We start from the raw sequence: 576716 nt of genomic DNA on the forward strand, positions 1-576716 counted from the left end.
AAAGTCTACACTCATCTCTAGACATCTACGAATCAGATGACGTAAAAAGTTCAAGATCATTACGACGCTTAAGAGTTCCTAATATGGAATTACAATGTCGTAGCCGATTGATCAATTTCACCCCGCTGATCAATTTGACCCCGGTTTACGGTAACAAAAAATAATTCCTTCAGTGACTAAGAACGACGAACATCGTTTTTCAAATACATCGAAGTAAGAAAATGGACTCCGAAGAACTTTCACAAAGCAAACGAAAGTCAACACTCAGAAATCAATCATCGAAGATAAATACCAAATGGTGTATACTATTTCCATTTAAATATACACACTACAGTCATTGCACAATTATGGGTCACTCTGTCATAATTATTAGTCAGTTCACCATGTTACTCAAATAGAGTTGACTCATAATTGTGGGTGACCCATGATGGTGCTACATGTTTTTTTTGACAGATCTTGCAGAATTACACGTTGACGGAAAGCGCCCGTACCGATTCATTTGGCTGCGGGGCACCAAGGAAACCTAAAACGCCAACGTTTCCTGAAACATCCCGATCGAGCGCTTCAGTGTGGGTTAAATCCTTCTGTGCATTCCGTAGCAATCGTTCCGTAGTTTGGAAGTTCCAGGATTATCCGAAATTCTAGCCATGACAAACGGCATGTTCGAGGTCAACATACCCTCTATGAACGACCACAAATTGTTGCTCTTGGGAGCTTCCGCCTTGCGAAACAAAATTGTCAACAAATTACGAGAGCGGATAATTTGCTATAAGTTGGACGCAGTTACGTGAACACAGTCTTTTAGGGACCACAGCGCAATTCGCAGAAGACGAAAAAAATCAAAGTTTATGTAGATACTAGGTTGGATTGAAGTAAATGAGTTTCATACTGCGGATATGTTGGCTGAAGAAACGAAAACAAAAGTACCGTAATCTGGGGGGTAGTTGATCAGCGGGGTGAAGTTGATCATATTGGGATCCATATCCTTCAACCGCTGAGGACGCCACAATTCTGTATCAATGGAAGAACTTTTGATGTAAATCGGTTGTGTGAATATATTTGAAGAATTTTTGAAGGTTTTTATGGCAATTGTGACAGATTTTACATAAAAATATCGACTTTTTTGGATGTGTATTGAAACTCGGTGAAAATACTGCCTTTCAAAAAATCGCCTCCCAGCAACGCATTGTTTATCAGATGACTCACTAAACACTTTTATTTATGCATGGTAGGCTTATTGAACATAGCTTTCAGTTAAAATCGATGTTAACATATAAGTTTTATTTGAAAAAAGCATATTTTTGTGAAAGGAAGACGATTTCTTACTGCATACCTTTAGGCGTTTAATGCGGGTCATTCCGTAACTTACTAAACTTTATTTTATTTTTAACATACAAATTACACCACTTGTAAGAATTTTAAAAACTTATTCAGATTCAGCATCATCAAATTTAGTTTGTTCGATAATTTTCCATTCTTAGAATATTATGTCATTGGTTGGTCAACTTCACCCCGGATTGAAAGTTTTCAAATTAGGCCATTTAAGTATTTTTTATAAAATTTAGTAATTTCTTGTAAGAATTTCGTTTACGGAACTTGAAACAGGTCCACTCAGTACATGTTTTAAAAGTATTTGTTTGGAGTCATGTGCATTGCACTTGATTTTATTCAACAGAATAGAGCAAAAGTGATCAACTTCCCCCCAGATTACGGTATGGAGAAGTTTGGTCAGAATGTTGATAACGCGTTGATCAGTCTAGCCGCCCTATTTACCAGTCAATGGGGAATGTGGTATGTACCGTAAATGGGCGTTATTTTGAGCTTTAAAACTCTTCAATATAAATCTGAAACATGTCAGTTTTTTACAGTCGAAAAAAATACTTTTTGTGGTCTCTGTTTAAACATCTAAAGAGTTGACGGTAACAATTTCATTGGGACAGCAAATGAGTTGCGATGACTAATCAGCAGCAAGGAACATCAAACCTTCTATCCAGCAATGCCTAGAGAACGGCTCTTCTACTCAAGCATCCCATTTTGGTGGGCTGTGGTGAGCAGCGGTTTTTTTCGAGTTCTAGGACCAAATATTCTTTACTACGACGAAATATTCTTTACTACGACTCCAGAGCGAATTTGAAGTGCTGCTCACTCCTAGACACATTCTTGCGTGATCCTAAATGAAAGCGGTACCTGCCTTCGGCTATTCAGCAATCCCATTCAACGGGCAGCAGGTGCATAAGCTATTTCAGCACTTACAGCTCCCTTGGGAGAAGGCACGTTTTTGAGTGTAGTGGATTTCAAAAGGATCCTTCGACTGAAAAGCACCACGAACAACTTACTCACGTTTTCAAACGCAGTAATCTCAAAGATTCGTAGATCAATTGTAGAAAAAATAACAAATCAAAGCGAATTGTTTTGGTACATGCGCTCTATAAAAAGTTACAGCATGTTGAACTTTTTTGTGGGAGAAAAACATTTTGGCCACCCCCTGTACCATCAAAAGAAACTGTAGATATAATTTACTCATATCTTTGATTCAAATCCTTTTCCTTAAACATGTCCCAAAAAATCACAGCTGCTGAATGTAAACACCGCTGGAGCAACATCAGGGACCAGTACAGGAAGTCGCTTAAGAAAGAAGTAACCAAGAGCGGTCAAGCTCGGCCTTTTAAAATTTATTATAAAGAGCAGTTAAATTTCCTACAACCGACGTTTGAAGAACGAGACACTTTGAGTAATCTTGACAAGTCACAACAACAGTCAGACTTGGTACAAAATGATGATCATTTTGAAGACGATGAAGATAGCGAAGGTCGATCAGGGGAAATGCAGTCAGAGTCACATTCGACACAACCGCATCGTACGTCCAGCTCAGCGGTGCAGCCACGTGCTCCAAAACCTAAAATTTCATCATACGATCGGAAGAAACACAACAAAGAAAAATTAGTTTCTGCGTCAGCTAAGCTGATGGAACTTCTGGTTTACAAGAAGAGCACGAACACAGAATTGCATCCTGTGGACACCTTTCTAGAGGGAATAGCGCCTGTGCTGAAATCCTTAGACCCATAAAGGCTGCACAAGGTGAGAGCAGAAATATTCAGCACGGTGCAAAAGTACGAGTTGGAGATGCTTCTGAGTAACGACAATGAAGGGTCCTCTTCAGAATTGTCAACACCACTGGAAGAATTACAGGAGTCATCATACAACGAACCGTCTTACAACGGTATGTTTGAGCGGTACGATCGATCTTCTTCTCCAGTCACAGCCGCAGCCACACCGACACCTGGACCATTTTCTCAGCCCAACGCAGCCATCGAGTCAACTTCTTCGCACGCCGATGCACCAATTCGTCGTACATGCAAAACATAAAGCGAACCACAATGATCACAGCACAGCCGAATTTTTATTTGGAGTCAACACCTTCCACAAGCAAGGGATTCAGAGTGATCTAGAAGCCTCGAAAAGTAATCGACTTCGGTACCGACAACCCCCTTCAACAAACGCAACAATTTATCCAAAAGTTCATCCCAAAGTAATTATTTCTGTTCATAAACCACGTAGACCAAAATTTGGCCATCTCAGACCCCCCCTCCCCCCTCGTATACTTTTGTCCTTACAAAAAATTTGAAATTTGTATGAAGCGTAGACTTTGGTCAGAACCCCCCCAAAAGTCTACGTGGTTTATGAACGGCCCCTTAAGAAGAAACATCCACACGAATTGAACTGTAATAAAATGAAAACTTCATAAATGCCTCCATTTTAAAGGTGTTTCGTGTTTTTCCTAGGTAGGGTCTGGGACCATTTGGACAGGGGTCTATTTTGGGCATTTGCTTCTATAACTCAGTCCATTTCAAACCAATTGACTTGGATTTTTGTACATGGGTATATTAAATATGAAAATTTATTACGAAATGTTTCACCTTGCAAATAATGTAAAATACTGCAACAAATCACAGGTGTTTCGGATCTCAATTAGGCACAAAAGCATTGTTTTGATTTTGGATTTATTATTCGCATCTTGCCCATTCATACAGTTCAACGCACAAACGTACTGTTTGATGTGAAGATTTGTGTTTGAGTTTTTGATTTTCCGTTCAAAGATAAATGTATTCGTTAAAGAGTAGTAGCAGCAATTGAAAAATGACAGTTATAACATCGACTTCAAAAAGACGGAACCCATCCGTCCTGGGACGGATGGGCTTTGCACAGTGAGAAAAATGGAAATTTACAGTAAACGGTAACCTTGATGACATCAGTAGCTTAGTTTTTGTTTTAATCTTAATCTAGAGTTGTTTTGCATTTTGGCAGTAAATCTTTAGGAGCATGCAAATCATCGAAACAGCTTAGCCAAAGCTTCGAAATTAACCTAAAATCTGCGACAACGTTTGCCTGCCAATCAGTTTAACACATTAAACGATCCTAATGGGACTGGTAACACTTACAAATGGTAACCTTCAACGTAAATTCGGTTTTGGTTGCAAGTAGAAAAATAAACATCTCTCCTCCGGGCCTTCGCCGGAAGACCGCGTAGGAAAACAAAACTAAATTTTGACCCTGTACTTTCCTTTTTTGTGTTAATAGTAGAGTAGTTGTGGTAGTAGTAGTAGTTTTTTCAGATCCGTTTTTCTTTAGCATGAGAAGTTTTTAGTTTAAAGTTTAACTTTACGGTTACTCCTGGACTCGTTGCGCACTCCTCCAGTAGGTAATATTTACAGAGCTGAAAGATAGAAATTACGAGCAAAGCGGTTTGCCTGTCTGGCAGCTTGGGAGAAGAAAGTTTCTCATTCCCGTGGAACAATAAATTTGAAGTGAAGCAAACGCAGAAAAAAAGCGAGTCGAAGTTGGTAACTATGACCGAAAAGTAGCAACAGTGAGTGGCTTAGGACTAGGTTTCTACCTTGCTTCTTCCTGACGAAGCTGTGCTGGAAAATTGCAATCGTGTGATGTAGTTAATGGTGAGAATGAGTTTCACGTGGGTGATTTTAATTTGTGGCTGGAAAGTTTTTCACTTCGGCTCAAGGTAGGTATCACACAGCATAGCATAGCGCACGGCAAGAGTAGCGGAGAAAAAGTAACAGAAGTGACGAAAGCGGGTTCAAAGAGATTTCACGGGTGCAGTAAGCTTTCCGGTTTTTAACTTTAGCAAAACTGAAACTCCTAGTCGAATTATTCCATCTAACAATAGCGCTACCGCTTCGTTCACTTTTTTCCGGTTGTTTTTTTTTGTTTGGTTTATAAAAATTTTACGTGTAACAAAAATATATTCATATAAATCTGTGCTGTGTTGTAACTTTCGCTTGTTCACTTCTAGCTATTCTGAGTACATACTAATTGTTGTTGTTCTGTTTGCTATTCGATTCCGCTTGGCTCAACTACTTCTATCGATCATAAACTAGCAGCAACGTGTTTTTCCATGTCCTAGACTAGTTAATCTTACATTTATAACAATTATTGTTAAATTGTTTACAACGTTATTTATCCCGATGATAAAGATTTACAGTGTTGAGAGAGATTAATCATAACAATGCACGTTGGGAATAAGAAATTGTTAATTTGATTGATTTTTCGAAATGATAAATTCATTAGGGATTTGCGGCAAACGTGCAATGAAGCGCCAACAAGAATGCCTCCATGGTCTCTCTCTCTCTTCTTGGCGTAACGTCCTCACTGGGACAAAGCCTGCTTCTCAGCTTAGTGTTCTATGAGCACTTCCACAGTTATTAACTGAGAGCTTCCTCTGCCAATGACCATTTTGCATGTGTATATCGTGTGGCAGGCACGAAGATACTCTATGCCCAAGGAAGTCAAGGAAATTTCCTTTACGAAAAGATCCTGGACCGACCGGGAATCGAACCCGTCACCCTCAGCATGGTCATGCTGAATACCCGTGCGTTTACCGCCTCGGCTATATGGGCTGCCTCCATGGTCGAAGAATGAAAAATTGAGAAGCGAAAAAACGCAAAAGCCGAGATAGGAGCGAATACATAAAGAGCCAAAGTCGTACCCCATCAGCGCCATGGACATAGCCAGAGGAGGGCAGGGGGGGGGGGGTCGTGCTCCCCCCCTGGCAACCAGATTTTTTCCTACAGAAATTCTTCCAGGAATTTGTTAAGAAAGCTTTCCTAAGGAATTCCTCATGAGTCTGCTGTTAGGATTCAGGAACTCCTGTAGGGATTTGTTTAGAAACTGCAACAGGGATTCCTTAAGGAGTTCCTCCGCAAACTCTTCATAGAATTCCTTCAAGATTTCGCTAAGGATTCCATCTGCATTTTTTCAGGAATTATTCATGGGATTTCTCCAGGAATTTCTCACGGGATTCTTTCACGAATTTGTTCAGGGATTCCCAAGAATTATTCCTCTGGGAATTGCAGCAGGGATTCCCCTAAAAATTCATCCAGGAATTCCTTCAGAAATGCCTCCAGAGATTCCTCCAGGAATTCTTCTAGATATTTCTCCAGGAGTATTTCTAGAGACTCCTTCGTTAATCCATACAGGCATTCCTCCAAGAATTTCAACAGCGCTTAACTCGGGAATTGCTTCTGTGATTCTTTCTGGAACAACTTATTTCAAAAATTCTTCCAAAGATTCTCCCAGGAACTGTTCTAAAGATTTCTTAAGGAATTTCTCCTTGTATTCTTTAAGGATTTCCTCTCGGAATTAATTCTGTACTTCCTCCAGGAACTGGTTAGTGATTGCCTTACTAATTCCTCTTGAAATTGATTCCAGGGCTCCTTCTGGAGTTTCTTCAGGAACTCTTCTAAGGTTTGCTCCGAAATTTCTACAAAACCTCCATCTACGGTTTCTTCAGGAATTATCCCTGGTATCCTTTTAAGAATTCCTTAAGAAATTTATCCACGATTTTTTTTCAGAAATTCCTCTGGGAATACCTGCAGGGATTTCTTTAAAAATTCTTCCAGGAATTCATCTAGAGATTCCTCCAGAAATTCCACCAGAAATTCCTCTAGAGACTTCTCCAGGAGTTCCTCTGGAGATTCCTTCAAGAATTCCTACACTTGTTCCTTTATATAGGATATCCTCCAAAAATCCCTTCAAGAATTCCTACAAGTTTTTTCAGAGATTTCTCCAAGAAATCCTCCAAGGTGTCCTCAATGCATTCCTTCATGAATTCCTCCAGAGATTCCTCCAGAAATTGCTTCCGGAATTGATCCTAGAATTCCACCTGGAATTCCTACAGATATTTATACAGGAACTCTTGAATGGATTTTCAAGGGTTTTTTTTCCAGAGACTTGTACAATAATTCCTCTAAAGATTTCTCCAGGAATTACTTCAGAGAAGCATACAAAATTCCACCGGGAATTCTCCTGGGCATTCTTCCGAGAAATTTTCCAGACATTCTTCCAAGGATTCCTCCTTGGATTCTTGTAGACATTTCTCTAGGATTTTTTCAGCGATTCCTCCAGGAATTGATTCAGGGACTCCTGAGATTGCTTCAGGAATTCTTTTTGGGATTCCTCCAGAAATCCATGCACGCATTCCTCCAGGAATTAATCAAGGAATTCCCTCATAAATTATGTCAGCAGTTCATCCAGGAATTTCACCAGTAAATCCTTCAAGGATTCCTTCAGAAATTCTTCCAGGATTTTCTCTAGGAATACCTTTTGGATTTTTTCCAGGAATTATCCAAGAATTATTCCAGATCTTCCTCCAGGAATTGCTGCAAGCATTCCTCCAGTAATTCCGCTAAGAAATCCTCCAGGATCTTCTTTAGGGATTTTTCGAGGGATTTCTCCACGAATTTCTCCAATGATTCCTTCAGAAATTCCTTCGAGGGTTTCCTCCAGAAATTTCTCTAGGAATTCTTCCAGGAATTCCTCAGGGGATTTTTTCAGAAATTTCTCCCAAGGGTTCTCTTATTCAGTAATAATTGTTGTAGGAATTCCTTCAAGGATTCCTGCAGCAATTCCCAAAAGAAAACCTCCGGGAATTCCTCCAAGATTTCATTAAGGAATTTCTCCAGAAAATTCTCGAGGAATTACCCCAAGAATTTCTTCAGGATTTCCTGCAGGAAATTCTCTAGGAATTTATGTATAAATTGCTCCTGGACATCTTTCAGAAATTATATCAGTAATTCCTTCAGGAATTTCTCCAGGAAATCCTCTAGGGATTTCTTCAGAGATTCTTCTAGGAAATTCTCCAAAAATATTTTTCAGGGATTCCTCCAGCCAGCGCTATCCGGTTTACAAGAAGCAAGTGAAATACTCATAGAGATAAGACAATAGAGCGTGGGCGGACTCCCGACGTAGGCGAGAAAGACGGCGACATTCGTTTTCTCTATATACCTCACGTCACCTGCTATGCGCATAAACTGACACATCTGGAGGTGCGTGAACCTATTCGGCTTAACCGATGAAGCGCTAGTCAGGAAAATCCCGGGAGTTCATCCTACCACCGGGTATACATAAGGCCTTTAACTATGACAACTGGAAACACTTTTTGTATTAAACATTTTTTTTGTATTATCGACAGTGCTGTTTTTTTTAGAGTTTTTTTTAGGTACTCGTTGGTGATTACTAATACCAGCACATTTTATCATCTGCGATACACAGAAAAAAATATTCATGTAAAATTCAGCGAGAAATCATGCACATAAAGGGAATGCTAGAGTTAGTGCACATTTACACGAGATATCATGTAAAATTACGTTACAATCGTGTAAATTTCCGCTAATAGTCACGTAACTGGTTGGAGTTCATGATGGTTTACGCGATGGTTGGCGGAAATTTACACGATGGTAACGCTTCCAGCACAAAAAAAAATCAGCAAAATAAATTGCTGAATTTCAGCAAATTTTTTTCTGAATTTCAGCAATTTTTTTGCTGAATTTCAGCACAACGTTGCTGATCAACTGTCAAAATTGCTGGATGGTTCAGCAAGTTGAGAAATAATTGCTGATATTCAGTAAATAGGCAATGCTGAATGAAATCAGCACAAAAAAATCAGCAAAGTTTGCTGAATACCAGTAAAAAAAATTGCAGTCAATGGTGCGGTGTGGCCAGAAGCTATTATTATAAATTTCTATTGGATTAATACTTGTTTACATATATTTTGCGCAATATTCAGAACATTTGCCAGACATTTTTTATGAAGTGCTTCCTTTTTATTAATATCTCCCTTAGAAGTAAATTTTATTGGTGATTTAATTAATGAATTCAACTAGTATTACTCTATTTGTATCTTCATAAAATAAGTTTCTGTAGAAAGTAATCCATGAAATTCTCAAGAAGTATCTGAAAATTTTCTTTCAATTCTCTCGAACGATCTTTTGGTGTTTGCTACAGTATTGCAGGATTTCTACCATAACGTTGGTTATAAATTGTTTTAAAAGATTCGCCAAGAATGCTCCTTTTTAGGAATTGTTTCACGGATCAGGAAAACCTATTGTCCGTGCAGTTGAATCCCGGAATTTTCAACTAGCGAAGTTGGATTTTTCTCCAAATCCGTGCGTCGGACCTAACTTCGGAAGTGTTGCGCTGTATAGCGGACCAGGTTTACTATACAGCGCACCGCTTCCGAAGTTAGGTCCGACGCATGGATTTGAAGAAAAATCCAACTTCGCTAGTCGGAAACTCAGATTTTCAACTAAATTGAGAATATTCTCGTAAAATAGCAGGCACACTGATTGATAAGCATTCAAAGATCTATCGATTCAAAACTTTTTATTCCAAGTTGTCATCTAAAGTCAGAGATTAATAATAGTTAAAAAATAATTTATCGTTAGAAATGCTCTTCATCTGGAGTGCAACAAAAAACTAACTTTTAATGAGCTTCAGTCATCAAAACCATATGTTTTTGTACTGGCGACCTTGGCGCGGATTTTGCGGTTTCCAAATCGGCACTTTTGTAACAGCCCTGCAGCAGGAACAGCTGTGAAACTGCAGAGCTTTGACTTCAGTGGCACATCTGCAAAGGAACCGCAGTCATCATCGTCAAAACAAAACGTCATAAAACGGTACATGCTTGAAGAAAAGGTAGTGAAAGCGGAAAATGACCAACATTTGCTAAATATCGGATTCATAGACATTCATTGGTCATTAACGGTGCAATTATTGAAAAGGTAACAGAGTACGAGTATTTAGGTGTATGCATTGACGATAGGCTCAGCTGGGATAAGCATATACAAAAAGTTATCGCCAAATGTGCATCGCTTTGCGGAATACTACCGAAGCTCTCCAAATATGTTCCAGTACATGTTCTATTGAAGATCTACCTTTCGTTCATCCATAGCCGCTACCAGTATGGTATTTCCGGCTGGGGCACTGGTAACAAGGTACACCCAATGCAAATTCAACAAAACCGCTGTATTAAAGCTAGCTTTAGCTTACCGTACACACTCAGATTTGATTACCGAACTCGGTAAATTTTTACTGGGTTTTTGAACAGCAGAGAAAACTCAGTTATTTTTGGTAATACCGAAAACTCAGTAGAGTAAAAAATCCATCATCTGTCAAATCATATACTGAATAAGTCGGTAATTATTGGCGCCAAAATCAATGCTGTCTTTTTCGGTACTTTTTTGTGTACTTCAGGTTACTGAGTATTTCAACTCTTTGGTGCAGGCAGAAATCTCAGTTTTCTGTTAATTTATTGCTTATTGATGTAAAGCTTGAATTCACATTTTCATGCTAAATTGTGGTTCAGACTCTTAGCATTCGCTGAAAAAATAAGCATTCATTCCCACCGCTTCTGTTCCAAAGTTAATCGCACTTTGGCCAGCTATTCACACATAAGAACCCAATCGAGACTGCGCCTCCCGGGAAAAGCACTTGATAATTTGCAATGAACTAGTGTGCCTGTTTGAGAAAATTTAACCTGATCGTCGTAATCAATACAATTGGGTTTTTAAATTAAGAAAAATGTATTAATTTTTTGATTTTATACGAAAGAGCACCTTTTTCTGAGCCGCTATGATTTTTTTCAGATTTTTAAAACATCACTTTGGTACCTAAAATGAATTTCAAAGAGATTTTCCAAAACCACCTTTTGACAGCTGGGCAACTGTTTGACAGCTCTGCCCAGTACAAAATGCGACGAGGGGTGATTCGACAAATCGCTCCCATACAAACTTCAAACTGTTTTTTAAATAGGTTCCCGAGCACCAAAATTTATGGAAATTTGGATTTCGGCTCAGTTTGGCATGGAGATTCAGAATATGGGATTATCTCAACATCGCTAAAGAAGCCAATTGCAAGGTTCCTCGCTAGTTTTTTTTTTATGATTTCTGATTTTATTGAATATTGAATTTCATTAAATATGATCACAAACTTGAATGAGTTTGTGGTACGATGTCCTACCAAACCCAAACACAACCTACATATTGAGGACGCGGAAACCTTGCAATCCGTACATTAGCGGTTACAGCTTCGTTTAGCAATAGCACTAATTCATTGCTTATTTTCGTTTAATTGCTTACCAGCTGGCCAAGGCGTAGAATTCGGGATAAAATAATCACTCAAGAATCTATAAACTGCTAATTCGTTGGAGTCGTCGATCGCCGATGGCAAACATCCCAGACCATTATTGTTTCCGTTTGACGTCTACTTTCGATTCCTCGAATGTTTACAATTATTTTTACCGAATGTTCAGTAAAAATATATTGTTTGCTGATATTTCGGTACTAGTTTTTACTGACTTTTTATTTTCACTGAGCTGATTCGGCGAGGCACCATTTTTACAATGTGTTCAGTAAAAATAACTACTGAATTTCAGTAAAAAGCCATCACAACAACCGATCGTCAGTATTTCTCAATGCAGACTGCTGAAATCTCAGTATTTAAGGTTGTTTGCGGTGTAACATCCGTAAAATAAATTACCGAACAGTGAAATAGAAATTGAGTGTGTACCTATTTCCTACACTTGATTTGTACGAACTGCCTCAACACAAAATACCTCCAATATTAGGCCTTCACATGCTTCAAGTTGGTATTTCCATGTATAAAATCATCAATGAGCTGAATGTTCATCACAATTGGTCATTTGGAAATGCTCTTCACCCACATCGTACCAGGTACCGTCAGTGGGGGTGTCATTGGGCCAAAACTGCATAGTCCATCCCTTTGTATATCGTTACAACAATAGTTTAGCTCTAAATCAATGTTGAATTCGGCAGACACGTTCATTTATATATTGTTTAGGATTGTTTAAAGTATAAATGCTTCAACTTTAATTTTGACAATAATATAGAGTAATTAAAATTGGCCCAATTTCACCCCTTCGAGGGGGTGACATTGGGCCAAACACTAAAATTCAATCCAAATAGTTCAATGTGAAAAAATATCGCTTGCAAATCAAAACTAGTGAATATATAGCTGCTTGCGCACAACCTATCAGTGCCTAGTCACTTTAAAATAACATCACAGACGAACAAACGTGAAAGTTTGACCACATTCATTGTAAACGATCGTTGATCAATTACAATACATGCGCTATCCCCTGGATATAACTCCAACTAGCATTCTCAAAAGACAAAAGAAATATTTCCTCATCATCTACCTATAAACTGATATGCGTGCATTTTTAATTTAGCATGAATCTTACATTTATTTCTAAAACAAACGCCGTTTTATGCATAAAATAATGTGAATACTCGCAGTTGTTTTAATTCACATTTGTAGGGTTCTCGTACTGACTGCATTGCTTTCATATGGCCCAAAGTCACCCCCAAAATGAGTTATTTGCCCTACAGCTCGAATTAATAAGTTTTTCATGCAAAATAGCATACAAAACCAAGAAAACTTATATTACTTCTCAAAACAACTACTAAATATATCTAGAGAACAGCAGTTTATTACATGTCCGATATTCAGCTGTTTTCTACTAGGCATTTTAAAACAACGATTTTGTACAGTACGCTTAACCATGGAAAATGGAAAATTAACAAAATGTGGCATTTTTCTGCAGCGGATGATCAACGCAAGTTATATTTACCATATGGTATCAGCTTTTTGATAATCACTTTAATAAATGTTAGTATTTTGAGCGAAACATCTTTCTTGATTTTTGGCCCAAAGTTACCCCCCAGGCCCAATGTCACCCCGACTGGCGGTACGCTCATCACCTTCGACGAGAACAGTTCAGAACGGAGATAGGACGGCGTAGATTCTCGAACATAGGGCCAGTTATATACAACAAAATTCCTGATAACATCAAAGCTGCTCCAACGTTATTTATATTTAAACGCAAATTAAGGCCGCACGGGACGACGTGTAATTTTTCCTATCTTCCTTCTCTTTTTTTTTTAACAATTTGCCTCACGATTTTGAAGATGCAAATATCAATTACTGACGTAGCTGAAACTTTAGTCGATTGTGCAAATGAACGATCAAATTTCTGGCCAATAATATGAAGAAGAAGATGAGATTTGCATCTTACTAACAACATAGCAATGGCGGAAGATTCAACCAGCAATTCATTCTGAATAACCCTAGAAATATGTTAGTGAACTAGATAGAATTGTCTTAAAATTAATTCAAATGCTCGAAGATAGATATTGAACAAACCTTTAAAAGAACATTAGTTCAGTAGGAGAAGTTCAAACCATGGTATTTTCCGTTATAAATAAATGAAATGAAATGAAAAAGATTCTGGAATAAAAACTCCTCTCCTTTCGTAACAGTTGTAAACTGTATTACGTAAGTCTTTTTTTTAAATGCGAGAGCGTTCTCCACTAAAATACCTGAGTGGGGATAACTCTCCTGCGTCGACCATGGACTAATTTGAAGTAGGAACGATATTGCAAGGCAACGCTTTGATCTGTGTTTGGAAATCTTGTTTGAGAAAGTGCACCTGCCGCTGCCAGGATATGTAGCGGATAAAGCAAATGTGTAATTTTCACATATCATTGCTTTTCAGTCGTTCAAGGAATTGTCGTTAGCCTATTAAAGAAGTAGGTACTCACTTGGCCAAATTTTAGTAGGCAGCTATTGCAATAACTGGAATAATGGTTTTGTCAATCTCCTGACAATAAATAATGAAAAAGATTTTGATTCTTTCGCATGAGAAACGCGACCGTTAAACACGGTTTTTTGTGTTAATATGAATGCCTTTCGGAGAACCTATTAAGGAGAAAGGCCTTGTTGCACAGCTGTTAGTTTACGATGCTGTTGTGAGAGCGGAAGGTGTCAAACAATACGCATGGTTGATACCTTGAGTTCAAAGAGACGTATGTGCGTATTTCGGAGTTGAACCTGTGAATAAAAATCCTCTTTTTGTCATGCCGCGAAACGCCGGGCTCCACTCCGACAGCAATAAATGCGAGTTTGCTCCCCTCACGGCAACTATGAGGGGAAAGACGCAGTGATCGTGACTTCGGTTGGGAGTGTCCGACCAATGTAGACCCGCGGCCAGATCATCCTGATCTTGCACTTATTGTGAATCGAGGACGTGACCGAACTCAGCTACCGCTGGAAATTCTGCTTGTAACCTACAGAAGCCTTTGTTGATTCCGGTAGCATCGACACCAGAGCAACTTACGATGCCACCCCAAAGTTCTTCTGTGCCTCGTGAAGTTGGACTGCCTCAACAACCTGAACATCAAGCAAGTTTCCATTCGTCAGTTCGTAGCTCAGGTTTGTCTTCACCAGTGTCGTCATCCAGGTCGTCATACGAAGCATCCCCAGATTTTGCTTCAGCCAACAGTGGACCTGCAACTCTCACACAGGTACTGTCACGCCGTTCTTCAAGAACCCGAAGGCCACGGCGTTGGTTCGACCCGTACCGCCTGTATTGAAGGAGGGGGATGTTGGAGTACAATGGAATATTCGGAGTGCTTCTACCATGCATCCCGCTAAGCTCGAGTTGGCAGCGTGAGCTACCACAGTATGATGCCGTCGTTCTTGTATGTGCTTTCCATTCATGGTTGTCTCTTGATGTATTGTTTTCTGGTTGATAGTGAGTTAAATAAAAATGTCGTTTTTAGAATGTTTTTTATTGTTATTAATTTGTTAAAATATCCGCGACTAATCATTGTGGTTTCGCGCCAAGTATTCGCGTTCGCGAGATCGACCACCTTGGGCCCGAAAACATAAAATTATCGACGTAAATATATATTTTTGGAGCGGTAATGCTGCAGCAAGGACCACGGCAGAACTTGGAACCTAACAAACAGACGCGGAAAAGAACCAACTAAAAGAAGCGGTGTGCGAAGAATTGGAACTGCTGTACCACAAAGAAACAGACGTAACACATAGAACAAATTTCATAAAAAAAACATCGTCACGAAACGGTATCGCCCAATGCTGAACGTACTGTGTTTGGCCGGGACACCACTAAGTGGCGGTAGTGGGTAAACGTCAAATAGAAGCAAAAACGATGTCAGCGCTGCGATCGGTCAATTTACCAATGAATATTTGAATCAACCGTTAAAAAGGTGATCGATGGGATGCGGTAAGAGTGTGACGTCTCACACTTCTCTGTGGCTGTACCATTCCCAAGAAACACGAACGATCTGAAGCACTGAGCATTCCACAACGGTTTGGTGCCGCGAGCCAAAATATGCAGTGATAAGGACGTGAGGCTCTTGACCATGGATACCATATAAACAGATTTATCTGTATTACACAGATTTTTTATAGCTTCCACACAGATTTCGTTTAAAATGAAATACAGATTTGTGTGCTAGAGGGGCAATTTTACTCTTGTATGGGACACAGATTTTTCTCCCAAATTTTGTAAGGGATACAGATTTTTCAATAAATCATCTGGCATCCCTGCTTTTGATGGATGGACGTAAGGTGATCGAAAGGTGGAAACAGCACTTCGATGAGCACCTGAATGTATGCTCCAAACAAATTTTCACATTTGTGCATGACATGAGCAAAAGTCTAAGGTACACCGGGGAAAGTTGGCACAGGTGAGGCAAGATGAAACAAGATTTCAATATAATTTGAAAATTTATCCTTCACCAGTTTGTATGAATCAAAAACTTTATGTTATGACATTCAAACTGCTAATCATTATTAGATAACATCATGTTAACCCGCTGTTTCATCTTACCCCAACCGTTTCAACTTGTTCCGGTGTACCTTATTTGAGAAAGGGAGAGGGGTCTAAGGTGAACAAAATTTGGTCTCCGTGGTTTATGAAAGGTCCTTTAATAAACTATGAGTAATCCTTTTTTATGATTGAATATTCCTACTCAACATATTAATGATTAATCTTTACAACACTGTCTTTCTTCAGCAAAAATAATTGGCAGCCTTTCCTCCTCGCATAGGTTTGAACTTGTTTCTCTAGTATTTTATCTACGGTAAACCCTTCGTGATCGATGCGCGAATCTTCGATACAAAAGTTAACCGATAAATCTATCTGAAATCTTTTCTTGCTTCTACGGTTTTTTTTTTCTTTCTCGCACCCTTTGTCTGTAAGCTTCCGCTCATAATTTATTGCACGTTTCGGATTCACTTCTTCTTGTGCCGCCGACGTGAACCGGTTCCAAAGGAATCCACTGCCGCCATTTGGCCACACTCACAATGTACTCTAGTATTAGTATCCTATATAGGTAACGATCGTGTGACGTTTCGAGAAAGCACCTTCAATCATATCAAAAGTGGCCGTCGTCGGATGGAGGCCGCATCCCGCCTAGGTCAGATCGGACCGTTTCCAGAGGAGCAACGACGGCGAGGAAATCATCCTCCGACACGCTACCGCAGCACCACTAGACGTACTTGCCCAGGTCCTCGTGGAAGTCGTGCAGGTAGGCAATTAGCTGCGGGAACGAGGGACGCTGCTTGTAGTCCTGCAACCAACAGCATGACATCACGGTGTAGCTGTGAGGATGAAAGGAGAGAGAGAGAAAACAATATGGGACATGAGAAAATGGGGAGGAAAAGCGGTATTAGCTTACATATTCCACGGTTTTTCGCATTGTGTTTTCCTCCAGTGCTTGGGTTGGCGAATTGATTAGGGTTACCATAAATACTCTTATCATATGTTCAAACTAGGGAAGCTTATTCTGTTTTCGGCAGCTTTGTTTTTTTTTTCATCAAGGGGTGTTGACTAAAACCTGTCAAACTCACACTTGGCCTCAACACTTTCCTCATGATAAAGAAAAAATCTACCGAGAATGCCGAAAGTCGACCTATATCAATTGAATTTTATTGGTAGTGTTTGTGTATTTGTCCAAAAGGTATTTTTTTTCATATTGGCCGAAAATAAATATAACATTTCAACAATACATACAGCTAGGAAGTGTAGAATTAGCTTTAGCTAAAATACGCGTTAAGGACAAGCTATTTGGAGTACATAGCTCAAGATTTCTAGAGCACCGTTTTTTTTGAACCGTTGAATGGATTTGGATTAAAATGCATCACGCTGTTGACAACCACTGAACAATTAGCGTGATGCATTTTCATCCAAATCCGTTCAACGGTTCTAAAAAACGGTGCTCTAGAAATCTTGAGCTATGTACTCCAAATACCTTGTCCTTAATAAAAACAAAAAAAGCTTCCCTAGGAGTACGAAAACTATCAATATATGTTTACAAATTTGGCAAATACGGTAACCCTAACGTGGATAGGTTATTTACTGTTGCAACACGACCGAGCAGGGAAGTAAAAGTGTGAGAAGAACTTTTTTCTGGGTTTATGACACTCGTGTCGGGTGAGATTACCCTGGCCGGAAGGTGTTATCGGACTAAGAGGATTTGGCGCTGGAATGAGTTTATTGTGATCGGAGCGGGGTTTCATGCATGCTGCTTACCCTTTGTTCCTACATATTGGGAAAGGAGCTTTGTGGTGGCTTGGACGGACTGAACCAATGAAAATATGTAAGCACTAATTACATCGATGAATAAATTCATTTCGAATCAGTCGGTTTGTTAGATCATAACGATTTACTTAGATTGATTTAGTTAGGACGAGATTAGCAGACTAATTGATTATTGAAGATTCCTTTCCTAAATAAACTTAATTAAACTCAGGCATGTGTCCAACACAATCAAGCAAATTCCGACATAAAAAGCTTATTGAATTACTTAAGCATGTCACAACACCTCCCTCAGTACGAGAACTAATTACACAAAACCGATTTGTTTCTTGTTGTGCTGTGATTGTAAAGAGTTTAACCATGCCTAGTCTGGGTAGTGGCTACGGCTCGGATAGCTCGGATTAATCTTCAACATAAAAGAACAGCAATGATATATCTTTGCAGACTGCGACCCTTGTTCGCCGTAAAAATCAGACATTTTGGTGCCGAGTTGCACTTCCTAGCAATTTAGCCCTCTACTCCGCACCTTCCGCAGAGTTTGCTCCTGTCGGGTCTTTTACACACCCACGTTTTATGTCATTGTTCAAAGCACGCCACTGGCGGCTCGTAGATGCTGAGCGGACTCACTGACCAGCCTACCATGATCTTGCCGACTGCAGTCGCCTTGTTCACCTCTCCTAAGGGAAGTTTGATCGTGGCGATCTGCGTGCCTGCCGGGCCCTTGGTGCATCTATGTACCTCGCACTGCTGTTTAAATGCGGCTGCAAGCTCTTCTGAGTCGGTGATCTCGTCCAAGTTTGTACACTGGAGAGTTGCCTCCGCCGTTAGGGCTCTTACCTGCATTTTCTAATACCTTTTGAGCTAGTGCCTTATATGAGGTGCCTTTCTCCTTCTTCAGCACTAGCGTCATCTCCCCAGTCCTGGTGCGGCGGATGCTGTTTACATCCGCGCCCAGTGGTGAGAGACGACTCGCATGGCCCTCAGCACCTCTATGGGCCAAAAATCAAAATTACGCGAAAAAAGTCCTTTTTTTTCTAAGATCGATCATTGCGCATATATTTATGATTATTTGGGGTATGTTTCATTGTGTACCAGCTGATTTTGTCCATTTTTAAAAAGATTGTACCGTATTTTGTATGAAGAAATTTCTTATAAGCGAAAATGCTAGATTTTAACTTATATCAAGAAAAATGTGATTTGTGGTGACAAATGTCCCCAGCAAATGTAACGCATACATTTCCTCAAAGCATACATAGTATACTTTGCATATTTGATGTAATAAGTGCGTTGTTCAAAAAGTTGGAGTGTTCGACCGTATTCGGCTTTCAACCGGTCTAGGATGCTAGATTAGACTCTTATTTGTCGAATGCTACCGAACTTTTTTGCGGGAGTTTGCGGGAAACCAAAATAGTGGGATTTTAGAGCATGCGCTAATTTTACCATGCTTTTTTTCCACAGTTCTTCAATAATCTACCACTCTTGCCATTACGACACATTTTCTTTATATCTTGCGAAACAATACCCGGGTAGACAAGAATATCTAAATCATCTCTCAAATCGAACACTTTTTGCTGTCATAGCTCGATGTGATTTTGATGAGTTATTCAACAACCTAATGAATATCGCACGAATAGCTCAAAGTGATATGATATCAGTTTTTGTTCTTGTCGAAATAGCTGAAAATTTCTACATAAGAAGAAGTTCAGCTCTTCTGAAGGAAATGGAACACATACACCCATAGAGATGGCTTAATGTTAGTGAAATGCCATGAGCCCCTTTCTGAGCTGTGGAAACGAAGAACCGCATGCTCTTATTCCCTTGTTATTTACAACAGCGAGCCACATTTGAGTGGTAAGCATCGCCGCCTGTGAATCACAAGGTCTTAGGTTCGATGCTGGATGCTGACATTTTTTTATTTTTTTTTTCTAGAAAAAAGTGACAAATCTTGTCTGCTATTGTTTTGATCTTGTAATATCTTAACGAGCTATTATTGAGTAGTTCACCATGTACCTAAGATTTTGCTATTATTTCTGTTCTTTTACCTCTCATATCAATCAAACCAATATCAGTTTTTGCGCTTCAGTAATTCAATCAATTATAACTGAATATGCTATTCATCAGATTTTTCCACTTACTCGGGTATAGGGGGGGTGCGGGTAAGACGGACATGTTTAGGAAACACTCTATTTTGACAGTGTAAGCAATGCGATAATTAAAATTTTATCTCCATACCATATACTTCAACTAAGGTACTTTACAGTCTGCAAGCCGATAAAGCAATAAAAATTTTTCCATGACTTTTGAGATAATTAAAAAGTGATCTCCAAATGTATGTTTTTCAACAGTGTGGGTAAGACGGGCCGGTAGGGTGGGTAAGATGGACACGTTTGGAAATTTAGCTAATACGCCTCTAATTGTGTTAAATGATGTTTGTGGCCGTTTGTATTCGGTAGATCAATCATAGTAGAATCTAAATTTGGCCTTAAATCTCTTAGCGAAACGTGTTTTTGCAAATTAAAATCTATTTTGTAAATTGGAAACCTCCATAGACTGATAAACGCCTAACAGTATGCAATGCTGTGGTAATTTTACAAAGTTCAAACTGTTCCAACAACAAAAATTCTAATATAATAAATTTTTGAACAAAAAATCAATATTAAATGCTTTATACGGCTTCCACAATCATTTGTGTACTCCATAGATTTCAATTTGTGAACAATGTGTGGGTTTTAATGTGTTTCTCATGGCACTATCGAAGTAACCCCAACACTGTCCGTCTTACCCACCCTCAAGGTGGACCGTCTTACCCCCACACAACGCAAAATATTCCATGAAATTTACCTGAATTTCGTTGTGTATAGGACGGAACAGTTTAAAACTACTGGGAAACTCAAAATAAAATGCAAAAACTTAGCAAGTTAATGTTAAAAAGCTTATTTATTGCCGCCTCAAAATAAGATCCCAGCACAAAAGCGTGTAGCCTGGTAAATGATTGATTTTTTTTGCACTTTTGACATATGTATTCTCTTATGGAGTGGTTCAATAATCATCAACTGATAAGAAGATAGAGTTAATCGTAAAAGAAAATCAAATTTCCGCTCTTAAGTGACATAACTAGTCAGTGGCCCGTCTTACCCACCCGGTCCGTCTTACCCCCACCCCCCCTACATAGCAACAAACAACTATTGTTCTGGATGGTTTTGTTTCATATATGACTGTGATTGTAGGCTTTCAAAGCAATACCACACAGTTCGCATTGTATAACCGAGCGTATAACGTCGTTCTGTGTTAATTAGTTTTAAAATTGTTGCAATGGTGTCGATCCCTAAAGCGCACCTGATAGATGTTTTTGTGAAGCATCAAACTAATCCTGTTGATGCTTGTTTTGCTAAGATTGAGGCATCGATAGGGAGTACTACGCCAATCGGAAAGGTGCAGGTGAAAAAAAACAGTTGAATAATTTGCGCGCAAAATTCAAAGTTAAATATAATAAGTGCCACAGGAACCTGGTTTGATTCAAGCAGTCTAATCCGAATTGGTTAAGTGGGAGTTTAAAAATAGATGAAGCGTGGATCTATAAGGACCCTCAATTGTCAACATCTCAATTTCAATCGATGGGTAGGCCAAGAAAAAGTTTAAATAATTGGTGCACAGAAAGGCTGCGAAAAATTGCTAGATCAGAAGCAGCCAATAAACAGAACTGTGAAATTGTTTTGCTTGAATCCGTTAAAAATGCAGCTAGGAATAACGGCAACGTGAGTTTATACAGACTAGTGAAAAAAATTATTGAGAACATTGTTGAAGTAGACCAGCTATTAGCTTGCCTTGAAAGGAAACCGATAAATCCGTTGACTGTTAGTGAAGCGTTAGCGATTTTGTTGGAACTGTCAATGTCTAAGGAGGATCAGAGTGGAGGCTAAGAACAGAAATGCTGATATGTTTCCGGCACCAGCGTACAACCATGTGAGGGAGGCCAAACACTTGTACAGGCCGGATAATTCGGATGTTTTTATCACAAGTAGTAAAGCCTACACTACTGTTAAAGCTCTTGATCAGCAAACAATATCGCGTATCGTTTCGTTGGTAGAACCACCTCAAGAATTGGGTTCTTTAGGGGTATTCAGATTATTTCATAATCAGATTGTCCGTCCAAAAAATAGTTGAAATCCAAAATTTCATAATGTTTGGTGTCCGGGAACTTATTTTAAAATGCATTTTAAGTTTGTATGGGATGGATTAGGATTTTTTTTTGTTCGAGGCGAACTGTCACTTTATCAAATGAACTGTCATTAAATCCACAAAAATTAAATTTGTTTTGTTTATTTAACCATCAAAACAAAGGCACTGGATCGCAATAAAATCACGTTATACTCAGAAAAATTAGCTTTTTCGATAAGGATATAGAAAGTAGCAAGATTGTATTCACTAACCAACCCAATTGGCTACAGGTCAAACTACATACTTCGACGACAATTATTTTTTCATGGGGAATGGATGGAACAACAGGACAGGCAAGATACAATCAAGGTGACGCAGGTGGCGAATTAATTGATGATCATTCTTTGTTCACGGTTACTTGACTCCATTACAATTAAAAACAACTAACGGGGTTATTTTGTGGAAGACTAATGCTCCGCAGTCAATTAAATCCGTTCGACCATTGATGATTGAGTTTGAAAAGGAAAGTAAAGACTACACAGCAAAAAAAAAATCTTGTGATATCACATAATTTTTGCTGCACATCAGTAGCGTCGTAAAAGTGATGTACCAATTACATGCTTTCCACGCAGCAAATTAGCTGCCGCAGGCTGAAACTGGGTCTAGAACCGAAGCGAATAGATGAATCATATATAAGTAAAATATTGGCGTGGATTCGTACACGGATCCGTTGATTGTGAGACACATCCCTTACCTCTCGGCTATTTCACCGAGTTAGAGGATAGATGATAAATATGATACTGCTTCTAGGTTTCTATTGGAATGGGTTTGTTGACACTTTCCGGTGCCAACTAGGGTGTACATGGTGAGAGTGATAATTGTTGGAAAACGATGCAACAGAGTGAAATTACGTTCAAAATTGGATACGTCGCCAGAAATTTACGCGGCTGGATTTTACAAAATTATTTGCTGTGTATGTACTAAATGTACACAGACATTTTAAAGACCAAATTGATTGCTTGGAACCATTACTGATTCAAAATGATACGTTCAAGTTTTCAATTGATTGCAAATTCTGCGAAATTATGATAGATGGGAAAATTTTGAACATGCTAACAGATAATTTATTTTTTACACATATTTAAAATAATTCATTATTCGCTTTCAACTATTTGATATATTAAAAAAAAAGACGCGGACACCGTCTTCAGCCAGAGGCTGTACAGACTGAATGAAACTAAACACTAGACAAGGGACTCACGGAGCATGCACCAGTGGATACGGAGAAGAAACTATTCTCACGAAAAGTTTCATCGCCCGGAGCGGGAATCGAACCCTCACCCCATAGCATGGTGCGATTAGAAGCTTGGTGACCCTAACCGCACGGCTACGAGGCTCCACAAGGTACAAAGTCTTAACAGTCCTGTTCAATTTGTCACAGCACTCCGAAGCAGTTTAATGTTTCAAACAAAAACAGCCTCCAAGCCAATCAATCTTCTTTTATCTACGGATGTCAACCGCTACACGCAACCATTAATATTTTCAACTGTTTACTTCGTATTGCATACAAAAAAATGTTAAAAGATGGCAGGCAAAAACAGTTGAGCATAAGGCAAAGGTAAAACGAAGAAAGAAGGAAGTTCAAGATCTAAAGAATTCAAGATTTGCGTAGTTCAAAATTTTCGAAGCATTGGCGCAAATATTAGGCATAGATGAGAACCTAGTAAGACATCTAACTGCTATTCTGATTATTATTAACAGCAAAGATCAAATTGATGTTGATAAATTTGATAAATTTTGTGACGAGACCTATAAATTGAACATAAAGCGTTATGATTGGTACCCTATGTCAGCAACTTTACATAAAATTTTAGTGCATTCTTCGTCAATTATGACAACATTACCATTAGCTGTTGGTTTTATGAGCGAGCAAGGGGCAGAAGTGCTTAACAAATACTATAGGAACGATCGACAGAACCATGGAAGAAAATGCTCAAGAACGGCCAATATGGAAGATGTTTTTTATAGAGCAATGGATTCTTCTGATTCATTGATCAATGAAAAAAGACAAAGACCACCTCACGAGATTTAAAAGAAACTTTGAATGAGTTAGGGTTTTGTTTTTTTTCTGTTGGCAGTGAAATAACTGTTTCGGATGTAGATCTAGGAGAGTATGGTATTATGTTGGAACAGTATAGTGAGTTAACTGATAGTTTTGATAGTGAATCCGATCTAGAAGATGTGGATCATCTTTTAAAATAAGTAAATTGATTAAGAATATTCGTTTGTATTGTTTCCATATTATCAGCTTTTTCAGTTTATTTACAAGTGATAATTGATAAATGTATCAAGTTTTCTTTAAATTAAACATAATAAATTATTAAGTGAGATATGCAGAGAGGCGGACACAAATATTTTTGTAGACACATTATAATAACCATTTTTTGCATTATTTTTATTATCCCCCAGGAATTTCCATACTTGTCTAAATCACTCAAAACACAGTTTATGCAGACATGTTTGAAGTTTTATAACTTTCAAGCTGCTACATGCTTATTATGGGTGCGTTTAGAGTTTTGTAGCGAAATTTTGATTTCTGGCCCATAGTGCGGCGTGCGTGTCTGCCTCGGTTTTGAAGATCAGCGCGTCGCGTCGTGGAATTCATTTGTCTCACTACTTTCTTCTTTCCAACCGTAAACCATGGGTTCTCCTTCCCTTGGTCCGGTTGTCCACCTTTCCTCTTAGGGTTGGCCTCTTGGGGCTTGGTTTCCCTGCCCCTTGCACGTTTCGCAACCGGCTTACTCGCGCTGGCTGTCCCTTGTTTTTCTTTTTGGCTTTTCGCCCGCCTTTGCCGAATGCTTCTACTTGAACCGTGTCTCTTCGGCAGGTTTCGGCCATGCAGCTCGAGCCGTAGGGCGGTTTGGCCTCTTCGCTATGGCTGCGGTGAGCTGCATGGTTTCGTTGCCAGCAAAGAGGAAGCTCCGTTTAGGTGGGACGCTTCTCCTTGCTCGCATCAACTGCACTCTGCTCTTCAACCATACACCTTCTTTGCCAGAGCTAGCGATTGGCGAAGCTTTTCTGATCCCAATAGTATTTTTTTTCCGAACTGAGCAATGACAGAATAGTTAATAAATTCGACTATTTTGGATTGGCTTTCTCAGTCACTAAGTCAAGACAAGTATTTTATACTGTTCCGACGTTTCGGCCTTTTGGTTGTGGCCTTCTTCAGGGATTGCTAAAAGCATATATTAACATATAACATAGAACATAGAACATAAAACATTGAATTTGGACTCACTGTCATGAATAATTTCTCCTGATTTGCCCATGGGAGGAGAGATTGAGTTTTCATGCCTGCCTGAAGTGTTTGGATGGTATTATTTTACAATATTGGTAGTATTTTCTGACTTACTGTTCGCTAGTTTAACAATTTGAGATTTTTTCTTTTAGCTACACAATCACTCAACACTGCAATGACCGTTTCAAAATGGATGTAACATCATCAAGGGGTGTTGGCCATCATCGAAATTTGTGGGTCACAATCGACATCGTGAGGCAACTGATCGTGATGTATCGTAGGCGATAAGTTGGATGGGTGTGTATTTATCGTTGGTTGATTTCTGGTATGTATTAGATTTTTTGATGGTATGAAACAGTCCCGCAGACCTTGTACCTTGTACCTTGGTGGTTGACAGTGTTGGTGTTGTGGGCTATATGGCACATTTCCAGTAGTTAAAGTGCAGATACTCTATTGGCTTTATCGAGAATTTTAGGTTGTGTTAGGTTAAACGTATGATTTTCATCAATGATGTGTTTCATCAGGGCAGTTTTTGCTATTAGATTGGTCAGATCTTCTACTATGTTTGTGTTGTTGTTGTTGTTTTGGATTAGTTTTGTGTATTCGTTGATGTTGTTTCTGTGACCACTAATACGTGTTTTTAAATTATTTCTCGTCATACCAATGTATGTTTTTTGGCAGTTTGTACAAGATAAACTGTAAATAACATTACATTGGTCGAGAGCATCAATTGGATCCTTGACCGGTCTTAGTATGTTTTTGGTGGTTTTTAGGGTTTTGTACGATATTTTAATTTGCGGAAAGTCGATTTTGAGGATGTTTGCTATCGGTGGACTTAGGAGTGGGATGTACGGGATGCATCTGTATTGGAGACGTCGTTCTATGGGCTGGATGTTGTGGTCGGTCGATTGGGTCCTGTAGAGCTGATGATGTGTTGCTGGTGTTGTGGTTTCTGTAGATTGTATCGTTGCTGGTGTTTGGTGGGTGGTAATTTCGGCTGATCTGGTTGATTTATTTGCTGGAGTGTTGGAGTTGGATTGGACGGTAATTGTCTTGGTTGGATTCTGGATTGCTTGATTCGGTTCGTGAGGCTGTTTATCAGAGATGATGGGTAGTTGTTCTGTCGGAGATTTTGGTAGATTATGCTGGATTGTTGTTGGCCTGTATCGTCGGGGGTGAGTGTAAGGACTCGTTTGATGAAATTAGCAGCAACGTTGATCTTCATACTGGTTGATAGTTTAGTAATCTACCGGAGGAGATGGGCTTCGAGTACCATTTGGTTGATAGGGTTTGATCGTCGTGGCGTATGACTTGCGTGTCCAAGAGGGGCAATTTGTCATTGTCTTCTTTTTCGACCGTGAACTGTATGTGCTGGTTGTAGTCGTTGAAAACTTCTAGGGTACCGTGATTTCGGGTGAAATTGATCACTTTTCACAGTTTTTTTAGTCTAATTTTTGAATAGTTATCGAAACGGTCAAACTCAATGCAATAAAACAAGTACGACCATGGTTCTCATCAATCAACGAGATTGAAACTTTTACTCCAAATCATTTTATTGTAATAAATATCATTTCAAATAAAAAATCAATAATTTTGCTTTCGGGGTGAAATTGATCAGTGAATGAAATGCCTTTGTAAGTGATAAAAATACATTTTCCAACTGAATTAACCACCATAGAATGCGAAAAGCTACGCAAAATTTTTACAAGTTTTCAAAATTATTAATTATTTAAGTTCAAAGTTTAATAAATCTAAAGAAAACGCCTGAAAGTATGCAATTTTCATACTTAATAAGTGATTACATCCGAAAAAGTGCAATTTTATGCAGAAATTTGAATATTTATAGAATTTTTGATGACGAAATCGTGTTTAGCGAATACTTGGTAGCTAAAAACATCTATTCGATTATTCACTACATGTGCGATACAGTCACGGCAACAAAAGCTTGATAGTATCTTTGAAGTTAGCCTAACCCGTAATTTTGGAAAATATTGAATTTAATACAGAAATATGTGCCTAATTGGCCGTAAAACATGTGAACCCATCATTCAATAACCCTTGAGCCAGATGATGACCATTTTCCACAAATTGCTTTAAGCTTTAAGCGTTATTTTTAACAAATAAAAATAGTCCTCTGGTCGATCAATTTTACCCCACTGATCAATTTCACCCGAAATCACGGTATGTTGAATTAGATGAAGGGGCAGTGCCAGGATAAGATCATCCACGTATTTTGTGAGAACTGGAATGGGGAATTTCAGTCTCTTTGTGACAGTCCTCAAGAGAGTTTCCATAACCAAATCAGCCAAGATTGGCGAGAGAGGACTGCCCATAGCTGTTCCAAACGTCTGTTGGTAGTACTTGTCCCGGAATCGAAAGTAGCTGCTGTCTATGCAAAACACGACTATTTCGAGGAACAGATCCAGGTTGATGTTGGTGGCCCTTCCAATTTCTTCCCAGTTCATGATGATGCCATGAACTACGAGATCCATGGGTACTAGAGTGGGTCAACGTTGTATGGAGAAACTTTAAATTTGACCGCCTCAAGCCGGAACAAAGCTTTCTTGACTCCTTTTTGCGTCCAAAACAACTGTGCAGAATTTGGGAGCGATTGGTTGCGTCCCCGTATTCCGCATTGTGATTGAAATTTGTATGGAAGTTAGTATGGGAAAACGTACTTTTTTGCATTTTACTCATAAGTTGAATTCTTTTGTCTAATACCGTTTAACTAATGACGTTAAAGTATAGCCTAGGATATACCGAAAAACTTTGCCGAAGACCGCAAAGTGATTCGACGCTTGTGAAAAAAGTTATTCGCTTGGTAACTTAGGCCAAAAACTGAGATTTTATTATTGATGTTATTCCTTTACATGTTAAATGATAAGCACCACCAGGCAATCTGTGCGTTATAACTTTTTTCACAAGTGTCGGATCACTTTGCGGTCTTCGGCAAAGTTTTTCGGCATATCCTAGGCTATGCTTCAACGTCATTAGTTATATAGTTTTAGACGAAAAATTTCAATTTATGAGAAAAATGCAAAAAAGCACGTTTTCCCATACTAAATTCCATACAAACTTCAACCGCAAAGCGGAATACGGAGACGCAACCAATCTCTCCCAAATTCTGCACAGTTGTTTTGGACGCTAAAAGGAATCGAAAAAGCATTGTTCCAAAAAATCGACTTTGTTGACCCAGTCTAATGGGTACGTTCGTAAACAACGATATTATATCGAAGGATACGCGAACATTGCCGGGTGGGAGTATGACGGTTGTTATGTAGTTGACGAAAGCGAAGCTGTCGGTGATGTTGTATTCATTGTTGAAGCCGGATGATAAAATCGAAGCAACGAATTTGGAAAGATCGTATGTCGGTGCACTGAAGTTGGGAACAACTGGGCGTAGCGGAATCCCCTCTTTGTGTGCTTTAGGTTGGCCGTATATGCGGGGACAGGTGGCTGTTGAGCTTTTAAGACGGTTTGCCATCGTGTGATCGATGAGATCTAGGTCTTTCCACCGTTTTACGATAGCGTTGTTTTTTCTGTGAATTGACTGTGTCGGGTCTCTGGTTAGCACTTTGTAGGTGGAGTCATTGAGTAGAAGGGTCATTTTTTGGTCGTACTCCTCCATGTACATGACCATCATTCGTTTTCCTTTGTCGGAGTCGATGACTACAATATCTGTGTGTTGTTCCCAAAACTTCTTCGTGGATTTCTCGGCGATTCTGCAAAACCTGGCCACCGGTGTTTCGAACTGCTTGGAACGCACTCTAGATATGTGGTTTTGGATGGCAGTTGTTGGCATGTTTAGGATGGACTCGGCGTCGGTGATGAGATGGAAGAGGTTTCTTAGGGTACAAATGTCAACTGGCATAGCAAACTTGGGTCCTAGGCTTAATAAGGTTTCGGTCTCTGGAGGTAACTGCACGTGTGTTGTATTGAGTATTGATTTCGTGTTGAGAGTTGGAGTGGGATCCCATTGCCCCAGCTGTGCGTGCGATAAGCTGTTTGAGTTTCAAATCCGTTTTGCGTTTGTTTTGCCGGATGATGCCTTCTGAATAGGGTGTTAATCTACGACACCGAAGTAGGCGAGAAGAGCTACAACATAACCGCGGGGATACCTCAGGGGTCCATCCTGGGCCCGGTACTATGGAACGCGGCGTACGATGGCGTATTGAGCCTCAAACTTCCACCGGCCGTAAAGCTGATGGTCGGCTTATCCGATGATATTACCCTAGTGGTATACGGCGAGTTGATAGAGGAAGTGGAACTGACAGTAACGCACGCAATTGGCATAGTGGAGGGCTGGATGAGGTCGAGACATTTGGCACTCGCGCACCACAAAACGGAGATGGTGGTGATAAACAACCGCAAGTCTGAACAACAGGCAGTGGTTATAACAGGTGGATGTACGATCAACTCTAAGCACTCACTGAAGCAATTGGGGGTCATGATCGGCGTATCGACGAAATTCAGAACCACGTGGAATTTCTCGTGGCCTGCAAAAAAACAAGCATGGCGATAGTGGCATTGTCAAAGATAATGTCAAATAGCTCGGCAATAGTCTCGACTAAGCATAAGCTGCTCGCGACATGGAAGTCCCTCATAACCCTTTCGTGACAAACCAGCACAATTGTGCTGTTGAGCGATAGCAGTTCTGCGTATTTTTTTTTCATCTGTTTAGACTTTGTTTTATATTATGTAAACCACCAGGGTGCCAGGCCGCCATTTTTAACCCTCGAGCGATCGCGCTGTTGTATTTCGTACAACACGTTGAAAAAATCTCGCTTTTTGTACTCAGCATTAGCGTGGTGCTGACGCAGGTAGTCAACCGCGCGAGTTACGGAAGGTTAAGAATCCAACATCAGTATGTAAACATTTGTGTATCCACAATGGATTCCATTGTGGATATACGATAGATGTTGGCTCCTGTCAGATGCATTAGATGGGATTAGGGTTGCCACATACGTGATGTAAACTGTTTCAATAATTTAGCAATTAGTTATACTTGTATTTGTGCAAACAAACTTTTGTTTAAGTAGCCTCTGAAATTCACCACAACAAGTTAAACAAAAAGTGGACAAAACCCGTAAAACATGAAAAAATTTAATCTGTCACATATTTTTAATTTCCATTTCATCTAGGTAGTCAAAGCTGAAAATCGAAAGACAAAAAAAAAGGAAAAATAATTGTTTTTTTTGTTGAGCAATCTAGGAGTTCTGGAGAGCCAAAGTAGAGCCATTTGTATGTAGAGTTCACTTTTTTGCGCTCCACCCCGAAAGGGATAAAATATTAAGCTGAGGAGCAGATTTTGTCCTAGTTGAAACGTATGCCAAGAGGAAAAGGAAGAAGTTGTGGAGCGCAATTATGGACCAACTGAGCAATTAGACGAGCAAGGCTATAAATGTAATATCCAATTTCAACAACATTTTCATGTAGAAAAGTTTTAAAATTGATTGCAATTAAAGTTGTTCCAAATATTAGACGATTGGCTATCATAAAGCACGAACGAAAAAGCAAGCAAACAATCACAATTATTTTGAAACAAGCTTAACGAATTCTAAAAAGTTTCTTCCAATCACATTCATTGCTCCTTGAAAAAGTAAAAAAGCCATGGCAGCTTTAATCAACGCAAATGGAATCATAACTTTATTTCCCATCGTAAAAAACTTCCAGCGCCATGCACAAACCAGAGCGCAATAAGTACCTACCTACAGCACACAGCTTGGCAATCGACTTCAAAGCGAAGGTTAAAAGCCCCGGCAATAATGTCAAAACAGGAAGAGCAACCGAACAATAATAAAAAGTTCCTACACCAAGAGTGTGAGTACCTACAGAGAGGACGAAAAAAAGGCAAAAATCATTGTTCTCCTTAGTGCCATAACTTCGCGTCGCGCGGTAATTTGCTACCACGGTTTCACGTCCTGGCTACCATATTGTCGTGTTCCTCGATTCCTGTTGGCAGAGGCATCAGCAGTGTACAACACTTCCATCATCGGAAACCGCATTTCTCCAGAGCCTCGTTTTGGCCACTCGGATTGCCCTCTCCAGTTTCAATGTTTTGCTGATTATAATAAGAGCAAAAGCGAGAACAACCAAAACAAAACAAAAAGGAATGGCACAAACAGTAGCACCGAAAATGTTTTCGGTGAATAAATAAAAAAAATATAAAATATGCCTTTCTAAACAGCACAGTGGTAGAGTTATCTTAAAATGGTGGTCAAACACCGAGCTAAATAAACTTTGAAAGATTTGGCTATATTATGAAGTATTTCTAACTTTATTACAATCCGCTAAGTTTAAGAGGCTTTTCAAATAATCTTAATGACACTTGTAATTTTGTCTATATCAAGGAGAAAATAATTACTCATTTTATTATGAAATTCAAAGGCTTCAAAAAAACAAGGGTACGAACATGTCGGAACTGGGTCTCGATTCCAGGTTTTCGCTGTAAAGCGTTTAACAGCAGCGCCGTAATTTCGCCAATTTTACCACCTTCGAATGCCACTGTACCTTACCAGCACACGAGACACATCAGTTTAAAATTTCGTTTTAGGTTCAAGTACCGTGATTTCGGGTGAAATTGATCAGTGGGGTGAAATTGATCGACGAGAGGGCAATTTTTATTTGTCAAAAATAAATCTTTGAACTTAAAACAATTTGTAGAAAATGACCATCATCTGGCTCAAGGGTTATTGAATGATGAGTTTACATGTTTTACAGCTAATTAGTCACATGTTTTTGTATTAAATTAAATATTTTCCGAAACTGCCTGTTTGGCGAATTTCAAAGACACTTTCAAACTTTTGTTACTGTAGCTGTATCGCACATGGAATAAATATTCGAATGAATGTTTATAGCTGACACGTGTTCGCTTAGCCCGATTTCGTCATCAAAAGTTCTATAAATATTCATATTTATGCATAAAATTGTACTTTTTCTAAAGTAATGACTTGTTTAGTATGAAAATTGCATACTTTTAGGCGTTTTCTTTAGATTTATTAAACTTAAAATTTAAATAATTAGAAGTTTACTAAATTTGTGTAAATTTTACAAAGCTTTTCACATTCTGGGGTGGTTAATTCAGATAGAAAATTTATTTTCAGCACTTACAAAGACATTTCACTGACTGATCAATTTCACCCCGAAACTAAAATTTCTGATTTTTTATTTTAAATGATATGTATTGCAATAAAATGATTTGCAGTAAAATTTCCAACCTCGTTGACTGATGAAACCCGAGGAGCTACTTGTTTTAAAGCATTGAATTAGACCATATCGATAACTATTCAAAAATTAGAAGCCATAAACTGTGAAAAGTGATCAATTTCACCCGAAATCACGGTAAATGGTAAATTGAGCTCTTCACTTCTCGGCTTCACAGTTCACGGCCGGGAGTGAATTGCACCCGTGCATTTCCCCTTTTTTGCTGCCGCTTTTCTTCGAGGTGGGGTGCGCAATTTGGTCCTTTGATTCTGTACCTACTGCTTTATTGCACTCATTTCCATATTGTCGCGTGGTTGCTTTTTTGTGCCCTGCCACCGACCGAACTCGTCTTCCGTTCCGTAGAGTAGGTAATGGTTATACGTTTGTATGGGTACCTAAATGAATATGGGCACGGTGCTGATCAGTGGGAAGATGCAATTTGGGAAGGGTCGGAAGAAGAAGTGGGTAAATGACAGACAAAAGAGTGAGAGTTAAAAAAGCGATGCATAATTTCCGCCATTTTTGAAGGGCGCCAGAGCATTCAGGGCAGATAATGGTCGTGGATAGTAAAATAAAAGTTTGGAATAAAGGGGCGCAGTACAGTAGAGTCTATTACAAAACGAATTCTTATTAAACGAACCTCTATTAAGCGTACTTCTTCTAGACAGGAAGAGCATGAGACTAAGAGCCCTTGGGCTTTCAGATATTTGGAGGTATGTCCAATTATCTCGTATGTGCTAAGAGAGAGCGCAATACTTCCTTCAGCGAAGTTCTAGTGCTCGAAAAGAACCACATATGTAGTGAACTGTTAGCCTAGTGGTTACACGCTAAAAAATCCGTTCCAATATACGTGAACAAAATGTCACGGAAGGTGGAACCGTACACTTGCTCGAATTCGTGATTTTGTTCATGTAAATGTGGTAGATTGTTCCCGCTGTCATAAGTGTTATCACAAATCCAAGAACACAATTCACGTGTATTATATTTCGCTGTCCATTTCGTAACGCCTTCAAGTAATGGGAACGAAAATCACGATATCAAAATCTCGCACAACCATATACGCGATTTCGTTCTAGACATCGAGAACACAAGTCATGCGCGCTGTCAAAACATTCGGTGCGCAACGGAGTTAAAAAAAAAAGCAAAATCGGTTCGTTCTATAGTGCTGAGAAGTAAGTGATCTAAATTAAGTATTTTAGCTTGCAATTATTTTTTTTTTTTTTAATTTTGTAATTTATTTATTTAGAAAACGGCAGCCTGTTAGTTATTACAACTTTTGCTCAGGTCAAGGAAAGTAGTTATTAAGTAGTTTTTGTTTCTAAAACCTAAAAAATACTGGAGATGTGCAAAAAAGTGTCTGTTGGTACATTCGCTGGATTTGCTGCTGTTTAATTGGGATGGAATTATCGGTGCTCTACCCCATGATAGAACAGGATAAAACCACAGTGGAAATCAATAAAAATGGTAATGTATTCTTGGAAATAACTTGCAGTTACAAAATTTGACATCAATCCATTCATTTATGGAGTTAAAACTTCCCAAATGTCACAAAACTGAAGTTTGTGAACTAAATTCCTCAGACCTCGACGAAAATAGCCTTCAACAACTTAAAGTATGGTGTAAAAAATTGAAAAAAAAAGAGTGCCTCTTCAATGGAAGCAGACCATGAAGTGTGTTCTAGTTGACGTGATTCAAATCACAATAACCACAACACAATCAACAACAAAGTTTTTATTGCCGTGAACGACGTTCCTGTTTGCAGGAACTGTTGGAACAAAAATCACATTTTTGTGATTTTGTTCCCGTTTATGTTCCTGTTTAGGCAGGCGTTACGAATCAACTGCGGAACATTATTCCCAATAGTTCCTGGTTCCGTGATTTTTATTCACGGTGTATATTCGTAAAGCAAAAATCAGCTAGTTCCAGAACTCGTGACTGAATGTTGACGATTTCTGGAACGGTTTTATTAGCGTGTAAGGCTATGAATCGCCAATCCGGAGATGGAAGGTTCGATTCCTGTTCTGGTCGGTAAAATTTTCTCGACTCCCTGGGCATAGTGTATCATTGCGTTTTGGCTGTTATGCTGGATAATATCGGCGAGCACTCATCGAAGTGGAGTGCACTCCTGGTGCACATGATGTGCGCCAGACTGGATGCAGCCACCCTACGAAATTGGAAAACGCATCATGGCTACCCAATTTGAACCGAAAAAGCCCAAGTTTACCGTGAGCAAACCTCCGTCCCAAGTCCTAGTCGGTGTCCATTGTTCTCCGAAGAGTGCACTCAGCCTTCAAATATCAGAAATTCATCAAAATGAAAATTCCTGAGCGACACGAGGAGGTGAAACGGTTTGCACATGGTTCGAGCTTGTACGGCTGGCATGTGTCGACACTATCAGAAGAAGCAACATTCGCTGCTCCATTCCGGAGGCTTCAATAGTGGAAGGTCTGCTGCATCAACGCCGCAGAATGTTTCCTCCGGCCCACAATTTCAGAATCGATTACAGGTGACAAACACACAGCAAACACATCCACAAGCCCAGAACCAATCAACACAAACTCAGGCAGCTGGTCCAAGTACTAGCTCGTTCCCCATTGCAAACACAAGTTCGCTTTCGCAAATACCGCCACTACCCACCACAGATCCCTCACTTCCAAGCAATTCTCTACCCGCCACTATACAAACTTCTACACGCCAAGTCTTGCTATTGACAGCGCTCGTTCGTGTGTCGGACAGATACGGAAATACGCAGTTAGCCAGAGTCCTTCTAGATTCTTGTTCGGAATACTGGTTTGTCACCACGAATCTTTCACAAAAGTTGATACTGACTGAAACGTCCATCAGGTAGCTACGAAGAAGGTCGAGGCGGCGATAGCTCCACGGTCTTCCCGCATGTCCTCGTATTTCGCAAAAATCCAAACTCACCTCAGAGTTGCCAATCAATCCGGTCAATGTTCAGGAAAGACGCTGCAAAGTACCGTGTTCGGATGGGTTGTCTCAGGGCGCGTTCCTGGAATTGTCGTCGATGTTTCTACAACAATCACTCACACCTGTTCCACCCTCGAGCTGCGAGAGCTCATGGCGAAGTTTTGGGAACTGGAATCCTCCAACAGTTTTACCACGCTGTCGGTTGAAGAAGCTTTTTGTGAAGACATATATGAGAAAACGACTGTACGAGACAGTGAAGGAGGATTCATCGTCACTCTTCCCAAGAAGAAGCACGTAATCAACCAAGTGGGAGACTCCAGGACCACCGCGCTGAAAAGGCTTCACGTATCACCCACGAATAGCATCACCACTCAATCGCTTGCGATGCGAAAGTGGACGAATGAGTAATTTCCAAGTGTTGCTTCCCACCGTTCGCCGGAGTTTACTGTCGTCGCTGACAAGCAAACACACAAACTAGAGCGACAACCGTTCGCTGCTGACTGTCTTCGAATGTAGAAGAAGATGAAAAATGGAAATCAGGAACCCTGGGCCAAGGTACTGGAAGACGATCAGCCACTTTAACGGATTTTGTGGAGGGGTCTGCCAGATCAGCCTGTCAGGACTTACGAATTGACCACAGTCACCTACGGAACCTAATCAGCGCCCTATCTGGAAACCAAATGTCTCTAAGGGCTGGGCGCTGAAGGATAGACTTCCCACCAGGTAGCTAAAAAGGTAGTCCGTAAGGATTTCTATGAGAACGATTTGTTAACCGACACAAATAGTTTAAAAGAAAGCAAAACACTCACATCGGAGCTGATTTCTCTGACGAACTCAGCAGGCTTCAACCTGCGCAAGTGGAGCACGAACAGCATCAAACTGCTGTCGACGAATCCTTCGGAGCTGCGAGAGGAACGTACTACCCTAGAACTCGATTCGTCCACTTCCGTTGCCGAAACGCTTGGACTCATTTGGGATCCTGCAAGGGACAGTTTCAAGTTCGCCGTTCCACGCTGAAGCGCTGAACCATGTATCACTAACGCTTAAAGCGTGTCGTTCTCTCCGATGCTGCTCGCGTCTTCACCCCTCTCGTACTCATTGGTCCGGTCACAGTCCAAGTCAAAAATTTCTCTGGAAGATCTGGAAAGAGAAGTCAGATTGGGACGATCCTTTGCCAGATTCTTGTCGAGCCTTTTGGAACGAGTTTCGTTGGAACGCCAGTGCGCTGGAATCTCTCTCTGTTCCTAGGTGCATTGGCTTTAGTAGAAAGTTAGCATCCGTAGAGCTACACGGATTCTGCGACGCATCAGAGGCAGCATATGGTGCTTGTCTGTACTTGCGGTGTGAAACCACTGACGGATCGGTCACCGTTCGACTTATTACCTCGAAATGCTTAACACCATTGGAAGACCTCTCTCGCAAGAAGAAAAAGCAGTCAATCCCGTGGCTGGAACTAACATCAGCCTTACTGCTCAATCACATCTATGAAAGGTTCTGCGCCAGTGTTCAGTTTTCAGCCAAAGCTTACTTCTGGGCAGATTCTATGACAGTTGAGTGCTAGTTATGATCTCTCTTCCCGTTGACAAATCTTAGTTGCCAACCGGGTTTCGAAAATCCAGCATAGCACCAAGTCTGGTATATGGAATCATGTCGCCGGCGCCGAAAACCCGGCGGACATAGTGTCCCGAGGAATGACACCTGCCCAGCTAGCGTATCAAACTCTGTGGTTTGAAGGCCCCTTATGGCTGCGCCAAGATCAGTCTACTTGGCCAAAGTCAGCTACTGTTCTTTCTGAGCTGGACAATGCTCTCTTGGAGGAAAGGCCCTCAATATCAGTCTTCGTTCAAAGCAAACCGCCCAATCCCATATTTTCGCTACGATCGTCATTTCCGGCGCTCGTTCGAGTTGTTGCCTGGATCCACAGGCGCCAACTTGGGGGGGGGGGGGGGGGGGGGGTGCAAGCATGGCTTTGCCCCACCCCCCCCCCCCAATATTTGACGATTTTTCGAATGTGCATTGGGAGCTAGCGCCGACACATGACGTGACGGACTTTTCAATATTTGTTAGATAAATACACAAAAACCAGAGCAGAATTTTATACATCCTTTAGCATTAATTATTATGATAAAATGGAACGTCTTGACAATTGAGTTTGTTATCATTTAGGTTGAACTAAGAGCTAACATAATAAAAACGATAAGTCAAATTTACTTCTCGAATATCAACATGATAGGAAGCTGAGTTATCATTAAGACTAATTGTGTTATACCATATTTTGTTCAACATTACATTTCGTCATCAACATCCAAGAAGACAGCTGATTAATTACAGGTATACCAACGTGACTTAGTGAGAAGGAGAGTGATTGAAGACTACGTTTTCGTACTGCAATCGCATTGACGGTGGAAACGGAATCTATTTTTTTGATCATCAAACTCTCAGTTTCGAAAAAGCTTTGGAATCTGCTTTGGAAGCCGATAACATGTTTTGTTATCATTTAGTATCATCAACTGAAAAATATGATAACAAAAATAACAAAATGATAACACTAATTACGATGTTATGTTTAACGCGGAAGTCACTGGAAGTCCTAGTTCCGACACCAATTCAGTGCTAAGTTCACAATACAAGGCGATTAAGTAGTGTTTCCTGTTTTAATGTGGGTATAAAGAGAACAAAGTCTCCAAGGATCTCCAGTTAGCCTAGTGGTTAAGGCTGTGGATCGCCAATCCGGAGACGGCGGGTTCGGTTGGGGAAATTTTCTCGACTCCCTGGGCATAGTGCATCATTGTACTTGCCTCACAATATACAAATTCATGCAATGACAGGCAAAGAAAAGCCCTTCAATTGATAGCTGTGGAAGTTAACGCTAAGTTGAAGCGAGGCAGGCCAAGTCCCAGTGGGAACGTGGAGCGACAAAGAAAAAGAAGAAGAAGAATAAGAAGGGAACATAATAAGTTGACACAAAATAATACAAATGTTGACTTTGTGGATAGATAGATGATTATTTTGATAAAAATAATTCTGGATGAACTGTTATTACCCGTTGAAATTTGTATTAGTATATATCCACAATCAATGTGACAAAACATTTTCACGCTAACATACATGTCCAATCAGCCGAGTAGTTTAACAGCGGCTCTCCGTTCTAAAAATATGCGATCAAATGGAGCAAAATACGTTTATGGACTGAAATGGCTCATAAAGTTTACAAAGCATAAATTTTCAAGCGTTCGCTAGGAATCTCCAATCGTCGGGCACAAATACTCCAAGAAGAATTCCATTTCCTAAAAAAATAAAATAAGAAGCACCAATGAAGATAACTACGGCAGCAGAAAAAGCGTAGAATGCTGTCAACACAGAAGACACCAAAAAATTCTGTCCAGCTCCACCCATTAGCGAACTGACTTTCCAACAGTTAACGGATCCTTATGCCGCCCTCTTCGACCAGTCACAGTAGTAATATGCTGGGATGTACTGTGAGTACAGTCAAGCTCATCAGCTTCAAGTATCTCGTTCTCACAGTACCCACCACTCGTTGTTTATGGGTTTTATGCAAAACGATGCGCCGAGCCCATTTGCCTCCCAGTAGGTAGGATGTTAACTTGCCGCGCGTGGTGGTGGTGCTATCAAGTGCCTAGAGTTGTGATCCCTTGGTGGGGATTGGAAACACCGAAGACCGCCGGGTAATGAATGTATAAACAGAAACATATTTTGTGCTTCTTGTGCCACCAGCTAGATGCTACCACCACGCGAAGCTTAATGTTGGCTGGAGATGGCGACACTCATTTCCATGGGTAATTGCTGGAAACGGGCAGATAACCGGGGAGAATTTCGCCGACGACAAATGAGCCGTACGCGGAAGAATGCGCCGCCGTTTCGGGGAAGGTTTCATTAAAGTTTTTACTGTGGGATTCGTATGCAAAGCAATGCAAAATAACGGATGCTTTTGGTTTTTGATACAGGCTTTGTGAATGTAAAATTTTGACTTTTCAAATAAACAAAAAAGTTTCGTTAAATTCTGTTGTGTTGCAGTATATAAATGAGATTGTAGAATGCATTTCATCAATCTTTCTCTTCATCCTGGCTTTTTGTCCCACTAGAAGAAACACAGTTCTGAGGTCATAGTTTCCTGATAGTTTGCGCAATGGAAAGAAACTTGAAATTACCCGAGCTTTGAATTTCTCAGAGAGCCATAGTGAAGGGCGCATTTTGAAAAACTTAACTGATTTTGGGTTTCTCTTCAGGAATGAACTTCATACTATTCTAGAGGTTTTATAACTAATGATTTTAAATGCTTAGAGTACAGAGAACATACATCTAAGTCCAGTTCCAAAGCTGTGTAAGGAATTTAACGGTCATTTGAAATGGCAACACAAGAGAAATGGCAACATGCTGATGGCACTGCTATCGCAAAGCTTCCACGCTGCTGTCAGTGGTGAATATAATACTTATCTATATATGCATATCCATCACTGATTGTAGCAACTTGCTGCTTAGGTGACGCTAGTGTTATCAACGTTAAAAAAAAATCCTTACACGGTTTTCTAGAGAATTTTTGTTTAGCTTTGATGTCTGTTTTCTGTGCTCAGAGTCAACTTTCTGACATCAATAGCATAACATGTGAAAATGGCCTAAGTGCTTTTTGTAATCAAACATGTTTTGAACAATTTCGCTGAAAACATTTTTTCTAAGGAAATTTATACGAAAATTTCTTTTGCCATAAGTTTGCCAAATTTGACCATTTTCAATTGATTCGGAAATTCGTTTTATATTTATTCTGTAATTTCTTTGCAAATAATTTTGGAAATTCGTTTAGTTTGCGTTTGGAAATTTCTTTGACAATATATTTATAATCTATGTAACGGTTCATTTGGGAATCCCTTCGGCTTTTGTTTGAGAATGCCTTTGACAGCTGGTTTGAAAATTTCTCCAAAAGCCAAAGCTTGTTGTGCAGATGGTCAATACTTTCAGACCGGCTGACACTGACTCTCATTTTAGCTAGTGTTGTACTCTTTACAACAGCGTTCTGAAGGGTTAATGGACTTCTCAATTGGACCGGAAAAGCAACAACAACCACACATCAACATGTCTTGTAGATTATCCTACCAAGTATAGTGTAGAAAAGTGAAAACTCCACAAAAAAGTGTGAAAAGACCTGAACATTTCTTCGATAGTTCTCTTGAAGTTTTTCAGCAAATCCCTTGGGAATTTCTTTGGAAAATTTTGCCGCAATTTCTTCAAAATTCGTTCGGAAATTTATTTGAGATTCCTTTTGAAGTTCCTGGGCAAATTTCTTCAATAACTTTATTTATAAATACTCATAATATGAGCGACGTTTTGTAGTTTATCAGGTGTGCCAAAATCTAATCTAATCTAATCTAATCTCACACTTACGCAGCCATTACTTGAATGCATCCTGGAAAATGAAGACTTTTCAAGTCTATCATTTTTCTTGTCTGATGGCCAGGCCAACTGCGCAGCATGTACCGCAGAGAAGATTTCAAGGGATAGAAAGATTTCAACATAGTTGATATTTGAAAACATTCTACACCTTAAAATCGAGGGGAAAGATAGAAGCGTGGACCTCCCGTACCAAACGCTTCCAGATAACGATATAGATATTTAACCATTTTCGCATGTATTAATATGGTGATGTATACGGTGATTTGCTAAAAAATATTGATTAGTGCGCCAGGAATGGTGGTAAGATTCTTCACTGAAAAGAGAATAAAGGATTAAGTAATATATACTGAATAAGTGATACGCTCGTTACAGTTACTATTTTTTAAAACATAGTATTATTATGCAATAAAATTACCTGAATCCTCCTGAAACAAAACGGTTTATTAGCAGTTAAAAACAAAACATAAATTTAAACATAACCATTACAAAAATACATCAAATTTTAATCTGGTATGTTACCACTTTAGGCAAAAAATAGCAAGATTAAAATTTGATGCAATGTGGTAGATCTTACACCGTAACGCACCGTTCTAAGGTGATCTACCCACGTTACGGGAGATAGTTTATCAGGTGTGCCCAAAGGGAGCAATTTAGGTCCGCTATTGTTTGTACTTTATTTCAACGACGTGGCTGCGAGACCAGGTTTGAACTGCAAAATGATATATGCTGACGATCTTAAAATTTATTTGGTTACACGATCTGTAGAAGACTGCCACCGTCTACAAAGTTTGCTTGATCAGTTCGTACGGAATAAATTGATTATCAGCATTCCAAAGTGCTCCGTAAGTATTGGAAGTTACCGATCTTGAAGTAGCATTAGACTCGGAACTGACGTTTAAATCTTACCATGCTTCTGTAATCGCCAAGGCCAATCGAAAATTGGGATTCATCTCGAAAGTTTCTAGAGATTTCACTGATCCTTACTGTTGGAAGTCTTTATACTGCGCACTAGTTCATCCTATTCTAGAGGCTGCTGCAATTGTTTGGACGCCCAATGATGTTTCCTCGACAATGAGGATAGAAAGAATACAACGGAGGTTCATTCGTCTGGCCCTTCGCCATTTACCGCTAAATCCGCTGGCTACAGTGTACACCGCTATGTGGATAACTTGAACGGTAGTCGTGCTGCTTTCTCTTTCCCACCTTATTCAGAAAACAAATGTCCTCGACCGCGAAGCGTTCGCTAATGCCTGGACTGTTTATTTGACCAAGCTAAGGGATATGTACAAATATAAATTATCAGAGATAGATCGCATTTCCTTACAATCTATCTTATTTCATATATTTATGGACTTATCTTACAACATATGTACCGCTGCAAGGTATCCTAATATCGTAGCTGGCGTTTTCCAATTTTCCACCATTTATCACTTCTTTTAAATCCCTTAGAAGTCCTTCTCACGCTTTCCGTAATCCCTTAAAGGTATAAAAAATATACTTACAATTCATCCGGACAATTTACGGGCTGGGCTAACCGATAGCCATCCCTGAGGTAAGCGGCCAGTTCAAACGAATCCACCTCCTGTTGAATGCAGTGAAAAGAAAAAAAATAGGTAAGAAAAAGGAAAACCGTTAGTCCTTCGGGTGTTGGGCTGGAGGATGAAACAGGCAGACGGCGCGGAAAACAAACGGCAGCACCTCGTCCACCAAACCGCAGCAGGTGGCCGGCCAAGGCAAGTGAGAAAGTGAATAAATAAAATGAAAGTAACTAATGTGGGGAGCTAGCTTCGTTCGGACTCATCCACGGTATAATTTCATGGCCACGCCACTAACCGACCGGTGTGGACCACCCTCACACCGATAGAATTGCGCGCCGGAGCAACTGCTGCTGCGCTGCTTTGATCTTCTCCAGAATTCATTAAATCCACAAAAAGTAAGGGAGGCGGTATAAATGTGCCATCTGAATAAACATATCTGGATTTGCTATATGAATTTGATATATTTAAAAATAAAAACTATAAAAATAATTATTTCTACTTCATTATGTGTGTTTAGTTTTTTCAGATATGCTGTGATACTACTTAGGGCCTAAATCTTAGGCTGAAGCTACAGGGGATACTCAAAATAACTGAGACAGGTAAAATTTTCACCTTTCAAAAAATTTTCATCTCGCTGTAACTTTCCGAAAAGGGCATCAAATATTCTCAAATTTTTACTGTAAGCTCATTGTGTATCAGTGGTTCAAATTTGGAAAAGATCGGGCCATTCTACACGAAGTTATAAAGATTCTAGAAAAGGGTATAATCATTCGATAGCCAACTTTGAGCTGTTATATCTCCGGATTCAATGAACCGTATGCAATGAAATTTTGAACATCTATGACTAATATAATGAAGTTTGAAAAACAGTTGGCTTAATTTCAAATTATTAATAAGAAAAAAAGTTATGGCGATTTCATTTATTCCATGTTTTTTCAGTAAATTTATCTATTTTTCATATGCATCCCATTACTTTTTCAATTTAATGAAGGCTAGTTGGTTGCTTTTTTTTGAAACATAAACATATTTCATTCAATTAGAGGGAATTCAAATGAACTATAATTACTATCTCGAATTTTAAAACGATGATGAAGTTATATTAGAAAAATAATCTAATCGAAATATTTTTCTTTCGTGTGAAGAATTTTATGTTTAGTCAAATGTTTTAATAGCTCATTATATAAGTCATAAATGATCAAAATTTCATTACTTTCGGATCATTGAATCCGGAGATATAACAGCTCAAAATTAGCTATCGGATAAATATACCTTTTTCTAGAACCTTTATAACTTTGTGTAGAATGCCCCGATGAGCTTACAGTAAAAATTTGAGAATACTTGGTGCCCTTTTCGAAAAGTAACAGCGATTTGAACATTTTTTGAAAGTGTAAATTTTACCTGTCCCAGTTATTTTGAGTATCTCCTGTATAAAATTTGTTATAAAGCAATTTCACGGTAATGTGTTCGAAGCCTAAAAGGTATCCTTTTCTCAAAGGGATGTTTTACTATGCTCTCCCCCAATGTTATTCTGCCACAACTAAATTGCTGGAGTCCCCCAACCAGGATAAGTAAACGAGCGCGTGGAAAAAAGATTAAAGGGACTTGCCTCGGTTGGTAAGTTTAGGATGCTTGCAGCACGGAGTGAGAACCAATAAAGTAATTTAGTTTCAGGGATTGTGGGTGGAGAAGGCAAGCCCTTCCAAAAGTGTCTCTCATACTTTGTAGCCTTCGCGCCATGATGGTAGGCTACGGTCTACGTCGTCTTTTAATCGTGTGGTTTAGGTATTAAGTGTTGGTGGGATACACGTTACGTACGAGGAGGGAAACTCCATAAAATCTTATAGCTCACTGGTTTAGCAAAACGACTCGCTATCGCTATATGGTTTTGGGAAACTGTTAGAATGTATGTTTATTGCGAAAAATGGGGATTGCATAAATATGAAACAATAACACATGAACGCACTAACGACTAATCCAGTAAAAATACTGTCGAGGGGGTTTAGTGCTTTTTATGGATGACAAAATTTTATCAATGTGCTGATTGCAAATTAACGAAACAATATATGATTTCTAATTAACTGAACATACACACATATGCCTAAATGAAAAACAACATCGACGATCACCACTTCCACTGGGAACTCTAACCTCAACAGCTCGTCGTACATGACATACCATAACACCGGACCCAGTATGGAACCTTACGGAACTCCTGAGGTTATGTGAAAGCATTTTCAACCCATCTGTGTGTCGTAAACTGGTACTCGATTCTGGAGGTAACTTCCGAAAATCTTGTACTGGTACCCGGGGTGAAAAATTACGCGTGTTTGGGGATCGCTATCGGGTGGCATTGTTTGAAGAAAAAAGTGAAAAATGACGCGTGTTTGGGGCAGTTGCGATGGGGATCTCGGTCGTGTTGCATTGTTTGAAGGAAGAAGTGAAAAATGACGCGTGTTTGGAACAGTTGCGATAGGGTTCGCTATCGGGTGGCATTGTTCGAAGGAAAAAATGAAAAATGACACGTGTTTGGGGCAGTTGCGATCGGGATCTCGGTCGTGTTGCATTGTTTGAAGGAAAAAGTGAAAAATTACGCGTGTTTGGGGCAGTTGCGATGGGGATCGAGATCAGGTGGCATTGTTCGAAGGAAAAAGTGAAAAATGACGCGTATTTGGGGCAGTTGCGATGGGGAACTCGGTCGTGTTGCATTGTTCGAAGGAAAAAGTGAAAAATGACGCGTGTTAGAGGTAGTTGCAATGGGGATCGCGATTGGATGGCATTGTTCGAAGGAAAAAGTGAAAAATGACGCGTGTTTGGGGCAGTTGCGATGGGGATCTCTGTCGTGTTGCTTTGTTCGAAGGAAAAAGTGAAAAATGACGCGTGTTTGGGGCTGTTGCGATGGGAATCGCGATTGGGTGGTATTGTTTAAAGAAATAAAGTGAAAAAATGACGCGTGTTTGGGGCAGTTGTGATGGGGAACTAGCTCGTGTTGCAATGTTCGAAGGAAAAAGTGAAAAATAACGTGTGTTTGGGGTAGTTGCGATGGGGATTGCGATCGGGTGCCATTGTTCGAAGGAAGAAGTGAAAAATGACGCGTATTTCGAGCAGTTGCGATGGGGATCGCGATTGGGTGGCATTGTTTGAAGGAAAAAGTGAAAAATAACGCGTGTTTGGGGCAGTTGCGACGGGGATCTCGGTTGTGTTGCATTGTTCGAAGGAAAAAGTGAAAAATTACGCGTGTTTGAAGCAGTTGCGATGGAGTTCGCGATTGGGTGGCATTGTTCGAAGGAAAAAGTGAAAAATGACGCGTGTTTGGGGCAGTTACGATGGGGATCTTGTTCGTGTTGCATTGGCCAAAGGAAAAAGAGAAAAATAACGCAAATTTGGAGCAGTTGCGATGGGGATCGCGATCGGGTGGCATTGTTCGAAGGAAGAAGTGAAAAATGACGCGTATTTCGAGCAGTTGCGATGGGGATCGCGATTGGGTGGCATTGTTTGAAGGAAAAAGTGAAAAATAACGCGTGTTTGGGGCAGCTGCGATGGGGATCGCGATCGGGTGGCATTGTTTGGCGGAAAAATTAAAAAGTGACGGGTGTATGGGGCAGGTGCACATTGTCCTTCCTCGTTCTATGGTAGCAAACAGTATTGCAGCAAATTGAAGGAATCAAGGAGTGCGTGTTCCGATAACGTTGAAATGGGTGAGATCATTCCGAGTTTATTTTTTACATACTAGAAGAAGTAGGGGTAATTTCGCCAATGCGTTTTCATGAGGACTCCTGGAGTCTGTTATATCTGTAAATTATTCTTGTAGCTCTGGTGCAGGCCCAATATTGAAGCGATAAAAATGGCAGAAAAAGTGATTGCAGTTCACAACAATCATTGAGTAAATTTAAAATAATTGTCTTAATTACTTCTGGATCGTAGTGTGCTTTGCCAACGACAGGATGCAAATTTTTGCCTGTCGCGAATTTCCTCGTGGAGTTTTTATTTAATTTTACCGTGTTGGTCTTGACCAAAACCAAAAAGTGTTTTTTTTTCGGTGAAAGTGTCTACCGCCCGCTAGTCCGTGAACATTTGACGACGTCTCCTGAAGCCCATCGACCGCCGGACCGTGAGAAGCACCCCAGTGTCGGACGACACGCAGTGTCCTTATGGGCCGTTATTCTACCGAATCGCTACGGCCTGCCAGCCCCGCCACGCCTAGGCCTATTGCTGGCCATCTCACCAAACTCCTGGGTCTGTCTCGGCCGAAGACAGATCGTGCCCCATCCGGACCGCGGGGACGCTATTCCGCACGGAAACAAATCTGATCCTGTTTTTATGATTCACAAATCATAAAACATAAAGATTTGTCATTTTATGAAATCATGATCACGAATCATAATTTCATAATCTGAGCAACTAATATCACGAATCGTTGCAACCATATTTATGAGCTTGAACTCATGAAAATTATCAAGCGTTACGCGCACTCCGCACACCTGTTAAAACGTGGTAATTCAGTGTGTGGTATTGTTGGCGATTAGTAGAAAAAATGAAGAAAGCCATTATTTTAATTGAAATATAGTTTTAAATGCGATAATTATGTCACTTTTTTGTGTTATTAACGTTCTAGTGTGTTCTTCGTGAAACTCATAGAAACTAGTAAGTAAAATGTACCAAAAATGGTTTCTTACGTTGTTTTTATTACGTTTGTTTGTTCCAGTTCCGGCGCCGTCAAACGACACCAGCCCCATCCCGACTGCATAGTTTCGGCTGCATAAAAAACGACGCAGGCACCGTTCCGGCAGTGTCCGATTCTATTCCTGTACCGGCTGCGTTTAGCGACGCGTGAGTAAAAAAAAGCGTGTTGAAATTTCTTCCTAATGATTGAAAAAGATAATTTCTAAGTAACATCCGAATGCTCGCCATCATTCTCATTCCAGCTCAACCGGCTGCGGCTGTCATTCATCGCCTCGGATCCGTTCGATCCCGTTACGGCATCGTTCCTGTTCCGGTCAAATGACACCAGCACCATCCCCAACGCATCTGTCTGTGCTATTGAAAGTTCTTCATGGGTCATCATTAAATCGTCTCAGAAATGGCTGCAAATGTTTTTATTTAAATACACCAGACACATAAGCGATGCGCACCCGGAACCATGATTCGAAATCTCAATAACATGATTTAGCTTCATGGTCCTCAGATTCATAAGCGATGCGCACCCGAAACCATGATTCAAAATATCAAAAAATATGATTTACCTTTATGATTTTAGGAAAAAAGTAACGCATAGGTAGCGTTACAAGACAATGGATCATACTATCATGATTATAAATCATGGTGTATTTTTATAAAACGAAAATGTACTAGGCTTATGAAATCATGAGTCGTTTTTATGATTTTTGGGAGCAGAATTTTACCCGTGCGCCAAAGTGCCGGATGGACTCCGCACCATGATCGATTGGCCCCGGCCTGTAAAGAAGGTTTCCGCTTCATCGGCCGCTCTCCGGCCACCTTCATGGAACCTAAGGACGACCCTACTCGTGTCGGCTCGCTAGACAGTCTGGGACACAGTAGAACCGCATACCCCTGTGAATCCTTGACCATTACCTAACCAAAATCCCAACTTCTTTCTATTTACGAGGGCGTAGGTGAGTCGCTGGCCTCTCGTTAAATAGATATCGTCCCTTCCCTACTATCCCTTCCCATACTAACCACGAAGATTACGCAACAGGTAATTACGATAGGCAACATTGTTTTTCTTTTCGTTTCAGAGAGCGAGCAAAGGCGCTTAAGCCTAGGCTTGTTAGCCAGGACACATGGCCAGAACAAATGCCTGTGCCCCATCCCGGAATCAAAAAGGCCCACTGAGTGACAAAATCTTTTAGCTACGTCACTTCCAACGTCGGTGATATATAAAAACACTTACAGTCATACCAACACATCTACATGATCTACTCAAATACACTTACACAATCTGAATTTTGCCGCATCACTTGCTTATAGTGAATCCCCTATCAACCCATTCCAAATATCCAACTCCTTGACACCTATGGGGGCGCCGGTGAGTCGCTGGCCTTTCATAAAGTAGGTGTCATATCATCACATCCTTTCCTATCCTCGTAACGGAGAAGATGGGCATGGCCGGCAATGGAAGTTCTCATGTCTTTTTCACTTCAACCTCTGATTGGATAGCTGTTCCTTCCCAAATAGCATTCCATAAGCAATCGGAATAGGAGTATTAAAGTTTTAGCATGACAACGTTCAGTGTGCAATCTACGAATTACTCCGTTACCACGCAACGCAAGGCAACGCAACGCACGCAACGCAATAATTGTCTTAATTACTTCAACGGCTGTCGATCACAGGTAACACATGGGACTACTCTTAGTAAAATACATAATTCGAAAATAGCTATCTAAACTTGAAAGTTTATTCTTCGTATATTCTAAGTTCAATACTGTGGGAAACGCGCGACTATTTCCGGGAGTCAGTCGGTTTTCTCGGTAGGGAGATGGGGACGCGAATATTGAATGCGAAATCAGAAGCGAGGGATAACTTTCGTGGGAAAGTCGGTTTGCCCGGTTGTGTAAACGATCAATGCGGTGACGCGTTCAATATTGAACGATCGTTGACGTATGTGCATTACCCTTACTATCGCGGCCAAATAAATTATAATCGAGATGAAGACCGTGTCGTCTATTTTCATATAAATAGTGTATCATATCACCTACCAAAGGTGGCTCCAGGATCCACGCCTTATCCTACCCTAATAACAAATACTCCTTCCCGAGACAACTGTGGGGATGCTGTGGATTCCACAATTTCTAGTAACAACGGTTGTCGAACTAACATTCCTTCCCTTTCCCGATGACCGTAAGGACGTGGCAGGCGTCGTTATTGATTTTAAAATACTGAACTCTTGAATTGTGCCCACTGAGAGTGTGTAGCTAGTCCCAAGTACCATTAATTGGATCTCTGTGCTGTGCAACTTCGATTGTTCTGGTCAATCACGGAGTAGCAACTACGATGCGTACGATTATCTTTGCATTGCTTTGCTGTCCATGATGAGTACGAGAATGTTGATATGTGGCTCATGTTCCTTTCCCAGTCCGATTGGGGTCCATTGCCGTTGCCGTTAGCCAATATCCAAGTCTACGGGTCCGTTAGAGCATCTGCTCAGAAGAGAGTCGGGTGTCAGCCGCTCTTGGGGTGAAGAGTAACTGACGAACAATTGCAAGTGTCGGGACTGGGATCGAACCCATGACCATCCACTTATGAAGTAAATGTGTGACTACTACGCCAGGCTCCGACAACATGAATTGTTATCCAACGCGAGTTTCCTGGGATTTTGAATAGCTATTACTTATGCCTATTACTTTCCTCTGATCATCCGAAACAATATTGTTCTCTTTTGTGTATGTCGACTTGAATCAGTTCATCACTGTACACTTGGATGGATATGCATCTGTGAGCGCATTCCATATTATTTAAATATGCTCAATATAAAACTAAACAATGTTTTTTTTTTTGCTAGGTTTCTAGCTGCACTCTGAATAGAGTTGAAACCTCTACACTAGACCCGAAGACAGAAAAGAGTACGTAATCTTTCAGAAGCAGTTTGCCAGCCGTACGCGGAAAATGATATCCATTAAGACACTGTTGCAACTGACTCAGAAAGATACGGTAGAAGTTGGAAAGTTTTCAATTGGTCAGTCAGTCAGGATTTGCCTATGTAGTGTTATGGTAACACGGTTTGTGTTTGTCTACTTGTTTGATTTTGTGGTATGGTTAAATATGTTTTTCTCCTCGTTAAGTCAGTTGTCGTATGTTGTTTTTTTTTCATCGAATCAATCAAACCCTGTATGTTAAAATATAGTCGATCCTGTGTCAAATTGTTTTCTTGATTTCGCTAATCGTTTTCTACTTGTGTTCATCTCTTGTGTCCTTAAATTGTCATCGGTCCAAAATCCACAGAAACATGTAACTGAACTTCTGAACATCTAAGAGATAATAAAAAATACGCCAAGTTGGTCAGTTGATTGCAATAAAATTTTAAAATAATAAAGATTTCATGTCAACTTTCATCCCGCTACAAATACTGTTAAAAATATTCAAATTCGTTCAATTGTCCTATCGGTCCTACCTAGATGAACCGTGTCATTTTCTCAAGCGTAGCCTAGAAATGTCAACCTAGTCATACACAAGTAATGTTGTTCAGTTAGTATGAAGCAGTCAGTTTTTGTCCAAAATGTCACGTCGAACGCATTGACGTCAACAATGCGTTTAAGTGTTCGCACGTTAGCTTTGAATCTATCAGCACAATTAAGTGCTGCAAATCTCCTTCCCACTATTGATTCTTCGGTCGATTTTTATTGCTTTATTTAACCCTCTAATACCCAAATTTTTGATTTTGATCTAAATATCATTTTTCGTCATCTAAAATCGATTTAAACATGTTTTGGAAGAAGATTCTTTTTAATTCTCGATTTCGAGAATTTCAGTTTTTGATTTTTCTAATTTTTATTTTTGAACATCCCCACACTTTTATATTTTTCCTGGAAGCCAATTTGGGGAACGGATTTTTTGAGATAAAAACATTTTGAGATTTTATGATTATTGTTGAAATATTATTATTTTAATTTTTTTTCACAGAAAATTTTATTTTCCGTGTAACTTTAAGGAAAATAATTTTAGAGTGTATTCGATTCCCTTAAACTATTAAACAAGGATAGAATGATTTAGGAAAAAATAAAAATATGTTAATTGTAGCGATTCAATACAAAATAAACAATGACTTCTAAAAGGTGACTAAAACATCAATTTTTCAATGATTTTAAAAAAATGTAAATACGCTTGAAAATACACCAAAAACCATTTTGAGATATACAGAACAGTCCTAAATATCAGCCAAAAATATAAAATATTTGATTTTCCACGAAACAAAAATTACAAAAATGCTCAAACTATACCCCGTCTTAAGGCAGGATTGGGTATTAGAGGGTTAAAGAAAATATTTACAATTATTTTTATTGCTTTATTTAAAGAAAAAAAAAATCGAAAAAGCGACTATGACATTAATAAATTACTATGTAATAAAAATCAATCGAAAAACGTGGGAAATAGAGCCCAAACAACATTTTGAAGTCAGATGGCTGTAAAAGGTTCCAAAACCTGTCACAAATCCTATAATACTTTTATTAGGATTTGTAACGATCATCAAAACCTTCTCAAATCCAACCGACTTGGAACTATTGCTTGGGAATAGACTCTACTGAGCCCCGGCGGTTCCTCCTGTTTATCGAGCATGTCTGAAGCTTATGATCAGCCATACTCCATCTGCAGCAGCCGGTTCGTGATGAACCATTGGAGGCGCATTAAAGTGTTAAAAAGGTGATATGTTTCACTAAAGAACACTACATTATAATAATCAAAATGAAACTCCTTCACTTTAATACCGTCAACCCCTGCGAACTTGGCCAGGGAATATAAAACTAAACAATGTTTTCGTGTATTACCCCCAACATTGATAATTTCGTCACGTCAAGTGTCGGTCTAATTTCGCGAGTCACATTTCAATATTGATATATTTCCTTAAGTTTTGCATTTTCAAAATAATTCAAACGTGTCGCCATCTTCGGTGTTTTATTTCTGCATGTATTTTATTTATTAGTAAAAACCCGGATTGATCCACCTAGTGGTGATAGTGCCTTTCTCGTCGAATATGTACTCATGACGTTTCCGTTGACGTGAGCTGAAATGTTCCTGAATCATGAGAATACTTTACTTAGAATTTTATCAGAGCCATCATTGCATCATTGAATTGACTTAAAACTTATTGATGGCACATATTCCGACGTTATGTTCAACGTATAGGCAGAGCTGGAAAATATCAGACCTCTCAGTTGACAGCTTGACCTCCTTCACTATCACTGGAGGCCGATCAACATCAAGACGATACAACTTTTTCACAAACACAGATACCTTAACGATTTTCGACAAAGAATTTTCTACACACTTCTACACACGCTATATTTTATTATCATGCATGTAAAATTTGACAAAAACATGCAAGTAACTGATTTTTTTCAAACTGAATCCCAATCAACTTTCAACCACATTACAGTGCGTGAGGGAGCAACCAGTCGCACAAAAATTTTATGCAGTCATTTTAGACGCGAAAGAGAATTGAAAAAGTTTGTTCGGAGTTATTACGATTAAATTTTAATTTTCCCATACAACGTTGACCCATCCTTCTGCATTATTACATCTCAGGAATCTGAAATGGTGTGATTGGATGAGATCGTCTTAATTTTGTCAAGATATCTATCGCTTGCTTTAATTTTTCTCACTTTTGAATTCCGACGAAGCACCCAACGCTAGTTTTGGAATACTACCGGTAGTTTCTTATGTGGTCTGAGACTATTTTCTTGCTAACCGTTCATCAGGTTACCTAAGGAGCCGCGATTTGATGTGTCGCATGCATGTGTTTGGTTCACTTAAATATTTGGCGGTGGAGCGGGCCTGGTTTGATGGTTAGAACACAAGACTATCATGCCAAGGGCCTGGGATCGAATCCCACTCCCGACATATTCACAAAATGTAGGTTCTTCCTTCAGAAGGGAAGGGTCCCGAGATGAACTAGCTTCGAGTTAAAAATCTCGTTAATAAAGACAAAAAAATAATATTTGGTCTCTTCCGAAGGGAACCCGGAACCGATTCCGGAACACCACCGGTTGTCTCAAATATGGTCTAAAACTATTTTTTTACTAACCATTCATCAAGTCGCCTAAGGAGCCGCGATTTAAAGTGTCGCATGCATGGGTTCGGTTCACTTTTATATTTGGCCACATCTGGCGGGACATACAGAACCGATTCCTGAACACTACCGGTAGAATCTTAGGTTGTCTGAGACTATTTTCTTGCTTATCATTCATCAAGTTATTGAAAAAGCCGCGACTTGATGTGTCGCATGCCTGGGTTTGCTTCACTGTTATATTTGGCCACTTCCGGCGGGACCTCCGGAACCGGTTTTGGAACACCGGTAGTTTCTTATGTGATCTGAGACCATTTTCTTGCTAACCGTTCATCAGGTTATCGCAAAAGGCGCGATTTGACGTGTCGCTTGCATGGGTTTGATTCATTTTTATATTTGTCCACTTCCGGCGGGACGCCCGGAACCGGTTCAGGAACACTACCGGTTCAGATATGATCTGAGACTATTTTCATGTTAACCGTTCATCAGGTTATTGAAAAAGCTGCGATTTGATGAGTCGCATGTATGGGTTTGGTTCACTTTTATACTTGGCCACTTCTGGTGGGACCTTCGGAACCGGTTCCGGAACATAACCGGTTCAGATATGGTCTGAGACTATTTTCTTGCTTACCGTTCACCATATTATCGAAAATGCCGTGGTTTGATGTGTCGCATGCGTGGGTTTGTTGCATTTTCATATCTAGCCCCTTCCTGGGGTACCGATCCGGAACGCCTAAATGGCCATAATTCCGGAACGGCTGGACCGATCCGAACCATTTTCAATACCAAACAATGGGACCAGATTCCGCGTCGAATGAACCGTCGGTCATTAAAATCGGTTGAGATTTACTGCCGAAAAGTGACGTGAGTTCGTTTGTACACATACACACACACATACACACACACATACACACACACAGACATCACCTCAATTCGTCGAGCTGAGTTGATTGGTATATGTGACTCGAATCTCCGGGCCTCCTATCGAAAAGTCATTTTTGGAGTGAACATATAGCCTTTCCAGTACACTTAGTGTACGAGAAAGGCAAAAATGAAACAAGTGTTTCGATTTCGATTGAAAAGGGGGTTTTGACTCATCAAAGTGAATACAAAACCACTCCCCCTAATAAAAACTCCTTCCCGGTGAGACGATATCGGTCTCTGGTAGCAACGCAGGTCATACTTATATTCCTTCCCTTTCTCAATGATCATAATGAGGTTTCCGTGACGTGACTTAATAAATTCAGGGTGTCTACTACCTGAAAAAACCTGGAAAACCTGGAATCCCCAGGGAATTTTTTTGAACAGGGAAAACCCTGGAATACTCAGGGAATATCTTGAGTACTCAGAGAAAATTTAACCCGATAAAAAACATTGGGTCGTATGAATAAAAACCTGGTAGTAAAAATTTATATAGAAATTTCGCTATAAGGATTTTTTCCAGAAATTCTGTCAGCGCTTCTTTCTGAAACTTCTTTAGAAATAGCTCCTGGAATGTCTATCAGGATTTCTTATGAAATTCCTTCTGTATGTTTGACGCTATTTTTTCTTGGTATTCCTTTTTAATTTTTTTCCAGAAAGTTATACTTCCGGATTCCTTCCAGGATTCCTGAATTCCAACCGATTACTCCTGGAGTTTTTCACGGGGATACTATTTCTTCCCGGAGCTCCTCCAGTGTTTTGTTCAAAGAAATCTTCCAAGGATTTCTACCAAAATTTATCCCGAATAGTCTATAAGAATTTCTGTCGGGATAAATCGTAGAATTTCTTTCGGCATTCCTCATGGAAATTTTACACGATTCCTTCCGGTGTTCCTCTTGGGACTTCCCCAGAATGTCTTTCAGAGTTGCTAAAGGAGTTATTCCTGGGGTTTCACTAAAGTTCCTCCAAGGCAGGATTTCTGAAGAAGCTTTCACGAATTTACTGGAAGAGTTCCTCAAAAGATTTCTTTAATTTTTTTACTGTAATATCTTCAAACAATTGCTTTGGGCTTTCTTCAAGATATTTTTTTTTCTGGTCTTCTACAGGAATTTCTTAAAAGTTTTAGCGAGGTTTATTTTGAATTATTACCTTAAAGATACTGAGGATGTCGGGGCCCGTGGCGCAGTGGTCCACACGTTCGCTTCATAAGCGGATGGTCATGGGTTCGAACCCAGCCCCGACACTTGCAATTTTTCGTCAGTTGCTCTTCCCCCCGAGAGCAGCTGGCACCTGACCCTCTTCGGAGCATATAGCTCTAACGGACCCGGAATTTGGATATCGGCGAACTCATAATGGACCCCCAATCGGACTGGAAAAGGAACAGCAGCCACACATCATCATCATCGTGCTCATCATTCTACCGTGGACAGGGTAGAAGAATGAAAGGAAGCACAAAGACAAACCAGTTCAATACAGTAGAATAGAATAGAATACATTTAGGCGCTGTACAAAGTGGAAGTGCAGCGTCCAATTGGAATCGCTCACGTAGTACCCTAGTGGACAAAAGAGCTGTAAATTAGGTTAAGTGATTAAGAATAAAAAAAAAGATACTGAGGAGATACTGAGATTTCTCTCGAAGTATCTCCTGGAACTTCTTTCAGAAGATTCCTTCCGATGTTGTTCATGAGCTAGGGGCAGGACAGATCTAACGAAAGAAAATCTGTGCTAGAAATGTTATTCAGAATTGATGGAGTTACAATCGTAGCAACTCAATGATGCTGTTACCATGCATCGTTTACAGTAGCAACGTAGCAACTATTTATATCAGCTTAATAATGTAAAATTTGTTTAATAATGCTCATTCTCAATTGTTCTCTCAACCCGAGTAGAGGTCTTTTCTTCAAGCTAGATATATCAAACAAGAATTCCTCAGATTTTCTCTCATTTATACCAAAGTGTGATCTGGCATCAATGTTAAACTGCAAAGTGTAGCCTGTGCTGAATGAAAAATGCAGTTTTGGGGATGTCTTTCGACAAATTTCGTCGATCATTGATAAAAAGAGTACATAACTCAGAATTTCTCAGAGTTGCTCTTGTTTGCACAGTGTCTTGCCCCTAGGTCATGAGATGTCTCTCAGAGTTTTTTTTTTAATTTACCCTGGACTTTCTCCTAAGATTTTTTTTCCCGAGTGCTTTCTGGGATTTCCACAGGAATTGTTGCTGATATTTCTCATTGAATTCTTCTCTTGCATTCTTACAGAGCCGTAATTGAACCGGATTTCTTGCAGTGATCCACCTGAGATTTTTTACAGTTATTCTCTGCATTATTCCCAAAATTCTTCTCGGAATCTTTACCAGAAATTGTCCCAAGATGCTGGATACCCCTTTAAAGATTCCTCCCAACGTTATTGCAGGGATTCTCCTACGGGTTTTCCTCGGAATGTCTCCTGCGATAACTTACGAAATACCTTATAGGAAATTCTGGAGAAGTATTCGAGGGAATTCAAATAAAATTTTGCGAGAAACTCCGCAAAGTGTTATTGAAGAAATCTCGACAGGAACTTCAGGAAAAACCTGGGAAAAATGAGTCATCTCGAAAAAAGTTCTAGGTAATAGTAATCCCGAGAAGAAATATTAAGGACATCCAAGGAGGAATCCTGAAAACTTCATGGAATCCTGAAAGCAGCTACGGACGAAATTCCGCGAGGAAAACATGAGAAATATCGGAAAACTATCGGTAAAATCCCGACATAAACTATTGGATAGCTATCCCGGGAAACCACTAAAGAGACACGGACACTGGCTTCAGCCGGCGGCTGTACCGATTGAACGAAACTTAACACGGATAAAAAGCTATTCTCGCTCGGAGCGTGAATCGAATCCTCATCCATCCGGATTCTAACCGCATCACTACGAGGCTCAACCAATGAAATTCTTAAAGAAACTTTGAATAGTTTTTGATAGATCTTCAGGAGGAATCCAACGAGAATCTCTGGAAGTATATCGGAAAACCTTTGCAAGTAATATCGGGACGTACTCAAACAGATATCTCGTGAAAGAATCCTGCGGAAAGTCAGGAAGAAACTTTGGAAGAAATTCCAGGAATTACGCTCAGTAATCTTGAAAGAATTTTTGAAGAGCAGGGGAACTTACGTATTTTCGGCAGTTTTGTTCTCTTCGTCATGGGGGGTTTTTTGAAACCTGCTGTACTCAGAGTTGGCATCAAATCTTTTCCAACCAAGCTGAATATGATCAAGTTTCAGGCAATTTGACCGACATAAATCCCTCATGACGAAGGGAACAAACCTGCCGATGAGACCCTATGTCACCCTTTATAATTATTACAAAATTAGGGTTATGTTTAAATTATAAACTTTCAAAAGTTCATCTGGAAAAACCTGGAAAACTCAGGGAATTTTATTTTGAATTATGAGTAGACACCCTGAAGTTTAGAGTTCTCGACTCGAATGTGATACGCTATTCCTAAGATCCGTTTGTTGGTTCCTTGTGCAACTTCGAGTCAATCACGGAGTAGCAACTACGAATTACACAGTCATCTACGCTCATACTCATGCTAAGAAGGATCTAACTCAAATATGTGACATCTCTAATAATCCTCAACAAAATTAGATTCGGCAATTGCTACAGTATGTAATGTCCTTCTACAAGTGCATCATATAAATCATGAAATGAAACGGAACTGCAACCGGGAGCAGCTCACCAAAGGAATGGTGCCAACTTGTAATGAATTATATATGTTTTAACGAGCAGCAAATAAATGCCACTTCGAATCGGCCACACTACACACATGAGAACGTTGTCGACAAGGAAAATGCGAAGAGGAATCTACCACCGCCGCCAACCGGGGAATGGTTTATGAAGAAACGGCAAGCGAGAACGACAAAATTATTATTATGACCATAATATCCTGGCCTGGCGGGGAGGAGCCACCACGCTACGCACGATGGGGGAAACGGGATGCTGGCCGAGACATAAAGGCATGTGTCGTAAAAGTGCCGAGTTGAGCGGTGGTGGGAGCGAATTAATTAAATTAATTGATGCTTATTTATTATTAATTTATAATCGAACATAATGTGGTTATGAATGAGGTATAATGCGTTATAGAGTAAAGCAAAGGAAGTTGAAGTGCACTCATATTTTGTTATTTCTATACATATTGGAGAACCATAATGACCTAAATAGCTTTCAGGAGCCAATTGAATGGAAGTGGCGCCTTTAATGGAGTGGTAACATTTGTTTGGGCTGAGAGCCTAATTAATTGCTTTTAGCTTTGACTGCTACTTCGGGGTTCCTTGATGTAGGTAGACACGCCAGATAGTGTGCTATTGATTTCGTGTTGTCTGTCTGTTTGTAGAAGGAACTTGTTCGATTCGTGACGATTTGATTTCTTTCTTTTCGTGCACAAGGTTTGGTCGAGAAACTAATCAGTGAATGGGTTCTGTCCTTACACAATGATGTCTGCCTAATGGAGGGGAAGAATGAATGGCTTTACCATTCATCCATTCATGCACGATATTCTTATGAAACCTTTTCGATCACTGGAAGGTTTGTGCTTTGGAAATGGAAGCAGGTCAGCAATTGGGGAAAATCAGCACAAATTGGACAATTCACTTATAGCGATGTTTTGTGGTAACGACTAGAACAATGTTTTGCCATTCTAAATGTTAAAGATAGAGCCTGTTGAACTAGGGGTCGCAGTACCGACCACTTTTGGTGAGTACCTACATTTTACATGCGCCTAAATGGAGACATGCACGCATATGGCCTCCACTTTATCATCTTATGCAACATTTTATACGATTACTGGTTGTCTGGGAATCTTCGGATTGATAAACGTTAGGGCCATTTCCCTTCTACTAGAATGACCTTTCATCCCTCTCCGTTGGTCAAATAAAACACGTCAAAAAATCACCAATCGGAATCACATGAACTGGGGGCTATCCATTAATTACGTAATGGTTTTTGGGGGGGGGGGGCTTGAGAAATCTTACGCGTCATACAAAAATATTTGGGTTATTATACAAAAAAAATCTTACAAGGAGGGGAGGGGGTATGTGTCGAAAAATCGAGAAAATTGCCTTACGTGGAACGTGGACGAATACCAACAGCATAAGCACATACGCAGTTTCCCAAAACATGATCGACATTACCACTTTTACCACCTTTCCCGTCGTAAAACAACCTTCGGCTTCCGCAGCGTATATATGCCCCAAACCCCCTCCGCTCCCGGAAAACGACAACCCAGCTGACCATTATCTGTTAATGTAATCCTAGTGAAGGATTCGAGAGTGTGTCAAGCGTACCTGGAGCTTGTCTCATTGAGTGTCTCATTGAGACTCGCAATGCTAATGTGATGTGCACTAACATCGCGAGTCTCAAGCTCAAGGAATTTTCATGTGCTCACAGCCAATTGTTCTCAATCTCATATTGAGATTTGTGCGTACATATACTCTGATTTTGCACAAACAAATTATAATTTACTAGATATTTGTCAATTCCGGTTTTAAGATATATCATAAAATCTGACCAGAATAGAGGTGAATCAGCGTCTGGCTAAAAGCCTTTTTAATAAAGACAAAAAAATCTGACTATAAAATTCCTGATTGATAAAAAATATAGAAAGAATAAAAAATATATAAATTTGTATGACACTGTTTTTGCTTGACTGGAGCTATTGTTTAGCTTTTGCGCAGTTCTACAGATAGTATCTTGGTCAGCCTAAAATATAACAGGAACAAGCTTGCATGTCAGATAGATAGCTACTAGAATCAACGGATTCTAAAAACTGAAGAAATAGCAAGAAACCCTAAACTAACAAATATTATTCAAATCAAGTAAATCTATTTCAAATATTCAACGTTCATTAAGCCAATCATTGCTATAACCTGGATTTGCAGAAAGGTTGACAAAACGTTTGTTTGTCAAAGTACTTGGTTTTAAATGTTTTCGTTTATTTCCATTGTATATTTGCTATACTAATGACCGGATTTCAGCACTTCAGGGGTGATTTCCCAGTACCGAAAGTACCGGTAGCAAGACTCAGTCAGTACCGGTATTTCGGTACCAAAAATTGGTCGGTAATACCGGGATTTTCGGTACCGGTACTACCGGTACTACATCCCTATGTTGAACAATTTGCCATCGTCCGGTTCGGTTCGGGTTGGTTTTCTTCAAGCCTAAATTATACCCTCTCTCTCTCTCTTCTTGGCGTAACGTCCTCATTGGGACAAAGCCTGCTTCTCAGCTTAGTGTTCTATGAGCACTTCCACAGTTATTAACTGAAAGCTTCCTCTGCCATTGACCATTTTGCATGCGGAAATCGTGGTGGCAGGCACGAAGATACTCTATGCCCAAGGAAGTCAAGGAAATTTCCTTTACGAAAAGATCCTGGACCGACCGGGAATCGAACCCGTCACCCTCAGCATGGTCATGCTGAACACCCGTGCGTTTACCGTCTCGGCTATATGGGCCCTACATTTAATGAATAAGACAAGTAACATTACTAGCTGAATAAAAGTTTCTTAAGCAAAAGTTTGCTTAAGAGTGGTTTGTTCCACTCTTGTACATCAACAATTGTTGGGAATGCTCTACTTATTCTATTGCTAACGAATTAATAAGAAAGTGATACGAATTCAAGTGCCAATTCGTTCATATCAGCGTGTCGATTTCTTACCATGTAGGGGCATCTAGGGTAATATGCACTGTCGAGACAAAACGCACCCACTTCGTTTTTCAGGGATTACCGGTCCCTTGAGAATCATCGGAATATAGACCGAGACTTAGCTCGTTGCAAACCAGCGCAGGCTTCAAGGAAACATCGCACGAAGCTTACAAGGTACCCAAACCTGAGCGATGGCACGGAGAGAACCGCGCTCCAATATTTAGGCGCCCCAACCCGGGTGTTGAGGCCCATAGAAGTCCTCAGCAACAACTGCCTAATCAACGTCGCAGAAAATCAACATTCGCCATCCAGTGGATGTTTACACACTCTGCTGCACTGCCCATAACTGCATAATTGTATCATTTGCATTTTTTGCCAATACTGAGTTAATACCGGGGAACATCTCCCAATCATCAGTACTTTCATCCACCCAATTGAACATTATAAGTTTGTTCTGCAAAATGTGAAACAAATACCAAATCGTTTTGTCTTATTAGCTAAAATTAATTAATGTAACCGCATAACAGTCACACTGGAAATACACACTGGTGTCAAAGCCTAATATCAATCATATTTGGTTGATTATTTTTTTAACTATTCGTCCAGCATACAAGAAGAGCTGTAGATAATGCAAAAGGATGAATTTTAAATTATTGACAAATTTTTGAAATTTCGTATCGTCTCCATACTAGCGCATGTTGCAAACTTTAAACTTCATTTTCTCCAATGCCTACTTTTGTCAAATGTGACTGTTATGCAGTTATGAGCAGTGCAGGACCTGAAGATATTTGTATATGACATGGAACCCACGGTTCTGCATTACAGGAGATCCACCGAGTCAATACCAGCACAATGAAAAACACCCTGGGGAAGAAGTAGCAATGGTTGTCGAAAAGTAGGCCTAGCTTATACCATTCAGGCCGGATCACAACATCCGAGGCTATAGTGTCCCGGCCGTTAAGTTGCCTTTATTTTGCGAAATAACGTCCAAAAATTTGGATGATATCCTGTGCCTTCTTTGCTTGGATATTGTGGCGTATGTGCATGTTGGGACGTTATGCCACGGAAAAATGCGCCATAAAGTCCTGGGAAATGATGGCGTCGGACGTTATGATACTGCGCCATACCACTCAGTGGCCGAAGAGACTCCCGAGTTAGCCGTCAAAGAAGTAGATCTAGACACCTATTTACCCATAGCTGCTGTTCGTATTTCATGGCCTGTTGTCAGTATATATCTTCCGAACGGAAAGTTTCAAGAACTAGAAAACCGGCTAGACATGGCTTTGGACCAGATTCCAGAGCCGATCATCTTCCTTGGCGATGTCAATAGCCACCAACGTGCTTGAAGCAGCCGCAAAGGTCTAACGGTTTCGCTTTTCCGTGAAAAGAACAATAGATGTTTTACTCGGAATTACCGAAAGGCCATATGATGTAAAGCGCCTCAACTACCAGAAGAGTGCTTCACATCAGGTCGAAAAGGGTGCTGATGCACATACCAACTAACACCGTTAGGTAGTCTTCAGCAAAACTATAACCCAAGCAACACACTTGGGTATTAATTAGTTCCTGTAATTTGTATACAACTACTAGCTGTCCCGGCAAACTTTGTCTTGCCAAGTTGTGGTGGTTTGACAATTGTCAAGGTCTTGCAACATGGCACTCTAGATTGCTTTCATTTCGATCATGTTAATTTTCTTCCCCGGTCATAACAAATCAGTAATTTCTAAATTGGCTTCTTTAGCGGTGTTGAGATTATCTCATATTCTGAATCTACATGCCAAACTGAGCCGAAATCCAAATTTTCATGAATTTTGGAGCCCGGGAACCTATTTAAAAATCAATTTGAAGTTTGTATGGGAGCGATTTGTTGAATCACCCCTCGTCGCATTTTGTACTGGGCGGAGCTGTCAAGCAGTTGCCCAGCTGTCAAAAGGTGATTTCAAAAAATATCTTTGAAATTAATTTTAGGTATCACAATTAAGTTCTAAAAATCTGAAAAAAATCATAGTGGCTCAGAAAAATATGCTCTTTTGTATAAAAACGAAAAATCAATACATTTTTCAAAATTTTAAAACCCAATTATCTTATTTTTTCATTTCATTTTCGTAACTTTTTACATATAAACACAGCCACCATGAATACGAATCAAACCATGCAAGAGTCATCCCGATCGGTTCAGCCGATCTTGAGTTTTGTTGCCTCAAAGGGGCTCCAAACTCATTTTTATATATACCGTCGTTGGGGGTGAGAATGGGTCAAAAAAGGATACTCAAAGATTAATTGTTAAATAACAAATGCAATTGAAGTCGGAATAACTTTTTATTTGGTATGTATACTCTTCTATGTTGTAATGATAGTTTAGCAAAAAAGTATCACATTATGTAAATTACTTACTAAACTACAAATGATTGAAAATTGACCCAATCTCACCCCTTAGAGGGGGTGAGAATGGGTCAAAGTATTCGAAGTCGCCTATCTAAGAATATAAGTTAATATTATTGATCATATCTAGTAAATCTATTTAAAATACAATGTAACCATGACGAATAAAAACTTAGGTGATTTTAAAAGATGATAAATCTACCTAAAAGGGCTAATACAACCGAAAAAAATGTTGAAATTTGATAAAATAACGTTTGTATGTTGTATCACCATTTTTAGCCACCATAATCAACCTCCAAGAGAGGAGGGGGAGATTACAATGAGGGAGGGACGCATTGAAAGATGGATAGAAAAAAAAAACATGATATTTTTAGTATACTGCATAAGAAATGTTTAACCAAACCCTCCGTTAGAAACTCTTATATACATGATCATTGGCCTCTCAAGATAGAGGGTCGTTCAAATATTATGTTACACAACATTAGACCCTCTTTCACAATAACATTGAAACGAATATGCAGTACACTAAAGGCTAGATGATGATTAGAGGAGCTGTTCAAACACATGGGTGTATTTTTATAAATGATTTTAGGCACTAAACGTATGAACACACTCGCTTGACACTTCTTCGACATATTTTCGAAAAAAGCGTGTTTTTATGAAGATACGGTAAACATGGCACGACTTTAAAGTCAAATGGGGACTGGATAACAAGTTGAATTTTTAGTTAAGGTTATGTGCACTCGATAACTTGCTTGACCCAATCTCACCCCCATTCTTAATATTTAGACATAGGGTCGAAAATATTGAATTTTTAAATAAAAAGTGCATTCACAGCCCACTTTTTTCATTGCATCAACCAGGCAATACCTACAGCTAACTACTTATAAGAAAATTTACGGTTAGGTGTTTGTGTGGAACATTGCGAAGGAGAAATTTTTCCAGAGTGATTTACTAGTAGTTTCATCACATAACTTTAGCCACAAATTTAACAAAAAATGATTATTGCTAAACATCTTATTCTGCATCATGATGTTTAAAAACATCTCCTCTTTGAAATAATATAAAGTTTTCAATATAAATTAGCGATAGTTGATGAGTTATTTCAAATTTTATGTTTCTCCATTTTGACCCAATCTCACCCCCCAGACCCATTGTCAACCCCATCGACGGTATATAGACAGGCTGCAAAACGGTGAGTCGATAAGGAGAGCGTCCAATATAGCTCTGGTCCTCACAAGTTCCTACCTCATGCTTCCACGGGTCAAGCGATGACAAAGACCGCCAGCTAAGAGTTGTGTGCTTAGCTGGAAGTGCAGCCTGGGCACTGTTGTCCTTCTGACTCCAGCTAGATTGAGGAGGTACGATCCGAGCGTCTGTTCACCAAGGAGGTGCGGCTCAAACAGCGTCTGTTCTGGCATCCAGCGGCTGAGTAAGAAATGCTGCACCACGCCCAGCTAGATCCAAGGTGGTAGCCCCATCAGCGTGGTCGTCCCAGTGTTGGTTGGGACGTTAAACAGAACTGGCACGATGGCCCTCCGGCGAGACAGGAGTGTTGGCGTAGGCCCAATATGCCACCCGTAAAAATCCCCATTGCGAATAACATAGGAGAAAATACGACTCGATACAATCGGCAAAGACCCACGCGACGAAATAAGGACTACGATTGGAAACTTGGAACATGGAATTGCAAGTCACTAGGTTTCGCAGGATGTGACACGATAATCTACGACGAACTACATCCCCGCAACTTCGACATCGTGGCGTTGCAGGAACTTTGCTGGACTGGACAGAAAGTGTGGAAAAGCGGGCATCGAGCGTCTACCTTCTACCAAAGCTGTGGCACCACCAATGAACTGGGCACAGGATTTATAGTGTTGGGCAAGATGCGACAACGTGTGATCGGGTGGCAGCCGATCAACGCAAGGATGTGCATGTTGAGAGTTAAGGGCCGTTTCTTCAACTACAGCATCATCAACGTCCACTGCCCACACGAAGGGAGACCCGATGACGAGAAAGAAGCGTTCTACGCGCAGTTAGAGCAAACATACGATGGTTGCTCGCCGCGTGACGTGAAAATTGTTGTCGGAACATGAACGCGCAGGTAGGAAGGGAGGAAATGTACAGACCGGTAATCGGGCGAAACAGCCTGCACGCCGTATCGAATGATAACGGCCAGCGATGCGTAAACTTTGCAGCCTCCCGTGGTATGGTAGTCCGAAGCACCTTCTTCCCCCGTAAAGATATCCACAAAGCCACCTAGAGATCACCCGACCATCAAACAGAAAACCAAATCGACCACGTTCTTATCGACGGTAAATTCTTCTCAGATATAACCAACGTCCGCACATACCGCAGTGCGAATATAGATTCGGATCACTACTTAGTCGCTGTATGCATGCGCTCAAAACTTTTGACAGTTATCACCACGCGTCGAAGTCGAACGCCGCGGCTCAACATCGAGCAACTTCGTAACGTAGAAGTGGTTCAAGACTACGCGCAGCAGTTAGCAGTGGCCTTACCAACGGAAGAGCAGCTTGGCGCAGCTACACTTGAAGATGGCTGGAGGGACATCCGATCCGCCATAGGTAGTACCTACCTCGGCTACAGCACTAGACCTCGCGACTCCGAATCACAGAAACGACTGGTACGACGGCGAGTGTGATCAGTTGAAAAACGAGAAGAATGCAGCATGGGCGAGAATGCTGCAACACCGTACGAGAGCGAATGAGTCACGTTACAGACTGGCGCGGAACAGGTAGAACTCAGTCTTTCGGATGAAGAAGCTCCAGCAGGAAGAACGAGATCGTGAAGCGATGGAAGAGCTGTTCCGCACTAAGGACACACGAAAGCTCTACGAGAAGCTGAACCGCTCGCGCAGAGGCTTTGTGCCACAAGCCGACATGTGCCGAAGTAATCACGGGAATATTCTCACGAGCGAGCGTGAGGTGGTCGAGAGGTGGCGACAGCATTACGATGAGCACCTCAATGGCGACGTTGCAAGTAGAAGGTGGCGTGGTAACAGATCTAGGAGTATGTGCACAGGACGAAAGACTTCCGGCCCTGACCTTCAAGAGATTGAGGAGGAGGTTGGCCGGTTGAAAAACAACAAAGCCGCTGGAGCAGATCAACTACCAAGCGAGCTTCTAAAATACGGTGGAGAAGCACTGGTGAGAGCACTACACTGGGTCATTACCAAGATTTGGGAGGAGGGAGTTTTACCGGAGGAATGGATCGAAGGTATCGTGTGTCCCATCTACAAAAAGGGCGACAAATTGGATTGCGGGAACTACCGCGCGATCACACTACTGAGCGCTGCCTACAAAATACTCTCTCAAATTTTATGCCGCCGTCTATCACCGATTGCAAGAGAGTTCGTGGGGTAATATCAGGCTGGATTTATGGGTGAACGCGCTACAACGGACCAGATGTTCGCCATCCGCCAGGTGTTGCAGAAATGCCGCGAATACAACGTGCCCACACATCACTTGTTCATCGATTTCAAATCGGCGTATGATACAATCGATCAAGAACAGCTATGGCAGATTATGCACGAATACGGATTCCCGGATAAACTGATACGGTTGATCAAGGCGACGTTGGATCGAGTGATGTGCGTAGTTCGAGTATCAGGGACACTCTCGGATCCCTTTGAATCTCGCAGAGGGTTACGGCAAGGTGATGGTCTTACGTGCTTGCTGTTCAACATTGCTTTGGAGGGTGTAATAAGAAGAGCGGGGATAAACACGAGTGGGACGATTTTCACGAAGTCCGTTCAGCTGCTTGGTTTCGCCGATGATATTGATATTATTGCTCGTAAATTTGAGACGATGGCGGAAACGTACATCCGACTAAAGAGTGAAGCCAGGCGAATCGGATTAGTCATTAATGTGACGAAGACAAAGTACATGATGGCAAAGGGCTCCAGGGAGGAATCACCGCGCCCGCCACCCCGACTTGGTTCACTACTTGCCGATGTTCTAAATAAGTTCCAGGTGCAACATGATAATAACAATCAGAATCAATGTTTTGGTTGATTTGGTTTGTAAACGGTTGTAACTAAGACTCGATGAAACAATCAGATTATACTTCAGTTTCGCAAGTTTCGACTAATGATGACGTTTGTTTTCATTTTGCTAGTTGTTAAAAAAATGTTATACCTCAGTTTGGTATTAACAACAAGATTAACAGGATTACCAGGATTTCAATACGTTTTAATTTTGTTTGTTTCATGAAAACTCAGTTGCAACATGTTTGCAACTATGATCATTTTCATTTTAGTTGCAGGTGCTACTTGGGAAGTAGGAAAACCGCTATTATTGAGTTGCCTCTATAGCGTATCCATAAAGTGGTGACTCCCCCTTGGGGCACCTACAAACACTCAATTTCCTAAAGGCTGGAACACATAGGGTCCCTCGAGGTTTTCGTTTTTTGATCCGTTTTATCATCTGTTGTACTAAAATCAGTATTCAGCATGACAATGCTGAGAGTGACGGGTTCCAGGATCATTTCGTAAAGGAAATTTCCTTGACTTCCTTGGGCATAGAGTATCTTCGTGCCTGCTACACGATGTACACATGCAAAATGGTCATTGGCAGTACTGTCATGGTAAAATCAGAGCTGGTTACCAGGGCCCTAAATTTTCAATTTCAATTGAAATTTTCAGGCGAAGTTTGTAAACATTGTTTTCAATCGTCAATGGAAACAAGGCGCCGTCGTCGTCGCTCAGCCCGACTGTCATCGTCACCGATGAACCGACGCTGCTGCGTCGTCGCAGATGCCACTTTGTTTCGCACTCACAAGCTCACGCACGCTCGTTCGACATCGAATGAATTTCCCTGTTATAACTCAATTAATGAGTGTAACAGCCGTCAAATCTGTGTAATGTTGATGTATGCTATGCGTATTTTACTGAAATAGTTTATTACCCATAAACTATTTAAGCAAACATACATTTTAGACAATTAGAAAATTTCAATTGAATCCAAGTCGGTGTGAAAATGAGCCGTCACCCGTCGTTGCGTCGAAGAAAGTGACAAGAAGGGCGGATGAAGCGAAGCGCATGCATGTTGTTTTGAATGTTGCCGTCGTCGGCGTCCGTCCGGTGCTGATGGGCGCTCGCTTTCAGCGTCATGTTTTGGTTTCGACGATGTAGGCCCCTGCTGGTTACCCAAGGTTTCCAAATTTCAGCGCCCGCTATACTGGTACGCCCCCAAACCAGGAAAACCCTTCCATGTATTATTATTTCACGATTTGTTTCTGTAGTTATCGTGGAAGGGACTTTCTTTTTTGAATTCCTTACAACATGGTTTCCCAAACTGTGGGTCGCTAGAGACAGTCGGATATTTTTCTGTAACAGACAACAAATTAGAGAATTTCCACGGGGGGTCGCGAAAAGTACGTCTGCTGGTCAAAGGGGGTCGCGTACCTGAAAGTTTGGGAACCTATGCCTTACAAGGTTTTCATAAATATTTTGGAAAATTCTGCAGATTACCTGAAAAGACATAAATTCCTCTGGGTTTTTTTTTAGTATTTTTCAAAAAAAAATGTTTACAGAATGTTACGGAATGTTTACAGAAACAAGATTGCCGCAGGATTTCTGAGAATAATTTTTAACAAGAGTTCCTCTGAAGATTCCTCTAAGTATCCTGCATTTTGATCCTTGTCAATGAATTTCTTTATAAAAACTGCCTCCATACTGAGATTCCTTAAGGCAGGGGTTCTCAAACTTTTTCAGCCTACGACCCACTTTTTATTTTCAAAGAAGTTGGCGACCCACCAGGTTGTGCTAGGTCATAGGTTGTGATAAACTTACGTGACGTAGCCCTCAATCTTAAGAAATATTTTTTTTGTTTATTTATGATGCTCTTATAGTTTTTTTTTTGCCAAAGTCTAAGAAAGCTTGAGGTGCCCATGTTTGCAGCATCAGTTAACTCTTAGTCTTGAAAATTTGAGATAAGATTTCAAGTTTCTAATATATTCAACCAGTGTGGCTTTGAATTTATACTAGTAATTTTATGCTTCTGCAGCACTTTCAAATTATATCTCGGTTGAAAATGCTAAAGATATTCTCAGCGAGTGGGTGAACATCAAGCAGTTTTTTGAATTATAATACTGATGAATGGCCAGATGAGTCCTCTTGAAAGTTCTAATAATATCCTCCATACACACTTATTTTATTTCCGTTTTAATTGAAATCACTTTTCAGTTGTTCCATTTAAGTGCAAATGATCGACTTTCATCGGAATTTTACAGAAGTTTAACTTTACTGAAGTTCTAACACAAAATGCTTACGCAAGTAACAACTTGAGCATTTTTTTTTCAGAACACAAGTAAAATCTAAAATTTTTCCCGAGTCTTAACACAGAGAAACAGACGTAACACTCCGAACAAATTTCATTAAAAAACATCGTTACTAAAACGTAATCGCCCAATGCTAATCGTATTATACTTGGCTGGACCACCACTAGGTGGCGGTAGTGAGTAAACGTCAAACAGGAGCAAAAAACAATACCAACGCGAGTGGTTAATTGGCCAACTACTGAACATTTGAATCAACCATTAAATAGGTGTTCGATGGGAAGGGATCGGAGTGTGAAGTCTGTTTCTCTGTGCTTAAAACTTCCAATTGAAAACTCATAGTGTCGGAATCGATTCAAGAACAGTAGTTTCAATATATTCCACACAAGACTTATAATACAAAATTTTGAAAAGAATTAAGGAGAAACCGAAATTCTAGAAATAACTCTTCTAGAAATGGATTCTCCAAGGGAGTATTTGAAAATTAGAAAATGGCTAGCAATAACATTCGACATAGTTAGTAAAGACTACGCGACCCACCAAAAATCAGCCTTCGACCCACCAGTGGGTCGCGACCCATAGTTTGAGAAACGCTGTCTTATTTAGTTGAACTATTCGCTACCGACATTTCGCAGTTATCTAGGCCAGGGTTGACAATCGTCCTTCTCGTCATCACTGCGTGAAGATAACAATAAAACAATCTTCGTCCGAAAGAACAACGGTGACGATTAGCCTTTTCGTCGCCGACTGCGGGCGTCACGACGAAGCTCAATCTTAAATAGTCACCCACCAACTTTTCCGTCGTCCCCTTTGTTCCCTAAAAATGAGCGACGACGGGCCAAGCGAACGCCAACTGGGAATAGCTTTTATTGGCGTTTCGGCACTCACGATGATGTGAAACCTCACTAGCTCAGTTAGTAAGAGTGCTGGATTGGCAATCTAGAGGTTCGTTGTTTGATTCCAGGTGCAAATATTTTTTATTAAAATCTTTTTTTTTGTGTGTTGCTGGTTGCAACATTGACTCCGTCGGCTAGATGCACTTGGACGAAGAGCTAAACAAAGCGAATGAAGATTTTGTTTTCGTCACGACGCAAACCCTTCACGACGATTCGCTGGCTTGAATGAGTCATCCGATGCGGAACGAGCAACGATGACGATCTAGTTTTCGTTCTCGTCGTCGACTTTTTTGGTCGTACGGCGACGATTTTCAGCCCTGATCTAGGCTGATTAATACTCATGATCAACTTCTTACGGGCCCGAACAGTCTCAGAAATTTTAATTTAGGTCTTACGTTTGTGGTAAATCTTAGGCATGCATTCATTATTGAAACAACAAGACTTGATATTTTCTATTTTTTTATCATACAAAATTATGGTATATGCTAGGGTATATGCATATTCGGTTTTGATATTTTACCTATTATTTCTACCGTATGAAGGGCATGTCGAGGTATGATTGTATTTAGGATTGATACCTTGATATGCTTTTTTACTCTCCGAATTCGAACTCTTCAACTGTTTCGTTTTCTTCTCTAAACAAAATAATGCTGATTGAAACCCAAGCAGCACCTGTAACATCATCCAAAATGTGGTTTTCTATGCTTTGGTCTAAAAGAGTTGCAATAAAAGCGCACGCAACTTCCATCATGTCAGTTAAGTTGCATTTAAACTCCGAATATCGTTAAGTTGCAGTTTTGTTTCATAGGAATTACAAATAACATCGTATTTAACATCGATTTATGGAGGCGGAGCTTACATATTCCTCACATGTGGCAATACAGTCAGCTTGCATTAACTGTGCTATGTAACACACATGAAACATCTTACTCTGGATTGTTTGTTCAGATTAGGTTCCAAATGTGTTGCGGAAAACTTGCGCGTCTTTTCATTTTGACAGCTTTCTAACTTGTGGCAAAGACGGTACAATGAAGTAACGCGTAACTTCAGTAGCTTTTATGGTGCATTGAGCAGCAAATCTTTCACAAAGCTTCTGGTGTAGTATGTAAGGTGAGTGGTTAATACTCCTGGTTTCCATGGTTAGAGTCTGAATATATTTTTTTTTTTCATTTTTTATCATTCCCCCTAGCTCAAGTTGCATAACGATTTAAAATTTGCGCTTTTTGCGTTTCAAAGAAGAAGCAACTGTGTTCTGTTGTCCTTAATTTGAACAGTGAATAAATTGCACTGATGTTGCTGGTACTGGCTTTGAAACAAGTCGTGTTGCTTGGGAAACTTATCACCACAGACAAACAGACGTAATTTTCATCAAAACAGCTTGGCACATGTAGGGTATGTGTTCCATCAGTCATCTCACGCTCCCATATTCATCCTATTCGAAAACAAGCGATTACGGCACCGATTGATTCCGTTTTTTTTTTTCGTTTTCATGGATGCTCACTTCTAACAAAAAATACAAAAATAAGAAACAAAACACACAGCACCTCAATTCTTTGTTTTTCGTGAATGGGAAAATGGGAGCCACATGCTTAATAAGGGAACCAACACCCTATTTAAGGACAGACTTGTTAGAATCCCAAAATGGCCGCCACAATGGCCGACTTTGGCACCTACTCACGATTTCGAGGGCACAAATCTCTTCGTAAACAAAACCAGCGCACCTGATCTTCTTATTTCAAGCTTATTACAAGTGAGCAAGAAAAGAATAATAAAATGTATTGTTGTGTAAAGCTTTCTTCTTTAGATTTGTGCGTTTGAAGTTTTGATGCACTGTTGTAGCGGGATGTCAAGAAGTTTGTCCTTAAGGATTAATTTAAATTTCATACGATTTCCGTGAATATTCCACCAGAGATACTAGTGTTCGATCGCTTTGAGGTTGCTAGTGTGCACGTCGCTGAAAGATGCAAATGATAATTACAGACGATTTGTGTATGTAGTAGTTTGCATGTTAGTCAAACGTCAGATCACAATCCATCATGACCGACAGTGTCTCGCACGGTTCTAACAAAAGGTGGCAGTGTGTTCATGAAAAAGACATAGGGCAAAAGTTTATTAAAAATCCTCTAAGAGTTCGTCTGTTTGTCTGTGTTATCACACTTTACCCCAAGGTTTGCTTCAAAACATGTTGCAACATCTATTTATGTGTAATTTTCGCAAATTAATAAAATGCTTTTCCTCGACGAAGTCATGTTTATTAACAACCCATTTTACTAACAAAGACACGATTGCCATTTCCTGAATCTCAATCACTGAGCCCTTATTTCTCACCCTGGCTTACCTCAAATGGCATCGCCGCCAGTGTGGCCAGCTCCCACAGCAGCACCCCCAGGCTCCAGATGTCGCTCGAGGCGGTGTAGAACTTTTTCTCCAGCGTTTCCAGCGCCATCCACTTGATCGGGCGGTTCTCGTTGTCACCAAGGCAGTGGTAATCATTGGGGAACACATCACGCGACAGTGCGTTATCACAGACTCGTACATTTTGCTCCGAATCGAGCCTGGAATTGGGTGGAAGAAAAGAGAAAAAATAAAATGGAAAGTATGTATTTTGTGAGTCTGATGTCGCATAATTTGGCGATGGTGTGTCTGGTAGGATGAAGCTGGATGTTGGAAATTTGTAGGCAATGGCATAAACGAGAGAGATTTGTGTCTCTATTATACATATCACTTAGCTGCTGGGAGTGCGACGTTGGCAAGTACAAGAGCGATGTCGTCGGATGACATCGGTACTCTGCAAGACAAGACTTCGCTGCTGGCCCTGCTACGATACGTGATTTTGAAACCACACACCACACATACATCAGGACGGCAGAGATTTATGAATACATTATCTTGTGAGAACGTTTTGAAGGAAGAGTGAAATTCAATTTAGTTTTTTTTCCTTGAGCTTTTATTCCTTGAAGTTATTTTCAGCGTGCAAAACTTTTGTCTTGCATTGCATCCTCAGCAAAAGAGGAATATTCATTACCAAAGTGATTGTGATTTTTAATCGTTCCTACAATGTATTAAGGATAAAATTTCTAACCAGATTTATTTTTGAATTGATTAGGTTACACATGGCTACAATCTCGCCAAAATACAAATTCCAAGCACGACAGCAACAGCTTACCATGCATCACCACAGGATCAAGACATACGCTATCAATGTTGGGAATTTTTCACGTGGCAACGTCGATGATGTTGAAATCTTTTTTCTTGCGTGGGAGACAAAGGCCAATAGCAAAAGAACCGTTATGTCCAATACTTACACACAGTTTCTGGTAGCGATATCCTTGTGCAGGACTCCCAGCGAATGAAGATGCGAGATGCCGCGGGCCACTTGCAGGCCAAACTCCACCAGCTGTCGGGTGCCCAGCGACATGCCCGAGCTTTGCATGCCGATATCACGGCAGCTCTGAAGGTATCTGCAAAACACACGGATCGGAGAACCGACCCCAGCCCGGAAGAAAACAAGATATCGAGAATGTGAGAAGATTGCGTTATGTTGGCAGCAGCTACAATGGGAGAAAGGAAAAAGGTTCGATGGGGAAAATTTATGCAAATTTGTCGAATCACTTCTCCGTCGCTGCCGCAGAAATGTGTTTTTGTTCGAAAGGACGGGAAAAAGTTGTTTTGATAGCCGGTGAAACCATGGCTGCATTAAAAACGCTTGGGAAAAGTGAAACGCCATTGCCTGCAGAAAATTGGTCCATGTCAGCGGCAAACAATATGGAAGTTTTTTTGCTTCTTGTCCCGTGACTCGTTATTTATCTTCACTAGAGGAACTAATTCATCGTTGGACTTTTGATAGGGCTTTCATATTCTGAGTATAATGTCCAACTTTTCAGATTTTCGTAAAGCATTTAATGAGTTCTTCTTAAAATAGGCCGTTCCCAATTTCTGGAAAGACCTGTTGTAGAATTTGAATTATTTGCCTGTTGAAGTGTACCACCCTAATGTAGCAGGTACTAGATTAGTAAGATACAGTAACTATAACTGTTATCCTTTTCTATCATGTATGCATTTTTTATCTTCGTTCCGAACGATCACTTAGCCGACGAATGCAGGTATAAATTTGAATTGTATTCGGTAGATCATGAGTATCTGATCAACCCCCCTATAAACATAGTGTAATATCGAAGAGAGCAATAAATTTCGTTTCGTATTCTAATACCAATGCCGGACCAAACTTGTTCTTTTTCGTTACATAAAAAGAGGTCGTCCAAGCCGGATGGTTTGGTGTCGGTCGAAATGTTCAAGTTTTGTCGGTTCGCAGAAATGAGGTACATACAGAAATGGTGAAGTTCGCCATCATAGTGTGCGTGCCATTCGTAGAAACGTGTATCTAATTATACAAATGTTACAAACACAAATGTATGGTTTGTTTTGTCACTATTTGTGTTTACAGTTCAAAATTCCTTCAATCAGAAGCAAATTAGCTGAATCGTAGCAGTTTTTCGGAGTTTTAAAATGAAAATTGGTGTGAAAATTGAAAATGCCGCGGGTTGTAGTGAACTGTGTTTTTTTTTCGTCCACAGAAACGAAAAAACTGACGCATCAGCTTCCACACGTTCCCAAAGGAAGCATCGTGCGGAATGGGTAGCATTTTGCGGTATTATGCGAGATCCCGGAACATCACTGTTTGTTAGCTCTCAGCATTTCGCTCCGAATACGTTTATCACTAACGCAACAATAAAGAAGAGCATCATGAACGCTGGTCAGAATATCCTGGTTAAATACGGTAAGTTTGCATATTCCATTTTATTGCTTCATTATTAAAATTCCCATTTATGGCACAATTCCAAGCACAATTCGTATTCCCGAATTTGTGTGCCGGGGAGAACAGTTCGTGGTGTCAACGATATTGCAGGAAGGACCGACAGGAGATTGTCGCCGAATTTTTGAAAAGCTACGAATGCAGTGAAAAACCAGCTGGTGCTGAAGAAAACCATTCCATAGTTTGCGAGGCGTTGGTGTCATTGGAAGATGGATCATCGCACTTTGGATCAAACATGTATGTTCTTCAGACTCTAGTTTAATTTAAAAACACTTCACTAATACTTCACTTTTGCAAAAGAAAATAAAAAATGAATAACTCTTTTAAAGAAAAACTAGAAAGGACGAGCAAATTCCTTTTAATTCTACTACTGTGCTTATCTTCGGACAGATAGGCCTATTTCGTCTGTGACTTACAGACTTCTTCAGTGTCAAGTGCTCGACACTGAAGAAGTCTGTAAGTCACAGACGAAATAGGCCTATCTGTCCGAAGATAAGCACAGTAGTAGAATTAAAAGGAATTTGCTCGTCCTTTCTAGTTTTTCTTTAAAAGAGTTATTCATTTTTTATTTTCTTTTGCAAAAGTGAAGTATTAGTGAAGTGTTTTTAAATTAAACTAGAGTCTGAAGTAACAAGTTCTACTAAAAGCTCTAAAGTAATAGTAAAATGTATGTTCTGCTGGAAGCAATCGAGGTGGCAGAACCGATTCCCCTACCGCTGCCAAATCAGAATTCAGAGGTAGACATCGCAAGAGATTCAGGCTGTGAGGAGTTCAATGGTCATGATTGCCTCAATTCGACCAACTGAGAATTTAGAAAGTTCTAACGTCGTCCAACCAAAGTTGGATAAACTAAAGACGCAAGAGGCTATTATAAAGCAGCTCCGTTGTCAGGTATTACGATTCGCAATTCACACTGCGCATTATGGTGTCTCTCCGTCATGTAGGACATAGGGTCCATTTGGACAGGGGGACCTATTTTGGACACTTCACGTTATAATTAGGTCAATCTTATGACAATTACTTTTTTAAAACTTTACAATGCACAGTATCTAGTTATATAAAGCCTATGCACTTTAGAATCGGTACACTTTCAACCGGCTGTAGATCAAAAACGGTTTAACCTAGAAAAACATGTTGTAAGAAGCAAATGAAGCTTATTTATTGTATTTTGTGAGAAAAATATGAAAAATTCAGTTTTTATTTCTTCAAGATAAAAATTTGACCTGATTGTGAAATTCATGCCATTTTATTCTGCACAAACTAATGATCGTCAACATTTGCAAATTTCACATCTTACGGGCTGATATTTCCACAAGAAACAAAATTATATTCATCAAAGATATGCTTAAAACAAGTTACGACATTAAACTCTTGACAAATATGGTTCACCAGACCATAATAAACTTATAGCCTTATCGTCTATTCATGCTATATTCAAAACATAATTTTACTCAAAGTAATTTTTTATGAAAAAATATTTCCTGGGATCGCTTTTTGGATCTACAATTCCCCAATTCAAGTGGCCCAACTTAATTCATATCGAAACCTGGATTATTTTTTGAATTATTAGCAGTTTTCCCTCACACTAGTCGGAAATTAACAGTCATAAGGGGCAACTCTCGCTGAGACCGTCCCACTATTTACACCATGCCTTTAAAAATGTTTAAAGCAGTGATTTTCTGAAAGTCCTCCTCAAAAAAGTAATAAAAATGCATTTTGTTAATCAATTTGATGGACCCCCCGTTAGTTAGAGCCACAACCATTTTTGCGGACCCCTCGATTTTGATCAATAGTTGGCTCATTTATACCGTTATAACTCAAAAGTTTCTCCAAAAACCACCTAAGGCGCCATCCACAAATTACGTAACGCTCTAGGGGGAGGTGGGGGGGGGGGGGGGGTAGGGCCAAGCGTTACGGCTCATACAAAAATTTTAGAATTTTCATACAAAAAAGCGTTACGGAGGGGGAGGGGGGTCCAAAATTAACGATTTTAGCGTTACGTAATAAATGGATGCTGCCTAATAACAAAATGTTGTTGAAAAGAGGAAAGATAGAGCTACTAATTACAATTATAAAAGTTGGGTCGGCCATATTGATTTTGGCCGCCATCTTGAATTTTTATACCAAAACTGTTTTTTCACCATGTTGGCAACCACCGATTTTTCAAAATTTTTGCGTCAATCGAAAGCGGAGACATTTTTACACAACATATCAAAAATTTAGAGATGTATCTTTTTCCTATCAAAAGTTATCTGCACTTTTGTTAACCATGACAAGTTTTCTTCATACATTACCATGCGCACCGGCAACGACACCCAACAGCATCATAGGATACCCCTGCATGTATACACAACGGCACCTGCAGCCATATTGGAGGTTCGTTCCCGTTTTTAACTGTTTCTCAATGATGCGGACATTGCTTTTTTTTAACTCTTTTGGTGTTTTGAAAAGCTGAAACTTTCAACTTTTCATTAGTGGATTTAGATTTTAAATAAATGTTCGTAAACACTGTGAAATAACGCTGCATTTATGTAAACGTCCGGCATCTGGCCCAGTGAGCTAAAGTGTCATAATTTACAAAAGTGCAGATAACTTTTGATAGGAAAAATATACATCTCTAGATTTTTGATATGTTGTGTAGAAATGTCCCCGCTTTCGATTGACGCAAAAAATTTGAAAATCGGTGGTTGACTACATGGTGAAAAAACAGTTTTGGTATAAAAATCCAAGATGGCGGCCAAAATCAATATGGCCGACCCAACTTTTTATAACTGTAAATAGTAGCCCTATCTTTCCTCTTTTCAACAACATTTTGTTATTAGGTGGTTTTTGGAGAAGCTTTTGAGTTATAACGGTTTAAATGAGCCAACTATTGATCAAAATCGAGGGGTCCGCAAAAATGGTTGTGGCTCTAACTAACGGGGGGCAAGGATGGGAACACTCACTTGCAACGAGTTACACTCACTTGCTATTTTCTCAGCTCAGAAAAATGCAATAAAAAAAACTAGGTATGTATGGACGACTTTTGCCTTGTGGTTTTGTCTAAAACTTTGCCGAATATAGTAGGGGTCACACACGCATACCAAAGTCGTGAGGGAGCTACAAAGGCAACTCTCCACGAGGTGAATGTAAATTACACTCACCTCGTGGAAAGTCGCTTTCACAGCTCTGTCACGACTTTGGGATTCGTGTGCGACCTCTACTCTATTCAGCAAAGTTTTAGATAAAACCACAAGGCAAAAGCCGTCCATACATCATTTCTTGATTGCACGCATCTGAGCTGAGAAAATAGCAAGTGAGTGTAACTCTTTGCAAGTGAATGTTCCCATCCCTGACGGGGGGTCCATCAAATTGATTAACCAAATGCATTTTTCTTAGTTTTTTGGGGGGGGGGGGACTTTCAGAAAATCTCCACCTGAAACATTTTGGAAGACATGGTGTAAATAGTGGGACGGTCTCAGCGAGAGTTACCCGGCTAACTCCTTATAATAAGCGAAAAACAAGATAGTTTTCATGGATGAAACACTGAAAACCATATAGATTATGGAACTATAGATGTGATTCTATGATCACAAACAAAAAACTTCAGAGTAGATTCAGTTTAAAAAAACTCGTTAGACATTTCACGCCATCAAAACACATCCAATGAATTTCGTCAGCAATAAACCATACAGCTTTCGAGCCACGATTATTTATATTGTTCTGCATCAAATCAATGGTTTCTTGTTTACCAATACTTTTCGTATAATATTCTTCCCGAAAGCGTATTGGCCCAACCAAAGTTTATGCGAAAACAACTTTTTTGCCTTTAAATATCTATGCAAGCCTTTGATTTTCCATAAAACCCTTCAAAGGCTTACCATAGCTATATTGGATATTTTAAAACACTCATGGAATATTTTACCTCCCTTAGGGTCGATTTCTTCACCTCGGCTTAACCAGTAAGCCAGGCTTACCCATATAGTTAAACCTGGTTTAACGCTTAAGCCAGAATGAAGAAATTGGCCCTTAATCAACAATCATAATACCAACAACTATTCTACACCGTGTCCAATAAGTTCTCATACAAAATACAAATTTAGAAAATATCATTTTATTTCACATATGTGACTCATATTTTCAAAGTGAATACATGTATTGAAAGGCCACATAATACTGATTGAATAAAGCATACGGTTTAGAATAACTTTATTTTCTATTTGTTTTTATAAGCCTAGAAGTACACTTCCGTTTTCTGAAATCCGTTTTCGCCGGCACGCATGGAAAATGTTTGAAAAGTTTTTCATTCTACGGTAGCGAAATAGAGTCCATAAGGATAAATTTTGAGTTTGTGTCTGAAGTTATGTGCCAAATAGATATATTAAGGCTTAAACAATACAGTTTTAGTGATGATATGGTAAGAAACTTGCAAGTAAGCTCAACTTGAGCTAATTTTCATGAAGATAACCGTTGCATCAAAGATAAACATCATGAAACCTAAATTTTGGACAAAATTTACCACAATAGGAATACAAGTTTGTTTTAAAAGTGAGAATGATGTGAATCAACAAGATAAGATGCACGCATGCTTCTTTAACACAACAAATCTCATTAAAACAGGTAAATGGACGTTTTTGTTTAATTAACGTTTTATTTTGTACAAAATAAAACGGCTTCGTACTTTACCACTACAGGATCTCATTTTTTTCTCTTCTGGGCATAGTTGCTACAAGCAATGGGGAGGGCAGGAATCTATTTTGTTTCAACTCATAACCATTACTCGTTAAAATACGACGAAATACCAATAAAATGGCGTGCGTGCCGGCTGAAATGGACTTACGACACATAAGCGATTAGCAGAGAAGGATTAAGGACAGTTAGTTCCAAAACATCTGCTGTAATTGGTGTGTGTTAGTTGACCTTTCAATAAATAAATTTACTTTGAAAATCCTAATTACAGATGTGAAATGAATTGAATTTGATTTTGTATGAGAACTTATTGGACACGGTGTATACTGCGTAATTGGTGGGTTTGGTAATTATATATTCCTATACAAATCTTGAACCTGACAATGATTGGTTTTTACTCAATGTCTGCAGAAAAAAACTAGCACTATTTACGAATTCAGATCAATAGCATAGCGTAACAAAAATTAACTTTTGGTCTGTCTCAAGAGCAAAATTATATGTCTCTGACAGATTTTGGGCCGCTGAATTCGAATCCGGGCTCAGATTTGCTCCAACACGCCACAATTTTGAGCTATACCTCAATTTATAGGGCAAAATATGCGATTTTGGGCTTTTTTGACTGCAAGCCATTAAGCATGGAAATATTTTTTAAGCAATCAAAAGGTTAATTGGTCAATTAACATCTAAATTAACGACTCATGCAAAATATTTCGTTTTACCAAATAGAATTTGATAGTTTTAAGTGATTTATGTTAGGTACGATATTTCCCATACAAGTCACCCTCCAAAAGTAGCATGCAAGTTTTCATACTAATAATGCTTAAATCTATCTAATATGATTAGGTAAAACGAAATATTTTGCATGAGTCGTTAATTTAGATATTAATTGACCAATTAACCTTTTGATTGCTTAAAACATATATTTCCATGCCTAATGGCATGCAGTCAAAGATGGCCAAAATCGCATATTTTGCCCTATAAATTGAGGTATAGCTCAAAATTATGACGTGTTGGAGCAAATCTGAGCCCTGATTCGGATTCAGCGGCCCAAAATCCTTACATAAGTTTGCTTTTGAGACAAAAAAAATGTTACGCTGTGTAGTTCATCTAAAAATATAAAAACAGCAAATTTTATATTTTTCCTACAAACTACAATAGATAAGCTTCAATTGCTTCGAAAAACACTTTTTTCCAAGTGACACCGTTTTTGAGCGGCAGCCAGTTGAAAGTGTATTGATTCTGAAGTGCGCAGGCTTTACCAAAATTCCTATCTCGATTAATTTGAGCTAACTTTAGATTATGAGAGTTCCAAAAATATTGTGAAGAAATAAAGTATTCTAATAATTAAGGGTTTTATCATATTTTTTTTTCTAAAACCAAAAGAAATTTCTCTAAGAGCTCCACTTTATGTTATCATAGAATTTTATCAAATAACAAGCTTAATTCAATGGCTAAATTTTGTGATTTTTATTCATGGAATACAAAAAGAACATGACAAATGTTTCGATTATGCCAGAATCGGTTCCGGTAGGTGAAGAGAAGGTTTTTCTAGAATCATATGCTACTATAGATTGTAGTAGCTCAAAATGCACGAATTTACACTGGTTTAAAATTCAAACAAATGTCATGCTAAAAGTAAAAAAAAAACACAGTGATTTCTTTATGAAGGACCTCCTGGTATTTCTTCAGGAACTTCTGCAGAGATTCCTTCAATAATTTTCCAAGAGACATCTCCAGGAAATTTTCCTTCGTGAATTTCTCCATACTTCAGGATTCCTTCAGATTTTTTTTACAGAAACAGATATCCTCTAAAATCAGACATTTCTCCGGGAATTTCTCCTGGGATGTCTTTAGAGTTTCCTCCAGTAATTGTTCCAAAGTTTTTTTTAAGGAATCCCTACAAGGATTCTTAAAGAATTTCAGCAGCGATCCTTTTAGATATTTATTCAGAGATTTCTCTGTATATTCCTTTAAGCATTCCGCTAGAGATTGTGCCAATAAATCCATCTGCAATTATTATAAGTATTTCTGCTGGATTAATTCCAGGAATTTATTTAGAAAATTTTACCAGAGATTATTCAAAAACAATCCAGCAATTCCCTAAATATTTGATACAAAAATTCCTTTAAGAGCCCATCCAAGGATGCCTGGCTCTAGTGGGCATTCTTCAATATTTTCTGAGAGAAACTCCTGTGTTTCCCTCAGAAATTCTTCCTGGGAATCCTCCAGATATTTCTCCAAGGATTCCTCCATGAGTTCTTCCAGGGATTCCTCTGGGAATTCCTCAAAGAATTTTCCCAGAGACTAATCCTGGATTCCCTTGAAGGATTTCTCAACAAATTTCTCCAGGGATTCCTTCAGGGCTTCCTCTATGAATTCGTCCAGAAACTTCTCTAGTAATCCTTCCAGGAATTTTTCAAGGGGTATTTTCAGAAATTTCTCCAGGGATTTCCCCTAGGAATTCACCCAGGGATTCCACCAGGATTTTTTTTTTCCAAAAGTTCCTCCAGGCATTCAGGATTGCCTCTAGCGATTCCTACAGGAATAGCTAAAGGAATACCTCCGGGAATTATCCTCCAGGATTATTTGGCTCGAGGGGCGGATCACTGACGCATTTTCGATTCAGTCTTGTGCATTGACAAATGCATTTGAGTATTTATGGAGTATTAGGCAACGCATTTGTGCATTGCTGCATTAAGTAACGCATTGACGAATTTATGTGTGCATTGACACATTGCGAGACGCATTGATGCACTAAGTAACGCATTGTCGCTTCTTATTAACGTCAATTTTACATAACTCAATTTCACAGTGCAAATTTTCACACTTTTGGTTAATTTCATTTTTTTTTGTACTAGCGAATGACGTTTGTTGTTTGTTTACATCTGAATTGAGATTGAAAACAACATCACAGATTCATTCAATATGAGTGAAATTTATAGTCACCATACATATAAAAATAATTGAATATCTTATCAAGTGCAAATTTAAAAGTTCTCGCCAATATGTGTCTCGCATAGCAGTGCTAAGTAACGATTTTGCGATTTGCGAAGAGGAAATAGAAATTAGGACGAGGTTTTTGTCGCCTTCTAACCGGCAGTGGATGATTGGGAAATTGATCTGCCACGTAAACTCACATTCACCCGAGCATTCACCCCCTGATGGTATTTATGATTAATGTTGAAAGTATGTGTAGAGTATATGGAGTAGATGTACTAAATGAATAAAGAGAAATATAAAACAAATTGAAGTGCACAAATTTCATAATTACATAGCCACGAATACCGACCGAGCGACGAGATGACGAACTCCCTTCCTTTCGCTGTTAGAAAAGTAAACGATGTTGTTCGCGAATTGCATATCTTCCTAAATGTATCAAGAGCAGCAGACACCCGGCAGCTATATAAGGCGCGACCCATCGCGCAGCTCGATCATTCGTGATTGTGTAGCTGAAGGGTGAACATCCACTTAGCCATAGCTGACGAGTATACATCGGAAGAGTGAACCTCCTCCGTCGTGTGAAGGATACAGAGGCCGTTAGCAGAGCGGACAGCGGGCGTGCAACTTAGTTGTCGGTCAAGTAACTGGTACGGATAGCCCTCTTATTATATAAGTAGCGGGACGATGGAAAATCACGACAGTATGTAGTGTGTTAACAACAATTTGGACTTGGTTTTCAGAGTTATCTTCCGATTGCGACACTGAAGATGAGCTGGACAGCTATCTGCTCCATACTTCGCGTTCAGAACCTCACTCAGAGCATGACCACGAATGCCGCCTACCAACAACTTCGTCGCAGAAAAGCCTCGAGAAAAGTATTCCGTTAAATCGATCCCAGAAACGAAACTTTAAAATGACAACAGCAGCTGCTCAAGACCCAAAGCAACCGAAGATATCTGGGTTTTTTCTTCCACTATCGTCCCACTCCCACACACCCATCAAACTCAAGGCTGATACAAAGCACGATGTGAAATTCGAACCAGAATCAACAGCAGCTGCGTTTTCAGTCCCTCGTAGATCGGATGCTGAACATTCCGGATTCGTACGTGAACGCATCCTTACGTCTACTCCTGATTCCAGCTCGACTGCATTGCTTCCATCATCTGCTGGACCTTCCCGATTTGCAGACACTGGAAGTTCCGACGTTATTCCTAAAGCAAGTCCGAAGGATGCATCTGCACTCCTTAACATCCTTGAAAAAGTGCCACTATCAACAATGATGAAACAAATCATTAGAGAATCCGTCGCGAACAATTTCAAAAATGTTAACAAGGATCGTTCTGCCGCAAAAGGTGCACGCTACCTGGAGCAAACGAAAGACATTGGTTCATACTTGTATCTGCTAGGAGGATGGAAGGATTATGAAGAACTTGTTGTTAATTTGGGCTTGCTATCAGTATGCACAGTACAGCGCCATTTGCGGAAGTCGTGTGATAAGATCGTGGAAGGGAAGTTGCGAGTTAGCGAGCTAGTTAGATTCCTAGAGACGCATGGCTTGTCAAAAGTGCTATTTATATCAGAAGACGGCACAAAAATCACATCCCGAATTCGCTACGACATTGAAAGAGATCAAATTATCGGCCTATGTCCTGATTTTAACGAAAATGGAATGCCTTTAGTTGATTCGTTTTCTGCCACTTCACCTGATGCAATTCACCAATATCTGAAGAAATATCAAAAAAGTTCCATTGTATATGTTATACTGGTTACGCCGATCGCCCAGAAAACGCTTTCGTTTAATCTACTCTCGTTTGGAACAAATACCTAACAAATTCTCGATAGAGGAAGTGTTACTTCGTTGGGCTGTAATGGAGAGAGAAATGGAAAAGGCTGGACTGACTGTACTGGGATTCGGAGCAGATGGAGACACACGTTTAATTGGTAGCATGAAAATCCGCATGGGCCTACCTAGGTCCATTGATGATCGTCCTTGCGAAATTCCTGTACTTTGGAAGTCGTGGTATGCAGCACAAGGACGTACCACTGATATATTTATCCAGGACAGCACACATATAATTAATAAACTCAAGAATAGCTTATTGTCATCAACCAGGAGTCTACAGATCGGTGAGTGCGTTATGATAAGTAAAAGTACACTTTTATAAGATGTATTGTATCGTGAAAAAAAGTTACTGTAATCTCAACATTTCATCCAAACATTTGAACCCATTAAAATAATATTTTTTTTACCAGGTAAATACCCTGCATCTCGAGGTCATTTGATAACTGTAGCGAAGGAAGGCAAAGAGCATACCGGACTTTCAGAATCGGATTTGGATCAACATGACAAAATGTCCGTTAAAAGTTTCCACAAAATTATTGATCCTCGGCCCTCGGACCTCGGGTCATTGATAGATTGAGCAATCACCCTGGAACAAATGCGACGATTACTTTCATCACTATTATGAAGCTTGTATATGATTCATATGCGGACTCTACATTGTCGCCGTTGGATATAATCAATTCGTTTGCAAATGCACGATCTATGACAGGTGTACAAAACACTGTTATTAATTTCGATATGCTGGAGTACATGAATAAGGCAACACGATTCGAGTATTTGGATGAACTACGTAGCAAACTAGAAGGAAACATTTCCTTTTCGAGGGATGGTTACAAGCAGGTTGAATTCGTATCATTTGATTTTCCATCCGATAGTGCAATCCAAAATGCTGTTAATGATGGCAAAATCGAAGCACAAAAATTGCTCGAGAAAGTTGGACTAGATTACGAGGAAGAGGATTTTCATTGTGCTCTAAGCTCTGCAACAAAAAGCAGTATTCTTCCACTAACCGAAATCAATGTGGCTGAAAACGATGGTGAACTAGATCTGGAACTCGATGTAGAAGAATCCGGGGAGAAATCATTACGGCCCACAAATATCGACAACTCCGTAGAAGGCGCGGATATTATTTTCGAAGCTAGTGCTCTTTTGAGTACGCTGGGAGCAGATATCTGCAAGATTTCAAAATCAATTGGTAAGTGTTTGTACTATAGTTCTTAATAATAGTGTATCCGAGAGTGCGTCAAGAATTTGCTTTTACCTTCATTAAACTCGCGGACATTCAAGACTTCAAGACCATGTTGAATGCGAGGTTAAATGTGTCGGGTTGGGTTTCCGGTTGATCCAGGACCTTTTCATGATAAAAAAAACTTATGCCGTTTTTCTTTATTATCCAGTTCCAACCTGGGTTGGAACTGGATCAGATCACAGTTTCAACCCCAACCCGACTTCGGTTTCGCTTGTACTAAAGCTTGTTTGACGTTGTTTGTTTACACATTTTCCGCCAATCCAGTTCCAACCCAGGTTAAAAAAGAAAAACGGCATTAATTTGATTTCCTTGGGTATATAGTATGTATCACTGTACCTTGCTCTCAATCGAGCTCAGTCTAATAGACTCAAAGTTGGGCTTAAATTTTTCTCAACCAAGCTGAATTATACGAACAATTTGCAGGCAATTTGGCCGACAAAAGCCCCTCATGGGAGTCACCCTATTTGACTTTCAAAAAAACTTGCGGTGTTTTCGACAGTTTTATTTTTTTCTCTTCCTCATGTGGGGATTTTTCTCGGGATTTTTAGTCTAAATTTCCTGAAACTTGGGCCTTTAATTCAGTATAGTTGGTAAAGTTTTATAACCACTTTTAAGTTCAAACCCATGATGAAGAACACTCCCGAGAGTAAACTGAGTAAAATAATTAAAAATGTTGATATACTGAAGTTTTTTTGATAAAGTTATCAAAAATAATACCTATTTTAATAGCTCGATACGAGGCTCGATACCCAAATTATGATTACACTGTTTGATAGGTGCAAGGCAAGGTACAAGACTTATTTATATATTTTTTTTACATTTTTTAGGTGACGCTACGGAACAGAAGGTACCAAAAGGATTTTTCAAGATCGCCACATCTTCTGGCAAATAATGTTAGCACGCAAAGTGACAATTTTGTGGCTGCTGTCAAGTAACACTACAAGAATAAGCAACGACAGGTTACATAGATTCCGATCAACCGCACATGAGAAAAATTCAATTCTTCAAAAAGACAATAAGGTACAGGACAATCTATCTATCGGAGAATGGTTTATTTACATGGATGGAGATGCGAAAGTAGTTGCACAGGCGTTAGGCTTCATGTTTTTGCAAGGAAAATTGAAGCGCGATAAAGAGTGTACCTTGAAAACGGTACCCATTAAGCCGCCCCAAGGTTTAACAAATGCACGTGGAATAGGCGTGATTTGCAGCAAATTTTCCGTATCGACCAGTGGACGTTTGCATGTTGTATCAGATTTTTCTAAGATAGATATAAATCGTTATGTTACCCATTTAGAAAATCCTGCTCTGGGTGATTTTCGGTTAGCTTCAAACTGTAACGAGTATGTCACCAATTTATAATAAGAATGTCATCTGTGGCATGTGTATGACGGAAAAGGATTCAGTACAGCATTCAATAAAACGGTTTGGTTTGATTTTATTTTGATGTGGTTTAAATTTCTCTTACAAATAAGAAAATTGTTCATTTGTTTCGTTTGCAGTTCCACTTCTCATTCTCATACAGGGCGGTTTCGGATGAATTACGCTCCGGATCGAGCTCCGGATATTCCTCGATCAAATACTCCTCATGTAGTTCCTCATAATATGCGTTTCCATCATCCTGGATGTCGACAGATTCAATCGTAAGCTTGATGTCAGCTTCCGGTTCAGTCTCGGGTTCAGTCACATGATCATCTAGTCCAGGTTCAGTTTTGAAAAACGTGGGGATCGTCACATTTGGGCGGGATTTATTGTGATCCAAAATATGCTGTGTAAAATTGGAAACAATCCAATATCATGATTGATTTTTGTTCGTTCAGCTGCTCAAGGCAATAGGTCTTGAACAATACTGTGAATACCGGAACAATCCGTTCCCAGCCATCTTAGCAAACTGCAGTAGAATCACTTGGCATAATACGGAACCTCACGGTGATGGCGACTTGCTCCGCCAACAGTCCACTCGTTAATGAGGCAGCATCACACTGACGACGACCCCGTCATGGTGCTGGCTGTCACTGATGCTTGCTAGGGGAAATACACGCATGGGAAATGCTACTCAGCTTTGTTCATACCCCACAAATACCAGCATTCGACTGTCGCCCGACGGTGTCCTGCAATCGTGACATGCGTTTCAGATGGCATCTGAAGCTTTTTGCTTGAAATCCACCGCTGAATTTTAGATTCGATTGTTTTCGCATGAGCAGCAGCATTTGATCGTTCAATATCATCTCAAATTTTGGGCTGAGCGGACATATTTCCAGGCGAGTTTCCAGAGGCAGTTTGCATCAGGCTCAGTACCTGACCTCCATGTACATCTTGTCCTCGCTCTTGTCTGGACTCTCGTCGTGCGATGGCATCTGTGTGCTTGCGAAGAATCTGTAAATGATGGCACAAGCCAATTTCACGTTATGTACCTGTTGCGTTTATCGAGTTGGAAATCACTATCAATTCCCTCGGGTTTGGTAAAAGCATAAAATTGTATAATACTTACTTTATCGAAAACCTTCTGTTCAGGCGGCAACTTCTGAGCAATGCTTTTTAGAAGCTGGATGTGCCCCGGGACCAGCTGAAATGCCTCCGGGTTGCGCAAGTAAACTGTTTTCTCAATAAATTCCTCCGAGAACAATGCCGATATATTTTGCCGAGCAAACTTCTCCAACTCCATTCGCGTATCGTCCGAAACTGGGTCCAAAAAATGCTTCAAAGCCGTATATCTATCATAGTCAGCCGCTATGATCAATTTCTTCAAGTAGGGCGGAACGACTTCGGCAGAAAATTCTTCGACCGTCCTCCAGAAGCCTTCATTTTCAGGATCAATGTAATAGTCTTTCGATCGGTGTTTCGACATTTTTAGTCAATTAACAAACGAGGTGATCACTTTACAAAAACTTTTCGCCTTTTCTCACTCGAATGAGGTTTGAAATATGGGTCATTCCACGCCAAGTGATCGACCGCTTGCAATCGACCATCACGGATTTGAACCAAATTTGGCTGAAACATTTGTTTAGATGGAAAAAGAAAAAATCCAAATTTTGGTGCCGATCGGATCACCCCTCGGCCCGTGGCAGCACCCCTCGTTTTGGCCGATATGAAAATTATCCTCTCTTTCTTTTATTTTTATCATTGAAACGATTGCACCTACACATTTTCGACCTTCGGCTTTTTTAAAGGAAATCGTTCAGGGAATCTAGAAAAAATATCATTTTTTTTGGTACAGTGTTGCCAGATATCATATTTTTCAGTTTTAAAACTAAAAATCGATTTTTCTCAAAATACGTATATTTTAATTTTAAAAATTTTGATTCCATCGTGTTTATCAGACATTTTTCTATCGAAAAAGCTTAACTCCCCAAAGTAATTTGCGTCGTTCCTGAGATATAGCGTTTTTAAGAAAAAATATTCATTTTTTCCATATAAAGTATCATATAAAATCAGGTGCAGTTTATAAATTTCGTAAAAAAAACATTGTTCGATGCCATATAATCACGTTTTGTGCTGATTTGAACAATATCGAGTATAAAAAGGATTAAAAAAAATGTGACAGTGTTGCCAGTTTACCTTTTTATTATACCATGAAACCTAACCTTCAAGTGTTTGACAATGTACAGGTTATTCTGAAAATGCGGACCATGTGTGTTGCAAGATGTGTGAACAGGATAAAAACAATACACATCTTCTCTAACGACCCTGCTGTTGACCTTTTCTTCACAGACAAACAGACGTAACACCTAGAAAATTTTTCGCGAAAATCCATCGCCTAGTTCACACTAGGTGAAACGTCTAACGTTTAGAAAAATGATGTGCGCACCTCTGGTTGTGAAAGCTACAACTATAAAGGTTTAAAAAAATCGTTAAAACCGTGGTCGTTGGAATTTTTTCCAATGTTACGTCTGTTTGTCTGTGTTTTCTTGTTTATGGTCCTATATGACAAAATGACCCGATAATTGACAGTTATTGTTAGTTTGATAGTTAGTAATAAAAAAATTGGTTTATTGGAAACGATGAGGATAAATTGTTAAAATATAAAATGTATCTATTGTGAAATTCATTTCAATTGTCATTTTATTCATTTCAACGATGTTGTAGATGGAAGTGTTGCCACACATGTCATTTTTATTGTAAACATCTAATTTACACAAAAGCTTTCGTAAATAGATAACACCAAATAAAAACAAATGATTTCTGTTTTTATACATAACGAGCACATTTGGCAACACTGCATGAGTATGAGCATAGATGGCAACACAATTCATAATTGCTACTCCATGGTTAATCGCAGCGAACGATTGTCGCTTTAGTTTGTGTGTTTGCTTATCAGCGACGACAGCAGCCACTTCGATCACTCACCAGCATTCTTCACCATTCGCCATTCATTCATTCGCTTGCGATCAAAACTGCGACGAACGGCAACGAATATCCATGTCAAGCAACTTGCGCATGGCTTTCCACTGGTGATGGGGTTACGTGCTTGATCACGACAATCCGTTTGCTGCATCTTTCTCGATTCGATTCAGCAACAAGGAGTGAATATGAATGGAGTGAGGCGAATATACCGATCCTTAATATGATACTATACATTGTCGATCTGGAAGTCACCTATAATTGATCGAACAATCGATTTGATTTATCGGAATTGACATTCGCGTACAACCGATCTCTTTTCCATGCAAAAAGCCTAAGAAAAGTAGGCTCTAGGGAGCAAACGCCACTAATCCATTTCACTCAGAAATTTTTGTTCATTCTTCGCCACGAAGACCAAACAAAAACTCATACTATATGCAATCACATCAATAGACAACACAATACCCAACACTGTTCTTCACTTCTCTGCCTGAGACAATAAAAGACATGATCTATTATTCGGCAATTCAGTAAGAGTAAACGCAATACCCGCACCTATTGTTTGCGTTTCCGCTAAATACTAGCATACTAGGCAACACTGCCGTAAAAATCAATCAAAAGATATTTTTACAGGGATTTTTATAAGGAGTTGGACCTTCCAATATAAAATAAAAATACTGAAGTCTGAGCTACCAGTTGCGCGACGATGCGTAGTATCTAATATTATCTAATTCCAAAGGATATCATATTTTATATTTTATCATGTTCCATATTTTCAGGTTCAGCTTCTGGAATTAGCTGTGGGTCATTGAATGTAGTTATATCGAAATTACATTTTCAGCACTGTTGCTTATAAATACACTCATCAAATGTTTTCCTGAATATATTTTACGTCGATGTTGCCAAATGTACTAAACCTAAATAAAAAAATACTTTTGGCTTGTTAATTAGATTTCATACTAATGTTCTACTAAAATTAAGATTTCTACAATAAATATTACGTATTTGGCAGCACTTCTGTTCAGATAATGTTAAAATATATGAAATTTGTTTAGAATTGATGATCTCAACCTCAGATACATTTTTTAGTTCAACAGGTTATGCTAGTCCATTACGATAGACTCATAATTGATGAACTGGCAACACTGTAACATTTTTTTAATCCTTTTTATACTTGATATTTTTCAAATCAACACAAAACGTCTTTGTATGGCATCGAATAATTTTTTTTGCGAAATTTATAAACTGCACCTGATTTTATATGATACTTTATATGCAAAAAAAATAATATTTTTTCTTAAAAACGCTATATCTCAGGAACGACGCAAATTACTTTGGGGAGTTAAGCTTTTTCGATAGAAAAACGTCTGATAAACACGATGGAATCAAAATTTTTAAAATCAAAATATACGTATTTCGAGAAAAATCGATTTTTAGTTTTAAAATTGAAAAATATGATATCTGGCAACACTGTACCAAAAAAAAATATTTTTTCTGGATTCCCTGAACGATTTCCTTTAAAAAAGCCGAAGGTCGAAAATGTGTAGGTGCAATCGTTTCAATGATAAAAATAAAAGAAAGAGAGGATAATTTTCATATCGGCCAAAACGAGGGGTGCTGCCACGGGCCGAGGGGTGATCCGATCGGCACCAAAATTTGGATTTTTTCTTTTTCCATCTAAACAAATGTTTCAACCAAATTTGGTTCAAATCCGTGATGGTCGGTTGCAAGTTTTCACATTTTCTCGGTCACTTCATATGGAATGACCCATATGAAATATGGCGCCAAATCAAACTGAGCTTAACGCAACACGTCAAAAAACACAACAAAACACATGCACTGAAACAAAACACGCATTTTAAACGCATTGCAAAATTTTTCAGCGCATTTTGAATTTTTTCGCTTAAAATGCTTGAGTGCATTGATGCACTTTCGAGTATTTTTCAACGCATTGATGGTATTGACGCATTTTTTTGCGCATTGGATTAAGACGCGCATTTTTCAACGCATTGATGTATGTTCATGCATTTTTTGGCGCATTTTAATCAAAACGTATTTTGGATTCACTCATTTTTTGCAGTGATTCGCCCCTCGATTTGGCTATCCACTGCCGCCGTGTCTTCGAAGTCTGCAAGAATGAACATAGTGTATTCAGATAAGGAAAGGTGTGTTAGAGGCAGGGATGGGAACACTCACTTGCAAAGAGTTACATTCACTTGCAGTTTTCTCAGATAAGAAGCGAGAAATCAAGAAACGATGTATGGACGACTTTTGCCTTGTGGTTTTGCCTGAAACTTTGCCGAATGAAGTAAGGGTCGCAAACTGCACAATAAAAATTGTTCAAAAAAGTACATTCCTGTATGTCTGCAAGCTGAGTTGTTGTTGTATTGTAGTTTTATAGCGTTCATTCTTGCTTACAGATAGTTTCTGTAGTATGGAGAAAATTTTACCTATTATATTAATCATGAACAATAAACTCGCCCCATATCACCCTAAAATTGATGAAACTCATGTCAAAATAAATTTCACATGCCAAAAACATCACAACATCATAAATCAAGAAGCAAAACGTGTGAAAATTTGGCGAAATTTTGAAGTTTCAGAATTAATTGCCAAGTGGATCTTTTTTCTGTCATATCCAATTTTTAAGCAATTTCCCCAATCTCATCAGAAATCATTTGTATTCCTCAAAAACCAAATATTTTTCAACACAGATTACTAAAACAATGTAAAATGGATGTAATGCATTTATTGAAAAATATATTTCATCATTTTTGCATGTAGTTTTCACTAGAAACTGAAACCACTATATGGTGGATCTTTTTTGTACCGGTCACTGTAGGACCCCATTCTGCTCAATGCACTTTTTTTATCCTTCGCATCAAGGTTGTTAACCGATAAATTATCGACAGTTAAATAACTCAACGCAAACTCGATAACGATAAAGGTTGCTCGATAATCTCTCGATAACGATAACCAAACGATGAATCAACGCGAAGATCAACGTACCTTCGATAATTTTGCGATAAATCTAGTTACCCTAGTGACGGCATCAACAACGGTTCAGATCGCGAAGAAAATTTTCCGGAGACGTTATCGAGTCGATATATTCAACAGTTAACTGTATCGCCGATGACGAATCCGTCTGGAGACGTTATCGTTATCGACGATAAACGATAACATACGTTAACTTTATCGGCGATAACAATAATTTATCGATTAACAACCTTGCTTCGCATAACGGTGCAAGGATCTGAACGGCAAAACGTGAGAATGGCGACCCAATTGCATAGTCACACAGTGGCCGTAAATCTCCGGCGTCATTTCGGCGAATATCAAGAAACGGTATTATTGGCGGAAATTGTTGACACCACCAATGCGTGGTTCGATGTAATGAATTCATACAACTTGACTGTGTCGATTCCTTAAAAAAATCTATGGAGTGCATCTAGAATAGCAAAACAAAATCTTGTTCTCCATGGAAACGATGGTGAAGAAACTGCATGTTGTAAGTAAGCATTGCCTACCAGCAGCAGGGATTGGCGGCATGCACCGTGCGGTGCGAAAAAAGCGTGTGCTTCACACAATCGCAAGTGCTCGTCTCCCGTTTTGCCAAGAGACAAGAGACGTATGAGTGAGAGCTTTCGTAATTGTGCGAGAGACAATCGCAGCACTAGCTCTACGGCGCAGGGAGTAATGCACGGTGCTTGGGACTGCGCTTGTCTCCAAACAGAAAAAATCGATTAATAAATTAATTGAAGAGTTTGTGTTTTCGGCAAAGTTGTTAAGCTTGTCAAGGGTTGACAAGTGATGGGTCGTTTGACTCGAAATTTTTCCAATCGTGCGTAGTATCAAGCCAAGTGCCAAGCACGGAGACAAGCACCGAGAGTGTATACGACAGAGCGTGAGAGACAGGAGAGCTCCAGCGCGCGGCAAAGTAAGCGAGCAACACACAACCGATTGCGCGTACTCGTCTCCTTCTAGTTTGTTGTGCTGTCTCGTAGCAGAGTGTGCGGCACGCAAAGAGTTTTGAGTCGCACCCTATCCCTGACCAGCAGTACCAGGCTTAAAGGTAAGTTATCATATATCACGTTTGAGTTATTTAAGTTATCTGAGTTTTTTTTTTAATTTATATGTTTTTCTTCAGTTATTTCAAAAAGCGATCCTTGTCTCCATCATCTCTACCAGAAAGCTACTGAACGTCGTCACGTTATAATCTACAAAACTAATTAGGACTGCATCGAAAATGAATTTGCAATGATTCGGCTCAACGGAGGGATTGATCATCCTACTCCCCTGCAAGCTCTAGATAGACTTACGCTGATCTCCTTGGGGAAAGGGCTCTCTCATCAACTGAAGAAGAACCAGAATACGCTGCAAATACTAGAAGAAAAAATCATTTGGTAATGAAAGTTTTTGAAGAGCAAACCTGGTATCGGACAAAACCAAAGCTTCGGCCGGACAAAACCAAGTGGTCTGATGTTTTCCATGTTTGCCTTACTGCTTTAAATTGCTTCGTTACCACCTAATTCAGGCTGTTTCTGGACTATGCTATTGTTTGTTCAATACCAGCACTTGCCCCGTATAATTTTGTCTTCGTTCCCTGACCCTCATCCATGCACCCTCTATCGAAACTTTCAGATCGTCCAACATATGCAGTTTGTTCTAGCATAAATACTGTGCCAACTTTAAAACCGAAAAAGCCTTGTCGGAAACTCCCGCCAGAGAAGTTCAAGCCCGTTCTGTCGACAGGAAAGATATTTTGTTGCTGTTTTTTACTTCGAACGGGACAGGCACGACTTAAGCGTATTCCTTTCCAGGTCATCGTTGTATCGTTCCAGCCCCCCAGCCATGTTTGCCCATGATTGACGAATGGGAGTAAAAGCGCAGAAAAACCCGAGGTCGCAATAAATCTTCGATTCAAAAATCACGATATTTGCCAGAAGAAGTGATGGAGGAAAGAAAGTCAAGAAAGGAAAAAAGTATGCGCTCCGTGCGAGTCTTACAGTTTGAGGTTTCCTTTCGCTGCCAGTGGATAGGCAACTTTCGGTGGGCCCGAAAGCTCGGTGACAGCTGCCACCGGAAACAGTATGTTGGGATGGGACACCCCACACAGCGTTGATCCTTCCGACAGAAGATAGGCCACTTGACTGAGCGAGGCACCGTCTGCAAAAGAGGAGAGAAATGTAAATGGTACATGTAACGCCGATATTGGTTATTCCTCTTGGAGATCATTTACTAATGACATAGCCGCTCGTTTACTGCATTCTTTAAAGATTCATCGATTCCCTTGAATCATAAGGGAACCATTATATTTTTTTTTTCCAAGAATAAGTCAGCTAAACAACTGTTGAACACATGCCATCGGACAGCAGAAACTAGGGACCCGGAGAGGGTGGGTAGCAAATTGAGAAGATTAATGGTTAGTTACCTATTCGAACCGAATGCGGACATGGAAAGTGGATCACCACAATTGAATGCACCGCACAATAGCAAATAATTAAAACGGCAAGAGGCTTCGCAATCGAATAGAATTTGATTCTGCATTCGGTTGGACACAAAGAACAGGCGGAAAGGCCAATGGCACGCCAACAATCATCACAGACTTACCGACAACAGTTTTGATTAGGACGTCCCTCGTTTCGCCGAGAGGATGATGCAGGACACCGTAGAAGATCCGGCCGTAGGTGCCCTCCTGGGCCAACTGTTGGCAGATGATGGTGTCCGGCGAGACGGCAATTCGTCGGAGCTTATCTTTCGGATTGGAGCTATTGCTATGGATACTCCGGGCCGGAGTGGATAGGCTGTACACCTGCGGATGGGAAGCGAAGAAGAGAAATGCGATAGTGGAAGGGGATCTCAACAAAATGGGAAATCAGATAAGTGCATTTAATACGACCGAAGAGAAATTGCGGATTTTTCCCCTTCAATGCGTAAATACAGACGCTATTGTCGAAGAGGCTTGCATTGAGCGGATGAGAGTGAGTCATGTTAGGATTGTACTATTGAATGCAGCAATCGAGAGAAGGAGTGTAATCTATCAATTTGGGGTCTTGACGATTGGTTGGTTGCTATCGAGATAGGTAATTGTCTGGTGTAGGTATAACGTTTCTGGGAACCGATTAGATGCTATCATGTTTCGGTCAATGATTCATTGATTAGCAGGAGGATGAAGGTGTTAGTTTTGATTTGAGGTTATTGAATTGAGTTGATTTTTTTTTGTTGTTGAAGAAAACCAGTGCATGCATAATATGCATATATTGCATATATGCTTAATTTCGATCCTTATTATAGAGACCAAAACAGTTGTGTAAAATTTGGGTGCGCTTGGTTGCGTCTCGATATTCTGCATTGCGGCTGAAATTTGTAAGGAATTTGGTATGCAACTCGTTGCAGAACTCGATTTTTACAGCACTCGTCGTATTTATCGGCAAGCCTCGTTGGGTAAATGTACGACTCGTGCTAAAAATGCTCTCCAGGTATTCTTGGTATCGTCCGTATCTCTTGCGAACACTAGTTTGCAACCTTATTGGCCGGTATTCTCCCACCATCATTTCCTTCCAGCTTTTGCTACCTTCCGGTTCGCCGTAGATTGCAGCGAGCTCGTGATTGATCTTTCTCCGACACACCGTACTCCACACCGATGGTCCTAAGCACCCGACGCTCGATCACTCCAAGTGCTTGTATGTCTACCTCGAGCATACTTATTGTTAGTCCAGGTTTTGTGTCCGTAAAGAGCATTACCAGGGTCTTGTACATGGTGCATTTGGAGCCCATAGTAGGAATGTCTACAACTGATGATGCGCCAATCACAACCCTCCAGGCCCTATAAGCTAGAGGAACACGGCGGAACACGTTTTGTTCGTGTGCCCGCGTTTTCGCACAATGCGTGACCGCATGCTTGCCACATGCGGGGAGGACACAAACCCGGACAACTTGGTCCAGAGGATGTGTAGGGATGAGTTTGGCTGGAACGCCGTTTCAACGGCTATCATCCATATCGTCTGGGAGCTAAGGAGGAGATGACGCGTGGACTCGGATAGTGGCTAGTCCAGATGCAGTACAAGAGGTGGTCCAGGGGTTCGGAGTCGGCTTCGTAGGTCATACCGGTGCCCTGCGGTCGAGATCGACCCTTACAGCGATTAAGTGGCCGCGGAGAGGAAGTCCCGGTAGCGGTGCTGTCGTGGCGTCGGTCTGGAAAGGGGTCCCCGGCACCCCCCCACCTTCCTTTGGCAGAACTGCCCCACGCGCGCTGCCATTTAACCATAGAGACCATCCTGGCAGTTCCTGCGTATGCCTCATGTGTCGCGCTTTTCGATGCTCTCCATGTCCTCTCTAATAAGGACGCGATAGGAACTATACGCAGAGCGCGTCGTGTGATACGATACGGTACGCGCTCGCAACCCTCCAGCGCATCAACCTGTTAGTACGTTCCAGCTTGCCACGGTAGCTTTCGGTATTTAGAGTACTGCCCCACGCCGGGCCGCCATACCTTAATATGGACGTAGCGACACTAGCCAGAAGCTTACGCTTACTGGCGTACACCGTAGAACTATTGGACATCATCCGGGACAGTGCCGCAATAGCTGTGGAGGCTTTAACTCAACAACTCGTCGCACATGAGATTCCATAACATGGGACCCAGGATGGAACCTTGTGGGACTCCTGAGGTTATGTGAAAGCACTTTCGAACCACTTCTGTATCGTAAACTAGTACAGTCAGGTTTTTTTTCTTACGCGGGGGATACGTACTGCGTAAAAACTCAGTTCAAAATTTCAAAAACCGCGTAAATAAAGTCTCACCATTTCTCGACGAATCATGAAAAAATAAGACAATGAATTTTTTTGTTTGTATGGAGTTTTCACGTAAAAAAGGCCTTACTGTACTCGATTCTGGAAGAAACTTCCGCTGAACATCTCGGGAGCCTCTGCAATAGCTACTTTTAAGGCCAGATTCGGAACTTCGTCCGGACCTGGGGCCTTACCTACGCTAAAGGACTTTGCTATTCCCGCAAGTTCCACATCGGTGATCCACTTCTCATCGCCAGTCCCAGTCCCCGACTGTCCTACGAAAGGAGACTAAAGACTAGGGAAAAATCCCCTCGATGACCCTCTTAACATCTCTGTAGAAGCCATTCTCGTCTTGGTAGTCACGATCCTGTAGGCATCACCCCACGGGTTCGTATTGGCACTCTGACAGAGACCCTCAAAGCAGGCCTTTTTGCTTGCTCTTATCTCAGTCTTCAGCGCAGCTCTTGCATCGACGAACACCACCCGCCGTTCGTTTCGCTCTTCCTCTGATCATGCTCGTTGCATCCGCCGCCTAGCCCGTAGGCAGGCGCGGCGCAGGTCCGCAATCGCGTCGGTCCATAAGTAAGCCTGTGGCCTTCCATTTCTAGGGTGGACTCGCCTAGGCATGGTCGCATCGCACGCACACGAGAGTACCGCTACCAGCTCGTCGCCGTCTTAACAAAGTAAGTTTCACTCACGGCGGAGCGCCTCCCTAAATGTCTCTTCTTCGAAATATGATGTCTTCCACCTGCGAGGGGTAGCCGCCTCTTCCTCTACCCGCTGCCTGCTGTTGTAGTCAATACTGTAGCAAACCGCCAGGTGGTCGTTGTGAGAGTAGCTATCGTCTACTCTTCAGTTCGAACTACTTGTTGGGCCAGGACTACAAAAAGTAACGTCATCAATAATGGACTCCGCACTGTTTCGACTTAAGATACTCTTGGTACCGACATTAACCAAGTTGACATCTAATAAAGTAAGTGTCTCTAGTAATATCTGACACTGCTAGTTCGTGAAACGGCTTCCTTGTTGGGTTGGGTATCTAAGTCACTGCGACCAGTTGATAGATCTATTGTGACATGGCCCAGGCATTAAAGTCACCCGCTATTACCACCGACCTTCGCCCTGTTAGTCGGTACAATCGTCATGCGGTCCAGCATGTGCGTGACCTGCTTGATCGGCAACCCCGGGCTTATAGCAGCTACAGAAGAAAACGCCGTTTACTTTGGCGACCACGAAGCCCTCATAAGTAGTAGATTGCCATTTTTCTGAACCCATCCACGACCCAGTTGCCGTTGCCGGCGGGTAGTCGGTATGCGTGGTTCATGTTCAGCTGCGTTACCTGCACTTTGATTTGTTCTGTGCGACTTTCTTAAAGGCCGGGCACCTTGGACCACCCGTAGGATGCCTGTTTTCCCGGTCTTCCGCTCTACCTTACCCCAAGGGGGAGTCCTCCTCTTGGTTCACCCTACTCTGTGGCTGCTGAGGACCTACCAAAGGTACCCCTTGTTCCCATCCTTCCGAGACGGGCCAGCCTTTTCAGGCCCACCCTTCCCAGCTTTCCGGGAACCCTGGCTGGGGTATCAGGTATCAGAAGGCCGGCTCCAGAGGCACGTTATCCTCCATTTGGGACATTTGTGCCATCGCCAAAATAACAGCCTATTTCATCATCTACCTGAGGGAAAAGGAAGGAAAAAGGATTTGGATGGGGATAGGGACAGGTAGGGAAATAGGAAAAATACCCTGGAAGAGGGTACTAACGCACAAGCGTACCACAATGGGTTCAAACAGCGCCCTGAAAAGGGCACTGTAATAACGCATAAAGCGAAAGAGAGCCTATAGCTCCTTACCACAGCGGGTTAAGAACAACATAATATCCTGAAGATTCAGGTTTCTGAAGTTAATTTCACTTAATAAGTGTTTACCGAATACTCGGAAACGCAGTTGCGCGAAAACTGGACAGTTACATATCAAATGATACGAAGTTCCATAATCGGATTCACAGCTATCACAGGCAAATGAATCAGCTTGCTGAATATTCGCCATGTAAAAGCTGAGTCGGCAGTGGCCAGTCAATGCTTTGACCAGCATGCTGCAATTCTGCTTAGACAGATTAGTTAGATAGGGGAAATTACCTATTCTCGGCCGTTTTGTTCTCTTCGTCTTTGGGGGTTTTTTGAAACCTATTGAACTCAGAGTTGGTCTCAAATCCTTCCCAACTAAGCTGAATTATATGGCCAAGTTTCAGGCAATATGGCTGACAAAAACCCCCCATGACGAAGAGAACAAACCTGCCGATAATACCCATTGCCACCCTACTTCGCCACCCGTAGAGATGGCTCAGCACTATACAATTTGGTTTGACGACATGACTTCAAATTATTCCAATATTGTCTGTGTTGAGTGACAGCCCAGGTGTGAATCTGAAGCTTAATCCAACACTTCGATATCGTAATAGCTGGCTCAGGGCCAATGAAGTCATGTGATGCTCCAGAGTGAGCTAACTCATCAGCCAATTCATTTCCAGCGATGGAAGAATGACCACTGACCAGGTACCCATACAAGGTGCACAGCGTTTGCTGAATTCAGCTCCTCGATTTGAGTTCGACAAACGATAACTATCTTCGACCTGGAGTTGGCCGAAGCAAGTGCTTTAATAGCAGCCTGGCTATCTGAACAGAAGTATATTACTTTGCCCATTACGTGCTGCTGAAGTGCTGATTGCACTCCGCACATAAGAGCAAAGATTTCGGCCTGAAAAACGGTGCAGTGTCTACCAAGTGAGTAAGACTGATACAGCCTTAGCTCACGAGAATAAACACCAGCACCTGCTCGACCTTCGAGAAGAGAGCCATCAGTGTAACATACGATGCCGTCTGAAATACTTCTTTCCATATATCCAGATGTCCACTCTTCCCGGGAAGGGAATTTCGTGGAAAATGTGCTATACGGAAAATTACAAGCAATTGTAAGATCACTTGGAGCAAGAACAATTTTGTCCCAATTCACCAAAATTGTTAACCACCGCTCCAGACATCGCCATTAAGCACATCCTTTGAAGATGGCCTAATTTTGATTGGACCGTTCTCACTTCGCCCTTTTGCCACCACACAAGACATCCATAAGCCAATATTGGCCGAACCACAGTTGTGTAAATCCATTTGATATACTTGGGTTTTAGACCCCAAGTTGTACCAAAAGTACGCCGGCATTGCCCGAAGGCCATACAAGCTTTCTTGATTCTGAACTCAATGTGAGGTGTCCAGGAAAGCTTGGAATCAAGAATGACTCCAACGTACTTTACCTGTTCAGTCACATCGATTTCAGAATCAAAGAGACGCAAAGGTCGAACGCCATTATGGTTTCGCCTTTCCGTGAAAAGAACAATAGATGTTTTACTCGGATTAATCGAAAGGCCATATTGGCGACACCAACCCTCAACTACCTGAAGGGCGTTTTGCATCAGGTCGAATAGGGTGCTGATGCTCATACCAACTAACAATGTTAGGTAGTCGTCGGCAAAACCATAAGTAGGAAATCCGCTATTATTGAGTTGCCTCAATAGCGTATCTGCTACGAGATTCCACAAAAGCGGTGATAAGACTCCCCCTTGGGGGCATCCACAAACACTCAATTTCCTAATCCCTGTTAGACGCAATGTCGAGAAGAGATATCGGTTTTTGAGCATTTGGTGAATCCAATTGGAAATCATTGGAGATATACCATGACTCCGTGCGGCTTCCAATATGGCATCGAAAGGCACGTTGTCAAAGGCACCCTCGATATCTAAGAAAACACCCAAACAAGATTGCTTTTGAGCGAATGCTTTCTCGATATCGTAAACAACCTTGTGTAAAAGAGTCACAGTGGACTTACCAGATTGGTAGGCATGTTGGTTCACATGAAGAGGCACGTTGGCCAGATGAACATCACGGATGTGATGATCCACAATGCGTTCTAAGCATTTCAGAAGAAAAGAGGTCAAACTGATAGGTCTGAAACTCTTTGCTTCTTCATACGACGCACGACCCACTTTCGGAATAAACTTTACAGTAATATCCCTCCAGGATTTGGGAATTTACCCTGTAGCAAAACTGCAAACAAGTAGTTTTTTCAAAACATGTTTGAAATAATCAAATCCCTTCTGAAGCAAAATAGGATAAATCCCATCTGCCCCAGGAGATTTGAAAGGAGCAAAGCTTTTAAGAGCCCACTCAATCGATTCTATAGTTACAATACTCCGAGCCGAAGCTAAAGAATCATAACTACAAGAAAAGACATCAGGATCATCCGAAGATGTAATATCCACACATCCAGGGAAGTGTGTGCTGAATAAGCATTCCAGAACTTCCTCATCAGAGGAAGTCACATAGCCATTTGGCAAACGAAGTTCGTTCACCCGGAAATCCTTAGATTTCGCAAGGATTTTGTTTAACCGACTGACTTCACTCAAGCTGGAAACATTTGTACAAAGGTTTTTCCAGCCGGATCGTTCAGCAGACCGGAGAGCTTTCCTGTAGGCCTTGCGAGCCGACCTGAAAGCCTCCGAACCAGCCGAACGTCGTCTGTTCCAACTCTTTCTACATTGTTTCCTGAGTTTCGCCAGATCAGAGTTCCACCAAGGGGATCCTCTTGTGATCTTCACAGACCGTAGAGGGTATGCTTCTTCAAAAGCTTCCATGATGAAGGTCGTTGTAGTATCAACGGCATCATTTATATCACTTGGAGTGTCAATGGATGGTGAATATCCATGAAATTTGGCTGCAACCAAATCAGTATAAAGATCCCAGTTTGTTGACCGAGGATTCCTGAAACGCAATGTTTGCGAAGTAACATTTAAATGTTCAAAAAAGATATAGCGATGGTCAGATAAAGATTCTTCATCTGACACATGCCAATTGGTCAGCTCGTGACTAATTCTGCTAGAGCTAAGTGTTATATCTAACACTTCCTCTCTAGCAGATACCATGAAGGTTGGGCGGTTGCCTATGGTGAGCATTAGCATCACTGCCAACAATTAGTGGAAGGCCTTTTGAAGTGCAGTATGCGATGACTTGTTTGAAAGCATCCGTAGGGGATGGTTCATCATGCGGTAAATACACAGAACAATAGACGTATTTCCTGTTGAGGTTTCCAACAGATACATCAATTGTGATAGCACATACATCTCTGGTGGTTAGTTCAGAGATGAGTGTAGCAACTATTGCGTTGTTGACAAGCACACAGGCTCGAGGCATGACACGCGATCGCGTTTGCCATTTCATGTTTACTGAAAGTGGCAAACACCGGGTTCACAAGGTTTCCTAGATAGAAATTTCCCTTACGAAAGTAAGGTTCTTGTACCAAGGCCACTTGGGCTGTACCATTTTGCATAAGTCTGCAAAGATTGATTGTTGATGTTCTTTTGTGCTGAAGATTGATCTGAGCTATCTTAACCGTAGCCACTAACCAAACTAGGTAAGATTAAACTCTTCGCAACAACAGCACAACAAAGAACAGCAACAATAAAACCAAATCGGTATCGATTGGAAAACGCCAAAGGCGAGGATACACAGAATACACTGTGTAAATCGCATAATGCGAAACCATATAGGTGAACATTTAAACTAATTAACAACATCTTCATAATCCCGCCCTTATATAGCCTCAAGTGAGACTAAAGAAGGGCAGCTGATTGTCTCGGAGAAACACAAGGTCCACTGCACCATTGCTCCGGTTAGCGCAGTAAGGGCTACATACTGTGGAGGGCGCCCTGGTACTCCACAGGCTCCGTTAGCGGTTAGGTTTTTATTAGACCCCCCTAGCCATTCATTCCTAGGCACGGTAAGCATGAAGCCGCATCACACCATGAATTAGGGGTCGCCTGTTGGTGGATTCTTACCACCGGAACAGGCGGTCCGTAGTGTTATTCTTAGCCAATTGAGACAATCGCTACCGACACTACACAGCTATCTAGGCTGATCGACAAAAGAAGTTAATATTGATGATCAACTTCATACGGACTCGAACAGCCGTCCTCCTCTTGGTTCACCCTACTCTGTGGCTGCTGAGGACCTACCAAAGGTACCCCTTGTTCCCATCCTTCCGAGACGGGCCAGCCTTTTCAGGCCCACCCTTCCCAGCTTTCCGGGAACCCTGGCTGGGGGGGTCCGACTTACCGGAATTGCTGCCGCTCTTCGGGGCAAGTATACGCCTAGCCTTACGGGCACCGCCGGACAGCTCCTCGCCTGATGGCTGTCTGGCCCCCTTCTGCGAGAGCTTGTCACGAGTAGTCGCATCCGCTACACCTGTTGGACTATGTACCTGTGAAAGCGAAGGCCTCCGTCTGGGTAGACTTCGTATCCTTTTCCTGCTTCAGTCATTATCGCGAGAATCGCGTGTTCCTGCTTGGCAACGTCCATCGATATACGAAGTCGAAACAAGGTCGTGCTCAGGTCCTTGGTAATGTTCGAATTTGTGCACGCCAAGTCGATGATCTTGCCAAAATTCCTTAAATGGCCTGAAAAATACCCTTCAACAGACCTTGAAACGTTTCAGAAATACCTTGAAAGGCATTTGAATCCCCCAGAAACACTACTAAAACTCAGCCCAGTTTAACTTCCTGGTACCCCAAGACGCCTATAGGATTTACTCTGAAACGATTATAAAACAATCTTGCGTATAGTCAAGCACAGAGGCAAACACAGTTCCAAGTACAGGGGGAGAGAGTGCATAAGGCTGAGCGACAGAGACCTCCAACACACGGTAAAATAAGTGTGTAACACACAACCGATTGCACGGTCTCGCCTCTTTCGGGTTGGTTGTGCTGTCTCGTAGCAGCGTGTGCGGCGCGCAAAGAGCTTTGAGTCGCACCCTAACTCTGTTCTAAAGAATAAGTTCTTCCAGAAGCTCAACACGCCCCGCAACTGCTAAGTGCTATGAACCAAATTATGCAGGAATACTTTTTTTTTATATGAGGTAATCAAAAAGTAAAAGCAGCGCGAAACCTAAATGGTGCAGAACCGGAGTGTCACAGAAGTATTATGAATGCTGTGGAGGATCTTGAATATCCGAAAATTTTCTGGAAATCACTCAGATGCTTTCTGAAGCTCGTATGGACACTTAAGAAAAAATACTTCTGCATCGAGCGTGTAATAAAATCTTCTTCTAATCGCACTGTGATATTAACTAAAACTAAAAAAAAAGATTTTGGAGGCCTTGAAAAGTTCTGCGCTAGTTATATTTGAAAGTATACCCCCTAGTTTGATGTAATACATATACTGTAATACTAATCACTTTTCAGGTGGAATTATTCCCATTTCAACTAATGTGGCCTTGCTGAAATGAAGGTTATCAATGCAATTTTACCCAGTTATGCACCACCGGAATAGAGAGTGTTTTTAATTTCCTGAGTAAGCCTAGTAGTCTACGGGTTAATATTGCATTGGTTAGTTTAGTTAAATTTTTGTTAAGTTGTGTGCAGTCAACCTTTACATACGCATTTCAGGGAATCTATAAAAAATACGATATTAGCCCCTGTCCCATCACACATAACGCAAATGAAAACAAATTCCAGTCGAGTGAAACATCAAATCCACTTATCATTCCTCAACACTCTTCCATCACTGCTGTACCGAGGGAGATTTTTTTTACGGAAAATTCAAAGTTATTCCCAGAAACGATTGAATCCTGCTCAGGTTATTTGTCTAAATAAAGGAAAGTTCAAACAATGTGCCAAACCCTTTTCGCTTGCCACAAAAGAGGGGAAATAAATTGCGTTTAAACCCCCTATTTGTTCCGAATTGAGATTCGATCTCCGCCAGCCCAGCCAGCAGTCAGTCTTTTCTTACCCTCAAAGGAAATCAGCTCAGCAGTAGTAGTATAGTAGTCGATAAACACGAACAGGGGAAGAACATTTCGAATGTGGGTAACCACCACGTGCAGGGAAAGAAAGCTGTTTGATCTGCCTTCTGCACGCGCCAATCCGGGTTCTCCGGGCGAGAGTAAAACGATGACAACGATTTCCCTCCTTGACAGTCGACTGCTTTTCACTGAAACAATATCCATACCATCAGGTATCCTGCCGCCGGGGTGCTCTCGCCCCGACTGTTAGGGGAAGGGATGAACGTTTGATCCCAATACTAATAATGGGTTTGAATAACAAATATGAAGGCTACATTTTTTCAGACACTTTCGATTTCAGGATGCTTGCCACCCGCCGCTTCCCGAAGCAGTGATGGTATTCAATCCTGACAATTCTTTGGAGTGGAGCTGCTGGGGTTTTTTTTTTGTGACGAGCGATCAGCTACAGCAGCCTTGTGCCTCGCAAGAAATACCTAAATGCGCTCGAAAAGTACCACCCACTGTGCGGGGAGTACGGGAAGGCAATTTGAGACATTCCCTTATCATCAATTTTCTGAGGCAGTAGGGCTATCCACGGCTGGAGTCATATTTGCTGATGCAGTAATGGAGGTCGATGGATCAATATTTTGGTGGCGCCAGGCTGCTTGTAGTAATTTTGTTTTTGTTTGAGGTTTAGGTTAAAGAATGTGGTGGAGGATGGTGCAATCGCTACTCCAATGTTCCTTTGAACCGACGCTGTCAGAAAGTTCTCTCCACAATTAATAAAACCCCATCAAAATGCTTACAAGGGGCTGTTCATAAACCACGTAGGCCAAAATTAGGTAATCTCAGACCCCCTCCCCCTTCGTTGAATTTTGTCCATACAAAAAAATTTAAATTTGTTTGGAGCGTAGACTTTGGCCGGGCGACCGCGTGACAATAGTTCCGCTCCTTTGCACACCAGCTCTTATTATTGCTCCTTCCAGTCAGAGTTCAAGAGCGCCCTGCTTCATTCCGTCTAAGGTTACGAACGATAATGAAATATCATCCGCAACCCGTACACTTGATTATAATCAGTCCAGCGTCACACGAATCAATCTGATTAACTTCACCAGAAAACCATGTACGATCATAACCTGTCATAACTCGTTCCTCTCACTGAATCGTTCGCCACCTTGATATCAATAATCAGAAGATAAGTTTGCAAGATGTATATCTGAAATTTATCGAGAATCTGCCGCAGGGTGAACATCTGATCCGTCGTTAATCGACCCTCTCGAAAGCCCGCCTGATATTCGTCGACGAAGGACTCTTCAATCGAACTCAACCTGGTAGACAGAATTCCGGCCAAAATTGTGTACGCTGGATTGATAATTGTTTTGCCTCTGCAATTCACGCACTCTTGTCGATTCCCTTTCTTGTATAAACGGTAAATGAGAGCATCCAACCAACTAGCAGGCAGTTCTTTCTCTTTCCATATCTTCAATATAATATACGACGTAAGAGTTGATACAACTGCATACTACCGTGCTTAAGAAGATCGACCGGGAGTTCGTCCTTCCCAGCTGCCTTGTTGTTTTTAGCCCTCTAATGGCTGCTTGACCTTTTCTACCGTTGGAAGTTCATCTGTCCAACGTTGTCGATTTGAATTCTGTCTTGTGCCCTTGCATTCCCATCATTCAACAATTCATCAAAGTGCTGTCTCCACTTGGCAACCACCATTGTTTTGTATGTTAGCAATTTTACATCTCGGTCATTGCACATGATGGGAGAAGGCGCAATTTTTTCCGTTATTTCGTTCAACCTCCGCATATCATTCTGTTCCATACTCTCTTGCGCTTAAGCAATCACATTTTCCTCATCCTTCCTTTTTTTTTGCGGTAGATTTGCTCCCTGCTCTGCCGAGTCTCTGACACCAGCATCCGACTTCAGGTAGCATTCTTCTCGACCGTTTTGTGGTTATCCAACTCCAGTTTCCTGGACCTCGACCACTCCTCCACAACCATGATCGAGTGGGCAGTAGTCAACTCCGCTTTTTAATCGATTCACCGTTGACTTCCAGCGTAATGTCATCAGCGAAGCGGACGATCTCTACTCCCACCGGAAAATCTAGCCTTAACACCTCATCGTACATGACATTCCATACCAACGGATCCAGGAGGGACACTTGCGGGACTTCTGAGATTATGTGAATGCACTTTCGACCCACCTCCGTGTCGTAATCTAGTACTCGATTTTGGAAGTAACTTCCGAGAATCTTATAAGGTACCCGGGTATCCCTAGACGCAAGAGCGCATCGGCAAAAGCTGCCAAACTGGTGCTATTTAAGGGGCTCTTTACATGCAGAGTCACTACAGCACAGTAGCGAATCCCCTTGCTCTTACGCTGGAGCGCTATCTCGGCGGTTTTTGTATCCGACAGGATGGCGTCTACGGCCGACCTCTCCTTCCGGAAGCCGAACTGGTTACTCGAGAGACAATTTAGACCCTCAGGGTGCCTTAACATTCTCTTGAGGATGATCTTTTCGAGTATCTTCCCCGCCGTGTCGATCATGAGCATATTGCACTATTAGCCGACGAGTCCCTGGGTGGTTTCCCCGCCTTTGGGAATAAAACCAGGTTCTGCCGCTTCAAAACATCTGGGAAAACTCCCATGAATTTCTGCATAGCAGATCTGAACATCCCGGGAGCCTCTGCAATAACTTATTTTAAGGGCAGGTTCGGAACTCCGACCGGACCCGGGGCCTTACTTACGCTAGAGGATTTTGTTATCCCTGAAAGTTCCACATCGGTGACCCTCTCCTCATCGCCAGCCCCAGTCCCCGGCTGTCCTACGAAAGGAGGCCAGGCAGTCTTCCCACGAACTTAAACATGTTCAACTTCTGTACGTTTTCCCGTACTTGTGTTGAACATTAAACGCCAAACATCAGAGTACCCGTGTGGAGCTGTTCATAAACCACGTAGACCAAAATTTGGCCATCTCAGAACCAAAAATTTTGAAATTTGTATGGAGCGTAGACTTTGATCAGACAACACATATTTTTAATAATTTTTATTATCGAAAAATTTATGGCATACGAAAATGTAGAGAAAAAGATAACATTTAATGATTTCTACTTTTAAGAACTTATGAAAAAATTTTTGTACCTGCTGTAGCTCTTCTCGAAAAAACTTCCATTACTGCTGCTTGATTCACTTCTGTCGATATGATTAGCGCTACTTGCAATGTATTTCAGATTTCTTCGGTTGCACAGCTATTTATTATTCAAAATTTTGGAAAAAAAATTCGACCATAATTAGCAAACATAAACAAAACAACTTGCACCACAACAAAGTCACGCACAAAGTTTGAACTTCTAGCTTTGTGGCAAGTGTTGGAAGCTGTTGTTAACAAAACAAACAGCGTTGCCGAATCGACAATTGCAACTTCCGCTCACCTCCATCCATATAGAGGATTTCTACCCTCAGCAGCCAACATTGCTCTGGAAGGTGTAATGCGACGAGTATGGCTCAACAGCCCACGTTCTAATCGACGGTAACTACTTAGTCGCTGTATGCATGCGCTAAAAACTTTCGACAGTTATCACCACGCGCCGAAGTCGAACGCCGCGGCTCAACATCGAGCAGCTGCGTAACGTAGAAGTGTCTCAAGACTACGCGCAGCAGTTAGCAGTGGCCCTTCCAACGGAAGAGCAGCTTGGCGCAGCTACACTTGAAGATGGTTGGAGGGACATCCGATCTGCCATAGGTAGTGCCTCGGCTACAGCACTAGGCTTCGCGACTCCGAATCACAGAAACGACTGGTACGACGGCGAATGTGCACATTGGAAACAAATCTGATCCCGCTTTCATGATTCACAAATCATGAAACATGAAAGTCGGTCATTTTATGAATACATGATCACGAATCTTAATTGTAGGATCCGAGCAACTAATATTATGATTCAGTGCAACCATTTTCATGAGCTCGAAATCATGAAAATTATCAAGCGTTACGCGTACCTGTCAAAACGTGGTCATTCAGTGTGCGGCATCGTTTGTGAATGGTGGAAAAAATGTAAGAAGCCATTAATTTAATGGAAATATTGGTTTTAATTCAATAATTATGTATTTTTTGTGCTCTCTAGTGTATTGTTAGCAGAAGCCTTCTCCTAAAGAAACCGGTGAGTATAAAAAAAGTGCCAAAAATGTTCTTATTTCTAAATAACATCCGATTGCACGCCATCGTTCTCGTTCTAGTTAAAACGACTGCGGCTGTCATCCCTCGCCCCGGATCCGTCCAATTCCGGCTTCGTTCGTTTCTGTTCCAGTCCCGCCCCGAGTTATCGTTTCTGCAGCACCAAACGACGCAGGCACCGTCCGATTCCATTTCCGTGCCGGCCCGACTGCATCAATCCGTGCCGTGCCTCTTCATTGCTCGCCCCGTACCTGTTCGATCCCGTTCCGGCTCGGTCAAACGACGGAATATCACAAACTGGGTTTTTGTCACTTACACCCCTTTGTTTCTAACCCCCTCATTTATCTTAGTTTAACCCAGGTTTAGTTTTGTACTGCGTGGAAGTGGCAGTGTTTTTCTATTTTGAGAAAAATTAAATAAGGCAGAACAAATAAAAACAAACCTAAACCGCTACCATGATTTAGCTTCATGGTCCTTGAAATTTCACCAGAATAATAAGCGCTGCGCATCCGAAACCATGAGTCCAAATCCCGCTACCATGATTCACCTTCATGATCCTAGAAAAACAACCAGAATCATAAGCGATGCGCACCCGAAACCATGAGTCCAACTCTCAACATCATGATTTAGCTTCATGGTCCGAGAAATTCCACCAGAATCATAAGCGCTGCGCATCCGAAACCATGAGTCCAAATCCCGCTACCATGATTAATCTTCATAATTTTAGCAAAAAAGTAACGCATTGGTAGCGTTACGAGAGAATGGATCATACTATCATGATCATAAATCATGGTGTATTTTTATAAAACGAAAATGCACCAGGCTCATGAAATCATGAGTCGTTTTTATGATTTTTGGGAGCAGAATTTTACCCGTGTGAACAGATGAAAAACGAGAAGAATGCAGCAACACCGTACGAGAGCGAATGAGGCACGTGTCAGACAGGCGCAGAACAGACAGAACTCAGTCTTCCGGATGAAGAAGCGCCTGCAGGAAAAACGAGATCGCGAAGCGATGGAAGAGCTGTACTGCGACACACGAAAGTTCTACGAGAAGCTGAACCGCTCGCGCAGAGGCTTTGTGCCACAAGCCGACATGTGCCGAGATAATCACGGGAATATTCTCACGAGCGAGCGTGAGGTGGTCGAGAGGTGGCAGCAGCATTACGATGAGCACCTTAATGGCGACGTGGCAAGTACCGAAGGTGGCGTGGTAACAGATCTTGGAGTATGTGCACAGGACGAAAGACTTCCGGCCCCTGACCTCCAAGAGATTGAGGAAGAGGTTGGCCGGTTGAAAAACAACAAAGCCGCTGGAGCAGATCAACTAACAAGCGAGCTTCTAAAATACGGTGGAAAAGCACTGGTGAGAACACTACACTGGGTCATTGCCAAGATTTGGGAGGAGGAATACTGGAGGAATGGATGGATGGTATCGTGTGTCCCATCTACAAAAAGGGCGACAAGTTGGATTGCGGGAACTACCGCTCGATCACACTACTGAGCGCTGCCTACAAGATACTCTCTCAAATTTTATGCCGCCGTCTATCACCGATTGCAAGAGAGTTCGTGGGGCAATATCAGGCTGGATTCATGGGTGAACGCGCTACAACGGACCAGATTGACACCAACATTTCAAAAGGGCGTAACTGCTTTTGGAATCATCACCTTCTTTTAAAGCTGTGGATCATGTGTTATGATTTCCATGTTTTTCACAACAAGTACCAGATGGGAAAAACTCTCCTCTTTCCGACAACCACGATGGTTTGAGTGTAAGGGAGGCAGTACGACCTACAGCTTTGAAAGAAGGTATTGCTTCCAAATGCAGTTACGCCCTTTTGAAATGTTGGTGCCGAGATGTTCGCCATCCGCCAGGTGTTGCAGAAACGCCGCGAATACAACGTGCCCACACATCACTTGTTCATCGATTTCAAATCGGCATTTGATACAATCGATCGAGAACAGCTATGGCAGATTATGCACGAATACGGATTCCCGGATAAACTGATACGATTGATCAAAGCGACGATGGATCGAGAGATGTGCGTAGTTCGAGTATCAGGGACACTCTCGAGTCCCTTCGAATCTCGCAGAGGGTTACGGCAAGGTGATGGTCTTTCGTGTTTGCTGTTCAACATTGCTTTAGAGGGTGTAAGGAGAGCGGGGATAAACACGAGTGGAACGATTTTTACGCAGTCCGTTCAGCTGCTTGGTTTCGCTGATGATATTGATATTATTGCTCGTAAATTTGAGACGATGGCGGAAACGTACATCCGACTAAAGAGTGAAGCCAGGCGAATCGGATTAGTCTTCAATGTGTCTAAGACAAATTACATGATGGTAAAGGGTTGCAGGGAGGAATGACCACGCCTGCCACCTCGAATTTATATCGACGGTGATGAAATCGAGGCGGTTGAAGAATTCGTGTACTTGGGCTCACTGGTGACCGCCGAACGACACCAGCAGAGAAATTCAGAGGCGCATTGTGGCAGGAAATCGTGCTTACTTTGGACTCCGCAGAACTCTACGATCGAATAAAGTTCGCCGTAACACGAAGTTAACTATCTACAAAACGCTGATTAGACCGGTCGTCCTCTATGGGCACGAAACATGGACCCTACGTGTAGAGGACCAACGCGCCCTTGGAGTTTTCGAACGGAAGATGTTGCGTACCATCTACGGTGGAGTGCAGATGGAAGACGGGACGTGGAGAAGGCGATTGGACCACGAGCTGCATCAGCTGCTGAGAGAACCAACCATCGTCCATACCGCGAAAATCGGGAGGCTACGGTGGGCGAGTCACGTCATCAGGATGTCGGATAGCAACCCGACTAAAATGGTTCTCAAAAGTCATCTGACCGGTACAAGAAGACGTGGAGCGCAGCGAGCCATAGACCGAGTGGAATGGAGAAGGCTTTTATGTACAGCAGAGGCCACCCCGGCCTTAGCCTGATCGGTAAGGTAACTAGGGCTCAACAGCCGGGTACGATTTTTACGAAATCTGGTCAATTTATGTACTACTTTCAACATTCCTCATTGCATTGGTTATGGAAAATGAATAGTATGAAATGTATAATAGCTTTATTTTAAATTTGAACATAACCTATTCCAAATCTATGGGTAGCCGAAAAAATACCCTCTTTGTGTTTTTTCCTTCACGTTTTCCTACTCTATGCCCTGAGTTACTATACAGTCTATATTTACTATATTTTACTGAGTTGAAAAATCTTGTAAACTTTTGTAATAAGCACAATGCAAATAAAAAACAATCCTTTCGGTATTTGATAAATTAAGCAAAACACACAGAATTGAAGGATATGACTATTCAATTAAAATTTGTATGGTTTGAGCAAAATTTAATTTATAATATGCCCCACCACCCGCACTAGATTTTCTATTGTACAATAGCTAGAATTCAGACATTCATCAAACCAAACTCTCCTTCGAATTTATCTCGAGTTGGGTTGAGTCACAGCTTAAACCTTCCATAATTAATTTTCATCAACTTTTATATGGTGTCAGACACAATAGATTCTCTCGACATCCCACATACATGTGTCATTGTTTTCGGCCCCATCACTCACCTCGGCAAAGGATACAATATCACACCTAAACATAAAGAATTCCTTCCTAGCACGTATTATATATTGTTTGTCGTATCACCTCTCCGACAGCAACTCTATAAAATCCTTCGCCTTTCTCGGTGTACGGCCACAGAGAACAGACATCCAAGTCCAGTTCCGAAACTGTGTAAGGAATTTAACGGCCATTTGAAATCGGCAATACAAGTGGCAATCGGTTAATCTATCTATCTATATATATAAAAATGCAGTGGCATACGTGGGACCGCGCATAACTTGCGAACAGGTGGTCCGATTTGGGTCGTCTAAGTTTTGTTCTGTTAGTTTTCACCCAAGGAAGGTTTATGAGGCCTAAAACATGGGAAAATTGAGAGCTTTTGAAAATCGGGTTTTCATACATTTTGAACGGGGACTTGGGCGCTTGGCTAGGGACTTGAAACGTCAAAAAACGCAGTAGGCAAGACAAAGTTTGCCGGGTACAGCTAGTTTCCCATACAAATTTAATTCACCACTTGAAATGTTTCAATTCACCACTGACTGTGGCAATATGGTGTTTGGTGGCGTTAGTGCTGTCATCGTGTATTGGTTTGCAGCCTTACTCAAGTAAAGATTCAAATCCTTACACAACTTTCCGAATGAAATTTGTTCTAGCCTGGATGTCTGTTCTCTGTGGTACGGCAGACATCGCACCGCCATGGAAAATGGTGAAGACCTATGATGCGGAAGGAATAGGAGAAGGTTCGGAGGTAAAGTTACCGTCCCCGGTGGTCCTGTATCAAATTAAAGCCTTTTCATTCCTCGATGTCATTAACAGAGAACATTGAGAAAAGCGGCTTTCCCTTGGAGTGTTGCAGGATTCCAAGTTCCCCTTCCGTTTTTCCCTCGACAGAGTTTTATGCCACCTTTCAACGAGGAAAACATTCCACAGCTCACGGAACAAGGCGGCAGCACTCATTGGAAAAACTCAAACAGCAAGCACACTGTTGGTAGCTGTCGGTGGTGGAATGAATGGGCGAAAATGCAAAAGGTGAAAAACGAATCCCATCTGCTTAAGCGATGATGCTTTTGAGGATGCTGACTTGCAGTTGGTAGCAGCAGCAGCACCCAAAGCAGGTAATAACAAAGGCAGCGGAATGAAAATCCGAAACCGGGTTTTCCTGGTGCCTCCGAGAAATTTGCTTTCACTTCAACTCTCCGTCGGACGCATGCTAACAACATGCACAGCTACAAGTTTCGGGAAAACAAAAGGCCCAGGTGTCGGATTGGGTCGAGAATGCTGAGTTGGAATAGCAGCTAAGTTTTCCAGTTTAAGCAGTGGTGTAGGCAGGTATAGAATGACCGAATCGTAAGACTATTCAATCAGAAAGCTTGTTTTCTGAAGCGCATGAAAGCATGGATCGGAACAGTATGCGAAATTTTTGATCAGCACCACCCAGAGGGCTAATTGTCCCCCCTTCGTTTGCTACGCCACAGTAGTACCATTTCACCCAACCATCGTTAAGTGCGGAGTAAGCTGACGCCTGGCCTGGCGGGTTCGTGGTAAGAGGATAAATTTTTGTAAAGGTTAGCAGGGGTTGGGATGGTGGGCAGAGCTGGATTGTATTTCAAATTAAGTGCAAATGAAGCGCGTACCAACCCATTGTTGGTGTGAAAAGTGTAGCATTGCAATTTGGATTCCACCTGTGCCGAAAGTGGAGTGCGCTCGAATTCAGTGGTCCTTTTGCTGATAAGCGATGGTGAGCGAATAAATTTAAGAATTTTACGATTGGTCTGGGCACGGGGTTCAGGCAAATACCAATAAGCTTATAAATTTTTGTTGATAAACAAAGTATTATTTTATGTTTTCTTTTCAGAACATAACTTGCATAAACATTAGGTATTAACCATCCGTAACTCGCACGGTTGGCCACCGCCGTTAGCTCCACGCTAATGTTGAGTACTACGAGATTTTTTCAACGTGTTGCACAAAATACAACAGCGCGATCGCTCGAGGGTTAAATATTCACATACAGCTCAGCTGATATACGCGTGGGTATCCAGCAAACGTTGGCGTAGCTAATTTTTTTCTGGAGGGAACCCAGGGGGCGGGGCTGATTTGAGATGACTTTTAAGCGGCATGGGTGCACGATATGTGAATATAGAAATCGGAATTGCTGTTTTGAGGAATCAAAATTACTGTTTTAGATTTGTTTCTAGATTCGTAAACTATATGAGTGTATAACCAATTCCTCCAGGAATTTTTCCATAGCTTGTTGCAGTGATTCCATTATGAATTCCTCCATACTTTTCTTCGGGAATTTGTCCTGAGATATCTTCAGAAGTTCCTCCAGTCTATGCGCTGTTTTCGAGGTTTCCATCAGAGTTCCAAGACTTCCTCCAGGAACTGTTTAGAAATTCCCTTTGAAATTTCTCTTGGGATTGCTTCCGAAATTCCTCCTGGGGTTTCTTCAGAAACTCCTCCAGGAAATCCTTCAGGAACTGCTGCAGGGATTCCTCCAAGAATACCAAGATACCGTAATCCGGGGTATCATTGATCAGCGGGGTAACATTGATCGGCTTGACCCACCTCATGAAATGTTCAATCAAGCATTTTACATTGAACCAGTTTCTGCTATGGAATGGTATATCGTAATCTGCTATCATTTAGCTATTAAATGACATGCGATTTTTGAAAATTGAATTTCATAAACATTGAATTAAATCGATTTTTCCGTAACTGTGTTTCGTAACGCAATGAGATACATTGTCAAACATTCATGCTTGGCGTGAATGCTAGATACAATATGAGGTTCGAAATCACTGTATTACTTCAATATGATATCCTAGAGTTGGATTTAATAAACGAAACTTTTATGAAAATGCTATTTTTCTGTAAAATAAAAGATTTATTAAAAGTCGGCTATCAATTTTTTTTTTTTTTTATTTTTTTAGAGAGACTTTACTCGGCTATCAATTCCTTAAGCCATTGCAATGCATTGCCTACCTTTAGGCGTTATTCGTGGTTTAGAGGATTTTAATCCTTAAATAACTGAAAAAATACATAATTTGTAAGAATTTGGACAACATATTCGAGATCAGCGACCCCGAATTTAGTAAGTAAGGGTATTTTCAATACAAATGAACATTGATCACTGACATGATCAATGTTACCCCAAATCAACACAATCAAAAATTAGATTAAAAACCCCATTTAAACATGTTTTAAAGTTTTACAATACTTTTTCGAGTAGCGTAACACATACTCAGAGGGCCAGTACTTGTTTTAAAAATATAAAACATGTAACGTTTGCTTTAACAAGAGAATTATTTAAGAAAGATCGAAAATTCTGATCAATGTTACCCCGGATTACGGTACCTCTAACGTATTCTTTTCAGAATTTCCTCAGTACTTCCTCCTGGGATCGCTTCAGAAACTCCTCCTAGAATTCCTTCAGAAATTGAACCTTGGATTTCTTCAGGAATTCTTCCTGGGATTCCTCTAAAGTTTCCTCAAGGGATTCCCCCAGGAATTTCTTAAGGATACCTTTAGGAATTCCTACATGGATTCTTCTAAAATTCCTTCAGGGATTCGTCCGAGAATTCCTCTGGGAATTCATCTAGAGATTTCGCTAGGAATTCGTTTACAGATTCCTCTAGAAATTCCAAGAGTTTCCTCCAGCGATTCCTTCAGGAATTGTTTCAGAGATTGCTCTAGGGAAAGTACTCCAGTGGTTTTTCAAGGAAATTTTCCAAGAATTCCGTCAGGGACTTTTCTAGGGATTCTCCATGGAATTTATGCCGGAACTTCTCCAGGAATTCCTCTAGAGATTTCTCAAGGTATTTCTCTAGAGATTTCTCCAGGAATTCATATAGGCATGTCTTCAGGAATTTCTCCGGGGATTTCTTCAGAAATTCCTCTAGAGATTGTTCCTTCAGGCATTCCTACAGAAGTTTTTCGAGGAATTTATATAGGAATTCCTCCAGGGATTCCTCCAGGCATTTCTCCAGGATTTCATTCAGCGATTCCTCCAGGAATACCTTTGAGAATTCCACCAGGAATTTCTTCAGAAATTTCTCCGGAAGTTGCTCCAAAAATTCCTTCAGAATTTACTTACGGCAATTTCTCCAGTAAGTCCTCTAGGGATTCCTTCAGGAATTTCCTCAAGAATTTCTCCCGAAGCTTATCCATGAATTATTCCTCGAGTTCCTTCAGGAATTCCTGTACATATTAATTCCTCCCGAGAGTCCTGCGGGAATTAATCCAAGGATTTCTTCAGGAACCCTCCAGCTATTCCTTCAGAAATTTCCCCAGAAATTCCTTCGGAAATTCCTGCAGCAACAACACGTCTGGGAATTCCTCAAGGAATATCTACAGAGATTCTTCTTAGGATTCTGCCAGACATTCCTCCGATGATTTATCCAGAAATTCCTCCTGGAATTTCTCCAGAAATTCCTCTGGGAATTTCTTCAGAAATTTCTCCAGGGATTTCTCCCAGAATTCCTCTAGAAATTCCTCCAGGAATTCATTCAAGAATTCTTCCACGAAATTTCTCCAAGAGTTCCTTCTGAAATTCAGCCAGGAATTTGTCCGGAAGTTCCTCCAAGCATTCTTCCTGAGATTCCTGCAGAAATTGCTTCAGGGATTTCTGCAGGAATTCCTCCAGGATTTTTTCCAGAAATTTCTCTAATGATTTCTCCAGGAATTTCCCAAAAGGTTTCTTAGGAAATTCCTCTTGCTTCAGGATTTCTTCCAGAGTTTGCCACAGGAATTCTTCCTGGAATTTCTTCCGGGAATCCTCCTGGAATTTCTCCAGGCATTCTTCCAGGGTTTTCTTCAGGTATTCCTCCAGGGGTTCCTTCAGAGGTTTCTCTATGAATTCATCTAAGGATTGCTCCGGGAATTCTACCAGAGGTCCCTCCCAGAATTCCTCTAGATATTACTCCAGGAACGACGTTGATCTGCAGTAGCAGCAGACTTTTCTGTTGGCTCTTCTGCTACAGGTGCCTGTGCACATAAAGAAATTTCTAATTTTTCCACCTGCGGCCCTTCAGCAGCCGCACCTTCCTCTACCGCAGGCTGTAGTGTAAGTGGTTGAGGTTCCGCGATTTTTGGTTCCGGCCCGACGACTGCAGCCAGGAAAGCAGCTATCGCAACTGGCCGGTTAGACAGTGGTCCCTATCAATAGTAATAGAGCCGTACCGGAAGCGGGTTCTGCTTGATGTCCACGGCCGTGACCTCTGCCCCTGAAACACCCTCGTTCACCTGGCCCTCTACCACGAGGGTAATCCTGAAAGAATGAAATAGTTGATAGTTAATTGGTTCTAATTTAGTGGTCAATCAAGAGATAAATGTTTACTTACGTAGTGTAGTGATACGAATTGTAAGGGTACATTATGTAGGAAATGACCACAGAGACATGTGAAATGACCTTAACGGTAACCTTAAATTACTACAAAGTTATGCAAATTGGCAATGTCCAATTGTCGTGTGGCTCCAATCTGGATGCTTGCCGAGGGTGCCGTAGGACCACGCTACGGCTCTGCGAATGGGTCTTATCACAATAGACCAATAAACGATCGCAGTGGGTTTGTACCCCGACATAAGAACTCCTTCCACCCACGATTTGTACAAGTATTCATAGGATCATAGGTTCATAATACAGAGCCGTCGATGAAATGGTAAGCAATTCAGTATAAAAACGAATACGTCAGCTGCTGCAACAAGAATCAAAACAGCTTAATTAAAACGTAACACGTGCTGAATATTCGTATCCGCGATTAAGGAGTGTATCGGAAAGTAGTTGAAAATGTTCAGGATGCTCTATCTCGAAGCTGGGTTGGTCTTTTCATTTCGGTTCTTCTATGAAATCTTCACAATATAGTTAAGTCTAGAACAGTTTGAAAAAATTTGGAAAATGTTTAGTATTATTGAAAATATGGTTAAATGAATACACCTCACAAAATAAAAATCGGCACAAATAACAGTTATGTATACATAACATATCATTCAACTCCGACTTTCAAAATTCATATTTTCGATAGAAAAATCTCCTATACCTACAAAATGGTTCAATTCAAAAAACGTCTATTTTTTATCAAACTTTGCAGAACCTTAAATAATATCTTAAAAGGTAATAAAATTATATTTTTTGCTCTAACTTACTCGTCCATAAATTTAAAAAAAACATACCCTATTTAAAAAAATGCGAAATTTTCATTTCATCTATTTTTTTATTTGCGTAAGCATGATTTGGAGGAGCATAGAAAAAAGGGGTTCCTCAAAAATGGCCTTTTTTCATTTTTAAGAATTGCGCTTAAGGCGAAACTGGATCCATTTCCTCACTTTTTGGTTTTTGATTTTTTATAAAATAACGAAGCAATATTTTCAAAATCGGTTTTCGTGCACATGTAGAGTATGGATCAAGGTACACTAAAACCTCTTTTTATGCATGTTTTTTTTATGCACTTTCAATTTATGCACCTTTTTTTATGCCCTGCATAAAAAGAGGGAGAGCTACCCAGAACCAATATTGTGCATAAGAATATTTAATAATGCCAGGAACTATTGCAACGGCGACCGGGGGGTATTTACAGATGAGAGCAAAGGAAGGTTACAGGTTCGTTTTTGGGTGTGTCCGAAGGTCTCATGTGCGTTACATGGGCTCCGAGTGGGTCTTAAGGGGAAATCGAAGTCATTTCGGGAGTCTCAGAGCATTTTACGCTGGAGGCGTTTTTAGGGGTTTTGGTTTAGGAGGATTTTTTTTTAGACATTTCAAGATGTTCCAGATCATTTTTAGCGTGATTCAGAGGCGTTACGGAAGCGTTACGGAGGAGTTTTCGGGTTGTTCGGAGCCTCTCAGGTGCGTTACATGGGGTCCGAGGGGGTTTAAGGGGGATTTCGGAGGCATTTCAAAATGATTCAGAGCATTTTCGGCGTGATTCAGAGGCGTTACGGAAACGTTACGGAGGAGTTTTCGGGGTGTTCGGAACCTCTCAGGTGCGTTACATGGGGTCCGACAGGGTTTAAGGGGGATTTTAGAGGCATTTCAAGACGTTTCAGAGCATTTTCGGCGGGATGCAGAGGCGTTACTTATGCGTTACGGAGGAGTTTTCGGGGTATTCAGAGCTTCTCAAGAGCGTTACATGGGGTCCGAGGGGGTTTCAGGGGGATTTTGGAGGCATTTCAAAATGTTTCAGACCATTTTCGGCGTGATTTGGGGGCGTTACGGAAGCGTTACGGAGGAGTTTTCAGGGTGCTCGGAGCCTCTCAGGTGCGTTACATGGGGTCCGAGGGGGTTTAAGGGGAATTTCGGAGGCATTTCAAGACGTTTCAGAGCATTTTCGGCGGGATTCAGAGGCGTTACTTAAGCGTTACGAGGAGTTTTCGTGGGGTTCGGAGCCTCTCAGGTGCGTTACATGGGGTCCGAGGGGATTTAAAAGGGATTTTGGAGGCATTTCAAGACGTTTCAGGGCATTTTCGGGGGATTCCGAGGCGTTACGGTAGCGTAACGGAGAAGTTCTCTGGGGTTTCAAAGCCTCTCAGGTGCGTTACATGGGGTCGCCGGGGGGTTCAAGGGGGATTTTTGAGGCATTTCAGGAAGTTTCAGAGCAGACTCTGAAATACCTTAAATCGCCCCTCAAACCTCATGCACCCTTTAAAGTCTCCTGAGATCCCTTGAATTGCCCCTAAAGCCCCTTGGAACGCCCCTGAAACCCACTTAATACTATTGAAATACCCCAGAATTCTCCGTAATCCCATGAAAACACCTAAAAATCTTGACAGAACACCCTTGTAAGGCTCCTCAAACCCCCCGAAACAACCCCTTAAAACGCCCCTGAAGCCCCTTGGAACCCCCTTTTTGGGCTCTCTGGGAACATTCTGGAAACCCCCTTAGCCCCACCTCATCTGCCCAGGAGCAAGATCTGTTCTCGCAAGCTAGTTTTTCTAATTAAAGCCCAAGAGCGATTCCAAGCAACAGCATCAAAATTAAGGAAATTTTTAATTCATGATTTTCTATTGAACTGAAACTTTGCACAGTTTTTCAGTTCCATCTAAATCGCCATTTTCCGATATCAAATTATTATTTTGAATCACGACTAACTTTTCAAAAGGGTGTATGTGAAAATGGTTCAAAAATATTCAAAAATCTGCACAGCCAAAACGGTTCGTTCGATTGCTATGAATTTTTCAGCAAAGTTAGATAACTAAATGGTGATTCCTAAGAAAATATACACTGTGAAAAAACATCTTTTTGAACATTAAAAAATATCATTTTTGTCACAAAAACTCAAATATCTCAAAACCCTATCTTTTTACCAACGTAATTTATTTAGGGAAAACGGTTCATTGTATTAGCAATCTATTATAAAAATTTGGTGATGGTAAACTCATAAATAAAAAAGTTATAAGATTTCAAACATTTCACAATTTTCACATTTGGTAATTTTTTTTTCTGTGTAAATTATTTCGATCAGAAATCGCAGTTTGATGCTGATTTTATTGTTCAGCAAAGTTAGATAACTTAATGGTGATTCCTAAGAAAATATACACTGTGAAAAAAAAAACTTTTTTTAACATTAAAAAATATTATTTTTGTCACAAAAACTCAAATATCTCAAAACCCTATCTTTTTACCAACGTAATTTATTTAGGGAAAACGGTCCATTGTATTAGCAATCTACCATAAAAATTTGGTGATGATAAACTACTAAACAAAAAAGTTATAACATTTCAAACATTTCACAATTTTCACATTTAGTAATATTTTTTTAGTGTGGATTATTTCGGCCGGAAATCGCAGTTTGATGCTGATTTGTGAATGGCCTTACGTGAGTAAAACAAGCTGTTTTTATTATGTATTATGTATATTATATGTACAGTAATGTTTCGATTTTATCACGCCCTCCGCGCATTAGTCGTTTATTCATTAATTTGCTGTTACATTTGAGGACAAGTGTTTTCCCTCTTCTTCAAGATGAATGTTGAAAGTGTGTTTTGCAACGTTAAAATATTGAAATGGGTATAGATGTTGAAGTATATTTCAAAGCATTTTTGAAAAGGGGCGTGATTAAATTGTTTAAACAGATGTCCCTGATGGTACGGTGGCATGACTCTCTGCACTTAGCACTTCTGGCAATTTCTCAGTTGTTGTCGTTTTCGAACTTCCTGCGCCCTGCTTTACCGATGATATACAGATGGCTCGTTTGTCAAAGTCTAGACGGCAGGACGTTCAAATGCGTAAATTTGTATTCAATTTGGGCATAACCAGTCTCTTTCAGTTTGTCTATGGTGCTTTCGGTGAGATTTCGTAACTCTTTTGAACATTTTTTTTTCATCAAATGGTCTACAAGAGAGCGTTGAGTTGAAGACCTTTGAGAAAGCGACTGTTCATGTTGTACGTTAGATTATAGCATTAGCATTAGCATTAGCATTAAGCAAGTCGCACAAATTCGTAGGTGGTACAGTCCTGGACCGCTGTTATGAGGGTTGCCTCCTTCCCGTCCGTTACCAAAGCACAAAGATTTGGGACTAATCTCTGGCTCTTAGACAAGATTGACGCAATCCTCCAACGATCCAGTACTGTCCTGGCCACGTCCTTGCGACAGCTGAGGGATAGGGAAGGAAGATTAGTTGGACACCTAAGAAAGTACATAGAGACCTCTACATTCTTTCTGGCCTAGGCGTCACGGGAATTTGGGTGTGGAAGGGTACAGTTAAAAGGATACGTTTGGTAAACGTTCAGGTGCACAGCATATTTTTGCTTGTGTTGAAACAGCTGCCTGGTTCCTTTCCCATCTTGATCCTAGTTGGGGTGTTTGATTACAAATCTGAAATAGAAAATGGTATTAACTTCTCCCCTTAAAAATGATTAGTGATACGCTCGGAACAGTTATATAGCAGGGAAAAAGACGTGCCGATCTACTTACTCTCCATTGATTACTCTTTGACAGTTTATTCACATATTCGATAGGTGGTTAATTAGCAACTCGCAGTGCTCGCATCAGGAGCGAGAAGAAAAAAAAAACAATTTTTAAACAAAATCAAACGGATGTTCAGCATTAAGAAACAGCACATTAAGTTTTACCTCTATTACATATCCTAAATTAAACTAAATCCGCGAAAGAGAGAAAAAAAAAACAACGATTCAAATTGACACTTTTCTCCTCAACTACTTAAATTAACGGCTGTTGTTATAGTTACCGTTATACCAAAAAATCAGGCCGTAGGCTATGTCTGCATTCAAAAGAAATTACCACCGCTACTCACACATGTAAATGCAAGAATGTTACCATGCTAGAGTTGTAGTCATTCACTTCACCATGTACTCCCAAAGCGGCTCACCGAGCACGGACCCGTATAACGCATACAGTTCAGATACTAATCCTTTTCAATGAGGCGGAGGGAAGGCTGCGGAAACTGTAAGAACTGACTAAAATTGGAAAAGCCCTCTCTTTTTGATACGGAAGAACGCTAGAAAAACCGACCGAAAAACTGATTCCTCTCACAACCTACGCGATAAACCCGAACTTGGGCGCACCCACGTGCGGGTGCAAATCGAATACAACACCTCCGCAGCTAAACACCCCGCACAGGTTCTGGCGAAAATGCATTCACGAACCCCCTCTCATCCGGCACTACGATGTCAAAACATTTCCCCGAGGCGGCACGGATCAGACACCAGAGCTGCAAGTCACCAGTCCCCTCCCCCTCCCCAACCAACCAAATATACTACAACGAACTTGCTGGCGTCACCAAACGCGTCGCACGCAATCAGTGGCATAACAAAAGAGACCACCAGCAGCGCGCAACTCCGATCAGCGCCACCTTAACTAAGTGCGACTCAGATCTCCCACGTGAGATCTCAACTTTTCGCTCACACCCTCTCAAATCAGTTGAAAGTGTTCATCTCTGTTACGGCTCCTATTGCAATTTCAAAATAGGATATGGAAGAGGGACAGGGAAATAGGTTTCCTATCGGAACAGACTCACCGGATGCCTGAAAACTTTTGTTTTCCTCTTCAATGTGTTGATGCCTCGTTGCTGCTGCGAATTCCTTTTGCTCTTCTTTCTACAGAAATTCACAATAAACCCGTCGCACTTCTCGAAGCTGCCCCTTCTTCATTCACTGAAAAAATCACAAACTGTTTCACTTGCGCACCCTGGAAACCTGGGAACGAACAAACGTGGCCACAGCAAAATGTCCACTCCTTTGGTAACCAGTAAAATCTCGAAATTCACTATTTCTGGTCGATATTTCTTCACGCATTCATTACCACACAAAACCAATTTAAATTACGGCACTTCCAAACGAATATTTAGCCATTTTTTGTATGAAAACATTTAATTTATTTGAATTTAATCGCGTCGCACTTGAAATAAGCTGCCTCCGTACAGCACAACTGCAAGTTCCACCATAGTTAGTACACCCAGTATATTACACAAAAATCCGTTGGAAAAGAAAAATCAAACCCACAGACTTTAGCGGCCCGAGTCACTCGGCTCAACACCATCCGAAACTATTATTTTCATTCCCGTATCTGCAATCCGGGTGGCGTAGGGCCAGTCAGATCATCAATCGAATCGAGAAAATCCGAATACGAAAAAAAAGCTGCCAATAACAAAAACACTTCCACTCGCGGTCACTGCCTACTTCGATCCTCTCATGTTGTACGTTAGATTATAATAAACAAAATCACTTATAAGTTTTAACTGACTAGTTTGGTGTTGTTTGCTTGGCCGAAGAAAAAAATTACAATAAAGTTTTAAATATCCATAGCGGTAGTATTTTTTTTTGCTTTTGCGTGTGCATTGTCATGGTATGTATACAGACAAACAAACGTAACACTGACGAAATTTTCATTGACCACGCCTTTAACGATCATTATGAATCTTGGTCGTGGCTTTCATAACCAGAAGAGTGCCCATCGTTTTTCTTTGCGTTTGACGTTTTACACTAGCGCCTTCTGATGACGATATTGCACAACGCAGTGTTTCATGAAACATTTCCACCAGGTGGTGGTAGTGTGAACTGGGCGATGGATTTTCACGAAAATTGTTCTAGGCGTTTCGTCTGTTTGTCTGTGGTATGTACCTCTCATGTATTTGTTGTTGTTGAAGTTACTCGCATTCTTCCGATCATAAAGTCTGTTCTCTAAGAGGTAATTTTTTTTGCAGATCAACTAGACGTATACGCGTATATATAAAACTTTTATTATGCAGCTTTCGTCTTAAAAATAAGTTTAATTCCATTTTTCAACACTATCAAGGGATTTTTTCACCAGTCATGTACAATAAAAAGTATGACACTCTCAATATTTTTGATCACAACACTGGATCGCGTCTAAGTTTCAAATAAATACTATAGTAATTATGAATAATCAAACAAAAATATCATGAAAACAACTTGTTTAATTCAGGCGGTAGCCTTTACAATAAAATCAGCATCAAAATATAATTCTCGAAATAATTTACACAGAAAAAAAAATTTTTTTTTGTTACTAAATGTAAAAATTGTGAAATGTTTGAAATGTCATAACTTTTTTGTTTACCAGTTTACCATCACCAAAATTTTATGGTAGATAGCTGATTAAATGGACCATTTTCCCTAAAAAATTTACGTTGGTAAAAAGATAGGGTTTTGAGATATTTGAGTTTTTGTGACAAAGATCGTATTTTTTTAAAGTAAAAAATGAAATTTTTTACAGTGTATATTTTCTAAGGAATCATCATTTAGTTATCTAACTTTGCCGAAAAATTCATAACAATCGAACAATCCGTTTTTGCTGTACAGCTTTTAGAATATTTTTGAACTATTTTCGCATACACCCTTTTGAAAAGTTAGTCGTGAGTGAATATGAAGGTTTGATATCGAAAAATGGCGATTTAGATGAAATTGAAAAACTGTGCAAAGTTTCAGATATTTTTGAAATGGTCGCTCAGGATCGACTGACATGACTCCGTGGAATTCCTCCCAAACTTAATTTATGCATAAATTTCCCTCTTTTTATGCCTTTTTTAATTTAAGCACATTTTTAATTTCTGCAGTCCCAGCCATGTGCATAAAAAGAGGTTCCAGTGTATTAATTCCTCCCGAGAGTCCTGCGGGAATTAATCCAAGGATTTCTTCAGGAACGCTCCAGCTATTCCTTCAGAAATTTCCCCAGAAATTCCTTCGGAAATTCCTGCAGCAACAACACGTCTGGGAATTCCTCAAGGAATATCTACAGAGATTCTTCTTAGGATTCTGCCAGACATTCCTCCGATGATTTATCCAGAAATTCCTCCTGGAATTCCTCCAGAAATTCCTCTGGGAATTTCTTCAGAAATTTCTCCAGGGATTTCTCTCAGAATTCCTCTAGAAATTCCTCCAGGAATTCATTCAAGAATTCTTCCACGAAATTTCTCCAAGAGTTCCTTCTGAAATTCAGCCAGGAATTTGTCCGGAAGTTCCTCCAAGCATTCTTCCTGAGATTCCTGCAGAAATTGCTTCAGGGATTTCTGCAGGAATTCCTCCAGGATTTTTTCCAGAAATTTCTCTAATGATTTCTCCAGGAATTTCCCAAAAGGTTTCTTAGGAAATTCCTCTTGCTTCAGGATTTCTTCCAGAGTCTGCTACAGGAATTCTTCCTGGAATTTCTTCCGGGAATCCTCCTGGAATTTCTCCAGGCATTCTTCCAGGGTTTTCTTCAGGTATTCCTCCAGGGGTTCCTTCAGAGGTTTCTCTATGAATTCATCTAAGGATTGCTCCGGGAATTCTACCAGAGGTCCCTCCCAGAATTCCTCTAGATATTACACCAGGAACGACGTTGATATGCAGTAGCAGCAGACTTTTCTCTTGGCTCTCCTACTACAGGTGCCTGGGCACATAAAGCAATTTCTTATTTTTCCGCCTGCGGCCCTTCAGCAGCCGCACCTTCCTCTACCGCAGGCTGTAGTGTAAGTGGATGAGGTTCCGCGATTTTTGGTTCCGGCCCGACGACTGCAGCCAAGAAAGCAGCTATCGCAACTGGCCGGTTAGACAGTGGTCCCCATCAATAGTAATAAAGCCGTACCGGGAGCGGGATCTGCTTGATGTGTGCAAAATTTGGGCACGATCGGTTATGTCTACGTTTTGCGCATCGCGTTTGAAGTTGGTATGGGATTTTACATGGGAAACACACTTTTGGCAGCATCCATTTATTACGTAACGCTAAAATTGAGATTTTTTGACCCCCCTCCCCCCTCCGTAACGCTATTTTGTATGAAAATCATAAAATTTTTGTATGGGCCGTAACGCTCGGCCGTACTCCCCCCCTCCCCCTAGAGCGTTACGTAATTTGTGGACGGGGCCTTTTTGCATTTCCCTCATGACAAGCTCGAATTTTTCTAAAACTATGTAACCGATAAAGTGAAAACATAGCCTAGGGTGTTCTGGAAAACTTTGTCAAAGACCGCGAAGTGATCTGATGCTTATGAAAAAAGTTATAACGTTGGCATTGCTTGCCGAAACAGCATGATTTTGTTGCTATTGTTATTCCTTTACATGCTAAAACATAAACACATGCATGCGGTTCGTTGGTTATAACTTATTTTTAAAGCAGCGGATCGCTTTGCGGTCTTTAACAAAGTTTTTCAGAACATCATTTTACAGTATCGGTTAAATAGTTTCAGCCAACTTTTTCAACTTATGACAAAAATGCAAAAAAGTATGCTTTCCCATACAAAATCCCATACAAATTTCAATTGCAATGCGCAAAGTGTAGACGCAACCGATCGTGCACAAATTTTGCACAGATACTCAGAACCCGAAATGGAACCAAAAAAGCTGTGATCTGAGAAAACGGCTCCGATGACCCACGCTAGTATTCATAGGATTATAGGTCCATAATACAGAGCCGTCGATGAAATGGTAAGGGGCTGTCCATAAACCACGTGGTCATTTTTTTGAGACTTCTCAATCCCCCCCCCCCTCCCCGCGTGGTCATTAGTCCATACACATTTTTTTTTCTTCCATACAAAATGGTCATTGGCCAAACCCCCCCCCCCCCCCCCCCCCTGACCACGTGGTTTATGGACAGCCCCTAAGCAATTCAGCATAAAAACGAATACATACGTCAGCTGTTGCAACAAGAATCATAACAGCTTAATTAAAACGTAACACGTGCGGATTATTCGTATCCGCGATTAGCACACACTGCGTGTGGCGATATAAAACGCGTTTCTCAAAATGCCGTAGACTTATACCGTAAAACGGGGTAACTTCGATAATGCGGGTAACTGTGATAGTACCGTAGACATCGTGTATTGTATCTCATAACCATGATTCCTTTAATCAGTTAAGAAAAAAGAAACATGGATCGAAACTAATTATATGAAAGTCTATTTCACACTCTTAAAAATTAGGGATTTACACGTGACATAAACCATCAACGTACGTAAACATTTCACGACTGAATGGCAAATTAGACTCAGCTTTACATCCATCATGTGAGTTCGAGTTGGTTGCAAAAGATATCAACAAACCAATTTCACCAGGAACATAGGAACAGTTTCACATTTGTTATCAAACTCATAGCTCGGAGATCCCACTCCCGACATACTCACAAAATGTGGGTTCTTCTTTCGGAAGGGAAGTAAAGCGTGGGTCCCGAGATGAACTAGCCTAGGGTTAAAAATCTCGTTAATACAGACAAAAAAAAAAAAAAAAGCTCGGAGATATGGCAGAGAGGTAAAGTCCGTGCCTCTCAATCAGCGGGCCAGTGTTCTATTCAAGCTCAATTTTTACAATCATATCTTTTATCTGTCGATTGCTAGCTCGACTTTATTTGTGATAGAAAATGTAAATTTGTGTGAAACGAGCCGCTCCTTTTAGGTGCATCCAATTGAACTTGAATTTACATGATTTTTTTCTAAGAGTGTAGAGGTATTTTTATAAAAACCAAACTTTTATAAAACTATTTGGGCAAAAAAATGAAAATTATCACCTTCAAACAATCTGCACTACTTTTTGACTATTTTGACAATGAATGCTGATCCAGGTAACTGAGACCCCAATACGTGTTTAAAAAATATGAAACTAAGAAAAATATTGGGAACATTAAAAAAATCAACCAAAGTTACCGCGTTTTACGGTACCACAACTACCGTGATTACAGTCAGGTTTTTTTTTACGCGGGGGATACGTACCGCGTAAAAAAAAACTCAGTTCAAAATTAAAAAAACCGCGTAAAAAAAGTCTCACCATTTCTCGACGAATCATGCAAAAATAAGACGATGAAATTTTTTTTTGTATGGAGTTTTTTTTACGCGGCCGCGTAAATCAAAACCGCGTAAAAAAAGACCTGACTGTATACGCAAGACTCATCACCTGTTGGAGGTTACTATATAGAATACCAAAACAGTCATTGTTGCACGAAAGTAGATTTCATCAATTTACGGGTTTAAAACTTACACTTCAAGTTGCTTAAATGTAATATAATAAAGGGGCGATTTTTTTTACCCTGGCCTATGCAGCGTTAAACCAGGTTTAACTGTATGGGTAAGGCAGGCTTACCGGTTAAACCGAGGTGAAGAAATCGAGCATAAGATACTTTATAAGATAAAAAAAGGATGATGGTTGGTTTACTTTTTTTATGATTCTTAAAGAACACGTGAATTATTGTTGTCCTAAACCATAATTACTTAAAATTCGACAATGTTTGAATGAAATGGTATGTAGTTTCAAAATGTATCCATTAACTTTGAATAATAGATATATTGTGACACGTCGACCAACCTCACCAGAAATTACGGTTTATGAAGGCCTCGTTGGTAGTTGATATCGCATCTCAACTCAACATTCAACGTAGACATTGGGGGAGTGAGTTAAATCCGCGTATCACTATATTTACGATCTACTAGCTATCTACCCACCACCCGCGGCATTTACCCACCTGAGTTAGTTGCGACGAAGCGTAATAGGACACCCGGGATGGACAGACCGATTCCGGTTTGGCGTAAACGGACTCCGTGGTGGCCAGTCCGTTCTGTTGGCTGTGTGCGTGGTTCAACGGAAGCAGAGCCGTTGCGTACGGCGACGGGGACGGTGTACTGCGAAACCCTGCGAAATAAACACCCCACGGGGCGGGTAAACACAACATCAACAACAACATGAACACTGTGTGGTGGGGTAGGAACGAACAAAAAAAAATCAGGGAAACCCAATGATGAAAAACGATGATTATCCTCTCATGGTTATGATGGGGAAGAATCTCGGCACGACGACCCTAGAATGCATGGTGGATTGTGATATGGTGTTGGGTGTTCTACGGTGGCGTTGTTGTCGAGGTTGAGTGCGGATGCTTTACTGGTTGGTTGCCGTGGTAAAAGTTTGTCTGACATCCTACTGTTGTGAAGGGGAAATGTGTATGCATGAAGGGAGAACAATATTTTCACTCGGAACGGGTAGGTGTTCTACGTAGCTAGGTAATAACGGGCGATTTTGAGGCTAACCTGCGACGGCTTCCGCACCGTGTTTTACGTTTTACTCAATGGTGGAGGTCTTGGAATCCAGCCCGTGTTTATTATATTTCATGGGTGAGTAAATTTTGTCTACGTGCATGTTTTGCAAGCTGTCCATAGTCAGAATGAAAAATAGGGAGATGTTGAATCGGTCAGTATAACAAGTGAAGCTGATTTGTTATAGGGGAGCAAATTTTATCGAATCATCAAACTTTTTTGTTGATCATAAGGTCAATTATCGTGATTTTTGTGTTTGGGCCAGTCTAATGTAGGTGATAATTTTCTTAAGTAACATTCCATCTTAAGGCCTTTTCTTGTGTCATCACAAAATGGCTACTTCAGAATCATCATCCAAATTCAACTTTACACAGTATTGCACTAATACATTTACGTAAGGAAATCGACGCTTATCTTTTCTCTAAAATTCTCCACTTCACGCAAGATATTTTGTAAAGAAATATAGAACACACTATTCCAATTACAATTCTCTTTCGAACTATCTATACCACAAAGAAATATTTTCACTCAAACTTGAAAATTATTCAAATTTGTCTCAACCACATCAAGAGTTCGATGGCAATGTTTACCACTCACCACAGTACAACGACGACGGCAGCAGCGCTACGCGACGGTGCCGTCCGGCGCACAATCATCGATCATTGAACGTAGTGATGTCGATCTTGCGGGCCAATTCATCAATAAAATCAATCAAAATCATTAAAATGGTCAACTCAAATTTATCGATGATACGTCGTAAAATCTAAAACTATTCTTCGAATGATTATTCTTGTACTTTGAATCACATATGATAGTAATAAAAGCAAATAATTTTTATTTGTGAAATCTCCTCCGCACTGTCCGCCCACACTGCTGCTGCTTGCAAACATCAACAGCGGAAGAGCATACTAAGAGTATTCGATCATTTTTAACTTATTACACATAAAATTCGGTGTTTTTCGTAATATTGAGACATGTTTCATTGTTATTTAGCAAAACAGAGTAGTCTACTGCTTGAATTGCTTTTAAATGATTAATAATCTTGAAATGTTCACATTGGTGAAAGCGAGACAAAGAGATGCTATTTTTGTTTGTTTGTTTATAGAACAAATGTAAAAAGGCAACACCACTACTGTTGCGCTCGATGACTGTGAGAAATAAGAATCGAAAAAGAAGAGCTGAAATAGGAGTGATACAGGGAGTCGCCTTAAGATGTATAATGTCGTTACAGCCTGATCCGTATAGACCCAAGCCAACTGTAGACGAATGAAAGAGTGGTAGCTACTCAAAAATAAAATAAAATGAACTGCAAGATGACATTACGGCTTACTACGGATATTACTGGCTCCAATATTGAATGAACATGTTTTCTTCCACATGTATATATTTAAATTTGCTCTAATTTGGGCCTGGGTTCGATTTCTTCTCGGCCCAGGACTGAGCTTATTTAGGTTGCAATCAATAAATTGATGAAGTTATTCCTCTATGTAATGGTAAGCTTTTCGGTCAGGTGGATATTACCTACAGTTACTGTTAAGGTACCCCGGGGCAAGTGAGACCTACAGCTAGATTTTTTTTATTTTTTATTTTTAAGGCAAACTTTCTTCATGGAAAACATAGGTATCACACCAACGGATACTTTGAATTCAAAAATTGTTATTGTTCTCACAATAAAGAGAACATATATGTTACTGTTATTCATATGTAATTTTTAATTCATAAAGTGAGATTAACATACCCTACTACATTCGTCGTTTTAAAATAGAATAAAAAATAGAGTAAAACTTTTTCGGTTTCAGGATAATATTTGGAGTGCTTGCAAATTATTTTGAGCGAAAAAGCTGTATTTTATTTTCATTTATTACCTTTACGTAACTGCTCTCACTTGCCCTAGTGCATTTCAGCATCTGGAGCAAGTGAGACCTACGAGAGTAACAAACATAATGTCATAGTTTGATCTCGCTTTCTTTAGCCTAAACCGAAATTTACACAAAAGTGAAGTAAAAATCGGCGCCTTAAGTAATCAATCGTTGAATTATACTTAATTACTTCTATTCTGATGATGAAGCTATTGTTTAAAATGGTAAAGTCTTGGGTAGAACATGTTTTTTTCGAAGCCAATTATTTTTCATATTTTCGCCTAAGCAAATCCTATTATTTTTTCGTTTTTCGCTGCATAATGAGTTTTTCTGAGTGTTAAGGAACCGGCCATAAGGTATGAAAAAAAAAATGGAAAACTACGTATTCAAAGTTCACGATTTAAACATATTTATTTAATGAGCGTAAAATTATGTAAGGGTAAACACAACATCTAGAAATCTTGAAAAATCTTTTGGTGCGATTCATCAACTACGTAATATGAAAAGCAAATTGTAATTCTTTTGGCATTTAACTTTATGGCGCTTTTTGTATAAAAAATCAATTTGTTTTGTACGAGCTGCTAGAGTTAAATCATTTTTTTTCTCAGTGCTTCATCATTATATGGGTTACATAATTTATGTACGATACCACAAAACTCCTCCAACATAAATCGCTAAACATAGTTATTTGTATAAGATATTTATAATTTATGCTACCTTACAAATATGCAGCAACTTTAATAAGCCATTTGAATAAACATTCCGAATATGTCCCACTTGCCCCGTGATACGGAGTAAATGAAGATCTGCTCCACTTTGTATTATATGCATAATATACGGAAAGTAAAAAATTTGAAACAGTTTTAATGCCCATTAATAAGAAGAAATATACCAACAATGTCTTTTAGAACCATTGGAATTTTAAAATTAGTTATGTTTAGAATTGTTTGGCTTGACAAAACCAAACTATCATTTTTTAAGGTCCCACTTGCCCCGGGGTACCTTACAGTTAGTGTTGTTACAGTAGCGATTTTCAACTTAATCGCAAGGAAGGATTCTGATTGATAGGTTCCACTTTAGCACACTCCTTTTTCAGTCAAAATCGGATCCCTTGACGAAAAGGTCAAGAAATGATACCGTGATTTCGGATGAAATCGATCACTTTTCATAGTTTTTGCCTTCCAATTTTTTAATAGTTATCGATATGGTCAAACTCAATGCTTCAAAACAAGTAGGGGTATTAGGGGCATAATGGACACCCTAAGCAAATGAGTATGTTAGGCCTGTATAACAGACAAAAACTTAACATATTATCAGTTGGCTTACAACTTTAACTTGTTTCCTACGTATTTCAATCATTTACAGCTGGTAAAATGTCATTATTGTGAAGAAATAATGAATTGAAACCCGTAGGGGGATTAGGGGCATAATGGACACCCGGGGCGAAATGGACACCCCTGTTTTTGCCGAAACCGTTGATTTTTATGTAAAACTTTCAATGCGTAAGTGTAAAGGAACAAGTCATTGTTCTATTTTTCAAAAGTACCATTTATATTCATCCAAAATAACCAAAATATCATTGAAATTGAAGTATGTTTTTCATATGGTGGATTTCTTATAATTTCGAAGCAGCAGCAAATAAGGTATTACGAGTGATTGAGTGTGTCCACCATACAAACTAGTGAATTTTTAGCTTATCTACATGTATTCGCAGATTTAGCAATGGATGCAGTATTACATTTTTGATCAGAACTTACTCAAAATAGCAATTTCAATGTTGTAGTCTATTCGGGGCAAAATGAACACTGGCAATTATGAATGGATGTACGCGCATTGCATACTGTAAGGCGTTTTAGAGAGTTTGAAAAAAATCAATCCGATTGTTTTAGCCTAAAATTTATTTAATAACCTTTGAAGTTATGTAAACTCGTCTAAGATGGAGTATTATATCTGTGGTATTGATCTCCGTTGGCAAATTACTTAACTGGTCGATATTCTCAAAGATACAGCATAAAATATGCAGGGGTGTCCATTATGCCCCGATGGGTGTCCATATCGCCCCGTACCTTTCCTGCCAGCCCCAAAAAACACATGGTTTTCAATTCATTATTTCTTCACAATAATGACATTCTACCAGCTGTAAATGATTGAAATACGTAGGGAACAAGTTAAAGTTGTAAGCCAACTGATAATATGTTAAGTTTTTGTCGGTTATACAGGTCTAACATGCTCATATGCTTAGGGTGTCCATTATGCCCCTAATACCCCTATGTTTTTTGGGGCTGGCAGGAAAGGTACGGGGCGAAATGGACACCCATCGGGGCATAATGGACACCAATGCATATTTTATGCTGTATCTTTGAGAATATCGACCAGTTAAGTAATTTGCCTACGGAGATCAATACCACATATATAATACTCCAATTTAGACAAGTTTACATAATTTCAAAGTTAATTAAATAAATTTTAGGCTAAAATAATCAGATTGAATTTTTTCAAACTCTCTAAAACGCCTAACAGTATGCAATGCGCGTACATCCATTCAAAATTGCCAGTGTTCATTTCGCCCCGAATAGACTACATCATTAAAATTGCTATTTTCAGTGTGTTCTGATCAAAAATATAATACTTCATCCATTGCTAAATCTACGTATACAAGTAGATAAGCCAACAATACACTTGTTTGTATGGTGGACACACTCAAACACTCGTAATGCCATATTTGCTGCTGCTTCAAAATTATAAGAAATTCACCATATGAAGAACATGCTTCAATTTCAATGACATTTCGGTTATTTTGAAGGAATATAAATGGAACTTTTGAAAAATAGAACAATGACTTGTTCCTTTACACTTATGCATTGAAAGTTTTACATAAAAGTCAACGGTTTCGGCAAAAACAGGGGTGTCCATTTCGCCCCGGGTGTCCTTTATGCCCCTAATCCCCCTACGACCACGGGTTTCATCAGTCAACGAGGTTGAAGCTTTTACTGCAAATCATTTTATTGCAATAAATATCATTTAAAATAAAAAATCAGAAATTTTAGCTTCGGGGTCGTGTGAAGAATTAGCATTAAGTTGGTATCTATAAACATTAATTCGAATATTTATTCCATGTGCGATACAGCTACGATAACAAAAGTTTGAAAGTGTCTTTGAAAATCGCCAAACACACAGTTTCGGAAAATATTAAATTTAATACAGAAATATGTGACTAATTATCTGTTATTTAAAACCTTTATAATTAAAAAAAAATATCTGTAAAACATGTAAACTCATCATTCAATAACCCTTGAGCCAGATGATGGTCATTTTCTACAAATTGTTTTAAGTTCAAAGCTTTATTTGTGACAAATTAAAATTGCCCTCACGTCAAACAATTTCACCCAAAATCACGGTACCGATATTGACCATGCATCAGAACCTTAGTGCTTACTGCTTCCAATCAGTGAACAACGGAAAAAATAGATTAGGAATACTAATCCAGTTTTCCTTGTTTCAAGATCATTCTCGGCCACAAGCAAACCGAGACCTGTCATTTTAAAAGGTATGAAATGTAATAAGGACCACAATTTTTCCTTTAATTACTAAAATATGATGTTCCATAGTTGGAAGCAGTTAGGACTAGGGTTCATTTTGGTAGCTCTTCCGCCGCAACGCAACCCAAAAAGGAGATCTTCTCACGCTACGAGCTCCGTTAAAGATCGAGTATGTTTTTAACCCCTTAACAATTCATCCATCAGCACGGGTCGCCTGACACCTTGGATTGGGTTCACCTGTTTGGTGGACTTTTATCCTCGGAACAGGTGGTCCGTAGTGCTATTCTAAGCCGGTAGCTACACGGGACATGTTTCCTTTCTATCATCAGTTTTTGACGTTTCCCTGCCCTGGTTCATTTAACTATCAAATACTTTTCTTACTCTATACTAGAAGTAATGCTCGCAAGAATTCAGAGAAATTCATGAGGAAGGATCTAGTCATAGCAAAAATCCCAGAAGATATCTCGGGAGTAATATACTGAAAGGAATCACGAAATCATAAAAATCATAAATCATAAAAATCAATCATAAAAAATAAATTATAAAAAAAAAATCCAACAAGAATCCGTGCAAAGTTTCCAGAAAATATCAATGCAGAAATCGCAGCAAAAATACTGGAAAATGACCAGGGATCCTCGAAAGAATAATGTGCGCAATTTCTATAAAAAAAAATAAAAGAGGAATCCCATGAGAGGTTTCGTAACGAATCTCTGATAGAATCCCAGGAATCTTCCCTGAAGGAATCCCAAAACAAATCGCTGAAGGAATTCAAAAAAAAAAAACTTCGAGGAATCATTGAAATTATCCTGGGAGCCAGCAATGAAAAATTTCCGGGAGAAGTTCCTGAAGGAATACTGGAAGGAATCAACGACGGAATGCGTTCGGTAATCCCCAGAGAAATATATTCATCTCTGAACTCCTTCAGTATTCGGGAGAAATTCCTGAAGGAATTCCACGAGAATTCTCTAAAATAATATTAGGAAAATTCGCTGAGGGAATGCTGACAGAATCCTTTAAGGAATCTCAGGAAGAATTCCAGAATAAATCATGAGGAATCTCTGTAAAAATCCAGGATGATTCCTTGAATATATCGTGGAAGGGGTGAATAAAGGTATTCCTTTAGACCCGGAAAGAATTCCTTGAAAAATCGTGGAGAAATCCCGCGAGAAATGCCTGAAGGAAGTCTGGAAAAAATGGGGTCACCCCCATACTTTACGAACAGGAAAAATGACCGTAGTTTATAAATCACTCTTTTGATTAGTATGGTGTACTCATAAATAGTGGTCAAAATAAGGGTGTGTGATGAATATTTCCAGTATGAACCCTTAAATCCTGGAGAGAATTCCTGAAGGGAACCTAATAAAAAGAATCTTAAGAATAATCTTAAGCAGTCTAGGGAGGAATCAATGAAGGAGACCCGGGATGCTTTTTTTTGGAAAAATCTTTGGAGGAATATCGGGACGAATCAATAATGGACAACCGGGAAAAATCTTTCAAAATATTTCAGTAGCGATATCTTGAAGAATCTTTGAAGAAATCTCGGGAAATATTACAGAAAGAAACATTGAAAGATTTATGGAGGATTCCTTTGAGGAATTTTGGGTAGAAAGACAAAAGGAATTTCGGAAGAAATCTCTTGAAGAATCTTGTAAATCTCGGAAGAAATCCCTGAATCAAAACCGGAAGCAATCTCAAAAGGCATCCCGGGAGAAATTCCTGAAAGAATGACGGAAAAATCCCTGAATGGATCGTAGAGGATTCCTTGGAATAATTTTAGAAAGAATCCATTAAATAATCTTAGAAAAGTTCTGAGGAAGATCCCAGAAGGAATACAAAGAGAAATTTCCGAATGAAACCATAGTGGATAACGTGCCTCTGGAGCCGGCCTTCTGATAGTGGAATCTCTGAAAAAATCCGGGAGGAATCTCCGGGAAATATTGGGAGGAATTCCTGAATAAATCATGGAATAATCCAGGAAAGAATCTCGGGAAGAATCCCCGAAAAAAAAATCTGGTAAGGAATCCCTTAAAAATCCTAGACGAATACCCTTCACAGAAAAAAAATGTAATTTAAATTCAGCGAGAAATCAAGCACATTAAGGGAATGCTAGATTTAGTGCGTATTTACAAGAGATATAATGTAAAATTACATTACCATCGTGTAAATTTCCGCCAACCATCGCGTAAGCCATCATGGACTCCAACCGGTTACGCGACTATTGGCGGAAATTTACACCAACGTAACGTAATTTTACATGATATCTCATGTAGAGCTTGAAAATGGCTCTTCCAGTCTTGAAAAAATTCAAATGCAGCTATTTAAGCTTGTCCGACGTTTCGGTCTCATTTAGGACCTTCTTCAGGGACTCAATTATTGCCTGAAGAAGGCCCTAAATGAGACCGAAACGTCGGACAAGATTAAATAGCTGTATTTGAATTTTGTCAAGACTGGAAGAACCATTTTCAAGCTAAAATCTATCACAGTCGAATCCAAAAAGTATATCTGAAAGAATCTCGGGAGGAATCCCTCAAGGAATTTGAGAAGAAATCAATGGAGAAATCCCGAGAGGAATTCACCGAGAAGTTGGGAGAAATCTCTGAAAAAGTTCGAGAGAAATCCCCGCCGGCGGGAATCGTTGAAGAATATCAAAATCCATAAGAGAGACATAGGAAGAATCAAGCTAGTCGCTGCGCTGCGGAAAGATGACAGCTATCCATGGCTCCTGTTGGGATTACTAGATCAGCTGGAGCAGGACATTTTCCTGGTGAGATCTTACTGATTTGATCCCTTTGTTTAGCATTAAATTACGTGATTGATTGTAGTTCTCATTGACATTTGTGAGATGGGTCAATAATTAACGAACCCTGGCCATAATTTTTAGTTTCTTTTCAGAGTGCGAGTAAAGGCGCCTAAGCCTAGGCATTAGGGCCAGGACACGGACCAAATACCTGTGTTCCATCCCAGGACCAAGGGGAGACATTAACCTTCTTAGCATCGTCGCCCCCCACCGTTTTTTTGTTGTTTTAATTTAAGCTGAGTGGTTGGTACGAGATGTCCCCACTCAATAGCTTCTTTGTTGAATCAAAAACGCTGCACAGTAGGTCTAGCCGCTTTAATGCTTGTAATGTATTTATGATGTACTGCAATCATTTATAATGACAAGAAAAATGATAGAAGTTGTCGATTCCATCATTTTCCAGGATTCTTTCAATGCATGGCTGTGTATGTGTAGACTAGACTAGACTAGACTAGACAAGATAAGAAGTGCGAGACGGATCGCCAGAACATCGTCGTCAATGTCGGGCATGTCTAAATGGACTCGCGATCTCATGAGGGTGGGTTTCTGTTGGGCTATGGATGATTCAGGTGGTATTTGCACAGATTAGGGAATGTAGGTTCTGCGACGAGACCACGGAGCACGTGCTCTTTGGGTTACTCAAGCATACAAGTATCGAACAGACATATACATACATTAGACTTAGACGTTGAAGGTCTTTTAACGCATTTGATCTCTTTTAACGCAAGGTGCTGCGACCAATAATCGGCGATAAAGAAGAAAACAGTATCCCCGACTTTTGAAAAATTATATCAAGTGTACAAAGAAAGTATGTATTATCAAATTAATCAAACACTGCGGACCATATTGGGCTGGTCACGTCGCACAGATGCTGAGAGAACGACAAATGTAGATACAATTTACACCAACGTCTAGCTGGGCTGAAAGCGTTTGGCCTGAGTCCAGTGGAAAAGAAATCTTCATTCGGCGTAGATTAGACGGAGCGAACCATAGCCTATCAAGTATTCAAATAAATATATGGAAGTGAGTGAGAGGAAAAAATCGAGTTTTACCTAGACATGCAATGTTAAGCTTTTTGACTGAAAATTCTGACACATTCTACCGTGAAGTTACAACATTTTGACACCCCGATGGCTATCAAATGCACCTGGGGGGAAGCACATTGTGTATCTGGTATAAAAATGCCAAAAGCGAATCAATTTTATGCGAACTGTTACCGGAACATGGTGGGGAGCGCATCCGGAAGATCTTATCAGGCTGTACCAAACAACCATTCTGTCGGTTTTAGAATACGGTAGTTTTTGTTTTCAATCCGCGGCGAAAACACACTTGCTGAAGCTTTAACAGGTTCAGTATCGTTGCCTTAGGATCGCGTTAGGTTGCATGAACTCGACTCACACAATGAGTTTAGAAGTACTTGCTGGTGTACAGCCTCTGACAGACCGCTTTGCGGAGTTGTCGTTGCGGTTCCTCATCCGATGCGAGGTTGTGAATCCATTATTGGTCATAGGAAATTTCGAAAAGCTGCTCGAACAGAACCTTCAAACTCGTTTTATGAGTGTGCACTACTGGTACACTCATTGCACAATTATGGGTCACACACAATTATTAGTCACTTTCCACTTTAATAGATAAATACTAATTAATTGCAAGCTTTTGTTAGCCATTATCATTTTTCGTTGATGAGTTGATTTGTTTTGTGTCACTATACGTATCGCACACGGGCTTATACGTCAAAACTATATATTTTCAGTAATTTTTTGTTCGGCATAAAACCATCTGTCAAAGCAACGCTTCGATTGTGAACATCAGAAAGTGCGTGCGCTGCTTTCGTAAGCTCTGTAAAGGCGAGCTTTAGTGATTTTCAAGTGCGAAATGGTATCGTCACCAGAACAAAAGTATAATTTACGTTCTAAATGTAAAAATTCATGTGACTGCAGCTAATTAAAGCTTATTTCATGCAAAATTTAAATGACTCATTATTGTGACAAGGAACACCGAAAATCACACAATTATGGGTCACTTTTTGTGCAGCATAATATTGACAGTTCTGCGTACATGGGTATTGCATACTTTTAGGCGTTTATCAGTGGTTGTGTTGGAGATTCTGTCCCAATTTTGAAAAATTGATTCCAAATCATAAAAACACGCTTCGTTAAGAGGTTTGAGACCAGTTTTAGATTCTACTATAGTTGATCTATCTAGAATAAGTGACCATTCATTGAAAAAATAGACAAAACATTATTGTTCAGCCGATTCCTCTTGAGTGACCCATAATAGGCAACAAATTGACCCATAATTGTTACACAGCCAATTTTGACCCATTATTCAAACCCATTGTGGTTTTCATTATTCACCAATATTTCAGTAATTTTCACCGCCTAAAGTGAATTTTACAAGCAGATTTTTATATAAAACAATAAAAAGGAGTTTCAATGAAGAGAATATAAAATAAAAATAATGAAAGTGTTATTTTTGTATGAAAAACTATTCATATTATGAAATGATTGCTCCTTGAGTGACCCATAATTGTGCAATGAGTGTACATGACGCTGGAGGTAAGCCCATCTCTCCGGTTAACACCAATCGTGACAACTTCTCAGACTTCAACAGTTCCTCTGTGGATTTTTATCTGTCCATGAATGATGAGGTCCATGGAATACCAGAATCTTTTCGTTCCATGTGTATTCCGCAAATCTTTGCAAGTAGGTTCGGGCATATAGGGGGGGACAGACAGTTCTTCACAGATGGTTCAAAGACAAATGATTCGACTGGTTTTGGTGTCTACAACAATTTTCATAGCGCCGCCTTCATGCTTCAAAAGCCATGTTCAGTATCCGTTGCTGAGCTAGCGGCTATATACTACACCTTAGAGTACGTTAGCACCCTTCCACCTGAACACTACTTCATTTTTACCGACAGTGTAAGCTCTCTGGAGGCTGTTCGGTCAATGAAATTGATGAAGCACTCAGCATACTTCCTGAATGGAATACGCCAGGTCTTGAGTGCTTTGTCCAAACGCTCATACACCATCACCATAGCTGGGGTCCCGTCACATTGCTCGATTCCGGGCAATGAGAAAGCGGACTCACTGGCTAAGGTGCTAGCGAAGACGATATTTACGAGCGTCAAATCGCCTTCGTCGAATTTTTTGCATTGGCCCGTCAGAAGACCTTGATCAGCTGGCAACACAAATGGAGAGATGAAGAGATGGGTAGATGGTTGCACTCCATCATTCCTCAGGTGTCGATGAAGCCATGGTTCAAAGGGTTGTATTTAGGCCGCGATTTCATTCGTGTAATGTGTCGGCTAATGTCCAACCACTATTTGTTGAATGCACATACCTTCCGTATTGGGCTCTCAGAAAGCAATCTCTGTGTCTGTGGCGTGGCTTACCAGGATATCGAACATGTCGTGTGGAGATTAGTATGGGACAAACATCAAATTCTCGCTCCAGTCGACTTTTTTGATTCCTTTTAGGTCCTATATGATCTATACAAAATTTCAGCGCAATAGGTGAAACTATAATTCAGCGCAAGCGGTTCAAAGTTTGCATAGGATTTACTATGGGAAAAGTTACACTTTCAGATAAAAAATCCCAGAGGTCGCCCCTTGTCTCCTTAATTCAAATCGATCAAAGTTTCTTGTAGAAAAATCATTTATGAAACTTTCCTTCGAAGACCGCAAATCGATTGGAAGCTTTTGAAAAAAGTTATTAATTTATTACCGATTAGTAATCTAACGAACGGCTTTTTGTTTTGTTTTATTAGCAGCACTGTAGCTGCTGCCTTGGCTGCTGCTATTTCTGGGGGTGGTGATGCCTCCCGCCACCCCATGCAACAACGGCAGCAGCAGTGCTGCTGATAAAACAAAACAAAAAGCCATTCGTTCGATCACTAATCGGTAATAAGTCAATAACTTTTTCTACAAGCATCCAATCGTTTTGCGGTCATCGAAGGAAAGTTTCATAAATGATTTTTCTTCAAGAAACTATGATCGATTTGAATTAAGGAGACAAAGGATGACCTCTGGGATTTTTTGTTTGAAAGTGTAACTTTTCCCATAGTAAATCCTTTGCAAACTTTGAACCGCTTGCGCTAAATTATAGTTTCACCGATTGCGCTGAAATTTTGTACAGATCATATGGGACCTAAATGGCATCTAAAAAGTCGACTGGAGCGAGGATTTAATTTTTCCATACAAGCGTGTCCCATACTAGTGGAGATGCAACGAGTATCGTGAGGTCAGATCTGAGCTGCATGAAATTCTCCGGGTCCGAGGAAATCAACAGAAACCCGTTGGAGAAGTGTTGGCAGCAGGACTTGATTTGGTATACATGAACCTGATTTACCAGTTTTTGAAACGTGTTGATGTCAGAGTTTGATGTAGTACGTTCCTTGTTTTTGTTGTCCGCCTTTTGGCTTAGTTGTTCGCCCCTGACTGTCGTCACCCCCTTCCGTTTGTCCTCTTGTCGTTGTCAACCGATATAGTCCTTTCTTTTTGGTTCCGTTCAGATATTGACAATTTGTGTCATCAATGTTTTTTATTATAAGTTAGCAAATAATTTAGTTTTAAACCCATAAATCCCTCCTTCCCAATTTTATTGTTTTTCAATCCTTAACCTCGAAACAGCCGCGAGTACTTCGGCTTCCCAAACTAACATAGTATTAAGGCAGTAATAAATTGTAAAATGTAAAATCAATGTAAAACAAAATATTTCGGCTCAGTTATGCCCATGTGGCGCCCGAGCCTTCCAAATAAACGAATAAGTAAAAAAAAAAACCCGATGGCAAGATTTCCCACTACAACTCATAAATAAGATCGTTAACTCATTTTTTTCATACATATTCGGATTCTTTAACAAAAAAAAACCTTAAAAATAGGCTCCAACATGGCACAACTAATGAAGTCTTAAAATTCTTCAACTCACGAAGTGACAATATGCTACCCATTAGTAGTAGACTTTTAGTCAACCGCCTATCTTAGCTACTGAAGTAGGAATCCACACCTCCAACCCAGTACCGCAGCACAATCCAACCCATACATGTGGTTCGCGCCTACCGTTTCGTCCCTTATACTTACAGGATTTTTTCGACTCACTGATGGGGTATTTGTTGAGGCTGGCAATGGTGGCGTAGGAGCCACTGTTCGCACTAGGTGGCCGCCCCAGGGGATCCAGACGGATGAAAACATTCTGATGGCTGCCATAAGCAGCAGTGGTGAAGCTGGTGCTGTTCGTTTTCCAAAGCCGGCATGGTGAAGAAGTGAAATGTGGAGAACAAGAGAAGAAGATTATTTTAAAGTGTTAAATCTGTTGGGGCACACAGCTACATGCCACGGTCGACGTTGGAAGTGCTTGGGAATGGCTCGATTTAGAACTTTTCGGCCAATAGTGCCATATTGTGCATTACCCGAGCCCGAACTGGGAAACAACTTTCGACTGGGGATGGATTTGGGGATGGAAATGATTATCTGATAGTTGGAATGTTGTGTTAGATCTCCGACATTTCGTTTAACCCTGAAGCGCCGGAGAACCAAAGCGTATGCAAATATAATCTACAGCCATATGGTGAGCTTCATAGTGCCGCTGTGGCTGGAAATAGGAAAACTTGGTTGTTATGCAGCCTGGCGACATATGCTCAAACATGCTTATGATTTGAGGCAAATTTGGTCATGTGGCTTGGTAGGATAACCGAATGGGTGTTTTAGTTATAAGCAGTAGCTACTTTCACACAACTAATTGAAAATACAAGTCTTGTTTACGAGAGCTTTTAACAGCAAGGACCAAATCAATCTTCGCTCTGAATAATCGTGACCCACACGGATTACCGCCGTCCATCAATTACACCACGGACAATGAAGAAAATGGATTTGCTCCAAGTGCAAGCAACCGCAAAATCAAATCACACTTGTTTTCTATTTTTCATCCATCCATCCGTCAGACAATCACTTTCAATTGTTCGGTTTGGCATCCGTTCGAGCAAAGATAACAATCCCGACCGACATCGACCAAGCGGGACGACCTCGACATGGGGTGATAAATTGTTGCATCTTTTCCGAGTCTTCCCCGCCGCCAAACTCCTGTGTAAACATACGTAAGTATCAGACCTTACTGCTCTTACATCGCTTACCGTAAACCGGGGGTAATGTGGGCTTTTTTTTTCAAAGAACTGATGAGCGATAAAATATGGCTATTGCGTTTTTATTCTCTGTTTATTATTATTAGCTCTTTATTTTGGGGACAATCAGTCCGAGGCTGGTTCATCACCGTTTATTCTTTGTTTTGTCACGTCATTGGTGCTTTCGCTCAATGAAAACTTCGTTCCAGGGCGATGTTGAATAGCTGGCATAAGAGCCCATCACCTTGTCTTAGTCACCGACGAGATTCGTACGAACTAGACAGATCGCCCGAAACCCTAACGCAGTTTTTTACACCGCCAATCGTCGCTTTGCCGGGGCCCGTGGCGTAGTTGGTCACACGTTCGCTTCATATGCGGATGGTCATGGGTTTGATTCCCAGCCCCGGCACTTGCAATTTTTCGTCAGTTACTTTTCCCCCGAGAGCAACTGACACTGACCCTCTTCTGAGCCCCATGGCTCAAACGGACCCGGATACCTGGACATCGGCGAACTGCTACTCATAATGGACCCCCAATCGGACTGGAAAGGAACAACGGCCATCCATCATCATCCTTGTGCTCATCATTCTACGGTATAAAGTAGAAAAGTGAAAGCAGCAGAAAGGTAACCAGTTCGATAAAGTAGAATAGAATCTAGACGCTGTACAAAATGTAAGTGCAGCTGTCAATTGAAATTGCCCACGTAGTGCCCCAGTGGACAATAGAGCTGTAAATTAGGTTAAGTGATTAAGAATAAAAAAAATCGTCGCTTTGATCAGTCTAGCGGTTAGTCTAGTCTCGGAGCAGCCGTTCCCATTCAAGATTTTTTTATAGCAATGTGCTGTTGATAATGTCGTACGACTGTCAGTCTAGACAGCTTCTCGTTATCGTCCATGGTTTTCCACAGCTCTGTGCGGTCGTATGCCGCTTTGAAATCGATGGACAGGTGATACGTTGGGAACTGGTTTTCACGGGATTTCTGGAGGATTTGGCGTGCGGTGAAGATCTGGTTCGTGGTCAACCGACCGTCGATCAAGCCGGCTTGATAACTTCCCACGAACTCATTCGTTTAAGGTGACAGACGACGGAATATGATCAGGGATAGCACTTTGTAGGCAGCATTCAAAATGATGATCGCTCTAAAGTTATCACATTCCAAATGGTAGCCTTTTTTGTGGATGGGGCAGATTATCTCTTCATTCCACTTCTCCGGTAGCGTTTCGGTTTCTCAGATCTTGACTATCAGCCGTTGCAGACAGTTGGCCAACTTATCTGGGCTTATCTTGATGAGTTAAGCTGCGATACCATCCTTACCAGCTGCTTTGTTGGTTTTAACCTAGTGAATGGCATCCTTAACTGCTATATCACGGTGTCAAAATTTTGATTATTATCGAACTTTCATGTACCCTGGATTTTTCTTCATAGAATGTTAGAATTTCGGCTATAATGTATAAATTCAAAATTTGAAAATATTTTATCGGGGAAAATTTGAGTTAGCTGAGTTTTTGGCTATTTTTCATACTACAAATGAATAATTACTATTTTAGCCCAACAAACGTCCCATACAAAATGTATGGAAAAATTTTTGCCGGTGAAATATTTTCTAGTTTTCCTATTATGAATGTATAGCCCAAATACTAATAATTTTCGAAGAAAAAGCTGAGGTACATGAATGTTCGATAATAATCGAAATTTTGACACCGTGATATTAGTATAGTCGTTCCCTCCGTTGTCGTGGTCTCACGTGTCTTTCAGTTACTCGTCGAAGTGCTGCTTTCACTTTTCGATCACCTCACGTCCGTCCGTCAAGAGGCCTCCGTCCTTATCCCTGCATATTTCGGCTCGCGGCAGGAAGCCGTTGCGGTATGCGTTGGGCTTTTGGTAGAACTTTCGTGTTTCTTGGGAACGGCACAGGGTCCATGCACTCCGCTTCTCCCAGGCGGCGCCTTGTCCCCCGAATGCGGCGGGTTTGCTTCTTCCGTTTCTGTTTGTAATGTTCCACGTTCTGACGGGTTCCAGTAGAACAGACGTTCAGAAGTACAAAGCATCAGTACGTTTTGCCGTATCACCTGTTGACTGGCCCCTTCATTCGAACGTATCACGAGGATAACTTCTATGTCGTGCTATCCGGTTTGTTATTTGTTCTTCGCCGCCGATTCTTGTTGCTTGGCTCTCGCTCAGATGTACGAATGATAACGCGAGGATGTGTTCGTTGTTTTCTAGTAAAACCTAAAAAGGTTGTTCATTACATTTGCCTGCCGCTCCCTTTGAAGTATCCAGAGTCGATTACGTAGGGTCATTTGTTATCAGACATGGAGTTCGTGAGCCCGCACATGCTAAGACATTCATTGCGATTTTTGTATCCCGGGTGATCAAACTAATTCCCCTAGAGCATGTGTCACCTAGACTGCTGCCTTTATTGTCTGCCCTGCAAAGATTCGTAACCCGCAGAGGATTGGTCAGACAGTTGCACTCGGATAATGGTAGCAATTTTTTGAGGTGCCAGGACAGAGTTTTATGAACTTTCAGTCCTGTTTCAGAATCATGCTACGTTGAATATCGAAGCATTCTGTCAAACGAAAAAATAGCCAGGAGCTTTATTTCTCCGGAAGTACCTGAGTTTGGAGGCTTGTAGGGGAGCCTCCGTGAAGACTACCTAGCACCACTTCAAACGGATACTCAAAGAAGCTAAGTTGACGATGAAGAATTCTACACCGTCCTCACTCAAGTGGAAGCAATTCTCAATTCAAGTCCATTGTTTTCTCTTCCCGATGATCCCACTAAGGGCGAGGGAATAACTTCTGCTCATTTTTAGCATGATATCTCAGAGTGTGAATTCACATACGACTCGATGCAATCGGCAAAGACCCACGCGACGAAATAAGGACTACGATTGTAAACTTGGAACATGGAATTGCAAGTCACTAGGTTTCGCAGGATGTGACAGGATAATCTACGACGAACTACATCCCCGCAACTTCGACATCGTGGCGTTGCAGGAACTTTGTTGGACTGGACAGAAAGTGCGGAAAAGCGGGCATCGAGCGGCTACCTTCTACCAAAGCTGTGGCACCACCAATGAACTGGGAACAGGATTTATAGTGTTGGGCAAGGATCAACGTATCTAAATACCAAGGTAAGAGATTCCCGCAAATGTCAAAAATGAGACTCACCAACACATCTGCGTTAGTTATGGAAAGTTGGTGTTTTTACACTAAAATGTCATTATTTCAGCAAAGTTTGCGAAGTTCTACTAGTTTGGAAGCTTCTAAATGCTGTTAAACTATGTTTAGAACAAAAAAAAAATTTTGTCACCGATTTTCAAATGGTGATATTTCCTGTTTTATTGCATGGAGGTCACAATTAATCCAGTGAGATGCAATTAAATAATTGCTTCTAAAATGGGAGTGCTTAATTTCTTAAGAAAGTTTACTAAATAGTGATGTGCCCATACACATCAGCGCAAACTTCATAACTATTTTTTGCTTTTTTCCTTTTCTCACTAATCCGTAAATATTAGCGGGAATCTCTTACCTTGGTATTTAGATACTTTGGGCAAGGACAACGTGTGATCGGGTGGCAGCCGATCAACGCAAGGATGTGCATGTTGAGAGTTAAGGGCCGTTTCTTCAACTACAGCATCATTAACGTCCACTGCCCACACGAAGGGAGACCCGATGACGAGAAAGAAGCGTTCTACGCGCAGTTAGAGCAAACATACGATGGTTGCTCGCCGCGTGACGTGAAAATCGTTGTCGGCGACATGAACGCACAGGTAGGAAGGGAGGAAATGTACAGACCGGTAATCGGGCGAAGCAGCCTGCACGCCGTATCAAATGATAACGGCCAGCGATGCGTAAACTTTGCAGCCTCCCGTGGTATGGTAATCCGAAGCACCTTCTTCCCCCGCAAAGATATCCACAAAGCCACCTGGAGATCACCCGACCACCAAACAGAAAACCAAATCGACCACGTTCTGATCGACGATAAATTCTTCTCGGATATAACCAATGTCCGCACATACCGCAGTGCGAATATAGATTCGGATCACTACTTAGTAGCTGTATGCATGCGCTCAAAACTTTCGACAGTTATCACCACGCGTCGAAGTCCTACGCCGCGACTCAACATCGAGCACCTGCGTAACGTAGAAGTGGCCCAAGACTACGCGCAGCAGTTAGCAGTGGCCCTACCAACGGAAGAGCAGCTTGGCGCAGCTACACTTGAAGATGGCTGGAGGGACATCCGATCCGCCATAGGTAGTACCTTGGCTACAACACTAGGCTTCGCGACTCCGAATCACAGAAACGACTGGTACGACGGCGAATGTGAACAGTTGAAAAACGAGAAGAATGCAGCATGGGCGAGAATGCTGCAACACCGTACGAGAGCGAATGAGGCACGCTACAAACAGGCGCGGAACAGACAGAACTCAATCTTCCGGATGAAGAAGCGCCAGCAGGAAGAACGAGATCGCGAAGCGATGGAAGAGCTGTACCGCGCTAAGGACACACGTAAGTTCTACGAGAAGCTGAACCGCTCGCGCAGAGGCTGTGTGCCACAAGCCGACATGTGCCGAGATAATCCCGGGAATATTCTCACGAGTGAGCATGAGGTGGTCGAGAGGTGGCGGCAGCATTACGATGAGCACCTCAATGGCGACGTTGCAAGTACCGAAGGTGGCGTGGTAACAGATCTAGGAGTATGTGCACAGGACGAAAGACTTCCGGCCCCTGACCTTCAAGAGATTGAGGAGGAGGTTGGCCGGTTGAAAAACAACAAAGCCGCTGGAGCAGATCATCTGCCAAGCGAGCTTTCAAAATACGGTGGAGAAGCACTGGTGAGAGCACTACACTGGGTCATTACCAAGATTTGGGAGGAGGAAGTCTTACCGGAGGAATGGATGGAAGGTATCGTGTGTCCCATCTACAAAAAGGGCGACAAGTTGGATTGCGGGAACTACCGCGCGATCACACTACTGAGCGCTGCCTACAAGATACTCTCTCAAATTTTATGCCGCCGTCTATCACCGATTGCAAGAGAGTTCGTTGGGCAATATCAGGCTGGATTCATGGGTGAACGCGCTACAACGGACCAGTTGTTCGCCATCCGCCAGGTGTTGCAGAAATGCCGTGAATACAACGTGCCCACACATCACTTGTTCATCGATTTCAAATCGGCGTATGATACAATCGATCGAGAACAGCTATGGCAGATTATGCACGAATACGGATTCCCGGATAAACTGATACGATTGATCAAGCAACGATGGATCGAGTGATGTGCGTAGTTCGAGTATCAGGGACACTCTCGAGTCCCTTCGAATCTCGCAGAGGGTTACGCAAGGTGATGGTCTTTCGTGCTTGCTGTTCAACACTGCTTTAGAGGGTGTCATTAGGAGAGCGAGGATAAACACGAGTGGAACAATTTTCACGAAGTCCGTTCAGCTGCTTGGTACGCTGATGATATCGTTAATTTGAGACGATGGCGGAAACGTACATCCGACTTAAGAATGAAGCCAGGCGAATCGGATTAGTCATTAATGTGTCGAAGACAAAGTATATTATGGCAAAGGGCTCCAGGGAGGAATCACCGCGCCCGCCACCCCGAATTTATATCGACGGTGATGAAATCGAGGCGGTTGAAGAATTCGTGTACTTGGGCTCACTGGTGACCGCCGACAACGACACCAGCAGAGAAATTCAGAGGCGCATTGTGGCAGGAAATCGTTCTTACTTTGGACTCCGCAGAACTCTACGATCGAATAAAGTTCGCCGTAAGACGAAGTTAACCATCTACAAAATGCTGATTAGACCGGTCGTCCTCCATGGGCACGAAACATGGACCCTACGTGCAGAGGACCAACGCGCCCTTGGAGTTTTCGAACGGAAGGTGCAGATGGAAGACGGGACTTGGAGAAGGCGAATGAACCACGAGCTGCATCAGCTGCTGAGAGAACCAACCATCGTCCATACTGCAAAATCGGGAGGCTACGGTGGGTGGGTCACGTCATCAGGATGTCGGATAGCAACCCGACTAAAATGGTTCTCGAGAGTCATCCGACCGGTACAAGAAGACGTGGAGCGCAGCGAGCTAGATGGGTCGACCAAATGGAGGACGATCTGCGGACCCTACGCAGAGTGCGGAACTGGAGACAAACAGCCATGGACCGAGTGGAATGGAGGCGGCTACTATGTACAGCAGAGGCCACTCCGGTCGGTAAGGAAAGTAAGAATTCACATTTGGTTCTAATTAGTTCGATCATGTGACCCGAAGTGGATCAAATTGCTCCCGTTTGACGGTAGCAACTGCAGAGCCAGACCGTGTGCTGTGTTTGTGGGGAATAAAGTAAAAATGTTCCGGGGAATCATTACTCACTGTAGCGAGTCCTGGCGTATCTGCTTGCGGGCCCTCACGTACATCGCGCTGGCAATGAGCCCCACCACCAGCACCAAACCGAGGGCACAGGCCACGGCACCGAGCAGGGCAGGTCCCTGTGGGGGTGCGATTTCCGCTGCCGGGAGACGGTGTCGCGGTGGATAGATGCCTAAAATTAAAAGAAAGTACCAGCGTTATACAATGGTGATCATCGTCAACAAGAATAACAACAAGGGGAATTGAGGGCAAAATGAATGCAATGGATGATGTTATCTCGATAAAACATGAAATTAAATTTAAAACAGACTTAACGAATAAGCAGTTATACAAGTTTTAATTTCTGCTTTAACTAGTATGTATACAAGGAATCTCGTTTTGTTTTTTCTTCCTATACATCCAAATTGTTAGTCGCCCATTTATTTTGAATTCTATCCTTATTTTATATACTGCTTATCCTTATTATCCCCACGATCCTATTTATCAACTGAGCTGTGCAACCATTGGAGCGAAAGAAGAAAGTGAAAATTAATGTTCAATTAGGGCAAGCACGCCGGCGAGAGAGTCGAGCATGGTGCAGAGTTTTGTTACCACCACCATGCTTCTGTAAAGTTCAATTCGGCTGGGGAAACGACGCTGAAGGTTTCCGTTTCGGAGGTGGTAATTCAAATTTTTTGAAGAGCTCTGCTTCTTCTTTCTTTCTTTATGGCAACCGGACGTGGGTAGTAGGAGGAGGCACGATAAACCACACAAACGTAAATTAATAAAACAAGAAACTGAAGAAAGCACTCGGCAATCCATCAGCCAGGCGGTTGTCGGGGAATTTTTCCGCAAATTAAATAACGAGAAAAGTAACATTAACTGTTGTTCTTTGGGTTTAGGTTTGAGCGCAGCAATATTGTTTGCTATAGGATGATGGGTTTTGTCGCTTCTTCAAATATTTGCCTGGGTTTTATCAACTTTTTATGCAAAGAGAAGCTCAGTGAGAACATTTTTTTTTAATATTCAACAGTTGTTTTGGTATCTTAACGAAATAAGGACCAACTTGTAATTAAATAAGGATAATACCTCTTCAAAGTTTGACAAATTATAGTTGTGTAATGCGTATAATTCGTAATAGATTGCTGTAGAACAAACTCCAGTCAAAATCTTTGCTTAAACATATGACAATCACGCAATCCATTGCAAATTATCTAAAAGTTAACAAATCACGATTCGAAAGCTCATGTCCAAAGTTTTCAAAATCCAAAGTGCAACAATAAAATGACACCCAATTAAAATCATGATAAATGTTCAGCAGCAAATTGATATCATATTTTGATATAAGTTTATCATGATTAAATTTGATTTTAAATTTTGATTTAATTTTATAGCTTTTGGCAAGAAGGAGGCAATCAGACCAACGCTAGCAATGCTCAGCGACAACCCAGCTAACAAAGAAAAACGTTAAGCGATTCGCATCCAAGAACATGCCCAATCTACGTACTTTTCTTCAGCAAAACCGTTACTCCTGGAGATCAATACAGCAGGTGGATTCGTAAATCGTTCATGTTCTGATTGATGAGCGAATCTTTTCTGACATAACAGACTTCAGGTTTTATCGTGATTCTCTAACATCGATTGAAACCACTGCTTGGTGGTGGCCAAACTATGCCCAAAACTTTTCGTCATTTACATAAGCGCCAATTTAGGCCTAAACCGTACTTTACGTTAGCGAACTATTTTCCTAACTTGACGAATATGAAGATTAAAAACATACGGCACCGACAGCCGTTTCGACATGACCTCTAGCACAAATTTCTGCTGGAGCAAATCTACTGGAGCAAATCTGAGCCCGGATTCGGATTCAGCGGCCCAAAATTCTTCGGAGACACATAGGTTTGCTCTGGGGGTGGAAGCTCAGGTAAAATATTATCTCCTGGGCGCCCATTAAAAACACCACCCCCGGCGAAGACTGGCGCTCGAGCCTAGCTATTTAGCACTGTAGTTGGAGGAAATGCCAATGCAGAACCCGTAGATTCCGGGAAGGTAAGCCCAGCTCCCTGGGTTAGTGGGTTGGTGTCAGGCCCTGCGAGCCAGCCGTAAAAAAGACTAGCACCGGAAAATCAACAAGAGAAGAATGCGAACCGATACCAATGGCGACGACCACAGCGACGAAAAGGGACTTGCGATTGGAAGCTCGGTACGTGGAACTGCAGATCTCTCAACTTCATCGGGAGCACCCGCATACTCGCCGATATACTGAAGGACCGCGGGTTCGGAATCGTAGCGCTGCAGGAGGTGTGTTGGACAGGATCTATGGTGCGAACGTTTAGAGGTAATCATACCATCTACCAGAGTTGCGGCAACACACGTGAGCTGGGAACAGCTTTTATAGTGATGGGCGACATGCAGAGGCGCGTGATCGGTTGGTGGCCGATCGACGAAAGAATGTGCAGGTTGAGGATCAAGGGCCGATTCTTCAACATTAGCATAATAAACGTGCACAGCCCTCACTCCGGAAGCACTGATGATGACAAAGACGCATTTTACGCGCAGCTCGAACGCGAGTACGACCGCTGCCCAAACCACGACGTCAAGATCATCATAGGGGATCTAAACGCTCAGGTAGGCCAGGAGGAGGAATTCAGACCGACGATTGGAAAGTTCAGCGCCCACCAGCTGACGAACGAAAATGGCCTACGCCTCATCGATTTCGCCGCCTCCAAGAACATGGCCATTCGTAGCACCTTCTTCCAGCACAGCCTCCCGTATCGTTACACCTGGAGATCACCACAACAAACGGAATAGCAAATCGACCACGTTCTGATTGATGGACGGCACTTCTCCGACATTATCGACGTCAGGACCTATCGTGGCGCTAATATCGACTCCGATCACTACCTGGTGATGGTTAAACTGCGCCCAAAACTCTCCGTTATAAACAACGTACATTACCGGCGGCCGCCCCGGTACGATCTAGAGCGACTGAAGCAACCGGATGTCGCCACCGCATACGCGCAGAATCTCGAGGCAGCGTTGCCGGACGAGGGTGTGCTCGACGTGGCCCCTCTAGAGGACTGCTGGAGTACAGTGAAAGCAGCCATCAACAACGCAGCCGAGAGCACTATCGGGTACGTAGAACGGAGTCGACGAAACGATTGGTTCGACGAGGAGTGCAGAGCGGTTCTGGAGGAGAAGGATGCAGCGCGGGCGGTAATGCTGCAGCATGGAACCCGACAGAATGTGGAGCGATACAGACAGAAGCGAAAGCAGCAGACCCGTCTCTTCCAGGAGAAAAAGCGCCGCCTGGAAGAAGCGGAGTGCGAGGAAATGGAACTGCTGTGCCGTTCACAGGAAACACGCAAGTTCTACCAGAAGCTCAACGCATCCCGCAAAGGCTACGTGCCGCAAGCCGAAATATGCAGGGATAAGGAAGGGAGCCTCCTGACGGACAAACGTGAGGTAATCGAAAGGTGGAAGCAGCACTTCGACGAGCGGCGAAGAGAATGTAGGCACGGAGGACCAAGGCAGCGGAGGAAATGACTATGTTGGTGCAGCAGAGGACGGGAACGAACAAACTCCCACGCTGAGGGAAGTTAAGGATGCCATCCACCAGCTCAAAAACAACAAAGCGGCTGGTAAGGACGGTATCGCAGCAGAACTCATCAAGATGGGCCCGGAAAAGTTGGCCACCTGTCTGCACCAGTTAGTAGTCAAGATCTGGGAAACCGAACAGCTACCGGAGGAGTGGAAGGAAGGGATAATCTATCCCATCCACAAGAAAGGCGACAAGTTAATGTGTGAGAACTTTCGAGCGATCACCGTTTTGAATGCCGCCTACAAAGTGCTATCCCAGATCATCTTCCGTCGTCTTTCACCTAAAGTAAATGAGTTCGTGGGAAGTTACCAAGCCGGTTTCATCGACGGCCGGTCGACAACGGACCAGATCTTCACCGTACGGCAAATCCTCCAGAAATGCCGTGAATACCAGGTCCCAACGCATCACCTGTTCATCGACTTCAAAGCGGCATACGACAGTATCGACCGCACAGAGCTATGGAAAATTATGGACGAGAACAGCTTTCCCGGGAAGCTGACTAGACTGATAAGAGCAACGATGGACGGTGTGCAGAACAGCGTAAGGATTTCGGGTGAGCTATCCAGTTCATTTGAATCTCGACGGGGACTACGACAAGGTGATGGACTTTCCTGCCTACTATTCAACATCGCCCTGGAAGGTGTTATGCGACGAGCCGGGCTCAACAGCCGAGGTACGATCTTCACGAAATCCAGCCAATTTGTCTGTTTTGCGGATGACATGGATATTATAGCCAGAACATTTGGAACGGTGGCAGAACAGTACACCCGCCTGAAACGTGAAGCAGCAAAGGTCGGACTGGTGGTGAATGCGGCTAAGACAAAGTACATGCTGGTAGGTGGGACTGAGCGAGACAGGACAAGCCTTGGCAGCAATGTTACGATAGACGGGGATACTTTCGAGGTGGTAGAAGAATTCGTCTACCTCGGTTCCTTGCTAACGGCTGACAATAACGTGAGCCGTGAAATACGAAGGCGCATCATCAGTGGAAGTCGTGCCTACTATGGGCTCCAGAAGAAACTGCGGTCAAAAAAGATTCACCCCCGCACCAAATGTACCATGTACAAGACGTTAATAAGACCGGCGGTTCTCTACGGACACGAGACATGGACGATGCTCGAGGAGGACCTGCAAGCACTCGGAGTTTTCGAGCGACGGGTGCTAAGAACGATCTTCGGCGGTGTGCAGGAGAACGGTGTGTGGCGGAGAAGGATGAACCACGAGCTCGCTGCACTTTACGGCGAACACAGTATCCAGAAAGTGGCCAAAGCTGGAAGGATACGGTGGGCAGGGCATGTTGCAAGAATGCCGGACAACAACCCTGCAAAGTTGGTGTTTGCTAACCATCCGGTTGGTACAAGAAGGCGTGGAGCGCAGAGAGCACGATGGGCGGACCAGGTGGAGCGTGATCTGGCGAGTGTTGGGCGTGACCGAGGATGGAGAGCTGCAGCTGCAAATCGAGTATTATGGCGGCAAATTGTTGATTCAGTATTATCATGAATTTGATGTGAACTAAATAAATGAAAAAAAAAAAATGAATAGGTTTGCTCTTGAGACAGACCAATAGTTAATTTTTGTTTCGCTATGTAATAAGTCCTCAATACGACACGAACCTTCGGTCGGTTTCCCATCATTCTCCCTGACATAATTTTGCATTCACCTCACGAATTTAGAACAGATTCCTCGCTCGACCAATCGTGTACAATATTTAATGACACAGAAAGAAACGAAAAATTAAATTGCAATCTAATAATCGGCATGCGTTGATTGGGGTGAACAAAATAAGAAGAGAAAAAAGAATACTCCATTAACCTACCCCAATCAACTATAGTACGATACCCAGCAGGTACCTACAGTCGGCGAGCCGCATGACTAGATGAATACGGAATAGCAACGATCCAATCCTATCATCATCATCGTCACCCCCACCAACGCTGCTAGCGCTGCTGTTTTAGACTGTGGTGGGTGGAATCGTGAAATGTATAGCAATGTTGAAATCCTTTGGTGGTGCTAAACTTTGCGCACACATTATTGTGGAGTGAGGATTCCATCACCACAGAACCGCAACATCATTGGGGGGTTAAACGAGGGCAAATTCGTGAGGTAAATGTTGAAATTTGAAAACCACACAGCAGTGATTTGGTGTATTTTCCAACAAAAAGTTACTAAAATAGAATAGGGACTGGAACCTTCTGGACAGGAGCACCTATTTTGGAAACTTGCTGTCAATTTTGAACAGTTTGACTTGATTTTTGAGACACGATCAGATACGCACAGTTACTAGCCATGTTCAAAAATTCAAGTCAATCGGTTTGAAATTGACCGAGTTATAGCAGCAAATGCCCAAAATAAGCGCTCCTGCCCAAATTGTCCCAGACCCTATTCCTAGTTTATATGAAAATTCAAGCAAACCCTGAAATTCTTCTTCTTGGGTAACGTCCCAACTAGGTCCCAACTAACCCCGTGTCCTCGGGGGTTTTTTTTTTTTTTTTTCCTTCTAAACCATAGGGGGATAAATCTGCTCATCAGACACCCTAACAGGAAGGTTAGGGTAGTGTGGGGATGAGGCCGTCTTCTACAATGCCGGTAGAAGCCAGGACTACTCTCTCCTCGACCCACTAAAACACATTCCTATGGTCGCCAAACCCTACGTCTCTCCGGAACCACCAAGAAGGTATTGCTTCAGAGAGGGGCTAGTGCATATCGCACCCTCAAGGTTAGCTGCCGTAGCCTAGCAGCAACGAACATCGATGAATCGCACTGGAGAGTCCATCACGATAGCATGCTGGCGCTTAGCCAGTTTCCCGAGTGGTCCTCGCCACTCCCTTTGTCCACGGAAGGCGGGCAGGGTCAACCCCGCCCGCGCCCTACTGCTGAGCGGACATCAAGAACTGATGCCCACATGCAACCCGATCTGACCTGCTGAAGGCAAGGGTATCACTACCCTTCAGGCCTTATCAGCTGCATCCGTAGGTTGCAGACAGCAGGGTCTCACCTACCCCGACCCTTGCCGGGGACCCCTTTCCAACCGCGGGCTCAGATCCAACCCAGTAGACCGACGCCACGACAGCACCGCTACCGGGACTTCCTCTCCGCGGCCACTTAATCGCTGTAAGGGTCGATCTCGACCGCAGGGCACCGGTATGACCTACGAAGCCGACTTCGAACCCCTGGACCACCTCTTGTACTGCATCTGGACTAGCCATTCTCCGAGTCCACGCGCCACCTCCTTTGTAGCTCCCAGACGATATGGGTGATAGCCGTTGAAACGGCATTCCAGCTAATCTCATCCCTACACATTCTCTGGACCAAGTTGTCCGGAGTTGTGTCCTCCCCGCATGTGGCAAGCATGCGGTCACGCATTGTGCGAAAACGCGGGCACACGAACAAAACATGTTCCACCGTTTCCTCTAAACCATTGCACACTGGGCATTCGGGAGAATCCGCATGCCCGAAACGGTGTAGATACTGTCGGAAGCAACCATGACCTGTAAGGACCTGTGTCAGGTGGAATTAAACTTCCCCATGGCGCCTATTAATCCAACTATCTACCCTCGGTATCAACCTATGGGTCCACCTTCCTTTGGTGGAACTGTCTCACGCGCGCTGCCATTTGACCATAGAGGCCATCCTGACAGTCTTGCGTATGCCTCTTGTGCCGCGCATTTCGAAGCACTCCATATCCTCACTGATAAGAATGCTGATGGGCACCATACCAGTAATGACACAGAGAGCGTCGTGTGACACGGTACGGTACGCGCTTGCAACCCTCAGACACATAAGCCTGTAAGTACTTTCCAGCTTCCGTCGGTAGCATTCAGTACTTAGCGCGGTACCCCACGCCGGGCCGCCATACCTAAGTATGGACGTAGCAACACTAGCCAGAAGCTTGCGCTTACTGGCGTACACCGCTGAGCTATTGGACATCATCCGGGACAGTGCCGCAATAGCTGTGGAGGCTCTTTTACAGGCATAATCGACGTGGCTACCGAAGGTAAGCTTATCGTCGATCATCACGCCCAAGTGCTTGACAGAGCGCTTTGACAGGATAGTGCACTCTCCTACACTGATCTCCGTCTGCTGCGCCGACTGCATGTTGTTCACAACCGTCACCTCTGTCTTGTGGTGAGCCAGCTCCAGTTTTCTGGACCGCATCCACGCCTCCACAACCTTGATCGAGTGGTCGGTAGTCAACTTCACCTCCTCGATCGTTTCACCGTAGACTTCGAGCGTAATATCGTCGGCAAATCCGACAATCACCACTCCCACTGGGTACTCTAACCTCAACACCTCGTCGTACATGACATTCCATAACACCGGACCCAGGATGGAACCTTGCGGGACTCCTGAGGTTATGTGAAAGCACTTCCGACCCACCTCCGTGTCGTATACTAGTACGCGATTCTGGAAGTAGCTTCCGAGAATCTTGTACAAGTACTCCGGTATCCCCAGACGCAAGAGCGCATCAGCAATAGCAGCCCAACTGGCGCTATTAAATGCATTCCTTACATCCAGAGTCACTACCCCGCAAAAGCGAATTCCCCTCCTCTTAGGCTCGAGTGCTTTCTCGGCGGTTTTTGTAACCGACAAGATAGCGTCTACGGTGGACCTCCCCTTCCGGAAGCCGTACTGGTTGCTCGAGAGACCATTTACGCCCTCAGTGAACTTCAACATTCTATTGAGGATGATCTTTTCGAGCACCTTCCCCGCCGTGTCAATCAAGCATATTGGTCTATATGCCGACGGGTCTCCGGGTGGTTTCCCCGCCTTTGGCAATAGTACCAGGCTCTGCCTCTTCCAAGCTTCTGGGAAAACTCCCTCGTCCAGGCATTTCTGCATAGCAGACCTGAACATCTCGGGAGCTTCTGCAATAGCTACTTAAAGGCCAGGTTCGGAACTCCGTCCGGACCTGGGGCCTTACCTACGCTAAGGGACTTAGCTATCCCCGCAAGTTCCACATCGGTGACCCTTTCCTCATCGCCAGCCCCAGTCCCCGGCTGTCCTACGAAAGGAGGCCAAGGACTAGGATCATGACGCGGAAAAAGTCCTCCAATGATCCCCTCCAACATCTCTGGAGATTGCTCTGTAGGAGCCATCACACCTCTCGTCTTGGCCATAACGATCCTGTAGGCATCACCCCACGGGGTCGTATTGGCACTCTGACAGAGACCCTCAAAGCAGGCCTTCTTGCTTGCTCTTATCTCGGTCTTGAGCGCGGCTTTTGCAGCGGCGAACACCACCCGCCGTTCGTTTCGCTCTTCCTCTGATCGTGCTCGCTGCATCCGCCGCCTAGCCCGTAGACAGGCGCGGCGCAGGTCCGCAATCGCGTCGGTCCACCAGTAAGCCGGTGGCCTCCCATTTCTAGGGTGGACTCTCCTAGGCATGGTCGCATCACACGCACGTGAGAGCACCGCTACCAGCTCGTCGCCGTCTAAACCGAGTAAGTTTCGCTCACGGCGGAGCGCTTCCCTAAATACCTCTTCGTCGAAGTATGATGTCTTCCACCTACGAGGGCTTGGCCTTGGCCTAGCCGCCTCTTCTTCTATCCGCTGTCTGCTGTTGCTGTAGTCGATACTGTCCTCGGGGTCTAATTAGTAGTACTTGTACTAGAGTTGGAGTAGCTTTAGAACTATAATAGTTTCATTTGTATTGAATCGCAACAAATAACTTTTTTTTTTAATTTTTCCACAACCATTTCATCATAGTAAAGGAATTGAGTGAAGCTTAGTACACTCTTAAACTATGCTCCATGAAATTTCACGGGAAATATATATACCGTCGTTCGGGGTGACATTGGGCCTAGGGGGTAACATTGGTCCATCGATCCCACGGATTCAATATGACTCAGCGAATCCAACGACGAATGTAAACTATCTTAGAATTATGTATTCTATTAATCTAGCACACAATATGTATTCCTGTTGTATTCTAAACGTGCGGAATAGTGGCCCAATGTCACCCCAATTTGGCCCAATGACACCCCGCACGACGGTACACAGTGTATCAAACAATTGTCCGTACAGCAATTTTTTGGTCAAAATAATTTTTCATTCTAATGTTCATAACTTTTTTAAACGTCAACCAAAAACGCTGAAATTTTGACCAATCATAAATTATATATTAAAGTTCCATTGGTAAAATTTTGAGCAAGATCGAATAAGTTTTCTGTAAATTATAGAACTTTTAGTAAAACTTATAAGACTTTTGAACACATTTTTAAAACATTATATCTCAATATGTACTCGATGAAACTTTTTCATTATTTTGTGTTACAGCTTATACCTTAGGCTTTCATATGCAGCTTCGTTCGAGGTTTTATATTCACTATAAACAAATATGAAAAATCTGTATATGTTCAGAGTGTCATAAGGAAATGTATCATATTTTGATCAATAAAAGTGCCAAGTGTTTTCAATTTTTTTAAACTTTCTCAATGAAATATTTTCATACAGGACCTACTAAACTACATATGAAGAGTCCTATGCATTTTTCGTTCAGTTAATGCACTTTTATTGGTGGAAAACGTTTGGCAGAAAATATGTGCAAAATAAGGTAAATTTTTAAACATTGTCAACTACATCAGCACATTTTTCATATTTTTTGTAGTGAATACAAAACCTCAGACGAAGCTGCATATGAAAGGTTTGGGTACAAGATGTAACACAAAAAAAAATTAAAATGTTTTATCGAGTACATATTGAGATATAATGTTTTGAAAATGTGTTCAAAAATCTTTTACTTAAAGTTCTATAATTTTCAGAAAACTTTTTCGATCTCGCACAAAATGTTACCAGTGGAGCTTAACTACATGGTTTATGTTTGGTCAAAATTTCAGCGTTTTCGATTGACGTACAAAAAAGTTATGTACATTTGAATGGAAAATTATTTTGACCAAAAAGTAGCTGTACGGACAATTGTTTGATACACTGTATATGAAAAAAAAAATATAAATGAATAAATAAAACAAATATATTTTAACATTTATCATAAAATCTCAGAAAGTTTTCGTCTTAAAAAAGCGTTATCCCAAATAGATTTCCAGGAAAACAATAAAATTGTAGAGATCCATAAAATTAAAAATTAGGAAAATCGAAAAACCAAAATTCACCAAATCGCTTACTTAATTACAAACAATCATGTTCCAAAACATATAAAAATCGATTTTAGATGACGAATAATGATGTTTAGATCAAAGTCAAAATTTTGATGTTAGAGGGTTAAGTGATGCAATAACAAAACCAGAGGTGTAACATTTCGAAAATGTTTCGATTCAAATCATAGTCACGTAACCATATTCATCCAATGCTAAACGAACTTCGTTTGGCTAATCATCAACTAGGTGGCGGGGCGGTAGTGGGCAAACGTCAAACTCGTACAAAAACGATGCGAGCACCACGGATGGCCAGTTAGTTGGCCGACTATCAAATATTTGAATAATGTACACCGGGGCAAGTTGAAACGGGTGGGGCAAGATGAAACAGCGGGCTAACATGATGTTATCCAATGATGGTAAAGCTTGAATGCCAGAACACATAGTTTTTGATTCAAACAATCTTTTGGCGGAAGAAAAAATTTTCTAATTATATTGAAATCTATTTCAAAACTTCGCGTTTTATCTTGCCTTACCCGTTTCAACTTGCCCCGGTGTACCTTAGGCCGTTAAATCGATTTACGATGGAAATTATTGGAGTGTTACGTCTGTTTGCCTGTGACAAAACTATCAATAAGCAACAATTTGAAAATTAATTGATTATATCCACCTTGTTTTCAAAAGTTTTTCAACAGTACAACATATAGTTACCGGCCGAATGATCAGCAGTTCCAGTACCAAAAACTATTTTTTGTAATTACGTTGTGAAAAGTAGAACATTTCAGTTGGCTGAAGTATGCTGAAATGGCCTACTTTTCACTCCTAATGCAAGTGTGTCGAAAAGTACTACTTTTCGGCACTCTTAAGAGTGCTGAAAAGTAGCACTTTTCGGCACTTTTGCTCGTACGCACTTTTTACTTACCACCATGCCTTCCGTAGATTCAACCTCTGCCTCTACATCTACTGAGCAGCTCGAATCCGAATCAGGACAATTTTAATTCGGATTCGAACTGCAAATCAAGTGTAGAGGCAGCTGCTGAATCTGCTTTTGCTTTTGCCTGCACACAACTGTTTGACAACGGGAGCTCGATCATTGGTGACGCCTACTACACCAGAGCCTACCTGATCAAACAAAAAACTACGCGCGCACGTGGTTCCTACTGATAGGTACATGTTCGTGTAGCCAGAAAAGATAGCACTAAATTGGTCTTTTTCGTAATTACAAAAAACTTTGTATGCAACTCGTTGCAAAACTCGATTTTTTCAGCACTCGTCGTATTTATCCAACTCGGCAAGCCTCGTTGGATAAATGTACGACTCGTGCTGAAAAAATCATCATTTTGCAACTTGTTGCATAAATAACTATTATTAGTAAAACAAGAAAGAACTAGACAGTGCAGTGATTAGTCGACCCAATGGTTATTCGGCCTATTGACCTATTAGCCTAATAGCCATTCGACCAAATGAGCTTCAGCCGAATGGCCTGACACCAAAAACATATTAGGGTAGTTCGTCAACTGTTGATCAGATTGTATTGCAATTTTAGTTTTCTATTGCTTTTCCGTCGTACTCAAAAAAAAAAATACTGAATATCTTTATTCAGGCATTTAGTATCATTCCCTTTGAATTTTAAATCCCTTTAATTCCATTTTTCAAAAAATTATTTGATAGATTTACTCCGGTGGTTGAAATTCTAAATTAAGTGCTTCAAATTTGACAGATTTTATGCAAGTTTGGAAAAGGTTCTGGAGGATTTCCGGGAGTTTTGTTTTTTTTTTACAGGGAGCTTTCAAGTGAGTTCCAGGGAAGTTTTAGTGCATGGTTTCCTAATCTTTGTTTCGCGATCTCCCAACTGCTTGCGAGTGCCAAGGTTGGGAAGCGATGATTTAGTGGTTCTGCAATGAGTTTCTGTATGCCTTGGGTTTGGATTACAGTTTGGGAGTATTCTCCGGGGACTTCAACATGCTTTCATGAATACCTTAAGGTTGTTTTTCTCTTTTTATTCGTGAATTTGAGGTTAAGTTCTTTGCAATTTTTGAGAAGGTTTCAAGACATTTAACCCTTCTAAGATATTACGCAATGTGGAGCGGATCTGGTATGACGATGTGCCTGTCTGGGACAAATTGACCGTAACATCCTCTTAGAGTTAAATACGTTCAAAACATTTCAGGGGTTCCTGAGGCGGTTTAGGAGAATTCAATTGGACTTCAAGGCATTTCATATGGCTGCGGGGAGTTTTAGGGCAAGCTTTGGGGGATTTCAGGGGGTTTTAGGGATGTTTCAGGGGCATTACAAGACATTCTAGGGGGTTTCAATGTGTTTTAGGAATTTTCATAGGGTTTACATGTCTTCAAGGGTATTTCAAGGGGTTTCATAGTGGTTGGTACGACGGCAAATGTGAACAGTTGAAGAACGAGACCCAAGCAACACACTTGGACATTAATAAGTTCCTGTAATTTGTATGCAACTATATTGAAAGTTATGCCATTTGAATCGTCTTATTAACGACTAAATTGCAACCACAAAAGCGCAAGAGGGGGAGCCAATATAAAACATCCATTCGTGATATAAACGGTTTTAATACGCAATCGAATTATAACCAAGATGCAACTTATAGTCGACATAAAAAATGGTGACCGATTCGACAGCTAGTCAGCTAGTCACCACATTCGTCACTGCCAGTTATTATGCATCAACAGTTTCGTTCATGTGAATAACAAATTGTGTGCATAGATTTGAAAAGTCCCAAAAAAAATGACCACGTGGTTTATGGACAGCCCCTTATTGGCCTCAAGGACCCCCGTTGGATAGACGCATCCCTGTTTACTTACGACAACATCTGTGGGGGAGAGAGGAAAAACAACCTAATTTTGGGTAACTAATCAATTTGATATACTCATTTTAGGCTAAAATCGATCCAAAATAAGGTAGTTTGAATTTTCCGTGAAGGACATAAATAACCAAAAATAACCAAAAATACTTGAACGTGTACTTCCCATTTACGTCGAGAAGAGGCTGTCCATTTATTGCATACCGAAAGTTCCACGTTTTTTGTAAAAAAATGTAAACCCATTGTATTTTTTTTCTGTGGGAAACTCCTAATATTTTTATACGTTACGCTAGATTTCTCAGAACCCCATATATTCAAATCTTCCCAGTGGTAGGTACCAGTCGTTCAGTACTGCGAAAATGAGGCAGAATTTTTTTTATTGGGTTAATATTATACTTCCAATCAGATTTTTTTTTCTATTTTACCACTTTAATTTTATGAAATGTGGAATATATCTTTTTGTTTTATTTATTAATGACACTTTACACTAAAAAGTACATTCGTGTCAGCAAGGTTGCAACCATTCATTTGCAAAGATTTACATTCATTTGCTATTATCTCAGTTCAGAAGCATGCTATCGAAAAACAATGTATGGATGAATTTAACCTTGTAATTTTATCTGAAAGTTTGCCAAATCACATTGGGGTCGCAAACGTTTATCAAAGTCGTGAGCGGGCTGTGAAGGCAACTCTCCACGCGGTGAATGTAAATTACATTTACGCACGAGATTCACATCACTTGTCAAGCTTTCTACGGGATGGTTTGTTACAAGAAGGGCGCGTCAAATCCATTGCAACTGTTGGGATAGAAGAACCCATCTACAAGGATGTTATAGTACACGCTAAGAAATCCGTTCCGGAAATCGTCCACAATCAATCACGATTTCTGGAACAATCGGAATTTTTGTTTACGGATATACACCATGAATTAAGATCACAAGTTCCAGAACTCTGTTCCATAACATAGACGTAACGCCTGCTACTTCCCATAAATGTAGGAACTTAATTCACGGCAAGCGGAATTGTGTTCACGGGAACAGAAACTTAATTCACGGAACTAGAAACATAGTTCATGGTCTGTAATTATGTTCTACACGTAGGAATAAAAGTCACAGAAACGTGAAGTTGGATGTGGTATTCAGGCAGCTAGAAGTTTGTTCACGATTGCACTCTGACACTTATGGTTTTAATTATGAAAACCAGAAAATACGATTTTTCAGATGGCGAATTTCACTACACTCAATTTAATTCTGAACATGCTAAACTTACGTTTATCGTAGCCAACCCCATCCAGCAGCCTCCCGAAGAGGACTAAAATCAGCAATAATTCTCTCTTGACCGTGCGAAGTACGCCGGTTAGAACTTTGGAAGCACCAGCAAGTTATCTGCTCCCAACAATAAAATGTCATCACATATTTTCACTTCACTAGCATTCGGTGGCAAAGTATCACAAAAAACAGTTCAAAAATCAATCAAACCGTCAGACACCAGACAGAGATTCGCGGCACTTGTTTTGATATCGGCGAGTGCGTGCGTTACAAATAATGACAGCGCGCGTGAACGGTGTTCTCGTTATGGGAAATATAATCCCGATTCTGATTTTTAATCTTATTGATAACGTGATTTGAGGTCTCGTTTTTTTGGATGCGTTACTAAATGAACAAACGAAATGAGAAGGCGTGAACTGTGTTCTTGAGTTTGTGCTGTCTCCGTTCAAAAGCTGATTATTTGTATCGCGTTTGTGGGAACAAAATCACGATTATGATCTGACCCTCAGTTCCGCCATTCGTGATTTATTGTTCCGGAATATCGGAACGGACTTTTTTGCGTGTATCTTCTCACCTCACTTCGGCTGGCAATCCACTCCGCCGTACAGTTACAACTTCAATGATGCCCTGATGCTCCCTCCCGACCCCATATAGTCATATAGTTACATAGTTATATAGTTATACAGTTATAAAATCATATAGTTTTATAGTTATAGTCATATAGTTATATATTTTTATAGTAGTATAATTATGTAGTATAATTCAATATGATGAAATATAATGATGCAATGTTAAGCAAACAATAAATAATAATGAAATATAATGTATATAATGTATCATATGTATATGTATATGTATATAATGTATATAATGATGCACCCTCCCAACCCCATATAGTTATATATTCCATGTTTCAGTTCATTATAATTATGTATAATATTCTGATAAGATATGATCAATCAACTAAAATAAATGAAATAAAATGTAATGATGTAAAATGTAGCAAAATGAGATATGGTATCAATTTGTGGATAAATTGAATGAATATTATTCGCTGTCGAGTCCTTTCGTGATCTGGATGATAGGATGGAACATAATTATACAGTAATAATCGGTTAACGCGATAACTTATATATTATATTATTATATATTATGATCAACCCTCTAGTGATCTGTTGTATTTTGTACATCACCATGTGAACAAATCTCGCCTTTTGTTCTCAGCATTAGCGCGGTGCTGGCGGTGTTGACCAACCACTCGAATTACGGACGATAAATAATGTACTATAATGTATCGACGAACAATATGAGGCAGTAAAAGATAATTGTTTGAAAATAATGAATTTAGTTTTCTGGATTTCGCATACACTCATTGCACAATTATGGGTCACTCAAGGAACAATCATTTCATAATATGAATCGTTTTTCATACAAAAATAACACTTTCATTATTTTTATTTTATATTCTCTTCATTGAAACTCTTTTTTATTGTTTTATATAAAAATCTGCTTGTAAAATTCACTTAAGGCGGTGAAAATTACAGAAATGTTGGTGAATAATGAAAACCACAATTATGGGTCAAAATTGGCTGTGTAACAGTTATGGGTCAATTTGTTGCCTATTATGGGTCACTCAAGAGGAATCGGCTGAACAATAATGTTTTGTCTATTTTTTCAATGAATGGTCACTTATTCTAGATAGATCAACTATTGTAGAATTTAAAACTGGTCTCAAACCTCTTAACGAAGCGTGTTTTCACGATTTGGAATCAATTTTTCAAAATTGGGACAAAATCTCCAACACAACCACTGATAAACGCCTAAAAGTATGCAATACCCATGTCCGCAGAACTGTCAATATTATGCTGCACAAAAAGTGACCCATAATTGTGTGATTTTCGGTGTTCCTTGTCACAATAATGAGTCATTAAAATTTTGCCTGAAATAAGCTTTAATTAGCTGCAGTCACATGATTTTTTACATTTAGAACGTAAATTATACTTTTGTTCTGGTGACGATACCATTTCGCACTTGAAAATCACTAAAGCTCGCCTTTGCTGAGCTTACGAAATCAGCGCACGCACTTTCTGATGTTCACAATCGAAGCGTTACTTTGACAGATGGTTTTATGCCGAACAAAAAATTACTGAAAATATGTATGTTTCGACGTATAAGCCCGTGTGCGATACGTATAGCGACACAAAACAAATCAACTCATCAACGAAAAATGATAATGGCTGACAAAAGCTTGTAATTAATAAGTATATATCTATTAAAGTGGAAAGTGACTAATAATTGTGTGTGACCCATAATTGTGCAATGAGTGTACCACTGGATGAAGATCTAAAAGTGTGGCGGGCTTGTTAGTGATGCGCAACCTGCGAAATGGAGTGAATCTTACATAATGTGGTTCAACACGTCTGATATTAAAATCTGCAGCACTCGTTAAGCTTCTGCTGGATAATTTTTTAGAATTAGTAGCTCGTCCAATCCTTTACCACTGTTGGAGTTGAAAAATCCATCTACAAGGATGTTCTACAGTCTTCTCTGTTTACGCTGGCTGGAAACCTCTCTACCGTCCGGCTGTAACTTCACCTGATGTTCCATCCCAACCCCATATAGATATAATTATATAAATTATCATGATGAAATAGTTTTATATAAGTATAGTATATAATAACGATTTAAAATGTAATGACCTTTTTTATAGCGATAATAATTAAGGCATGCATTTGTAGATATTTGAGTATATTTTGTTGAAGTGTTTTTTATGACCTAGATTATGCGGAGAACGTCATTATAGTGTCAATGTGAATTTATCCTACTACTGAATGGAGGCCCAAAAGGGGATGTGGTGGAATCGTAAACACACACTTACGTTAAATAAGGAAACTCCGTTCAACATGATCCAACAATATGAATAATATAATTCACATCCCTTATAAAGCTTGCTACAGGATGATTTGTCTCGATGAGGGCGCAACCATTCCATTGCAACTGTTGGGATAGAAGGATCCGTCTACAATGATGTTATAGTATCTTTTCACCTCACTCCGGCACCCTCCCAATTCCATATATTATATACAACCAGTAGTATAGTGCGTTGTAATGAAATATCATATTTAAATATGGTCTAATCAATGTAGGAAATAAATGAATAATTAATTATAATGTAGTGTAATTTGGTGTAGTGATACAGGAAAATTTCCCATTTGAAGATAATGAGTAAATGAGTAATATCACTGATGAGCCGTTTTACGATCTAGATGATTGGATTATGGCAATGCAATTAGGAAACAAAATAATAATAATAAAATGAATTTCTTACCTTAGCTTTAACCGATTATTTTGTTTTCCGCTCCATATACTTTCTTACCATCCCCCCTGCGTTGAAAATGGATTTTACCCCTCTAGTAATTAAGATAAGCCCTTACTGAAACCACTATGTACTAAATTGATTCATTTTTTTTTTTAAATTTTCTTCAAACCCACCTCGTCAGAACCCACGCTCATTCACTGTCTCTTTCTTGATCCACCATTGAGTTCTCCAAATTTTATCTCACGAAACCTAATGCAAGCCTATCCGTATCCAGCTTTTTACACTACGATGAGGGGTGATTCATTTTTGACAGATGCTGCCGACAGCCCATACAGCATCAAAGCAGCCAAAAATTTCAGTTCAATGCTCTCAAGCTGTCAAAAATTTTCACCTTGAACTTTCGCAAAGCTGTTTATTTGAATATATTTAACATTAAATGGAATTATAAAATTATTTCTTTTTAGGCTGTGATCGTGTTCCATCTAGGTGTAACAAACAATCACGAGTGAACATTGAGCAACTGGTATAATGGTTGTAAATGTTTCAAAACATTTCCTTCATCAGTTCCGGAGCCGTTATGGATCAAGCTCGGTTCGGAGTTCATAATTTTCGGAGTTTCAACCCATAAAATCGATAGCAGTATGCAAGCCATCCACTTTACGGATTGATTTCAATATTCTTGATAAAATAGTGGTTATTCATTCCGATCTTAGTTGGATTTCTGTGGTAGTCCTTCATCAAGTGCTTCCTGATGGAAATTCTAAAAATGGTCACTAATTAGCTCCTCCCGTTGTACCCCAACTTCACATAAGGGCTCGTCCATAAACTTAATGAGCCGGCAGTGGTGGTTCTGACATAGGTTCTGGTTAAAGTTTTCTATTCATGCAAATTTCGGCAATATGATGGTATGGACAAACGTGTACAAAGGGAAAAGGGCCCCCGCCCCCAGTCAGAGATGACCAAAAATGACCTCTGTCTGAGATGGCACATTCGCCAGACCTTATTGACTAATGAAATTAAATTTATTGGCATATTTCCCAACTTTTGGAATAAAAGATTAAAATTGTCCTTAAGGGGTGCTATCATGGAACTCAATGACGAAAAGACTTGAACGGGGTTTTCACTGCGATAAGAGGTAGAATTGATCGGTTTTCAATATCAATCCCCAATGTCCCAAGATCCTCTGACATTACTGAACCGTTAGATTGAGTTATTTCCTTCCTGAAAAGAAAAAAAAATGCATTAAAGATTCCAAATACCTAACACTAAAACCGAAAAACTGTTGCATTTCTTACTACAATAACAACTGTTACAACGGTAACGTTGCTATGTGAAAACTTTTGACAATTCGAGAGCAGTGAACTGAAATTTTCAGCTACTGTGATGCTGCAAGGGCTGTCGGCAGCATCTGTCAAAAATGAATCACCCCTCATCGTAGCGTAAAAAGCTGGATACGTGAGAACAAAGATGTTTACAAAGTTCTTACAGATAGATTAACACGGGAAATCTGAACTACCACACAGTAATTTGGATTGGTCAATTCACCTGTATTCGTCAAAGGTCCCCTCTCTCCTCGCCTGTTTTTAATCACCTTTTCCCTCCTTTTCGCCAACCGACTACTTTCAAACTTCCGCTATAGAAACTCTTTACTACTTTCTCCGTTTTTCTCCCACTGGAATAATCACCTCACCGCCGAATGAACACCACCAGCTGCGAGGAATAAATGCACCATTTGACTTGACTCACTTGTTCTCTTTCATTCGTTTTCCCACCGTCACCACCACCAGTTTAGCCATTCGCATTCTTCTCTCCCATCCTATCGTACATCACTCATTCATATATGTCGTATCAGGGATAATGTCGATAAATTTATGAAGAAAAGGTTACATTTTATTTGTACATGATTTCGTTTTTTTTTTTGAAACGTTTTGGTTTTTTATAGTGCATTTTATATTTTTCATGATCAAAAAAAAACATTTTGCCGCACATTTTGGAACTTCTATCTCTCCTGTCAAAATTGTTCATTATGTTCTGAATAAGTTCCAGGTGCAACATGTTTATAACAATCAGAATCAATATTTTGGTTGATTTGGTTTGTAAACGGTTGTAAGTGAGATTCGTTGAAACAATCAGATTATACTTCAGTTACAAATTGGTTTCGCAAGTTTCGACTAATGATGACGTTTGTTTTCATTTTGCTAGTTGTTATAAAACTGTTACACCTCAGTTTGGCATCAACAACAGGATTTTAATAGGTTTTATTTTTGTTTGTTTCATGAAAACTCAGTTGCAACATGTTTGTAACGATGATCATTTCCATTTTAGTTGCAGGTGCTACTTGGGGAAGAATGCAGCATGGGCGAGAATGCTGCAACACCGTACGAGAGCGAATGAAGCACGTTACAAACAGGCGCGGAACAGGCAGAACTCAGTCTTCCGGATGAAGAAGCGCCAGCAGGAAGAACGAGATCGCGAAGCGATGGAAGAGCTGTACCGCGCTAAGGACACACGAAAGTTCTACGAGAAGCTGAATCGCTCGCGCAAAGGCTTTGTGCCACAAGCCGACATGTGCCGAGATAATCACGGGAATATTCTCACGAGCGAGCGTGATGTGGTCGAGAGGTGGTGGCAGCATTACGATGAGCACCTCAATGGCGACGTTGAAAGTTGCAACTTGCAAGTACCGAAAGTGGCGTGGTAACAGATCTTGGAGTATGTGCACAGGACGAAAGACTTCCGGCCCCTGACCTCCAAGAGATTGAGGAGGAGGTTGGCCGGTTGAAAAACAACAAAGCCGCTGGAGCAGATCAACTACCAAGCGAGCTTCTAAAATACGGTGGAGAAGCACTGGTGAGAGCACTACTCTGGGTCATTACCAAGATTTGGGAGGAGGAAGTATTACCGGAGGAATGGATGGAAGGTATCGTGTGTCCCATCTATAAAAAGGGCGACAAGTTGGATCGCGGGAACTACCGCGCGATCACACTACTGAGCGCTGCCTACAAGATAGGGTATCGCGCCACTTGGGTGGTGGCTTCTATATTCGTCTGTTTGCCACTATAACTCAGTCAATTTTGAACCAATTGACTTGAAATGTTGTACACGGGTAGATACTATACATATCTCACCGCATTCCAAAAATTGTGTCAATTGGTTCAAATTTGACTGAGTTATAGCGGAAAACAGACGAAAATAGAAGCCACCGCCCAAGTGGCGCGATTCCATACTCTCTCAAATTTTATGCCGCCTTCTATCACCGATTGCAAGAGAGTTCGTGGGGCAATATCAGGCTGGATTCATGGGTTAACGTGCTACAACGGACCAGATGTTCGCCATCCGCCAGGTGTTGCAGAAATGCCGCGAATACAACGTGCCCACACATCACTTGTTCATCGATTTAAAATCAGCGTATGATACAATCGATCGAGAACAGCTATGGCAGATTATGCACGAATACGGATTCCCGGATAAACTGATACGATTGATCAAGGCGACGATGGATCGAGTGATGTGCGTAGTTCGAGTATCAGGGACACTCTCGAGTCTCTTCGAATCTCGCAGAGGGTTACGCAAGGTGATGGTCTTTCGTGCTTGCTGTTCAACATTGCTTTAGAGGGTGTAATAAGGAGAGCGGGAATAAACACGAGTGGGACGATTTTCACGAAGTCCGTTTAGCTGCTTGGTTTCGCCGATAATATTGATATTATTGCTAGTAAATTTGAGACGATGGCGGAAACGTGAAGAGTGAAGCCAGACGAATCGGATTAGTCATTAATGTGTCAAAGACAAAGTACATGATGGCAAAGGGCTCCAGGGAGGAATCAGCGCGCCCGCCACCTCGAATTTATATCGACGGTGATAAAATCGAGGCGGTTGAAGAATTCGTGTACTTGGGCTCACTGGTAACCGCCGACAACGACACCAGCAGAGAAATTCAGAGGCGCATTGTGGCAGGAAATCGTCAGAACTCTACGATTGAATAAAGTTCGCCGTAACACGAAGTTAACTATCTACAAAACGCTGAGTAGACCGGTCGTCCTCTATGGGCACAAAACATGGACCCTACGTGCAGAGGACCAACGCGCCCTTGGAGTTTTCGGATGGAAGGTGTTGCGTACCATCTACGGTGGAGTGCAGATGGAAGACTGGACTTGGAGAAGGCGAATGTGCCACGAGCTGCATCAGCTGCTGAGAGAACCAACCATCGTCCACATCGCGAAAATCGGGAGGCTACGGTGGGCGGGTCACGTCATCAGGATTTTGGATAGCAACCCGACTACAATGGTTTTCGAGAGTCATCCGACCGGTACAAGAAGACGTGGAGCGCAGCGAGCTAGGTGGGTCGACCAAGTAGAGGACGATCTGCGGACCCGACGCAGAGTGCGGACGGCTACTATGCACAGCAGAGGCCACCGCGGCCTTAGCCTGATCGGTAAGATAAGTAAGATTTTTGGTCTAGAGGAGCTAATTTATTTTTGTATGAGATACAGATTTTTCACCCAAATTTTGTATGGGATATAAATTTTTGAAAAAAGTGATACAGATTTTTCAGAAAGTCATATGGCATCCCTGGTGACAGTGTGGTCCAAACAGGATCGTCCGGTACGTAATCCTGCTTACTGCCGCCGGAGAGATGCGTCAATCTTCTCCTGAATCTGGTTAAGAAGCACTTTGCAGGGGACTTTGAGAACGATACACTGCAGCATGATATCCCGCCAATTATTGCATACAATCAGGTCACTCTTTTTGGGCACCTTCGCTATGACGCCTTGCATCCAGTCGACCGGAAATGACGTAGTTTCCCATATGTTGTAAAATAATTGATGCAGTAGTTGTGCAGATACTACGGGGTCAGCTTTGAGCATCTCGGCTGATATGCGATCGACCCCTGGGGCCTGTTCGATTTCATGCTACGGATGGCTGTTTCAGGGGTCTCCAGTTAGCTTAGTGGGTAAGGCTATGGATCGCCAATCCGGAGACGGCGGGTTCAATTCCCGTTCCAGTCGATGAATTTTTTTCGACTCCCTGGGCATAGTGTATCATTGTACTTGCCTCACAATATGCAAATTCATGCAATGGCAGGCAAAGGAAGCCCTTCAATTAATAACTGTGGAAGTGCTTAAGGAACACTAAGTTGAAGTGAAGCAGGCCAAGTCCCAGTGGGGACGTATAGCCATAAAGAAGAAGAAGAATGGCTGTTTCTATCTCCTGCAATAATGGAGCTTCGGTGTTAAAACAGGTAATGCGACGAACCCTTGGCGGATGAGGTGTTGGTGGTGTGGCCGATAAAATTTCCAAAGTGCTCGAACCAGCGTTTCAGCTGGCCAGCCGGGTCGATCAATAGCTGGCCAGATGTGTCTTTCACGGGCATCCTAGCATTCATCTTAGTTCCACTAAGGCGACGTGAGACATCGTAGAGGAGACGAATGTTGCCGGTGTTTGCGGCATTCTCGCCTTCGTCGGCTAGGGAGTCCGTCAACGCTATTTTGTTCCACCTACATGAGTGCTACACTTCCATCTCGAGAGATTAATAACGCTTACGGTCTACGGCTTTGGCTCCTCGTGTTTTCGCTCGCTCTACCATGGCTTTGGCGTTCCTTCGCTCCTCAATCTCCAGGTATCATCTGTAATCTTCTGCTTTCTCCGTGCGTGGCTCAACCAAATTATTCTCGTCGGTGGCGATGAAGGCGTTCTTGATGGCTCTCCATTGATTTTACGCTTAAAGCTTTCGAAATACCCGCAACACACTTCTCCAGCTCCTCGATGAAGGATCTTTTCACCGCAGCGTTTTCCGGTCGGCGTATATTGAACGAGCGCCCGATTTCCTCCACCTGTCGATGGAACCTCCCAATGCGCAGCCGGATCTCGCCGATTATAGGAGATGGTAATCGGAACCAATGTCAGAGCTAAGTTTGTTCCGCACATCAAGAAGGCTCCATCTCCATTTCCGGCTGAAGCAGATGCGGTCGATTTGATTTTCCGTGACTCTATCACGGCAAACCCGTGTCACTTTGTGCACTGGTCGATGCGGAAAGAGCGACCTCCCAATCACCATGTCATTGTTGCCACAAAACTCTGCAAACAGCTCACCATTCTCGCTCATTTCTCCGAAACCATGGCGTCCCATGACGTGCTCATAGTCCGAGTTGTCGGAACCAACCTTCGCGTTGAAGTCGCCCATGACGATCTTGATCAAGGATGGAAGAAAATCACTTCTAACGAAAAATGATGCACCATACGAACAATCAAAGATAGCCGTTGCTCTTGGGGGCCGTCCATATACCACGTGGACAACTTGGAGGGGGGAGGGGGTTCGAGAAAAGTCCACGCTTGTCCACGGAGAGGGGGGTGGGGGTTAGGCAAAAGTCCACGTGGACAATCATGATTTAAAAATGAAACAATTATCATCAAGGAAACAAATCATGTAGTATAATTGATACAGTTCTTTTCTAGATTTTTTTGATTTCATTATCAAAGATTATTCTGAAATTTCGAAATTGAGCGTAGACCATAACAGCGCAGACAAACAGACGTCTCACTCTACCCACTTCCCATCGTTTCCCATTTTGACGGACTATTCAAATATTCTGTAGTTCGCAAATCTCTCGCTCATGGCGCTCGCATCGTTTTTGCGTCTGTTGGACGTTTGCTCACTACCGCCATCTACTCAGTGGGTTTGCAAAATATAGCGTAAATAGCATTGGGCAATTATACCTTTGTGACGAAGATTTCAATCGCACTTTGTTCCGAATACGTCTGTTTGTCTGTGATAACAGTGTTGTAGTATCTTTAAATATTCTGGTTCAATTTCTCTTTGAATTACTTGAAGTTTCACATCAATTTTCAAAACTATTTCGAAGTTTTAAAATATCTGTATAAATGTTCGAATTTTTCTAACTGCAAATTTACCTCAATGTTGTCTTTTAATTTGCTCAAACATGAAACATGTGTTTATAAAACATTGAAGACTTAATCCTTGCACTATAATACAATTTCTGAACTTCAAATTTTGTGTATGCAAAGAAAACCAAAAAATATTTCAGAAGTTTTTAGAATGCTCCACATTAACATCATCTCTACAAGAAGCTTAAATTGAAGAACGTTCAGAACAAAAAAAAAAACAATGTTGATAATTTGTATTGCAAAAGCTTTAGAATTAGTGTATTTATTGCATTATGAATTAAATTTACAAAATTGTTTCCAAAAAAAAATCCAATAAAAAAAACTTAAAAATTTTTTTTAAAAAATATTGGATTTTTTTTCTGAAGTCCACGTGGACAATTGGGGAGGGGGGTAGGGGTCAAAGCAAAGTCCACGCTTGTCCACGAGGAGGGGGGAGGGGGTCGAAAACCGCAATTTTTCTGTCCACGTGATATATGGACGGCCCCTTGCGGTAGCATGATGCGACACCCTCGCGCTGGCGCTGTGCTCGTATCACAGAGCAATCAAACATCTGATGCACGCTTAATCGCGGGATCTACCGTTATCGGTTCATGTTACAAGTCGCGATAAACTTTATTCATCACTATTATGGCTAGTTTTGCATTCCGAAACCAAAATTCATGATCTGGAATATTACATTCATATGCAGATCGTCAAGCTTCAGCAATAAGAAAGCATAAAAAGTGATCGAAAATCGACATTTATCATTTCGACTGCATGATAACGATCGCATCGCGGCCGCACATGCCGAGCGATTCATTAATTCGCGGAGCATGGTTATGAATGCTTGACGACAAAATTCTATCGTTGTTGCTATGATCGCGCGATGCCTCCCAACCGCGACACATTTGGGATCCTATCATGATCACTAGATTTCCATCCTTGATCTTGATATCACCTTTTGGAATGCTATCCACGACAGCATTCGGTTGACTGTAAACGTTCTCTTTGTCTTGCAATTCGGCAACATCGGTTGGCGCGTAACATTGGATCATGATAAATTTTCAAACCCGTGATCTGAATCTGGCTTCAATTATCCTCTCATTGATAGGTTACCATTCATGAGCGCAGCGTGGGCGTGACCACTGAGCAGGAAACCAATTCTACGGTGGCGGAGAACGTGTTCACCTCGTAGGCCAGAGTATAGCACCTATTCACCGTGGTCGGGCTGCCACCTTAGGTATAGCTTCCGGAAGTGGAGAATTTCATACTCAGGCGTTGGATGCCAGAACAAACACTGTTTGAGCTGCACCTCCTTGGTCAGACGCTCGGGTCGTACCTCCTCAATCTAGCTGAAGTCGAAAGGACAACAGAGCTCAGGCCGAACTACCAGCTAAGAACACAAGTCTTAGCTGGCGGTCGCTTGAACCGTGGAAGCATGAGGTAGGAACTTGTAAGGACCAGAGCTTTGTTGGACGCTCTCCTTATCGACTCACCGTTTTGTAGCCCTGTCACAAATAGGTGAAATATAATTACCGACATTTTATACGCTTAATTCAAATAAAGACATGAATTTATAAAAAAAAAACCTACACCACCTATGGTCTGTTCAGCACCACAAGGAAAAACCTAATTCACACGCAATGCTGATCTAATATTGATATTTTTGCGCTATGTGAATAAACGGTAAACGCCCCGGCTGATCCCAGAGCACGGTGGCCACACGGGGCCCGAACATAATAGAATAAAAAGCGGAATTCGAATAGAGAAAAGAGAGATGTACCAGAAAAATACGCATTTCAATTCCATTTCCATTTCAAACGATGACAAGCGAAAGTCTGCGGTGTTGGCTGCTATTCCACGGTGTGCACGGGGGGTTTTGAAGTGCGATAAGCTATCAGGAATGGAAATTGTATTTCAATGTGTGTTCGATTAGAGGTTTCTCTGATGGGGTTTCACGGGACTTCAACCCAATTAGAACATAACCTGCTCTCAGCCCTGATTGTGTTTGATATTTTCTAGTGATAGTTGAAGGCCTCTGATGTTTGTTAGAGTTCTACAACATTGGATTATTATTCGAATTCAAGCTTACCGCTAATGCCACTTTAGAGAATTGTACTCACTAACTCAGCAATGGAAATCCCCTCTATTTCAATAGGGTATTTTCCACCAAACGTAGCAGTGGGATGAGTAACGAAAGAACTGACAATGTGGCATTCCGCAAACTGATTCTGGTTCCGGAGCGTGTAGGAATACATTATTGATGAGCCGTTTAGAGCTTGAGAACAACCCTAACCGTGCCGCCAGAGAGCACCAGCTTGCCACGTCGAAAAGGAATAGGGATAATGAAGTGGAAAGTGCTAGGTTGAAAAACGGAAATCGTTGTGGGCGTGTGTGACATCTGTTGGCGGGAATATCGATCCGGACATCGGGTTATGCTATGTTTATTAGAGCTGAGAACCGTCCAAGATACAAATCTAGTTCAATTATATTGACGATTAAGTAAATTTTAATAATATATCTTCAAATTTGTGGCTGATTGACTGCAACATTGTTTTTTTCCTCTCATTTCTTAAAAAAAAAAACATATCTAACTTAATTCCCTGAACTAGTTTCACCGGTGCAGTCATCTACCCTCAGTGGAGTGTGAAAAGACCTCTAACGTCACCTCTTTCATCCAACCACCCGAATGACCTCCAGGAAAAGCGACAGCAATTTGCATTCATCGAAAGGGACATGCAGACCGACAACACTCTGTATCGACCCCCGATTGCTCCCAGGTGGAAAACCAGACCGATACGCCTGAAAACGTGCAGAAAAGAGCACTCACCTTTAATGCAAATTTTATTTCGTTTGATAATCAATTTGGTGTCGTTCTGCTTCGGTGGTCCCTCGACGTGTAGGTGGATCCCGACTGGCACCTCGGCCGTCACGTTGCCGTTGCACACCAAATGGATCTTGAACGTCTCGACCGACCTCGGGATGGCACCACTGCTGGGGATGTTCAGCTCCGGATGCTGCAGGGCCCCTTCGTTGTCGTCCAAGTGCACCGATATCGTGTAGGCCAACTGTAAAGGAACAGAAGAACAGCAAAAATCGCAACATGAAGTGATTGTGTGATTCCGGTCTTGTCTTAACAGTTCAAACTCTGCAAACAGTATTAATTGAACCCTCATCAGGACTATCAGTGTGTGTAGATAGAATCGTAAGAATGACATCGTTTCTATAGCTACCAAGTCGAGAGTTCTAATGGAAGCACTTTTCTCTCGAGAACAATTGAGTTTTCCTTCCGTTGATGGTAAAAATTAAAACGTCCAAACAAGATCAAACAACTTCATCGTCTGTTGTCCTGCTTAACGTAGTTTTCCCCATCAAATATGGAAATCGAAATAACATTGAAATCAAATTATTATCACAGCAAAGGGTATCTTGCACCCTTCCAATCCATCCAGCTTGTACCAAGATTTATCAAATCAAAGCACATACCCAGCACTCAACTCACCTTTTCTTCCTCCAAACAGAAAGGAATTTAAAATCTCTGCAAAATTAATTAACAACTTAACCCCCATCAGCACAAGCCAACAAGCAATCGGCACGGTCGGAATTCAAGTGGAAAACATTATCTCCCCATACCTACAGAGGTGTATCCTTGGGAATAGTTTACTCCTTCCATTTGGAAATCCGTTGACGACAGAAAGAGAGCCAGCGGAAACTATTAAAGCGAAGCAGCCTGTCGATTCATGTTTGCGGCTCGTTCCTTTTCCGACACGATTTAATTCAATTAGTGATGACTTTCTCCCCGGGGCCAATTTCCGAACCAGATAGCGGTCCTTCTAATGGGAAATGTATGGCTTGCGAAAGATGGCTTTAATGGGGCGTTCCAATATTCATGAGATTATGGAAAAAGGTTTACACGATTTGGAATTGGAGAGCGGTTCGTAACTTAAAAGATGAACCACCATCTTTCGGGAAAATGAGCAGAAATTGAAGCAGTTTTTTTTGAGTGGGGTTCAACTAGGGGAAATGACCTATTCTCGGCCGTTTTGTTCTCTTCGTCTAAGGGGTTTTTTGAAACCTATTGAACTCAGAATTGGTTTCAAATCCTTCCTAACTAAGTTGAATTATATAGCCAAGTTTCAGGCAATTTGGCTGACAAAAACCATCAATGACGAAGAGAACAAACCTGCCGATAATACCCGTTGTCACCCTATATTGGAATGATTTTCGGCATTTGCTGTCGGAAGACCAGCTAAAACGTTATTTTTTACTCTGATCCGAGTGATCCGACGTTTCGAGCCTTTACCTACCTTGATACCTTGTTGGCTACAAAGTAACTTTACTCCAGCGCCGAGCGTATAGTAGAGCACCATCTTCGTCGGTCTTGGGCGATGTTCCTCCAGTTTCCCCGAACGTGTAGACCTTCTTCAACCGCGTGCAGCCAGCGAGTTCGCGGCCGCCCACGAAGTCGCCTACCTCTACCGTATTCTCTGCTGAATATTGTTTTCGCTATTCTTTCTTCCGACATTCGCACTACGTGTTCAGCCCACTGAAGTCTGCCGTATTTTATACGTTTCACAATATTCTTTTTTTTTTGTGAATTTTAACTTAACGCTAATTCTTCACACCTTTCACAATATTCGCATCTTCGTAAACTAGGTACAACTCGTGATTTAGCGTCTGCGCCACACTCCATTTTCTTGCTTCCCACCGAGAATTGTCTGCACTTTGCGCTCAAAAACTCCAAAAGCTTTTCGGTTTACCTCCTTTAACGTCCACGCTTCGTGACCGTAGAGGGCAATCGAAAGAATCAGCGTCTTATACAGGGCGAATTTTAATTGCGTTTGCAAGTTACGGGACCTAAGCTGTCTACGCAATCCGTAAAAAAACCTATTCGCAGCTGCAATACGCCTTTTCAATTCACGGGAAACGTCATTGTCACATGTCACAAGTGTTCCAAGATAAACAAATTCTTCAACAACTTCAAACACATCCCCATCAATCACTATCTCTGCACTAACACCACTAGGCCTGCTTCTGTCTCTACCCGCTATCATGTACTTCATCTTGGTAGAGTTAATCGTTAAGCCTATCCTCGCTGTCTCTCTCTTCAGAGGAGCATAAGCTTCCTCCACTGTCCTACGATCGATGCCGATGAGATCAATATCGTCTCCAAAACCGAGGAGCATGTGCGACCGTGTGATGATAGAACCAATCCTCTGCACGCCTAACCTCCTAATCGCTCCTTCGAGTGCAATGTTGAACAATAAATTTGAAAGAACATTCCCCTGCTTCAATCCATCCAAGGTCACAAACGAGGTAGACACTTCGTCCACGATCCGAATACTTGATTTTGATCCATCCAGCGTTGCGCATATCAGCCTAATAAGTTTCGCCGGAAAACCATGTTCTGTCATTATCCGCCAAAGCTCATTTCTTTTCACTGAATCGTACGCTGCTTTGAAATCAATGAACAGATGGTGAGTCTGAAAGTTATATTCCCGAAATTTATCTAGGATCATCCGCAGGATAAACATTTGATCCGTCGTTGATTGGCCCTCACAAAAATCAGCCTGGTATTCGCCGACAAAGGACTCCACAAGAGGTCGCAGAATGTTGAACAGGACACGCGACAGTTTCTTATACGCCGAATTTAAAAGGGTAATCTGTACCTTTTTTTGTAGATTGGGCATATGAGGTCATCCAACCAGCTGGTGGGCAATTCTTCATCGTCCCAAATCTTTATAATAATCTGATGGATTGATTGATGTAGCTGCTCGCTTCCGTGCTTAAGAAGTTCGAGCGGGATCTCGTCCTTCCCAGCAGCCTTGCTGTTTTTCAGCTCCTTAAGGAGAAACTTCAAAGAATACCAATATGGCTGCCACAATGGCCGACTTGGACCCCTACTCACGTTTTCAAGAGCACAAATCTTAAAAAATCGTAAACAAATGCGCTCGATTTGGAAAAGCTGCCTCTTTTTGCAAGTGAGCAAAGCCAGGATAATCAAGTGCGGCTTGGTTCGATGCTTCGTTCGTCAGATTTGTGCCTCTAAAGTTTGTATGCAGAATTGCAATGGGATTTCTTGATGTTTCACCTTAAGGGCCATTTTAACCTCATCCTGTGTTGGTGGTTCCACTGCTTGACCGTCATCCATTATGTTAATCCTATTCCTGGGTGCTCCTTCGCTGCTACCATTCAATAAATCTTCGAAGTGCTCCTTCCACCTGGCTGCCACCATTGTTTTGTCTGTCAACAAATTTCCTTCCCGGCAGTGGTGGAAAGCATCATGCGCTTAACGTGATTTTTGGTTCGCATCGAACATAAACTACTCGTGCTCGCGAACCCAAAAAGCGAGAGCGGTTCACGGTTTGCCGAAGCGAAGAACCAACACAAAACAAATGTCAAAGGAACCGTATCGCAATTGGTTCGCCAGAAGGATCGCAATTCGATCACACTTGGTCCGTAGCCTTTCTTTGCCCCTTAAGATAATTGATTTAGTATTGTATGATTATACTGGACAACTACCATTCCAATGAATCAAATCAACGAAAAAGTTTACCAAAATTTGATTTCATTAGAGAAATATTTGCCGTGAATCACTGAAACACAAAAGCATCGCAATACAGAATGATGCGAACCTCTTGCTCGTGTTACTGACGGACGGACGTTCGCGAACCACAGCAGCACGAACAGTTCGCTCCGCAGTGGATAGCGATGCGAAGGCATTTTTTGTGTCTTCTGAACCGATTTTACTCACGGTTTTTCAGCACTGCTTCCCGGTCATTGCACATGGCGGGCACTGGCGTAGTCTTGTGCCGCGCGCCATTGACAGTTGCATCGCTCCTGTCCAACTTTTCTGCGCTTCAGCAATAACACTCTCTTCGTGTTGCCGTTTTTTCTGCGGTGGATTCGTTTCTCTTCTGCTCTTGCCTCCCTGCACCGCTCCCTGTTCTGCCGGGTACCGGCCACTAGCATTCGACTTCTGGCGGCATTCTTTTCGTTCGTCACTCGTTGGCAGTCCTCGTCAAACCAACCATTACGTTGGCGTCGCTGAGCAGTACCTATGACCTCTTGCGCTGTTGTTGGCACTGCTTCGTGGATAGCTTTCCATAAGCTGTTGACATCTCCAGATCCGTTGGTCTCTCCTATTCTCTCATCTAGCTTCTGATTGTACTGTGCAGCAACCCCTTCGGCTGACAAGCGCTGGATATTGAAACCAGACATGGGAAAATACCGGTGCAGTACCGGTGCGGTTCACTAAATCTCAACACGTGTTCTGAACTTTTGCACACCGTGTTTGGTTTCGGTATTGGTTGTGTATTTTTCGTACATCTGAACCTCAACCGCGTTTCGTTTACACAGCACACGGTTCAGTTTCGATTTTCGTAAACCGGTACACGAAAACCAAAACCAAACCGAGACTTCTGGTGCACCAATCACGGTTGTGTCGCGGTTGTGGTTTCGGGATCAAATTTTAGGATGTGCCAGGATCAGCCAGTGGTACCAAAATTATGCATATGTTATCTTAGTCTCCAACTGGAATCTGTACAAAGTTTTTTATATTTTTTTTAACCAATATGGCGGCTGGTATGGGGAAGTTGTCAAAAGCTCTAAAATGGTGATCTGAAAATCCAATATGGCGGACCAATTCAAGATGGCTGCTGTTTTAAGATGTTTTAACCTACAAAACCATGCAATATGGGTATTTTTGTTATGGGGAAGATGTCTGGAGCTCGAAAATGGTGATCTGAAAATCCAAGATGGCGGACCAAAATTCAAGATGACTGCTGTTTTAAGGGATTTTAACCCATAAAACCATGCAATATGGGTATTTTTGATATGGGGAAGATGTCTGGAGCTCGAAAATGGTGATCTGAAAATCCAAGATGGCGGACCAAAATTCAAGATGGCTGCTGTTTTAAGGGATTTTAACCTACAAAACCATGCAATATGGGTATTTTTGATATGGGGAATATGTCTGGAGCTCGAAAATGGTGATCTGAAAATCCAAGATGGCGGACCAAAATTCAAGATGGCTGCTGTTTTAAGGGATTTTAACCCGTAAAACCATGCAATATGGGTATTTTTGATATGGGGAAGATGTCTGGAGCTCGAAAATGGTGATCTGAAAATCCAAGATGGCGGACCAAAATTCAAGATGGCTGCTGTTTTAAGGGATTTTAACCTACAAAACCATGCAATATGGGTATTTTTCATATGGAGAAGATGTCTGGAGCTCGAAAATGGTGATCTGAAAATCCAAGATGGCGGACCAAAATTCAAGATGGCTGCTGTTTTAAGGGATTTTAACCCGTAAAACCATGCAATATGGGTATTTTTGATATGGGGAAGATGTCTGGAGCTCGAAAATGGTGATCTGAAAATCCAAGATGGCGGACCAAAATTCAAGATGGCTGCTGTTTTAAGGGATTTTAACCCGTAAAACCATGCAATATGGGTATTTTTGATATGGGGAAGATGTCTGGAGCTCGAAAATGGTGATCTGAAAATCCAAGATGGCGGACCAAAATTCAAGATGGCTGCTGTTTTAAGATGTTTTAACCTACAAAACCATGCAATATGGGTATTTTTGTTATAGGGAAGATGTCTGGAGCTCGAAAATGGTGATCTGAAAATCCAAGATGGCGGACCAAAATTCAAGATGGCTGCTGTTTTAAGGGATTTTAACCCGTAAAACCATGCAATATGGGTATTTTTGATATGGGGAAGATGTCTGGAGCTCGAAAATGGTGATCTGAAAATCCAAGATGGCGGACCAAAATTCAAGATGGCTGCTGTTTTAAGGGATTTTAACCCGTAAAACCATGCAATATGGGTATTTTTCATATGGAGAAGATGTCTGGAGCTCGAAAATGGTGATCTGAAAATCCAAGATGGCGGACAAAAATTCAAGATGGCTGCTGTTTTAAGGGATTTTAACCCGTAAAACCATGCAATATGGGTATTTTTGATATGGGGAAGATGTCTGGAGCTCGAAAATGGTGATCTGAAAATTCAAGATGGCGGACCAAAATTCAAGATGGCTGCTGTTTTAAGGGATTTTAACCCGTAAAACCATGCAATATGGGTATTTTTGATATGGGGAAGATGTCTGGAGCTCGAAAATGGTGATCTGAAAATCCAAGATGGCGGACCAAAATTCAAGATGGCTGCTGTTTTAAGGGATTTTAACCTACAAAACCATGTAATATGGGTATTTTTGATATGGGGAATATGTCTGGAGCTCGAAAATGGTGATCTGAAAATCCAAGATGGCGGACCAAAATTCAAGATGGCTGCTGTTTTAAGGGATTTTAACCTACAAAACCATGCAATATGGGTATTTTTGATATGGGGAAGATGTATGGAGCTCGAAAATGGTGATCTGAAAATCCAGGATGGCGGACCAAAATTCAAGATGTCTGCTGTTTTAAAGGATTTTAATCCGTAAAACCATGCAATATGGGTATTTTTGATATGAGGAAGATGTCTGGAGGTCGAACAAGGTGATTTGAAAATCCAAGATGGCGGACAAAAATTCAAGACGGCTGCTGTTTTAAGGGATTTTAACCTACAAAACCATGCAATGTGGGCATGCTGCCAGTCAGGGAAAAGTTTCCTGCAGAATTAGGTCTTGGCCATCTTTCCACTGGTGTGCGAGGTATCCACATGGATATTAAGAACAGGGTTGGTAACCATCTGTTTCGCCACTGACCAACGATGAAAAATTAAAAAAGTTCGTCAGCAAATAGAACTCCGTCACTTACACTTCATTACCGACCGACAAAGAAACTACGACGAGGATGAACCGAAAATAAAACAGGGAGCTATAGTTTTCGTCATTCTCTCTTGTCTCCTTTTGCAACGACGAAAACTGAACATGTTTTCGTCACATGGCTTCCAATTGCAGACGAAAGGCGAATCAGTCAAGCTTTTATTTACGATTTAGCCTCGGTCTTTCGGAGCTATTGAATTAGCTCTGATGGTATGCTTCTAGCGCTGTCAATCAGAAGGATTTTGGTTCGATTCCGAATGAAAGCGTGCATCATTTCTGCATTTTTTTCTGATCAGCCATTCCCGTGAGGCTGACTATTTGTTCGCCAGCCCTGTTCGGTGCAAGCCACACACCAAATGTTTTTTCGCTGAAATTCAGCAAAATTTTGCTGAATTTTGCCGACCTGAAACTTCAGCAATCCGTTCAGCAAAAAAAATTGCCGAAAATTTCAGCAAACAGAAATGTCATCGTGGATGACAGGTGTTTGCTGAAATTTTCGGCATTTTTCTGAGGATTGCTAGAAATTCAGCGATTTCGACCGGCGTGGGATTCAGCTGCACTTTGCTGATAGATTTCAGTAAATTGATTCAATATTAAAAAAAGCAAGCACAAATATCGAGTTTTATCCATTTGTTTTATTTATATAAATTTATATTAATTTCAAATATGATGAAGCAGCTTTACACGATGAAATTTTAGCACAAAAAAGGGCGTTACGATGCGTACGATGCAGCAACATTCTGTACTGGGAAACATTCTAATTTTGCACGGAGTAGATGTGCTACAACTGCGAAACGGATCTAATGGGAAGGCGCGCTGATATCCAATCATTCTTCTGAAAAGAACAGAATTAACAAATAAGATTTCTCAAGCACTGCGAATTTTTTGGTTCTATTACCTGATGAAAACAAATGTTCAATATTTGGTCTCACAACGGTTTGTATGACAAACTGTTTACTATGGAAAGGTTACCAATTATATGAATTATAAACAAATGAAACAATGATAATTATTGTCCCGTGCACTTTACACTTCACACTTTAAATTTTCACCAGATAATTCGACAAAAATGAAGCACTGAAGGCACTGAAAAGCAAGGCAATGGACCGAGTCAGACCAACTTTATTGATTTCATTTTGTTTTTTTTTTTTTGACAGTCGACACGACGGCGGATCAGTTTGCTGAATAATCAGCAAACCAGACGGATTAGCTGATTTTCAGTAAAAAAAATACAAGCTACTGAATTTTTCAGCATACTGTCCATTTGTTGATTACCTTCCAGCAAACCATTTTGCTGAAACTCTAAAACGATTTTTGGTGTGCACTCAACGAAAATGCCAATAAAGAGAAACGGCAAAACTTTTTCGTCGCGACCAGCAAATTGACTGACGGTGTTTGAAGAAAAAATATTCAAGAGCTGCTGACTCAGTGACGCAAACTTTTTATTGCCCGTTGTCGTCAGTGATTATTCTTCAACTCCGATGACTATTAACAACCCTGATTAAGAAGAATATCCCGCCGTCAATTGATATTCTCGGTTGGAAAGGAAATGTGTTCTACGATGGCCTTAGAGACACTTGTGTCTTATGCCACGTGCTAGGACATCGGAAAGATTCGTGTCCCCAGAAGAAATCGCGGAATGTAGAGGGCAAGAAAAAAGGAAACACACCTTCGTATGTTGGAACTGTGGCTGGTATCGAGATAGAACCGGTGGTGGAACAGGAATCGGTAGAAAGTTCTGGTGACGAAATCATAGAAGTTCTGGAGGAAAGTTTCAACCAACCGACGGAGGCGACTGGCTCGGGCCAGGCTCCCGCTGGCTGCGAACAAGTAGACCATACGGATAGGAACAAACAGCAAAAGGATAGGGTGCCGACACTGGAAGAAATGGGTCAAGCGATTCTGGAAGCTTTAGGAGGACTCCAGGCGAAGCAGCAACGAGCTGAATATGCGGCTTTTGGATCGGGCACGACAAATGTTTTATTAAAATTTTGTACTCTTTTTCCTAAACATATTTTGTTCAGACCTTCGGCTCTGTAGAGTTTTTAATAGTCAAAAAATACACAAATTGAAATAAAATTCAAGATGGCTGCTGTTTTATGGCATTTTAGCCAGTAAAACCATGCAATATAGGTCTTTAGCCATAGTAGCGCCTCCCGGTCACGGTATTTCTCAATCCGCAAACCACAACGCAAATTAGGATCGTCTTCAGGCTTTCAGATACGACGTTGTAATGTTCTAGGGCGCTTCCCAGCGACTGCAACTTCAATGCCAGAACAGCTCCCAGCTACGTTACTCAAAAGGCTACGTACAACCCAGCTGCTCTCGGATCACTCAAAGGCATTTCAACGCAACTAACGACGCCGTCTGGAATTACTGGCGACTATCTTGGTTGGATCTCCACTAGGATCTCCATCTAATAACCAGCTGCGAGGAGGAGCATCTCCGTTGCCCGGGGTCCCCGAAAACCGCCAGCCGACCGATACGACAACGTACGACGCCAAGTGGCACGTGTGTTTTCCCTAATCCTGACCACTTCCGCTTGCCCTTCCTGCTTCATACTGCACGCAAAAAAATCCGTTCCGATATACGTGCACTCCCAGTCACGGCAACGGGAACAAACGGGAACTATGCGTAGCAACCATAACAACAATAAAAAATGTACACCGTGAACTAGATGTCACGGTTTCTAGAACGCCCATATTGACAGCTGGAACTAGTTCCAGTTCACGGTGTGTATCTGCTTGTTCTCATATTTGCGTTTGTTTGTTCACGTTTATCAGAACGGTTTTCTGAGCGTGTGCTGTGCTTCATCGCACCACCCAAATTTCTTCTTCTTTTTTTCTGGTCAACTAGCGCCGTCCGGCGCCTGTTGTGTTTTACGTCGGCTGGATCTAGGAACTAAGCCTTAAATTTCGACGCCCAAGGAGACAGCCACCACACCTGGGACCCTACATATTGAACCCATCAACACATGGGCCAACGGCTTTACTTCCTATCCGAGGGAAGACGTGATCACGGATTTTATTTCTCAGAAAATCCCTTCGGGGTCGACAGGGATTGAACCGTGACCGACTGAGGTGATAGGCAACCACGCTTACCGCTACACCACTGACGCCGACCACCCACATTTCACACACCGTACTTTAATTTGTTATTATAACTTGAAAGTATCATCGACTCATGGAAATGAAACACACCCATAGCTACCTGCCGGGACCATCGAGTAAAGGAAATATCGTCTGTAGTACACGGGGCAAAAAAGTATGAAAAAATGAAGGGACTAAAGATTCCATCGGGTAATAGAAAATATCGACTCATGGAACATCGACTTAAGGAGGTTCGACTGTAAAACTCCATGAAACCGCCGCCATCTTGAATTTTTTGGCGGCAATCTTGGATTTTGGAGTGGTCATTTTTGGCCTCCTGACATCTTCCCCATACTAAAAATACCCATATTTCATGGTTTCAAAGACTAAAACTCCACGAAACCGCCGCCATCTTGGATTTTTGGCGGCCATCTTGGATTTTGGAGTGGTCATTTTTGGCCTCCTGACATCTTCCCCATACTAAAAATACCCATATTTCATGGTTTCAAAGACTAAAACTCCACGAAACCGCCGCCATCTTGAATTTATGGCGGCCATCTTGGATTTTGGAGTGGTCATTTTTGGCCTCCTGACATCTTCCCCATACTAAAAATACCCATATTTCATGGTTTCAAAGATTAAACCTCCACGAAACCGCCGCCATCTTAAATTTTTGGCCGCCATCTTGGATTTTAGAGTGGTCATTTTTGGCCTCCTGACATCTTCCCCATACTAAAAATACCCATATTTCATGGTTTCAAAGACTAAAGCTCCACGAAACCGCCGCCATCTTGAATTTTTGGCGGCCATCTTGGATTTTGGAGTGGTCATTTTTGGCCTCCTGACATCTTCCCCATACTAAAAATACCCATATTTCATGGTTTCAAAGACTAAAACTCCACGAAACCACCACCATATTGAATTTTTGGCCGCCATCTTGGATTTTGGAGTGGTCATTTTTGGCCTCCTGACATCTTCCCCATACTAAAAATACCCATATTTCATGGTTTCAAAGACTAAAGCTCCACGAAACCGCCGCCATCTTGAATTTTTGGCGGCCATCTTGGATTTTGGAGTGGTCATTTTTGGCCTCCTGACATCTTCCCCATACTAAAAATACCCATATTTCATGGTTTCAAAGACTAAAACTCCACGAAACCACCACCATATTGAATTTTTGGCCGCCATCTTGGATTTTGGAGTGGTCATTTTTGGCCTCCTGACATCTTCCTCATACTAAAAATACCCATATTTCATGGTTTCAAAGACTAAAGCTCCACGAAACCGCCGCCATCTTGAATTTTTGGCGGCCATCTTGGATTTTGGAGTGGTCATTTTTGGCCTCCTGACATCTTCCCCATACTAAAAATACCCATATTTCATGGTTTCAAAGACTAAAACTCCACGAAACCGCCGCCATCTTGAATTTATGGCGGCCATCTTGGATTTTGGAGTGGTCATTTTTGGCCTCCTGACATCTTCCCCATACTAAAAATACCCATATTTCATGGTTTCAAAGATTAAACCTCCACGAAACCGCCGCCATCTTAAATTTTTGGCCGCCATCTTGGATTTTAGAGTGGTCATTTTTGGCCTCCTGACATCTTCCCCATACTAAAAATATCAATATTTCATGGTTTCAAAGACTAAAACTCCACAAAACCGCCGTTATCTTGGATTTGCAATGGGCCTTTTTTGGCCTAGCGTCATCTTCCTTGCACCAAAAATTATCATTATGGCTTGTTTCGGCACCACTGCCGGACAATGTTTGACTAACTTATTTAACCAGGACATGTGTGCACAGAAATCTTGGTCCGGTTTCATAAATGTCAACCAAAACCGCGGTTAAGATTTAATAAACCAGAACCAAAACTCGTGCACACGGGTAAATGGTAAACCAAGCCGCGGTTGTGTTTTCGAAACCGATACTCGGTTTTGGTTTAGGTTTCATGCACCGTGTGCACGAAATCCAAACCTGTACCGGTGTTCATCGCTTATAAACACGTGTTCAGAATTGGTGTACCAAACCGTCACATTTGCGCACCGGTTCGGTTTTTTCCCCATGTCTGATTGAAACGCATCGTCCTGTTGTTTCTTGAACTCGTGACACTAGATAATCGCGCCCTAATTTTTGCGGCTACAAGATAATGATCCGAGTCAATGTTCGGGCCTCTGTAGAACCTCACATCTATGATGTCCGATAAATGTCGCCCGTCAACCAGCACGTGGTCTATCTGGGAGCAAGTGTCCCCGCTCGAGTGTCGCCAGGTTTGTTTTCGGATATTCTTAAGTGCGAAGTAGATACTGCTGATTGCCATCCCTCTAGCAGCAGCGAATGTTACAAGGCGCAGACCGTTATCGTTGGTAACAACGGGCCTTTATTGGTCCTTTTTCTGGGGTTCAACCTTGTTATCAACCGTTCCAGGAGATCCAGAAGATAAGCTGGCTTAAAAAGAATTCCTAGCAATGGATCCCATAGGTACCATTTGATTTATGCGTCTCATCAACCACAGTGGTGATGATAGGACAGAACGTGGAATTGACCTCATAGTGATCGGCAAGCAGATCAATCGATATTAAGTGGGAGCGGATAAACGTAAAAAATGTGTGTTGAGAACGAGCACCAAATTTCTTAACTACCTCCTGGTTTTTACACTGTTGTGGCAACGAACGAGTAGTTCGATGACTTGAAGAATAATTTGTACGGGATGCTCGATGAGACTTACAGAGAGTGTCCAAAACAAATGATCTATAGATAAGAGGATAGAAGAGACCAATATATCTGAAGATTACCTTTACCTTACCGGTCAGACTAAGGCCTGAGTGACCTCTGCTGTACACAGGAGTCGTCTCGATTCTGCTCGGTCCATGGCTGTTTGTCTCCATTTCCGCACTTTGCGAAGGGTCCGCAAATGGTCCTCCACTTGATCGACCCATCAAGCTCGCTGCGAACCACGTCTTCTTGTACCGATCGGATGACTCTCAAGAACCGTTTTAATCAGGTTGCTATCCGACATTCTGATGTCGTAACCCACCCACCATCTCTTCCACTCTGCCGTAGATGGTACGAAACACCTTCCGTTCGAAAACTCCAAGGCCACCAAGGGCGCGTTGGTCCTCTGCATGTAGAGTCCATGTTTCGTGCTCATAGAGGACTACCGGTCTAATCAGCCTATTGAAGATAGTTAACTTCGTATGACGGCGAACTTTGTTCGATCGTAGATTTCTGCAGAGTCCAAAGTAAGCTCGATTTGCGGCCACAAAGCGTCTCTGAATTTCTGCACTGTCGTTGTCCCCAAATACACGAATTCTTCAACCGCCTCGATTTCATCACCGCCGATAGGAATTAGGGGTGGCGGGTGCTGTGCTTCCTCCCTAGAGCTCTCCGCCATCATGTACTTTATCTTCGACACATTATAAATAATTATTGAGTAATCCGATTCGCCCGGCTTCATTCAATCAGCTGAACGGACTTCGTGGAACTCGTTCCACTCGTGATAAACCCGCTATCTTTATTACACCCTCAAAAGTTATGTTCAACAGCAAGTACGAAAGACCATCACCTTGTCGTAACCCTCTGCGAGATTCGAAGGGGCTCGAGAGTGTCCCCGATATTCGAACTACGCACATCACTCGATTCATCATCGCCTTGATCAATCGTATCAGCTTATCCGGGAATCCGTATTCGTGCATAATCTGCCATAGCTGATCTCAATCGATTGTATCATACGCCGATTTTAAATCGATGAACAAGTGATGTGTGGGCACGTTGTATTCGCGGCATTTCTGCAACACCTAGCTGAGGGCGAACATTTGGTCCGTTGTAACGCGTTCACCCATGAATCTAGCCTGATATTGCCCCACGAACTCTCTTGCAATCGGTGATAGACGGCGGCATAAAATTTGAGATAGTATCTTGTAGACAGTGCTGCTCAGTAGTGTGATCGCGCGATAGATCCCGCAATCCAAATCATTGTCCTTTTTGTAGATAGGACACACGATACCTTCCATCTATTCCTCCGGTAATACTTGCTCCTCCCAAATCTTGGTAATGACCCAGTGTAGTGATCTCACCAGTGCTTCTCCACCGTATTTTAGAAGCTCGCTTGGTAGTTGATCTGCTCCGGCAGCTTTGTTGTTTTTCAACCGGCTTCTTTTTTGGAGCGGACCTGGTGTGGTGGTTAGAACACAAGACTATCACGCCGAGGACCTGGGATCGAATCCCACTTCCGACATACTCACAAAATGTGGGTTCTTCCTTCGGAAGGGAAGTAAAGCGTGGGTCCCGAGATGAACTAGCCTAGGGTTAAAAATCTCGTTAATATAGACAAAAAAAAAACCGGCTTCTTCAAACTCTTGGAGGTTAGGAGCTGGAAATATTTTGTGCTGCGCACGTACTCCTAGAACTGTTACCACGCCACCTTCGGTGCTTGCAATGTCGCCATTGAGATGCTCATCGTAATGCAGCTGCCACCTCCCGACCACCTCACGCTCGCTCGTGAGAAGAGTCCCGTGATTGTCTCGGCACATGTCAGCTTGTGGCACAAAGCCTCTGCGCGGGCGGTTAAGCTTCTCGTAGAAGTCCTTAGCGCGGTACAGCTCTTCCATCGCTTCACGATCTCGTTCATCCTGCTGGTGCTTCTTCCTCCGGAACACTGAGTACTGCCTGTTCCGTGCCTGTCCATAAGATGCACGTTATTCGCCCTCGTACGGTGTTGCAACATTCTCGCCCATTCTGCATTCTTCTAGATTTTCAACTGTTCACATTCGCGTCGTACCAGTCGTTTCTGTGATTTGGAGTCGCGAAGCCAAGTGCTGCAGCCGAGGTACTACTTATGACGGATCGGATGTCCCTCCACCCATCTTCAAGTGTAGCTGCGCCAAGCTGCTCTTCCGTTGGTAGGGCCAGTGCTAGCTGCTGCACGTAGTCTTGAGCCACCTCTACGTTACCATGTGGAGGTTCAATGTTATGTGGAGATCTTTTCTGGAGTAGAAGAAAAACACTGCGCGGGCGGTAATACTGCAGCATGGAACCTGGTAGCAGGAGGAACTTTACCAAAAGAGCAGAAACAGCAGACCAGTCTCTTTCGGGAGTAATAAAAAACCGCGCCGCCTTGCAAATGTGCAGTACGCGAAAACGGGATTGTTATATTGTTCATAAGAAACACGGAAGTTCTACCAGGAACTATACACATCCCGTAACGGCTTTGGTAAGGATACCTTCGCAACCAAATTTACTAACCAAGTTGAGCCCGAAAAGTTTGGTTACATGTCTGCACCGGTTAATAGTCAGGATCTTAAAAGCCAAATAGCTACCAGAGGAAAGCAAGTGAGTGATAATTTGCTCCATTCACAATAAAGGTGACCATTTAGAATGTGCGAACTTTGAGCGATCGCCATTTTGAATGCCGCCTACTACTTAAGTGCTATTCCTGCTCAAAAACGTAGAGTTCGTGAGAAGTATTCATCGATTGTCGGTCGACGGAACTGACCTTCATTAGGTACACAGCTAATTCGCACAGAGCTCAAAATGGAAAATCATGGACGAAAACGGCTTTCCTGTGAAGCTGATCAGACTGATTAAAGCAGCGATAGACGATGTGCACACTTGCGTAAGGGTTTCTGGTGAGCTATCCAGTTCTTTCGGATCTCGACGAGGACTGAGACAATGTCCTGACCTGACACTGGCAGGTGTTGTACGATTATTAGTTCATGAAACTCGGTAAATTTGCACGCTTTGCGGACGATATGGACATTATCATCGGATCATTTGAAACGGTGACCCATGTTTGAGGAGGACCATCACTCTGAATTTAAGACCGATCTGTGTTAAGGACGATCTTCGGCGGTGTGTAAGAAAATGTGAAGAATAAACCTTTCACTATGCATTACGGCGAAGCCAGCATCCAGAAGAACACCGAAGCCGAAAGGATATGCTGAGTTGGGTATGTAGCGAGAATGCCAGCCACCAACCCTGTAAAGGGGCGGTTTGCTACTAATCCGTTTGGTACTAGAAGGCGTGGAGCGTAAGGAGTACCAGGGGCGGACCAGGTGGAGGCGGCGGACATTGGTTGTGACCGAGGATGGGGAGCGGCAGTCGCAAACGAAATATCATTGCGTACCATTATTGTTGATTATGTTAAACCATCCTACCTATTTATAAATTGAATAAGCCAAAATCATCTGCATACAAATCGTAAATGGTAGACATTAGATCGCCAAAGCCTTCACAAATTTTCTTGGTATCAATTCATTTTTTTTGCAGTACATAATTATTTGAAAAAAAAATTGGTTGCAAGCAGAAAACATAATGAGCTTAGAATTCAGTTTGTCTTAAATGGAATGTATGTCAAACCGGTTGATTCGTGGCAGGTTTGATAACTGCTCAAGAAACTAATCTGGCACATGCCGATCCGCATGAACAAATTTTCGGGCTCTCTGTGCTGCTGTGGTGTTTAATTTACTGAGCAAACATTTGTTTCAACAAGGCATTTTCTGTTCCGCTTGGCGGCCGACAGAATCCGCCGATGTGTGGTTTAAGCTATCAACACTGGCGCACTACGTCGGAAAAGCGCAGCGCTCCAGTAATGAAACTTTTGGTGGTTCCATGCTCTAGGTATATTGGCAATGGCAACAGCCGCAGCAGGTGGAAGGATGAAAATGAAACAATGCTAAATAAACATCCCGGCACAAATTTGACCTTTCCAGGGTGTGAGTATGCCAATAGTGTGGACCGAGCGGCACGTCGTCGTGTCATGCGTCGGTAGAGTCATAGCCTCACAGATATTCTAGGAATGTTTGCTGTGTGCGCTAGGTATGTCTGGATGGCCGGCCATCCGCCATTCAACCTTTGTCGTCGAGCTAGCAATGATAGGGGGATTAGGGGCATAATGGACACCCGGGGCGAAATGGACACCCCTGTTTTTGCTGAAACTGTTGACTTTTATGTAAAACTTTTAATGCATAAGTGTAAAGGAACAAGTCATGGTTCTATTTTTCAAAAGTACCATTTATGTTGCTCTAAAATAACCAAAATATCATTGAAATTGAAATATGTTTTTCATATGGTGAAATTGTTATAATTTCGAAGCAGCATCAAATAAGGTATTACGAGTGTTGGAGCGTGTCCACCATAAAAACAAGTGAATTGTTACCTTATCTACATGTATACGAAGATTTAGCAATGGGTGAAGTATTTTATTTTTGATCAGAATTTACCTAAAATATCAATTTTAATGTTGTAGTGGATTCGGGGCGAAATGAACACTGGTAATTACGAATGGATGTACGCGCATTGCATACTGTTAGGCGTTTTAGAGAGTTTAAAAAAAATCAATCAGATTATTTTAGCCTAAAGCTTATTTAATTAACTTTGATGTTATATAAACTCGTCTAAGATGGAGTATTATATCTGTGGTATCGATCTCCGTAGGCAAATTACTTAACTGGTCGATGTAACTAAAGAATTAGCATAAAATATGTAGGGGTGTCCATTATGCCCCGATGGGTGTCCATTTCGCCCCGTACCTTTCCTGGCAGCCCTGAAAAACACACGGTTTACAATTCATTATTTCTTCACAATAAAGACATTCTACCTGCTGTAAATGATTGAAAGACGTAGGAAACAAGTTAAAGTTGTAAGTCAACTGATAATATCTTAAGTTTTTCTCTGTTATACATGCCTAACGTACTCATTTGCTTAGGGTGTCCATTATGCCCCTAATCCCCCTACATACATACTTGCATGCCAGAAACCTAAACGATTTTAATTGTACCATACTGAAATGCCAGGTTGGAATTGCTGTTTGCGAAGCAATTCGTTGCTCTCGTAGCATACCATAAAGGATGAATTTATTGCTGCAAGACCTATATTTAAGCACAAATTTGATGCATTTGTGTGAACGGGGCATAGCGGAAACTAATTTGCGCTGCGATGCTTTGGTGGAAACTCTTATTAACGCGCGAGTGCTAGAATATCAGCAGATCAGAAAATAATCAGGGATTTGTATGAACGTTTTAAGAACACTTCCTAAAGAAGTGAAAAATATTTGGTGGGGTTTCTGTGAGTGATAACTTGTGGTAAAACTTCTGATGAAATGTGACGTGAGTTTCGACTGGAAATTTGTTGAATATTTTAACTGGCTTTCTCAGTCTGGGGAAATCCAAAACGACTAGTTTTGTATTGCCCGACGTTTCGGGTATCAAATTGAAATTCGAAAAATCACCGCCTACACCACGCTAATGTTGAATTCAAAAAGCCAGATTTTTTCAACGTGTTTTACCATTTTTTGTTCGGTGCAAAGTCACGTTTGAATTGTAAACACCGGAAAGTGGCGAGCTGCATTCGTAAGCGTTTTTAAAGTGAATCTAAGTGATTTTTGGGTGCACAATGCACAATGGGTCCAGAGCCCTATTTACGAAGACAAAATTGTTTGTGCCTAAACCATAAGTTTTAGATACATGGTGTCTTTGGGAAAGTTTCTTCTTATTTTTCGACCTTTTTTCTCATTATTGTGAAATTAGGGTGGTCCCTCTAGTTTAGCTGACCCAAACATCTGCTTTTTAATAGTTTTATGTATGTTTACAAAATGTTTTACAAAGTTGTGAAACAACTTATTTGGAGTAAGTTTGCCGAAGAAACCATTATTCTATCTCTTATGGTTCCTAACTTATATTTTTTAAAATATTCATGTTAGGGTGATCCATGAAATTCAGTTTTCTTGAAATAACTTTTAATTCGTTCGTTTCTTGTAAAAACTTTGTTCCGAACACGTTTAGAACTATCAACGACGCATATTTTTTCCAAAAAGCTCGATGTTCTAACTCTCAAGGTTAAAAAGATATTGGTATTTTTCTTTGAAAAATCACTTTTTATCAAAAAGTCATATCTCAAAAAGGAGCAAACTGATTTTCAATCTCTCGGTTGCATTGGAAAGATCGTACTCTGTTCTATTTATTGTGAAAAAACTGCAGGTAACTTTTTTGTTTGAAGCTTTTCATTAAATTTTGAAAACACGATTTTTTTCATGGGAAAGCAGTTGTAACTTTGAAAATCGATGAGATACAAACTTGGCGTCTTCGACAAAATTGTGAGTTTTTGACTGCCCTAAAAGTGCCCAGAACAAAGTATTGCGAAAAAATCAACTTAAAAAATTATATTGAGTAAAAACAGATTTTCATATGAAAAACGATACACTTCACGCAAATTCAACTCGTCTTTGTTAGATAGATCAAAGTAGCTTGGTAAATGGTCATCCATTTCATTAGAACCAATGTTTATTTATGCTGTCATCACCATTAAGGCACAATGTTGATAAGATATTGTAAATCATGTAACTTTGATAAGCTTTCACGTTAACATCAACATATACTAGTGATTGACATTTTCGCTATCCATACATTGAAGTGATAAATTAAAATTAAATTGATGGAAATCAGCTCAAAATCATATTTTAAGTTGAGTTCATTGACAAAATATGGATTATAAACAAATTTAAACATTTTTGACATGGTTACTTCGATCTATCTAACAAAGACGAGTTGAATTTGCGTGAATGTATCGTTTTTCATATGAAAATCTGTTTTTACTCAAAATAATTTTATGAGTTGATTTGTTCGCAATACTTTGTTCTGGGCACTTTCAGGGCAGCCAAAAATTCACAATTTTTTCGAAGACGCTAAGTTTGTATCTCATCGATTTTCAAAGTTACAACTGCTTTCCCATGAAAAAAATCGTGTTTTCAAAATTTAATGAAAAGCTTCAAACAAAAAAGGTACCTGCAGTTTTTTCACAATAAATAGAACAGAGTACGATCTTTCCAATGCAACCGGGAGATTGAAAATCAGTTTGCTCCTTTTTGAGATATGACTTTTTGCTAAAAAAGTGATTTTCAAAGAAAAATACCAATATCTTTTTAACTTTGAGAGTTAGAACATTGAGCTCTTTGGAAAAAAATAAGCGTCGTTAATAGTTCTAAAAGTGCTTGGAACAAAGTTTTTACGAGAAACGAACGAATTAAAAGTTATTTCAAGAAAACTGAATTTCATGGATCACCCTAACATGAATATTTTAAAAAAATATAAGTTAGCAACCATAAGAAATGGTTTCTTCGGCAAACTTACTCCAAATAAGTTGTTTTACAACTTTGTAGAACATTTTGTAAACATACATAAAACTATTGAAAAGCAGATGTTTGGTTCAGCTAAACTAGAGGGACCACCCTAATTTCACAATAATGAGAAAAAGGACGAAAAATAAGAAGAAACTTTCCCAAAGACACCATGTATCTAAAACTTATGGTTTAGGCACAAACATTTTTGTCTTCGTAAATACGGCTCTGGATCCATTGAACAATGGTATCGACATCGAAACAAAGGTATAATTTACGTTATTCAAGTGGAAAATCATTCGATTGCAACAAATTCAGGCTAATTTTGAGCAAAATATAAGTGACTCATCATTGTGCAAAGGGGCACGAAATTTCACACAATTATGGGCCATTTTTTGTGCTACTTAAAATCGGTTGAAATTAATTAGTAATTATTATCATTCTAGTTCTAACAAGCGTAAATCCTCCCCTCGGAAGCAGTACTGTGCAGTGGGATTGGAAAAAGCTGTTGAGGAAGCACGGAAGACCGGCAAAATACGAAGGGCGGCCAAAAAGTACCAAGTTCCCTTTTCAACCGTCCAGCGTTACCTCCGAACTCCACCCAAAAGTAAGAGGCCAGGTCCAGGAACAGTTTTGACAGCGGAAGAAGAATCACGAATCAAGATGTGGATTCTTTACATATCAAGAGCTGGATTTCCATTGAGTGATTCTGACGCATTCAATTCCGTGGTGGACTATGTGGATAAGATCCGGAAGAAGAGGGACATCCCCACGACTTTCCCAAGTGAGTATGATATTTTTGAATCTATGAATAGAACTCACTACATAAGATTCTCCTACAATATCGAACAGGCAGAAATTGGACGAAGCGTTTTCTGGAGAGGCACCCGCAATTGAAAAAGAAGCGCATCACGAAACTTTCCAAAGCCGCAGCGGTGGTCACGGAGCAGCAAATTCGCAACTGGTTTCTGGAGGTGGAAGAAACTCTTCAAGAAGACGGCATCAACATTACAACATGGACGAAGCAGGGTTCAGGCTTGTCCCGCAAGATTTCATGGCGATTTGTGGTCCGAATGTTGAGAGCACATATTTTGTTCACAATAATTCCGACAAAGATAGCTACACGGCCCTGTTTGGATGTAATGCTCAGGGAGAGATCACACATCCGGTGATTTTGTACCCAGGAAAGCGGGTGTCACGGCTGAAAATACTCCAGATGGCTGGTCTGTAGGCGTGTCCGATGAAGGTTGGCAGACGTCTAAGACATTCTACGAATACATTACAAATGACTTTTATAACTGGCTGTTGAAAAATAGCATTGAATTTCCTGTCATTTTGTTCGTGGACGGACATAAAAGTCATATCAGCATTGAATTGGCGGAGTTCTGTGCAAACCACGAAATTGTATTGGTTGCGCTTTATCCCAATTCCACAAGGATCCTGCAGCCATTTAACAGGCAATTTTTCGGACCACTAAAACAAATCCGGAGCAAAGTCCTACGTGTAGGGTCCCAGTCGGGGAGGACATCCGCAGCGGCAAAACTTACCCGAATCCCAGACCACTGACTACACGCTCCGCCTCCGGTTATCCGGTTTCCTTTTCTCTCCAAAACAAACTCTCTCCTGTCATGCACTACACGTTAATGCCTAACTACTTAATTGACACTCCTTACACACTTAACACAAACCCTACAAATAAATGCTAGTATGAACCCTACACCCCCACCCTTCTTTAATTGAACAGGTCTATTGTGACTCGTCCTCACAATAACTTGTGTCTACCCAGTTAGAATAATTTTATTTGTTTATTTGCTTCTTTTCGACTATTCTCTGTTCACAAATATGCTGAATATTCCACGGGTGAGGTGAACACCATAATTCACAAAAACCACGATACTTGTAATAGCCAAGCACACCTAAAGCATACCATGTGGACCCTCTCCCTCCACTTTTTTTTTAGAACCGTTGTCATATATTTTGCTTCATATGCCCCAACCCAGAACCAAACCAAAGTATACCAAATAAGCTTTTCAAAGCACAGCAATGCCAATTTATTTATTGTCAAGCCGCCACCAAACCGGACGTCGCACAACTGAGTCGCGACTAACTCACGACGTTTTCTGAATAATTTAGGAAGTAGTGCGCATCTATCTCCTTGTCAGCGCACTAGTCTCGAAAGTTGCGATAAGTTTGGACGAAGAAAATTACAATTTTGATTGAATGTATGTCTTGATTCCAACCAGATAGACAATATTTTTGTTTAGCCTCTGATCATTTCTTTAGATCATCTTCTGAGCTAACCTTAGATCCTCATCCTGATCCTCGCAACTCAAATCTCCAGATACATTTTCTTTCACAGCATTGCAAGTTTATCTCAGGGTACAATATAAAGTCGTCACATTAAGCACGCCAGCGACGCTAATTATCCGCACGACCGCACTTACCAACTTATTGGTATAAACTCAATTAATTCATATAAATAAGTTTTGCTTGCGCGTACTCAGCCATTCCCTACTTGAACTAGTACATACAAACAGTTGGACAGAATATATGCTGTCTACTTTATATTCCGAATTACTTAACCTAATTTACAGCTCTTTTGTCCACTAGGGTACTACTTGAGCGATTCCAATTGGACGCTGCACATCACTTTGTATAGCGCCTAAATGTATTCTATTCCATTCTACTTTATTTTTTTTGTTTTTATTTATGTGTATTTTAACTTAGAGCTAATTCTACACTCTTCTACTTCATTGAACTGGCTGCATTAGTGCCTCTTTCACTCTTCTACCCTTTCCATGGTAGAATGATGAGCACGATGATGCTGATGTGTGGCTGCTGTTCCTTTTCCAGTCCGATCGGGGGTCCATTATGAGTTGCGGTTCGCCGATATCCAAATTCCGGGTCCGTTAGAGCTATATGCTCCGAAGAGAGGCCAGCTACTCTCGGGGGGAGGAGCAACTGACGAAAAATTGCAAGTGCCGGGGCTGGGTTCGAACCCATGACCATCCGCTTATGAAGCGAACGTGTGGACCACTGCGCCACGGGCCCCGACATGCTGTCTACTTTAGCACATAACTTTGTGGAAATCCCTCCAAGCACTTGCAAAACCGAATAAAAAAATCATTTCAGAAACTTCTTCCCTTTTTTCCCTTTTACCCTTTTGACTATTTCCAGTGTGAGCAGATACATAAATCATCTTTTCTAAATCACCATACATTACTGTCAATGGATAACACTCAGCAAACCTGCTTGTATGATAACGTATACTCTTTGGGATAATAAGCCAGCAGAAGCCTTTCAGTGTATTTGTTTAGTCGATAATAACATTACTATGTAAGACCACTCATAATTTACTGGAAAATTTTGAGAAAAATGAGACTTTGTACGCCACCTCTTGACAGGTATACAAAATTCCGAGGGGCCTTGTAACCGTGCGGATAGGATCAACAAGCTTCTAACCAAGCTTCTAACCGCACCATGCTATGGGGTGAGGATTCGATTCCCGCTCTGGGCATTGAAACTTTTTTTCATTAATGAAACTTTTTTTCATTAATTGTATGCACTGGTGTATGCTCCGTGTGTCCATTGTCTAGTGTTTAGTTTCGTTTCAGTCTGTACAGCCCTTCGCTGAAGACCAACCATCAATCATCATATAAATCTACATTATTTACAACACAAGGAAACATCACTGGTTGTACAAAATTCATTTTCATTTCTACTCCAGCAGCCAGTTTATGGTACGATGGTACTTCAAGACCCTCAACAACGCACCCTGATTGCGCTCAATGGTATCCATTCCAGGCCAAAAAGTTAACCATACCGAACTTCATCAATTCGGGCTCCTCTCATCCTTGCTTACTTCAAAATGTCCAGCATTGCTGTTATAAACTGATCCAAAGATTAAGGAGTACCGACGATAATCGTGTTATTTCAAACTTCCAGTTTGGGTACTCAACGATATTCACCAGCGCGTATACCCAGAATTAATCCTTTGCATAAATCGAATTGAGCATATTACCATAGACTAATTTCAAGACCTCGATGTACCAAAGAAAATCATTAAATTGTCTGTGTTCAGTCCGGTACCCAATAAATATTTATTACCGTGTAAATTGCCTTTTGTGTAAATTATATTTAGCATGTTACACCGATCTGACAACTCTGACAGTAAGGGACTAAACATAAATTACGTAAGTGGGTACTGTGGATTGTTCACAATCTGCGAACTTGACTGCGGAAAAAATAGTGACCATGACGCCGCTGATGTTACACCAATCTGGCAGTATTTGTTGTAAAGATAAGTTCTTCTGACTCTTGCGTCAAGATCACATCTCGTCTTTTCTGATTCTACCACTTAACGGAGCTTACTGTTCATTTTATTTAACCTCAACCGCTTGTAACTGTATAATAATGTAAATAATCTCCGGTATTCTCTTGCACTGAGATAACTCTCGAAGGCTCTACAGATAAGGAACTCTCGAAGATACTATTTTATTTCCCAGCATAGGTCTGTTTCCAGACTCCTTCAAACCACGAAAAAAAAAATATCTTACTAACAAGCAGCCTAGTTCTAGTTACTACTTTCAGTACAGTGCGCTCACAGTAATGCAAACACCGACGGGAAAAAATCTACATCTTTGACGACTCCTCGCCATCGCCACAACCTGACTTGGTTAAATTTCCATCGACTTCTGAATCTGGCCCTGTTGCGATGTTCTGCTGAGTTCCATGCTAACACTTGTTTTCAGATTTCGTTTGGGCTCCTGCGTAGACCGACAGACCTCCGCTTTCTCTCCTATTTTTTTTAGCTACAATGCAGGTTCGCTAATCAGGGCGCAGTCGTGATCCAACTATCAAATCCCTCGAGGAATCTCTGCTGTATTCACATCGACGATAGAGTTCGGCGTTACAAATCCAATCATGAGTCTAACTACTCCTCCAAAACGTGCAAAATCTAGTTGTTTCGAAACACACTACTTTATTAAAAAAATATCAAGCTTTACTGCCCTCTTTCGGGTGTTCTTGAACCATTAACTTATTAGTTAGTTCCCAAGAACCTTGCTTGCATTATATGCGAAGACAAACGAGTCATTTTCCTGGCGCCCTCAAGCCATTCAACCCATACATCACCTTTTTCCCGAAGGAAACCTACCCATGCACTGTATCTTCATCAACCGGCAACCCGCCACAGATTCAATCCTTGTTTTGACCGGCAACCCGCAACGGTCTCATCTCTTCTATGATCAGCAACCCGCCACGATCATCCTTCGACCGGCATCCGCAACGGTCACAATTCTTCTTTCGATCGGCTCCCTCCACGATCATTCTTCGACCGGCACCCGCAACGGTCTCAGCTCTTCCTGATCGGCTCCACGCCACGATCAAAATTGTCCCTAGGGCCGGCAACCCGCCACGGTCACAAAACAGAACAATTTCCCCACCGGCGTCACAATTTACTGGGTCTTGAACATTCCCTCTTTCCAGCAAAACAAAACTATGAAAAATGTTGCATCCGAAAACATCAACCGACCCGTCGGAAGCATCTACTACTCCCAAAGCGAAGTGACGTCATTATTCACCCAATCCTCCAACATGCTCTCACAATGCAACTATCACAAATTATTGCCACCTTTTCCTCTCACATCACTTGCCGAAACCATCCCTGAGAGCAAAAAAACCAAAAACAAATCCACTGTAAATAAACCGACAAACCAGAGTGCACCCACCGCAAATGCGAATGTCCATCCCATCCTCGTCGCCAGATGTAGGGTCCCAGTCGGGGAGGACATCCGCAGCGGCAAAACTTACCCGAATCCCAGACCACTGACTACGCGCTCCGCCTCCGGTTATCCGGTTTCCTTTTCTCTCCAAAACAAACTCTCTCCTGTCATGCACTACACGTTAATGCCTAACTACTTAATTGACACTCCTTACACACTTAACACAAACCCTACAAATAAATGCTAGTATGAACCCTACACTACGGAAGCATGTTCTGTCAGGCAGGCTTGTCCGCACTGAGCGCATGAAAATTCTGCTCTTTTGATTTACACCACCAAAACCATCGTATTTATGGAATCTTCCTATCTCACCTGATAGAAGGATGTCTGAATATCCTAAATGTCATTTCGAATTGTCAAAAAATCGCACCACAGTGCCGCACTGAGCGTGCAAAGAGAAATTCACTGGGGTGAATTGGGTTGTTTAGTGAACAACATATTGCTATTTTCTATAGCCTAATCGAAAGAGCTTATTTTTCTGAGTATAACGTGATTTTATTGGATTCCAATATCTTTGTTTTGATGGTTAAATTAACAAAACAGTTTTAATTTTCGTGGATAGAATGACAGTTCAATCGATAAAGTGACAGTTCGACCCGAACAAAAAAATTTCCCCATACAAACTTTAAATGCATTTTAAAAATAGTTCCCGGACTCCAAAAATTATGAAATTTTGGATTTCGAATAATTTTTGGGCGGAGAATCCGATTATGTAATAATCCGAATACCCCTAAAGAACCCAATTCACCCGGGTGAAATTCTCTTTGCGCGCACAGTGTGACACTACGGTGCAATTTTTTGACAGTTCAAAATGACATTTAGGATATTCAGACATCCTTCTATCAGGTGAGATAGGAAGATTCCATAAATATGATGGTTTTGGTGGTGTAAATCAAAAGAGCAGAATTTTCATGCACTCAGTGCGGACAAGCCTGCTGTCAGGAAAAGACGCTAAAGTAACGAAGTTGAATTTCGGCTCACTACTTAAAACAGCAGTCGACAACTTTACACATTCTAAGGAATGTGTGAAAAAGCGTTCAAACCGTGTGGTCTTTTGCCGTGGGATGTAAATGAAATTGATTTCAGTCGGTTGCCTACAAGTGCGAAAAAAGTCACAGAAACCGTTGAACCTAAGAGACGGCAGAGGAAGATGATGAGCCGGAAGATGACCAGGACGCATTTAGAGTTCAATTGCACTATGCCGAAAGAGGACTCACAGAGGATCAGCTAACCAGATTTACATCGAACTGGAAAAGTGATTATTTGTATGGCCCACTGGATGAGTTGGCACTCTTCAATTACTGGAAGTCTTTGAAAGATAAGTCGGTAGGTTTGATGTTCACAGAACCGCTGGAGCAGTTCCAAAGTATTACTTTGGAGCTAACTTTTGAAGAGGATGGCACCTGTACTTCTTTGGCACAGCACGAAGACAGTAATGGTAAGAAAAAGCAGTATAATTTTAGCGGTGTCAATTTATATTTCATATAACAATTATTTTATTTTCAGACCAACTGAAAGATCAACCACTAGTTGAAGACGGCGATGGTGTGCAGATGCCTGATCAAGGTGCCGATGAAGATTCTGCACGAAATGATCAAAATGACCCGTTTGACAGTACATTCATTTGGTCAAAAGTTAACGAGAAACGTGGAAGTAAGAAACAAAGGCGAAAGGAACACGTGCCATCAGTCGCGACCAGCAATAGATGGCGACTGTGGTACGACAAAAAGGATCAAGAACAAAAACAAGAGGAGGATGCCAAAACAGCAAGAGCCGAGGAACAAAAACTTGCTCGTATGAAGAAGGAGGAAGAACAGGCAATCAGGAAGAAGAAAAAAGATGAGAAAAAGTTAAGGAAAGAAGCATCCGAACAGGAAAAGGAAAACAACCCTGTAGTGTACATAGTGAAAGTAAATGAAACTGTGTTTGAAATTTAACGAAAAACTTATTCGGTTCAAAGTTGTAAAATTATTTCAGTGCATTTGCCAACACTGATAGTCGACATAGCGAATCGGTGGAATGACAGATGCACCGACAAAAGGGAATCCGACGAAGCAAGCCAAGCTTCAGGCATGCTCGATTTTGTTTGACTCGTCCTTCTTTAGACAGATTTGGGAACGAACGGACGTGTTCGTGCGTCGCTCCGGCGCTGCAGCCGACGGCAGGTTTTGCAGCCTTTTTGGATTCACGACAAACCCTTCTTTAAAACGGAAGAAGACGACATTGAAGTCTTAGTCAAAGATCTTGAAATCTAATGCCGCAGAAAACTTGTCCTTGTAACAACCATTGCACTAAGGGCCAGAATCGCAATCTAGCGGAACAAAATTAATTACTCCAAAACGAAGCATTTCCGATACATGGTGTCTTCGACAAAGTTGTTTGACATTAGCAGGGGCATCTATTGCTATGAACGTAGTAGTTCGCAACTCGTCCGCATAGGTGGCGCCACTTCAAATACTTCATACTATTGCATCAAAATGTGTTTTATTGTCATTTTTATCAATATTATCTAGTTTATATGCAATAATCCGAAAACAGTAGGCCGTGGAATTTTGACGTCTAAGAAATAGTTGTTTATTTAGTCAAAATGAACAACTTTTTCGAATACATAAACTCTCTAATATGTAACAGTAAAAAGTTACATGCTGGCACTACTTATATTTATACTGTTACTAAAAAGCTATTATCTCAAAAACACCAAAAAATACCTCTCCAAATTTTTGGCAATATGTTCACATCTAGGGGCGGGACAGCTCTAATATTGATTAGCGGTATTAGGCAGTATTAAGCGATATTAATCCCAGCGGAAATCTGTTTTGAACGAAGTAAGCCATGCTTATTAAAGCTGATTGATTCGAAATGTCAACTTGTAGAAATGTTTTCATCACTTTCAGATTGTATGGATGAATGTTATCTGAAAGTGATTAAAAGTCGGCTGAATTTGCTGGTGGACACGGTCGCGGAACTATCGCGGAACCTCGTATCGACTTATCCGGTAATGGCGGCGAAGGGCACATCTATTTAACCGATTCGAACTTTGACGATCCTTGGTGATTACAATCGGTTGGATGAACGGTGGGTAAAGGGGTGAGGTGGAGAGTGAAACCACTTTGACGTCCCCCAAGTTAGTTACCAGCTAGTTTTGCTCGCCGGCACCATTATTATCGCTCGCGGATAAGTAGATATTGATCTACAAAGTTTGTATTTATCATCTTCAAAATCACACAAATCATTTCTAGTGGTACAACTCCAAGAGTCCACCTTAGGATCAATTTCGGATGGTCTATATTCACAATCTGATACAAGCAGTAGCATTCACGCTCAAAACGTCATTGAAGTGCGAAGTATCACATGACCTTGTTTTGTTAATGCCAATATGCTTTCCCATTCTGGAAATGTGGTCGATGAAAGTTTAGGAACGTAGTCTAAAATGCAATGCAGTTTTTCTTTCACATGTATTTTTTTCAATATTAACTTTTGAAAACAAACAACAGTTTCCACGAGATTTATGCTTAGGCCTTGTATTGGAGTCAAGTCTAACCACATCTGCTGAAGCCACCCCGCATAACAAAATACAGTTTGTCATATTGTCCAAACAGTAAGTTTGTTGTAACTGTTACTTTTACTTTAAGACAAACATTTAGTTTTCTGTTTTACAATATGAAGCCTCACGCTTCACACCATAGAGAACGTCTTTGACAACGTATGCCAATTGGTAACAGTATGTTATACTGTTTAAACATTGTTTGACATTGTGGAAATAAAGCTCGCGAGAAATGGTGGCACTATGGGATCACCTCAAGTCAAATGGTCTGTACTTACAGTAGCCGAACACACTATCACATATAAATTTCACAATACAGTACATATGTTTAACAATCTGTCGAACGGTTACACGCATTTGTATTTGTAAGTGAAATATTCTGAGATTTGCCGATGCGCTGTTTGTCAGTAAATTTAAGAAAAAAAAGCAAAAAAGTGCAAATCGAGTTTGAAAAGTTGATTCCGCGGGTGTCCTCCACACAGAAGTAACAAAAATATGGTAACTCATAATTCCATTCCCATACTAGACATAAGGTGATTTTTATTTTATTCATTTCAGTTTTTCGCCGTTCGATGCATTCTATTCGGCGTATCTACAAGGTTAACAATTGCAGTTAACAAGTGCAGTGCGGGAGAGTTGACTGGAACTTAGGTGCGTTGAAGCGGCCGGATCGGAATTTGGCAATTTTAACCAATGCAACATAATGAAGGGTCGAAAAATCTTCCACAGTGAACACATATAGTTATTGTTTGCAGCTGCTAGTTACGTGAGTTGAAGTGAGAAAGTTTTTGATTGAAAAATATAACTCATGATGTGCTTCTTAAATAGTGATTTTTATTCGAAGAGGATGGTAGCTCCGTTTGTAAGTGAAAATTCTCCTAGTTATTATTGAGTTTTGAGCTTCAACAATATTTTCATATGAAACGAGAAACTAGTTACCATTATCATTTGGAAACGGAGCCATCATCTTGTTTCATTTGAATATTTGGAAAATATACTAGTTTTAAACCGATTCAATACAGTAGGACCATATATCATACGTTTAAAATACCATGAAAGACAATAAATCAACAGTAACACATACATTGTTCGTTCTTATTCCACATATATTGTAAAACTGTTCTCTAACCAATTGATATGCAGTGAAATGTCTAAAAAACTGGATAGTATATTGACAGTAAGCTTTACGGTTTTGCGAAAAATTTGTTCGAGCAAACGAGCGATTTTTTATGGTAACCTATCTTAACCGCCTATTCCACATACTGTTATTTGGCGGATTACCATTTGTCATACTGGCAAATCTGTACATGGAATGGTAAGCTTACTGTTAGCTCCGATAGTATGAGAAATGGTTAAATGACAATTGCTAATAGTTATCTACAGTATGAGAAACGTTGCATTTACAGTTTGCGATTATGCGGGACCTCTTTGATTTTTTTGCGTTCCGCAACATCGACTTTCGAAAGTCATCTCCTTTGAGGCTCATTTTATTTTCACAGCTAAAATAATTAAAAGAAATTAATTGCATTTGTTCGATTTAAATTGAATAAATTGAAGGAAGACAGACAAACCTCTCCACCTCTCGTTTCCGTGACAGTTGGTTGTTGTATGGGAAACTAGATGGAAAGTCATGACATACTACACAAAAAATGTTGCGGTAAACAGTGAAGATTAGGAAACTAATATTTATTAGGCGGTATTAGCGTTGGTATTAGGCACTGTCCCGCCCCTAGGTTCACATAGTATTGCTCCGTATTTGATGAAAATTTGAAGTTGCGATTTTTTGCGCTTTGTGAGATATTAGGCCTTGAAATTCACACTATTTTTTCGAATTTGTATTTTAATTTTTAATTTTTAATGATAATATTCAACATATTCCCGTACAATGTGTTTGGTTTGACACATATGCATTAGGAAAAAATAAAAACTCACATGGTTTCTAGTAAAAATGTCAAAATAAGCTTAAAAACTGTTTTTTCATTGATTGGTTTTTATTTTTTAAATAACTCGAAAACAGTAGGCTGTGGATTTTTGACGTCTGAGAAAGAGTTGTTTATTTTGCAAAAATAAACAACTTTGCCGAAGACGCCAAATCTCTAGGACGTAAAACAAAGAAGTTAGATGGTGGCGCCACCTATGCGGACGAGTTGCGAACTACTACGTTCATAGCAATAGATGCCCCTGCTAATGTCAAACAACTTTGTTGAAGACACCATGTATCGGAAATGCTTCGTTTTGGAGTAATTAATTTTGTTCCGCTAGATTGCGATTCTGGCCCTTAGTGCATTGATTGCTAATGAGAAGAAAAGAGAAACGCTGTAAGACTGTTGCATATGCATTGTAGAAGCGAATGTGCAACTAGGATGAGGCAGACGTTGACAACTTGGTTCAATTGTTAATTTTTCGTTGCTTTACTAATGAATTTTATAAATACATGTTTTTGTTCTTCACCTGAATATAACTAATTGTTTTCATTATCTACAAAACATTTTTTATTTATTTAATTGCAATTACCATTAACAGATAACGTCGGTGTTCATTCAGCTCAGGTGATAAGGGACCAGCTAGTTATAGTAAGCTCATACTATGAGTGGCTGAGTTTGAATCCAGGATTGATCAAACATAGCGGATTACGATGGCGACATATGCAGTTTCTACGAAATTGGTGGGGGTGGTTGAGGACCCATTCTTAAATTTCAAAGATCCCATACAAAATGTATGGCAAAGGGGGAAGGGGGGTTGATTTTTTTTGCGTGACGATATTAATGGACGTTTCCTAATTGATTCCTTTTGATAAGTATACTCATCATCCTGACACAGACAAACAGACGTAACGACATTTTATCGATCATAGTTTCAACAATTGTTCCAAATCCTATTCGTTTCCAATCAGATGGGCTCTTTGTGGGCCCTACATTTTTCCACATCGGCGCAATATGCTTTTTCACATTTTTTTTCCACACGCTCACGTTTTTTGTGTAAAGTGCATATGAATCTTCGTAGCCGTAAGTCGCTGTCCATAAATAACGCTGTGTGTGTGTGAATCTCGCGTTGTTGAGCGTGGATCATAGTTGTTCTGCTATTTAGCTAATCGTTCTTGCAAGTTAACTGTTTTATAAAATCGTCGAAAGTGCATTAACGTTTAATTTAATCGTTGTCGTTGTAACGCATATCGAGTGTCTTGTGAAAAACTGCTGTAAAACCGATCAACCGACAATTAATAATTCTGCGATTTAGTTTTGATTCTGTTCGATATGGCTGCGATTACCTCTATACATAAAACATTACCGTGTAAAAAATGCTCGTGTGTGATTGCCAGCGGTGTCGACTACATCGCATGCGAAGGTTTCTGCAAAGAATTCTTCCACGCTACATGTGTGAAGCTGAGCCATGAAGACATCATGCGGCACCGCAACACTATGTCGAACTTCTGCTGGCTGTGCAATCAATGTATCCGTAACATACACAAACAACGTAACGATAGCCCTAATCCGATGTCTGACCAACTACTACTGAGTGCAAACGAAACTTCACCGAAAGCAGCCGATATTACTCGCATCGATGGAGAAATAGTCAAGCTGAAAGAAGAAATCTCTTTACTGCATCACTCGCTTGCACAATCCAACGCGTCTCGTGTTGAAGCTAATAAAACCGTAGATCCAAATGAGCATCGTCCCCTTGCGGAATCATCGCTATTGTCAACGTCTGATGATCGAAATAACATGATGCACACTGGTCGTCGTTGCTCCGTAGTGGTAGAACAGAGGGATCCGAACGACAGATTCTGGCTCTTTTTCACAAGGGTGAAGAATTCCGTTACTGAGCAACAGATTCAGAACTTTGTTGCCGACACGCTAGGAACCGATGATGTGGTGGTGAAGAAACTTGTTCCTGCTTGGAAAGAGACGTTCTCGATGCCATATGTGTCGTTTAAAATTGGAATCAACAAACGCCATAGAGAAGCTGCACTTCTACCGTCTACCTGGCCGGCCCGATTGCGCTTTAGGGAATTTCGCGAAGATGTTTGGGAACCCCTTTAAACATCATATTCACCGATAAATTTCAACGTACAGTGTTTGTTATGATTATTTTTACTTTTCTGTTGTGTATCGCATATCTATTGTTGTGTTAATTTTAAAACATTTTTGTTTTCAATATTCAATTAGACTAAAGAAGTCCGTTGAATTAATAAAGAATAAACAACGCTTGATTTTGGTCATCTCAGATCCCACTCCCTCGTAGACATTTGTCCATGCAAAATTTTACATTTCTCTTTGGCCAGACCACCGCCCCCTTCTTCTTTGAAGTCCACGTAGTTTATGAACAGGCTCTTATATGAGTAGTCACTTTTTCAATTAATCAAATCAAAAGTGTACAACTTAAAAATTGTAAGCTTTTAGTTTTCCTTGAGTGACCCATAATAGGTAACAAATTGACCCATAATAGTTACAAAGCAAATTTTGACCCATTATTGTGGTTTTGAATATGTTCTAACATTTCAGTCATTTTTACCGCCTAATGTGAAAAATTCAAGCAGATTTCTTTATGAATTGATAAAAAGGTTATTAATGGTTAGAATGAAAAATAAAAAAAAATGAAAGTGTTTTTTGCATGAAAAACTATTTGTATTATGAAATGATTGTTCCTTGAGTGACCCCTAATTGTGCTATGAGTGTATTGCTTTCCAAATTTTGACTGAACGCCAAGAAATTTGCTAAATTCCCGAAACAGTTTTCAATGTTTCGAGTACTATAAGAAAAATATAAGTAACTAGCTGTCCCGGCAAACTTTGAAGGTTTGACAACTGTTAAGATCATTGCTGCACCGCACTCTAGATTGGTTTATTTTCAATCGTGATGATTTTCTTCCCAGTTCCTAAGAAATCAATACTTTATCAATTTTCTTACTTTTCTAGTTGATTTTCGTAACTTTTTCACACAGCCACCATGAATACGAATCGAACCGTGCAAAAGTCATGCCGATCGGTTCATCCGTTCTTGAGTTTTGTTGCCTCAAAGGAACTTCAAACTCATTATGTATAGATAGATTATCTTGGTGCAAAAAGAATAAAAATCGACAGCAGGATTCCGAAAACATCGGTCGATGAAGTTCAAAAACCGCGGTGTAGAAGTGCGTGGAAGGTGTCTTTTAGATTCCTTTACGAACTTTACCAGTAATCTATTAAATTCATACGAGCGTTGTGGAAGCATTTTCCTGAATTTATTTTGTTTGAGGAACTTTTTTCTGGAATTTCTCGGAGAACTTCGACTAACTTACATTCAAGAACTTCTCCAGGAGTTTCTCTAGAATCTTCTCTCTGAGTCTTATGAAGACAGCGCGGCCCAGGTAATGTAGCCTGCTGAAAACCTTAAATCTTCACGAAAAGCAATTGTGCTTCATAAACTTCTCCAAAACAAGCAGAAATTTCTCAAGTTCCTGTAGAAAGTTTGCCATTGGTCCCTCCAGATACTACTTCTGGAGTTCCTCCATTAACTTCTCATTGGGAAACTGTTTCCATCAACAGTTTTAAGAACTTTTCCAGGTGATTTTTTGTTTCTCCATGAGATTCTCCACAATTTCCTCCAAAAACTTCTGCTTGAGCTCATTCAAGGACTTCTGCGAATTTTCCAGGAAGGTCACCAAGAGTTCCTCATAGAATTTCTCTGGGAGCTTTTCATGAATTTCTTCTGCAAGAGTTATCCAGAAATTTCTGCAGGAGTACCTTCAGGAGCTGCTCTCAGCGCTTTTTTCTAGTTGCTCCTACAAATTCTACTAGAGATCTTTCAGAAATACCCTGGAAAACGTAAAGAGAACTTTTCTAGCAGAATTTAAAGGAGCATCTCTTGGAATTCTTCCATATCTACAAGAATCCAGCAATATTTTTTCGATTTCGTCCAAGAATTTCCACATGATTTTCTCCCAGGACTATTCCACGAGTAACTTTATGAAATTTCCCACGAGTTCATCCAAAGCTATATTATGAGTAAATATCATTATGTGCTCGTCCAGGAACTTCTCCACGAGTTTCCTCAAAAATTTGCGATCGTTTTCTAATTTGATTCCTTCCTGAAATTTCTCTAGAAGATACTTTGGGAGTCTTTCAGGTGAAGTTTCTTCAGGAGTTTCTAAAAAAATATCTAAATATCTCCACGAACTTTATCCATAGTTACTCCAGTTACTTCCTTGGTAATCCAGAAAATAGAAACTAGAAGTTATATCGAGATGTTTTTCGGGAAAGTCTTCATTCTTCATAAACTTCTTCAGGAATTTGCTTTGAACAATGTCCTGTATTGTCTCCAGAAAATTCTTCTACGAAGCTCCTAAAAATTCTCTCTCGCAGTTTACCCTGAAATTAATTCTACAAACTCTCTTTCGAACTTCGTCAGAGCATCCAGAATAGAGGTTTCATTTCCCGACCATTTTGCTTGCTCCGGTCCCTGGATTCGGGATAAAATTTGTTGCTTGTCCCGGGAAATTTTTCAATGTGCTTTAAAACGCGGTTTTGTGGTTAGGAATATGTTTTATTCATCAATAAGAAAACCAATGGTTCAAATGTTACTTGCTCTTATCAGTTTGAATTCGTTCTCTGAAAATACGACTTCAAGAAGCAAATGTTGTTGATGCTTTCATCGGACAGTGAGGTTCGCTTTTTAGAACAGATATTTACGGAGTTTGAAAAGAAGCGTTCGCTATCCATTGACGTCGGTTTGATTGATTTGAGGGCGTCGAAAAAGATTTCAAGATTCGGGCTCAACTTACTCAAAACGTGACAGCTCTTTCGCAATTACTTTTGAATTATCAATCTTTGCCGAATCAGTCTGGGATGGGTTGGCATATTCCTTTATATCTGACTCCAGTTCTTTAAGCATGCTCCGTGGTGTCGATCCTGAATCGTCCTTGTTCTAAGAGACGAACCAGCCAAGGGCTGAAAGTCTCTCAAATAGAGATAAATTAATATAGGGTCTGGGACCATTTGGGCAGGAGCACCTATTTTGGGCACTTGCTGCTATAACTCAGTCAGCTTTGAACCGATTGACTTGATTTTTGAGACACGATCAGGAACGCACAATAACTAGACATGTGCAAAAATTCAAGTCAATCGGTTTGAAATTGACTGAGTTATAGCGGCAAGTGCCCAAAATAGGTGCTCCTGCCCAAATGGTCCCAGACCCTATCAATCAATCGTCCTTCTTACAAGACAATCCAGCATTCAACTAAGAAGAATCATCATCGGCCTGTCGTTGGCAGCCTTTCAGCAATCGAGCTCCCAGTTTCTTGATGAACTTAATCATTTGCGTTTTCGATGAGCTTTCCAGTTCTGCTGGCACATGCGTTGACAACGGAAGATCTTGAAGGAATTTCAGCGCTGTTATTATTTCCTTTTAGCGCCGTTCGTTGATTCTTTCCGTAATTGCATCGAAGAGATCGTTTCCAACTTTGGAGTTACTTTTCTTGAGCTTTGAATACAAGAAACCCAAGCTGCCTTCCGCAGACAGCAATGTAGCATCTCGTCTTCCCAATGCTTCCGAAGCGAGTCTGATTGGCTGAGGAGCTTCCTGAAGGTTTTTGGCAACCTCGAAATCACTGTCCAACATAAGATCGGAAAGGCCTAATTCGGATAGTATCTCCTTGATGCTATCAAAACCGCGAATGAAGTGCTCCAGCATCGTTTCAGTCGAGTTCCAACGAGTTTTGACGTCCACATACAGTTGAAGTGGTTTATGTAACCTTTTCGTGATTTTTCTTGAAGCAGTGCGTTTTTAACAAACGATTTTCGAAAAATGTTCACGACTCTTCGAATATGTTTCAGAGACTCTCCAAATCGCATGGTGTACAAGTCTAAACATGAATTGAATTAGCTGTTTTCTTTAATAAGAATATGAACATTCCAATATATTTACCCGAAAAATCAACTTCCTTATCGCTATCACTATCCGAACCATCGCTATCAGAATCCTCATTTTCAATTGGTACCGGTGGCTGATCCTTGTACAGGACATCGCAAACCCCCAAGTGAATCGCATGGTTGTAACACTGCTTATGAAGATAATCCGACAATCTTCCAAGCTTCGTCATCTCTCGAGCTCCGTCAGTCGTTGATGCTACAATGTTTCCATCCTTAATACCGAATTTCCGGATTATCTCCAAAACCTTTTCAGCGGGTAGTGATCTACGAATTTTGCCGAAACCCAGGTTGTAGAATGATCCGTCACCGAAATGGGCATTCACGTTTAAGTAGTGCTTGTTGCTTAGACTTGTCCACTCGTCCAAAGTGAGACTAACCAGTTTACCGCTATCAATACGCTTCACTATTTCATCCCGCGATTGCTGCCGAGCGTATTCAATGGATAATACTATCCATAGTATTCGGCGACCAGCTTCATGACGGGTGTATTCGACGTTGGCAAAGAATATTCACGATCTGCGATAGATTGTCTGATGAACTTGCTGTTGGTGATTGCATTGATCGAATATCCGTCCTCTGCTGCCAGCCGAGCGACAATTTCCGCCAGTGACTGACGTTTAATGAACTTGAACATCGATACTTGTTTCACTCGAATGCCTCAGTGAAACAAGTATCGATGTTCAAGTTCATTAAACGTCAGTCACTGGCGGAAATTGTGGCTCGGCTGGCAGCATGGATGATATAACTTTTGCAGCAGACTCTCCAACATTTGTGGGGGGTTTGAATCCAATATTGTGTTTGTTCTTCATATGCCGGAGTAAGCCACTGGTCGAAGAGCCCTTGCACGACAAAATTTGCTTGCACTTCCGACATCGTGCTTTTTCTTTGTCATCCGCAATTCTGTCGAAGTGTTCTCAAGTTTCAGCCATGCCTTTAAAATAATTGGATGTAAGGCTACATCAGCACAAATGTTGTATTACTACTTATCTTGATGTAACGGCAATCTGAAATTATTCAATGAACACAAAAGCAGTTATCAGTGAATGACAACAATATTTTGAATGCAAATGACAGCTTGCGTCGTATGGTCCATTGCACGAATTTATGCAGGCCTGCTTACTCTCACAGAAAATTTGACGTTCGAGAGGTGCCGATACCGCTCAAACGTCAAATTTCGTGTGAGAGTAAGCAGGCCAGAATAAGGACAAACGTCTTGAAATCCCACTTCAACAGTGCATCAGAAGCTTCAAACAACAGTGCTATTTATTATTCTGTTCTTGCTCACATGTAATAAGCTTAAAATAAGAAGAACAGGTGCGCTGGTTTTGTTTACGAAGAGATTTGTGCACTCAAAATCGTGAGTAGGTGCCAAAGTCGGCCATTTAGGAATTATAACAAGTCTGACCTGAAATTCGTGAAGTAATCCATTGGCGTGCGCGCGCGTGTGTGGAACTTCAGGAACTTCATTTTTATTTATTTATTTATTTATTTAACAGACTTATCCTTCTGGATTTCATCCAAACATTTTCCCAAGAGTTTCTACCAAAACTTTTCGCGGAGTACTCTGTAATATGGGTAGAAGCTCCTCCTGTATGACTCTAAAGATTATTCCTGTTGTTTTCCCAGTGCTTTTCCATGAACTTTATCTAGGTAATACCAGTTAAGTGCTTCCTCGAGTTTTCCAAGGAATTCTTCTGTAGAGTTTTGTGTAATACCTTCAGGACCCTCCACTAGAGTTCGTTAAGGCATTCCCACAACAAGCTGGTCCATGATCACGAAGTTCAATAATGTTATTTGTTTTGGTCAAGTAATCTGCAAATCATTTTGATCAACAAAGTGACATATTTTAAGCTTGCTGAGCTCTAATGAAAAATAAATATCGAAATATTTCACCGTTATCCAAACGGAAACATCACTCATGCAGTGTCTAGGTCTGATATGACCAGCCCTCATCCGTACAAAATAGTGACAACACTCTCATCGAGTCGTTCCTTGTGTGACAACCCATCATCATTCACCGGCATCCATCCCATCGCAACAGCCAGTCCCGGCAGGTAAATGCACTCACCGGATACGATGTTCGGCTCTGCCAGGAGAACTGCAAATCGTCAGTGCCGGTCTTCATCGGAACCACGAAGCTGATGGCGTAGTCGTTAATGGCCCCATCCCGTACGTAGAACAGATCCGCTTCGATGCCTGCAAAAGAAAAGAAGCAAAAAAATGCAACGATGAAAATAAAAATGAATATTTTAGTCCAAGAGTTGTCGTCCGTCGGTCGTCGCCGCCATCATCAGGAGGCTGCCCAAGAGCATTCACGAGAGAAATACATTAAAAACAAATTTATCATGATAAAGTTGGGTGACGGGGTAAAATGGGAAATATTTGCTGGGGAAGGTGTTGGGTGGCATGGAAGCTCTTTTATTTCCCGGTTGCTGTTTTTCGAGCTGTTGCAGGCTCGCTGAACTTTTGCGCTATTCGCGTGAGCGCGTCGAGTTTGGGCGCAGCAGCGCGCGCAAAAGTTCAAAAGTAGACACGTTGTCAGCAAATATTTTCTCATTAGTTTCGAAGTTGGCCTATTCATTGGATCCGACCGGCCCGCGTCACGCTGCCAACGCGCTGCCGGTCCGCAGTCGAACGGGAGGGCGAAGTTTCGAGTGAATGTTTTCGATGAGGGCCTGAAAGTTTTTCCGCTCGGCGTAGGGAGAAGGAAAACAACAAACAGACAAGTTATATGGGCTCAGCTTATGAGCTTCCGATAGTTATTTAAGATCACTTCGTGTTTTTCTTTTGGAAATGAGATGCAACTATGGATTTTGTACTTCGGTTTGGTTTCATTTGATAAGAAAATGAAGAGATTCGATGCATGCTTAGTAGGGGCTAGCGAATGAGACCAACAGAGAATTCCAATCCAAAGTTTCATGTGACCCTTGCAAAAAATAAGTGGTTCAGGGGGTTTATAAGATGCTCGATCATAAGGGAGCCTATGATGTACCTGAGAGGACAACTTGACTAAAACATCAGGCAGCGGGCCACAATATCAGGCCCTCGAGGTGGAAAACGTCATACTTCGACGGCTAAGTATTTAGATAGTCATTACGTGGTGATTAGTTGATAACGCTGCTCTCGCTTGCATGCGATGCCACCAAGTCTAGGAAAGTATCCACATTCTATGAATGGGGAAGCACTGATGAGGAACTTGCGAGAATTGCAAAATCCTTGACCTGAGCGTGGGAAAGGCCAAAGGTCCGGATGGAGTTCTCAACCTGGCTATGGTAGAAGCTATTGAAGAGCCAAATGCTCAGATCTGCTATGCAGTAAGGGTGTGCGGTATACCGAAAAGTTTCGCCAATTACCCCTCGAAACGAAATACCGCGGAATTCCACGGAATTCAAGTAGGCGAAATTTCTGATTTTGAATTTCGTTTCGTTTCGTCGAATCCTAAAAATTTCGCCTTCAAAAATTACCTTTCGACGAAACAAAACGAAATTCCGCGACACTGCCTAATAATTTCAAAAACTAATAGGTATGTAGTGTAAATGCTTATCATGAAAAATCTTTATCATCTGAAGTTTCTTCAAAGAATTACAAAAATATCTCGAGACATGTCTCGAGAGCACTATAAACCTTAAATATATAACTGAACTCGTTATAACTTTTTTTTTGATTTCGCATGTTTAGCCTAACAAAATTTGATATAATCTTGTTATGATTATATCTCAACTTGTAATATTTTAGTTTATATTGGAACAAGATTTTTTTTGTTATTTTAACTATTAACGGTACATATTTTATGTTAACCGTTGTTACAGAAATCATTGTAACAAAATAACACAACCTGTAATATGTAATTTTGTTTTTCCCATCTGGTCGGGTTTCGTCATACCACATGGTGTCAATGGCAAAAGAATATTATTAGAAAAAAACAGTATCCCTAGTGTTCGAGACGACACTTGAATCCAATGCGGACACTCGCGGGAAAACTCACGACCAGGCTTCCCAAAAGTACCGCATCATGATAGCATTTTGATGGCTGTCGCACTCTTATTCCCATGACAGCCTTGTGAGTGCATGGCTCATGACAGTCCACCAGTCCACAGAATAAAACTCATGCGACCTACAACATCACTGTCGGGAACTGCTCACATCTTCTGCTTTCGCTGTGCGTTCGTTCGCCGATGACAACCTCGGCTCTCACCCAGACCGTCACTCGTTGGCTGGACACGAAGTGACGAAAATCGCTGCACTCTGCCCGAGCATTTTACTTCTGTTGAACGTGTCGAGTATCGTGGTATATCCCACGCACAAAATTATCGACGCGTTTCATGTATTATTTATTTTTTTCAAATATAGAATATGTACCTTCAATTCTTATTCTATTAGAGTATTTTGCATAGCATTATTTTTATTGGCATGTGAAATGCACTGCTATGTTTTCAATATAAAAGAGAGTTAAATCTCACATCAGTGGTATATTTTAGCCAGATTACAACTTTGACAAATGCTGGCATAAACTTCTTTTTACCCCTGGGGCATCTTGTGAAAGGCATATCATGTTTGTAAAAAAATATTTATTGAGCACATATTTTGTGAATAACTTTTAGCGTTAAGCCATGTGCTCCCGTGACAGCATATGACACCCTTTACGCGACAGCCGGCTTGGTCAGCCGAAGATTGTCATCGCCATGCGGCCAACAATTCGCCTAGACGGAGGCTCACTGAGAGAATTGCGCTTGCGTGAAAACATTTTTTTTTAACATGGGAAAGGATAGGAGCTGCATTTTCAAATGCTTCTAATTCTTTATAGAAATTTTTTCAAGCAAAACGTTCTTAATGTTATCGAATGAGATTTTGATACGCTATATTGTAGAAATAACATTGTGATTTAAAAACTTTTGTCTAAAACTACACTGAGGATACTGCAACTCCGAAAATCATACGAGTCAACTATGATTTTTTGCCACAAGAATTTCTTGCGAAAATCATAGTTACGAACTATGATTTTGGATTCAAAGCGCCAACTATTATTGTCATACTGTTACTGTATAAATTTCATTACATTCACGTATGAAAATCATACCTAAAACGTATGGGTAACTCTCGCTGAGACCGTCCCACTATTTACACCATGTCTTTAAAAATGTTTAAGGTGGAGATTCTCTGAAAGTCCTCCTCAAAAAAGTAACAAAAATGCATTTTGTTAATCAATTTGATGGACCCCCGTTAGTTAGAGCCACAACCATTTTTGCGGACCCCTCGATTTTGATCAATTGTTGGCTCATTTAAACCGTTATAACTCAAAAGTTTCTCCAAAAACCACCTCATAACAAAATGTTGTTGAAAAGAGGAAAGATAGAGCTACTATTTACGGTTATAAAAACATGGGTCGGCCATATTGATTTTAGCCGCCATATTGGTTTTTTATACCAAAACTGTTTTTTCACCATGTTGGCAACCACCGATTTTCAAAATCTTTGCGTCAATCGAAAGCGGGGACATTTTTACACAACATATCAAAAATTTAGAGATGTATCTTTTTCCTATCAAAAGTTATCTGCACTTTTGTTAATCATGACACGTTTTCTTCATACATTTCCTTGCGCACCGGCAACGACACCCAACAGCATCAAAGTTGGCGCCTGCTTGTATACACAACGGCACCTGCAGCCAAATTAGGGAAAATTGAAGGTTCGTTCCCGTTTTTGGCTGTTTCTCAATGATGCGGACATTGCTTCTTAAAGTTGTGTGGTGTTTTGAAAAGCTTAAACCTTCAGCTTTCCATTAGTGGGTTCAGATTTCAAATAATTGTTCGTAAACACTGTGAAATAACGCTGCATTTATGTAAACAACCGGAACCTGGCCCAGTGCGCTAAAGTGTCATGATTTACAAAAGTGCAGATAACTTTTGATAGGAAAAAGATACATCTCTAAATTTTTGATATGTTGTGTAAAAATGTCCCTGCTTTCGATTGACGCAAAAATTTTGAAAATCGGTGGTTGCCAACATGGTGAAAAAACAGTTTTGGTATAAAAATCTAAGATGGCGGCCAAAATCAATATGGCCGACCCAACTTTTTATAACTGTAAATAGTAGCCCTATCTTTCCTCTTTTCAACAACATTTTGTTATGAGGTGGTTTTTGGAGAAACTTTTGAGTTATAACGGTTTAAATGAGCCAACAATTGATCAAAATCGAGGGGTCCGCAAAAATGGTTGTGGCTATAACTCACGGGGGGTCCATCAAATTGATAAACCAAATGCATTTTTTTTACTTTTTTGAGGGGGACTTTCAGAAAATCGCTACCTTAAACATTTTTGAAGACATGGTGTAAATAGTGGGACGGTCTCAGCGAGAGTTACCCGTATAAAAACTGAAAGTATGTCTTATGACTATCATACATATTTTTGTGAAATATTTTGCACAAATTTAAAAAAAATGCAACCTGGAATCGAACCAGGAACGTCAAGGTTGGCGAGTGCGTGCTTTACTCATTCGCCCATCGACGCTTCGGAAGTTGAAGTGGTTAGAAGCCAATAAAAGGTTTTATTGTTTTTTAGCAATGAGGTTTCATAACATATCTTATGATTTTCATACGATGCTTCTTATGAGATTTTTCATACGACAAGTCTTATGGATTTCGCTTTTCAATGTATGAAAAGCATACGAGAACTATGAAATGATGAAAAAACTAAAAATAACTGGTTCATAAGATGTCAACTATGAAAAACATACGATCAGTATCCTCAGTGTAGCTATAATGTAGCTAATTGAAAGTATATTGCAAAACATTAACACTTTTTTCAATCTGAAGTCCCTAAAATATTTTAGAAGCATTTGAAAATGCAGCTCCTATCCTTTCCCATGTTAAAAAAATGATTTCACGCACAGCGCAATTCTCTCAGAGAGCCTCCGTCAAGGCGAATACTCACGACGTTTCCGACTCGGCTCGATACGACTCGAGTATGCTGTCAGGCATACTGTCAGGCAAGCAGCCGAAGCAGCGGCTGTTTCAATACATCTTTTGCTCATGCGTGTGCGTGCTGTTGGCGATACATTTCTCACTGATGGTGTTGCACACGGTAACGAGAGATGGTCTGCACACATAGGGGAACTGGGGGTAAGACGCCCACGTTAAGGAAGAGTCCAATTGTAACCACGAAACATTTTATAATACACATTTTTTTGGCACTAACATGAAGCACCAACATGTTTTCTTCCAAATGGAAGAAACCACAAACCAGTTTTATGTTTTACTACTGAAAAATTCAAATTTGAAAAAAAGTTTGATTTTCAGAACTTTAGTTTTAATGCGGGGTAAAACGCGCCACTAGCCACAGCTAACGTCAGGATGGCAAATTGTGTACATATACTTGCACGCCTGGCCTGGTTTATTGTCAACTGTTATTGTTCGTGAATGGTATACAGTCATTACATAATTATGGATCACCTGTAATTATGGGTAAATTCCATGGAAACGTCATAGTGAGCTATTTTATCAGTAATTACTACAAAATAATGCATGGCCGTGTGATTAGTGAACTTATTTATAGTAAAAATGTGCCGTTGCTTGTTCCAACTTGTATTCAACATAATTTGTGCCAGAATTTGGATCTAAATGGCTATTTTAATGTAAATAACTAGGGGTGGGCATTTTACCCCACACATGCCTCAGAAGTTTGGACCCTTGTAAAAATTTTTTGTAAGGGTCAAATTCGATACTTTTTCCGCTTGGTACACAAATAATGGGAGTGTGCAAAACAGTTTGTGGGGATAGCGGGAAAAAAATTCTTTTAAATTATGTAAAAAAGTGCAAACATTCGACAGGCTAAAATTACATCAAAAGTAACCAAAATCTTTTTTCGAAGTTTTTGTACATTTTTTGTAGTAAAAATATGTAAACTCAAATGTAAAGAAGCCTTTTTATTCTTATTTTAGCAATTGCAATTGAAAAAAGTACTGAAAATAACGTGGTTTGCCTGAAACATAGGTGGCGCAATTTGCCCCCTATGGGCGTTATGGCCGCAGTTCCCCTAAGAGAGTGTTGATTCAGCCTTGAGCGGGCTGTTGCGAGAAGGAAAGCCTGCTCACGACTCCGCCGACACGACAATATCGCGGGCACCAGAGAAGTCGAGGGGCGACCGAAATTCTTCAACTGAACAAACTAGGTACAAGTCATAACTAAACGATAACTTTATTCGACCGAAAGTGACGTGCGGTACGTCCAGATCGGTGACCGGGTGGAGAGAAACTGAATCTACACGATCTCAGCAGCAGCTAGGAAGCCAGTGCTGTTGAGTAGGTAACAATATAGCATTTTTTGAGGTCAGGTTCAGCCCAAGTATATAAAACAAAACAGACCTGCCTCAAACTATTGGGAATAGGCTGGTACAGAAAACTAATAAAATGCTTTGGAGCGGATACTCTACTATGTACTTAACACCTAGGTCACCCACCAAATGAAAGCAAAGAGTCTATATTCCTTCATTTGGTGCTTAGAGCGAAATGTTCTATCGGGGGTTATTTTCCCATACAAATTTCGGGTAAAAAGTACTCAAAAATGGGTATTTTTCGGAAATTTGTTCTAGAAATCACGGTTTTTTGTTCTAGACCCCCCGATAGAATATTTCGCTCTTGGCCTCAAATGAAAGAGGGCACCTTTAGCTCTCATTTAGTGGGTGACTTAGCTATACTATATGATGTCAATAGACAAGGGTCACGAGGCTCAAGTTTGGGAAACGATGCTGTAAAAAACATCGATCGCACCCAAGATATATCTTTGGGAAAATATATTTACAAAAAATCGAAGGAGACGCACTGGATATAAAGTTTTTCGACTCTGGAAGAGGAATTTTGACGAAATGCAGGTGCAAAATTCAAGAAAACTTTATAAAGGGACTGAAATATTATTAAATCTCCACGAATTTTCTAAAGCATTTAAAGGTATATTTTTGACAGTAAGCTCGAACTAATTGCCAAAAAAATGTTCAGCGGATTTTCAGGAGAATTTTATGTGTATTTTAGTAAACTAAAATGATAAACGTCGACAACCGTGAGTGTGAAAAAGACGGTCTGTTTTAGGTTAACGGTGAGGTGACTGTAGGTTAATGACTGATACCAAAAGGATTGACTATATAACACAGCTGCAGCATCACATTTTGCTCCACAAGGTGTAAAGAATTAGCTTTAGTTAAAATTCACGAATAAAAAGAAATAAAAAAAAAATGCTCCATTTTTTTTTTATTCCTGTTTGGGCGTGCCACTGCGACCAGTTTTAGATCTATTGTGACATTACCCGTATCCTTAGTGTAGTGCATGTCGCATTTCTCAATTGCCATTGAGAGGCAATAAAGTATCGATTTTAATACAGTTTTTGTTTTGTTTTCTTAGAAAACAAAAATCCAGTCAAGTTTTAGAAAGCATCAATCTTGCCGTCAATGAAAAATGTAAGCACACAGTATCAATTTTCACAAAAAAAAGATACCTGCAAGATTCCGCGAAACTTTTACGGAAATTTCGTTTCGTTTCGAAAAATACCGAGTGAATCTGGTTTCGTATCGATCCTGCGAAACATTTTTGAATTTCGTTTCGTTTCGTACCGCATCGTCTCAAATAATTTTCATATCGTTTCGTTTCGTATCGCTTTGAAAAATTCCCATACCGCATACCCTTACTATGCAGAGATGTTTAGACGAGGGAGTCTTCCCAAAGATTTGGAAGTCAGAGATTGGGAAGTGCTCGAAGATCAAAATTCTGATATGTATCGGAATGTTAGAATTGATTGATTGTCTTTATTTCAGAGACTTTCAGCCCTTGGCTGGTTCGTCCTTGGGGGAATTTTAGATTTTTTTTCCATTCTGCGGTAGTCGCCGAGTTCTACCGCATCTGAGTCCTACCGCAGCCATGAAAATCAACCTTTAAAAAAGTTGACCAATTCAAAGTATTTCCGCCAAGGGAATTGCACTGAAAAGCAACAGCAAATAATCGATGTTGTATCCAAGATATCCTTGAATTGATTGATGATACCTCAGTGAAAATCATTAGTTTGACAGCTACGGTTGCGTTTTAATCCACCGTGAATTGGATTTTTTTCTCTCAACTGAGTTAGTTCCTATCGGATCATGATTGTTCCAGACAAATCACCGATACGATCATGTGAGTTTTCTTAAATGCACGAAATTTGCCTGTGTTCCCACGTAGTCACATGCTTGCCTCATGTCATGTGTTTGGCTGAAACGCTATTCCACCGGAAACGACCAAAATGCTTAGGTTGTCCACTTTACCCCCACAACCCCTAGCGTCGCGTCGCTGTCATGGCGTCGGTCTTTTATCTTCTCTAAGACCAAGCCCACTCATGGGCTCCATCAAGCGTTTTAACGTTAAGTAGAGCCCCGAACAAAGAAGCGAACCGCACCGATAGCTGCTAAATAGGGCTCGAAAGCGAAAAGTTTACGTACGGTTCGTAGCAGGGCTTAGAATATAGAGACACGCAAAGTACTGTCTCTATCAGTAGGCTCGTGCGCTCTCTCGCATTTGGCTCTCTGGGTAGTGTAAAGAGGAGACGAAAGAACATGAGTATGGATTTGTTGCCAGGTATATAGTTTCTAGAGAATGATTTTATTGTTTTGTATAGGGGAACTTACGTATTCTCGGCAGTTTTGTTCTCTTCGTCATAGAGGGTTTTTTGAAACCTGTAGGTCTCAGAGTTGTCCTCAAATCCTTCCCAACCAAGCTGAGTTATATGCCCAAATTCAGGCAATTCGGCCCACAAAAACCCCCCATGACGAAGAGATCAAACCTGCCGATAATACCCATCGTCACCCTAGGTAGGAATTTATTTTAGTTTGCATCAAATATTTGAAATTTTCAACCAATTAATATCATAGATCGTTACACGAATAACACAACAAATTGTCTAACATACAATTATGATAGAGTGACAATACAAACGCAGAAAAATAATAGCAGGGATATGAATTTCAAATAACTCAACGTACATATATACAGATGGGTAAAATATTGGTTAAATTGGGAAAAAATCCACAGCTCAGGTGAGATTTGAACTCACGACCCTTATTCGCTAGACAAGTGCTTTACCAACTAAGCTACCGAGCCAATTAATGACCCGGCAACCTAGTTGTCATAAGGTTCAATTCTAATCTCATCGATCTATATCATCTTCCCCTAAACCGCAAATATAACCATATCTGTTGTACATATGTACGAAGAGCGAAAGCGATTTGTTTATTTTTTGAAACTATTTGCCCATCGTACAGGCAACGCTTCCTCAACCACTTGTAGAGGAAGAACAATGCTACCTGGAAGGCGATCAAACGCGTTCGCATTCTGTTTGATACGACGGATAACTACGTAGAGGTAGATGCTCGAAACGACTCACTCAAAGTGCAAATTTTCGGTAATACCAATAGCAGGGATGTTTTCGATCACTTGGCAATCGTTTAACTCATTTGTTCACAACTCAGTTCAGAAGCCCTATATTGGAATGTTGAGTTCGGCAAAAATGTAGATAAGTGTTTTTCCTACAATTACCACCAAGGACGCCATACTCTAACTCTAAAATTTACGTCGTAAAAGTGTTAGTACAAGCTCATAACTATCTCATACTAATCGATCGGATTTTTCGATCGTTAAGTATGAGTATGTGGTACTAGCGCTCTAGCGCCGTTTATATAAAAGTTAGAATATGGCGTCCTTGGTGATAATTGTAGGAAAAACACTAATCTACAACTTTGCCAAACACCACAATTCAATATTAGGTTTCTAAACTGACTTATGGACAAATAAGTCAAACAATTGCCAGGTGATCGAAAACATCCCTGAATAATAGGTTTAAATTGACAAGCTTAGCTAAAGTATGTTATGAATAAAGTTTTCCCTTCTTCGCCAATTTTAGGATCATGCATATCGCAAATGTATTGATTTTCTCTTAAAAATAGTTACGATTGCTCATAATCGCACTTTTAGTTTTTGATTTGGCCGATCGTTTCGAAACTAATATTTGACGAAATGTATAGTGATTCAGTGAGTTTAGCTGTTTTAACACGTACATGTTTGAGTCGGGGTTTCTACACAGCAAGTAAAGTTTAGTTTCGCACATTTAGAAAAATGTCCAAATAAATAACTCGCGTTCCAAAATTATCGTCATCCGTCGCAGATTCCGGTGAGAAGATATGCGTATTTTCTAACCCGAAAAGATACCATTTGACGGTAATAAGTGACCACAAGGTTTTCTTTCTTCATTTTCCGGGCTGAGATCCCCCGCTTTGAAAGAGCGTTTCGTTTTGTCGTGTATTTTTCAAAAAGGCAAAGAAGATTTGGTTTGATTGCTGTTTTTGAAAATGGTGATCGTCAGTGGGTGGTTTATCTATATATATAAAAATGAGTTTGAGATCCCTTTAAGGCAACAAAACTCACGAACGTGTGAACCGATCAGCATGACTCTTGCACGGTTCGATTCGTATTCGTGGTGGCTGTGTTTATATGTACAAAAAGTTACGAAAATGAACTAGAAAAGTAAGATAATTGATAAAGTACTGATTTTCCGTGAGCTGGGAAGGAAATCAACACGATTGAAATGAAACCAATCTAGAGTGCGGTGACGTTATGACCTCAACAGTTGTCATACCACCACAGCTTGGCAAGACAAAGTTTGCCGGGACAGCTAGTTAAATATAAATTTAAAAATATAAATTAAATAAACGAGACATTAGGAAAAAAGTGTGCGAAATGCGTAACTTCATCCTTGTAGAAACAATAGGGCAAAGCAGAAAAAAATCTGCGAAGACCCCATGTGAATAACACCGATCATACAGAATAGGAGATTCGAAATAAGATCTATAAAAACAATTCAACAATTGGGAAGATCTTTCCAATATTACATATTTATTCATAGCTCTATTATACACATTTTCATATATTCAAAACATATTCATCAACATGTAATCTGGATCGTTTGGTACAATATGTCCACTAGGTTGTCCCAAAAATTGCACATGATCAAAAAGCTTGGGGGCTCACCCTGCAAATGATAGCTAAGGGTGTTAGAAACAAACTTTTGTATGACGGCAACTTTCAGAAATGACGTTTAGAGGTCGCCCCGGCGAGATTTTTGAAAAATGGCCGTTTTTCATAATAAATTTCATACAAATATTTTTTACCATACAAAAATTGGCAATACCCACTATTTTTATATTTTTTGCAGCTTGATATGGATTCAAACTACTTGGGAAAAATAATTATCGACATGTTTTGCAGGTAACTTTTTGATACTGTATTTTTGAATATACTAAAATTTGTCATTTTTTGATATACTGTGCCTTTTACCCATCATAAAACGTATCTGAACCGTATGCAAATTTAAAACAATTTCCATATAAAGATCGGAAATTTTATGAGGAAAAACTTTGCCGAAGAGAGCATGGCGTTTTTTCTATCCGTTTTAGAATTATTCACAATTTGCTATTTGGTGAAATTTGAATTTTTAGGAATTTTTTGAAAATGTCACATAAGAACTTCCCAAAAACACATACAAAGTAAAAAATTACGTATGCTCAACAAGTTTTTGTCCTGGTTGTGTTATGGAATTATGGTGACATCATTATTTGATTTTTATTTTTTGTTATTCAATCCCTTCATATAGAAATTAACTAGCAAAGATTTCTTAAACAGCTAGCTCTCTTGACAAGCTTCGTACAGCCTACTGATTTTTCGAAGATATTCTCCACAAAATGTTGAGCCATATTTTCGCGTTTATCTTACTTCCTGTCGATATTCTCAATTATTTTTCTACATGAAGACGTATGAGTCCTGGACCAATGAAACAGCCCAGGAAACAATGGCAAAGTGCGAATACATTGATCCATGTTAAATTCAAATCGCGATTACGAACATCTTACGAAAAAATACCAATTTTTAGATACTTAAGTTCCAATTCTATACATTCTGAAGAGCAGGGAATGTCTTTTTTACACCTACTGATTTGAACTATCTTATCAACACCGAAAATAAGATACACCGAAGCAAATTGAAACGGGTGGGATGAGATGAACCAGTGAGTTAACGTAATGTTATCCAAGGTTAGAACAATTTGATTACCATAACACATACACGGCATACAATAAAACAAGGTAGGCTATTATTGGTAAACAACAGTTTACAGTGACGTTATTTTTATCGTCCTATATGTTGATCAAAATGATAGGGACTACTAATACGTTTTATTCATGTCTTTGAACGATTAGAACAACATCATTGAACAATAAAATCAGCATGTGTTGCGGAATGTATCACCTTCTAAATGGTATAGAAAATGTGCCGTGCATTTGATTGTGTATTATGCTCGTATAAACCATTGTCAGTACATAACCGTTAAAAATGCCACGGCCTACTGAGGCATCTCAAAATGGTACCTAATGATAAAGTTTCTCGCTAGTAGGTACCTTTCTGTATCAAAGAAAATGGATTTGTCAACGGAAACAAAAATTCAATGAATGATGCCACCATAATTCCATAACACAATCAAGACAAAAACTTGTTGAGCATACATGATTTTTTACTTTGTATGTGTTTTTGGGCAGTTGTGTTGTGATTTTTTTTTAAATTCCTAAAAATCCAAATTTCACCAAATAGTAAATCGTGAATAACTCTAAAACGGATAGAAAAAACGCAATGCTGTCTTCGGCAAAGTTTTTCCTCATGAAATTTCCAATCTTTATATGGAAATTGTTTTAAATTAACATTAAATTCAGATACTTTTTATGATGGGTAAAATGCAAAGTATATAAAAAAATTACAAATTTTAGTATATTCAAAAATTCAGTATCAAAAAGTTACCTACAAAACATGTCGTTAATTATTTTTTCCAAGTAGTTTGGGTCCATATCAAGCTGTAAAAAATAAAAAAATAGTGGGTATTGCCAATTTTTGTACGGTAAAAAATATATGTATGAAATTTATTATGAAAAATGGACATTTTTCAAAAATCTCGCTGGGGCGACCTCTAAACGTCATTTCTGAAAGTTGCCTTCATACAAAAGTTTGTTTCTTACACCCTTAGCTATCATTTGCAGGGTGAGCCCCCAAGCTTTTCGACCATGTGCAATTTTGGGACAACCTAATGTCCACGCATCCTTCCTCCCCTGTAAATTCGAGAAGTACCTTGCTGAAATAAAATATTCTGTACTCCATTATCCTGTATTTCGAAGAATCATCTTTGCGCGTAAATACAACGCAGTAGACCAAGCCGATTTAATGCATGTGTCATATCTCTGATATGCTGCAAGCATCAGTATTGACAAGAAAAGTAACACGATTGCTTTCCAGGGTGATTCCGCGTATGTATGAGATTAGATAAGATTAGTTACGATTTTTCAAAGATGCTTTGACTGTACCTAACTCATCTCAGATATCATAGAAACACTACAGTTATTTTTTTTTTGTAAAAACAAACTTAAATCATACCAATAAAATCATAAAAAATGTAGTCGAGCAGCCAAGTTTCATCAATTAAAATAGGCGGTGTGCAGGACTGCCATATTGTAGGTTCCTCGTTATAGAAAAAGCAAGGTGTTGGATGTTAAAATTCAACAATTGTTGTATGAAGTGCCAAAAAGGAGAGTGGGCTCATTATGTACTTTGACAAATACGCAGTCTACTCCAAGCGCATAGAATCTGCTTCCAACAAAATATATACCAGCATCCAAAAGATTGATGGTTTGTAACTAAAAGGTTGTAACTGAGTATAGAATTAGCTGATGTTAAAATACACGTTAATGAAAAAAGGTTGCGCAAACTTATCCCAGACTGTTAGAAGACAGCTTCTACTATGACCAGGATTCAAGAATCTTGACCTACTTGAAGTTGTAAAGGAGACAACTACGTTAAAAATGTGTTGGAAATGCAAGGAATGTAATTATTCAATAAACCTAATTATTAAAAAATATGCTCATAATCTCAAATTCAGATAAATTTCTTGCGAGAAAGGCAACATGGATATTGAAGAGATGGATATTATCTATATAAATAAAAATGGAATGGTGTTTGTATGTCACGAATAGGCTCGGGAACGGGTCAACAGATCGATATGATTCTTTCACTGTTGCATTCCGCCAGGGTGTGTTCGTACAAAAAAAAATATCTAGGAAAAGTGACCGGGAAGGCAAGAAAAACGGAAAAATCAGCAATTCCATTTTGAGGGGATGTCAAAAAACAGAGTAGGCTAAAGTGACCAGACGTCCCGGATTGTGCGGGACAGTCCCGGATTCAAGCTAGTCGTCCCGCATTGTGAAGTGTCCCGGAAAAGTCCCGGATTTCAGCAATTTAACTTCGAAAAAATCTAAATTGTAAAAAATAGAAAATAAGAACTTTTTTATTCATGAGTCAACGTGACTCATTTTGCTTGGTTATTACTATTTCTTTTATTCGTGAATTTTAACTTTACGCTAATTATTCGCACATATTGCTGATTCTTGTAAACTCTCTACAAGTGAAGACTTTTTACCAGAACTTTCTTTCACCTTTTTCAAAAAAATATTCCTTAAAGTATTCTCAGAGATATCGATACATATGCCCACATTATACCAACCCACAGGGCGTTCTATGAGTAATGCAGATCCCGTCAGATAAAATCCCAAGAGAGGCATGCCAAATCTAAATGAATTCTTAAAAGATTATATTGAGATATTTTTGAGTAATGCCTGAAAACATCCAATGAACGCAGTTCAATAGCGTTAGATCATCCTGCGAAACACTGAAAAAATGCCTCAATAATCTCTTAGGGAAAGTTCTCGAGGGACAAAGTTGTTTTTTTTTTTGAAAATTGTCTTGCTTCAGTCCCTTGTTTACTTGAAAAACGCTTCACATAAGAAGAGCCAGCTTGGTTTTTCACGAGATTTGTTTTCCTGAAATCGTGAGTATGTACGCCCATGGTAAAGTCAGCCATTGTGGCGGCCATGTAGGGATTTTTACAAGCTTGTTCTTAAAACATCGTTATAAACCATGCAGGAGCATCAGTTTTAATATGTTTATGTTTTTTGGACACTTTGAATTTAAAACTTCTCGATTCAAATGTATATTCGTTGTCTTTCATTATTGTTATTTTTTTCCAATTTGGGGATTTGTTTTGCATTACCTATCTATATTTGATAAACATGTCAGTCGAATTCTTAAAAATTTCAGCATTTTTCGCAAATTTAAAAACTATTTTAACTTTTCTATTTGTTACGCCTGCAACCTCTATTTTGATATTATTAAGTTTTTTTTTTGTAAAATAGGGTCACTGAATCACTGAAAAACACACAATTTGAGCTATGTAAAACTGTGTCCCGCATCAGTGCAAAATATATCTGGTCACTTTAGAGTAGGCAGGCAGTACAACGTTTGCCGGGACTGCTAGTTTTAGATAAAAATTCAACCTACATGTCATACAGTAAGCAACAAACATATAATAAAAAAAAAGTATTGCTTGAATTCCGGGATTAAATACAATCATACATTATTGAGAAAATGATATCTTTAAACGCACCAAAACTGGTACAAATCTCCAAAGGAATTATTTATTTGAGTTCAATTTTTACTAACAGTTTTCAGTCTTATCCAAAACCCCTTCTTTCAAAAAATGAGCACAGATTATTATACTGAATAAGATTTTTAATAACACCATAGAAATACACAAAATATTGCGATGATTTACAGAAGTGCAAAAAACCGATGGGGTACGGATAGAATAGAGACTACCGGTGCGCAAAGGCGACCGATCATTGTTTTACTCACATGGAAACGAACGACCGGTGCGAAAATGGGTGGATAACGAAGTTAAAAATCGTTAACGACGTGCTGTTGCGTGTGTAGTATGAAGCCCACGGGTGGGCTTGGTCTAAGCAAGCACAACACTGCCCAGTGCCCATAGAATCCGGGTGCCGACAAGTGTGTGGGTTTCGGGTCCGTGCACAACCGGCATTCTGGCTGGTGATGCAACGGCGAAGCATCGCCAGTGAAAAGTGATAGTTCAGGCTCGCCGGTTGGGGAAATAAATCCGGGTGCCGCGGTTTCTGCTTCGTTCGATGGCGAGAAACCCAGACTACCAGCGATGGAGACACCTGAATTGGTGAGCTTTTTTTATGCTATTATTTACTGTGAATATTTAAAGAGTTCATATGTAAATAACATATTGCGGAAATAATAATACCTAATCGTAGACGTTATTTATTGCTAGTTTTTATCTGTTCGAAGCATTTTTCATATTTGAGCCACACTTTGAATAGTCTGTCACTTCAAGCAACGAAATTTACTCCTACTCAAGATTTTATGCCACTTTGGTGGATTGTTTGCTTCACGCGTGAAGTGAACAGTGTCGAATCAGTTTGAATATACTGTCGCGTAGTTTGCAGTAAATATTAGAGGATCAATATACCATTTATAATGTTGTTAATACACGAGTTATGAAAATTGTCAAGGTGGCTGCCATATTAGGCCAAGGAACGCCCAAGTAACAAAACTAGCTGAATGACAGTTTCTAGTCTAGTCTAGTCTAGTCTAGTCTACACATACACAGCCATTCATTGTAAGAATCCTGGAAAATGATAAAAAATCGACTACTTCTACCATTTTTCTTGTCATTATCAATACTTGCAAGGCATCGGAGATGTATTACAGGTATTGAAGCGGCCAGGCCTACTGTGCAGCGTTATTGAATACAATTGAACAGAATTATGGAACGGCGACATCTCGTCAGCCGTTCCGTATCGTATGTGTAATAAATGTGAAGCAAAAATGTTGGGAGTGACGTTGCTAAGAAAGTTAATGTCACTCCGTTGGGGCTCCTCTTCTTCCTGGGATGGGACAAAGGTATTTATGGTATAAAAAAAAACTACCTGAATGACAGTTTCTTAAACTAAAGTTTGCTTAAGAGTAGTTTGTTCCACTCTTGTACAGCAAAAATGTTTGTTGGGCGGTACACATTCCCTTTATGTTTTATTTGAATATAGCATATTCCTGCGACAATAAGACTATTTTTTTTTAAGAAATCGCCTATTTTTAGATATGAGTCGTTTTGTAACTTTGTTCAATTTTAAACATACAATAAAGCCTGTATCCGCAATAATCGGGAAACAGAAATACACCTGTAACTCTGCAATAGATTCATTAAAATTGCTCAAATTTGGCCCCATAACATCTTGAGATGTGTTCATTTCACCTACAAAATTTCATGTGGATCGTTGCAGTACTTTTTGTTGTAGCGATGAAAGAGTATAATGTGCGCAGGCCCGGATTTAAGGGGGGCAATGGGGGCAAGTGCCCCGGGCCCCCCGATTGAGAGGGCCCCCCAAGAATCCCGAAGCACTCTATATATTTTGTTCAACGAACTTATTTAAAATGCAGTTGTCCTAGAGTAATTGTAATTGGGTTACCAAAAGTATCGAGATTATTTCATAATCTGAAATTTGACTTGAGAATAAATCGAAATCCTAAACCTTGTGATTTTTGGTGCATTGGCATTTTTTTAAAGCGGGTTTACAGTTTGTATGGGATATTTTTTTTTTCGATATTATAGTGTAGAATTAGCATCTAAGTTAAAATACACAAAAATAAAAACAAAAAAAAAATTTTTTTTTCGATATGAGCTGCCATTCTAAAACCATAAAATTGTTTTGTCAATTTATTTAAAAATGCAAAACAATTTTGTCCATCCGATTGAAAATAAAAAACAACAACCAAACGATTAAATTGTTTCCCCAGAGAGGTATACAATATTCATCAATTGGATAATAGTTATTTATGTAACGAGTTGCAAAAAGTTGATTTTTTCAGCACGAGTCGTACATTTATCCAACGAGGCTTGCCGAGTTGGATAAATACGAAGAGTGCTGAAAAAATCGAGTTTTGCAACGAGTTCCATACAAAATTTTATGCAATGATTTTTTTCATAATGCAACCCATTTGAGTTGCATAATGTTCATAATGCAACTCAAATGAGTTGCATTATGAACATTATACAACTATTTTTCATTATGCAACTCATTTCAGTTGCATAATGAGCCAGTTCGGAAAAATTGGCCATTATGATACCAAAATGAGTTATATAAAATGTAAATTATGCTACTTAATTGCATAAAAAGATGTTTCTTGTCAATTTTCGTGACCTCTTGAAAGTTTTATTGAGTTCTGTAAAATAATTAAAAACGTTTCTTAACAAAACCAAAGATTACATTTTTCAGAGTAAATTAAACGATATTTGTGCATCAATAGAAATTAATAGTTTAACAATTCAATCACTTATTTAACAATGATTGTGCATGCTTCTGTTGATTATACGATTATATTCTGAAAACACCTGCTCAATACGAATCTGCCTCAGTTAGTTGAGGATAGATGTTTTTATGGGAAAGATATGATAATTATTCCAGGAGATGCTTAGGAAGTTCGGATCAGTTTTGGAAACCTAGCTTCCAAGAACATCTCGGAGCAGTGGTTTTATATATCTATATTTTGGGTTTCATCGACATTTTCGAGAATTTATTGCTACAGTTGCCCCCTACAGACCTAACTTTTTTCAGTCTAAGTCTTGAAGTATTCGTAAAATATTGCAATCGCAAAAAACAGTAAAAAATTTAATAATACGAATAACACAACACTGACAAAAAATTAATATATGGTTTACACCTTTGAAATCTTGCTTTTGGGGGCCTACTCTATAAAGTTTGCCCCGGGCCCCCCGAAGCCTAAATCCGGCACTGAATGTGCGCCATTGAATTTTGTACAGACCCTAGTTTTGCTTGCTAGCGCTGTAACTTTTGAATTTGGCGAAGAAAACGGCTGAAATTTTGAACACAAAACTCTCAATCTACATTTGTTGCATAGGCAAAATTTCAAAAAAATCGATGCACTATCAACAATTTTATAGTCGAAACATGTATTGGGAATGAACGTGATTTTAGCCCCTCAGACAGCATTTAGTCAGCACCTTTTATTGTTTCGATTGTACTATTGAAAGTACTATATCAATAATCATCAAATTTCGCATGCATAATATACACGTAACCAACTATCTGCTGTAAAAATTTCATGAAAATTGGCAGAGTAATTCAAAAGTTATGATTAGGCAAATATCACACATTAAAAACACGAAAAATTTTCACTAACACTCACCCCTATCAACACCAGTAACTTTCAAACCAATTGATCAAATTTGATGAAATTTTGCAAGAAAGTGTCTCTATAAGTATCATAACTGCTAACGAAGTTTTATTATTATCATCACAGAACTTTGAACTGTAGCGTAAAAGAACCATCTATTATGCGAATGAAAATTGGTCATGATTGTACAAAATGCTTAAAACCACGTCTGTTTGTTTTTCATCCACAGTTAAAAGTAATGCATCGATTTTTATGAAATTTGGCACACATAATAAACATACACCAAAGAGTTCTCGGTCAATGATTCGACCAATTTTACCAATTCATTACAGAGCTACAGCCGTACTTCTGTGTCCCGATTATTGCGGATACAGGCTTTATACGCCAGTTAAATTTTCCAAATTTATTCAGATTCAGCATCAACAAATTAAATTTAGTTCGTTCAATAATTTACCAATCTTAGAATGTTATGTTATTGGTCGATCAGCTTCACCCCTGATTGAAAGTGTTCGCCATTTGAACATTTTTTACAAAATGTAGCCGTTTCTTGTAAGAATTTCGTTTGCTGAACTTGATAGAGGTCCACTCAGTACATGTTTTAAAAATATTTGTTTTTTTGCATATGATAAAAGAATAGAAGAAAACTGATCAACTTTACCCCAGATTACAGTATAAAAATAAGTAGGGTGAGCTGAATACTGTCTCAAGCGGTTTTAGTTAAACAATTACGACACATGAGTATAATCTCATTATTGTGACGATTATCAACTGTGCTCTTGCCAGCAGATGCGAGCTTTCACTCCACACAGTCACGCCTTCACATTTAATCAGTATAATCAAGATATGACTTGATCCACTTTTTCCTTTTCTAGCGTTGCTTTCAACCCAGTCCCGGAGCTTCAGTGGCACAGCTGAAGTCGAGTGCCATTGTATATACAGAGGGCAGATGGAGTCTCATGGCGGAGAAAAACATCGTCGGTTATCCTTTTGCTTTTGCTGACAAATCGCATAATGAGAAACTGCAGCAGTCGCAAAAGTTCCTCCAGCTCTTAGCCCTATTTGTGTAGGACGGACTGCCTCTCTACCGTAAGCTTTTTCTATAACAGGATCTATGCTACAGTCAGTAGCGTTGGTAAACAGCAGTAAAAGGGAAAAAACAAGCCGCTGTACCTACTCTAGGTTACGGTCTAGATCAGACCTGCCCAACCTTTTACGGCCACGGGCCACAGCCAACACTCCATACCAGTTGACAGGCCAAAAATTGAAATTCGACTATGTAACACTTTTTTCAAAAACTTCTCTGAACTTCTGAACTATTGTTTAAAAAATTTTTAGTTTCTTATGAAATTTCTGTGCTTACTGCATACATAAGAATTTTTGAAGAATTTTGCAGTTCGTTTTAGTAAATAGTATAAACTATCCTAGCATGGGCGCACCACGCTGGCGTAGAGCATGTCTTGCATGTCTGGCTGGGTCATATTGACCCCTACATCTTACTTGGCTTAAGAAAGATACAATGGCATTCATAAAGCAGGATCTCAGGCTGGTTCCTATTAATCAATGTTTCTATGTTGCATCTTACGACAAAAATATAATCTTCAAATTCTCGTAGAGACGATTGCCGAGAACGGTAAAGTCTCTCTAACCAAAAAAAATTCTCGTTGAATTCAGATTCGTTTGCTGTTTTTTATATTGTTTAGTTGTTTTACAATGTCAAAGTGTTCTCAAATGTTTACAAGTACTCTCACATTGCCATAATCTGATGATTCCTCGCAATCTGTAAATTGAATCAAGTAGATATACATTTTTAAATACGCACTAAAATATAAAATTATTTTTTTTTCAAATTTCACTTGGAAACGAAAAAAAATGCTCAAAAATATTAATTAAAAGGCCAAATTATATAATTTTTCTTCATTTGTGCCGCGGGCCGCACGAAATGTCCTCGCGGGCCGGATCCGGCCCGCGGGCCGTACGTTGGGCAGCCCTGGTCTAGATTTAAGCTCCAGTTGATGCTGAATTGCATCACATTGAAGAAGCCAAGAGGTGACGACAATCTCCGCTTCGAGGCAAATCTGTGCTTCTCTTCTCCGTTCGTTAGCCTAGTACCGCAAAACAACCAGGGAATTCATGGGAACGAGAAGCTGACAGCAACTGCCGCTGGAATGCAGCAGTGGAATAAATCTCGATGAAATATTTACCCACAGTTATGTTGGGACCTACAGGGCTCATCACTGGGGCCATATGATTTGACTCAAATGGCAAACTGGGTGTGTGTTTATGGTTGCTGCAGGAACGTTAACTGGTGCGGCGATATTCTGTTTACTTGGTCAGTTGTTGATGTTGCCAAGATGTACAATTTGGCTTTACTCTATGACGCTACAAGTTGCAATGCAACTCCAAAAACATGGCTATATCAGCTGGCAACTCTTCAAGGAAACTGCGATGCCCACTACACGTTCACTACAATCTGTGCAACACTTTTTCTCCATCAGACCATGACCCAGCACGACATTGCTGTTTCTGCTAGATAATAGTGCAGTCGTCCCAAAGCATATGATCGAAACGTGAAAAAAAAATGCCACCGGGAAAAAGGAAAAACGAAAGAAAATCATAACAGTCGCTTGGGTAAATATTTGCATGAAAAATAGGCGAACGAGATCTGACGGAAGGAAACGCAAAGAAACGAGACCCAAGCGCCCAAGCCCAACCAAGAGACCAGTTTACTACTGTTTTGCCAGGCTTGACTTTGTTGGTCGATAGGACACCCACCGACATTGGGAAAGCAAAACACGCTGGCTGCTGGTAGCAAATCTTCTCTTCATGCTGATGCCTGGCACTAAGTTCTTTCCCCATCAGATTCGGATGATTTTCTCGTTTCGTTTGCTGCCACAGTGTGCAGAGTGTGGATTCCAATAAACATTCTTCGAGTTGGCAGAACGTTGCGAAAAAAAACTAATTCCGAGAGCAAATCGAGGATTGTTGTTGAGTACTATTTATTCAACCAGATTGCTGTTTATTGTCCAATTGCTTATTTATTTGAGCAGCTAGTCGTGCTATCAAGTCACTTAGAGCTGTTCACAAATCGTGCAGATGTAAGGAAACCAGAGTAAACCAGGAGGGGGAAATCTTGAAGAAAGTCCAGCTTGGTTTCGACAGTTTCTAGAAAATTTGGTAACATATTTGAAGATACTCATATTTTGATGAAGTATTTGAAGATTTTAGAGGGATTCACTACATTGCATAAATCGGTGTGTAAATCGTGATTATCTGCTTATTGAAATATTTAATGGAATTGAGCATTTTACTATTTCTGCAAATACATACACGAAATAGGAGCGGACCTGGTGTGATGGTTAGAACACTTGACCATCACGCCGAGGACTTGGGATCGAATCCCACTCCCGACAAACTCGCAAAATGTGAGTTCTTCCTTCGGAAGGGAAGTAAAGCGTGGGTCCCGAGATGAACTAGCCTAGGACCTAGGGGCGGGACAGTGCCTAATACCAACGCTAATACCGCCTAATAAATATTAGTTTCCTAATCTTCACTGTTTACCGCAACATTTTTTGTGTAGTATGTCATGACTTTCCATCTAGTTTCCCATACAACAACCAACTGTCACGGAAACGAGAGGTGGAGAGGTTTGTCTGTCTTCCTTCAATTTATTCAATTTAAATCGAACAAATGCAATTAATTTCTTTTAATTATTTTAGCTGTGAAAATAAAATGAGCCTCAAAGGAGATGACTTTCGAAAGTCGATGTTGCGGAACGCAAAAAAATCAAAGAGGTGGCTTCAGCAGATGTGGTTAGACTTGACTCCAATACAAGGCCTAAGCATAAATCTCGTGGAAACTGTTGTTTGTTTTCAAAAGTTAATATTGAAAAAAATACATGTGAAAGAAAAACTGCATTGCATTTTAGACTACGTTCCTAAACTTTCATCGACCACATTTCCAGAATGGGAAAGCATATTGGCATTAACAAAACAAGGTCATGTGATACTTCGCACTTCAATGACGTTTTGAGCGTGAATGCTACTGCTTGTATCAGATTGTGAATATAGACCATCCGAAATTGATCCTAAGGTGGACTCTTGGAGTTGTACCACTAGAAATGATTTGTGTGATTTTGAAGATGATAAATACAAACTTTGTAGATCAATATCTACTTATCCGCGAGCGATAATAATGGTGCCGGCGAGCAAAACTAGCTGGTAACTAACTTGGGGGACGTCAAAGTGGTTTCACTCTCCACCTCACCCCTTTACCCACCGTTCATCCAACCGATTGTAATCACCAAGGATCGTCAAAGTTCGAATCGGTTAAATAGATGTGCCCTTCGCCGCCATTACCGGATAAGTCGATACGAGGTTCCGCGATAGTTCCGCGACCGTGTCCACCAGCAAATTCAGCCGACTTTTAATCACTTTCAGATAACATTCATCCATACAATCTGAAAGTGATGAAAACATTTCTACAAGTTGACATTTCGAATCAATCAGCTTTAATAAGCATGGCTTACTTCGTTCAAAACAGATTTCCGCTGGGATTAATATCGCTTAATACTGCCTAATACCGCTAATCAATATTAGAGCTGTCCCGCCCCTAGAGCCTAGGACTAAAAATCTCGTTAATACAGATAAAAAATACACGAAATAGTCACTTTTAGCCATTTGGCAAAACAGCCCTCTCCCCCACCTCCTGATCCCAGTACGTACCGCAATATCTCCGGAATAGTTTCGGATATTACATGGCCTCTTAAGTATAATAAACTTGCACCAATTTATGATCGATTGAGGGCAATTTAAAAAAAATGAATGAAAATTGAAGAAATGCCAGCATTTTGAAAATGAGTTGTCGGGGGTCGGGTACGTGAATTGAGGGACTTTCTTTGCCTGCCATAAATGGAGCAATAAGCGTTGTTATATATTTTTAGGATATTATGGGCCATCCTTACTGTTATGGAGCATAGTTGATAAAAGCAATTACTGTAACATGAGGTGATTTCGTTTTAGATAGTAATAACGATACACAACCAAATAGGATCCATAAACCTCTTAACTCTCAAGAGTCACTTCAATAATAATACATAATGAACCATACGTTACCCAGTCTAGCCATCCCCAATTCGTGAACTTCTGTGAAACTCCGAGCCATTCCAAAGTACCTTTGAGATATTTTAGGAAACTAAACTACCCTACAACTAAGAACTTCCAGCTAAGGTGAAGATATGACGAAGCCATATGTCGGGCACAAATCTGAAGGCAAATGTGGGACGCGGCCGAGGATAAGGACTGCAGCCACGAATTGAGTATTGTGGCTAAGAATTGTTGATTCACTTTTATCATACTTGTTATCAACGCTAAATTAATACAGATAGGGTATCGCGCCACTTGGGCGGTGGCTTCTATATTCGTCTGTTTTCCACTATAACTCAGTAAATTTTGAACCAATTGACTTGAAATGTTGTACACGGTTAGATACTATACCTATCTCACCACATTTCAAAATTTGTGTCAATTGGTTCAAATTTGACTGAGTTATAGTGGAAAACAGACGAATATAGAAGCCACCGCCCAAGTGGCGCGATTCCCTACAATCATTACGGTTCACAGCAAATAATTTTGTAATATTCAGGCACGTAATTATTGGCGATGTATCCATTTTTGAATGTAATTTCACCCGATTACATCGTTTTCCAACAATTATCACACTTACCATGTACACCTTGGTTGGCAACGGAAAGTGTCGACAAACCCGTTTCAGCAGATACCTAGAAGCAGTATCATATTTTATCATACACATTCTAACTCGGTGAAATGGCCGAGAGGTAAGGGATATGCCTCCCAATCAACGGATCAGTGTACGAATCCATGCCAATAGTTTACCTATGAATGAGTCATCTATCGATTCGGCTCTATAGCGATTGCTAGACCCACTGTCAAGCTGCGGCGGCTAATTTTCTGCGTGGAAAGAATGTAATCTCTACATCACTTTTACGACGCGACTGATGTGCAGCGAAAATGATGTGATATCACAAGAAATTTTTTACTGTGTGGTAATGTTGTGTAAATCAAGATAGCAAATACATATACATATATATATGATTGCGGATGTGGATTCTATGCTGCATGTTGTCCATATTGCAGAAAAGTGTGTACGATTCTGAATATCCCAAGCTATGTCATAGTCTCTGATTGTATTCTGTGTGCTCCAGTAAGTATAATAGATTATACAGCATAACTGTATATAGCCAAAACAGAAACTTCGATTGATGTAGATGCTAGATTTTGAACATCATAATAGTTTTGATGACCTCAGCCGATCCATTGAATATTCAGAAGATTCACTGAACGTTATAGATCACGTATCGTAGCTTTGTATAATGGAAGAAGTTACCGTTACACCCGTGAACTGTAGGATCTAAATTCAAGAACAGTTTGGATGACCTAAATATCTCGACTGATCTGATACTGTCTGTAGTATGTATATAATATTATTGTGAACGAGTTGACTTCTTTTATTCTTAACGTTTATTTGTTTAAGCTCTTTCGTCCAATTAGGCACTGCGTGAGCTGAATCGTATTGAATTATAATCTACACCTATTAATAGCATATAGTCTTATATCTTTACAATGTGGTATCTTTGCATCGTCTATTCATTTCTATTTCAATGCCAATTACAGCACTTCTACTTTATCATCGTAGAAGGGTGATCGCATACACTGCTGCTAATACAACCATAGTCGTTCCTTTTACTCTCTCAGTTCCCAGCGAAATCCAAAGCGTAGTTCGTTAACGTATTGCCAATTTTGTCGGTTGCCATTGTTCGGGTGTCTGGTTTGATGTATACAACATCAGAGAAAATCAAGTGCCTCAGTCGCTGTCCGATCGCCGAGATGGACGGCCGTCCGCAAAGCACAGTCCTCCGTGCTGTATTATCCAGCGGCGTTGACGAGAAGTTGTTCAGGGGGCTGGGAATTTAACCCATGACCATCCGCATGAAAAGCGAACGTGTGATGCACTACACCACGTGGCCCCCCTAACGAGTTGACTTAACAGACTAAGATTATTGTAAGCAGGCCATAACTTTTGTTAACAAAGAATAAAGATCATTCTATCAGAAACCGTAAAAGAGGCTGTTCATAAACCACGTAGACTAAATTTTGGCCATCTCAGACCCCCCTCCCCCCTCGTAGACTTTCGTTCATACAAAAATTTTGAAATTTGTATGGATGGAGCGTAGACTTTGGCCAGACCCACCTCCCCCCCCCCCCCCCAAGTCTACGTTGTTTATGAATGATCCCTAACTGAGTCGCCGTATCTATTACTACACTGTCTATTGAACTCTCAAAAGACTTACTGGACATGATAGATTACAAATCGTAGCTTTGGATTATGAAAGAAGTTTCCCTGACACACGTAAACTTAAGGATCAAAACTCAAGAACAGCTTGGATGACCTCAGATATCCCGACTGATCTGATTTTTATTTTTTTATCTGTATCAACGAGATTTTTGGCCCTAGGCTAGTTAATCTCGGGACCCACGCTTTACTTCCCTTCCGAAAGAAGAACTCACATTTTGTGAGTTTGTCGGGAGTGGGATTCGATCCCAGGTCATCGGCGTGATAGTCAAGTGTTCTAACCATCACACCAGGTCCGCTCCACAGATATGATATTATCTATTGAACATTCAGAAAACCTACTGGACATGATAGCATACAAATCGTAGCTTTGTAGAATGTAAGAAGTTATCGTTGCACCCGTAGCTGTTAGGATCTAAACTCAAGAACAGTTTGAATGACCTAGGATATCCCGACTGGTCTGTAATGAAAATTCGATCGAGTCAAACAAGATGTTTGAGCATTGATTTCTTTTTGGACAAATATTTGACTCTGTGTAGTACCAGCTTAAGAGCTCCAAAAATGCCTACGTTACGTATATTTGTTCCATTACACTGTCCATACAGATAAACAATAAACAAATGTTTACTCCATTCATTTTTTTTTTTTGAATCACCATAATCGAGACGAAGTTAATCAAAATCTCCAAAACTCGTCAAGCAGTAAATATGTTGATTCCTCCAAGCTCGTTATTTCCGCTACAAGTCCCTAACATAATCATTCTTTCCGCTCTTCAACGCCAACGTATCACTATGGCGGCCAAATATAGGCATCCAAAGTTACAGCGTGAGAGATTCAAGGATCTCAATCTGAATGAATTCCCATTCACTCTTCAGCTGAGCCCCGCTCCCGTTAAAATGTCGCGTAAGATGATTACGTACAGCACATTGACTTTTACGAGCTGTCAGTGCCGCTATGCTGCCAAGCCATTTGGGAAACTTGGCAAACTTTCCTCCACCTTTGATGTTGAGAAGCCTGTCATCGCTACACAACCGCCCTCGCCATCATCATCATCATCTATGTCGGCCAGCATATCGCCTTAAAATGGCTTTAAAATAATCGTTCCTTCAAGGGTGGCCTAAATTTCAACAAGGACATTGTCATCCTTAAGCGGATCCGTTGTCAGTTTTTGATGACGACGACGTGCCGGTGCAGTGCTTGTCATTCCAGTAGCCCATTTACCAGTTACTCCTAAATATGACCGTCAGCCGAAAGAGGAGACTCTCATTATAACGACTTGTTAGGGGCTACCGGACTTTATGAAGCAGAAATATCTCTTGCTTGCTTTTTTCGGGTGATGTTGTTTTCTTTTTTTTTGTGAAATTGCAACGAGTGCTGTGCTATCAACCAGGAGTACTTTCTACCAATGACGAAGCCAGGGAAAACTACATATGCAGATGTTTGGATACAGGAGTTTTCATATTTCACATTCGCTCTCCTGTGTGGTACTCCGTAAAATATTAAAGCATTGAATTTCATGAATTGACTACGAAAAAGTTTATATTGTTTGAAAAATAAGTCCTAACTGGAAGAGTAACCCTGAGATAAATACCAGCCTTGATGAGGTACAGTACGAGTCATTTTGAGAAATAGTATTAGGTGCGCAACTAAGTTCTCGCTGTTTTTTGGTGAAAAAGAAACTTTATTATGAAAACAAAGGTTACAAACAAATTATTCAAAGTATTGCCCATCACTAGCTACGACTTTTTCCCATCTTTCTGGTAGAACGTGAATACCATTTCGATAGAACTATTCGTCTTTTGATGCTATCCAGGAATCAAGCCATTTTGAGATGTCATCATATGAGTGGAACTGCTGACCAGTGAGACCATGTGCCATCGAACGGAACAAGTAATAATCGGACGGTGCAATATCAGGAGAATATGGCGGGTGGGGTAGAACTTCCCATTTGAGCGTTTCCCAGTAGGTTTTCACGGGTTTCGCAACGTGAGGTCGAGCGTTGTCATGCTGAAGAATCACCTTTTCGTGTCTGTGCTCGTATTGTGGCCTTTTTTCGTGCAGTGATCAGTGAAGAGAATTATCAGACAAAAGAGGCACAAAACAAGCAACAAAGAAGGTGCGACGATTACTCTTCATCCCTACTGGTAACAGATAATGACATGATCTCGAAATTTTTTGTTGCAGACAAAACGGAAGCTGAATTTGTTGCGTACTTTTCAACTCGTGAATAATCAATTATTGCTAACCCAAAGTCGAAACTGTTTGACGATAGAGCTTCACCAGAGTTGCAGTGTTTACCGACTCGAAGTTACCGTTCGAGAATCGCAATGCAAGGCTTAAAAATCTCTGAACTCGTGGTGTACGATGTTAATCCCATTATTTTCAAGTTAGGACAAACTTATGTCGCATGGATTTGTTTGTCGCAACAAATACAGGTTGCGACATTGTCATTGTTGTTGCGCGATGGTTGAATTTTGATTCACTGGCAGTGATCGGCTCAATCGCATCAATTGAGTTCGATACCGTTCCCCGGTAATGGTTTCGTTTGGTTTCAACAGCTCATAATAAATAACACCAACTTGGTCCCACCAAATACACAGCATACCTCCGAAGCGTGAATATTCGGTCTTGGCGACGATCTTGAGGCATGCCCGGGCAGTCCCCATGAATGTTTCCGTTTTGGGTTACTGTAATGAATCCATTTTTCGTCACCTGACACAATGCGATGTAGAAAATTCTTCCTTTTTTGCCGCTGGAGCAGTAGTTCACAGACGAAAAAACGAAAACGCTCGACGTCTCTTGGCGCAGATCGTAAGGCACCCAAGTTCCTTGCTTTTGAACCATTCCCAACGCATGCAATCGCTTAGAAACGGCTTGGCGGGAAACTCCTAATCCTGAACCAAGCTCATCTTGCGTTTGACACGGATCCTCATCGAGCAATGTCTCCAATTCAAAGTCTTCGAAGTTTTTCGGCCTTCCTTCACGCGGACGATCATCAATACTAAAATCACCGTTTTTGAAGCGACGAAACCAATCACGACACGTTGTTTCACTCAGAGCAGCATCACCGTAAACTTTCTGGAGCTCTCGATGTGCTTCAGCCGCCGTTTTCTTCGAGTGGAAGAAGAAAATCAACACTTCCCGCAAATGACGATTATTTGGCACGAAACCAGACATCTTCAAACAACCGAAATATATAGCACTAAACCAAAATCACTGATTTGACAAAGTGCTTTGTTTACTATATGTCTGAGCTTGGTTTACGACGCTTAAGAAATACAACATTCAACCAGCACTTACTACTGGCGCCATCAATTGCTAAACAGCGGGAACTTAGTTGCGCACCTAATAGTTTACGCAACAAGGTGCAGAATGGAGATTTTTACGACACGAGACGTACACTTATCTTGCCGAGTTGGATAATTACGACGAGTGCTGTAAAAATCGAGTTCTACACCGAGTTGCGTACAACGTTTTTTTTTTTTTCAAAACTGCATCCAGAAAGCATCAACAAGTTGATCAAAACTGAAAACAGTGCTGTGATTGTTCATTACGCAACGCAAACCAGTGCTGTAATGAACCATGCACAGCACTGCTAATTTGGTGTGGGAAAGTAGGCCTTTTCCTGACAGACTTGCGTGAAAAAAGTATTTGCAGAACAGCATTCTTCGATCTCATCCAGGTGGTAATTGGCAATAGTTCGAGGCAAAACGACAACTATACTAAATCATCGGATATAAACACAACCTTCGACATACCCCCCCCCCCCCCCCCCCCTCCACACCTTTACTTTAGTAGGGAAGCACCTAAGAATATTAGAAGCTTGCATCGTCCTGGTCGTGAAATAGTAGCACTATTAGATAGACCTGGGACTTGGTCTCTTTAATCGGGTTTGCTTAACCCTCGAGCAGTCGCGTCTTTGACTAGGCTCAGTGTACCAGTTATGGCTATAGTACCTCAAATTCGCCATAGTTGATTTTCAACCTTTAAAGATTCAAATCAACAAGAAAAAAATCGTGAACAGCAGATCACGATCACAAAAGATTATTGCAATCATTCAAACTTCACAATTTGCTCAAATTATGGTAGAAATAAATCATTTTCCTTAACTTTTCGGCCTCCTTGCACCCTATTTCGCCATAGTGTACAAGTTATGGCAACTCCCATAAGGAATGCATGTAAATAGTGCGAAGTGGAACCCAAATTAACAAATGTGTCCATAACTGGTACAGTGTTCCCATCATTGGCACACGCCGTAATAAATACTAAAAGTAGTTTTGGCTCCGTTTCTATATTTATCCTGTAAAGTATTGAAACAAATCAGTCATTTGACTTATTGTTTACATTCGTCGGTCTTCTTCTTATTTTTGTAGAAATAGTTTTTCTTAGGTAGTGCGATAACTGGTACAGGCACCCTACCTGCAGTGACCACAAGCGTGCATTTTTCATGGTGCGTGTACTCAGTACACGACGCGACCGCTCCCGGATTAATTCTTAACTTTCTTTCGCACGCCTTCCACAAAGCATTCTATTATTTAGGGACCCCCTAATTACGTCTACGACATTTCCAGTACGCGATGCAGAACGGCTTTCTGTGCAGAGATAATAGAGCAGAATGGCGTTGACGCTATGTTTCGGCGCTTCCTGGCCATCATCATTTTGCCAAAACGCTGCGATTCAACTTAAGCGGGCGATACAAAGCATTGCCTAGTCGGCCTGGTAACCAGAGGGTGGCCGGCCGGCCAGTCCAAGCACAATGATGACAGAAGACACTTTTTAGGGGAATAAAGAAACGCAATTATAGCATAGCCGAGAGGTAATATTCGAATAAAAAACGCGAGTGGAGGCGAAACATTTTTCCGGACCGAAATAAATAATAAATTGGAAGTTGTTCGGGGTTTGGGGATCAGACGGCGCAGCATTCCTAGATGGTTGTGATGCTTTTTCGCTGGTCACAACGAACAATAATGGTTGAGAAGTTTAATGAGAACTCGGTGGCGAGCAAAGGTGCATTTGATGAGCCGAGATAATAATTTTATAAAGTTATATTAAAATTAGCTAATCGTTTAATACGAATGAACATAAGGGTTATGTTCAATGTCATCCACCTTATGGGCTGTCCATAAACCACGTGGTCATTAGGGGGGGGGGGAAGGTTCGGCCAGTGACCATTTTGTATGGACAAACAAAATTTTTTGTATGGACTAATGACCACCCGGGGGGGTGGGGTGGGGGGGGGGGGGGGGGGGGGGTTGAAAAGTCCCAAAAAAAATGACCACGTGGTTTATGGACAGCCCCTTATTAACTTACCTTTTCTACCGTACAGTAACAATATCCAAGTAACACACCTGTCACAAAAAGAATCGGCGGAGCAGGTTTTTGTTGCGCAGAAGTCACTGGACTCCGCATCGTACTCTTGTGCTGTGCGGACGTAAGCTCTCTCTGCTGCAGGACGTTTTACTACCTAAAGCAATTAAAAAGTACAGATTCCTTTTCTATCCTTGCCTGGACCCGCGCCTTCGATTATTCGTTGGAACCGTTTACGGAAGTAAAATTCCGTGAAATGGTGGTAATCCTACTTGGACTCCGATTAGGGAAAAAACCTCCTGGAAGGTCGCTTCTAACAAAAGCATGGTTGCATCATCGAACAAAAGGAAGGGTGAATTTTTGAATTCACCGCTTCCTTCCAAAAAAAAGTGGGTTTCAAAACCGTCGTAAAACGCGACAAAACTAGAAGGAAAGGAGAACTTCTTCGTTTCCTTCTAATAAAACAATTGTTTCGGACAAACATTTCGTCGAAATGAGTAATCTCTATAAAACGCTGAACAATTTTTCGGAACAGCAAATTAAGGATGTCTCTAGCCCAGGCACTTCAATTTCTGCTAAAAAACAACGGGTGCCACCAATCGTGGTCAGCGTCTGTGAATTTGGTGGTTTTAGGCAGAAGATCTTCAACTCCATAAGGGGAATCAAGGTTTCCTTCCAAATTGCCAGGAAAGGAGACTGCCGCGTATTGCCGGAAACCCTGAAAGATCGGGATCTTCTTCTCAAGTATCTTACTGAGAAGAAGCATACATTTTTCACATACGACGACAGGTCTGCACGCTTGTTCAAAAATGAACTCAACTTGATACAAATAGCTTTGGGTCTTCAGTTCGCCTAGTGGTTAAGGCTATGGATCGCCAATCCGAAGACGGCGGGTTCGATTCCCGTTCCAGTCAGGAAGATTTCTCGACTCCCTGGGCATCGTGTATCATTGTACTTGCCTCACAATATACATATTCATGCAATGGCAGGCAAAGAAAGCCCTTCAATTAATAACTGTAGAAGTGCTCAAAGAACACTAAATTGAAGCGAGGCCGGCTAAGTCCCAGTGGGGACGTCGAGCCATAAAGAAGAAGAAGAAGAGATACATAAATAGTGTTGGCTACACGAAGCTGTGGTTATGAGATTTACCATAGCATCTCTGGCATAGTGTATAGCAACCATCTCTGAGTGTATAGCAACCACTGCCCATGACAACCAACCACTCACTTGCGAACCGGTGTCAGACTGGGTAAGTTGTGCGTGCTGCATGTGAGGGGTGATTCCTGATAAACCTTAAACTCCACAGAGTCCATCCAAGTAGTCCTTCAATAATTCTTACAGAAATTACTGCACACATGGATTTCGTCAAATATTTTTTATACAGGGGATAACCATTTATATGAGTTAAAGTTGTTAATAAGGTTGCTCCGCAACCTGTAACCCTGTAACCGTCCAAAATAGTCACGAGGATTTTGTCAAACAAGGTGGCTTTAGCGCCACTCCCGCAGGGAGACCACCTGTCCTTTTAATCTTTGCCCGACTGACTTGAGACTGTTTTCCTCAGGGGACTCGTGTACGGTTATAAATTAAAGCGAATTTCCAACTTAACGAACCTGGAGAATGCGCCGATACTGCCAAATGTAATCGCCCGAACCCTTTTTGACCAACTCCCCGACTTAAGCTTGCTCGATCTGGAACACTTACCGAAATGAAGAGTGGAAGCCTGAAATGTCAATCTACCAAAACGGAAACGAAAAACGGAATCTAAAGGGAGTAACGTAGCGGGTGATTTCTCTTTGAACTACCCAAAACGGAATCAATTGACTCTCAGGTCTTCAAAATTCAACAAATCAATTTATTCATTAGGGAGCAAACTCATTTGGGTCAGACTTTATACTAAATTTACTAAAACGGGTGGAAAACACTTTGGGAAACTATCATGGCCATGAATAAAAAGTTTCCACGTACCTGCGCAGGCTTTCTTGAAGCGACGACTCGATGCTCCTCGACGATCTTGACACTGTTGAGTTTCCGGCTTTTGCCGGCGATAAGCGGTTGTCCCGATGACCACTGATGTCCTCGGCGGCAATGGCGGCGATTGGCTTTACCGCTGTCGCTGCTGGTATGGCGCGCAGCGATGGACGTCCGAGCTCGGGTAGTATGGCCGATTTACCGTTGCGGACCCGCCGTACGGCTTCCACCTTGAGAGCTTCGGCCGCACGTGATGAAATGAAGTCCCCTTACCTTCGGATTGGGTCCGATCCTGCGCACGACGCTTGACTACGTGCGGGGACCGTGCTCTCGGTTCCTCTTCACCGGGGGTTGTAGCGTGGGGTGGATCTAACGACGGTTTTTTGGCGACCTCGGAGTTCTTCGTTCGATTTGATGGCGAACTACACTTCACTCCGTTTGTCTGCCTCGAAAGGCGGGTCTTGACGGATACCCGAGCTCTCCACGGACGATCCGTGTCCTTGGACGATGTAACTTCGGCGCCTGAAGACGCCACAAAAACCCCAATACGACTCCGCTTGTCGTCACTTTCCACTGTCCAGCCCGTACAATAAAAAAGCGCCTGAGCGCTGGAAAAGTCCAACATGAATGGCAAAATTAATATCATAAAAAACTTTAACTTACTATTTAAAATAATATTTTTTTTGCACAAATCACTAACGAAGTAGAAGACTTCGCGAACCACGGTCGACTCGACCGGAAACACGTTCAAATTTACTATATTAAAAGAAAAGTCAGTTAATCGTTACAAACACTTCACTTAGAATTCACTTTCAACAAAATTACCTTCGGTACGTTACTCGAAGGGTACAATTGCACTCTAATGGGTAAATCACTTTCAAAACTATCGAACTTGCAAACCGCGATCACTTCTACTCTGCAGCCTAGTAGCGAACGAAATGACCGAGCTTAAGTCTTAATTTATTAAAGAAGCCTACACTAAATAAGCCCCCTTTGTCTTCTAAATTCCGCCAACAAAGAATTTCGAATGGCGAATTCATATTTCTTGTGCCACTCTAGGTTCGTCAAGATGGTTTTTATGGGATACATATAATCAGGAGTCATTGATGTATATGTAGTTCAAATCAGCCATGAGCAAAGTCAAATTGAGTTTCGAACAAAATCTAATTTACACTTTATCACTATTTAGAAGTAAATATTGTTAAATAAAATAAATCCTAAATATTATTTTACTTAAAAAAGAAAAAAACGTCAAAGCGTTTCTCTATACTATTTTGAATTCAATTAATGTGATGTCATTGATTAACATAAAGCTCTAAGTCAAGTTCAATGTACAAAATTCAAGCAAAAATTATTTTGCTTAAAAAGGAGAAAACGTCAAAACGTTACAAACCTTTCAATTTTTCGGTCGCGTTTTTTCTCGTGAAATTTCAATTTGGCCGATGATTTTTATTCCTTCTGGTTTAGTGTAGTAACTGAATTTTCAAAACATTTATAGTGAAGTGAACATGAAAGTAAACCTCCTTGACCGTGTGGCAGGGTGCCACACTACCGTGGCTTTTTTCGTTTGCTTTTCTCATACAATCAGGAGCAGCACCGGTCTGGTCGGTCATGTAATGGGTTTGAATCAACCGTTTGAGGGCCCAAACGCCCTGCATTTAAGAATTTGTATAATGTGCTTCTGTGTAACTATACGGGAAAAGCGATCAACATTTACGGATGACAGAAACAGAAGCTGAAGTGTACTAGGGAATCGCGCCACTTGGGCGGTGGTTCTATATTCGTCTGTTTTCCACTATAACTCAGTCAAATTTGAACCAATTGGCACAACTTTTGGAATGTGGTGAGATAGGTATAGTATCCCCAAGTAACCACAAGCATTATATCATAACATTAATTCAATCGTATTATAGTTTAGCTATTGCGAGATAACTTTTATTCTACACCTGTCAAGCAATAAAGCGTTTAATCTACATTATGAAAGCATTGAAGCATTATGGGATTTTGACAGTTCGGTATAGTTCTATAGGGACGTTGTTTAATGCTTCATTGCATTACCATGTTAAAAGCTTTTTGACAATCAATAATGCAAGGATTTATTACTTTATATATGCCTTTACTAATGCTTTCATCGTTGTAAACAGAAAAAACCTTCAGTTTGAAAAAATAATCTGTAAAACATTTTTAGAAACACAACCATTCAAAATAAAAGAAAAACAAACCCAAATTTTCATGAATTGCTGCGTAGAACTTGGATTATTATGCTCAGATGTTGCTGTTTGAAAATTCAAATTTTTGTATGTTTTTTTTTGTTTCTGCTTGGGACATGAATACAGATGCTGAGGGAACAAAAATTATGTGGGGTTGAGGTATTGGTTTCCTTATTTAACATAGTGCCCCGATTTTATAAAAGAAATGATAGAAGTGAGCACGTATGAAAACAATAATAACATTATCAACACAGACTAATTTATATCTTTATATTATCTTCGTTTGTGGAATCAATCGATTCTGTAATCGATTGTTTTCGAATGGATTTGGGAGAGTAAGATAACTGATGGCATTCAGACCCTAGCACAACTTTTTAGAGCTGCTGAAAACACAACTCAATAAAGCACGAACTGAGTAGATATACGTTACTTTATGTTGCACATTTTTCCAGGTGCAAAATACATGGTAGTCGTAGCACAGCGTTAGAGCGTCCGAGTTTCATCGCGGTCCAGTTCCAGCAGTCTAGGTTCAATTCCCGAAACAGAAAAAAAAAACATCAGAGTGAGAGTATCGGAACAGGTATGAGTAGATAAAAATAGACAGAAAAATGAAAAAATACTTTTTTTCTTTTGTTGACATGATGCCTTAAGTATGCATTCCATACTATTACATTGCATTAGCTATATGGCACAAGCATTTTATATGCTTTAGCAATCGCCACAGTAAAGCTTGCTTTACATCAACAATAGTGGCGCCACTTTCGACTTTAAACCTACTTTAATGATACCTAAATGACAAAACAACTTTAAATCGCATGTCATATAATCTATATATATAAAAATGAGTTTGAAGTCCCTTTGAGGCAACAAAACTCAAGAACGGCTGAACCGATCAGGATGACTCTTGCGCGGTTCGGTTCGTATTCATGGTGGCTGTGTTTATATGTATAAAAAGTTACCAAAATTGTTTAGAAAAGTATGAAAATAGTGAAGTTACTGGTTTTTTATGAGCTGGGAAGAAACTCAAGATGTTCGAATTAAAACCAATCTAGAGTGCCGTGCTGCAATGAACCCAACAGTTGTCAAACCATCACAACCACAAATGGCAACACAACGTTTGCCGGGACAGCTAGTACACTATAAAGCAAAATTAATGCGCTATATGCAGCGTCATGGTTACTTGGGTCTACTCGTGTACAACATTTCAAGTCAATTGAACAGACGAAAATAGAAGCCACCGCCCAAGTGGCGCGATACCCTAGCAAGATTACTGATGAACCTCAATAGCCGAGCTTCAGCTCTCGAGGACCGGTTATCAGCTGAGAAGCAAGAGTACGCCGAGATGCCGTTTCAAACAATCATTAGGATTTTTTGGAAGCAATCAGCAGAAATTGGTGAGATCTACCCATTTTGCTTACATATATTTGAATAGTTTAGTATAGTATAGTATCTCTTTCAGGTTAATTCAGGTAAATAAAAGTTTCAACATCCTAGAATGTATCCAAATGTGCCAAATACCTTTCTTTTTTGACTATATTGAAAACTCGCTATTTTCAATGTCCGTTTATCTATTGGAAGCTGCTTCAGCTCTGGGCTCTTTTTAAGTTGATGATTGGACTAAACAAAAATGCTTGCGAGGACTTGGCCAGGTGTGTGGAGTTGAGTTGGTCATTGTAGATAGTAGCGACATCAGCAATATCAATGGATATATTCAACTTTGCAACTCCATCCAAGATTTGTGCAAGTATTCATGCTATGCTATGTGTGACTATGTGTGCTATGCTATGTGTGACCCCACACCGATGAATCACCTTAATTTTTGTACACTATTTATGAATCACCATGTTGATCAAATGGAGTGATCCATAAACTGTGGTCATTTTTGCCGATTCATAAATTGTGGGGTCACTATATATGAATTTCTTCAGATATATTTATCCAGGGATTCCTACAGAAATGCTTCCAGGGAAAACATCTCTCCTGAGATTCCCAATGAAATTCCTCTGGGAATTGCTTCCGGGATTCATCATAGGGTTTCATCACAAATTCCTCCAGAGATTCACCCGGGAATTCCTTCTGTAATTCTTTCAGGAACAACTTCCAGGATTATTTTTAACCTTCCGTAACTCGCGCGGTTGACTAGGTAGTCAACCAGGTAGACGCAGGTACCTGCGTCAGCACCACGCTAATGCTGAGTACAAAAGCCGGGATTTTTTCAACGTGTTGTACAAAATACAACAGCGCGATCGTTCGAGGGTTAAAATGCCCCCAAGAACTCTGTTCGCGAACATACGCTCCAAATGACGGCAGCAGCATGGTAAGCTGCGCGACCACCAACCATTGCATCGGAACCATCATCGATCATCGTGACGAAGCACGCGCACTCACTCGAGCCGACGAAACATCAGCGAGCAGCAGCGAGAGAGTGAGTGCCGTGAGATCCTGCCGTGAGTGCAGCAGCGAACCGCACCGCCGCAGCCGTCATCATCATCATCATCGGCTCTCGTCGTCGTCGCCCTGCAGGTAGCGTGATGATGGTTTGTTCCACACGCGTCGCGTGGGTTCTACGCGCGCGTAGAATATTCCACGTGGTTCTGGAATACCGCATTTTTGGGTATAAATATGCGACCAGTGCCCAGTAGCGAGTCAGTTGTAATCCAAATGTGATCAAGTGATAAGCGTTCGCGGGGCTTGGACAACGCGAAGTGAAACTAATCCAAATGTAAATAGCAAGTAGAGAGAATAAAGTAGTGTAGTGTAAAGGTTAAAAAGTGTTATTCCGTCCCAATCCGAAATCCCGTTCTCTTCTGCTGTGCTATACCCCGTGCCTACAGTCCAGTGCTTCGTGCCTACATATTCTTGTGTTCATTGCCGAACACAATTTGGTCCTTCGAGCCGGATAACGATCCGGTAGTGTGTGAAAGCGTTCTGCGTGGCTTGAACAACGCGGTAGTGTGTCGTTTAAAAAGCGTGCCGCGTGGCTTCGACAGCGCGGTAGTGCGTAGTTTCAGAAGCGTGCACGTGGCTTCAACAGCGTGCTGTGCAGTGCAAAGCGTGGACGTGGCTTCGACAACGTCCGTATCCGTGTCGGTCCGCGAGAGTAAACCGCGTCGTCGCGTTTTGACTTAATCCGTCGTTCCGGAATTCGTGTGGTGACGATTCCATCCGGTCCGACAAGCGCGTCGATTTTCGTGGTATCCCGAGTGAGTCCACCGTCGCGTAGTGCTACCTTCCGTCACTCCGGACATTGTGTGATAGTGTTCTACCAGTTGTGACAAGCGCGTCGGTTCCCAGCCAATAGATGATTGATTCCGTCATCGCGTAGTGTTTTGTGTCCGTCGCTTCGGAATCTTCAAGTGATTTCCTCCGTCCGTGGCGACACACGCGTCGGGTCCAGTGATCGTGTCCAGTAAAGCGAAGCTCCAGTCTTCCGCCGTATTGTTGGGCATTGCATCCATCGCTTCGGATTCCGTGCTACCTTCCATCCGCTGTGTCAAGAGCAGCGGAATTCCTGTCTGCATTCCCGTTGCTGACCGTGAGGAACTCGATTAGGATGCCGCCCAAGAAAACACCAGTGAAGAAAGTTCTGGATCCAGCTGAGGACGGAGTACTGAGAGCACTGCTGCTCAACGCAACGTTAGCAGAATTCAGACTATCCTGGAGCTTCGAGACTACGAGCAGACCATCGAATTCCTAAAGCAACGGTGCATTATTTTAGAGAGATGTGAGAATAGTACACCCACCGTGTCCCCGAACATCAGAGTATCCAACCAGAAGCCGCCTGCATCCAAGTTCGTGCCTTCCAGGACGTCACATGCAGCGTTAGTAGTGTCGAAGTATGTGTGTGACTTCTGTGCCGGACAGCATCCAAATTTTAAGTGTTCCATGTTCCAGAAGTTGTCCGTGCATCAGCGCCATACCAGAGTGAAGGAGCTAAGTTTATGCTTCAATTGTCTAAGAAGGGGCCATCGGAGTTTAGCGTGTCCTAACGGCAAGTCGTGCATAAAGTGCTCTAAAAGGCATCACACGTTGCTTCATTTCGGCGGAAGAGGACTCAAGCAAAGCGCGCTAATACAGAGAAACCTTCCGAAGCCAACCCAGTACCCGTAGCGATTCAGCACCCTGTGAAGTCATCGTGTTCCAGCAAGGTTGCTCCATCAACCAAACATGTGTTCCTGATGACGGCGATGGTTAACCTAACTTCGAATAACGGTCAAGTTCATCGTGTGCGTGCTCTATTGGATTCCGGATCACAGATCAACCTCATCGCCGACTCAGTAGCAGGCTTGGAAAGGGTCAGCGTCAACACGTGTCGTCACGCGATTTTTACAGAAGTGCCTCTCTCAATGTCATCGAATCGGCCGACGATGACCAAGAGAGTCTAACAATATTCGCTCATTTTTCGGTCATGACGAAGCGTGACATGGTAGTAAACAAGGCAATTACTAGCACATTGATGGATTTTGTTATTGTCTAAATCCTTTAACCCTCTAATACCCAAATTTTTGATTTTGATCTTAATATCATTTTTCGTCATCTAAAATCGATTTAAACATGTTTCGGAAGATGATTCTTTTTAATTCTCGATTTCGTGAATTTCAGTTTTTGATTTTTCTAATTTTTATTTTTGAACATCCCCAAAGTTTTATATTTTTCCTGGAAGCCTATTTCGGGTACGGATTTTTTTGAGATGAAAACATTTTGAACTTTTATGATTGTTGTTGAAATATTTTTATTTTTATTTTTTTTATAGAAAACTAGCTGTCCCGGCAAACGTCGTACTGCCTGCCTACTGTGTTTTTGACATACAGCTCCATAGGGACGTCCCCGGCGAAGTCATTCGTTTGGGAGCCCCCCGTTCCAGAGACCGGAGAGGTCCTACACCAAGCTAAGAACCTTCCCCGGCCCCCAAAATACCCACATACAAAATTTCACACCGATCGGTTCAGTAGTTTCCGAATGCATAACGGTCAGACAGACAGACCGACAGACAGACAGACAGACAGACCGACAGACAGACAGACAGACAGACAGAAATTCATTTTTATATATATAGATTTTATTTTCCGTGTAATTTTAAGGAAAATAATTTTAGAGTGTATTCGATTCCCTTAAACTATAAAACTACGATAGAATGATTTGGGAAAAATTTAAAATATGTAAATTGCAGTGATTAAATGCAAAATAAACAATGACTTCCAAAAGGTGTCTAAAACATCAATTTTTCAATGATTTTTAAAAAATATAAATACGCTTTGAAATACACCAAAAACCATTTCGAGATATACAAAACAGTCCCAAATATCAGCCAAAAATATAAAAATTTTGATTTTCCACGAAACAAAAATTACAAAAATGCTCAAACTATACCCCGTCTAAAGGCGGTATTGGGTATTAGAGGGTTAAAGCATGAATATATGTCCTTGCTATCTGTTTAATACAACGACTAGCTCAAATTTGCTGGGACTAGGTGAAAATTTTAATTTCAAAACAATATGAAAGTTTCCGTCATGACGCTTGATCATTGCAAAATGACATGATGAAGAGCGCGAATGCTCGTTTCATCTTGTGGAGATGAAAGGGCCTACTTGATCACCGTCATGGAAAGCTCACGACCAATAACAGCGCAGCTCAGTAGTGCAAAGGATGAAGCTTCTGAAGTTTCCTGCGAACGTTCCAGTTGTTGGAGTCAATGGTACTAGATCCCAACTGCATCACAAGGTGGTGGTGCAAATGAGATCAAATTGTAGTGATTTTACCACCAACCTCGAGGTGACAGATTCAACCCCAGCGGTACGTGTGAGTATTGATTCCTGGAGTATACCACCCGGTATTCTGCTCGCAGATGATTCCTTCCATCGTCCCAACGAGATAGAGATGCTAATTGGAGCTGAACTGTTTGCGGAAATCCTGAAGCAAGGTCGGATCAAGCTCTCTGATCGCCTACCATCCCTGGTCGAAACAGAGTTTGGATGGACAGTGACCGGCCTGTATGACGATCAGGAAGGTGACAGCCTACCCGAGCAAAGCTTGACAGCAAATTGAAAACTAATTTTGATGTTGTGATATTGCAAATTATGATAACTCATGTTGTTGTCATTTTGGTCGTTTTAACGGTTAAAACATCAAAAATGAGAGCAGAAAAATGTTCCCGTAACAGCAAGTTGAAAACAATTCCTGCCATCAGTGATATCAAATTGATAACTGTTTTTGCTATCAGTGCGAAAAAATGGAAAAATCGTTAAATGTATATTTTTTCGAATGATATGAAAACTTAAATGCAATATGTTAATTGCACTGATGGTATAGCATTAGTTGTATTATAAAAGGTCGCCTAGAAGTTTTAAAATTACTTAAAAACTTTAATATTTATAATAAGTTGAAGTGACAGCAAAACAAAATCAAAATTTGAAATCAAATTGAATCAAGACAATCTGATATCAAAATGTGATATCAATTTGCTGCTGATTACAAATCGTGTTTTCGATTTGCTATCATTTTGTTGTTAGACTTTGCTCGGGTAGTATGTGCCAATCTAGTAAACAAACTACCAGGCAAGGACATGCAACCAATGCCGGTTGGGAAGTCGAGGAAGAACGCCTTAGCAAGGACATCGGAACAGCAACAACCAGCGACCATTAGACTTGGATCTGCGTTCCAACGGGCGGGAGTATGTTCGCGAACATGTGCTCCAAATGACGGCAGCAGCATGGTAAGCTGCGCGACCACCAACCATTGCATCGGAACCATCATCGATCATCGTGACGAAGCACGCGCACTCACTCGAGCCGACGAAACATCAGCGAGCAGCAGCGAGAGAGTGAGTGCCGTGAGATCCTGCCGTGAGTGCAGCAGCGAACCGCACTGCCGCAACCGTCATCATCATCATCATCGGCTCTCGTCGTCGTCGCCCTGCAGGTAGCGTGATGATGGTTTGTTCCACACGCGTCGCGTGGGTTCTACGCGCGCGTAGAATATTCCACGTGGTTCTGGAATACCGCATTTTTGGGTATAAATATGCGACCAGTGCCCAGTAGCGAGTCAGTTGTAATCCAAATGTGATCAAGTGATAAGCGTTCGCGGGGCTTGGACAACGCGAAGTGAAACTAATCCAAATGTAAATAGCAAGTAGAGAGAATAAAGTAGTGTAGTGTAAAGGTTAAAAAGTGTTATTCCGTCCCAATCCGAAATCCCGTTCTCTTCTGCTGTGCTATACCCCGTGCCTACAGTCCAGTGCTTCGTGCCTACATATTCTTGTGTTAATTGCCGAACAAACTCTTCTTGGAATTCCTTCTGGAATTCCGTCTGGAATCCTTTCTGAAACTTCTTCAGGAATTAATCCAAGGCTTTTTCCAGAAACTGTTTACAGATTTCCTTAAAAATTCATCTTGGGATTGCACCCGAGATTTTTCCTGGGGTTTCTTCAGGATCTCTTCCAGGGATTCCTTCAGGAACTGCTACAGAGTATCTTCCAAAAGTTCTTCTACGTACTCTTTTTAGGATTCCTTCAGGATTTCCTGAGGAATTACAACGGTTTCTTCACAGTTTCCATGTCTACAGTACTTCCTCATGGAATTTCTTCAGAAACTCCTCCTAAAATTTCATCATAAATTGATCCTTGGATTTCTTCAGAAATTTCTCCGGAAATTCTTCCAAGATTCCTCTTGGAATTGCTGCGAGGATATCTGTAAAAAATCCTACATGGATTAGTTCAGAAATTCCTCTAGGAATTCCTCAAGAGATTCCTCCGGGAATTCATTCATGAGATTCCTCAAGAGATCCCTCCTGAAAGTGCTCCATTGATTCTTCAATGAAATTCTCCTCAATTCCTCCAGTGACTCCTCTGGGGATTCCTTCAAGGAATCCTCGTTGAATATATACAGGGATTCCTCCAAAAATTCATCTAGAGATTACTCAAGGAAATTCCCTAGAGATTCCTCGAGGAGTTCTTACAGACATGACTCCAGGAAATTCACTAGGCATTCCTCCACGGGTTTCTATAAGGATTCCTCCAGGGAATCACGGAGTCCTCCAGGAATACCTTCAAGAATTCCTCCAGGAATTACCCCTGGAATTCCTTTAGATATTCCTCCAGGAGTTGATCCAGGGATTCCTCCAGTAATTGATCCAGGAATTTCTCCAGGAATTTCTTCAGAAATAACTACAACAATTTATCCAGAAATTTCTCCCGCAAACCATCTAGGGGTTCCTTTACAAAATCCTCCCGGAATTTATCCAAGAGTTATTCCAAGAATTCCATTGGAGATTCCTGCATGAATTCTTCTCGAGATTCCTCTGGGAGTTCCTTCAAGGATTTTTTTCAGTAATCCTTTCTCAGTCTTTAAGTCGAGAACGAAATGTTTCCTACTCTCCCGACGTTTCGGCCGAAGGGTTTTGGCCTTTCTCAAGGGTCGCTAAAACATGTATTTAACACTTTACATATAACATTTAACATAAAACATATAACTACTCACTAGTGTCTATCGTCTCCCGTGTATATAGTTGCCTAACCATTTGTGTTTGGCCTGCCTTTTCATTACCTGTCTGTTATCATATGGTCCAACCAGCTAGAAAATCCAGTCTCCAAGTTCTGCAAACATGCTTCTATCACTACCAAGAAGTTCCTGGACGATCATAAAGATATCGTGATCGTAGAGTCGGATAAGGGGAAAAGAATGGTCGTAATGTACATCGCAGACTACGATCGCAAAATGTCAACGTTGCTGGACGACTCCACATACAAAGTCCTGCCGAAAGATCCAACATCAAAGTTCCAACGGCAAAACAATACGCTGGTCAGACGGTTGAGCAATCTGGAGCTAATCGACCATTTCACTGCCAGTCGGTTAACAAGCAAAACTGCGACTTGTCCACGAATATACGGCCAACCCAAGGCACACAAAGATGGGTTACTCCTTCGCCCCGTTGTGCCAAACATAACGGCACCAACATACCAGTTATCCAAATATATCGCGTCCGTTTTGTCGAAAGGTTTCAAAAGCGAGTACAACATCATCGACAGCTTTTCTTTCGTCAAATACATCACCGCTGTGACGCTTCCAGCAGGATACATTCTAGTATCTTTTGATGTCGTCTCCCTCTTCACGAACATCCCGAAGGACCTGGTTATTCGCGACATCATTATGAACTGGGACACCATAGGAAAAGCAACAAATATCAACCTGGATTTGTTCCTCGAGATGGTGAGCTTTTGCATAGATAGCAGCTACTTCAAATTCCGGGACAAGTTCTATCAACAAACATTTGGTACAGCTATGGGCAGTCCTCTTTCGCCAATACTTGCGGAAGTAGTCATGGAAGTACTTTTAAGGACTGTCACAAATAGACTGAGCTTCCCACTCCCAGTCATCAAAAAATATGTGGACGATTTGTTCATAGCACTACCAGAAGACCAAATAGAACATACGCTACAGATATTCAACAGCTACAACCAACACCTGCAGTTCACCGTTGAGAAGGAGGCCGACGGAAGGCTTCCATTCCTCGACACCCTGGTCATCAGAAACCCAGATCAGACCATATCTACGCAATGGTATTCCAAACCAATATCTTCAGGACGACTGCTAAACTTCCACTCATTCCACCCCATAAGCATGAAGATAAACGTCGCCGCAAACTTCATCAAACGGGTGACCTTGCTCACCACCAATCTCAACCAACAACAGCAATCCAACATCATCTTCCACCACCTCCGCTCCAACAACTACCCGTCATCGTTGATCAACCGCTTGCTATGCCGAGCAAAACCGAGGGCCTCGATAACAGAAGTCCCGCATGATACACCAACAACATCCAACGTAGGCCACCTCCAAGAGTTAAACGAAGAAAACCATCCTCACGCCGGCAGCATCACCTCCAGAGGCTTGCAAACTCCATTGGACCAAAACACTCCAGCCATCCAACCCCAGCAGCGACCACAACCTTCCACAACCAACGGTCAGCAGCTCACCGAATACAGAAGCATCCCCTTCATTGAAAATCTCAGTCCTACAATCGCCAACATCCTAAAAGCCGATTTTCCATAGGTACGAATTGCCTACAAAACATTAAAAAACACAAATAACATCCTACGATCAGTTAAAGACCCCCTCCCTATACTCGACCAATGCAACGTTATTTACAGTCTAGAATGCACAGACTGTAAACAAACATACATTGGAATGACCACAAACCAGTTAAAAACTAGAATGTCTGGACACAAGAGCAATGTTAACCAATACACCAAATTAATCCAAAGCAATGACACACACACAAATGAAGAAATCCTAAGACTAGGCGAAAAAACGGCATTAATGAAACATGTCATTGAAAACAACCATAGGGTCTGGGACCATTTGGGCAGGAGCACCTATTTTGGGCACTTGCTGCTATTACTCAGTCAGTTTAAAACCAATTAATATGAAATTCTGTACATGACTAGATACTGTGCGTATCTAATCGTATTCCAAAAATGAGGTCAATTGGTTGAAAATTGACTGAGCTACAGCAGCAAGTGCCCAAAATAGGTGCTCCTGCTCAAATGGTCCCAGACCCTATGTTCAATGTTGCAAACCCAAAAATTCTCGATAGGGCCAATAGAAAATCAACACTACCAACACTAGAGATGTGTCACATCACCAATACACCTAACACAGTCAACCACCGTACAGACATACAAGGTCTAAGTACAACGTACGCAGGACTATTCCACACAATTAAACAGTCCACCACACGTAGACAAACCCCAGCCATATCAACAATGGAACCAATTCCACACCTCCTAAATGAAACCGATGAACGTGATCCATAATCACCACAAAATTCACCAACCATTTTGAAACGATCGCTACCAGTGCTGTGAAGTCCAATCAAAACTAAATATATTTAAAAAACCTTTTAAAAACAGTAAGTTAGGTAAAATTGTGCATCAAATCCAAAATAATAACCATATGATAACAGACAGGTAATGAAAAGGCAGGCCAAACACAAATGGTTAGGCAACTATATACACGGGAGACGATAGACACTAGTGAGTAGTTATATGTTTTATGTTAAATGTTATATGTAAAGTGTTAAATACATGTTTTAGCGACCCTTGAGAAAGGCCAAAACCCTTCGGCCGAAACGTCGGGAGAGTAGGAAACATTTCGTTCTCGACTTAAAGACTGAGAAAGCCACCCAAAAGATCGATCAAACATCCAGTCGAAACCCTCTTGAAAGTTCAGTAATCCTCCAGGAAATCCTTCAGAGATTCCTACAGAAATTCCTCTTGGAAATTCTCCAGAAATACCTCCTGGAATTCCACCAAGAATTCCACCAGGAATTATCCTAATTATTTATTCAGGAATTCCTGCTTGAATTCCTACAGCAATTCCTCCTGGAATTCGTACAGGAATTCCTCCAGGAATTTCTCCAGAGATTGACCTGAAACCGATTGTAGAATTTAATAAGGATTGAGCCTTACTCTACAAGTATAGTAATGAAATAAATGAAATGAATAAAATGACCAGCAATTTGTCCAGAAGTTCCTCCATGCATTCATCCTGAGATTTCTCCAGAAATTGCTTCAGGGATTTTTCCATGAATTCGCACAGGAATTCTTCCAGGAATTTCTAAAGCAATTTCTCTTAGGAATCCTCCAAGAATTCCTCAAGGGCTTTTTTCCAAGAATTCCCCCAGAAATCCTTTCAAGAATTTCTTCAGAAATTTCCCTAATGATTCCCAGGGATTCCTCCATGATTTCTTCCAGGGTTTACTACAGGAATTCATCCAGGAATTTCTTCAGGGAGTCCTCCAGGAATTTCTTCTGGAATTCCTCCAGGGATTCTTCCTCGGTTTTCTTCAGGTATTCCTTCGGTAATTAGGAATTCAGAAATCTTAGGAATCCTCCAAGAATTCCTCAAGGGATTCCTTAGGCGTTTTTCCAAGAATTCCCCCAGAAATCCTTTCAAGAATTTCTTCAGCAATTTCCCTAAGGATTCCCAGGGAGTCCTCCAGGAATTTCTTCTGGAATTCCTCCAGGGATTCTTCCTTGGTTTTTTTCGGGTATTCCTTCAGAAATTCCTCCGGAAATTCATTTGGTAATTCCTCTACGAATTTATCCAGAAATTCCTCCAGAAATTTCTCCAGGAATTCATCTAAGGATTGCTCCGGAATTCTACCAGTGGCCCCTTCCAGAATTCGTCTTGAGATTCCACTAGGAATTCATCTACGAATTTATCAGGGGATTGCTCCAGGCATTGGTCCAGGAATATCTTCAAGGATGTCTCCAGCAGTGCTGAAAATTTCATTTCGTCATATCTAAATTGTATCACCTGCAGCTCATTTTAGAAGCTGAACCTGAGAATATGGTATATGAAAATCTTGTACAGCCAGATCAGTTCTGCAAGAAAGGCACGGAAAAACCGCTATTTTTCGAATAATTAAGATAAATGTCACGGACTACCTTTGGCAAATGCCAATTGATATTCACCGTGAATATCATTGGCATTTTTCGAAGGTAGTCGGTGACATTTACCTTAAATAATCGAAAAAAGCGGTTTTTCCGTGACTTTGTTGCATAACTGGTCTAGTCGCATAAGTTTTTCATATACCATATTCTCAGGTTCAGCTTCTAAAATGAGCTGTAGGTGGGTGAACTTAGATATGACGAAATGAATTTATCAGCACTGGTCTCCAGGATATCCTCAAAATATTGTTTCAGATATTCCTCCAGGGATTCCTCCAATAATTTCTCTAGCGATTTCTCCAGGAACTTCTCCAGGCATACTTCCAGAAACACCTCCAGGAATTTGGCACACGTACTCGGCACACGTATCAATCTAGCTGAAGTCAGATGGTAGAATAGAGTTGATGATATAATGTAATGTAACGCTTTTAAAAAAATAGGAAATTATACGTGATGTAAACCATCAATGAACGTAAACATTTACATCCATCATGCAAGTCCAAGTAAACCTATCTGACCAAGTACGTAGAAACAGTTTCACATTTACCGTTCATCTCACAACTTGGCGATGAAGTTGAGAGATAAGGTGCGTGTTTCTCAATTAGCGAACCAGTGTTCGAACCCGTTTCAATACTTCACATTCATGACACATTCCACGCACTTCTACACCTCGGTTTTTGAACTTCATTGAATGATATTTCCGCGCTCTTGCTGTCGATTTTGATTCTTTTCGCACCAAAATGAAGATAATTACTAATATTCTTCGAATAGTACCTGAAACTTTGAAAACTGCTTCTAGAAAGTAGCAAATTTCTTGCCGTTCGGTCAGAATTCTTCATTTTTTGCGATGGTGTCCCGTTACGCTGTATTTCTTGATTTCTTTTGAAGTACAAAGGTCCAACTTCCAATAAGTAAGCATAAAATGAATCTTCTATTCAAATCTGATCGTTTGATATGCTGGTTAGCATGTATTTAGCAACATAACAATTTTTGGAAGCGAAAGTTTGATTCTCGCGCAAAACGTAACGCGTGGAATGTGTCTCATATGTTTTATCTACCGATTTGGTTCTAGCGATTGCTAACTAGAAATTATTTGTGATAAAAAACGTAAATTTGTGTGGAACGGGATGCTTCTAAGCATGATTTTTTTAGGAGTGTATATTAAAAGTCCACTGGTGTGAGTTGACGGCAGAGCTCCATTTTATTTTCGTTGATGTGAACGAACCTTGCTTGACTGGGTGGATAGCAGAATTGAATCTGCTAACGACGTGTGCTGTTGCGTGAGTAGTTAAGAGTCCAGCGGTGGGGATAGTCTAAGTTGCAACATTACGCGATAAGTGTAGAAGTAGATTTAAATTATAATGCACGTTAGAAAAAAAATAAAAAAAGCTTTATGCTGCCACACCGTTATAATCCTGTAAATGCTCTCGTTACAAAACAGGTGTTTCCACAAATTCCACAACTTGTCATAACCCTCTGGAGGCATTCCATCCTACTGGTATCGCTGTTCTACCATTGTTTCGATCAGCTTTGGATGCTTTTATTTGAAGTGCGTGAGTATGTTTCCAATGATAATCAACAAATTTACATAGGTACATTGAACATTGACCGACATTCGTGTGCAAACACAAGCGCAAATTGCCGGCGCATTTATCGCTTTCGGTATACCGCCTCCCCCGCCCCACGCGGTCTGCAATGGATCGCTTCTGTTTCCACTGGATTTGTTATCCTGCTATACCCTACCCACTTGGTTCAATTCATGGAAACATGCTATGTTGTGCCGTACCTGTGCTCGATTGCACAAGATGCGCACGGGGAAAAACAATGTTTTCAGCACATCGTACAAACCATTGGAAGGTGTGCACGTGCCACAAACAGCACGATTGCGATTCTGTGGGATGTTCAATTTTTAGGGGTTTTAATGTGCAATTACGTGCGAAATGCAATAAAGTCGTGGTTCGCAGCTTGCAAATTTGGGACGACACTATAAGGTGCGTAATAGGCTTGGTCAACTTTGTATGGTCGCGTGAATCCAGAACTAAGCTGTTTCGATCCATATTAGCATCCAAAACAGCTGTGCAAATTTTGGATACAAATGGTTGGGATCCACCACCAAAAAGCAAAATATGTAGCCCCACCCCTGACAGGGGGCGGCGTGATGAATCGACAGAAGAAAATACTTGTGAATGGCAAACGGAGCCCACCTTTGATTCATTTCTAAAAAAAAAGCATGGGTGTTGGGAAGAACTTTCAGTTCGGACGTTGGCAGAACAATCCTGATAGCGGGTCCGTTTGACACAGCTTCAAAGCTGGAAATTTTATTTGCATGTTAATTTTAAGCATATTTAGGAATAAGTTTTACTCACATTTGGTGTTCTTTTACAAATTCTAGGTTATTTTTGTCCTCACTGTGTTCCTCGTTGTAATTCTACCTGTGATAATAGTTCTAAGTTTAGGTTAACAAATTCAATCGTGTATTACACATTTTTACCTTTAGAAAGCACAAATAGTAAATAAATTCAAGTAGAATAAGTTTTCAAATTAGTTTTAAGTTTAGAGTAATCTTTAGCTTTAGCTACAACTTTGTCGCTACACTGGTGATGTCAAAAAACTGTTTCTCCTTGCTAGTGCCCAATGACAGTTCTTCATCAGCCGTCAACGCATGACGGATGATTATTGCAAAGGGCGTACCGTGTACTCACTCCTTCGAGTTCGAAAAACTGCACAGTGGTTCGCCAACAATGGGGCTATATGTTTTGCAATTACAAAACCCTGTAACTCTGTAAAAAAACTGAGGTGACTGAACCCTTCAGGTTCATCGTTTTTTCTCTGCATTTTATCTGAGGTGAACTAACCTAGAACTGAAACCCATATAACAATGCTAATAATAATACTAATGATAAATTTCAAACGACAACATTTTAATAAAAAAAATCTTCCTGGATAGAAACCTCTCAAGAAGTTTGGTTGGTTTAATGGGTTATATATGTTGAGGTCAAGCACAAAATCGATTTTTTTATTCTTTTATCATGAACTCATCTCAAAACTGACGCACAAGCTAATACCAGCGATTTTCACATGACATCTACTGTAGCTGTGCAATTAGACTGTTTGCTATGACGACAAATATTTGGCCAAACAAGCATAACAAATGACCAACACAACGTGAATCATGACAACTGTGGATAAATATCGGAAAACAAAATAAAACATTAATAAATTTTCAAGGTATGCTGATTGTAGCTCGGGCTACTCCTTCGTAGATTTTCGTTCATACAAAAAAAAAATTGCATCTCTTTGGATCTCCCATACCCCGGCAATGTTCGCAAGGTTTATGTACCGATCTCCAAGAGCAAAAGAGAAATGAATAAACTGCAACCAAAAACGACAGCTCAAAAAGATTGTGATTGAAGACGCGCCGGAAAGCATGGATCGGATCGGTATGTAGTCAGTGATGCACGGCACAAGACTGCACCCGCTCCGGTCTTGTGCAATGACCGGGAAGGAAACTTGGTGTCAAACTCAACAATGAAGGAAGTTAGGTAGAAGAGGAGAACTTTGAAGATTTAATGAATGGTGGAAATGAAGATGAATCCAAGAGCAGCAGAAACATAGTAGATGACATCCAAGCAGTTAATTTTTTTTTTATTTATTTCGTCAACCGTTCGTAGACAACACATATATACATACAGGGGATAGACAAAATGATCGGGATAGGCAAAATTTTCACTTCTCAAAAAATATTAAACTAGCTGTATCTTTTCGAAAAGTGCATCGAATATTCTCAAATTTTTACTGTTAGTTCATCAACTAGTTATGTGGTCCAAATTTGGAAAAGATCGGTCAATTTTCCACGAAGTTATAAGGATTCTTGAAAAAGGTAAAATAGACAAATTTGAGCTGTTATATCTCCGGATTTAATGAACCGATTGCAATGAAATTCTGACCATTCATGACTTATATTAAGAACTCTGGAAAACATTTGACTTAACTTGAAAGTTTAAACAAGAAAAAAAGTTAAAGCGATTTTATTTTTTGCGAGGATCGAAGTAAGCCTTGCCGCGGCCGGTCGAGTTTTGCTTTGCGTGTCACATTTTTTTCGAGCTCCGGTTTCCTTTTGTTTCGCGTTTTGATCGGTGATTTGGCTGGTGCTATGCCTTCCGGATCGTTCGCTTGTGAGTCTACTTATACATCCGGTAGACGCGTGTTCCGAATATTTTTCGTCGCATTCTGACCTATACATGGCAGCACCCTCGTGTGGATTGCAGTGGCTTGTGACATTACAGCGGGTGGTTCGGCTGCCAGTAATACGCCACCCCGGGAGTCAGTGCTATTTTGCGGAAAAAAAAATCGCGAGGTCGTCAATTGGCCTTTTCAGTTAACAAATTCTATTGGAAAATGTGTAAATATGTTAAATAATTTAGAAGAAAAACAAATGAAAGTGTTGCTTTATGCCTACAAGAAGATGGTGGAGATGGTGATTGAATTTTACTTCAGATCCTGTGGCTGTTCTGTTATTCTTCGGAAATGCTTGCATTTCACCCAGACCAAGATCCAGATATGCTGAAATACTCGGTGAGAATGTTCCTTTTCTTATTTTGTTTTCGAGTGCAGTGACGGGTTATTTTCAACTGGTGCTCCGACACCCGGACAAGGAAACCGTTCTCTGCCGTACAATATATAATCTTCTGCTTTGTTTTCGCGAGTGTTTTTCCGTCACCAGGATGCTGTCGGGTAATTTTTTCAAATGGCCACGCCGATTCTGAGCTGGCGGAGTCCAAAGTAATAATGGAGTTGTGTGAGGCAAATAGTGATATATATTCACGCATCTGTAAAGTTTTTAAAAGGACCCGGAGGCCTTGCGCAACGGACATGAAAGGGAGTGTAAAATTGAATCTGGAGTAATCTAAACTAATGACAGAGCTTCCTTGTTTTTTTTTCCGCAATGTTGTAATTTTGGTTCTTTGTCATAATTACAAGAACCAAACTTGGTCCAGGAAGAAATTGATTTATATTTAATGATGTGACTTTCGAATCTTATCATATCATAGTTTTCTGATTGAATGGCATATTTGTAGAAATTTCGTATTTTAATTTACTTACTATATGGGCTTCTTTTTCTGTACTTTCGGGGAAGGGATCATTATATTTTTTCTCGTTTCAGAAAGCGAGTAATGGCGCTTAAGCCTAGGCTCCAAAGCCAGGACACATGGACAAATGCCTGTGTCCCATCCCAGGAGAAAAGACGCCAACTTAAACGGAGTGTGCATTAACCTTCTTAGCCGCACCACTCCCAACGATTTTATATTCAAACACCATTCCCCTAATACGAAACGGCTGGTTCGGTTGTCCCCGTTTCTTCCTTTTTTCAATTCAAAAAGGTTTGTCAATCATGTTATTCACAAGTGGATAACCTGATTGCCTTAAATTTTTGAATTATCTTCCAACCCATTAGTCTGCACAGTGGGCCTGGCCATTTTAATATTTGTGTCACGTCTCTGACATGCTGCATATATTAATGTTGACAAGAAAATACCAGAAGAAATTTTGATATTTCCAGGATGCTTGTCAATACCGTAAACCAGGGTCAAATTGTTCACTTTAAAACAACTTTTGCGGATAACATCAGTGCCTGTTCAAATATTGCCAAAAGAATTTCTGTAAAACCAGTACCCAGTGGATCTCCATGGAACCATGTGACAGAATTTTGTTCAACAAATTTTAACTTTGAGTTAAATAACTTCAAATATCAAAATATTGGAAATGTCACTTTGGGGCGAAATTGATCAGTATACAATTAAGCATCGGTAGGAAAAGAAAATTCTCTTCACCGCTTAATTTTGCTCTTCTAAAACCGAATAACGCGTTTAAAATCTTACAACTAATAAATTTATTACTTTAAATGCGAAATTAAATTTTGAAATTTCCCCTTAAACGCCTAAAGGTAGGCAATTCCATTTGAAATAAGTGATTTCTATCACAAAAAATGACTATTTCTTCATACAATGAACTTTTTATAACTATTTCATTTTCTGATAAGCTGCATTACATCTCTACCAAGGCTCCACAAAAATGTTAAAACAGAGAATTCACGGGAAGTTCTATTAGCAAGTGATTGTTTAGTAGCAATGATTTCAGCTATATGAGAAATACATTGCAAATTCCTTGAAAAAATAAGGCAAAATTAACATTTTCTAAAAAAATAAAAGTCTACACTCATCTCTAGACATCTACAAATCAGATGACGTTAAAAGTTTAAGATCATTACGACGCTTAAGAGCTCCTAGTATGGAATTACAATGTAGTACCCGAGTGATCAATTTCACCCCGCTGATCAATTTGACCCCGGTTTACGGTACTGGCTGTGCAAGCACTAGAATAGAATAGAATAGAATAAAGCGATTTTATTTTTTGCATGATTTTTTAGCAAATTGGTTTATTTTTAATATGTCTTCCATTACTTTTTCAACTTGTTGGCGGCTATGTTGTTACTTTTCTTCAAAAGACATTTATGTGTAAGTCAATTAGAGGGAAATTAAATGAACTATAATTTTCATCTTGAATTGTGAAACGATGTTGAAGTTTTGGATAATTTAATTTTTTTTTAGAAAAATAATCTAATCGTTATAATTTTCTTCCGTGTTGAGAATTTTAAGTTAAGGCAACGGTTTTTCATAGCTCATTATATATGTTATAAGTGGTCAAAATTTCACTTGTTTGCTACAACTTCTCCGAACAACGTGTGCCAATAAAATTGAAGGAAACATGTGTAATAATCACATTTGTAACCAGAAAATCATTAAAAAGTTGATTTGTTGACAGATTTCGTTCTGGAACACCCTAATATACGCATAAGTTGGATTTTTCAAAAAAGCATCATATTCACACGTTGTTCGGAGAAGTTGTAGCAAACAAGTATACCGTCGTTGGAGGTGAGAATGGGTCAAAAAAGGATACTCAAAGATATATTGTTAAATAACAAATGCAATTGAAGTCCGAATAACTTTTTATTTGGTATGTATACTCTTCTATGTGGTAATGATAGTTTAGCAAAAAAGTATCACATTATATGAATTACTTACTAAACTACAAATGATTGAAAATTGACCCAATCTCACCCCTTAGAGGGGGTGAGAATGGGTCAAAGTATTCAAAGTCGCCTATCTAAGAATATAAGTTAATTTTATTGATCATATCTAGTAAATCTATTCAAAATACAATGTAACCATGAGGAATAAAAACTTAGGTAATTTTAAAAGATGATTAATCCACCTAAAAGGGCTAATAGAACCGAAAAAATGGTTGAAATTTGATAAAATAACGTTTGTATGTTGTATCGGTATTTTTAGCCACCATAATCATCCTCATTGAAAGTTTCAACCTCCAAGAGAGGAGGGGGAAAGATTACAATGAGGGAGGGACGCATTGAAAGATTGATTGAAAAAAAATACATGATATTTTTAGTATACTGCATAAGAAATGTTAAACCAAACCCTCCGTTATAAACTCTTATGTACATGATCATTGGCTCTCAAGAGAAAGGGTCGTTCAAATATTATGTTACACAACATTTGACACTATTAGACCCTCTCTCGCAATAACATTGAAACGAATATGCAGTACACTAAAGGCTAGATGATGATTAGAGGAGCTATCCAAACGCATGGGTGTATTTTTATAAATGATTTTAGGCACTAAACGTATGAACACACTCGATTGACACTTCTTCGACATATTTTCGAAAAAAGCGTGTTTTTATGAAGATACGGTAAACATGGCACGACTTTAAAGTCAAATGGGGACTGGATAACAAGTTGAATTTTTAGTTAAGGTTATGTGCACTCGATAACTTACTTGACCCAATCTCACCCCCATTCTCAATATTTAGACAAAGGGTCGAAAATATTGAATTTTTAAATAAAAAGTGCATTGATAGCCCACTTTTTTCATTGCATCAACCAGGTAATACCTACAGCTAACTACTCATAAGAAAATTTACGGTTAGGTGCTTGTGTGGAACATTGCGAAGGAAAAATTTTTTCAGAGTGATTAACTAGTAGTTTCATCACATAAGTTTAGCCACAAATTTAACAAAAAATGGTTATTGCTAAACATCTTATTCTGCATCATGACGTTTAAAAAAATCCCCTCTTTGAAATAATATGAAGTTTTCAATATAAATTAGCGATAGTTGATGAGTTATTTCAAATTTTATGTTTCTCCGTTTTGACCCAATCTCACCCCCAGACCCATTGTCACCCCCATCGACGGTAACTATTAATTTCTGACAAAAGAATTAAGTCTTGACAAGTTTTAGTGTAGTTATGATTTTTAGAAGTTCAAAAATAGTCGAAAAACACAAAATTGATGCACCTCTGAATTTCAATGGATTTGGCTGAAATTTTGAAGAGTTACTTCTTTTAGGATGCCAATCAAAATATATGGGTGGACTTGAGAATCAGAGAACATTTTTGAAAAGGTGGACAGGCCTACTATATAGCGTTGTTATCGTACAGAGTTGCAATATTGTTTTAACTTCACGCGCGATATGGTCAAGTCGATAGATTCGCAATGTTTATTGTAAATTAACATCATTCTATTGATTAGGCTGAATTTCGCATACTTTGTACGATGATGACTGACCGCAAATACAGGAGATGGCCAAAATGTTTGGGATAGGCAACTTTTTTTCTCTCACAAAAAAATTCAACATGCTATAACTTTTCCTAGAGTGCATCAACAAATCTTAAATTTTGACTGTTTATCAACCTGTTATATGTGCATCATTGGTACACATTTGGGCTCGATTGAATGATTTTTCGCGAAGTTAGAGCTGTTCGGGTAAAACACTATTTTATAGACAACTCATTTTTGAGCTGTCATGTCTCGGAAACCAGTGAACCGAATTGAACGAAATTTTGAACGTACACTAATAATATATATACAAATGCTTCACAAACTATTAAAACATAGATACTTTTTGAACGTTGAAAAAAGTTATCATGGATTGACACTTTTTGGATTTTTCTCGAAAAAATGTAATTTTTTAAGTCAATGTCAATAAGTTTTAGTGTTGATGTCCAAAGATTTTCCACTTCTGTTCTCAAGTTATCTTTAATCAGATATATTAGAGCCTATTTAGATTAAAGGAAGAACACATCTAGTATTTTTCGTGTGGTATTGTAAATTTGACTTATTTTCCTCTATATGGGTAGAAATTTCAACCTAGTATAACTTAATTCGCCGTGGGAAAATATTACGTTTTATAACGTTGTATTAAGTATCAATATATAGTCGATAAATTTTAAAAAATTCATTTAATTCGGTTCGCTGGTTTCCGAGACATGACAGCTCAAAAATGAGTAGTCTAAAAAAAGTGTTTTACCCGAACAGCTCTAACTTCGCGAAAAATCATTCAATCGAGCCCAAATTAGTACCAATCAATGATGCACATATAACAGGTTGATAAACAGTCAAAATTTGAGATTTTTCGATGCAACCTATGAAAAGTTACAGCATGTTGAATTTTTTTGTGGGAGAAAAAATGTTGCCTATCCCAAACATTTTGGCCACCCCCTGTATGTTTCGATTTCTTAATTGTCGAGTCGGAGTATAAAAATTCAAACAAAATAGCAAATTACTGCAATCTACACGTTGCAAAACAATGTCATTTACAAATGTTATCATAGCATATTCACGCCGTTCCTTCAATGTTTGTATGTTTATTAGCATACAACGTGATTCATAAGATGGAAGTGGAAAAGATGTCTATCTCAGTTTACGTAGTTGTACAGGAAATATTACGAAACGAATAAAATATGAGAGACTTAATTGGACTGTTAACGCATTGCGGATGTCAGAAGCAAAAATAGCGAAAACATTATTCAGCAGGAAACCAAGTCATGATCGGTGACTTCATGGGCGACCGCGAACGCAGCTGCATGCGGTTGAAGAAAACAAAAAGTTCGGGGAAACTGGAGTAACATCGCTCAAGACCGTCGAAGATAGTGCTCTACTAGACGCTTGGTGCTGAAGTAACCGTACAGGGGATAGACAACATGATCGGGACTGTAACTTTCCGAAAAGTGCTTTAAATATTTTCAAATTTTCACTGTAAGTAGATCAACTAGTTGTGTATCAGTGGTCAAAATTTGTAAAAGATCGGGCTATTCTGCACGAAGTTATTAAGAGTCTCGAAAAAGATATAATTAGCCGATAGCTAAATTTGAGCTGTTGTATCTCCAGGTTCAATGAACCGATGGCAATGAAATTTTGAACATTTATGACTTATATAATGAGCACTGAAAAACTTTTGATTTAACATAAAATCCTTAACACGGAAGAAAATTATAACGATTAGATTATTTTTCTGATAAAACACCAAATTAGTCAAAACTTCAACATCGTTTTGAAATTCAAGATGCTAATTATAGTTCATATAAATTCCCTCTAATTGACTGGAGTATAAATATGTTTTGAAGGAAAGTAACAAAATTGTCGGCAATAAATTGAAAAAGTGTAATTAGGATGCATATTTAAAATAAATCAATTTACTTAAAAATCATAAAATAAATGAAACCGCTCTAACTTTTCCTCTTGTCAATAATTTCAAGTTTAGTCAAACGTTTTTCAGAGCTCATTATATAAGTCATAAATGTTCAAAATTTCATTGCCTTCGGGGCATTGCATCCGAAAATATAACAGCTCAAAGTTGGCTATCGGATAATTATACCTTTTTCTAGAATCTTCATAACTTCGTGCAGAATAGTTTGATCTTTTTCAAATTTTGTCCACCGATACACAACTACTTGATAAATTTACAGCGAAAATTTGAAAATATTTGATGCATTTTTCAAAAACTTAATGCTAGTTGAACGGGAAAGTGAAAATTTTGTCTGTCCCGATCATTTTGTCTACCCTCTGTAACTTTGCAGCCAATAAGATCTGATCGCACATACTTTACTTTTTAAACATAAACTTTGGAAGAAAATTTGTTGCATGTTGCATACTTCACAGCTGAACAGCATTTATAGCTCATACTTTGGTAGGTATAGTTGTTTAGTACCTGTCGGAGTTCAAGGTTAGCTACATTGAGCATCCCCTCGGCTAGTGGCTACCAACCGACAGCTACCACCAACGGCGATAACGATCTGCCGATTTGCGCGGAATTGTAAATTAATAAAACAAAAGGTTGGCCTTTTGCTGCACACTGCAGTGCCCATTAGATTTAGTTAGATTGAAAATTGCTATACGGGCAGTCGCGTCGAGTACGTGTTTTTTTGTTCTTTTCACTTTTGTAATAGTTTAAGTTGTTCGATGATTAAAAGTTAAGTGTATGTAGTACAGTGTTTTCCTTAAACAACCCGTGTTTTTACTGTGCTGCACCGAAAGACCGCGAGAAACGGTGAAGATTTTGCTAAGTTGGTTGGCACCGAATTCACCCCCACAATTGCCCCGGATAGCACTGCGTTTGGCACGTTTCAGGGAGGCGAAATCGTAGGGAACCAGTCCAGCTATCGAACAGTACCTAACTAAGACTGAGTATGAGTGATAAGGAAGCGTTCATTGAGGGAAGAACTCACGATTCAAGAAATCTTTACTTATTATTAAGAAATCGTAACTATATAAATATCAACGGGATACGCTTGACGTTCTTATTCATCTGCTGGGCACATGGTTCAACAAGTTTTTTTACAGATAGCGCAATTTTTCAAGTTATCAAGTTACTTATGTATGCCCTCATGCCACCGAAATTCGATCATTTGAATTTTCTGGCATTTTTTATTTCACTAGAAAATGTATAAGCTCAAAATAAGTCTATTATGGGCTGCATCAGTTATATTTGATGTGAAGAGCTATCTTGAATCGACCACAGTTTCTAGTAATTTATATTACGAATAATTCGAATACACATTGGCTCGAGTGAGCATTTTTTTTTCTTCAAAATATGGCTGCCAAAATAATTTTGCATCCCAATATCCGCAGCAGCAAGCAATGGACCGATAAATAGAACACAAGCCAAAGCTCCCACATTTATTGCCGTTGATTGCTACAAGCTCGTCCAATCATCCAGTGTGAAAACAACCGTACTGGGAAGGCTTGCTGCCAGAAGCTGGCATTTCAGTAGAACATTTTTGGCAGGTATTCGTATGCAAATAATCGAAATGCAATTTACGGACTTGTGTTTAAAAGCGTGCACTAAGCCGTAAATAATATGTGTACTTTTGCGTTTCGGTTCGCTCGATGGATGAATTTATGTTATCGATTGCAGTAAAAAACGGAGCCTGACATTCGAAGGCACCACATTCCACCACACCAACCAAACCGATGATATTACTCATCGTCCTTCCCGTTCCACCCTGCCTCTGCTACAGAGGATGATTGCGGTGGATGCAAAATAATATCAATTGGTTCCCTTGGGGGCTCTGGTACATTCGGGGAAATGGAACAAAAAGTGCACAAAATTTGATTTATTTGCATTTTCCGTGCTCGGATGTTATGGTGGAATATACATTGCAGTGTGCCTGTGCCTATCGAATGCAGTCCGGTTTCCTGTAGTTGATGATGACAGTTCATTGCTTTGGTACACAGTTCATTTCGATTCTGTTTTTGCCAAATACAGAGTGGAAGTAGGTTGTTGGCCAAAGTATAACTTCACTACATTCTGTTACCATGTTGCTGGTTGATGAAGAAGTTCCTGAAATTTACATGAAGTAAAGCTATAAATTTGGTTCTTACCTACACATTGTTTATCCTTTGCTCGGTACCCCTCTCAATCCCGGACCGGAATGCCACGGTGTCCGTCCGGACACGACACACATATAAATGAATTCATGGCTGATACCCGTGATCAAAGAACGATTTATCGATTTACTACATTTCAAAGAATTAGTTACTCCAAGCTAAAGTAAATTCCGTCGCCACCTTCTAGGAAAATCAATTCCAAGATTGTTTCTTCCATGGAAACCATGTTGCCTAGGCTGGACGATTTAAAACGCTCCGCTGGAAAAGTTTTCAGTCGACCATGTCTAATCCTTTCTTGTGTCGAGTGGTCGTGACTGAGCCTGGCTGGGCAAAACTTACGCTCCCTTCTTTAGGAACCCGAAATAACATGGGCTCCCAATAACCAGCTTTCATCCGCTTTTTACAAAAAATATTACGGAATTTTCGCCTTCTTCATAGATGTGCTTGATTGATTTGCCTTCAGTGTCTGCTTGACCTGCTTTTAATCCGTCCTGGAAAATCAACCGGAAATGACCGAACTTCCTTTGGTTCTGCCATGGACGCGTTTCACACAAGAAAACCTGCAGTTCAGGTGAGTGGTTGAACTGAATTTATTTTGAAGCAACAGTCAGCCCACAACTTCCACAGTAGAATGGGAGCAGTATAGCAATAAAAGTGCAAACAAGTGGAAACTGTAGAGCTGAAGAGCGAACGTTTCCCCCTCTACAACAGGAACCCCCGCAAAGTTGAGTGAGGCATTTTTCCCATGTTTGATGGATTTTCTTCTCGTCGTCAGTCGAGGTGGGGCTACCCACGGAATCTAATTTTCTCCGTATTTTACGCCAATTGCGAACTCAAGAAGGTGGAAATATCCAGTACATAGAAGTTTTTTTTCACAGCCTTTGAACATTTGTTGCATGTGGTGTTTCATCTGCTATCATGGACTGACGTACCAACTGAGACGAATCCTGCTTCTCAGGTTAGTGTGATGCTTGAATTAGCTTCACAGTTCTTAACTGAAAGAGAACTTCAATGTTTCCATGGCGATTATTGCTTTTCTTTATGAGCGTTGTAATCGTACTGAAATTTCTTCTAAGCTCATACAATTTTTAGTATTATCACAACTTCTTATGTCTTTGGTGAAATTAGCACAGCTTGAAGCCATCCCAAATTTAACCGTACAAAAACTATCCAGGTCGGTTCATCCATTCTTCCAATGGTGAATATTCATTGAGTTGAGAGCTTCACACTAAATTATCGACATAACGATTTTTTTTTTGTTTTGGAAGTCGAGTTTAAGATTACCGTATTTTTTAAGTACGATTTCGACTATCACTTGACATTGTATCTAGGCCAAGAATGAACGCATATTTCTTGTTATATTTAGGCCAATTAAACCAAATATGTTTTGATGGAAAAATTAAAATGGAGTGGGTCAGATACAAAGGGGTCCATTTTGTCGATTGTGAGCTGACATAAAAAAAACTACGGTTTTTAAGGTGAAACGGGACGCCGTGTTATTTTTCCTATCTTGCCTCTCTTTCTAACAATTTGCCTCGCGATTTTGAAGATGGTAATCTCGAGTTCTATCGCACTGAAGATGCTGTAAACCAATCAGCATATGCACTGCAAGTGAGCATACACAATGATAGGTTTTTGTTGCGAAATATTACGTAGAATCTGAGTTTACCATCTTTGTAGCATCAGAGAAATGGCGGATATTTCCTCGGGTTCGTCCTAAACCTTTAACACTCAAACGCCGATGCCTCAAAAAAAGTTGGAACGCTAATTTCAACCTTCTATATCTCGGCCGTTACAAGTCCGATTTCAAAAATTTTTTTAGCAATGAATTTTTTAGGATCTCTGGATGAGTATACATGTTTTGAAAATTTTCTCTGATCAAAATTCTAATTTCTAGTACTAAAAAACCCGGAGCAAGTCGTTATAAATTTCGTAAGATTTTTATGTTCGAGCAGAACTTTAAATTTATCGCGATGACCACATGATTTTTTGATGGTGAATAGCCCACACGAGTGTAATAAAGCTATCAATGTGATTATGGTGATTATTTATCACTCAAAGCACTGCAATATATTCACAAAACTACGTATAATACAGAGAAAACCATATTTTCTTTTGTAACTTTAAATTTGTCGCGATGATCAATGTATTTTTTTATTTTAAAATGTGCGCATATACTTAAGGAGGAAATTCTCAGAACATTGTTGATATTTTTCTCTTCAAAGAACTACAAAAAATTCAGAAAACTACGATTTTTTCAGGAAAAATATACAATTTCGTTACAACTTCAAACTAATCTCGAATTCCCATACATTTTATGATTTTAAAATATTTGCGTATTTATCCAGAACAAGTTTGCAGGACATTATTGATGTAAATCTGGCAAAAGAACTACAAAAGTTCAGAAATTTGCGATTTTTTCAGGAAAAATATACAATTTTGTTACAACTTCAAACTAATCTTGAATTCCCATACATTTTATGATTTTAAAATATTTGCATATTTATCCAAAACAAGTTTGCAGAACACTATTGATGTAAATCTAGCAGAAGAACTACAAAAAAATATGAAATTTACTATTTTTTCAGGAAAAATATACAATTTTGTTATAACTTCAAACTAATCATGAATTCCCATACATTTTATGATTTTAAAATATTTGCGTATTTATCCAGAACAAGTTTGCAGAACATTATTGATGAAAATCAGGCAGAAGAACTACAAAAACTCAGAAAACTACGAATTTTTCAGGAAAAATATACAATTTTGTTATAATTTCAAACTAATCTTGAATTTCCATACATTTTATGATCTTAAAATGTTTGCATATTTATCCAAAATAAGTTTGCAGAACACTATTGATGTAAATCTGGCAGAAGAACTACAAAAAATCAGAAAACTACGAATTATTCAGGAAAAATATACAATATAGTTATATGTAGCTTCAAACTAATCTCGAATTTCCATACATTTTATGATTTTAAAATATTTGCGTATTTATCCAGAACCATGATGATGTAAATCTGGCTAAAGAACTACAAAAAATTCAGAAAACTACGATTTTTTTCAGGAATAATATACAATTTTGTTATAATTTCAAATTAATCTCGAAATCTCATAAATTTTATGATTTTACAGTTTTTGCGTATTTATCCAGAACAAGTTTGCAGAACATTATTGATGTAAATCTGACAGAAGAATTACAAAAATTCAGAAAACTACGAATTTTTCCAGGAAAAATATACAATTTTGTTATAATTTCAAACTAATCTCGAATTTCCATACATTTTATGATTTTAAAATTTTTGTGTTTTTATCCAGAACAAATTTGCAGAACATTATTGATGTAAATCTGGCAGAAGAACTACAAAAATTAAGAAAACTACGAATTTTCCAGGAAAAATATACAATTTCGTTATAAATTCAGAAAACTACTATTTTTATTAGCAGAAATATACATTTTTGATATAACCTCAAATTGATTTCAATTTCTCATATATTTTATGATTTCAAAATGTTTGCGTATTTATCCAAAACAAGTTTGAAGAACATTATTGATGTAAATCTGGCAGAAAAACTACAGAAAATTCAGAAAACTATGATTTTTTCAGGAAAAATATACAATTTTGTTATAACTTCAAACCAATCTCGAAATCCAATACATATTATGATTTTAAAATATTTGCGTATTTATCCAGAACATGCTTGCAGACCATTATTGGTATAAATCTGGCCAAAGAACTACAAAAAATTTAGAAACCTACGATTTTTTCAGCAGATATGTACAATTTTGATATAACCTCAAATTGAGTTCAATTTCTCATACATTTTATGATTCTAAAATATTTGCGTATTTATCCATAACAAGTTTGCAGAACATTGTCGATAGTTTACTCTTCAAAAAATCACAAAATATTCAGAAAACTACTATTTTTTAAGGAAAAATATACAATTTTCATATAACTTCAAATTGATCTCCAAAACGCATACATTTTATGATTTTAAATATTTATGTATTCATCCAAAACAAGTTGGCGTTACACTGTTGATAGTTTTCTCTCCAAAGAACTACAAAAAAAATCAGAAAACTACGAATTTTTAAAATAGGCTCAGTGTACCAGTTATGGCTATAGTACCTCAAATTCGCCATAGTTGATTTTTAACCTTTAATGATGCAAATCAACAAGAAAATTTTTGTGAGCAACAGATCACGTTCACAAAAGATGATTGCAATCATTTAAACTTCACAATTTGTTCAAATTACGATAGAAATAAATAATATTCCTTAATTTTTCGGCTTCCTTGCACCCTATTTCGCCATAGTGTACCAGTTATGGCTAATCCCATAAGGAATGCATGTAAATAGTGCGAAGTGGAACCCAAATTAACAAATGTGTCCATAACTGGTACAGAGTTCCTATCATTGGCACACGCCGTAAAAATACTAAAAGTAGTTTTGGCTCAGTTTGTTTATTTTTCCTGTAAAATATGAAAACAAATAAATCATTTGACATATCGATGATATTCGTCGGTCTTCTTCTTATTTTTGTAGAAATAGTTCTTCTTAGGTAGTGCGATAACTGGTACAGGCTCCCTACTCTTTCTGTATAAATATGCAACTTTTTTTAAATCATAATATGTATGGGATGTTGAAATCTTAAAATTGATTATAATTGGTTATAATTAAAATGTACGTCATCAGAAAAAAATGTATTTTTCTGAATTTTTTGTAGTGCTTTTGCCAGCATAATATCAATAGTGGTTTGCTTCGGAAAAATGGGCATTTTTTAATCATAAATTTTGAATGCATAACGCAAATATTTTAATATCATGAAATGAATTAAGAATTGAGATCAACTTGAAGTAATAATAAAATTGTATTTTTTTTTTTTGAAAAATTCATAGTTTCTGATTTTTTTGTAGCTCTTTGACCAGAATTTTATCAATCTTATGATATAACAAAATTATAAATTATCCGGATATATTCATAGTTTCCTGATTTTTTGTAGTGTTTTTGTCCAAATAATATCAACAATGTTCTGTATATATATTTTAGATAAATACGCAAATAGGGTATTGGTTCCCTTCTAAAGCATGTGGCTCCTATTTTCATCCTACGAAAAACAAAGGATTGAAGCGCTGTTTGTTTTGTTTTTTATTTTTGTATTTTTTGTTGGAAGTGAGCACCCATGAAAACAAAAAGAACGGAATCAATCGGTGCCGTAATCGTTTGTTTTCGAATATGATGAATATGGGAGCGTGAGATTACTGATGGCACACATACCCTATATGAAATATTGAAAACAATTTGAAATTATAACGAAACTGTATATTTTTCCTGAAAAAATCGTAGTGTTCTGTATTTTTTGGAGTTTGTTGGGCAGAATTATATCAGCAATGTTGTGCAACTTGTTTTGCATAAATACGCAATTACTTAAAAATCATAAAACGTATGGGATTTTGACATCAATTTGAAGAAATAACATAATTGAATATTTTTCCTGAAAAATTCCTAGTTTTCTTAGTAGTTCTTTTAGGAGAAAGCTATGATCGATGTTCTATAAACTTGTTTTGGATGAATACGCAAATATTTTAAAATCATAAAATATATAGTAAATCGAGATCAATTTTAAGTTATAACGAAATTGTTCATTTTTCCTGAAAAATTCGTAGATTTTTGAATTTTTCGTAGTTCTTAGCAGCTTAACTATCAACAATGTTCTGCAAACTTGTTTTGAATAAATACGCAAAAAATCTAAAATCATAAAATGTATAATAACTTACTTGATACTTGATGGGTTACAACTCGTAGCGGTGATTCTACGCCGAATGAAGTATCCGCCTCCACTGGCCTCGGTCCTGGGCCAATCGCTTCCAGTCGCCCTGAACGTTTAGAGTCCTTAGGTCCTTCTCAACTGCAAAAAGCCAACGTGTGCGCGGCCTTCCACGAAGCCGACGACCCCTTCCTGGTTGTATAATAATTCGAGATCAATTTGAAATCACAATAAAATTATATATTTTTCCCGAAAAACTCGACGTTTTGTGATTTTTGTTGAAGTTTTTAGTCATATTTATATCAACAATGTTCTGCAAACTTGTTCTGGATACGAACGAAAATATTTAAAATCCTTAAATGTCCAAGATTTTGTGTCCAAAAAGATGTTATGAAATTCGTAGTTTTCTGATTTTTTGTAGTTCTTTGGTAAGATTTATATCAATGATGATCTGCAAACTTGTTCTGGATAAATACACAATGTTTCGGCCAGGATGTCTAGCCCCACGTTGTGTACTTTTAATTGCTCCGGGCGGCGGAGAAGAAACAACGCTTGACTACGATTTAACTTTACTATTTATTCGCACCACCGTGTGGCAGTGCTCCACACGGCGGTGATATGACGAGAACACACTATAGGTACAGATTGTGCAGTCGTCTTTTATAGGCGACTGCTAGTACGGATGGGACATACAAACGTTACAGAGATAGGTACAAAATACAAAGAATGAATAGCAGCTGTGCGCTGCTCTGCTGTATGCATGGAGCCCGACGCAATATCAGGCTGCCGCGGTGACAATGAGTTGGCTGTTGAATGGGCTGCTTCTGCACACTGCGTTGTGCGGTAGAAGAGCCTACGATGACGCCGGCCGACGACGTTGGAGCGAGATCCAACATACTCCCGCCCAAAACGAATGTTTTTATATTTGCTCTGCTCTGCTTCGGCCGGTGGTCGATGTACTGGCTCACTGTGGTACGATCTGGCTGATCTCGTCGCTTTGATGCGCTCGCAAGTAGGTAGGAAAGCACACACGATCACTCGGTTGGATGGATGTGCGGGCAGAGGTTGATCGTCGTCGTCGTCGTGTGGATGGATGGCTCAATTTTACTGCGGTTGGGTTGGCTGGTGCTTGGATCCCGAAACGATGATAATACTTGATTGATGAGTGGTTTGTCCTGTGCCCTAGTGACGCCGACTGGAGTTTCCTGTTGTCGTTACAACTTGATCCGACTACGCCCAGTGCAGGATCGGAAATCCGGGGTACTAGCTGGCACTTACGAAGCTTGGGTGATGGACGGGAGATTCTTGCTAATCGCTAGCTCGGCCTGACTGCTCGGAGTGGCAGGCCAGAATTCCTTTTTCCAGCGTCTACTGCGCTTCAACGCTGGAGTCCGACGAAATGGCGCTACGGCCCGATGGGTTGACGCTTCGGTCCGAAAAGTGGCGCTGCGGCCAGGGAATGGACGCAGGGTTCGACGGGTAGACGGTGCGTTCGGCAAGTCGACGCTTCGGCCTTGCTTCACGGGTCTGACGATGGACGCAGGGGTCCGACGGAAATGCAGGGATCCAAACGGGATGACACAGGGGTCCGACGGTAGACGCAACGGTCCTAATGGATAGACGCACATGTCTCTAGTAGCGTGCTCACTGTTGGGTTGACGACGACGATTCACACAGTCCAGAGGGTAGCTTCTTCCGACGTCCGGTAATCCTCTCCAGATGCCATCCTGGTCACGGCACCAATGTTTCGGCCAGGATGTCTAGCCCCACGTTGTGTACTTTTAATTGCTCCGGGCGGCGGAGAAGAAACAACGCTTGACTACGATTTAACTTTACTATTTATTCGCACCACCGTGTGGCAGTGCTCCACACGGCGGTGATATGACGAGAACACACTATAGGTACAGATTGTGCAGTCGTCTTTTATAGGCGACTGCTAGTACGGATGGGACATACAAACGTTACAGAGATAGGTACAAAATACAAAGAATGAATAGCAGCTGTGCGCTGCTCTGCTGTATGCATGGAGCCCGACGCAATATCAGGCTGCCGCGGTGACAATGAGTTGGCTGTTGAATGGGCTGCTTCTGCACACTGCGTTGTGCGGTAGAAGAGCCTACGATGACGCCGGCCGACGACGTTGGAGCGAGATCCAACACACAAATATTTTAAAATCATAAAATGTATGGGAATTCGAGATTAGTTTGAAGTTACAACAAAATTGTATATTTTTCCTGAAAAAAATCGTAAATTTTTGATTTTTTTGTAATTTTTTTGCCAGATTTATATAAATAATGTTCTGCAAACTTGTTCTTGATAAATTCGCAAACATTTTAAAATCATAAAATGTATGAGAATTTGATATTGATTTGAAGTTATGTATAAGAAAATTGTATATTTTTTCTGAAAAAACATAGTTTTCTGAATTTTCTGTAGTTCTTTGGCCACATTCATATCAATAATATTCTGCAAACTTGTTCTGGATACATACGAAAATATTTTAAAATCATAAAATGTCTAAGATTTTGAGACCAATAAGATGTTATAACAAAATTGTATATATTTCCTGATAAAATCGTAAATTTCTGATTTTTTTGTGGTTCCTTGGCCAAATATATATCAATAATGTTCTGAAAATTTGTTCTGGATAAATACGCAAATATTTTAAGATCATAAAATGTATGGGAATTTAAGATTAGTTTGAAATTATAACAAAATTGTATAGTTTTCCTGAAAAATTCGTAGTTTTCTGAATTTTTGTAGCTTTTTTGCCAGATTTAATCAATAATATTCTACAAACTTGTTCTGGATAAATACGCAAATATTTTAAAATCATAAAATGTATGGGAATTCGAGATTAGTTTGAAGTTATAACAAAATTGTATATTTTTCCTGAAAAAATCGTAGTTTTCTGAATTTTTGTAGTTCTTTTGCCAGATTTACATCAATAATGTTCTGCAAACTTGTTCTGGATAAATACGCAAATATTTTAAAATCATAAAATGTATGGGAATTCAAGATTAGCTTGAAGTTATAACAAAAATGTATATTTTAACTGAAAAAATCGTAAATTTCTGGTTTTTTTTGTAGTTCTTTGGCCAAATTTATATCAATAATGTTCTGCAAACTTGTTCTGGATAAATACGCAAATATTTTAAAATCATAAAATGTATGGGAATTCGAGATTAGTTTGAAGTTATAACGAAATTGTATATTTTTCCTGAAAAAATCGTAGTTTTCTGAATTTTTTGTAGTTCTTTGAAGAGAAAAATATCAACAATGTTCTGAGAATTTCTTCCTTAAGTATATGCGCACATTTTTAAATAAAAAAATACATTGATCATCGCGACAAATTTAAAGTTACAAAAGAAAATATGGTTTTCTCTGTATTATACGTAGTTTTGTGAATATATTGCAGTGCTTTGAGTGATAAATAATCACCATAATCACATTGATAGCTTTATTACACTCGTGTGGGCTATTCACCATCAAAAAATCATGTGGTCATCGCGATAAATTTAAAGTTCTGCTCGAACATAAAAATCTTACGAAATTTATAACGACTTGCTCCGGGTTTTTTAGTACTAGAAATTAGAATTTTGATCAGAGAAAATTTTCAAAACATGTATACTCATCCAGAGATCCTAAAAAATTCATTGCTAAAAAAATTTTTGAAATCGGACTTGTAACGGCCGAGATATAGAAGGTTGAAATTAGCGTTCCAACTTTTTTCGAGGCATAGACGTTCGTGTAAGTGAAAAATAGCATCGACGCAGGAGTGTTAATGAACTTTTTAAACATAATTTTTACGTTGCTTAATAATAATTTGGAGAAAATTGGTTAGATTTTGAAACTGAAATATATTTTGTATGGGATGAAAATTGGTGAAAAACTTTAAACCTCAGTTACACGAAATTGCGGTTTGTCACTTACACCCTTTTGCTTCTAACTCCCTCAATTGTATATTGAAATCCACGTGCTCAGGTGGGAATCGAACCCAGTACTCCCTATACGCCAGATGGGCGCTCTAATAAAATAGGAAGCCGTGGATTTAATTCTCAACGGAGCATGTGAAAGTCTATTCGCAATTTAAATTTGTCTGTTGAACACATGTTTCTTCTGTATGTATGTTCGTCAAAAAAACACATAAAAAAAATCTTTATTTTCATATGGATATGCAACCCAACTTTCATTGACTTTATGCCTTTTCTTTATTATTTTTTTGGATATTTTGCTCAAATTTCAGGAGTTTGGTGATTGAATTACCAATATCTCGAATCCCTCTAATTTTATGCAAAAATATGTTCAGATTATCGAAGTACATTATATCCAGATTTCTATTTATGCAAAAAAGTTTGAAAATTGGCGATTTGTTTATTGTTTGAAACTGTTTGCCTATCGTACAGGCAACGCTTCCTCAACCACTTGTAGAGGAAGAACAATGCTACCTGGAAGGAGATCAAACGCGTCGTTCGCATTCTGTTTGATACGACGGGTAACTACGTAGAGGTAGATGCTCGAAAACGACTCACTCAAAGTGCAAATTTTCGGTAATACCAATCCGGTTGAGGAAGCGTTGCCTGTACGATAGGCAAACAGTTTCAAACAATAAACAAATCACTTTCGCTCTTCGTACATATGTACAACAGAGATGGTTATATTTGCGGTTTAGGGGAAGATGATATAGATCGATGAGATTAGAATTGAACCTTATGACAACTAGGTTGCCGGGTCATTAATTGGCTCGGTAGCTTAGTTGGTAAAGCACTTGTCTAGCGAATAAGGGTCGTGAGTTCAAATCTCACCTGAGCTGTGGATTTTTTCCCATTTTAACCAATAATTTACCCATCTGTACATATGTACGTTGAGTTATTTGAAATTTCATAATTGACCACACGGATTGGTATTACCGAAAATTTGCACTTTGAGTGAGTCGTAATACAATATGGGTTTATCTGGTATGGGGAAGAGGGCAGTAGACCATGAATGGCAACCAGAATTTCCAAGATGGTGGACTTAAACCCAAAATGGCGGTTCAAAATTCAAGATAGCGGATTTTTTCAAGAGTTTTGGGTTCAAACATCAAAAGCCAGATAAACGATGTGATTCCTGGCGCCATGAAATAGATTTTCATTAAACCTATGAAAGTGCGATATTCATCAACATGTTACTTGAGTTTTGTTAAATTGGGGTTTCGAAGACCAGAGAAAGGCGCCATCACCGCTAAGTGGATTAATTAGAGGTTTGTGGTTAAAAACTATCGAAGATTTTTTTGGATTTCTTGCAAACATTGTGAGAATTACAGGAACATTTTGGAAGTGCAAAGTGTAGTTTCGAAATTGAATTGATGTACCAGGATTCATACTTAAATGTCTTATAAATATCTCATATTTTACATTAAACTGCAAGACAAAACTTTCAGGGAAAGGTTAAGGATATTAGAATTCCCACAGATAGATCCACAGATCTATCTTTCACACGTCGTACGACATGTTTTGATTGAAAACCAGAAGTATCCCAATTGAGTTCCCATGGAACCTGTCACGATAAGCCGCACAGGTCAACTCATTCAAATCTGGCTATCAAAAGCTTTTGAATACCTACTTTGTAGGTTCAACATCTTACTCTTTGTTTTATTCACTTCAACTATTCCCTGTGGATTGCCATAAAGGTTATCGTATGCTTCACGCAATCTTCGGCACAAGAGTTCATTGGCTGTATGAAACTCTCGGAAAGCTATGTTTGATTACCATTTAAAGAAACTAATAATCTTCGGTTTTACAAAATCCACCCACCACGACATCCAACAATCAAGTGTCGACGTTCCCTCAACTAACGATTCCACTTTAATTCAAACTCTTCCGGATTCTCGTCAGTCATCACATGAGTGCGAAAGGAACCAAAGCCCACGTCCATATGATTTCCCTAGATTCGGCAGGCAGCACCTTATTTTATAAGCTTTGTGATCAGAGAAGGACGTGACAAAATATTCAGACGTACATAGAGCCTGGACAAGAGACGGGGAGCATAATTTGGACGAACAAAGCTAAACTCAGTTCGATTCTTGTGGAAACATTCCCATGTATCGCACATTTTCAACGATTCAATCAAGGATTCAAAAGATTTGCTTTGATTACTGGAACCAGTTAAGTTTTTCAATGACACAATACAATTAAAATCTTCTCGAAGAGCAAGATCAGTAGAAGCACTTTGGAGATAAAAAGGAACAATTTGTCTGAAAAATTCCTCTCTCATCATTTTTATTTGTCAAAAATAACGCTCTAAACTTGAAACAATATGTGGGAAATGACCATAATATGGATCAAGGGTTATTAAATGATGATTTTACATGTGTTATAGCCAATTAGGCATATATTTATGTATTACATACTGTTTTTTCTCGAATTGTGTATTAGGCGAACTTCAAAGACACTTTCAAATTTTTGCTACCGTAGCAATATTGCACATGTAATGAATTTAAATTTGTTCGCTCCATCTGCAAACGATAATTCTGATGATGGTTGGAAGTGGTTCAAGGGACGACGAACGATTTGGAAGAAGTGGAAAGCTGACTGGAATGATGACTCACAGCATAAAACAGTCAAATATCGTTCGAACCGTAATAGGAGAAGGCCATTCGAGAAAGTCAACCAGGATTTCGACAATAACTATAATAATGTATATTTCAACTATAACAAAAACGTGGACAACAACATCAATAATAAGCGCAGTACCATTTGGACGAAAGGCGGTAGTACACCACCTGACAAAGCACTTTTGGAAGCAGCTAAGCGTCAATTCGCTGGACCTCCTGCAGTTTTAACCAACAGCCAGTTTATACGATTCAGACAGGGTGAGACTCTCAACCCTTCAATTCAGACGAGTGGCTCCCGACATACAGCAGATGAGTCTTGGAGCATGATGCAACCGTTATCATCCAGGACATCACAGAGGGACCCGATTTTTCTATACTAAGGACGCAATACTCGCAAGAGGATAATAGTAAGTCAGAAATATGTTTTTCTAGTAAAGAGGTTATCGTATATTGCCAAAATTTTAACCGAATGAAAGGCGCCAAAAAAGTTAATGAAATATATAGGCAGGTTGCCGCTAGTAATTTCTCTGTCATATTAGGTACAGAAACGAGCTGGGACGAAAGCATAAGTAGCGAGGAAGTTTTTGGAAGTCGATTTAACGTTTTTAGAGATGATCGTGACAAAGCAGTAGCTAATAAGAAATCTGGCGGAGGAGTATTAATCGCAATTAGTGCCAATTACGAGTCGGAGCAAATTTCAACCAGCAAGTGTAAAGAATTTGATCATGTTTGGGTCAAATCATCAATAGGGAATCAGGTTCATATATTTGCAACGGTATATTTTCCACCTGAAAATGCTAAAAAAGAGTCATACTTAAAATTTTTCACTATTGCTGAGCAAATTATTTCAAAGTTCAGTCCAGAGACAAATATTCACGTATATGGCGATTTCAATCAACCCTCTGTAAATTTTGTTATTGATGACGAAAATGACTCTCTATTGATACCAATTGTGGGAGACAATGAAACACTCCAATGCCTTTTCGAAAACAGTTCTGAAATTGGTCTCAATCAAGTCAATCATATTAGAAATGAGAATAATTCCTATTTAGATTTACTTTTTACTAATATGATTGATGATTTTTGTGTGACAGAATCATTAAGCCCGTTATGGAAAAATGAAAAAATTCATACCGCAATTGAATTTTCCATTTTCGTACATAGTACCTCGGTGAGGCCTGATGACAATTTTTTCGAACCAAGCTTCGATTACAAAAATGCTAACTTTGAGCTCATTAAAAGAAAACTGAACTGTATAGATTGGCAGACTCTTATTCGTGACTCAAACATTGATCAGGGTGTCGATATATTCTATCGTACTATCTTCGATATAATTGAACAGACTGTTCCTAAAAAGCGGAAGAAAGTGAACATACATAGAGTACCTGTATGGTACAATCATGACATAGTAAATCTTAAGAATAGAAAACAAAAGGCTCATAAAGCCTACAAACGCAATAGGAACGATTCAAACCTTGCGTTCTACTTGTCTATATGCGATCAGTTAAACTTAGAGATTAAAAGAGCACATGAAAGCCATATCAACAAAATTGAAAGCAATATCAAGTCAGACCCTAAATCGTTTTATGAATACGTAAAAGACAAACAAAAATCCAGCAACTTTCCATCAAATATGCAATTAAATGAAAAGGTGGGAAATAATTCAGATGATATAAGTAATTTGTTCGCCGATTTCTTCCAGAACATTTATACAACTCATGAAAATAATATAAGAGATTACGACTATTTCTCTTTCCTTCCAGAACCGACCAAAGACATTGCAGTAGATAATATATCTCCTATTGAGATTTTACAGCGCCTTGAAACCTTAGATCCCTCTAAGAGTGCTGGACCAGATGGTCTACCACCAGTCCTTCTGAAGTCACTTTCGAAAGAGCTAGTTAAACCACTTTTCTGGCTATTTAACTCATCTCTTAAGTCCAACTATCTTCCGCATATTTGGAAAGAATCTTTTTTAGTCCCAATTTTTAAATCAGGTAAAAAATCTGATATTAAAAACTATCGCGGAATAGCCATTTTATCCTGTATCCCTAAATTATTTGAATCAATAATCAATGACAAGATATTCTCTCAAGTCAAATGTCTAATAACTTGTAATCAACATGGTTTTTTCAAAGGACGATCAACGATCCGATAGAACCCAAAGAGTGAGATTTGAACATAGTATATCCACAAAAATAATTGAGGTTACATCCGGGGTACCACAAGGATCTCATCTTGGTCCTCTATTGTTCATTTTATTTGTCAATGATGTAGAACGTGTCTTGAATCGCCTCAATGTTCTAATATATGCTGATGATATGAAACTGTTTCTTGAGATATGTAATTCAGCAGATCTTGATGTATTTCAAAATGAAATAGATGTTTTCCATAACTGGTGTCAGAAAAACTTGCTTGAAATCAATGTTAAAAAATGCGTTTCTATTTCATTTACAAGAAAATATACGGTTGAGCCAACAGCTATTTACCTTAATAAAATACCAGTTGAACGATGTAAGCAGGTTAGAGATTTAGGTATAATTCTTGACTCTAAATTGTGTTTTAATGATCACTACAACAACATCATATACAAAGCAAGTAACAAGCTAGGATTCATAAAGAGATTCAGTTACCATTTCAATGACCCTTACACAATCAAGGCATTGTATGTTACATATGTTAGACCACTTCTTGAATATTGTAGTATTGTTTGGGCTCCATATCATGAAACGCATATAAATCGTATAGAGTCTGTTCAAAAACAGTTTTTGCTTTTTGCGCTTCGTAAGCTTGGCTGGACGACACTACCTTTGCCCTCTTATGAATCGCGATGTTTGCTAATAAATTTGGTTGGTCTCAAAAAAAGAAGAGAATTTGCCATGATAACCTTCATCAACGATGTTATATCACAGAAAGTCGACAGCGCAGTTATGCTAGAAAATCTAAATTTTTACGCTCCCACTCGTCAACTAAGAAATAGGAATCTATTTTATATTAAATACCAAAGAACTGATTATGGCATTAATGGGCCTATTAATAGAATGATGTCGTGCTATAATAGTTATTGTGAAGCAATTGATATAACAATGAATAGATCGAAACTTAAACATGTTTTCTTTTCAAGATACACAAGGCAATAAGACAGGTGAAAATAGAAATTAAGAATTTCATTGTTACAGACGTTATTTATTATAAATTTTACTGTAAAATTTGGTCTACGTATTGATTGACGACAAATAAATAAAAATGTTCGAATAAATGTTTCTAGTTCGATAAACCCGATTTCATTATCAAAAATTCTTTAAATATTCAATATTATGTATAAGATTATTCATTTCATTTATTTAGTTAACATCAAATTCATGATAATACTGAATCAACAATTTGCCGCCATAATACTCGATTTGCAGCTGCAGCTCTCCAACGTCGGTCACGCCCAACGCTCGCCAGATCACGCTCCACCTGGTCCGCCCATCGTGCTCTCTGCGCTCCACGCCTTCTTGTACCAACCGGATGGTTAGCAAACACCAACTTTGCAGGGTTGTTGTCCGGCATTCTTGCAACATGCCCTGCCCACCGTATCCGTCCAGCTTTAGCCACTTTCTGGATGCTGGGTTCACCGTAGAGTGCAGCGAGCTCGTGGTTCATCCTTCTCCGCCACACACCGTTCTCCTGCACTCCGCCGAAGATCGTCCTTAGCACCCGTCGCTCGAAAACTCCGAGTGCTTGCAGGTCCTCCTCGAGCATCGTCCATGTCTCGTGTCCGTAGAGAACCACCGGTCTTATTAACGTCTTGTACATGGTACATTTGGTGCGGGGGTGAATCTTTTTTGACCGCAGTTTCTTTTGGAGCCCATAGTAGGCACGACTTCCACTGATGATGCGCCTTCGTATTTCACGGCTCACGTTATTGTCAGCCGTTAGCAAGGAACCGAGGTAGACGAATTCTTCTACCACCTCGAAAATATCCCCGTCTATCGTAACATTGCTGCCAAGGCTTGTCCTGTCTCGCTCAGTCCCACCTACCAGCATGTACTTTGTCTTAGCCGCATTCACCACCAGTCCGACCTTTGCTGCTTCACGTTTCAGGCGGGTGTACTGTTCTACCACCGTTCCAAATGTTCTAGCAATAATATCCATGTCATCCGCAAAACAGACAAATTGGCTGGATTTCGTGAAGATCGTACCCCGGCTGTTGAGCCCGGCTCGTCGCATAACACCTTCCAGGGCGATGTTGAATAGTAGGCAGGAAAGACCATCACCTTGTCGTAGTCCCCGTCGAGATTCAAATGAACTGGATAGTTCACACGAAATCCTTACGCTGTTCTGCACACCGTCCATCGTTGCTCTTATCAGTCTAGTCAGCTTCCCGGGAAAGCTGTTCTCGTCCATAATTTTCCATAGCTCTGTGCGGTCGATACTGTCGTATGCCGCTTTGAAGTCGATGAACAGGTGATGCGTTGGGACCTGGTATTCACGGCATTACTGGAGGATTTGCCGCACGGTGAAGATCTGGTCCGTTGTCGACCGGCCGTCGATGAAACCGGCTTGGTAACTTCCCACGAACTCATTTACTTTAGGTGAAAGACGACGGAAGATGATCTGGGATAGCACTTTGTAGGCGGCATTCAAAATGGTGATCGCTCGAAAGTTCTCACACATTAACTTGTCGCCTTTCTTGTGGATGGGACAGATTATCCCTTCCTTCCACTCCTCCGGTAGCTGTTCGGTTTCCCAGATCTTGACTACTAACTGGTGCAGACAGGTGGCCAACTTTTCCGGGCCCATCTTGATGAGTTCTGCTGCGATACCGTCCTTACCAGCCGATTTATTGGTTTTGAGCTGGTGGATGGCATCCTTTACTTCCCTCAGCGTGGGAGTTGGTTCGTTCCCGTCCTCTGCTGCACCAACATAGTCATTTCCTCCGCTGCCTTGGTCCTCCGTGCCTACATTCTCCTCCCCATTCAGGTGCTCGTCGAAGTGCTGCTTCCACCTTTCGATCACCTCACGTTTGTCCGTCAGGAGGCTCCCGTCCTTATCCCTGCAGATTTCGGCTTGCGGCACGTAGCCTTTGCGGGATGCGTTGAGCTTCTGGTAGAACTTGCGTGTTTCCTGTGAACGGCACAGCAGTTCCATTTCCTCGCACTCCGCTTCTTCCAGGCGGCGCTTTTTCTCCCGGAAGAGACGGGTCTGCTGCTTCCGCTTCTGTCTATATCGCTCCACATTCTGTCGGGTTCCATGCTGCAGCATTACCGCCCGTGCTGCATCCTTCTCCTCCAGAACCGCTCTGCACTCCTCGTCGAACCAATCGTTTCGTCGACTCCGTTCTACGTACCCGATAGTGCTCTCGGCTGCGTTGTTGATGGCTGCTTTGACTGTACTCCAGCAGTCCTCTAGAGGGGCCACATCGAGCACACCCTCGTCCGGCAACGCTGCCTCGAGATTCTGCGCGTATGCGGTGGCGACATCCGGTTGCTTCAGTCGCTCTAGATCGTACCGGGGCGGCCGCCGGTAATGTACGTTGTTAATAACGGAGAGTTTTGGGCGCAGTTTAACCATCACCAGGTAGTGATCAGAGTCGATATTAGCGCCACGATAGGTCCTGACGTCGATAATATCGGAGAAGTGCCGTCCATCAATCAGAACGTGGTCGATTTGCGATTCCGTTTGTTGTGGTGATCTCCAGGTGTAACGATACGGGAGGCTGTGCTGGAAGAAGGTGCTACGAATGGCCATGTTCTTGGAGGCGGCGAAATCGATGAGGCGTAGGCCATTTTCGTTCGTCAGCTGGTGGGCGCTGAACTTTCCAATCGTCGGTCTGAATTCCTCCTCCTGGCCTACCTGAGCGTTTAGATCCCCTATGATGATCTTGACGTCGTGGTTTGGGCATCGATCGTACTCGCGTTCGAGCTGCGCGTAAAATGCGTCTTTGTCATCATCAGTGCTTCCGGAGTGAGGGCTGTGCACGTTTATTATGCTAATGTTGAAGAACCGGCCCTTGATCCTCAACCTGCACATTCTTTCGTCGATCGGCCACCAACCGATCACGCGCCTCTGCATGTCGCCCATCACTATAAAAGCTGTTCCCAGCTCACGTGTGTTGCCGCAACTCTGGTAGATGGTATGATTACCTCTAAACGTTCGCACCATAGATCCTGTCCAACACACCTCCTGCAGCGCTACGATTCCGAACCCGCGGTCATTCAGTATATCGGCGAGTATGCGGGTGCTCCCGATGAAGTTGAGAGATCTGCAGTTCCACGTACCGAGCTTCCAATCACAAGTCCCTTTTCGTCGCTGTGGTCGTCGCCATTGGTATCGGTTCGCATTCTTCTCTTGTTGATTTTCCGGTGCTAGTCTTTTTTACGGCTGGCTCGCAGGGCCTGACACCAACCCACTAACCCAGGGAGGTATAAGATTATACTTTTCGTAAGTAATCACATAATTAGTATGAAAATTGCATACTTTCAGGAGTTTTTCTAAAGGATTTTTTAAACTTAAAACTCCAATAATTTAAAATTTAGTAAACTTATAAAAGTTTTGCATAGACAGTTTACTAAATAAATGCTACTACTATTTACAAAGTTATGTAGCATGTAATTTTGGCCAACTTCCACAGTTATTTCTACTCGATTCAATTATCAAAAACTAAGATTAATAGATATTCACTAAGCACATCTAATGTTCCTCGTACATCTTTACACGAAACTCCTCACAAAGGTATACGAAAGACCATAACTTCCAATTGATTACCCCCGTCACCAACGTAACTACGACCGGGAAAAAACTGTTGCTCAAACTCCCACGATAATATCGACTACAACGGAAACGGGAGCAGAACAACCATTTAGCATGGTGGGAGGGGAAGTACCACCGCCAACGAGAGCTTACTTACCCATTAGTTTTATTACTTCCGAGTGGTTGAGAAACAGGTCAAAGTATCCATGCGAAAGTTGAAGTAGGTTCAGCACCTGGAGCAGCACGAACCGCCAGCAGACGCTATTCCTGGGGGAGGTCATTTTGATTCCGGGTATAACACTGAGATTTGTCGAACACTGATGGGGGGTGGAAAGATAGGTTCTTCACTCGCTACGGCAGAACTAGCGAGACTCGAGTATCATTTATTCAACAGTTGTGATTATTGGAAACACTAAATAGTAGCGCAGAGTAGTCGCGAGTTGAAAGAGAATTACAGACGGGCACTAATTGCACGACGCAACGAGCGATAGGCTCCGCGGACACAATCAAATTAATTTCAGCATAAATTTATAATTATTTGTTTCGTTATTTGCACAACACAGAGCGTAGTTTGCTTCATCAATCATTTCAACTGTCGCCCGTTCTGTTTCAGCCACTAGGCGCCTCGACCGAAATCCAGTTGCGTCATCATCATCATTCATTCACTCGACACCGGCGACCGTTTGGGAGATGACGACCTGGGCCGGAAGCGGAAATACGCGAGATTTCGTCCATTCCTCCTGGATAGCATTCACTCACGTTTCACTCGGCGCGACGCGGCGTGGACTAATGAAAGCTACACGAAAGCGATAATTCCGCTGCACAATTGCATCAAGTGGCCGAGCTTTTTAACGATAATCCATCAGGTGCACTTTACCACAGCTGGAGCAGCGGCGATTGGTCCCTTGGGCTCTACAGGCGGCAGGACACAGATTCATCATGAATATTCAGCACGATGCTCGTAAAATTTGAATTTTTAATTATTTTCATTTCAGGTGCACTCCGGTGGGCGCAATCACTCACTGACGACGGCGCCTCCTTCCCCACGGCCAGCGATTGCATTGCGCTGCTGATCACCGCAAACCACCATTCGGGAATATTTGAGCCGCGGATATGATTGAGCTCAATTTATTATTAATTTTTATCTCCTCGGCTTTTTTTTTCACTCGTAATTAGATATTGATTTAACGCTCCACATGGTTAATGCATCGGGTATCGCAATTTGTCACATTTTAATTTGATTATCACCACCACACTACGTTTATGAGTGATCTTGATTATCAGCGTCCGTTCACTAATGAGACTGCAAAACAGTTACCATTAAAAAAATATAATTCACATCTTCGATAAAAAAAAAGCGATGACTGTTCTGAACCGGGATGTTTTGCTATTTCCTGCAATTCACTTGAAATTGAGTTGTTTTTTTAGTAAAATTTCTGCTGGATAAGCGAATGATTTCATTCCCAGGCTGGGAATCCCAGCTTTACAACTTGTTATTCCTAATCGCTTTAAGGACAAACGTCTTGAAATCCCGCTTTAACAGTGCATCAGAACTTCAGACGCACAAATCTCAGGAAGCAAACTTCAAACAACAGTGCATTTTATTATTCTGTTCTTGCTCACTTGTAATAAGCTTAAAATAAGAAGCTCAGGTGCTCTGGTTTTGCTTACGAAGCGATTTGTGCGCTCGAAATCGTGAGTAGGTGCCAAAGTCGGCCATTGTGGCGACCATTTTGGGATTCTAACAAGTCTGTCCTTTATACCCCCAACTATAACTGGCTCTCCTCTAGGGCAAAACTTCAGTGAGACTGGTTAAACGCATATCGGCGATATGAGTTCTTTTACAAAATCAGGGTTTACAATTATGATTGCTCCACATATTTTCTGAACATTCTTGAAAAAAGGCTAACAACACCCCAAATTGTTTTCGCGATTCGGCGTAATACCATTACATGTAGGTAAAAGTATGTAGATTGCATGTCCAAAAATCTTCCGGAAGCTGCAATAAACCAATTTTTTTTTAATATCCAATAACTTACACAGTCACTGTTCTCAGGACGAATTTGGAAACGTCCTTCATTACTCCGATCTGTAATGATTTTAGTTTACATTCAGAAGTACTTAACTTAAAGAAGCCCTTTTTGGTGCAATTTCTGAAGAAAACACTGGATAAATACGGCAGATATTTCATAATCAATCTTGAGGAATTACCTGTGGAATTCCTAAATTAATCCCTGGAGAAATTCCGAGAGCTATCACTGATAAAATCTCTAGAGAATATATAAATTCCCAAAATAAATCATTGGAGATATCCCCAAGGGCATTGCTGGGTGTGTCCTCGCCTGAAGGAGCCCCTGGAGGAATCCATGTTAGAATCTAAAGATAAATCTCAGGAGGAGTTCTTGGAGAAATCACTGTAAAAATTCCAAAATGATTCTTCGTCTGATTTAATCTCTGGAAGGAAAACGAAAGCAAGAGGAATGTACGATTTTGATTTATTTCATAGGAAACAAGAAGAAGCAAACTGAGACAAAACTGGCTGAAAAGATTGGATAGGGTTAGTCTCTCGAGGAACAGAAATGTTCCAAGCAACACACATACACAGAAGAGTTCCGGCAGCGCGGGATTTAGTTGTGTTCATATAATTTGTGAATATTTCTGCAATCATTTGCTCCTCTTAATCATGGGGAATTTCGTAGAAAAACTTCAAAAGAACTTCAAAAGATTCTTTACTAAAAAAAAATCAAACCAAACGACATGATGCGTAAGCTACAAGTTTGGAGTAAAAAATGGTTAACTGCTTTGTTGATATCTTTGTCATCTTACATTCAATTTAATTTCTATCGGGTGTTCAGTTTTTAATTTTCAAGTTTCATGGGGATTTCAGAAGGGTTTCAGAGGGGTTCCTTGGGTCTTTTAAGAGTGTTTCAGGAATTTTTCATTAGAGTTTCAAAAATGTTCTGGGGATTTTTTATCAACAACAAAAAAACCGGTACTGGGTTGAACCAGCCTCGGGCTGAATTTCCCCATAATAAAAAGTCAATAATAATAAATCTCTCGAAACCCCAGTTTATTTTCCTTCTGTTTTTATCTTTGTGTTGTTCCTTGCCATCCGGCAGATGAAAACTCCACTACAATCCGGTGCTGAATCACTACGAAGACAACGAATACGCCATTACGTTATACCTCCCGGATGAGCTTCAGAGAACCCTAACCCCCGGTCCTTACCACGCCCATCCTAAAAGCATATGTGACCAACTAATCTCGAGCTGCCACGAGTATCCTGGCCCCGTTCCATACTAACTATGTTGTTCAAGAAATACATTTGAACATAAAATACAAAAAAATGAATTTTGGCTCCGCAAAGCGACTGAGCCCCAAATAAATGAACTAGATAAATCTCTTTAAACGCTCTTGAAAACCCATGAAAACCCCTGGAACGTTCTTGAAACACCTTGAAACTCACAGAAACGTCTCTGAAACCTCAAAAAACGTTCCTGGAACCCACTTGAGCCTCAAAGAACGCCTCTGAAATCCTCTATAAATCCTAGAACACCCCTGAAACTCCCTGGAATGCCTCTGAAACGTTTTCAACGCCCCTGGAATATTCCTGAAACCCTCTGAAACACCATGGAATGTCCCTGAAATCCCATGAAACGCCCCAGAGACCCCCTGGAACCTCTTGGGATCCCCTGGAGCACCCTGGAAAACATCAAGAGGAAACCCCTGGAACGTGTCTAAACCTCCTTAAAACCTGCTAGACCACTTTCAAACGTGCCTGGAATGCCATGAAATATAATCCCATATAATCCCTTGAAACCCTCTTAAATAACCCTGAAATTCCCAGGAACGCCCCTGAAACCCCTTCAAAACCTTTTAAATCCACGGAATGCTCCTGAAACCCCCTGGAATAGCTGTGGAATGCTCCTGAGACCCTTGAAACCTCGTGAAACACCCCGGGAATCCGTTGAAATCATTTTACCTTCTGAAACCTCATTCATTTCCCTGGAATATCCGCATGACCCCCTGATTGCTCCTGAAACTTCTGGTGCGCCTCTACTTGATAGAAATCAAAAATAATTCTGGCAGTCATGCTAATCGTTTAGGCTATGCCAACAGTGTTCAAAACATGGATGCATAATGAAAGTGTTTTATGTATATCCAATCCAATATCCAATATCCAATCAACAATGAAAAAGAAATTTAAAACAATGCAAAAGTATGATTTAAATATTTGTGGTCAGTTTGTCAACATAACCTATTTCGTTAAACCAATTTTTTTAAATAAGTTTTTGGAATTGTGCACTGTTTCTGAAATCTCTGGATAAATTGCTGGATACCAACTGAACGAAACCTTGGAGCAATTCTTGAAAGAAACACTACAAGAATTCCTAAACGAATCAGTGGGAGAAATCTTTAAATATTTTTTTTATGTATTTTAGACATTCTGAAAGATGCCAGACTAACTGCATGAATTGGTTGAGTAACTCCTGAGGAAACCTCTGGAGCAATTTCTGAAACGGTTATGAAGGAACTAATGGATAACTACTGGATGAATCTCTGGAGATGGATTTCTAGAAATCCTGGAAGTATCTCTTAAAAAGTCTCCTATAAATCTTTGGAATTATTTCTAAAAATTCTATACTTAAACGGGTACCTGCAAGAACACTTGGAAAATTGTCCGGGTTTTTTTTATCTGTATTAACGAGATTTTTAGCCCTAGGCTAGTTCATCTCGGGACCCACGTTTTACTTCCCTTCCGAAGGAAGAACTCGCATTTTGTGAGTTTGTCGGGAGTGGAATTCGATCCCAGGTCCTCGGCGTGATAGTCAAGTGTTCTAACCATCACACCAGGTCCGCTCCACAGAATTTTTAAGTTATTAACACAACATATTATGTTATTAACTTGTCTGTCATAAGCGGCAAAATAACAAATATCATAACATAAAAATGTTCCTGGAAATCCATTTTAATAAATTGTTTTGTTAGTTTCCATAACAGCTTAATAACAGTGAATTCGGAAAATATTTCAATAACAAATTTTGATATTAATATCCCAAGCAACACGACTTGTTTGAAAGCCAGTAACAGCAACCTTAGTGCAATTTATTCACTGTTCGTTTTATAGACGATAGAACACGATTGCTTCTTCTTTGAAACTCAAAAAGCGCAGCTTCTGAATCGTTATGCAACTTGTATGAGAGGGCATAACAAAAAAAATAGAAAAAAAGGTTTTGTCCAGACTCGAACCATGGACACCAGGAGTATTAACTACTCACCTTAACGCTCTGCCAAAATTGCTGCTCAACATACCATAAAAGCTACTGCAGTTACTTGTTACTTCATTGCACCTTCTTTATTACAAGTTAGAGAACTGTCAAATGAAAAGACGCGGAAGTTTTTCGTAACACATTTGAAACATAATCCGAACAAACAAACCAGAGTTAGATGTTGGATGACTGTAACATAACACATTTAATGCAAGCTGACTGTTTTATCACTTTTGTGGAATATGTAAGCTCCGCCTCCACAAATCGATGTCAAACACGAGGTATTTGGTAATTTCTATGAAACAAAGCCGAAACTACATGAAATTCGGAGTTTAAATGCAACTGAATTGACAAGATGGAAGTTTCGTGTGCCTTCAGTGTAACTCATTAAGACCAAAGCATTGAAAGCCACATTTTGGATGATGTTGCAGGTGCTGCTTGGGATGTTATTGATAATAATCGGAGAGCAACATTTGTTATATTATCAAAATCGTTACTAGGTGAGTAATACTTATTATATAAAAAAATTCACTTTGCCCCACAAATCTGCCAATAACATGAGTAACAATATTTTCAATTTTTTTATTCAATTCTAAGAGATTTTAAGTTGGTTTACTACAGCGCAATATAATTAAACTTTTGTAATTTCTATGTTTTCAGTAATACGAGCTTCGACTTTCACCTGTTATTTATAAACTACTATAATTGTTTTCGGAGCACGGTTTTGAAATCAACACATTTTTGGGATTCTGGAAATACTTCACAGAATATTTTTTTTTTCTGGGAACTTGTTTCCTACAGAAATTTTACGAAGGATTTCTTCGGAATTTCCTGTGATCATTTGTTCCGAATTTCATCTTAAGATTTCTTAGAAAAAAGTTTTTCCGAAGAATTCTCCATGTGTTTTTTAAAAAATTTTGTCAAGAATTCAAATAATTGCTCAGAACAATTACTTTTGGAATTTTTAAGAAGATTGCGACAGGAGTTCTTTTGAAGATTTCTCCAGGTATTTATCTAAGGGTTTCTCCAGAACTTCCAAACGTAAATCAATAACAAAACTTGTAGTGAAACAAAACATGCTATTGAAATGTAATTGATTATAACAAAATGTAACTGTCCAACAAAATTTGTTATGGAAAAGCTATGGCTTTATAATTTAATAATAACAAAACAAGATATAAAAACAGGTTATGTGATTTCGTACTACGCACTACTACTAAGCAGAGGAGTCCTCTGCTCGGGTCTAGTTCATAGAAGTATAGCGATGAGTTTAATCTTTTGATTTTCTAGAGAAAAGTTAGTTTTGCCTTATTTTTTATGAATTTGCAACGCATTTCTCACTTAGCTGAAATCATAGCTTCTAAACAATCGATTGCAACTAGGACTTTCTGTATATTTCTACTAGGACTTTCCGTAATGATCTATAGGGCTTCATAGAGAAGTTATTGAAGGGAATGCGGTTAATGTCTTGGAAAAATCTTTGAATGAGTTCTTAGAGCAGTTTCTTGAGAATTTACACAAAAAATACCACCAAAAGAACTCTGGAACAAATTCTTTAAGGATAGTAATATCGGAGGAAATTACTGGAGGAATTTTCAAGCAATTCTTAGAGAACTCTGTAGGAATTCAAAGGCAAATTGTCAGAAGTGATTTGGATCAATCATTGGATTTGGAGCGGACCTGGTGTGATGGTTAAAACACTTGACTATCACGCTGAGGACCTGGGATCGAATCCAACTCCCGACAAACTCGCAAAATGTGAGTTCTTCCTTCGGAAGGGAAGTAAAGCGTGGGTCCCGAGATGAACTAGCCTAGGACTAAAAATCTCGTTAATTCAGATAAAAAAAATCATTGGATTTCTGAATGAATTTTAAAATTTAGAATTTAGAATTTATAAATTCGGACTTAAAGCAGAATGCCGGCTGTGCGAATCTCAGTTAAAGTTTATTTTCTGAAATCTCTCCAAAATGCCTGACATTTAATGTTTCATGCTAGCGGTACCCATGTGTGCTGCTATAACTAAACTTGACTTTTTGCTGATATCTCAGTTAAATGCGATTTCCGAACGCTCGGCTGTGCAAATCTCGGCAAAAGAATGAAAATTAGCAGAGCTCAATAGAGTGTGTATTGAAATCATATGTACAAACGTTTGCAAAAAAATCTAGTGAAATGTTTGAAGATACGTCTGCAGAACTTCATGAGGAAATCTATTCAGCAGTTATTAGAATATTTCTTCGAGGAATCCGTGGAGAAAATCATGATCCTCGGAAGAATTATTGTTTAGGTATTTCTATAATTTCCTATTTCTAAAATCTATGACAAAATTCCTAGGTTATTCACAGGCAAAATTCATAATATTTATTGGAATCTTCAAATAAATATCAAAAAATAATTTGGAACATTTGTCCGAGCTGTTTCCTCCATGGATTTTGGCTTGGGATCTTCCTGCAATTTCTGCAAATGTTCCTCCAGAAACTCCTCCAAGGCTACCTCCACAAGTTTTTCCAGAGATTTCTGTAGGAATATCTTCAGATGTTTCCCCATAAAATTTTCCCAGGAATTCTTACTGCGATGCCTCCAGATGTGTTTCTTGGGATTCCTTCAGGGACGCCGGCTGGGATTACTTCATAAAGTTCCTGCAGAACTTTTTCCGGGAATTTCTACAGTAACTCCTCTAGGGATGTATCGAGAAATTTCTGCAGGGATTTCTCCAGTTACTTCTTCTACACTAACTCCGGAATTCCACCTGAGATTTTTCTAGAAATTCTACCGGGGATTCCTTTAAAAATATCTATGACTGCCTTCAGTTACTTAACTCGACCAATGCAATGCATCCAAGAATTCCTCTTTGTATTGCTAACGAAATATCAGGGAATTCCTCTAGAGGTTTCTGCAGAAATTGCTTACGGAGTTCCTTTAGCAATTCCTGTAGAGTTTCGTTTAGAAACACTTCGAGTAGTATCTTCAGAAATTGTTCTAGAGAATCCTTAAAAAAATTGCCAGGAATTCTGTAGTGATTCCTGTTAGGATTCTTTTACAGGTTTTTTGACGAAAAGTTTTCACCGACTGAAGCGGGAATCGAACCCACACTCCGAGGCTTACGAAACGCCTAGATGATTGACGCCTCTAACCGCATGGCCACGAAGCCCACAATGGGTAAATTATGAGAAAATTCTAGACAACTGTAGTTGAGATTGTTAAAACTGCTGATTTTCTTTTTTTTTAATGTAATATCTTCGAGAAAAAATTAATCTGTACTGCCTTTTTGTAAATTATCTATGTAGTACACACTGACTGTAACATAATGAACTTTAAACTTTCTCGATTGAATTTGTTTCTCGTTCGAATCCGAAAACACTACGGCACTTACAGATTTTCAATATTCTATGAATTACTAAGCACATATCCCGCTCAGAAAAGTCATCGCATTTCCATTTATTCACAACCATAGGATTCTACTGTGGCTTTATCGAGCATGTTTAATCCTTCTGCTATTGAAATGTTCATACACCGGCCTCGCACTCCACCGCACTCCATAGCAACTAGTTTCAATTAGTTAACTAACACCGCATAACGATCAGCTTCGCCAAAGCCACACATTCAGAACGAATTCCACTCATTGATTGGTTTCCCCACATATGCCGCGTAGAATTTCGGTTGCGATAACAACTCAGTAAAACCACGGAAACAAACTGGATAATCACCTCCACTCGACAAATACGCGGCGGACACGCCAATCAGGAGGGCGCTAAATTATTAATTCACCGCACGACCCCATCCAAAATCCTGCAATAATGCAGTCTTTCACTTCCACGCTGCTGTAGCACCACCACTCCATGTGTGCATGTGTGTATCCTTGAGACTTCAGCACCGTTTTAATTTAACCGTACCGCATCCGTTATCCAAGTTCGGTTCAAACTGGTTCCGAAGTGGAAGCAGATCAACACGTCGTGCTCCAACGACCGCAGGATATCGACTGCGGAAGCTTTCCGTTCCACTGAAGACGACAGACGACTGTCAACAAGCCCCAACTCACTATCCCCCACCCACCCACTATCCGGGGTGATCCCTGTCAAATTGGTTCACTTTTTATCACTGAACACACCCCACTTCCGGCGGAGGCAGCGAACGCGGAGACACATCCTATCGAGTGAAAATCCGAAACGAAACTAATACGGTGCAAGTTTGGTTCTAGGAAGGAATCCCTGTACCGGTTCAAATCCTTCGGATGAATTCCGGTGAACGGTCCATCAGCACGACGCATGCGCCGTTCCCGGACCGAATCGGAAGGATTCGGAACGGTGTTCATTTTGCGGTTTCCGACGACGCGCCGGATGACTACAACTTGTTGATATCATGCGTACCGGCATCCGGCGATGATTGTAGTAAAGGTGTAGGGAGTGATACCTACTGGAAAAGTTGTTATCCCTGAAGCGAATCGTGTCGTCTGGTTCGGTTCACCACCCACCACACCGCTGTGCAGGAAATGGAAATGCCACAGCAGTTGTACGTACAAAAGAGATGAAGCGTAGAGTTGCATTCCGAATAGAGAGGGATAGGGGCCAGAGAGAAGGGAATAAACTTTACGCTTATCAATGGTTGTAAATTTTCTTTCTAGCTTTGGGGGATAAAAGTGATTATGGCCGTATTCCACTTAAAGTTTCGGAAGATGTATTTCAATTCTCTTACACCAAAAGCATAATTCTTTTTAAAATGGAAAATATGTAATAATGAAGTTCTTTTGCAAATGTTTATATTTATTTACATAAAAAAACCTATCCAGAAATCCATGTAGATAAAATTAAAGATGAGATTCGAGAGCTAAAATATCGTGAGTACAAGAAACTACAACGAATATTAGAAAATGATATTCTTTCGAGAATTCTCTTGAAAAAGCCTTGCATAAATTCCTTCAGAAACTCTTCCAAGAAATCTTTAGAAATGTCTCTAGACTTTTTTATTTAGAAGTTCATCTAGGGATTTTGTGTAGACCAGAAATTTGTCCACGTATTTATCAGAAAATCTTCCAAAAATCCCCAATACATTTTTCCAAAAATTTCTTCAGAAATTCTTACACGACTTCTTTTAAAAAGCCCTCTTGTAACTCATTCGGAAGTTATCTTCAGGAATTGTGTTAGAAATTCTTCCAGTGATTCCTTCCTCAATTTCACTAGGAATTCATTTAGATTGCTAGATTTCTTCCATGAAATTCTTTAGAAATTTCGTAAAGACGAACCGGCTGAATGTCTCTTTAATAAAGACAAATCAATCAATCAATTTAGAAATTTCTCTTGGGCTCCCAGGAAATTACTTCTAGAAATTCATATAGAAACTTTTCTAAGAATTCCATTAGAAAGCCATCCTTGGATTTCTTTAGAAATTCCTCCATAGAGGATTTTTTTTTTCTTCGATGACAAGCAATCGAAGAAGCGTGTGAGGCAGCCGTCTGGTGAGAAGTTACCAGGCGGTGCACGCAAGGCTGACGGCTGCTCAGTAAGACTCCAGTTAGGCGTCCCGGAAAACATGACGGGTGGGCCTGAAAAGGTCGGCTCGTTCTGGATTGCAGAGAACAGGGGGTTGCAACTACTGCTTGGTCCACAGCAAGCACAAATTAGAGCGGGTCAAGGGGAGGACGCCCCTTGGACCAAAGAAGAGCGGAACAAGAAGAAGAAACCGCAAGAGTTTAGGAACAACAGGCCTCGGAAACGTAGGAGGGCAGGTGCCAAGCGTGAGGAGGGTGACGTGGTCGTCATCAAAACTGAACTGTCCAAGAACTCGGATGTCTTGAAGGCGATTAGGAGCGATGATTTGGAAACTGACGTACGCAGTATTAGACGTGCTCGTACAGGTGAAATGATCCTCATGAAAGTTGAAGGTGAAAGGCTTGGTACAGAATACTTTAATACGACACTTTTTAATTCGTACCCCGCTTATTCGACATATGTCGAATCAAAAAGTGTTCAAATGTCACAGTGATGTGCACTGTAAATGCAAAACAGTTTGATATTGCGCTTATACTCGCACCCACAGTAGCTCCTCTTGCAGCCGCTAACTGTGGAAGTTCTGAGTTGGTGCTTTTCGACACCCAAACCGCTTAGAGACCAACCGGAATGAACTGAGGATGGCAACAATCGTAGAAATAACTTGCTTTTCATTCGCACCACCGCAATATTTGTTAAAATTATGTTTCATAACAAAAACTGCAAAACGGTGAGTCGATAAGGAGAGCGTCCAACATAGCTGTGGTCCTCACAAGTTCCTACCTCATGCTTCCACGGGTCGAGCGATGACAAAGACCGCAGGCTAAGAGTTGTGTCTGTGTGCTTAGCTGGAAGTGCAGCCTGGGCACTGTTGTCCTTCTTACTTCAGCTAGATTGAGGAGGTACGACCCGAGCGTCTGTTCATCAAGAAGGTGCGGCTCAAATAGCGTCTATTCTGGCACGATGGCCCTCCAGCGAGACAGGAGTGTTGGCGTAGGCCCAATAAGCCACCCGTAAAAATCCAAAACAATCGTGAAAACCCACGCGACGAAATAAGGACTACGATTGGAAACTTGGAACAACTTGGAACTTTGTTGGACTGAACAGAAAGTGTTGAAAAGCGGGCATCGAGCGGCTACCTTCTACCAAAGCTGTGGCACCATCAATGAACTGGGAACAGGATTTATAGTGTTGGGCAAGATGCGACAACGTGTGATCGGGTGGCAGCCGATCAACGCAAGGATGTGCATGTTGAGAGTTAAGGACCGTTTCTTCAACTACAGCCATTGGCGTAACTAGGATTTTTTCCTGGAGGGGGCCCAGGGGGGGCCTGACCTGAGATGAATTTGAAGCGGGATGGGCGCCCGATATGTGAATATGCAAATCAGTATTGTAGTTTTGAGTAATCAAAATGACTGTTTCAGATGTGATCATAGTTTTGTAAACTATATCAGTACGAACAATTCCTCCAAGATTTTTTTTTCCATAGCTACTGAATTCCATCTTGGCTTCTTCCAGAAATTCAGTCGAGAATTCATCTAGGGATTCCACTAGACATTTTCTCGGGGATTTGTCCTGAGATATCTTTAGAGGTTCCTCCAGTAATTGTTCCAGTGCTTTTTTCGAAGTTTCCTTCAGGAATTTCTCCAGAGATCCTTTAAGGTATTTCTGCAGGTATTCAGAAATTTCTACAGGGATATCTCCATATATGCCTTCCAAAATTCCACTAGAGATTGCTTCAATAATTACATCTGGAATGATTCGAAGTATTTCTGCAGGAATGTATTCCAGAAATTCTTTTAGAAAATTTTACTTAGAGATTTTCAAAAAACACTCCAAGAATTACTTAAAAAAATTGTACAAAAAAACCTTTAGGGATCCTAGTATTCCTTCAACAATTACTGCAGACATTGATTTCTTCATTTTTTTTTTTATCCAGGAATATTCCTACAAAAATTCTTCCAGGTATTCGCTAAGAAAGCTCTCCTGAGATTACATAAAGAGTTCCTCATGGGGCTTGCTTCCGGGATTCCTCATCGAGTTGCTTCAGAAATTACTTCAAGAGTTCCTCCAGGGATTCACCGGAAATTTCTTCTGGTGTTCTTACAAAAACGAATTCCGAGATTATTTTAAACATTTCTAGAAGAACTCTTGTTCAGATTCCTTCAGAAACTCCCGCAGGAATTAATCCAGGACTTCAGGATTTTCTCAGGAATTTCAGCGGTTTCTTCAGTATTTCCCCTGAGAATTCTTCGGAAAATCCTCCTGGAATTCCCTCAGAAATCGAACTTTGTATTTCATCAGGAATGAATCTTGAGATTCCTCCAGGAACTCCTTCGGAAATTCCTCCCGGATTTTTTTCAAGAATTATTCCAGGTATTCCTCCTGGCATGCCTCTAGGATTTCATTCAGGCATTTCTCCAGAGACTTCTGCAAGAATTCTACCAAGAATTTCTCCAGGTATTACCTCAGGTATTTCCTCAGGAATTACTCCAGGAATTTATTCAAGTTTGGATCCAGGAATTTTTCCTTGAATTCCTCCGAAAATTCTTCCAGGGTTTCCTCCAAGAATAAATCCAGGAATTTCTTCTCTAGGGTTTCCTCTGCACATTCCTCCAGGAATTCAACCGATGATTCCTGCAGTAATCCCGCCAGAAAATCCTCCTGGTACTCCACCAGAGATTTCTTTCCGAATTCCTCTAAAAATTTCTCCAGGAATTCCTTCAGAAATTTCTCCATGGATTCCCGAGTAGGTGGAAAAATCTGATGAATAGTATATTCAGCTATGATTGATTGAATTACTGAAGAGCAAAAACTGATATTGGTTTGATTGATATAAGAGGTAAAAGAACAGAAATAATAGCAAAGTTTAATATGGTGAACTACTGAATAATAGCTCGTTGAGATATTACAATAACAAAATAATAGCAGACAAGATTTGTCACTTTTTTCTAGAAAAAATAAATAAAAAAATGTCAGCATGCAGCATCGAACCTACGACCTTAGGATTCACAGGCGGCGATGCTTACCACTCAACTGTGGCTCGCTGTTGTAAATGCCATGGGAATGAGAGCATGCGGTTCTTCGTTTCCACAGCTCAGAAAGGAGCACATGGCATTTCACCAACATTGAGCCATCTCTATGGGTGTATGTGTTCCATTTCGTGCAAAGCTAAACTTGTTCTTATGTAGAAATTTTCAGCTATTTCGACAAAAACAAAAACTGATATCATATCACTTTGAGCTATTCGTGCGATATTCATTAGGTTTTTGAATAACTCATCAAAATCACATCGAGCTATGACAGCAAAAAGTGTTCGATTTGAGATATGATTTAGATATTCTCGTCTATTCCTTCCAGAATTCCTCTAGAGATTCTTCCAGGAGTTCATTCAGGGATTCTCAAGATATTCATTTAGGGATTCCTCCTGGAGTTCTTCCATGAATAGTTCTATGGAATTTCCCTAAGATTTCCTATAGTTTTGTCAAGGAATTCCTCCTGAGGTTCTCCCAGAAATTGTTTCAGGGATTCCTCCAGGTTTTTTTGCAAGAATTCCCCAGGGATTCTTCCAAGTAATTCTCTAGAAATTCCTCTAAGGATGCCTCCAGGAATTCCTCAAGAGGTTACTTAAGAATTACCCCAAGAATCCCTTCAGAAAGTCCTCCAGGACTTGATCCAGGAACTCCCATATGAATGCCTTCAGAAATTACTACCGCAATTCCTTCAGGATTTCCTCCTGGAATCCCTCCAAAACTTCTTCTGGGAATTCCTCTAGAAATTTCTCTTGGAATTTCTTCAGAAATTTCTCTTGGAGTTTCTACAGAAATTTCTCTTGGAATTTCTTCAGAAATTCCTCCATTAATTGCTTCCAGAATTTCTTTCGAGTTTCCTCCAGAAGTTCATTCAAGAATTCTTCTAGGGATAGATCCAAGGAATTTCCCCAAAAATTCCTTTACAGATTAATCCACAAATTGTTCTTGGGATTCCGCAAGGAATTTGTCCAGAACTTTCCACGCATTCCTCCTGAGGTTTCTCCAGAAATTGCTTCGGGGATTCCACCAGCGATTTTTCCAAGAATTTTCCCAGGGATTCTTCCAAGAATTTCTCTAGAAATTTCTCTAAGGAATCCTCTAGGAATTTTTCAAGAAGATTCTTTAGAAATTTCTTCTGGGAGCTTCTCCATGGACTCATCCCGGGATTTCTTCAGCAATTCATCTAGAGATTGCTTCGGGAGTTCTTACAAAACTCCAAACTCCACTAGATTGCTCCCGGAATTCTTCTGAAAACTTCACCATGAACTCATCTAGAAATGTATCCAGAGATTACTCCAGACATTAGTCCAGGAATTTCTCCATGGATTTTTCAAGGAAATTCCCCAGGGTTTCCTCCAGGGATTTCTTAAGTAATTTCTCGAGCGATTCCCCCAGGAATTGATACAGGCATGTCTCCAGGAATTTTTCCAGGGGTTCCTCCAGGTATTCCTCCAGAAGTTGCTCCAGAGATTTCTCCAGGCATTAATCCAGGATTCCTTCAGAAATTACTACCGCAATTTCTCCAAGAATTTATCTAGAAAATCCTCCAGTGATTCATTTAGAAATTACCCCAAGAATTCCTCCCAGAGTTTATCCAAGAAATATTCCAATAATTCTTCCTGGGATTCCAGAATTATTTCCTCCGAGATATCTCTAGGAATTCCTTCAAATATTTTTCAGGAATCTTCCAGGAAATCCTCAAGGGATTTTTTTTAAATTTCCCCAGAAATTCTTTTTGGAATTTATTCCAGAATTATTCCATGTATTCCTCCTGGCATTATTCCAGGATTTCATCCAGGCATTTCTCCAGGGCCTCCTCCAGGAGTTCTACCATGAATTTCACCAAAAATTACCCCAGGTATTTCTTCAGGAATACCTCCGGTAATTTATTCAGGAATGGATCCAGGAATTTCTCCAGAAATTTCTTCGGAAATTTGTACAGCAATTCCTTCAGAAATTGTTCAAGGAATTCCTCCAGAAATCCTTCCAGGGTTTCCCCCAAGAATTAATCCAGGAATTTCTTCTCCACGGTTTCCTCTATACATTCCTCCAGGAATTATTTCATGGACTCCTCCAGAAATTCCCCCTGGAACTCCATTAGAAATTCCTATCAGAATTCCTCTAGAAATTTCTCTAGGAATTTCTTTAGGAATTTCTCTAGGAATATATTCAGATATTTCTCCATGGATTCCTTCCAGAATTCCTCAAAGAATTGATTAAGGGATTCCTCCTGGAATTCATCCATGAATAGTTCCATGGAATTTCCTAAAGATTTCCTATAGAGATTTGTTTAGAAATTCCTCCTGAGATTCCACCTGGAACTTGTCCGGAAGTTCCTCCAGGAATCCCTCCTAAAGGTTCCTCCAGAAATTTGTTTCAGGGATTTCTCCAGGATCCTTTCCAAGAATACCTCCAGGGATTCTTTCAAGAATTTCAGTAGAAATTTCTCTAAGAATTTTTGCGGAAATTCCTTATGAGGTTTCTTCAGAAATACCCCAGGAATTCCTTCAGAAAGGAATCCAGGAATTCATATAAGAATTCCTTTAGAAATTCCTCTGAGAATTCTCAGAAATTACTACCGCAATGTCTCCAGGGGCACCTCAATAAATTCCACCAAGGTTTACCGCAGGTATTTCTTCAGAAATTCCTACAGGAATTTCTTCAGAAATTGATCCAGGAATCCCTCGAGGAATTTCTTCGGAAATTCCTACAGCATTCCTCCAGGAATTTCAGCAGGAAATCCTTCAGAGATTGCTTCCGATATTCTTTCAGGAGATTCTTCAGGAAATTCTATAGGAATTTTTCCAAGGGATTCCTCCGGAAATCCTTGCAGGTTTCCTCTAGGAATTAATCCATGAATGTCAACTCCAGGGATTCCTCTAGAAATCCGTCCAGGAGTTATTTCACGGGTTCTTCTAGAAATTCCACCAGGAATTCCTCCGAGAATATACCAGAAATTCCTGCAGGATTCTTCCGTGAGATTCCTCCAAGAATTCCTCCTGGAATTCCTCCAGAAATTCCTCTGGGAATTCTTCTAGAAATTTATCTTGGAATTTCATCAGAAATTTCTTTAATGCTCCAGGCATTACTCCAGGAACTTCTCCAGGGATGCCTCCTTCAGAAATTTATCCAATTACTTTTCCAGGGAATTCGCCAGGAATTTGTCCAGAATTTCCTCCAGAAATCCATCTTGGAATTGCTGAGAAAATTTGCTTATGATTTCACAAAAAAATGTGTCTATGATGCTTCGTTCTTGAGTTATGATTTTTCAAAGTAGGTGGTGTCTGTCGAAAATGCTTGTTTTTCACTGGAGTTTTCCGGAAAATTAGGCGACCCTTATTTCTTTCAATTCAGTTTTTCAAATATATATGATCCATACCTAATTTCATTAGCCTTCAGAAGCTTCGTACCAATTTGTATGATAATTAAAAAAATCCCCTAATGCTCCAGGCATTAGTCCAGCTTTTCCAGAGATTCTGCATGGATTTTTTTCCAAAAGGTTCTCCCGGATTTCCTCCACAAATACATCTAGGAATTCCTCCCTTGATTTCTTGAAGAATTCTTCTAGGGATTCCTCCAGGAATGCATCCAGAAATTCCTCCAAGAATTCATCTAACAAATTTTCTAGTAATCTCTACAGGCATTTCTGATGCGGATTCCTCAGATTTTTTTTTCCTGAAACTCCTAGCATAATTGCTCTTCGGATTCCTCCAGGAATTCATCCAGGGATTCCTCCAGGTATACTTTCAGAAATTACTCCAGGGGTTCCTGCAGGTACCGTAATCCGGGGTCAAATTGATCACTTTAAAACAACTTTTGCGGATAACATCAGTGCCTGCTCAAATATTGCCAAAAGAATTTCTGTAAAACCAGTACCCTGTGGATCTCCATGGAACCATGTGACAGAATTTTGTTCAACAAATTTAAACTTTCAGTCAAATAACCCTAAATATCTAAATATTGAAAATGCTACTTTGGGGCGAAATTGATCAGTATACAATTAAGCATCGGTTGGAAAGGAAAATTTCCTTCATCGCTTAATTTTGCTCTTCTAAAACCGAATAACGCGTCTAAAATCTTACAACTAGTAAATTTAATACTTTAAATGCAAAATTAAATTTTGAAATTTCCCCTTAAACGCCTAAAGGCAGGCAATTTCATTTGAAATAAGTGATTTTCATCACAATAAATGACTATTTCTTCATAAAAGGAACTTTTTATAACTATTCCATGTTCTGATTAGCTACATAACATCCCAACCAAGGCTCCACAAAAATGTTAAAACAGAGAATTCACGGGAAATCCTATTAGCAATTGATTGTTTAGTAGCTAGCAATGATTTCAGCTAAATGAGAAATACATTGCAAATTCCTTGAAAAATTAAGGCAAAACTAACTTTTTTCTAAAAAATTAAAAGTCTACACTCATCTCTAGACATCTAGGAATCAGATGACGTAAAAAGTTTAAGATCATTACGACGTTTAAGAGTTCCTGGTATGGATTTACAATGTAGTACCCGAGTGATCAATTTCACCCCGCTGATCAATTTGACCCCGGTTTACGGTATTGCTCCGAGAATTCTTGTAGTGATTTCTTCCGAAATTTCTCTCGGGATTTTTTTTAAATTTATTCAGCGGTTAGTTAAAAAATTATAGTATTCCGTTCATAATGTTTTTCAGGGATTCACCCCAGGGTTTTTTAGGATTACTTGTAGATTTTTTGAATAATTTGAAGTATTTCTAGAGGAATTCCTTCAGCGATTTGTATTGAAATTCTTTTAGATAATTTTAGAGGGACATAGAAGCCAAGAAATTCTCCAAGAAGTCATCCAGGAATTATTTCACAATTATCTCATAAACACCAAGTCTTTTACAAGTCCAATCATGAATACCTTCAAGATTACGATTCCCCCTTGCAGCACCAGCTTTTAAATATATTAAAACTTCCTCAATGATCATTTGAATTTGTGCGTTGTTTGATAGACGCAAAAATACCCCTGGCCCACGAAATAAAAGAAATTAAAAGTGACCGACTAGAAATCACCTCCAGCATGGTTTCAATGAATACACTCGCGTTTACGCTTCAGCTACGTACATCTATTCTCACTAGGAATTCAAAAACTTTTGCTGGAATTCCATTGCAAATTCAACCAGTTTTTTTTTTCCACATGATACTTGATTTCCATAAAGAAGCACTTAACCATATTTTGCAGTAATGCTGCTAGAAAATTCAAAGATTCTTAAAGATACCCATCCAGGAATTCCTGGAAATTATCATTTAGATTTAATTTCTCAGCGATTTAAAAAGAAGGTAAACAAAGTATTGCTTTTAATATAATTCTGATTATATAATATTTCCAAACAAAACTAACTAATTACATGGACAATGATCTTGTAAAGAGTGACAAGTTGAGAATTGTCTCCAATAACTTTCAATTTAAACACATATTATACCAAATTAATGTCTATTATAGATCTATGTTCGTCACCACGACAGTGGTTTTCAGATTTTTTTCTAATTTCATTTCCATATATAAAGTCATGAAAATTTTCTGGGGGGGGCCTGGCGGATTCTGGGGGGGGCCTGGCCCCCCTGGCCCCCCCTCTAGTTACGCCAATGACTACAGCATCATCATCGTCCACTGCCGACACGAAGGGAGACCTGATGACGAGACAGAAGCGTTCTACGCGCAGTTAGAGCAAACATACGATGATGGTTGCTCGCCGCGTGACGTGAAAATCGTTGTCGGCGACATGAACGCAGGTAGGACGGGAGGAAATATACAGACCAGTAATCGGGCGAAACAGCCTGCACGCCGTATCAAATGATAAAGGCCAGCGATGCGTAAACTTTGCAGCCTCCCGTGGTATGGTAGTCAGAAGCACCTTCTTCCACCGCAAAAATATTCACAAAGCCACCTGGAGATCACCCGACCATCAATCAGAAAACCAAATCGACCACGTTCTAATCGACGGTAAATTCTTCTCGGATATAACCAATGTCCGCACATACCGCAGTGCGAATATAGATTCGGATCACTACTTAGTCGCTGTATGCATGCGCTCAAAACTTTCGACGGTTATCACCACGCGTCGAAGTCGAACGCCGCGGCTCAACATCGAGCAGCTGCGTAACGTAGAAGTGGCTCAAGACTACGTGTAGCAGTTAGCAGTGGCCCTACCTACGAAAGAGCAACTTGGCGCAGCTACACTTGAAGATGGCTGGAGGGACATCTGATCCGCAATAGGTAGTACCTCGGCTACAGCACTAGGCTTCGCGACTCCAAATCACAGAAACGACTGGTACGACGGCGATTGTGAACAGTTGAAAAACGAGAAGAATGCAGCATGGGCGAGAATGCTGCAACACCGTACGAGAGCAAATGAGGCACGTTACAAACAGGCGCGGAACAGGCAGAACTCAGTCTTCCGGATAAAGAAGCGCCAGCACGAAAAAACAAGATCTCGAAGCGATGGAAGAGCTGTACCGCGCTAAGGACACGCAAAAGTTCTACGAGAAGTTGAACCGCTCGCGCAGAGGCTTTGTGCCACAAGCCGACATGTGCCGAGATAATCACGGGAATATTCTCACGAGCGAGCGTGAGATGGTCGAGAGTTGGCGGCAGCATTACGATGAGCACCTCAATGGCGACGTTGCAAGTACCGAAAGTGGCGTGGTAACAGATCTAGGAGTATGTGCACAGGACGAAAGACTTCCGACCCCTGACCTCTAGGAGATTGAGGAGGGCGTTGGCCGGTTGAAAAACAACAAAGCCGCTGGAGCAGATCAACTTCCAAGCGAGCTTCTAAAATACGGTGGAGAAGCACTGTGAGAGCACCACACTAGGTCATTAACAAGACTTGGGAGGAGGAAGTATTACCGGAGGAATGGATGGAAGGTATCGTGTGGAACTACGGGAACTACCGCGCGATCACACTTCTGAGCGCTGCCTACTCTCTCAAATTTTATGCCACCGTCTACCACCGATTGCAAGAGAGTTCGTGGGGCAGTATCAGGCTGAATTTATGGGTGAACGCGCTACAACGGACCAGATGTTCGCCATCCGCCAGGTGTTGCAGAAATGCCGCGAATACAACGTGCCCACACATCACTTGTTCATCGATTTTAAATCGGCGTATGATACAATCGATCGAGAACAGCTATGGCAGATTATATACGAATACGCATTCCCGGATAAACTGATACGATTGATCCAGGCGAAGATGAATCGAGTGATGTGCGTAGTTCGAGTTTCAGGGACACTCTCGAGTCCCTTCGAATCTCGCAGAGGGTTACGGCAAGGTGATGGTCTTTCGTGCTTGCTGTTCAACATTGCGTTAGAAGGTGTAATAAGGAGAGCGGGGATAAACACGAGTGGAACGATTTTCATGAAGTCCGTTCAGCTGTTTGGTTTCGCTGATGATATTGATATTCTTCTTCTTCTTCTTGACCATTTTGCATGTGTATATCGTGTGGCAGGCACGAAGATACTCTATGCCCAAGGAAGTCAAGGAAATTTCCTTTACGAAAAGATCCTGGACCGACCGGGAATCGAACCCGTCACCCTCAGCATGGTCATGCTGAATACCCGTGCGTTTACCGCCTCGACTATATGGGCCCTGATATTGATATTATTGCTCGCAAATTTGAGACGATGGCGGAAACGTACATCCGACTAAAGAGTGAAGCCAGGTGATTCGGATCAGTCATTAATGCGTCGAAGATAAAATATATAATGGCAAAGGGCTCCAGGGAGGAATCTCCGCGCCCGCCATCCCGAATTTCAAAAGCGCATTGTGGTAGGAAATCGTGCTTACTTTGGACTCCGCAGAACTCTACGATCGAATAAAGTTTGCCGTAACACAAAGTTAACTATTTACAAAACGCTGATTAAACCGGTCGTCCTCTATGAGCATGAAACATGGACGCTACGTGCAGAGGACCAACGCGCCCTTGCAGTTTTCGAACGGCAGATGTTGCGTACCATCTACGGCGGAGTGCAGTTGGAAGACGGGATTTGGAGAAGGCGAATGAATTACGAGCTGCATCAGCTGCTGAGTGAACCAGCCATCGTCCATACCGCGAAGATCGGGAGGCTATGGTGGGCGGGTCACGTCAGGATGTCGGATAGCAACCCGACTAAAATGGTTCTCGAGAGTCATCCGACCGGTACAAGAAGACGTGGAGCACAGCGAGCTAAGTGGGTCGAGCAAGCAGAGGTCGATCTGCGGACCCTACGCAGATTGCGGAACTGGAGACAAACAGCCATGGACCGAGTGGAATGGAGACGGCTACTATGTACAGCAGGCCACCCCGGCCTTAGCTTCATCGGTAAGGTAAGTAAGGGTTCATCAGCGGTTCATCAGATTATTCCACAATAGGTATCTTTACCCGAAATCCTAAAATTTCATAATTTGATGCCTTGGAACTATTTTAAAAATTCGTTTTAAGTTTGTATGTATTTTTTTTTTCTTAGCAGTTAGCTACCATTCTATCGATTGAACTACCATGGATAATCTACAGCCCTTAAAAAAAAAACAAGCAACCAAATCTCATATTTCGCCGGACCAATTCCAAAACGCACATCGGCAATATGTCCTGCGGCGATAAGCGAACAAATTCGATCAGTGCTCTTTATCTGCTCACCCTTGGAAACGGCATCATCTCAGCGTAGAGGGCCATCAGAAGGGTGCATTTCTTTCGCTTCAAGGCCAGTAATAGCAGGATTACTTGGCGACATGCCTCGCTAAGCAACCATAAGCTCTGCTGTCTCTGCTGCCCGGGTGCTAGAGGATGTTCAAACTGAAATCGAAATGAAAGTGCAGGAGAAAAAAAACTTTCTTTGGTCCCTCCTTCAAAGACATTGCCAACTGTTGGCTCCTCGTAAAATACCTCAAACTCAATTTCCACTCGTAACAAAAAGCGTGCAGTGGCTTACGCTGCCGAAAGGGGAAGGGGACAACATAATTGCACTTGTATCTTGCAGGCAAAAGCGGTGGCAGCGGACAGGTTGTCACCCAAAATTTAGCAGGGGTGTTTGCTGTCGGTGATTGGATCGGTGATTTACTTACGGAAAAATACGACTCCAAAGATTGGAACCGAATTCCGTGCAGCTCCAGTTGCAGACACCGCCATCAAATTCTTTATGGGAGTAACGGGATTGAAAGGGATCGGAATCGACACAAAGAGAAACCAAAGGGACACGTTCTGATATTACGCTGCCCTGATGTGTGACCGTGAATAGGAGGGTGATTGGCTTACTTTTAAAGGGTGAGTTGTTAATTATTGTGCCACCCTATCTTCAACTAATTCGCAAATTGTCTACAGTTAACGAAATGGAACCAAATTTTTACAGTAGTTTAGTATATGTATGTATTTCAACTTTTTGGTATAGGTTCAAATTCAGGATGCGTTTTAGTGAAATTCACGACATTTTCAATTAACGCCCTCCATGTGGACATGTTCAGGCTCCACTTGAAACCAATAATTAAAGCTCTCTGGTTTGTTTATGTGCATCGTGCCTGGTTTTCACCCAGCTCCAAACTTATGTTTCACTGACAACCGTTCCTGAAGCCTATTGACGAACATTAAAATGATCCGATAATGTATAATCATTAATTGTTCCAAGACGCGATACCATAATTTTTGATTTTAGCATGTGATTGTACAACATCTTTTTTAGAACTGTTAACTAAATTTATTCTATATCGACCGGAATCTCACTGATAACTTCTCAACTCATTATATGTAAACAATAGACTATAAGGAGAAACTGGGCAACATTTGGTTGATTTTGGTGAAGTAGGAAAAAAGTTACGTTAGTTTGAAAATGGCACAATAATTATCGACTCACCCTTTATATGTTCAGTTCATGAATTATATGCAACATTGTTATTATGCTTTTGGTTAAAATCTGAAGTGACCTGAGGTGCAAAAAGTGAGTTTTTACCCACTTTTATGTGTCGCAACTCAATTCGGATTAGTGTCCATTGAAGCTCTTAATTAGCTGAATGATGCGCAATGCCAACACTCGGTTGAAATTTATTTCGCATGTCACGCGAGTGGCGACTTCGATTTAGTGATGCGACGATAATAGAAAAACAAGCTATCAAAACTACGCAATTTAACGGTACCGTCTCTTGAGAGTCACGTAAAACGAATCCCTCAAGAGTGTCTTTGAGTATTTAGCGGATTTTGTTCTGGTGAAATGTTGTCACGTCACACCCAACTAGCAAGCACATCTACGCATCACCCTCGTCTCGTTGCAAACGATAGAAATTGGAAAATTGCTGTTTGATTATGCCCTAAGATATGATTTGCACTTCATTTCCGAGATGCTGCCGCACTGGAATGAGGAAACGTATTTAGGGATTTGGTTGCCACTACGTACTGTTATTATGCTGGCGACACGGCTGTCGCAATTCCCTTCGGATGACTCATTTCGTGCAGAATTTCCTAGTGTGTACGATGGCTTCGATACCGGCTGACAAAACACATCCATTATTCAGAGGAAAACAGTGTCGGGTCACTATAAATTAAGTTGACTTTTATTTTATGGCAACTTAAACACGGAATCAGAAACTTGTTTCGATCACACTGCAAGACAAACAAAAAAAAGAGCTGTGGAAAGCCTGAAACGAAACGTTCGACTCCTCGCGTTCTGCGGTTAGCTAAGAAAAGCTACTTCTCTCTACGTTGCGGACGGTCATTGTAGAAGATTCTTTTTATGTATCAATATTGGCATCAGTTTTACCGCCATGGCTAGAAAGGAACTTTCTTTTCTAAATACATCGTACAGTGGAGATAGCTTTCGGTAAAGTGGCCAAACTGGTTGGTTACGTATTACATACATTACATTGCAAATAATTGCACCACGGAAAACAGTGCATAGCTTTTGATTACATGCATCAAAATGGTTGACTTTTTATCCAGCAACAGGATATTATGTGTAGATGATGCCATACAAATTTCATTGGAATCGGTTTAGTTTTGGCGGAGATATTGTGGATTTAGCACTAAATTGGTGTCGGAAGTATCTTCATTGACTTCCGCTGCCTTTCCTATGCGTTAAACACAACGTCGGAAGTAGTGCGCTGAATAGAGCTTCAGTTTTTCTATACAGCGCACTACTTCCGACATTATGTTTAACGCATAGGAAAGGCAGCGGAAGTCAATGAAATTACTTCCGACACCAATTTGGTGCTAAATCCTCAATATCTCCGACGCGTCAATATTAGATTTTCAGAATGTTGTACTCATTCTGAAAATGGTTTAGTCTATAATGTTACTGTTAGTGTGTCAAAACGTCTAAAAATTTGACTATAAGTTTTCAACATAATAAATATTAAGTGGTAAATTTTACATCAAAATCGTAGTACTTATTATTATATAATTCTCAACTCAAACCGCTTCAGAGTGAATTTTAAGCACTTTTTAACAATTTGAAAGTCCGGTTGCACTTTTTCGACTATAACACTGCCAACACTGCTACGATTCTCAATAAAATTGGACAGTGTTAACCTAATTTAATAACATGTTTTCAATCAATTTTTGAGCCATTTTGGCTTAAACTTTCAAAGTTAGAAAACTTTGAATGTCATATTACAATAAAACATTTTTCCTTATTGCGACTTTTGGCAACATACCCGAGCAGAAGGGCATACCTTACAAATACCATTCGAAGGGCAACAAGTGCTCTAATGCCTAAAACTGTTATTGCTGCGGTATTCTACGAAATGTTATGAGAACATCACAATAACAGTTTGAGGTATTTGAGCAGAGTTTGGTATTGATGTAGTACTTATTGGTTTAGCAGTGAAAATAACCGAAGAACAAGTTTAGCTATTACATCATGAAGTTATCGAACAAATGAAACATTTAATAACAAGAAATGTTTTTAGTTTGTTATTCAATAACTTTGGGAGAACAAATACAGCACTTGACATTTTAACTATGCATTCATTATTGAAATAACAAGATTTGTTATTTCCTAGGTGTTATTTGTACAAAATTTTGGTATTAGTTTTTGTTATTTTGCCTCTTATTACCACCTAATGAAGGGCATATCAAGGTATGGTAGTATTTAAGATAAATACCTTGTTATGTTATTCACTTGTTGTTTTCTTCTGCTCGGGTATACGACCACAACTTTTTATCCGTTTAACCAAATTGAATGAAATTTCAAAACAGCATTTCTACATATATACGCCACCTACAGAAAAAAAATCATTGTAATCGGTTCAGTATTTCTGGCTCAAGCGTTACATACATGTAAAATCTTCGTTATTTTTATTCTGTATTTGCACTCCATCAATACTAAACTGATTCTGGTGAAATTTTGATGGCATCATCTACACATAATAAACTGTTACTGGTTGAAAAATCAACCATTTTGATGCATGCAATTAAAAGTTATGCACTATTTTCCGTGGTGCAATTTCATGTGGTCGTGCGGGACACCCTTTAAGGTAAAGGGTGATACGGTCAAAATTTGGTCACACAATTTGTTTCATAACATGAGACTGCGTACACCAAAACAGCTGATTTTTGGACCAGTATTGGTACATTATATGTAGCTTATACCATAAAATTTTCATCAAAATCGGTTCAGTATTTGCGGAGATATTGTGAATCCTGAAAACTGCCTTTTTAAAATTTTGTACAAAGAGGATTAAAAAATAAAAACACATTTTTACTCTTTTTTTTATAGAGCCAGAAATACTGAACCAATTTCAATGAAAATTTTTCTGTGTGTAAAGTATACATATCAAAATGTTGTGTAAAAATTTCATTCAATTGGACCCAGCCGTTACAAAGTTATATTTGTTTAGGTGGTCAAATTTTGGCAAATTTTGTCAAGTCAAGTCAAATTTTGGTCACACAATTTTTTTCATAACTTTAGATTGCGTACACCAAAACAGCTGATTTTTGGATCAGTAATGGTACATTATATGTAGCTGGTACCATAAAATTTTCATCAAAATCGGTCGAGTATTTGCGGAGATATTGTTGAACCCTGAGATCCGCAATTTTAAAATGTTGTGCAAAGAGGATTCACACATTTTTACTGTTTTATTTATAGAGCCAGAGATACTTAACCGATTTCAATGAAAATTTTTCTGTATGTGGAGTATGCATATCAAAATGTTGTGTAAAAATTTCATTCAATTTTATCCAGCCGTTACAAAGTTATATTTGGTTAAATGCCACCCGGTCAGTTTTTTTCATATTCAAACTGCTACAACTTTAAAAGTATTCATACAAAATGGCTCAAAATTTTACTAAGAACGCGTTTTCATAATAGTACTATACAGTAAAATTTTGATAAAAATCGGAGCAGTATTGGTAGTTCTATAATCAAAATTGTGCTTTATTGACTTTAAATTCCCGAAAATTTACTATGGAGCGCCTTTGTACAAAATTTTAAAAAGGTAGGTCGATGGTTTTGTCTATATATCAACCAATACTCAACCGATTTTGATGAAAATTTTATGGTATAAGCTACATATAATGTAGCATTACTAGTCCAAAAATCAGCTGTTTTGGTGTACGCAGTCTAAAGTTATGAAAAAAATTGTGTGACCAAATTTTGACCGTATCACCCTTTATAATCAACAATAGTACGCCACAATACTCGATTTGAGGCTGCCGCTCTCCATTCTAGGTCACGCCCAATGCTCGACAAATCACGCTCCACCTAGTCCGCCCATCGTGTTCTCTGCGCTCCACGCCTTCTTGTGCTAAACGGATCAGTAGCAAACACCAACTCTGCAGAGCTGTTATTCGGCATGCTTGCCATGGCCACTTTCTGGATGCTGGGTTTGCCGTAGATCGCAGCGACATCGTGAATCATCCTGCTCCGTTACACACCGCTCTACTGCACACTGCTTAAGATCGTCCTTCCGGCGCATCGCTCGCAAACTCCTTAGTACTTGCAGGTCGTCCTTGAGCATGGTCTATGTCTCGTATCCGAAGAACCCCACAGGTCTTTGGCGTTTCGTACATGCCGCATATGGTGCGGGGGTAAATCTTTTTCGACCGCAGCTTCTTCGAGGGCCCGTAGTAGGCACGACTTCCATTGATGATGCGTCTTCGGATTTCACGACCGACACTGTTGTCAACCATCAGTAACGATCCGGGGTAGCCAAATTCCTTCACCACCTCGAACAGACGTCACACTCTACTCGCTTACCATCGATTACCTTTTTAACGGTTGATTCAAATATTCGGTAGTTGGTCAATTGACCAGTCGTGGCGCTGGCATCGTTTTTGCTCCTGGTTAACGTTTGCTAATTACCGCCATTTAGTGACGACTTGTCTGAACACGGCATGATTAGCATTGGGTGATTACGATTTCGTGACGATGGTTTTCAATATAATTTGTTGTATGTGTTACGTCTGTTTCTCTGTGTTATCCCCGTCTATAGGGCACTGCATTGTTTTGAATTTGTACGATTTTGAAGTTTCTTGGCCTTGTTGTATCCAAAATTTTTGTACGAGTAAAAGAGAAGGAGAGAATTTCATGCAGTGCCCTATTGTCACATCACTACCTAGACGGAACCAATCGTGTTCGGTTCCGCCTACTAGCTTGTACTTGTTTTTTTTTTGCGCATTCACCACCAGTCTGACATTTGCTGCTTCGCGTTTCAGATGGGTATACATAGCTCTGCCACCGTTCCAAATATCCGGGTGATAATGTCCATATTGTCCGCAAAGCACACAAATTGACCGGATTTTGTGAAAATCGTTCCTCGGCTGTTGAGCCCGGTTCGTCGCAATCATCTTCCAGAACAATGCTGAAGAGTATGTAGAAGAGTCCGTCATCTTGCCGCAGTTGCCGGCGAGATTCGAATGGACTGGATAGTTCACCCAACACTTACGTAGTGTTGCTTTAATCAATTTAGTCAGCTTCCCAGAAAAGCCGTGTCTGTCCATGATTTTCCATAGATTTATGTGGACGAAAGTGTCGTATGACGCCTTGAAATCTATGAACAGGTGATGCGTTAGTTTTCTTCTTCTTATTCTTCAGCAACTTCTTCTGGTGCAAGCTGATAGGTCCAGAGGCTTCAGCAGGTCAAATCGCATAGCACCCAAGTATCAGTTCTTGATACTTGCAGAACAGTTAGGCACGGGCGTGGTGGTTGACGAGCGTAAACAGGTATAATAAAGACTGCCCCAGAAAGTATGGACGCACCTAGTCTTCAGTTGACTGGGCTGGATCGATGGTTCTTGTTTCGGGCTTCGTTTCGGCTGTTTCTTCTTACTATAGGATCTAAAATTCAAATGTTCTTTGTCACAATGAGCATTGGAATTCAAAATGGTAACTTTTTTGGTCATACCCCGCACTGTGTAAGTTAGAAGGTTTTTTCTTGTGCTCAAATACCTTCATTATTTGTTATTCCAAACGAGGGTTAGCAGGATCTCTATTTTTTATCCAATTTTTGCATATGCTTAAACGTGTTATCCCCACCGTGTTTGCTGATTGCTGGGTGCACGGTTTTCTCACTTATTCCCACCATATTTTTCTCATTTCCTTAGTGATCTTTCAAGCTCTGTTCACCGTTTGTGCACATTTTTTTGATGATGTTCCGCTGAAAGTTCATGTATTTTGAAACAAAAAGCTGGAATCGCAAAAACCGCTATACAAATGCTGAGAAAATAGGTTGACCAACAGGATGTAGCTTTCAAAAAGACTATTCATAAATAATTTTGAAAAGCCAGTATTTTCTTAGTGCGTCCATACTTTCTGGACCGGTCTTTATGCCCCCCCTTAAGCAGAAATGGCAATATATCTAAAGATAGCGCCTTATTCCATCTATTGTTCACTACAAATCGTTGTTCCTAAAGTCAGTGAAGTGTTGCATGAGAGCTTTGCCTTTGGAGGGGTGGCTATGGAAGCTTGAAACGTTTTTCGAAAACGTTCCAAACGGGGCAATACGCCCCATCAAAAGAAAAACGTCCAGTTTCGTGATAAAACTGTCCCAGGGGATAATTCCACCACATGCTTATCCTAGGAGGGTCTTTTAATTAGTGTTAAACTGCATAAAAGTTGCAAAATAACACAAGCGAACAGAACTAGCTTCGTTTACAATGAAGTCAGCTTACAAGAGGTAAAATCTTACGCCAAAATTCTCGATTTCAGACTTTTTGGTATTTTTATTGCTTTTCTGTACCAACCAACGGACCAACTTGATGGCAATTATTCTTCAATATTTAAGATAGAAATCGATCACGCATGCGAAAAGCGCTTGAATCGCTAGAAAATGAAGGGGGCGTTTTGCCCCGGTGGGGCGTATTATACCCTTTTACCCTAATGACCCTACCTACCCACCTTCCGAAGAAAAAGGGAGTGGTAAGACCACTAGAGGAGCTGGCTAAGCGTCAGCATGCTACCTTAAGGACTCCCCAAAGCGCGTCATTGAAGTTTGTTGCTGCAGGCTACACAGCTAACCTTGACTACCACGGCTTTTACTTTAGCTGTAGAATTAACTCGAGCAAATCCGGGTAATTCAGCTAGTATCTTATAAGACCGGTGGTCCTCTACAGACACAAAACATGCACCAGTCTTGAGGACGGTTTGCAAAGAGTCGGAGTTTTCGAGCGACGTGTGCAAAGGACGATGTTTGGCTCCGTTCAGGAGAATGATGTGTCGCGGTGAAGGATGAACCACGAACTCATTGCACTCTACGGTTAACCCAGGACCCAAAAAGTGGCCAAAGCCGAAAGGTTGCAGTAGCCAGGGCATATTGCAAGAATGCCGTACAGCAACCCTGAAGAATTGGTATTCTCCACAAATCCGGTTGGTACAAAAAGGCAAGGAGCGCAGCGGGAATGATAGGTGGACCAGGTAGAATATGATCTGGCGAGCATAGGGTGTGATCAAGGATGGCGCCCGTCCATGATTTTACATAGCTTTATGCGGCTCCTTCAAGTCTATGAACAGGTGATGCGTTGGGGCCTCGTATTTCTGGAGGATTCGCCGTCGATGAAGCCGGCTTGATAACTTTCCACGAACTCATTCCGTTTTGGTTACAGACGACGGAAGATGATCTGAAATAGCATTTTGTAGGCAGCATTCAAAATGGTGATCGCTTTGAAGTTCTCATATTTATATCAAATGATCGCCTTTCTTGTAAATGGGGCAAGTACTCCTTCCTTCCATTCCTTCCATATCCTGACTATCAACAGGTGCAATCAGGTGGCCAACTTTTCTGTTCCAATCTCGATGAGTTCAGCTGCAATACCATCTCTACCAGCTTCTATGTTGGTTTAGAGCTGGTGTATGGCATCCATAACTTCCTTCAGCGTGGGAGTTGGCTAATTTCCATCCTTTGCTGCACTGGCGTATAGTTGTTTCCTCCGTTGCCGTGGCCTCCTGAGCCAACGTTCTCCACGCCATACAAGCGCAAATGTAAGTGCTGCTTCCACCTTTCGATCACCTCATGTCCGTCCGTCCGGCAAAAGTCCTCTGTCCTTATCCCTGCATATTTCGACTTGCGGCACAAAGCCTATGGGATTCGTTGAGTCTCTGGTAGAACTTCCATGTTTCTTAAAAAGACACAGCAGTTCCATTTCCTCGCATTCCGCTGGAGGGGGGAGTATGGCCAAGCGTTACGGCCCATAAAAAAACGGGATTTCATACCAAAAAAGCGTTACGAAGGGTGGAGGGGGGGGGGGGATGGGGTTGAAAAATGTCGACTTTTGCGTTACGTAATAAAGGGATGCTGCCTCAGTGCTCATTGATTGTCTGGTTACGTTTGGACGGCAGACAATACATTCGTCTTGTACATATTCGGCCTATGCTGTGGACCCAGTGCCGGATTTAGGCCTCGGGGGGCCCGGGGCAAACCCTAAAAAGTGCCCCCCCAGAATCAAAGTTTCGAAAAAAAATGATCCATACAATAACTTTTTTTTCTTAATCTTATGTATTATTTTAGACCTAATATTGAAAGCTTCTGATTTCTGAATTTCTCCAAAATTTCGACAAATAGAAAATTATTCGAACATTTAATTTGATATTTGACTCAAATGTCAAAATGCTAGCGTAAATGACATCTCGTTCAGATAGTACATATATTTTAAACTTTGATCCGAATTGAAAACATTTATACAAGTTTAAGAACTTAGCGTTCAGTTAAAAATCTACTAAAACATGCAGCAACATTATTTGAGATTGCACGGGATCGACGAGTATTTCAAAATTCAGATTATATAAAGATTAGTCACTTGGGAGCAACTGTAGCAATAAATCTTAATATCTTCAGTAAAACCAAACATAAAGATATGGAAAGTTACAGTTGCCAGGACACTCGGTTTTCAAAACTAGCCTTAACTCCCAAACATCTCCAGAATTCATCATCTTCTCTTTTTCATGATAGCAACGAACTGATGCAAATAAGTATAAGACATTTGTTTCCATTTGCCCCCCCCCCCCTTAAATCCGGGCCTGTGTGGACCCATGTTCCTTGAGAAAGGCACAATAAATGTGGCCGAAACGTCAGATGATGACTTAAGAATTCGTTATTGACTTATTCCTCCCAATACTGAAAGCCATACAGTGACCGGCATCTGATAAAGCTTGCTGAAGGTATATTCTATCATATACACTTTGATAATTACAAATTTTCAAAGTACATTACAAGTGATACGCATGGTGCTCACTTATAATGTTAACTTTCAAAATAAAATCACACTGGTGTTAAATTTTGCGCACATATGAAATGAGTGATTGCAAGAGAGACTAACGTCAAATCATGTTGGTGTCTTCAGCACATATATTCCTTGCGTTCCAATGAAAAATATTGCAGAAGACAGCTAGATGATCTGACGTTTTATTTTTTGTAAACTTTTGATTCTTAGAATGGGTGTATTGAAGCGACAGTGGAATTTGATGTTAAAAGAAACCCTCAGTCGATCCTCCAGAAGATTATAATTGATTACCCGTGTGTGCCACTTACAATACATTGAAATTTTGTAATTATCAAAGTGTACACGGTGTTCAATAAGTTCGGATACACAGTTAAATTGAATTTATTTCCCATCTGTAATTCAGATTTGCAAAGTGAATGTATTAATTGAAAACTCACATAATACTGATCAAATACAGTATATGTTTTGAAATAAACTGTCCTTTATCCTTTTGTAATAATTGCAAATGTGTCTCAAGTTCCTTTCGGCCGGCACGTACGTCTGTCAATGATATTTCGTCTAGTTTTTATTGAGTAATGGTGTTAAGTTAAATCAAATTAGGTTGTTGTCCTCAGCCTAATGGTAGCAACTATGGCCATACGAAATAATCTATAAGATTCAGATTGGGTGAAGTACGGACTCATTTTATTTTGATCTTTGAAATTACTAAATTTGCCGCTGTACCTGTTTTAATGATTTTTGTTTTGTCAAAAGGCAAGGCTGCGTTATATCTGAGTTTAATCCATTATTATCTTTTCCAAAACTTGATTATATCCCTATTGTGGCAAATTTAAACCAAAATTGGCTTTATATAATGTATTTATGCCTTTTTCATAGATTTAAGCACATTTTGACTAAACTTGCAAATTTATCACAATATCATCACTGAAATAGCAGTGTAAAGCTTTTGTCTATTAATTTAGTTATTTATATTTAGTATAATGAGATGTAAACTCAAAAGTCAACGTTTTAGACTTCTGTAGCTTGAGCAACACTCATTGAAAATTATTCCAGCGTGCCGGAGCTAACAAACTTTAGATACATCTAAGGCTTATAAGAAAAAAGTAGAAAATGACTTTATTCAAAACCATATGCTATATTTGATCAGTGTTATATGACCTTTCAATAAATACATTTACTTTGAAAATCTGAAATACAGATGTGGAATTAATTCAAGTTATATGGTGTATCCGAACTTATTGAACACCGTGTATATGATCGAATGTACCTCCAGCAAGTTATAGTACAAGCAGTTGGAGGTGATCATTGCGATACACGAACGTGTGAGTGTTCTGAGTTATCAAATAATATCAAATAATCCTTTATAAACTTCCCAACATGTGCGTTTCTTTGCATTAGTCGACCAAACCACAAAAAAATTGTTCAAAAAAGTACATTCCTGTATGTCTGCAAGCTGAATTATTGTTGTATTGTAAATTAATAACATTCATTCTCGCTTTCAGATAGTTTCTGGAGTTTAGGGAAAATTTTACCTAGGGTAGGTAATCAAAATTTGAACCAAATTGCGGCTTTCTGAAGCAGTGCAAATTTTAAGTGATTTTTTCTCCCACATGGAAATAATTTACTACGGCAAAATCGTATGTACATGAAAGCCACGGGTATAAGCTTTCTGTTAAATGGTAAAAAGTTTGTATTTGCACCGAATTTCATTGAAATATTTGATTTTTCATCAACAATGATTTTAATCTTAATTTGAACCATCGTAATCATAATTTGAACCAATTTTAATCTTAATTTGAACTACTGGCGGCAGCAGCTCGAGCAACTCACAAAACAGCCAATTCCATGCCAAACAATGAAAAATCACATGAATCTGCTATTTCTTATACCCATTTTTCATTAGGCAGTGGAATCTCAACTCAGAATGTTCGAAATTCTTTAGGAATTTGGAAACTGAATTTGGATTTTTCATCCCTCAAGAGTAAACAAAGCAACCACTAGCGCAATCTACAGGCCAATACTAGAAGCTCACCCCCGTTTACTAGTTCAAATTTAGATTACAAATGGTTCAACTTAAGATAACATTCTCCAAGTAAGAATCACTTAAATTTAATAATTTTATGACAAATAATGCGGAATATTATTCGGTTGGTCGATTCTACGATAAATAGGCTTTCATTTGACGTGTTCACATATTGCGTGTGATACAATGCATGAGCTGTACGAGCGCACCGAAAATGCGCTTTCTCTTGAGGGAAATGGGTGAAATCACAGTGATTTTTCAATTGCCTGTTTTCCATGACAAAAACGCTTTTTTCAATGCTTTTAAAGTACATGTTATCAGGTTATATTACGGAAAGCTGTTTAACATCTTATTCGGGACAATATTTGCCTGAAAAGTACGTCGTTTTAATGAATTTTGAAATGGTTCAAATTAAGATTACAATTTGACTAGTTCAAAGTTTGATTTTTTACCCTATTATATTCACCATGGAAAATAAACTCGCCCCATATCACCCTAAAATTGATAAAACTCATGTCAAAATATGTTTTTATATATCGAAAACATCACAATGACATACACCAAATATAATAAAAAATCTTTGCATACACCAAGAAGCAAAACGTGAGAAAATTTGGTGAAATTTTGAAGTTTCAGAATTGATTGCTAAGTGGATCTTTTTTTCTGTCATACCCAATTTTTAAGCAATTTTCCCAATCCTATCAGAAATCTATTTGTTCCAGGGTATCGCGCCACTTGGGTGGTTTCTAAATTCGTCTGTTCTCCACTATAACTCAGTCAGTTTTGAACCAATTGACATGAAATGTTGTACATGGGTAGATACTATACCTATCTCACCACATTCCAAAAGTTGTGTCAATTGGTTCAAATTTGACTGAGTTATAGTGGAAAACAGACGAATATAGACACCACCGCCCAAATGGCGCGATTCCCCACATGAACCAAATATTTTTCAACACAAATTGTTAACAATGTAAAATGGATGTAGTGCATTCATTGAAAGATATATTTTATTATTTTTGCATGTAGTTTTCATTTGAAACTTAAACCATTATATGGTGGATCTTTTTTGTGTCGGTCACTGTAATCTCGAAATTTGAACCATAAGTTTTTAAAAAATGATTACCGTGGTGTGTATGATCACCCAGGTAACCAATAAGCATTTGTGTATGTCCATTTCTGCATTCGACCTGCATACTGCCGTATCATAGCAGTTCGACTGCTAAACACCCCTACATTAACAATTTGAATGCTACTTAAATTCTGACAGCAGTTGCGTAGAATTTCAAATGCACAGTAAGTTTTGGTTAACAGGCATCATAACTGCTACTTTATTGCCATACAACTTCTAAGAGAGATGAGTGATGCTAAAACCTCAAAACATTTCCACTTCTAATTTACGTATCATGGCTGTAGAAGCCACTATCATTTGCAGGTACTGTCATTCATAGGTAACAACGAAGAAGATCAATGGGAAAATCATGCCATGGCAAATACATTCCATTAGACGAACCAGCCAAGGGCTGAAAGTCTCATAAATAAAGACAAATCAAAACATTCCATTGCTGGCTTCCTATGGTTGATTTCATTATCAACACCTCCCGAGCCCATAATCGAAGACCACATTATCAAGTAGAGATAAAGAAATCTTCGCCATAACGTAACGAAGGAACTGGCGGTGTTAGCCTTAAATAGATCAAAAATCCAACGCACATTATCTAATCATCTATAGCTTACCCTGTAGCGCGGTTCTGCAGCATCGTCAACCCGAGGATCGAGGGATCGAATCCTAATTTGGCCGAAATCAGCAAAAAAAATCAACAGCAACGGCAGCTCCGACCATGCTCCGAGCCGCAAAAGTTTCACGGGAGAGTAAGAAAAAAATAGAAGAGAATGGAAGCCGTAAAATGGGCAGGGGAAAATAGGGTAAAAAATATAATTTGGACATGTATGTTATTTGGACATGCACGTCAATGTATGTCTTGTTCCGGGGAGCTAATAAAAGTAGATACTTCTCAATATCGATTATTGGATCAAACAGACCCTATTCTGATGACTTACGTTGAGAATACGCTTAACAATTGAGAATTTACTTCAAAATTATCGAAAATGTAAATTATTTCACTAAAACCCCTCAAATGCACAGGTATGCAAGACGACATACACTTCACAGTCACATACAATATTTACCTCAAAATCGTTGAATTAATAATTGTAAGAAATTTAAAAGCCTTGGGGCAATGAAAAATGTTCAATAAAGAAGCATTAGGCAGCCAAGCGCTTAACATTCATCTAGAACACTTAAAATAGATGATGTCCAAAATACATTACAAGTTTTCTACTGTAAATATATTTTGGTCATCTGGCGAACTACATGGGGATGCTGTGCTATTGCATACTTGGAGGCGTATTCTGTGGGTCTGGCGATATTTCCTCGATTTTAACAAAAACTGTAATAGTTATCAAAATAGATGTCTGTTAAGCGAAGAACTTTGATTATTTGTAAGAAAATATTCGTTAATTTATGCTACTTCCATGATTTAGCAGTATTCATGGCTAAACATTGAGATAATTGCCCTGTCCAAATTAGATATACCTGAGGGTGTCCAAAACATATATTCGGTGTCCAAAATGCAATTCTAACAGGCGATTGGAAATTGTGATTTTTTCAGCCTAAAATGCTTTCGTTAAGGTTTTGGTCACCAGGAACAAAGTACAATCGTATTACAAGCGTATTAGTAACTTTGCAAAACAATCAATTGCTTTCTAAGGAAGCTGGGGGACGATTTTTCCAACGTTGTCCTCAGCCTGTCCAAAATACATGAATTACCCTATTTGTTTTTATTTTTGACAATGTGGGGGATAGGAGGGATAAGCATTTAATCAGCCGTATATCGGGCCAAAACCTGCATTTTATTAGCACTTATGGCGCATATACGGCAGACTAGCATTTAATGACCTGCTGTAATGGCGCATATAGTGCCGAATTAATGCCGTTTTAACTACTTATTGGTTACCTGGGCAGTGAGGTTGCAATCACAGATGTTATAACGGTTCCTTTCCAGTCCGATTGGGGGTTCATTTATGAGTAGCAGTTCGCCGATGTCCAGGTATCCTGGTCCGTTTGAGCCACGGGGCTCGAAAGAGGGTCAGTGCCAGCCGCTCTCGGGGGAAGAGCAACTGACGAAAAATTGCAAGTGCCGGGGCTGGGAATCAACCCCATGACCATCCGCATATGAAGCGAACATGTGACCAACTACGCCACGGGCCCCGGCAATTTCAATAATTGTTCATCATAAAATAGAAGTGCTTTCAAACTCATAGCACAGACAAACAGACATAACACTCTTCAAAACGGCTTGGCATATGCATTTAACGATCAATTCAAATTTCATTTGATTTGCGCGATCGTTCCACCAGATGCACTAGTGTTCGATCGCTTTGACGTTTGCCAGTGTAGACGTTGCTGAATGATGCAAACGAAAAATACAGGCAATTTGTGTAGTAGTGTGCGTGTCAGCAAAACGTCAAATCGAAATCTATCATGGCCGACAGTGTCGCGCGCGGTTCTACCAACAGGTGGCAGTATGCTCATGAAAATGACACCGGGCAAAAGTTTTTGATGAATGTCCTCTAAGAGTTACGTCTGTTTGTCTGTGCTCATAGAATTTTGTCCGCTAATTCCAACCGTTCCTTCAGCTGTGCTGGGAAGAAGTCTCTGGGTAGAATGTCGTGGTATCAAAACACACGACGTGTACGTTTTACTGCCGTTGCCACCCAACAAAGTTCATCGATACCATCATCACAAGAAAAGCAAATATAAATTCTATCAAATATTATGTTTCCTGTTACGCATCATAAAGCTCAGTCGTTTGTTATACGAAAAGTGCTATTGATCTCTACTCGAATTTTTCTTTACTTTTTTCACCACACTGGATAGTGTACCGAACCTTCCCGCAGTTTAGCATGAGTGTAAACATGATATCTTACACAGAAGATTTTAACTTCTTCTGCAATGATGGTACACGTGTGAGCTTGGTATCATTTATCAAAGTCCCTCACATGTCGGATCCGGCTCGGTTTCAATCCTACGTCAAAGAAATTCTTAACGTTTGGCCCTTTTCACCGTCCTCACACGTGGGCGGCGTCAAGTGGGTATGGTGCGCAAATTCTCTACATTTTCTTTCAAGCACGATTTTTCTTCCTTTGGACCCAAGAGAAATCTTGCTGGTCAGAGTCAAGGTCGGTGTCACCAATCGACCTTCCGTCGGCAGTCATCGCCGTAATTCAATGCAGAAAGGAGGTGACAAATGTGAGCCAACCATAAACCACGTGGGCTTTTTGGGGGTAGGGAAGTGTGATCAAAATCTTCGCTAAAATGGTGAGATTTATGAACAGCCCATGGTGATACAAGCCATCACCAGTCGAGGGATTTGAAAAGTTTGACTGTTAAAGTGTATTGAACGTAAGCGAAAAGTAGTATATGGTATTATCATTCTCCCGGAGATCACTATATAACTACACTAAACTTGCATCTAAATAAGTTTAATGTAGCTATGGCATAACGCCAGAGAGAATAATAGCAAAGCAAAGCAAAGCAAAGCAAAGCAAAGCAAAGCAAAGCAAAGCAAAGCAAAGCAAAGCAAAGCAAAGCAAAGCAAAGCAAAGCAAAGCAAAGCAAAGCAAAGCAAAGCAAAGCAAAGCAAAGCAAAGCAAAGCAAAGCAAAGCAAAGCAAAGCAAAGCAAAGCAAAGCAAAGCAAAGCAAAGCAAAGCAAAGCAAAGCAAAGCAAAGCAAAGCAAAGCAAAGCAAAGCAAAGCAAAGCAAAGCAAAGCAAAGCAAAGCAAAGCAAAGCAAAGCAAAGCAAAGCAAAGCAAAGCAAAGCAAAGCAAAGCAAAGCAAAGCAAAGCAAAGCAAAGCAAAGCAAAGCAAAGCAAAGCAAAGCAAAGCAAAGCAAAGCAAAGCAAAGCAAAGCAAAGCAAAGCAAAGCAAAGCAAAGCAAAGCAAAGCAAAGCAAAGCAAAGCAAAGCAAAGCAAAGCAAAGCAAAGCAAAGCAAAGCAAAGCAAAGCAAAGCAAAGCAAAGCAAAGCAAAGCAAAGCAAAGCAAAGCAAAGCAAAGCAAAGCAAAGCAAAGCAAAGCAAAGCAAAGCAAAGCAAAGCAAAGCAAAGCAAAGCAAAGCAAAGCAAAGCAAAGCAAAGCAAAGCAAAGCAAAGCAAAGCAAAGCAAAGCAAAGCAAAGCAAAGCAAAGCAAAGCAAAGCAAAGCAAAGCAAAGCAAAGCAAAGCAAAGCAAAGCAAAGCAAAGCAAAGCAAAGCAAAGCAAAGCAAAGCAAAGCAAAGCAAAGCAAAGCAAAGCAAAGCAAAGCAAAGCAAAGCAAAGCAAAGCAAAGCAAAGCAAAGCAAAGCAAAGCAAAGCAAAGCAAAGCAAAGCAAAGCAAAGCAAAGCAAAGCAAAGCAAAGCAAAGCAAAGCAAAGCAAAGCAAAGCAAAGCAAAGCAAAGCAAAGCAAAGCAAAGCAAAGCAAAGCAAAGCAAAGCAAAGCAAAGCAAAGCAAAGCAAAGCAAAGCAAAGCAAAGCAAAGCAAAGCAAAGCAAAGCAAAGCAAAGCAAAGCAAAGCAAAGCAAAGCAAAGCAAAGCAAAGCAAAGCAAAGCAAAGCAAAGCAAAGCAAAGCAAAGCAAAGCAAAGCAAAGCAAAGCAAAGCAAAGCAAAGCAAAGCAAAGCAAAGCAAAGCAAAGCAAAGCAAAGCAAAGCAAAGCAAAGCAAAGCAAAGCAAAGCAAAGCAAAGCAAAGCAAAGCAAAGCAAAGCAAAGCAAAGCAAAGCAAAGCAAAGCAAAGCAAAGCAAAGCAAAGCAAAGCAAAGCAAAGCAAAGCAAAGCAAAGCAAAGCAAAGCAAAGCAAAGCAAAGCAAAGCAAAGCAAAGCAAAGCAAAGCAAAGCAAAGCAAAGCAAAGCAAAGCAAAGCAAAGCAAAGCAAAGCAAAGCAAAGCAAAGCAAAGCAAAGCAAAGCAAAGCAAAGCAAAGCCTCAACGTCTAACTATCATCAGTTCTTGCTCATGTTTATGCTCAATCTAGTCAACACCGCATTATGAAGACTTTTGTGCATTTCACGGTAGGAATTATCACCATTACCTTCCAAAGGTACTTCAGCCAAACCATAAATAATTCATGCAAAACTGCTTCCTTAAAGTTCCTTCCTACAGTATCTACAAGTTGAATGTACCATATTCCAAAGCGACAGGCGGCGACAAGACTGCATCCCGCCTTCCCATTCTCATTGTGAGCGAAACGAAGCGCAGCTTATCTGGTTAGCTATTGCTGTTTGCTGCCTCTTCAGGTCGAGAAGCCATTCAAAAGGTAGGAAACACTGAAACACTTCATTGGCAGCGCCCACCCGACGATGACACCATCTATGAATAGCAAGCACATGGACAAGACATCGTCCATGCCATGGGGCAGGGAAGAAAGGCAAATGAATCCTTATTGTTTGGAAACAGTTTCCAAAGGAGTCAATTTGATTTTGAACTTTATGGCGCAGTCGGGTGGATCTCAATCCTTGTTACGAAGGGGGAGAGCTTTCAAGGGAATTATATCGACGATGAGCTCAGATAAGCATGATGGCCAATCGAGGGATGCAACTCTCCATGATGAGCAGATTTGTTTTATATAATACTGGTAACAAGAGGATGTTATGATGTTTGATCCCTTGTGGCTAATGCAGCTGCATAGGAAAACTTGGTGCTGAATTGAATCTGATTTTAATCATCTGTTACAACAGCTTTTCTATCTACCGGAAGATATGATGTGCGTGTCATAATAAAAACGATTTTTACACTTCAAAGGTCAATAAGCATTGAAAGTAGGTCAACAGGGATGTAAAAGCCACAGTCTGCCCACACTGTTTATCCATCGTAAAAATTGGTTGTAGCTTTCCTGGGGAGTAGATGGGCGGCTGTTCATTGCAGACGCAATAAAACAGGACTTTCACCGCATACGGACCACTTCGATACTTGCCCAAGCATAGGTGTCACAAGGATGAAAATCCAAAAGGCGCTCAAGAAACGATACATAGTCTTGTCAGTTTCGTCGGAACCATGTTTGAACATCATCTACGATAACTCGTTTAATTTAAGTTTATCGTATGCCAGTTCAAGAATCAGTATAAAAGATCGAACAATATGTAGTTGCTACTTCATGGCCAGAAATTGCATTAGGAACCAAAGAGATTGGGAGTAGCTTACTATTCTCAATAGAGCACTGCACTGTTTTGATTTTGTATGGGATTTTGACGTTTCTTGGCCTAGTTGTTTACAAAATTTCTAGAAGAGTGAAAGAGAAGGAGAGAACTTCGTGCAGTGCCCTATACTCCATTGCACGGTGACGTCATCAAGAAATCGCTCCCTTTCTCTCTTACGGGAAATTAGAAAACAACAGGACCAACACCTGTCAAATTTGACAGGTACTGGTCCTGTTGTTTTCAAACTCTCTGAAAGAGCGAAAGAGATAGAATTTCGCCGTGAGGTGGTCTATAGTAGTAGTATTATCAATAGTATTATAAGAATCAAAATAAAATCTACTTTGGCGACTACTTTTGGTTGCAGATAAAGATACGCACAAGATTGTCGCCTAGTGCAACAGACCTGGTTTTAAAATTTTCCATCATAGTGTTCTTTGATATTTCATGAAAAAAGTTCACCACGTCTCCGGGTGATGAGATGACTGCTGCGACTACACGTGGTAGTTGTACTGCGGTTGAATTTCGACCATCGTTCAAGACCTGGAATAGTAGTCGCCAAAAAAAAATGTTTTCATGCAACGCACAATAAGAATTCCAAACTTAATCAGGTCACGTATTTACGGTCATCGAGGAAGGGAAGAAATGTAAGCATGCCGTGCGTTGCTACTAGAGTCCGAGATCACCTGTGCTTCTCCACGACTGTCACGGGAAAGAGTTTATGTTAGTGGGAAGGAAGAACAAACACATGTTGGTTCATTATACCTCTTTTTGAATAAAAATACTCATTTTCATTTTGACTGACGCTTGATTTGATGAACTTCCCAATATTTGATGGTTTGCAATATTGATTAATGTCTATATCACATACTGATTTTTACTTTAATAATATGGAACGAGCTCATCCATAAATATCCATTCAAGTGTCCAGTCCAAATCCAAACTCCTAATCGACGTGGATAAAATTGGCAGGATACTAGGTAATTAGCATCGCCACAGCGAATCACACCAAACTGTCCCCGTTAGGTAAGTTAGCCGATATTTTTTCCTCTTTGATTACACTAGTTTACAGCATTTTTGAACTCGCTGAATGAATTTTTTGAAAGCTGATGATCGTTTTTGGTATAGAATCATGCCCTGAGTTCGAAAACGCAAAGGAAAAAAAATACAGTAGAGCGAAAATTTTTTCGACTTTCCATACAAGGTTGATGATTTGAAATCGATTTTTGTTCTTTTTTTAAGCAAACTCGCTCACTTCACACACCTCATTCCTGTAATCGATGCTCCGATTGAGCTGAATTTTTTACTGTATCTCGCCTACATATGATATGTCAAAAAAAAACGTTGATTAATCATTTTTAAATTGTTTTTTTTTTTCTTATTGAAAAAATATATTTCTTCATATATTTTTGGAAATTTTGCTAAAATTTAAGGAGATTATTCCCAAAATTCGCCCATATCTTGAATTTCATCAATCTGACGCAAAACCTGCATTCAGATGATCAAATGGTATTATATTCAGCTTTTATTTTATGGAAAAAGATTTAAAATTGGTTGAACAAAACGCAATATATTTGAATTTTATTAAATTCCATATTTTAAAAAGTTGTAAAACTCGATATTGAGCTTAAACTCAAAAAATGTTCTACTTTAAATTTTTTGAAGCACTGTTTCGAAATCAGCGCTAAATTATGCTTCAAAAATGTTAGTCGTTGACAGAAGTTCACGACTTTCGTTTTATTTTGTAAACTAGTGTTATTTATCTGCAACAATCTATGGTAAAGTATTGTGAATTTTGTACTAAATTAGTTCAGTTCATTAAAGTTTCGCATTCCTCTCGCAATCTAGCAGCCATAATAGTGTTGTCTGTCTGAAAATTATCATCGTGATCATTTTAAATAACAGGAGACATCATTGTTTTTTTCTAAATATATTTTTTTAAATCGTAACTTGCTTGTTTTTTTTTACAAACAAGAAACCACTGTTTTTCTCTGTGCGCTTTTAACAGTTCCGAAGAGTTTGCGCTTATCATTCTGTTTCATACTGTTTTGTGCCACAGGGATGAGAAGAATATGTAGTTGTTAAAATGAAGATAAATTTGCATCGATTTGCTAAATTTGGCCGCATCATGAAATAATTCAACTGTCTAATCTTGTTTTCCCTATTTACGCTAATGTGACCGAAGGGGAATCCCCAACCAACAATATTGACCTTAAGCTGCAATAAAAACCACTGCTGCCCATAAAATTTCCCCTACAGAAAGTCAACATGTACACACAGCCCTTTACGACGGTTGTGGCTTTATGTGAGCGACTCCAAATGTTCCCCGCAAATCGATACAAATGCACAGATCTTCAATTCTCATCTTTCCTAAGTTGCGTTTGAAGCAGTCGATTTGGTCAAAGAGTTTAGCAGCGCCGCCGTCATAAATTATGATCAAATGGATCAACCCTTAATGCGGGAAGACATCCGGGAAAGACCGGCATGGCATTCGGTTAATGGGATGTAGTAAAGGGAATAGCTTTTATCTATTGGCAGCAGATCATCAGACAACGAGTCAGCAATTTGGAAGCCATCAATCACACAGCGAGATGTCACATCATCCCATCCCGTCTATTACAGGAGCTCTGACGAAAAACTTCTCTGGTGCTTATCCTTTGTCTTTGTGGTAGCATCAGAGCTTATGTCGGTATGCCTAAATAGAAACGCAAGTGAAGTTCTCCGTCTGATTTTATCGCCGTCTGGCAAATTGAGTGGGACTTCATAAAAACGGATCACTCTGCTGAAGCCCTGCCTGTCATGGTGGAGAGCGATTTATGAATGGCTCGTTTACGGAGAGAAACAGTAAACACTTGACGCAGCTCTTTTTTTCTTCTTCCATTGAAGAATAATCTGGAGCACTTTTCACTTGATCTTGATCCATTCATAATTCATAGCCGGTGGGCAGCAGAAGTATTCCGGCTGTCCGTGCCATCACGTGCACTGTGGGTAATAACAGTGATACATCACGTAGTTGGCATACCGAAAGGGTAAGCGCTCTTTCGCACGTATTGACGTAAAAGTTTTGTGCATACAGAGACACCGGAAAAATAAAAGATCTATGGCTTCTACGAAAGTTGTCGAAAAGTTAGTACCTAGGTACTGAACTGTTTTGTTTTCATTTGTTTTCCGTGCATTACTCCACAATGCTAGGAATTTTTTTTAATATCCAGTCACTTTTTTTTACTTCTCACTGAATTTGAATTTAAGGGAAAATGCCATTTCCAAAGGAAATTGAAACATTTCAGTCGTTTAGGCGTATTGTGAGCGCCACGGAGTGAGGGTTCGATTCCCGCTCCAGTCGGAGGAAACTTTTCGTCAAACGAAAAATCCTTCATTGATCCACTGGGTGTTCCGTGTTGTCCGTTGCCTAATGTTAGTGATTGTTCAGTCTGTGCAACCTCTGGTTGAAGACGGTGTAGTGTTTTTTTTGCAAATGTATAAATTCGAACAGTTTTGTTTCAAAATTTGTAACTGGCATACGACCCCGTTCTATTTTTGCACAAATTTGAAACAAGATTTTGACGCGTTCTATTTATGTTGTTGCCATGGTAAATCATATGAATGCCCTCTGGGAACATCATTCTACCGAGTCCAACGTGGTTTATGATTTATTAGGTCGTTGACAAATAAATTTACCGATTTCCGTAAGAAGTATACAGGATTTAGAATTGCTGCTGAAGACGCCCATGTTTGAGTTCTATTTTTGACAGTTACAAATTTTGTAACCGTTTTATAAATAAAAGTAGATCTGAAACGCTCCTGGAGATGCCCTAAGGATATTTGAAGGACTTTTAGGAAAAAAAAAATACACTGTTATTATTATTCGTCGCGGATCTAGGGTCTGGGACCATTTGGGCAGGAGCACCTATTTTGGGCACTTACTGCTATAGCTCAGTCAATTTCAAACCGATATACTAGAATTTTTGAACATGGCTAGATACTGTGCCTATCTGATCGTGTCTCAAAAATCAAGTCAATTGGATCAAAACTGACTGAGTTATAGCAGCAAGTGCCCAAAATAGGTGCTCCTGCCCAAATGGTCCCAGACTCTATATAAAATGTCATATATTAAATTTCAATTTTCTTCAATTTTGATTTTTGCCATTCTCGTACACCAACGTGTACTGAAAAGCTATATGTTTTAACGATTTTTTGATAAACGGCTCGGAGAGTCGAGTCACATATACCAATAAACTCAGTTCGACAAATAGAGATGATGTCTGTATGTGTTTGTATGAGTGTATGTATGTGTGTATGTATGTATGTATGTGCGCAAAAAAAGATAACCCCTTTTTAAGGCACTTCCTATTGGCCGATTTTACGGATTATTGCTCGAATCGAACCGAAATTCTACCGCATTGTTTGCTGTTAAAAACGGTACGGATCGTTCAAGGCGTTCCAGAGTTATGGCCATTTTAGTGATCTACACCAGCACCTGTAGAACTGGCCGTAGGTACACTCATTGCACAATTATGGGTCACACACAATTATTAGTCACTTTCCACTTTAATAGACAAATACTAATTAATTGCAAGCTTTTGTTAGCTATTAATATTTTTCGCACATAAGTTGATTTGTTTTGTGTCACTATACGTATCGCACACGAGCTTATACATCAAAACATACATATTTTCAATATTTTTTGTTCGGCGCAAAACTACCTGTCAAAGTAACGCTTCGATTGTGAATATCGGACAGTGCGTGCACTGCTTTCGTAAGCTCTGTAAAAGCGAGATTTAGTGATTTTCAAGTGCGAAATGGTATCGTCACCAGAACAAAGGTATAATTTACGTTCTAAATGAAGAAATTCATGTGACTGTAGCTAATTAAAGCTTATTTCAGGCAAAATTTAAGTGACTCATTATTGTGCCAAGGAACAACGAAAATCACACAATTATGGGTCACCTTTTAGTGCAGCATAATATTGACAGTTCTGCGTACATGGGAATTGCATACTTTTAGGCGTTTATCGGTGGTTGTGTTGGAGAATTAGTCCCAATTTCGAAAAATTGATTTCAAATCGTGCAAACACGCTTCGTTAAGAGGTTTGAGGCCAGTTTTGGATTCTACTATAGTTGATCTATCGAGAATAAGTGATCATTCATTGAAAAAATAGACAAACATTATTTTTGAGCCGATTTCTCTTGAGTGACCCATAATTGGGAACAAATTGACCCATAATTGTTACACAGCCAATTTTGACCCATTATTGTGGTTTTCATTATTCACCAACATCTTAGTAATTTTCACCGCCTAAAGTGAATTTTACAAGCAGATTTTTATTTAAAACAATAAAAAGGGGTTTCAATGAAGAAAATTTAAAATAAAAATAATGAAAGTGTTATTTTTGTATGAAAAACGGTTCATATTATGAAATGGTTGTTCCTTGAGTGACCCATAATTGTGCAATGAGTGTATATAAAACTGAACCAAGCCCCATCATGCGACACATCAAACTGTGACGATTTTTGTAACCTTTAGCATGGTCGACAAATTTTGTGCGGAAATCAACACTGGAGACCAGAAATTCCGTTATGTCGGCCCAAAATTTTAGATGGCAGCTTAATATTCGAGGTGGCGGCCCAAAATTCAAGATGGCAGCTGTTCAATAAAGATTAGGCCCTAAAATCATGCAATATGGGGTATATTTGGTATGGGGAAGAAGTCTGGAGTCCGAAAATAACGACCAGATATCCAAGATGGCGGCTCAAAATTTAAGATAGCGTCTGTTTAATGGAGTTTCAGGCCCTAAAACCATGCAATATGGAGTCATCTATTAAGTACGTCACGGTCCTAGGGGAGAGGCGGGGTTTGTGAAAGTGTGACAAGCAATGAATGAAGTTTAGGAAAGTATGAAGGGGGGAGGGGGTCGAAAATTCCTAATTTTAGCGTAACGTACTTATGTATATTTGTTATGGTGAAGATGTCCGAAGTCTAGAAAAGGCGAACAGAATATTCAAGATGGCGGTCTATAATCCAAGATGGCCACTCCAAATTCAAGAAGGCGGATGCACTCAAATCACAAAGAAGTATCGGCAGTGCAGGTTTTTAGTTGTACAGGAGCTAAATGTATGTAATTCTAACTCAAAGGCATAATAACTTGAAATGACTAGTGTCCAACCAAAAACCTGTGCTGTCGATACTCCTTTCTGACTTGTGTGCTGATTGTGTAGGCCCTAAAACCATGTAATATGGGTTGGGTATATGTGGTATGGGGAGGATGTCCGGAGTTCAAAAAATAACGACCCGAATATCCAAGATGGCGGTTTGAAATGGGTTGAAATGGCGGCTGTTTAAAGGAGTTTTTGTCTCTGAAACCATGAAGTATAATCAGTTTCGCACCTTTTAATTCCGCCCTATTTTGCTTATCCTTTGACAGATACGCGTATTTCGACTACCACTTGTAATCTTCCTCAGTGTCAGTTATCCACTGAAGAAGTCATCGCATTCACCCCGCACTAAAATCCTATCGCTACTATTGCTACATAAAAACTACTTATACTTATAAATGTACCTAAACCTAAAAAAAAACAATTTAGGTTGAATGGCTATCGCTCAGAAGTTCTCACATTACATACATACATATATTTTTTTTCGAACGGAAGGTGTTGCGTACCATCTACCGCGGAGTGCAGATGGAAGACGGGACTTGTACGCTTGTTTGCATGATCCAACACCGTGTTTCATTTTAATATTTTTATTTACTTTTGTAATTATATGAGCAAATCCCAGTGGAAATATACAAAAACTAGCTGACCCGACGTGGCTAGCCACGTTTTCACCATCCCGAGAATTATGACGATGGCTTAAAAATGTTGGTATGCATTTTTTTGCTTTTCTACAACTTTATTCAGAAACCATGTTTATTTCTCTGAAGTATTCTAAAATTTCCTTCTTCTTAATCTCTTTGCAATGTAAGGCTCCGAATTCTAAACAGAAAGTTTTCAAATATGCTGAGGTGATACACAAATTATGTCACGTGAATATCGACCATTTTCAACCCCCCCTCCCCCCTATGTCAGAATTTTTGTATGAGACTTCAAAAATTTGTGTATGGGTCGTCACGTTATGACAAACCCCCCCCCCCTCCCCTCTAAAAGTGTGACGTAATTTGTGCATGGCCCCTTATTTGTGAAAAATACTTAAATATGTATGTTATTCGTTTGATTGATACGATGAATGTTCGAGAATGTCCATGAATCTTCGATTTCATCTCCTGATTCTCACAGTAATGTTCCTAATTGTTTAGAATTAGAAACAGAAAGCTTCTAAACATTCTATTATTCATCGGAAATTCACGGACGAACATTTTTAGTATATCCTGCATCAGAGAATGTTCTAGGTTATTCCAAAAACATGCGTATCTTTATACTCTTAGGGCTGAAAGTCTCTTTAATAAAGACAAATCAATCAATCAAATTTATATTCTTCTCCTTCCTCTCCTCATACTTCTTCGCCCAGGAAAGATTCAGAAATTTCTCTAAACAAAAATTTACGAACATTTAATTTATTGTGGAAAGTTTTTAAATTAGCCTCTCCTTCCTTCGAAATATGTCCTAGAATATATTCATTCCCTTGTTTTAGTTCCGGAAAACTTCTTCCAATAATGAAAAAAAGCATATTGATTCCTCCATAGAATATTCTAGGATGTTCCAGAAACTTATTTTTTTTCTTGGTGAAGTGGTGGATACCAAGCCGAGAATTTTCATTATGTTTGATTGATTGATTTAGCTATATTTGGATTTAGAATATGTTCATCCCTCACGGAGATTCTTGTGCATTCTGGTATAACAATTTCCAGAAGTTTCCTCAGAAGCCATTGTAATTATGCGAAACATTTCACTCAGCAATGGACTCATCAGAAGCGCCAGAAGGTATACTATCATGTATTCATAAATGAAAAACGCCAGAAAGTATACTTCCAAGTACACACATTTAACTGTTACAGGGTTCTAATCTCTGAAATAGTAAGAAACTTCTAGACGCTTCTCAGGGTGAGAGAACTTCCACAGACTTCCTGAAAGTTCTCGAAAATTAAAGTAGTTTAATAATTCAGAGCATTCCAGAACGTTCTTTTTTCTGAAACTTTCTGTAATTTCCACAAAATTAGGTGCATGCTTTGTTCCAATTGGGACGTTATGCCAAAAAGAAGAAGAAGATGTTTCATAATATTGCATCTTCTCTCAGGAGCGTCCAGAAACTTCTAGAAGGTCTCGAATATTTAAGAAATTCAACACTCCGGAAAATTCCAGAACCTTCTTCTTCTCTTCTGGAGTTATCAGTGACTTCTAGAATGTTCTTGGAATTTTCAGAATATTGATGTTCCAGATCATTCCAAAAAGATCATCTTATTATTTCTGTACAACTGTGGTGAAACATTTCAATGAAACATTTCAAAGCGTGACGGAAGGACAGACAACTCTGGGATTTTATATATATGATGTGGCTTTTTTTGCTAAATAAAAATGGTTTTTTAATACCCATTTTTTGAAGTTCGGGTTGAATACCCATTACAGAGTAAACGGCGAATACCCATTAAATGGGTTAAGCCACTTAAGTTCAAAATGGGTACTAAAACACCCATTAATGGGTATTTACGAACTAGCGTGTGGAGATGGCGAATGAACCACGAGCTGCATCAGCTGCTGAGAGAACCAATTATCGCCGCCCACACCGTGAAAATCGGGAGGCTACGGTGGACGGGTCATGTCATCAGGATGTCGGATAGCAACCCGACTAAAATGGTTCTCGAGAGTCATCCGACCGGTACAAGAAGGCGTGGTGCGCAGCGAGCTAGGTGGGTCGACCAAGTGGAGGTCGATCTGCGGACCCTACGCAGAGTGCGGAACTGGAGACAAACAGCCATGGACCGAGTGGAATGGAGACGGCTACTATGTACAGCAGAGGCCACCCCGGCCTTAGCCTGATCGGTAAGGTAAGTTAAGTATTTATTTGTTCATTGAGTTTCTGATAGAACTTCCAATGAGTTATTTTTTCAAAGACACGGAAACCATAGACTGATGTACAGACTGAACGAAACTTTACACTAGACAAGGGACACGGAGCATGCACCAGTGGATACGGAGAAGAAACTATTCTCACGAAAAATTTCATCACCCGGAGCGGGAATCGAACCCTCACTCTACAGCATAGTGCGATTAGAAGCTTGATGGCCCTTCCCTAACTGCACGGATACGAGGCTCCACAATTTTCAATAACAAAATCGCACGTTTGTTCCATTTGTGTATCAATCTTTCCTAACTTTTAAAAAATGCGACACTTTTATTCCAACGTCCAACAACTTTACTTACATTTCCTGTTAATTTGTTTGCGGTTACTCTGTGGACGTGATGAAAGAAATTTATCTTTCCGCAAAGTTTGTCTTCGAAAGGAAAACCAATAACCGTAATTATCCGGATGGTGAATCGATTTGTCAATTTCACAGCTCATAAACTTTTCCGCAGTCCCATTTGTTCTTGTTGTCTTCCTTGCTGGTCCAAAATCGATGCGCATGGTGAGGAAATGTCTCCATCACGTGCGTGATTTCCTTTTTCTTTTCGCTTCTTCCGTATTGTTCCGAACCTACATATATGGTGTTTGTCTGTGAAAGTCACGGACCGACCGAATAATGGTTTGCTTGGGGAAAACATATTTGATTTTGTCAGACGAGAATTTTCAATATCTTGCTGGTTTGGGTTGGTATGTCTCACGTTTCTTCCCAATCCGAGAGGAGCAAAGGATGAAAGCAATATGCCTTATGGACATATTTTCTTCGTTTACCCAAACACCCGTTCATCCAGACACAGAAGCCAACATACACAGACACACACGTACACATACCAACACGTGGCCATGCGAGACCGATCGTTTCCGCAGTCCAAACGCAGTTTGAGTTTGCTCTTGGTCCAAGGCGAAGGCGACGGAGACGCTTTCGTCCAAGTAGGAAAGTTGTTTTCTTCGGAAACAGAGCCGAGCCGGGTCCACTCGATTGGGAGCTTCAGCTATCCGGCCCACGATGGTCTTTTGTCCTGGCCCTCCTTGGTCTCGGACGATTGGTCTTGTGTTACAAACGAGCAAGCTGACCACCAGCAATAAATCGCCATAACTGTCACTTTAAATCAATTTATTATCGGAGATATTTATATTGGCACGGATGAGGGCAAATGTGTCCTGGTGCCATGTAATAGGAAGAGGACGCATTCCCTCCGGTGATGGAGTGCTCCGTGTGGATGGCCAATATGTTTGCTTCGAACTTTGAATGCTCATGGCTCTCTCTCTCTTTCTATCTCTCTAGTGTAGTCATCGCTGGGGCACAGTTATCGGTTGGTTGGCTTGATTAGATCATCATCATAACGTGTCAACAAGCACAACTCAGTGCCAAACAAGTTTTGACCTCGAGCATCTGTCGTCTGCCGTTGGAAGGAAGGTATGTTTATGTGAAGTCAATGACTTTTGCAAGTTTCAGTTAGGTATATGTAAAAGGCTTTGCAAAAATTGAAATAGACCGTTGAAAAATGGTGGAACTAAGTATACCATAATGTTGATAAAAGTTTGTGCTTGGGGCTAAGGATTTTTCGATTATTTATTCACAGTCGCCAAAGTTATTGCTGCAAATAAATAAATAATCCTAATTTCAATGAAGTTTTAGGGATTTTTGTTTTTATTCTTTGTCCACTTAACCTTATTTACAGTTTTTTGTCTTCTAGGGCACTGCATTCTTCTTCTTCTTCTGTATGGCTCTACGTTCTCACTGGAACATGGCCTGCCTCTCTCCAACTTAGTGTTCTTTGAGCACTTCCACAGTTATTAATTGGAGGGCTTTCTTTGCCTGCCATTGCATGAATTTTGTACCTTGTGAGGCAAGCACAATGATACACTATGCCCAGGGAGTCGAGAAAATATTTCCGACCGGAACGGGAATCGAACCCGCCGTCTCCGGATTGGCGATCCATAGCCTTAACCACTAGGCTAACTGGAGACCCAGTTAGGAGGGCACTGCAAAACGATTCCAATTGGCAGCTGCCCTTACACTATGTACATTGTACAGCGCCTAAATGTTCTCTATTCTAACTCTACTATATCGAACTGGTTCTCTTTGCACTGTTGTCACTTTTCTACCCTATCCATGGTAGAATGATGAGCAAAAGGATGTTATTATTATTATTATTATTATTATTATTTATTTTAACTATAAATTTTGAAAGAGGGAAAAACCCCTTTGAGTGATTTCAAAACTCCAAAAACGAAATCTTTCTCAAAAAGGCACAAAACCTCTTCATCTTTTCAAAACATTATAATGATCACTTAAACATAAAGGCTCACACGGAAGTGAACCATAGCAGAGCCGTAGTCTTGAAAAAGGGAAGCAACCCAAATCGCGAATCGTCAATCTCCTCCAGAAATCCAGAAGGTAGGTGTGGGGTCAGGGGGACATCAAATTTCGGGTCAAAGCTGAAAATAAAAATACCAAAAGGAAACCGAACAGTATCAAACAAAATAGGAGATCTCATTTAAAAATTTGAATAAATGCTTTAATATAGGTTCATATTCTAAGCCCAAAATATCCCGAATAGATATTGGAATTGGAAGACCTAATGCAATTATGCTATCAAATAATGTTATCCTTGGAGCGATAAATCGAGAACATAAGCAACACCACATTCACATATATTAGAATCTTGTATGTTAATGCGATACAAATGACTATTACAAATATAATGATTGGACATCAATCTTGAAAAAGTACAAATGAAATTTCTACTCCCAGATAAATTTCTAAACCAAGGAAAATTATTGACTTTGGGGCATATTGAATGACACCATCGTCCTTTATCACTAGAATTCCAATTAGATTGCCATGTACCTAGAGAATGACTTTTCAGATTAGGATAATATTCAGAAGGAAATATATCACGATTATAGGTTTTACCACGAGTAACCCCAAATTTAGCAGGGAATCGCGCTACTTGGGCGGTGGCGTCTATTTTCGTCTGTTTTCCACTATAACTCAGTCAAATTTGAACCAATTGACACAATTTTTGGAATGCGATGAGATAGGTATAGTATCTACCCATGTACAACATTTCAAGTCAATTGGTTCAAAATTGACTGAGTTATAGTGGAAAACAGACGAATATAGAAGCCACCGCCCAAGTGGCGCGATACCCCAAGTAAATCTGCCTGTTCATTGCCATAAATATTACAATGAGCAGGAACCCAAACAAATTTCACAACAAATCCTTCAGCATGCAAATCAAATAATATTTTTTTTAACATCAACATGATATGATGTGATTTAAAATTAAATTTAAGAGTATTCAGAGCACTCAGACAACTGAAACTATCAGAGCATATCACATAAAAATTTGGAGGGCAATCTTTGATTAAGTTACATGTAAAATACAAAGCAATCAGTTCAGCTATAAATATAGAACATGGAGATTTCAATTTATGAAAATGAGCTGAAAATAAGTTATATACTCCAAAACCTGCCATACCATCAATCAAAGATCCATCTGTGAAATAAAACTGTGTAGGATTAATTCCATCAAATTTTCGTTTAAATAGTAAATTTGCAAATTGTGAATGTTGAAGTTTTGGTATTTGTTGCAATTCATGATATAAGGACAAGTCAATCAATGGTTCATATGTATGAATCATTAATTTGTGAACATAGAAATCATTGGAATGCACAGGTAAAATATTTTGATTCAAACAATGAATAAAAGGATTCAATATTCTATTCGTAGGATTTATTTGGTACAACGACTCTAACGTGCTTATGATTTGATGATTATTTGCGAAACAATTAATTAAAAATTTACAATTTAACTCCAAAAAACGATTTTTAAGTGGAATAATACCAGCAAGTACTTCTATGGATTGAGTATGAGTGGAATTCATTAATTTTAAACAAATCCTTAAACAACGGAATTGTATTTTTTCAAGTTTGGTAAAATAAGTTTTCACAGCACTACCAAAAGTAAAACAACCATATTCCATTACTGAACGAATAGTGGTTTTATAAAGTGTAATCAAATCAGAAGGATTTGCACCCCACCAAGTACCCGTAATAGTGCGAAGAAAATTAATTCTTCTTGAACAAACTTTCTGAATGTATATAATATGAGTGTTCCAATTTAATTTAGAATCAAACCAAATGCCAAGATATTTAGGGTGGATGTACCAATTATGGCACTACTAAGGAAAACTATTTATACAAAAATAACGAGAAGACCAACGAATGTCATCAATATGTTAAAAGATAGCTAAGTTTCCACACTTTACAGGAAAAATATAGAAACCGAGCCAAATCTACTTTTAGTATTTATTACAGCGTGTGCCAATGACAGGAACCCTGTACCAATTATGGTTACATTTTTTAACTTCGGTTCCTTTTCGCACTATTTACATGCATTTCTTATGGGATTAGCCATAACTGGTACACTATGGCGAAAAAGGGTGCAAGGAAACCGAAATTTTAAGGAAAATGATTTATTTCTACCATAATTTGAGCAAAATGTGGAGTTTAAATGAGCGCAACCATCTTTTGTGTACGTGATCTGTTGTTCACAATTTTTTTCTTGTTGGTTTACACCGTTAAAGGGTGAAAATCCACTATGGCGAATGATTGGTACTATAACCATAATTGGAGCACTTACCCTATATTCACAAATTTGTTCTATTTCAATACCATTGAGATATAAATTAATACTTATGGGAGAATGCTTTCTCGAAAATATAATGAATTTTGTTTTATGAACTGAAAATGAAAATCCATTTTCATGTGCCCACATATCCAAATTATCCAAGGCACATTGCATAAAATGTTCAAGAACATCTCTGTTTTTTTCCACAAACAGAAAGAACATTATCATCTGCAAATTGAAGTAAATAACATCCATTGGGAATAATGGATTCGATGTCACTAGTAAATAAATTGTACAAAAAAGGGCTCAAGCATGAACCCTGTGGAAGACCAAAATAACTATACCTAATTGTTTTTGAAGAACCATTGTGATAAAAATGCATTATTTTGAATGAAAATAAATTATATATAAAATTTGCAATGATATTTGGAATTTTCAAATTGTTCATTTTCCTGAACAACAAATCAATAAGCACAGAATCATAAGCTCCAGAGACATCAAGAAAAGTAGATAATACGTCTTGCTTCTTATTAAATGCAAGTTGAACTTGAGAAGCTAAAAGTGAAACACAGTCACGGGTTCCACGACCTCTTCTAAATCCAAATTGAGAAGTAGAAAAAATGCTATTTCCTTCAGCCCAAAATTCAAGGCGATTTAAAATCATTCGCTCCATAAGTTTACGTAAACATGATAGCAAACTAATAGGTCTTCTGCTATCAGCTAATGAAGGATCTTTACCAGGTTTAAGAATACTTATTACTTTAATGGAACGCCATTCAGAAGGAATGATATTTTGAGACAAGAAAGTGTTGTATATTGAAAGTAAATGAAGTTTTCCTTCATCGGGTAATTTGTTTAAAACAATAAATTTAATGTTATCAATACCAGGAGCTGTATTTTTTGTTAAAGTTAAAGCCAGATTTAACTCAGCTAAAGAGAATGGATCGCAAAGCTCAGGATAATAATTTAAAGTTTTTCTTTTATAATTTATGAAAGGGGCAACAAAATCAGGACATATTTTCGAAGCAAATTTATCAATCCATTCTTCTGAATATTCTAAAACGGTAGGAACATTTGAGTCATAATTTCTTAAATTTCGTGCCACTGACCACAAAGTGGACAATGATGTTTCTCTATCCAAATTTTCTACAAAATTTTTCCAATAATTTCTCTTTTTGAATTTAGTGAGTCTGGTAAACTGAGCTTCGGCTTTGCGATACAATAGATAATTATCTCTGGAGCCCAATCTACGAAAATTTTTAAATGCATCAGATTTATTTCTCAATGCATTGGAACACTCACTATCCCACCAAAAAGAAGAGCGAATCTTTTTAGTAGTACTTGAACCTAATTTTTTAGTTTGGGATTTACGTAAACTATCTAATAATAATTTCGAAAAATTATTATAATTATCAATAGGTGAAGTTGACTCATCACTATTTATCAATGAAATAAAAATATAGTCAGAAAACTGTGTCCAGTTAACATTTTTGCACAAATCATAAGCACAAGACTCACCAATTAAACCACTGCGAACGGGAATATGCATACCAATCAAAATTGGCAAATGATCACTACCATTTGGATCATTGATAGTAGACCAAGATGATTGCAATGCCAAACTATTCGAGCAAAGAGATAAATCAATACATGAATGATTATTGGGAGGCATAGCAATCCTAGTAAAAGAACCATCATTTAGAATATTCAAGTTCATTTCATCAATTAAATCCATAATTAATGAACCTCTACCATCAATTTTGTCACTACCCCATGCAAAATTGTGGGCATTGAAATCGCCTAATATATAAAATGGAGAAGGAACCTGCTGCACTACATTTTTAATTTCTTCCAAGGAAAAACTAGCATTTGGAGGAATATTAAAACAAATAATAGAAAAAGCACATTTTTCTTTTTTAATTCAAACAGCAATAAATTCAATTTGAGATTGAGCATGCAATGATAAATCTAAATATTTAAATTCTATATTATTGCGAATTCCAATCAAAACCCCACCAAATGATAATTCCCTATCTTTACGAATAATATTATAATTTGGAATACGAAAAAATTTAGAAGTCCCTAACCATGTTTCATTTAAACAAAATATATTAATATTGAAATTGCTTAACAAAGCTTTTAGCCTGTCTGTTTTTGGAATATCACTACGGCAATTCCATTGTAAAATATGACACAAATCATTATTTTGCAGAGCCATTAGCACGAAAACAAAGAAGAAATAAGGGGTCCAAAAGTATTCAATTTTTCCAAAAGGGAAGTCAAAAATGGTAAAACAAATTTAATGACTTTTTTCCAAAAATCACTCAAACCCAAAAAATCAACTATTTCTTCTAAAATTCTTAAAATAGAATTACTAGAGCTTTCATCAGATGTATTACTTGTATTTTGTGCATTATTAGTCTTAGTTTTTTCAGACTCTATTTTATTGAAGCCAGGAATATTTTTAGGAGCTGCAGAGGTACTTAGAGGAGGAAAATTTTTATCAAAAGAAGTAGATGGAAGAGGTTCAGAAAAAATATTGGTATTATTGGAAGATTTATCATAAGATCTTTTCCTTTTGCTAGGAGGCTTGTAAACAAATTTGTTTGAATAATCAAATGCCCCAACACCCTCATCATCTGGTAATATTTCAAATGGATTGGGAGAAGAAATATCATTATTTGATTTTGTAATTTCAGCATAGGAAACGTGATTTTTGTTCCTAATTTTTTGGTTAAATTTCGATTGATTTTCAATGAAAACAACACATTCCTTCAAAGAATTGTGTTTTTGTTTACAATAAATGCAATTATCCGATTTTTTTACACAATCGGATGTCGAATGCAACTCCCCACAATTCGAACATTTTTGTTTATTTGAGCAAAAACTAGAAGTGTGCCCAAAAAGAAGACATCGATCACAATGCATGAGCTTCGGGTAATAAAGTCTCACGCTAAAAATTACTTGATCGATCATCACATAATCTGGTAGTACAGAACCAGAAAATGTAATTTTCAAACAATCGGAATGAACATACTTGGAACTATTTCCATCAAAAAATAATTTCGATAAACGAACACAATCCAACACCTTAACAGGAGAAATGGATTTGTTCTTGAAAAGCCCAGAACCATGATTTATGATATCATCACAATCCAAAAATTCATCATAGATAATTCCATTAATTTCGCATGATTCAGAAGGAGCGTACACACGATAGGAATTAAAAAACAATTTGGATTCCAGAAGAGCATTAGCTTCTTCACGAGAACCAAAAACAACACGCAATTTGTCAAACGAAATTTTCTTAATTTCCTTCACAGTTTTGTACCTTTTATAAACTTCTGAGGAAATTAGCAAAACATTAACGGGTTTTTCTTTTTTACGAAAATACACCACAAAAGGACCAGTAAAACTGGATGGGTAAATTTTGACACGAAATGGTTTGGTCAATGAAGAGGTATCAACACAATGAACATCCTCTTTCGATCCCCCCTCGCCCTCATCAGTGTCCATTGTGAAAGTCTTACAATGGATATTATTTCAAATTATTGAAGGAACGAACAACAGAAAAAGAAATAAATGAAATAAATAATACTTAACTTCAATCCAAACGAACAAAATTTCAGGAAGAACGACGAACAAAAATCACAAACTTGAATCCTTAGAACGAAAACTACAAACGTCAACGAAACTGCAACTCTTGAAATGATTCGGACCACAAAAGAAATCCACCACGCGAATCCACAAAGTTTCGTATTTTTTGATTGGAGGAGTCGAGAAGTTCAGCCGCAAAAATCAACCAAAGTAACGTAAAATCCACAACTGAAATCCAACAATGTAACGTCCGCCAAACGAAACCAGTACTGAATCCAATCGTCCACCAAAATCCGCCAAACCGAAAGCCTCGGAAAAATTTGTTTCTGAAAACAGAGAAAAAAATTGACAAGCGCAAAAAAACCGTTTAACCTGGTCAAGGCCTACTTACCGAGTATGAAAAAAAGGATGTTGATGTGTGGCTCTTGTTCCTTTTCCAGTCCGATTGGAGGTCCGTTATGAGTTGCCGATAGCCGATATCCAAGTTTCCGCGTCCGTTTGAGCAGCCGCTCTCGGGGAAAAGAGCAACTGACGGAAAATTGCGAGTGTCGGGGCTGAGATCGAACCCATGACCATCCACTTATAAAGTGAACGTTGAGCCACTACGCCACGGGCCCCGGCTAGGGAATTTATTAAGCAGCGTAAATAGCTGCGTATCTGAAGAAATAAGTATAAGTACACTGTTCGTATGTTTTTCATAGTTTACATCTTATGAATCAGTTATTTTGATTTTTTTTCATCATTTCATAGTTCTCGTATGCTTTTCATACATTGAAAAGCAAAATCCATAAGACTTGTCGTATGAAAAATCTCATAAGAAGCATCGTATGAAAATCATAAGATATGTTATTAAACATCTTGCTAAAAAACAACAAAACCTTTTATTGGCTTCTAACCACTACAACTTCTGAAGCGTCGATGGGCGAATGAGTAAAGCACGCACTCGCCAACTTTGACGTCCGTGGTTCGATTCCAGGTTGCGATTTTTTTTAATTTGTGCAAAATCTATATATATAAAAATGAGTTAGAAATCCCTTTGAGGCAACAAAACTCACGAACGGGTGAACCAATCAGGATGGCTCTTGCATGGTTTGATTCGTATTCGTGATGGCTGTGTTTATATGTATAAAAAGTTACGAAAATCAACTAGAAAAGTAAGAACATTGATAAATTACTGATTTTTCATGAGCTGAGAAGGAAATCAACACGATCGAAATGAAACCAATCTAGAGTGCGGTGCTATTTTGAACTCAACAGTTGTCAAACCGCCACAATACGGCAAGACAAAGTTTGCCGGGACAGCTAGTCTATATATATATAAAAATGAGTTTGAAGTACCTTTGAGGCAATAAAACTCACGAACGGAAGGACCAATCAGTAAGACTCTTGCACGGTTCGATTCGTATTCATGGTGGCTGTGTTTATATGTAATAAAAATTACGAAAATCAACCCAGAAAGTAAGAACATTGATAAAGTACTGATTTTTGATAAATTGGGAAGAAATTGGGCTGACATTGCAAATTCGTCCAACTAGCAGAACAATAATTTAGCTTGATTAGATGCAGTAATGGCTTCATTCTCTCCAACAGTGGAAGGAAAAAAAATCTTAAAATGAATAGAAGATTCAATAACGATTGTTGTGTATTTTAGAGATCTCATTATTCTCATTTATGTGTCAATAATCTTAAAATTCTGAATAGTTCTGAGACAAAACAAAAAAAATAAGAATCTTCGTTTGGTGAATACCAATTTTTACAATATCGACACGTACTCAAAAATGCTTCCAAAATTAACTAAAATTCAAAAATTTCATGAGAATTTGGAAAAAAAATGTAATATTCTTAAGTTTTGAAAAACAAATAGGAAGAAACCTGTGTGAAACTGACTTGGTGAGAGTTCGAACATTTGACTATCACGCCGAGGACCTGGGATCGAATCCCACTCCCGACAAACTCACCCACTCCGAGATGAACTAGCCTAGGGCTAAAAATCTCGTTAATACAGAAAAAAAGGAAGAAACCATAACCTTTGCCAAAAATGCTTAGAAAAGATTCAGGAAAACCTGTAGGATTTTAAAATTCAATTCTGGCCCGTTAACTGGTGTGGAGTGTAATCAATGGCTCGCGATCGTTAACGGTTGGGCAGGCCTGTAGTAGACCCAGAGGTCATGAGAGCTTTCACCGCTGAAGCGACTCTCAAGGTCTAAACATGGCCAAGATCACGTATGCGGAAGCCGTGGTTTAGCTTCGAACCCTCAGAGGCCCTCTGAAATCCCCCAAACTCTGTAACAATGATTTTCGTCCAAGCGGTGGCTGCCTGCTGCTGCCAGTGATGAGCGCTTGTAGTTTTTGCCCTGTTGGGATGAAACATTGTCGTTCAGCACACTTGTTTCACTTGACATATTATTTTTTTTACAAAAAAGCAGAGTTTATTGTATTACTTACTATAAACTTCTCCATAAGTCACGACACTACAGACTTGTTTTAATTTTGAACTTGTTTACACCTGACGCTAGAATTGACGTTTCACAAGCGTGAGAGTGCGTTAAATCACCAATCGTGTAAAATTCTGTTACAATACCCTGAAAATCATGTGTTGTTCTAAAATGATAAATCAAAATGTGGTAAACTTCATCTCTCGCATAAAATCGACAAACCAATTTCTTCTCTCGCATAAAGTTTTACATACAATTTTAAATCACTTTTTGGATTAAGTCATGGTTGATTGTGCCAACTTTAGGCATTGTATCAACATGAAAGATGAGATTTTCTTAGTGTGTATATAAGCCAATTGATCACTCTCTTTTGCTATACCCAAACCAATACAGTATTGATCAAACCATATCACAGTGTTCTCGCAACTGTGATTTTCGCTATCGTTCTCTCGTCGTCCGCATCCGAGGCTGAACATTGAAATTTCACAGTGTAAAAAGTAACAAACAGTTTGAACTTTTAGTGGCTACGCAGTCTTTATTCTTAAAACGGGTTTATTATCTACCCAACGTTTCGGCACTTAGGGATGGTGCCTTCATCAGGGGGAAAATAATTTTCCCCCTGATGAAGGCACCATCCCTAAGTGCCGAAACGTTGGGTAGATAATAAACCCGTTTTAAGAATAAAGACTGCGCAGCCACTAAAAGTTCAAAGTTAAGAATTTCAGTCGATCCTTGCAAGTAGTAACAAACAGTGGTGCCGAAGCCCGGGAATTCGTCTCACCGGATAAGTTTAGGGTCGAATAGTGTGTGGTGAAGCCCAATAGTGCCTGTGTGCCGTATCGTTTCTTTCGACACGGAGGATCCTATTCCCAGTAGTCCAGTAAACTCAACACGTGTAACCACCATTGCATTGTCATCACCTCAGAAAGCGTTAATTCCGCTCAAAGGAGTTTCATCCGTACGGTACACCGAAATTGTCGTACAGCAGGACAAATCTAACCATACTTACAGGTACATCCCATTTGTACATTCTCCAAGTGATAACGTCAACAAGAAAACCCCCGTACCGGTGGTTATCGACTGAAAATCTTGTTTAGACGTAGAAGCAACGTTCTCGGTTTTGCGGCCTAAATATTTCACTGACAATTGCGATGAAACCACGAATCATCATGTAAAAATTGGGATAATCGATTTACTTGAAATTCTGAACTCTGAATACGGAAATTCAGGACGAAATTGAAGCTCTCAAGGAGTCCGGCTGTTCGGAACTCGCAGAACAAAGGGTTTCCATCCAAAACATGTACATCGACTCTCATCACTAAACTGCCACGTGGTGATGCCTCATCAATTTCTAGAGTGCCGGTAGGAGCTCCGGTAGAATGGATCGAATTCCACGATCTATTCAAGTTCTTGGTTCACGCCAACCGTCAGCTCACGTCAGTCCAGAAACTTCATTTTTTGAAAGCGGCTTTGAAAGGCGAAGGACACATTATCCACTGAAAGTTGTTTTTCCCTCCCCTGTTGGGGAAATTAAGTCACTGCGTCCAATAAGCTGAACTTCTGTGGTATAACTGAAAGTTATCCAATTGCTTGGAAAGCTATCGAGAAAAGGTACGACAATCCCAATTTGTTAATCATATCCGCATTGTTCTCCCTTCCGGCTTGAAACGTGAATCGTCATCTAGATATTTCAATTTACTCGATCAGTTCGATCGTCATTTCAGTGTATCGAACCAGTCGGCGTCTCGATTCGGTTACTCTCAAAGAGTGGGAGAAACAATGTAAAGAGAATGAGCATCCGAGGCTACGAACAATTGGCTAGCTTTGTTAGGGGTCATTCAAATATGACGTCCATCGTTTAGGGGGGAGAGGGGGTCTGAGAAAGTGTGACACTTCATGTATAAGGTATACAAAATAGCGTGACAGAGGGGGGAGGGGGGGTCTAAAATTCCCGAAAAATTATGGACGTCATATTTGAATCGGCCCTTAGGAAACAGACCCGTATGTTACAATCAGTCTACCCCAAAATGTATGCATACCAAATAACGGCCACAAAAAGCAGTCATCGAAACCTCATATCCACCGTTGTAACTACTGAACCAACTGCAAACTGCCCGACGTGCAAGCAGGATCATTTATTATATCAATGTGAGCAGTTTAAAAAAGTTGGTTCGCGAAATGGTACAAAATGTGTATTATTTGTCTTAGTAGTTACCAGTACGAATTCGACTAATTGCAGTGTGTGTGGCAATCGCCATCATACATTGCTGCATCTACCTACTGAAAAAGGTATCTCTATTAAAATATAAATACAGCTGCCCATCTACGAGGGATTCATTCTTGCATCGGATTTTGAAGGCGGCTCATCAGCTCTAGCGGCACTCAACAATCGACTGGTCCCAACGCCAGTCACCCTCTCGTGCAACATGAGGAATCCTAGCTACACCGAAAGATCGATGTACACAGAGCAAGGAGTAACTTTCACGCAGCGATCGAAAAGACAAAAGATTTCATGCAAACTTGGGTGAAATTTTACGCAAATTTGTGTAACACCGGATCAGCACATTTTTTGTGCTGATCCAGTCGTACGCAAATATGAGTGAAAAATCCTTTGTCTTTTCGCAAGTTACTCATTCGCTGTGTACTTTCGTTTAACCCTCAGAGCCCCAGGACAAACTTCTTTTTTTTAATCATCTGATTCTCAGGATCTGTAAAATATAAAAATATGCGGTTTTCACTATGATCGATGGGAAGAGTTGTACTTCATGTAAGAGTAGTTGTCAAACCGGAAGTCCATGTTTGAACCTGATTTTGCACCGGAAATAAGTGTTCCCTGGTGCTATGTTTGGCGATGTGTTCTACAGCTGCCTTTTGGCTACTGTTTCAATAATTAGCTGTTAATTCTCGGTAGATCAATCAAGGTGGAATCTAAATCTGGTCTTTAATTTCTTAGCGAAGCGCGCTCTTACAAATTGGAAACAAATTTGTGAATTGGGACAGAAACCGATAAACGCCTAAAAGTATGCAATGATCTAGTAATAATTCGTTGGCTAAAAGTATGACCCGTGTTTTAATTTTAAGTGGAATATTCACATGAGTGATACTTTTAAAAGAAGGGCTCAAATATACGAAACAAATTCTTCATAGAAACCAAATTTCTAAAATCATCTTTTCAGGTGCAAAATGATTATGATCACGAAATTGGGTCTAGGGAGTCCTACCGGAAGTACACTCCTGGGACCAAGTTTCAGATGCAACTCATGCTAGAAAGCAGCCTCAGCATTGTGTTCTTGCGTTGGCCTACCATTTCAAGTTGTTAAAGATTTCAGAAGTATTATAAAATACCAGATTCATAGACGACTCGCCAAAACATTGCACCAGGGAACACTTGTTTCCGGTGCAAAAGCAGGTTCAAACATGGACTTCCGGTTTGACAACTACTCTTACATGAAGTACAACTTTTCCCATCGATCATAGTGAAAACCGCTTATTTTTATATTTTAAAGACCCTGAGTATCAGACGATTAAAAATAAGTAGTTTGTCCTGGGGCTCTGAGGGTTAACGTTGAACAATTCGTCATTGAAATCATCGTCATCATCAAACTTTTGAAAGCAGTTTTTTCGTTCAAAACAAAAGTCTTTGCTATGAAAATATATTCACTGTACTCCACACGAGGAATAGAATGCAGTGAATATATTCTCACGATCGATTTTTTGATTTACAGCGAGAAAACTGCTTTTTCTTTTCCGAAAAATGATGACGGATGCTTGAGCCTTAAGGGTGTACATTTGGCCGGCACTCAGTGCGAAGAAAATGGAAAACGTTGAGCGGTACGACGACTGAATCCAAACGCCGTCAACTATGGGAATGGAGAAGGAAACGAAACCGTCGAACAGGATGAAAATGAGAGCGACGAAATCAATGAAGCCCAACATTGTTTACAATATCTGGAATCTTCCCTCAAGGTTCGGCAGCTAAAAATGTTTAAAAAGCATCAAACCGAAGTAACTTGGCTAGGTCCAATAAGTGACACAAACTCGTTGTATGTCTGATAGGAAATTAAGGGCACAGCTAGATCGAATCCCCTAGTAGAAGATCCACGGGTTTGAGAAGGATGACGTCAAGGGTGAATAAACTCCAGTAAGTAAAACCGATAAACATCCAATAACATCATATTTTCAATAAATTTACAGAAGACCGGATCAAAACTACGCTCAAGTGGAAGGACGCATTTGCAATAATACACATTCTAACTACCGTAATCCGGGGTATCATTGATCAGCGGGGTAACATTGATCGGCTTGACCCACCTCATGAAATGTTCAAACAAGCATTTTACATTGAATCAGATTCTGCTATGGAATGGTACATATATCGTAATCTGCTATCATTTATCTATTAAATGACATGCAATTTATGAAAATTGAATTTCATAAACATTGAATTAAATCGATTTTTCCATAACTGTGTTTCGTAACGCAATGAGATACATTGTCATACATTCATGCTTGGCGTGAAAACTAGATATAATATGAGGATCGAAATCACTGTATTACTTCAATGATATCCTAGAGATGGATTTGATAAACGAAACTTTTATGAAAATGCTATTTTTCAGTAAAATATACGATTTATTAAAAGTCGGCTATCAATTCCTTTAGCAATTGCCTACCTTTAGGCGTTATTCGTGGTTTAGAGGATTTTAATCCTAAAATTACTTAAAAAAGTACATAATTTGTAAGAATTTGGACAACATATTCGAGATCAGCGACCCCGAATTTAGTAAGTAAGGGTATTTTCAACACAAATGAACATTGATCACTGACATGATCAATGTTACCCCAAATCAACACAATCAAAAATTAGATTAAAAACCCAGATTAATCCACCTAGTGGTGATAGTGCCTTTCTCGTCGAACATGTACTCATGATCTTGCCTTGGTCGGGATACGGCTGGGATAGTTTTGCTTCAGAATGTTGTCTTTGCAGTCTTTTGGAGAAATCGAAAGCACTAGTTTATGATTTTCAAGGTCAGGGTTTCCTTGCCAAGATGGCTTTGCTAAACTCAAAAATGTCATACGGATGTTTTGGTATATGGGTAATTCTCGCTGAGACCGGCCCACTATTTACACCTTGTCTTCAAAAATGTTTAAGGTGCCGATTTTCTGAAAGCCCTCACCTAAAAAGTAAGAAAAATACATTTGGTTACTCAAATTGATGGACCCCCCGTTAGTTATAGCCACAACAATTTTTGCAGACCCCTCGATTTTGGTCAAACGGTGGCCCACTTAAACCGTTATAACTCGAAAGTTTCTTCAACAACCACCTCAAAACGAATTATTGTTGAAAAGAGGAAAGATAGAGCTACTATTTACAATAATAAAAAGTTGGGTCGGCCATATTGATTTTGGCCGCCATCTTGGATTTTTATACCAAAACATTTTTTCCACCATGAGGGCAACCACCGATTTTCAAAATTTTTGCATCAATTGAAAGCTGGGACATTTATGCATAACATATAAAAAAACTAGAGATGTCTTTTTCTTCTTTCAAAAGTTATCTGCAGTTTTGTAAATTAAGCCACGTTTTCTCCATACATTTCCATGCGCACCAGCAACGACGTGTAACAGCATCCGAGTTAACGCCTGCATGTATACATAAAGGCGCGTGCCGCAAAATTTGGCCAAATCGGAGGTTTGTTTCCGTTTTTGACTGTTTCTCAATGATGCGGGCATCATTTTTATAACTTTTTTAGTGTTTTGAAAAGCTTAAACCTTCAGCTTTCCATTAACGGGTTCAAAATTTAAATTCGTGTTCGTAAACACTGCGAAATAACGCTGCATTTATGTAAACGGCCGGCAACGGACCCAGTGCGCAAAAGTGGTATGATTTACAAAACGGCAGATAACTTTTGAAAGAAGAAAAAGACATCTCTAATTTTTTGATATGTTATGTATAAATGTCCCAGCTTTCAATTGATGCAAAAATTTTGAAAATCGGTGGTTGCCCTCATGATGAAAAAAATGTTTTGGTATAAAAATCCAAGATGGCGGCCAAAATCAATATGGCCGACCCAACTTTTTATTATTGTAAATAGTAGCTCTATGTTTCCTCTTTTCAACAACAATTCGTTTTGAGGTGGTTTTTGGAGAAACTTTCGTGTTATAACGGTTTAAGTGAGCCACCATTTGACCAAAATCGAGGGGTCTGCAAAAATTGTTGTGGCTATAACTAACGGGGGGACCATCAATTTGAGTAACCAAATGCATTTTTCTTACTTTTTAGGCGAGGGCTTTCAGAAAATCGCCACCTTGAACATTTTTGAAGATAAGGTGTAAATAGTGGGCCGGTCTCAGCGAGAACTACCCATATATTGAGTCTGTTCGGTTTGAAACCGTCGTGATGCGGACAATCTAATACCTATCGGGTGGTCTTTAATTCGGTCCCTGTTTTTGGAATCTTCCACTTTTGCTTTGTTTAGAAAATTTCTGTGCATGGGCCATCATTCCGAAGCATGATCTTTCCGTCGACGTAATCTGAACTGTTCTTAAATCCTGAGAATACTTTATTTAGTAAAGCAATAATTTGAATAAAATTGGGAAACTTATTAATGGAACATATTCCGACGTTATGTTAAACGTATAGACAGAGCTGAAAAATATCAGAATTTTCAGTTGACTGCATGAGCACCTTCACTATCACTGAGGGCAGATCAACATCAAGACAAGCTAGGATATAACTTTTTTCACAATCTCAGATGACTGAACGGTCTTCGACAAAGTTTTTTCTTCACACTTTAGGCTATATTTTATTATCGTAGGTTACAAGATTCATGTAATATTTGACAAAAAATGCAAGCAATAAAACCATAAAAAAATTCCCAATAATTTTCGACGCAAAAGAGGATTGAAAAAACTTTGTCCGAGGTTGATGCGATAATTTTCATTTTCCCATATAACTTTGATACTTCCTACTGTATATTTTTACACCTCAGGAATCTGAAATGGTTTAATTTGTTGAGATTGCTTTAGTACCGACAAACAGACATATCATTTGGAACATTTTGCTGTTATATTCATCGTCACGAAAAAATAATCGCCAAATGCTAATCAGGTTGCATTTCACAACCCGCTGCTGGCTTGATGGCGGTAGTGAGGAAACGTCAATCGATCAAAAACGATTTCACGCGTAACTTTACCAAACACCGTATCTAACAAAATCCACGAACGAAGACGATCGAAAGGGAAGTTGTTCCCATAGCAACTAATACATTGAGCATTTCAGAAACGTAAAAAATTCGGACATTTTTTCACAAATCATCCCTAAAGGTGAGTGATACAAGTAACCTTAACGAAATCCAGCGCCTCATGTGAAAATCTCTTTTATGTTTACATAGAGTAATGCGGGGCAAAGGTTCGCACGGGGCAAAAGTTCGCAGTGGGTCTTTCTCTGCGCACGAGTTAAAAACCCAGGCAAACTTGTATGGATTCGACACATTGTCAGGCCAGATACTCGTCAATAAAACCTTGTACGATTTCGTTATGTAGTGGCAGAGTTATGTAAACAAATGTGTTTCTAGCTGTTTTGATGTAATTTTTGGACCTTTTGTAATAAGAATTTGTAATGATCGAAAGAAGAAGATTTACAAAATCTCTTGATGTCGAAGAATCGTCATCCATAGTAGTTCGAGAGGTGCACTCGAATAAACAAAAAGATTCCAGTGTTTCTTGTAGGAAGGAACATTGCTTAAGCCTCGACAGTGTGGCAAAAGTTCGCAGTAGCTGTGGGGCAAAAGTTCACACTATATTTCTGAATCTAGAGAATCAATATAGTAACAAAACATTTAAAGCAATGACGATTTCGTATAGCAACTAATATTATGTATAATATATGTAGTATGCACCTTTAAATCGTTCTGAAAAAGGATTTGAACTTACCTATTTTTGGAAGAAAATCGATTATAAGGCAATCAGTGTGTTCGCCTTTTAAAAATGAAATCGCCATATTCATGTCAACCTTTGAAAGTTTTTGGGAATATTATGTTGTACTTTTTTGGGGGTCTTTCATAGCTAAGTTTGTTAATTCATACTTATAATGCATCACCATACTGACGAAGGTTAGATTAAAATTACGGTCCCTTTCAAAAGTTTTGCAGCATATTTGTATTTTTTTTTTCAAGTAGTTTGTGCAACACTTACAATTGTTATTACTTCACAATGTATTTTGACAACTTCAGTAACGCTCTTTGTTATAAATTTTGGAAGTGTTCATAAAATACACTGTATACTAAAGCTGAGTACCAGGCCGTGTTCCAATTGGCATGTAATGTCATGAATTGAAAGAAACACATTTCGTGCATAGAGTGAAATGGTGAACATGAATTTACATGAAATAAATGAACTTCACACTATGGGGCAAAAGTTCGCATTTGAATACTTGAATTAATTTTTTTATTATTAGAACTACCAAAGAAACGTGAAAAAATCTAGTACTACGTTTCGAAGGTAACATGACAGGGATTCGTTTAACGAGAAACAATGATATTATTTTATTTTTGTTTAATAGTTATTTGATAAAGACTGTTAGGTGCGAACTTTTGCCCCGCATTACTCTATGTTACATACGGTGTTTGGTAAAGTTAGGCTTGATTAATATTTGATTCAACCGTTGAAACAAGCACGATGGTAAGTGAGTAGAGTGAGACGTCTGTATATATGTGGTCTTAGTTCAGTCAAGATGTTTTTCTCTTACACATATTTATCGCTTGCGTTGACTTTGTTCACCGTTATTGTTCCTGTGAAGCACCCAATGCTGGTTCTGCAACACTATCGGTAGCCTCTAATGTGGTCTGAGACTATTTTCTTGTTAATCGTTCCTCAGGATTTAAAAAAAAACCGCGGTTTGATGTGTCGCATGCATGGGTTTGGTTCACTTTTGTATTTGGCCACATTCGGTAGAATACCCGAGAAACCCAATCCTGAACACTACCGGTAGTTTTGAATGCGATCTGAGCCAATTTTCTTGCTAACCGTTTTTCGGGTTATCAAAATAGTCACGATTTGTTGTATAGCATGCATGGGATAGGATCACTTTTTCATTTGGCCACTTACAGCGAGACATCCGGAACCGATTCCGGGACAATACCGATTATCCCTCATATGGTTTGAGACTAGTTTCTTGCTAACTGTTCATCAGGCTTACTAAGAAGCCATGAATTGATGCGTCTAATGGATGGGTTTGGTTCATTTGTGCATTTGACCACTTCTGGCGTAACAACTGAAACGGTTCTGGAACACTACCGGTATTGTCTAATATGGTCTGAGCCTATTTTCTTGTTAACCGTTCATCATGTTATCTGAAAAGTCGCTATCTGATGTGTCACATGCATGGGTTTGGTGCCTTTTGGCATTTGTCCACTTCCGGCGGGACACCCTAAATCAGTTCCGGAACACTATCAGTTGTCTGTAAAAAGATCTTAGTTGTGGTCTGAGCTTATTTTCTTGCTAATCGTGCATCAAATAATTTAAATATCCTCTGTTTAATGTGCCGCAGGCATGGGTTTGGTTCTCCTTCACATTTGACCACATCCGGCAGAACATCTGGAACCGGTTCCGTAACACTACCGGTTCAGATATGGTCTGACAATGTTTTCCTGCCTACTGTTCATCAGGGAATCGAAAAAGCCACTGTTTGATGTGTCGCATGCATGGGTTTGGTTCACTTTCATATTTGGCCACTTCCGGCGGAACACCCGGAACCGGTTCCGGATTACTACCGGTTCAGATATGGTCTGAGACTATTTTCCTCCTTACCGTTCATCAGGTTATTCAAAATGCCGTGGTTTGATGTGTCGCATGCATGGGTTTGAAGCGTTTTTATATCTGGCCCCTTCCTGGGGTACCGATCCGGAACACCTAAATGGCCATAACTCCGGAACGGCTGGACCGATCAGAACCATTTTCAATAGGAAACAATGGGACTATATGCCGCGTCGAATGAACCATCGGTCGTTGAAATCGGTTGATATTTACTATCTAAAAATGAGGTGACCTTTTTGTACACAACACACACACACGCACATACACACACACAGACATCATCTCATCTCGTCGAGCTGAGTCGATTGGTATATAAGACTTGACCCCTCCGAGGGCTCTATAAAATTTTCGTTTTTGGAGTGAACATATAGCCTTTCGGTACACCTTGGTGTACGAGAGAGGCAAAAACCTATTTAAACATGTTTTAACCCTCTAATACCCAAATTTTTGATTTTGATCTAAATATCATTTTTCGTCATCTAAAATCGATTTAAACATGTTTTGGAAGATGATTCTTTTTAATTCTCGATTTCATCAATTTCAGTTTTTGATTTTTCTAATTTTTATTTTTGAACATCCCCACACTTTTATATTTTTCCTGGGAGCCAATTTGGGGAACGGATTTTGTGAGATGAAAACATTTTGAGATTTTATGATTATTGTTGAAATATTATTATTTCAAATTTTTTTCATAGAAAATTTTATTTTCCGTGTAATTTTAAGGAAAACAATTTTAGAGTGTATTCGATTCCCTTAAACTATCAAACAAGGATAGAATGATTTGGGAAAAATCTAAAATATGTCAATTGTAGCGATTTAATACAAAATAAACAATGACTTCTAAAAGGTGACTAACACATCAATTTTTCGATGATTTTTAAAAAAAGTAAATATGCTTTAAAATACACCAAAAATCATTTTGAGATATACAGAATAGCCCTAAATATCAGCCAAAAATATAAAAAGTTTGATTTTCCACGAAAGAAAAATTACAAAAATGCTCAAACTATACCCCGTCTAAAGGCGGGATTGGGTATTAGAGGGTTAAAGGTTTACAATACTTTTTCGAGTAGCTTAACACATACTCAGAGGGCCAGTACTTATTTTAAAGATATAAAACATGTAACGTTTGTTGTGGAGCGGACCTGGTGTGATGGTTAGAATACTTGACTATCACGCCGAGGACCTGGGATCGAATCCCACTCCCGACAAACTCACAAAATGTGAGTTCTTCCTTCGGAAGGGAAGTAAAGCGTGGGTCCCGAGATGAACTAGCCTAGGGCTAAAAATCTCGTTAATACAGATAAAAAAAAAAAAAAAAAAAAATGTAACGTTTGCTTTAACAAGAGAATTATTCAAGAAAGATATAAAATTCTGATCAATGTTACCCCGGATTACGGTATACCAGAAACTGCGTCCAATGTGGTGCCTTCCCGGTAGATGTTATCGGCGTCGAGAGCGTAAAAGTGCATATAACGGAATCTCTCGTCGTGAATACCAATTCTCTGGTGGTTAAATTTGCATGACTGGTGTCGTGTCTAGTAATACTGAAAAACAACAGCAATTTTACCCAGTAAAACTATTGATATTTCAAGTGAGAAAACATTCCACCGAACGTCGTGATAGCGGATCCAAAGTTCAATATTAGTGCTGGTGTGGATATATTGATTGGCGCGCAACTATTTTTCACACTATTAGAATCCAAATGGATTTCGTGCACTCAAGGCTATCCTATATTACAGAGCACCGTGTTTGGATACTTCGATACCACCGGTAGAACTCTAACCTTGGATGATCAACGTGGCGAGGACCACTTTAGAAGAACCGTGACGCGTGACCGAGACGAAAGATACGTCGTGCGATTGCCAATACCAGTTGACTCAGCATCGGTTCAATACAACTCAATACACTATTATCAATCGTATTGAACTTTCGCATCCCTAAATGTGTGTTCATTGCGGACATTGAAAAAAAAAATGTTTAGACAAATTTGAACTCATCCTAGTGGATCAAAGACTTCTTCAAATGGTATGGCAGAAAAGCTCATCCGATTCTAGTCTTCACTTCCTAAAAAATGATAAAAAACGTTTACTTTTATCATTTTTCTTGTCATCAATACTTGCAAGTGCCGCCATACCTGAGCTTCATTTCAAGTGCCTGTTGAGCAGATTCTCCTTCATTGCTTGGTGAAGAAGAACTGTTTTTGTTAGGAAATTTGTAAAACTTAATATTTCTGCATCTGAAGGTCTAAAAACTGGCTATATAAAAAAATGTAAGATTTGGTCAACCAGTGAGAACGCTTTCTTCGAGTAGTGAAAATATCCTGTCTATTTTCGCCCTCTTATACACCATGAACTGCTGCAAAAAAAAGCCGGAAACCGTTTGACGCAACGTAGTGGTAGTACATCTCCGAAACGACGACGTTAACACTAGGAACAGGAACTGCAGCTAGCAACCCCCCGTCAACACACAAACCGGGGTGGACCGTGATCAAAGCAAAGTAAAATGACACTTTCAGCACACACAACATCTAACAACCAACTGCTGAGTTCCTGTTGCTATTGGATATGGGGAGTAGCTTTGGAAGTTTCGTTGCTTTCCAATTTCTCCCTGCAGAGATGCGGAAAATGGTTTCCAGTAGGTAAGCAGAAAATTGAACTAAATTAAAAATAGCTGCGAAACACCGAGCGAGTTGAACTGAATGGGTGCCAAACTCGATACAAACACGTTCCCCACCCCCTCGATTCCGTTTGGCACAGCGAGAGCTACAAGCAGTTTAAACAGATACAAATAAATAATGCTACCATCAGACAGTTGGAACGACATCAAGGAAAGCGACTGGCAGACATACGAAAGACAGGATGCAACGACGACGTCGGAGGCAGGAAGCGTTGCTGGTTGGCTGCGATGACTACAAAAGAGCGACCGGAGCGAAATGATCAGCACCAAAGTACAATTCATTTCAGGTTCAATTGTTTTAGTTTTCAATTAAATTTCAATTCTAGACACAAAACAATTTTCCACCACGACGGATACGGTCGTCACATTGCGATACACGGTCGGCGGCAGTACCAACAAGCAACGGCGTGGTTTGGGAGCGAACAGCGGTCACCGAGGAAACCCTGCAGAATCTCTCTCACTACGATAGCATGTATCTGAACGTCCGATGAAGCGCAACGTTTTCCATCCTCCCGCCGGCAACACCATGCGGTGTTTGCAAAACCAGGACACGGACGCTGACGATATTGATTGGGTATTATCACAAAACAATTCGCGTATAACATTGCGAAGCGATGGCACTTCCCACTAAGTTTTCCGTTGAAATGCTCGTTAGCGACATTAATTGTTTCGATATTGGAACGAGGGTTGTGTGCAACAGTTTCCAACATGATTGAATAACTAATTGGCGGCAAAAAATGTGTATGATAAATGGTTTTGGCTTTTTTCGGTTAACCAACAGACGGGTATGTTATAATCATATGTATGTAACGGACTTCGGGCTTCACGTATCAACATACATATGGTTATGATGAACTGTAACTCCCATAAGGGCCCATATAGCCGAGGCGGTAAACGCACGGGTATTCAGCATGACCATGCTGAGGGTGACGGGTTCGATTCCCGGTCGGTCCAGGATCTTTTCGTAAAGGAAATTTCCTTGACTTCCTTGGGCATAGAGTATCTTAGTGCCTGCCACACGATATACGCATGCAAAATGGTCATTGGCAGAGGAAGCTCTCAGTTAATAACTGTGGAAGTGCTCATAGAACACTAAGCTGAGAAGCAGGCTTTGTCCCAATGAGGACGTTACGCCAAGAAGAGAGAGAGAGAGAGAACTGTAACTCATGCAACTATGTACAATCAAGTGGTGAGTTCAATGTTTGTTTGAGAATCTCCCAGAACTCCCTTGAGTTCTGGTCATCGGATCAACAAGCGTAATCAGTCTGGAACTTATCGAATCCCTTCCGTAAATGCCACCAAAAACCCCCTGAAACTTCCTCAGACCCTTGTAACGCACCTGAAACGCCCCTTGAAACTCGCCTTAGTGCCTTGAAGCCCCCCAAAAACCTTCAGAAACCTCCTAAAACGCCCTGGAACACAATGAAATGCCTTGAAACGCATCTAGACTCTCTTCCAGCTCTTTTCTGAAACTTCCTTGAAAGCCCTCTAAAACCCCGCATGACACAAAAAACAGTATAACATTTCTCCCAGTTCTCTTCCAAAAGTAAAATTCTACAGCTTTGCCGAAAAATTTCTACTCAGTGGCTGAGTTGACCTTACTCAGAAATAGAAACATCCTTTGTTTTCTTACTCAGTTTCAGCTAAAACTGGGACAACCCATTGCCAATGAGTTGTCCCACTTTTAACGGAAACTGAGTAAGTAAACAAAGGATTTTTTGATTTCTGAGTGAGACCAACTCAGCCACTGAGTAGATTTTTTTCTCGGTGTGGAAATTCCAGTGTAAATATAGTCAAATAAGAATTGTACACACTTGGAATGCACTTTACATAATCCTAGTCAGCAGGCTACAACTGGGCAATGAGGCATGCTGTGTGAAGTATGAGATCCTAGGACTAAACGAAGTTTGTAGGCCGTACATTGGAGGTTGTCGAGTTATCGGGCCAAGCTCTGAAATTCTTTATTACACCAACGAACCTAACCTCAAAATGACTGACAGTTATCAGGTCATTTTTATCAAATCGTGAGTAGCTGTGGCAGTCCATTATCATCTAAAGGATTTCGAACTAACTGAAGACGTTTCTTTTTTTGTACCAATGACGATCTGTTATGCAGAGTACGCGCGATGATCTAGACGATCGCTCCTCGGCGATCTTACCACCGACGTCAACAAAACTTTGGTCTTTGCACTTTGGTCAAAATACACCACACACTCCCCCTCTAGAGTCTACGTAGTTTACGGACGTGTACCAACATCTTGATAGTAATCAAATAGCAGCCGATAGCGACGCCAAGGTCGACAAATGTATGAAACAGTCGGAATAGTCGACGCACCAAAATCCGATTCTTCAACTTTAACGTGAAACCTGTGCTGTTGTACATCCAAATTAAATGCGCGAGCAACTGCGCGAGCAGTGTAAGACAGAGTGCCTACCAGCGGGGGTAAACGAACGTGCCGCTGCATCGCGCGAGCAAAAAAATTATTTGCAGCGCAATAACGAGGTCTGAAATTCTGTACCACTACATCGTGCGAGCAAACCGTTAACCAACATGCGCTAGAAGTTTTAAAATACCTTATAAAGTGTGAGCCAAGCTTAGAACGATATTTCCTGTATATGGAAATTTAACTGAAATTTTACTTCAACTCACAATTCGAAAAAAAAATGTTCGGGGAGCAAGAAAGTAATATCGTCAAACTTTCCAGGATGCTCCTACAGACATATGCACACTCAGTTGAGCTCGGCTAGTTTCTATTCTTTTGCCGAGATTCGCACAGCCGAGCGCTCGGTAAACGCAATTTAACTGAGGTATCAGAAAAAAATCAAGTTTATTCATAGCAGCACCCATGGGTGCCGCTATAATCAAACATTAAACGTCAAGCGTTTAGCCGAGATTTCAGCCAATGAACTTTAACTGAGATCCGCACAGCGGATCTCGGCATTCTATTTTAAGGAGAAACTTCAAAGAATACCAATATGGCTGCCACAATGGCCGACTTAGACCCCTACTCACGTTTTCAAGAGCACAAATCTTAAAAAATCGTAATCAAATGCGCTCAATTTGGAAAAGCTGCCTCTTTTTGCAAGTGAGCAAAACCAGGAAAATCAAGTGCAGCTTGGCTCGATGCTTCGTTCGTCAGATTTGTGCCTCTAAAGTTTGCATGCAAAATTGCAATGGGATTTCTTGATGTTTCACCTTAAGTGTGTGGGAACGTGACTGCATCTTTGGTTTTGGGCCCTAGGCCGGCAATGTTGCCAAAATCACGATATTCGCCGTATATGGAAATTTCACTCCAAGTCACAATTCGAAAAAAATGTTCGGGGAGCAAAAAAGTAATAGGGCACCGCACTATTTTGATTTACTATGGGATTTTGACGTTTCGTGGCCTTGTTGTTTACAAAATTTCTGAAAGAGTGAAAGAGAAGGAGAGAATTTTATGCAGTGCCCTATATCGTCAAACTTTCCAGGATGCTCCTACAGACCAGGGTTGTTAACGTTAATCAACGATTAACGCCGTTTCGTTAATTCGTTAACGTTAATTGTAACGATCAATGATTCTTCCGTTGATTTTTTGGAAGCGTTGATCAACGTTAACGTTAACGCGGAGCGTTGATTTAACGTTAACGACTCCGTTAATTTTACGTTAATTGTAGTACATATTTAATTTTGTTAGTGTTTCATCTAAATCACAGACAAATAGATGTGACACTAACGAAATTTCAATCTCATATACCTCATGATCCTGATTACTAAGAGAATTGGTGTCTTCGGCAAAGTTGTTTGGCTGGTCAAGGACTAACCGATAATATGACTTAAGTTTCAAAATTCCACCGCTAGGCGGCGCTAGTGAGCTAACAAATTTTGTTTTTCATATATATCAGGAAAATTTGCAAAAAAAATGCAACTAGCGCCGCCTTGCTACAGAAACTTGAACCAAACGGTGATTATTCTGAAAGCCCTTGATCTACCAAACAATATTGCCGAAGACACCATCTTTCTTAAAAAACAGGATGCTGAGTTATGCGAAATTCAAAATTTGTTTGCTCTCTAGCGCCCCCTAGCGGTGGAATTTTGAATCTTAAGTCTTATTATCGGTTAGTCCTTGACCAGCCAAACAACTTAGCCGAAGACACCAACTCTCTAAGTAATCAGGATTACGAGATAGATGAGATTGAAATTTCGTTAGTGTCACATCTATTTGTCTGTGATTTATGTGATATCTTAGACAAGCAGATGCAACACTGACAAAAATTTCCATCCCATATATCTCAGGATCCTGATTACTTAGAGAGTTGGTTTCTTCAGCAAAGTTGTTCAGCTGGTCAAGGGCTTTCAGAATATGGGCCGTATGATTCGTGATTTCACCGCTAGGCGGCGCTAGAGAGCGTACAAATTTTACATTTCACATATCTCAGCATTCTGATTCTTTAGAAAGATGGTGTCTTCGGCAATATTGTTTGGTAGATCAAGGGCTTTCAGAATAATTATCGTTTGGTTCGAGTTTCTGCAGCTAGGTGGCGCTAGTTGCAATTTTTTGCAAATTTTCCTGATTTATATGAAAAACAAATTTTTTTAGCTCACTAGCACCGCCTAGCGGTGGAATTTGGAACCAAAATATCCATCAACTGTAAGTCCTTGACCAGTTGTCTTGTGGGCAACATCAAATTATGCATTCGTTTAGACCAAGCATTTGCTCTCTTGCCCCATTAGCTAACCCAATATTATAAGTGGCAACTCTTTAGGCGACATATTGGAGCTTTGCCTAGTGCGCGAAGAGTTATTAGTCCACTAATATGGGCGCTTTTTCATGGGCGAAGCATTTGAAGCAACCTTGGCCGTTTTAAAAGCATAATTGAAAAGATGGCCGACAAAACAACTAGAACGGATGAATCAGGAAAAAAAAAAATTGACTCAAAATACATATACACTGTGGTGCATAATAGATCGGACAAATGCCGATTTTCATACAAAATGGCCAAGTTTGAGATGCTGTAACTATGGTTTGCTTTGGTGGAATGAGCTCAATTTTTGACACGGAACTACGAATATGCTGAATTTTGTGTATGCAAAGTATAAAATGTTTTCGTTCACAGGTCTGGGCGTGGCAAGGCGTTGAAAATATTGCAAAAGTGATCGGACAGCGGTACCCCTTTGATTTACACGCGTGCCGCTGTCCGATCACTTTTGCAATATTTTCAACACCTTGCCACGCCCAGACCTGTGAACGAAAACATTTTATACTTTGCATACACAAAATTCAGCATATTCGTAGTTCCGTGTCAAAAATTGAGCTCATTCCACCAAAGCAAACCATAGTTACAGCATCTCAAACTTGGCCATTTTGTATGAAAATCGGCGTTTGTCCGATCAATTATGCACCACAGTGTAACTCCTTTCACATGATTTACAAGAAAGGTAACTTTAACCAGCTTCCTTTATTTTTCGCGTTTAGAACTAAACGTCAGCCTTCGGTAAACCAAACTGTCTAGGTATGCATGATTTAGATTTTACTGTCCTCTAAACCTGAATAAACCAGTAGTGGTTTATTCAGGTAACGTTGCTTGAGTTCTTGCTGAGATAACTCTGAAACCGCGTTGACTCGACTTTGCTGAAGTATTACCAAGATCAAATGAATACTAGAAACCAATGGGAAAATTTTTGACATTTGCATGGATGGCTACTGTGATCAACTCAATAGCTACTTAAGATGAGTCACGTTTCATAATTGTTCACAAACAACATGTGGGTAGCCTAAAAACACCGGGGGATAATCATGGACGAAATTAGAGCGCTTTGGGTGTCTTCCAGTCCCAAAGACGAGCGCGTTGGGTGTATTGCATAACAAGCGCGCTCAGTTTCACAGCCGAAGGTGCATAATGCACCAACACCATTACTTCCCTTTGAAGCATAAACTCACGCTTCCTGAGTAAGTCGGCAAAGCATTTTGCAGGTTCTTGACGTGGACGTTATATGTAGATTCAATTATGACACTGTCAAATGCCGGCGCACAAGCTCCTCAAAAAAAAATGTCTTGCTAATGAGTAATGAAAAAAAAAACTTGTCAAACACAAATAATAATCTACCCAAAAATTGAAAAAAAAAACCCACAAGAGTCACACAGATCACAAAGCATATTACATCAATTAACGCCAAAATTAACGGCATTGGTTGACGTTAATTTAACGCATTCCGTTGACGTTAACGTTAACTGGCTAGAAAATCAACGCAACGCCGTTGACGTTGATTCGGATGAAAATTAACGTTAACGGCGTTAATCGTTGATTAACGTTAACAACCCTGCTACAGACGTATGGGAACGTGACTGCATCTTTGGTTTTGGGCCCTAGGCCGGCAATGTTGCCAAAATCACGATATTCGCCGTATATGGAAATTTCACTGAAATTTTACTCGAAGTCACAACTCGAAAAAAAATGTTCGGGGAGCAAAAAAGTAATATCGTCAAACTTTCCAGGATGCTCCTACAGACATATGGGAACGTGACTGCATCTTTGGTTTTGGGCCCTAGGCCGGCAATGTTGCCAAAATCACGATATTCGCCGTATATGGAAATTTCACTGAAATTTTACTCGAAGTCACAACTCGAAAAAAAAATGTTCGGGGAGCAAAAAAGTAATAAGGACTGTTCAATTTATAAAACGGACAACTTTATAAGGCTATAAAAAGAAGACGCGTAGTTCAAATTTAACCACCCTTGCTTCGTTATTCAGTACATCATCTGTCATTATAGTGATCATTTTTGAATGGAATAAAAATAGTTTTATTTTATAGAAAATCGGCCAGTTGTTAAATAAGGTGAATTTTTCGATTGCTGAAAATTGAATATAAATATAAAATTACTGTTCACATATGGTATATCGTTTTTAATACCTGAAAAGTGTGTGCCATGCTGCAGCAGCATGAGTAATAAACATTCTGGCAAAATTTAAACTCAATCGGAAAATTAAGTGTTGAGATATTAAAGTCTCAAGTGAGATTCGATTTTTTCAATATTTATTTATTTATTTATTTATTTATTATTAATACATCAACAGACTTATTGTCCTAATGATGGTTAGTACTTAAAAATAACAACAAAGCTCGGTCAAGTAACAATAAAAAATAATACATACAACAGAACAAAACAACTACAATACAATTCATTATACTATTCTGGAGGTGAGTTCTTCAATAAAATTACGGCGGATGGTTTGCCTGGGAAGATGGAAGTCAAAACCTGACGCTACTCTGTTAAAACAACGTTGCAGGCCGATCATTGCACTGTTTTGTCCAAAAAGAGTTCGTCGGAGCGGTAATCGTAACATGGCATTAGCCCGTAGTCTTCTGCTGCGAGCACTAATGTCGATCAGTGCAAGAATAGCAGGACAATCTATTCTCCCTTGCAGCAAATCCGCGATTATCATCGCTCTATTAACATCTCTGCGTGTTTGTAGCGTTTCGAGGTGTATCAATCGACATCTACTAAGATAGCTCGGCAATAGGTGAGGGTCACGTCACGCCAGGGAAGCCTGCGAAGTGCAAAACGGATGAAGCGACGCTGAACCGATTCAATCCTTTCTATGCCGTTCTGATAGTATGGAAGCCAGACAGCGGAACAATATTCTAGAGTCGAACGAACAAGCGAGCAATAGAGTGACTTAAGGCAGTAGACGTCGGTAAAGTCCTTGGCAATACGGAAGATGAATCCTAGAGTCCTAGAAGCCTTCGCAATAACATACGACAAATGGTGTTTGAAAGTCAGCTGAACGTCCAGAATTACACCTAAGTCTTTCACATGATCAGCTCGTTGAAGTTCTGTTCCGTGTAACTGATAGTTAAACAGGATTGGCTGTTTTCTCCGAGAGAACGAAATAACGGTGCATTTTTCGGGGTTAACTACCATACGATTCAAACTGCACCAGTTCGCGAAGGCATTCAAATCAGCTTGAAGCATCGTAGCATCACAGATAGAACGGATGCGCAGGAACATTTTCAAATCGTCTGCGAAGCTTAATCGTGGGCCTTTGATAACGTAGTTGACATCGTTGAAATACAGCAGGAAAATTAGGGGACCCAGATGACTCCCTTGAGGTATTCCAGAAGTAGCCTTGAAAGTTTCCGAGAAATGCCCATCAACTCCAACCGTCAGAAAGCGTTCTGTGAGGTAGGAGTAGAGCCAGCGTAGTGTCTGGCCGCCGATCCCAAGTCTCTCAAGTTTAGCGATCGTCACAGCATGATTAATCTTGTCAAATGCAGCGCTCAAATCCGTGTAGACCACATCAGTTTGGGCTTGTTCAGCCATGCTGTCCGTAATGTGAGATGTAAGGTTCAAGAGATTGGTGGTAGTGGATCTACCCGAGATGTAACCATGTTGATTTTCACTGATGTACGGCTTGCAATGAGACATCAGTGGTTCCATAACAATAAGCTCGAATAGTTTCGAGATGGCACAGAGAGATGATATTCCTCGGTAATTACTGACATCCTTTCGATCGCCTTTTTTGTGAACGGGAAACACGATAGCTTTCTTCCAGACTGACGGAAAAATTCCGCTAGTTAGGGACAAAGAAAACACCAACCGGATAATAAATTCAATTGTAAAGCAAAAAGGGCATGAAAATATTAAATAATCATTTTTTTTATGCATCCAGTCGGAAGTGTGAATAATGTGGTTTTACATGCAGAAAACTACTTCTTAATAGCATTGCTGGTTTGGTTACTGTGCGCTATTACAGACACAGTAATCAAAACAGTTTCGTTCTTTGAAGGTTCTTAAAAATAACAATGCAACCTAATGCAAATTTTGCATAACAATAATGTTGGAAATGAAAACTTTGCATCCGATTATTATTAAATAAGGTGTACAATAACATAGGATTAACTTTGCTGAAAAAAAAAATAATAACAAGATTCGCTAGAGTCGAAAATCTGCATCAATGGAGCAAAAAGTATGCAATTTTTTAATATGGCCATCTTTATAAATTAAATTTTTGATGAAAAATGCAATTATAAGTAAATTTTTCTTCTGTATCATTCAGAGAGCAATATTCTACTACTCTGGACAAATTTTTAGCCGAATCCGTGATGTTATTGCAGCACAGGACTTAAATGAACATTTTTTCATAATTTCTATGAAAATAAGGCAACTCACCATATCAAGCCGGAGACTGCTTGGTGCATTATTACTGACCAACTTTTAAGCTTTACCTTCAGTAGAATAGTATAAGATTCCAATACATTTAAAACTTCATGAAAATGTGCATATTAAGTATGTGGAAAGTTCTGTCGAATTTTGAGAAATGGGTTTTTATAGATGTTTTACGAAAACCGCTTTAGTTACACAATAAAGAACATTTTGCTTAATGTTATATTTTTCCTACATTTGAGAATAGCTATAGAAAGTTATGCAAAAAACTGCTAATGGTTTTATTGAAAAATAAAAAAAGATATCGCACAAGCAAGCTGTCCGTTTTATAAATTGAACAGTCCTTATCGTCAAACTTTCCAGGATGCTCCTACAGACATATGGGAACGTGACTGCATCTTTGGTTTTGGGCCCTAGGCCGGCAATGTTGCCAAAATCACGATATTCGCCGTATATGGAAATTTCACTCCAAGTCACAATTCGAAAAAAAAAATGTTCGGGGAGCAAAAAAGTAATATCGTCAAACTTTCCAGGATGCTCCTACAGACATATGGGAACGTGACTGCATCTTTGTTTTTGGCCCCTAGGCCGGCAATGTTGCCAAAATCACGATATTCGCCGTATATGGAAATTTCACTGAAATTTTACTCGAAGTCACAACTCGAAAAAAAAATGTTCGGGGAGCAAAAAAGTAATATCGTCAAACTTTCCAGGATGCTCCTACAGACATATGGGAACGTGACTGCATCTTTGGTTTTGGCCCCTAGACCGGCAATGTTGCCAAAATCACGATATTCGTTGTATATGGAAATTTCACTGAAATTTCACTCCAAGTCACAATTCGAAAAAAAAATGTTCGGGGAACAAAAAGGTAATATCGTCAAACTTTCCAGGATGCTCCTACAGACATATGGGTACGTGACTGCATCTTTGGTTTTGGGCCCTAGGCCGGCAATAATGCCAAAATCACGATATTCGCCGTATATGGAAATTTCACTGAAATTTTACACCAAGTCAGAGTTCGAAAAAAAAATCGGCGAACAAAAATTCAGTTTAATTTCGTTTCCAAAGAATGCATATCGTTCACAGTTTATAAGTTACTCAAAAACTTTGAGCGCATGTTGGTTGATGGGTTGCTCGCGCGATGTAGCGGCACACAATTTCAGAACACGAGTTTGCGCTGCAAATAAAAAAATTGCTCGCGCGATGCAGCGGCACGCTTGTTTACCCCCGGTGCCTACTTCCAGGCGTTTAATGCGGTTTTTTCTGTGATATAGTGAACTTTATTCTATTATTTACATATGAAATAGAAAAGTTGAAAGAACTTTTGAACCTTATTCTGATTTTAGTTTGCTCATTTATGAAATAGCTCCTTTTTAACCTTTCAGGATGCGCGCCAATCCTGACCGTGCCACTATGGGGCGGCTCCATACAAACAGGTGGCCAAAAATATTTTCGCGTCAATTTCACAATGTTTGCCCCTATTCGTAGGGTTTATGCCTTCAATATATGAAAAACATGTTGAGCATGTCATGAATACTTCTTAGGTCTCCAAACTCCTTGGAATTTAGTCCTACTCTGTGAAGGTCTGTAATGGCCTGCGAAGGAATATAGAGATCCGCAAAATTCTACAATGGTCTTAGAATATTATTAAAGGCCTTTTGGTTATGCCGTGCATGGTGTGCTCTCATTAATTGAGAAGTTTTAGAAATTTAAATAAACAATTATTAAACACGACAGTTTCAACAGCATGAAATTACATGGGCGTTGCATAATTTTAGGCGTTTTATCTGTGTATAAGGATTGCTGCTCCAATTAACAAAATGAATTCTAATTTGTGAATACACACTTCGCTAAGAGATGCAAGACCATATTTATACTCTATTATGATTGATCTACCGAGAAAAGCACCCATGACGACCAATTTTTTCCTCAAAGGTATTTAATGACTAATAGAGTGAATACCCGTAACGTGGGTAGATCACCTTATAATGGTGCGTTACGGCGCAAGATCTACCATAATCAATTTTAATTTCTTAATTTTCCAGCAGGAGATGCAGGAGAATTATAAGATCAAAATTCGGTTCAGGGTAATTCATGTATTTTGGACAGGCTGAGGACAATGTTAGAAAAATCGTCCCCTAGCTTCCTTAAAAAGGAATTGATTATTTTGTAAAGTTACTTTTACGCTTATAATATGATTGTACTTTGCGTTCCAGGGGATAAAAAGCTTAACGAACGCATTTTAAGCTGAAAAAATCACAATTTCCAATCGCCTGTGAGAATTGCATTTTGGACACCGAATATATGTTTTGGACACCCTCAGGTATATATAATTTGGACAGGGCAATTATCTCCATGTTTAGCCATGAATACTGCTTTATCATGCAAGTAGCATAAATTAACAAACATTTTCTTGTAAATAATCAAATTTCTCCGCTTATCAGGCATCTATTTTGATAAACATTATAGATTTTGTTCAAATCGAGGAAATATCGCCAGAACCACATAATACGCCTCCAAGTATGCAATCGCACAGCATCCCCATGTAGTGCGTCAGATGACCAAAATATATCTGTATAAGACGCTGATTCTTCCGGTTGCCCTCTACGGTCACCAGACGCGCCAACTTGGTCAAATTATTGGGGGGGCAAAGCCAGGTTTTTCTGATTTTTTGTATGGGAAATTCGAAAAATCATTAAAAATCGTCAAATATTGGGGGGGCAAAACCATGCTTGCCCCCCCTAAGTTGGCGCCTATGACGGTCACGAAGCGTGGACGTTAACCCGGGAGCGGTCGCGTCGTGTACTGAGTACACGTACCATGAAAAATGCACGCATGTGGTGCACAGCGTGAGCGCGGCGTCACTGCAGGTAGTTAAAGACGCGACTGCTCGAGGGTTAAAGGAGGTAGACCGAAAAGCTTTTGGAGTTTTTGACGCAGTCGCATGAATCACGAGTTGTACCAAGTGTACGAAGATGCGAATAATGTGAAACGTATAAAATACGACAGACTTCAGCGGGCTGGTCATGTAGTGCGAATGTCGGAAGAAAGAATAGCGAAAACAATATTCAGCAGAGAACACGGTAGAGGTAGGCGACTTCGTGGGCGGCCGCGAGCTTGTTGGCTGCACGTGATTGAAGAAGATCTACAATCCCTACACGTTCGGGGAAAATGGAGGAACATCGCCCAAGACCGACGAAGATGTTGGAGTTACTAGTTACTAGTAATGATATGCAAATTCTTTCGTTATTTTAATTTCATTTATGTTTTATGTTTCAATCATAATAATCAATCTCCTCCTCTACCTCCTCTACTACCTCCTCTTCAACCTCCTCGTCCTCGTATACCACGGCTGTTTCGCGGCCCTGCTGGCGCCGTGCGCGGGCCAAATCCGCGAACGTCACTTTTTGGCGGTTCTGAACGCGGAGGCGGCGAATCGTGTCGGGGCTGCCGTTGGCCTTGCTGCCGTAGGCCTTGCTGCCGTTGGCCAGACAGGGGCCGTGCGCGAGCCGAACCTTCAAGCGCCGTTCTTCGGGAATGCTCGGATCGCCGCGGAGGCGGCGAAATTTGTCGATATTTGGCGCGCTGCCGTTGCCCTTGGTCGCGGCCCCATTGGGCACGACCGCGACGGCGACCACGGCCCGGTCCTCGCCCTCCAGCGCCGGTTGTCGTTGTTGGACGTTGGTCTCCGCCGTAAGGCCACGCAACTGGGGTTTGGGTGTTTGGGTTGTTTGGTGGTACCGGGTACCCTGGTACTCCCCCAAATACCGGATACCCAGGTACCCCACCAAAAACTGGTGCCATGGGATATCCCATGGGGTAATATACCGGTGCCGTTGGCATATAGTAAAACTGAAAAAAAGGAAATATATATATATAGCACATTTTATTAGGTATTGCGCATTGCGCAGTTAAAAGTGCGACGGGGAAGTGCGGAATCTCAAATAAAAATGCGTTTTGGTCTCAGAGCGTTCCGGTGCCTTCACCGCACTTAAACATTAGCTCATAATGAATAAGTGCGGTGAAGACACCCGCGAACGTCACTTTTGAACGATTTGATGCAATATCGCACTTTTATTTAAGATTCCGCACTCTGTTGCAGACCAGTTAGCAATGCAATAAACTATACATAATATTGTGGATTTACCGGCTACTTGTATTCTACCGGTCGCTTCAGTATTTTCTCCAAAGTAGCCGTTTTATAAAAAGAGTAACTTAAAAATGATTTTAAACATTTTTATTGTGTGCGCTATTCCTCGTTGCCACTAGCTACTCAGCGACATTCATTTTTTTACAATCAAGTTGATCTTTATATGAAAACGGCTACTTTGTAACGGCTAGTTAAGTAACCGGTGGAATACAAGTAGACGGTAAATACAGAATACTGGAAAACACTTACCATTTTCGACGCACTTTAGCTCTGTTCGGCGGGCAGCAGCAGAATGATGAATAATTCAATTATTCGCAATTATTGCGCAACGGTTGCAACCGTTGCAAAGGAGCGAAACGGTTGCAACCGCAACCGTTGAAGCGGTTAAAAACGATAAAATTTACACGGTAAAAAAATCTTCTACACGCTAATTATGGAATACACAGAAAACTCACAAATATTCTGCACGCTAAGATCGTTTACCTATTTTTTGCCTTTCTCGTACACAGCTAAAAATAAATGCAACCCGCCAGATGTAACTCATTCCGATGTACTAAATAATCAATGTAATCACGTTTCCTATGTACGATTACATCGTTTTGATGTAAAATCTTTTGTTCTTGTGTGTACATCGTCCTGTGTAATATTCATGCAACCGACGGATTGATCGAGTTGCAGCAGTTCGGATGTAATATTACACAACAGTTTTTTTTCTGTGTACACTCAGAAATAAAAGTATACACGGAATTACTATTATTTATGCATTTTGTATCTGCATCTCTCTCACTCTCTTTCTGTTTTCATGCTATCTGCCGTTTAGCCTGGGTTGAAGAGAAGTGTTTCGTCAACCCAGGCGAAGCACCAGATAGCATGAAAACAGAAAGAGAGTGAGAGAGATGCGGATACAAAATGCATAAATAATAGTAATTCCGTGTATACTTTTATTTATGAGTGTACACTAAGTGTGGAAAGGCTATATCTGGCGTTCGATTTGAATAGGTCGATTCTGCATAGGAATCACAGCAAACATACGACCTATTCAAATCGAACGCCAGATATGTTCACTCCAAAAATGACTTTTTGATAGAAGACCCGGAGGGTCAAGTCACATATACCAATCAACTCAGCTCGACGAATTGAGGTGATGTCTGTGTGTGTACACGGAGCAAAATCAGTGTAGTTTGAATCAACAAACACGTTTGTTGAATTGCAAACGAAGAAAATAGTTGTTTCAAAATGAACTTTTGTTGTTTTGAACCAACAATTTCAGTTTGAAGCAAACTAGTAAATTAGTTGTTTTTACTACCGCATGCTACGATAAAACAACAACCGTATCGGTTGAATTCGACAAACTATTTTGTTATATCTACCAAACTCTCAGTTTGTATTTACTAAAATCTGGGTTGTTTTCATTCGACTTTCAAACTAAAATTTTGGTTTGATTTTACCGCCGAGGAGGTTGGATCAAGCTAATACTTTGGTTGGAGGCGAAACAACAAACAATCCAGTTTGAAATCTGGGCAAACAAACTAAATTTGTAGTTTGCTTCAGATCTTCATTTCACTTCTCGTTGCTCGGTGACTACTCGTAGAAGTAGAATTGTGTGTCGGAGTATTGTGATTGCAGGAGTACAATCATTTTTCTGAGACTATTTTGTAAACTGAAGCGGTTGTTAAGGTAAGATTAATATCTTCACAGTGCCTTTATGGCCTGTAATTAAAAGAATATTTCATATCCACTAAGGACACAATGGCTGTGGTTTATCGCCGGCAATCAAGGTCTCTTTCCATCTTGACCGCCAATAAAAATGTTCGATAAGCCGACCAACCCAAGCGGACATTTTTTGCGGACATCCAGACCGATCCGGACATCGGGAGATGAATCTGCACTGTCGTCGCTAGGACCGAGGCTAGGACGATGTCATCTTAAAAGCACCATTGTGGAATTCTCCCACCGTACACTTCAAGACGACCAATCCATATGCAGACGGATCTCCAGTTCAAGTGATAATTTCAAATGGAATCGATTTATCATCAAACTTTCCACTAATCGTTATGAACAATACTGTAACAATAAACAAAGAATTAGAAAAAATGGTTTTATTTTTAATTTCATCCATAATTTAGGAAAAAAATATAACAATGCCGGTAGATTTAAGCGGCATTATTAGTATTTTTGAACAACGTTATCGATTTGTTTCAAACGGCAAATTGTTTGAAACAATCCATAAGCGTCAGTTAAAACTACCAGCAAAGCGGTTTGTATTCGCAGTTGTCAAAATGCAACAACCAACAAAATGATAATTTCAAACCCATATTAGTAGATTTGAACCAAGATGAAACGAACTTATATATTAGGTAGTTTCAACTACCACGGGTAGTAAAATCAAACCAATATTTCGGTTGTGCCAATTTCAACCCGAAATGCCGGTTAAATCAAACTGAAATATGTTTGTGTTTACTATTTCTTTTTCTCCGTGTATGTATGTGTGTGTGTACAAAAAAAAACTCACATCACTTTTTGGCAGTAAATCTCAACCGATTTTAATGACCGACGGTTCATTCGACGCGGTATCTGGTCCCATTGTTTCCTATTGAAAATGGTTCGGATCGATCCAGCCGTTCCGGAGATATGGCCATTTAGGTGTTCCGGACCGGTACCCCAGGAAGAGCCCAGATATGTAAACCCTACAAACCCATCCATGCGACACATAAAACTACGGCATTTTGGATAATTTGATGAACGGTAAGCAGGAAAATAGTGACAGGCTATACCTAAACCGGTAGTGTTCCGGAATCGGTTCCAGATGTCCCGCCGTAAATGGTAAATTATAAAAGTGAGCCAAATCCATGCATGCGACACATCAAATAACAGTTTTTTCGATAACCTGATGAACAGTGAGCAGGAAAATAGCCTTTGATCAAGCAGAGAGTACCGGTAGTGTTCCGGTTGCCCCGCCGGAAGTGGCCAAATATAAAATTTAACCAAACCCATGCATGCGACACATCAAATCGCGGCTCTTATTATATTTAGGAAAACCAGTAGTATTCCGGAACCGGTTCCGTGTGTCCCGCCTGAAGTGGTCAAATGTAGATGGGAACCACACCCATGCGTGCGACACATTAAATAGCAGCTTTTTCGATAACCTGAAGAACAGTAAGCATGCAACACATCAAAGGGCGGCTTATTCGATAACCAGATGAACGGTAAGCAGTAAGATAGTTTCAGTCTATATCTGTGTTCCGGAACCGGTTCCAGGAGTCCCACCGGAAGTTCGATAACCAGATAAACGGATAGCAATAAAATAGTCTTTGACCCAAGCTGACCACACCTAAGATTACCGACAGTGTTGCAGAATCAGGATTAGATGCATCGCTGAAGTTACAACATAACAAAATCGATGCAAGCGATACATATGCGTAAGCGAACAAAATCTTGATAAAAATTTAAGCGATCTTGTCATATCCCACCATTTTCCTGAGGCGTAATTATACAGTAGGATGGATCAACGTTGTATGGGAAAATTTTAATTGTATAGCATCAATCCCCTTTTGATTGCCGGGGCCCGTGGCGCAGTGGCTACACATTCGCATCATAAGCGGATTGTCATGGGTTGGATCCCAGCCCCGGCACTTCGTCAGTTGCTCTTCCCCCCTCAAACGGACCCGGATAATTGGATATCGATGAACGGCAACCCATAATGGACGACCCCCAATCGGACTGGAAAAGGAACAACAACCATTCATCATTTCATAATCGTGCTCATCATTCTACCAAGGACAGGGTAGAAAAGTGCACAAAGGCAAACCAGTTCGATATAGTTGAATAAGAATATAATAGAATACATTTAAACGCTGTACAAGTGTAAGTGCAGCCGCCAATTGGAATCGCTCACGTAGTGCCTAGTGGACAAAAGAGCTGTAAAATAGGTTAAGTGGTTAAGAATAAAAAAAATATTGCGCACAATTTTGATGCAACTGGTTGAGCCATCGCGCTCTGTAACACGGTTGAAATTTGAATGGGTTTTATTATAGGAAATTTTACTTGCTTGCACTTTTTTTGTCAAATTTTACATAAATCTTATACTGCCGTTCCACGCCCAATTGGCTTCGTGGTGCGGTGTTGAGATGATTCCATATACAGAATCTGCATGCAAAACTGAGCCGAAATCCAAATTTTCATTAATTTTGGTGCCCGGGAACCTATTTAAAAATCACTTTGAAGTTTGTATGGGAGCGATTTGTCGAATTACCCCTCGTCGCATTTTGTACTGGGCGGAGCTGTCAAGTAGTTGGCCAGCTGTCAAAAGGTGATTTTGAAAAATCTCTTCAAACGCGATTTTAGGTACCAAAATGAAGTTCTAAAAATCTGAAAAAATCATGGTGGTTCAGAAAAAGGTGCTCTTTTGTATAAAATCAAAAAATCAATACATTTTTCTTAATTTAAAAACCCAATTGTCCCATGTTATATGGGAATCCCATATAACATGGGATAATAATGCGTAGAACGGCAGTATAACCAATGATAATAAAGTAAAGGCCAAACTGTGCAGAAAAAAAATGCTGAAATGTCTGGATAATGTTCGGCATCCAGTGCTAGTGAAGGTTGTTAAGCAGTCAACTGAGAGGTTTAATATTATTCTGCTCTGCTTATACGTTTAATTGATAAAGTTCTTGCTTTTCTGAACAAGGCTGACACAAATTTCGATTTTCTCTTAAGTCAAGAGGGGTCCCCCCTTGGAAATTTTGGGTCGGAATTCAACATTTTGAGGAAGGGCACAAATGAATAAACCAATAATTTTTAAAATTTTAAGGTGAAGAGTCCTCCAGAAAATTAAAATTTCTTACCAAATCCGATGAATTAAGCGGTTTTGCTTAATTGTTTGAGAATTTTTTTCATCAAATCTAGATTGAGTTTAAATAAGGGCGAAACTAACATGAGAGAGTTCTCCTCATCGACTCTCTCTTCTGCAAATTAAAGTGACAAGATGCAAATACAATCGAACTTTTTTACACTTAGACGCTCTATTGTATCACAACCTAGCGATTTATGACCAAAAAGTTCAACAATACTTGCATCTTGCCACTTTAATTTGAAGAAGAGAGAGTCGATGAAGAGAACTCTCTCATGTTACTTTCGTCCTTATTTAAACTCAATCTAGAAATACATTTATCATTTATCAACTCCACCGCCTCATTGACGAACGAGCACTGTGACAAAAGAAGAAAATGATATTTGTTCCATTCTAGAGTATTTTTCAGGAACACTTCGGCTTATGGCGACGAAAATATCTTAGAATATATATTCGACGAGAAAGGCGTTATCACCACTAGTTGGATTAAACTGTTTTTTTTAGATAACGCGCTACCACGTAAAAAACCGGGTAAGAACTTCATTGTATAGTATGCTGCATTGCTAACTGGACTGCGCCAGAGTGCGGAATCTTACAATAAAAGTGCGATATTGCATCAAATCGTTCCGGTGTCTTCACCGCACTTATTCATCGTGAGCTAATGAATAAGTGCGGTGAAGACACCGAAACGATCTGATACCAAATCGCACATTAAATGTGCGATTTGGTATCAGATCGTTTCGGTGTCTTCACGCTATTTGAAATTCCGCACTTTTAACTGCGCAATGCACAATATTTTGAAAAAAAAAAATAGGTAAACTGATCTTAGCATGCAGAATATTTGTGAGTATTCTGTGTATTCCATAATTAGCGTGTAGTAGATCATTTTACCGTGCAAGTTTTATCGTTTTAACCGTTTAACGCTGGTTTTTGCTTACACACTAAGGTTAGTTTATCCAAATATGGGTGAACATTTCCCCTAATCGCCGAGAAGTGCACATACTCATTTTATGGGTAAAGGTCACTTACTCATTCATGGGAAATTGGGGGGGAGTATGGGGAGTAAATTAAAAATATTTTGATTTGATCGAAAAATCTGATTTCTTATGGTTTTTTTTTGTTTTTGGAAGGAAACGAAATGAAAAAGTAACCTTGAAAATAAAATCAAACTTTATTAGAACTTTATTTACGATCAATATTAGGGTAAACGTACCAATAGTGGTGCTATTAGTAGCTTCTTCTTCTTCTTCTTCTTGGCGTAACGTCCTCACTGGGACAAAGCCTGCTTCTCAGCTTAGTGTTCTATGAGCACTTCCACAGTTATTAACTGAAAGCTTTCTCTGCCAATGACCATTTTGCATGTGTATATCGTGTGGCAGGCACGAAGATACTCTATGCCCAAGAAAGTCAAGGAAATTTCCTTTACGAAAAGATCCTGGACCGACCGGGAATCGAACCCGTCACCCTCAGCATGTTCATGCTGAGAAATCATATCGTTTAACTGGCTTCCGTTCTGTTTGATATTTAATAACATCGTATGTCCACGTAAAAAAATCCGTTCCAGTATTCGTGAACAAAAAGTCATAAATAATAGAACACGCGGCTCCTTCAACATCGTGATTTAGTTCACGCAAACGAGAGTCAGGTTTACCACTCTTTGACGATTAGTTTTAAATTTGAGAACACATTTCACGTCTGCTACAATCTTCATGCTAGTTTGATAACGCATGCAATAATGCGAACTCAAATCACGGAACTGAGAACGCTCAAAACTACTTTCGCGATTTTGATCACAAAATCTAGAACTCGGTTCATGCGCCCTGTCAGCCGCATAAACAATCATCCACACGGGTAGTCGCACAAAAGTGCCGCGTAATGGAGTGTAGTAGCTTTTTTAGCGTTCTGGTGTCCGGTTTTCAGCTCCAAATACTGTTTTTATTCTCGAAAGCAAGTGAATATGGATTGTTAATTATGTAAGTAAGTGATTGTGGTGGTTTTCTGGTGATTTATAGTGCAAGTGCATCTGGGATTCCCAGGAATGCCGACAGAAGAAGAGGACAAGATTCTCGCTGTTCCGCCCTCCTCAGGATGGTATTGATTTTTAATCAGGTTCGGAAATGCCATGTAAGTACATTGTGAACGAAATATTATTCGATAAAGTGTAAAATTCGTCTGATGCAGTACCATACTTCATGCAGTATGCATACTTTAATCCGTCCGGACGCGCGCCGTTGTAAAAAAGTACAACACTGCCAAAAAATCTCGCTCGTCATATACAGCGCGAGGGCGGTGCAGTTTCACCTTCTTGATGGCGCGCGTCCTGAGAGGTTTAAGTTCATTTTTCTTTGCTTTCAATTACAAATATCGGATCGTGAACAACGATCCACTTGCCATGATTTGAATCACAATAACCAGAACGATTATTGCGGACCATGAACTATAGTTCTAATTCCCGTGATTTGTGTTCCCATGCGTGTGAACTAAACACTATGTACCGTGAACTAGGTTTCAGCCAATGCGAACAAAAGTCATAGACATCCGAACACAATTCACGATAATATGATTTTTGATCTTGAGCTGGTCCGTTACTCAGGCGTTACATTTATGTGGCGGAACAGGGTTCACGAGAACGCGACTTTTATTCATGGTGTATTTTTGTAAATGAAAATCGTGCTTGTTCCGAATAACGTGACTGATTGTGGACGATTTTCGGAACGGATTTTTATGTGTGTCTGTTTAAAATGAAAACCCGATTTTTTTGTGTATGGGCCGTAACGCTAGGTTATTACCCCCCCCCTCCCCCTAGAGCGTTACGTAATTTGTAGACGGCGCCTAATATGGGTAAACTTAGTTTACGTTTGGTGTGAATTTTACATGAAAAATAGTCACAAATGGCTTTATTTATCTTTGAGTGTACACCGCAAAAACGAAAACGAAAAATTTGGAAATTTGCGCGAGTAACTTGCATGCAACACCTCACTCGCACACAACTGCTCGCGCACTTGCATGCAAGTAGCCCCCCTCACACGCCTATGGAAAAATGGACTGCTCGCGCAAAAAAATTGCTCGCGCATTTAACAGCAGTGTAGGCACGATGCTTTACACTGCTCGCGCAGTTGCTCGCGCATTTAATTGCGATCTGTTGTACGTGAATGAAACCTGGTGTGTATGAGCGGAGAACACTTAGCGGCTGAGCCTCTTTGTGAACAGATTATATACATACCACAATTCATACATGGTGTCCTTACAGTTGAATCTCCAACGTGGCCATTGTCGATGTCATCAAAAGCCGATAGCAACAGAAATCGTGGTCAAAACAAGATAATAGGACGGCCACACTAGGGCGGGGACGAAATCAGCAAGCATAGACTATCACCGCAAAGGCACACCCTGAGGCTTATGGCGGTGTTTATTCGATAAGAAAACAATCTTAGCAATTAAAATTAGACCTAACTGCATCTAGAAACAATAAATGGCATTTGTCGCAGATGACGGTCTTTCACGAGGGCCTTTTCCATTAGTGTGCAGAATTGGAAGTAGCGAACATGACTGCACGCACAGGTAAGGGCAAACATATTTTAATGTTTCAGCACAAAATCCTACCACTTGTTTGAATAAAAATAGCAAATTCAAATACAAAACTACAAATGACACCATACAATTTCGGTGAAATGGTCTATAAGCTTCCTTATATGCATTCATTCGATTCAAATGGCTACCCCGTCTCCGATCAAAAGATTCCATCTCGACATCGTTGTCATTCCAATAGGAAGATGGGGCAACACATCGACTCGACCGACACTCTATCGCCAGAGCCCTTTGCATGCCAGACAGAATCCATAAAAGCGACATTATACAGTCTCAATATTTCCTCTCGAATATTACGCTCTCCCATCTCCATTGCTTGGTCTGTGCGGCACGGCACGTTCATGTGACTACACTTTGGCTAGACGGGGTGGTTTGTTGCCATTCTATTCCATGATGATGATGCTCCACTACCGCCAGTTGGCAGTTTTTCCCTCTTGCAGATGTTGAAACCATTGCGTTTGATATGGAGAAATGTATAGGAACAAAAAACTTTCGAACGGAAGCAACTGCTACATCGAAACAAAAACAAAGGCGAAAATTTCAGCGATAAAATACTGAGCCAATTTCTACATCACCTATCTATCGGAATACGTCCCGAATGAATGGAAACGACGCAAAATGAATTCATTATGGGACTGTCACTACTAGCGCGCATTTGGGGATCGCTCATACATCATTCACTCATTTACGTTCCATACATGTTCAAATCTCAGCGCAGTCAATAACTGTTTGAATGTCTGTGAACTCCATTCATGTTACGTAGTATATGAACAGCACCTCATGGCATCCATGAAACAAGCCATCATTGCCTTCGGGGCCCTAATGCACTGATGGAACTGATGATGAAGCCGCTTTTATCAAGTTTTCAAGTTTTCACCATAAGGGACAGCAATTTCAAATGTGATTGAAGATGCGGCTTGGTTACGGTAGGGAAAATCTGATGCGTTTTTTTGGAAGCAAGTTGCTTTGTCTCGTAGGTGTCGCAATTGTATGCATCAATATTACAGGGTACGACAAAAAAATCAAATATTGCAAGGCATGTATTCATGTGTTGAACATATGATTAATTGTTATCACAGTCTGTCACTCAAGGTCAATATTTAAGTATTACAAAATAAAATGAAGATAAAACACTTCAAACACTAATCGAAAGATCTCCATCCTGGGCCAGCCATCGCCTTGATCTGTTGCCAGGTCAAATTTCTGTCGACTTCCTTTATTTCCTTGTTGAGGTTGCGCCGCCACGAGCCTCTGGGTCTGCCTCTACTTCGATGTGCTGCTGGGTTCGACTGCATGCTACGGATCAGTAGGTCGGCTCTAGAGGCACGTTCTCCTCCATTTATGGTTGTTTATATCTCCTGCAATGATGGTGCTTCGCTGTTGACACGGGTACTGCGTTGAACCCTTGGTGGATCATGCTGAGGTGTTGGTGGCGTGACCAATACCTCAAAAATGTTTCCAAAGTGGTCGAATCAGCGTTTCAGCTGGTTTGCCAGGTCGGTCAATAGCTGTCTTTCACGGGCATCGTTGCATTTATCTTAGTTCCACTAAGGCGACGTGAAACATCGTAGAGAAGGCGAATGCCGTCGGTGTTTGCGGCTTTCTCGTCTCCGTCGACTAGGGAGTCCGCCCATGCTCTTTTGCCTCGCTTACATGAGCGCTTCACTTCCTCCTTGAGAACCGAATAGCGCTGACGGGCTACGGCTTTGGCTTCTCGTGTTTTCGTTCGCTTTACCGCGGCTTTGGCGTTCTTTTTTCCTCTATCTTCCTCTAGGTACCACTGCTTTCTCCGGGTGCGTAGCTCACCCAAATTATTCTCGCCGGTGGCAATGAAGGCGCTCTTGATGGCGCTCCATTGATCTTCTACGTTTCCACCTTCTGGAATATCCGCAGCACGGTTCTCCAGCTCCTCGACGAAGGTCTTTTTCACCGCAGCGTCTTCCGTGTTGAACCAGCGCTCGATTTTCTCCCCTGTATAAGGATCCTAGCAATGCGCAGTCAAGAAGGCTCCGTCTCCATTTCCGTTGCCGTTGAATCAGCTCGTAATCATTCATTTTCGGTTTCTGTAACGGTTTTTGGGTTTTGAGAACAGTAGGTTGTTAGCCTAATGTCCCCTGTCCGTGGTGGTGCTGCCACCTGAAGGTATAGCCCCAGTAAACATTTTGGTCTGTATAATTTGTGTTATACACTACTATATAAGAACCTATTTAATCGTATAAACTGCACAAAACAGTTACATACGTACCAAAGTGGAGGCTATATACAACTGCTCTCAAAATTGAGCGTACACATAGGTTTTACACCTTCGAACAGTATTATCTCTGACTTACAGTAGCTTGCTCTAATATTTTCAAGCTCATTTAGGGTTACATCTGTAGAATTTCATGGTAAGAGGAAAATAGATTCAATTCACTGTTTTCCTGTGTTATAAAATAAAATCATAAAACAAAAACGTATTCAGAGACACAAAATTGAGCGTACACTTGAACGTACACCAGGTAGAGCTTTGACAGAGGTGATCTACGATTGACAATGAGTTCAGACCACAGATTTTCGATCGGGTTGAGATCTGCTGACTGCGATGGTGTATTTAGCTGCTTTGGCACATTGTAAAGCAGCCATTCCTTCACAAGCCGGGCAGAATTCTTCGGGTTTTTATCGCGTTGAAAGAAGAAATTCAACGGTAGCTTCAGCTTTTCGACAATCGGCCTAACATGCTTTTTCAGAATGTTCAAATACAGCATCTTGTTCATAGTTGTATCAATAAACTCAATGTTTCCTGTTACGCTTGCTGCCATTGAGCCCCAAAGCAAAACGTTTCCTTCTCCGTGTTTTTCTGTCGGTTTCAAGTTCCGGGATTTAAACTTTGTATTTTAACTCCTCCATATGATTTGTTTTCTATCCTAGTTTCCATCGGAGCCAAACAGGGTTTTATTGGTTCCGTCCGTAAACAGATTTTTTTTTCCCCAAAACGCCACAGGTTCAGAAATGTACTTCTTCGAAAACTTCATTTACTTTCTTTTATTTACAGGCGAAATAAACAGTTCATTGCGAGCAATTCGACCGTTTAGATTGTTCTTTCGGAGTACTCTGCGAACGGTTTTTGTATATAGCGGTTGGTTGATCATCTCTGACACATCCGACGCCAGTTCCGGAACGGATATCTTTGGATTTTTGTTCACTCTTCGGGTAATCAGACGTTCATCGCCGATGGAAAGAATGCGTTTTCGACCTCTTCCAGGATTATTCGGCAGTCTATCTTCGTATCTCCACTTGTTTATGACCTTCTGTACTGTGGAAAAGTGCGTCCAATCATATCACCGAATTCTCGCATGGATTTTACCTCTGCTGTACAAACGGATGATAAGTTTCCTGGATGTTAGGTCAGTTTGCTACCTTTTGCCTTCCATATTGCTTAAATTCACTCGAAACCTAGCTCAAAACTAGCAAAACAAACGAAAACACTAATCGAACAGAAGCAAAGGAATACACATGAAAATGTTTACATACGAACTGTCATAAATAACAACGATTGAATCGAATACCGGAAACTTATCGGAATTGTACGCTCAATTTTGTGTCACTGAAACCTACTATATTTTTTAAATTTAAATTATATAAAGTGTTTGAGTAACTAAATAAGTGATTTTTTTTTGTTAAAATGTAGCTGGTGTCACGGTAAGCATAAGGCCTTTCTTTAGAATGTTTGTCAGTTTATTTGAAAGAACAAAATTAGCAAATAAGCATTTTGTCAATGCTGCACGCTTAATTTTGGGAGTAGGTAACTGTACATACTTCTGACGACATTTCGCGATACCATATAATCATCATTACTGATCTGCCTTGAGTAGAGTACAAATTTTGGTCAATATAAACTTAATCTTTCTAAACCACCCATGAAACTTGCCTTTGCCTTCCTACATTAATGCTGATATGTGGAATTGGCTGCATTTTTTCTAAGTCATTGCGATTCCATTTATGGTGTACTGATATATAGTATACACTCCCGATCAAAAGTTTGGGGTCACCCCCTCAAAAACGTGTCATTTTTTAGGCCTATATCTCCGCCAAGACATTTGTCCCACAATTATTCCTACATGACCTGTAAACCTTTCCCGCGATGACGACGGCGACGTACACTCCCGATCAAAAGTTTGGGGTCACCCCCTCAAAAACATGTCATTTTTTAGGCCCATATCTACGCCAATTTGCGTCCGATTTCAAAACCCTAGATCTTATTCAAAAGATAATAAGTCAAAGAAACTTTGAACATGATTTAAAAGAAACTTTTTCAAAAAACTTTTGGTCGATGACATCAAGGATTAATTTACTTAATAACTTTTTTTCTAGATTTTTTTTAGATAAGTTCTGTAAAAAGCAGTTGAAAGCTAATAGAAAATGGGTTATATTATCGCTCTCATCTTAAAATTTGGTCGACCCAATTTCCAGCGACACTGCCGTAAGTTTATATTCATTTTTTAGAAAATTTGGCAACTTAGGGTTAAGTTTACATACAGCATTTTTTGAAAAAGTTTCTTTTAAATCATGTTCAAAATTTCTTTGACTTATTATCTTTTGAATAAGACCTAGGGTTTTGAAATCGGACGCAAATTGGCGTAGATATGGGCCTAAAAAATGACATGTTTTTGAGGGGGTGACCCCAAACTTTTGATCGGGAGTGTACGTCGCCGTCGTGATCGCGGGAAAGGTTTACAGGTCATGTAGGAATAATTGTGGGACAAATGTCTTCCTTCGGTAGCTATGAACACTCCCAAAGATTGCCCGAATATCATTATTGGTAGAGATAATGATTCCAGTCCCAAAACAAAATCAGTGGCCAAGCGGTGATGAGCAAGACAAGTGGGGTGTATTTTTCATTTTGCATCCAACACTTCCGAATCACCTCGTTGCGGTGCTGAAATTCGTACAGAGCCACTTGCTCTGACTTTAATTTTGCGAACAGATTTAGCTTGGAAGCAAGGATAAGGGATTTAAGCACACCACAGTTTCAGAAAGATTATGACTACTAATATGCAAACAGCGACGACTTTAATTAGTGCTATTTATGACTTGCTCTATACACAACAAACTTACTCCAAAACAAATCGCAGCAACGATTTATATACAATTGGACTTAACATTTTTTATCACAAGATTCAACGGGGCGACTCTTTGGCGAGCGTTTGTTCGAGACAGTCGCAACTTTTCGTTCGTCCGGTTTGTCTCCAATTCGGTGGCTATTTTCGTGCTAGTGTTTCCGAGTGATTAAGTTTATTAAGTAATCATCCCTAGTGGGACGCGTGCGGTTGGCGAGGCCACAATTTTTGCCGCAAAAGTTTGTTTAGTTTGAGTAAAGTTCACGTTTTCATTATATCACGTGGCGCATTGACCGATTATCGAGCACAGCAGTGCAGCACCCCCCCGCATACCGCGCCGCTCGCGCGGCCGTGATCGGCTTTTTCCAGTGAGTACCCAAGCTCATCGTCGTCGACAGCAGCAGCCCACCGAGAGAAGAGCAGAGAGCGTTCAACCGCCGCACACCGCTCGCCTCCTCCCAGTGCGGGCGATCCCATCGCTTGGACCTGTCGTCGTCGAGCCTGTGGCAAAACAGAGCACAAAGCTAAGTATTCAAAGTTACCCCTCGTTGTTCCCCCCTCTCCACTGACTCTTTGATTAGATTTAATTTGGTATATCTGGAGCAACATTTGAAAAGGGCATACAAGCATTGGTAAACAATGACTTCACACGTCGCTCCTGAGCCCCCCTCAGCTTATTCACAAAAACTAAGACCGTTATCAGATAGAGCAAACATCGATCTTTCGGATAACGGTGTTCATTTGCGTGGGCGGGCTGCTGTTATGCCCTACGGAGCGTTTTAGAAAAAAGACACAAGACCTCTTGGGCCCTTTTCAAATGTTGCTCCAGATATAAGCAGTTTTTTTTTTCTCTTTTTTTTCCTCACTTTCCCTGTACAGTTAATTTTGTCCCTTGCTTTTTTTATTATTTCGTCCCCGTGATAAGTGTTAGTTTAAGATTTTTGAGTGCCCCGTGGTGGTAGTTAGCTGCCACAATGGGCGATGATGACGATGGCGGGGGTACGTCGTACCGCATCAACGAAGCTTTGTTATTGGCATCGGATTGCTCGAGCCAACAAGGCGATTTAAATGCTAACCCCTTTGCCCCCCTTCACCCTGGTGCTTCTCCAATGGACACCAACGGTAAATCTGTTTCGACGTCCCCCCGCCTCAAGGCCTACCCTCCCGACTTTGGCGGGCCATATGTTGTTTTCTTCCGACCCAAAGGCAAACGTTTGAACACCGTTCAAATCAGCAAGGATCTGACTAAGCGGTATTCTTCCGTTGTCTCCATTGACATGGTCGGTACAGCTAAGCTTCGGGTGACAGTAGGCGACCGAAAGCACGCTAATGAGATTGTGGCCTGCGAATTGTTTACTCTTGAGTATTTTGTCTACCTTCCGAGCGCGTCAATTGAGATTTCGGGGAAGGTCGCCGACGCATCTTTGACCTGCGAAACGATCATGCAAGGCTGTGGTCGTTTCCATAACCCTTCTCTACCTCCTGTCCAGATACTGGATTGCCGGCAACTGCATTCGGTATCCCAGGAGGGCGAGAAGAAGGTTTACACACCATCTGAAGAATTTTCTGTGACCTTCTCTGGATCTGCATTACCAGATCTGCTGGTGATTGGCAAACTTCGGCTACCTGTGAGGCTGTATGTACCGAAGGTAATGAATTGCATCAATTGCAAGCAGCTGGGCCACACCGCCCAGTACTGCAGCAATAAACCTCGCTGTGCAACATGCGGGGAGAGACATGTGGACGGTGCGTGTAAAACGCCGCCCAAGTGTGTTTATTGTGGTAGCGACCGTCCACACGATCTCAATGTTTGCCCGAAGTACATACAGCGAAAACAACATCAAAAACGATCGTTGCAGCAGCGTTCAAGGCGAAGCTACGCCGAAATGCTGAGAAAAGCTGCTCCGGTCGTTGAATCACGCAACATCTACTCGTCTTTGTCTCTCGATGATCAGGGCTCTGACTCTGAGGTCGGGGACGGGGTTCCCTTTGTTTTTAAGGGTGAAACGAGGAAACGGGTGAGGCTCCAGAGACCCACCAAAAAACCTCGGAATCTGCCTAGCAGTGACCCCCAACCCACTGTGACAAATTCTAAGAGTGTTAAAAAAGGTAACAAACGTTCACCTTCTGGATTCAAAATCCAAGATGAACGAGACTTTCCTTCGCTCCCGGGAACATCAAAAATCCCAGATGTCCCAATTTTTTCGACTTCTCAGCCAGAGGGACAGCATTCGGAGAACCAGGAACAACCTCTTGGTGCTCCGATGTTTACGCTTTCTGGCATCGTAGACATCGTCCTTAACTTCTTTAATGCTTCTGACTCAGTGAAGAGCATTGTCAAAGCACTTCTTCCTTGTGTGTCTCCTCTTTTGAAGCAGTTGGCTTCTAAAATGCCCCTCCTTGCGACATTCGTATCTTTCGATGGCTAATTTAACCACCGAGGTCGAAGATATGATTTCTGTGCTACACTGGAACTGTCGTAGTATCGTACCAAAATTAGACTCTTTCAAATTTTTAATTAACAATTTACAATGCGATGTTTTTGCGCTATCCGAAACATGGCTGACACCCGATGTAACCTTACCTTTTTCCGATTTCAACATTATCCGTCTTGATCGGTCCGACTCGTACGGAGGGGTGCTTTTAGGGATCAAAAAGCAGCACTCATTTTACAGAGTCGATTTTCAACCGATGACAGGCATCGAAGCCGTCGCATGTGAGGTGACAATCCGAGGTAAAACCCTCAGTGTTGCCTCCATATATCTTCCACCGAGAACTGCGATATCTCGCAGGGATCTCGCCCACATCTGCTTGGTTATGCCTGAGCCACGGCTGCTCATGGGAGATTTCAACTCCCATGGTACAGGCTGGGGGGAACTGTACGATGACAGCCGTTCAACTTTGATATATGACCTCTGCGACGACTTCAACATGACAATTTTGAACACCGGAGAAGTTACGCGAGTGGCACCTCCAGCTAAAGATGGCAGTCCTAGAGACAGCCGATTAGACCTCTCAATCTGTTCGAGCTCACTATCGCTGGAGTGTACATGGAAGGTTATCCAGGATCCCCATGGTAGTGATCACCTTCCGATCGTTGTTTCTATTTCCAATGGTTCACGTCAACCTCCATCTATTGACATTTCCTACGACCTCACGAAACACATTGACTGGGGAAAGTACGCGGAAGCAATTATCGACGGTGAGCAATCGGTAGAAATTCTTCCACCGCGGGAAGAGTATCAGTTTCTATCAGAACTGATCATCAGTAGCGCGCTGCAGGCACAACGTCGGCCAGTTCCAGGTCCTTCGGCTCGCAGGAAACCCCCCAATCCGTGGTGGGATAGCGAGTGTACAGAAATCTATCGCGAGAAATCCGCTGCGTTCAAAGAGTTTCGGAAACGCGGTTCGGTTGAAAACTTTAAGCGGTATGTTTCCCTTGAAAGCAAGTTCAAGAACTTGATCAAGGCGAAGAAAAGCGGTTACTGGCGTCGGTTCGTCGAGGGTTTATCGCGCGAGACATCAATGAGAACTCTTTGGAACGTCGGGAGAAGAATGCGTAACGCGTCGTCGGTAAACGAGGATCGAGAAAGCTCTCCTCGGTGGATTCTCAAGTTCGCAAAAAAAGTTTGTCCAGATTCCGTACCCGTGGAGCGAATAATTCGGGATGTTTTCGAGGATAGGGACGACATGGATAGGCCGTTTTCGATGGTTGAATTCTCACTTGCTCTTCTTTCATGTAACAATTCCGCTCCAGGAATGGATCGAATTAAGTTCAACTTGCTTAAAAACCTCCCCGACGTCGCTAAGAGGCGCTTGTTGAACTTGTTCAATCAGTTCCTGGATAACAACATTATTCCGGATGATTGGAGGCAAGTGAGAGTGATAGCTATTCAAAAACCCGGGAAACCCGCGTCGGATCATAATTCGTACCGTCCAATCGCGATGTTGTCTTGTCTGCGGAAGTTGTTAGAGAAGATGATTCTCTTTCGACTGGACAAATGGGTTGAATCGAATGGCATGTTGTCTGATACACAATTTGGTTTCCGCAGAGGCAAAGGAACGAACGACTGTCTTGCGTTGCTTACTTCAGAAATTCAGCTTGCCTTTGCTCAAAAGCAGCAAATGGGCTCAGTGTTTTTGGATATTAAGGGAGCTTTTGATTCAGTTTGTGTCGATGTTCTCTCCGACAAACTACACGAAAGTGGCCTTTCACCAATTTTGAACAACTTTTTGTATAATTTGCTGTTTGAGAAGCAGATGAGCTTTACTCATGGCGACTTGACAGTTTCACGAATTACCTACATGGGTCTCCCCCAGGGTTCATGTCTAAGCCCCCTTCTTTACAATTTTTATGTTAGAGACATAGATGATTGTCTCATGGAAAATTGCACGTTAAGACAGCTTGCGGATGACTGTGTTGTTTCTATAACGGGATCAATAGCAGTCGATCTGCAAGGACCACTACAGGATACTTTGGACAATTTGTCTACTTGGGCTCTCAAGCTGGGTATCGAATTCTCTCCGGAGAAAACTGAGATGGTAGTCTTTTCTAAAAAACACAAACCGGCAAAGTTTCCGCTCCATCTGATGGGTAAGACAATCACTCATAGCATGTCTTCTCAATATCTCGGCGTCTGGTTCGACTCCAAATGCACCTGGGGGAAGCACATTGTGTATCTGATACAGAAATGCCAAAAGCGAATCAACTTTATGCGAACTATTACCGGAACATGGTGGGGAGCACATCCGGAAGATCTGATCAGGCTGTACCAAACAACCATTCTGTCGGTTTTAGAATACGGTAGCTTCTGTTTTCAATCCGCGGCGAAATCACACTTGCTGAAGCTTCAACGGGTTCAGTACCGTTGTCTTCGGATCGCGTTAGGTTGCATGAACTCAACTCACACTATGAGTTTAGAGGTACTCGCTGGTGTACAGCCTCTGACAGACCGCTTTGCGGAGTTATCGTTCCGGTTCCTCATCCGATGCGAGGTTGTGAATCCATTGGTCATAGAAAATTTCGAAAAGCTGCTCGAACAGAACCCTCAAACTCGTTTTATGAGTGTGTACTACTGGTACATGACGCTGGAGGTAAGCCCATCTCCGGTTAACACCAATCGTGACAACTTCTCAAACTTCGACAGCTCCTCAGTGGATTTTGATCTCTCTATGAAGGATGAGATCACCGGTATTCCGGAATCTTTTCGTTCCGTAGGTATTCCACAGATCTTTGCAAGTAAGTTCGGGCATGTTAGCGGGGACAGACAGTTCTTCACAGACGGTTCGAAAACCGATGATTCGAGTGGTTTCGGTGTCTACAACGAATTTCATAGCGCCACCTACATGCTTCAAAAGCCATGTTCGGTATACATTGCTGAGCTAGCGGCTATATACTACACCTTAGAGTACATTCGCACTCTTCCACCTGAGCACTACTTCATTTTTACCGACAGTCTAAGCTCTCTGGAGGCTGTTCGGTCAATGAAACCGATGAAGCACTCAGCGTACTTCCTGAATGGAATCCGCCAAGTCTTGAGTGCTTTGTTCAAACGCTCATACATCATCACCATAGCTTGGGTCCCTTCACATTGCTCAATTCCGGGCAATGAGAAAGCGGACTCTCTGGCTAAGGTGGGCGCTAGCGAAGGCGATATTTACGAGCGTCAAATCGCCTTCGATGAATTTTTTGCATTGGCCCGTCAGGAGACCTTGATCAGCTGGCAACACAAATGGAGAGATGGAGAGATGGGTAGATGGTTGCACTCCATCATTCCACAGGTGTCGAAGAAGCCATGGTTCAAAGGGTTGGATTTGAGCCGCGATTTCATTCGTGTAATGTGTCGGCTGATGTCCAACCACTATTTGTTGAATGCACATACCTTCCGTATTGGGCTCTCAGAAAGCAATCTCTGTGTCTGTAGCGTAGCTTACCAGGATATCGAACATGTCGTGTGGGGATGCAATGAGTATCGTGAGGTCAGATCTGAGCTGCATGAAATTCTCCGGGTCCGAGGAAAACAATAGAAACCCGTTAGAGAAGTGTTGGCAGGACTTGATTTGGAATACATGAACCTGATTTACCAGTTTTTGAAACGTGTTGATGTCAGAGTTTGATGTAGTACGTTCCTTGTTTTCGTTGTCCGCCTTTTGGTTTTGTTGTTCGCCCCTGTCTGTCGTCACCCCCCTTTCGTTTGTCCTCTTCTTGTCGTTTTCTACCGATAAAGTCCTTTTTTTTTGGTTCCGTTACAGATATGGACAATTTGTCCCATCAATGTTTTAGTATAAGTTAGCAAATAATTTAGTTTTAAACCCATAAATCCCTCCTTCCCAATTTTATTTTTTTTCTCAATCCTTAACCTCGAAACAGCCGCGAGTACTTCGGCTTCCCAAACTAACATAGCTTAAGGCAGTAATAAATTGTAAAATGTAAAATCATTGTAAAAAAAAAAACAAAAAACAAAAGATTTCGGCTCAGTTATGCTCATGTGGCGCCCGAGCCTTCCAAATAAACGAATAAGTAAAAAAAAAAAAAAAGATTCAACGGGTTTTACGATTTTGATTTCTGACACCGAGATATACGATTTTGAATGCACTTCCCATTACGATCTGTGATTTACTGGGGCTTCTGGTGGAGGAGCACTTCATACTCAGCCGCTAGATGCCAGAACAGACACTTTTGAGCTGCACATCCACGGTGAACAGACGCTCGAGTCGTACCTCCTCAATCTAGCTGAAGTCACATGGATAACAGTACCCAGGCTGCACTACCCAAGTAACCACTAAGCATTTGAATAAGCCGTGTATCAGCCCGTATTACGCATTTAAACTGCTTGCTGCCCCACATAAGCAGTTCGAATGCATAGCTGCCTTGAGTTAGCATAAACTGTGCTGCTCAAAAGCTTTCGGCTGTTAATTAGCATTTCAACTGCTTGAAGTGGTTTCATTTGGGAGCATACAGAATGCTTTTCAACTGCTCTTTAAATGCTTGGAGCAAAAAGGTTGGGAGATATGTTACGCATTTGGCAACACATTTTGTCTCTCTCTTACAGAGCCTTTGCTTCTGATTACAAATTTGTGCATCTTATTTGTTTCTTCATTTTCCCCTACTCATCCAAAAGCACCAAAGAAAACATTACTGTAACTGGATTGGATTGGGAACTTGTCCATGAAAAAATCACCAATTATTTATCATTTCGTCAGAAAATATGTGCCGAATAGGTGGATGCTTTGGTAGATCATAGGATTGTTTGAAAGAGGGAAGAAACAATCATATTCCACAGATATTTAAAAGAAGGAATCGTAATGCTCTACCACAATGAAATATCTCAATGAAAACAAGTTTTGGATGTTGAATCTGAAGCTGTTATCGAATCATTCTTTATATTGGCGATTAAATCAACGCACGCCACCGGAACAGCATTAGCATCGTGGATCAGGAGTAACAGAATCCGAAGCAGATATGATTAATCAATCTCCGGATCGTAAGTTCAAACCTACATCACTACAAAAATCAGCAAAAAGTACCTCCTAGCACCGGCTGGAATATGGAAGGACGATGAAGCGGGGAAGCAGGCTGAGAGAACGAGAAGCAGACGTCAATCTATTTATGTTTTTTTTTTGCTCGACGAGGCGTTACGCTTCTTTGACATTTCGTCACGACGTTCCTGAAGGGATAGCACTAAGGCAGCCCGTTATTTTGCCAAAACCTGCTGTAAGGTAGCACTATAGGCGCATATACGGCTAATTAGCATTAAACGCCTTGTCGTAAAGGCTACTATAATGCTGAAGGAATGCTATTTTAAATGCTTACTGGTTACTTGGGTACCAGCTAAGCACACAACTCTTAGCTGGCGGTCTTTGCCACCGCTTGACCCAAGGAAGCATGAGGTAGGAGCTTGTGAGGATCAGAGCTATGTTGGAAGCTCTTCTTATCGACTTACCGTTGTGTAGCTCATGCATAAACAGAGGTGAATCGATTTTCCAAAGAAGGCGAAGGTGGAAAAGGCAATGATTGGTTCTACTGCCCAAGCTCGAAAAACCACCTGGCAACCCGTCGGCATACAGATCTATCTGCCTTTTAGACACCGCCGGGAAACTGATTAATTGGACCATTTTGTCGGGGCTGATGGTCTATACCGAGAAACCAGATGACTCTTGATTCTCAGATAACCAGTTCGGCATCCGGAAGGGTCAATCGACGCTGGACGCTGCTAGGGCTGTTGCCAAAACGGCCGAGGTAGCGCTCCAAAGGAAGCGAAGGGGAATCCACTATTACGAGGTCGTCACGCTGGATTTGAAGAATGCGTTCAACAAGATCAGCTGGGTCACCATCGAATGCACCATTCACCACGTAGGAGTCCCGGGTAGCCTATGCCGGATACTGGAGATCTACCTCCCAAGTAACACACTTGTCACAGAAGAGTCACAGCGGCGCAGGTTTTGACACTTCTAACAAATAAACACTCACTTGCTTGAAGTAAGTCACAGTGACTTATAGGCAACTAAAACCTGCGCCGCCGTGACTCTGCTGTGACAAGTGTGTTACTTGGGCGGGCTGGGTGCTAATCCATGACACCAATGAAGGAAAGATCAGCTACAACATCACCGCCGGGGTACCTCAGCCTGGGCCCGGTACTATGTAACGTTGCGTATGATGGCGTATTGATGCTCATACTTCCACCGGGCGTAAAACTGGCCGGCTTTGCCGATGGTATGACGCTCGTGGTATACGTCGAGTCGATAGAGGAAGCGGAATTGACAGCAATGCATAGTGGAAGACTGGATGAGGTTGGTACTCGCTCACCATAGAACGGAGGTGATGGTGGTAAACAACCGCAAGTCTGAACAAAAGGCAGCAGTCACAACAGGCGAGTGCACGATCAACTCAAAATAGCTCGGCAATAGTCTCGAGTTAGCGTGACCTGCTCGCGACAGTAGCTTCCTCCATACTACGGTTATGGCACCACCACGTGGTCGAGTGCGCTAGTGGTCAATCGAAACGTGAAGCGGCTCGACTGTACCTACCGGCCAATGTGCCTTAGGGGGTCAGCGCATATCGCACAGTCTTAATAAACTCAGACGTGGTAATGTGTGCTAGCGGGCTTGATGCCCATAGCGCTAGTGGTGCCAGAGGATGAATAGTGCTTTGAGCGACTGCGACGAGACCGCAGAGCATATCTCAAAAACTAAAAAACATACATCTCTGATTTTTTGATATGTTATGCCAAATTTCCTGAATTTTTTGATAAAAATATAAAACCAGGGTACCTCTTTGGTCCCGAGACCATGAAAACGTAAAAAAACTAATATATTTGCATATTTCATAGTACTCTTTACATTTTAGCCCCCGTAACGTATTTTTCCTGAAAACTACAATTGAATAGCTTTCAAACAAAAAAAAAAGAAGTTTAAAATCCGTCAACGGGTTCAAAAGTTACGACTCTTTGAAAATTTTTAGTTTTGAAAAACCTTAAGTTGTTGGACCACCCCATATGAAAATTGGTCACCCTAATGACGAAATAAAGAAAATATGGGTCTAATTATTTCCGAAGAACTACAAGCCCACCAAGCTTCACGACAATCGGAGATGCAGTATATCGATTCGAAAACTATGAGTTTACAGTCAGGGGAGGGAGTAACGAAAGTAATGAAAGAAACAGTGGATAGAATCGCAAGTGTACGACAAGAGAAATTGAAAAGAAGTTGAAAATTAGCAGAGGGCCATAATTGAACAACAAAACCACCGCCATGATTAAACCTGGAAAGTAAAATCCAGTTGGCAAGAAAGAATGAAACTCGGTTCGAATAAGATCATTTGGACACAATAGGAGCATACGAGATGAAAGCGCGAAAAAATCAAATAAGTATCGTTCGCTCGATGTGAATCTCTAAACAAGTGTCACCGATCGATAGAACCGAAAGCAAAACTGAACAACATTTAACAGATCACAACCACGATCTTTTTGCCTGTCTAGGGCTAGTAGTCATCATCAAATTACTATCACCTATCCGTTCAAAACCAGGACGTGAGGCAAAGGGGTTGTCGTTGTAATTGTGTTGTTCAATTATGCTGCCCATAATTGCATAGTTGTCGTAACCACCATTGACAATGTCAGCACTCACAAGCTAATAAATATCACATGTGCATAATTGTGACCAGTTTTATTCAATAGAGCACAAGATCTAATCACTAGCTAGATATCAACGTGAAAAAAAAAATCATAAACTTTTCATTAATCTTTGTTAAAATTTCAAAAGTGTGTTGAAAACTACTTGTTCTATATGGATCATCACCGTTGTTGATTATGTTGTGGGTTTGTTCATCGGCTTTTTTTCGGTGAAAATGATTAGAATTCAGCATTTCCCGAACGTTTCGACCTACTACTGTTTTCGGTCATCCTCAGCGGTTCCTAAATATTCAAAACAATACAATATTAAACTTGCTTTGAAACCAATAGATAAAATTAAGGATAAAGTATTTACAAAACTAAAGGATAAGGTCGAAAAATTAAAACGAACAAATGTAGTGTACGAAATACCATGTGGTGTCTGTGAAAGCAAAACATACATTGGTCAAACCAGTCAATTTTTAAGCAAAAGATTAGAACAACACAAAAATGATGTAAAAACTAAAAAAATAGGTAGCACTGGGTTAGTACAACATAAAATTAATGAAGGTCATTGTTTTAACTTTGATAAAACTAATATCTTAGATGAATTATCTAGAACAGACACTCGTTTAATAGCTGAAACATTTTATATAAAAATCAAAGGGGACGACAACACTGTAAATTTGCAAAGAGACTCTATTAATTTCAGGTCCGCATACAACGGCCTGATCGAAAAACTAAAAACACAAAGCACTAGCACCAATATAACACCGAACGAATGAACAGAAAACAGAAGTAAACAAATGGGCAATGGTTATAGTTCTGCCCCATAGCATCTAAGCTTTTGATAATATTTTATATAAATTACTGATTAAATAAACATTTAAGGAACCGCTGAGGATGACCGAAAACAGTAGAAGGTCGAAACGATCGGGAAATGCTGAATTTTATTCATTTTCACCGAAAAAAGCCGATGAACAAACCCGCAACATGAAAACTACTTACGTCAACTATGCGATTATAGACAGTATGACCCTCTGTTAATTTTAAACTTCTATTCAATTTTTCTCGTCGCACACTTGCCGTTGCTTTCATTACTTTCGTTACTCCCTCCTTCTTTGAGGAGTATTAAGTTCACCGAGAAATGCCAATAAAATTCAAATATCATAAAGTCATGCGATGATTAAACCTAGAAAGCTTTTAAAAAAGAGTTCAGTTCAGTTCATTTTTACCTTGCTTCGGTAAATCTTATGTTTGATCAAATTCTCCTGAATTTTGATATTCCGGAATCTCACAGAAATCAAGACAGCTGAAAAGTGATTCAATAAAATATAAGTTAAATAAATGTTCAAGAAGGATCTGAATAAAAATTTCAAGAGGGCTCATTTGAACATCCACCAGTGCTAATTTAGAAAAATTTTGCTTGATGTTTATCCTGTCATCGTCAATACAGAATGACATTCTCAGCCCGAACTGCTTGATGGACTAAAAAAAAAACACGAAACAGAAAGCATAACATTGCCACTACAGGGGATAGACAAAATAATCGGGATAGGCAAAATTTTCCCTCCTCAAAAAATGATCAAATAGCTGTAACTTTTTGAGATGTGCATCAAATATTCTCAAATTTTACTGTAAGTGGATCAACTATTTGTGTATCAGTGGACATAATTTGGAAAAGATCGGACTATTCTGCACGAAGTTATAAAGATACTAGAAAAAGGTATATTTATTCGATAGCCAACTTTGAGCTGTTATATCTCCGGATTCAATGAAATTTTGACCATTTATGACTTATATATTGAGCTCCGAAAAACGTTTGACTCAACTTGAAATTATTAACAAGAGAAAAAGTTATAGCGATTTTATTTATTTTGTGATTTTTCAGTTAATTGGTCTATTTTTAATATGCATCCCATTAATTTTTCAGTTAATTGCCGGCTATGTTGTTACTTTCTTTCAAAACATATTTATATTCAAGACAATTAGAGGGAATATAAATGAATTTTAATAAGCATCTTGAATTTTGAAACGATGTTCAACATTTAAGTTAATTTGGTGTTTTATTAGAAAATAATCTAATCGTTATAATTTTCTTCCGTGTTAAGAATTTTAAGTTAAGTCAAAAGTCTTTCAAAGCTCATTATATAAGTCATAAATGGTCAAAATTTCATTGCATTCGGTTCATTGAATCCGGAGATATAACAGCTCAAAGTTGGCTATCGGATAAATATACCTTTTTCTAGAATCTTTAGAACTACGTGAAGAATAGCCCGATTTTTTCCGTATTTTGTCCACTGATACACAACTAGTTGATCTACTTACAGTAAAAAATTGAGAATATTTGATGCACGTTTAGAAAATTTACAACTATTTGAATATTTTTGCCTGTCCCGATCATTTTGTATATCCCCTGTATATCTTCAAAGACTTTGTATAAATTTTATTTTTCTTTGTTCTAATATTTGTGAAAACCTCGCTTAGAATACATAAATTCTGTGGTGTTATGTAGTGTTACATGAAGCCAGACTGATCAAGTTTATTAGAAACTTTGTAACGTTATTTTATTAAAAACTTTGAAAGCGATAAAATGTATTTATTGAAAAAGTTAGCGCATTTTTTCCTAAAATGGCGTATGTTAAGAAAATACGAGCTGGTGGGTCGCCAAATTTCATAACAAACCAAAGTGGGTCGCTAGCTTAAAAAGTTTGAGAACCCCTGAGTTAAGTGATTGAAGAATAAAAAAAAATGTATAAAGTTTCAAATTCACCCCAATTTTCTCCTACTTGTTGTAATTTTTCTAATGATCGTAAAAAAATATTTCTAAAAAGTTCATCAAAACTTGAAATTAGAAAAAAAAAATATTGATATGCTCAGCTCAGAATCGACAAAATGGTCACTAACATCTGGGCCCTCATTTGTTTGCTGAAAACCAGTAAGTGGAACAATTTATTGTAACGGCACACGAGCAAGCGAGCACATCAACTCTGGTTGGGACCTTCGCTGATGCGTTGTCGACCAGCCGTCGATGAAGCCAGCTTGGTAACTTCCAAAGAACTCATTCTTTTCTATCGAGAACTGCTTTCTTCTTCTTCTTTTTCCTTATTGATCTACGTTCTATCTGGAACTTGGCCTACCTCTTCCAACTTAGTTTTCTTTGAGCACTTTCATAGTTATTGATGAATGGGCTTTCTTTGCTTGTCGTTGCATGAAAATCGTGTAGCAAGCACAATGTTACTTTATGCCCAGGAAGTCGAGTAAATTTTCCCGAACCCGCCGTCTGCGGATTGGCGATCTAATGCCTATCCACTAGGCTTACTGGATATCCTACCCTTCCTGTTGAAACTCTCGGTGCTCCCCTATTTCCATGAAATCTATTTCATATATTGTTGTTACAGCTGGAACCACTTCCAACCAGACGCAATTCAACCACAGGCTACAGTAGTAACGACATCACCCTGTCCCTACTCCCCAAAAAAGAAAGGAAGCCTCCATCGCTATTGAAACAAATCGATGACAACGCTGTAGCATAGGAACATCCCGGAATGATGATGACGGTCGGAATGTGAAGTGAAGCGCATGCAAAACCAAATGGCACCCGCCCGCACGATCTGTTTCTGCACTAATTTACATATCGTGGAACATAATTAAAATTCCATTGAATTGAAACTCTGATTTATTGGCCCGCAAACAAGCAACAATAAGCGATGCGGTTTAAGGGTGAACTTGTGCCGGTACAGTTTATTGTGAAGGGAGAACAATTGAAACGAAGCTAAAGAGAGTGCGTAAATAACCCAGTCAACCAGTGATCGTATAAGATGTTGCATACGATGCTAAACTGGAGGCGATATGCGTACATTTTACTTGCGCCTAAATGGTGGCATACACACAGATCGCCTCCACTTTATCATCTTGTGCAACATCTCATACGATTATTGGTTGCCTGGGAAGTGTATTTTATGAAACAATGAATAGTTGTCTTTCCGCATATCTACTATGTTCATTCAAGTATGAGATGACTGCTGTAACAAGAAAAAAATCTATTCTTCAAAGATAGGGTTGAATATAATTTTGAGTTTCTTTGAAGTTTCGAAATTTCAAGACAGCAATTTCACTCCCGAATTACTTTTTGATTTTATCGAAAATTTGCATACTAATTTGACTCGATACCTTCCCAGTATTTCCGGATTTCTTCCATCCGCAATGTGCTACATCATGAAGGTGGCTGCCACCAAGCCAGAAAAATGACTGACTTATCTACGAAATAACGGTTGAGCAAATTTGGGTATCATTCGGGGGGTTGTTCACATCACACCCACCTTATTTACCGGGTCGCTGTTTCCGTTGGCCGTTGTGTTTCATCGCGATAACTGGCCGACAATGGGGAAAATTTGACACGCGCCAGAATGAGCCGGCAAGCAGCTAAGTAACGAAATTTGTCACCGAATCGGAGATGAAGCAATTTGAATACCAAATTGCGCGCACACTGGTGAACTGGGAAAAGGGCAAATAATCTAGGAGATTGCTTGCCGCAGGCGTTCTGTCGCTTGTTGGGACATTTGGCGAGGGTAAACATGATTTTTTTGGGTTCGGTTGAATTCTTGTGATTTACATAAAAAAAATCCTTGTGAAAAGCTCATGAGGAATAGCTATTTGTCGAACATTACATTACGCGTGCTCTCAGGGAAGAAGCCTATTTATGATTGACAGTTTTTGTCATCTGTTGTGCTACGCATTCTTCATGAAACATAGGTGCAATTTGTTGTGATGGATGGTTTTCGATCAAAAGATGAGAATTCCAATGAATTTTATTCATATTCTAAGCAACTGTTAGTAGTCGCCGTTTACAAACCTATCAATCACAATCAAAGCAGCGTCAAATGATTATGAAATGAGACGGTTGCTTCATGACAGCAAGGAGATGAAACATACTATATATATATAATTCTTTTTGCCTTTCTCGTACACTAAGTGTACTGGAAAGGCTATATGTTCACTCCAAAAATGACTTTTTGATTGGAGGCCCGGAGATTCGAGTCACATATACCAATCAACTCAGCTCGACGAATTGAGGTGATGTCTCTGTGTGTGTATGTGTGTGTGTATGTATGTGTGTGTGTGTGTGTATGTGTACAAACGAACTCACGTCACTTTTCGGCAGTAAATCTCAACCGATTTTAATGATCGACGGTTCATTCGACGCGGAATCTGGTCCCATTGCACAGTGGGAAAATGGACCCAAAATCGCAACTTTTAGAAGCCGCTGGTTTGAAAAAGCATCAAATACCTATTTCTATGTAAAAAATGACAAGGAATCGAATGGTGGTGATCTCGTTTTGTGCGGACCACGGGAAAGGTCCCATTTCGCCCCATTTTGCCCTTTTTTGCACTATTTTAATGCAAAACATAACAAAGTACAAAGATAAACCTCTGCCGCCGACATATAACCCGGGAAAACGTTAAATACTATAGTAGAGGTTGATCTCAATTGAAATGGAACATTTCCGTGCTGACCAGATCACTATAACGCCCCATTCTGTCCCACACTACTTATTAATTATGAAAAAACTAGTTTTATCCATGGATTTTCAAGCAGTTTTCGATGTTTCCATTCAAATCATAGCAATCATGATGCCAATACTCTTAAACAACTGGATAGAGTTGATTTCCACCAGGACAGAGCACGAGTTGTGGCTTACTTTGCCCCAATTCTCCCTTATTTTCATGTTTCGGTGCTAAATTTTACCAAAAAGTATATGAAGATCTCCGCTAACGATCTGTATCTATAAAAAAACGTTCAATATTTCAGCGAAGATGATCCACAATGAGGGTGGAACATTTTCATGTTGCTCATATCACTATAATGTCCCATTTTGCCCCATATTCCTTAAAATCTATTAAAATGAGTTTTTTTTAAGTTCTCATGATGTCGAAGCTTCCATGCAAACCATAGCAATCATGATGCAAATACTGTTAAAAAAACTAGATTGAGTTGTTTTACACCATGGAAGAGCACGAGATGTGACCTATTTTGCCCCAATTCACTCTAATTTTATGTTTCGGTGCCAAATATGTCCAGAAATCATATGAAGATCTCCGCTGATGATCTTCATCCATGAAAAACGTTCAATATTTTAGCAAAGATTATCCACCACCAGGGTGGAGCATTTTCAAGTTGCCCATATCACGATAATGTTCCATTTTGCCCCATATTCCTTCAAATCTATGGAAAATTAGTTTTTTCATATATTTTCAAGCTGTTTTTGAAGTTTTCATGCAATAACATGCAACTATGATGCAAATACTCTTAAATAAAACTAGATAGAGTTTATTTTCACCATGGATGAGCAAGGGATGTGACCTATTTTGCCCCAATTCATTCTAATTTTCATGTTTCCCCCATATTTTACCCCATATTCCCTAAAAATTGAAAAAATAGTTTTGATAGGTTTTCAAGCTGTTTTCAAAGTTTCCATGCTACTTATGTCAATCACGATACTTTTAAGAAATGAGATAAAGTTGATCTCCACCATATAAAAACACGGAATGTGACCTATTTTGCCCCATTTCAGTCTAATTTTCAAGTTTCGGTGCAAAACTTGACCAAAAAACATATTAATGCAACTGTTGCTGATCTATATCTTTTAAAAACGCTCAACACTATAGAAAAGATAATTTGATATGAGGGAGGAACATTATCGTGCTGTTAAGACCCCACATACCTTAAACATGATGAAAATTTATGATTCTCCATAGCTGTTAGAGCTACTTTTATATCCTTCAAATAAAGAATAATAATGATGTTAATAAGTCCAAGGCTTATGCAGTCTCTCACCAACAAAAGAAAAAAAAATCCCTGAACAACACAATTGCATGCACACGTTTCCTTGATTCGCATCGCCACGCTTATGTCCTAGATAGACTTGATTTCCACCATGGCAAAGCACGAAGTGTGATCTATTTTACTCCAATTCACCCTTAGTTTCATCTTTCGGTGGAAAACTTGACCGAAAAGCATATGAAGATCTCCACTGATAATCTACATCCATGAAAAAACGTTCAATATTTTAGCAGAGATGATCTGCAACGAGGGTAGAATATTTTCATGTTGCCCATATCACAATAATGCTCCATTTTGCCCCATACTACTTAAAACTGTGAAAAATTTGTTTTTAATATATGTTCATGCTGTTCCATATTTTACCTTAATATTGCATGAAAATTTCGAAAACAGCTTGAAAATATATGAAAAAACTAATTTTTCATAGTTTTGAAGGAATATGGGGCAAAATGGGACATTATAGTGATATGAGCAACATGAAAATGTTCCACCCTCATTGTGGATCATCTTCGCTGAAATATTGAACTTTTTTTTTATAGACACAGATCGTTAGCGGAGATCTTCATATGCTTTCTGGACATATTTGGCATCGAAGCATCAAAATTAGAGTGAATTGGGGCAAAATAGGTCACATCTCGTGCTCTTTCATGGTGAAAAACAACTCTATCTAGTTTTTTTTTAAGAATATTTGCATCATGATTGCTATGATTTGCATGGAAGCTTCGAATACATCATGAGAACTTAAAAAAAATCATTTCAATAGATTTTAAGGAATATGGGGCAAAATGGGACATTATAGTGATATGGGCAACATGAAAATGTTCCACCCTCATTATGGATCATCTTCGCTGAAATATTGAACTTTTTTTTATAGTTACAGATCGTTAGCGGAGATCTTCATATACTTTTTGGTAAAATTTAGCACCGAAACATGAAAATAAGGGAGAATTGGGGCAAAGTAAGCCACAACTCGTGCTCTGTCTGGTGGAAATCAACTCTATCCAGTTGTTTAAGAGTATTGGCATCGTGATTGCTATGAATGGAAACATCGAAAACTGCTTGAAAATCCATGGATAAAACTAGTTTTTTCATAATTAATAAGTAGTGTGGGGCAAAATGGGGCGTTATAGTGATCTGGTCAGCACGGAAATGTTCCATTTCAATTGAGATCAACCTCTACTATAGTATTTAACGTTTTCCCGGGTTATATGTCGGCGGCAGAGGTTTATCTTTGTACTTTGTTATGTTTTGCATTAAAATAGTGCAAAAAAGGGCAAAATGGGGCGAAATGGGACCTTTCCCGTGGTCTGCACAAAACGAGACCACCACCATTCGATTCCTTTTTAATTTTTCCATAGAAATAGGTATTTGATGCTTTTCTAAATCAGCGGCTTCTAAAAGTTGCGATTTTGGGTCCATTTTTTCCACTGTGCTATTGAAAATGGGTCGGATCGGTCCAGCCGTTCCGGAATTATGGCCATTTGGGCGTTCCGGATCGGTACCCCAGGAAGGTGCTAGATATGAAAATGCAACAAACCCACGCATGCGACACATCACACCACGGCATTTTCGATAATATGATGAACGGTAGCAAGGCATGAGGCATGCCGTTTAAAGCTTGAGATCCTAGGACTGAGCGAAGTCCGTTGGCCGATCTTTGGAGAACACAGATTGGCGTTGGGTGAAATTTCGCTATACTCTGGCCTACGAGGTGAACACCCTTCTCGCCACCGTGGAGTTGATTTCCTGCTCAGCGCTCACGCCCACGCTGCGCTGATGGAGTGGAAACCTATTAATGAGAGGATAATTGTAGCCAGATTCAGAACACGGGTTTGAAACCTTGCCGTTATCCAATGTTACGCGCCAACCGATGCGGCCGAGCTGCAAGATAAAGAGAACTTTTACAGTCAACTGAGTGCTGTCGTGGACAAGATTCCGAAAGGTTATATCAAGATCCCCATGGGCAACTTCAACGCGAAGGTTGGTTCCGACAACTCGGACTATGAGCACGTCCTGGGACGTCATGGTCTCGGAGAAATGATCGAAAATGGAGAGCTTTTTGCAGAGTTTTGTGGCAACAATGACATGGTGATTGGGGGATAGCTCTTCCCTCATCGACCAGTGCACAAAGTGACATAGGTTTCCCGTGATGGCGTCACGGAAAATCAAATCGACCACATCTGCATCAGCCGGAAATGAAGACGGAGCCTTCTTGATGTGCGGAACAAACGTAGCGCCTACATTGCGTCCGACCATCATCTCTCGGTGAGATCCGGCTGTACATTGCTAGGATTCATCGACAGGAGGAGAAAATCGGCCGCCGGTTCAACACACGCCGGCTGGAAGACACTGCGGTGAAAAAGTCCTTCGTCGAGGAGCTAGAGAACCGTGCTGCGAATATTCCAGAAGGTGGAAGCGTAGAAGATCAATGGAGCACCATCAAGAACGCTTTCATCACCACCGGTGAGAATAATTTGGGTAAACTACGCACCCGAAGAAAGCAGTGGATCATAGATGATACCTGGAGGAAGATAGAGGAGCGAAGAAACGCCAAAGCCGCGATAGAGCGAGCGAAAACACGAGGAGCCAAGGCCGTAGCCCGTCAGCGCCATTCGGCTCTCGAGAAGAAATTGAAACGCTCATGTAGACGGGACAAAAGGGCGTGGGCGGACTGCCTAGCCGACAAAGACGAGAAAGCCGCAAACACCGGCGACATCCATCTCCTCTACAATGTTTCATGTCGCCTTAGTGGTACTAAGATGAATGCTACGATGCCCGTGAAAGACACGTCTAGACAGTTACTGACCGACCCAGCTGACCAGTTGAAACGCTGGTTCGACCACTTTGGAAACCTTTTTCAAGTGTCAGCCACGCCATCAACACCTCAGCATGATCCGCCAAGGGTTCGACGCATTACCCGTGTCAACACCGAAGTGCAGGAGATAGAAACAGTCATTCGTAGCATGAAATCGAACAGGGCCCCAGGGGTCGATCGCATATCAGCTGAGATGCTCAATGCTGACCTCGTAGTATCCGCACAACTACTGCATCAATTATTCTGCAATATATGGGGACCCGCGACATTTCCGGCCGACTGGATGCAAGGCGTCTTAGTAAAGGTACCCAAAAAGGGTGACCTGACTGTATGCGATAATTGGCGGGGCATCATGTTACTGTGTATCGTTCTCAAAGCAGAGATGCATTTGAACGCGTTCTGTTCATGTTCTGTTCAGGAGCTGTGCTCACGTGAGCCGTGTTCAAGTTCAAAGCCTAGAGGGTGTTTGAACACAGTGCACTGTGTAGCTAATAGCAACAGATTTGTGACCTTTGCAGTCATCCGGTCATCATCGCTAGGACGCGCCTGTCGATCGTGGAGCTTTTCTTTCATCAGTTGTTTGAAACACCGTTGGATGCAAAATCTCACAGAGATTAGTAATAGTGGCTAATCTATATATATAAAAATGAGTTTGAAGTCCCTTTGAGGCAACAAAACTCACGAACGGGTGAACCGATCAGGATGACTTATGCAGGGTTTGATTCGTATTCATGGTGGCTGTGTTTATATGCTGAGAAAGTTGCGAAAATCATTTAAAAAGATATGAAAATTGTGAAAATACTGATTATTTATGAGTTGGGAACAAATTCAGCATGATCAAAATAAATCAATCTAGAGTGCGGTGACGTTATGAGCTCAACAGTTGTCAAACCACCACAGCTTGGCAAATAGAAATACACTAGAACGCCATTGGCGCTGTACTCAGTTTTTCTATTTAATTATTTTAATAACCTTAGTTGTAATAATTGTTTATTTTTAAGAGTCCATCTTGAAGAGGACCTTTTATTTTGGTGAACAAAATTTATTTGACACTTATAGTACCGCGACTGACGCTGTAAGGGCGAGGCAAGCTAGATGTTAGTCACACGAACAATCGCGACATTGGATTTCTGTGGCTGGTTATTCTAATGCTTGGCAAGACAACGTTTGACGGGACAGCTAGTTCTCTATAAAAAATTGAAAATAGTCAGGTCTGGCAACTTCTTAGAGGCTTCCTTCCGCTTTTCGTCCTGCTCTAAATACAAATGGCTCATTATACCGGCAAGTTATATGAGCCAGTTTCTAGACAACAATTTTTACCGGAAAAGCGTCTTGCTAATCTGGTGTATACCCGCCACGACATGGCATGTGTCCAGGATTCGGTTCGTTTCTGAGCTGGTGTAATTAATGTACCCCTTATCTTGGCCACCCAGAATCCCACACAACGACATTTATTACCACCCATAAGACATTTCGTTGGACTAGGTGAAAAAAATCTATGGGACATAAAATACCTAAATTAAAATGTTGAAGAGACATGGCGAAACGATTGGGCATTCATAGAACCATTGGGGAGAAGGAGTGACTGGGATTCAAGTGCAAACGCAGCGTCATCAAATTTCAAGAACTATTTGGCTAACGATCTGAGCTGTCAATTTTGAACACCGTTCCGTGAGCAATCTAGTTGCCTAGATTATGATCAAAAATGTGAACACGAACGTAAGAGCAACCAGTGAACATTTTCGGCACGCTCACAGTTCATGAGCGTTCAAAATGCATCTCTGTCTTAAAGTCCTCTGCAAAGTGATCCTTAACCGGATACAGGAGAAGATTGACGCAACTCTTCGACGGCAGCAAGCAAGATTCGGTGCCGGACGATCCTGTGTGGACCATATTGTCACGTTACGTATCATTCTGGAGCAAATCAATGAATTCAAAGAGTCTCTCTACCTGGTGTTCATGGATTACAAAAAAGCTTTCGACCGTCTCAATCACGAAAACATGTGGGAAGCCCTCAGGCTCAAAGGTGTCCCTGCGAAAATCATCGGCCTCATTAAAGCACAGTACAGAGCATTTTCGTGCAGAGTACTGCACAACGGTGTTTTGTCCGATCTTATCCGGGTCGTTGCTGGAGTGAAGCAAGGAAGTATACTATCACCGCTACAGTTCCTCATCGTAATCGACGAGATCCTGGTTGGTGCGATTGACCGTGAACCAAATCGTGGATTTCTGTGGCAGCACATTACCATGGAGCACCTAAATGACTTTGAATTGGCTGATGACGTTGCTCTCCTAGCTCAACGGCGCTCTGATATGCAGATCAAGCTCGATGATCTTGCCGATCGCTCCTCAGCGGCAGGTCTTACCATCCACGTCAACAAGACCAAATCGTTGGATGTAAACACGGTCAACCCTTCCAGCTTTACGGTAGCTGGGCAATCAGTGCAGAATGTTGAAAGCTTCCAATATATTGGTAGCAAATGGCGGCCGTTGGCGGCACCAAGATCGACATAGGTGCACGGATCACGAAGGTGAGGGCTGCTTTTGCGAGTTTAAGAAATGTATGGAAAAACAACCAGATTAATCGACGCACCAAAATCCGAATTATTAACTAGAATGTGAAATCTATGCTGCTATACGCCAGTGAAACCTGGTGTGTAATACACACACTGTGTATCAGTGGAGAACACGCAACGGCTGCAGGTTTTGAGGGGCCGTTCATAAACCACGTAGACTTTTTGGGGGAAGGAGAGGGGGGTGGTCTGACCAAAGTCTACGCTCCATACAAATTTCAAATTTTTTGTATGGACAAAAGTCTATGAGAGTGGAGGGGGGGTCTGAGATGGCCAAATTTTGGTCTACGTGGTTTATGAACAGGCCCTCATCAATAGATGCCTGCGGTATAGAGCTTGCTGACGTTTATTCACCTTTCTCTTTCAAACATGCAGGCCGAATAGGATTTGTTGCCATCAGGAAAGGTTTCCCGATGAAAACAAATCCTATCCCGCCTGCAAGCTTGAAAGAGAGAGGTGAATAAACGTCAGCAAGCTCTATATAATTCGTGCATGGTGGCCTCACAATTGGATCTCCAACGTGGAGCTCCATCGTCGATGCCATCAAAAGCCGATAGCGACAGAAATTCGGGAGTGAAAGTGGAGGTGGGTCGGCTACACTCTACGCCGGGGCCAAAGACCCAATTAAGACGTAGCACTTGGGTTCAAACCAGGGACCAATTCTAGTACTTCATTCGGTCCCCCGGTCCCCAAATTTAATAGATAGAAGTTCACCTTTTTTCGACTCACCTTGTAACTTGTATGTTTGGCATTTTTGTTTGTAGTAGGCTATGTTGCAATGTGGATGACACGGGTGGAAGAATAAGTATGATGTGGGATGTTTTCTGGGATAATTTATTTTTGCCATCCGGCCGTGCAGTGGTCCCTTATTGCAAGAAATATAGCAAAATTCTTCAAAGGTCGGGTGTACGAATTATACTGGACCCAGGTGAAATTACTTCGCGATAACACAATGCATATGTTTGGAGAGGATGGCGTCCTCTATCGAAACAGAAATCGTCCCCGGGACCTTTGGTTCCCTGGGGGCCGTTTATAAATCACGTAGACTTGGGGGGCTATCTGGCGAAAGTCTACGCTCTATACAAATTTTTGTATGGGCAAAACTCTGCGAGGGAAGATCTGAGATTGCCAAATTCTGGTCTACATGGTTTATGAACAGCCCTGCGGAATCGACGTTCGGGTGATGCCGTAGCTGTCAAAATTCTTAAAATAGTTCTATCCCATCTTAATTTTTATTCACAATTAATCTAATTAAATCTGATGCAAATATGTATGTAATTGAATATTTCTACATGGCTCGGCTAGGACCACCCACATCCAAAAACACACCCACGCTAACAACGTCCTGGGAAACGGGAGCAATAAAGGCCGTTTGTGTCCACTCCAAAAACTACCGTGTCTTTAGCCATGGTTTTAGATCAGTAGCTTGGGGTTTAGGCGCCCCCAGCTGCTGTTCTTGATTGCCCGATAGATGACACATTGGCATTGGGCATCAGATCTATCAGCATCTTCTGAAGAGGAATATTTCTCAAACAAAAAAGCGACAGTTTCATTTGAAAATTAATCAATCAAATATGTTATACGCTACTCACCAAACGAAGATTTTTTCTTGTTTATTATTCAGTACCTAAACAACAAGCAGTTTTCTCTTAGCAACAACATCTAGATGTTCAGTTCAGTGCAAAGTCCAGAGTTGTTGATAATGAAGGTAAGGTATTAGACTTATTGATCTAGTCTCGATTCTAGTACTTCATGAACCTTAAAATATCGATGGATTGTATGGGAGATGGATGTCTTTATTTTGTCTTTGCCGGGGCGGAAACGAAATCTGCAAATAAGCGTTAGACTGCAACCCAGCAGGACATCGCAGCAGAGGCAGATCCAGAGGCTCATGGCGGCGCAGCCTCAGTAACGAAATCAAGCAAGTCGATAGAAATTTGACCTGTCCACAGGTCAAGGTGATGGCTGGCAATCGCCCAGGATGGAAATCTTTCAATTCGGCCCTCTGCACCACCGTGGGTGCCCAGGACTGAAAGTAAGTAAGTATAACACTCCCACTGCAGTGTTTAATTCCGTGAATTTCGTGCACTTTTTCTAATACATAGCTTCTATTAGATTTTTTGGTGGTAAATTATAGGCAAATATTATGCATAATTCCGATTCCAGTGAGATCGATTAGCCTCTGCCCATGCAACTTCTATCCCTACATCCGCGTGGCACCGCAAGGACTGCGAGCAACCTTAGGGAAGTGTAAATTTCCGCACTACAGTTTTGGCCGACTACTGCAACTTACCGAGAAGCCTGTTGTTATGATGACACGTGTTCACCGTTCGAGTGCTGCGATGAGAAAGAGGACGATGGTCGGCAGCGTGGTCTGTCGTGCCAGATTGATTCAAGCCTTCGTGACGCCGAGAACATTTCGCGGTCGCGCGTCGCAGTCTGATGGAGCGTGGATAGGGTTGTCGCGGTGTTCGATAATGCGCAAATATTGACGACTTGCATCTCTTTCTATAGGGTGCTTAATTAGTATGCCGCAGGAAGATAGTGTAAACATCTCCAGTGGGAGCTTTGGTCGTAGGCTGACAGGGAAGCAGAAGTTTCCTTCTGCAAAACAGGAAGAGCGGCTCACAACAGCGGCTAATCGACGTCCGAGTGCCAGGAATCGGTTGGTGTCCGGCCCTGTCAGCTGTAAAAACCATTGTAACGGAAAGTCAGAAACAGAACAATACAAACCGGGGCCAACGGCAACGACCCCAGCGAACAAAAAGGACTTGCGAATAGGAACTCGATTTGTAGAACTGCCGATCTCACAACTTCATTCATTTTGGTACATTTTTGGTCGTTCTAAATGTTCTCTTCCATAGATGCTAGATTACCAGTAGATCTTTCATCTCCAATAGCGAACATATCGTAAACCGGGGTCAAATTGATCAACGGGGTGACATTGATCATTCGGGTAAAACTTGTAATTTCATACTAGGATCTTGAACTTTTTACGTCATCGTGTTCATAGATGTCTAGAGATGAGTGTAGCATTTTAACTTTTTAGATAAAAGTTAGTTTAGCCTTATTTTTAAGAAATTTGCTCTTACCAATCTCACTTAGCTGAAATCATTGCTACTAAACAATCGATTGCCAATAGGACTTCCCGTGAATTTTCTGTTTTAATATTTTTGTGGAGCCTTGGTTGGGAAGTTATGTAGTTATTCTGAACATGAATTAGTTAAAACAAAGTTCATTTTATGACGAAAAATAATTTATGGTAATAGAAATTAATAATTGCAAAGAAAACTGCCTACCTTTAGGCGTTTAGGAGAAAAATTCTTAATTAAATTTTGCATTTTAAGTATCAAATTCACTTGTTGTAAGAGTTCAAACGCGTTATTCAGTAAAAGAAATATGTATTAAATACTGTTCCTTTGAATTCCACTAAGAATTTGCATCCTTTGACAGATACAGGGGGTGGCCAAAATGTTTGGGATAGGCAACTTTTTTTTTCTCTCACAAAAAAGTTCAAAACGCTGTAACTTTTCATAAAGTGCATAAAAAATTCTCAAATTTTGACAGTTTGTTGACCTATTATATGTGCATCATTGATACAATTTTGAGCTCGATTGGTTAATCTTCCGCAAAGCTAGAATCGTTCTCGTAAAACACTATTTTTTAGACAAATTATTTTTGAACTGCCATATCTCGGAAACCAGTGAACCGAATTTAATGAACTTTTGAACGTTTATCAACAATACATTGATGCTTCTCATGTCATTAAAACATAGGTAGGTACCTCAAATTCGCAATAGTTGATTTTCAACCTCAATGATGCAAATTAACAAGAAAAATTTCGTGAACAACAGATCACGTTTACAAAAGATGGTTGCAATCATTCAAACTTCACAATTTGCTTAAATTATGATAGAAATAAATCATTTTCCTTAACTTTTCCGCTTCCTTGCACCCTATTTCGCCATAGTGTACCAGTTATGGCCTATCCCATAAGAAATGCATGTAAATAGTGCGAAGTGGAACCCAAATTAACAAATTTGTCCATAACTGGTACAGGGTTCCTGTCATTGGCACACGCCGTAATAAATACTTAAAGCAGTTTTGGATCCGTTTTTATATTTTTCCTGCAAAGTATGAAAACTAATCAATCATTTGACATATCGATGACATTCGTTGGTCTTCTTATTTTTGTAGAAATAGTTTTCCTTAGGTAGTGCGATAACTGGTACTTGATTTTATCCAAAAGGAAAGAGGAAAAGTTAACTCCCCCTCCAGATTACGGTACCGACAAACATTATTCTCGCTGATTTTTTCCATTTCATGGTTGTCGAAACGAACCCATTCGTCGATTTTTGGATGGATTGCTGGCATGGTTTCAACAAGGTTGGGTAAAAAACGCGAATGCGAAACTAGCAAAAGATGTATTTATCGTTCGTCACTTTTCGACGCACTCGTTGAATTTGAAAAAAACTCCATTGAAACCATGGATTATTGCGGCGAAACCTGGCTGTGACACTGTACACTGTGATTGTATATGTTTGCTGTAGGCGTGCTCCCATGTTGGCGCCACATTATTTGCTCTCGATGACATTCATCGATTAATTGCAAAGCAAAAGCAAAGATAACCGTACACATCGTAGTTGCTACTCCAGAACAATCGAAGTTGCACAGAGATCCAATGAATGGTGTTTGAGACTAACTACACACTCTCAATGTGCACAAATCGAGAGTTCAATATTTCAAAGTCAATAACGGCGCCGGCCACGTCCTTACGGTCATCGGGAAAGGGGATGGAATGTTAGTTCGATAACCGTTGATACTAGAAACCGTGGAATCCACAGCGTCCCCACAGTTGTCTCGGAAAGGAGTATTTGTTAGCAGGGTAGGGTAAGGTATGGATCTTACAGCCACCTTTGATATGTGATATAATCCACAACTTATATGAAAATACACGACACGGTCTTCATCCCGATTATGATTTATTTGGTCGCGATAGAACAATGCAACCCGATCGAGATCCCCATCGCAACTGCCCAAAGCATGCATCATTCTTCACTTTTTCCTTCGAACAAAGCCACCCGATCGCGGTCCTCATTGCAACTCGATTACATTCATCGAATATTTAATTGCTGTAAAAAATTAAACATTACGCTTTGCCACATTTTGGGTTTTTGTAGTTCCCGAGCAAAATCTCTATAGCAAGATGAGAGATTTTTCGTTCAGGTATAACTCGACGGTTTTGGGAAGAACCAACAGGCACCATCAATGATAAAGTCGGACAACTTCTAACTTCCATTCAAGACGAAGGATTGAGTGTGACAGCTATGTCCTCGTTCTCTGGCACTGCATGTTAACAATAATGTACGTCATATGAGCAGTGTTCTGAAATCGAAGAAGATTTCAAAGAATATTTGCTGGAAAGAAGTCGAGTGGTGAATTTGCCTGCTCCCTGTGATCATGATCGGGAAACTCTGATGCGCATAGAAAAATTAACCATTGAAAAATTAAAAGGTAACTTGGAAGAAATTTCGTATTGGGCGTATTCACAACTTCGGTAAGTATTCAAAGATGTAATTCAAACAAATATGTGTAACCCATCTAAATCATTGATTATGCGTAATAAACACAACAATTTTTAAACTGTTGTAACGCGATACGCAAAACTCAATAAGTCCAAAGCATTTGATAAAATGTTTCAAAGTAAAGCTCATCTACACTTAACAGTAAAACAACGCTATCCGAATTCCGTTAAAGAATATATCGGAAATTTGAATGCTGTGCATTGGTTATGGGACAAACTGCACAAAGAATTTGGATTTCATTCTCTCCAAACTAACCATATCAATCAAGATCCTAATGCAACAGCTTTCAGGAGTACATCGTTGCCAGCGAACGAAAAAAAAAAATCCGAGAAGGGAGTAATTGCGAAGCTGACAACGCTTTACCACTATGCGATGCGGACATTGCAGACATTTGGGAAATATGAGATTGGCCACCATCCTATATGTAAGTACAAATACCTACATACCACTAAAACCAAATGACTTCAGCAACTTCACTGTGAGAAGCTGTACGCATGTACATTTTGGGTGTGGCTGTTACTAAGTTACAACAAAAAATGTCGCAAACTTTTGGTGATTTCACGAAAGGATTTGGATGAAGATAACGACATTTACAGGTTTTGTAAAATCAAAAATGCATCATGCTATCCAAGCACACAACTCTTTGACATTGGAATTCTCGTGTTTAGTGCATACAAACAGAAATTCAGGAAATTTCTGTATCAAAATCGCCAGAACGTTGAAACCAGATTGAAGAAGTACCTGACCTATGATAAATTTGACAACTTGTGCCAGAAATGTTCCAAGACATTGATAGACAATATATTTTATACATTCATTTAAGGGTTTTTGAGAGACGTGAAACTTTCATTGAAGATAAAGCAAAAAGAAATCGGAAAGGCATCCGAATGAATTTACCTGCATAACTTGTACATGACTGCGTAGATTTGAATGCTGGCTGTTATTTCATCGTTTCGATTATAATTGTCATAATTTATTATATTTTCTGAATGTACAGTTTATAGTAAACAAAAGAAAAGTAACTGATTGTGTATTTTACCAAACGTTCACAATAGACAGTTTTCCTTTTAAGTGTAGGGTTAGTAGAGGTGGTGGCATCACAAGATGGTGGCGGTATATTTTTTTATAATATTCTTAATAACCTGTTATATAAGAATAGTCATACGTATCAACACACCTACAACTATTTTTAAACTTAACCGAACCAGCATCAGCACTTTCATTTCTAAGTCTTTCATTTCGATTACTACATACCGTAATCCGGGGTAACATTGATCAGAATTTGCGATCTCTCTTGGATAATTCTCTTGTTTTAGCATAAGTTAAATGCTTTATATTTTAAAAACAAGTACAGGTCCTCTGAGTATGTGTTAAGCTACTCGAAAAAGTATTGTAAAACATTAAAACATGCCAGACTCACAGAATACGCCCCTAAGAATGCAATCATACAGCATTCCCATGTAGATCGTCAGATGGAGATGACTAAAATATATTTACAGTAGAAAACTTGTAATGTATGGACACCACCTATTTCATGCGTTCTAGACGAATGTTAAGAGATTGGCTGCCTAATTCTTACTTATTGAACATTTTTGACTGCAATAGTGATTTAAAATTTCTTACAAATATGTATTAACTCAATGATTTTGAGATTAATATTGTGTGTGACTGTGAAGAGTATGTCGTCTTGTATACCTGTGCATTTAAGGGTTTTTTAGTGAAACAATTAACATTTTCGATAACTTTGAAGCAATTTCTTAATTGTTAAGCGTATTTTCAACGTCACTAATCATAATTATATCTGTTTGATCCAATAATCAATATTGAGAAGTTTCTACTTTTATTAGCTCTCCAGAACAAGACATACATCGCCGTGTATGTCCAAATTACATACATGTCCAAATCATATTTTTTCATTCATTTATTTAGTTAACATCAAATTCATGATAATACTGAATCAACAATTTGCCGCCATAATAGGGTGATTCATGTATTTTGTAAGGCTGAGGACAACGTTGAAAAAATCTTCCCCTAGCTTCCTTGGAAAGCAATTGATTATTTTGCAAAATTACTAAGCCACATACAATATGATTGTACTTTGCGTACCTGGTGATAAAAACCTTAACGAAAGCATTTTAAGCTGAGAAAATCACAAATTCCAACCGCCTGTTAGAATTGCATTTTGGACACCGAATATATGTTTTGGACACCCTCAGGTATGTATAATTTGGACAGGGCAATTATCTCCATGTTTAGCCATGAATACTGCTTTATCATAAAAGTAGCAGAAATTAACAAATATTTTCTTGCAAATATTCAAATTTCTTCGCTTAACAGGCATCTATTTGTAAGAAATTTTAAATCACTATTGCAGTCAAAAATGTTCAATAAGTAAGAATTAGGCAGCCAATCTCTTAACATTCGTCTAGAACGCATGAAATAGGTGGTGTCCATACATTACAAGTTTTCTACTGTAAATATATTTTGGTCATCTCCATCTGACGATCTACATGGGAATGCTGTATGATTGCATTCTTGTCTAGGAAACATCGCCAGAACCACATAATACGCTTCCAAGTATGCAATTGCACAGCATCCCCATGTAGTTCGTTAGATGATCAAAATATATTTACAGTAGAAAACTTGTAATGTATTTTGGACACCATCTATTTTAGGCGTTCTAGATGAATGTTAAGAGATTGGCTGTCCAATGCTTCTTTATTGAACAGTTTTCTTTGCAATAAGGCTTTTAAATTTCTTACAATTATCAATTCACCGATTTTTGGGTGAGTATTGTATGCGACTGTAAAGTGTATGTCGTCTTGCATACCTGTGCATTTGAGGGGTTTTAGTGAATTAATTTACATTTTTGATAACATTCAAGTAATTTCCTAATTGTTAAGCGTATTTTCAATGTAACTCATCAGAATAGGGTCTGTTTCATCCAATAATCGATATTGAGAAGTATCTACTTTTATTAGCTCTCCGGAACAAGACATACATCGCCGTGTATGTCCAAATTACATACTTGTCCAAATTATATTTTTTACTCTATAAAATTATAATTTCAGCAGTAATTCACAAGAGAAAGCTAAGCGAAAATGTAAACAACAGTTGAACGTCACATCGTAGTGAATTTGTGTGCGCTAGTGTTCCGCTAGTGGTTGAACTTCCAACGTGTTTACGATGTTTGTTAAGAAAATTTGTGACGTCTGTTTCTCTATGGACTAGCTATAAACCCAATTGAGTTCTGCTTTTATTGGAACACCCTTTAAAATATTATTCAAATTGTTTCATCGACAAATGAGCAACAAATTTCTACCTCACCTATCGGCATCGTCAACACGTGCCAAGTTTACTCATTTTCGTTGATTATCTTGCGTTCTCCCCTTTGCTTTTGCACTAGTTTGGAGAAATCAGCCCAACATTATTACCCCATTGAAACATTTCCAAACCCGAAGCCAAAACGGTTTTTATCGGACGTGATGCGCTCCATGTCGGTCGGATAGCCTACATATTTGGTTCGGGGGAAACAATGTTTCACTTATTACTACAAAGGAAGTTCGGTCTGATGATTGTTTACAGAGGTATGAGCAATGTTTGCCAAACAACATTAAAATGCAAATTTTCGTTCGGTCGGTCGTGAAGTCCTCACTCAGAAGGTTGGAATGAAGGTAAGGAATGTATTCTATTTGGGCTTAGGACGTTCGATAACCTATGATGAAGTTAACAAAAACTAAAACGCTCGATAATTTGGAATTTGTGGATAAAACGCTAGATAGGGAATCGCGCCTCTTGGGCGGTGCTTCTATATTCGTCTGTTTTCCACTATAACTCAGTCAAATTTGAACCGATTGGCACAACTTTTGGTATGTGGTGAGATAGGTATAGTATCTACCCGTGTACAACATTTCAAGTCAATTGGTTCAAAATTGACTGAGTTATAGTGGCAAACAGACGAATACAGAACCACCGCCCAAGTGGCGCGATACCCTATTTTCACCTTGACATTTGCATCTAGGTAACGGTCTCGAATACCTCTTTTTAGAAGTGATTTGAGTCCTATAATAACCTTATTAAAAAGTTCACATACAATCAGGCAAGTACATTGTTTTTTGGTCAGGCCTTATAAAATTGCTGCATAATCTTTCTGGAAGATCTTTAATGTCTGTTACTTCAGGAATTCAGAGGTCGTAATAAAAAAATCCAGTGGTCTGTATTTTTCAATTTTTAACACCTGTTCTTGTTAACAATCAGGGATACCAGGTGAAATTTTCAAATGTCTTAGCAAGGCACGCTAAAATGTCTTCACATGTCTTTGCACTCCATATTGTTGCATTAGTATACAATTAATGTTACAAGTAAAAATTTATCCCATGTTTTTACTTAGCTTTATATGAAGAAATATACCGTGAGGTCATCCAGCAACAATGCGTGGTTCTCTCCAGAATTTACATGGCAATCTTATGGAGTTTAACTGAAAATTCCTAAACAAGTTCCTCGGATTTATTTTCACGAGTTCCCAAAAACTCCAGGAATTTCTCCAGGAGTGCCTCAGAAAATTCTACAGGAGTTCCTCGGCAATTCCTCCAGAACTTCCTCTGGAATTCCTCCAGAAGATCTTCCGGAATTACTCAAGGAGCTCTTAGGAAACTCCTCCACGAGATCTTCGGGAACTTCTCTAGGAGTTCATCGGAGATTCCTCTACGAGCTCTTTAGTAATTCCACCAGGAGATCCTCGGGAACTCCTCCAGAATATCCTCGAAAAACCCTTCAGGAGTTTCTCGAGAATTCATCCAGAAGATCCTTGGAGATCCTCCAGGAAGTCCTAGGCAATTCTTACAGAAGCTCCTTGGAAACTTCTGTCGGGGCTCCTCAGGATTTTTTTCAGAAATTTTTCGAGAATTCCTCTAAAATCTCATCGGGAGTCCCTTCATGAATTCCTTGAAAAGTTTGTCGGGACATCTTCCTTTAGATCCTCGGGAATTCCTCCAGGAATTTATCAGAAATTCCTCCAGCTAATTCGGGAATTCTCACAGATTTCCTCAATTGAAGAATTCCTTCAGAAGTTTCCCGAGAATTCTCTAAGAGCTCCTCGGCATTTTTTCCAGAAATTCCCCGGAAATTCCTCCAAGAATTCCTTGGCAGTTCTTCCAGGAGTTCCTCGGAAATTCCTACAGGAGTTTCTTGGGAATTCCTCTTGGACTTCATCGGGAACTCCTCTAATGGAGGTCGAATCGAATCGAAATCGAATCGAATCGAGAATTCTTCCAGGAGTTTCGGGAATTCCTGCAGGAGAACCTCGTAAGTTCTTCCAGCAGATTATCGGGAGTTCCTCGGAAATTCCTCCCGGAGCTCCTCGGTAATTGGCTTCTTTAGTGGTATTGAGATATTTCCATATTCTGAATCTGCATGCCAAACTAAGCCGAAATCCAAATTTTCATCAATTTTGATGCCCGGGAACCTATTTAAAAATCAATTTGAAATTTGTATGGAAGCGATTTGTCGAATCACCCCTCGTCGCATTTTGTACTGAGCGGAGCTGTCAAGCAGTTGCCCCGCTGTCAAAAGGTGTTTTCAAAAAATCTCTTTGAAATTGATTTTAGATACCAAAATAAAGTACTAAAAATCTGAAAAAAATCATAGCGGCTCAGGAAAAGGTGCTCTTTCGTTTAAAAATAAAAAAATCACTTAAAAACCCAATTCTTCCAGGAGTTCCACGAGAATTCCCCCGGGAGATTCTCGAGAACTCCTTCAGGTGATCATCGAAAAATCCTCTAGGAGTTTGTCGGAAATTCCCTCAGGAGATCCATGGGGGAAATCGACCAGAATCCTCAACAATTCCTCCAGGAGTTCCTTTAGAATTCATCCAAGGATCCTCAGGAAATTCCTTCAAGAGATCCTCCGAAATTTCTACAGGAGATCTTCGGTAAATTCCTTCCAGAAGTTCTTCGGGAATTCTTGCAGGAGTTCCTCGGGAATTTATCCAGAAGTTCATCGAGAATTTCTTCAGGAATTCTGTAAAAAGTTTCTTGGGAAAACCTCCAGGAGTTCCTTGGGAATTCCTCTTGGGATTCCTCGGGAATATTCTGAGGAGTTACATGCTTCTCGGGAATCCCTCCAAGAATTCCACATGCAGTTCTTCAAAGTTTCTCCAGGTTCTTTTCCGGCATTTCCTCGGGAATCCCTCTTGGTCCCCAGAAAACCTAATCCAGTTCGAGTTTTCTGGGAATTCCCGACGATTTCCTGGAGGTATTCATAAGTGAATTTCTGTTAACTCCTGAAACATTTCCCGAGAATCTTCTGGATGAATTCCCGAGAAAATGCTATAGGGATTCTCGATGAGATTCTGGAGGAATTCCCAAGGAGTTCCTAGAGAAATTCCCAAAAAAAAAAACTCCTTTGAGAATTATCAAGAAACTCCTGGAGAAATTTCCGAAACTCCTAGAGGTATTCTCCTAGAGGCATACCCGAGAATTTCTTGAAGAATTTCCGAGCAACTGGAGGAGAAATTTCCGAGTAACTCCGAGAGGAATCCCCAAAAAACTCCTGGAAAAAATGCGATGAACTCCAGGAGGAATGGCCGAGAAACTCCTAGAGGAACTCCGAGAAATACATGGAGCAATTTTCCGAAGAATTTTCTTGCAACTCCTATGAAAATTCTAGAGGATCTCACAGGGGAATTCTCAAGAAATTTCTGAGGAGCTCCTGAAAAAGTAGATGGCAAACTCCTGGAAAAATTCCCGAGGAACATTTGGAAAAAAATCCGAGGAATTCATGTAGAACTTCCCGAGGAACTCCTGGAAGAAATTTCGAGGAACTCCTGTAGGAATTCCCGAGGAACTCTTAAAAAAAATCTCAAAGAACACTTAAAGAAATTCTCGAAAAACTTCTGAAGTAATTTTCAAGGAACTCCTGGAGAAATTCCCATGGAACTCCAGAATGAATTCTTGAGAAACTCCTAGTGAAATTCCTGAGGAAATTCTGGGAGAATTTCCGAGGAACTCTTGGAGGAAATGAATTCCCGAGGAACTTCTAGAGGAGTTTCCAAGAAGCTTCAGAAGAATTCCCTAGGAGCTGCTTGAAGGAATTCCCGAAGAACCCGTGGAGAAATTTTCGATGAACTCTGGAAGAATTTTCGAGTAACTCCTGGAGGAATCTCGAAACAAACTTCAGGAGAAATTGCCGAGGAATACATCAATGAATTTTCTGGCAACTCCTGGAAGGATTCCCGAGGAACTGCTGGAGAAATTTCTGATGAATTAATGTAGGATTTCTCGAGTAACTGCTGGAAGAATTTTTGAGGAACTTCTGGAGGAATTCCTGAGGAGCTCCAGAATGAATTCCCGAGAAACTCCTGGTAAAATTCCTGAGAAACTTCTGGGAGCGTTTCCGAGGAACTCTTGGATAATTAACTGAGGAACTTCTTGAAGAAATTCTCGAAGAATTCTTAAAGGTATTCTCTAAGAACTTCAGGAGGAATTCCCAAGGAACTCCTTGATGAATAATCGAGGAACTCCTAAAATAATTCTCGAGGAATACTTAAAGGAATACCCGAGGAACTTCTGAAGGAATTCCCGAGCAACTCCCGGAGAAATTCCCTTGGAACTCCAGTATGAACTCCCGAGGAAGTTCTGGAGGAATTCCCAAGAAAGGATTTCTCGAGGAACTCGTGGAAGAATTCTCGAGCAACTCCTGGAGGAATTCCCGAGGAACTGCTGGAGGAATTCCCGAGGAATTCCTAAAGGAATTCTCGAGGAACACCGTATTTCCGAAGAACTCCAGGATGAATTCCCGAGGAACTCCTGCAGGAATTTCCGATGCTCTCCTGAAAAAAAAATCAGCAAACTCCTGGAAGATTCCCCAAGAAACTGAAAGAATTCCTGAGGTACTCCAGGAGAAATTCCGAGGAGCACCTGGAAGAATCCACCTATCAAAAAACCCACGGTGGAACTGGAAAGCCTGCGCTACACGATGAAAAATTACATTTCATTTTTGGACAAACAATGTAAAAACACAGAGAACAGACTAGAGGTCTCTATGTACTTTCATAGGTGTCCAACTAATCTTCCTTTCCCATCCCTCAGCTGTCGCAAGGACGTGGCCAGGACAGCACTCGACCGTTGGAGGATTGCGTCAATCTCGTCTAAGAGTCAGAGATTAGTCCCAAATCTTTGCGCTTTGGTAACGGACAGGAAGGATGCAACCCTCATAACAGCGATCCAGGGCTGTACCACCTACGAATTTGTGCGACTTGCTTAATGCTAATGCTAATCCTAACAATGTAAAAACACAGAGAACAGACATCAAAGCTTGAACAAATTTTCTCTCGAAAGCTGTGTAAGAACTCAAAAGCGTTGACAATACTAGCGCCACTATACAGCAAGTTGCCACAATCAGTGGTGAGTATACATTATCTAGATAAGTTTCATATTCACTACTAATAACGGCATGCAAACTTCGCGATAGCAGCGCCGCCAGGTAATTGCCACTTTTGTTGCCATTTCAAATGACCGTTAAATTACTTACACAGTTTCGGAACTGGACTTGGATGTCTGTTCTCTGTGGTAAAAAATAGAGGGAAAATATTCAAAAGGGCAGCAAAATTGATTCTATGAAACTCATGATAGTTCGTTTCGGCAACAGAAGGCTCTATTCAAATTCTTTTATTATTAAATTACCAAACACCCTGTTTAAGTAGCAGTTTTAAATTTCGTACGCCGAGCTCTAAAGTGATTCAAGTTTATTATCAGGATGCATAATTTTACTAGTTCTCTTTATCCTCATGATGGAGGATGGAAAACAAACAACTCGAACGAATGCTTTCAGATCAATTAGGACTCAAACCGCCCCATATCGCTTCCTCACTTGTGAACCACCAACTTCTCCGACCGGCTCTCTTCTTGCAAAGAGTCGTTCGCTTTCACCGAGAGACACCGGAAAACATTTATTATTATTCTTGATGCTGCTGCCTCCGGTACATTCCACTGATGAAGGCTGCTGTCTGAAGGAGCACTCTCCCGTTTGCCAAGTTAAAAAGCGTTTTAAAACTGAGATCTGGCAACACTCATGCTTGCGGTGAACCATCATATCGGAATGAGTTCTGGTCGGAACCTATACCGTCATCACAGATAACCCGGAAGACCGTACCAAGCTATCCCATTCCGGTCTCGGTGCAGCTGGGAAATACGTGAGGTTTATAAACGTTGTTTGCCGCTGCATAATGTATACGCTTCGTTGCATCTTTATGTACCTATAAAGGCAAAAGATTTTTTTTTGGAATATGATCAAATTTTCCCTCTTGTGACATCTTTTATCAGAGATGGACTAAAAAATGTTGAAGCGACATCTTTATGTCTGAAAAAATCTTGAATCAAACTCGGAAAATGATGTTGCGGATCAATGCAACGATATATTGGTTCTGTGTTTTTGGGTCATATGTTGCCCCTAGCAAGTACGAATCCAATACCAGCAGGACAGGAAGTCAAATGTGTGTCTGACGTTATCTGTCTTCATCGGGAAGTATCCGGTTGATGAAGGATGGCACACATCGGAGGTTCAGAAAAACTTCAATCCCACCCATATCTTCCAGATGATAAACTCCGATGCACCACGAACGAAGACTACACCAGTACACGATGCATAAGAAACAAAAACAACCCAGTGAACCGGCAGTGATGGCTGGCTGCACAAGCTCATAAGGGAATCAACCCAAACAGCCCCGATGAAGATAATTTATAGTCTTCCGCAAGACGAGCATCGGACTCGACCGAGACGGAAAAGTGATGAAGCTTTTGCCGCCCATCGTCGTCGTCGACGTTCTTCCGTAGCCAACCAAATGCGGAATTCGAAAGTTGATGCGATGCATCGGGAAAACTGATGATGGCTGGGTTCCTTGTGGGATGGGTTGCAGCAAAAGGTCGAGGAAGAAAAAAAAACACTATGCAGCTCTGCGGAACGTTCTGCTGCCAGCTGATTGCATATTCAATGAACTGGAACAGATTTCTTTCGGAACATGGAAGCACGATTTCCATGGAAAAGGGGCAAAATTGACTCAAATTGGGGGCAACGGCTGTTTGCAACGTGTCGCCATCATGGAATTCGATAAGAGTTAAATCGATGGGACTATGATGAACAAAGAGACAGTTTTTTTAAATTTTGATTGCAAATGTGTAGATTTCAAAACAGGATTTGAATCTTTACTTGAGTACGGATGCAAACCAATATACGATGAAAACATGCGCGCCGCCAAACACCATATTGCCACAGTAAGTGGTGAATTACATGTATGAGAATTGCCGTATGAGAAACTAACCGATCAGAGTGCCGAGCTATTTCCACTTGTGTTGCCGATGAAATATTCCTTACACAAAATTCAGATTGGATTTGGATGTCTGTTCTCTGTGCCACAGCTAATCCCATGTCGAGTAACGATTTTGAGGTGTGAGGTGGATTCCGACGGTCGAATCAGTCCCGTGTGTACGAAATCGTCGGGGTTGAAATGTCCCCGGAAACGGTGGAGTACCGAGCCAGTTGACGAGGCTCTAATCGCACAGGGATTCTGATTCGGCGACTTAGGCTGCGGCCAGAGTGGACGCGTCACGCGACGCGACGCGGTGCGGCGCGTTTTTGACGCGGCTTGATAGCCACAGTGAACGCGGTGCAACGCGTCTGTTCGTAAAGCAAACTGAAAAGTTTTCATAATTTCCCTCACCTTTGCACATGAATACTGACCATAACTATTTTATTAATTAGTTATTATATTAAACTGACCATAATTATTTTATCTTTCGAATTACAACAAACGGTGAGAAGTTTTGATAAGATTTTTTGGATATGTATTGGATCACTTCACACCATCAATGTATAATTCCCAACTCGGGTTGCAGAGACAGTTTGTGATAGGTTCGTCTTGACAACAAGTAGCACACAATCAAAGCGAGCTGTCTCCTCTCTATCGGTTTAAAAGCCATAACATTTCAACAGTTTTTAAGAGTTATCTGATGAAAAATGTCTAAGAGATATGTGATTATTGTGCTCAACCTAACATTAAAAATGAACCATTTATCAAAATGCACCTTCAACTGCTATTTATTTATTTCGGATGATTCAGAAGAGGCATACATTTGGGACAATGGTGGTTCCCTAACCTCAAATCTACCCGTCCTACAGGTACAAATTTTGAAATTTTATGAACAAGTGAGCTTGTAGTCAGAGCTGCCACAGGGTTGTATACGTAAAAAAATGGCACCCCTTAGTTTATTTTTAATCAGCAAGGCAATGCAACAAGGTTGTTCTCAAAATCAATATATTTTTATTTTGAAACTATTTTTTACGCTTACAGTCCTAGTAGAATACTTCGAGATAGTAAAATAAACGAGAGGATGCTAACCCTTTTTGTGCATGAAACATAGGTAGGGGTAATGTGAAAGCTCTGCTTGTAATGGGTGTAGAATGACGTAAAAGAGATTTTGATTATTTCCGTTAAGTCTTAAGTCATAAATTTGAAAGAATTACTGATTTTGATTCGCAATATAGGTGAAAAGTGAGGTTACGAGACGTCACCGGATAATAAACATGTGGTATTATTCATGTTAATATTTTTTACATTCACATTTGAATGCATTTGAAAAACATTTTCGTAAAATTAGTGCCATGATTTGGTAAAAACGGACGAAATCCACATAAAAATACAAAATTCTCCGCGCGAACCGCGTGACTTCCGCATCAAAAACAGTGCATGCACTGTTTTGTCGTGCGTCGCGCGGCTAAACGCTTTCCGCTTCGCATCGTTCCGCGCGCACTCTGGCATGTTGTGATTGTTTTACCTGTATTCTAATGAACGGAGTTCTGCCGCGCGTCGACGCGCGACCTGTCAAATGCCGCATCGCACCGCGCCGCGCCGCGTGACGCGTCCACTCTGGCCGGCGCCTTACCGAAAATGGTTCCTCAAGCAGCTTGCTTGTGGGACTCGACTTCTTGTCACTTATCTGCATACTGTAATGAAAGCTTTCATGTTGACAGAGGCGAACCAACGCCTTTGTCGCTTCCTCGAGCTCAAGTTTCGTGAGGGATCCTTGTCGTCGCGTACTTCGGTTGGCCGTTTGCGTATTGTAGCGGAATCGCAACATCCAGGCAGTGAGGCGCTGGAGGTCGCTGAACGATGATCGGAGGCTGAAGATATCGCTTGGTTGGATGACTGGACGTGCTGCCGAGACGGTCTTGACCTCGAGTTCCACCGGATTGAATTCGTCTTCGCTGATCGGTGGGGCTGATAGCCAGATGCACTCGTCCGACCTCAGCCAATAAGGTCCACTGAACCAGAGCGATTCGTATTGCAGCTGTACGGAAGCCATCTCGCGGGAAATAGTGTCCACCGGATTCTGCGGTCCTGAAACATGATTCCATACGCCGTCCTTAGTGATGTGCTCCGAAATCCTATTTGCGATGAACTGCTTCCATCTTGATGGCGATGACGATAGCCAGCACTTGACGGTGGTTGATTTCGTCCAGGAGAAGGACCTTGCACGTTTGCCAAGGCTGCTCTCGACCTTTTTGAAGAGTAAGGCTAACAGCAACGCAGACTATAAATCCAACCGTGAAGTCGAGAGACGTTTATTCCCCTTTTTCAGGTTGTCGAGTAGGGCGAATCGTGATTTCGCCGTCAGCAACCTCACACACCTCCCCCGTTTCGGAGATTGCCTGCACGTAGAAACAGGCACCTTGTTTGACGCGTCACAGAAGCATTGTAGCTCAACGGCAGTAGTGTGATCGCCGCCGGTTCCTATCCAACGGGGAACAGTTAGGTTTTCTAATCCAGGTAGACTGCGTCTGTACTCCTGCCATTGCTTCTGCAACTCCGGACTCAAAGGGTAATTCGTGGAGCAGACGAAGATCAAGGATGGCGATCCGACAGGATGATCAGGTATCTTGCCGGACACGATCCAACCAAACTCGGTGTTCTGTAGTGTAGGACCATCTTCAGTCGCCTTATGTCGCTCGTTTCGAAACAGGTCCATGTATACTCTGCTCCGATTCTGATATCTACCGGTCCTGGCTCATGGAAACGCGGATTGGCGAGATGGGCTGCTTCGGGAAGGTTTCATCCGCTGATGCTACAACTGGCTGTCGGTAGCGAAACAGTCAGCTGCGGGAGAACATTAAAATGCATCTCTTGAGAGAATGCCGACATGCCCTCCAACCTTGGTGGAACTACAGCGCTGACGAGTTTCGTCGACGTGCTGAACAACGAACTGATCCCTGGAACGGAGAGAAGTGCTGGCGATGCGTAGAAATTCATTCTGCTGCAGAACTCGTTCTTCATCAGGCAGTGCTGGGAACACGAATCCAGCAGGGTTCGTGCTAGCATAGTATTGCCGTGACGATCCTGGACCCTCACAAGAGCGATGGAAAGCAGAAGGTTGTGTGTGGGAGTAACTGGGAGTGCAATGTGTGTTTGAGTAGTGGATGTGGCTGTGTTGGTGGCTGGTGACTGAGTGCTCGGTTGTTGAGAGTTGCTGGTAGTATTGCTAGCGTTTGATGTCTGTGGTCTCGGGTTCGGTCTTGGTTGCGAGGATTGTGGCTGTTGTCTGGTTTGTGCCAGAGGATTTGACTGCGATTGTGGAACGGAGGATCTGATTGGTGTTCCACGCAGAAGAGTGTAGTGCTTATGCTGGCAGTGACGACAGGTTCGCTTGTCGCCGTATCGGGCCCAATGGCCAAGGCTGAGACAGTTCCGGCAAAGCTTTGCTTTGGAAACAATTTCTAGCCGCTCCGCAACTTGTAACCGCTGGAATTTTCCACAAACGAAGGCGGGATGCCACGAATCTCCACAGAATGGGCACTTCCTCGATGGTTTGACGGTGGTGTGGCACACGGATGGCTTCGATGAGCGATAGTCGGAGCCGCTTGGCTTCGAACTCACCTGAGCGTCGGATTGCAGTACTGCAGTACACCTTGTAAGCCAGAACTCTGCTCTGCTCCACGCAGCGGTGTTTTCTCCAATCTTCTGCAGCATCTGGATATTTTTTTCGAACCCGCTGATGAGGCTGCTCAAGCCGTCGTAACTCCGTAACTCTTGCGCTTCATGCCTTCCACGGCAAACAGAGCATCGAGGTGGGCCTTCACTATGAGCTTCTTATTGTCGAAGCGAGATTCCAGCGCCCTCCAAGCCACGCTGTAGTTTGCAGCTGAAAGCTCCACAGACTCGACCTCCTGCAATGCTTCTCCAGAAAAAGCTGACTTCAAGTAGCTGAACCTGTCCATGTCGTTGAGCTGCTTGTTCTCATGAATCAGGCTGCAAAAGCTGTCTCGAAACGGGACCCACTCCTTAATCCTCCCACCAAATGACGGAAGACGAATCTCTGGTAGCTTCACCTTTGAAAAAGAGGATTCTGACCAGTCACCAGGTTGACCGATTCCGGACGTCGTCGCGATTGGGGATGGGAGAGCTCGCTTCTATGTAAGACTGGCCTTTAGACGAAAATACTGCTCCTCGAACTCGGTAAGCGCCGCCAGGTTGACCTTTTCGCGCACTTGGACATCCTTGTCGTCCTCATCCTCAGCGGTTTCGTCTGTTAGCAGCTCAATTCGTTCCCGAATCGCGTAAAACTCCTTGCAGATTGACTCCAGGGATTCCCAGCGCACTGCAATTTGTTGTTCATCCTGGGTGGGATCGTACCTCCGTGCGAAATTCTCCAGTCCTTCCAGCGTATTCAGCACACGTCGACACGTCGCTCACACTTAGCAAGGGCGCAAAAATCGGCCATTACTAACTATTTGATCACTGCACTACACTGCGATTAACTGCGACAAGCGCAATCAATCAAACTCGAAAACTGCACAGCACTTTCACTTACACCTAAACACTCGCGATCGACTCGACGTCCCACAATGGACTACCCGCTTTGCGCGCAGCCACAGTTGATCAGCAGAAGTAAATCAATTAAATTTTGTATGGCGAAATGCATCTAAACTTGAATTACTTGAAATACAAAGCTTTTCCCGAAAAAATATTTGGTAGGTAGGTAGGTGGTTGGTTACCATTGTGCACAACCACTACCAAATATTTTTTCGAATAATGTGTTCCACTTTGAAGAATTTGCCTTTATATGGTATTCGCCATACAATATTTTTGCGATTTACTTTTAGCGATTTTTCGCGTATAGAAGCTAGCGCCACATTGGTCGATGCGGAGAGTAGGAAAACAGCCGATGTAGTTAATTCATTATCGCGACCTCGAGAGACAGTTTGACTGCTCGACGACAAGTAGACAGCAGCGAGGAGGATTACGACCAGAGAGGACCAAACAAACCAACAAATCCAGCGAACACCGAGGCAAATTGAACATCTAGCGGACACCTCAGGGCTATGCTCCAAAATAAGATGCAACTCGCATGCACTTTAATCAATTTATTGCCACCGAAAGCCACATGCAACAATCCACCCAACATGCACAGGATACTTCCCAAATAGCAAAATGTCCAGTCTGCTGGGCTCCTTCGGTGTCCACGATGGCGCTTTGGATCTGTCCTGCTCGTCCAAGATGTCCTCGACTTGACTACGCCCTTCCTCGCTATGGCGCCGCGGTACAGCGACAAAAACTGCGCCACTACTGCAGCGATGGCGCCGGAAACTTTCACTGGCACCCGCCTGACTTTTCTTCACCGTCAGTTCACCGGCGGGAAATTGCCCTCCGCAATCTTCCGAGCCGTGCAGATTAATGGACTACCTGCTTGGCGCACACCCACAGTTGATCAGCAGGAGTAAATTCATTTTATTTTGTATGGTGAAAAGCATCTAAACTTGAATTACTTGAAATAGAAAGCTTTTACTGGAAAAATATTTGGTAGGCTTAAAAGTGGTCACTGTTGTGCACACCCACTACCAAATATTTTTTTTCGAATAATGTATTCCACTTTGATAAATTTGTCATTAGATGCTATTCGCCAAACATTATTTTTGCGATTTTCTTTTAGCGATTTTTCGCGCATAGAAGCTAGCGCCACATTGGTCGATGCGGAGAATAGGAAAACAGCCGATGTAGTTAATTCATTAACACCGGCTTTCGCGCACTGTTAGTCTATTTTGTTCGTATTCACACTGTGCTGCTGCTCTGGCAAACAGCAGCTTACTACGCACTGGGGATTGCCGGACTTCAACATGGAATAGCACTCAAGTGTCACTTTAACTAATCCGGCTCGAAGGACCAAAATGTTCGCGCCCGCCGCGGTTTCTTTTCGGACACTTATTGAAAATCGGTTCGATTGCAACTAGAGAAACACTTTTATTAACGCGAACACCAAAGAAACTAATTTTATTGCGGTCAATCTTGTTAGAGATCACAGTCAATTGAATCTTTTCGTTGATATTCGACCTCCTTTGTTCCCGACATTCGCAACACAAGCAATCAAACTACTGTACGAAACAAAAATGTCAAACGAATGCACTTCACCACGATAGCGGCTTCGGGAGACAGTTCGGCTTTTGTTATTCCTGTCTTCTTTCATAACAAGAGCTATGTTGAAAATATGTGTGTCGTATTCAATACAGCATACAAGAATAAACTAATATCAACATTCATAATCGGAATTGGCAGAAAATCTATGCGAAAAGCTATAATTAGACATATGTCATCGTGTCAGACGATATTGATTTGACCCTTTCTTATGTTTATTGATCTTCGTTCTACCGCTCGTGCTGTGTGTAAGAGATAACGGTACACACCAAATTTTTGGAAATGCTTTCAGCACAAAAAAAATCAGCAAAATAAATTGCTGAATTTCAGCAAAATTTTTGCTGAGTATTAGCACAACGTTGCTGGTCAACTGTCAAAATTGCTGGATGGTTCAGCAAGTTGATAAATAATTGCTGATATGCAGTAAATTCGTATTGCTGAATGAAATCAGCACAAAAAAAATCAGCAAAATTTGCTGAATACCAGCAAACAAAATTTGCAGTGTAGCGTACGAATGTAACAAAGCAAGCTGACACCCGACTGCGGCAACGAAATGAAGGTAGTGAAAAGTATCGAATGTTTACAAGACTGATTGCGGTCGATAAGAGGAGATGTTTCCTCCGCGGCGGTTTATTCTAACTGATTTTACAAACAGCTGTTATTCCTATTTGCTACCTATGCCTTGTACAATACAAACCGATCGATCTCGATACTCGAGATCGACCACCAAAAGAGAATGAGAGCCAAGAGAGCGCGTTGACGGAGACACGTACTAGGGATGCCAATGAAAATTAAACTCTCGACCATTGTTGCTTCTCGCTCTACCAGACATCTTCCCTATACCAAATATACCTATACTGCATGGGGTTTGGAGCATAAAACACCATTAAACAGCCGCCATCTCCAAATTTAGCCGCCATCTTGAATTTTGGGCCGACATCGTGGAATTTCTGGTCTCCAGTGATGATTTCCATACAAAACTCGTCAACCATACTAAAGCCTACAAAAATCTTTGCAGTTTGATGTACGAGAAAGACAACAATTATATTTCCATATATATTAATGTGTGATTCTTCAGATATGGAAGCATCAATAAAACTTACGGTCTTGCTTTCATATGGGTTGCCAGAAACAAGAGTTCCGCGATCTCGCAAGCTTCTCCATTTGGCTTTCTCTTATTCAACTGAAATAAATTCTTGTATTTATAGATTCAATTCACGCACGAAACTTATATTTGTTACCTGTATTATTCAACTCAACAACGATTCCATTCCAAATTTCTTCTTTTTGTGGACGTTACGGTACTCCTTTGCGGATTTGGCGTACAAGCATGGGTTTTCCTCAACCAACAGGATTAGATTTTCTTCAAAACTTGCCATTTTAATATCGATTCGGTTCGGCGTAGGGATTTTGAACTTATGTCAACAATGCTGATCTCTGCGTTGCAATATGTCAATTTTGAAAATTTTCAAAATTAAGTACGACTTCAGCGTTTTTAGTACAATGGCGTACGTCACTCAACGCATCATTGTGGCTTGCTGCACTGAAAGCCATTACTGTGTGTTTTTATGCTTATGCATATTATGCGTATTTTGTGCTATTTTTTTGAAATGCGTAGATAACAAGTTAAAGTTGTAATCCAACTAATAACAAGTTGAGTTTTTCTCTGTTATACATGCCTAACGTACTCATTTGCTTAGGGTATTTATTAAGCAGTGTAGGAACACGTCATAATCGCCGTATGGGTGAGTGAAATTTGTTTTCAGGTGCATCGAATCTGTACGAAGAGCATTTAGCCGTTGCTATGTTGGATTTCGCGCCATCAAAATTTAGGCATGCAACCTTCAGCCCAACGTCATGCAGGTTACAGGATGATATTTTCAAGAGATGTCCTCTCGTCTGCCTTCAAGCTGTTGATAAGAAAGTACTCAAGGGGCACCTTCCATGCTTCCTCTATGCCAGACAACATAAATACCAATGCCTCTTTGGCTGGTTTTAGCGTTTCTTCCTGTGGTGTCATCCCACCGTAGTTCACGGAACCATCAAATTGTTGACTTTGTTTATTCCACGTCACTTGTTGGCGTATAGCCATAATCTCGTCCATAAGCAGGCAGCGCAGGCAGCCAAGAAGTTCCTTCCCCTGTTCCGCCATTTCCTGGGCCTACAGCTTTAGAGCATTTAGTGCCTGAACACTAATAACTGGCTCACCGTTTACGTTGACGTACACCGAGGAATTGTACGTACATGTGGAAGAGCATTTCGGAATACCTCTCGAACATAAGGAGTGTATCGGAAATTAACTATAAACATTCAGGATGCTCTATCTCGAAGCATGTTTGGTCTTATCATTTCGGTTCTTCTATCAAATCTTCACAATACAGTCAAGTTTAGAACAGCCTGAAAAAATGAAAAATGTTTATCATTATTGAAAATATTGTAGAATGAATACATCTCACAAATTAAAGTTTTGGACAAATTGTTGTTTTTTAAAAAATTTTCAGCGTTTCAATAACCTGTAGCGAATAAAACTTGTGCGGCGAAAAATCCAAAAAATATTAATTATTGTTAGCAGTTACGTACACATAACATATCACCGAACACCAACTTAAAAAAAATATTTATGATCGAAAAACCCTCAACATTTAAAAAATGACCTATCCTAAAAAACACTAATTTTTTGTCGAACTTTGACAGTCTGTTTTAAATATCTTCAAAGGTTATACAATTCCGTTCGCTACTAAAGCTACCTCGTCGTTAAGTTTAAAAACATTTTCAATTAAAAAAAATGGAATCATCAATTTGATGTATTTTTTATTTGCGTAATCGTGCTTTGAATGAGCATCAAAGAATAGGGTCCCTGAAAAATGACCTTTTTTCATTTTTAAGAATTGCGCTAAAATGGAATCGAATTTTTTCTTGAAAAAAAATTTTTACCTATATTATCAGCAATCTGGGAAAGAATATATTTGCGCTAATAAATTTTAAAAAATCAAAAAAATTTCCATTTTTTCCGCAATTTCAAATTTTTAAGAGGTGTCCAAAATTTCAAGATCATGCGTTTAAACTTTGAGATTGATGACCATGTAAAATAACTATTTTTACAAAAGCAAAAGTGCCATTCCTTTTTCTGAGGATTTATATAGTACCTCCAAAAATAAAATTATTTATAACTTGAATAAATTATTTTTTAGAATGTTTTGAACATATATAGTTAATTTCCGATACAGTCCTTACTGGTAGGCTCTTGGTGAGTAGAAGTGAAGCGTAAAAGCAAACTGCCTAAGAGGTTCGCTATAAGGATTGTCCCTTTTCCTGGATTCTAGCTCCAAAAATATATCATTATTGGTAGTGTACTCCTATTTAATATAAGTATAAATAAATGAATAAAAAGTAAAAAAATAAATAGAATAAATTTAAAAAAATATAAAAAAAAAGATCAAATGTTCTGTATTTTTCAAAACTTATTAAAAACTACTTAAACTATACTTCGACGTTTTGATCACAAACCTCAAAATTTCAAATAGCCCCTTTAGATTAGTCCACTTTGACATACTCGAAACCCCCGGCAAATCAATTGATATTGATTGTTTACTTTCATTCCATTCTTCGGAACATAAACGGTTCCGAACGACCGAACGAAAATTTGCATTTTAATGTTGTTTGACAAACATTACTTGCACATGCCAACGCAAACAATCAGTAGACCGAACTTCCTTTGTAATAATAAGTGAAACATTGTTTCCCTCGTACAAAGTGGATCCGACCGACATGGCGTAGATCACGTCCGATAAAAATCGCTTCGTTCTCGTGTTGAACATGTTGTAAGTTAAGGGTTGGATTTTAGGCAGATCTATCCAAACTATTGTGAAATCAAGGAGGCCTTGTTGCTGATGGAATCTTATAAAATGTGTTTCTCATTTGCAGATGAAACAATTTGAATGATAATTATAATCGCTTTCCGGTGGCTTTTCAGATTTTATCGTTACCAATCATTTGTGGCTGAATAAAATAAAAAGTAAGTTATGCTGATCCCAATTTGAACGATTGTAAATTGCTTAAAAGTTATGGCAATGTACGTTTAATTTTACTCCTTTATTACTCTTGGATATATCTCTGTTTGCGTTGCTTACCACATCTGCACAGTAGTTTTACTCTCTGATTACTAGATACAACGCTGCGTACCAAAGCTGATAGGGAAAAGTATCCTTTAAAAATCAATGATTGAAGTTGACTGGCGAAGTTACCATAAATAATAATTGATTTATGCCAATTCCGTTTGCTTCTTTCACGAAATCCTATCGATTCGTGTGCTTTGTGAATGACAAGGACATTATCGCTAGAATATTTGGAACGGTGACAGAACTGTACACCCGCCTGAAACGCGAAACAGCCAGCGGAGAAGGATCAATCACGAGCTCGCTGTACTTTACGGCGAACTAGCATCCGGAAGGTGGCCAAAGCCAGAAGAATACGATGGTCAGGGCATGTTTCAAGAATGTCGAGCAACAACCATGGAAAGTTTATGTTCGCCGCAGCAAATATACATATGTAACGAATTTTTGAAGATCTTTACAGAGCATGTCTTTTCCCAGAATCAAGGCAAGGTGTTAAATTACAATATTTTCATTTTCTCATATAAGCGTGGAACTTCAATGAACCACATTAAAATCAATTTCAATTCTAGAAGAGATGCCCCATTTATCGACATATTGTAAAAATGCCAACTCACGTGCTAATGCACTTCCGGATTTTATCAGCGTGGTTACCACGAAAATGTTGCTGCAGATGATGAAAGTCATTCGTATTTACTGAGAACGCTCTTCGATTTACAAGAAATGATGATTGTGCAACAAATACAGCGCACCCAGATGGGACTCCGAAGCTTGATGCTGGTTACAGTTTTGCGAGAAATACTTTCGCCAGAAGAAAAGTGCTGATTTGTGTTGCATTATGAGATCGTTTTCTTCCAATAACGAGGTTCAGTGTTTCCACCAGGAAACTCTATTTTGGAAGAGTGGTTGTAAGATTCAGTTGTGTATGATTAAAGGTTATTAAGTGAAAATTAATGCTTCGTTTTCTATCGTCTGTTCGTTTCAAAAAGGAATCAACAAGGTTCAACACTGACCGTCTACGCCATCGTGTCACCATGAAATTATTTCCAGTTAGCCTTAAACGAGGCATTGAATCTACCTCCCGCCCAGCGTCCATATAATGTCTCAATCAAACAAGTGAAAGGAAACAACGGTTGGCGTGAATGGGGATTTCTCACGAAAGCGCGAACATGTTTATGCAAATGTTAATTAAGTGGCTGGAACATATGCGAAACGAGTCTTATCACTGTTTCGTGAGGTTTATCGTTTATGAATGTTAAGGGCTTTCAGAAACTTGTTGAACTTATGATATATTATTGAAAATAAATTCACTTCTTTCTTTAGAAAACATGTTTAATAAGTATCAAAACAAGTTTTTGAGCATAGTTTGCGTGCTTGTTTCTATTTAATCCTTAGAACATTGTACTATTGATTGAATTTCCAAAACTGATAAAGCATTATATATGCATTGGATTTAATAACATTTAACTCGAGTCAGCAGCAGCGGCACAAGTAACAGCTTAGTTACAAATTATGTACAATCGATTGCGTGACTGCTCATGTGTTAATTATCCTGCTCCAAAGAAATCAATCCTACAGTAACAAGGCTTGTTAGACTTCTACAAGCACAACCACACGAATCATCATCCTTGCAGAAATTTCATGGCTCTGCTCTTCTGGATCTCAGCCTCACGTTCTTCGTTTCAGCCTCCAACCATACATAAAAGCAAAGTTCAACCTCACAACAGCTATCAGCGTCAATACCCGTTGAAGCGAAATAAATTGTTCAATTAAATGCAAATCAGCAGTCATGTTCAACCAGATACAAGCATATGGTCTTTGATTTTTCGGATCAGCGCCCACAATCTAGAAAAGCGGTGGAACTGACGTGACGTGATGGCGATTAGTCGTGGTTGATTCTCGGAAGCAGGAACACGGAGAAATTCTGTTACGCAGCAAGTGGATGTATCAATTTTTTAATCTGGTCTCTTTTATCGCGACGCAAATCAAAAATGTTGAAAAAATTTGATCATCCAAATAGACAGTTAGAAACACTTGGAGGTGGGCAGAATGAAAAATCAGTTACCCAAAAACGATTTATATTTTTTGTTGTGTTTAATGAAAAATACATTTGAAGGGATTAGAAGCAAAGGGGTGTAAGTGACAAAAAACTCACTTGCGAATAAATGAGGTTAGAAGTTTTTCATCAATTTTTCATCCCATACAAAATGTATGAAGTTTCAAAATCGACCCAATTTTCTACGATTTTTTGTATTTTTTTCTAAACATCGTAAAAATAATCTTAAAAAAAATCCTGAAACCCCTTTGATTCTGGACCCTTTATTTATCAGCGGCTTCGGCAGTTTCTAAAACTAATGTCATCACCAAGACGTTTTTATTACCTACGTTTACTTACGTTTTTATTATTTCATCAAGACAAATTAAAATTAAATTAAAGTTAAAATTAAAATTGAAATTGAACAGGCTCCGAGTTTTTTTTATTGAATTTGTTTCGTCCAGCTTTCATTCGAGGCAAGAGTACGGTTGTAGTAGTGAACGTCGACAAAAGTTCACTACTACAATCATACTTCTTGCTAGGATGACAGCTGGAATGAAAACAAGCAGCATAGGCTAATGTTAGGCTAATGTTAGGCTAACCCTCCGTGCTGGGAAGGTATAGGATCTGGGTCCATTTGGGCAAGGGACCTATTTTGGGCACTTGCTGCTATGACTCAGTCAATTTTTAACCGATTGACTTAATTTTTGCGTGGCTTGGGTCCCTTGCTCGATTACGCATTGCTCGATTCCGGGTAATGAGAAGGCTAAGGTGGGCGCTACCCGTATAAAAATTAACCATTGAATCTATTGGAGAAACTGTTGAAAACCAATAGATTCTTATGTTAACAATGGTTTCTATTGTATATGTATTGTAAAGTACATTTGAAAATTCCGCTCGTTTCAAAGGTTACAATAGGGTAACATTGGATTTCATTGTTACAGTATTTTCTAGGGGCATACAATAGATTGACAATAGAATTCTTTGTTATCATTTCATTTCACACCGAACCCCATGGACCATGGCACAAACACATGTTGCTAAGATTTTAAAACTGCCTCCATACGTTTTTATGGGATTGCCGATAAGATTGCCATACCAGCATTGCAAAATATTTATTTTCACACATGCAACTGCGCGAACTGATACATATTATAATATTATTTATTATCGGATTTATTTAATCGGATTTTTACTGTCTTGCGCACCCCTGATGAGTGCCATGGGGTTTGGCCGATTTTGCGTAACACGTACACGTTTATGTGGAATTAGTTTTAAGCGTGTTTGTTTTGACTGAAAAAAAGCTGAACGAAATCAAAGTTTGTCGAAGCTTGCGGTCACAAATTTCTCGGAAAATCTCAAATTTCATCGGTTCCGGCCCGTTTAATCGAAACCACCGCGATACAAGCGATCCCGTAGTGAAGATGCTAAGTAGTTTAGTACTTAAAAAAAAACTTCACGTGCAATAGCAGCAGCTAGGAGAAGCCATCGTCGTCGGGAGGAGTCACTGAACCTGAACATACGCCGGAGGGGATTGCTAGTGGTGGGTGGGTTGTACGTAATTGTAAGATCCGGTGGACCTGGTAGTGCGAGTGCTGTGTGGTGAGGATCGACATGACAAAAACCAGAAGACCGGAATCTAGTGTTTTGTGTTGGTCGGAAGAGAGGAGCAATGGACTAATGAATAGCATGTAGTCCAGTACCGAGTGCCGACCAGGCTGACCAGTGACTACCTGTTCCGGAAGTATTTGAAGACTGCGCGCGCAACCTTTACAAGTTCGATTGGTGTAGAACGGGAAGCATCAGAATCGTCCAGCAGTCATTGAGGAAATCGCCTCCGATGGTGTTTCCGGAGCGGGAGTTGTAGGGACCGCGGTGTTACTGCTCGAATGAAAACAGGTATGTTCTTTTTTGAATAACTTTCGTATCTTTTTGGATCACCTAGGCGCGAAAGTTAACAAATATTCGTCTTAAACGCCAATCTCGTATTATCCTCGATTTTCTTAAGCATCAAACGGTATTATCCTTGATTTTAATCCGAGATTTAACTTTAGTACGCCGATTTCGGCGCACTAAAAATAAATCTTGGATTTACAAGAACTGGCTGCGTGCGGGAATAAACTGGCTCGCATGCTATGTTGGGAAACGTCAAACAGGAGATCAACAAACCAAATGAAAAAAAGCATCACAGATCTTCAGTGTCCGCGATTTTTGTAAATCGCCCCAGCCGCAACAGGTTTTTGAGAATGGTTCCGCGCCGTGGTAAATCATTCCCGTTGGGTAGGCGACTTCTACAATAGCGGCTGCAAAGCGTTTCACTGTGTGCTGGAAAAGTTGCTTGCCCACCGCAGACACACAGTTTTCTCGAAAGTTGAAAGGCCTCAGCTTGGTGAACCAATGTTTAGCTCGGCAGAGCTGCACACGATTCATTTTTAATTTGGCCCAGTATTGGCCGGTGATGATATTCTAAAGAAATTCTAGTAATATAAAAGTGTTATTCGAGAAGTTTTATTGGAAATATTTTCTTGTATATTATATGCAATCCTCTTCTTGGATTCATGCAGGAATTTCTTGTGGAAGTCCTAAGTTTTGAGGATTGCATTCAAGTATTCCTCGAAGATTCCTGCAGTCATTTCCCCTAGATATCTATTATATTTATTATAATTTCTTGAAATTCAGGAATTCAGGTATTACCTGAGGACTTTCAAGAGGTATTCCCAAAACGAATTCTGAAGAAATTTTTTGAAGGTTTTTCGGAGGATATTCTTGAGGAATTGTTTATGAATTCCAGGAGGAGTTCGTGGATGAATGCAGTTGGGGATTTTGGAAAGCAATTCAACAGAAATTTTTACCTACAAAATGAGTTTCTGCTAGAGAAACCTTCTGTAGGAAATTTCACAAGAATAATTTACGTGAAATTTTGTAATCCCTTGAAGAACAAGGAGGAATTTCGGAACGAATTCTGTGTAGTGGTTTCAGGAAAGATTACCCAGAAAACAAATACAAGACCCCCGGAAGTGTGATCTACCAAAGTTATGGATAAAAATCAGGAAAAGAGCTTCTCAAGGAATCCTGAGTGAAATGTGTTGCATACACTCCCAATCGAAAAGACTACGCGGGTTCTGCTGCTTTTCTGTTGGCAAAGCTTTCAAGAATTCCGTCTGGGATGTTTCCAAGAATTCCTTTAGCTTTTTTTTCTGGGATTTCTCTACGTACATTTCGGATTTTGGGGATTTCTCCAGGAATGTTTCAGTGATTCCTTCAGGAATTTCTTCAGGAATTCCTTCAGGGATTCCTCCAGGAATTCCTTCAGGGATTCCTCCAGAAATTCCTGAAGGGATTCCTCCAGGAATTCCTTCAGGGATTCCTCAAGGAATTCCTTCAGGGATTCCTCCAGGAATTCCTTCAGGGATTCCTCCAGGAATTCCTTCAGGGATTCCTTCTGGAATTCCTTCAGGGATTCTTTCAGGAATTCCTTCAGGGATTCCTTCAGGAATTCCTTCAGGGATTCCTTCAGGAATTCCTTCAGGGATTCCTTCAGGAATTCCTTCAGGGATTCCTTCAAGAATTCCTTCAGGGATTCCTTCAGGAATTCCTTCAGGAATTCCTTCAAGGATTCCTTCAGGAATTCCTTCAAGGATTCCTTCAGGAATTCCTTCAAGGATTCCTTCAGGAATTCCTTCAGGGATTCCTTCAAGGATTCCTTCAGGTATTTCTCCAGGAATTCCTTCAGGGATTCCTTCAGGAATTCCTTCAAGAATTCCTTCAGGGATTCCTTCAGGAATTCCTTCAGGGATTCCTACAGGAATTCCTTCAGGGATCCCTACAGGAATTCCTTCAGGGATTCCTACAGGAATTCCTTCAGGGATTCCTACAGGAATTCCTTCAGGGATTCCTCCCGGAATTCCTTCAGGGATTCCTCCCGGAATTCCTTCAGGGATTCCTCCCGGAATTCCTTCAGGGATTCCTCCCGGAATTCCTTCAGGGATTCCTCCCGGAATTCCTCCAGGAAGTCCTTCAGGGATTCCTCCAGGAAGTCCTTCAGGGATTCCTCCAGGAAGTCCTTCAGGGATTCCTCCAGGAAGTCCTTCAGGGATTCCTCCAGGAAGTCCTTCAGGGATTCCTCCAGGAAGTCCTTCAGGGATTCCTCCAGGAAGTCCTTCAGGGATTCCTCCAGGAAGTCCTTCAGGGATTCCTCCAGGAAGTCCTTCAGGGATTCCTCCAGGAAGTCCTTCAGGGATTCCTCCAGGAAGTCCTTCAGGGATTCCTCCAGGAAGTCCTTCAGGGATTCCTCCAGGAAGTCCTTCAGGGATTCCTCCAGGAAGTCCTTCAGGGATTCCTCCAGGAAGTCCTTCAGGGATTCCTCCAGGAAGTCCTTCAGGGATTCCTCCAGGAAGTCCTTCAGGGATTCCTCCAGGAAGTCCTTCAGGGATTCCTCCAGGAAGTCCTTCAGGGATTCCTCCAGGAAGTCCTTCAGGGATTCCTCCAGGAAGTCCTTCAGGGATTCCTCCAGGAAGTCCTTCAGGGATTCCTCCAGGAAGTCCTTCAGGGATTCCTCCAGGAAGTCCTTCAGGGATTCCTCCAGGAAGTCCTTCAGGGATTCCTCCAGGAAGTCCTTCAGGGATTCCTCCAGGAAGTCCTTCAGGGATTCCTCCAGGAAGTCCTTCAGGGATTCCTCCAGGAAGTCCTTCAGGGATTCCTCCAGGAAGTCCTTCAGGGATTCCTCCTGGAAGTCCTTCAGGGATTCCTCCAGGAAGTCCTTCAGGGATTCCTCCAGGAAGTCCTTCAGGGATTCCCCCAGGAAGTCCTTCAGGGATTCCTCCAGGAAGTCCTTCAGGGATTCCTCCAGGAAGTCCTTCAGGGATTCCTCCAGGAAGTCCTTCAGGGATTCCTCCAGGAAGTCCTTCAGGGATTCCTCCAGGAAGTCCTTCAGGGATTCCTCCAGGAAGTCCTTCAGGGATTCCTCCAGGAAGTCCTTCAGGGATTCCTCCAGGAAGTCCTTCAGGGATTCCTCCAGGAAGTCCTTCAGGGATTCCTCCAGGAAGTCCTTCAGGGATTCCTCCAGGAAGTCCTTCAGGGATTCCTCCAGGAAGTCCTTCAGGGATTCCTCCAGGAAGTCCTTCAGGGATTCCTCCAGGAAGTCCTTCAGGGATTCCTCCAGGAAGTCCTTCAGGGATTCCTCCAGGAAGTCCTTCAGGGATTCCTCCAGGAAGTCCTTCAGGGATTCCTCCAGGAAGTCCTTCAGGGATTCCTCCAGGAAGTCCTTCAGGGATTCCTCCAGGAAGTCCTTCAGGGATTCCTCCAGGAAGTCCTTCAGGGATTCCTCCAGGAAGTCCTTCAGGGATTCCTCCAGGAAGTCCTTCAGGGATTCCTCCAGGAAGTCCTTCAGGGATTCCTCCAGGAAGTCCTTCAGGGATTCCTCCAGGAAGTCCTTCAGGGATTCCTCCAGGAAGTCCTTCAGGGATTCCTCCAGGAAGTCCTTCAGGGATTCCTCCAGGAAGTCCTTCAGGGATTCCTCCAGGAAGTCCTTCAGGGATTCCTCCAGGAAGTCCTTCAGGGATTCCTCCAGGAAGTCCTTCAGGGATTCCTCCAGGAAGTCCTTCAGGGATTCCTCCAGGAAGTCCTTCAGGGATTCCTCCAGGAAGTCCTTCAGGGATTCCTCCAGGAAGTCCTTCAGGGATTCCTCCAGGAAGTCCTTCAGGGATTCCTCCAGGAAGTCCTTCAGGGATTCCTCCAGGAAGTCCTTCAGGGATTCCTCCAGGAAGTCCTTCAGGGATTCCTCCAGGAAGTCCTTCAGGGATTCCTCCAGGAAGTCCTTCAGGGATTCCTCCAGGAAGTCCTTCAGGGATTCCTCCAGGAAGTCCTTCAGGGATTCCTCCAGGAAGTCCTTCAGGGATTCCTCCAGGAAGTCCTTCAGGGATTCCTCCAGGAAGTCCTTCAGGGATTCCTCCAGGAAGTCCTTCAGGGATTCCTCCAGGAAGTCCTTCAGGGATTCCTCCAGGAAGTCCTTCAGGGATTCCTTCAGGAATTCCTTCAGGGATTCTTTCAGGAATTCCTTCAGGGATTCCTTCAGGAATTCTTTCAGAGATTCCTTCAGGAATTCCTTCAGGGATCCCTTCAGTTATTCCTCCGGGAATTCCTTCAGGGATCCCTTCAGGAATTCTTTAAGGGGTTCTTCCAGGAATTCCTTCAGAGATTTTTCAAGGAATTCCTTCAAGGATTCCTCCAGGAATTCTTCTGAGAATTTCTCAAAAAAAAATCTAGCGTTTTCTTCTGGGATTCCTCCAGGAATTCTTTTGTTGATTTCTGTAGGAATTTCTTTGCGCATGCTTCCAGGAATGCCTTTGCAGAAACTTGCAGGAATTTCTTTCTTTAGGGATTCCTTCAGGAATTCCTTCGGGAATTTCCTCACAATTTTGAGGAATTTCCCATTCATTCTTGGATGATTTTCTGAAGAAATTTCTTTGAGAAATCACGAAGGAATTTTTGGTGGAATTTCCGAAGAAATGTCTGGGGGAATTCACTGATGTTTTACTAAAGGTTTTTTCTGCGGAATTTATGTATTAATTTCTTGAGTAATTCCCAGAGTAATTTGTGAAGAATTTCTAGAAGAATTCTTGGAGAATTTCCGAAGAAATATGTGGAGGGATTCATGAAGGAATTTCTGGATGAATATCCGGAGAAATTTCTGTCGGAGTTAAATGACAAATTTCAGCAAGAATTCTCAGAGGAAATTCTAGACAAATTCCCGGAGGAGTTTCTGGAGAAGTTAAGGGAGCAGTTTCTGGAGGAATTCACTGAGGAATTAGCGGAAGAATTTCTGGAGGAGTTCCCAGAGGAAATTCTGGAGGAATTCCTAAAAAAAACTACTAGAGGAACTTCTATAGAAATTTCTGGAGGATTTCCGGGAGGAATTTTCGAAGGAATGCCCAGGGATGTCTATGCGGGACCTCGCAGAGGAGTTTTATGAGATATTTTTGGAGGTGAAATACCCGGAGTAGATTCTTGATGAATTTCCGAAAGAATTCCAGGATGAATTCATAAAGGAATTTCTAGAAGAATTCCGAGAGAAATATCAGGATACTCCGGAGGAATTTCTTGAGGGATTTCTTGAAGGTTTTCCAGAGGAATTACTCGAAGAATTCCCTGAGGAATTTCTGGATAAATTCACGATGGAATTTCTGGTGGATTTCTCGGAGAAATTTTTGGATGAATTCACTGATGTATTAGAATTCTCGAAGAGATTTCACGAAGTAGAGTAATTTCCAGAGGACAGTCTATTGAAGGATTCTTAATTAATTTCTGATTAAATTTCCAGTGGAATTTCTAGAGGAATTCCCAGAAGACCTTGTGTAAGAATTCCTGGAGATTTTTTTTAAAGAATTCCAGTAGGAATTTAAAAAATAATTCCCTGAGGATTTTGGGAGAAATTCCCTGAGAAATTTCTGAAAGAATTCCTAGATAAATTGCCGAAAGAGTTTCCCAAAGAAATATGTGAAGGAATTCACAAAGTAACTTCCGGAGAATTATCCGGAGAAATATCTGGAGGAAATCCCAGAGGAATTTCTGGAGGAATTTTCGGATTAAATGCTGAATTTATTCTCAGAGGGATTTTTGGAAGAATTCCTGAAGAAATTTCTAGATAAATTTCGGGGAGAATTTTTGGAGGAATTCCTAAAGAACTTTTTCGAGGTATTTCCAGAAGGTTTTCTGAAGGATGAAAAATTCCCGAAGGAATTTCTGGATTACTGTCAGTTTCACTTCCAACAATTTCAAGAAAAAGCACTGGTGGAATTTCTGGAGAAATTAACACAAGAATTTCTGGAGAATTTTCCGAAGAGTTTCTGGAGGAATTCCGTGAAAAATTTGTGGATTAATTCCCGGAAGGGTTATTGGTGGAATTTCTTAAGGAATATCTTCATGAATTTCAGGCGAAATTCGTGGATGTAGTTCCGGAAGAGCTACCGTAGAGATTCCTCCGAGAATTCCTCATATATAGATTCTTCCGGAAACTCTATCAGAAATTTCCGACATGGATTCCTACGGTAATTTCCCCAGGGACTCCTCCAGGAAGTTCACCAGGAATCTCTTCGGGAACTCCTCCAGAGATTCCTCCGGGAATTCCTCTATAGCTTCTTGGGGAAACTCCCCCAGAGGTTCTTTCGGGAATTCCTCCACAGATTCTTCCGGAAATTCCCCTAGGATTTCCTCCGGAAAGTTGGAAAGAGATTCCTTCGGAAATTCCCCCAGGGATATGTTCGATTATTCCTTTGGAAATTTCGATAGATATTCCTCCGGAAGCTTCCCCAGGCGTTCCTCCGGGAATTTCCTCAGAGAATCTTCCTAAGAATCCCGGTCGGAATTCCCGGGATTAATCCCTATTGGGAGCTCCGGAGGAATCCCTATCGGAATTCCCGAAGAAATCCCAAATGGAATTCCCGGAGGAATGCCTGGGGAATTACCGAACAAATCCCTGGGGAAATCCAAAGGGGAATTTCCGAAGGAATCCCTTTCCCATTTTCCGGAGGAATTCCTAGGGGAATTCCTGGAGGAATCTCTGAAGAAATTCCTGAAGGAATCTCTGAAAGAATTCCTGGAAGAATCCCTGGGAGAATTCCCGGAGGAATCCCTATAAGAGATCCGGAGTAATCTGTGGAAGTATTCTCGGAGGAATCAATAGGTGAATTTCCGGGTGAATTAAAAGAATAATTCACAAAGAAATTACTTGGAAAACTGCTAAAGGATTTTTGGAGGTAATCCGGTTGGAAGTCCCATAGGAATGGATAGATGAATTCCCGACTCCCTGGGAAAATTCCTTGAGCAATTCATAGAGAAATTTCTGCTGGAGGAGCTCCTGGAGGAATTCACGGACAGATTCCTAGAGTAATTTCTGGAAGAACTCCAGGAGAAATTTCGATAGAAACATCTGCGAGAATTCCCGGAGGAATCCCTAGAAGCATTCCCGAAAGGAATCCCCAAATACCTGAGAAAACATTTTAAATCCGTGGGCGAATTCCTGAATCCTTTGGGAAATCATTAAGAAATTCCTGGAGAGATTCGTGGAACAACTACCGGAGAAGTCCCTGGAAGAAATCTCGGAGAAATCCAGAGGAAAATATTTGGAGGAATCCAAGGGAGACTTTCCGAAAGAATTCCTAGGAGAATCTCTGGAGGAATTCCGGTTGGAATTCCTATAGCAATTGTTAGAGGAATTCCTGCATCCCTGATTCCCTGGGGGAATTCCTGGAGTTTTTACAGCAATTTATTTCTGAGATCCTGCCGTATATTCAGTTCTGTCTTACACATAATTCTGGAGGAAACTTCAGAAAATAAGTCAGATTCTTTTTAGTGAAATCGTAACAAAACTTAAACAGGAGATCGTCAGGATTTCCTTCAATCCAAAGATGTTTTCCCTCCTTTAGTTTCTTCAGAATTGCTTAAAGTCGTAAAGGAGGTTTTGCTGAAGTTCCCTTACGGATGAACTTAAAAAGAAATTCGGTGGTCTTCAAGAAAACTTCAAAAAACTGAATCAAACTTTGTTTTTAAGTTTTTGTAAATTTCTATATTTCTGATTTTTACGTACACTGACCAAGAACACCACAATCTTTCTGTTCCTTGTCACGTGGAACATTTGATAGATACATCCAGCAGCGCGTTGTCTGGGTAGGTGTTCAGCACGCCCGAGTTCGTCACACTATCCGATGGATTCAAAGATACAGCTACTGGACGAACATTTTCTACACCTAATTGAACCTGATGTTGACGGGATTGGAGGTCATTGAATCGGAGGTGTCGGCACGGTTCGTACTGATAATTGGGATTTTGATGACATGGTTGATTGGCCGATTAGTGTAGATGAAACCACTTGGATCCGGGTCAACTGGATCATTCAATATAGGTTTTCGATCGTGTAAATCACAGCATCTCTCGTTGGACATGGGTTCCATAACATTCGATAGCATGATAATGGTTGGCTTGATTTGTTTCCTTGTGAGTAAGCTCCTTCCATCGGAAGAAGATTCTCCGACTGTTGTTTCCGTACATCCAGCAATTCGAAATGGTCCTCAATCCTCACGATGATTTTCGGCAGCTAGATCTCACCCAAAATGATCGATTATGGACCGTGATTGTGGAGCTTCCGAATTGGGAAGTTTCTGTCCTCGCTTGCTTCCAGCTGTGGGTCCCCAAACAGGTGCATATCAAACGCAAATCGAGAACTATCGCGGCGGTCGCGGCAGTGAATCGTCCAAAACTGAGTCCTAAACAAAAACAAACTAGAGCTGATTGACAGTACTTCCGCACAGGCGCTCCCATGCAACAAGAGAGAGAGAATGGCTGCGTACTTCAATAAATAAATCCTCTCTTGGTGCGCTTGGTGCTTACCGAAGAGGGTATTAAAATTAAATCCAGATTTTTTTAAATCTGGATCAAATCTCGTATTAACCGTGTTGGCGCTTATCACCATTAATGTCTAATAGTTTTCAAGTTATTGTTAAATAGGATGATTTTGTTAGTTGCTCAGCATTTTGTCATGCACATTACACATTTCTCTAGTTTTATTTTTAAAGAATACATGACACATAATCCACAAACTATTCAAAAATTTAAAGTTCCAACTGAAACTTGTTATAGGGTAGAACGGGGCAAGATGGCCACCCGGGGCTAGATGAGCACCCCTCCGTTTTACTACTTTTATAATGAATTTTGTCCAAACAACTAGATGATCCGTTGGAATAAAGTTCATCATTTTTGTTAACCTGATAGAAGGTACTGCATAATAAACGAATTGAAAAATATCGTCAAATTAGTCAGTAGCATGGATTTTTAGCATCTTATAATCAATCATCAGAATAAAATAAGGTTTTTATGTCAGATTCAAATTTTTACCCAGAGGGAATGACGCTTCCTTTTCTAACCGAAAATTCCGCATATAATCGTCCCTAATTGTCGCTAACCGAGCAGAAGTTAGACGCGGTTAATGACGGTTAGCAACGGCTAAATGCGGATTTTTCCGGTTAGCAAAGAAGATGTCATTCCCCTTTTTTTTTTTTTTTTTTTATCTGTATTAACGAGATTTTTAGCCCTAGGCTAGTTCATCTCGGGACCCACGCTTTACTTCCCTTCCGAAGGAAGAACTCACATTTTGCGAGTTTGTCGGGTCATTCCCCTTGTTTTTACCATAATTCTAATTATCAGCCAGCCAACATTACTGGTTTACTGCAAAACATTTTAACTTACATTAGAAAATATCTTCTAAAAAAATATTTTAGTAAAACCCTAAAAGTATTCAACTATATTGGGGTCCTTATTGCCCACTTGTCCAACAACTGTAATGCCGTAATACTCAAACTATTATTTCTTATCACTATCAGCAGTCGCAAGAACGTGAAGGCTGTACATAACCAGTTAACCCAGAGATTGTGTGATTACATCCCAGATCTGTATTGGTCCCTGCGGGAACGATTGGCGCGAGGATATGCATGGACGAGCACTCCTTTAGGAACACTGCGAAGAGTACGGGCAGTTTGTTAGTCTATGGTACGGGTATGCAGAATGCCGGTTCGAGAAATGTCAGCATACGGGCCAACCCAACAAACATTATTGCTGTGCAACGGTTAAATAAACCAGTCATGAGCTTGATTTAAAAAATTTTGGCTGAATAAGCTGTTATTAAGCTACCATTGTTACTTGAGAAGTCACTTTATTATTTATTATTATATACATATTATATTTATTTATTTGAGCTGTGAGTAATCCGAATATTTGATGAAACATGTGGGCTGTAGAAGCTTGTGCAGATAAAATATAACGAACTCAAAATGTGCAATCATATGTGTGTCATTTATAAGGAATGAGTCTCAAAATGACACATGAATGCATATTTTTCATTTGAACGCTTCGAACGGTCCTCTAATATAGGTTCAATCTGTAGTATATCGAGTATTTCTTAGTGCTACAATAATGGTTAAGCACGCTGTAATGCTACTTTTGTACCTCATCACCTACTAAATGAAACTACATTAGTGGTCTAATAACACTAGCGCGCTGGGCACAGTTCCATCATGCCGCTTATAGTGTTTCCACATATAATGCTAAGTTCGCTAAACCCAGTTATCTGGCCAGTGGGGCATGGGAGCCCAAGCTTCAATCATTAATGCAATAAAGCATTACTCGACTACTACTAGCCCAAATGCATAAAGATAGTTAAGATTCACTGTTTTTCAGATTTTTTTAGGCAATCAGTAACAAAAGTAAATAGCAGAAATAGATCAAACCATCCCAAAATGTTCATATTCGTTTGTAAAATAAAACCATTCCGAAACATTAGAATTTTCTGTTTCACAATAGAAAACAATTCCCAAACTATTGGATTTGCCGTGAAAATTGGGCAAAACAGTATGTTCTGTAATCACAATTGAAAGCAATTCCAAAACAATAGAATCTAATGTGCAACCAGTAATTAAGTCACTGCTCAAAGAACATTATGAAAACATAACAATCTTCTGTATCACAATAGAAAACAATTTCCAAACCATTGAATCAAATGTGGAACCAGTAATAAAATTACTACTTTACCGTGAAATTCACTGTTTGAAACAATTCGAAAACGTAAGAATCTTCTGTATCACAATTGGAAACAATACCCAAACCATTGAATCTAATGTAAAATCACAGTTCAAAACAGACAGTTCTCGGCATATTCAGTTCAAAACAATACAAATACATAAAAATCTACTGTATATTTGATTCCACGTATATATATTAACAACATTTAATTTACATTAGAATCTTCTGTTTTGCGAATAAATATGTATGGAAAAAAGTCCTTCTTTGTATTGTTACGATACTTAACAACCTATACAATTCAATGTGAAATCCTCATTCACATTTGATTCTATTGTTAGAAACATTTGATTCTCAGTTTGTTTTCTGCTCTTGCCTGCATCGGACGCAGCAGACTCGTTTCGGTGTACCTACTGTGTGGTGCTGGAAGATTTTTTTGCCTTTTGTTGGGCAGTGCTTTTGTTCGCCGGTCGACCGTCGTCGGTGCAAATTAGCAATAAATTGGCTTCTTTAACGGTGTTGAGATAATTCGATATTCTAAATCTGCATGTCAAACTGAGCCGAAATCCAAATTTTCATGAATTTTAATGCCCGGGAACCTATTTAAAAATCAATTTGAAGTTTGTATGGGAGCGATTTGTCGAATCACCCCTCGTCGCAGTTTGTACTGGGTGGAGCTGTCAAACAGTTGCCCAGCTGTCAAAAGGTGATTTCAAAAAATCTCTTTGAAATTGATTTTAGGTATCAAAATAAAGTTCTAGAAATCTGAAAAAAATCATAGTGGCTCAGAAAAAGGTGCTCTTTCGTATAACATTGGAAAATCGGTATATTTTTTTAAATTTAAAAACCCAATTGTTGCTAGGATGGATGTTCCGGGTAACACACTACAATTTCAATTCCCAAGGGGGACGGTTTCACCGTCATGGGACGAAATCGCTGGATTTGTGGAGCAGCTAAAGTCGGATCCCATGCAGATGGAGGTGGTTTACAAGTTACCACAAACCAGAACCGTCTGCATCAAGTACGCTTCTGAGGAATCGATGGATCAATCATTGAAGGAGAATGCGGATTGTGTAAAATTTCACTACTCGAACGGCAAAGCAGTAAATGTGCATGTGTCAATTGCGGGAAATAACGTGACATATGTGCGGGTGTTTGATCTCCCGCCGGAGGTGCCTGACAAGGATCTGTCGACTGCTCTCAGTAGTTACGGAAAAGTTGGTCGGATGGTTCGCGAACAATTCCCAGCGGGATTAGGGCTTGACCATCTCCAAACCGGTGTACGAGGCGTGTATGTCGAAATGGAAGTGGATATTCCGGCTGCCTTGGAGATAGGAAAATGGAAAGCACGTATATTCCACGATGGTCTGAGGGATAGATGTTTTTTGTGTAACAAGGAGGGGCACCGAAAAGACTCGTGTCCAGAGAGGAAAACGAAGAAACGGAACAACAAAAAGAACCGGGATCCATTATCGTACGCCGACATTGTGGCTTGTGGATCTGCAGCACTGCAAAGTGAAGCGGATTTAATTGAGGAGGAACCAGAAGTAATCGAACTAGTTGAGGATGAAGCTTTGGAAGTGGATGAAATAGGATGCCATGTAGAGCCGGTCTCGGTGGAGCAAACAGAAGAGGAACAAAAGAGAGAAAGGCGTGAAAGAGCAATAGCGGATTTAACCAAGTTTGCGCATAGAGTCCAGGAGGTTATGACTAAACAACAGGCAAGCGAGCGAAGGGCGCAGTTCTCTGCATCGGGATCAACGGAGATGCTGCGTCCGAAGAAAACAGCCAGGAAGACTTCGAAGTAATTTTTTTAAATAAATTAAACACACCAAGTGTAATTGAGTATTTCGGCTCCGTAAAGTGCACTGCACGCATGAGCCTATTAAATAAACGAAATGGAAAAAAAATTGATTCTATTGTTTTTCTATTGTTATTTTAACATTGAATTGAGAGCATGGTTTTCAATGGTACTGTTACATTAGAATCCTATGTTTTTCTATTGTATTTTTTATCCGGGTAGCGATGGCGATATTTACGAGCGTAAACTCGCCTTCAACGATTTTTTTGCATTGGCCTGTCATGAGACTTTGATCAGCTGTCAACACAAATGGAGAGATGGGTAGATGGTTACACATGGTCGAAGAAACCATGGTTCAAAGGGTTGGATTTAGGCCGCGCACATACCTTCCGTATTGGGCTCTCGCTCTCGGAAAGCAATCTTTGTATCTGTGGCGTGGCTTACCAGGATATCGAACATGTCGTGTGGGGATGCGATGAGTATCGTGAGGTCAGATCTGAAGTGTTGGCACATCTTGATTTGGAATATATGAATCTGATATATCAGTTTTTGATACGTGTTGATCTCAGAGTTTGATGTATTCCGTTGCTTATGTTCGTTGTCCGCTATTTGGTTTTGTTGTTCGCCTTTGTCTGTCGCTGTCCCCTTCCGTTTGTCCTCTTCTTGTCGTTGTCTACCGTAAATTCCACTTTCCGCTTTTTCCGCTACATATCAGGACATATCGAAACAGCCGCGAGTACTTCGGCTTACAAAGCTAACATAGTATTTGGGACAGAAAAAAAACTTTAAAATGTAAAATTAATGTAAAAAAAATGTACAAATGATTTCGGCTCAGCAGCCAGGATGGCCTCCATGGTCAAATGGCAGCGCGCGTGGGGCAGTTCCACCAAAGGAAGCTGGGCCCATAGGTTGATTACGAGGGTTGGATTAATGGTCACCATAGAGAAGTAACATTCCACCTGACACAGGTGCTTTCAGCCCATGGTTGCTTTCGACCGTATCTACACCGTTTCGGGCATGCGGGTTCTCCAGAATGGCCTGTTTGTGCTGGTTTAGAGGAAATGGCGGAACATGTTTAGTTCGTGTGCGTGACCGCATGCGAGGGGGGAGGATAGGGCATTGGAATGGTGTCTGAAACATACTTTACTTGATATTCGATAGGCTACAACTCGTGACGGTGAGTTATGTTGGACACATTACAATGGCTGTCAGTCAAAGAACGAATAGTTTTTAATGTATTGACAATAATCTTTAAATTGACTAATAATCTCTTGCCGGAATACTTGACAAATATTATTTTGCGTGGACGAAACATACATAATTATTCAACTAGACGAAGTGATGATTTACGTGTTGTGCCATTTACTATGACAAGTACGCAAAAATCAATTTATTTTAGTGGAATAAGAATATTTAATGAATTGCCAATTGAAATAAGAACTATGAGAAGTGTTCCTGAATTCAAGAGAAATTGTGTGAGGTGGATTAAAGAACGATTTAGACAATAAGATTTATTAATGTTCGAAGAAGATGAATTTGTTTGTATGTGTTTAGATAATAAGATGAATTTATGTTTTATTGTAAATTATCAAATGATAAATAAATGGATTATTATTATTAAAAAAAAAAAAGAATTCGCCTCCGCTGGTCTCGATCCTGGGCCAATCGCTTCCAGACAAACTTTTAACCATCTAGCACTACTTAATTAACACTGAAAAAGCCGGACCGACGCGACGTTGACCACCAGCGATCATGTACATGGTCTTCGTGGTGTCCAATCCTCGCAGTATCTCTTTGCAACTTGTACTCCCGAAATATACCGAAAATCTGCCACAGGGTGAACATCTGATCCGTCGTTGATCGGCACTCAAGAAAACCCGCCTGATTCGCCGACGAAGGACTCCTCAATCGACCTCAACCAGCTTCGGCCAAGAGTTCGTCCTTCCCCTCACATTTGTTGTACTTCAGTACTCTACTGGGTGGCCTGACCTCGTCTAGCGTTGAAGGTTTCACAGTTTGTCCGTCGACGTTAATTCGACTTCTATCTGCCGTTATTCGATTCCCATCGTTCAACAATTTCTCGAAGTTCTCTCTCCACCTGGCAACCACCATTGTTTTACATATCAGAATGTTTCCATCATGGTTGTTGTGCATGACGGGAGAAGGCAATGTTTTTCTCCGCACACCATTGACAGTTTCGTAAAACCTCAGCATATCATTCTCTTCCATACTCTTTTGCGCCTGGTCAATCACATTTTCTGTTTGCTCTCTTTTCTTTTTAGGGTGGATTTGTTTTTCAGCTTCTCTTGCTTTCTTATATATCTTCCTGCTATGCCGTGTCCCCGACACCAGAACCCAACTTCTGGCAGCATTCTTCTCATCCATTATCCTCTGTGGTAGCATTAGGTAGGCACTTGTGAGGACCAGAGCTATGTTGAACGTTCCATCTTGCCGGCTCACCGTTTTGCAATCTAATAAATAGGGACTCCATAAACCACTCAGACTAGTAGGAGGAGGGGAGGGACCTACCAAAGTCTATGCTGCTCACTTATTTCAAAAATAGTGTATTAACAAGCGTCCCCGTGGCTTAGAGCTTTCAATAACTAAGAGACAGTCAATGAAAGTCAAATTTTCAAATTTAATCAATATACTACTTATTTAATATTAACTAGCACTTCTTGTGGTCATTAGCCGATATCGATGAACACGAGCAACTTGAAGTGCAAACAAACTAATTTCAAGTCAATAAAACTTTTTCCAACTTGTGTGTTTCCTTTTTTCCTGTGTCCTTTTTATTGCCACAATTCCAAACGCATGGCTTCAACCGCGCATTTCGGATGTTTTTCCTCAAATCGGTAAATACAAGTCTCTTTGGCACAAATGCCAGAAACATTTTCCCTCTCTCGTGTAGTGCATGATTCAAACGAGTGGCAAGCAAAGTTTCTGATATCAAATTGATAGATTGAACTTTATAACTCATATAGCTGGCGCAGTGCAGACAGGCTCAGCTCGAGCAGCCACAACCATCATCCGTGGGACACCTACAATCACACAACTCCATATCAACACAAACATACTCAGTGAACTTTTGGCAACAACTTTGCCGACAGTGAAATTGGCGGCCAGGGGTGAATTTCCCGGTGGTTGGTTGTGGGCAGTGGAAAACGCTGTGCGGTTCTATCCAATTGATCCTTGCAGGGGAAAAGTTATTTTAATTTAAAATGAACATTCCAGTCAAGCGGTAGCAACGGAGTAGAGCCAGCTCAAGCGTGAAGGTTTCTGTTATAAAGTGGAAAACTTGATTGATACTCATACCAGTTTGATTGAACTGAAATTTGTATTGGCATACCAGAACTAAAATCCGTTTATTGTTCAGCGACATATGATTTATGAAAGACAAAACATGTTATTTGATGTTTTGGCTTTTAACCCTCTAATACCCAAATTTTTGATTTTGATCAAAATATCATTTTTCGTCATCTAAAATCGATTTAAACATGTTTTGGAAGATGATTCTGTTTAATTCTCGATTTCGTGAATTTCAGTTTTTGATTTTTCTAATTTTTATTTTTGAACATCCCCACACTTTTATATTTTTCCTGGAAGCCAATTTGGGGAACGCATTTTTTTAGATGAAAACATTTTGAGATTTTATGATTATTGTTGAAATATTATTATTTTAAATTTTTTTCACAGAAAATTTTATTTTTCGTGCAATTTTAAAGAAAATAATTTTAGAGTGTATTCGATTCCTTTAAACTATTAAACAAGGATAGAATGATTTGAGAAAAAATTAAAATATGTTAAACAAAATAAACAATGACTTCTAAAAGGTGACTAAAACATCAATTTTTCGATGATTTTAAAAAAAATGTTAATACGCTTGAAAATACACCAAAGACCATTTTGAGATATACAGAACAGTCCTAAATATCAGCCAAAAATATAAAAAAAAAATGATTTTCCACGAAATAAAAATTACAAAAATGCTCAAACTAAAGACTGCCCCAGAAAGTATGGACGCACATAGTCTTCAGTTGTCTGGGCCTGATCGGTGGTTCTTGTTTCGGGCTTCGTTTTGGCTGTTTCTGCTTACCATAGGGTCGAAAATTCAAACGTTCTTTGCCACGATGAACATTGGAATTCGAAATGGTAACTTTTTTGGTCATTCCCCGCTTTGTGTAAGTTGGGAGGTTTTTTTCTTGTGCTCAAACACCTTCATTATTTATTTATCCAAACGAGGGTTAGCAGGATCTTTATTTTTTACCCAATTTGCCTATGCTTAAACGTGTTATCCCCACCGTGATTGCTGATTGCTGCTTGCACGATTTTCTCACTTACTCCCACCATATTTTGTTCATTTCCTAAGTGACCTTTCAAACTCTGTACATCGTTTGTGCACATTTTTTCGATGATGTTCCGCTGAAACACACTGTTGGAATCGCAAAAACCGCTATACAAATGTTGAGAAAATAGGTTGGCCAACAGGATGTGGCTTTCAAAAAGAAGTAATCGTCAACAGTTTAGAAATGCCAGTATTTTCTTAGTGCGTCCATACTTCCTGGACCGGTCTTTATACCCCGTCTAAAGGCGGGATTGGGTATTAGAGGGTTAAAAATACATACCTACTAGTGGAGCGGACCTGGTGTGATGGTTTGAACACTTGACTATCATGCCGAGGACCTGAGATCGAATCCCACTCCCGACAAACTCGCAAAATGTGAGTTCTTCCTTCGGAAGGGAAGTAAAGCGTGGGTCCCGAGATGAACTAGCCCAGGGCTTAAAATCTCGCTAATACAGATAAAAAAAAACATTCCTACTATCAAAGAGAAACCTTTTAAATCTGCATCTAGTATGTATTTTCTAAAGGCTTTTTTCATTCGGATCGGGCGCGTTGTCGTCGACAATTTGAATGTGCACATCGTCGTACCCGTGTGTTGTTGTAGCAGTTCAGTGTAATTTCGAGGCCAGTTAGTGGAAGATGCTGCAGCTCTGGTTTTTGTGTATTTATCAAACAAATAATGAAAAGTTCGTCACGTCATGTGTCGGCGCTAGTTCCAAATGCACATTTAGTTGATAATAAATAATTTCCTTTCATTTTTTGCATGAACACAAAAATTTGAATGGTTCGTCATCTTCGGTGTCGACATTTGTAATATTTTAGTCCAAATGAATAAATGTTTTGACTCAAATAAAGGTTGCATGAATTTCTGGAAAAAGAGAGGGTCGGTAAAAGATAGACGGCGAACCATGCGGTAAGATCTTTCTGATTTATTTATGTATCACGTGTTATTTTGTTAATACTTGTGAATTGATCGCGTTCAGCATTGTCTCGCGCGGAAACGCAAACTACAGATGCGTCGGTGTTTAGCATTGTGTTCTCCTTAGTTGCGAATGAATAACTTATGTAGGGTGAGTTTTGAGGCACAAAAGATCGCGTTCGTCGTCCAAGGTTTAGAAGGGTATTTCTTCGCGAGCGCATTATTAATCGCGAATCAAAACATTACACTCGTTTATCACGACAAAATCCTCAACATATCTCCATTTCCCCTGTCCAAACTCCTAGTGATTTCTCGTAGTAACGCAGAGAATTCCTCGGTTATTGGCCTTAGCGAGAATCACGTCATCACTTCCTTCCCTATCCTCAATTGACCTGCATTCGGACGCGGCCGGCGCTGGTATTGCTTATTGAAAAGTATTGGGATTCCAGCATTTACACAATGAAGAGAAAGCTAATCCCAAGCATCATCTGTTGATTTTTTGTGTAAATGCAGTTGTCCTTGCAATACACTCAGTAGCAAAAAAAAAGCCGAGCTGATTTTTTCTTCTAAAATGCGTCATGTTCAATCTGCTGCAACTTTGACAATTATCAATATTTTTGGCTGAAAATTTTACCACTTCATCATCAATATATTGATATTGTATGGACAAAATTTCAAAGTAATAGAAATTATATATTTTGAGTTATAACAACTTATATGAAAAAATCCATTTTTGGACATGCCTTTTTCCAAAATCCGTATTTCAGTGAAAAATTTAAGTACCTTCATAAAAATTTCACTGCAGCGTCAGTAAACATAGGAAATGTTGTGGTCAAAATTTTAAATGTTTTCATCCAGCGGTTTGGGCCACAGAAATTGTCAAAGTTGAAGTACCGCAGTGGGTGCCTACAATCTTCACTCCATATTGACCACGCTGAAACACCGGTGCAGAAAAAAAGCCGAGGTCAATTCGTTCCATTAATGTTTAGATCTAAGTTTTAATAAACAATCTATATTATGTGACATATTTTTATAAATTTTCGTGTGGTCTGCTAGTTGTTTATGACATTCTACACGTAACACATAGTGCGTTACGCGTTACACGTAATGCGTTACAAACATACGTATATTAGTGAATATACAAGTATAGTTTGAATAATTTGCAAATTTTGGCTACTGTTAAAACCTTATCATAAGCAAACAAGTGATGTTACGTGCCTTTCTATATCATACCTTGTGGTTCTAAATTATACCCCACAACTTGTTTACTTATAATATTTTTTTACATTTGCCAAAATTTGTAAATTATACAAACTACTTTGTACATTCACTAACATATGTATGTTTGTAACGCATTACGTGTAACGCGTAACGCACTATGTGTTACTTGAAGAATGTCATAAACAACTAGCAGACTACACGAAAGTTCATAAAAATATGTGATATAATATGGATTATTTATTAAAACATAGATCTAAACATTAATGGAACGAATTGACCTCGGCTTTTTTTCTGCACCGGTGTTTCAGCGTGGTCAATATGGAGTGAAAACTGTAGGCACCCACAGTGGTACTTCAACTTTGACAATTTCTGTGGCCCAAACCACTGGATGAAAACATTTAAAATTTTGACCACAACATTTCCTATGTTTACTGACGCTGCAGTGTAATTTTTATGAAGGTAATTAAATGTTTCACTGAAATACGGATTTTTTAAAAAGGTTTGACCAAAAATTGATTTTTTCATATAAGTTTTTATAACTCAAAATATATAATTTCTATTAATTTGAAATTTTGTCCATACATTATCAATATATTGATGATAAAGCGGTAAAATTTTCAGCCAAAAATATTGATAATTGTCGAAGTTGCAGCAGATTGAACATGACGCATTTTGGGAGACAAAATCAGCTCGGCTTTTTTTTTGCTACTGAGTGTAACAGAGGAGCAACCGCGGGCGGTCAATCATGCTCATGCTCATGCTCATCTAGTATGTATTTTCTAAAATAGGGTTTCCGTGATAAATAATCACATTGAATGGTTTGGTATCTTATATTTAATTTATTATTTAATTATATTAAATCTTTCTTCCCTTCAGCCAAGTTGTTGAGCAGGCGTATGGTAACAGCATCCTGGAGGAAAAGTTTCTCAAAAAAAAATCATTAATTCATATATCTTGGGGAGGTCCAATTTCACGATATGACGATGAACGGCAATTTGCAAGTCCAATTTATTAAACATGTTCCCGTAGCTTCCAACTGATTGCCAGCCAACTGTTGTCACTAAATGTGTGGCTTACCACAAGGAACCCCAAAAATCTGCATTAAAAAACTGATAGCCGAAATTGTGAAATCGATTCCAGTTCCATTCCGGAATGGTTTGTTTGGGCCGGAACGACATGTCATCGACCGCCCAAATGGTTCTGCTGTTCCTGGCCATGAACGACAACATTAACTCATCGCATCGCGTGCATCCAAGTTTATGTTGGGAAAACTGCATGTCGTCGCCGTTCAACGCTGCTGCGGTTTTCGGCGCACGTTTTGGATGTACATGTACCTACATTCGTAGCAATAAAAATGAATTGCAATCACCAATAATCGTTAAGCTGAGCTCTAAAATCAAACGATACGTTCGGTGCGTTGTGGGTGCTTCATCAAAAACTGCACTGAAAAATCGACAATGCTCATCGTTTTTACGGTTCAATAAACATCCGTTGGACCTATTTCGAAGAAGTGGCAAATATGTGGGTAGCAAGGCTATGCCAATGGATTTGATTTCCAGTCAGTCCAGAAACATTTCGTAATGACTTCCTTGAAAATATGGTATTTTCGCGCTTACCAAATGAAACATGAATGCGAAAATAATGATTTAGCCTCAGTTAATAACTGTAGAAGAGCTTACTAGTTTCAATTATAACTGTTCACTTAATCACTTTTATTCACGTGAGTTGCGAACAGCTTTTATCATGATGGGCGATATGCATAGGCGTGTGATCGGTTAGTGGATCAAGGGCCGGTTCTTCACCTTCAACGAGATCAGCTGGGAAATGAAGATCTAATGCATTCTCAAATTATCACAGTAGTCTAAACATTTATGAGAAACCCAATATCGATTTCTTCCTAGTGTGCGATGGTAGAGCTGTCCACTCACCTGAAAGGCTAAGCAGCAAAAGTAAACTTTTGACACAATCAATCTGGAAACGCTTACCTTACTTACCGATCAGGTTAAGGCCGGGGTGGCCGCTGCTGTACATAGTAGCCGTCTCTATTCCACTCGGTTCATGGCTGTTTGTCTCCAGTCCCCACTCTGCGTAGGGTCCGCAGATCATCCTCCACTTGGTCGACCCACCTAGCTCGCTGCGCTCCACGTCTTCTTGTACCGGTCGGATGACTCTCGAGAACAAGCTCGAGAACCATTTTAGTCGGGTTGCTATCCGACATCATGATGACGTGACCCGCCCACCGCAGCCTCTCGATTTTCGCGGTATGGACGATGGTTGGTTTTCTCAGCAGCTGATGCAGCTCGTGGTTCATTCACCTTCTCCAAGTCCCGTCTTCCATCTGCACTCCGCCGTAGATGGTACGCAACACCTTCCGTTCAAAAACTCCAAGGGCGCGTTGGTCTTCTGCACGTAGGGTCTATGTTTCGTGTCCATAGGGGACTACCGGTCTAAGGCGCCGTCCACAAATTACGTAACGCTCTAGGGGGAGGGGGGAGTACGGCCGAGCGTTACGACCCATACAAAAATTTTAGGGTTTTCATACAAAAAAGCGTTACGGAGGGGGGAGGTGGGGGGGTCGAAATATGTTGATTTTAGCGTTACGTAATAAATGGATGCTGCCTAATCAGCGTTTTGTAGATAGTTAACTTCGTGTTACGGCGAACTTTAGTCGATCGTAGAGTTCTGCGGAGTCCAAAGTAAGCACGATTTCCTGCCAGATTGCGCCTCTGAATTTCTCTGCTGGTGTCGTTGTCGGCGGTCACCAGTGAGCTCAAGTACACGAACTCTTCAACCGCCTCGATTTCATCACCGTCAATATAAACTCGGGATGGCGGGCGCGCTTATTCCTCCCTGGAGCCCTTTGCCATCATGTACTTTGTCTTCGACACATTAATGACTAGTGCGATTCTCCTGGCTTCACTCTATAGTCGGATGTACGTTTCCGTCATCGTCTCAAATTACGAGCTATAATATCAATATCATCAGCGATACCAAGCAGCAGAATGGACTTCGTGAAAATCGTTCCACTCGTGTTAATCCCCGCTCTCCTAGTTACACCCTCTAAAGCAATGTTGAACAGCAAGCACGAAAGACCATCAGCTTGCCGTAACCCTCTGCGAGATTCGAATGTACTCGAGAGTGTCCCTGATACTCGAACTACGCACATCACTCGATCCATCGTCGCCTTGATCAACCGTATCAGTTTATCCGGGAATCCGTATTCGTGCATAATCTGCCATAGCTGTTCTCGATCGATTGTATCATCGGTGATAGACGGCGGCATAACATTTGAGAGAGTATCTTGTAGGCAGCGCTCAGTAGTGTGATCGCGTGGTAGTTCCCGCAATCCAACTTATCGCCCTTTTTGTAGATGGGACACACGATACCTTCCATCCATTCCTCCGGTAATACTTCCTCCTCCCAAATCTTGGTAATGACCCAGTGTAGTGCTCTCACCAGTGCTTCTCCACCGTATTTTAGAAGCTCGCTAGGTAGTTGATCTGCTCCAGCGGCTTTGTTGTTTTTCAACCAGCCAACCTCCCGAGCAGAGTCTAACCACAAAATGATAGCAAATCGAAAACTTGATTTGTATTGAGCAGCAAATTGATATCACATTTTGATATCAGATTGTTTTGACTAAATTTGATTACAAATTTAGATTTTTTTTTGCTGTCACTTCAAACTATTATAAAAAATAAGTTATTAAGGTATTTCAAAACTTCTTAGCCAACCTTGTATAATAACTCTAACAATATACTATTAGTGTAATTATCTTATGGCATTTAGAATTCCATATCAATCGAAAAACCCGTATATTTAACGATTTTTCCATTTTTTCTTACTGATAGCAAACAAAGTTATCAATTTGCTATCACTAATAGCAGGTTTTGTTTTCAACTTGTTGATTCGGGAACATTTTTCTACTCTCATGTTTGATGTTTTAACCGTTAAAACGACCAAAACGACAACAACCTGAGTTATCATAATTTGCAATATCACAACATCAAGATTTGTTTTCAATTTGCTGTCAGGCTTTGCTCGGGCTCCTCCTCAATCTCTTGAAGGCCAGGGGCCGGAAGTCTTTCGTCCTGTGCACATACTCCTAGATCTGTTACCACGCCACCTTCGGTACTTGCAACGTCGCCATTGAGGTGCTCATCTTAATGCTGCCGCCACCTGTCGACCACCTCACGCTCGCTCCTGAGAATATTCCCGTGAATATCTCGGCACATGTCAGCTTGTGGCACAAAGCCTCTGCGCGAGCGGTTCAGCTTCTCGTAGAGCTTTTGTGTGTCCTTAGCGCGGTACAGCTAGTCCATCGCTTCGCGATCTCGTTCTTCCTGCTGGCGCTTCTTCATCCTGAAGACTGAGTTCTGCCTGTTCCGCGCCTGTTTGTAACGTGCCTCATTCGCTCTCGTACGGTGTTGCAGCATTCTCGCCCATGCCGCATTCTTCTCGTTTTTCAATTGCTCACATTCTCCGTCGTACCAGTCGTTGCTGTGATTCGGAGTCGCGAAGCCTAGTGCTGTAGCCGAGGTACTACCTATGGCGGATCGGATGTCCCTCCAGCAGTGCTTGAAATTGAGTGAATATGAATGGTACGATCAGTCATCAGCGCCAACCATCACTACGAACGAACACGCACAGGGAGCAAAAAGAAACCGAACCAACCGCGACCACTATTCCTCATCGGTCGGTTGGCTGGTGAAGCATATTGACTGGTAACGATTATTTCTCACTTGCTGCGGTGAGGCTGAAGATGCGTAAATGATTCAGTGGATTAATTTTCTGGTCAAAACTTGTAAAAACAATCAATTTGTCCATAAGAGAATGATGGACGTGACTATTATAATCGATTTAATTCGAGTTTATGTCATTTGCACTGTAATAACGAGATAAAAATCAAGTATATTCATTGCCGTATACACCGGCGAAGAGAGAGATTCAGAGAGCCGTACGGCGCTGAATCGTCATTCCTCACTCTCACTCATATTTTTTATTGCTCCCGCTCCCACTTGCTTCTGAAGCATGTTAGCCAATGAAGGCATATTGCTACCGCTTTGGGTTGAAAAGCGCCAGTCAAAGAAGAGCAAATTTTGATTCGTCTGAGGTAAAACGATTCAATTTTCAAGCGCTGCCCTCCAGCCATCTTCAAGTGTAGTTGCGCCAAGCTGCTCTTCCGTTGGTAGGGCCACAGCTAACTGCTGCGCGTAGTCTTGAGCCACTTCTACGTTACGCAGCTGCTCGATGTTGAGTTGCGGCGTTCGACTTCGACGCGTGGTGATAACTGTCGAAAGTTTTGAGCGCATGCATACAGGGACTAAGTAGTGATCCGAATCTATATTCGCACTGCGGTATGTGCGGACATTAGTTGTATCCGAGAATAATTCACCGTCGAGTGAAACGTGGTTGATTTGATTTTCTGTTTGGTGGTCGGGTGAGTTCCAGGTGGCTTTGTGGATATCTTTGCGGGGGAAGAATGTGCTTCGGACTACCATATCACGGGAGGCTGCAAAGTTTACGCATCGCTGGCTGTTATCATTCGATACGGCGTGCAGACTGTTTCGCCCGATTGCCGGTCTGTACATTTCCTCCCTTCCTACCTGCGCGTTCATGTCGCTGACAACGATTTTCACGTCTCGCAGCGAGCAACCATCATATGTTTGCTCTAACTGCGCGTAGAACGCTTCTTTCTCGTCTTCAGGTCTTCCTTCGTGTGGGCAGTGGACGTTGATGATGCTGTAGTTGAAGAAACGGCCCTTAACTCTCAACATGCACATCCTTGCGTTGATCGGCTGCCACCCGATCACACGTTGTCACATCTTGCCCAACACTATAAATCCTGTTCCCAGTTCATTGGTGGTGCCACAGCTTTGGTAGAAGGTAGCCGCTCGATGCCCGCTTTCCCACACTTTCTGTCCAGTCCAACAAAGTTCCTGCAACGCCACGATGTCGAAGTTGCGGGGATGTACTTCGTCGTAGATTATCCTGTCACATCCTGCGAAACCTAGTGACTTGCAATTCCATGTTCCAAGTTCTCAATCGTAGTCCTTATTTCGTCGCGTGGGTCTATGCCGATTGTATCGAGTCGTATTTTCTCCTATGTTATTCGCAATGGGGATTTTTACGGGTGGCATATCGGGCCTACGCCAACACTCCTGTCTCGCCGGAGGGCCATTGTGCCAGTTCTGTTGAACGTCCCAACCAACACTAGGACGACCCCACTGATGGGGCTACCACTAAGGTGGAGCTAATTTCAAAAAATCTTTCCGATATAAGATTTCCCAAGTGAAAAGTGATCTACTAGTCGAAATAAGTGAGCTTTACTAAAATGAGCGATTTCGGTTGATATTTAGGGGTGGCGCAAAGGGTTCAAGCTGAGGGTTCAGGGTTCAAGTGAATTTTTTTCTAGAACAAATTTTCAAAAAACATTTCAAATTTAATTTCCAAACTTATTTTTTCTGGACTAAATTTGTGCTCAAAATTGCGATATCTCTACTGGTTTCTGAGATATTTGAGAAAAAATGTCGTTTTTCAGTATTTTTTGGGTTGGGTACCAAAATATGACATTTTGGAAATGACGTAACCTATTGCTTTCACAACACTCAAGAAACCTGACTAACCGTCCCCATGTGTACCAGTCTTCGTAGGTGACCTCGGCGTAGGCAGCACACGGGGGAGGGTTTTGGTCAAACGCACCCTCAAGCTGAGCCACCACGATAGCATGCAGGCGCTTATCCGGTTTCCCGAGTGATCCTCACCATTCTCTTTGTTCTCGGAAGGCGGACAGAGTCAACCCCATGCCCGCGCCCAACTGTGTTGCCAGCATCAAGAACTGATGCCTACGTGCAACCCGATCTGACCTGCTGAAGGTAAGGGAATCACTACCTTTCAGGCCCTATCAGCTGCACCAGAAGGTTGCTGACAGTAAGGTCTCCGCCTGCCCTGGCCTTTACCGGGGACACCTTTCCAACCGTGGGCTCGGATTCAACCCAGTATACCGACGCCACGACAGCAACGCTACTATGATGTTCTCCCCGCGGCCATTGAATTTTGTAAGGGTCGAACAGCAGGGTACCGGCATGATCGACGAAGTCGACACCGAAACCCTGGACCACCACTTGTACCGCATCTGAACTAACGATTCTCCGAGTCCACGCGCCACCTCCTCTGTAGCTCCAAGACGATGTGGGTGGTAGCCGTTAAAACGGCGTTCCAGCTAACCTCATCCCTACACATCCTCTGGACAAGATTGTCCGGAGTTGTGTGTGGAAAGCATGCGGTCACGCATTGTTCGAAAACGTGGGCACACGAACAAACGTGATCCACCTCTAAACCAGCACCAACCGGACATTCTGGATAACCCGCATTACCGAAACTATGTAGATACTGTCGGAAGCAGCCATGGCCTGATGCCCAAAAGGACCTCAGTCAGGTGGAATGTTACTTTCCCCATGGCGACTGTTAATCCAACTATCTATCATCGGCATCAACCTATGGGTCCACTTTCCTCTGGTGGAACTGTACCACGCGCGCTACCATTTGACCAAGGAGGCTATCCTGGCAGTTCTGCGTATGCCTCTTGTGCCGCACATTCCGAAGCACTCTACATATCGTCGGTTTCCTGCAATAGGGGCACAACTCAAAAAATGTGAATTTTCAGAATGAGCGTTTGAAAATTGGCAATCTTGAAGCACATCCTACAAGTTCACTTATTTCTCTCATTATTAGACAAAAGTATATGAATTTTGATTGTTGTATCATGGAAAGGGACTGAAGGACTATCTCTTTCATAAATTTTAGATTACTATTTTTCATCGACTATTGAAAAAGTTGACTGATTTTGAGTTGTGCCTTTACTGCGGAAAATTGGTGAAAATGCAAAAATCTCGCGTTTCTCATTGAATTTCGGAACAGGTCTTTGTCAGATGAAAGTTTGCATGGTTTTTCATCATTTGCCATCAAAACCTCAAAAATGACAAATTTTGAGTTGTGCCCCTATTGCAGGAAACCGACGATATGTTCTCCCCGATAAGGATACCGATAAGCACCATACCAGTGATGACGCAGAGTGTTTCGTGTGCCATAACAACCCCCATCCCCCTCGCGTGGTCTTTCGTTCATACGAAAAGTTTTAAATTTGTATGGACCGTGGTCTTTAACCAACAACACACCTCCCCCCCAACATCACCACATACTTTATGGATGGCACCTTATTGAATGCGTTCCTTACATCCACAGTAGCGAATTCCCCTCCTCATTCGCTGTAGCGCTATTCCCCGCCTTTGGCCATAGAGCCAGACTCTGCCGTTTCCAAACCTCTGGGAAAACTCCTTCGTTCGGCTTTCACTCTGCCTGCACGGTCATACAGTCCATCATCTGCGTAAACTGCTCGATCGACCACAGCCCGGGTAGAGCTTAATGGCAAAAGAATGGCAAATTTTACCATTAAAACAGAATGTTTGAATGGCAAAATGTGTTATTTGTTTGTTTGAAATAAGAGTTAAAATAACAAAAATAATAACAAAATTTTGGTAGCAGAAAAACTTAAAAATAACTTATTTTGCCATTGTAATAACAAAGTAATGGTAAAGCATGCGGATTAAATTGAAGAACAAAATAAGTTATTATTGAGATATTGATAACAAAATAAGACCCAAATTAACTGTTATCGGTGAATAACAAAATATGACATTCTTGAGTTATTGATAACAGAATAAGAACAAATTTAGCTGTTTATGTGGCGATCAAAATAATGGTTGGTTTAGTTGTTCAAATTCAATTTTAAAATAATGGTAGATTCAGTTATCATTTCAAAGTAGCAGAAGAAAGGTAAAATGAGCTATTTCTTTTTTTTTCTTCAATAAAATTTAAGTTCATCAATCAATGTAAAAACAGTTTTATTTTATGGAAATTAAAAACTCAAAACGAAAGAATCCGGATTTGTTTACTTTTGCGAGATACGTCGAATTGAAGAGTTATGCTTGAAGTATACAATATAATAGTTAATGGTATATTAAGAGTAAAATATGTTATGGTGCCTAATGTTTATAAATGATTTCTCACAATATCAAAACAATGGCAAATTTAGCTAGGAATGTAAATTATGTTATTGTTTTGATATTTTATACAATTCATTATAAAAGGTGCTAAATTGCAAGTTTTACCATGATAGTAATTTTTGTTATTGATGTGTTATTTAGCATTATTCATGAATAACATATCAATGACAAGATTTGCTATGATTGTATATTTTGCTATTGATTTGCCATTTTAAGTTTTTCATAATAACAGAAGAATGGCAAAACGAGATATGATGTCAAAACCAGTTATTATTTTGTCCTTTGTTTGCCATTAGCCTCTACCCGGGATAACAGCTACAGAAGAAGACCCTGTTTACATTGGTGACCACGAAGCCTCGTTGATAGTAGGCATCAATTCCTGAACAAAGTATGTACCCGACGTCCATATCGCCGCCATTTCTCCGGACCCTTGCGCGACTCAATTGCCGCTACGGGCTGATACTCAGTACGGGTCCGCTATGATGGCGATATCCATCCTCCACTCAGAAACTGCCTGACAAAGCAGTTTCTGGGCTGCGTCACAGTAGTTTAGGTTCAGCTGCGATACCTACAAAGTCTACGCTCCATAAAAAAAAAAAACAAAAAACAAAAAATTAGTGTGTATAAAAGTCTACGGATGGGGAGGGGGAGGTGGTTGCGAGATGGGCAACAATGATTCTACTTAGTTTATGGATTGCAACTACAAAAATGCAAAGTAGAGGAAAAAAGGAACAAACCAAGGATTGAGCCCAGTTTTCAGTAGCAGGACGGTTGCTGCTGGGCAACCAAGCCTGTTCATCATTCTGAATGTACTATTTGAGTATATTAATAAATTGCATTCGAAAATGAGCCCCGACACTGATTCCCCGTTTCTAAAGTAAAAGCTTATCAGCTTCACGAGGTAATAACAATCAATTGAGTGGAAATAACGATAATGGCATTTCCGTCCGGGAGGAACAGTATTTCACTTCGGTCGCTGTATAATGTACACACGCTCAATCTCCGGCAGAGATAGACATTATCGTTACACATTTTATTGGATGCCAATATTATCCCAACCTCGTACTTCCTGGCCGTCCCAGTTTCGGATAGGGTTTTAATGGGAAATTTCAGCCGACTGCGGAGCGGACCCTCGTCAAAAGTTCAATTGCGCAGATCAACACAGGACCAAATTAAAAATCAAGTTATCCTGTTTGTTTTAACCGTCCGAGAAAGTTGGGATGCGAAGTACGAAAGCGAAGCCGCTCAAATTTTCATTAAACTACAGTTGAGCAATAAAGAGCATGATGATCGAATTTTTCGAGAATCGCGATTGAATCGATTTCTTTTTTATGCCATCAATTCATATTCGTCGGAGCCTATGCGCCATCCGTGAAACGACAAAAAATCAGCAATTCAAATGTTCAATCATAAAATTTTACGAATCCAGCTGATAGCAGCAGATAAGGAAATTGCCCTTATTTCATAACTATTCTTACTGCCTTGGTTGGCTGGTGGAGGGTGCTTCCTGACGATGGTGCCGAACTTCCGGTGCCGGGATCCCGTCCCTAGCAAAAGTCACGACTTTTAGATTTTCCTATCCTCGTCCCCTTAAAACACTAGCTTTAGAACAAAGTGAAAATTTTGCGACCAACGACGACGACAGGAAGTTCACCGAACGCTGATGCCATGAAGGGGGAACGATGACGCCAGTCTGCCTACCAAGCCTTACTTGGTCGTACCTACCTACCACAGATAAAAAGGAAATTTTCAATTTATAATTTGTCGTTAGGCATGCTTCCATGCAAATAATTACCCTTATAACGGGCGTGAAAATTAAACTCAAGTTTCACCGGTTATGTTGCCATGGGGAAACCGCTCTTCCCCAGCTTGAGAAACGCTAGACGCACTGTTTGTTGAAGAGGTGTTTCAAGCGGATTTCCCTTTTTAGGAACGTTTTACTTCTTTTTCGGTAGGATAAATTCCCATACCCAACTAGCAAGATGTAGATGAGAAGCATCGTATACGCCGTTGAGTATGATTCGAGCGGTGAAAAAAAGCAAATTAAGTCCTTGAATACTTTCAGCTCAACTTTGGGGCAGGGTGTAAAAGGAGGGAAACCATTAGATATCCAAATTAGGTAGCAGAATTTTCATAATTGAAACGAGATTCATAACAATAAGTATTTTAGGGCTTGCCTGCTTGAGATCACACCGAACGTGTACATGCAAACCTCGCCTCGTGGCAATGGAAAATGATTCGATGAATAAAGAAATAAGAAACCTGAAATTTTCCTCCCAAGCGGTATAATCAATCAATTAGAATCCCCGTTGTACATATTTCTTTGGTGAGCGACGAAGCGAAACGAACGGCTCGGCATCTGGCGAAGAAAAGTTACGAACTTCAAAGCAGTTTACGAAAATATGGGAGTCTGGGACTGGGTAAAAGTTTGCAAATGAGGTGTTGTTTTATAATAATGATTTTAATGATGTCCTTTGTTGACGGTGCTACTAAAATGTGGAACTCGATACCATTAAGAACGATAAAAGTTGTTGCAGGTTGAACTCCATGCCTGGAAATGTCCATGCATCTAGTTACGCTCATCATTGGCGTAGAAAAAGCAAACCAATCTCAATTTGGATAAGCAAACTTAACGTTCTTATATTTTAACAATATTTTATTCATTGTAATTTGTGCAGCGATCCTAAATATACAGGGATGAGGCCCACAGCCTCTTCACGAACGGGCGTTAGGTGATTGAAAGGTGACAGTAGCACTTCGACGAGCAACTGAACGGCGCAGAGAGCGTGCATCAGGGGACTTGAACGAACTAACGCCCACACTGAGTGAAAGTGATCTCAGATACAACAAAGCAGTAAATAAAGATATAAAGATAGTAAAAAAAGTAAAGATATAATAAGTAAATAAAGATATAAAGATGGTAGCGTAGCTGAACTCATCAAGGTGGGCCAAAAAAAAAAAATGGAGACCTATCGGCACTGGTTAAAAGTCAGGATCTTGGAAACCAAATAACTACCGGAAAAGTGTTAGGAAGAGGAAATCTTCCCCATTTACTAGAAAAGCTACTATAAAAGTGGTAAATTCTGAGTGATAACCATTTTTGAGGCTACCCACAAAATGTTATTTCAGACAACATTCAACAGTAAAATAGTCTAGTTGTGGATGAAATGCGCAATGTTTGTGTTCGACGTTTCTAATGTAGGGCCCACCACAATAAATTTTCAACCGCAAAGTCGTGCTTTTCCCTATTGTCTCAATTTTCCACTGAAGGAATTTGCAATTTCCATTTGCACCGAGAAGCAAATGTAATTAGAGCGAAACAAGCACAAATCACATGTTTACGGCAAGTGAATTTCTATTTTTGCCCGCAACTATTTTAATGAATTCATGACAACTTTCTCCGACAACGTCCCAAAACTGGGAAGCGAATGTTACCAACTACCATTCGCTTTGGGGTTGTTTTTCATGGCGGAAATGGAAAGGCTGCAGTATTGTTAAACGCTTGAGCTGTTTTTCGTTTCCTTGGAGAACCAAGTATAACTTACGTTAATTGCTGAAAGGTTTTGAAATAGTTGATCTGTTGGTACCGTAATCCGGGGTCAAATTGATCACTTTAAAACAACTTTTGCGGATAACATGAGTGACAATTCAAATATTGCCAAAAGAATTTCTGTAAAATCAGTACCCAGTGGATCTCTGTGAAACCATGTGATAGAATTTTGTTCAACAACTTTAAACTTTTAGTTAAATTAATTCAAAAATCAAAAAATTGCTACTTTGGGGCGAAATTGATCAGTATACAATTAAGCATCGGTTAAAAAGATAAAAATCCTTATCCACTTAATTTTGCTCTTCTAAATCCGAATATCGCGTCAAAACTCTTACAACTAGTGAATTTGACACTTAAAACGCAAAATTAAATTTTGAAATGTCCCCCTTAACGCCTAAAAGTAAGCAATTTCCTTTGAAATAAGTGTTTTTTGTTACAATAAATGACTTTTTCGTCAACAAAAGAACTTTTTTTTTAACTTATTCAAATTCAGAATAGCTTCACAACTCTCCAACCAAGGCTTCACAGAAATGTTAAAACAAAAAAATTACGGGAAGTCCTGGTGGCAATCGATTGTTTAGAAGCAATGATTTTAGCTAAGTGAGAAATACATTGCAAATTCCTAAAAAAAAATGTGGCAAAACTAACTTTTTTGTAAAGAAATAAAAGTCTAAACTCATCTTTAGACATTTATGAACTACATATATGAGGTAAGAAGTTTGAGATCATTGCGACGCTTAGAAGTTCCTAGTATGCAATTACAATGTAGTACCCAAATGATCAATTTCGCCCCGCTGATCAATTTGACCCCGGTGTACGGTTCTTACAAATCTAAAGGTTTATTTTATCCTGAAGCATATGTTCGAGAAAGACTCTCAAGGGAGACTTACCGGGCTAAACAAATAAAAAATTGAATGTTTGCCAAACTCTGTAAAATGTGCCGAGCCAATAGTTCAATTAACTCATTTCTCATCACCCTGGAAAACAAACTCATGATCTTCAATAAATCCGGTCATTTTTTTGTGGTTTGTAGATGACACGTACATTCTTGCAAAAACAAAAAACGCTAGTAGGTGGAACAGCACTTGGCAGAATTCATTTAGGAAGCACTGCAATACAAACATACCTTCAAAAATTTACACTGTAGGGTGAACGAAATAATATAAATAAGTGAATGCATTTTTTTAATACATATGGAGTTGACATGTTACTAAAGGTAAGACACAAATTCGTTGCTCACACAAAATAACTTGGAACTGGACAGATAATTCCATTCGTTGATTAGTTTGGTTTGTGGCCTGTCAACTGGGAATACAAAACAAATTGGTTCCACTCACGAATCGATTTTGTTGGTGTCGACTAAATACCACATAAGAGGGTGAAAGAATGGTCTGGGGAGTAGGGAAACTGGAAGGTATTCGGTTGAACAATGTGCTGTAAAGGGTGATTAAATTAATCACGTGGCATACAGGTTCACAACTTCTGAAGCGACAGGTCTTTAGTTAAAATACACAGAAATAAAAACCAATAAAATCAAAACAAAGGTGTTTATTTATTTTTTTTTTAATTCAATTTCACAGAGATCATTATGCAAAGATTTAGTTTCTCCTCCTGGGATTTGTCGAACGATTCCCGAAGTAGATCCTTCAAGAATTTCTGTGAATGTTGCTCTAAGGGGCTGTCCATAAACCACGTGGTCATGAGGAGGGGGGGGGGGTTTCGGCCAATGACCGTTTTGTATGGACGAATAAAAAAATTTGTATGGACTAATGACCACGCGGGGGGGGGGGGGTTGAGAACTCCCAAAAAAATGACCACGTGGTTTATGGACAGCCCCTAAAGATCCATCCCAAAAAATTTCAAAGGCAGCTTCAGAACTTCTTTAGTGAATCCTGCGTTTTAATCTTGTGACAAAGAAAGATATTTTTCAATTTTATTGAGATTCCGTTCATATACTGAAATTCATTAATCAATTAAATTCTGCATCAACACATGACTATGTACTTTCCTAATCTAACTTTTGAAAAGAGCGTATGAAAATAACGTAATTTTGTTCTTAAAAAATAATGACTCAAAAATAATTTGTTGGATTAATCTTCTAAGATGTTTCAGCAAATGATAAAACTACAAATAAAACGGTTTAACTTAAATAAAAAAAATCTCCTAGCATAGCATTGGGCTTTGCACGGGGCACTGCCCGACAAGTTATCATATGAAAAACATTAATCGGTATCAAACTGATATATGTCGATTCTGTAACAAACTATGCAACTGAGATCTCTCACCATTTGTTATTTGACTGCGCAGCACTATTCGTGCGTAGAAGACAATATTTCAACAATCCTAAACCCTTTTGAAATTTGTATGAAAAATCCCAATTTGATGATTGAATTTATGCTAAGAATGATCCCAGATTGGGGTGCTTCGCATAATCAGCAAACGGCGTCAACCCTAAATGGTGTCTCTCGTCCTGAACAAAGCTGAAACTAAGCTGAAGTATACCACAATTCAGGGTGTCTATTACCTGAAAAAATCGGGAATCCTCAGGAAACTTTATTTATCAGGGAAACACCTGGAATACTCTGGCAAATTTCACACCGATGATAAATGAAACATGAATACCAAGTACCAAATGAACTTCACTACTTGTAGATCTACTGAGAAGTAGAGTAGAATCCACAGAGTTTACTACATTGTTGGTATAAATTTGGTAGATGAAATCAATCTAGTAATACCGCTACAATGACTTTTTTCAGAAATTTTGTCAGGGTTTCTTTCTGGAATTATTTAAGAAATATCTCTTGGAATGCCTCCTAGGATTTGTCCCAAGATTGCTTCCGCATTTAAATTAAAATGTTCTTGATTTTTTTCAATTCCTTTCGGAGATTTAGCAGATCCCTACTGAAATTTTTCAAGATTCGATTTTTTTCCTTGATATTCCTGAATTCCTACCGATTTCTCCTAGAGCTTTTCACGAAGATTTTTTTCCAGAATTTCTTGTATAGATGTTTTCGGTATTGCTCTCAGAGTCCCTCGTGGGATTTTCTTGAAGTTTATTCTGCGTTTTGCCCAAAGAACTTTCCGCGAGATTAATGCCGACATCTACACAAGAGTCTCTCAAGGCATATCGCAGAATTTCTCCTAAAGTTTCTCTCGGAATCCCTCTTTAAGATTTTTCGCGACTCCTTCCAGTGTTTCTCATGAGACTTCTCCAGTAGATCTTCCCAGGTTTCTTCCAGAGTTGCTGCAGTTGGGATTTCTACTAGAGCTTCTGAAAAGATTTCATAAGGAGTATTCCACATATTTTCTGCAGGAGCTCCTGTCGGGATTTTTTTAGAAGTTTCTCTTGCAATTTCTTCAAGAAACTTCCGTGAGCTTTCTTCAGAGTTTCGCTTTGGATTTCTACAGGTGTTCCAGTTGGAATGTATCCTAAAGGTTCTCGCCGATTTTTTTTTTTTGAGTTTCACCTGATATTTCTCTTGGAGTTTCTCCTGGTACTTCTCTCAGAAGATTTTTATCGGCTTTGGTCCGGGGATATCTCTTAGAGTTTTTCTGAATTCATCCTGGGCTTTCTCCTAAGTTTTTATGTGCCTTTTGGGATTGCTGCAAAAGCTTTTTTCCATAGAGTTCTTCCCGTGATTTCATTTAGAGGCTTTTCCAGGCTTTTTCTAGTAGTTGTGTACCGCATTTCTTGCGGTGATCTGCATAAGATTTTCTGTCGATTTTTCAGGAGTTTTTCTCGGAATGCCTCCTGCGATAGCTTACAAAATTCCTTAGAAACATTGGAAGGAATCTAGGTGAAATCTTGTGAGAAACCCCTCATAGATCTTTTGAAAAAAATCGAGAAATTGTTTTGGAAGAAATCTGGGATATATAGGAAAAAAAAAGCTGGGAGTAAGCTCAGCAGAAAATTTAAGAAGAAACACTAAAAATCTCTAAGAGAAAACCTGGGAGGAACTTCCGGTGAAATCCCGTGAGGACGAGACACCGTAAAAACCCCTGCTGAAATTCTGGGGAAACTCAGCACAGATAAAAGACATCCTGTCCAGTTTCAAAACAGTACTAGCAATTTAACGGTCAGGTGACCTTCAGAATTGTGCATTGGGCTTCTTGAATGTTTTTTATCTGATTGTTAGAGTGTTTGGATGTCATTTCTTTTCTCTAGAAATTTTCGGTAGAAATGTCCAATCAATTTCTTGTAATAAATCCAAAAGAATTCTGGGAAAAACCTTGGAGTTTAGGTACTTAGAAGAATTTCAAATTGGGATTTCGGTGGTTGAAACATGCGCATTTTACCTTAATATTTTCACTATTTTTTGAGAATAGTTCTATGTAGTTTTTGAAAATTATATAGCTTTTACTAACATTTGGGGTCACTTTTGGGTTAAAATTTTTCAAAATTCTTCCCTGGAAAAACCTGGAACACTCAGGGAATTTTATTTTGTCTTATAACTAGACACTCTGTAGATAGTGGAAGTAATGGTTGCAGTGGTTTCAATCCCACAAAAAAAAAAGATTTTCCAGGATAAATGATGGATTAAAAAAAGAATACACTGAGAGTAATATTCATTTCCAATCCATCATTTTCCAATTTTTCGAAAACATCACCCTTCGTTTTTTTACTATTTTTCTGTAAAAAGCTGACTGCTATTGCTTCAAAATATGCCAAATAGGGTAATTTTCCAATTGTTGCACAGCCAAAAACTCGCCTATTGTTGCACACTCCATGTTATTCTTATGAGGTGTGCAATATTTGGCGGATTTTCAGTCGTGAAACAATTGGAAAACTACCCTAATCCATAATTGTGCTTCTAACTATTTTTCATTTTTCTATTTTTCATCAAAGTTTAAAACATCATTAGAAAACAATTTTTAGGATTTTGATATCTAAAATAGATTCTATATGTACATATTGTTTCTACATCGAACCAAACTTCAGTTACAGCGAATAAAAAAAATGTTAGAATTCATTGAGACCTTTTTTCAGGGATGTTTTTTGAAGTTATTTTTCCAGGACACCTAACGAATCCCTTCAGAGGCTTTTTCAGGGTTTATTTTTTTCAGAAATCACTTCCGGATTTATTTATTGGTGTTTATTTAGGAATATCTTTAGAAATTCTGAATGATTTTCTGCAGAGCATTCCTCAGAGAACCACTCACCCCTTCAGAGATTTCTTCGAAATATTCAATGTCTTAAGAAGAATGTTTAGTTATTCCTTTAAGAATTCTTCCAGATTTCTTTCAAATTTCTGCTAGGTTTCATCCGAAAATTCCTCAAGGAATTATTTAAGTAAATGTTTCAGATATTTTTGTTCACTTATACTTTCAGGCATTTTGCACGTAATTCTTTTAAAAAATTCTCCAGAAGTATGCTCAGCAGTTCTTCAAGGGTTTGCTTCCCAAGAATCCCGTCTGAAACTTATTTAGGGATTTATTCAAGAATGCTTCCAATAGCTTTGTCTGCAGTTTCTGCTCGTATCACTGCAAAAAAAAATCGAAGATTTCTTCAGAAACTCCTCAAAATAGTCCATTTGAAATTTCTTCAATGATGTTCTCAGTAACTCCTTCTGGTAGCTTTCCAAAAATTCCCCTTATAGTTTCTCATAAAATTCTTCTTGAAATTTCTCCACAGCTATCTCAAGGAGTTCCTCCTGGTATTCCTCAGGGGTTACTCCAGAACTCATCCTAAGATTTTTCCAGATTTTTTTTTCGCATACAATTCTTCTAGGATTTATTCCTGAGTCATCTTAAGGAGTTCCTCCAGGAATTCTTCAGAGATTCCTTCAGCAATTTCTTCAAAAATAACTTCGGAAATTGCATCAGAGAATTGTTTGAGCAACTCATCAGAAAATGTGCAAAAAGTTTTTTGGAATCTTCAGAGGTATCTCCAGGAATTTCTTGTAAAAAATCTTCCAGGAAATTTTAGAAATTCCTTCAGAGAATTCAGGAAAAATTTCCTCAGTTTTCTCATGTGTTTTCGTGTAATTTCATGTGGTACTTTTGTAAATTCCATAAAGGAATATTTGAAAGAATTCCTGGAAAAATCTCTGAAGGAATCACTGGAGATATTTCTGAAACTTCTAATAACCCCTGACAAAAGTTTCCCAGACATTCCAGGATGAGCCCTTAGAAGAATTTCCGAAGGAATTGCTGAAAAATGTTTGAAAAAGCTCTGCATGAATTTCAGGAAAAAGTATGGAAGCATTTCTGATGCAATGCATTGCTGACATTTATGGAAAAATGTAAGAGTTCTTAACACTTGTTTTTTTTTTTCAAAACAAAAAAAACATGGTTAAAATGCCTGGAATCCGTAGATGGTATTCCTAAAGACTCCATGAAGGAATTTCTTAAGCATGGCAGGTTTTTTGAAAAAAAAATCTTGGTGAAATACCTGGAGATTCCTCTGGAGGGAGGGATTTATAAAGAAATTGATGGAAATGTTTCTGAAAGAATTCATATAAAATTATCTATGGTGGAATCTCTAGATCTAGAAGAATTCCTGGAAAAACCCGGTATTATTCAATAGGATCTACTCAATTTCAAAAAGGCAGTTCCAACTTGGAAATCCGATTGTTTAGTATCAGTAGCTGGTACTAACGCTTTTACGCCGTGAATATTAGAAATTTAATATGGCGTCTTTGGTGAAAATTTCAGAAAAACGCTAATCCACAAGTTTGCCGAACACAACTTTTTAATTTTAGGCTTCTAAATTGAGATATTTACAAATTAGTCAAACGATTACCAGATGGGATTAGTTTTGTGAATTTATCCAAGGATTTCTACAGGACTCTATTAAGGATTTTAAGGGATTCCTTTAAGAAATACTTTTCGAAAATCTTCCCAGGAATCTTCACAATATTTTTCCAGGAATACCTCCAAAAATAAATGCTAGGTTTCCTTCTAAAATTTCTATAAGAATTCCCTCTATAATCCTTCCGAAAATTCCTTCAGAGATTTGTCAGTACATTCTTCTGACTAAAATATTTCCAGATATTTTCCCAGCATGTCTTCAGGAATTATCGGGTATTTTCCCCTTTTTTGCAGAATTTATACAGTCTTTTCCAGGATTTTCCAACATATATAACATAATGTAACATTACTATAGAAAAAAAAATCCGGAAACATTTCCGATGAAAACAACTGGAAGAGTTCTGAGAAATTTACAGCAGAAATCTGGAGAGATTAATTCAAAGATTTCCAAAGGAATTCAATACGGGATTTTTATTTTTATTTTTATTTTTATTTTTCCAAGGGTTTTTTATGCGTGCATCTGTACTTGGCCTTCTCATATCATATACTTGATGCCAACAATTGCTTTTGGTATTTCTTGAAAAATCACTCCTAAAATTCCTCCAGGCGTTACTCCTGGGATTCCTGCCAAACTTCATACCAGAATTCTTTTTGTGACTCCTTCTGTAATTTCTGTAGAATTTTGTGTACGATTCTTCTACGGATCACTCTCAAAACGTCTTCAAAGATTTCGTTTGGGATTTGTTTCTTTTAAATTTCTTCCGGAATTCGTTTCAGAACTTTTCCCAAGATTCCTTCTGATTATCCCAACGGATATTTATGGGCTTTAACGAGGGCATATCATAATGTTTTCAACAGGGGTTTTTCAAAACGTTTATAGCTTTTTTGGAATTCCTTTAAGAATCATAATTCTTCCAGGAATATTTTTTTTACAAGAAAGATCTTTGCTGCGACTGTTTATTAATTTAGATATTCTTAAAATCTCAAGAACGCTCTCAGGAGTACCTCTATATAATGAAGCTAATAAAAGTAATAATAGAAATTATTCAGAGTTACATTTACTTTTATTTATTTATTTATTTATTTATTTGACTATGTCTTCAGCAGTAGCTGTACAGACTGAGTAATTATCCTATTAATGTCTAATAGTAGTGTAAGGATTAGTTGTATTGAAACAACAATTCACGAACACACCTTCAGTGTGTTGAAGTATTGAGCTCAAGATTGAACTATTGTGTGAGATGATGTGGTGGATTTGAGGAGCAATAAAAGAGTTTAGTTGAATTATGACATCAGAACCGCACGGTTGGGTCAGTTGTTCTGTGATCCGAATGTTTTTTTTACAATACTGTAGACAGGATCTGATACGCGGTTTTCACGGTCGCGAGTTTGTAAGATCGTATCGTCCTTGTAACGATTAGTAGACGGAGTCAAGCTGATGTTGGTCGCGGGTGATGAGTGTTCACAGTGAGCTGGAAGAGATTTCCAGAAGGGTTGCCGAGCACGTGGTTGGCGACGGTGATAGCGAGCCAAGTGGATCAGCGAAGCTCAGTCTAAAAACGGATATTCAGAACGAGTCCGACGTAGAAGACGAAGATTTTAAATCGCCAAGTGTAATCCGAAAGAGTAGTTTCGAAGATTTGTCGAAAAAGGATCCTCGATATAAGGAAAATTTTGTGCGAAAAGCCATAGCGAAACAATGGCCGAAGAAACGCTGCAACAATTGATGGCTGCTCTGAATGCTCTTAGTGCTCGCAATGTAGAGCGTCGATTTGATATTCGGGACGTGAGAGATATAGTCGTAGCGTTCGATCCAGATGTGGCAACTACTCCGACACCGGAGCAGTGGATAGATTCTATCGAGAAGGCCGCTGTTCTGTACAAAGGGGACGATGAGTGGAAATTGCAGTGCGGTATCGTCAACTTGCAAGGTGCAGCTAAATTGTGGTTCAGCGGTGCGACAGTAAAAACATGGCAGGAGTTCAAAGCATTACTCGTTCGCGATTTTCCAACGGCCGTTGATGTTGTCAGCATCCACCAGATGATGATGTGTCGCAAGAAACTGCAAAATGAGAGCTTGGAAACATATTTCCACAGTCACGTTGCGATGGGAAAGAAGGGGAAACTGCCAGACCAAGCTATAATAAAGTATATTGTGTTGGGACTGGATGGCCGTTTCGGAACAATAGCGCAGGTCGACAATCTACCGGACTTATTGAAGCAGTTGAAGTGGTTAGCCGAGCTAAAAGAAATGAAAATCAGTGACGATAATGTTCGTAAAACAGTAGTGAAACCATTGAAAACAACTGGATGATCTAGTGTGAAATGCTTTCGTTGTGGTAGTATTGGACATGTGGCTGCTACCTGCAATGTAAAAAACAGCGGAAAGTTTCAAAATGTTGAGTACTTTCGGTGTAATAAAAGGGGCCACATTGCCAAAAACTGTGGCCAAGATTCTCCTAAAGACAAAGTTAGAGTTATGCAGGAGGTCAGCCAGCAATGCAATTACGTAAAGGCAGTTACCATAGGTAACTTCGAGCTCGATGCATTGTACGATTGCGGGTCGGCGGTAACCACCATCAAACAGTGCTGCAAAAACGCTTTGAGCAACATTGAACAGTGTGATCTAGTGTTGGTTGGGTTCGGTGGAAACGAAGTGCGCGTGACGGAAAAAAGTGCTGAGAAGTTGACGGTCGATGGGCTGTGTATGGATGCATCAGTTTGTGTGGTCCCAAATAAGGTGCAAGCGAACTCGGTCATTATCGGCCGGGACATCCTTGATCGCGATGATATAAGATTTGTCAAGGAAAGGGGTAGTTCTAGAATCGAAAAAATTCCCCTAGAAGTGAGTGATCAGGCAGGTGCAACTGCCATTGGTAAGCAGAGCGATGTGTTGAACATCCGGGCTTTTGAACCTGTGGCAGCAGAGGAAATCAACGTTGATGGTAACGAAGAAGTTAGAAGAAGAATTTGGGAATTAGTGCTGCGGTATCGGCATTGTTTCGCCAAAAGTTATGAGGAAATGGGCACAGTGAAGGATTACGAGATGATTATTGAAATGTCCGACCCGCAAAAGCCGGTGCACACGAAGCAGTACGCAATGGAATACGCGCGTGAAAAAGTGATTGAAAATACGGTTCAAGAACTCCTTGGGGCCAGCATTATACAACCATCAAAATCTCCGTATAATAGTCCTGCTTTACTCGTGCGCAAGAAGAATGGAGATTGGCGTATGGTGGTGGACTACCGTGCGGTCAATGAGAAGACAGTGAAGGAGAAATGGCCTATGCCGGTGATCGAAGATTGTTTGAATCGGTTGGTTGGCGGTAAACTGTTCGTTGCCGTCGATCTGTTTCGCAGGTATCACCAAATACCCATCGCGGAAAATAGTAGGAAACTTACGGCTTTTTCGACTCCACACGGCCATTTCGAGTTCTTAAAATTGCCATTTGGCTTGTCGAATGGAAGTGCAGTGTTCCAACGAATGATAGATATGGTGATCGCCCCTCTCAAGTCTATGGGCTTCGTAGCGTATCTGGACGATGTAACGTTCGGCGGGAAAGATATAGAAGAAGTCATGCAAAAACTCGAAATTTTTCTCGAAAAACTTAGTGAACACGGGTTAACGGCGAACTTGGAGAAAACGCATTTCCTGAAGACAGTTGTTGAATTTCTGGGTCATGAGATTAGTGATGGTGAAATTAGACCAGGAGCCGAGAAGATCAGTGCTATAAAAAACTTTCCTGCTCCTGCAAGTGTGCGAAACGTTAGAGAGTTTCTTGGCCTAGCGAACTACTTTCGTCGTTTTGTAAAGGAGTTCAGTATTATCGCAGAACCCTTGATCAGGCTTACGAAGAAGGATACCGTTTTTGAATGGTTAGATCAGCAGCAGCAGGCTTTCGATAAAATTAAGGAAGTGCTCATAACGCGTCCGGTAGTGGTTATGTACGATCCGAACAGAGACATTGAACTTCACACGGATGCCTGTTCGCATGGGCTGTCGGGAATTTTGCTACAAGTGATGGAAGATGGACTGCACGCTATTAGCTATTTCAGCCGAAAAACGTCGCCTGTGGAAAATAAGAAGTACAGCTATGAATTGGAGGCACTTGCGGTGGTCGAATCGGTAGAACGATACCGGAAGTATTTGTTGGGAAGAAAATTCACAATTGTGACCGACTGTGAGGCTGTTAAGAAAACAGTGGAAAAAAGACAGATGTTACCAGTCGTTGGGAAATGGCTGTTGAAATTGCAAGAGTATGACTATAAGCTAGTGCATAGGAAGGGTGAAAAAATGAAGCACGTGGACTGCCTCAGTCGGAACCCGGCTGAAGATCCGGAATGTGAAGAACCGGAGCCAGTAATAGGACATGTAATGCAGGTGAATATTCGGGAGGATGAATGGTTGAAGCTGTTACAACGTGAGGATGAAAAGTTATACAGTATCATGAAGATTCTATCAGTGCGGCCAGAAGACAACAGAAGCAAACAAATTCATAAGGAATACGCCTTGCAGGATCAAGGTGTCATGCGAAAGTGTAAGGATGGATTGAAGTGGGTGGTGCCGAGTCGCGCTCGTTGGCGAATTGCGCGCGGATATCACGATGATCTTGGGCATAAAGGTGTAGAAAAGGTGTTGGAAGCAATCCGTAAGCATTTCTGGTTTCGTCGTATGCGTAATTACTTGCGGAGATATATACGTTCGTGTATCCATTGTGCATATGTGAAGGTGAAACCGGGTGCCAAGGAAGGTTTGATGCATCCAATTGAGAAGAACCCTGTGCCATTCGATACTATCCATCTGGATCATCTGGGCCCTTTCGTGCGATCAACATTGCAAAACGAATATGTGATTGTGTTAGTGGATGGTTTTACTAAGTATGTGGTAGTGAAAGCAGTCAGGAATACGAAGACAAGTCCAGTAATCCAGATGTTGAATGAGGTGTTTGGTATTTTCGGAAAGCCCAGGCGTATCATTACTGACCGTGGAACATCGTACACGTCAAGGGAGTTCGGAAACTTTTGCACACAGTTGGGAGTAATCCACGTGAAAGTTGCGGTGGGGACACCGCGTGCCAACGGTCAAGTAGAACGCGCAAACCGGAGCGTACTGGACGCAATTAAGTGTATGGTGAAGGACGACGGAAAGAATTGGTATAAGCAATTACGGATGGTTCAGTGGGGCATGAATGCGATGATAAATGCTACCACAAAAGTGTCACCAAATACACTTTTGTTCACATACAGTCCGCGCGACATCATTCAGAACCAATTGTTGATGATGTTTGCTGCGGAGGATACGGAGAGCCAATCAGAGGAGGTCAAGCGTTTGGTGCAACTACGCATTGAATCTGAGCAACAGAAGCAAAAGGAGTATTTCGACAAGTCAAGAAAAGAAGCCAGGAAGTATTTCGAAGGTGAGCTCGTGCTCGTCGCAAGGGACCCGCAAGCAACCGGTCAGAGCAGAAAACTGGAGCCTCGTTTCAAGGGGCCGTAGGGGGATTAGGGGCATAATGGACACCCGGGGCGAAATGGACACCCCTGTTTTTACCGAAACCGTTGACTTTTATGTAAAACTTTCAATGCATAAGTGTAAAGGAACAAGTCATTGTTCTATTTTTCAAAAGCATCATTTATATTCCTTCAAAATAATCAAAATATCATTGAAATTGAAGTATGTTTTTCATATGGTGGAATTCTTATAATTTCGAAGCAGCAGCAAATAAGATATTATGAGTGATTGAGTGTGTCCACCATACAAACAAGTGAATTGTTAGCTTATCTACATGTATACGTAGATTTAGCAATGGATGAAGTATTATATTTCTGATCAGAAAACACTGAAAATAGCAATTTCAATGTTGTAGTCTATTCGGGGCGAAATGAACACTGGCAATTATGAATGGATGTACGCGCGTTGCATACTGTTAGGCGTTTTAGAGAGTTTGAAAATATTCAATCTGATTATTTCAGCCTAAAATTTATTTAATTAACTTTGAAGTTATGTAAACTCGTCTAAGATGGAGTATTATATCTGTGGTATTGATCTCCGTTGGTAAATTACTTAACTGGTCGATATTCTCAAAGATACAGCATAAAATATGCAGGGGTGTCCATTATGCCCCGATGGGTGTCCATTTCGCCCCGTACCTTTCCTGCCAGCCCCAAAAAACACACGGTTTTAAATTCATTATTTCTGCACAATAATGACATTGTAACAGCTGTAAATGATTGAAATGCGTAGGAAACAAGTTAAAGTTGTAAGCCAACTGATAATATGTCAAGTTTTTGTCTGTTATACAGCCCTAACATACTCATTTGCTTAGGGTGTCCATTATGCCCCTAATCCCCCTACATAATACAAAAGGTGCTTGGGAATGATCGCTACTTGCTGACGGACGTGCCAGGAGTTCAACTAACCCAGCGTCGGGTTTCAACGGTGTTTGCTGCAGAAAGGATGAAGCCTTGGTCCATAAATCAAGCGGTCGAGGGCAGTGACGATGATGCTACACAATCAGAGGACTCAACCGACGATTAGTTATCGACGAGGCGTGATAATATGTGTGGTGTCCGATTGTAAGGTTTAGTTGTATTGAAACAACAATTCACGAACACACCTTCAGTGTGTTGAAGTATTGAGCTCAAGATTGAACTATTGTGTGAGATGATGTGGTGAATTTGAGGAGCAATAAAAGAGTTTAGTTGAATTATGACATCAGAACCGCACGGTTGGGTCAGTTGTTCTGTGATCCGAATGTCTTTTTACACTAGCTTTAAACCTATTTCTACTTATTTCTACTTGCTCCGTCTATCGAAAATACTCAGCACACAAAGCTCAACTGATTACTTTGGGCAGTCAATTTTCAATCCCGGGAGGCTATCAAATAAAACACGTTAAATTGAATTAAAATCTCGAGCATTAATAAACGTAAACGTACGCAGCACGGATCACTCTGTGAGTGCACGTGTAGTCCAATATTCACTCTCGGCCGTTTTGGCTGAAGAGGGTGGATTTCAGTGGCAGACGTACCGGTCGAAATGGGGTTCATGAAAAAGCAAGGTGTGGGTACGGCTATAAAGGTAATCCACTTAATTAGGAAGTATTTGATTTTTAGATTTTGGGTCCTGTATGTGTACACTGCGAATTGAATCATGAACTTGTCATCAAGACTTGTGCGACAATGCAACTTTCAATCATTGTAAAGCATTGTAAAGAAATGATTCGACTTTGTCGTTTTTCTTGCTTTTCTGGTCGATCTTTACATTTTTTTTTTTTCGTACGGACACGTCGAAGCCCTACATATAGATAGATTTATTTATATAAATAGATTTTTAGTTTATCTAATGTTGTAGCTGAATTACCACAGCAAGTGAATCAAATCATGAAGCTTGGCAAAAGAAACAACATAATACAACCGATTATTTTTTGCACGGGTGGGATTTTGCTATAACTCAGTCATTCTTGACCCGATTTTCATGAAATTTTGTACACATGTAGGTACGGAAAATCAAGTCAATTGGTTCAAAATTGACTGTGTTATAGCAAAAAAAGACCAAAATATAATCGGGATTGTTAAATGTATATAGTTTGAAATGTATTCACCAAGTTTTTTATACTAGCTTAGCTTGGAGCCATTCGACCGCATCTCATAGTCGCGAAGATCTTCAACATAACTACATCTCTCATTCAGGCTAATGATTAATTTGATCCGGAGTCTCAATTTTCTCTATTATTGTTGCAGCTGATCAAACTTTACCGTCTGACGAGAGCAGAATGGAAATGAAGAAACTTCCTTCCGCTTAATAACATTTTTATGGTGTTTCTTTATTAGCCTAACTTTTTGAATATACATCTCATTGTGGATTCAGCGCGTAGGAAGTCGTTATCGCGCTCTTTTGTTTGAAGGCAGCACATCCGCAACCGTAGGTCCTAGAAGTAACGGAACCACAACGGAGACGGTTGATTGAATAGTTTTGCGGGGTAGTTTGCTGGCGCCAGGAACCACCAGTCGGTGTGGCAGGCGAAAGGTCCATAAAAATAAATTGAACGCCAGTTTATGAATGCATATAAAACCCCTCGAGATTCGTTCGAGCTGATGCATATAAGCTGAAGGTTGCCCCTAGAGTTGAGAAAGTTGGAATGGAACATTATGATCTTTGATTATAATTTTAGCATTGACCCAAATTTGATGCATTCAATCCTGAATGCAACATAAATATTTTATGTTGAACAGCAGAATAAACGTGAAGAGATTTTTTTCAACGCCTTTAGATGCATACCACTGGCGACGCAACGCCCTACTCTATTATTGGCTTGACATTAGGGTGTTTATGGCTCTCGAGCACGATATGTTCCAGACGGTATTGAAAAATAAGTCATTATAAATAGAAGGCTGTTAATAAACGTCTCACAAGGCAGCAAAAGCTTAATATATGCAGGCGAAAGCATACATTTGAGCCTAAATTGCACGAGCAATATTTCTTGGTGTAACTTACAACTTATGGACATCACACGATTGCTTGAAATCACGCATAGTATTAATTGTTGCTAGTTGAATGAGTTTACCATCCATAAAATTGCGATATTTGACAAACCAGTTAAAGACTAGTTAAGAAATGTTATTTTTCAAGTGGCTAGAAGTGGCATAGCCTAGGGATGTACCCGAATTAATTTTTACATAGGTGGTAAAGAGGTCTTTTCAAGGCCATACAAGGTCATTAAAAATAAAAATTTTAAAATACATAAATATATGAACTTTTCAGATTTCTGCTGTTGAAATCTCGGTGTGTAGTTTCAAATCTTCTCCTTTACAAATGGGCTTTGGGACCATACAGTTGGCGACGCCTAAGTGTGTCTTAAGCCTCGGGGAGTGGGGGTTCGATTTCTGTTCCTCAGTTGCTGAAACTTTTCGTCAAATGGAGAATTCTCCAGTGGCCCACTGGGTGTTTTGTGGGTTGTCCGCTGCCTCACGTTTGTAATCGTTCAATCTGTGCGACCTTCGGTTGAAGTCAGTGTAGTTTCTTCCATAAAGTTGGCATTTGTAATGAAATTTTAAGAATTTTCCGTAATATTTCTTATAGAATATTTTTTATGGGGTTTCCATATACTCCATACTCCAAAGAATCAAGATTTTTTTTACACAAACTACACGTTCATTGATTTGTTAATTGTTAATCTGAATGCCGGGGTTATATGTTCAAGGCTGGTTGGTATTTATTTTCCTTCTGTATAACTTTCTATATATAAAAATGAGTTTGAAGTTCATTTGAGTCAACAAAACTCACAAACGGGTGAACTGATCAGGATGACTCTTGCATGGTTCGATTAGTATTCATGATAGCTGTGTTTATAAGTAGAAAAAGTTACGGAAATCAACTGAAAAGTAAGAAAATTGATAATGTACTAATTCTTTATGAGCTGGGAAGGGAATCAACCCGATTGAAATTAAATGAATCTAGAGTGCGGTGCTATTATAAGCTTAACAGTTGTTAAACCACCACAGCTTGGCAAGACAAACTTTGCCGGGACGACAGCTAGTTGTCCCCAAAAAGTAACATTTCTTTTGAAGATATATTACATCTGATCCGATTGTTTTTATACTAATTTGACATCAAGGCGCCACTGCCAAAAATCGAACAAGAATTTAACTTAGTTATCGGAGTTATGATTATACATTAGCGTGGGTCATCGGAACCGTTTTCTCAGATCAAAGATTTTTTGGTTCCGTTTCGGGTCCTGAGTATCAGTGCAAAATTTGAGCATGATCGGTTGCGTCTACACTTTGCGCATCGCAATTGAAATATGTATGGGATTTTGTATGGGAAAAAATATTTTTTGGCATTTTAGTCATAAGTTGAAAAAGTTTGTCTGAAACTTTTTAACCGATACTGTAAAATGATAGCCTAGGATGTTCTGAAAAACTTTGTTGAAGACCGCAAAGCGATCCGATGCTTGTGAAAATAGTTATAATCAACGAACCGCATGCATGTGTTTATGTTTTAACATGTAAAGGAATAACAATAGCAACAAACTCATGCTGTTTTGCCAAGCAATGCCAACGCTATAACTTTTTTTATAAGCATCAGATCACTTCGTGGTCTTCGACAATGTTTTTCATGACACCCTAGGCTATGTTTTCACATTATCGGTTACACGGTTTTAGAAAAATTCGAGCTTGTTATGAGAGAAATGCAAAAAAGTGTGTTTTCCCATGTAAAACCCCATACAAACTTCAAACGCGATGCGCAAAACGTAGACATAACCGATCCTGCCCAAATTTTGCACACTTATTTGGGTCCTGAAATGGGACCAAAAAAGCTTTGATCTGATGGGATACCATTGAATTTTTCATTTTTCCATATAAACGATGACCCACTCTATTATACATTTGAATTTTGATGGGAGAAAAACAAATAATAGGGGTTTTCACTAAACAGATTAAATCACTTCTTAACCCTTTGAAGCCGGACGGGTCATATATGACCGCAACATAGGAACGGCTCTATAAATTCATTCGATAAAACAGAATACTGTCTCGGCAAAGTTGCTGCAAATTGAGTCCTCTATTAGGGAAAAATGAGCATATTTGTATTTGGGTCTTCGTTGGCAACCTAGAATATCCTGAACACCATGAAATACAAAAAAAAAACGAAATAATTGACATACCAGTTGATCTTAAAGCTAAACTTGGATGTGGGCTACGTTTGTATGTATTCATTGAACCTTCGTCAAAAATATCAAAAGGTGTTTGATATTCTGGGGTGTTCTAGGTGTTCCAAGCTGTCCTATAGTGAAGTCCTTCAAATCTACAATTTTTTTTTGTGTTTTCGCCACAAATAGTAGCATTGCATAATCTACTGGGATCCGTGAAGCTCTTGACATCTACAATGCTATTTATAGACACTATAGGGATATTTCGGATCAGCCAAATTACCTTGGAGTTCGGGACTTCAGATCTACACTCGTAACAAGAGCTATATCTGTTATACTGAGTAACGTTGCATAATCAACCGCAGTTGCTGGAGCAATCTGAAGACTACCTAGGGTAAACGCTCCCTTAGTGGAGGTAGTACCAATAGTGGTGGTAGTGGCAATTTAGCACTATTTCGACCAAAAAGCTTACAAATGACATTTTTAATAGATGTCTGATTCCTAATTAATAACATTAATTCAGTTTTTTGTTCAGGATTTGCCGAAAAACCTATTTTAAACAATTATTTTCCTTAATTTTTTTGCTCCTTTGCACCTATTGTGGTGGTAGTGTTCCTATAGTGGTGGGTCCCATAAGAATTCAATGGGATGCGCCACTATAGGAACCAATGTTAAATTTTACCTCCATAATAGGAACCGTGTACCTATAGTTGATGCAAGTGATTTATTAGCAAAATATGGAATAAACAATGGTTTTTACATTTTTCCTAGCAAATTTAAGTAAAATTCTACTGATTAACTTTTTAAACTTTTTGTTTTGAGGTTTTATAAATTTTATTCAATTATTTTACTACAAGGAGCTACTAATAGCACCACTATTGGTACATTTACCCTACTAGCTTATTAAAAACCTTTGGGATATTCAGAATCGTCCAAACTGTTCGACTTCAAATCTACAAAAAACAACTTTATGCGTTTTAACCATAAATAATACTATTGCATAATCTGTTGGGATCCACGAAGCTCTTGAAATCTCAAATGTCATTTAGAGACACTACAGGGATATTCCAGGTCAATCAAACTACCCAAGTCACATTTTTAGTTTTGTTATGGCCTACAAGCAGTTGTTACGATCAAACCGTTAAAACTTATTTTAAAGCTTACCAATCTTAACAGCTTTAATAAACCCGTGACAAAGCCCTATATAAACCAAAAGGGCCCACCCTACAGGAGGTTGTAGAAACCATTTCTTAAGACATTATAAATGCCGCTAGGTTTTGTGACGTGTTCTTGTAGCATAGATAATATCTGTTTTGTAGGTCGCAGGAAGAACAATATGCCGTGTTGAAGTTCGAAAGCCGCCTTAAATGAAACAATAAAACCAAAACCCTAAAACGAATATTAAACTAAAATCATTACATAACCTGGCAGTAAATTGCAAATTCCTAATAATGATAAAACAAAAATTATGTCGATGATCCATGTCAATAAAGTTTAGTTGAACATTTTCCCGGAAAAGAATCAGGCTGCTATGACAAAGAAGTTCATGCCGGAAAAAATACTGACATAATACATTACATTTTTTCGGAATAAAATGAAGCCCCACGTCATTTTGATGTTTTTGGAATATTCGAAATAATCATTTTAATCCTGCTTGCAAAACTACGCCTTCAAGTCATAATCCGAAAGTTTGTATTTTCATTAGATTTTAGTAGTGTCTTGGTATTTTCAGAGCCACTTTATCCGCTCGAATGTATGGTAGGTAATTATCGAGAGATAATAAGGGTGCCTGCAGCAGTTATCGCACTACCTAAGGAAACTACTTCTACAAAAATAAGAAGAAGACCGAAGAATGTCGTCGATATGTCAAATGATAGATTTGTTTTCATACTTAACAGGAAAAATATAAAATCTGAGCCAAACCCACTTTTACTATTTATTACGGCGTGTGCCAGTGATAGGAACCCTGTACCAGTTGTGGACATACTTATTAATTTCGGTTCCACTTCGCACTATTTACATGCATTCCTTATGGGTTTTGCCATAACTGGTACACTATGGCGAAATAGGGTGCAAAGAAGCCGAAACTTTAAGGAAAATGCTTAATTTCTATCATAATTTGAGCAAAATGGGAAGTTTGAATGAGTGCTATTATCTTTTGTGAACGTGATCTTTCGTATACATATTTTTTCCTGTTAATTTGCAACGTTAAAGGTTAGAAATCAACTATGGCGAATTTGAGGTACTATAGCCATAACTGGTACACTGAGCCTAATCAAGATCGTTCTACATCGGCTGTGGCTGTGGGCGAATGAAAGCGTGATTCCTGAGCCAGAGCAAACGACGCGTTCCCTACTACCCAGAATTTGCTTTGGAAACCCCGGTTATAATCGGACTCTTGCGAGGTGAAGCTCAGTTATATCGCCAAGCTAGGTAAATATTGCCTGTCTTGGATTGTTCTTATTTCGTTTCCTTCACATAGAATGAAAAATGATCATATCTGATTGATCCCTTTTTTGTCAAATCAAATCAATTCACCAAAAAATGACACTCCCCGAGCAGAAAAGAATAGCAACAAAATAACATATCGAGGTATTTATCTTAAATAATATTATACCTCGATATGCCCTTCATTAGGTGAACATAAGAGGCAAAATAACAAAAATGAATACCATAATTTTGCATAAATAACATCTGAAAAATAACAAGTCTTGTTATTTCAATAATAAATGCATACCATGAATTTCAAGCGCTCTATTTGTTATCCAGAAGGTATGAAATAACAAAGTAATAACATGTCTTGCTATTAAATTTAACATGTTCCTCGATGTAATAACAAATCTTGTTTTTCAGTTATTTTCCCAGCTAAATCAACAATACCACATCAATACCTAATAGGCCTGTCCAGCTTTTCAAAAATGTTCTCTGATTCTCAAGTCCACCCCCATATTTTGATTGGCATCCTGAAAGAAGTAACTGTTCAAAATTTCAGCCAAATCCATTGAAATTAAGAGGTGCATCAAATCAATTTTGTGTTTTTCGACTATTTTTGAACTTCAAAAAATCATAACTACACTAAAACATGTCAAAACTTAATTCTTTTGACAGAAATTGAAAGCTATACTTGTTTACTACAACTTCTCCGAACAACGTATGCCTATAAAATTGAAGGAAACATGTGTAATTATCACATTTGTAATCAGAAAAACCTTTAAAAGTTGATTTTTTGATAGATTTCGTTCTGGAACACCCTAATATACGTAATAAGTTGGATTTTTTAAAACGGCATCATATTCTCCAAAGTTTTTTGGCTATTTGCTTCTTTGACACTAATGCTGTAGGAGTTGAGCAAAAATTACTAAAATTCGTGAAAGCCAAATGTGGCCTAAAAACTAGCTTTTCGGGTGCAATCACGCTTTGGCGCGCAAAAAGTGGCATCGCGTCAGCACTGATATGAAAGCCAACACCTGTCATCACGCTTGTTTGTTATCACCCGTAGTAGGGGGTAGCCTAGGCAAACTACAAGGAAGCAAAGCTACTACGTTCAGTACAATTTCGCGCCACAACGTGATTGCATCCAATAAGCTAGTTTTTGGGCCACATTTGGCTTTCCCGAATTTTAATATTTTTTGCTCAACTCCTACAGCATTGGTGTCAAAGAAGCAAATATCCACAAAACATTGGAGAATATGATGCCGTTTTAAAATATCAAACTTATTACTTATATTAGGGTGTTCCAGAACGAAATCTATTAAAAAATCAACTTTTTAAGGTTTTTCTGATCACAAATGTGATAATTACACATGTTTTCTTCAATTTTATTGGTACATGTGGTTTGGAGAAGTTGTAGCAAACAAGTATGGCTTTCAATTTCTGCCAAAAGAATTAAGTTTTGACATGTTTTAGCGTAGTTATGATTTTTTGAAGTTCAAAAATAGTCGAAAAACGCAAAATTGATTTGATGCACCTCTTAATTTCAATGGATTTGGCTGACATTTTGACCAGTTGCTTCTTTCAGGATGCCAATCAAAATATGGGGGTGGACTTGAGAATCAGAGAACATTTTTGAAAAGCTGGACAGGCTTAATACCTAACTTTGCACAAATACTTTGTTATTGTGGTGTTCTCATATCATTGCGTAGAATAATATAGCAATACCAACTTGTGGTATTAGAGCACAGGTTGCTCTTTGTACGGTATTTGTAAGGTATGCCCTTCTGCTCGGGTCTCTATCCAGCATTAATACTTCAGTATTATTTCCAAAAAAGTTTATGATTACTTTGTTGCGACTTTATGCAATCTATCAGGTTTTAAGACCGATAAGATATGGCAAATATGCGACTTTGAAAAAAGTTTTATGATCAAGTTTTAATGCGCACTTAACAGTTCGCTTACAATGACATCTTTACTTGACAACAAGGCAGGCAGGTAAATAGGTTATTCTATAGGCTTGTAGGTATCCACAAACTGTTTTAAAGTTGCTTGTGTCGCTAAAGCTGTTTTACAATATAAACTGCTTCATTAAACCAAGAATGTTCTACCAGATCCATAACAAAACCGTAATAAATTATGTCTAAGAGTAGAAGGTATAGAAATTGTTACTTGGGTACCTTAGAATTCAGAACTTCAGGTCTACACTCGTAACAACAGCCGTATACTGAGTAACGTTGCATATTTATCCGGCGTAACTGGACCATTCTGAAGTCTACTTGTTTATTATAAACCTTTGGGACATTTAGGTTCGTCTCAACTGTTCTATATGGAAGTCCTTCAAATCTACAAGAAAAACTGTTTGTGTTTCACCGTAAATAATAGCATATCATAATCTGCTGAGATCCGTTTAGCTCTTGAAATCTAAAATGTCATATAAAGACTCTATGGGAATGTTCCAAGTCAGCCAAACTATTTTGAAGTTCAGAATTTCAGGTCTACACTCGTACCATCAGCTAAATCTGATATACTGTGTAACGTTTCATAATCAATCGCGGTGACTGGACTAACCTGAAGTCTACTATATATTATTATGACCCTTTGGGACTCTGAGAGTCGTCCAAACTATCATGAAGTTCAGCTCTTCATAGTAACAGTAGTTATTCTCACAATAAACTTCTGTAATCTGTAGTCCCCCTGGCATATCATGAGTCATTTCAAGGTAGTTTCGAGATATTCCAGATCAACAACACTACTCCGAAAACCATAGCTTCAGGTCTACACTGATACACTGATAATAGCTTTTGCCACTACGTAGTGTTATATTGTCCACTGTACTTAACATTGTTATATATTTTTGGGATATTATGGGCTTCTTTACTGTTATGAAACTTAGTTGATAAAAGAACCACTGTGACATTAGGTGATTTCGATTTAGACAGTAATGTTACACAATTTTTTTTTGATAATTTAGCTATGTCATAGTCACTGATTGTATTCTATGAGCTCCAGTAAGTATAAAAGATTATGCACCATAACTCTATACAACCAAAACAGAAACTTAAATTGCTGTAGATGCTAGTTATTAAACATCAAAATAGTTTGGATGGCCCCGGCTGATCTCATGATGTCCATTGAACATTCAGAAGATTTATTGGACATGATAGATCACAAATCTTAGCTTTATATAATGAAGGAAGCTACTGTTACACCCGTAGACTTTAGAGTGTAATCTCAAGAACGGTTTTGATGACCTAGGTCCTAGGATATCCCAACAGATCTGATACTGCCTATTGAATTTTCCGAAGACTCACTGGACATGGTAGATTAAAAATAGTAGCTTTATAAAAGGGAAGAAGTTACCGTTACACCTGTAGACTTTGGATGACCTTTTGGATGACCTACGATATCCCGACTGATCTGATACTGTATATTGAACTTTCAGAAGACTTACTGAACATTATAGAATACAAATCGTAGCTTTATATAATGAAAGAAATTGCCGTTACACCCGCAGGCTTTGGGATCTAAACTCAAAAACAGTTTGGTTGACCTAGGATATCGTGACTGATCTGATACTTTCTATTGGACATTCAGAAGACTTACTGAACATGATAGATAACAAATCGTAGCTTTGTATAATGAAAGAAATTACCGTTACACCCGTAGACATTAGGATCTAAACTCAAGAATCGTTTGGATGACCTAGGATATCCAGAAAAAATATTCTGCATAATATTCTACCCTTTTTATGCTATTGAGCACCAAAACAACAGAAAAGGTAGAAAATTTTTCATAATAACGCTAGGAAAAATTCCGGCTTCAAAGGGTTAAGTCAATATTATCTGATTATTAAATTGTTTTATGAAATTGCGAATGAAATCATTAAAGATTATCTTGGTGCACGGCATACAAAATTACAAGACAGGCTAGTCACTATAATGTAAACTTCAATTTTGGATGTAAACATGTGTGTCTTCAACGTTGATCAAATTGATGTGGAGTACTAGATTATTTTGTTCATACTTTTGAACGATTTGAATTACGTCCAGGGCCGGATTTAAGGGGGGGCCAGGGGGGCCATGGCCCCGGGCCCCCACATTTTAGGGGCCCCCACAAAATCTAACTTCAAATGGGAACCGAAAAAAAGTAATGCTGAAAACATCGTGATTTAATTTTTATCACCAGTACTTCTACTCTCAAGATGTGTGTGAAATATTGTGCTTCAAATTAGAAAGAAGCAGATATCTGCCTTTTTATAAAAATTCAAACTTTCTCTGAGATTTTTATGGTTCGGAATGATTATCTCCACCTGAATTCTGGATGAAATCTTAAACTCCATGAAATAGAAAGTCGAACAGTTTCTGCTGAAAATTCGTGTTTGCTAATCGAAAATTATTGGTATTATTTTGAAACATTTCCTACATAGTTCTTTGAAGATTTGCAAGTGTTTCTATCAGAATAAAAAAAAGGTTTTAAAGTTCTAGAGTTTGAATCCGCTTACCAAACTTAAAAATTATTCAAATCGAATCCCAAAATTGTTGAAACATTTCTTTCACTGTTATGTGTCCGACAAAATTTTTGCTTTTTTCTACACCGTGTATTTTAAATGGGTGCTGGGTACCCGGGTACCCTGTCGGCCACATAAGGGTTAAAGGAACTAGCAAGATTTTTTGGCGGATTTTTTTTGCAAAGATCTGGTCTGATTTTCTTTAATTTGATCAAATTCATGACGAATTTTTCTTCCCTGTCGTGAATGTGTTATTTAAGGCGAACTCTTAACAAATCCATAGGTTCCTTATAAAAATTTCAGTTGATATTGGTGGAGAAATTCTTGAAAGATATTGAAATATTTAAAGTTTAGCAAACCATTTTTGTTTAAATTGGCAAAAAATTCGTCCGCCAAAGATAATTATGAAATTTTACTTATAATTCTATTCAAAATAAAACATAAATGCTATCAGGAATTCAATACGGATTTCCGATGAAATTTTTTCAGCAGCTTTTAGATTAATTTCCGCCAAAAATACCACTATGGGTTTTTTGCCTCCTGAAGTTTCACAAAAATTTCTGAACAATTATTATGCGCGTTCATAAGAAAATCCTCGAAATCGCGTTAGAAATGATAATGCTTAAGTTCCACAAAAAAAGAAACCTTGTAATCGGTTTGCAACTCTATAGATTTCATCAATGATTCCGCAAGAAATTCTATTTGGAGCTTGCAATAACGGCCCCAAGGAGCGGACCTGGTGTGATGGTTAGAACACTTGACTATCACGCCGAGGACCTGGGATCGAATTCCACTCCCGACAAACTCGCAAAATGTGATTTCTTCCTTCGGAAGGGAGGTAAAGTGTGGGTCCCGAAATGAACTAGCCTAGTGCTAAAAATCTCGTTAATACAGATAAAAAAATATAAAAAACCGCCCCAAAGATAGCGCTATGAATTTCATTTGGAATTTGTCAAACATGTCTCCTTTAAAATCTATTTTTAAATTTCTTAAAGGACTTTCTCTTAAATTTTGACTAGATCAATGGAATCTAATACTTTGAACACTCTCGGATAAAGCGTTGATAAAATTTCTTTTGCAATCGTCTTCAGATTAGATTTTCATATATGGATCTCTGTTATGCTTAGATAGCTTTTTTCTAGTTACGCTATGCTAATTAAGCTAGATTAATATCCCCAATAACATCCCTAATTTTTGGAAGAATTTTTCATATTTTCTGATTTTTTCTATAATGAAAAAAAAAATATCATCTAAAAAGAGGGCCCCCACAACACTGTGGCCCCGGGCCCCCACATTTGTAAATCCGGCCCTGATTACGTCATCCAAAAACTGTCAGACTTCCGGAATGTATCACCTTCTAAATATTGTACACCGTGCCTTGGTGATTGCAACGTTTGATCAGTTTACACTGTTTAGTGAATCCCCTTAATATCTTTTAGTGTTTTTTTTTGTGAAATCCCAACGCTTCTGAGCTATGAAACTGAACGTTACCATGTGTTATTGAATGTTACATAAACGTATGACTTGCAGAAATGCCTTTGAAAAATCTAATTTAACATTGTGTCTATCGACATTCTGAAATCTTTCGCCGGCTGTTCCATTGAATGAAATTTCATTTGATTTTGGTGAAAGGAAGATAGAATATGAACGGGAAGACGTTTTAACCTATATCGCACCGGATGCACCTTCCATTTAATTTAATTTTCCTCCCGGTTTTGAAGGAGATGACTTCAGCTTCAGCACCATACCTACATGCCACGTCAAGTTTCGATTGGCTTACCGAGGTGGAACTCAGTGCTAACTGAGGACGCCGCCGTTTGGAAAGTTGAGAATGGCTACGGATGAGCATAACGAGAGGTGTTTCCTAGTGTGGTGGAGAATCACAGTGTCAAAAGAGTGATGTAAAAGTTTTATCAATATGGTGATAGTTGGCGAATAAAGTTTTCCACCATTGTCGTCATAGTTTTGGTCTCTTTAGTCTCTCTTTGGTGTTCCTAGGTGCTCAAATTGAAAAAAAAAATGGTTTAGTCTTTTTATCTTTTTTTATATTTATTAACGCTTAAATTACGCTAGTTCATCTAATACTTATGACACACATGTGATACAAGAATCACTGTACAAATGCGCTTGAAATGAGTGCCATACTGAAAATTCTCTCAGATCAAGTCAGTCTTGTTAGAATTTTCTTGACACTGCGTACCGTTGTACAGGAATCACACTCGTATCACATGTCTGTCTGGGGTATAAGGATCCACGGTCCGAGGAAGTATCCAGTTTTTGTGAGTTTTCGGGAGGGGATTGGATCCCACCAGACACGCTCCTCACCAACTAACCTTTTTTCAATTATTTTTTAAAACGTGATAGAAGTTGAGTACTCAAACCTACGTTAGGGAAAACGAAATTAAATCAGTTTGCATTTTAACAAGCACTCCAGATGTAGGTATAACTCCGGGGACCGAAATCCGACCCAAGTTCATTAATTTACCATTTGCTAAAATATCGCTCTCAACCGACTGTCAATTAAATCCTTATTTATCCAAGTGTCGATGCTTCCCCTCTGGGGAGGCTGTCCCGACTGCCAGTACAGTTGGTACTTTTATTCCATTAGAACATACACACCGCATTGAAGCTTCGCTGGACCCGTTAGCCTTGGCTCAGACTAGTAATTCGTGGGGGAAGTTCGTGCCATTCCATGATTCACAGCAACTATGTATCCCTATCTCATATATTAGCTCTGATGTCAGCATCTGCAATGGGGTAAATGAAAACATGAGATTACTCATCATATGTGGATGGGGTCCTCGTGGGTTATGCTAAGGGTAGTTATGTTTGAACCTCGGTTCGGTCAAGGTTTGCGTTCCTTACATAAATACAACATGCACAGCATATTCACAATTGCAGAAATGCAAATTAAAACAAAGAACAGGATGTGTCTCAGTAGGGATGTAACGTCAAAAAGCAGAAAATGCAGAAGACCAATCAACATAGGTACATATCTGCCTATGAAGAGAGTGGCTTGCCTTTTACGTTGGCTTCCCTTTAGATTTTAGCCGTCTATTACGCGTCCAAAACTCAATTACAAATTGGCTGAAAAATGTTCCTGGCAGTTTAGGCGAACCATCAAGACATCCTATTGCAATTTCGCGTACAAACTTTAGAGGCACAAATCTGACGAACGAAGCATCGAATCAAGCCGCACTTGTTAATACTGGCTTTGCTCACTTGCAAAAAGAGGCAACTTTTCCAAATCGAGTGCATTTGTTTACGAATTTTGAAGATTTGTGCTCTTGAAAACGTGAGTAGGGGTCTAAGTCGGCCATTGTGGCAGCCATATTTGTATCCTATGAAGTTTCTCCTTACGAAAACGGAACGCGAACAGAGACTAACGGTTACTTTTTGAGTCAATTTGTCTCGCCGTTTGAAGATATTTTGGTCGACCACGTTGTAGGGATAGATAGGGATGTTAAAAAACAGAAACAGCATTAGTAGCATCACCGTAAACAAAGTAAAGTAAACGAACAAAACTATCAATATTAAATGAAACGTCAGTCTGCGTGATCTGCTCAATCAACCAACGTGAAGGTGCATAGCTGCAAAAGAAGACTCGTGAAGGGTCAGTTCGCATTCTGACCATCCCACCTTGAGCTTTCCTAGTTTAAAGCACTTGTTAGCTCTAGGTTATGGAATTTGGCATATCATTCATTTCATTTATTACCTTCAACATTTAAATTCATGATAACACTGAATCCACAATTTGCCGCCATGACACTCAATTTGCAGCTGCAGCTCTCCGACGTCGGTCACGCCCAATCCTCTCCAAATCACGCCCCATCCGGTCCGCCCTTCGTGTTCTCTGCGCTCCACGTCTTCTTGTACCAAGCGGATTGTTAGCAAACACCAACTTTGCAGGATTGTTGTACGTCATTCTTAGAACATGCCCTGTCCACCGTATCCGTCCAGCTTTAGCCACCTTCAGGATGTTGGGTTCACCGTAGAGTGCAGCGAGCTCGTGGTTCATCCTTCTCCGTCACACACCATTCTCCAGCGTGCCACCGAAGAATGTTTGCAGGCCCTCCTCGAGCATGGTCCATATCTCGTATCCGTAGAGGACCACCGGTCTTTTCAGCGACTTGTACACGGTACATTTGGTGCGAGGGTGAATATTTTTTGACCGCAGCATCTTCTGGAGCCCGTAGTAGGCACGACTACCACTGATGATGCGCCTTCGAATTTCACGGCTCACGTTATTGTCAACCGTTTACAAGACACCGAGATAGACAAATTCTTGTACCATTTCAGAAGTATCCTCGCCATCATAATATTGCTGACTAGGCTTGTGCAGTTTCACTCAGTCCCACATACCAGCATGTACTTTGTTTTAGTCGCATTCACCACCAGTCCGACCTATGCTGCTTTACGTTTCAGGCAGGAGCACAGTTCTGCCAGCACTCCAAATGTTCTAGCAATAATATCAATGTCATCCGCAAAACCGACAATGGACCGGATTTCGTGAAGATCGTACTCCGGCTGTCGAGCTCAGTTCGTCGCAACATCTTCCAGAGCGATGTTGAATAGTAGGCAGGCAAATCCATCACCTTGTCGCAGTCCCCGTCGAGATTCGAATGAACTGGATAGTTCACCCGAAATCCTTACGCTGTTTTGCACACCGTCCGTCGTAGCTCTTATCAGTCGGATCAGCTTCCCGGGAAAAATATTCTCGTCCATGTCGCTTGTCTGTCGTATGCCGCTTTGAAGTCGATGAACAGGTGGTTCGTTGGGGCCTGATATTCTCTTTGTAGTTTTAACCCGGGAGCGGTCGCGTCGTGTACTGAGTACACGCACCATGAAAAATACACGCATATGGTACACAGCGTGAGCGCAGTGTCGCTGCAGGTAGTCAAAGACGCGACTGCTCGAGGGTCAATGTTCTACTCACTATGAGCATTACAGCAATTAAATTTTTCATCGGAGATTTTTGCTTCTTTTGAAAATAGACTGTTCTCTCTAGTTCAACTATTCTACTAAAAGTATTTCAGCCATAAACTTTTTCATAAGAGTATTTCCTTCTTCTGTACATAGGCTTTTCTTCTAGTCTAACAGTTATACTCACTATAAGCATTACAGCTTTTAAATCTTTCATAGGAGATTTTTCTTCTTCCAAACAGGCTGTTCTCTCTCATTTTAGTGTTCTACTCACTATGAGCATTACATCAATTAATTTTTTTCATCAGAGATTTTTCCATCTTTTGAAAATAGGCTGTTCTTTCTAGTTTAACTATTCTACTCATTATAAGTATTACAGAATTTAATTTCTGGCATAACAGTTTTTCCTTTTTCAGTACATAGGCTTTTCTTCTAGCCTAACTGTAATACTCACTATGAACATAACAGCTATTAAATTTTTCATCGGAAAATATTCCTTCTTTTTTAAATAGGCTGTCCTTTTTACATTATAAAGATTACAGCCATTATCTTTTTCATCAGGGTTCCTTCTTCTACGGAACATAGGCTTGTTTGTTTTACTCATATTCGTATTACATATAACTATATTTTTTTTTCATCTGAAATTTTACTTCTTCTAAACTTTTTCTAGTTTAACTGTTCTGTTTCACGGTGGTAGTCTACTGCTGTTCTTTCTAGTTTAAATGTTTTACTCATTATGGGGATTACAGCCCTCAACAGAGTTTTTCGTTCTTCTGAACATAGGGTGTGTCTTCATAATATTACTTTTAAACTCACTATAAGCATAACGGCTAACAACTTTTTCATCGAAGATATTTCCTTCTTTTAAACATAGGCTGTGCCTAAGTTTTAGAGAACTCGATTCAGTTGCACTTAATCTTGTTAATCATGTTCGTACTGGAACTCTGAATTTGTTCCCGGTGTAACTATAATTTAGACTTTAAAACGCGAAAAACTATGAGTTTGTTTATTCAATTAACCATTCAAAGCCAACCAAAATTTCAAGGTCGAAGACTGTTTCCCTCAAACATTAAACAGTTTCTTACCATTCAGTTGCCTAAGCAAACCGTTTGAGCTTACAACCAATTCGGCCTAACGACCCTTTCGGCCTAACGGCATTCGGCCTAACGACATTCGGCCTATCGGGGTAGAGCCCTTTCGTGTTTCCTGAACAGCACAGCAATTCAATTCCCCCTCACTCCGCTTCTTCCAGCCGGCACTTTTTCACCCGTAAGTGGGGGTCTGCTGCTTCCACTTCAGTCTGTATTGCTCCACATTATGTCGGGTTCCATGCTGCAGCATTACCGCCCGCACTGCGTCCTTCTCCTTCAAAACCACTCTGTGCTCTTTGTCAAACCAATCGTTTCTTCGACCCAGTCAACCATCGGTATCGTATAAGATGCTGAATAAGATGTTAAAGTGGAGGCGCTATGCGTACATTTTGAATGCGCCTAAATGGAGATTTATAAGATGACTGGTTGTCTGGGGACTCCGTTCTACCTACCGGATAGTGATCTCAGCTGCGTTGTTGATGGCGGCTTTGACTGTACTCCAGCTGTCCACCAGAGGAGCCACATCGAGCACACCCTCATCCGGCAACGCTGCCTCGAGATTCTGCACGTATGCGGTGGGACATCCGGTTGCTTCAGTCGCCCTAAATCGTACTGGGGCGGCCGCCGGTACTGTACATTGTTAATAATGGAGAGTTTTGAGCGCAGTTTAACCATTACCCGGTAGTGGTCAAAGTCGATGTAAGCGCCATGATATGTCCCGACGTCGATAATGTCGAAGAAGTGCCGTCCATAATTCAGGAAGTGGTCGATTTGCGATTCCGTTTGCTGTGGTGATCTTCATGCGTAACGATAAGGGAGGCTGTGCTAGAAGAAGGTGCTACGAATGGTCATATGCTGAGAGGCGGCGAAATCGATGAGGCATATGCCATTTTCGTTCATCAGATATATTGTTGATTTTTCGTTGCTTGTCTTTTTACGGACTATTCCTAACCCAGGGAACTGGGCTTACCTTCCCGGAAGCTGCTGTTCTGCATTGGCATTTCTTTCAACTACAGTGCTAAATAGCTTCTTGGTGTTTTTTTTAAAGGATTTTTCTGGCTTTTCAGTCCGATTGTGAGATCAAAAACAATCTTATGTTCTCTTACTCCGACGTTTCGATCCGTATCGGATCTTTCTCAAGGATTCGAGTTATCGATTGCTTTCTCGTCATTTAGATTTTTCAATCTCTCAACCGTCATTTGATTTTTGTGGAAATCCGTTTTTTACCCGGAAAAACCACAAATTTGATTTGACTAATCGGGATTCGGACCGCTTTCGATACTATCTATCTACGTTTCTAAAACTAAAACGGTTAAGCTTCATCCCTAGGATCCAACAGTCGAACTCTCCATAATACAACTTGTGGGCGTCCGCCACAGGCAGCTGTACTAAGGCGTTTCGTAGCCGAAAGACTGCACCTCGCACTGTTGCTGCAGTGTCGTGACGAGCTCTTCCACGCCAGTGATCTCGTGTAGAGTTTTCACCTTAAAAATCGCCACCTTTGTAAGAATCTGCACCTTGACACCCCAAGAACCTCTTCCATCAGACTTTTGTAGGCGGTGCCCTTGGTCTCCTTGAGCTACGAGTACGAGTTATACTGCGGGCGTCGGCTCCCAGACCCAAGGGTTTGGCGTCGCACCTAATCGCCTTTAAGACTTCCGAGTACTTAAACTTTGCAATCTTGATGAGGCGTCACCCTTCTCGTGTCACCGAGACTCCTGACTGGAGTCCGATTCTGTCACTGCCGCAGTTTCCATGAGTTTCTCATGGTCTTGTTTGGCTGCCGTCATTCATTTGAAATCTCAGCAGGGCCTGCTTGAGAACCTTGCTTATGTTGGACTTCGTGAACGCAAAGTTAATTACGGAGTCAAGCTGCTCCGCAGCCACGTTTATCGCGCTCATAATCCATGCTACAACCGTTACCTCACCCGACACACTAGTCGGGGAGGACATGGGGTGTTTCACGCTAGTACTACGTGCGCAGCTTCCCACACCTGATTCTGTTCTCCTTAGAGAGGAGTTGGCTAGCCCACTTCTCGCGAAAGGGTTAACTTCGTTACTAGCACTATGTACCACTTTGTTTCTGATTGTTGTTGTTATCAATGTTCATTCTGAATCCCACGAATAGCACGAGAGAGCAGGTCTGCCACGCCAGATCCCTGTACAAAACAAAATAACGTAGGGGTTGCCCTGGTACCCCACAGGCTCCGTTAACGGTCGAGTAACTGTTTCACCCTCTCAATCACTCATTCCTCGGCACGGGTTGCTTGACACCTTGAATTGGGATTACTCCGTATAGTGGACTCTTACGACCAGAACAAGTGATCCACAGTTCTATTCTTAGCCGGCAATTATACGACTGACTCGCAAAAGGGGGGTTCGTCGAGCCCCATGACTCCTGTCCCTACCGTTGGTGTACTCGACTGTATTTGGAAACTGATGTTTTGTGGCTTCTAAGTCTTGACAAAATCAAAACGCTGTTATTTTATTTTGTCCGACGTTCCGGTCCATTTGGAACCTTCTTCAGGGACCTCCTGTTCCTACTGCCGAAACTGCTTTATAAAAGGTTAACCGTACTTCTAAACAGCTGACGACAATTACGGCACAGTGGCCAGATAAAGTTGTCCAACGATTTTATTGCCAATCATACCGCCACTTTCTTAGGTAATCCACCTCCGGCCATTATATCACCCATGTCCGAACAATTTATTACAAATGTCGAGACCCTTGCCGTAAAAAGGGTTTCCGGCAAAGCTCCCATTTGTGGTCCGCCTTCAAGAGCATATTAACCAGGCGTTGAAGTCGAAGGAAGAAGCAACTAGGCAGCAACACCTTCCAGCTGGTACAGTGTTGATAGACTCGTACCAAAGTATGCAGTTACAAAAGAAGTAACTGCTCCATGCACAAAAAAAAAAGAAATGGTAAACCACCGAACATCACAAAAGGAAGGAAAACCATCATGAAAGGCAAAGGAATGCGTAACCGTTGGAGGCGAAATCCCTTGTACCTACTATTAATGTTCTTTTGATACCCCTTTTTCAAACCCAGTCAGTACGGCACGGTGTAAAGCTATTCATACACTTTGGACAAACAATGGCATTATCGAGATGATGGAGCATTATTGGGAGGGGTAGCTATTTCGGTTACATAAAGAAGCAGACAATGTTAATGCCACCCTAACAAATTGAACAAAATTTACGGTCGTTTGCCAATCTCACCTCAGCGGTGGTCTTGCACACCTTCTTGTTCAATGACATTGAAGATGTGTCTGAACACCGTTCCACAGGTTGATTACTTTTATGAGGTCCATGTTTGACAATTTATTAGACACCAAATCTTTTTCTGTTAGAATCTGAAAAGGATTATTTTACAATTTGTCTGAGTTACTGGGAAGCAAGTGCAAGCATGGCGGGGGACGAATGATGACAACCAATGGAAACGAAGTGCTATCGATCTGTCAAGGAAAAAGGACACTTTTATTGAAGGTTCCGTTTCGTAACTTTGCTGAGCGAGCCATTTCTGCTTTATATCAATTTCAAATGCTTCAAATATCTACTTGAACGCCCTCCTTCCATTCGATGAAAGTGTTCGATATTGGCTGTTTTTATGCTCGCATACCATCGTAACGTACCTACCTCCAGACGGGAATTCTATCACTGGAGAATCCTATGCAATGACGAACGCCAACAACGTTGTACGCGTACCAGTCTGGCGTCACTTGGCGTAAAATTTCGACAGCGTCCGGTTCCGCAATTGAAAACTTTTAATGAAAGTGTCACGTCAATCTCAGCTTTCACGCGAAGCCGTTGTTCTCTGCACAACGGTTTGGGAGTCAGTGCGGTGCGCATATCACAGATCTACATCATATCGGCTTTGCTGTAATGACAAACAGGTGCTAAGCAGTGGATATGAAAACAGGGGCGATGGCATAGAATAGCAAAATACAACAAGAATACTAAACATTGAGTTATTTCCAAAAGTTAAAATAAAAAGTGCCAAACAAGAATGGAAAAAGAATGGAATAAGCTTGCGTATAATTTATTCAATCATTTGATTTGATTGGATATGACCACACCGCAATTGAATAGCGATTGAGATTGCTAAAAATCTCTGCATATCATTTGAACCTATGATTTCTTATATTTCAACTGTCTGCTGGTACCTAAATTGTTTGTATTATTAGTATTTTAGTATTAGTATTAGGAAGTGTTGAATATGCTGCAACTCTCGAATATTCGTCTTCAATTATTTTCATCATGTTTTCGGTAAGAGAAAATGGATACATTTTGCAATACTCTCTTCTAGTTGCATACGCCTATGTGATCGCAAGCATGAATCGTTTTGCACAGCACAGATTTGGAAGAGCACATGATTTCGCATCTGGAGCACATGTGACATCCCTCGAACAGCACGTTGGTTGACCGACACGGGTTTCTATCAAAGGTACAATGATGTCTAACGTAGTATTGAACGATGGAGATATAGAACATCAGCTCGCCGGAGGCGCCACTGTTTGCCCTGATTCGGTTGTGTCACACTTGAAACTGTGTTATCAACACGAGAGCAGTTCAACCCTGGCTGGCAGCGTATCCCACTTGATGGACATTTTGCAAAGCCTCCATCTGGAATTGAAACCTACGTAACGGCGATGCAATGTTCCATCATGTGGCCTGGCGCCGCTTCTATCGTTGAGCGGAGTGCAACGAACTCGTTCCGTTTATCTAGGTAAAAGGGAATGGTTAGGCAACATAACCAATAAAACAACAACTATTTTGGCTCTGGTCGTCGGCCCCAACTTCCTGTTGCGCAAAGCTGTCAATCAAAGTTCTATGGTTTATTTTTTCTCGCCTGTCTCTCGGTCGGGCTCTCAACACCAGAACACTCAACAACTTGATGGGCTGTTCTGTTTTCGCTTTGAATGGTGCTGGCTGGTGCATTCAACGCTTGTGTTTTGAAGGATATGGTGGAATCCACTCGAGTCAAAGTGAAGTGCCATCGATTATGATGGACATGGAATAGAACAGGAACTGGGACTACTGTTGTAGATTGATGCGTTACATATTTATTCACATTTCGTGTTGAAAACGATTCCAGCTTCTAGCTTCTTGATTAGTTATTTGAGCTTCTAGCGTCTAACTTCTAGCTTTTATCTCTTAACTCCGAACTTTTAGCTTCTAGTTTGTAGCTTTCAGCTTTCAGATTGTTTTTCCTAGCTTCTAGTTTCTAGTTCAAAGTTATCGGTCTTATCAGTGTTGGTTTTGTACATGATACATTTGGTGTGAGGGTGAAAAATGTTTCGACTGCAGGTTCTTGTGGATCACATTGACAAAGACCGCCAGCTAAGAGTTGTGTGCTTAGCAGGTAGCGCAGCCTGGGCACTGTTATCCTTGTGACTTCAGCTAGATTGAGGAGGTACGACCCGAGCGTCTGTTCACCAATGAGATGTGGCTCAAACAGCGTATATTGTGGCATCCAGCGCAGCGGCTGAGTAAGGAATGCTGCATCACTCCAAGCTAGAACCAAGGTGGTAGCGCCATCAGCGTGATCGTCCCAGTGATGGTTGGGAAGTTATACAGAACTGGCACGATGGCCCTCCAGCGAGACAGGAGTGTTGGCGTAGGCCCAAGCCACCCGTAAAAATCCCGTTGCGAATAACATAGGAGAAAATACGACTCGATACAATCGGCAAAGACCCATGCGAAGAAAAAAGGACTACGATTGGAAACTTGGAACATGGGATTGGAAGTCATTTGGTTTCGCAGGATATGACAGGATAATCTACGACGAACTACATCCCAGCAACTTCGACAGGAACTTTGTTGGACTGGACAAAAAGTGTGGAAAAGCGAGCATCGAGCGACTACCTTCTACCAAAGCTGTGGCACCACCAATGAACTGGGAACAGGATTTATAGTGTTGAGCAAGATGCAACAACGTGTGATCGGGTGGCAGCCGATCACGCAAGGATGTGCATATTGAAAGTTAAGGGCCGTTAATTCAACTACAGCATCATCAACGTCCACTGCCTACACAAAGGGAGACCTGATGACAAGAAAAAAGCGTTCTACGCGCAGTTAGAGCGAACATACGATGGTTGCTCGCCGCGTGACGTGAAAATCGTTGTCGGCGACATGAACGCGCAGGCAGGAAAGGAGGAAATGTACAGACCGGTAATCGGGCGAAACAGCCTGCACGTCGTATCGAATGATAACGGCCAGCGATGCGTAAACTTTGCAGCCTCCCGTGGTATGGTAGTCCCGCAAAGATATCCACAAATCGACGGTAAATTCTTCTCGGATATAACTAATGTCCGCACATTCCGCAGTGCGAATATAAATTGGGATCACTACTTAGTCGCTGTATGCATACGCTCAAAACTTTCGACAGTTATCACCACGCGTCGAAATCGAACGCCGCGGCTCAACATCGAGCAGCTGCGTAACGTAGAAGTGGCTCAAGACTACGCGCAGCAGTTAGCAGTGACCCTACCAACGGAAGAGCTGGAGGGAAGTCCGATCCGCCATAAGTAGTACCTCGGCTGCAGCACTAGGTTTCGCGAATCCAAATCACAGAAACTATTGGTACGATGGCGAATGTGAACAGTTGGAAAACGAGAAGAATGTAGCATGGGCGAGAATGCTGCAACACCGTACGAGAGCGAATGAGGCACGTTACAGACAGGCGCGGAACAGGCAGAACTCAGTCTTCCGGAAGAAGAAGCGCTAGCAGGAGGAACGGGATCGCGAATCAATGGAAAAGCTGTACCGCGCTAAAGACACGCGGAAGTTCTACGAGAAACTGAACAGCTCGCGCAGATACTTTTTGTCACAAGCCGACATGTGCCGAGACAATCACGGGAATCTTCTCACGAGCGAGGGTTACGATGAGCACCTCAATAATGGCGGCGTTGCACGCACCGAAGGTGGCATGGTAATAGATCTAGGAGCACGTGCGCAGGACGAAAGATTTCCAGCCCCTAACCTCCAAGAGATTGAGGAGGAGGTTGTCGCTGGAGCAGCCGCTGGAGCAGATCAACTACCAAGCGAGCTTCTAAAATACGGTGGAGAAGCACTGGTGAGAGCACTACACTGGGTCATTACCAAGATTTGGTAGGAGGAAAAATTACCGGAAGAATGAATGGGAGGTATCGTGTTCCCATCTACAAAAAGGTCGACAGATTGGATTGCGGGAATTATCGCGCAATCACTCTTCTGAGCGTTGCCTGCAAGATACTCTCTCGAATTTTATACCGCCGTTTATCACCGTTTGTGGGGTAATATCAGGCTGGTTTCATGGGTAAACGCGCTACAACGGACCAGATGTTCGCCATCCGCCAGGTGTTGCAGAAATGCCGCGAATACAACGTACCCACACATCACTTGTCCATCGATTTTAAATCGGCGTATGATACAATCGATCGAGACCAGCTATGACAGATCATGAACGAGTACGGATTCCCGCATAAACTGATACGATTGATCAAGGCAACGATGGATCGAGTGATGTGCGTAGTTCGAGTATCAGGGACACTCTCGAGTCCCTTCGAATCTCGCCGAGGCATACGGCAAGGTGATGGTCTTTCGTGCTTGCTATTAGACATTGCTCTCAAGGGTGTAATAAGGAGAGCGGGGATAAACGCGAGTGGAACGATTTTCAAGAAGTCCGTTCAGCTACAAGGTTTTGCTTCTGATATAGATATTAGAGCTCGTAAATTTGAGACGATGGCGGAAACGTACTTCCGACTACAGAATAAAGCCAGGCGAATCGGATTAGTTATTAATGTGTCGAAGACAAAGTACATGATGGCAAAGGGCTCCAGGGAGGAATCACCGCGCCTGTCACCCGAATTCCTATCGATGGTGATGAAATCGAGGCGGTTGAAGAATTCGTGTACTTGAGCTCACTGGTTACCACCGACAACGACACCTGCAGAGAAATTCAGAGGCGCAGTGTGGCAGGAAATCGTGCCTACTTTGGACTTCGCAGAACTGTACGATCGAATAAATTTCGCCGTAACACGAAGTTAACTATCTACAAAACGCTGACCGGTATAGTTCTCTATGGGCACCAAGCGTGCAGAGGACCAACGCCTCGGTGTTTTCGAACGGAAGGTGTTGCGTACCATCTACGACGGAGTGCAGATGGAAGGCAGGAATTGGAGAAGGCGAATGAACCACGAACTGCATCAGCTGCTGAGAGAACCAATTATCGTCCACACCGCGAAAATCGGGAGGCCACAGTGGGCGGGTCACGTCATCAGGATGTCGGATAGAAACCCGACTAAAATGGTTGTCAAAATTCTTCCGACCGGTACAAGAAGACGCAGAGCGCAGCGAGCTAGGTGGGTCGATCAAGTGGAGGACGATATGCAGACCCTTTGCAGAGTGCGGAACTGGAGACACGAAGCCCTGGACTGAGCAGAATGGAGACGACTCCTATGTACAGCAGAGGTCACTCAGGCCATAGTCTGACCAGTAAAGTAAGGTATGAACTCGGGTAAATATGAAGTCGAAAAAAAAGATCGATATCGATTGGAAAACGCCAAAGGCTAGGATGCACAGAACTCTTTTTTGCACCAACAAACCTAACTTCAAAATGACTGTCAACTTTCAGGTTTAGCTCATTGACTGTGGATCCCGTTGCGGAAATGTTGCGGGAGAAGATTACATACGGAAGTGCGTTTGGAAATCATGTGGCAATAGGTATTTTCATTTGTTTTGCTGTGAGGTGCCAGGAATTGAAGCGGGTGCCCAAGTAGTTTGAAACCCTATGTGAGTACACTATAGCTTTTCAAAATGTCAAAATTCTTGTTTTTGAAAGGACACAACAAAATTCCGGCTCATAAATGTTATTTCAACAAAATATTAGGCAACCAGGAATCATACCAATAATCATTGCAATAAAAAGATGTCCACGTTGACATTAGGGGAGAGGGTTGACGTCAAAGAAAAGTCCACGCTTGTCCACGATGAGGGGCAGAGGGAGTCCAAAATCTCAATTATTGTGTCTGTGGTATATGGACGGCCCCTTGGTGAATAGGCGTACCTCTTCAATCTAGCTGAAGTCAGAAGGACAACCAGTGCCCGGGCTTCACTACCAGCTAAGATTAGCTGTCGTTCTTTGTCATTGATTGACCCGTGGAAGCATGATGTAGGAGTATTTGAGGACCGGTACCCAACCGGTTAACTCATCATATTTGAGACGGTTTGGCCAAGTTGTTACAAAAGTTGAGAAAGACTCGGCAAGGCTGTTTGGGTAAATTGTACACCGTTCTGAAAAAGTCAACTTTTCACCACTCGTTGGAAGTTCTTTATGCAACAAATTGCTAAATAATGTTCTACATTTATCCAATGAGGCTTGCCGAGAATTTGAACCAACTTCTGTGTGAAACAGCGCTCCTAGGAAACGGTTCGTTTCGCAACGTAATACAATTCCAGAGCGGTGGCTGCGTTGCGATGACAAGTTATGATTCCCATTCCAGCTCACCCGCTGGGTGTTGTTGTCAACGCCGTATCTCAAGGGAGGGAGAGGATACGCGTGCTTGTGACATATAACCTGCCCAACAGGAGCCCTGTGGAGTGAATGCTTAATTTTCCCGTGTCACTTTTCCACTGACTGTGATATCGTCGGTCGACCTGTCTCGGGAGGTGTGTTTGCTTGTGTGAAGCTCCCAGTGTCAATTTGCAAGTTTCGATACATACGGGGGAATGATTCAAAATGTACAAAAGGCCCAATGTATACGAATATGCCTGAAGGTACACTTATTATATCATTATTATATCACTTATTATTTTTTGTAAATTATCAATTTTCTAGGTTTATTCTTAAGTTGTTTGTAATTATTCTGTTTTTATTAATCATATGTATCTAATTAGTTTTAAAACGAATAGCGTCGCTTGATTGATTAAGCCGTTGCTTTGCTTCCTTTTTATTTTCTACCGATACAAAACGATGATTTAGCAAATGCTCCAGGCTGAATTTTTTGTATCCAGCAAATATCCAGCACAGAGAGTTTGAAAAGTGGCATTACCAAACATTTCCCCTATTACACAATCAGCACAACCGTAGGGTGTCATGAATTTCAACAATGTTTCATTTTAATGAGATACACATCGAGATGGTGGGAAACCGTCGGTCAAGTGGCATCTGATTACATTTATAATTGGGAGTTGGCAATGGTGAACATAAATGTTATTAATATTTTAATTAAAGCTGTTGAAGTAAATTCCTTGGAAACATAAACTGAAAAATAATGAATAAGTATGAACACGGAAACAATAGACTTACTTACTTTCATATTTCTATATAATTTTGTATTATTGATAATTTTTTGAAATACTCAAATACGTAGAATATCTAATCTAATCTAATCTAATCTAGTGCTTGCACAGCCAGTATTGAAAAGCATCCTGGAAATATCAAAATTTCTTCCGATATTTTCTTGTCAGCATTAATATTTGCAGCATATCAGAGATGATGTGACACAAATATTAAAACGGCCAGGCCCACTGTGCAGACTAATGGGTTCGAAGATAATTCAAAAACTTAAGGCAATCAGGTTATCCACTTATGAATAACATGATTGGCAAACTTTTTTGAATTGAATGAAGGAAGAAACGGGGACAACCGTACCAACCGTTTCGTTTTAGGGGAATGGTGTTTGAACATAAAATTGTTGGGAGTGGTGCTGCTAAGAAGGTTAATGCACACTCCGTTGGCGTCTCTTCTCCTGGGATGGGGCACAGGCATTTCTCCATGTGTCCTGGCTTCAAAGCCTAGGCTTAAGCGCCATTACTCGCTCTCTGAAACGAGAAAAAAGTATAATGATCCCTTCCCCGAATGAAGAAACCCCAACGAAAAATCATTGTAAAAATCTATATAAATGAAAAAGGAATAGTGTTTGTATGTGACGAATAGGCTCGGGGAAAAAAATGAGAAAATCAACAGCGAACGCACCGAAAACGAGAAAGTTTGAAAATACATTTTGCGGGGCATTTTTTAAAGAGCTGCATGTCAAAAAAAAACACAGTAGGCAGGCAGAACGACGTTTGTCGGGAGAGCTAATAGTAGATAAAAAAGGAGCAATCTCACCAATTTCAAAACAGATTCGTCGTCTACGGTGGAAAACGGGGCAATAGTAGCATGCACCTTCATTCTTGGTATGCCTGCAAACGCCGGGGCAGGAATTGTCTCCCGAAAGCAATCAAAATCCAGATCCAATATGATTTCCTCGGTCTTAGCCTTCCTGGAAACAGCTCGCCTTTTCGAATGAATTCCGGGAAGAACTGCGTCGGGATCAATGCCCCGGAAGCACCACGTTGAGCCGTCGACGTACACCCGCTCGATCTACTCCATGACGATCAGTTCGAGTTCTTCATTACTCATCAGCTTTTCCTCCTTGAACCGCATCACCTTTAGTTTCCGACGAACGCAGCACACGGAACTTTCTTCTCCTTCTTCTTTATTTTCTTCTTATCGCCATTAATTGGACACGGAAATGGTCCAGTACAATTGGATCACACCATAGTTCACTTGAGGACTTCTGTATGCAAATATCAATTTACTACAGCCACTAAGGAGGTTCATCGTCCAAACAGATTTTCACGGCTTAAACACGTACGGACACTGTGCCGGCAATCTAAAGTTTTGCCTTTCACCATTAAAAACTTCAAATCCGGAAAAAACATTCACCACAATTGAAAAATATTTTCACAAAACTAGGATGCACATTTCACAAAAAAAAACCTTCTCCGGATAACATACCGCCACGAGCCGAATCACGATTTGGACGGCAAAATGAAATTACTTCGCAGAGCAAAGAAAAACTGTGACAGCGATTTCAAAACGCAGCTGCTCGCCATACTCAAATACGTAGAATATACTACTTCGAAGAAACAGACCCGGGAGGGCCAGGTGCGACGTGGTGCGACGACGGCTTCGTCCCGAAGAAATAGACCCGGAAGGGCCGGGCGCTTGGCAGCTGGTGGCGTGGATGGTGGACAACGGTGGGGCGACCACGGCGGTGGCTGGCGAGGATGGCGCCGACCGCGATCGGGAAAAGGCCGTGGTTTCTGACTCACGTGGTGTGCCGACTTCGTCTCAAGGAAACGGCCCCGGGAGGGCCGGGCGCTAGGCAACTGGCTTGAGAGGGCCACAACCGACCGGCCGATGGCTTGATGAGGCACGTGGAAGCACTTCCGGGTAGGTCAGTATCGGGGACCGACAAATGCGGATATTTCTGACCCGCGCGCGATGAGGATTACTTCGACCCGAAGAACCCGGCGCTTGATGGCGGAACGCCGGGTTTACTCGCGCCGGTCTGCTTCTACAGGGCCACAACGACCCCTGCGAATGGTAACTGGTGAACCGGCTGCTTGAGGGGGCACGTGGAATCCGTGCTTGGGCGGCCAGGCGCTGGCGACTGACAATAGCTACCCGGTGTCGCCCGATAACCAGCACGATTCAAGACATTTGCCGATCGGGCTGTCGAGACTGCTGGTTTGGGGAATATCGCTGATGGTCCACTTCCACTCGCGATCCACTTCCACTCGCAAAATCTCCCAGCGACACAATCGTAAAACAACGGGTCAATTTACTTGATCTTTCGTGCTTCGTAGCTGAATATCAACTAACTCCCCCTTTCATTTCGCACGTTCGGGGATCTCCTCTCGCCGATCTCGTATCTCCATCGTACCTCTATTCAGGCTTGACAGAAACTCCCTCGCGAGAAAATGAGGAAGCGATTTCGGCGATTTTCTGAGGAGTGAAAATAAAACTCAGAATTCACAACGCAAATCCTCAACAGCACCGAGCGTGAGCTTGCCGCGCAGCGAGGAGTTCGTCCAACACTCATAATTACTTGTTGTGTTTCTCACGTCCACTCACACTCGGAAAGCACTCGGGAGTTCCACTCCCATACATAGAAAGACTCTCGAGGCGAAAATCGCACTCAAAAACCCGAAATAATCATCAGCTCTTTATTCGTTCCCCTTTTCCTCGCTCAGTTTTTATTGCCTCTCTGTTTGGGATTCATTCGCTCCCTCGCGACGAGGCAGAAGCAAAACACCGCTCTAGAGCATGCTGCAAAACTCTTTTGATTTCGAGGAGGATTATCAAGCCTGTCTCTATTTCCGCCCACACTCAATAGGAGTTCAGTGGAGGCTGCCACCCACCATACTTTGGCACCCATTTTTGCTAACTAACTAGTTTTACGCTAACTGTATAAATATTTCCCTATTTTCCCGCACTCAAATCGGCACCAACATTTCAAAAGGGCGTAACTGCATTCACAACCAATGCCTTCTCACAAAGCTGTGGAGCGTATCGCATCCCTCTCGAGCAATCCACTAGCACAAATAGAAAGATAAAATCCTCCTCTTTCGATTAATGGATGTGAATTGCGTGAGATGAATGAAATACGACCCACAGCTCTGTGAGAAGGCATTGGTTGCAAAAGCAGTTACGCCCTTTTGAAATGTTGATGCCGAAATATGGGTTTCTTCAACACTAATGTTACCCGCCGGTAACAAGCTGTATTTCTGTGTTCCGATTATTGTGGATACAGGCTTTAGAATCTGGCCAGGAGAATCTATTTTGGGCACTTGCTGCTATAATTCAGTCAATTTTAAACCAATTGACTTCAATTTTTGTACATGATTAGATACTGTTGAGATACGTACAGTATCTAATCATCGTGTTGCAAAAATGAGGACAAGGTTTAAAGTTGCCTGAGCAATAGCAGCAAGTACCCAAAATAGGCCCCCCTACACAAATGGTCCCTGACTCTATTATCTTTATTGAAGAGTTTTTCAGCACAGTTCTTGGTTGGCTCATCTCTATATTCAAATTCTTTATCATGATGAGATAGCATCATGTTAACCCGCTGTTCCATTTCACCCCACCCGTTTCAACTTGCCTCGGGGCACCATATGTTTTGAAGAGAGAATTGTATGTTAAATTTCTTGAGCGTTTGAGCATCTCTAATATTGCAAAAATGTTTCTTCTTTTTTTTTGTAGGCCTAACGTCTCCACTGGGACAAAGCCTGCTTCTCAGGTTAGTGTTGTTATGAGCACTTCCACAGTTATTAGATGGTCTAGATTTGGATTTGTAGAACAGTGGAAAAGAATACGTTAGAATACATACATACATTTATTTGTTCAACATCATTAAGACAAGACATAATCAACAATAGTACGCCACAATACTCGGTTTGTGGCTGCCGCTCTACATCCTCGGTCGCGACCAATGCTCGCCAAGTCACGCTCCATCTGGTCCGCCCATCGTGCTCTATGCGCTCCACGCCTTCTTGTGCCAACCGGATCAGTAGCAAACACCAGCTTTGCAGGGTTGTTGTCCGGCATTCTTGCAACGTGCCCTGCCCACCGTTTCCTCCCGGCTTTGGTTACCTTCTGGCTGCTGGGTTTGCCGTAAAGTTCAGCGAGCTCGTGGTTCATCCTTCTCCGCCACACACCGTTCTCCTGCACACCGCCGAAGATCGTTCTTAGCACACGTCACTCGAAAACTCCGAGTGCTTGTAGGTCCTCCTCGAGCATGGTCCATGTCTCGTGTCCGTAGAGGATCACCGGTCTTATTAGCGTTTTGTACATGGTGCATTTGGTGCGTGGGTGAATTTTTTTCGACCGCAATTTCTTCTGGAGCCCGTAGTAGGCCCGACTTCCGCTGATGATGCGCCTCCGAATTTCACGGCTCACGTTATTGTCAGCCGTCAGTAAGGATCCGAGGTAGACGAATTCCTCCACCACCTCGAAAGTATCCCCGTCTATCGTAACATTAAAGGGTGATACGGTCAAAATTTGGTCAAACAATTTGTTCCATAACTTGAAACTGTGTACACCAAAACAGCTGAATTTTGGACCAGTAATGGTACTTTATATGTAGCTTATGCCATAAAATTTTCATCAAAATCGGTTTAGTATTTTCGAAGATATTGTGAATCCTGAAAACTACAATTTTAAAATTTTGTACAAAGAGGATTAAAAAATAGGAACACATTTTTACTCTTTTATTTATAGAGCCAGAAATACTGAACCAATTTCAATGAAAATTTTTCTGTATGCAAAGTATACATATCAAAATGTTGTGTAAAAATTTCATTCAATTTGACCGAGCCGTTACAAAGTTCTATTTGTTTAGGTAGTCAAATTTTGTCAAATTTTGTCAAGTCAAGTCAAATTTTGGTCACACAATTTTTTTCATAACTTTAGATTGCGTACACCAAAACAGCTGCTTTTTGGATCAGTAATGGTACATTATATGTAGCTTGTACCATAAAATTTTCATCAAAATCGGTCTAGTATTTGCAAAGATATTGTTGAACTCTGAGATCTGCAATTTTAAAATTTTGTGCAAAGAGGATTTACACACTTTTACTGTTTTATTTATAGAGCCAGAGATACTTAACCGATTTCAATGAAAATTTTTCTGTATGTGAAATATGCATACCAAAATGTAATGTAAAAATTTCATTCAATTTGATCCAGCCGTTACAAAGTTATATTTGATTAAGTGGCACCCGGTCAGATTTTTTCATGTTCAAACTGCTACAACTTTGAAAGTATTCATACAAAATGGCTCAAAATTTTACTAAGAACATATTTACATAATAGTATTATACTGTAAAATTTTGATAAAAATCGGAGCAGTATTGGTAGTTCTATAATCAAAATTGTGCTTTACTGACCTTAACATTCCGAAAATTTACTATGGAGCGCCTTTGTACAAAATTTTAAAAAGGTAGGTCGATGGTTTTATCTATATATCAACCATTACTTAATCGATTTTGATGAAAATTTTATTGTATAAGCTACATATAATGTAGCATTACTGGTCCAAAAATTAGCTGTTTTGGTGTACGCAGTCTTAAGTTATGAAAAAAATTGTTTGACCAAATTTTGACCGTATCACCCTTTACTACCCAGACGGATCCGGCCGTGTGCGGTTCCGCCTACCAGCATGAACTTTGTTTTCACCATTCACCACCAGTCCGACCTTTGCTGCTTCGCGTTCCAGGCGGGTGTACAGCTCTGCCACCGTTCCAAATGTTCTGGCAATAATGTCCATGTCGTCCGCAAAGCACACAAATTGACCGGATTTTGTGAAAATCGTTCCCCGGCTGTTGAGCCCGGCTCGTCGCATCACACCTTCCAGAGCGATGTTGAAGAGTAGGCATGAGAGTCCGTCACCTTGTCGCAGTCCCCGGCGAGATTCGAATGAACTGGATAGTTCATCCGAAACCCTTACGCAGTTTTGCACACCGTCCATCGTTGCTTTAATCAGTCTAGTCAGCTTCCCAGGAAAGCCGTTTTCTTCCATGATTCTCCATAGCTCTGCGCGGTCGATACTGTCGTATGCCGCTTTGAAGTCGATAAACAGGTGATGCGTTGGGACCTGGTATTCACGGCACTTCTGGAGGATTTGCCGTATGGTAAAGATCTGGTCCGTTGTCGACCGGCCATCGATGAAGCCGGCTTGATAACTTCCCACGAACTCATTTGTCTTAGGTGACAGACGACGGAAGATGATCTGGGATAGCACTTTGTAGGCAGCATTCAAAATAGTGATCGCCCTGAAGTTCTCACATTCCAAATGGTCGCCTTTCTTGTGAATGGGGCAGATTAGCCCTTCCTTCGGTAAACGTTAGAATCAAGAGAGATTTTTCTAAGAGATTGCGAGCGTGATCAGTGATAATTGTGTTGAACATGCATAAGAAAAAAAACTATCGATGAGAGGCCGACAACGGCATAGCAGAGTGGTACAGCGGAGCGACACCTCCTGAGAAAAACAACTGATTGAGTCAACTGGTTAGCTGCTCGCTCAATTGTTCCTGAACAATTGAACAACAAAGTCCTTTGTGTGCTGGAAGGATCAGTCAGCTAAAATCCGCAATGAAGGTTTTCCATTAAGGTAAAACTGGAAGCATTTCCTCACTTTTTGGTTTTTGATTTTTTATTAAATTACGAAGCAATATTTTCAAAATCGGTTTTCGTGCACATGTAGAGTATGGATCAAGGTATCTTCTGATTTTTTTTGAGGGGGGAAATCTTTTCTGTTTTTGCAGAAACCATTTTTATACAACATTTCACAAAAAATGATTTCTGCAAAAATGGAAAACATTTTCCACCACAAAAAAAAAATCAGAAGGTACCTTGATCCATACTCTACATATGTACTAAAACCGATTTTAAGAATATTACTTCGTTATTTAATAAAAAATCGATAACCAAAAAAAATTAGAAAATGTTTCCAGTTTCGCCTTTATACTGGGAATTGCAGCGTTAGATCATTGTATCCCGGATCGTAGTAAGCCGTGACGGCGGACGGTTGCATTTTTCGTGCGCGTGACGTTTTCACTTCGCTGGGAATTCGGCCAATAAAAAAGTTTCGTGCTGGGCAAGGTGCTGGTGATTCGGCAGGGAAATTGTGCAAATAAAATTGATTCGGCCTAAAATTTTGCTTTTAAGTTCTCGTCGTTTTTTCACCGCGCGTCGACGTTTCCGGTGCTAGTAGGAAATCGGTAGTGGCTTTCGCGGGAATGCATCAAATTCCAGTTGATCGATTGCTGATTTCAACCAGTTCTTATCGTCTTCCCACCGCACGTTGTACATTTCAGTGCCAGTAGAGGATCTGGAGTGACTTTTCCGCGAGAATAACTACGTAGCTAATCGACCGGGCGCGTACTAGGGGGGATCGAAAGTGACGTCGGTGTGGGTTGATCGAGAACCGTTTCAAGCGTTTCAAGACTGCGGAAAAACTACGCACCAATTGGAACAAAACCAAGGACAAATAATTCAGATAATCAAGAAATGAGGCTTTCAAATCTAGACGTTGATTATGCTGAGCTACCCTTGGTTTTTGTTAGTGAAGGTCAAATTTCATCATTGAAACTCGGTGAGAATATTCCATTTTTCACTTTACCATCCATTACACTCGAATTTTCCAATAGTTCAGTCTAAAACAGATTGTGTTGTTTCTTTCTTCCTACATATATATGCATCGGTAATAGCACAATCGACCCCATTCGGCATTGTATGATCCCCTAAATCGAAATCAATGAATTTTTAGTTGTGGATCAGTATTTTTATATTTGTTCATTGATTGCTCCTTAATGCTTCCACTTTTTAAAGGGTAGTTATCATATAGGTTTGCCTAATGAGGTCACAGTAATGCCGTTCAAGTTAATGCAACATATTCTTCTAATTATTTGTCTCGAGTTCGAATAAAATCGATAACTACAAAGCTTAAATGGGTTATCGCTTGGGTTATCGTCACAAAAATAAAGGCAGAATTATAAAAACTGAAATGTATGAATAATTGATTTGATTTTTAAACTTTATTATTCAGGCTGACACTAATTTCTTTTTTCTCTTATGTCACCCATCCAAACCCCCATACTATTTAGGTGTATCTGTCTCTATATGAGAATTCCTACCAAATATTTAAAACAAAATACTGTCTTAATTTCGATTAAAATTGTGGAAACTTTTACCGATTCCATAATAGACTCGCAGTTATAATTCTAAGTAGTTTGTCGGGTAATAATACAGGGTATTTAATTTAGTCGGGGAAGGGATCGTTATATTTTCTTCTCGTTTCAGAGAGCGAGCAATGGCGCTTAAACCTAGGCTTTCGAGCCAGGACATAAGGGGTTAATACCATAAATACCTTTGTCCCATCCCAGGAAGAAGAGGAGCCCCAACGGAGTGACATTAACTTTCTTAGCAACGTCACTCCTAACGTTTTTGCTGCACATTTATTACACATACGATACGGAGCGGCTGACGAGATGTCGCCGTTCCATAGTTCTATTCAATTGTATTCAATAACGCTGCACAGTAGGCCTGGCCGCTTCAATACTTGTAATACATCTCCGATGCCTTGCAAGTATTGATAATGACAAGAAAAATGGTAGAAGTAGTCGATTCTATCATTTTCCAGGATTCTTTCAATGAATGGCTGTGTATGTGTAGACTAGACTAGACTAGACTATACTGGGAATTGCAGCGTTAAGTTCAACTTTTCAAACTACACTTTTTTTCTGTCCTGACGTATACTTCAGATCATCCCGAACTTCCCCTTCCGTACCGTATGCGTGATAATGTTTGCACCATCGTACAAATAAGGTACCCATGTCACCTGCACACACAATGTCTTGGTTTTTATTGCATGCACGTAAGCTCTAACTCATATCAAAGTAGGTTGCGGGTAAAAAAATCCGATTTCTCAAGTTTAAAATTTACACCATGAAGGGGTGGCAGCGGTAGTCGGGACTTGTCCACGCGCAAATGTTAAAAATCCATTTCAGGTGTGTTCAGGTGAACCGTTAAACGGTCTTGGACCGAAAAAAAGCAAGAGCAACTATTCCCGAAGGTGTCCACTGGTCGTTCAAGGTTAACACGGATTAAGAAGGCTATCGCTGCCACCAAAAAGAAGATTTGGGTGAATTATATGCGCTCAATGAGAAAAATGGCAAAGAAATGCGAAATCAGTGACTTAACGGCATGGCATATCAAAAAGGAAAATTATGGTGGCCTTTATGATCCTTCGACCATAAAAAAAACTTACATTATTACCAATGGCATCCAGGAGCTACGAGTAGCGCCATATAAGAAAGTCTTGAATTTGCCCGAACGCAACATCCGTTTTTTTTTCGATTTTCGAAAAACTATCGATCCGTACCAAATTCCAGAATCAATAGTTATATTAACTTTTGTGTGTGTGTCAATGTCTACACCATTATGCAATGTCAAAATAAAAAACATATACTCAAAAATTGTTAATCATGACTTTGACACTACCACGGACACTTTTCGACATTTGCGCGTGGACAAATCACGAGCTAGGTTGCCACTTAGTTATTATCAGACCCCCTCAACTTTCATTGATATCTGGAAACACAAATTCAGCGCCATCAGTAAGCTTGCGGAAGAATATAGAATCAAAATAGCGGGATAGGGGTTGGAGTATGCCTTGCTATTGGTGGTTGCTAACATAAAGTTGCTCATAAACAGCATTGTTTTTTAGTTGTTAAGCGTTTGAGCTCCGGAGGAAAGAAAAGGTTTGTAAATTCACATCATTTTAATAATTTTGCTTTTAGAAAGCTTTTTATTTTATAATCATTTTAGGCATATGCTAAAAAAAATATTACTCTAAACATTTCCTTAAAATGTGAAATGGAAAACTGAAAATAAATGTTGAAAACGCTTTTATTTTGCTATTCGTTATGTGTGAGATTTGAAATCTTTAATATTTTTCTCGCTACGTAAACTATTCGAATCAAATTCAATCATTCAACAAACTGTACTTCAAAATCACAGTTTGTTCCAGGTATTGAAGGAATCAGTCGCCGGTTATTCATATGGGCTTATTATCCTAAAGCGGTTCCGTTTCTACCATGCATTTCGAAAAGATAATTTGGGGTGATTCCAGCAGATTTATTAGGAAAATATTTCCGCCATTTCCATCGTCGTTTCCGATATTTTTGTTCAAAAGCATTCAAATAGAATCTATCAGCCTTGCTTTTGGAACTTCTTTAATAATCGGGCAACATCTGGATACGAGTGATTGCAATCATTGCCTGGAGCCATCCGATTTCAAATTTAATAGATCTTCACTGATAGATTAATTAATAACTCTTCATAACGGGGGTTTGCAGCCAGAGGCAATTTTATCCCAGCAAAACCTGCATTGCCACAATCGTATTAAGTCTTTTGGATCTCTGACAGAATTCGACCGGTTCAAAACAAACCAATTGTCATTTTGCTTCATGTAAAATCTTAGCATGCCTTGTTACATATTTCTTTATAGGTCTATATTGTTCCCCTGCGTGGCAGCACAATCACAAAAAAGGCATGTTTCCTATGATTTATATGGGGACCCCTCTCACATGGCCATCTTGTTAATCGGATATCTTTGTTATTATGCAAGTGTTCAACTAAGAAAATCAACACTTTTTATTCACAGCTTACTATGATATAAGTTATGGCTTAAATGCCTGCAAATAAAACCAATAGATTGTTTTCACAAGTAAAACTGGAACGTTATTTAGCGATGGTGCAAACATTATCACGCATACCAGGCCCGTGCACAGAAGGGGCACGAAGGAAGGGGTTTTTCCCAATTTCGACAAAAGGCGGAGGGGCGCCTAGTACATTAAGCGTCGGTAATGGGGAGGGTTAAACACCCAAAACCCTCCCCTTGTGCACGGGCTTGACGCATACGGTAGATAAGTGTTTTGTTCCGTTTCAGAGAGCTAGAAAAGGTACTTAAGCCTAGGCATAAGGACCAGGACGCGGAGTAAATACGTGTGTTCCATCCCAGGTGATATTAACCTTCTAAACATCGGCCCCACCGATTTTCGTATTTTTGCTTGTTTTCCGGCAGTTGGTACAAGATGTCCCCACTCAATAGTTTTCTTGTGAAACACATAACGCTGCATAGTAGGCCTGGCCTCTAGATTGCTTGTATGTTATGCATTTCCGATGTACTGCAAACATTAATAATGACAAGACAAATAGTAGAACCAGCCGATTATATCATTTTCCAGGATTCTTTCAATGAATGGCTGTGTAAGTGTAGACTAGACTAGATAGGGCTTATGAGCACTTTCACAGTCATTAACTGAGAATGAGGCGCGAAGCTACTCTTTGCCCAAAAAAGTTGAGCAAATTTTCCATAACGAAAAGATTTTGCATCTTGCCTAAGGATTTCAAGGAAATTTCCTGTACGAAACATACCATACCGTCACCCTCTGCACGCAGAATACCCACGCCCAGCTGTGGCTGTGGCTATTGGAGTCCTAAACCGTACATTACGTCAGCGAGCTGTTCCCAACGTGATGCAAAAGGAAAGTTAAGGTGGTTTCAATTGGTTTTTAATAGAGTTGAAGTGGTTTCCAAAAAGATTTCAAGAAGGTTTCAAGGACGTTTCAGCGGGGTTCCAAGGCGTACCAAATCTTTGGACATTTTTGCAAATTATTATGAATGTAAAGTGAAATACTTTGAGGTTTTTCACGGTTTATAATAAAGATCTTGAGAAATTCATTAATCTTTGAATGATTTTTGGACAAAAGTGTGTAACTTTGATAATTAGACTATAATGATAAATCGATAAAACGGGTGCTCCCGAAAAATGGCTTTGGCGTAAACGACGGTCTCAGGTGGAAACTGTTTACCATGCCTACTACATCACATAATGTGCTACGAGTGCATTCAAACGCCACACACTGGGGCAGGATTGAAAATACACGGAAAAAACCTCTAGCTCGTCGAGATGTCGAGATACTCATTTGGTGTCTTCAGAGAAAATATTTCTATGGACATGGTCGATATTCTGAGCGGTAGTCAATTTTTCTTAGGTTATTCGCATAAAAGTCCTATAAGTCATTTTGGCCAAATTACATTTTAGCGATATGGTGTCTTCGGCAAAGTTGTTCGGCTATTTATGCTAAAAAAGGTTTCTGAAGACGTCAAATTTCCAAAGCCTACTATTCTTGAGATATTGACCGATTTATAAAATACCTACCTAAAATCGATTTTTTTCGTTAAAATACGTTTTTAAACAAATTTAATGTCCATTTTCGAGTTATAATAATGAAAAATACTAAAATAAAACATACATCGGGGAAATTAGTTGGAAAAAATAAATATGGATTGATTTTAAATACATAGAAAGTTCCTGAAAATCACGCAAAATGTATATAGGACGTTCTTGCAGTCGGGCAAGTTTTTTCATCGGCAATCACCTAAAAAATACATTAGCTTTCATGTAAAAAAAAATTCACAGACATGATATTTCATGATTTTTTTTTCTAAATTGGGTTTAAAGTTTAGTATTTTGGGTAAATTAGTACAAAATTTATGGTCATAAAATACTACGTTTTAAGATGCCAAGTGAACCATGAAAAGTATGGATACAACTCAGTCACAGGTTTAGTTGTTTCTAATCTCCAAACAAATTGTAAAACACAAAAATGCCCCAAACGCCAATGAAAGTATGCTTTGGTTTTATCATTCGTCAATGCGTTATACAGTCACACATCATGAATATTTTTGATTGTATGATTATTATCTCATTTAATATAGATATTAAAAAAAAATGTGGAGAGTTATAAGCATAAATAAATGTATTCAATGATCTAAAAACTCAAAAGCATGTGAGTAAAAAAATGTAGAACAGCTTTTCAATTATTTTTGCCTAGTCGTACGTACATATTAAATATTTAAAGATTTTGCGTACTAAGCAAAACTAATAACAATTCATCAGAAATATACCAGTAAATAACTATTCTTTGATATTTGATTACTCTATTATTTAGCTGTCTTTCAAATTAGTGGCCATCACAAGAAGCAAACATATGTCTAGATCTCTAAAAAATCTGGATGTATTGTAAAACAGTCGTTGAATCATCACGCAAATACATTACATGTGAATAAATCATTAACGAGTGATAAAATCAAGGCATGCGTTTATTTGCGGCATTTAGGACATTTTTGTGTTTTACAATTTGTTTGGAGATTCGAAACAACTAAATGTATGACTAGATTGTATCTATACTTTTTATGGTTCACTTGGCATCTTAAAACGTAGTATTTTATGAACATTAATTTTGTACTAATTTACCCAAAACAGTAAACTTTGAACTCAATTTAGAAAAAATCATTAAATATCATGTCTGTGAAATTTTTTTACATGAAAGCTAATGTATTTTTTAGGTGATTGCCGATGAAAAAACTTGCCCGAACTTGCCCGACTGCAAGAACGTCCTATATACATTTTGCGTGATTTTTGGGAACTTTCTATATAAAATCAATCCATATTTATTTTTTCCAACTAATTTCCCCGATATATGTTTTATTTTAGTATTTTTCATTATTATAACTCGAAAACGGACATTAAATTTGTTAAAAAATGCATTTTAATGAAAAAAATCGGTTTTAGATAGGTATTTTATAAATCGGTAAATATCTCAAGAATAGTAGGCTTTGGAAATTTGACGTCTTCAGCAAACTTTTTCAGCATAAATAGCCGAACAACTTTGCCGAAGACACCATATCGCTAAAATGTAATTTGGCCAAAATGACTTATAGGACTTTTATGCGAATAACCTAAGAAAAATTGACTACCGCTCAGAATATCGACCATGTCCATAGAAATATTTTCTCTGAAGACACCAAATGAGTATCTCGACATCTCGACGAGCTAGAGGTTTTTTCCATGTATTTTCAGTTCTGCCCCAGTGTGCGCCAGGGAAGTCAAACGATACTATAATGTGCATAGACTGTTACTTCTGTGTTCATGGAAGCATCATCGAGGAACTTCTTGGAGGCATTGTGTAAGAAATCCTTAAAGGAATATCACACTGCCAATATTTTTTAAGAATACTAAGCAAGATGTTCCTTGGAATAATTACAAAATTTTCCGACAAACTTGCACACATTTGCTCTAAAGTAATTGCATTAGGAATGTTTTTTCAAGGCGTTGAACAAGGATTTATGTTTGGGTGAAATTCAATTGTTTCAAAAGAATTTCTGACAATACTGGAAGATTAAAAGATGGTATTCCTGACAAACATTATTTCCATGAAAATTTATTGTATTGCTCCCTGGAAATTATGCGTATAAATATAAATTCTAAAAAAGTATCTTGACGATTCGATTCAATTTTCTATGGTTTTCTGAAAGCAGGCTTTTGCAAACTCATTGGTGTTGAAGCAAGTTAGAAAAAAAATCTGTGGCAAATTATTAATTTATGAGTTATGTAAAGTTCGTCATATACGCACAGATTATTTAATTATCATATATTCCCAATCTTATTCTTAAAAACTAATTTAGACATGTGTCAAATTGAAGTTCGTACTAACTACATCAAAAGCAGTTACATACATGCAAAAAGGACATTTTCGACCATATTTGTTCTATGCAGAGCCACTGAGCCGGTGGGACGTTCAAAGAAATTTCACCAAGAATAGCTGGACAGTTAATACCTATTCTCATTGAAGAGCCGGCGAGCCGGGATGTTTCCGATCACCTGGCAATCGTTTGACTCATTTATCCAGAACTCAGTTCAAAAAACTAATATTGAATTGTGGTGTTCGGCAAAGTTGTAGATTAGTGTTTTTCCTACAATTATCACCACGCCATATTATAACTTTAATATGTACGGCGCTAGAGTGCTAATACCAGCGAAAAATCCGATCGTTTAGTATGAGTAGCTGGTACTAACACTTTTACGACGTAAATATTAGAGTTAGAATATGGCGTCCTTGGTGATAGTTGTAGGAAAAACACTTATCTACAACTTTGCCGAACACAACTTTCCAATATAGGGATTCTGAACTGAGTTATGAACAAATGAGTCAAACGATTGCCAAGTGATCGAAAACATCCTTGTTGGAGAGACAAACGGCCGCTGAAGATTTACTTTTTTCGCAACTATTTTTTACAAATTGCTGAGCTGGCAATGCTCCGGATAATTTGGTAGCCTTTGTGTTTTACACGCCGTCAAAGCCCATACGGAACTTCATGATAAAATAAATGCAGAGTTAGAACTCATATAGCCACAGCTGTAAAGGCATGACCAAGCTGAGGGTAATGGGTTCGGTTCCCGGTCAGTTCAGGAACCTTTTCCTAATGTAAATTTCCTTGACTTCTTTGGGCATAAGGACTGTATCGTTAATTATGAGTACACCTTTGAGGCTCTGTATTAAAAAGACAATGTTTTATTTTGACAACTGCTGTGTGTTTATGTGTTGCTAGTGTTGTAAACAAACGATAACCTTCATTAAAAGTTAAAGTTTTTCTCAAGTGGAACAATGCGAGGGTTTACGGAAGAGAAGCGAAAATCGATTGTGACCAGATACTGCAATGAAAACTGATTATCGCTGAGAAAATTAGCAAATGTTGGAGGTGGGCAACTCTCGCTGAGACCGGCCCACTATTTACACCTTGTCTTAAAAAATGTTTAAGGTGCCGATTTCTGAAAGCCCTCGCTAAAATAATAAGAAAAATGCATTTGGTTACTCAAATTGATAGACCCCCCTTTAGTTAGAGCCACAACAATTTTTGCAGACCCCTCGATTTTGGTCAAATGGTGGCTCATTTAAACCGTTATAACTCGAAAGTTTCTCCAAAAACCACCTCAAAACGAATTGCTGTTGAAACGAGGAAAGATAGAGCTACTATTTAAAATAATAAAAAGTTGGGTCGGCCATATTGATTTTGGCCGCCATCTTGGATTTTTATACCAAAACATTTTTTTCACCATGAGGGCAACCACCGATTTTCAAAATTTTTGCATCAATTGAAAGCTGAGTCATTTATACATAACATATCAAAAAATTAGAGATGTCTTTTTTTCCTATCAAAAGCTATCTGCAGTTTTGTAAACTAAGCCACGTTTTCTCCATACATTTCCATGCGCACCGGCAACAGCATCCGAGTTTACGCCTGCATGTATACACAAAGGCGCGTGTCGCCAAATTTGGCCAAATCGGAGGTTCGTTTCCGTTTTTGACTGTTTCTCAATGATGCGGGCATTGCTTTCATAACTTTTATAGTGTTTTGAAAAGCTTAAACCTTCAGCTTTCCATTAGTGACTCAGAACTTAAATTCGTGTTCGTAAACACTGCGAAATAACACTGCATTTATGTAAATGGCCGGCACTGGGCCCAGTGCGCAAAAGTGGCATGATTTACAAAACGGCAGATAACTTTCGAAAGATGAAAAAGACATCTCTAATTTTTTGATATGTTATGTATAAATGCCTCAGCAATTCAATTGATACAAAAATTTTGAAAATTGGTGGCTGCCCTCATGGTGAAAAAAAGGGTTTTGGTATAAAAATCCAAGATGGCGGCAAAAATTAATATGGCCGACCCAACCTTTTATTATTGTAAATAGTAGCTCTATCTTTCCTCGTTTCAACAACAATTCGTTTTGAGGTGGTTTTTGGAGAAACTTTCGAGTAATAAGGGTTTGAATGAGCCACCATTTGACCAAAATCGAGGGGTCTGCAAAAATTGTTGTGGCTCTAACTAACGGGGGGTCCATCAATTTGAGTAACCAAATGCATTTTTCTTACTTTTTAGGCGAGGGCTTTCAGAAAATCGGCACCTTAAACATTTTTGAAGACAAGGTGTAAATAGTGGGCCGCTCTCAGCGAGAATTACCCAGGTGTTAACGTTTTTGCTGTCCAAGATGCTATCAAACGATTCGATATGCACACCTTGAAAGACTCACCTGGACGCGGCAAAAATAAGTGCTCCAAAGTCAAATTTGGACAGCAAAATTATCGTTGGCAGAGCTCTCAGTTAATAACTGTGGAAGTGCTCATAGAACACTAAGCTGAGAAGCAGGCTTTATCGCAGTGGGGACGTTATGCCTAGGAGAATTCATATTAATTTTAGATGATTATCAAACGGAATACTTCTATTGTGCGGGTTAAGGATTACTAGCCGTTAAGATTGGTGTTAGACCGAGAGCCAATATCCGCAAATCCATAATAATTATATATATACGTATCATAAACGCCTTGAATTAATACTGTAGATTAAATGTTAAAAACAGTTCGTCTTCTTGTACACGATACTTACAGTCTTGACATCCGTTTCGCACATCTTGAAATATGGTACGTGAAATTTACATTATGAGGCATCATAAATCATCCTTCCCAAAGGTTCTTATATTTCTCTCCCGACGAACGATGCTATTCCACCACTGGAGTCAGGGTGACTAAGGTTAACCAGACGTAAAAGTGGTTATATTTTGCAATTTATTATGGCGAACCTTCTCGCCGTTTCGATTACAGTATGGTTCTCGCTTCCCGGCCTGCTACCGGGAAGTCGCTGATCGTTTCTGTTATCATTGCCATTGTGTAATCTAAATTGTGTTTTTATTACGTTTAAAATGGGCACGGCGCGGTCGACGGGTGCATTGCTATCCGATCTATTTTATGCTGCATCTAAAGAAATGTGAAAACCAGGAAAACAAATAAAAAATGTTCAGTATCATTCTTGAAAGTTGAAGCCGTCGCTGTTCAACGTTTGTTTTCCGGAAAAAGTTTCTCACAATGCGCTTGCATCACGAACTCCTCTAAAGACGCCCGGAAACAACAGCCAAAAGTCTGCCAGCATTAGAGCTCAATGGAGCGAGTTTCGGAGTATCTAGCAAAGAGTGCACTTTTGTCAACGGGCCTACGTGACCCGGTTGCGTGACATACGACCCGATGCGATGGCCGATGTTTGGATGCCAGCGGCAGTTGCAGCACCACCAACAAACGCCTTGCAATGACGATAGGAAGAGAGCAGCGGTGCATGCTTCATGTTGGAACGATAACGAATCTAGAAGATGAACTTGTTGAAACACATGTTGCCCCTACATAAACAGTTTCCAGTTTAGAGTTCGCCATCGGTGCTCTTTGGAGGTTAACCGACACGATGGCGGAACTAAAACACTGCTGTGCTTTGCTGTGAACGTGCGAGAGTATGGCATAAGGATTTTGGTAGATTTATGACAACAGCGTAATTTCAAGAGATTGAGACACTAGACGCAAAGTTGTGTCATCATCCCATCTTAGGACGGTTCGGCAGCAGGAATGTTTCGAATATATTGCAAGGTTATGTAAGCATGTATGAGCAGTGCAAATATAGGGAAGATTTTAAGTTTATGTAACCTCTTACGTGATGCAACTATGTCTTAGTAGGAATTTATATCGTTCAATTGAGAGGGAAGAAAACTGTCACATGTCTGTTCATCATACTACCGAAGTGAGGAATGTTAGGTATGAAGTATGTTATACCTTCTAACTCAAAGACTGGCGCAACAAATTTTATGTTTCTATACAACAATTTCATGAAAATTTTATATTGTACACAAGTTTAATTTTAGCCGGGGCCCGTAGCGTAGTGGCTACACGTTCACTTCATAAGTGGATGGTCATGGGTTCGATCCCATCCCCGACACTTGCAATTTTTCGTCGGTTGCCCTTCTCCCCGAGAGCAGCTGACACTTGACCCTCTTCTGAGCATATGCTTTAACGGACTCGGAAACTTGGATATCGGGTAAATGGCAACCCATAATGGACGCCCAATCGGACTGGATAAGGAACAAGAGCCACATATCAACATCCTCTCGTGCTCATCATTCAACCCATGGACGGGGTAGAAAGTGACATCAGCGCAACGGCAACCAGTTCGATATAGTACAATTAGAATAGAATACATCTAGGCGCTGTACAAAATGTAAGTGCAGCCGCCAATTGGAATTGCTCACGCAGTGCCCTAGTGGACAAAAGAGCTGTAAATTAGGTTAAGTGGTTGAAGAATAAAAAAAAAGTTGCTCAAATTAAAAAGAAAAATGTATCAGCGGAAGGTTGGAAAAGTGACGTTTGACTTCGTTTTAACTGGGCTATAGCCCACCTAACGGGGGTCCAGGTACAACGAAGCCCTCCCTTGAGCCCACCTCAACGCAGCGCGACGAATGAAGGTTGGCTGTATATTAACAAATCCTTTTTACTTGATACGCAGAACCTGTGACCATCGGCGAAACTACGGATTTTTGCCAGGGGGTGCACTAAAACCAAATATTCATTAGTTCATCCATTCATCATTCAACGACCCATATTTCACAGCAATGCCACTCCATATTTCCATATGGCCTTTCGGTAAATCTGAGTAAAACATCCATAGTTCTATTCACGGAAAGGCGAAAACGTAAAGGCATTCGGCCTTTGCGTCTCTTTGATTCTGAAATCAATGTGACGGATCAGGTAAAGTACGTTGGAGTTATTATTGGAGTTATTATCCAAGCCTTCTTGGACACCTCACATTGAGTTCAGAATCAAGAAAGCTTGTATGGCCTTCGGGCAATGCCGGTGAACCTTTGGTAAAACTTGGGGTCTTAAATCCAAGTATATCAGTCTCCAGTTAGCCCTGAAACGAGACCGGTCAATAGGTAGCTCGATATGGGGCCAAAACGGACCAGCTGCTGATTGGTTGATTTCATGCTATTAGAAAAAAGCAAAAAATATCCGATCGTTCCCGACCGCGTGTGGACAGTGTTGTCAAAAACGATTGAAAATACGGCCCGCATACATTTTCATTATGGTAAAAGTGCATTATAATAATGAAAGAATATTATTTTTTTCATTCGGAATAATTAATTAAATGTATTGAAAATTTAACAAAAAAATCAACATTCAAAAACTGTTATTACGGAGATTGTTTCAACTGATCGGGGGGTTGCTTTATCAATTCAATCCGACTCAAAATGAAAGATTGAAGCGCGGTTTGTTTTGTTCACTTTTTTTTGTATTTTTGTTATAGAAATGAGCACTTATAATTACACCAAAAGAAGGCGATGAATCGGTGCCTTCTCGCTTCTTTTCGATGATGAATTTGGGAGTGGTCCTATTTTGAACAATTTGATCTTGTTTGTTTTGTAGCTGATGCTACAAAAAAATATTTAGCTTACATCAAAACCGAAAACGATTCTTCTCGTCAAAATGTAAGTCTAATCTTTCACCAGGAAGCAGAGTTACAGCATCTCAACGGTGACTATTCTGTATGAAAATCGTGATACGTGATCAATTTTGAAGAAAATCTAGCTTTAGCGTTAACGTATTTTTTTCCAAAGAATTATGTTTACAAATATCATTTAGAACTAATCCTTCATTAGTTTTGATTAACGAACACGCTATGGATAATCAATTATGGAAGTTTCCTTCATTTGCCCGTCCCCCTAAACTCATGACAAAATTTATGGGCACTTCTCATTCATGTTTCATCCCTAAAAAAACAAAAAACTTGAATCTTGAAGCAACATAAAATGTTTGGCAGCACTAGCCCGAACGACGATCGGAGCGAAACGTAAATAAACAACAAACATTTTGGAAGGAAAGAAGATCAATAAGAAGCCAGTTGTCCGGTCTCGTCTCAGAGTTAGCCTAGTGGTTAGGGCTATGGATCGCCAATCCGGAGACGGCGGGTTCGATTCCCGTTCCAGTCAGGAAAATTTTCTCGACTCCCTGGGCATTGTGTGTCATTGTGCTTGCCTCACAATGTACAAATTCATGCAATTCTTCATTACACCAACAAAGGTAGCCATGAAAATGTTTGACAATTCTCAGGTCATTTTGACAGGCCGCACACATGCGCAAAAAAGACGGATCACATCTTCTGCTTTATCGATCTTATTGTCGTGCTTTTCATGCTCATGATGCATCTGTCAAAATGACCTGTGAATTGTCAGTCATTTCGAGGTTAGATTCGTTGGTGTAATAAAGAATGGCAGGCAAAGAAAGCCCTTCAATGAATAACTGTGGAAGTGCTCTAAGAACACTAAGTTGAAGCGCGAGGCAGGCCAAGTCTCAGTGGGGACGTAGTGCCATAGAAAAGAAGAAGAAGATCAAATAAATAGGCTCCTAAAGACCTATTTCAATTTCTGCATAGTTCGATCAAGCATTGATTAAAACGACATGTTTATTCATTTTTTAAGTGTTCCTATTAGGTAAAGCCCATAAAATATATTTTCGAAAATTTAAAGATTTTTTGCAACACTCCTTGTTTAGCACTCAATTTTGGGTAAATTTTGTTTACCGTGTATGTCAAACAGGAACATTTGTTGTCAAAAGTGAGCCAATTTTGCAACACGCCTTTTCACTTTCGTTACGTCAAGGTTGACCTCAAATGTCAAACAAGACCTGCTCATAAATATTTTATTTTCGAGTTTATGAACTATTCTGTCACTGTTGAGGTTCGGAAAAAATACCTTTGAGATCAGAAAAGTATGCTCTTTCGTATTACGCGACAAAACCGGGAAAATATTTTCCATTTTAGGACCCTATTTACACAACTGTTTCTCGACCACTATTGGTTTATGAATGTCTTGTGTAGTGGCAAAAGGGCGTTGTGAGACACAATTTACTTTTTACAGTTGCACTAACGTAAGAACTACACGACACACATAACACGCGGTGCGAGACAAGACATAACACTTATCGTTCTTACAATCGTCAAGAATAGATTAAAAATTACCTTTACGTCGACCGGTTTCGGGCGTGATCTAGCCCATCTACAGGACAATGTCCGACTGACTGCGTTGTGTTCGTACGATATTCGTACACGTCCAAAGTGAAGAGAGAGTTATTCTATTGTCAAGTCTGCTAGGTCGAAGAGGCACGATGCGATGGGAGGGTCGTCCTCATTCAGCAATGGCTTTTTCGTACCTCTGATGAACATGGACTCCCATGCATTCAAATGTGAAGCTTTATTGACACATTTGAGCAGTTTCGCTTCTTCCCAGTTGATGTTGTGGTTCGTGCTTTCGGTGTTAACTGCCACGCTGGATTCATTTGGTTTATTTGTGTCAACGACATTCTTGTGTTCTCGAGTTCTAGTTTTGAATTTACGTCGTGTCTGGCCTATGTAGACGGCAGGGCAGTCTTTGCATGGAATTTGGTAAATTCCTGACTGCTCATCCGGAAGAACTTTATCCTTCAAATTGCACAGTAGTTCACGTAACGTGGTGGTGCTTTTGTGTACTACTTGCAATCCATGTCGTTGTAGCTTGGCTTGTATTGGATTGGTTACTTTGTGGTAGAACGGGGAACGTCCATAAATTATGGAACGCTTTTGGGGGAGAGGGGGTGGTCCGTAAAGTGTGACAACCCATATAAAAATTTCAGAGGTCTCATACAAAAAGTTTGACAAAGAAGGGGGGGGTGTGGTACGAGATATGGAAAGATCGAATTCAAGAACTAATTTGTAATGCACACTAGATTGAAAAATCGTTCGTAACCGTCAACAAACAGATGTCACTTCACCTTTGCAGAATGTTTGGTACCTTAGAAACTCGATCTAGAAACCTGTAAAAATAACGAATCCCCCCAAGTGGCATTGAACAGTCGACTCTCCACAACTCGATATCCAAGGGACAAACGAGTTATTGAACATATAAGGGAAGACAATTCTAGCGACCTAAAACTTCGAAATTACCCAAGCAACCAAAAGTTCGGATAAAATAGCATGTTTGGGCTTAATCAGCTATTCGAAGGTATATGAATAGCATTCTATTCAGCTCACTTTTTAAGTAATTAACCGAACTTCAGTTCACAAAAAGTACACTTGTGTCGCTGAAAGGAACGCCATTCAGCTTAAAAATAAACTTCGAAAAAATGAAAAAACAAAATGTTTAGTCCTCAAAAGTAATTTATTATTAAGAACCATTAGTTCATGTGGAATCCAAATTGACTAATACCTTGAAATAATGTTTGATGTTTTTTACTTACTGAGATTTGAACTCGGGATCTCCTCGTTGAAAGTCGGTGCCTAACCACTACTCCATGTATGTGTTGTTATGCACTGTGGGATTTTACTCAATGTGCTGATATCATATAGTAGAGCTCAATCAGGTTCGCGTGTGAACTTTCTCTGAACTTGGAATAGTTTTTGAAGTCGAAAGTTCGAAAGAAGTTCACGTGGAACTTCTTGTGAACTTACGCAGTTTGACATTTTCAGTTTGTTGTGATTCGCAGTGCAGAGCAATAAATTAAGGCCAGTTAATCGATTTCAAGAAAAGATTATAAGTTTTCGGTTTGGGTTTCAGTGAATACGATTGCGTCGATTACCGGTGCGCTGCAGTACCAAGTGAGACGGGTGTGAAAACATCCAGCAGAGCTGGAAAATTTTTGTGCGCAGCCGAAAAACCCCCGGCGGCATCCTGGGGGGAAAAGTTTTCCGCTGCGGGGGCAGCCTTTGATCCACACAATACGGATCTTTTGCGTTGATTACAAGTAAGTACGTTCAAATATTATAGTGGAACAAAGTGTACTTGTGGAATTAACACAAGCTGTGGCTGCTGAGCTCGATTTCCGAGTGATTTAATTGAATGAGAACTTCTCCCCGGCCCCGCTGTCGCCGAAGTTCAAGTGAAGTTCACTTTTGGTACGGTTAATATTTATCCGAACTTTCAGTAGTAAGTTCAAAACAAGTTCGAAACAAGTTCGGAATGGAAGATTTCAAGTTGTTGGGATATGTTCAAATGAACTATATTTGAATTTTAAAGGCACGCAAAAGTTCAACATGAGTTCGGTTAATATTTGATTGAACTCTGTTTTAAAGTTCAACATAAGTTCTATTTGAACCTTTTTTCGACTTTAATGTCGTTTTGAAGAGAAGTCAAAAGCTTGTACATGTACTTCCAAGTTCATAAACAATACAAGAGTAACTTTTTGGAGAATTAAGTTCAACGAAACCTGGAATTGAACCGAACTTGCACTTCTGAGTTCGTTCTTCAAGTGGAATCCGAACTTTTGGTTGCTTGGGTAATCGAAACAAATTTGTTAATCTGTTTTGAGCTGGAAATGAGCAACAGTTTTAGTTTTCAAACGAAAAGCATATGAAACCTGCATACCCAAGCAACCAAAAGTTCGGATAAAATAGCATGTTTGGGCTTAATCAGCTATTCGAAGGTATATGAATAGCATTCTATTCAGCTCACTTTTTAAGTAATTAACCGAACTTCAGTTCACAAAAAGTACACTTGTGTCGCTGAAAGGAACGCCATTCAGCTTAAAAATAAACTTCGAAAAAATGAAAAAACAAAATGTTTAGTCCTCAAAAGTAATTTATTATTAAGAACCATTAGTTCATGTGGAATCCAAATTGACTAATACCTTGAAATAATGTTTGATGTTTTTTACTTACTGAGATTTGAACTCGGGATCTCCTCGTTGAAAGTCGGTGCCTAACCACTACTCCATGTATGTGTTGTTATGCACTGTGGGATTTTACTCAATGTGCTGATATCATATAGTAGAGCTCAATCAGGTTCGCGTGTGAACTTTCTCTGAACTTGGAATAGTTTTTGAAGTCGAAAGTTCGAAAGAAGTTCACGTGGAACTTCTTGTGAACTTACGCAGTTTGACATTTTCAGTTTGTTGTGATTCGCAGTGCAGAGCAATAAATTAAGGCCAGTTAATCGATTTCAAGAAAAGATTATAAGTTTTCGGTTTGGGTTTCAGTGAATACGATTGCGTCGATTACCGGTGCGCTGCAGTACCAAGTGAGACGGGTGTGAAAACATCCAGCAGAGCTGGAAAATTTTTGTGCGCAGCCGAAAAACCCCCGGCGGCATCCTGGGGGGAAAAGTTTTCCGCTGCGGGGGCAGCCTTTGATCCACACAATACGGATCTTTTGCGTTGATTACAAGTAAGTACGTTCAAATATTATAGTGGAACAAAGTGTACTTGTGGAATTAACACAAGCTGTGGCTGCTGAGCTCGATTTCCGAGTGATTTAATTGAATGAGAACTTCTCCCCGGCCCCGCTGTCGCCGAAGTTCAAGTGAAGTTCACTTTTGGTACGGTTAATATTTATCCGAACTTTCAGTAGTAAGTTCAAAACAAGTTCGAAACAAGTTCGGAATGGAAGATTTCAAGTTGTTGGGATATGTTCAAATGAACTATATTTGAATTTTAAAGGCACGCAAAAGTTCAACATGAGTTCGGTTAATATTTGATTGAACTCTGTTTTAAAGTTCAACATAAGTTCTATTTGAACCTTTTTTCGACTTTAATGTCGTTTTGAAGAGAAGTCAAAAGCTTGTACATGTACTTCCAAGTTCATAAACAATACAAGAGTAACTTTTTGGAGAATTAAGTTCAACGAAACCTGGAATTGAACCGAACTTGCACTTCTGAGTTCGTTCTTCAAGTGGAATCCGAACTTTTGGTTGCTTGGGTAGTGATCCCAAAACCGTATATGGCTGGTCAAAATTCTTCACGCCTATAAATACTATTAGTTTTGGCTAAATTCTGTGTTTGGGAAAGATATTTTCTGGACATGCTTTTTGCATATCATATAATTAGGGTGGTCCAAATTATTATAAAGATCACAATATCAACGTTTTAGTTTTTACATTTGTTGCAGTGAAATGTTCCACGAAGTTAAAAAGCGCTTGACTCCAAATAACTTTGCCGAAGAAACCATAGTTCTATCGCTTATGGTTCAAGAGATATTTCTTTTATGAAAAAGTTAGGGTGATACCTGAAAATGGATGTTTCTTCCAATAGCAATTTATTCACTCATTTCTCACAAAAAAAATGATCCGCAAACTTTGCTTAGCCTTAGAGCAGGGGTTCTCAACCTTTTTGAGGTGGCGACCCCCTTCAAGAATTGTCAAAACATCTGCGGCCCACTGACAATTTTTAGAAGAAAATATGAATCAAATGAACGAAACCGAGTTTTTTGGATACAGTGACGTAGCCACGTATTCGACACTCACATTTCATAAATAATGATGTGATGTACATTCAATTTGAATCGTAGCTGAAAAATAGCGGCGCAGCCGAAAGTTTTTTCTACTGAAGTCGTTTTATACTGAAAATTATTTCCTCAAATTATGGCTTTTGGGGGTGGCGGTATACAAAATTAAAAATTGGTATGATTTGCACAAAATAGAACAAAAATTTAAAGTTTTAACAATTAGTTACTCCTGAAGATGACACAAAACCCCAGTGTCGAAACGTCGGGCAAACAATAAACTTCGTTTTCCGTATTGAAGACTGCGTAGCCGTTTAATTTCTGCAGTAAAAATTTAACATCTTTTTTGGTAACATCGCGGCCCCCTAGACTGGCTTCACGGCCCCCCATAGGGCCGCGGACCACCGGTTGGGAACCCGTGCCTTAGAGCATTTATTTTTCAACATGTTTCTCAAAGGCAACAAAGTTCTATATCCTCAATTTGTAGATATTCAGGGTTTTCTTCTAAAAACGGCTTGTTTTTGACACTTCATATCTTAGAAAAGTGTTCAGAAACAAGTACTCCAAAAATATCAACCAATTAAAGACTGAAACTGAAATGTCTTGGATGGTTTTCTTCCAATGTACATAATTGTGATAATTTTTATATGAAAAATACGATACTGATATTTTTCCAACATTTAAAGATTAAAATAAGGTCTTTGGTAACAGACACTGAAAATTCACTTACGCTATTCTAAGATATAAAGTTACAAAAGAAGAACATCCTTAATGAATGAAGATATAGAACTTTGCTATCTCTGTGGAAAATGTTTAATATTGACTGCTCGAGAAGTGCTCAAAAGAAAGTTGCTACGAGAAATCAGCGAATAAAAATTATAAGAAAACCTTTTTTGAATTATTAAAAAAAAATAATATCTCTTCAACTATAAGAGATCGAACTGAGAAGCGGAAATGAACGGACGCGTTCTGTTGTAAAAAGTACACTACGAAAAAAACCTCGCTCGTCGTATACACCACGACAAGAAGGCCAGTGTTCGATTTTCAAGACATCTGGTAAATTTTATTGCATTGCGAATGACAAAAACATATTTGCGTGAATGTTTGGAACGATGGTAAAGCAATGAGCTTGTTTCAATGTTCTCAAAAAATATCTCCATCGTAGGCCATCATTCTGGTTTTCCCAAAGCGATTAATATGTTGACCCACCCAGCTGAGTAGTTGGCATCTGACAAGCGTACACATTTAGTAGGTCCTGTTGCTTTTGTTCCTTTCAAATCGCTTTGCACAATACGTGCGGCTAGAACTTTTCGTCATCCCCGATGAAAGAACTCTTCGCTCCAAAACCATTTTTCATCGGTCCGAGCTCTTTACTCGGCATTTCTCAAAGACGACAGCAACACATGCAGCATCCTCCAGCAATGTCCAACTGCTGATTCCGCATCCGAATGAGTCTGCACTCCAAGCATGCGTTTGCGATGACATTTTTCAAATCCTTTTGTGCTTCGAGAGCAGACGACCAAGCCCCGGCTTGGACGGAAACAAAGGGCTTCCCGGCCGGACTGCCGATGACTGGCCCGGACTCAGCGTGAGACATTGGAGCATAAATTTCCATTTTTCTTGCTAGCACATTGACTGGATGGAAAGAGGAAAACCGGTACTGGGAAGGGTCAATAGAGAGCATTGGCGTAGCTAGGGGGGGGGTTCCAGGGGTGCCAGGCACCCCCTAGAACAAATTTGGCACCCCCTAGAATTTACAGGTGACTGTCAGTGTGATTTAAAACTTCACACAACAATTACAAGCTTTTATTAATGGAACATTTAAACAAAACTAAAGCACTCCCGAAATTACTTATGTACATTTTTACGTTTTGGATATTGGTAAGAACAATCAACAGACTTCTCCATGGATTCCTCCTAAAATACCTCTATCTATTCAAACAGTAATTTTTTTAGGCTTCTTTTATGGATTCTTCCCGATATTTCTTCAATAAACTTCCGTTAGGATTCTCCAGGCAGTCTTGATGGGGTTTTGCATACTAGAAATTTCTGCAGAGATTGATCCAGCAATTTCTCTTAAAATTTCTTTGGAAATTCTAACTATGATACTTCTCGGAATTCTTCTAGGGATTTCTCTAAAAATTTCTATTGGGATTCCTTCAGGAGTTCCTGGTGGGATTATTCAAGACAATTTTCCTGGGATCCTTTCAGAAGTTCCGACGGTGATTCTTCCAGGAATTCCTTTAGAGATGTTGTTCAGAGATTCTTTCAGAAATTTCTCATGGCATTCCTCCAGGAATTGTGGCTAGGATTCCTCAAGCAACTCATGCTGCGGTTCTTCCAGCAATTTCTCTAAGAACTCCCCCAAAAATTCTCACTGTAATACCTTCCGGAATTCAACTAAAGAAGTTCTTCCGGAAAATCTCTCAGGGATTCTTTCTAAAAATCTTTTCGGTGATTCTTCCAGTGATTTCTTCAAGGATTTTTTCCAGAAATTCCACAGGGGATTTCTCCAAGAACTTCTATTGACTTTTGTCCATAAATTCCAGCTGGAATTCTTCAAGCAATTCCCATTAGGACTCCTTCAGAAATACTTCTAGGAATTTCTCCTGGCATACTTACTTGCTGCAATACTTTCGGGAAATCTTCCTGGGATTTCTCCAGAAAATCTTCCTGCGATTCCATCAGGGATTCCTCCTTCTACTTCTACCGATCCTTTCAAGGATAACTGTAGATATTCCTCAACGAATTTGTTAGAGGAACTTCTCTTAGGATACCTCTGTTATTCCTGTTTTTAGGACTTCTCACAAAAATACTTCTATGATACCTCCCGGAATTCTAGGAATATTCCTCCAGATATTTCAGCTGGGATTCCCCAAGCAATTCGCGGAACTAACTGTGGTACTACAGAAATTATGCTACGGATTCTTCTAGCGCTTTCTCCTGGCTTTTTTTTACAGGGATCTTTCCAGGCAATCTCCCTAGAATTCTTTCAGAAATTCCTTTGGTTGTTCTACCAGGGATTTCTCCAAGGACTCATCCAGGAATTCCTTCAGAGATTTTATCCAAAGATTCCACCAGAAATTCATCAAGGATTTTCTGCAGAAACTACTTTTGGCCTTCCTCCAAGAATACTTCACACTCCTCCTGCGATTCTTCCAGCAATTTCTCCAAAAATTCTTACAATTATACGTTAAGAAATTCTTCTAGTGATTCCTATACGAATCAAATTCACTCGGGAAATCTTCCTGAGATTCCTTCAGAAATTCCTCCTGCGATTCCTTCAGGGCATTCTCTATAGATTCTTCTAGAATATCTCTACCGGTCTTTGCAGGGACTTCTCTAGGTATTCCAAATATTTTTTCTTTGGATTCCCCCAGACATTCCTGATGGGGTTTCTCTAGAATTTCATGTATAGCTTCCTCCAGCAATTCCTCCTAGGATTTCTGCTGAGATTTATACAATGATAAAATCCAGAATGCTTCTTAGAATACCTCCTGAGACTTTTCCTTTGATATCTTCAGAAGCCCTCCAGTGATTCCTCCAAAATTTTTTATCCAAGGATTCTCTCATAAATTTCTCATGGAATTTCTCCAGGTACTCCTCTTGGCCTTCTTCCAAGAATTTCAGCTGGATTTCTCAAGCTATTCCTGCTGTGGTTCTTCCAGCAATTCCTTCTAGGACTCATCCAGAAACTCTTTTGGGATTCTTCTAAGAATTTCTCCAGGGATTACTTCAAAAACTTGCTGGGATTATTCAAGGCAATCTTCCTAGGAGCCTTGCAAAAATACCTTCGATGTTTCCTCCTGGAAATCCTAAAGGATTTTTTTACATACTAGACACATCCAGAAATTCCTCTAGAATTGTTATTCATTAATTTCTCTAGAAAATAATCATGGTATTACTCCTGGAACTCCTCTTAGCCCTCTTCAAGGAATTCCAGCTGAATCCCATAGAAATCTCTAGAGGAATCCCTAAACGAATTTCGAGAATATTTGGAATTTCCAGAGAAATCCTGTAATGAAATCCTATAGGAATGTCCGGGGAAAACTTGTAATTAATTAGAAGGCACAGAATGTTGCTAATTGATTAATTGAGATGTGAATTTGTGGAAAAAAAAATTTGGTGGGATTCAAACCCACGACTCCGCATTCGCTAAACCGCAGTATAGCTTTGAGGGTTCCTTCGGCATAGTTGTTTTTTTTTGTAAAAAAAAATCTGTGGTACCTTCATTGGAATTTTATCAGAAATTTCTTAAGATTTTTTGTCCTATAATTTCAATGGCTATTTCTCTGAAATTTTTTCAGTTATTTCTTTCTCAGTTATTTTGAAAATTTTTCAGGCAATTTTAACGTATTTTTTGTAATTCTTTATGATTGAATTGTATTTATATTTATTGCTTCCGAAAATTGCTGAACTGGAAATTCAGACATCCTCAACTCGACTTACTCAAAGAAAATTCTATGAAATTCACGAAAAACTTCCTGACAAATTCCCTAATAAATTGCCGGAAAAATGCCATTAAAATTACATTAAAACTCTCAAAGTTACCAAAGAATTCATCTAAGAATAACCAAAGAAATTCCTGAAGAAAAAAATAATATATTCTATAAAAATTTTCACAAACATTCACAAAAAAAAACAAAGCAATTCTAAAACAAAATTCCGAAATCATCAAAAGAATTTCTTAAGAAAATTTAGAAAGAATTTTAAAAGTAATTGCCGTTGAATCACCGTGACAGAATTTTTAAAGTACCGCGATTTATGAAAGAATTTCCGAAGGAGTTTTCGAAGGAATACCGAATAGCATAGATAATAATAGTCCAAAAAATTGACGAAAATTGAAAAAAAGTAGAATGGCTGCATCCATTCATTACGTAACGCTAAAATCGGCATTTTTCGACCCCCATCACCCCTCCGTAACGCTTTTTTGTATGAAACCCCGAATTTTTTTGTATGGACCGTAACGCTCGACGATACTCCCCCTCCTCCCCCTAGAGCGTTACGTAATTTGTGGATGGCGCCAATGACTTGCCGAAGACATTTCCAAAAAAAATGTGAGGAAGATTTTAGAGTTATTGTCGAATGAATTACCAAAGGCTTCACTAACGGAATCCCCAAAGCAATTGCCTGGAGAATTTTAAAAAGCAAATATCAATAGTATTGCTAAAATTAACAAAACAATGCTTGAAATACTACTAAAAAATTGGCGAAGGAAATCCCGAGAAAACATTTTAAAGGATTTGCTAATGAAATAAAAAGCCAAATAAACTCCTAATGGAATAGCCGAAGAAATTTCCCTATGAAAATTTCAAAGGATGCGTGAAAGGTGTTTAGTATCAAAGTCCATACTAATTACCTAATACATTCTTAAATAAATTGCCGAAAGGGATCTAAAGATATTACCGAAGAAATTTGCCATATCCAATGTAATTAATGAGAGAAATAAATTGCTAAACAATTTCCAAATAAATTGCCGGGAATATTCCCTGCAGAACTACCGAAACAATGTTTGCCGAAAGCACAAATTCCTTGTATCATACTCGATTATCCAAAATGTACGAAGTTGAAATTTTGACTTATTACTACAATGTTGGTTTTAAGTAAGTCAAAATTTCAGCTTCATATAGCTAAATCGGAATTTGGTGCGAGCATCAGACTCCCGAAGAAAAAAATCGAAGTTCGCTCGCTCCAAATTCCGGGCTTCAACTGGATTGATAATATGTTCGTGAAGCTTTAGAACGGAACTAAGGATAATCGAGTCCAAATTTTGTATGTGAAAACGTATTCTCACGGACCTGATTGTTTTCAATCTATAAAACAAAAGGGTTGTTGCTCAAACTGAAAATACAAATTCCAATTATTATACGCAATCAAGTTATCAAGTTTTCAAACCTCACATGGCGGGGAAAGTGTTTAATCAGTACATGTACTTGTTGTTGTTGTTGTTGCAACGGTTCGGATTTTCAAAAACAAAATGTTCTTTAAAATATGTATAGCGCGTTTAAATTTGCGGTCTGATTTTTCCCGCGACGCAATATATCATTACATATACTAAGAAATTGAGGGTGGATCGGTATTTCCTTTTACAAAAAAAAAAACAAAACAACCTGGAAGCCACTTAAACTGGCACCCCCTAGGCACCCCTTAGGAAAAACTCCTAGATACGCCAATGATAGAGTGGGTGCTAATGGCCAGTGGTTGTTTCACTTACTGAACCCTTTCCCCGTCCTTTACCGCTGGCTACGTGATATGCAAGGTTTTTATATAATGGAAGGTTAAGCAGGACGTTTAGTTTGTGGAGAAAAGCAGAGGAAGCCAAATTTCAAAGGAACTTGCTGAGGGGGGGTGTTTGTTTTCAGAATTTCTCACGGTGAAAAAATAATGGCCGCTCAGTTATTTTTGACATCTAAGACTACCTTAGAATATGTAAATACCTTGGTGGTATGGAAGGCTGCTGGACAATAAATATTGTTTATTGCTTTAATCGCGAAACGATTGAGTAATAAACGAAAGGCTACCCTCGGTCACAACTTGTGAGCTTATGAAATATTGAGTTCTGTTGAGTTTTGGAAAGAAAATACAGGGTGCGGCAGGAAAAAATGCGAAAAGTTCAAGGCACTATTACACGCTAAATATGGGATATATGTGACTATTTTTTCAGTGTATCAGTCAATGTCTATATTCTAGCACTGTAAAATAAAAATAAACATATTTGATGTTTAACATGTGATAATCTAAGCCTAATAAGCGGGTATCAAAAAACTGCGCGCCCAACAGCATTTTTGAACTCGGTAAGCTGATGATTGTTTTTGGTGTAGAATCATGCCCTGAGTTCTAAAACGCGAAGGAAAAAAATTACAGTAGAGCGGAATTTTTTTCGAGTTTCCATACAAGGTTGATGATTTGAAATCGATTTTTGTTCTATTTTTAAGCAAAGTCGCTCACTTCACACACCTCATTCTCCGTAATCAATACTCCGATTGAGCTGATTTTTTTACTGTAACTCACCTACATATAAAATGTCAAATAAACGTTGAGAAAGGATTTTTAAATTATTTTTTTCTTATTGAAAAAAATACATTTCTTCATATATTTTTGGAAATTTTGCTAAAATTTAAGGAGATCGTCCCCAAAACTCGCCAACATCTTGAATTTCATCAATCTGACGAAAAACCTGTATTCAGATGATCGAATGGTATTATACTCAGCGTTTAATTTATGGAAAAAGATTTAAAATTGGTTGAATAAAACGCAAGATATTTGAATTTTATTAAATTCCATATTTTAAAAAGTTATAAAACTCGATATTGAGCTAAAACTCAAAAACTGTTCTACTTTAAATTTTTTGAAGCACGGTTTCGAAATCAGCGCTAAATTATGCTTCAAAAATTTTAATCGTTGACAGAAGTTCACGACTTTCGTTTTATTTTGTAAACTAGTATCATTAAACAAAATGATTATAACAGTAATAAAATTTGCTTAAATTCGATGAACAACCAGACCAAACTAATCCAGAGCCATGTAGTTTCACATACTAGATAAAATAAATACATACATGTATTTTGATGATATTCTAGAGCAAATTAAAAATTTTGTTTTACCAGATACGAAATTTAGCGACCGGTGTACTTTTCTGTGGTTTGAAAATTTTGATTGTCTTCAGCTTCAGGCGCCGCCCTGTAAAAGTTAGTGACCAAAATGGTAATTTTTTTAATTTACTTTTCAGAAAACTAGCCTATTAGAGATCATGGAACGTTGAAACATAGATTGGTTATCGTCAAATGGACGAAAATGAGGTTTGAAGTTGAAAAACACTTTCGCATTTTTTCCTGTCGCATACTGTATCATACTGAGTAGGGTATCAGTTCCTTTACTAATCAAAGTGCTCCAATTTTCATCCTACTCGAAGCAAAGGATAAAGCAAAAAAAACTAATTTGCATGAATAATCGAAATTATTACGTCTAACAGACCCGCACACAGAAAAGGCATGGAATCTAACCACTAGAACATCCGGCGTCCGTAGTGTTATTCTAGTCTGCTGAGACAACCACTCCCAATACTAATTGAGACAAGAAATTCTAATCGATGATCGAAATCGGACCGAACAGCCGTTGAATACAGTTTGTCGACTGTTCGAGCCCATATAAAGTTGATCATCAATATTTACTTCTTTCCCCGATCAACCTCGGTAGCGGTTGTCTCAATTGGCTAAGAACAACACTACGGACCGCCTGGTGGTAAGAGTCCACTAAACAGGTGATCCCTAATTCATGGTGTGATGTGGCTATATGCTAGGAATGAATGGCCATGTTGTTGATTAGTATAAATTCACACAGTGTATTCGGTGTATTCTGCTTTTGGCGTTTTCCAATCGATACCGTTCTGGTTTCATTGCTGCTGTTCTTTTTTGCGCTGTGATTGTAAAGAGCTCAATCTTGCTTAGTTTGGGTATTGGCTACGATTAGCCCAGATTAATCTTCAACATAAAAGAACAGCAGTTATCGATCTTTGCCGACTTATGCAAAGTGGCCTTAATTCAAGAACCTTACTTTTGAAAGGGGAATTTCTATCTTGGGAACCTTGTGAACCCAGTCAGTGTTTGGTATTTTCAGTGAACATAAAATGGCAAACTAGAGTTTCATGCATTGAACCCGTGTGCTTGTTAACAACGCAATCGTTGCTACACTCGTCTCAGAATTAACCATCAGAGTTGTACACGCTGTTACAATTGATGTATCCGTTGGAAATCTCAACAGGAAATACTTCTACGATTCGGTTTATTTACCTCATGATTAACCATCCCCTACGGATGCCTTCAAGCAAATCATAGTATACTGCACTTGAAAAGGCCTTCCGATAATTGTTAATAGTAATGCTAATGCTCAACATATTATCTGGGATAGCTCAGACATCAACTTGAGAGGCTCCAGTTTGATGGAATACTTAAGTATACAGATCTTGGATTTCTTAACATAGGCAACCGCCCAACATTCATGGTATCTGCCAGAGAGGAAGTGTTAGACATAAAGCTTTGCTCTAGTAGAATTAGTCACGAGCTGACCAATTGGCATGTGTCAGATGAAGAATCTTTATCTGACCATCGCAACATCTGTTTTGAACATGTCAATGTTACTTTGCAAACTTTGCGTTTCAGGAATCTCCGGTCAACCAACTAGGATCTCTTTACTGATTTGTTTGCGCCAAAATTTAATGGATACTTACGATACATTGACACTCCTAGTAATTTAGATGATGTCGTTGATACTACAACAACTTTCATCATGGAAGCTATTAAAGAAACGTGCCCTCTACGGTCTGTGAAGGCCACAAGAGGAACCTTTGATGGACCTCTGATCTGGCGAAGCTCAGTAAACAATGTAGAAAGAGTTGAAAAAGACGATGTCGGAGGATTTCAGGTAGGTTCGCAAGGCCTGCCACTGCCGTGAATCGCGTATCAGTCCCATGTTTGCTGGATTTCCTATGTATATGGGACAGATATGCGATTCACGGTAGTACAGGAAAGCTCTCCAGTCTGCTGAACGATACGGCTGCAAAAACCATTGTACATCTGTTTCCAGTATGAGTAAAGTCAGTCGGTTAAACAAAATCCTTGCGAAATCTAAGGATTTCCGATTGAACGTACTTCGATTTCGAAATGGCTCTGATGAGAAGTTCTTCAATGTTTAGCCTATAAACCACGTAGACCAATTGTCGGCCATCTCAGAGGGTGCTTTTGACAACGTGCCTTTCGATGCCTTATTGGAAGCAGCATGGGGTTATAGTATATCTCCAATGACTTCTAATTGGTTTCACCGAATACTCAAAAATCGACATCTCCTCTCTACATTACATTAAGAAGGAGTCTTGTCACCACTTTGTGGAATATCATAGCAGATCCGCTATTGAGGCAACACAATAAAAGCGGTTTTCCTACTTATGATTTTGCCGACGACTACCTCACACTGTTAGTTGATATGTACATCAGCATCCTTTTCAGGTCGAGAAGATAGTTTAGCGTTGGTATCGCCTATATGGCCTTTTGGTAAATCCGAGTAAAACAGCTATTGTTCTTTTTACGGAATAAGGTGAAACTGTGATGGTGTTCGACCTTTGCATCTCTTTGATTCTGACATAGATGTGACTGAACAGGTAAAATACGTTGGAGTTATTATTACATTTTTCCAAGCTTTCGTGGACACCGCATATTGAGTTCAGAATCAAGAAAGCTTGTATGACCACTGGGCAATGCCTGTGAACCTTCGGTTATACTAAGGGTCTACCCAAACATATCAAATGGATTTACACAACTGATGTTCGATCACTATTGGTATACTTACCTTATACTGGTCAACTGGTCAGACTAAGACCTGATTGTCTTCTGCTGTACGTTAGAGTCGTCTCCACTCTACTCGGTCCATGGCTGTACGTTTCCAGTTCCTTACTCAGCGAAGGGTCCGTAAATCGTCCTCCTCCAGTATTGGTTTATGGATGTGCAAAAGGGCGAAGTGAGAACGATCCAATCAAAATTAGGCCATATTTCGTGCGCAGGAAAGGCAACGGAAGTCAATGAAGTTATTTCGGAAACCAATTTAGTGCACAAATACACAATATTCGCACAAATCCGTAGGTGGGGCAGGTACTAACCCGATGTTATGTGGGCTACCTCTTTCCCGTCCGTACCAAAGCACAAAGATTAGAGACTAATCTCTCCCTCTTCAACGCAATCCTTCAACGACCAAGAGTTGTCCTGGTCGCGTCCTTGCGACTGCTGAGGGATGGGAAAGGTCCTGCTTTATACCTAAGAAAGATGTCATTGGTGTGGTTTCGATCGATGCGTCATTGATGTGGTTTCGATCGATAGGGTTTCGTGTGCTTTTTATTCGACTCCAAATTTTAAATAACATACTGATCTTAGCCTTCCACACATTTTCCACTCCGACCAGTCACAAAGGAATCATTCCACTCATCAGAAAACTCAAGTATCTGAAGACCTTTACACGCCGAAATGTATGATAAATGGTTATGATAGTGAAAACCCTCGTTTCCTCAGCCATTCTATGTTGAGCACGGAAAACGAGCACATCCCAGAGCGTATTTTAACAAATATTACTTCCTTCCTGTTTTTTCGCTGTCGCAAGCCAGCCTTTTTCAAAGCAAACACGTCGAGAGAGCTCCGAAGAAAAGTGAAGGAGCATCTTCGTTGTTTCCATCGTCATAGTAGTCACTCAATGCGGTTATTACTGATGCGGGTTCAAAACAACCATTTCGCGTGCGTTCTTCTGTATAATGTACGGAACGTGCAATGAACGACCCTCGACTTGGACGTGTGCCGGAAGATTAGATGGAAATCTCCGAGCTCAAATTTTCGTCCTTACACACGACGAGGATGATGACTTCCCACCAGCGCCATCAGCAGCCATCGCGTATTGTTTGAAGATATGGAAAAATGGCTCTCTCAAGGTATACTACTTCGTCACGTCACAAATTTCAACTGTGCTTACCTACGCTTCCGAGAACGGGATGATACCGGTCCGGGTCTCACAGCGGGGAATAAGTTTCATCAATAAAAATAAAGGGTATGCTTATCTCGTCTTTCGTCGTCGTCTCGTCGAAATCCTGGCGATGGAAATTGAATGTACGACGTGGTCGGGACACGTTGTGTGGGGGTATTTGCCAACACGATTGGATGAACCCGGGGGTACTCGAGTGGAAAATTTCCATTTCAATGTTTGCGTTAACCTCAATTTCCAAATTAGTTTGGATAACGGTCCGAATGTGCGCTGATTTGGGAGTTTGAGGGTTTACAGATTAGGAGTGTTTGCAAATTTTGTGAAATGTGTCAGCGATATAATACGTGAGAAAGTTCATGGCTCCAAAGGTTTTAATGTTCGTCTTCTAAAAAGGTTCTCTTTGATTTTAGCACTAGGCTTTTTAATAACTAATAACCAATTTCTAACTTAAATTTATCACTGCTTACATATATGTATATATGTATATCGATAGTGCCAAGCTTTTTCAATAGGTGAGCCTGACCTAGGCCTAGACCTATTTCAAAATCAACATGGAGTAGCACAAAACCTAAAGAAAAATATTATACAGCATCATCAAGGCTTTCCGAATCTAAAGAGAACATGTAGTCAGAGCGGTATTTAGCAAAAGCGGTATGCTGAGGTTGATGGGTCCGGTTGCCGGTAATAAGTTAATTACATCAAGGTTGTGGTAATAAGGTAAATTAATTCAAGAAAAATATGATCGTACCATCTAATGAAGGTTTTCAAAACGTTAGTCGGTAGTTTTCTATCCATATTTGCTGGGAAAAATATGAAAACTATCGTTTCTGTTTGTTTTCGATCATAAAGCGCTTGCCACAACAATAGGCAAACTGTTCCTATTATGAAGGTAAAATTTAATTTCGGTTCCCATTGTTGCGGTATCCCCCTGAAATCATATGGGATACCGCAATATTAGGAACACAGCAGCAGAAATATTAAGGAATTTTTGTTTTAAAGTAGGTTTTTGGGCAAATCTTAAGCACACAAAAAGTGCAATCTCATAATTTAAGCATAATACATAGGGGCTGTCCATAAACCACGTGGTCATGAGGGGGGGGGGGGGTTCGGCCAATGACCATTTTGTATGGACAAGAAAAAAATTTTGTATGGACTAATGACCACGCGGGGGGGGGGGGGGGGGAGGGGGGTTGAAAAGTCCCAAAAAATGACCACGTGGTTTATGGACAGCCCCATACATCCATTAAAAATGCCTTGGTTTTGCTCGTCGCGTTTCTTTCGCGTTCGCCATTTTTTTTTGTGATTCTGCTGACGGTTTGGCCGGTGCTACGCCATCCGGATGGCTTCCGCGTGTGAAAGAGTGCTTGTTCTGTGAGAATTTCAATAGAGGATTTATTGATTTCGAAAAGTTATCATCATTTCGAAATGACTCGTGGGATAGCGGGGGGTTTCAAAGATTGTGTGTGTTTGAATGACGCTGCTAAAGTAGTTCGGGTTCGGAAACGGTGCTGAAATTCGTTTCGTGAGTGTAGGAATGTGACGTCTATTTTGCGTTTTCACGTAGAACGGTCAATGGCGCTACGGCTTCCAGTAGTTTTTCATTGTAAAGTCCCTATGACTGAACTGCCGTAATTCTGCAAAGTGACGTAAGCGCCAAAGAGTAAATTTTTCAGGACGAAGCTTTTCTTGAAATTGGATGTCTGTTGGATATGTGCACCCATTTTAAAAATCTAATCTGTACAAAACATGCGTAGTTCATGGCAAAATATGGCCAACGTTGCATTTTTAGTGAAAATATCGTTCTGCTTGAGTTATGTTACCAACGTCACTTTGTTGTGGAATCAGCCATTTTTTTTCACTGATTCCACAACGAAGTGACGTATGTCCATCCGATGCATCTGAGTAAGCGGGAATTTGACACTGGATAGTTTTTCACTATCAGTCAAACATTGACTTCCCTTTTGGTATTTCTTACAACATAATCGACTGATCAAAAGGATCTGCACTGCGATTTCTGTAATTTGGGCAGTCGGCGGTCAATACGGATGGATCTTGGGAAGCAGCAGTGGGGATGTTATTATTACAACGCGCTGCGCGGACAGTTTGAGCCTCAGGAGGGCTGCGGCTTGGGCGGCACGGACGGGCTGAACCTCAGCCGGGCTCCAGGGTTCTATTCCTTTGTAACGATATTGCTTCTCACTGGTCGCCCTTCTGAGCCACGGTACGATGCAGTGGACAGCACGCCATAATAACGCCATTGATATATCTATTACATCAACAATACAATCGTCTCAATGGAAATTCCCTATTTTATTTATTTATTTTATTTATTTATTTACATATAATCCATCTGACCTGAAAGTCTTAATGAATAAATTCTCTGGTTTTGAACGACTGTAGGCGTACTTTCAGGTTATGTTTAGTTGGCGATTCAGTCATCAAATTGATTGAAAACGATGATTAAATTTTCATCCAACGTTTCGCTTCGTATGGAAGCTTCTTCAGGGACTCTAAAAGTGTAGTTTATTTACTGTTTGTTTGTCATTAGTGCTTAATTTCTTACCAATTTGTATCGTTTTTTTGTCTAGTCGGATTTGTTAAACGTTGAAATGTCAATATTGCTAGAGTCTGTTGTGGATATTTTACAAAGATTATGGTGTGATTTGTGTGAAATATTTTTAAAGTGTACTTACAATTTGTTTTGGGGGTGGTAGCATTACGGAAAGCACTAATTTAGCAGGGTCAACTTTGGATGAATTATCTAGTTTGGAAGTGTGTCAATAATATTATGGTCTATGGTCTGTTTGTGTTAGGTCTATTGGTGTGATTTGTTTTGGTTCTATTTTGAGCATTCTTAAATGTGTGTAGTATTCCTGCATAGGTTGCGTGTAGATTTTCTGTGTCCGATCGTTTGTTTACTGTTTTCTCAGTGTTGTATATGTGACAACTCTCTAGGAATTGGAGGTTGGTTGATTTGTGTGTCTTGTCTACTATTACTACTTCATCTAACTTAAACGAGTGTTCCATTGCTGCTGCGTGGTTAACTAATGCTGTCTTCTCTCTGATTTCTGCTATTGCTCCGTCCCTGTTTGTGTGTCCCTCCTCTCTCAGCTTTTGCAGCTTCCTCACGTTTGATCGATGGCCAGAGAGCCTGCTCTTCAGTTTTGTTGTTGTCATCCCAATATAACATGCATCACAGTCTGCGCAGTCTATCCTGTACACTACATTGCTCTTTTCCCCTTGGCTGATTCTGTCTTTCACCATGGGTAGAATCGAGCCAACTGTTTTTGCCTGCTTGTGTGCTATGTGTATATTGTGTATAGCACACAAGCAGGCAAAAACAGTTGGCTCGATTCTACCCATGGTGAAAGACAGAATCAGCCAAGGGGAAAAGAGCAATGTAGTGTACAGGATAGACTGCGCAGACTGTGATGCATGTTATATTGGGATGACAACAACAAAACTGAAACAGAAATCAGAGAGAAGACAGCATTAGTTAACCACGCAGCAGCAATGGAACACTCGTTTAAGTTAGATGAAGTAGTAATAGTAGACAAGACACACAAATCAACCAACCTCCAATTCCTAGAGAGTTGTCACATATACAACACTGAGAAAACAGTAAACAAACGATCGGACACAGAAAATCTACACGCAACCTATGCAGGAATACTACACACATTTAAGAATGCTCAAAATAGAACCAAAACAAATCACACCAATAGACCTAACACAAACAGACCATAGACCATAATATTATTGACACACTTCCAAACTAGATAATTCATCCAAAGTTGACCCTGCTAAATTAGTGCTTTCCGTAATGCTACCACCCCCAAAACAAATTGTAAGTACACTTTAAAAATATTTCACACAAATCACACCATAATCTTTGTAAAATATCCACAACAGACTCTAGCAATATTGACATTTCAACGTTTAACAAATCCGACTAGACAAAAAAACGATACAAATTGGTAAGAAATTAAGCACTAATGACAAACAAACAGTAAATAAACTACACTTTTAGAGTCCCTGAAGAAGCTTCCATACGAAGCGAAACGTTGGATGAAAATTTAATCATCGTTTTCAATCAATTTGATGACTGAATCGCCAACTAAACATAACCTGAAAGTACGCCTACAGTCGTTCAAAACCAGTTAATGAATAAAAACAACATAACTAAACACAATAACATTTACAATATGGACGAACGATTAATCTTATTTTTAAAGCTTTGCGACGATTCTTCGAATTCAAAAAGATCCTCAACCAACGTGAATGTTCGTATCATCTTCGACATCGGATCATTAAAACCATATTTGTTCGGTGAAACCTGGCCGACAGTAATGCGCGTTGCCGGAGAGGTCGCTGAATAGCACGGATGTTCATCATGGAGAGGAGATCAGGAGAGTCAACTTCATTCCTTAGCAATTTGGCCACAAACATCGCTTGATGAACTTTACGCCTTATTTTGTGGGTGTGCCGAAATATCCAGAAACCATTAATTAAACGCTTTGGATCATGGAATGGACATGGAATACCATTCTCTTGTCATTAATTTCTTCTTTCGAAAAAAAGTTGAAGTTGCAACCAAATGTTTACTTCTGCGGATGTTCCGGAGAACACCCTAGTGGCCAGATTGCAGCTAAAAGAATCTTGGTAAAGATCGAGCTACGAAACATCGTAATGCCACTAAAGCAGGATCGTTTTCTCGTCACCACAACATTTGAGTTCGTAAGGATTGCACATACGTCATATTGTTGTGGAAATGGCGCTTACGTCACTTTGTTTTATTGACTTTATAAGGTCATTTGAGGTTATTTATTTGAATTTATTATATTAGAAAGAGTTTTCTAGTCTGTATCGATTAAGCAAATAAAATGAAAATCAAAATTTTGGCGCTTAAGTCACTTTGCAGAATTACGGCAGTAAGTTTTGTGCGGTGTTTTTTGCGTATGTAGCTATTAAACTACCGCCATACCATCAATGATTCACGAGGGATTAGAGAATCATCCCGTGTGGCTCAACATTTATAATTTCGTGGGAGCTAAAGTGACGTGTGTTCGAATGATGACTGACTGCAAGCGCAACGGTAGCGAGACGGAGAGGAAGCCTGACTGCACAATGTAGACGTTGCCTTGGTGATGGCAGCATAGACTTAATACTAAGACATAAATGTTAGGAACAAATTCAGTTCGATTTCTGACGCCAGTTTTCCCCCATATTTCCCCCAGTAAAATCGCCCAATACTGGTTTTCTTAAAGGGACGCTTTCAATGTCAGTTGGCTCCGCCCGTTTTCATCAAAGCAAGACTGAGTTCGCCAATTTAGTGACCATGACAACGAGAAAGATTGTCCAATGACGCAGTGTCAACTGACAGATTGATTTTTATACATATTTAGCAACACCATATCTTCAAGCGTTGATAACCGTGTGGGTTAAACAAGAGCTCAGTGATCTCGACGTTTATGGTTCGATTCCAGTCTGCATAGTTGTGCAATCTTTTTGCACGGATCATTTTGATAAGTTGTCTTCTCCTTATGGAATTCATAGACATAGGTAGACGATTTATGATATTTTTTAAATTTTGGATGTACTCCGATAATTTACTTCGCTAATTGTAACATAGGGTCCACGGCTAGCGACGGTAATGGACGGATATAAGCGGATTTTTTTGGTTAGAAAATGAAATGTCATTCCCCCTGGAACAGCCACACATGCCCGCTGATTCCCGTTGGCTGAATTCGGGATCGACAATGGTCTAATCATTTTGGGGCAACGGGATTTTCCTCTCGGATAATGTGTTTCACGAGAACTTCCGGGGGTAGCGGTAGATCGGGATTGACCTTTAGGAACCCACTTAAATGTGATGCCCACAGGAAAAAAAATAACAAAACCCGCAGCAGCAAGTTCTTATAAAAAAAAAACAAAAGAAGATGAATGTTGTTTTTTTTCTTTCCTGGAATGTGTCAATAAATAATCGTTTTTTCTTGTTGTCATGGTCACTAGATTTGTGGACTCAGTCTTGCTTCGATAAAGATGGACGGAGCAAACTGACATTGAAAGCGTGGCGTCAGAAACACCAGCATTGGGCGAACTTACTGGGGGAACGACTGGCGTCACAACAAATTCTCCAGTTTCATATTGATTGTTGATGGCAGCGCTACCTTGGATTGGATGGATTCCAGTGAGAATGTTCCGATTACTTTTACTACAACAGAATGAACTAAATGAGTGCCAGTTTCAAAGATATTCTTTGAATCAGGAAGTATTTACATTATCATTATCTCGAAAAATTTCTACGATTTCACCGATTTTCTCCGCCTAAATATACGATTATGCATGATCTTATTACGACTGAGTGTACCGATATGCAACTAAAGATTTTCAAATAAAAAAAAATCAACTGGTGTTCAGTGGGAATCGATCTTAGGTCCTTTGATTTGGAACTGCGCGTTATCTCTATTGGCTATATTGCCAATTTGGAAGTAGAGAGTTCAAAGTGAATGGGATGAAACGAATAAAAATTAGCATGATTCGGTGCTAGATTTGTGGTGAGAGCGTTGTTGTTGTGTATTGAGTGGCACCAAAAGTAGTGCCGTGGGAACGGTCCTGGTGGGATGGTTAGAACACTAGATTATCACGCCGAGGACCTGGGATCGAATCTCACTCCCGACAAACTCACAAAATATGAGTTCTTCCTTCGGTAGGGAAGCAAAGCGTGGGTCCCGAGATGAACTAGCCTAGGGCTAAAAATCTCGTTGATACAGATAAAAAAATAAAAAATAAAAAAGCAGTGCCGTGCAAGAATTCGGAATTCACATCGTTGTTGGAATCTATGTACCACTTAATATAAGTCAACTGCTGTATATAAATAGCCTATAACCTACATATTTGGTAGAAATTATTACTGTCATAGTTGGCATTTGTCAACAATAAAAAAACAAAATGTGTTGAATACACATTTTTCCTTTCCTCCATCTTACAAATATGTAAACAAATCCATTTACGATTTCCGAGATTCAAATTCGACTATCAAAAGTGCAGTAACAATCATATGCGACTGTAAATATGAATATACGATTTCTACGATTTCGTTCTCTTCGTATACGACGCAAGTATGACGCAAACGATCATTATACAATATTCTTATCATTGTATACGATTGCACCGATTTTGATCATACCTCTAGGAAGGCAGCCCGATTTAGCAGATTCATATACGATGTAAAGCGACGGTTTTCACGATTCAAAGGAATCCATAAACGATTTTAGCAAACTTGAAGCTTGAAATCCAGAACGTATGACTTTTTACGTTTCTATCCGATTCTGTGTGATCCTACCGATAGTATCTAGCACCTTTTATGATCGGAAACGACTATATGAAACAAAATCGATACATAAATTTCATTTGGCATAAAATGCGATTTTTCGCAATCATTGTCAAAAAATAATATGTATTATCATACAAATCTGATTCAATATATCAAAATATACGATTTTTTCTACACAATCATTTACGATATGTGGTTGGCTAATATGCTAATATGTACCAACATTTTAGTACAACTACGGAACGAGAACAGGTAGAACCAAACTAGGTAATCAGCTGATCAGCTAGCGCGTAGGATTTAAAATTTCGTTTGCTCGCATTATTCGATGACACATAGGGTATGTGTGCCATCAGTAACCCCACGCTCCCATATTCATCCTATTTGAAAACAAGCGATTACGGCACCGATTGATTCCATTCTTTTTGTTTTCATGGGTGCTCACTTCTAACAAAAATAAGAAACAAAGCAAACAGCGCCTCAATCCTTTGTTTTTCGTAGGATGAAAATGGGAGCCACATGCCTAATAAGGGAACCAATACCCTATGATGGTGAAATTTGGATTGAATGATTAATAAACGGAAGCTTATGATTACAAGTTAATTAAATTTTCGTAATTGGGCTATGGTCCGTTCACACATACGCGATGGTATTCTCGGCTGTGTCGTTTATGGCTGCTTTTACTGTACTCCAGGCAACGCTTAAGTAGAGGGATCACATCGAGCTCGCTCTCGTCTGTCCACGCTGCCTCGAGATTCTACGCATATGCTGAAGTGACATCCGGTTGCTTCAGTCGCTCTAGGTTGTTCCGTGGCGGTCGCCGTGCATTGTTGATTACGTAGAGTTTTGAGCGCAACTAGACCATCACCATCAGTGGATAATGTCGGAGAAAAGCCGTCCGACAATCAGAGCGTGATCGATTTTCGATTCCGTTCGCTGTGTTGATCTCCTGTTGTAATGATAAAAGAGGCTGTGTTGGAGAAAGGTACTTACGTACGACTTCGTTTTCGTTCGCCATCTGGTGGGCGCTGAACTTTCCAATCGTCGGTTCGAATTCCTCCTACTGGCCTACCTGAGCGTTTAGATCTCTTGTGATGATCTTGACGTCATGACTAGCGCACGTTGATGATGCTGCAATTGAAGAACCGGTGCAATCGTATGTCGCTCATCACTATACAAGCTGTTCGCAACTCACGTGTGTAACCGCAACTCTGGATGGATGGTAAGATTATCTCTAAACGTTCGCATCATGGATCCTGTCCAACACACTTCCTGCAGCGCTACGAGACCAAAACCAACTTCCTTCAGTATATCGGCGTGTATGCGGGTGCTCCCAATGAAGTTGAGAGATCGGCACTTCCAAGTATACCGAGTTTCGTATATCGAGACATAATCATATTTGACAGACTTGATAACATCAAAATTCCTTCCTCTGGTAACTTGATTCGTATTTACGCTAATTCGAGTTTTTTTCCTTAAGCCCAGTTTCGAGTTCAAAAGGAATCGCTCAAGTAAGTTCTTGATCGATTCCTGGCAGAAACTATTCAAAGAGACTGTCATTTGAATTGTCCTTCCTTTGCAACTGCGTACTGCGATCGAAGAAAAACCGTTTCTTGAGCAATCCAGGCCAGGAATTTCCAATGCATCAAGATAGGCCAAAAAATTCCTTCTGAACTGCAAACAGCCCATTATGGTCCCCACTGCACGAATTTATGCTGGCCTGCTTACTCTAATGGAAAATTTGACGTTTGAGCGGTGCCTCCTCTCCTCTCCTCTTCTTTCGTAACGTCCTCACTGGGACAAAGCCTGCTTCTCAGCTTAGTGTTCTATGAGCACTTCCACAGTTATTAGCTGAGAGCTTCCTCTGCCAATGACCATTTTGCATGTGTATATCGTGTGGCAGGCACGAAGATACTCTATGCCCAAGGAAGTCAAGGAAATTTCCTTTACGAAAAGATCCTGGACCGACCGGGAATCGAACCCGTCACCCTCAGCATGGTCATGCTGAATACCCGTGCGTTTACCGCCTCGGCTATATGGGCCCGGTGTCGACACCTCTCAAACGTCAAATTTCGTGTGAGAGTAAGCAGGCCGGAATAAATTCGTGCAGTAATCCATAGGAAATTTTCACACTAAAGAGACGAACCAAGGGCTGATAGTCTCTTTAATAAAGACAAATCAATCAATTTTCACACTATGTAGGGGAACTTACGTATTTTCGGCAGTTTTGTTCTCTTCGTCATGGGGGGTTTTTTGAAACCTGTTGATCTCAAAATTTGCCTCAAGTCCTTCCCAACCAAGCTGAGTTATGTGCCCAAATTTCAGGCAATTAGGCCCACAAAAACCCCCCTTGACGAAGAGAACAAACCTGCCGATAATACCCTTTGTCACCCTATATTCGATCCTGCCATGAAACAAAAACGACTGCAAATCTGCCAGTTGCAAAAATTTACCTTTCATAGACATACATGTAGTTGGACTTATAGTGGAACCAACAGAACACGATTATAACAAATTCTATGTATAGCACCACTTGTTCCGGTAGTCTCTCATGCCACCTATAACACAACAACTTACCTAGATTTGCTGTCCGTAAAAGGTCAAGCAAACTTCCCTCCACCACCCTGCCACAAGCAAAGGTAGGAAGTTCAGATTGCAGAATGTCAGCCATCGCTTTCCGCTTGACGAGGGTATTTAATTTTACCGTTCATGTTTTACATTTATGCGAGGGAGTTGTGCACCTACCTTCAAGGCATGGCAAATAGATGCATCCCCGCTGTGCCCTCGGAACCGTTCTGACGGTTCGAATCAGGGACCATCAGTAAAGGTAAAAAGAGAAAATTTTCTGCTCAATTGGTTTCTGCTGCAATTGATTTAGGTTGGTCAGAGGGTGGAAGCTGGGACAGGTTTTTGGGATTAGAAAGTTTATAGCCCGTGAAGAACCAAAGACGATTATTAGGGTAGGAGACGTTCCGTTCTGCAAGAACAAGTTTTCGGCCCGGTGTGATGTTGACAGCAAAACTAATTTGAATTTTTAGATGGAGTACAAATTTCAATAATGCGTCTTGCTCAGTGCACCTCGTGCGCTTATAAATATTAATATGTTGTAATTTGTGTAGGTATTGTTGGCGCAGTAAATATGTAACTGTGTGTATAGCAGAAAGACACGGACACGTTTTTAATTATTATTATTAATATTTATTAAAGACACTTTACCACTTATGTGGCATTCGTGTCTGACGTTTTTAATGCTTCCAGTGAGCTATTTGCTCTCTGAAGGAAGCACGACACTAGACAACGGACTAGCATGCAACGACCAGTGGCACAGTCGCAAACTTTTCCTGACAGCTGCGGCGGGAATCGAACCCGCGCTCCTCAGCACGATGCGACTAAAGGCTTGGTGACCTTGGCCGCACGACCACGAAGCCACACAAATGATAGTAAAGAATTTAAATTGAATCAGTTAGTGCTGTTTTGATGGCTATATTATTTTAACTAGGGGAAATTACCTATTCTCGGCCGTTTTGTTCTCTTCGTCTTTGGGGTTTTTTCGGAACCTATTGACCTCAGAGTTGGTCTCGAATCCTTCCCAACTAAGCTGAATCATATGGCCAAGTTTCAGGCAATTTGGCTGAGAAAAACCCCCCATGACGAAGAGAACAAACCTGCCGATAATACCCATTGTCACCCTATATTCTATTGAATTCTTTACATTAGTACAGTGCGCACATACAGGAAATTTGAGAATAAAATAACCAATGCTTTAAATGAGGTAACTAAGTTTACGAGACAAGTTTTTGACGGTTTGGAAAGGCACCATGGAGTTTTCCTGGAGTTTCAAGGGAGCTTAAATGGAAAGGATTTTCAGGAGTGTTTTCGAAGGCTCCATGGATATTTTGTTTCGGTTCGATTCCCGCTCCAGTCGGTGAAAACTTTCGTCAAACGAAACATTCATCACTGGGCCTCTGGGTGTTCTGCGTGCTGTCCGTTGTCTAATGTATGTAATGTGTTCAGTCTGTGCAGCCTTTAGCTGAAGACGGTGTTAATTGTCTTAAAATCCCCTAAAACGCTCTAAATCGCCCATAAATCCTCCTGGAATGGATCACCTGACATCTTACCAAACGTCCTGAAATGCTTGTAGAACCCCTAAAACACCTCTAAGTCTAAGCCCCCCGCCCTGAATCTTCATGAACCGCTCTAAACGTTATTGGAGCCATCAGAAACTCCCCGAAACGCTCCTGAAAATCCCCTGTACCGCCGGGCGCCGATGCACCTCTGAAAATATTCCTGAAACACTCTGATACATCTCCAAAATCATTCCTTGAGATCTCCTGAAACCCTTCGAAGGCCCCCTGAAAACATCGGAAACCCCTGAAACGTCCCTGTATTCACCTAGATTTCCAGGGGTGATTTGGAAGGTCTCAGTTCCAAATTGCTCCTGGAACGACCCAAAATCCCTGTAAAACCTGCCGAAGTTCCTTGAAAATCTGTTCAAAACCCCATCAAACGTGTATGTAAGAAGCAATAATTGGCATGTATAGTTAATTATTGTTATACTAAGTTCAGTTAAGTTTCTTGGCATCTCTACGCAGAGTCTCGGCCATGTAAAATAATTTCCTGCATTTCGATCCACACCCAAGTAACCAAAAGTTCCGCTTCCCATGACAAAATGCACTTTCAAGTTCCGCGAAGTTCAGAAAAAGTTTATAGAAGTTCAGTTCGGAAACATTGTGTTTCAAGAAAGAATTAAATGTCATTTTTTTTGCAGGAAACAACTGTTTGGGCATACACGAATGAATACAAATTTGAATTCATTAAATTAATAAATATTATGATGAAACAAAAAAAATATGCCGTCCACCGGATTCAAACTGAGAGTCGCTGCGTGAGAACCCTACGATACTACAGCTACGATTGAGTGAAGAGCGGGTGAAGTCTGACTTGAACCAAATTATCTGTCGGCAGCTAGTTTTGCACACTTGTACAGTAGTGAAGTTAGCTTGACTTTGGCAAGTGTCTTCAGCAGCTCAACGGTATGTCAGCAGGCTATCGCGCAGGAGGATCCAGTTCAAATCTACATAGGAGCGACGTGTGTTGAATCAGAAGCAATTTCAGACATGAATCACATATCACACACAAGGTTGTGATTCTGGAAAAGACATTTTTGTTTCTGCATGAATTTTGTCAAAGTTCTGTCAGAAGCAGCTTATTAGAAGGCTATCCAGCTACCGTCGTGCGGGGTTACTTTTGAAATGTGGGGCTAATGTAGTGGGGCTAATGTAGTGTCCAATTTTGAATATGGATTTTCTGAATTCAAAATATGGCTCAAATCTGTCTGATGTCTTCGGGACTATTATGAAGCAATATTTTCCCCTTCATTTGGTTGAAATTGTTTATCAAACAGACTCTTTATTGCTTGTCAGGACGCGAAAAAACATCGAATAAATCAGAAAAATATATATAACGTATCAGAACATTTGCTCTGTATGCATTGTTTCTACAGTCCATAGATTTCAAAGGGTTGGTCAATTCATTCAAAATGTATCAACGTAGCATGTACAATCGAATATTTGCATCGTTATACTTTATAAATGACCTTTTCGCCTAAATAAAGGATTGATGATCCCTTTTTTAAGGCTGTCTATAATACAATATCACGCTGCACATAAAACCAAAGATAGCACAGAACTATCTAAAAACGCATATATTTATTGAAATCATGCACGATATAGTATGCTACAGTATTGGTACAATGTAGTATTCTAAATAGCCCTGGAATTTTGAATGCAGTTTTGTTATAGTTAGGAATGTCCAAAGTAGCCCCCATCCAGTTCTATATGAGATGTGTCCGATTGGTGTATGAACAACTTTTTTTGTTTATTGATGGATTTAGCTCAAATTTTGCATACATCCTACATACATACTCACGATTATTGTATGTAAAAATTGTGGAAATCCATTCACTACTCTGGGTGTTATAATGTCAGAAAGTTGAATAACAATGAAAAAGTGTAAAAAGAAGCCCCACACGACGGTACCTTATGTGAACATTCAAGTTCCAAAATTACTTAAAATTGAAGCTGCTTAGAAGGCTGTTCATTAACCTCGAACAAACTGCTAAGCTTATAAAATACCCTCGTATCTGAAATTCTGGTTACTTGGACGCATCATTTATCATCATATATATATATATATATATATATATATATATATATATATATATATACATATATATATATATATATATACAGGGTGTTAGGTTCCTGAGTGCAAACTTTTTAAAGGGTGATAGGGGGATTAGGGGCATAATGGACACCCGGGGCGAAATGGACACCCCTGTTTTTGCCGAAACCGTTGGCTTTTATGTAAAACTTTTAATGCATAAGTGTTAAGGAACAAGTCATTGTTCTATTTTTCAAAAGTACCATTTATATTCCTTCAAAATAACCAAAATATCATTGAAATTGAAATATGTTTTTCATATGGTGAAATTCTTATAATTTCGAAGCAGCAGCAAATAAGGTATTACGAGTGATTGAGTGTGTCTACCATACAAACAAGTGAATTGTTAGCTTATCTACATGTATACGTAGATTTAGCAATGGATGAAGTATTATATTTTTGATCAGAACATACTGAAAATAGCAATTTCAATGTTGAAGTTTATTCGGGGCGAAATGAACACTGGCAATTAGGAATGGATGAACGCGCGTTGCATACTGTTAGGCGTTTTAGAGAGTTTGAAAAAATTCAATCCGATTGTTTTAGCCTAAAATTTATTTAATTAACTTCGAAGTTATGTAAACTCGTCTGAGATGGAGTATTAAATCTGTGGTATTGATCTCCGTTGGCAAATTACTTAACTGGTCGATATTCTCAAAGATACAGCATAAAATATGCAGGGGTGTCCATTGTGCCCCGATGGGTGTCCATTTTGCCCCGTACCTTTCCTGCCAGCCCCAAAAAACACACGGTTTTCAATTCATTATTTCTTCACAATAATGACATTCTACCAGATGTAAATGATTGAAACACGTAGGAAACAAGTAAAAGTTGTAAGCTAACTAATAATATGTTAAGTTTTTGACTGTTATACAGGCCTAACATTCTCATTTGCTTAGGGTGTCCATTATGCCCCTAATCCCCCTAGAGGACCATAAATGGTGAACAAAATTGTTCTACGCATATGGTCAAATCTCAACCGTTACGTAGCTATTGAACTTCCCATGTTTTTGACTCTCATTGTCTTAACTGGCTATAACTTGAAAATGGTCAAACTTATCGCATTTTTTTTACTCTTATCCGAAAGATTATTGAATTTTCTATCAAATGACATCTTTGAATCAATTGGTTTAGTAAAATGACTAAATTTTCTAGAGCAAAATTGCTCAAAATAGTGTGTTTTAATTCGTTTTTATCAATTATCTTTGAAACATGCTTAAAAAATCAAAATTCTTTCTCTGACATAGTTGTGGCCCCTGTTCTACTCTAAAATTTGTTCTTTGAAATCAAA

General features: G+C 40.2%; 2 protein-coding genes, 4 long non-coding RNA genes and 2 pseudogenes across 7 annotated transcripts; 6 read left to right on the forward strand and 2 right to left on the reverse strand.

Moving 5' to 3' along the window:
• Window positions 1-3884: 3884 nt before the first annotated feature.
• On the reverse strand, window positions 3885-308899 carry LOC109403065 (tyrosine-protein kinase Dnt). Its single transcript, XM_062852383.1, has 13 exons — window positions 307979-308899; window positions 299162-300307; window positions 218770-218897; window positions 179329-179566; window positions 151533-151701; window positions 144118-144266; window positions 130276-130442; window positions 95631-95832; window positions 95027-95186; window positions 73472-73627; window positions 72505-72721; window positions 42215-42294; window positions 3885-16782 (listed from the first exon to the last, which is right to left on the reverse strand). Exons 2-13 carry the CDS (start codon window positions 299283-299285, stop codon window positions 16671-16673), a joined length of 1902 nt encoding a protein of 633 aa, XP_062708367.1. The 5' UTR covers window positions 299286-300307; window positions 307979-308899; the 3' UTR covers window positions 3885-16670.
• LOC134288236 (uncharacterized) lies at window positions 74324-86675 on the forward strand. 2 transcript variants are annotated; one of them, XR_009997832.1, is made up of 2 exons: window positions 74324-74943; window positions 86507-86675. XR_009997832.1 is itself a non-coding variant. In XM_062852382.1 (2 exons), exons 1-2 carry the CDS (start codon window positions 85052-85054, stop codon window positions 86569-86571), a joined length of 639 nt encoding a protein of 212 aa, XP_062708366.1. In that variant the 5' UTR covers window positions 84992-85051; the 3' UTR covers window positions 86572-86675. The 2 variants fall into 2 exon arrangements, 1 of the variants encoding a protein (XP_062708366.1); XM_062852382.1 differs by lacking the exon at window positions 74324-74943 and adding an exon at window positions 84992-85625.
• Window positions 199713-204835, forward strand: LOC115265069 (uncharacterized; annotated as a pseudogene).
• On the forward strand, window positions 206273-207188 carry LOC134288842 (uncharacterized; annotated as a pseudogene).
• Window positions 208955-209620, forward strand: LOC115255726 (uncharacterized). The gene is made up of 2 exons (XR_003892299.2): window positions 208955-209293; window positions 209354-209620. It is a non-coding gene; the product is annotated as an uncharacterized LOC115255726 (long non-coding RNA).
• On the forward strand, window positions 265666-265904 carry LOC134287179 (uncharacterized). Its single transcript, XR_009997096.1, has 2 exons — window positions 265666-265734; window positions 265795-265904. It is a non-coding gene; the product is annotated as an uncharacterized LOC134287179 (long non-coding RNA).
• A 255431-nt stretch (window positions 308900-564330) lies between the features above and the next one.
• On the reverse strand, window positions 564331-565170 carry LOC134287180 (uncharacterized). Its single transcript, XR_009997097.1, has 2 exons — window positions 564434-565170; window positions 564331-564380 (listed from the first exon to the last, which is right to left on the reverse strand). It is a non-coding gene; the product is annotated as an uncharacterized LOC134287180 (long non-coding RNA).
• A 175-nt stretch (window positions 565171-565345) lies between these two features.
• LOC134287181 (uncharacterized) lies at window positions 565346-565950 on the forward strand. The gene is made up of 2 exons (XR_009997098.1): window positions 565346-565847; window positions 565901-565950. It is a non-coding gene; the product is annotated as an uncharacterized LOC134287181 (long non-coding RNA).
• The last annotated feature ends 10766 nt before the right edge of the window (window positions 565951-576716 follow it).

The sequence above is a fragment of the Aedes albopictus genome, chromosome 2 (genome assembly GCF_035046485.1).
Source record: "Aedes albopictus strain Foshan chromosome 2, AalbF5, whole genome shotgun sequence".
NCBI classification, from domain to species: Eukaryota; Metazoa; Arthropoda; class Insecta; order Diptera; family Culicidae; genus Aedes; species Aedes albopictus.

What these genes read in the sequence shown, in the direction of transcription:
- LOC134288236 (XM_062852382.1), top strand. Translation starts at nt 85,052, where the DNA reads ATGAAGCTTGTATATGATTCATATGCGGACTCTACATTGTCGCCGTTG. An exon ending in CAAGATTTCAAAATCAATTG is followed by an intron (nt 85,626 to 86,506) that starts GTAAGTGTTTGT and finishes TACATTTTTTAG; the next exon opens with GTGACGCTACGGAACAGAAG.
- LOC109403065 (XM_062852383.1), bottom strand. Translation starts at nt 299,285, where the DNA reads ATGACCTCCCCCAGGAATAGCGTCTGCTGGCGGTTCGTGCTGCTCCAG. An exon ending in ATACGCCAGGACTCGCTACA is followed by an intron (nt 144,267 to 151,532) that starts GTGAGTAATGAT and finishes GAAAACGAACAG; the next exon opens with CACCAGCTTCACCACTGCTG. An exon ending in GTAAATTGTCCGGATGAATT is followed by an intron (nt 16,783 to 42,214) that starts GTAAGTATATTT and finishes TCATCCTCACAG; the next exon opens with CTACACCGTGATGTCATGCT.